This window comes from Ambystoma mexicanum, chromosome 2p (assembly GCF_040938575.1).
Source record: "Ambystoma mexicanum isolate Mex_15411 chromosome 2p, UKY_AmexF1_1, whole genome shotgun sequence".
Classification (NCBI taxonomy): domain Eukaryota; kingdom Metazoa; phylum Chordata; class Amphibia; order Caudata; family Ambystomatidae; genus Ambystoma; species Ambystoma mexicanum.
The window spans coordinates 1,396,141,703-1,396,718,418 of record NC_090923.1 but is presented as its reverse complement, the minus strand read 5'-3'; the positions used below and the strand labels follow the sequence as shown (position 1 = coordinate 1,396,718,418).

Below are 576,716 nucleotides of genomic sequence, written 5' to 3'. Positions count from 1 at the left end.
TTTCGCACAACACGAAAGACAATGGACTAACACCAGAGCCATTTACCTGACATGTCCCAACACAAGAGTCAGGCAAAGTCAGGCAATTGACCAGAATCACACACACCTGATGACCATTTCCCTTCCCCACAGGGATAAAAGGTGGAGCACGAGAGCACACTACGAGCAAGGCAGACCATATGAGGAGACAGCTATCCAAGCACCACAGTTCAAGAGGAGGAGAAAGGTGGCGAGAACCAAAAGGGTGTCTAGGAGAGAACCAACCTTGCCCTTTCTGACCCAGATCCACGAAGCCTCCGTGAAAGGAATTGTAAGACCGCGAACAATAGCCCGGGTGTTTTGCAGCAGATGTTAACGGTACACAGAGCATGCCTACACTGATAATCAGAACACGGAGAGACTTTTGCTACCGTGGTACCAACCTTGACTCCAGAGACAAGAAAAGCCAAGCAGTTCATCAAAGCCGGTGAGTTGAGGGAAGAGCGGATAAGAAACCGAACTGTGTTGAACGAAAGTCGCAAGTGGCAAATTAAGGAAAGTTCAAAGAACTGTTAACATTAAGGGAAAACCAGCTGCAGAGGGGTCCGGCACCAAGTGGGTGCTCATTCGAGAGACTCTGGTTGATCCCACGTTTGTTGATACTACCAATACCAGTAGGCCCTAGGAGAACATTAGCTTGCGAGCCCCAGGAATGACCTGAGGTCTGACACATCCGTTGGGAGGGGGATCTCTTGTAGTGCCTTGACAATCTCTGGGTCCGGCTGCATGCCTTGGTCTGAAAATATGCGGCCAAAGAATTTGAGGATACGCTTGCCAAATTCATACTTGACCATGTTAAGTGTGACATTGGCTGCTTCTAGGGCCCTGCCTACCTTATATAGGTTGTCATTGTGTTCCTGGGTTGATTTGCCAAATACCAGGATGTCGTCACTGTAGTTCACAAACCCTAGGATGTGTTTGATTACCTGGTGGATTTCCTCCTAGAAAATCTCCACAGCCGAAGATATGCCAAAGTTCAGGCGCTTGTAGCGAAACCGCCCCATATGAGTCACAAACGTGGTGTTGTATCTGGAATGCTGAGCTAGCTCCAGCTGATGGTAGCCCTGTTGAGGTCAAGCTTCGAGAATACGGTTGACCCATTGAGGAGGTGGATCATGTCTGTTATTCTCGGGGCTTGATGTCGCTCTCCATGGAAAGCCAGTTTCGGGCGGTGCAAATCTACGCACAGGCAGCTGGAACCCTCTGCCAATCTCTTGGGTACCAGCACGATTGGGGAGACCTATGGGGTGGGCCCCACTGCTGGCTTGATGATGTCGAGATCCAGTAAGCGTCCCAGTTCTTCCTCCACCTGTTTTTTAATGTTTATCGGGATAGCCCTGTAGTGCTGGGCAACTGGCTTGACTTCCGGATCGATGTGAAGTCTCACTTTGCAATTATGCAGTTTGCCTAGGCCTTTGAAGAGGTTCGGGTATGTCTTAATGATGTCTCCCTCTGGGGACAGATATTTGTGGGCCATCATGTTGTATCAGATATGGACGAGTCCCATGTCAACAGCCGTTTTGTGTGCGTAGACCGTGGTAAAAGTACTCTTGCATGGCAGGGGTGTGTTTGAGCCGTAAGGGAAAATGTCGACCTGAAAGGGCCACAGTTTTGGCAGGTGAGGGAGGCGATTGTATGCGTCTTCGCTCAGAACATTCATAGTTGCACCTGTGTAGATGAGAAATTCTGTCTGTATGTTGTGCACTTGGAATGTTAGAATGGGGCTGAGTTCCTTTGCTGTCTCATTTGCATGCGCCCATTCATATTCTTTCCTCCTTTGGCTGTCGTGCGAGGATGAGGAACCGCACCCTGATGGTGAGCATATCTCCACATAGTGGACGCTCCGTCGGGGTCTGTGAACAGTTCTCCTATCAGGAGACCGGAGTGATCTTCTGGGCGGTTGACGGCTGTTCTCACTTTCTGTGGGGCGGTACCTTCTGTGTTAATGACTCGATCTCCTGTCGTCTGATCGGTGAGTGGGATGGTGTCTGCTGCTCCTGAGGGAGGCTGCCTCAGCGGAGGTTGACGGGGCGTTCCTGCAGACTGCTATGAAGTGAGTGGCCGTCACCCCTGCATGATGAGCACTTCTGGGTGAGTGCCGGGCACGTGCCTTCATGGTGGAACCTGTCGCTCTACCTGTAGCTTGATTTTGTTGGCTGGTTGGGTTTGCCAGGTATGATCAGTGTTAGTTTCTTGATGACCTCCTGGTCTCTGATGTCCGATGAGATCTTCACTCGTCCCATGCCGACCACTTGCTGCATGACTGCTGAGTCAGTGCGGGCCATCGCAAACATTTGGTCGAGGGTCTTCTGTTTCTGGAGCAGCTTCCTTTTGAATTCTGCAGATCCACACCCCACAATGACTTGGGAGCATAGTGCTTTGTCATTTGAGTATCGACGGAAGGCACAGTGCTTCATGCGGATGCAGAGTCACATGACATAGTTGTGCATGGTCTCCCCTCTCTCCTACATGGTTGTATGCAAGATATGCCTCTTTTAGTGTGTGGAGCAAAGAAGATATTAAGTACCTCAAAATTTCTTGGTACGTTTCCTTTTCAACATCAACCAATTCATATAGGATGCCTCTCACAGCAGCCCACACTGCTAGGGTAAGTATATCTTTCTTCCTTTCTTCATCCATGAGTCCCATCGCCCTCATGAACACTCTAAAGTCCTTCATCCACCAGACCCACTGGGGTCCCAGATTACCTGTGTCACTGAGGTCGAACGCTTGGGGTAATTGCCACGGGGTAACGTCACCTTAGCCGTGGGGAAAATCTTCCGACAGTCTTGCAGGCATGGTGGCCGGGATGTCTTCCTCCGACATAGTTATCCTCAGTGTGCTTTTCCCTGCCGTCTCGAGCGCTGCTCTGTGTTACTCCAGAAGGGAGGGATTTCCTTTGGGCCTTCTAGTCCCTTCCTGATGCGTGAGGTTGCATGGGGGCACACAGGCTGAGGTGCTGCTCCTCACTCGTTCTGTGGGCCTCCCTTCCCTTATCAGATGCGAGTGGCCACCGGGGTGGGAGAAATCAGGCCGCAATGTTTAAGATCAACGAAGTGGCCCAGGCTGAGATGTGTGTTGCGTGCACCGTTAATTTTTGTGGCCACCACAGGAGGAGTATTCACCGCCGCTTCCTCGCGTAGGGTTTGAGTGAGCAGCGGAGACTCGCCTAGCCTCCTGCTCTGAGGGTAGAAATGCGGCCAGGAAAAGACCACGCCGGGTCCGTCTTTCCTCGTCGCCAATGTTGCAGGGAGCGGTGCTCACCTTCATTCGCCCATGTGCCGTGTCAGCATTCATACGCTAATATGACAATGGAGGCCCACACGGTTGCACCAGTTTCAACTCCATCTTTATTCATAACTGCCCTCCTTCAGCCCAGTTCCCCGTCATTTCCCCTCCCCAGGGCCCCACCCTAACCCTGCTTTCCACATAACGATGTAGATGGAAACTATGTCTGAACATGACATAAACAAGTGCCAATTTCGAAAAGAACACTTTTACACTTGCAAGAGTGCATCCAGTTTATCATGTAAAGCATGTGATTGCTCATGCATTTCTTGGGTAGCAAAGGGTGGGAACATATCGAGGATGGAGCTGTGCAGAGCAGATCTGGAGGGTACAGTATTCATGATCACAGTCCCCTGCCTACTACAACATCTTCGGCAACAGGAATCATTCCCTGCAAGTAAGAAGAAAAACACAGTTATAGACAGTGCTGAGGTGGTAAGGGGTAGTTCAGAGACTGTATTCCTAATAGCACACAAAATGTCAATATGAGTGCATGCAGTGGCTATATGGTGAGCTATGCAGAAGGGCTTTTATGCTCACTAAACACTTCTAATACCTGTAAGCTTTTCTGAATATCTGTGATTTTCTTAACTTCTGATATCAAGCTTAAAATGCCTGGGCACTACACTGGGCCAGCCTTTCAAAAATGCTGTATGGAGACAGATTTCTTCTTTACTTCCGGCAAATATGTATTAAATTGTCTAGCTAAGGACTGTGTAATAAAATGTATGTGGTTTGCAGGAACTCCACACACTTATCCTCACTATGAAACAATAACCGACCCGTCAATGATATCCCAGTTGCTTTGCCACCCCAACAAATCCTGTTACTCACTGATAACTCCTGACCTTTTCCTAGCTTAGTAATACATTGCAGCTGAGGTGGCTGGAGGGGCCAACATTTCCAATTTGAGCAAATTCCCAGTTATATCCACACACGGGCCAGGAACGATTCTACTAGTTGGGGCAAGTTGCCTTTGAGTGGCCCCTTTGCTGTGAAGGTTCACTCTCGCAGACCACACGTCCATCCGCTACACTGCCGTTGTGTTGCACATCGTCTTGTATACTCAGGTAGTCCTGCAGCTCTTCACACGCAATTACCCATTGTAGCCTTCTTTCGGAGTCCAACGCCCCATTTAACAGCTGTATCAGGGTGTTGCATGTTAGCTTGCCGCGAGTCCTGATATTGTGCAATTCGCCAATGTTAGCATTAGTACTGGTGAGCTGTGCCCCAGAAATAAGTCCTGTTGCTTTTTCTAATCAGCCATCTGTATTTTTGCCCCTTATGTGCACCCCAAGCTGCAAGGGCTGTATTGGGCGCTTGCCAAATTTGATCTGCTACTCTTTTCTTTCTTCCTCTGCACAACTCCTCAGTCTGCTGCTGCTGCTGCTGGAGGTGGATGCCAGCCCCCTCTGAACAGTTGGGAAATTGAGTCGTAATCTGAAATGCTGACAAGGGAACAGTAAAGATTAAGGTTGCCAAAATGGTGCTCAAAATAACATACCTAAAACCCGATCTATCTATCTTCCTGGCGGTGTCCTACCAGAGAGACAGATTATACATGTGTTTCTTCATTCGAACGCGGGTGAAACCGGATACTGAATTAGAGTGCAAGTTCTGTTATCTAAATCTGCTTTATTTTGACACAAAGCATGAGTGTGTTGTTTGAGCACACCCTTACTACTTCAGTATTATTCGTAGAGTTCAAAGTAGTTTGTAAAAAGCAGTTAAGCTCCATGGAATTATTATAGTCCTTTGCAAATACTACAATCTGATCTTCAATAATACACTCTCCCGGTACAGCCATGCGATGTAATCCTTGAGGCAGGAGCACTACATCGGCAGCAGAGGGGTAGACAGGGTAAGGCCTGAGTGGTCAAGGCCCACCTACAATCTGTAAATTCCCACTCAGCAGCGCTGTGTGGGCATTTGCAGATGTTAATGTCAGTGTGGTGGGCTCAGCTTCAGGCCCCACTTGTTAGAGAATCCTGGCTGCGCCCCTGATCAGCAGCCCCTCTCTAGTTACCGCTCTACACACTTTCTCTCACCACCACCATTGTGTGTGTCTGCTATCTGTATCAAAAGAAAATCTTCAGGACTTCTTTCCTTCCAAGCGCAGAGAGCAAAACAAGAGGAAACATCCCTCCTGGTCTCGCCCCCTCATTTCATAGTGTTGCCTGATCCATTTAATCAGTATATTATGTATTTCCATGTTCTCATTTTGACTGGGAGCTAAGCACATCCACAGTCCCAAGCAGGATGATCAATAAAGAAAAGCAAACCTGGCCTGCAAGATGGCCCAGCAATGTGTGACACCAATGTGTTTGTAGCAGGGCCCAAGTTCGAATCCGAGTAGGGAGGGGAGCAAATAACGAAAGTACCCTTTCCTGCCGTCCAGCAACGGTGCTCAGTCTGACAAAAAGTAAGGGCTCCTGGGCACAGTTTCCCAAAAAGTACAGGAACGTCGTTCCCTTTAACTTCTACCAAGGACAGTTCTACGTGCTGCACATAAAAAGAAACTAATCAAAGAGCAGCTGAGAGACGCAAAGTGTGGTCGTGGGGGAACTCGAACAATCTTTATGCACGTCAGCGTCTAACGGCTGACACTGCCACAGTGGGACCTGTAATGCTGCCACTCATGCGCACGCATGATGACGCTCCTCGCGCATGCCTCCTAGCCTCTCAAGCCTGGGGTGGGATAGACTAAGGAGATTGGGGAACTATATGGCGCACACATGTGGGGCGCATGCTTAGGGCACTACAGCTCGTCATGTGGGGGGCCCTTCATAATGCTGCTTATCGAGGGGCAAGCTAGTTCAGCAATCTGGCCATTAAGGATACAGTTCAAGGAGTTGTCAGCCCCGAATGGTGTCTATTGAAGGGGTTGTCCAGGGTACTGCCTATTGAGTGTGAAATTTAGGGTCATACCCTTTGACGGGGGGGGGGGCAGTGTTCAGATTTTGCCAGTTGAGGGGACATTTCAGGCAGAGACGTCTTTATGGGAGGGCAAAAGGAGCACTTGCCCCGGGCCCCCACCCTGGAGGGGGCCCCAAGAAGCAGCCTTATTAAAAAAAAAAGTCAGTTTCCCAAAGTCAACAAAATGTAAGTATCACACATCAGGATTTTCTATGGTGTGCTGCTAAGGCTAAACATATTTTCAGTCTGTTGTTGACAAGTACATTTTGTTCTGATCTTTTCATCCTGTAATGCTATGTTCACTGTGGTTTATATAGTTTGCGTGGCACAACACCGGTAGCATTCTCGCATTTCTGTGAGGATTACATTGATCATGTGCAACAGCCAAAGTTGAAATACATATTGACACATTTGAGTGCCCCGATGGTTCAGAGGATACAGTGTGTTAAGCACTCATTGCAGAGATATGGGTTCATATGCAAGATTGCAATACCAAATTCCAGCAAGGCCCGACTCAGCGTTTCAAATGCATTAAGTTGTTAAGCCTGCATGCATATGTGCTTTGTTTTACAGGACCCCAGGTGTTATCACCAATGTACCTGTACTAGATAGCGGTTGCTATAGAAACTAACATAGCGTCAGTATGGTGAAGGTCTAGAAATTGGTTTATTTAGATGGGGAGTTGTAAAACCTAGACAGGCACCTCCAGTGATGACAATAAAGTGTTAGAGGTGTTCATGTATTCAAATTCCAGACTGTGGAACCAAAGCGTTCATGCTTGCATCCTGGCTTTGCCAGCAGACGATAGTGATCCTGACAAATCTTATATCACTGACAGTACTGTACCGCCTTCTATGAAAAGGTTTGCTTCTCACATACTGGTGGCATTGTTTGACCAATTACCTGATCTTTCCTACCATGTAGGCCATTTGAGTGGAAGGGGTTCTAGACAGAAGAAGTAGACCATATATTGCAGGCTTCTTATAAGCATATTTAAGGTCTGCTTATTTGACAACAAAACAGTTTGTTATTGTGCACAATCCAAAGGTTTTTCTGCATGTTTTTAAATACCATTGCCCAAGCCTGTATTTGGGGTGTATTTAAAGCTTTAAAATACAAAAGAGAAACCTATCTGAAATATTTTAAGATCACAACCATTAGTATTTATATTCTTTCCTTGATGATGGAGACAATGTAGCTAGAATCATTCCCATTTTGCATAATATGTTTCCATAACATTTTGTTTTTAAAATGTTTATAATGGGTTATGTGATTTTCATATTTTCCAAGTCAGTTCTGTAAAATGGGATTATTTTAGTTCAGGGTAAAAGTAGAAAAGAAATTGGTAAAGAGCTGAAATTACAGAGTGGGTACGAATCCCAGCTTCACCTCTTAATCAATATGTGAGTCTGGGTATCTCATTTAATCTTGTCTTTCCTCACCTATCAAAATTGCAAGTCCCTAAACCTTTCAAAATTGTCAGCCCTTCAGAGTGATTTCGTTCTTAGGGTATGATCTTTAAAAAAGACTCACTCATTGTTTCACTGGCTATATATATAGTGTTGTTTCCTCTATAATGATAGTGAGCATTGATATATTACACATCACAGCCACCTGTTTCTTTGCTCTTTGGAAAACCATGTCCGACTTCTAATCTGTCTGTCTGGATACAGACACCTTCCGATATCTTCAAATCGTCATCCACTCTCCATGCTATGGCATGTGGAGTTTTATCCTTGCTTCCCATTGGTCGCCCGTACTTGAGCACTTTTGCTGTCTCTGAGGCAGCTAATCTGAGTCTTTTGACTATTCTGCCGGTCTGATAGCACAGCAAGTAGAGCGCTCGCTTTGACATCTGTGCAGAGCCTGCTGATGCAGGTTCGAATCTCGGCAGGGCCAAACTCAGCCTTTCATCCTTCCGAGGTCGATAAATGAGAACCACACACACCGTGGGTAATAATAAGCAGCGCTCAGATACCTGAGGGTTCGTAGCGCTATATAAATGCTAAATTATATAAATGCTAAATTATTATTATTCTGGATTAGGTGCACCTTTGTCATGATCTCTGTGTCCTGCAGTTATACTATGGGCCTCATTACACGGACGGCGGTAAGGGTTACGGGTCACCGTTAATGGTAACGTTGACCGTTAACCCTTACTGCCGAACTACGAGGTCCCTTTGAGGGTTGGGGAATTTAACGCCTGCTTTTTGCAGGCGTTAAAACCCAACCCGCAAATGGACCTTGGTGTTAATTACGGCACTGCAAATTTGCGGTACCGTAATTACCTATGGGGCAAAAATGGGAATGGGGAAGGGCAATGGTGGAAGGGGGAATTACCGCCCCACCAACCTTGGAGTAGGGCGGTAATTCCCCTTTCTGCCAAGGCGGTGCCGGTAATTTACTGGCATGGACCAAGGTGCTAATAGCACCTTGGTCCACCGCCTACCGTGTAATGAGGCCCAATGTGTAGTATACCTTCCACGTGGCTGCTATTGATTAGATGTTTGCTGTACCTATGCTTGAACACAAGTACCCTAGTCGTAGACTGCTGTTTCCTTGAAATGCTACTTGTTTATCACTCTGTTACAACATGAATGAAGAAGGTAAGGTATCTGAAAGGGAGAGTACCAGGCTTATTTTGATCTCTGCGGGGCAGTAAATCAAGCTATGGGTTGTTATCGTCACATGGGGTGCGGCACACGAGATATTCTATATCCCTTAATTCCTTTGGTCTGTTGGAGGGGGGCCCCAGAGGTGTCTGTGCCCCGGGCCCCCAAAGTGCTTAAGATGACCCTGATTTCAGGATGGACTGTACAGGAGACTTCGCATTGAGGGGCCATCTCAGGGGTCTGTTCCAGGGAGGCCCAGGGCACTGCCCATTGAGGAGGCGATAGGTAAGGGGCGTCCCACATATAGGCCAGTTTAGGAAGTTACCCATTCAGAGTGATGCTCGCATGGCTATTGAGGGGTGCTTCGGTGGTGCTGCACCTAGAGGGAGCGGTTTGTGAGTGTGCCTATTGAAGGGGGTGGCACTTCGTAATTCTGTCCTTTAGAGGCGGTTCACACTGCGGCCTATAGAGGGAGCTGTTGATGCACATTAGAGGGCAGATTCCAAGGCTGCTTATTGACGTGGCATCCCACATTGCTGAACAGAGAAGGAACAATTCAGATGTTGCCCACTGGAGTGGAGGGAGGGGCGGGCATGCACCAGTTAGAGGCCAGTTCTTGCTGTGCCTTGGGAGGCAGCAGTTAAGAAAGCTGCCCTTAAAGGGAGTACAGCCCTTGTATGTTTCAGCGTCTTGACTGTGTGAGTTGAGGGCAGATCGCATGTCATACAGGTCTGTCATTGTATGGCACTAGTTTTACTCAGTGGCCCCCTGCTATTAGCTGCCGCAGCCATCTTGGGTAAAGGACATGATTCGGGGATTTCTAAAAAATAAATACAAAATACTGCCCATGAAAGTAGTCGGTGATATCCACCTCTTTTCATGGGCAAAAAGCCCACTATGCCCTTTCCGGTCCTAGACTTCCTGGTAGTGGGGGGATCATACAGCAGCTCCGCATGGGAATAGGGACTCTACCTGGCATGGCTATTCTTCAAGTTACTGAACTTAATCAGGAGAAAAGAGCTGTGCCAGTCCATTCCATTTTGCTACAATAGGTATCAGCATAGAATGGACACGCTCCTAAATTGTTGTCCACAGAAGCAAACCCTTTCATTACTCAACCTCCTGTATGGTAATGCTATGTAGGCAGCCATATTTGTTTGGGTTGGAAACTTCCTTTGGTGTCTCACAGCATGAGTCCAGAGAGTAATCCCAGGAGAGTGGCCTGGGGCTTCTGACTCGTGAAAATAGCTCATATTTATTTGCGTAGGTGATGAGGAACACCCTTATGAAGTCTCCAGTATCCCCGACGCTTGGGTAGGAAGGCCTTCTTCAAATTTTCTTTCAAAATGGTGTCCAAGCATAATATATTCCAGACGTTCTTGGAGGTGACGACAAAAGAAATGGAGGAGGCGCCAGAATAACGGGGCAGCATCCTCTCCTCCCTCCCCCCTGGGTAAGGGGGAGGAGTGCAGGCAAGCCCATAAATCCCGAGGGGCTGGAAGCCCACCAAACGGGCAAAAATGCCAGCGAAAGCGGACAAAGAAAAGGGGCGGGGCAGGTGGCTTATAAGCCGCCTGGTTTGGGCCACTTGCTTATTGCAGCAGAAGGATGCCGACGAACGCTCGTGGACGACCAGTTTAGTTTTGTTTTCCTCCCACCCTGCTTATAGGGCGATGGAATTGCAAGGCCTGGCCGTTACTGTCAATGGCAAGGCAGTGTTTTGGTGACCAGTGGCAAGATACAGACTTCTAACGAGGCGTGGAAAAGCGGAAAGGGTTTTTGCTCTTCTTGAGACCAGAGCCCCTTGGTGGTCTAAGCGGCAGGGGCGGTGGTGGTATCGATGAGAGCTCGGCTTCCCCCGACAAAATGCCACTCCCCCTGCCCAGGAACACCTGCAAGGGCAGGCGGGGATCAGACAAGAATGGTTGGAGGAGCTTTGGCCTACAGTGGACTTGGTTGTGAAAAGGGGAAGCTAGGTTTGGACACTTCAGAACTATTTTCACAAAGTGTGGTTTGCAGTGTTTTGGATTTTGAAGTATAAACAATGTTGTGAAAATAAATCTGCGGCCTTTTATGCCAACAAAGAAAGAATGTCTCATTCTGCCCTTTTTTTCCCTGGCCGGGTATCAAGGGTGGCAAATGGAATGAGCAAGCATGTTGGTACAAATATGGACAAATGCCCAGGTTATGCCAGAGCACGTTTGACTTACTATTGTGCTGAAATTATTTGGACTATCCTGGGAGCAAAGGCTGTGATAAGGACAACCTTATTTAAGGCCCTAGAACATTGTTCTACACCGTCACACGGGTCTGTGACAGAGACGATGCTACCACCGTCAGCTCAGCTCATTTGTCCAGGACACAGGCTGCGAGCCACCATAGCAGTATTTAATTAGGAGGCTGTCCACAGGGATGTCACAGGTATTTTAATAACAGTTTAATCAGTTCTGAAAAGTGCCCAGTTGCTGGATTATTAAATTACAATGCTTTGTTAATTCCCTTCAGGAGGACGTGGCTCTTCACCTCTGCAACTGAGAGGGGCAGGCGGGGTGGAGTAGACGACCCATTGATCAGGACTCGTGGGGGCACAATTGCAAGGTGCAGTGCCCTTCCAGAGCGTTTCAGCCCATTTATTATTGGGACAATTTTGACGATGGCTGCTACAGCGTTACAAATGTCAGTCGTGGAAGCAGGAGCTCTGCTTCAGCAATGGTGATCGAGTAATATAGGAAAATCCCTTCTGAACCCTCCAAGACCGGCATTAAAGTCGTACTCTGATTGTCCACTAGGTGGCACTGCTGCAGCAGTATAATCCATGAGGACCTCAGTCACGGACATGCCCTGACTGCTGCTCCAGTGTCTAGTTACTCCTCCAGGACATCACCCCTTGTCAGACTCCGATTGGTCTCTGGGGCCCGGAGCAGACTGGGAAGGGAGGCAAAGGGGCAATTGCTCCCCAGGCACGCTGGATTGTTGCTCCCTGAGCCAGAGCTGCAAAATGCAAAAAACAAACATCAAAAAAGACATCCTTCACATTCCAGCCTGCTGCCAAGGAGCTGAGTGCTGAACGGCCTGCTCAGGTTCTCTGTAGAAGGAGTGAGACAGTCGTCTTGATTTCAGCAGTGGTTTAGGTGTAGTGAGAGGGAAGAGAGCCTAGGCCACAGGCGGATGTTCATACCGCCCAGCGGCAAACTATACATTTAAATGACAGATTCTGTGACCCAGGATGTTAATGTTGGCTACCACTGTAGCCCATAAGCATGTGGTCTGTTGCAATCCTCAGCCACGTACCACGACTCCTACTTGCCAAGGAAGTAAGTCTCCATCTTTTATTACAGTTTGTCCTTGCTTTGATTCTGTAAGACTGTTTTCTCCTCTGTTCTGGCACATTTCTTGATCACTTGAGTTCATTACAAAAAGAGTTTACTAGCCCCTAACTAATATCCATGAATATTATTAGTGTGGTTATATAAATGGCTGTTGGATTGTTTGCAGTACTCACTTTTGGTCACAGCTGAAAAACATACGCAGGAAGATATAACAGTCTGGTATTACTTATTAGTAGAATAAACCTAAGCGGGTCACATAAAGTTGGGCCATTCTTTTGTGAAATACTGCTGGAAAAAGTTACCAACTGCGCCAGTTGTATATCTGAAATTCACCCATCTTCAGAGTTTATCGCTAGAGTGGGTGGCATTTCTAGAATACCTCTGGAGATATTTCAGAAATACCACCTCCTATGGTGGTAACATAAACATGTGTCTTTTAAAGCATTTTTCCAGCCATATTCACCTTCACTGTGAAGGTGGAAATGGTTTATCTATAGTAGTGGTTCATACCATTTGCTTAACAAGGTCTAGCACTGAGCCGTCACGGGCCGCCCGGCGCCCACTCTGCGGGCGGCGCCTGCCGGCCCCGGGACCGGCATTAGGGGGCCAATATTTTTTGGGCACTGGCACTTATTTTTTTTACAAATTAAGCACTGGACACCTCTTCCAATGTAGTCTTCTGAATGGCCCAGTTATATTTTTTAATATTTCTCCTATTTGCCTTAATCGTCATGATTTTAGTTTTTGACAAATTAATAATTAAACCATGACTCGAAGAGTATTGCTCTAAGGCTGTAAGGCTGTTTTGGAGGCCTATCGCAGTATGATCAAACATCACAATATAATCTGCATAAGACAGCAAGGGTATCAGACATGGTGTGATACGTGGAGGATAGTTATTACAATTCTGTAGCGCTCTCCCTAAATCAGCAAGGTACACATTAAATAATGTTGGAGCTAAGGTACAACCTTGCTTTAGACCATAGTTTACATAACACTGTTCACTTAAAGCACCTTCCTGATTAGTTCTAATCTGGATCCTATTGTCCATGTAAACATCTTTGACAAAATCTAAAACTTGGGTGTACAACTTTCTTTCCTTCATCTTCTTACATAATATGTCTTGATCAACCATATCAAAGGCTTTTGTAAAATCAATAAAACAAATATATAAAGCCCTAGTCTTACTCATCAAAGTAGTACGAATAGAATAGGGTCCAAAGATTTGTTAAGGTACTGAACACCTTTCTAAATGCAGATTGTTGGATACTAAAAATGTTTTCTTCATCTATCCACTCATTAATGTAACCCAATAATAATTTACAAAAAACCTTGGCACTAGAATCAATCATGGCCAGTATTCGGTAACTGGCAGGGGAGTCTCTTGCACCTTTTCTACAGATTGCTATCAGCGAGGGTTTATTTCAGGACACTGGTATGTGCCCTGTGCCAACAATCTTCTGGAAGATAATATACAGAATACGGGCCCACATTTTAGGATTCACTTTAAAAAGTGCATTTGGAAGACAATCCGGCCCGGGGGCTTTAGAGGGCTTTACATCTTAAATTATTGTCTCAATTTGGCCCTCTGTAAATGTAATGCAACGCCTATCAGTTATGTCTCAATAATTACCACTTACTTCTAGCACATTTGCTCTGTAATATAAAGATAATTTATAGCTCTCCCACACATCGTTAGAAATAGGATTGATTTCTCTTATACCTATGGGTGCAGAGTTATATTTGTTAGAAAATGTGCCAAAATGTATTCGAGTCCTTACACTTTAAATAGAATACATGGTCTTTCATTGTGCAGAGGCCACCGTACCTGTATGCATTTTATGCCAATTTTGAAATCTTAATCTGAATTGTTTTATATTTCTTTGTTGAGTCTGCATATCCTTGGCATTTTTCTTCACCCAAGAAATATCTTTCTTCATCTGCTTTTTCTTATTTGCAATTGTGATAAACATTCTTATGTGGTCTATTTGTAACGCTCATTTGTTTTTACCCTTTACAACTTTATCAATAAAAAATATGTATAATCTAATAATAGTTCTCTATGTCACAAAACGTTTGCACATTTTCTTTAATCAATGAATTCAATAACATGCGATTAATTCTATTTAAATTACCTTCTGTCAATTTTATTCTATTTCCACCATTATTAATGAAATAATTACCCTTCATTTGTTCACGTGGTTGCATTGGTTCACAATTGATGGAAAATTCAATTAATACATGATCTTTTAGCTCATTAGGTGTGAGCACAATATAAAATCAATCAAATCAATCAATTGTACTATTTGATATGACTGAAAAAAAAGGGATAACCAAGAACTAGAATCATTTATTATTTCATCATCCCCAGGTCTGATGACCCATATATGGTACTTATTTTCTATATAAAAATAGTCTTGGGAAACAATAACTTCCTTATTAGGGAATCGTGGACGTTGGTAATTTAAATGTCCTATAATATAATATGAACCATTCGGGTGGATACTCAACCCGACAACTATAAATGATTCAATATAAACAATTACCCGTTCTAATTTGCCATTTCCAGGAGGATTATATACATTTAGCAACAATATCATAGAGTTGTCACTGGTCAGATGTTCAACCATAATTGCTAAAACATAGCAAAACATGTTGTGTGGGTAGAAACTCTTTAGCCTTTCAATGAGTAGCCAATCATAGTCATACCTCCACAAGGGTGACCGTATGAATTTTTCTGTGCTTTCCTTTGATATATGTCATAGCCAGGGGCTACAGGATGTAGCATACAAACCAACAATGTTTATTTAGTTTCAAGTGATACTAATGGCTTTAGAAGATGAAAGAGTAACATCTAGCATATTACCATTTTTTTGCCCAATCATATTAGTGGTATGAATCTGTTCAGTGCTACAACCCATGAGATGTCTCTCATTACCAGTCATAACCATACCACCTGAGCATCCAGCCTCCTCATAGTCAAGCCCAGTGTGTTCAACTGAAACAAAGAAATGATCCCTAACAGATTCTTGTTCAGTTACGGTTTCTTTAGACGATTTGTTATCTTTCTCTAGCCGTAGACCAGGGATATACCCTTGGATTTGTTCCCCTTACTATATTGATTTTTTTCCTAACTGTTTCGAAAACTTTGATGGTTTCTTGGCATTTCATATTCTTATGGAAGGATGAAGCCAATGCGTGCTTTGCATCCGTAGGTTTGGGAATGTTCTTATTACCCAATGATATTTGTTTGTTTTACAAAGGTAGCGGGCGCCCCTCTCTCGCAAGAACAGACATGATAACCTGTTCAGTGGTTATTAACCACTTGAGAGTTCGCAGCCACTGCTTTTACTCACTGTGCCTTTCACAGATGGGAAATATCCATTTGCATATCAGTCTTTGTCCTGCCCAGGGGCAGTCCAGCACCGAAATACAATGGCAATTCCAATCTGAACGAGAGTACCACCAGCAACCCCATACACGTGTTTCACCCTTGTTGGGGATCATCAGTGAGGTGAAGCTGATGCCTCTCTAAGCACAGTGAGAGGGAGGCCACGTCTGGTTGCCCCCAGGAGACCTAGGGTTACCAATCCCAGGTTCCTTAAATAATAGTTTTACAAAGGTAGCGGGCGCCCCTCTCTCGCAAGAACAGACATGATAACCTGTTCAGTGGTTATTAACCACTTGAGAGTTCGCAGCCACTGCTTTTACTCACTGTGCCTTTCACAGATGGGAAATATCCATTTGCATATCAGTCTTTGTCCTGCCCAGGGGCAGTCCAGCACCGAAATACAATGGCAATTCCAATCTGAACGAGAGTACCACCAGCAACCCCATACACGTGTTTCACCCTTGTTGGGGATCATCAGTGAGGTGAAGCTGATGCCTCTCTAAGCACAGTGAGAGGGAGACCACGTCTGGTTGCCCCCAGGAGACCTAGGGTTACCAATCCCAGGTTCCTTAAATAATAGTTTTACAAAGGTAGCGGGCGCCCCTCTCTCGCAAGAACAGACATGATAACCTGTTCAGTGGTTATTAACCACTTGAGAGTTCGCAGCCACTGCTTTTACTCACTGTGCCTTTCACAGATGGGAAATATCCATTTGCATATCAGTCTTTGTCCTGCCCAGGGGCAGTCCAGCACCGAAATACAATGGCAATTCCAATCTGAACGAGAGTACCACCAGCAACCCCATACACGTGTTTCACCCTTGTTGGGGATCATCAGTGAGGTGAAGCTGATGCCTCTCTAAGCACAGTGAGAGGGAGACCACGTCTGGTTGCCCCCAGGAGACCTAGGGTTACCAATCCCAGGTTCCTTAAATAATAGTTTTACAAAGGTAGCGGGCGCCCCTCTCTCGCAAGAACAGACATGATAACCTGTTCAGTGGTTATTAACCACTTGAGAGTTCGCAGCCACTGCTTTTACTCACTGTGCCTTTCACAGATGGGAAATATCCATTTGCATATCAGTCTTTGTCCTGCCCAGGGGCAGTCCAGCACCGAAATACAATGGCAATTCCAATCTGAACGAGAGTACCACCAGCAACCCCATACACGTGTTTCACCCTTGTTGGGGATCATCAGTGAGGTGAAGCTGATGCCTCTCTAAGCACAGTGAGAGGGAGACCACGTCTGGTTGCCCCCAGGAGACCTAGGGTTACCAATCCCAGGTTCCTTAAATAATAGTTTTACAAAGGTAGCGGGCGCCCCTCTCTCGCAAGAACAGACATGATAACCTGTTCAGTGGTTATTAACCACTTGAGAGTTCGCAGCCACTGCTTTTACTCACTGTGCCTTTCACAGATGGGAAATATCCATTTGCATATCAGTCTTTGTCCTGCCCAGGGGCAGTCCAGCACCGAAATACAATGGCAATTCCAATCTGAACGAGAGTACCACCAGCAACCCCATACACGTGTTTCACCCTTGTTGGGGATCATCAGTGAGGTGAAGCTGATGCCTCTCTAAGCACAGTGAGAGGGAGACCACGTCTGGTTGCCCCCAGGAGACCTAGGGTTACCAATCCCAGGTTCCTTAAATAATAGTTTTACAAAGGTAGCGGGCGCCCCTCTCTCGCAAGAACAGACATGATAACCTGTTCAGTGGTTATTAACCACTTGAGAGTTCGCAGCCACTGCTTTTACTCACTGTGCCTTTCACAGATGGGAAATATCCATTTGCATATCAGTCTTTGTCCTGCCCAGGGGCAGTCCAGCACCGAAATACAATGGCAATTCCAATCTGAACGAGAGTACCACCAGCAACCCCATACACGTGTTTCACCCTTGTTGGGGATCATCAGTGAGGTGAAGCTGATGCCTCTCTAAGCACAGTGAGAGGGAGACCACGTCTGGTTGCCCCCAGGAGACCTAGGGTTACCAATCCCAGGTTCCTTAAATAATAGTTTTACAAAGGTAGCGGGCGCCCCTCTCTCGCAAGAACAGTGATATTTGTTTGTTAATACATGTTTCCTTTTTTGGGAACTCTTTTTGCCTACTGAGATTGTTGACAGCTGATTGGCCGGTATATAAACGGCTGGTGGAGATATATTGGTATTAATAAATAGGGCTTTAATTAGCCCCAACTGAATCTCATTAATCCCAATCTCTCTCCTATCACCAATACTAGGCATTTGAGAAACTTGGGTGTCTTGGATAACAAATATTCCCATATTAATCTTCTGTTCTGTTGAGACCTGCATCATAGATATCAAATCCGTCAGATTAGTTAAATCTTGTTTTAAATGTGTTGGTCTTTATACATATTATTACAAAGCGCGAATAAAGCTTTAAGTATAATTAGAAATTCAGGTTCTATTCACGGGTCCTCTGGAGTTGATGAATCTGACGAAGGGAAATTCACTTGCTGTCTTGGAGATGACACATAGGCATTTGTCGCAATCTCAGTTCAATCATGTGATTTAGAAAAGTCGGGACAAAGAATAGAGCATTGGTCTTTAGTCGCAGCGTTTTGCTCACTCATACCAATAGTCTGGCCGTGAGTATTTGTTTCAATCTGTAAACCCAGACATAGATTTAAAAGTGAGTTATTATCAATTGGATTGTATGAGGATAAATTAGGGTCAGTAATGATTTCTTTATTCATTGTGTCATTTTGGCAGAGGTAAAGTCTGCAGTGTTGATCCCCATAGTAGGTTTAAGAAAGGCTGTAATTTTACCTCCGTCACTCTCTTCAATCTCATTTAGATCACAGATAGAATTTGTGATACCCGCCTCGGTTGCTTTCGTTAGCTTATTCAATCAATTCTCAGTCCTTTTTTCAATTGTGGCTTGCCGTCAGAATACGAGAGCAAGCAGCACGTTCTTTAAAGTGAAGTAAATAACTGCGGCTCATAGCAGGCATTGCAGTGCACACTTCAGAATTAGCACCAATCCATAAATCAATTCTGGAATTATGCATAAAGAGGCTCACAGATCGTAATACCCAAAGTCATCTCGTAAACATAAACAATAAGATTTTTCCTTCCAAAAGATGCCCTTGTCTTGACAATTTGTGTGTATTTAGGATCAAAGGTCGTAGACCCGCAGTCTCCTATAACGCAACCTGCTTCATCAGAACCTTATCCTTTTACTATTAGAGAACTGATAAGGTAATCCAGAAACACTTTGGCTGTCACAAGCATGTATTTTATTAGCCGGTCCAATTCAGAGTAAGTTCTTTCTCTTTCACATAAAACGGTTCACATAGATATGTTCTTGACTTTATTCCTCAAAAGTTACGAGAAACCAGTGAAGAGAGGAACCAAGCCGGTAAATCAGGGCCACAAGGATACGGTATCTTTTCCACTCAACCGATCTCTTCAAAGTGTCGGGCGGGGGGTATCCTTGGATGCAGCTCTAAGAGTCGTCTGCTCCAGCACTCTAAAACCCCAAACACCAAAGCACACACTGTGCCACCCTCCGCGTCAGTGTGTTCTTATCTAGCAGCGGCTCCTCGTGTTTCATATTACGCCACCCAGCTACTAGCTAGACAGCGAGACAGCACTCACCTCAGCAGCTGCCAGATGCGCGCAGACTGCTTGCTGCCCGCCTTATTTATGTTGTTCTGGTTCCTCAAGGTGGGACTTAACAGAACTGGCCAATGGAATTAATGGATGTCGTTCTCTGGGCCAATCACTGCACATCAATGCTCAAATGCTATTAAAGAGAGTATCGTGTTCACCGAAGATACATTTCTTATTTGAGAAAGCAAAAACACAGTGGGACAGCAAGACAGCACTCGCCTCAGCACTCCACCGACTGTGTGCGACATAATCAAGAGAACCACTGCAATAATACAGGCAACTCCCACAACCTCTATAACACACCCAGCCCAGAACCTCTGTCCAATTTTGGCATATTCCCTAAACATAGCTCACCCTCCCCCGAGATGTCCATTCCGCTATCCTCAAAGGGACACTCAGTTCCCTCTGTGGCCCTGCATGCACGCTCACCAGCCCCGGTATCCTCCTCTGAAAACTGTTATTGGAGATTTTTAATAAGGTCTCCTACCTTCTGTCTAAAGTGTTCTTGGGGGTGTCCAGGAGGAGGCCCTCATGGTTCGGCTGCACACAGCATTGGCCTACAAGTAAGAGACCTGTGCCCCATCTATCAAAGTAAGGGAATGACGCAACCAATTAATTCTTATAGAAATGGACAAGTCGAGTTCCATTTATTAGCTTGCAAGCCAAAAACGGTTAGCCTCCCTTTCCAACCCGCCACCCGAGCCAACCCAACCCTGCCCTTCAACCCACCTGCCCTTATACAATTATCACAATCCGGCCCCACAGTCATGACAACACATCCGGTTGAAACCTTTCACCCTCCTTAGAACAATGAGCTTGTTTATACTGATCCTCAGTCTGTCCTCTACTTTTAGTGGCACAAGGGTAGTCACATGTTGGTCTCCTTGCGGGTCAATTGATTCCATCTGAAGACTTCCAGCCTCCTGCTTTTCAGGTGAGGGGCTTTGGTCCACCAGCTCATGACGCAGTTCCGTTAAGAGAGCCTACCCCATTGTGGGGTCCAGTTCAAACCAGTTCAATCCAAAGATGGCGGCTCTGAGGCATTCACACAGTGGCCCGAGATTCCCAGAAAGAGACAGTTCTTGCACTCTGGTGCATGACCCACTATTGGGCCCCCCGGGACAAGTATTCGCTTCAGCCAGTAGCTCAGAAAATACCCTAAGAAATGTCCACTAGAAATTAAAAGAAAATAGTTAAATCTCGGGCTCTTAGATTTACGGATATCATGCTGCTATATAACACATGGGGCATCGATCTATAATGGATATTCTCATGATCCCACCATATTCATGTCTCTTGCACTTACGTACGGTGCAGACCGTGTGACATCACATATGTACAAACAGGGGTGTTGCTAGGTCTGCAAAAGATCTGGGGCCACACTAATGTCGGGACTGTCAAGACACAGGGCTAGCTATCCTTTTGGGTGTAGCTCCTGACCTTCTATCCGGAGCTACAACCAAATGATCCAGGGCTATAACCCCCTCAGCCCCCCCCCTAGCAACGCCTCTTTGTACAATTTTGTCATTTCCCTGGGGCTGCCGCTGTTGACAGAGTCCATTTGTAAAATATTTATTTTTCTTTTGGGATATTCTTTTTGTAGATACAAGTCTTGTTTGAGAAGGTGTATTAATCCGTTTGAGTAAAGTCACACACAACACCGTGCCTCGCAATAGCCATCCCATAGCTGGAAGTTCACCTACAGTTCAGAGCCAGATGGGCAATGATTGTGGGTTTGCAAACTAGCTGAAATACCAAGCCTTTGCTCCGGGGAAAATGTCTTTGCGATAAGGCAGTGCTATTTTGCAGACAGTTCTCAAGGCTGCAGAGGACTGTAGACCAGTGTCACCCTTATTAGGGATCAACATTGCAATATAGTCTGACAGCCTTGTGGTTGGAGCATTGGGGCATGTTTAGCAAACACCAGGAAAGATGCTTTGTAGATCTGATGTTTAGCCAGTCACATTCAGCTCTTCGTCGCTGAAGCTTTTCCTTGTTCAGCATACTGCAGTACTATGGTTGTTTTGTAATAGATTTTGTTCTCGAAACACATTTAGTTGGTGATAAGGAATGTACAGCTGATAATGGCATATTAGGAAAAGTACCCACAAATGGCACAGCGTTTTGTGAATTGCGGTCAGATGTCGGCAAGTGTGACATCAAGGGTGTTATGCTAAAACAGTAACTGGTTACCATGTCCTTGTGGGGATTTTATGGCATACAGTGTTTATATCGAATCTTTTATATAGAATGAACATATATTGAATATTTTATATTGAAACACTTCATAATTAATGCATTTAGGGGGGGGTAAAGGGTTCAATATTTTTGGGAAATGGTCGAGATGGGTTTTTAGGGGTGGGAAACAGGGGTTTGGGCCCCACACGCACCCCCTGACACATTTTGTTTTTAAAGTGCATTCACTATAAAAATGTTCAATATAAAATATTCAATATATATGCATTCTCTATAAATTACTTCGGTATAGACATGTAACCGATTTTATCATAGTTATGAGGTATATGGTGTGGTCTTCTTTAAAAAAAAGAAAAGGCCTTCCAAAGTGGTCCAACCAAGAAAAGGAGGGTGGGGTACCCAGGACATAAGCAAAGGCAATGCAACACACCATCTAAGGTATGGCCCAGGGTTTAGATAGGGAGGCTCACCGACTGCATAATACCCACACCTTCCAATGAATCTAAACGTGCTTGAGATTTTTGGGGTAACTACTTACTCACTGTATTGTCTGTGAAATTAAATCTGTAAGAAAGTCGGTGAAAGCAGCGTCAGGCAGAGGTGGTACATAAAGTAATTTTAGAGCTAGATTTGTGTTACATGAAGTCTGGCATTTGGCATAAATAAGATCAACATTTGTGTGCTAGACTGATGGAGCACTTGCAAGGGGTTGTATACTAATTCACCTTTTCACAATTGACCTCGGGAGAATTGACCTAATTTAGAAGATCAATTAGGACATATACGCAGGGGGAAACCCCGCAACCTCCCACCCAATCCAAAACCCCCTGCAACGCCCCACCCAATCCCCATATATTATTTATAATCCAAAACCAACCCAATACATATATCAAATAACTAAAATAATAGAAAGGTGAATTGTGCAGAAGGTCAATTAAGACCACTATAATTAGGTCAATTATGCAAAAGGTCAATTGTAAAAGGTCAATTTGGGTAATACCCTTTCAAGGTAATTTTAACTGTATATACAATAGCAGCTCCATTGCCACTTTGATTCTGCCGATTTTGGGCCAGTGCTTTTTAGTTATTTGGCACAATATCATTAAGTATACGGGCAGTATCATCATGCCATAGTATGTCCAGGTTCATATCTAATATAAGAGTTCATTAAGGAGATTCATGTTTACATAATGATCTGACATTAATTAGAAGGCATTTTAAATGAGAATTTGTGATTATAGATTTTTAAGGCATCGTTACATCATGGGGAGCTAGCAAGGATTTATTTCATAGTAAGGTTTTAATGTGGGAAGGTCAAGCACTGAGCAGACATAATTGCCTCCAAGTTTTGCTATTGATGCCTTGCCCGGAAAACCATCTGCGATACGTATGGGTACAGACGGGCTGTTGCTCAAGCAGAACTCGGGATGATGATATGGCAGACCTGCTGCACTCACCCACTACACGTTTGGGGGACTACGTTGGGTGAATAGTAGATTTGCCATGTGGTCACCTCATGAGACCTGGGGTGGGCCAATCCCTTGCCGTCTAGTAAAAGCTAGTTGACGACAGCCTTTGTAAAAGGGGCTATGAATCCCAATAACCCTAACTGAACTCAAAGGAGATTAGGTTAAAATAACCAAAAATGGGCGAGGACAGCCTGCACTCTCCAGAGACTTTCAAAGGGGTTTATGGTCATTCCATCAAATTCTTACCATTGAATGACCATTCCATCTAAAAAAAAATGCATCGAAAAAGTTACCATCGAATGCATGTTTTTTCCTTTTTAAAAAAAAAATGGGGGGTCCCCTCTCAGCCCCCCGTTTTTTTACCCTTTAAAACCCATTATAAATAACATTAAACCCTTTCCCTTGAAAAAACATGCATTCCATGCATATTTTTTTCGAACAATTTTGTCGATGGAATGGCATTCGATGGTAATGTTTTCGATGAAATGACCAGATACCCTTCAAACGTCATGGAAGGAACAGAAAGGTCAAAAGCTGGATCCAAGCAACCCTGTATCTAAAGTACACTCCAAGGAATTAAAACCAAAATCTTCCTTCTTCCATTTTGGGTTTGGTTTTCTTCCTTAAGGAATGTTCCTTTTTTGCATTTGATTATGTAATAGACCTGTTGCTGTCATACCCTGGAAGTGTTTGGAATGAATTGTCTGTTATGTATAAATTGTTGATGGTCTTCTTTCTGAAAATTCAATAAACCATTTAAAAAAAAATTCAAATAGATACATGGCCACATGAAAAGTAAAACCCACAAGCTGGCGTAGCAGCGTTCCAAGCATGCCATTCTTAGGGGGGACAAGCCCTCAGAGGGTGCAGCACGGGAGGTGGAGATAATAGTTCTCTCTGGTAGTGTGGTAACCCATGTGACCTTGAGTGGACCAATCCAATGCTGGCTGGCAAAACCTAGCTGGCGGCAGTCACCATAGATTGCCACATCAATTCAAATATCCCCCCAAAGAGATCAAGTTAATATAAGAAAAGAGTCAGCGGGAGACCAGGCATTGGCCAGTGGCCTAGAGAAGTCATACACTGAACAGAAGAGTCAGAAGCTGGGACCAGGCCATCCCGTACCCAAGGTACACTCCAAGCAAATCAAACCAAAGCTGCCATACATGTAGAGACGTATGTCGTAAAATGAATAGCCTAGCTACGGGTGAGGAGCATTGTGTTAGGCTGGCTCAGAACAATTCAAATTCTCACTCCATGCGGATAATTAACAAAAAAAATCATGAAGCAATTTTTCAATTATTAAATTTACCGAGAAAGAGCCTTGGCCGCAGGGGCAACGATGCGCTGTATATTTTCAGCTGGTTGAGGAATTAATCGGGGTAAAGTACCAACTGTTTGAAAATATCTGTGGTTCTTGGATGGTAAAAATGCATCACACATTTACCAATATATGTGTATTCCGTGAGCATTTACAGTAATGTCATACACTGGGAACAGCATCAAAACACATTCCTAGCAAAAGCACTTCAAAATACATATTTCACAAGAAGCAGAGGTGAATGCCCTGCCCGCACGTGACCTTGATTGCGTGTGTGCGTGCGCGTGCGTGCGAGCGAGGCTGCATGGTGAACTAGCAGAGTAATACTGTATAAAATGTGTTATTGTTCAAGCCCCTCTTTTACGACTAACAATTCCGATGTGTGCTAGGAACAAAAGTAACTTTGAAAAAACAAATATGTGCAAAACGTAGATTTCGGTTTGAGGCTATCGAGATGAGGGCAAAAACGGGCAGTTTCTGGGGCAAAGTAAGCAGGGCATTGCTAGGGCATCAAGAACACTTCTAGAGACCCTTGCAAAGCGCCAAATGCTTTCTTGAAGAGGTTCACATTCCAGATCCTGTGCCACGTAGCGTCCAAACATATTATTATCAAGCATTGGCAATGCCAACCGTTTGGGCTTTTGTGTAGGCATGGGAAAGGCACTTGCCAGGCACAGCCTTAGTGATATTAATAATGCATTGTTGGTAGCAGGTGCAAAATGATGCAAGTACCTGGGCATCTAATAGCAGTGCCTGGCAAAAGCTTAAAACGCAGGCACAAGTAAAAAATGTTGACTTTGCCAATGCTTGTATTAAAAAGGACTTTGGTGGCTTTGCCAATCCTTATTTTTAACAGAAATTCAGTGAAGAACGCGCAGAGTGCTTATAAATCGAGTGGCTGACAGCAGGCCTGGTAAGACATTTTTAGTACACCAGAAGCGTGTTTACAACTCCAATTAAGGCCCTGATTCATGGAATCATTTGCGTAGAAAAGAGGGGCCATTGTGCGCCATTCTGCGTGCAAATCTCTGTTCGATTCATGGAATCGAATGCGCTGTACTTTTCTTGGACTTGCGTGGAGTTCGTGCAGACTCTGCACGTCTCTGCGAGCCTTCAAGGGCCTTGTGCAAGATGCTTGCGCAGAGGGTTCTGATCACCAAAAATGGTGGGGAACTTGCTCAAAAATAAGTGTTCCGATGGACGGCCTGCGGCTAGTCCCTCACATGCCCACAATTGCGCGGCACAACAAGTATTCAAATTTTCGATCGCACAACCTCTTGGCCGGGAAATGTCCACGCAAGTCCTTCATATTATCCGCCACCCGAAGGTAGGCTCAAGTACACTTGCGCGTAAGATTCACAGTGCGAAGGTTGGGTTTCATGTCAATTTGGCGGTGCGTGTACTCAACCGGGTTCCGATCTAACTTAGGGGTGTCTGTGCGCAGTTTAGCAGGGTGCAGGAACGGTTTACCAGGGTTCGCACGCAGATTTCCCGAGTAATTAGAGTTACGATTTTTTATACGCATGTTGTCGGGGTGCCAGATACAGTTACGGTGGACCCTGCGCAGGGTCCCCGAGATACAGGCCTACTTCCGGGGAACCCCACGCACTGTTTAAAGGGTGCGTGTATATGCACCCGGGGGAGCGTGCATAGGTAGCTGTTCTGGCTGTTTATGCTTTGCGTGTGTGTATGTCAAGGGTGTTCCGGCAGAGACTCGCGATTACGGTTAATTTGCACAGTAAATTCCATGAATATGTGGGGTGCGCATTTTTCAGACTGCACGCAGGATCACGCATTGTCCTTCGCGGCACGGCCCCTGTTGGATTTCTGCGCACATTTCCATGAATCGGGCCCTAACTCTCAGAAGACTGCTTTCAACAAACACTGGCAGGAACTTTGAATGCAAAGTTTGATGGTAAGGCTTGATTAAAGCAAGCTCATTGAGTTCCCATAAGGAGATGCTTTGGGAAGTCAGAGGCAGAAATGGGTAGGAATTGCCATGGGCAGGCAAAGGGTGGGCAAATAACCAAACAACACCTACAGGCTCTGTGTCCCTCCTCATGTTTCATTCCTCCCTATCTGTACTCCAAAGCAACATAAATTAAGCAACACCTGTTTCACATAACGCACGCACTGCTCCAGGGCCCTTTTAGGTGTAACAAAACAGATCAATTTTCAATGGATCCTTATGTCTTGCTATGCAATAGAAATTGCTCAATGTCTGTTCAGAGTTAATCTGTCAAAAAGATCTCCCCAGATGGAGAATTCGTAGATGATCAGGCCCTCTGAAGCTCTCATTCTTGGAAAAAAGAATATTCTTAAAAGTGCGAATTAATGTGATTTAATGCTTCCAAATTCAAGATATATCGAACATTAACAAGGTTTTCTAAAAACAACAACACACGGACTGCACTTTTGAAGACATCTGGGGGTACTTTGATGTGTGTCACCTCAGGTCTGGTTAACAGACTTGTAAATGGCATTTTGCGGTGTCTTTTGTGTATAAATGAATTTAAGTGCGTTGTCTTTTGTAAAAGTTCAATTAATGTATAGCTTCTGAACGTATATAATACAAATATATATGTATGAAAGAAGCCGGGCCCAAACAACCATCTCAGCTACGGCGCAGAATCCGGGTGTGTCCAAGACTGGTCAGTCCATGTTAATAGAGGAGAAACACCATGAAATGGAGGTCGTAGCTGATACGTAGCTATTCAGCCACGAGGACCCATTTAGCCTGCCCTTTTCTTTGCTTAATGGCGTAGACTGCACTAATTGTTTAACTCTCTCTTCGCTTTCACGCGGAGTGATCACCTGTCTCTGTCGGCCATTTTAAGTATTGGCTCAATGGTGGCACGTTAATCATAACCAAGGGCTCAGGAGGTCAAAATATATCAAGACGCAGGGAAAATAGATATATAGATACCTGGGCCTAATTGCCGATGCCCACGGTGTGCGCCCTACTATCAAAGATATGGGTATTTCCGAAGCGGCGAACGTGGTAAGGGCACACACATTTCAAGGAACAGAGCAGTGAAGTCATCCGCCGCTGCCTTGATTGTGGAGGTACACAGGCACACATTTGGGAGGAGCCAGCCCCAATCAGAGATGGTAGAGTGTGCACGTGCTTCCCCTCTGTGGGGACCGTGCTCCCAAGGAGTCACTGGGTCCATCCTGTCACCCTTTCAACGTGCTCCCCTGTGCTGCCTATGCGCGCCACACACCGAGTGTCGCACATGGGGCCTGACTCCCGGTGCCCTTGCCTTCATAATATAAAGCGTGCGGGCACAACCAGAACGCAAATGAAAGAACGCCTCATTTCAATAGGGCCCCCAAAACTGCTAGCCACAAATCTTGTTTTTATAAACGGTCCTTTGGGGGCGCTCTTTTGTCATGCCGATGTGAGTGAGACGCCTACAGGCAAGCGGCAAAATTGTGCGTTTAGGCAGGTGGTGGTGCAGGATGAGCAATGAGACGCAGTTATTATTTCCAATCTGCGTCACTAACTTCTTAACAGTCTTCTTAATGCGTTTTCTTTTTGGAGATTGACAAACTTATCCGTATTCAGGTCAGGGAGTCATTTCACCAAAATGCCAGGGGTAGCGGAAGTGACATCACGCGACCCTTAACCCTCTGATGACATCACAGGAAGTGATGTCATTTGACCCCCCCCCCCGAAGTGATATCGGGGAAGCGATGGAACACGACCTTTCATCCGTTGACAAAACAAGAAGTGGCATCACATAGCATTGTACACTACAAAAAATATGGTTAGGATATCACTATAATGTGATGTACATTTCATACAAGAATGGATCGCCATATGTATCGTTAAAATCAGAGTGTATAGGCCCATATTACCAAATTACTGTGAATGCAAGCAGACGTCCATGACCAAATGATAATGATGTGTTATTATATAGCACTTGCGCTTAAGCGCTTTATATAGAAAAAATATACACCCAAAATCCCCCAACCTGTATTCATACTCATTTATCGACCTCAGAAGGATAAAAGGCTGAGTTGAGGCGTTTAGGAACAGACTAAATCAGTGACTCACACACTGAAGTGTGCCTGAAATAAACCTTTAATGAGTCTAGCAATTATTGTATAGAATCCCAGAAAGACACATTATTTGGTATTCCTATTCTTTCTTATTTCGGGTCAGTGCTGAAAGTGTTAGACTTGTGCCACTCCTGTTCTTATTTTTCTTTTTTTTAAGGGGTCTGATCAAGAAAGCCAGCCACTCCAGTAGTAAAGAGCCACATGGTGCTGGCCACAGCCCAGGAGTTTGCATTACAAAAAAAAACAACCTTTTTTTTTATAGAGGTCGCAAGGGAGACCTCAGAGGTCGTGGTTGCGACCTCTGGCGACCCCTAAATGACGTCCCTGATCAGGCCGCACCAGTGCAAGGGTTCAAGCCACACAGGCAACGTGTAATTTTGCTTCCCCTGCTTCCTCTCAGTGGGCCAGACTCTATGGTTCAGGGCTCAAAAGTTGCCCCTTGTGCCAGTAGTTTTTTCGCATACAGGTGGTAAGCAACACCTACATGTGCCTAGACAACTAAAATAAAACAGGACTACATAAAATAGCAAAAATAATAATGGTAAAGAATCAAAAGTGTATTAACATTACAAACGGCGTTTTATCATTCGTGCGTACAATTTAATATTAACCTTAGTCCATGAGTTAAATATATCCCATCCAAACAATTCCAAGCCCTATTTGGTGACCGTTTCCTAAAATCAAGGAAATAATTCGACCTCTTCAGTTTAGTGTAACAGAAATACTGGACGGAATTCTTAGGCCAACACCGCCATCTACCGTTCATGGAATGAAGAGGAAATAATTCCACGTCTGCCACTTGGTCTAATGTACGGCGTTCTTAGCCCAACCCCGCCATCTACTGGACAAAAAACCTAGACTGATCATTTTGTGGAAAAAAAAAACTCTTTTCATGTTTATTTACCTTCATTTTGTTCTATAGGCCAACTTTGTTTTGACAAAAAAATGATTTTGTCATTCTAAAGTAGCATAAGAGTTAAAGTTACTCAAAGTATATGGTTGACCATAAGACATTTGCATAGGCATAGCACACAACATCAAACGCATTGAGTCAGTGCATCACAGTGAAAGGGAAATGTAAAAGATAACCAGAAAATTAAAAAAAACAGACAGCCTGTAACGCAACCCCTAAGCCTATGCAAGATCTCTGTAACCAGATGACTGCATATTTCAACCAAAACATCCTAGAGGCGCTTTGAAACACAATTTTTTGATGTATAAGCGTCTTACACATGCACAATAAATAAATAATAAAATAGACATCCAGGGTCACCTTGACAACAAAGGATGCTCCCACCCGCATGCCACTGAGATCCCACCAACACTTTCCGCTACCTCCTCACTATTGTCTTTTCACCTGTCTGCAGAGGACCTACAAGCTACCATTGACTCATGAAACCCATTAGGATCTCCTCAGATTCCATGCTCCCATAATCTTTACAAATCAATCGTGTCTCCAGAGTTAGCACCCATCTTCCTATCCCTCCTCCATTAATCCAATAGCACCTGAAGAGCCCCAGCTCAGTTGAAATCTGCATACATCAGAAGTTTGCTGAAAAAGCCCACAAAAGACCCATATGACCCAACCAGATATCGCCCAATCTCAAACACGCCTTTTATCAGGAAACTTCCAGGACTTTATCGAAACAAACCAACTCCTGAATGAGGCACGGCATGGATTTAGACCATCTAGGAGTACAGAATCATCTCTGTGCTCCATTTGGGATACATTTAAAACAATTCAGATGAAAACTCAGAGTGTGCACTCATCCTGTTAGATATCTCAGTCGCTTTTGACACCACCAGTCACAAGATCCTCCTAAAAAGAATGGAAGATATTGGTATCAAAGAATCAGCTTACAGTGAATCACCTCCTTCCTCACCGGTAGAAGAGAAACCACAGTCTTGGGCCCATATAACTCCTGGCCTCGCCCACTCACCTGCAGAGTGTCCCAAGGATCCACACTCTCACCTTTATTTTCCAACATCTACATGACACCTCTACTTGACATCATCAATAAATATGGTATATCCTGCTGCAACTACGCAGACGAAACACAAATAATTTACACATTTGTGAACCACCCAGCACCAAATGCTCCAGACATTAAATTAAAAACTGCCGAGCACAGATGGATGCATGTATGAGAGCAAACAGACTAAAACTAAACCCTAGCAAAACAGAGCTGATGGTGTGCAATCCTTCAGGTTCTAATTCTACGACAATCCCGTGTCCTACCGAGATGGGACCCTTCCAAAACCCATCCACCATAATAATAAATCTTGGAACGAAAACCAACAACACCCTCACTCTTGTTCCAGAGGTGAAAGCCATCTTCAGAATCTGGTTCTCCCATCTGTGTGTGCTATGCCACATCTTACCTTACCTGACCCAGAGGTCCATGGCCATAATTTCTCTAATACTATCCAACTCGACTATGCAAACAGCAGCTATGTCAGACTCCCAGGTTACCTAATTAGGAAACTTCCAAGAGTGCAAAATGCACGGCAAGAATACTTCTCAGAATGAAGCGATTTGAACATATCATGCCAGCATTACGTACTATCTACAGGCTACCCATAAAAAAATGTTCATTTCGAAACCTTGTTCATCACCCATCTCTCCTACCATGGAGGTGGCCCTTGCTCTTTCAGAAGTAAGTTTCAATACTACAATTCTTCCAGAACACTTTGATCAAGCAATACTGCACTAATGCTAGTCCCCAACTTTAATAAGAAACGGCAAGGAGGAAACGCTTTAAGTTCTGACCACGAGACTGTGGAACACCCTCCTCAAACCCCTCTGCCAGGAGGAGAACCATCTGACCTTCAGGAAAAGCTCAAGACTTGGCTTTTCAAGCAACCACTTTGAAAGAAAAGAAAAATAATAGCACCCGACTAAACACGGTGCACCAGAAACATGGGCTATTTTGCAACAAGCATTTTTGAAAACTCTTGGCACTACCATCTGCAGGAAACCAAGGTGACTCATGAAACCTCTCCTGCTTGGCACTGGTCCACACCTTTAATCTCAGTGAAATCTACCACCAAAAGCCAGGAAGTGACAACACCCTCACCCGCACTCTCCACCCCCCTCATCTTTCAACTAACTCCTCACTACTACAATCTTACATTCTTACACACCCCACTATCCTAGAGACAACCTCCTAAGTCTAGTCTACATAGCAGATTCACAGCCTATCCATCTTTTATCAACAACCATGCGGTTAATATTTGCACTCTGCAATCTGGGGGCTGCCCATATGGCTAACCAGCCCGGTCGGTACCAACCACAAACAACTTAGAGATTTTCATATCGACACACAGGTAAATGGGTACTTCCGACCTGCATCCATCAACACCCACGTTTTCTGCATCTGCCTTCCCACTGTCCGACTAACGCACCGCGCCCTCCTTTCTTACAGAGCCATGCACAGTGAGGCCAGCACTATTGGCAAAAAGGTGCTATTAAAAAAAACACTTTACGTTAAATCACATGACATTTTACACCAATCTCGCAGAAATAAATACACAGGGAGTGAATGTTGAGTCCATTGGGACAACATGCAGCGTGTTTCCTGGCGCTCCAGATTTTGCTCTTGTCAATCCATCCCGTAGCTATAGTTTGAGCTAGTCCTTAGTGAAATATTTAATGAATAAAACATTACTATCATGATAATGTTCCAAGTGTGTAGCTACTGGATTAGTCGAACCATTCATTATGCAGCAATATCATGATCTTGATTATGCAGCGAATATTCCTGACATATTTGAGCATACACTGTTTATGCTGTGGTGTGGTATGGCATGGTATGATATGAGGATTTACAGAGCGCACCTATCACCTTGAAAAAGCATTGTGGCACGAAAGCCATCTCACCAAGACCCAGAGGGATTGAGATGAACCCTAGTGCAGTATCATTGCATCACACGTATACACTTGTCATGTTCCCTGATTGCTGATGCATTTAGTGATTGGTTGATTTCTGATGGATTTAGTGATTGGTGTTTTTTGCTCCTAGCAACCTGGTACATTTAACACTGACCACACGTATGGAAATCTTGCAGAGATGGACGCAATAGCGGATGCTTGGGTGTTCATCCAACACAGAAAATAAAGTGTGATTGGCAGCTCTAGTTCTTTTGTAAAATCTTAGTAACCTCATATACATGTTTACAAAAAACGATTGGGGTTTTTAACTAAATGTTTTTTCGATTATTTCAAAGGCTTACTCTTATGCTTTCTTCGTTCATTCCGTTGGTCTCCTAATGTTTCATCCTTCTCTCTTAAAGTCGAGGTCATTTGAGTGATTATGATTGGCACGGATCACCTCACCATAAGGGATGCTCCATTTTAATTATTGGGGAGAGGGCTCCTAGCTTGCAGTCTTTAATTTGTTCTTGTGGGTGTTTGGCAGCATGTTGTTTCAAGATGGCTTTCCTTGACCTAAATCAAGCATTGGTGTCTTAATGTCATGATGTCTAGACCAAGGTCCCTCTGGTTGTCATGGAGAAAGCATCTGTGTCTCTCAGGCGCTGTTTCTACTCCCAAGATGGCAGATCGCTCTGCCGTGTGATTGCGTCCAGCCCGCTATAGTGTTTCCATGTCAGGCCCAGGCTTCGCTTCCACTTGCTGCTCTGTAAACACAGGACACGATGAACAGCTCTTCGCGTCTCAACGCTTGGTAGGTGGTTATGCCCTGCCTGGCTGAGCACTTTGATTACTCCTTGTCCTTCCCTGTATAGTACTACTTTACTTCTTCGTTACTGTCTGTTCCTTTCCCCCAGAATTCCACTTCCTTCCATGTTACCCTCCTTCGTTTCCTATTCTGCCTTCATCTTTTCCTTGCCTTCTGCTGAACCTTGCCTCTAAAATGGACCCATTAAGGCTGTGGATTATTTGTTGCCTGACCTGGACCTCTATTTCTGGAATTGCTCTATTGGCTATCTGTCATCTGCTCGCCATCTGATCTACAACAGCATCTGAAGACCATCGCTGTACTCAGGTTTTTCCTTCCTGTTGGAAGGTTTTTTCTCCTGTTTTTGGCATTCTTCTCCAGAACCCACCTCACCTGGGAATACCACTAATCGGGCAGAGTGGCGCCCAGAGAGTCTCGCCCCTATCTTCACGACACCGGTATCCGACAGAAGACACATCAGGGATCGTCTACACTCAAGGCATCACGCAGGAAGACACAGGGGAGCCAAGCTATAAACGATACATACTGACACTTACTTTCACTAATGTTGTGTGAACGTAAACTGTGTTTCACGTATATTGGCCCTCATTACGACCCTGGCGTTGGACCAAGGTGCTAATAGCACCATGGTCCATGCGGTAACTTACCGACTCCGCCATGGCGGAATGGGGAATTACCGCCCCATTCCGAGGTTGGTGGGGCGGTAATTCCCCATGCCGCCATGGCCCATCCCCATTCCCATTTTGCGGCTCACTGGAAATGGGGAAGGCGCTAAGTACGGTGCCGCAAATTGCGGCACCGTACTTAGCACCAAGGTCCCTTTGCGGGTTGGTTTTTAACGCCTGCAAAAAGCAGGCGTTAAAGTCTCCAACCCGCAAAGGGACCTCGTAATCAGGCGCTAAGGGATTACCGATACGGGTACCCTTACCGGTACCGGTAATCCCTTAGCGCCAGGGTCGTAATGAGGCCCACTGTGTTTATTGATTAAAAACTCCACTTACCATATTGTGCCATCCCACATGAAAAGATGGCTAGCCATGTACTTTGTGCATAATTTTTGTTTCAATATGACCAGTCTTCTATCTCCTAGCATCACCCCATCAGTAGATTTGCACATGTTGAAGCTACAAGCACCCATGGAAGAACCCCAGATTTGTGTGTAGCAAATGCCATCCAAGAAAAAGACATTTCTGATAAGGCAAAAGTGGGCCATCTCCAGTAGCGTGCGTGATGAACGGCCCAGCCTAGTTGTCAGGACCACCAAGGGGTTGACTCAGGAGGCCACGTGCCACCCCGAGGCAGTGGATGCTGGGCCCGGATATGGTAAAAGGAGGAACCCTTATTCACCCTGCCTAAGCTCCTATAGCATAGCAGAGGACACCCTTAGTGCCACACCATAGGTCAGTCTTGGAGGTCTGGACTCCGCCCACTTCCCCAGTCCAGTGGGGTAGGCCTGCCCTAAAAGCCCTGCCCAAACACGAGGGGCCACTTGCAAGGTAACACTGATGCACCCCCACCCTAATGAGAGAGTCTGAGGTTCTCTCTGAGCAGACTGAGAAATCTCAGCAATAGGAAAAAGTGCTTTCCCTTTAAGGGAAAGGATTTCTCTTGAAAGAAGAGTTTTGATACAGTTTAGGATTCACAAGGTACATCAAAGTATTTTTGTAGTGTTTGTACGCCCTGATGTATGGGAAATCGTTCCAGTACAGAGATGGAAACAAGGGGGGTTTCTCCAAGCTATCAAGGATCACCTAAGATTTATCAGACGGTCAGCTCAAAAGTACCTGCATGCATCACGAGCAGTCTGCTTTCTCTGTCTACTAAGCAACTGCTCACGGATTGGCCTCTTAAGGGTCATCAGGTTTGCAGCTACTGCTCCTGTGGAACCCGGCTGACTCGCCTACTTGGCCACTGGTACCAAACTTGATACCTTGGTTAATATTTTAGTTTGTTTATTCTCATTTTTTATGATATGTTATTTTCCTTTAAAGCAACGGGACACACTCTCTCACTGAACCTGGTGTTTGACTGGATGTTTTTTTCATCTTGCACTCATCGCATTGTTTTTTTTTTTAGTTTTGTATTATCTATTTATTTTTCATTCATTTCTTTTGGTTCTTTGTATGCCGATTGACTCGGCAGGAGGGTGCCTGGCCTCATATAGCGTTCCGGGGTCTGGTGCCCGGTTAACGCTGTTTGTTTTATTTCTTTCCTGCACGCATCAGGATATGCGTGTATATGCTGGTTCCTCGATCCGGAACCACAGCGGAAGCACAACCTTCGCACCAAAGTCACGTTTAAGTCAAGCCCGTTTGTGCTTGTCCGTGCACGGGACGGGCCATGACAAGGCAATCTAACTGTTTCTCTACTCCTAATAGAGTTGCATCACTGCCCCGTGATTATTTATTACAGTTGGCTCTGCCGGATACGGTGTGGCCTTCAGCCTTCGCACTTTGCTCCTCGAGAAGTCACGGTGTAGGTTCACAGAAGGCTGACATTTATAAATGTTTTCTCCTTAACCCATGCTCTCTGGCTTCGCACTCAGGTCCGTGCTATGATCTGATATCTGACCCCTGTCCCAATGTTGTATGCATGACCGAATCCTGGCCCAGGGATTCTTCTGGCCCAGCGATTGTTCACGGTCTACCTGACGAATGTAGCATTATTCGTCTCGACTGGGCGTCTACACACCCTGGAGGCGGAATTGCCGTGATTTACAATGCACAGTTCTTAGTTACTTCATTACCTCTTTCTCATGATATTAAGATGGAGGCTCTTGTCGTACGTTTAACCGTTTTGGCTCAATTACGGTACACATTGTAACTGTTTATCACCCTCCACGCTTTGACTCACTCTTTTATGATTCTTTTTTAGAATTAGTGGCCAACTTTCAATTCCCTAATTTAGTTGTAGTGGGGGATTTTAATTAGAGATTTAACGCTCCTATTAATTTATCCTGCTCACATTTTTTTAATGCTATGACCAATTTAGGTCTTAACATGATATTAGTACATTTGCAGTCTCCAAAAACAGTTGATAGCGAATTGGTCTTTAGTTGATGTTGTTTGCTGAGTGTGACACAATTTTTTGAAACAGAAGTTTCTGGTCACCTTATAGCGCACCTGAAGTTGAAATTAGCTAAAGGTTGAAAAATGTTCCAAAAGTCATATATGTTTTATCATGAGGTGTTTTAATTCAAAGTGATCCTCCAAACGTTATTCTTAAATAATAGTGCCCTCAACACGTGTTTCACCAAATCTATTGGATCATCAGGAGGGATTTGTAACAGAAAATTAAATTCAAATTCATTGATCAAATACAAAGATGCTTCTTGATGTGTCTGTCCATGAAAGAGAGCTCCTGTCTGCCAGAAACTCCATCCTCCATCCTGCACATTGGAGGACAAATCTTAGGTCTTAACATGTAATGGAGCCCACACAACAATTGGGTAAAATTCTGAACTTCATCTTCTCTGTAGCAACTTTAACCACCATCTTTCCAGTTCTGCAAGTAACCTGTAATGACCATTTGAATGTCCCATTCTCAGTTGAACTACAGCCATCTCGATCGGCTTCGACTTCACAAGATGTCTTTTAGGGGTATGCCCTTGAACCCCTTAAGAGTGTTTTTGGTTAGCTGTGTGTTGCCCACAGAGCAGGGTATGGGCTGGTGGCAGCTGCATGCTGACTTGGCAGTGGCTCTGAGTGTTCTCCATTTTGGGTCCCCCAGGCCCTGCCATAGGAATCAATTGATTCCTGCAGGAAGGCAACATGGCCCCTGTGCCTCTTGTTTTCTATTGCCTTTTACCTTGTTTCCCAAAGTCCTGGGAAGCCCTGACTCTGTCCCTTCCTCCTGACTGGGTGTTGGGTGGAAATACCATATATGGCTTTGCGGCTGCCACCTGTCAGACTGACTGGAGCCTTCCCAGCGGCTGTGTGTTGTGGGTACACCGTAGGGGTGGGACCTGTGTGAATGGAGTATGAAGTGAACTCACATTCTGTGTTATGTGTATCTGGTTTCTGTGTATGACACAATGACTGAGACAGTCCTGACTGAAACTGACAGTGTAGTGTGCTGAAAGGCTGGGTACGTACCCCAATCCACATTCTTTCTTATGGGTGTCGGGGTAGAGTGAATGGAGTGAATGGCCTGAATGCCTGCGAGTCTGCTTGGCTGCCTGCCTGCATGAATGCCCTTCTGCATGATTGGTTGACTGAGCCTGGCCAGATTGAATGGTGTACAGATGTGTTTATCTGGGGACCTCTCACTTACCAATATTTTCGGATGCGGAAGTCAAAGCTTTCGCAAGAAGAAGCTGTTCTTTGAAGCCCATCTGGAGAAGTGTGCTGCTGCATTTTCTTTGTGTAATCCAAAAGCTGCTGTTTTCTTCCAAGTACTGATCCAGGGAGGACCTGCAAAGAAGACCTCTCCCCCAGCTACAACGGACCATTGTGCAAACTGCTACTCTTTATCAGTCCTGTGTGCCTGCCATCCGGAGAATTGTTCTTTGTGAATGCTGAAGAGGAGTGCACGGACATCTCGAATCGCAGAGGTCCATTGGTGCCACCCAGGGTTCGGCGGTGCGTTTCATGACTGCTGGAAGCCGTTGCTGTCTACCACCCAGAAGAGGGGTACCCTGGGATAGTGCTGCTGGACACCTGGAGATGTGAACGTTCCAAACTGCCTTAGAACAATTCAAGGGACATCCTTGCCATCATCACTGACCACTTTTTCCCGCCAGGGAGAGTCGATGGGCGCAGAGGGAGGCCTGTCGGTGGATTTCCCACCACCAGAAGCTAACAAAGACTTCCCAAGGGTCCAGAGTTGGTGAAGGTCCGAGGTCCACTCCAGTGGTTGAGTACTGGTCATCAGAAGCCATCCAGAGGTCTGTGCTGCGGCTGCAGCACTGAAGAACCAAATTGAGGAAAATCACGATATTCCGAAACCCGACACCAAAGGTGACCTATGCTCCCGTTGCCGCTAGAAGTCATCGAAAGGTTCCAGGGGTCTTACTCTAATCTGCCAAGCCTTTAAGGAGACCACAGCAAGTTTCATCTTCACAGGACTTCTACAGTCAGAGAAATCATCGACAGCACTGAGAAGAGTGAAAGTAAAACAGTAAAACTGCTGCACTTTGGTTTCATTTTTCTCGTGAACTCAGCATCCCAGTGGCTCCTTCTTCAAAAGCGACCGCAAACATAAATACAACGTTTTTAAAGCTGCGGTTTTATTTCTAAGTTTTCTGGGCTCCTCCAGCCCGGAAAACTTAGAAAAGAACCCACAGCTAGTGCTTATTTAAAAAAAAAAAAAAAAGCACTTACCGAGATTCAGCTGCAGCTTTCCTGCTCTGGTCTCCGGTCCCCGTCCTCCGCGTACAGCACTAATGAAGGGAAAGCCACCCAGCGGTAGCTTTTGTTTACTACAGCTGGCTGGCTTTTCCTTCATTAGTGCCGCAAAAGCAAAAGCCAGCACAGGAGGGCATCCATTTCACAAAATGGATGAGCCCATGTGCTTGCTTTTGCGAATTTTGAGCTGAATAGCTCAAAATTTTACATAGGAAGTTTTCAAAAAGAGAATGCTAGTATTTCTTTTTTTTTATGTTGCCTATCTATTTTTTAAATAACATTTTTTACTAGACCATGCCTTTAAGAACTTGCTTGCATCATCTCCTGAAAGCTTAAGCCTGGCTTCTCACCCATTGCTACCAAATTGAGAGCCCTGGCTGGGGTTCTGTGCCTTTCCCCTACCATATAGAGGGCAGAAGTACAGATACCCCCTCCAGTCTTTACATACACTAATAGAGTGGAAGGTGCCCTAATAAACCCAAGGAACTGTTTCCTCTTGTGGCATCCGTGTCATCTAATTCCATCTCTTTTCCAGGTGTTGTTCCATTTCAGGCATTATGCGACTCTCTGTTAGATTCTATTATATATAAGATTGATGAGATTCACAATAAGATTGTATCTTTCAGTTTAAGAACAGAAAAATCTATTGCAGCTACCAGGATTACAAATTCTGTGCATTCTTGGTCTTTTTTTCCTTTGTTTACTCCGGATGATATTCTGGCTGCCACCCATAGACTAAAATCGGCATCCCCTCTTGACCCCATTCTACTAAGCGTTCTCAAAGATATCATGCCTATGGTTGCCCCTCGTGTTGCTCAAGCAGTGAACTCTTCTTGTACATCTGGCTTAATCCCTGTTGAGCTCAAGCAGGCTTTAGTAAAAAATCATTGCTTGAACCTACTGTGCCAGCAAATTTTCGCAGGATCTCTTTTTCCTTACTTTATGAAGCTTCTTGAATCTCTGATCTCCCAGCTGCTGAGCTCTTTTCTGAAAACCCGCCATTTCTTTGACCCCTTTCAATCGTGTTTCTGTCCGGGCCATGGCACAGAGAGTGTCCTGGTCTCGGTAGTGGATGACCTGGGCGGATGTCCGATCAGGGCGGAATGCGTGCATGGATTTTATTAGATCTTTCAGTAGCATTCGGTTCGGTTGACCACTCCTTCTTGTTGCATCGCCTGGTCTTGGTGGGACTCTCTGGCCGGGTCTTGTTTTGGTTTATATCTTTCCTGACTGACAAAGGTCAAATCCTTTCTCTCTCTTCCTTCCGTTCTCTGCCTACTTCCCTCTCTTGTAGGGTCCCTCAGGACTCTGCCTTGTCCCCCATCTTATTCAACATTTACATCCAGAATTAAGTCGAGCTCATCCACTCCCACTGCCTTTGTTGCTACTTCTACTATGATAACACACAGATCATTGTGCAGCTTAATCTTTCTCATTCTGACACTTCTTCTCAGTTTAGGAGTTGCTTGGAGGCTGTGGGTTGTTGGGTGGGTAACAACTGGCTTAAGTGAATTCTGTGGCTGCTGTGAAGGATCTGGGTGTCAAAATATATGCCTCGATCTCTATGGAGGCACAGGTTAGCACAATCTGTCAAACCAGTCATTTTCAATTAAGTGTTCTCCGGAAGGTTCTGCCCTTTTTGCCTTCACAACCACATGCCCCTGTGGTGGCATCTCTGTTCTTGAATCACATTGATTACTGCAACTCTCTTTTCCTAGCACAACCTTTGTATCTTATTCGCTACATGCAACTCCTCCAGAACTTTGTGGTTAGGGTTGCTACTGGCTGGCCCTATAGTTTTCACATCTGTGCTTCGTTCTCTGCTTTGGCCTCCTGTTTCTATGAGGGCCACTATGAACCACCTGTCATTCAAGCACCATTAGAAGACCTGCTCTTTAAAATGGTTTAGCTCTTGTTATTGGCTGCAGATGCTTGTGTTTATAGTGCCAAGGTGCCTTCTGGTGCGCTTTACAAATGTGAAAATAAATAAATAAATATAAACCTAGACAAGAGAAGAAGAAAAGGCTATATAACTGAGGGACTCTTGTGCCCTTTCCAAAGGCTTGTACTCCTGGTTTCACAGGCTTCCGTAACCAGCGTTCACACTTAATTCAATTGGTTTATCAATGTCTCTCATAGAGCACTGCCAGTGCTCGTCAACCGTTATATTCAACAACTCTCTTGGCGTCTCCCAATACATATATTTTGGGTTTCTCAAGTTCCCATAGCCAGTATTATGACTTGCTTCATATAATTAATTCAGTCCCAGTTGCCTCCCCCCTTCCAGAACCCCCTGGGTATCTTCTCTTGGGTTGGGCTGGTTCACAGGGCTCTCATTCTCTGTTTTCTCAACTCAATCGCAGACTCACTCCCGGCGCCTTTCCGCTTCGGTAGGCTCTGCACACGTCAGCAGATGGGAGCATTCATTCCACCAGGTCTGACTGGCCTCTGTGTTGTTTAGCAGGCCCCAGGCCCAGTGCTGCTTACTCTTCATGGCCACGCCACCAAGCGGGATGGTCTCTTAGACTCCGTTCCTGCAGCAGTTGCTCCATTGCTTGCTACACCAGGCTTCACGTGTACTTCTCGGGCGTTCTCTCGCTTGCAGGCTTCCACTGGCTCCATGTCTCTGTGGCACTCCTTCCCTCGAGGGTGTACCTATGTCAGAGGTCCTCCCACGCATTAAGTTGTCACTCCTTGATTCAAGGTTTCCCTTGGGTTATTATACGTTATCCGAAAACCAAAGAGATATGTCTTTCCTCCTTGACTATGCCGTTCAGGTGAGATCCAGCATTATCTGAAACCAAAGAGATTGAGGAAATGTCACTACTTGGATTGAGAACAGAAGTATTCAAAACTGAAGTAACAACAGTTTTTCCAATTCCCATGTAGGCAGATAATGTTCTCTGGACCGGGAAGTTCCTTATCGGAATGAGGGTCCTTGTCCGCAAGAGGGCAGTCGCTGCCAGTGAGGTCCCATTTGCCCAGACCCCTAGGGAGGGTCTTGCTTAGTTGGCCCGCCTCACTAGCCTCAAAGGGGTGGCTCCCCCCTGGGTAGAAGGGATGAATTCTCTAGATTCGTCACATACCCTCCACCCCCAATTAAGTGTGTGGCTTCCCCTTAGTTTTCCAGGGGGAATAGACTTAAAAAGTCCACATTTCCTTGTCCTTTTCCTTTTCTGTGGTCCACTGTACAGCAAAAGCATTGCAAGTCCAGGAACCACCTCAACACCCGAGCATTAGAGTATTTTCTGATGCTCATCTCTGTTAGTGGAGAGTCATCCGTTACTAGTCTGAATTTTCTCCTAGTTAGTACCGTAGATGTACTACTGCCCATTTTATGATCAAGCCCTCCATTTCTACTGTGGCATACGACTGTTCTCGAGGGAAGATTTTCCTACTACTATACAGTATGGGATGTTCAATATTGTGTTCTTGAGACAGTAGCACCCCCAATCAGTCATTGGAAGCATCCATTTGTAGGATGACCTTCTTATTAAAATCTGGCATTTTAAGTATTGGTTCCTGGCATAGGATGTGTTTCAAGTCCTCCAAACTTTGTTTATCTTCTTTTGCCCAGGTTAGTTTTTGGGGTTGTGAGTTTTTCAACTGGTCAGTGAGATTAGCCGCCAGGGCAGAATAATTGGGGATAAACCTCTGGTAGTATTAATTTAATCTTGAAAAGGCTCGAAGATCTCTTTTCAATTTAGGTGTTGGAGTTTGTTGCACCGCATTCACTTTTTTGGCTTGTGGTTGTATAAGTCCATTCCCGACAAAGTAACCCAAATATTTGCATTTTGGGTTTGCTTTTAACCCTGCTTTTCCGAGGGCACAGGCTATAGAAAAAAGGTGTTGTAAGTGCTCTGGCCAGCTCTCGCTGTATGCAATGATATTGCCCAAATAGGCTCCACAAACCCTCCTTAAGGTCTCAGAATTTTGTCCATGTGTCTTTGGAACGTGGCAGGAGCTCTGTGCAGGCCAATGGGAAGTACCTTCAACTGGAATAAACCTTGGGTTGTAGAAAAGGCAGTATTTTCCCTATCTCCTGGAGTCAGAGGAGATTGATTTGGCTGTACCTATTATCTCAATTAGCTCATCAAATTTGGGCATGGGGTAGTTATCGAAAGTAGATATTTATCTGTCTTCGCTACTAGTATGATGGGGGAAGACCAGGGACTCTCAGAGTGCTTGATGATATCAGTCTTCAGCATCTCTTCTAGTTCGTTCTAAGTAATATTTCTTCTGGCCTCAGGGATTCTATAGAGTTTAACGGTTACTGTCTGTCCTGCAGGTGTTCGAATATAACAAAAGAAATGAATTACTCTACCCAGTTGTTCAGAAAAGACTTCAAGGAATTGTCTTTGCAAATCATTAGGGTCTTCCTGTTGAGAGAGGGGAAGAGGGGTAAAGATTTAGGGATTAAATTCTCTACATCTGATTTGGTAAAGAGGGAAGCCATGGTCACGGTTGCTTTTTCAGTGGAGTCTACCTTCCACTCTTTCAGTGGGTTTATGTGGTAAATTTGTGTTTCCTGACATATATCAGATCATTTAAAGGGCTTTTTTTTCTATGATTTTGTATGGTCCATGCCACTTCAAAATCATTGTGTTCTCTGAGGTGGGAAGGAGAACTAAGACTGATTAACCCATGGAAAAAGATCTTGCTATGGCCTGGTTATCTTAGACTGCCTTTTGATGCTCCTGAGCGTGGCTTAAATGTTTGTTGACTATTTCTCTTACAGCAGACATATGAGCCTTAAGCTTTTGTGCGGTTTGAGAAATTGTTAAAGTGGCCTCCACCCTTTCCTCAAAAGGGGAGTAGCCTAGGGATGCTCGAGGAATCTTTCAGACATAAAAAAGAGCCCAGAGAATTGTAACATCCACATTTCTTCCGTCTAACTCTACCAGCTTCTGTAGGAACCTCTTAAAGGTTTGCCTGAACCATTCCACCAACCCATCGGTCTGTGGATGATACACCAATGTGTGTAGTGTTTTAATGTGGAGTCGTTCTTTAACCTCCAGCGTTATATGGGACATGAAGCTGGTGCCTTGGTCAATAAGGATTTCCTTAGAGAATCCTACCTGGGAAAGGAAGAGTAACAGATGCTTTAGGATCTGCTGGCTAGTGTTGCTTCCAAGGGGAAAGGCCTCCAATATCGAGTGGCATAATCTGCAATCACCAGGATACGCTTATTGCCAAGCTTTGATGTGTTGTGCAAGCCAGAATACATTAACCTGGAATGTTGTCAGGACCGAAGCTGATGATAGCAAGGAGCTCCCTGAAACCCCCTGCCCTCTGATATGAGAAAAAACAGAGAGGCGAGTAGCCGCAGAAAAACCCTCTGGAGATGAAAACTCTGATGACACGATACTCAAAACTCCAAGGGAGCAAATATGGACAGTATCACGACCCCAATGCATCAGCGGAGCAGGATCAAACAGTGGATGTAGAGAAAGGCAGGATATCACAGAGGAAGCAGGCAGCAGCAGGAGTATAGAGTGTCCGTTCTAATAGAGTAGTAAAGTGCTGGACACCTGGTCCCTGCAGACTCTTGTAAGTTACGTCTTCGAACAGACATAACCTGACATCAGCCGCATCATGTTGCATGGAATAAACTAGACCACTGCTTCGATAAACAGACACCATGTTGGAAGCCCTTGGTACGGGAAATAAGGAACCCCAAGTGAGCACTTCCACTGATGCCATACAGACCAATGTCTGCGAAGGGTTGTTACGTGATGTTTCTAGCAGACCCACTATATCCATAGCTATTCTGTAGAAAGGTGCATTGATGATCTGTAGAGGTTTTAAAGGGGCTTGTGGGACCGGAGTAGCTGCAGTCTTCTGACAGATGTCACAAGTCTAGATATTACTCTTTACATCAGCAAACACTGTGGGCCAATAAAACCTATGGACTACTTGGCTCTGGGATTTCCCAACTCCTTGGTGAGTCGCAATGATATAGGAGTGGGCCAGCTCAAGCACTATCCTTCTATGGTTTCTGGGAACCACTAAATGGGGTTTGGGAAGAACATCTTTACCGAGGTTTCCTATGTACAGTAATCCCTTCTTTAGGAGCCAAAATGATCCAGCTTGACAACATCAATTTTCTTCCATCATGACCCTGCCAAAGGTCTCCATGTGGGCTGGATCATTCTTTTGGGCAAAGGCAAGGTTGGGAAATGGTGTAATGTTCTCATTCTCCTCTCTAGCGATCTTTTCTCTTGTGAGATCAACTTCTCCAAAACCCTGTGAACTCTTTCGGTCTCCTGAAGGGTTTCTACCTCTTGATGAAAAGGAAAAATGGTCTACTCTAAAATAACTAGGACTATCTTCTCCCCCCTCTTCACCATATAGGTGTGATTCCTGTCGCTGTGCATCAGGACTTTACCTTTGCCTCGAAAATCAGGGTCTGTCAGTGTAGCAATGACATTGAGGCCATATCACCAACCAAGTACTCATTTTGAGGCTAACCTGATGTATGTGATAGTTGGCAGGGAAAGATTAAGCCCTGTAGGTACTAACCGTCTTTCATTAGAGGGGATTAGAACTTATAGTGTACTGTGTAGATCAAAATCCAAACACTGGTGGTGGCTACAGTGTTTATTTTGCTCCAAGATGTAATTTAACTGACCAGCACGTGTCCCCAACTTCTATCAATTGGTTGACATCCCACTTCTACCACCACACATGGCTCCAGAACAAGGAGTCTGACACACTGAGGACATTTTTAAGACTTTTATTAAATGTACAAAAAAGGCCTAACTCTGCCTATTACTATGGGGATATTCCCTACCTATCAAAACTAGACTAAAGGTGCTCATCGTCAATGTCCAAAGAAAATGTCCTATGTCCAAACCCTACTTCTAACTGTCCCAAAAACTATAACTAAATTACACCAAAATGTTCAGCTTCTGGTAACCTCCCTTTAGCTGGACTTCCTGGGCTTCTTTTCAGGGTTTTTCCATGAACAATAACAAAATTCTTGCAGTTTTCTGGAAAGTGTGTAAGCGTCAATAAAGAATCTCTCTCGAGTTTCTTTGATTGTCTCTTATAAAACTCTGCAGCTCTTGATATAGATTAATGGGTTTTTTCGCCATGAGGTTATGGAACCTTCCTGTATTGTTCTTACACCCTTTTTGATGTGATCTTTTAATCTTCTCCTCGCTTTAGATCCTCTAGACTCTGTAGGTTTCACATTGTCTCTGTGCGTTATATATTTTGAGGCTTTGCCTTTTCTCATTCTCTGTTTTCTCAACTCTATCGTCGACTTGCTCTCAGCATCTATTCGCTTCAGTATGCTCTGCCACATCGGCAGATTGGAGGTTTCATTCCTCCAGGTTTGACAGGTCTCTGTGTTGTTTATCAAGCCCCAGGCGCACTAAGGCTTCAGCTTCAAGGTCACACCACCAAGCAGAACCGTCTCTGTGACTCCGTCCCTGCAGCGATTGCTCCACTGCTCACTACTCCGGGCTTCTGGCATTCTCTTAGGCGTTCTCTCACTCTCAGGCTGCGGCTCTACAGCAATCTGCCCCTCGAGGACAGTCAGAGGTCCTCCCTGCTTAAAATTCTCTCTCCTTGATTCAAAGATTCTCTTGGATTTTTGTACGTTATCCGAAACAAAAAGGATATGTCTTTCCTCTTTGATAATGGCATTTAGACGAGACCCTGCATTACCTGAAATCAAATAGATTGAGGAAATGCCAGAAGTAACAGCATTTGTTTCCAATTCCCATGTAGGCAGATCATGTTCTCTGGACCGGGAGTTCCTTATCAGAATGGGAGTCCTTGTCTCCGAGAGGTGAGCACTTCCAGTGAGATCCCACTTGCCCAGACCCCTAGGGAGGGTCTTGCTTAATGGGCTCACCTCCGTAGCCCCAAACGGTGTGACTCCCCTCTGGGGAGAAGGGGAAAAACACCATAGATTCGTCTCAATTCCCAGTAGCATGGACCCTCTAAAATTACACAGGTGCTCGGTGACCACAACTACGGGCCCGCATGTCTTGCCGTCGGGCTCGTAAGCGTCATTTCGGAATGGGACATCAAGTGGGATTACATTAGAAAACATAACGAATCCAAGCGCTCCATAAATGCATTCACAAAAAGGAGTGGCTAATGCTCCAAACTCATGTAGCTAAAGTTCACTTAAGAAATCTACTGTGGCGTTAAGTTCTTGTAGCGCAATGAAGCACCCTCTAGAAGTTCATCCTTAGTGCGGGCCTCACGCAAGTGTACAACGTGAGCACCATCTTACTAATGTTCCTAGCTAGGTCTCAGTAGATGCATCAGCCCATCCTCAATCAAGCATAGAGAAGGGTATCACTGTAGGATGGGTGTGCTCAAAACCCTTTAATCTTTCGGTTTGGCTGGCAACGTTACTTTCACCGGGCGGTAGAACCCCAAAGTTTAGAAAGTTGGATGTTGTTGTGAAGTAATTCGCACACAGCCAATAAGTCCATTAATAAGATCTTAATATACTTTGGTAATCATTAAGGTATGTTGACAAAGTTAATTGGTAGTACTGCAAAATCATTTATTCTTGAACGCAAGAATAAATCATTTTGCATTACTACCAATGAACTTTGTCAACATACCATAATGATTACCAAAGTACATTACAATATGTAACTCTCCATCCTCAATCAAGACATTAACTGCACTCATTCATATAAGGAGCTTACACAGCATTGAAAATGCTGAGTTATACTTATATTGCCTATTATGAAAACAGTCAAGGTTTATGTGTTTCAGGGAAAATACCCTTGACGTAATCAAGGATGTTTGCGTGGCACAATGCCCATGCTGGGCGCCCTTCCCCAAGGAGGGAGGCACCAAGCGAAAGGCATAGAACCACACGGCTGCCACAATAGCAAATTCAAGTTATGTACTATTGGTAACCAGCATAGTCATATGGGAGAACCTAATGTCAGGACAATATCACATAAAATGAATAACACAAGTGGTCATTTGTAATGAATTTCTAAATTGCATGCCCTAATAGACCTGTGCTCCTTCAGCCTCCTACTGGTTTAATCACGTGGTGAAAATCAGGTTCTATGTGATATTTCCGTACTTTAAAGGCTGAACACAAACAAAAGACATATTTTTTGGCCGATTTTGTGTGGCCTTTAAAATGCGGAAATATCGAATTCTGATCACCCCATCTCCCTGTAAGGGTATCCCACGCACACCCCTACCTTCGCCCCACACTCTCCCGCAGGATTTATTGAAAATCAGGGGTTTTTCCCCCCGAACCTCCTTTTCATCATCCCATCCCCTTCCCAGGGCAACATATTCCTCCTCTTCAACATATTCTTGCAACCTCTCATTTACCCTCTCGCCCCCTGCCTTCCCCGCCACAAACATGCCCCCTCCTCTCCCACATAGACACGCATGTATGAACACACACACATTCACACACACAGGTACATGTGAATACACTTATCCTGCTCCCATGTCTTCCCTCTTCTGCCCGCGTCTATCAACCCCTGTATGCACTCATGTGCAGTGGGGCATGACAGTTTGATTTAGAAAGACCACTCTGTGCGGTCACAGAGCAGTCTTTCTAAATCAGTCTTCATTCTATTTGAGGAATAGACAACGACATTTTGACTCATTACCGAAAATCGGTGTCAAAGGCACTCAACAGTGCCCATATAAAAAGCATACATCAATTCTAGTTGGAGTTACATAGGTAAGACAATTTAGCACGGGTGTATAAGTCTGGAATGTAGAATCAAATCATAAGTAAGCCACCATAAGGCCTATGTCATAACCTAGACGCTAATGGCAAATAAAGTACTTTCAAATATAACAGTTAAGGTCAAAATCCACATTTATGCCTTTCGGAGACAGAGATGATAAATCTTCAATCCAATTACTTCACATTGCTGTAGCCGTTGTAGCAGGTTACTGCCTCTCTTGGATACTGTCACCTGTTCAAGAACAATACAAGGGGGTGAGGGGAGGGATATTACTATGGCTTGACACTTACTGTCTATGATGAAGCAAGCAGGATAAGTCTTATTGCGTGGGTAGACCACCACAGGTTGGTGCAGCCAGCCTTTGTAGCTATAATTTCTTACTTTGGCATGGCATTTCTTACTGGGCATCTATGATAAAGCAACCGTGATTAGAGTTATTACATGGCTAGACGGGCATATTTTGGTACAATCAGTCTAGCTATGATTTTTTACTGTGGCATTTCATTTTTTACTGGGCATCTATAATGAAGTAAACATCAGGGCTATTACATAGCAAGACTTGGATAGTTTGTGCAGCTAGTATAGCTATAATTTCATACTGTGGTATGGCATTATTTACTGGGCATCTCTGATTAAGCAAACATAAGTGTTATTATATGCCTTATTGAAGGATTTCAATCAGGCGACACACACCTTGGTGTCAGTCTAGTATGTAGCGCACAATTGAGATGCCTTTCTCCTTATTTTATGCAGATTCAATTTGAGACGGTACACAAATCGTCTCACACCCCCTTTTTAAAATACCCCGGGTAAGAATGGACCATGAACCAGGATGGTTGGTGAAAATGCAATATTTTATTTACTTTAAGATTCAAAGGAAATCATACAATTTTAATATGGAGCAGCAATCACCAATGGGGTGATAATTACAATGAAAATGGAAGCAATGCACTTGGTGAACCTTCTCCTAGAACATATACAAAGCACAAGTGAATAGGAGCACTTTTTGAATTAGGATAGATAGCACACAAGGTAAGGTTTCCCCCTGCAATGTTCCCTCAACCCCAATTAATCAGATTCTGAGTGGATAGAAAGAAGCAGCAGGTAGTCAGGAATAAGGGGCAGAAAACAGAATCAAAATCCGACTTTCCCTAACAGAATGATTTTAAACCCTTTGCAAAGGCATGAAATGACACTCGGAAATGGACAAATAAATAATTCATGTGCGGTTAACTGTGTGAAGCAAATATGATTTCTCCCAACAACAGGAATGCAGAAACACTAGCAATCACAATGCAATGGATCAACAAGAAGCATACAATTCAAAAATGAGTGGAAAGTTAGAACATGCTGCAGCCGAATGGCACGTTGGAAAGTTTCAATTTTCTCAATTCACGTTTAAAATGACCCAAACCTTTTTTATAAGAACGGGTGAAATACTGAAAATCGCAATGCGGTTTTTGGTCTGGGGGACAGATGCATATCACAGGGACAATATCAAAGTGAAAGAATGGTGGTAGCTGAAGATTTGGAGATTTGCAGGGTGGAATGGGGTTAAGTTTTAGGAAAAATAGAGCAGTTAAAATGAAAACTTTGTTTTTGAAAGAAAGGCAAATGTTACTTAAACTAAATTATCTAGACTATATTGTTAAAGAGGAACACAGTAAGCTCCAAGGTTGATCCGCGAGGTCAACCTTATCACCCCAGTGCTCAACTTTAACTGTGAATTAGTTTGATTACTCAAAATATAACTAAGGGCTTAAGATGTACATCAGATAGAAATGAAAAGAGAGATGGCGCTAGCACTTAGAAATCAAGGACAGGGTGTACAGAGAATTCTAGCAGTTTTAACAAGTTACCAGGGTATAAATAGGATTGATTAGAGAGTGTAATACACACAAAAGGGTCAAGATGGGGAGACTATGAGCCAAATTATAACAATTGCAGAATGGGTTAACAGGCGCCGCTAATGGTGGCGGACCTGTTAAACCCATTCCGCAATATTACGAGGTCCCCTCTGGTTTTACCAGACGTCCTGAGTGGGTCCCGCGAGAGGACCAGGGAGCTAACAATGGGCCGGTCGTAATCGGCCCGTTCTTAGCTCCCGAACCCATTCCCATTGAGCCCTATGGGGGCTCAAATGGGAATGCGGAAGGTGCGGGCCCGGGTTCCCTGAAGGAGGAATTACCGGGCCCTCCGAACTCGGAATGGCCCGGTAATTCCCCATTCAGGGAACCCAAACCCAGACCCGATTTTGGAGGCAGCCATGCCGCAAATAGCAGCATGGCTACCTCCAAAGTCGTTATGAGGCCAAATGTGTTTCTGTGGGATGGGGAGATACTCACATTCCACGCTTAGGTTTGGAATTATGGAACAACCAACTGGGTCCGGTCACCACACGGCGGGCGCACCTTATAGCAAACAGCTGGTCAATGTGGTCACCGGATGGCAAGGACAGCTGGATGGCAGGGTTGCAGCGGGCATGCAGGAAGTGGGCAGCAAGCTGGTCTGATTTCAGGATGCAAAAGGTACCACAGCTTTTCCCTTTTTTAATGGGATCTTAGTGGGTTTTTTCTGGATCAATGGCCTTGCTGGGACAGGATAAGCAATGCTTTGTCCTTGCTGGAGTAGGGTCAGATTAATGGAGCAGATCAGGAACGCAGCTGCAGGAAATTCAGGAGAGAGTGTGTGTGGAGCTCTGTCAACCAATCTTATTTATAGAGCATGGTGACATCACAGTATTATTGGTGGGCAGAACTGAGCTAGGCCTCCCTTCAAGAAGCGGATAGGACAGTCAATGTTGGTTGCCTCCTCGAGGAGGAGTCCCAGTTTATGAGGTTGCATTTTATGAGGTAAAAAGCCATCCCACAGTCCTTTTTGCCAAAAATCAGTCATAATCTAATTTACACATTTATGGCACTTTAACAAATCGCATGGGCAGATTACATATTGTATGTAGAGCATAGCAGTCCAATCTTCACGGTTGTGGGACATTGTTTCGCCCTTCTACCAGTTTTTCACGCTTTTCAGTCAGAATTATATAACTTAAAATTCTATAACTTTACACATGTGTATAGATTATTATTAGGCATACCATTCTTAAATTTGAGAGTGGCATCCTATACACTTTCCATGGAATACTCAGTTCTCTGCCATTTCTATTCCCCATGTGCCAGTGAAGTCGATGACATCTTAAATTAAAGCCCATAAAATCACATTTCACTGTTAACTTTTCACATTTTTGCCAAGTCCTGTTGCAAAGATAAAAGTCTTACACGTTTTAGTTAAAAAATAGTCTTTGAAACAAATTGGCATCCTTTGTCCTTCACTGGAAGCATTTATTTCTCTTCAGCTACCCCCCAACTGTCAGTTCAGCCCATTGTGGAGGGAGGTTTCCCAGTTTGATTGAAGGTTTATGACTTCACAGGTTGGTGTCCCAGAAGTTCCATTGTAAGAGACTGGAGCACAGACCAAAGTCTATGAAGGTACCACTTATCACTTGTGTATTAGGATCTACTATGAATGGCCTTCTGTAGCTAGCATCCCCCCCAAGCAGAAAACTGTCATGGGCTGGTTTCCTCTAGGTTGCCAATGCAGTATAATTTATTTCATTTATTTTTGCTCTGAATAAGAAGAAAACCTGCTGAATTAAACCATCTTATACATGTATTTCACAGCACAATCCCCTTTTTACATTGATAGGCAAGGATAAGTTTTTGTTCAACATAGTCCTTTTAAAACAGGCATTTCCTTCTTTGGTTTGCAAAAGCCCATTTTGACACATGTGGTGCAAGCTGCTAGCATTTTCCTTTCAAATCGGTTTTTCCATCTGACTTCCCAATATTGTTTTGCAGCCATAGTTTCTTGTAGGCAGCAGTCTGTCCAACGCAAAGGTCTCCATGAAATTGACATGTGCACAGCAAGCTAAAATGTATTTTCAAGCAGTGATTTTTGACATTTTGTAGCAAAAGCTTAAGCGTTTTTCCATGCAGCTGAGTAAAGCTTTTGTTGATTTTCTCAGATTTGGCTGGCACAGAGCCTGTCGTTCAGGAATAATGCTCTTTTCTGAAGGAACACAATGTGAATATGGCTGGGCATGACAGGGTCTTTTTGATAACGGTAGTGTGATGAAGAACAGGGACAAATAGCATCAGAGCAGCATCATTTTAAAGGTGGAATAGTCCCTTTTTCAATGGGACTTTGGGCCTGCTACAAAACAGCGCTGCTTTTTCACTCCATTTCTTTAAGACGAACAAGAACACACCGTAGTAGCCTTTCTCGGGGTGCACCCTGTTCCATCTTGCCCAATGGAACTTGGCAAAACAGTGCATCCATCCTTTTGTTGCTGGTTCTGCTGAAGTGCAGCTTTGTGATGTGGGGAAGTACTGCTGAGTGGGTAAATATATCCCAAAAATTCCCCCGCCCCCGACACTACTGAGATTTCTTGTCGAGGGAGAGTAGGGGAAAGTGGGATTTCATCAATGGGGCAAAGCGGGGTTCATCAGGTGGGCAAAACAGGGTTCATCAGGTGTAGTCCTTTCATCATCAGGTAGCGGTACTCCACGATCCTCCTGTTGTCTCTCGTTGTATTATGGAGCGTCACCCACAGCTTTCTCTTGGACCTTCCTTTATGGTGTTTAGCGACACCCCCAGATCTTCTTCAATTTCTCCTTTCCAGGTCCCCGGGGAGGCCCTCCTTGGTTGTGAAGGCGCAACCAGTAAAAATCTATGAAATAAACACAAACATGTTACTACAATTTCCCACTGACTGCCCCCCCAGAAGGATGACAGCAGTGGGACACACATGCATTCAATAATGACAGTTGACAACAAAGAAAAATACTCCCTGTTACATAATTATACCTATAAATCTATCTGTTCCCTTCTGGTTCTTCTCTGTCTGGTTCTTATTCTTCAGATGTCTCCTCTATTTGATTCTCTCTTGGCTCCTCAATAAGCTGCAAAGTGTGCCTAGGGCGACAACTCTTTAACTGATTAATATGGACCCATTTCGCTTCTGTCAGTTCTCCTTTGGAGATGTGGATTCTATAGGCGACAGGTGAAATTTTATCTGCAATTTCAAAAGGACCCTGCCAGCTTGGCAAAAATGTACGCTCTTTGACCTGGTTCCTCTGGACATTGTACAAGTAGACCCTGTCTCCTACTTGGTATACCTTTTCGGTTGTTTTTAAATCATATTGAGTCTTCATACCCTCTGCAGATCTTTCCAGATTCCGCTGAGCATACGCAAAAGCATGTTTAAGGTGTTTTCTTAGATTCTCAACATACTCATGAGTTGGGGAGGCGTTTACCAGTGTCTGCTCTTGTGTTCTATAGAGCAGATGCTGAGGTAGCACCATCCTTCGTCCAGTCATCAGCTCAAATGGAGACATCTTGGTTGCAGAAGAAGGTGTAGATCTGATGGCCATCAGAACACGTGGTAATTGGATGTCCCAACTTGGCCTAGAATCTGCCACAAACTTTTTAAAAATGCTCACAATGGTTTTATTGTACCTCTTAACTCCCCCACTAGAGGACAGCGGTATGCAATGTGAAGTTTCCTTTTTACCCCAAGTATCTCCCACATCTTTGTCATCACTTCGCTGGTGAAGTGACTACCTCGGTCTGACTCAATCCTTTGAGGTAAGCCAAAATGCGAGAAGATGTGGTTGATCATCAGGGCAGCTGCTGTTTCTGCTATGCAATTTGGGGCCGGGAAACATTCCACCCATTTGGTAATCAAGCATGTTATGGTTAACATGTACTTGTTCCCCCTAGAGGAGCGAATCACGGGCCCGATTGTCAGCCCCCTGGGGCTGAACCTCCCACAACTCCGACTTTCCCTCTTCCTTCTCCTCCTCACCTGACCAACAGTCCAGAATTGAAGAAATCTGCGGTCGACGGGCTCAATAATCCTTCTTCTTCTTTTTCTCTTTTTTTTCTGAGTAGGTGTCTCTCTCCCGGAAGGAAGCCACAGTGTTATGCTGTTAATAAACACTGCCTGCGTCCCTTCTCACGAAAGGGACGAAAATGGGGAAAAAGCCCACTGGGCACAAAAAAACCCAACCGTAGATAAGCAGTAGCCGGTGTCAGTTCGTGTGGATGCAGAGTGGAATATGGGCTCCAAATGGACACCGGAGAATGGACCTTCACAACAACTCGCCGTAAGTAATGAGAGAAGGAACAGTCAGTGGAATACTGACCCAAGGTAAGGAAACATCCAAAACTGAAAGCTCCGAGAAGCAATCAGGAACGAGGAAGGGAACCAGAGCGCGAGGAGCGCGGAAGCGGAGCGAGGAAAGGATGCAGGGCAAGTAGCCCGAGGAGAGGAAAAGTAGCATAGTGGGGCCCAGAGAAGGCACCCCCATGAGAAAGCGCAAAGGAGGGAAAGTAGGAAAGAGAGGAAAACTAGCGTTGGGCAACCGGGAAAGCGCAGCCGCTAGGGAGGCTGACCGAAGTGGGTTGCAACGCACAGCGAACAGGGAGGACGTGACTGATAAGCCTCCCTGTACACTGCTGCAGCAACACTGGACTGCTGCTGCTACGCTGGGAAAAAACATGACAGACACCTCAATGGCAGCCTGCAAGCGGTGATCTGGACCACAGGGTCCACGGGAGGCGGCGGCGCATGACACCGATTAAATCTACTTGTAAATCTGACCAAGGCAGTGTTATCCCCCTCTTCTGGAGGGGAGCTTGGCGTGTGAGTGAAGTTGGCTGAAATTGTGCACACACAAGACACCCCTTCAAATATTGGTCGAGGTCCTGCCCCATGTGTGGCCAGTATGCAACCTCCCGCAAGATTTCTAAAGTAGTGTTAAACCCCCAATGACCGGCTGTGGCCACATCATGGGCATGACTTAGCATCAGGCTTCGAAATGAGGTAGGGACCACCCACTGGTCACAGCCAGATATGGATCTCCTTACCAACAAACCGTCTTGGATTCGGAAAATTTTTGGACACTTCATCAATACTCTGAGGTCCTGTTTCCCAATGTAATCGGTATCCATCAGGGGAAAGTTCTCAGGGTCCTCAATGTGTTGATAAAATTTACCAATAATCGAATCCCCTTTTTGTGCCGTGATTAAAGCAGCATCTGGGGTCTCCTTACTCCACTGGGCAGTTGAGAGTTCATTGTGAGCATTTGTCTGGGACCTAGTGATAGCAGTGACCTGGATTTCCCCCAACAGGGACTCAATCTCAAGGAGATCCCCCTGGATGGCTCTGGTTTTGGCCAGCTGATCAGCTAGGTCGTTTCCAGTTTTGTCTGGCCTCTCTATTCTGGAATGACCCTTGATCTTCTTCCAATAGATGGTCATCCCACTAGAGGTGACCAGATCATCAATATTTTGGATTAGCGTGCCATGTTTCAGCGGTTTATTATTAGCACATAGCATGTGTAACGCTCACCTGGTTCCCTCGGAGGCGCGGGTCTTGACTGGGCGGTGAAACCGTCTTCAATGTCAGGCGTAGGATTCGTTTGGCTCCCGGATTTGGCCCCTTTCTCACCGAAAGTTTGACCTGAAGGGTGAGGTGTCTGCAAGTGGAAAATCAAGGTATTAGTGGCTGGAAGGTTGGGAGAAGTTCCAAGCCCCTCTCTCCCTCTCTCCCCGTGGTACTCGGTCGATTGTTGTGCTCACCTTAAATAGGTGAATGCTGGGCTCTCCATCCTGCGTTTCATGCAGGGGCGCTGGGTCCAGTTACTTCACTGGATATGAGTTCAGCCTCTTAATTGCAGAGGGTAAGTTGAGAGGGATGCCGCCGTGTGCTGCACAAGCGTGACTTGTAAGTATTAAAGTTCCCTTTAGATTGCTCTCTTCAAATGTCTTATCTCCTTAATGTCTATGTCTTTTCCCTTTCAGATGCTGTTGGTGCCGAAGAAGATGCTCCCCCCAGGTTCGTGGCAGAGAGCGTAACAAGAAGATGGTGCATACGAAGGCACGTAAGTAGAAAGGCTGCTCTAGGGCTATAGAATGCACCTTAATGTCTCTTTTGTCTTTACAGGTGCCGGAATGCAGCGCGAGCAGAGTTGGAGCGAGCATAGCACAGGTAAGCAGTTTTGTAACTAAGCGTTACTAACCAATGTTCTTTGTCTTTGCAGGCCCGATGCCGGACGAGATATGCAGAAAAAACGCCTTGAATGCTGCCGATGGATCGGGTAAGTTGAACCGCTAACTTTGCCTTTGCCTAACCTGTGCCTTTTGTTTTGCAGGAGCTGCTGAAGACTGAGGATTGGTTCCCAGCAGGTAATTTTCATATTCACAGGATCCGGAACTGAAGATTCGCTGGAGCTGACACGGTGAGCGTCCTGCTGCAGATGCAGAATAACGCGAAGCACATTGCACCAATCGGGTGTGGTTTAAATAGTCCATAGGAGTGCTTAGGTGTCTTCTTCCACAGCCTCGCCCAGGCAAAAGAGTTCCTGCTTCCAGAAGGGGTCCAGCATCAATGATCCAGGGAGTGGTGCCTGCCCCACCCAGAAGGAAAAGTAGTCCCTGCCAGAAGAGAGTGAAACATCATCTTGCTGGTAAGTAAGCAGCATGGTCTGCTGCAGGTAGGTCCACCCAAGCACTTTCACACTTGTTATGAGCCCGGCGCTTCCTGTGCCGGGACGGGTCCATTCTATGAGCCTGGCACCACCGGTGCCAGGACAAGGTCCAAAAGGTCCCTATTGGGACTTGCTGGTGCCGATAGTATATGTTATGAGCCTGCTTCCAAGGATGTTGGGTAGGTCCTGACTCTTTGGAAGCAGTGGTCATGACAGGACCCCCCCTCAAGGCCCCTCCCAAATTCGTCTTCTCCGGGGGTTTCGGTTTATCAGGAAAAGTTCGATGAAACTTCTTAACTAGACGGGGTGCATGAACATGTTCCGACGGTTCCCAAGATCGTTCCTGGGGGCCATAACCTTTCCAGTCAATCAGATAGTATAATTTTGATTTGGAAATCTTGGAGTCTAAGATGTCTTGTATTTCGAATTCCAGTTCTCCGTCCACAAGAATAGGGTCTGGAGATTTCGTCAAACGGGTTCCAGGTTGCAAGGGTTTCAGTAAAGAAACATGGAAAAATGGATGTATTTTCATATGGGCAGGTAGGCCCAATTTAACTGCCACTGGATTAATTATGGCAGTGATTGGGTAAGGTCCCAGGTATCGCGGATTGAAAGTACGCGGTCCTTTTAGAGGTAAATGTTTGGTGGATAGCCAGACTTGATCTCCCACAAGATATTGAGGAGCTTCCTTTCGATGTATGTCCGCACACTTCTTGTATTGTTCCTTGGCCCGCTTAAGGTGAGACATGGCCTCTTTAAAGGCTTGAGTGATTGTAGAATGCAGATGATCTACAGCGGGTGTCCCAAGATTTTGAGGTGGATCAAGATTTGAAGTGCGAGGGTGGAGTCCATATAAAAGAAAAAAAGGAGTTTTTCCGGTTCCGGCATGGACTGAATTATTATAAGCGTACTCCGCAATCCAGAGAATGTCTTTCCAAGTGCCCTGCGACTGTTGTAACATGCAGCGCAGATACTGTTCCAGGGTTTGGTTGGTCCTCTCGGTCTGCCCGTCGGTCTGGGGATGATGGCTGGTTGAAAGCATTACGTCAATTTGGGCTAGGCGACAACAACTCCGCCAGAAGTGGGAAATAAATTGACTTCCTCTATCTGAGATTAAAACTGAAGGAAAGCCGTGCAACCGAACAATGTTTTCGAGGAACTCTCGGGCCAGAATTGAAGCTGTAGGTAACCCTTTCTTTTTTTTTTTTTTATAACTCTGTTTATTGAGTTTTACAACATAACAACATAACAAGCAACATGAATCATCGACAACCCTTTCAATGGGATAAAATGAGCCATCTTCGAGAATAGGTCCACAATCACTAAGATTGTATTAAATCCGGAGCATGGTGGTAAATCCGTGATGAAGTCCATGGAGAGAGTATGCCATGGATGTGGAGGAATGTCTATTGGATGTAAGAGACCTGCTGGCTTCTCCTTCTGGCTTTTGCTTTGAGCGCACACACCACAGGAATTTATGAAATCCTTAATGTCCTTTCTCCAAGACGGCCACCAGAAATGTCTTTTTATCTTTTCCGACGTTTTGGCAATGCCGGGATGTCCTTCCATTAAGGAGTCATGGTAACAAGAGATCACCTGTCTTTGTAAATCGGTACATGGTAGATATAATCTTCCTCGAAAGTATAGTAAGTTCTTATCCATTGTGAAATCTTTTCCCGTGAGTTGCCAGTCTTGCACTTCTGCTGGAGTCAGAAGTTCTTTAACTTTAGCGTCAATGTCTTCAATGGATTGTGCACTTATCAAACCCAGGATTCTCTGTTCCGGAATTATGGGTACTGGTTCAGGATTGGTCGTGAGTTCATCTACTCCAATTCGGGAGAGAGCATCTGCTTTACCATTCTTGTTGCCTGGTCGGTAAGTTATCACAAAGTCGAATTCGGCAAAAAATAATGCCCAGCGAAGTTGTCTAGAGGATTGAGCTTTGGCTGATTTAAGGTACTGTAAATTACGATGATCCGTGATGACGGTGACTGTGTGTCGGGCTCCCAGGAGATAATGCTGCCAGGCTTTAAAGGCGGACTTAATAGCCAAAAGTTCCTTATCTGTAATGGTATAGTTGATTTCGGGAGCCGAACATTTGCGGGACCAAAATGCTACTGGGTGTAACTGGTTTGTTTCTGGGTCTCTTTGCGAGAGGACTGCTCCCATTGCGAGACTGGAAGCATCAGTCTCCACGATATAAGGAAGTTCCGGGCGAGGATGTTTTAAAACTGGAGCCGAGGTGAATTTTGTTTTTAGTTCCTGAAATGCTTGTTCAGCCTCCGTAGACCACTCGAAAAGTTTATTCTTTCTGAGAAGGGCAGTAATGGGTTGGACTACTTGAGAAAAATCAGGAATAAATCTACGATAAAAGTTGGCGAAGCCCAACATGCTTTGAACTCCTTTCACAGACGTTGGTGAGGGCCACTTAATGATAGCGTCCACTTTTCTTGAGTCCATGTGGACTCCATTAGGTGACAAAATAAATCCCAAAAATTCGACCTCCGTGACATGAAAAACGCATTTCTCCAGCTTTGCAAAAAGTCTGTGTTTTCGGAGCCTCTCCAGTACTGCTGTGACGTGTTTTCGATGATCCGCCTCAGAGGACGAGTAGACCAGAATGTCATCAATATAGACAACTACACATACGTCGATGAGCTCTCTGAGGACGTCATTCATAAAATACGGAAAAGCAGCCGGTGCGTTGCATAACCCAAAGGGCATTACTTGATACTCGAACAGTCCATATTTAGTACGAAAGGCCGTCTTCCATTCGTCGCCCTCTTTTATTCGTACTAAATGGTAAGCTCCTCTGAGGTCCAGCTTTGTGTAGATACAGGCACTTTTAACTTGGTCAAGAAGTTCAGGGATCAATGGTAACGGATATCTGTTCTTAATCGTAATCTGGTTCAGGGCACGGTAATCTATACATGTTCTTAGGTCTCCTTCTTTTTTTGGAACGAAGAACAAAGCTGAAGAGGCTGGGGACTTCGAAGGACGGATAAATCCATTAGCCAGGTACTGGTCCAAATACTGCCTCAGGTGAAGATTTTCAGGTTCTGTGAGGGCATAAATTCGACTGCACGGAGGAGTGGATCCCGGAACCAAGTCTATCTGGCAGTCGTATGATCTGTGAGGAGGCAGCGAATTAGCTTGATCTTTCCGAAAGACATCCTGAAATTCCCGGTATTCAGGAGGCAGGTGATGACTCTCAGAAGTAGTTGCTACTAGCTTAGTGGTAGGCTGAGGATAACAGGTAGGAGCGCATTCTGGAAACCGGATTGTCTTTGCTCGCCAATCGATTTGGGGATTGTGTTTCTCCAACCAAGGGATTCCCAGGATAACTTGAAACTGCGGAGCCTTGATCACATCAAACACGATCTTCTCTTGATGTCCATCTTGGCTTACCAACGTCACTTCCATGGTGGTGTGAGTTACTGGTCCGGAAGCTATTTCCGTACCATCCACGGTGGTGATGACGTCTTTCACCGTCTTAGGACAAAGAGATAGATTCATCCTGGCGGCCAATTCACAGTCCACGTAATTGCCGATTGCGCCACTATCAATGTATGCTTTAATGGCATGCATACGATTGGGTTGTTCTGGACTCACGAGGACCATGGGCATGATGAAATGCGAGGTCAAAGAACTGGTTTTAACGCTCGGCAAGCGGACCTCTACACTTGTCGGGCGAGGTCATTTTCCGACTCTGAACCTTTGGCACCTTTATCGGAAGCTCCTACTATCTTCTTCCTTGGTTTCACTGGGCAATCTTGAAGGAAATGCCCTGAGTTTCCGCAATAGAGGCACAATTGCAGTTGTCTTCTCCTTTCCCTTTCCTTTTGGGTTAGAGGCCCTTTCACAACCCCAATCTGCATGGGTTCCACGGTATCATTTCCTTTAGCGGAACTCTGTGGTCTTGAAAAAGTTCGAGTCTCAATTCTGGAACGATCGGCTTTTCTATTTTGTATTCTATGATCCAATTGAACCACCAGATCGATGTATTCGGAACAGTCTTGTGGAGGATTCACCACCTGAGCCAGAACGTCTTTGAGTTCTCCACGCAGGCCTCTGTAGAAAAGGGTGATCCTCTTATCCTCAGGCCATCCGGTTTCAACCACAAGTCTGTTAAATGATGCAATGTAGGCCAGAAGATCTTGATTGCCCTGTCGTAGTGAAAGAAGTTCATTGTCCAGGGCCTGTCCCTGAGAATGTCTTGCGAACAATCTTTCCATACTAGCTTGGAAGTCCTGGCAATTGTAAAGAATTGGGTTATCCTGAGTCACTAAAGGAATAGACCAATCTGCGGCACTGCCACTAAGATATGAGAGCACGAAGGCCACCTTAGCCTGGTCCGTTGGAAAAGCGGCAGGTCTACACAAAAAGTGCAAACGACACTGATTGATGAACACAGCATATCTTTTCGGATCACCTGAAAAGCGTTCGGGCGGGGCCAAAGGTACAATCCTGGTAGATTAATTTGCACCGGATTAGAGGAAGTCGTTGGAGCATGGCTCCCCCCAGGGGTAGGCAGAGGAGTTTGTCCCGCTTGGGCTTGCAACAATTGTCTAGCCAAATCGTCTGTTCGTTCCTTAGAAACCACTAACTCCCTCCTTAGGGAATTTGTTTCCTGGCGCGCTGCGTGTACTTCTGCTCTCAACTCCCCGAGCAACTGGGCCAATTGGTCTGTGTCTGAAGTTTCCATTGCGCCTGGGCGGGAAATATGTGGTAAGGCTTCGCGTTCTGTAACGCTCACCTGGTTCCCTCGGAGGCGCGGGTCTTGACTGGGCGGTGAAACCGTCTTCAATGTCAGGCGTAGGATTCGTTTGGCTCCCGGATTTGGCCCCTTTCTCACCGAAAGTTTGACCTGAAGGGTGAGGTGTCTGCAAGTGGAAAATCAAGGTATTAGTGGCTGGAAGGTTGGGAGAAGTTCCAAGCCCCTCTCTCTCTCTCTCCCCGTGGTACTCGGTCGATTGTTGTGCTCACCTTAAATAGGTGAATGCTGGGCTCTCCATCCTGCGTTTCATGCAGGGGCGCTGGGTCCAGTTACTTCACTGGATATGAGTTCAGCCTCTTAATTGCAGAGGGTAAGTTGAGAGCGATGCCGCCGTGTGCTGCACGAGCGTGACTTGTAAGTATTAAAGTTCCCTTTAGATTGCTCTCTTCAAATGTCTTATCTCCTTAATGTCTATGTCTTTTCCCTTTCAGATGCTGTCGGTGCCGAAGAAGATGCTCCCCCCAGGTTCGTGGCAGAGAGCGTAACAAGAAGATGGTGCATACGAAGGCACGTAAGTAGAAAGGCTGCTCTAGGGCTATAGAATGCACCTTAATGTCTCTTTTGTCTTTACAGGTGCCAGAATGCAGCGCGAGCAGAGTTGGAGCGAGCGTAGCACAGGTAAGCAGTTTTGTAACTAAGCGTTACTAACCAATGTTCTTTGTCTTTGCCGGCCCGATGCCGGACGAGATATGCAGAAAAAACGCCTTGAATGCTGCCGATGGATCGGGTAAGTTGAACCGCTAACTTTGCCTTTGCCTAACCTGTGCCTTTTTTTTTGCAGGAGCTGCTGAAGACTGAGGATTGGTTCCCAGCAGGTAATTTTCGTATTCACAGGATCCGGAACTGAAGATTCGCTGGAGCTGACACGGTGAGCGTCCTGCTGCAGATGCAGAATAACGCGAAGCACATTGCACCAATCGGGTGTGGCTTAAATAGTCCATAGGAGTGCTTAGGTGTCTTCTTCCACAGCCTCGCCCAGGCAAAAGAGTTCCTGCTTCCAGAAGGGGTCCAGCATCAATGATCCAGGGAGTGGTGCCTGCCCCACCCAGAAGGAAAAGTAGTCCCTGCCAAAAGAGAGTGAAACATCATCTTGCTGGTAAGTAAGCAGCATGGTCTGCTGTAGGTAGGTCCACCCAAGCACTTTCACACTTGTTATGAGCCCGGCGCTTCCTGTGCCGGGACGGGTCCATGCTATGAGCCTGGCACCACCGGTGCCAGGACAAGGTCCAAAAGGTCCCTATTGGGACTTGCTGGTGCCGATAGTATATGTTATGAGTCTGCTTCCAAGGATGTTGGGTAGGTCCTGACTCTTTGGAAGCAGTGGTCATGACAGCATGCATCTGGTTTTCCAATTAACCAGGTGCTCCACCAACCCGTTCCGGACATAATCTGAGTCAGTGATTATGGCCAGTTTGTGGAGTTGGTGTTGGACGGCAGTGAGGATTGCCTGATGAACTGCCATCAACTCCGCCACCTGACTACTGCGGGAACCGATTTGTATCCAGCGGAGGGTTGCGGGGCATCATTCACCCAAGCATTCCCAACGCCAGCCACATGTTCCTTTTCCCCGTTGTTGTCAACATGCTAGGAGCACCCGTCCACATAGACTGTGGGCATTCCCTCACACTTGTCTTCTTCATAAACTTGTGTGGGGAATTCAGGTACGCCTCCATGTTGTCCTTGGCTTTAAGACTTTCGTCCTCGAGACAGTTTTCTCTGGTACAATCATGCAAGTCAGCCAGACCTTGCGCGAGGGGACTCTTCTTGTTTTGGCCATATCTGACCTCCACAGGAAAGCCTTGCATTGACAGAATACAAGAAGTAATTCTGGAATTTCTCACATTTCCGGGCCGCATTCTGTCACTTTGGAGGTATTCCAAAGGCTGGTGTGGAGTCTCCACTATGATGTGTTCCCCCTAGACGAACGGGCGGTAATTTTTCAATGCCCACACCGTTGCCAGGAGTGCCTTCTCACAATCGTTGAAGTATTCCTCCACAGAGGATAAAGTCTTCCTTGCATAGGAGATGACTTTATTGACCTTGTTATGTTTTTGATATAATACTGCTGTCAAGCATTTATTCGAGAACCCTGTCTCCAAGTACAACTCCTTGTTTTTGACAGGGTAAGCTAGATAAGGCACTTGTGAGAAGCTTCTTTTGAGTTGCTTTACTACCTTGGCTTGTTCTGGACCCCAATCCCACTGGACCCACCCCCTTCAACAGATGGAACAGGGGTCTTCTGATCTCTGCGTAATCCTCAATGAACGTCCTACTGTAATTAGTCAGTCCAAGGAGGCTTCTTAGCTCACGCAGAGTTGTGGGGTCTTTCAGTTTTAGGAGTGCTTCCACTTTCTTCTCCTGGGGACAGAGACCCTCAGGAGTTATCTCGTGCCCCAGGAAGTTGACATGGGTCCTGCACCACTGGGCCTTGGGAAGGATAGTTTTGCTCCGGAAACCCTCAACTGGGTCAGAACATAACAGATTTCCGCTATGTGTTCCTCGCCAGTTGAGCTTTTTATTAGGACCTCATCCACACAGGCCAGATTACCCTTTCACCCAAGTCGTGCATGTCCTTATGTAGGAAGATGTCGAATTTGTTTGCGGAGTTGATGTATCTGAAGGGAGTCCGGGTCCATGTGTACTGCTGCCCCCCGAAGGTAAAGGCCAGCTTGTATTAGCCCTCCCTAGTGACAGGCACGGCCCAGTACCCATTGGTCAGGTCAATAGCAGTGTATACCTTTGACCCCAGGATCTGGGCCATTCCTTGGTCAATGTATGGGAGAGGCCTTCGGGACATGTGGACCTGTTTATTTAGCTCCCTAAGATCAGCACAGAGTCTCCACTGGCCGTTCGGCTTTAAAATCCCCAGCACCGAATTATTAAAGGTGCTGGGGACTGGACGAATTATCCCACGGGACTCAAGGCTTTTGATGATTTCCGTCAGGGACTCCATGGATGTGAGAGGCAAGCAGTATTGCTTCACAAACACTGGAGTCATTCCAGGCTCTGTGGGAATTGTTGTAGTGCAACCACAGTCATACGAGTCCACTGCAAAGAGATCTTGAAAATCTAAGAACACCTGTTTCAACTTTTGCTTTTGCTACGGAGTCTCACAGGCATCAGCTAGGTTGACTCGCTCTTCAACCAATTGCCTGAAGCCTGGAAAGACTTTGGGTTTTTGCTATCTCCGCGGCCTCCTGCAGCTGGGTAGAGAGGTCCCTGGTTAGAGTATTGACGGGTTGAGGGTTTCAGGTAGGAGAGGCTGTCATTGTGGACCTGGAAGATCACCTCATCCTGCCTGATGTCACAGGTCACCTCTTCCTCACCGTAAGGGCAGGAAGAGTACACCAGGAAATGCCCCCCTTGCCGGGTGAAGAATCTGTCTAGTGGTAAGTCATTGTCACTATCATTGTCAAAGCAGCCATTGGGGATTGGTCCTATCAGTTAATTTCCTAGATCCATGGAAAAATGTCGGCCATCAACCGCCATTCCAATAATGGTGCCTGCGCCCAGAGTGATACTCCTAAGGTCGCTGTTATCCATCAATATTGGAATGGTGTTGTGTTCTACATTGACTAATGGTGTTGGGTTTAACCCCAACCCCTGCTTATGGAGATGGGCATTGAGGTGTACATATGCGTCAGGATTTTGCAGTTTCTATCCTCTTTTAATTTTTTATTCAAGTGGGAATAGTCGGGTCCATCCTGGGATGGTGACCTCCTCTCCATTCTGAGCTTCAACTGCAAACGGCAGCAATTGGGCTGACCCAAATTCTTTTTCTGAATCATCAAAGTCCATGGGATTTCCCCCTAGTCAGGACCATGCTTTGTAATTGATCAGGTCCAAATTAATGGCAAACCGATTGAGAATGTCACTGTCTAAATAGAATGCAGCAGCGACATCTCTCACGACCCAACAATTATGTTCTATGCTTTTGTTTCCTTTAGAAATTTTGAGCATACACCTGCTAGGCAGGAGATGTTTGGAATTGGGAGTTTCCAGGCCCATTTCCCACTTATCGATCAATTTAAATGTGGGAATGGCTGGATCTTTTTGGAGCTTTCGGTACATGGCTTCACTGATGAAGCTCTTACCGCTGTTCACACACACTCGGGCGAGAACAGACTCCTTCCCCCTCATTTAACTGAGTAGGGATGAACAACTGTTCTCTATTTTTTTTAATATCAGCTAAACTTTGAGCTGGTTTCTCATCACTTTTGGCTATAGAATTGGGATTTTCAGATTGTGAATCAGTAGAAAATTTCAAAGTAGGAAGGTTGAATTTCAGGAATGGAGAGGAGTTCCCATCACCATTTTGTTGTCTTACAGCAATTACTGTCCAATCAGGTATTTGATTGTTCTGGAAATGAAACTCAATATGATCAGGTTTTTGTTCAACCATGTGGCATGTGCCATTTAAACTAACATGGTTGACACTCTGTTTTAATTGTATTGGCCTGTTAGTCTGAGTCCAGAGGACCCTGTTCACACAGTCTATTAGGGGGGACAACCTAAGCAGGATGTAATTCCTTAGTAGACAGGGTGTGCCCTCTGGAGTCATGACTATGACCGGGTGTTTCACTTTGTGTCACCCAATTTTTATTTCGAAAACCGCAGTCCCCTCGACAGGAATTTCATTCCCATCGAAGTTCTGGAGTTGTTCAGGAAGAGGGGTGAGAGCGTTCTGGCATCTCCCCCCCCTTCCTGAATTTAGCTGCTCAAATGCCCTTTTTGACAGAAGAGTGGCTTGGGATCCAGTTTCCACCAGCACTGCAAATGTACATTGCCCTTGCACTTGGACTGGGGCATAAAACCTACCCTCCTTCTCCTCAAGTGGGCAAAGGTAATGTGCATTTTGGGAAAGCTGGGTGGTCAATTTCCTTATTTTGGACTCCGACACAGTGGTAGTTTGGGCATAATTATGTGTTGGAGTTTGGGAATCTAAAAGCAAAATTTGACATTCTGATATTTGGGGAGTTTTGTGCTCCCCTTTTCCTGATACTGGGTTGCCCCCCCCCTTCTTGGAGGCAGTCAGCAGAATTGATTTGGGAAGTTTGGGAATCCTCTTTCAATACTTGATTCTCTGGGTGCTCATTCTGGGGTTCAAGGATGGGCGATTCTGATTCAGTTCCCACACCCGCCCAGTCTTCATTTAGATCTCTTGGGACCCATTTTTCTTTGGGAGGAGTTCCCCCGTCCCTGAAGGAGACAATTCTTTTTCCTGAATCCTCTAAGGATTCTTCCCCTTCAAACTGGAGCACACTAACCTCCTCCACAAAATGGGCCTTTTTGCTGTCTTTATTTCTCTTACCCACCCTCTGTTCCCTGGGTTGCAGATTTTCAGGGGCAAGAGATTTTTGTTCCGGTTCCTGGGTGTCCAGGGGCTTCTCACAAGTGAGGAAGGAAGTTTCCCCTAGGGCTTTACAGCCCCGTTGCCCCTGTGCCTCCTCCTCTGGAACCGGTGAGTTGTCAGGGTTCTCTCCCCGTCATTGTAATGGGGTGCCAGACCCTTGGTTTGTGGGGTTCTGAGCCGCCATGTTCATCTGAGGGTTCTGTTGAGCCCTCAACATGCGACCCAGATGCTGGGTAAGGTTCTGGGCCTGGCGCTCCAGTTGGGACACCCGTTCCGGCTTGTACGGGGGTCTCTGTTCAAATCTAGGTGGATCACGGGAAGGGTAACTTTCCCTTCTCCCGTAGTACCCTGGATATTGGGAATTTTGGTAACCCTCCACCCTTGGCCTCCCCTCTCCCGGATTGGGTTGTCTGGGCTCCTGAAAGCGGGGAAAGAAAAGAGGGTTGTCCTGCACGTTGGGGTTTTGTGGGTACCGGGGAAAGAAACTCAACCCAGCATTTGGGGGATTACTGCCCTCCTGGGGGAAGTTAGGAGGGAAGTTTCCCGGGGCAGTACTTACCTGATTGGATCCCCCCCTTGGGCTGGGGGAGTCCATACATACCCGAAGATTGGTTGGTTGCCCTTGTATCTAGGACTTATATAATCAGGGGAGTTAGGTGTCCCATTGGGGGGGATTACCTCCCTGACCACCACCTGTTTGTGATTGACCTGAAGGCCTTCTGGGTCTCTGATTTTGCTGGTTTGGGATTGGTGCATTTTAGGCTCCCGCATCTCTATGTCCAAAATGGGGGCAACCTTCACCTCCGCCACCTTAGCAGCAGCAGGGGTGTTGGCTGGCTTGGTTTTTTTTGTATGATTTTTGTTTTCTGCAGGTTTTTGGACTTCATAAATGTGGGTCGCCTGCTCTATGACCCAGTCCAGAGATCTTTTATCGTGGAAATCCCTCACCAACTGGGTCATGATATACTTTGGGAGCGCATGAAAGAAGGTAGTTATAAACTCCCTGCTATCCGTGCGCACCCTCCTAGTGGTTTGTGCAAAGGCGCGCTTGAGCTCCTTAACAAATTCTCGAGGGGCCTGATCTTCCCCGCACTGCAGATTGTAGGCCGCTTTGTGAGCCTCTTGGGGGTTTCTGTGGGCGGAAAAGTGTTTCACGATAGCCGTCCTGTAGGTGGACCATCTTAAATGGTTCTGGTCCTCCAGTCCAGCAAAGAAGCTGGAGTACTCTGGAGAGAAGGTCCATTTAACATACTCTATGCAGTTATGGTTGTCTTTAAGGTGAAAAGTGTCCATCATCTGCTCATATAGTTCCAAGTGTTCCCAGATAGAATATGTTGTGTTGGTATGGGGTTATGAAACTCCTAATGGCCTTAATCTGCCTAATGGGGTCTTTTGTCATAACTCTCTTGAGTTTATTTGCCTTCTTTGGCTTAGTCACCCGAGTCCACTCGCCCTCAGACTCAGAGGTGCTGCTACTTGAGGTCCCCTCATGATCATCTAGGCGCTCCTTGATTCAGTGAGCTTGAGAGGGGCTCGCAGAATGGTGGGGCCTAGTTTCTTCACTCCTGTGGCGCACAGGAGAGTAGTCTTCTGACTCCTCCCTGCTCCCAGTGTTGGCAGAGTATCCCCCCCACTTCCCCGATTGGTTGGTGGTCTTCAGGATGCTTTTTTGGGGCCCCTTTTCCTGTTGTCCCTGAGCAAATTGAACCAACTGTCCCTTTGGAGGTAGTGCTCCTGCAGGTCTGATTCCCTGACTCTCTCCTCACAGGAGGTTTCCTGATCAGAGACATCAACCTTTATATTTTTGTAACTGTGCAGGGACGCCCTTCTATCAATTTCTGGGGGGCGCTGACCTGTCAGCTCCATTATGCTTGGCCTATTAAATACTGATGGCCTCATGGTTTCCGGCTCATGTGAACCAGTAGCCATGAAGTCAGCAGTGTGCAAAGGATTAAATGGGTGTGAGTCCCGTAGTGTAGAGGTAATCATACTATGATCAGGGGTTGCCCTGTCCCTCTCTACCTGTTCGGGGTCCCTCCAGTTTGTATTAGATCTAGGATACACCTTCTCCAACCTCGCTAGTTTTTCTTTCTCAGCCCCTATCTCTTGATAATAGGCAAAGATCTGAGCCTTTTGTTCAGTTATCAGGGTTTTACAAGCCTCTATGCCCCGCTCTTGTGCTGCCACTTGTTTGTGGAGCCCATCATTCTCTTCACAGAGGGCCTTGTTATCTCTTTGTGCTGCCTGTATAGTTTGGGCACCCTGAGCCAATTTCTGTTGCAGGAGACTCACCTCCTGAGTTTGTGCATTTTTAGTTTGGGTATTCTCTTCCAGAGCACCTTCTATCCGTCTGGCGTGCTCCAGTAGATTCCCTTATTCTGTTTTGAGTTCATTTCGTTTCTGGAGGCCTAACTCACTTCCCTGTAACTCTGTTTTTAAATTGCTTACTTCATGGAATAGGGCGTCTTTCTCCTGATTTAGGATGCCCCTCTGTTCAGCCAAGTCATCCCTTTGTTTCTTGATGGTATTTAATTTTTGGCGCTCTTGATTGAATTCTGCTTGGGAGTGGAGTTCTTTAATAATGTATTTGCTATTCTCTGCTTCCAACCTTTTGACCTGATCTTGGAGCATGGTTATTTGTCCTCAGCAGCTCCAGTTATACGTTAATTGTTGAGTCAGCTTCTGTTGACTCTCTTCCAGAGAATCATCATTTTCCTGACACTCTATTTTTACTGCTTTTAGTTGGGCCTCTATGTCTACATTATGCTGCTGTTGGAGAGCCAAGTCCTATTTTAGTTTTAGAATGTAATTTCCAGATTCTACCTCCAAATCGTGGCTTTTTTGTAATTTTTGTTCTGCTTATTCTAGTTCCGTCTGGATTTTATTTAATAATTCAGATTGATTCTGTGCCAGAGTTGTGTTTTCCTCATTCTTTTCCCGCATCGCTCCCATGTGGAGATACATGTAGACCGCAACTCTGACAATTTTAATTTGCTCCTCTTTAATTTTTGGGGTCATATATAACTCACTCAATGCTTGGTGTAATAGGCCACAATCCTGCCACATATCCAGGTTCATGGTCGTGACCTGTTGTCTTATTTCTTCTAGCCAGACGTTTTCATCTTGTTCTGGCCATTCACCTCTGACAAATAACTTGTGCAGAAGGTGCTCCCTAGCCATATTGATCTCTACTGAAACAGTCATTTTGGAAATGTTCTTTCTTTATTAATGTATTTATTTATTTAAGGGTAACCTGTATTCTGTTGCTTTCTGTCTGTTTTGGGGTTGATTTAGCTTTAATTTTATACACAGGCCTGGTACTTAGAGTATTTGCTTTGGGGAGGGGCTTCTACAGTGTAACACAGTATTCCAACTACACAAAGTATCACTACCCCACAGGTTAGTCTGCTGCATTAGACTGCCACGGGTGGCAACCAAACTCAATTTGTTAAGGATTTCAATCGGGCGACACACACCTTGGTCTCAGCCTAGTAAGTAGCGCACAACTGAGATGCCTTTCTCCTTATTTTATACTGATTCAATTTGAGATGGTACACAACTTGTCGCACAACCCCTTTTTAAAAGACCCCGGGTCACAATGGACCATGAACCAGACTGGTTGGTGAAAATGCAATATTTTATCTACTTTAAGATTCAAAGGAAATCACACAATTTTAATATGGAGCAGCAATCACCAATGGGGTGATAATTACAATGAAAATGGAAGCAATACACTTGGTTAACCTTCTCCTAGAACATATTCAAAGCACAAGTGAATAGGAGCACTTTTTGAATTAGGATAGATAGCACCGAAGGTAAGGTTTCCCCCTGCAATGTTCCCTCAACCCCCAATTAATCAGATTCTGAGTGGATAGAAAGAAGCAGCAGATAGTCAAGAATAAGGGGCAGAAAACAGAATCAAAATCCGAAAATCACAGAATGAGAGGCAAAAACGGATTTTAAACCCTTTGCAAAGGCATGAAATGACACTCGGAAATGGACAAATAAATAATTCATGTGCGGTTAACTGTGTGAGGCAAATATGATTTCTCCCAACCACAGGAATGCAGAAACAGTAGCAATCCTAATGCAATGGATCAACAAGAACCATATCATTCGAAAACGAGTGGAAAGTTAGAACATGCTGCAGCCGAATGGCACGTTGGAAAGTTGTAATTTTCACGTTTAAAATTACCCAAACTGTTTTTTTATAAGAACGGGTGAAATACTGAAAATCGCAATGCGGTTTTTGGTCTGGGGGACAGATTTATATCACAGGGACAATATCAAAGTGAAAGAATGGTGGTAGCTGAAGATTTGGATGACATTTTCAGGGTGGAATGGGGTTCAGTTTTAGGAAAAATAGAGCAGTTAAAATGAAACTTCGGTTTTGAAAGTAAGGCAAATGTTACTTAAACTAAATTATCCAGACTATATTGTTAAATAGGAACACAGTAAGCTCCAAGGTTGATTCACGAGGTCAACCTTATCACCCCAGTGCTCACCCTTAACTGGAAATCAGTTTGATTACTCAAAATATAACTAAGGGCTAAGGATTTACACCAGACAGAAATGAAAAGAGAGATGGCGCTAGCAATTAGAAATAAAAGACAGGGGGCACAGAGAAGTCTAACAGTTTTAACAAGTTACCAGGGTATAAATAGGATTTCTTAGAGAGTGTAATACAGACAAAAGGGTCAAGATGGGGAGACTATGTATTTCTCTGGGATGGGGAGATACTCACATTCCATGCTTAGGTTTGGAATTATATAACATCCAACTGGGTCTGGTCACCACACGGCGGGCGTGCCTTACAGCAAACAGCTGGGCAATTCTGGTCACCGGATGGCAAGGACAGCTGGATGGCAGTGTTGCAGTGGGCATGCAGGTAGTGGGCAGCAAGCTGGTCTGATTTCAGGATGCAAAAGGTACCACAGCTTTTCCCTTTTTTAATGGGATGTTAGTGGGTTTTTTTCTGGATCAATGGCCTTACTGGGACAGGCTCAGCAATGCTCTGGCCTTGCTGGAGTAGGTTCAGCAGTGCTTTGGCCTTGTAGTGAAATCTGGAATCAGCAAGATGAATGTAGCAGAACAGGAACGCAGCCACAGGAAATTCAGGAGAGAGTGTGTGTGGAGCTCTGTCAACCACTCTTATTTATAGAGCATGGTGACATCATCGAATTATTGGTGGGCAAGATTGAGCTAGGCCTACCTCCAAGAAGCGGATAGGACAGTCAATGTTGGTTGCCACCTTGAGGAGGAGTCCCAGTTCATGAGGTTGCATTTTATGAGGTAAAAAGCCATCCCACAGTCCTTTTTGCCAAAAATCAGTCACAACCTAATTTACACATTTATACATTTGTGGCACTTTAACAAATCACATGGGCAGATTACATATTGTATGTAGAGCATAGCAGTCCAATCATCGCGGTTGTAGGACAATGTTTCGCCCTTCTACCAGTTTTTCATGCTTTTCAGTGAGAATTATATTACTTAAAATTCTATAACTTTACACATGTGTATAGATTATTATTAGGTATATCAGTGTTACATTTGACAGTGGCATCCTATACACTTTCAGTGGAATAGCCAATTATCTGCCATTTCTATTCCCCATGTGTCAGTGAAGTCGATGACACCTTAAATTAAAGCCCATAAAATCACATTTAAACTGTTAACTTTTCACATTTTTGCAAAGTCCTGTTGCAAAGATAAACGTCTTACAAGTTTCATTTAAAAAATAGTATTTCAAACAAACCAGCATCCTTTGTCCTTCAATGGAAGCCTTTTTTCTCTTCAGCTACCACCAACTGTCAGTTCAGCCCATTGTGGAGGGGGGTTTCCCAGTTTGATTGAAGGTTTATGACTTCACAGGTTGGTGTCCCAGGAGTTCCATTGTAAGAGACTGGAGCACAGACTAAAGTCTGTAAAGGTAGCACTTATCACTTGTGTGTTAGGATCTACTGGGAATGGCCTTCTGTTGCTAGGTTGCCAATGCAGTTTTATTTACTTTTGCTCTGAATTAGAAGAAAACCTGCTGAATAAAACCATCTCATACATGTATTTCACAGCACAATCCCCTTTTTACATTGCTAGGCAAGGATAAGATTTTGTTCAACATAGTCCTTTTAAAACAGGCATTTCCTTCTTTGGTTTGCAAAAGCCCATTTTGACACATGTGGTGCAAGCTGCTAGCATTTTCCTTTCAAATTCGGTTTTTCCATCTGACTTCCCAATATTGTTTTGCAGCCATAGTTCTTGTAGGCAGCAGTCTGTCCAAGGCAAGGGTCTCCATGACATTGACATGTGCACAACAAGCTAAAAGTTCGTTAGCAGTGATTTTTGACATTTTGTAGCAAAGGTTTAAGCGTTTTTCTGTGCAGCTGAGTAAAGCTTTTGTTGATTTTCTCAGATTTGGCTGGCACAGAGCCTGTCATTCAGGAATAATACTCTTTTCTGAGGGAACACAATGTGAATATGGCTGGGCATGAGAGGGTCTTTTTGATAACGGTAGTGTGATGAAGAACAGGGACAAATAGCATCAGACCGGCATCATTTTAAAGGTGAAATATTCCCTTTTTCAAAGGCAATTTGGGCTTGCTGTAAAACAGCGCTGCCTTTTCACTCCATTTCTTTAAGACAAACAAGAAGACACCATAGGAGCCTTTCTCTGGGTGCTCCCTGTTCCATCTTGCCCAGTGGTGCTTGGCAAAACAGTGCATCTGTCCTTTTGTCGCTGCAAAATGCCGTTATGGTGTGAGGCAGTGGTGCTCACAGGAGCCAGCGCAGCCATTTTGCTGGTTCTGCTGAAGTGCAGCTAGGTGATCTGGGGAAGTACTGCTGAGTGGGTAAATATATCCCACAGCCTATACTGGCGTAGTTTGTTGCAGCCAGATTACCTATAATTTCTTACTGTGGTATGGCATCTTAGATGAAGCAAATATGATGTATTATTACATGGCTAGACTGGCATATGTTTGTGCAGTCAGTCTAGCTATAATTTATTTTCTTGGTGTGGCATTTTTTACTGGTTATCTCTGATAAAGCAACCATGATTAGTGTTATTATAAGGCTAGACCAGCATATTTTCGTACAGTCTAGCTATGATTTTTTACTGTGGCATTTCATTTTTTACTGGGCATCTATGATGAAGTAAACATCAGGGCTATTACGTAAATAAACTTTAACAATGTGTGCAGCTAATATAGCTATAATTCATACTGTGGCATGGCATTTTTTACTGGGCATCTCTGATTAAGCAAACATAATTAATACTGCACTTACCTCATCTACATTCACTTCAACAGACATTTAATTTGTCATGCACATACTTCTTCATGCCTTTACTTCATCTGCATCTTCTCATTGTGATGGTGGCAATGGATTTGGTTACGGTTAGCTTAAGCTTACAATTAGGGTGAAGGGGCTGCAGGGCGAAGAATATGAGGCAGAAAGCAAGGAGGGATACAGGTGTCACCCCCGCTAATGATAAAGTGAATGATAGGAGAAGTGAAAGACAGGAGAAGTAAAGGTATAGCGAGGTAAAAGTGTCAAAGTGAATGCAGGATGACGTGAATGCAGACAAAGTAAAGAGATACATTCATATATGGTGCAGCCAGTCTACCTATAATTTCCTTATGTGACATGGCATTTAATTACTGGGAATCTATGTTAAAGCAAACTTGATAAGAGTTATCACATGTCTAGACTGCCATATTTTGTTGCAGCTAGTCTTGCAATAATGTCTTACTGTGGCCTGTTTTTTTATCTGGCTATTTATCTTAAAGCAAACATGATAAGTATTATTATGTAGCTAGACTGGCATATTTTGGTGCAGGTAGTGTATATATCATTTGTTGCTGTCGTATGGCATTTTTTGCTGGGCATCAAGGGTAAATCAAACGCAGTAGTATTACATGTCTAGACCGGCCTACATTGATGCAGCCAGTTTGTACATGTTTTGTTATTGTGGCATGGCATTTTTAATGTCAAAGCCAACAGAAGTATGGTTTTACGTTGGAAAATGGGCATATTTTGGCAGAGCCAGCGAGGACATGTTTTATTTTTATAATATCGTAACTGGCATTGTGCCCAAAGTAAACAAGAGTATGTTCTCATATGGGAATACTAGCATATACTGGTGAAACCAGCATGGAAATGTACAGGCAGCCAGTCATTTCTTTTATACTGACATATTGCGTGGGGAAAGGCATCAAGGAAATGCAGTGGGAAATGCTCCTGTGTACTATTGGTGACTTGTGACTATTGGATGTTTCATGTTTTATACTACAAAACTGATTGCACACTGTCTGGCCTTTTACCCAATTGTTCACAGAAAGTGTGTGGCATAATGCATCATTTGAAAGCATTATTTAAAAATAAACACCCCCAAACCCTTGTTGGCTTTTTCAGGCTCCCTTGCTTTAGACTCAGTCACTCTTGCATATTTGTGGTAAATATTACACCCCTCCAATTAAAATGTTAACCAGTTGTCACTGGTTACACTGCTGCAATTATTCCCCAGTGGAAACAAGCTTAAAGGTCTCTCTGAGCAGACCCAAAACTCCAGCACAAGCGAGCTTTCTCTGCAAGACAAAGGATTTATCTTTAATTGACAATAGTAGTGAGGGTTTTGCTACAGTTAAGAACACATATTTTCTATTGGTTTTTGCGCTTAGCTTCTATATTGGGGTTGGGGAAGTGGGGATCACATCTCACTGTTCTATTGAGGTTTTGTACCCAGTCGATTGTTCTTTACAGATCTTGAAACCCAGACTAAGTCTAAAATTCATAATGAATGATTTTTTGAGAACAATAACCTGGAATATAAATGGTTTAAATAATGTGCGAAAAAGGAAGAAGGTTATGTCTCACCTAAATGGTCTGAAAGGTGATATTTATCTTCTGCAGGAGACACACCTGGTTCCGGAAGAGATTGATGTTCTTAAGAAGGGATGGGTTGGAAGAGTCTATGGTTCAATGTTCAACTCAAGATCTAGGGGGGTAGCGATCTTGATAAGAAAAAATGCCCCTATAAAGGTTTTAAAGGAATTCACAGACAAAGATGGTAGGATTGTTGCCATACTGACTAACATTCAAGGTACAGATGTTATTTTTTGTAACGTTTATGCACCTACGGTTGATGATGGTTCCTTCTTTAGGAGAGTGGCTCAAGTTCTTCAAGACCTGGGATCAAGAAACATAGTTTTGGGTGGGTATTTCAATGTGGTTCTTGATCAGAGCTTGGATAGATCAAATCCAAGATATGGCAGTCCAAATTACAGACACTCTATAGCTCTGAATGACCTTTTAAGAGAGCACGACTAAATGGATGGCTTGAGGGTCGAACATCCATTGACCAGAGAATACACTTTTTTATTCAGGTGCACATTCGGCATACTCAAGGCTGGATATGTTGCTAACTTCCGGAAAGATCACTGAAAATTACTTGAAGTCCAACAATGGGAATATTGTGCTGACAGATCATACTCATGTTGTTATGGATGTAAAACTTGACTTTGTTCTACACAAAACCTATACATGGAGGATGAACACTAGGGTTTTGGATGATGAAAAAGGTATGGAGAAAATTGCCACGGAAATAGATCACTTTGTGAAGGAAAACTGCACAGAGGAGGTCTGCCCAACGATTATCTGGGAAGCCTTCAAATGTACAGTGCGAGGTATGCTCATCAGCTTGGCAAGTGGTCTAAAAAAAGAGTACAGATAGCAGATTTCGGGAAATGGAGGCGGGCATTAAGGAAGTCACTAGAGAATTGCTGCTTAACCCTGGAAATTCAATCTTAACTCAGAAACTTAAACATTTACGATTGGAACTGAGGAACTTCATTTCAGATGTAACTGACAAATATATGTTTCAACAGAAATGTACATATTTTGAGAAAGGAGAAAAATGTGACCGATGGTCAGTGTTTAGACTAAGAAAGAGGGAGTCGGAAAGATCTATTACGGCCATTCGGAAGAAGGATAATCAGATTACTTTCAAACCTGATGAAATCAATGAGACTTTCCAAGAGTTTTATTCGGCACTGTACAAAAATGAAACGCATATCTCTACAGATGTGGATGGGTTCTTGTCAGGTTTGCCGATTCCGGCGGTCACGAGGATGGAATTGATTTCCTTGGATGAAGAGGTGACTATGTATGAGGTGAGAAAAGCAATCAGTAAGCTAAATACCGGTCTCCAGGACCAGATGGTCTACCAGTTGAATTTTCCAAGTGGCTACCACACTCTGCTTTGTCTCTCTTGTTGGATATGTTCAAATCATCTCATTCAGTTGGTCTACTACCACCTACTGCACAACATGCAATGATATCAGTATTCTTGAAAAAGGGTAAAGATGAGACTTCAGCGGCCAGTTACAGGCCGGTTAGTTTACTCAATGTGGATAACAAAATCTTGGCAAAGATTCTGGCCTTAAGACTGCAAAATGTATTACCAAAACTGATACATCCTGATCAATCGGGTTTTTTGAAAGAGAGAAATACCGCAAGCAGCATAAGGAAACTATTACATACTGTTTCAATGGCTACTGAATCAACGGAAGACGCTGCAGTTCTTTCCCTAGATGTGGAAAAAGCCTTTGACAGGGTGGACTGGCTTTTCTTGTACAAGGTCATGGAGAAGATGGGTTTTAGTCCAAAGTATATTTCCTCGATTAAACTTCTTTACAACAAACCAACTGCTGACGTGAATAGTTATAGTCTAAGATCGAGAACTTTTGAATTGGAGAGGGGTACGAGACAGCGATGCCCCCTCTCCCTACTGCTTTTTGTCATCAGTATTGAACCTTTGGCAATAGCGCTAAGGCTGGAAGAAAATCTACAGGGTGTGAACTGTTGGGGTGTACAACAAAAGGTGTGGTTTTATGCAGATGACCTCCTGTTGGTTTTGCAAAATCTTCAAGTTTCAATTCCAATCCTTATGGATATTTTGATTACCTACCATTGATTATCAGGTTATAAAATAAATTGCACCAAGTCAGACGTTTTGCCATTGGTGCCGCTATGTGATAAGAACTTTGTTACACAGTGGGGTTTTAAATGGTGTGACAGTAAAAGGCTATATCTAGGTGTTTGTATCTTACCGAAGTTAAGTGACTATGTGTCAGTAAACATGAGCATGGTCTGTAATGCATATAAGTTGGATTTGGAGAGATGTAGTGCTTTGCGTTTGTCCCTGTGGGGTAAAGTTAACGCACTAAAAATGGTTTTCACACCACAAATTAATTATGTACTTGGTATGATCCCTTTAGATATTGGAAAGACATTTTGGAAGTAATCGGATCGGCTGACCCAGAGTTTTTTGTGGGATCATAAAATGCAGAGACTGAAGCTAAATACATTACAGTTGCCCTTAGAAAAAGGTGGATTAGGTGTACCAAATTATAAGTTCTACCACTTGGTTTATATGACACATAGTTTGAGGGAAGTAATGAAGCAAAATCCAGATAAATGGTTGTGTGCCGAGAGCAGTCATTCTGGGCCATTACCTCCCAGAGCTATGCTGACTACTGTATCAAAGTTACCAGGTGAAGCTGACCCTTTCACAAAGTGCCTGTATAATTCTTGGAAGAGTCTGAATGAATGTTTGGGATATGATGCTTTGAAAGATCCTAATGCCTCTATTTGGTCGAACCCAGGTATCAGATGTGATGGGAAAACCTTGTTTTGGTCTGATTGGTTTCTGGCGGGTGTACAATGGGTGAGCGATCTCTTTGAAAATGGAATTTGGTTGACTGCTAGGGCATTGCAATTGAAATTCAATATCTCGCATTTCTGTGTGAGTGACTATCGTAAAATCAGAAGAGCAGTTGGAGATATTGATTTTGAACGAAGTCTAGATGTTAATTTGCTATGGCAGGAACCCAAAATTGGGTGGAGAAGGTCAGGTGAGTCATGTCTATGGTTTGATAGCCGAAAAGTTTGAACACAATACTTTGTTGAGGGAGGAATGGGGTAGAAGGATTGGGACCGATATTGATGAAGACCACTGGTTTCGTATTGTGCCAATACAAGATTATGTTCTTTGAGTTTAGTTGAGAGGTCAAGGCAGATTAAAATTATTAATAGAGTTTATTGGACTCCAGAAAGGCTCTTTAATAGAGGAATGTCTGACAACTCGGAATGTTGGCCGTGTGTTCATGATATGGGTACATTTGAGCATACTATGGACTTGTACCAGAGTGCAGGGCATTTGGTTGGAATTTGGTAGGATTTGTGAGGTAGTGCTGGATGAAAAAATACATTTTGATTTTAAGACTTTGATACTCAATTGTGACTTTCTTTTGGAGGATCTGTCATTATCACAAAGAAAGTGGGTCTATCGAGGTGCAATGGTGGGTAAGAGAATCATTTTGAGGTAGTAGAAAAAGTCAACTCCTGTATGGATTGCAGTCTGGATTGATGAAATGCATGATATGGCTGAGATGGAGCGGGTTATTTTTCGGAGGAACAAGAAACATTTGATATATGAAAGAATATGGGGGAAATTCCTCAAAGTGTATTGACTTCTAATGGATGTTTTGATGTGGATTCTGCTTGTGGGTGGGGGGTGGGTTTGTATTTCTATGTAAATATGTACATGATTACAAAATGTAAACTCATGTTTTGTTTTCTGCTAATGATTTTGTTGATTTTACTATGAAAATCTTAAAATAAAGTAAAAAAAAAAGAAATTCAAGACAAAGAATTTCTCTTTAATTGACAATAGTAGTGAGGGTTTTGCTAGTTAGGATTTCACACATATATCAAAGTATTAATTTTCTAGAGTTCACGGGACCCACAGTGAACTCTGTAGCTCTGCAGATTCAATGTTGCAAATCTGCAACTTTCCAAATGTAGAGAGCTAATTGGGGAAAATGAAGTAACAAAGCATTGTTCACCTGCAATGGCACATTTACTATATTGAAAGTGGACATACAAAAGTTTAGTTTCCATTTCTGCGATCTGTTGTTCGGAGAGGTTAGTCAATATGAGATCGAGAGAATGGAACTTCCAGAAATGATGTAAGCTCAACTATACATAATATTTGTGCGATTAAAAACAGAATGTGTGCTGTATGCATAATGACCAATTCAACATCGTGCAAAAGTGCCATTTGACCAAAAGAATTGACACAGTACGTTAAGTTATGTTGAATGATATTTATACTGCGCACTATAAAAAACTGCATAACACGCGGTTTATCTCTCTAGTAATTATTGTTATTTGTGTATAGCTTAAAGAAGAGTGAATAGAGGTATGACTTGAATACTGTCCTTGCACACCAATATATTTGGTGCCGAGTTATGGGTTGTTAGATGGACCATATTGTGATGATTATTCCTCGAAGACTCGCAAACACAACCTGTATGCAGGCTAATGATATCTAAACCGCTTTGTCCCATGGAATATCCTTGTGCACCATAAAGTGGGAGTTGGGAGCAGGGCCTGAACCTATTCTGTGGGCACTTGGTTCTCTTTTCGATCACGAATCTTAACAAGTTCCATTACAATGCCAACTGTCTTTGGTTCAACATAAAACATTACTATCAGTGTCCTTATTTTCTGGTAGGGCCTGCTATGTGAAGCGGGTGCATCTGCTTCTCCATCCCATTGGGAGCTATACCTACTTCATAGCGCTAAACGTTCATGCATATCAGGGTCTCAAATACTCCCCCATGTTGTCATGTGTGTGTTCATTCTGTGTGGTTTGTGTTTATGATTAGGTTTAATCCTGTTCTGAATTATACAGTAACTTGTTATGTTCGATTACAGACCAGCTACTAAAATACATTATTCTTGTCTGTTTTCTACACAGCTATATTGTACCGTTCTGCGTATGCCATAGTTGTCAGCTACCGTCGGATGGATTCTTCAACCAACATTGGCGGATAATCATCCACAGTGCTTATTTGATCACAGTAATATGGGACGACCGACAGGGACCAATCTGCCCTTTCGCAGTACCAGCAATAAGGAGCAGCCTGTCATAGTTTCTGTTGTGAATATGTGCTGATGCAATATAAAAGCACTTGTTACATTGTTACATTGCAGACTATTGATATTTTCTTAAAAACTAATCTGTTGCTCTCCTATTTGGGACAAGAAAGAAAAGTTACGTGCTTTGAAAGGAGGTGTGTGTTTATCTTCTTGGTTCTGCGATAAGTAACACTATGGCATGGGTGATGACGGGGCACGTTTGACTACGCTGGCCACGAACATCATGAAAATAGGTGGTGCATATAGTTTGGACTAGTGATGTCAGTTTGAGGGGCGGGCGATCTGTATTTTTGCCGCGAGGGCACTTGAACTTCGGGCGATGCATCAACGGATAAGATTAGCACAAGATGGCCGCGCCCAACCCATTTTTTTCACATGTGTAAGAGTGAGGAAACCTAAGGTAAAATGCGTAAGAAAACTTTTAATATCGATTACAGTATGCTTAAAAATACATGACTGAACGATCGGGACAATAACATCTTTGCGCAAACTATTCCTTTCAGAGCCGAGCACAGCACAGGTAGCACAAGGAAGGGGGCATATTAGGATCCAACATGGCAGAAACACAAGTTACAGGCTTGGCCCAGCCCCTTCAGTCCAAAGCAGCCCCAAGTGCCCAGGGACAACAAACAATCCCAGCCCTCTCACAATTACAAACCACTGGTGCAGACCCTCAATGCAAGTCCCACTAATGGTCATGAGGGGAGCATGGTAAAAATATAAGCCCACCCAGTTGCTCAGTGTGGGTTTTTGAAGAAGACGTTGGCGATCAGTACGGAAATGTTGAAGTGTGATAGAAGGAGTGGTTAGGGGGTGCTGGAGACAGTATGGGCAGAAGAAAGAGAAGGAGATGGCAGTGTCAGAGGAGGAGATGGTGGTGACAACAGAGGAGGGGGGGCTGGAATCAAAGTAGGAGCAGGTCGCAACAACAAAGGGGGAGCTGGTAGCATCAGAGGAGGTAGCAGCAGAGGAGGGGATGTAGTGTGAGAGGAAAAGGAGGAAATGGTAACAACAAAGTAGGAGGTGGAATTATCAAAGATAGAAAAGGTGACAATATAGAAGGTGGCAGTATCAAAGAAGGAGGAAGTGGTAGCAAATGAGGAGGTAGTAGCATCAGAGCAGGAGTTAACAGCTGAAGGGACTGAGGAGGTCACCTCCCTGGTAGAAAGGACAGAGGAGGTTGGGTTGGCACAAGGCAGGCTGAGGAATTGGGATAAGGAATAAAACCCCAGCAAGGAGGATAGAGGAGGAGGGGTCAGGATGGTGTCAGGGGGCCACGAGACCTGAGGGAGGTGAGGGCCACAGTTTTAAGTGAGGGTGCAGCATCAGCGTGTAGCTATGATGCACCCTTGGGCCCTATATAAGCCCACAAAGGTACTGATCTAAAAGACTGTACAAGTAATTGAGAAACTGCATCCTTTAGGAACAAGGTCAGATGAAAGACCTGGTAACCTCTAGCAAACATGCAGTGCAATGGGAGGAGTGACAAGTTTATGAAAGTGCCCCAAGGTCAATATGTGTTCAGTTTTTATTAGAAACATATACACAAAAAGATAGAATTCAGATTCAAGCTAGGTGTGGTCCCTGTACTATTTTCCTCATCCTTGAAGGGACCTCCCACCTGCCTAGACCAGGCTCCATACTCAAACAATTCTTATTACAGTGGCGATACACTATGGACAGAGGAACCCTACAGTCTGATCCGTGCCTATCCTAGGGAGGTCTAAGGGCTGTGACCTTATCTCTTGGACCCCTTCGGGGACTTCCAATGTGACCTAGCGGGTACCCTGATTGCCCAGGCACCCTTTCTCCCTGAATTACCATCTCAACCTTTTTGTCACTCTCCTCTCCTTATGCCTGTCTCCTCTCTTTGCCACCCCTTCTCTGTCTCTCTCTGTCCATTTTGCTTTCTCCCTTACTCCTTCTCCTCTTAACACTTTCTCTCTCCTCACTCCTCTTGTGGTCTTATATCCTTCTCTTCCTCTCTCTACTATCCAGTTCGCTCCCGATAGCTCTGCTCTCCACACTCCATCCCCCGATCTTACAGACTTCCCTCCATGTCTCACTCCTCCCCACACTACCCCTCCCTCTGTTCTCTTCCACCTGTCCTGCCTCTCACTTCTTTCATACTCCAGCCTTTATTCTCTTCCACCCCCTGCCTCTCACTTCTCTCCTACTCCTACCTATGCTCTCATCCATCCTCCTGACTCTCTCTCCACTTTCTCTCGCTCTCAACTCCCTCATGCACCCCCTTCCAAAACTACAGCCCTCCCCTTCCAATCTAGAAGGTTCTCTTTGCTCGAATTGGGGATGTGAGTCAGCTGTTTCATAGGGCTTACTCTCTGTCTGAGCTAATCCAAACTCTCATCTCCTCCACATTTTGGCTGGGGGTTCTCTGTAAGTCTTCATAAGCGTATTTAGCCCCACCTCCTTCCCATTCTCCATTTTCCTCCAGCCTGCCACAAGTGCCACTGCGGTCGTTTGTTCTTTGTTCCAATCCTGGATCGAGTAAGTCAGGACATACGATTCCAAACTGTACGCTACTTGCCTGGCATAAAAATCACTCGTCCCCTCAATGGTCCACATACACACAGCACACCATTTCTTACTCGTCAAGAGTAAATTATCACTCGCCATTGGTTAATGGCGAATACAAACTTTGACCCTGAAGTAAGTCACTGTCAAAGCAGGGTTTGGGATAGTTCCTGTGATTCGCTGTTCTGGTAAGCTCCCTTCTGGTTCCAGTTCCAGCACTGCTTCTCCAATGTTCCGCTGTACTGAGTCTGGGGCTTGTGGGGTAGGTTTTTGGACTCCTATTTAGCTCCTGAATGGGGAAGCCTAGTGCATTTCCATTTGGTAACCAGCCAACTCCTCCTCTTCCAGGCCCTGTCCCATCGGGTGGGCCCAAATGACACCTGTGCTTCTTCCCTGCACAGAGCTACTTCCTGGGAAACATTATCCATCGCAGGTGACTGAGGAGTCTGATGGCTTCTGGTCATTGTAGTGTTGGTGGAGCCACCAGAAAGATTAGCAAAAGGGTCCTGTCCAGGACATGGGCTCGTAGGCATCAGGACAGGGAAAGAGGTAACAATGTAGATATTTAACTCCAAACATACAGGGAATGAGGTTGCCACACAATTACCCCACACTACATCTGGGGTAGGTCTAGCACTGGGGTTGTTCGTGTAGGCCACTGCCCAGATTTGAGAGAGGTCCGGGGACCCGCTTGGTAGGGTCAGTCGTATAACCATGTCAAAGAGGTGGAATGCTATCACACTCAGTCTGAGACCTGGCTTTGGCTTATCCTGCCCATTTTTTGACATATATATTAATAAAGAGTTTGTTAAAAAATCTTTCCAGAGTCTTCTTTGCATCCTGCATAGGCTTTCCGAAACATGTTAGTGTGATCCAAGAGGTATATCAGTCTGGCATTGAAAATATCTAATGGCGTTCAACCCAGACTTGTGTTTTGTGCTTTCATAGAGAGAGGTCACATCTAATGTAGCCAAAATCAAGGTATTCTCAAGTGTAAAATCTTGTAACCTAGATTTTCCTGCAATATCGCTGGCATAAGAGTGTAGATGCTGGGCAAAATAAAGCAACAATGTATCAATGAACTAGGATGCATATTCTGCCATAGATCCTATGCAGCAGACCTCTTGTCTCCCAGGACTGTTTCCTCATAATCTTATGGAGAAAGAAGTTGGGATTGTTCCTTTACTATTAAGAACATATTCTCACCTTGGTTCCACAATACGCTTTCTGCCCACAGTATTAGGCTTTTATTAAATACTGGCATGAGAACAACATATTAATTGGTTGGCTACTTACTAATACTGGAACTGTCTTTAATTCGACATTTTGACTTGGACAGGTCCAAAGCAACACTATTGTCCCACATACCGGGTGCTTAATGACTCCTTTGACCAAATCCTTTAATGGCTTCACTTTGACTTCTGTGTAAATGATTATGCTGCCAGAGATGTCCGGCACATGTAGAGGGTGTATGTGAGTGTGCTGTTGAGTGAAGCGGGATTTGTGATCCATTTACATGTGAGGCTGTAGTGCCGACCACCTCAACAGGACCGCTTGTTAAACTGCAACTGCATAGTATCTTTTCACGATTTGTTTTAAGCTACGTTTGTTATACAGACACGTAGCAAAACCAAAATCCCATGCTGCTTACAACTGACCAATAAGTATTTACCTAATTTCATGAAACCAATCAAAAACAGATATGATTTATGTGGAATTTCGTTTGAGGGGAAAGCAAGCGTGCAAATGTCGAATGCACGAAGCCCAGCTGACATGAATAGAGGCATATTATAAAAGAAGGCCAATTTCAATTGTGAATTGTGTGGAAACACGTTAGATAGACACTTAACCTGAAGAAATATGAACTGTTTTGAAAACAAAAGGATATTTTTTTTCAGGTAAGTTAATTTGCATGCTTTGATATGAATGAAAAGCAAAACAATACTGAACTAAGATCTAAATATCTGCCTTGAAAAAAGGTATGTGGCAATGAAAGGTCAATTGTACAGGAGGTAAAAAAAGGACATTGATTAGTGGGTCAAAAGGTCAATTGAAAAAGGTCAATTTGGGTAATTCCCAAGATTTATTATAACCATTTAATTGGACCAAAGTGTAAGATGACATCTTATCCATTGCCTTAATTATGAATCTATGTGTTCTAATTGAACCTGAACTAGTCACGTTTATTTCCGTATGTTTTGTACCTAATTTTCTTTTTAAATGTCAGAATGTGTGGTAGGTTATCCCTCCTCCCCGCCCCTTATCGAAACCAATATTGCCTGACCCAATCCCACCATCTACCGTTTGGTGTTAAAAAATAAAAACATTTGAGGCGGGGGCACTGGGAGAGAAATAAATTTGACCAGTTGGGTGTCGACCAAAATACATACATCCATAATTATACTGTTAACTGGTGTTATGTTCACTAATATTCTTAATAAAAATCAACACAACTTTAAAACAGAATAACAAAGACAGTAACTTTCTAACAGTGAAATAGACAATGGAAGTGTTTTTATTATGACAAGTGCTTATACTGTAAAGCAACAAATAGTACATACAAATGTGTGGACTGGTTACATACTTTTCATAACACAGTACATTTGGCAATTGCCTTTTTAAAACCAAATTGGTGGAGCCATATCGAGTGCACCTCCTTTACCTGGAGGGGCGGGAGAAAAAAGAATACCGTGGCTAAGTGGTTGGCAAAGTGGAGAAGATGATTTCTTCCATTTATGTTGCTGGAGGAGTGGCTTTGGGACTCTGTAACTGTGCTTGTCACGTTGATGTCGCCTTGGGAACGGGAGGCAGGAGTTATAGGGGAACTGACATGGGGAAGGGAGTGATGTGGGAGGGGGCGGGGGAAGGGCAGTTCATGTTGTAATTCAAATAAAGAAGACGTGTGATTGCAGACCTCTGCGTCCATGTCATTTATGCTGCGCCACTGCCGTCCAGGAGCCGACCGTGACCACAACAGTGCTCTTACTTTAAAACCATCATTGACAAGCGGCACGCAGAGCGGCTAAGCGGTTGGCAAAGTGGTCAATCGGAATTGAGGAAGGAGAAGCTACCTAAGCCACACGGTAGAAGCCCGTCAGTAATTAGCCCTGGTCTTGCGGGTCGATCAACGTTTGCAATTCCAATCCAAAACCTATAGAAAAAGTACAGAGGTGACAGCGGGGCTTGCCCTGGAGCCTCTGATACTTGTAATGCTGACAGCTTGTTTTCGGAATAAACATTCAAAGCGTGCCAACATTACAACACACACTGCATGTCAATATATTCCTTAGCTGAAATTGTGCCTGATCGAGTGTTACTGACTTGTTTAGAAAAATAATTTCAAAGTGTGCGCTGAGCATGGCTGAATATGTTTTCAAAGTCTAAACGGTCAGCTGCGATAGGAGTACGGATGTGACCACGGGGCTTGCCTTGGAGCCTCTGATTCTTGTACCATAGCCACTCGACTGTTGGGAGTGACCATTTAAAACTTATCTACTCCATATAAATATTTGGGATTTTTAAATACCCTATACTAAAATTGAACTTAATTGAGCGCCAAATATTGGTTTGAAGGTGCAACCTGGAGAAATTGGGAAGGCGCCTTCAAGACAAGACCATCATCGCTCTGATCATGTCCAGAGTAGACTATGCCAAAAGCCTATACCTGGGCATGCCCGAACGACTTCTAAAAAAACTGCAACGCATACAAAATACAGCAGCCAGACTTCTCCTCAAGCTACCCAGAAGAGAACACATCACACCCGCGCTAAAAATACTACACTGGCTACCGCTGAAACAGCAAATAAAGTTCAAAGCCATGTGCATCACGCACCTAGCAATACACAAACAAGGCGCAGAATCCCTAAGCGCCAAACTACGCCTACATCAACCGACAAGAACACTAAGATCAAGCACAGACATACGCCTGGAACCAAAACCCTACAACAGGAAAAAACTCGGAGGATCGTCTTTCTCTCACCAGGCACCCAAAACTTGGAACGACCTACCTAAGAATATACGGAATACAACAAATCACCTAGCATTCAAGAAACTCCTCAAATCATGGCTCTTCAAAGCATAACCACTACGGAGACGCACCAGAATGCCCATACACTAAAACAATGATGGAAATAACTCCAACCTCGGCCACTCTCAAATTGGACAAAGCCAAAAAACCAACCACTCGACAGAGCATAAGACACCATGGAAAACAGCCGCAAAGGAAGGCCACAGGAGACTGACCACATAACTAGACCCAGACGAAACCTAGACCTAGACTCTCCCGCTCGTACGCACCGGACGAACACACTCAGACCGACAGATGCATCTAGATAGACGTTGGCCTGCGCCGCATGTGGATAGGATCGATCGAAGGATGACACGCGTGGTGTTCGGATGGAGTTGTGAATGTTAGCTTGCCCACACCTGGACCGATCTCTAAACACTAGCCTGCGCCGCGTCTAGATAAAAATGTGAATGTTGGCATGACCACACCTGTATGGAGCCCTAATCACTGGCCTGCGCCGCGTCTAGATGGGAATGTGAGGGCCAACAAGTACCACACCCCCCAGAACTGCGAGTGCTAGCAATGGTAAAGGTCAGGTAACCCACTAACCAATAAGCTCAAACTCTGCATACTTATCTCACTCAAAAACTCACACAACCATCTCTCGCACAACAAACCGCACGCACTTCACAACACTGCAACAACACATAAACCGGAACAACAGCACACGCGGACTGACTCCGATCCGATACCCGCACCAAAGCTCAGCACCCGGTGTATACTGAGTTGAAGCTGCCAACAGCACACCACTCCTCTCACTATCCTACTCCCTTCTTCAACCTACTAACCCATCCCACCTTTATCCTTTGCAGATCCGCCTGAGCGCCTGGGGACCAATTCCGTTGGTGACGGTGCGCGGTACAAATACCTTTAACATTTAACATTTACCATTTAAGACAAGTTTGACTAACAAAGTCGCATCTGAAGTGTACCTTCTGTTTGAAGAAAAAGTATCCTATTACTTCCACGCTATAATTAGGATCGCAGCACGTACTGGATTACGTAGCCAGACGGTGGGTCTGCATGATCTAACAACAGTATTTCAGGAGGTGACAACAGATCAAGACACTTTATGCAATAAAGAAGTAATCAATAACCCCACGAGGGGCAGACAGAAAGATTGCATACCAACAGGCACATCAAAGGATGAGTAGGTCTATGAGTGCAAAGGACAACATGAACTTCAACAGAAAGGGGTTGGCTCAAATGGGGTGTTGAATAAGGTCAAACCTGTCCCAAAAGAAGGTCCTTGTTGGGGTCATGCAAAAACATGGAAAAGGATCTCTAAAAGCGCAGGGTCTCTTTCGCAGACATAGTTCCTCGCCACATCCAATAACTGGCCTGCTTGCTGGTAATACTATCAGAGACGTTTTCAATTCTGTACCTGTGGTAAAAAAGGTAGTTAGGATCAAAACTACCTCATGGTTCGACAGGACTCACATTAATGAGGTTCCAATTTGAGCCTTCTTGAACATATGGAATCCATGTCCAGAGAAGCAACATAGGGTAGGGGAACCACAATAGTGAACCAGACCTGTGACCCGTCGATGCAACTCTCACCTTCAGATTTCATTGACTTCCTAGAAAATAAAAGAGAAGAGGCAAATTCTATGCAGAGCCAACAGGGTATCGATCAAGAAGAGAGCAGCGACATTCATCACACCCTGAAAGAAGTTGATGATTGCATTCGCTTAACATCCCCCATCTTGTCTCATTTAAACATGGTTTTGAGTTCATTTTGTAACACTGTATGATAACATATGGAATGAGGTGAGGGTACATTTGAACATGTTAGCAAATATCAGTGCATGAGTAGACGAATTAACCATGTTACACTATACGTTGCCCAGGACTACTGAAGAAATAGGGGAGGAATCTTGTGTGTGGGCATCTACTGAAAAAGCTGTGCCTCAGTCAATGTCGTGGGAGGTGAAGGTGAACACCCGACACACAACAAAGAAAGAAGTCCGAAAATGAGTGAGGAAGATCTAGGCCCTAAAAATTATTAATTGAATGATCCAGTACCCCAAGCAATTGTGATGAAAGTCCCTCCGGCCGTATGTCAAAAGACCAGGTGGACTCCTCAGAAGAGGCAGGCCCAAAAGAAGAAAAAAAAACATCCAAAAAACATCCAAAAAGTGGAAAAAAGCCAAAATGAAGAATGCAATGACACACTGTTTCTTGCAAAAACTATCATTGGTGGTCTCTATAGGGAATAGAAAGGGAAGAGGGTTCATGTATGAAAGAAGACAAATGCCGTTCTCCATTGGTAGAACATACAATGCAAGGAATTCAGTCATCTGTAAAATTGAATCAAAAGAAAAACCCTGAATCTAAGAGTAAGAAACAGGAGAACGATTATGTTGTACCCTGTAATGTACCAAAACACAGCATAACAAGAACACAACTCAAATGTCTTAGTGTAGTGGACAATAGTGGCAAGATTGAGGTCCCGCAGGCTAATATGACAGTAGCAATAGCTACCCAAACAGGTGTAGATTTGTGGGGGTTGCATGGCCCAAGCAGAGCTGTATAGAATACAAAAATGCAAGATTTACAATCTTTTGGGTAAGAACGAGCAGGAACACCAACAGACCCTAAGCAGAGGATTGTAAAGCGGGATGAAGTGTGTGAGAGATCAAAAGAAACACAGGACTATTATGAGGCCCGAATTGAGAAGCTGAAAGAAATTGATAGCATGAGGGGTTTTGGGAAGGTTAGTGAACAACTGTCCAAACATATGAGGAGGTGGGAGGAGGACAAAAGAGATTGCTGGCTAAAAGGGTCGACCACTGAAAAAACTGAAGGAGTCCCTTCCTTGAGTGGGGGGTCCCAAAATAAAGTATACATTGTGGTGATTTGCTAAATAATATGTATACGCCTGTGGTGAGTAATAGCACAAAAGTCCAGGGCCGTGGGCAGCAGGAAACCCTACATCAGACTCCAAGTAGGGAGGAGACTGAACTTGGGACTGAGAAAAATTGGAGATTTAATGACAGACGACATGACAGCTATCCCCTTGGGGAAGGTATGAAAGAGTCTGAGAAATAGCGATCTACAACTTATGTTCACTCATACATTTGGGAAGAGAAAGAATCTATGCCTAAATAGAGGTCATATTTTGCTAATTCTATCCCAGATGCCAAACTTAAAAGCAATATGCACAAAGATATTGTGAGGGTAGAATTCCCTGACAAAAAGGATGCCAACTGCTCAATAGTGCATTTCAACTCAAACATAGTATTTGAATTAGTCCTCTCTGAGAGTGGAAAGCTATGCAATCAAGGCTTTCTAGTAACCCCGGTTGACATAAGAAAGATACAAAAATGGGAGGCAGAAGTATCCCTTGAAAATAAAAGGAATGAGTTCACCAGGAAGAGAGAAAGCCAGACAAAGACTGGACAACTTAACTGAATGAAGGCGATTAAAGCCCTGGATCAGGGGCAGGGAGGCAGAGATCCGGACTCTCTGCAAAACCAGAACCGGTAGCCTGAAGGAGTCAGATGTAGAGTTATTACAGTCATACCAAACATTAGTAACATGGAATGTTAGGTGTTTCTATAAATTAAAGAATAGTACGACCGTAACTGACTCTGTAAAAGAATATACAATAGTTTGTCTACAAGAAATGTGGGTGATCGAAGCCCTTGGTTGGGACAGGTATTATTGCTTTCAACAAATGGCCTCAAGATTAAAAGGTGACTGACCATCAGGAGGATTGTTTACATTTATTAAGCTGGGTTGGAATTAAAGGAACTATGATCAGCAATGATTAGAGAGGTATTTTGGGATTTCATGTGGAATTGGGTGCGAATGTGGAATGCAAGAATATAATATCCTACTGAAAAATGTATATTGGATGTGTTCTCATTGAGATATCACAAATTATGACAGCTCTGGATGACATTATGGGAACATTTAAGTCACAATATACTACTTCAGAGGTACTAATGTTTGTAAATTTCAATTCTCATTGTTTGCCCCGCGATGTAGAGGTGGAAGGGAGGTGGACTATGTAAAATCCATGTTCAATACTACAGGTGGAACATGGCAATTTATGGCGGAACTTCTGGAAAGGTTGGGGTTTGACTATCTTAAATGGTTATACAGAGAGAGATATCCCAGCACAACCGACATGGCATAGAAATGCCCTTAAATACTGATTAGATTATGGTGTGGTTTCCAAGGGTTTATGAGCAGATGAACAATTGTATTAAACATTTCTGGGATTGTATTACACTCGAGATGAAATGTCAAGAATTGGGAGTTGAGACCTCTCTGATATTTGTTATAGAAAAAACAAATCTCTGCTTAAAACTGAGAGTGAGGGTAAGCATCCCAAGCGACCACGTCTATATACAGACGAGATACAAATAAGGAAATGAGCACCATGGTGAAGAACATAAAATTCCTCTAAAATAGATGACACCATAAAAGGATGCTTACAAAAAAAGGGAAACAAAGATTTAATAACTGGATAAAATCTAATAAATATTTGATGTTACAACGAGATAGCGAAGCAATGCTAAAAGTATTGACCAAAAATAGTAAAAACGTTTGGACTTTGATAAACAATCAAAAGAGGAAACAAGATCAACCCATGTAAAACTCCATATCGGAAGAGGTCTGGATAAGCCATTTATCTAAGTTGCACGACGGTACATATTTGAGAGAAACGAATCAGTTAAACACAGAATGGCATCTACATATTTCAGTGGAGAACCTCAAAGCCATCATACAAGCGGGATCGATTTCTCGGGCTCCCGGCCCTAATGGCTTGTGCAACATGATCTTAAAACACAAGGCAGGAGTATGGGCAAAGGTCCTTCACATTCTCTTACAAAATATTCTTCATTCTAAAATTATCCCACAACCTTGGACTGTATCAATAATAGTCACTATATACAAAAAAGTAGATTGAAGCGACCCAACCTCGGCTGATAGATATTGAGAGTAAGATCTTTGCAAGATGTGTATTGACAGAGTTAGAGGCATGGTGTAAAGATAAAGAAATACTCTCAAAATTCCAGACAGGCTTCAGGCGAGGCATAGGTACAGATGCAAGTGAGCTCCTCATTCAATCATTGATTGATCAGGTGTGCAATGCAGACAGTGATTCCTCAACCCCTGAGCAGTATAGATTTGAGCCTGGCATTTGATTCTGAAGACAGGCTAAGATTTTGGTAAAAACTCACTGATTGAATATACCTCTATATATTTTAGATATACTAATACAATTACATAGGAGGTACAATGATCAAAGTAAGACTAAATCAAAAAGGTGATGTTTCTAAACATATTGACATGCACTCTGGTTTGAAGCAGGGCTGCGTATTGGCAGCTTGCCTTTTCAATCTATACATAGCTGATTTGTGGGACTTCCTAAAAAGTGTAGCCTTTAAATCAGCGAAGTACAATGGTGAGAAATGCTTCTGCGTAACATATGCTGACGATATCTTGTTATTAGATAGAACTCCCATAGGTCTTTGGAGACTATTGTTGATATTTGAGGCATATGCGAAACAGAATGCTGCAACAATGAATCCTAAAAAATCAAATAATATGTTTTTATAAAAGACCAAGGCACAAAATAACAGGCTACAAATGGTCATTGGAGAGACAGAAAGTGCAAGAAGTGGCTAATACTAAATACTTGGGTTTGTTATTAAGGAGACCAAAAGAACTGACAACATACAAAGTAGCACTGTGGCTTAATTGATTGCTCAAATGTCTTTCATCTCAAAAACATATTGTTGGTTTTCACTTAAGCCGCTTGTTGAATTCTATAGAACAAAAGTAATCCCAGTTCAGGTTTACGGCTTAGAGCTATTCTCACTTAAAAAATAAATTAGAACTAGATGAACTAGAAGGCCTAATTTGGAGGGAAGCTTTAAGATTACCTAATTGTGTCCCTTTGATGTTTGTTCACTTTCAGTTGGGGTTGAACTCCCTCCCGAATATTGTACAGTTGATGACTATTCTACTCTTCGACAAATTGACGGTTGGTGGAGGGAATTCAATCTATGCTCTATTGTCAAAGCAGATGACAAATTGTGTGGCGATAGATATTTTGTTTACGTTGAAAGGGAAATGTGAACTGATTATGGAGCACTAGGCGATATTTTTAGAATTATCGCTACAAAATAGCTATGGGCCGTCCAAAAACCTAATATAGCTAAGTCAGTGACCAGCAGGAATTTCAGGAGGATTGATGCCAAGAACCTTGCACCATGCCGTGACCTTATGTCCCAAACATCCAACACAAATTACACTGAACAATTTATTCTTCTGTATAACAAAAATGTGACCTCCCTCCTAGACAGAGACGCACCTCTCAAAACCAGAATATTGAGAGACAATCCTGCCCACCAAAAATCATTTGACAAGGAACTTGTTGCCGTCAAAAAAGGAAACTAGAATCCACCTGGCTGAAACAGCCAACAAAAGAAAATAAAGAAGCCTGGAAACTGGCGGACAAAGTTTATAAAAACAAAGTGATTGACAGTAAAAAGCAATTCTTTAACCAGGAAATTGCCCTAGCAGAGAACAGCACCAAGAAACTCTTTGACACACTTAGGCTTTGCCCTACAGATAGCATTTATTCCCACGTGTCACAATGCTACCCTAGTGCAGGCAGCCTTTGAGGATAAAATCACAAAAGCTGGAGGAAAGATAGATGTTAAAATACAGGCCAAAAATAACAACTACGACATCCCCACATGCTGAATATGAGATGGCCAACCACCCAAGGTTTTCCTTCACAAAAATTAACACCTGTCAAATAGAAAACATTCTTTCCGCAATGAAGCCTAGAACCTGCCCAGAGAATATCATTGCACCCAAAATCATTTTAGAGCACAGGGAGCTGTTCACCCCATTTCTCACTAGGCTGGTCAACGCCTCCTCTGTGATGGTAAGGTGCCATCATCCCCAAAAAAGTCACGGTAACACCCCCCCCCACCCAAGAAACCATCAGGTGACCCTAAGGATTCCAACAACCTTAGGCCTATTACCAACTCCAACTTTTTGCTTAGGGTGCCAGAGAAAATGGCCTATAGGCAATACCCAAGTTTTGAGGCAAACTGTATTCTTCATCCTAGACACTCGGGCTTCAGAGCCAATTACAGCACAGAGACCGCACATGTGGACCTACAGGCTCCTAGGCTTAGTATTTCTGACAAGGGCAGAGCTGGCATTCTGGTCATATTGGACTTATCGGCGGCCTTTGACTTGGTTGATCATGTTATTTTGAAACAATCCCTTCACCTGCTCTGACAGTGCTGATCGTTCCTTCCCTTTGTCAGATTGCAAATCTTGCATACAGTGGAGTCATGCAGCACAGCCACCAAACCGATCAGATGTGGCGTACCACAGGTGGCCAGTCTATCGCCAAGTCTGTTTAATCTGTACACCCAGTCTCTCTGTACCCTGCTACAGAATGTAGGTTATTTCTTCACCAACCATGCGCGCGATTTCCAACTAGTCATTGAGGCGACTGGAGACTATTTGGCAGACTCCACCGCCTTGTCCATTGCCCACCATCTGATTGAGGACTGGAGGCTCTGTTTAAACAGCAACAAGACAGAATTACTGATTTTTGGTCTCAAATAGGCATGTGTCAATCTCAGCCCTGAATATACCAGCTGTCTAATTGACACAAGCATCATTTGGGTCCTCAGTAGGGTTAAAGCCCTGGGCATCCTTCTCGAGGCATCTCTTAATTCTGACGCCCACGTCGACCTACTAACTAAGAGTTGTAATTACTCTCTCCACCTGTTAAAAACATAAGACCTCATCTCCAAGATTAACACTCCTACGGTCGCCCGAGCTGCTGTCCTGGCAAGACTGGACTATTGCAACCCCCTGCTGATAGAAGCCTCTGCTAAGAACCTCAGGAGGTGCCAACTACTACAGAACAGTGCTGTGCACATTATCAACAATCTCCCTTCATGCCTGCATATTGCCCCCTATAGACTGGAGATGCATTGGCTGCCCATTCAAGAGCGTATTAATTTTAAGGTGGCCACTATCATCCATAAATGTGTGTGTACACGGAGACGCTCCAGTCTCCCGGAAAACGCTAATTCCACAGTATCGCCTGGTCAGAGCACTGCGGTCATGTAACAAAGGGCTGATTAACTGCCCCGGGTTCAAAAGGGAGAAGGGTCTCGGCAGACCTTTCCAGGTCAAAGCTGCCAAATTTTGGAATACTCTCCCTCTTCCCATGATGCAAGATCATATTATTCTATAGACTTTTTAAAAAATCCTTAAAAACCAGGTTATTCAAGTAAATCCACCCCCTGCCCCCCGCTCAGACCAGTCTCCTATGAACCTGTCCCGTTCTGTTTGTCTGTTTGTGTTGCACTCTGATGCCTGCGGGCTGTTGACATGTTATAAATAAATAAAGTAAAATTCAGTGCAAGTAAAAAAGCAGATGATGGAAAAAGATTGGAGAAAAAAGAACTGAGTACATTATGTGTAATGAAATAAGTGCTGAGTGTAAAAAAGAGAGGAACACTCCAGAAGTACCTGACATAGTGTCCCGATAGCCGATATAGAGAAACAGTCTTAAGGTTTCGATTTACTCTATTAGCAACAGGAGAGGTGAAATCTGTACGTGGCCTGCAAGGAACACCACAGTCGTTTCTGTGTTTCTCAGGTAGAGTCTCTTAAGCAATTATTCATTGCGTGTGGGGCTTTACAGAAATTAAGAAGACCTTTTCGGTGGCTTTGTTCATGCAACCGCATTTCTGAATACAGAAAATGTTTGGGAATATCTAGAACAAGGGTCGACTTCCTCACTTTTGATAAGGATAGTTAAGTTTCAGAAGATTATTGATATCTCATGAACATGTAAAAGTTTGTCAGGTAACTGAATGGATGGAATGATGAGAATTAACATTTGAGGATTAAAGTGACAATTCATTTTCTTGCTATTATCATGGTATTTTGAAATTGCATTAAAAAAGGATGATCAGTATATATACGGGATTTGTAAAAATGAATTTAAAATGTAAACGTGATTTTATTAATGTGATCATGTAATGAATAATGTGTTTTACTATGGATTGATTTGTAGAAGGTTTGTAATAAACCATTGTACAAATAAAAAAAAGAAGCCCAAGAGTGAAACATCTGCAGAAAAACTTCTCATAACTGCACATGAAAAGCTGCAAGAAGTTGATAACTGAAAAAGGTAAACTTTATTATTGCAAATGTTGACAATCTTTTCACAACATTTCCTTTAAGGGACCAACAGGTATCACGACTTCACACCTTCAGCAGGGACACGCTGATACACAGTGCCTGAAGTTTGGGATGCAATGGCTGTTCTATAAATTGGCTTTGAATAATGGTGCTGTAGTGTGAACGAGTACAGGGTGAACTAGGTAAACTATAGACAACTAAAGAGCTCAGAAAGAAAATGTCCAAGTAAAACATTTCACTCGAAAATATGGATTTATGTGACAGGAAGTTAAAATAACACGAGTACAAGGAACTCTGAAACAAAGCCTAACTCTTTGACCACTTCAGATGTTTAGGACTACAACTCCCATCATACCTAACCAGCATAGTGAATGGTGAGGCACAAGGATTTTCACCGTAGTGAGAGTTTTACTCTTAGTCCAAAGTACCCTTTCCCCCATAATCTTGTAATGTTCCACGGAATGGGATCGGAGCCTGTTGCCATGTTCATCAGTCTCATACACCACTTAATAAAGAGGGTTAGTAATTGGCGATTAGCTCATATTTTACCAAAACCTATCTTTTAGATGGAATTTTCTGCCCTGAGGAAGGCGAGGCTCTGTGCTCATCGTCGAAACTAGCTTGTCCCTTGGCTATATGATTAATAGAAAGGGAATGTAGTGAGAGTGAACACTACAGCAAGATTTAATATGGTTTTAGCTAGTTGGCACTCAACACTTCTCTGAAGGGCACCTGGCACTGTTTGAATCTACTATACTCTGCCCTTTAGTCAGACATTTCAAATATTTACGATTCGCTGTTGTGAAGTAATATGGTCCTGCATGGACTTTTTTATGACACATTTTGCACTCAGCACTTTTGTATGGATGTATAATGTATTTGTATGTACAAGTCAGTTGTAAGTATTGAACATGCATTGTGTTTTATTATGTGTTCTTGTTTTTATGATGGGCTGTATGTGTTAGGCATGCAGTTAGTGTTTTGCAATAAGTCATTGTGAGCAGGGCAAAATATGTATTTCTAGATTACCTTGCACCTACATTTATTTTGCTGCCATTTTTTGTATTGTATCACAAAAGGTACAATTGTCAAAGGACAAGTCCATACTGTCTTTGCATTCCTATTACTTCTAAATTGTTCAAAACTAAACCCTTGCAGAGAGACTCATTTGAAAAACTCATAAAAAGGTTTTTTGGTTTAATTTGTTCTAGTTTTATTCATATTTTCTTTATTCTCTTATGAACATCATCATCTTTATACATCTTTATACATATGGAAAAACAGTGTACAAAAAGTGACAGTCATTTATAAACAATCTTTAAAAAAGACCTTATTACAAAATTCAATAAAAAAACAACCGCCCCCATAGGATCTTTATGTGAGGACTCCCGTTGTTTGTTGATACCGGTCACTCGTCCACAAAATGCCACTTAAGCATACATTGCAGTACGGAAATGACCGCTCTATAACAGCTCGAACTTATTATATGTATTGTATGCATTACACTTTCATGTATTTATTTTTGTACACAATAAACAATTCACTTATGAATGCTCCACAGTGTCTTAAGTATTGAGGAGAATGGCTCTTAAAGTATATCAATGTATTGTTTTGCAACATTTATTGCTGATTAAAAAAAAGTTGGTAATCTTTATTTAGTAAATTAGTGAGAATATACTAAACCGCTGACACTGATTTTGGTAGTGCTATTTCTTCATTGATGCGGCAGGCAGTAACCACCTTTGGTCATAAATCGGGGCACTTTCTCAGAACTACCTTTTCGGTGTAGAAGGTAATAGGTTGTTCTGCTTGGAGCGATTGAAGCTCACTTATCCGGCAGGCCTGGTTGACAGCAACCAAAAAGACCATCTTCAACGACAACCATTAACAATTGGAGATTCAAACATTCACAGGAGCGCCAACAGAAGCACATTGCAGTCCCACTGGTTGTGCAGTATTCTCCTTGGAAGGTAGTCTCTGAAGACTGTTAAAATGACTCCAAATTATTTGATTAGCTAAGGACAGCGTCCGCAGTTAACTGTTCTAATATGCGCCTATTGCTGCCAAATAGGTTATACGAGATCACAGACCACCACTTGCACCTAATTGTGTGATGAGAGAGATCATCAAGGCTTGTCTGCAGTGGGTTTTTGTCACTCCCTAAACACCAGTGGCTGAAACATCTCCATTTATTCTGGTACTGTGACCTGGGGGAATTCTTCCTAGTAGCCCGAAAGCTCCCCATGTTCTTTTGAGAGGGTCCCAGGTGACCTTTACCTAGGTCCTGTAACACTCCTTCAGATGGCATCATTTCTCCACAGGGGGAGACCCTTTTCAGGAGGCAAGGGAAATGAGGCAGCGTAAAGATAGTCCTCCTAGGGGTGGTAACATGCAGGACCTCATAGGGATGAGCTCCCTGTCTGGGCATAAGGATGAGAGTTTGGGATACAGTTTACTCCCAATCACAAAAGATAATAACACACAACTCTTCCTTAAAAATGATAAAATCAGAGACGATGTGTTACTGTAATTTGTCAGACAGTCTCCCAGTGATAAGAACTGGGACGAACAAGAAACCAACAATGCTACAATCAAGCATGAAGAGTAGCTGCTCTCAATTGGACTGAGGTTAGCTAGGGAAGTCTCAGCTACTCAAGACAGAGACGAAGGACTAGGAGAACCACCTCTGGAGAGAGAGCCAACAAAAGCATGTGAGTTTGTAGCGAGACAGCCGGCTGAAGTGCTGGAGTTGAACCAAAAGACGCGAGAGAAGCGTCTCGTCCGTCGGTGGTGAGCAAGCAAACCTGAAGTGAAAAGTCAGTGCAGTGGTGGCATGACCAGTAGTGGGCGGATCACGCGATCCCAGATCAATGCCCTGACCATCAGCACGAGCCAACGGCAGAGTCACATGGGCAATTGCATGGGACGTAAGAGAAAATGTGGGGGTTGCAAGACCTGTAATGGGTGGACTGTGGTCCAAAACCTGAACCCTGATCACCAGCCATAACAACCACAAAGTCATGCGAGCGGAAGAAAATTAGAAGAATGGCGGACTGCAAAGTTGAGCAGGCCAAAGAAGAGAGTGACAGACAAGGTGAGCAGACCGAGGAATAATCGAAGAAGAGAGTGACGGGCAACACATTTTAGCCGGCTGAATGAGAGTGAAGAAGAAAGTAGATTAAACCCACAAGCCCTGGCAAAACTGGTGAAGAATTTCCAGAGAGAATGTAAAGTGAACAGTGATCAATCTGGGAGGAGTCCGGACAACCTATGAACTGGAAACAGAGACATAAGTAGTAAACCATTTTGCGAATCAATTCCGTGGTCCGTTCCATAAGACTGTGGTATTGAGGAGTTGAGAAATACTCAGGGAGCCTCTCCCTCATCCCAGTGGGGCCGAGATGAAGGACAGTGTTCAAGTAAAGTGAACACCAAACCCTTGGAGGGAATTAAACACGTTGAAGGATGTAACCCTGAAGTATAGTTAAGAGGTATCTGTGTAAACTGGACATTGGCTAGAAGGGGCCCATTCTCCTAATTGTGTTACAAGTGTGGAACTTTGTGAACTCAGAACATTACAAGACTTTTACTCTACTGGGTTGTAATAAGAACTCTTTGGTTAGCATAGTTGTTTGTTCTGTAGTGACAGGAATAGTTTAGGAGTTGACTTGGACGGAATACTTTCCTTTTGACAAAACGGATTTCCAGGCCCAAGTTTTAGTTTTGTTGAGGTAGGCGGTCAAGATAGGTTTTGCATACTTTTATCCATAAATAAAGGTTTATAACTAAAACCATGCCTGCTTTTGGCCAACCTCCTCATTCCTGGTCACCACAGTCCTCCGGGTCTAGGCCATCAAGGAATGATGTGTGCTTGGGTACAAGACCATTCCCCCTTACTCTTTAAGAAGATCTAACCTCAATGGAGAGCTCAACAGGGATTCAAACGCAGTGCATTCTGGTTGGAGTACCACAACCTCTTGGCTCAGTTCAGTGAAATCAGGATTAGATGGCAGTTTCTGGTGCACTTCAATTTGTGCAGGACACTCAAGGGACAGCTGGAAAGAGTCCGGCTATCTCAAGTGAAGAGAAAGGCATCCCCATGAGAGTTCTTGCCCCCCCCTTCCAAGATTCAAACAGAGTACACTTTTTCTGCAGAGTTGCAAAAGGATCGAGAATCAGCATACCACAAGCTCAGACGATTGGCTGTAATGTTTTCACATGCTGTTCCCATTCCTGAAGGACGTAGGACTTTCAACTCAGAACATCCGCCGGTACAGTCTCCTCTCACCACATGGGACGCTATTGGGAAAACATTGCAGGCACCAGCCTCACAACTTGAGTGAAAACATGCAGAGAGGAGCAGATCTTGTGCCTCCTTGCTTGCAGACATAAAACAGGGTGGTGTTGTTATTGTAGATCAACACACAGTAACCCTCCTGATGGTGCAAAACGCCTTCAATGTCAGTATGCTCAGAGTTCTAGTCAATTTATATGGTGTACCTTCTCCGAGCTATAAAGGTCATGGACCCCCATTAGGCTCCCCAACCTGAAAGACTGGAGTCTGTCACAAGGGTCCTGCTCAAAGATGGGTAAAAGGCATTCACATAGTCTGGTAGCTTCACTCCATTCACCCTGCAATTCCTGACAACCTATTTGCTCCGTCTGAGCCTGTGGACAAAGGCCCACAAGGTTGAATTGTATATCCCTCATGTAAGGTTATGTTACCAATACATGTAAACCGCAGTGTACACCCAAAGGCATCTTGGCGGTAGTTAGTGGAAGGAGGATGACAAAGCTCGAAAAAATACATTTTTATTAGCCACCTGAATCCGAGAAAGTGCTCAGTGGTACGTGGAACACAGGGAATAGAATTCCAGAGCTGAGCCATGGCCTCGAATGGGGGGGCGCAGAAACAAAGACAGATATCCACCAAATTGAGTGTCCGAGCAGGAATGTACAGACAGAATTTGGCCTGTAGATATTCTCCCCCCATTTCATAAAAGGCATGATGAACTAGATACAAGGCCTTGAACTGAATGCGCTTTGCCATGGGTGGCCAATGAAGATACTGCAGAACCGGAGTAATGTGACCACATCTAGGTGTGGAAGAGGCTATTCTGGAGTTCTGCACGACTTGAAGGCGCTGTAAGAGGTAGATCGGTTCTGCCAGAAATAGGGCGTTAGAGTAGTTCATGGAAGACATAACAAGTGAGGACACCACGGGGGCAAGTAACTGAGAAGGGAGAAAAGGAAGAACCTTACAAAGGGTTTTCAGTTGAAGGTAACACCTTTGACATATTGCACTTATCTGAAATTCAGCAGACAAAGGGGATGATATTTTCCCCTTAAATCCTTCACTAACGGAACAGAAGGAAAAGTGCCCAAGGAAGACGGCCCAAAAGAGGGGATCCAAAAGGTAGTAGAGGAAGGATAGCCCACCACCAACACCTCTGGTTTTTCCCCATTCAACTTGAGGCAGTTCTTACACATCTATGCACCCAAAGCCTCAAGGCAGGCCCTGAATCTGGTCACTATCTCGACAAGAGAGTTCTAAACGGACCAGAATCTGTGCATCATCTGCTAAGAGTAACATTGGAAGCTATGAGAGCAGATAAGCTTGGTAAGAGGTTGCATGTAGATGTTAAACAAAACCAGGGAGAGAGATTGAGGAAACCGGAGGGACTCCACATGTCAAGGCAGTGGGCATAGAGCAAAAAGGAGAGAGGGAAAGACTGTACGATCAGAGACAAACGTTGAAAACCAACAAAGAACGGCACTAGAAAGGTCAGCCCCGGTGAAGCGGCCGAGCAAGACAGCATGGTCGATGGTATAAAAGTTGGCGGATAAGTCAAGTAACAAAGCACAGACGCCACTCCAGATATGCAGCCAAGCCAGATTGTCAACAACAGAGACCAGCACCCAGTCAGCGCGACATCATGGACGAAAACTAGATTGTGAAGCGTGGAAGGAGAAAGATTCCTCAAGAAAGGAACTAAGAAAGGCAGACTAAGGCTTCAAGAAGCTTTATAAGAAATTGAAGAAACAAGATTGGGTGAAAATTAGCCAGGACAAGAGGGTCTAAAGAAGGCTTTTTCAAAAGTTGAACAACCAATTTGTGTTTGAGAGAAGCTGGGATTTGATCAGTGAGAAAAGTATTAGCAGCATGTAAGACCAGAGGACCAATAAGGGGAAGACAGTCCTTCAAGATATGGAACATGATTTAAAGGGGATGCTGATTTCAATGTATGCGTAGCCACTGATTACCACATAAGTAAATACAGACCAGCAATGCCTAGAAGGAGGGATAGTGGCCACCACCTGAGAGGTCATAGAACAGAGTCCCGAGGAACAGAGATTTGCTTGAATTTTGATTATTTTCTCTGTGAAATACGATGAGTCAAAGATTGGGACGAGCAAATAGGCTCAGATGGAACCATAGAGAATTAACAATTTTAAAAAAGTATTTGGGCTAGTTAATAGAGTTTTCCACATGAAAGGATAAATGGGCACGCTTAGCCTCAAAAATAGCTTGATACCTGGGGGAGATTTGTTGCAAGACTAATTTAGCAGCAGGATTATAATTCGAGCACCATTTGCGTTCGACTTGCCTGCATTGGAGGCAAAGTGCATGAAGATGAACAAGGGCTCTGGAACCCGAGCTTTAAGTTTAAGTGTTCTGAGAGGGGTAAGGTGGTCAGCAGTTGCAGTGAGTGCTAAAGCAATGGTATTCAAATTGGAAGTCACAGAGCGACAAGCTTCCAGCTGAGTAGAAATATCATCACAGGATAGAAGCCGCCAATTCCAGCAAGGAGTAATGTGAGGTTTGGATGCAGAATTAGGAGAGACCAGTTTCCAAGAGAATGGGATAATGGAGTGGTCCGACCAGGGGATAGAGATTGAAGAGTAAACATGAACATCAGATTTAGAATCAAATACAAGATTCAGTGTGTTACCCAATCCGTGAGCAGGGATGCCCACCAGCTGCGAAAGGGCCAGTTCATTCATGACAGAAATAAATCTGAGAAACTTAATATCAGCAGGATCATTAACTTTAAGATTAAAGTCACCAGCAATCAAGAGGTGGGCATGCTGAAGTTGTAAATCGGCCACTAATTCGAGAAGAGTCACAAAAAATAGAGTCTGACCCTGGAGGATGATAAATTAAAAAATGAATGGACAGGGTTGAGGAAATAGTAAAACGGGCAAGCAGTGCTTCCATTTCAATATTATGATTAAGAATAAACAAAGTCCCAGTAAAATAATGGCTACTCAGCTACCAGGGCGGGGAGAGGTACAGTGCACATGGAGAATGTCAACGTTGGTGGGCAGGAGCTGAACAACAGCAGGACCAGAAGACTCAGAGAACCATGTTTCAGTGACACATACAAATCAGCAAGATGGTCACATAGTATATCCTGGCAATGGCCAGCATGTGCAACAAGTGAGTGGGCATTGAGAAGAAAATATTTAAAAGAATCAGAGGGTGCAGGAAGAAGAAGAGAGACCTCCTCACTAGCGGAGAAACCCATAGGAAAATTAGTGGAAATGGGGCGAGGGCTAAAGCTGGTAACGCATATAAACATGAGAAAGAACATTGGCAGAGGTTTCCCAGGGCGCAAAAACGGGTGATCTGTCCGCAGCACGGATCGACACAGACGAGTTTACCTTCAGCACGCCTTTGGTTTTCTTCATAATGTCATGTGCAGCATCACTAAGGTGTGCAAGGCCATCTAGTCCACTAGGCTTTGAAATGTCATTGCACCGGCTGTAGTGTCAATATCCCTTCCGTCGGGAGGTAAACCCTTCATGCACGCAATCCTGTGATGTGGCCAGTATACAGGAACCTCTGGGTGGGCATGAGGGTAGACTTTTCCAAGTTGGTTGCCAGGCACAGAGCAAAAGGCAACTTGGCGAGACAACAAGATTGGCAGTTTTCACTACTTGAGAAGAAGTGGGTGCACAAATTAGCCAATTTTCCAAGTAAACATGTATCCCCTGGTATAGCATTTGGCATATCACAGCATCCCATCGCCTATTTAAACACCTCAGTGTGGAATTTAGCCTGAATTGCAGGATCTTGTGCTGATCATATGTGAATTGTGAATATTGGAAGCATAGACATTTTCTGTGGGCCTCCATATGGGTATGTGCCCATACGCATCCTGCAAGTCCAGTGAGCAAAACCAAACTCAGTAGACGAGTGTTAGGAGTGCTCATGTTCTGTAATTATTGCAGTTCTTATGTCTCACCACATGGAATCTGGAACTATTGGGCAGTCTGGAGTGCACGGGACGTTGCAGGTTCCATGGAGTGTCAGTTGGTGTGTATGCAGGTGTGTATGCTGCAAAACCTGGCTCTTTAACAAATACTAACTTCACGACAGGACCATAGCAAGACAACGGTTTAGCACTGCTCAGCCCAGACAACTTATGTAAAAAAAAACTTGCTACGTATAGAAGGACTGTATGGAATCTGAATGCAAGCTTGTAAACTTAGCCACTAGATAACTATTATGTTTGTACATTTCGCGCTTTGTAATACATTGTACCACTGTAATCTTCTCTACATGCAACATACGCCGCGATACCCTTGGGTTTGGGCATGCAATAAATAAAATGCAGATGGAGGTCGCTGCTCTAATGACTTTGCTTTCTTTTCTCTATTAATAAAAGCCTGTTCGAAGTTACGCAGAGTTGGATTGATCATTAGAGGTCTGTGCCACTCAACAACTGGCGACGAGGATTAAAAGACAGCAGCGATATCCAGCACTTGCAAGCAACACCACGGAAAGGCAGAGACTCGGGGCTGCATCGCAGCAAGGCGCAGTCCCGATCGCTGGACCAGACATGTTTGATAGCAGGCTCCACCTGGCAAGGAAGTACCTCAGGTGAGAGCTGTAGCACGACTAGGAGCACAAGGCTTTTCTTTGGCAATACACGGAGCGAGCGAACGAGCAATTTCAAGATTGACAGCGTTACCAGGACAATGCCAGCTCCGACACACTCTCTGACATTGAAGAAAAGGACCCAAGCGCATCGCATTGCGTGCCCCCGTCTTGCCCGAGAGGTGTTCACTCGTGTTTCCATGGGATGAAAGAACAGCTCGTAACGGAGCTACAGTAATGCTGCGTTGAATTTCACACACGGCAAAGACAGCTTTGATTCCACAGCACTCACGTTACTGAGGTAGGCACAAAGGAAATGTGCTACATAAGCAAGTAACATCAAGCATAGCCAGGGACGTCATTTTACCAAAATGGCAGGGGTAGCGGAAGTGACATCACACGACCCTTGACCCCCTGATGACATCACAGGAAGTGATGTAATTTGACACCACTCCAAAGTGATATCGCTTGTAGCGATGGAATACAACCTTTCACCCGTTGACAAAAAAGGAAGTGGTATCACAAAACATTGTACACTACGAAAAATATGGTTATGAAATCACTATAATGTTATGTACATTTCATGCACGAATACATCGCCATATCTATCGTTAAGATCAGTGTGTATGGGGGAGGCGACCAGGGAGTGCGGTGGTGATGGCCGCCTGATCGTTTGGCTCCCCATAAGCCACAAGAGGTTTGTGGAGTAAACTGCGATAAAAGGAACGTTATCCTCCTATAAAGGCTGAATCCAGGTGGGGGAACTCCTGGGAACTCCGGAGATACCTTCCCGAGTCTTGGGGGTGCCCGGGTCCCCGAGATATTTGACTTGGAGCATCCGCGCTTCCCCTCCCCCCTCCGAGCCCGTGCCACGCACGAGGTGAAGCTCCGCGGCGGGGCTCCTCCTCTCCGCGGATGAGCGTCTTGCCAGGATCAATCTGAGGAATCGACACCCTGCACCTCTGCAGGCATCACTGAAAGCCCGTGGGAGTCCCTCTGAAACCGGGGCCCTCACCCGTGGGGGCCTCCTCAGACGAGCCCACCTTCAGCTCCCGCTGCGGCGGCTCTGGACGTTAGTATGCTTTGGGCCTCCATGGCCGGACCCCGGCCTGCCGCACACACATCTGTGTATCTTGACCCGGGCCGTTGCTGGAGCGAGCCCGGGCTCCTTCCTCTCCTCACCCCCCAGGCGTTGGGGAACATCTTCATAACAATTACCATAAGGACTCCCCCCGGCTGCTGCTGTGACACAACTCTTAGAGGCCTACACCAAACAGGCCCGGGTCGACGCGGGAGCGCGCCTGGGCCCCTCTGCGACCTTTGAAAGCACCCACTGGCCCCACGTCGGAGCAACCGTGAGTAGTGGCCGTCGGGGGATTGGGGCACGACCCGCCCGTCCTAACCACCACACCACATCGGAGTTGGCGCGGATCGAGGGGACCATCTCCCCGAGCCCCAGGGGGAGATCTCGAGGAACTATGAAGACCTAGAGGGGGAGACACCACATGAGTTGGAAAGGCACCCTGGCAAGATACCAATTCATTCCCCGAAAACAAGAGATAGAGACCAACCCGCCGCCCACGCCGACCCCCGACATGAACACCATGCAGAGCAATATCCAGACAATCCTAGACGAAATCAGGGGGATGGGAACGGACATGGGTGCCAAGCTGGTCGACCTCACCGCCAAGGTCTCCACGTTGGAGGATAGAATGGAGGGGGTGGAGAACAACCAGGCATCCACCGTCTTCCTGGAGGCTCAAATGGAGGCGAGGTTCAAGAAGATGCAGCGGCGTGAGGGAGAGCTCCGCTTCAAAGTGGACGATATGGAAAATCGTGAACGGAGATGCAACCTGCGATTCTTCGGCCTGTCGGAGGTGGAGGGGGAGACCCAGACCGGCCTGGAGGGCAAAGTGCAGGAGATCATTAGGATTGTCCTGGGAACCGACTCCGGAGAAACCATCCTGATCGACAGGGTTCATCGAGCTGGCGGAGGCGGTAGGGGCTCACGCTCCGTGCTTGCAAAGTTCCACTATTACAGGGACAAAGCAAAAATACTTGAAAGAGCTAGAACCCTAAGAGAGATACAATTCGACAACTCCAGGGTGGCAATATACCAGGACCTGTCCACCCTCACGCTACAAATGAGGAAAAAATGTGGCCCGATCACCAGGAGAAGGGGGTCCGGTACCGCTGGGGACACCCATTCTACCTATCCTTTGAGTGGCAAGGGGAAAACTTTCAGCTTGTTACAGAAGAAGACATCCAAAGAGGCATCGACGAACTGATCGGGGTCCCTGAGGGGCCCTCGGGGGAGAGCGGTGGACCCGACAGAGACCCGAGTCGGGCCCCACGGGGCCCTGACCACAGCCAGGGAAAACACAAAGTGAAGGGCACCCGGAAATTCAGGAAAACCAGACACCCCTCGGAGGGACGTGGAGGACCCGCATGATTACGGGATAGAGGGCAGAAGAAATGGAACGCAGTGTTGATCGGTTGTGGTTCACTCGTTCACTCGCCCCGGCAAATTGAGGAGAAGCATTTGTTCCACTTCTGCGGATGCCAAAGCACGCGCGGTGGATCCGAGTGACTGAGAGGGAAAGGGAGAAAGTTAAAGAAATGTGATGCTGTTATGTTGTTGTGTTGTATTACATCTGACCGCAGGGTCCTCACGGGCCCCCTCATGTTTGGGGGCGATTTATGTTGTGTTGTGATGTTGCCACGGTTGGCGAGGCTTAGGCCGAAATTGAGGGCTGAAGGTTTCGGGTCCCACCTGTTTGAAACACGGAGGGGGGTTGTTCTCAGTCGTTGGAGGGTGGCCAGCTGCATCCCCCAAGGCCTTCAAAGATCCCTCCAACTCACATTGGAAGCTAGTTCATGGTTGGACCCAGCCCCTATGAGACACGTGGCGGGAGTAGAGGGGACTGGGGTAGGGGAGGTCTTGTTGAGGGACGGGACCCCGACTAAAGATGTTGAATGTTCCTAAGCGTAAAAGTTGGAGGGTACACTCCACACTATTTATCTCTCGGGGACCAGGCACCGGCCCTGGTGGTTCGTTGACTAAACCCGATGTCTGTCGGGCGATGGAGACGGACGCCTACCAAAATGGGTAAGGGAAATGGGGAACCGGGGAGGAGGAAGGGGAGGGGGGAGGGGAAAGAAATAGGGAACGCCACGCCATGGTTCTGGGGTTCAAGCCAACAGATGATAACGGGAGCACTCACTGAGGTTTCACAGGGCAAGGATAGCGACGACCATGGTTGAAGGTCGGATTGGTAGGCTCAACGTTAAGGGTCTCAACTCGCAGAACAAGCGGTCTCTCACGAGTAACTTATTCCACAAACAGAAATTACTTGCCCTCTTCCTACAAGAAACCCACTATAGAAGGGGGGCCGAGTCAACGATTAAGGGAAAGGAGATAGGCAGAAACTTCTGGGCCTCACACAAATCCTCTAAGAAGGAGGGAGTGGGTATCCTCTTGGCTAAATCGCTGCATCTCACCGATGTAGAGACGAAGAGGGGCTTTGGAGGCAGATTTCTGGTGATCAAGGGGTTAGCCTAGGGTGCACGAGTCACACTAGCCACAATATATGCACCCAACGCCGGCCAAGTCAAGTTTATTCGCAGGGTCTTTGGGGTCATGGACGGGTGGGCCGAGGGAGCCACAATCCTGGGCAATCTCAATCTCATTACAGACCCCCATCTGGACTGGTGGTCGGCCAAAGGGACGGGACCAAGAGCCCCCACAAAAGATAATCTCACCTTGAGGGACCTCCTACAAGAATACTACTGGGTTGATGTATGGTACAAATGCTGGCAGACCCCTGGGGGTTACACGTTCTTCTCCCCTCCCCACCAAACTTACACTAGAATTGACTTACTGCTGGTCTCGGAGGAGGAAGGGGGAGAGGTTGGGGACCCTACGGTTGAGTCTGTGACCTGGTCAGATCATGAGCTCCTCGTTATGGAATGGCGGTAGCAAGCCACTGTGAAATCACCTAGGTGGCGCTGTAATGATACCCTCATGAGGGACCAGGTGTTTAGGGAATTCCTTAGGAACGAAATGAAGGCCTTCTTCCTATCGAACGACACAGGGGAGGTCCCAATGGTCTCAGTCTGGGAGGCAGCGAAGGCCACCTTCAGGGGTCTCCTCATTGCAGAGGGTGCAAGCAAAAAGCGAGAGAGGGCCGTGATAGAATCCAGACTCCGGGAAGACCTGAGGGCCATGAGGGCACAGCTCACCAAGGGAAACATAGACCGCGAAAACCTCCTGAGTGAAATGAGAGAGAAGAGACAGGCTCTGAATACAATCCTGATTGGAGAGGTAGTTAAAAAAATGAGATACACGAAGCAGAGATACTACGAGAGGGGCGGCAGGGTTGGGACTCTTCTGGCACACAGGCTGAGGGGAAATAGGGCGGGCAGACACATAGAAAAGGTCAAGGACGGGGTGGGTAACACCCAGATAAAAACTGAACATATAGCAGAATCATTCGCTGCCTTTTATAGGGCCCTCTATACCAAACAAGAGGGTGAATCACTGGATGAAATTCGAAAATATCTTGATGACCACCCCCTACCCAAGCTCACAGACCTAGAGAGAGAGAGACACTGGACAAGGAGATAACGGAGGAGGAGGTGGAGGAGGCCATCAAAAAGCTTAAAATAGGCAAGACCCCGGGGGAAGACGGGTACACGGCGGATTTCTATAAAAAATTCCAGTCCGAACTAACCCAACCGCTGACCAAATTATTTAACCACATCAAGACCTTAGAAACCATTCCACCGACAGTCCTGCAGGCCATAATCACAGTTATCCCTAAGCCGGGCAGAGATCCAGCGGAGTGTGGCTCATATAGGCCCATCTCGCTCCTGAACACAGACGCCAAGATCTTCACCAGGATCCTGGCGACACGTCTAGAACGGTGTCTCCCCGGCTGATCCACCCCAATCAGGTAGGCTTCGTAGTAAATAGACAAGGAGCGGATAGTATGCGCAAAACTCTGCACATATTGAGCTCAAATGGAGTGAAATCCGATGGTGCCCTTCTCCTGTCTCTAGACGCGGAGAAGGCGTTTGACAGGGTGAGCTGGGCCTTCATGGAGGGGGTTCTATTGTCCTTGGGGATGGGACCCAGGTGGCGGGGATGGATGACGGCCCTCTACTCCCGCCCTTCCGCTAAAGTGGTGGTCAATGGAAGAGATTCAGAGTCCTTTCCTTTAGAGAGAGGCACAAGACAGGGATGCCCATTGTCCCCCCTCATATACGCACTGGTGGTGGAACATTGGGCTATAGCAATCAGGACTAACGATCAGATCCAGGGTGTTAAGATGGGGGGGGACCGATTACAAAATAACCCTGTTTGCCGACGATGTCCTCCTGTACCTCTCTAAACCATCCCAATCTGTCCAAGAGGTGTTGAATAGTCTGGAGCGATGTGGTTCCCTGGCAGGCTACAGGGTCAATGTAGATAAATCAGTGGCCATCAGGCCAGCTCAACGAGACCGAGAGACAATATATCGATAACCTTCCGTTTTGTAAACGTACAGAGGGACTCTCCCACCTGGGGATCCAAATTCCATCAGACCTAGGGGATCTCTTCAAAGTAAACTACCCGCCCCTATGGAGGTCGATCAAACACGACCTGGGACGCTGGTCGAAATCCGGCCTCTCATGGATGGCTCGCCTCAACTCCATCAAAATGGTAATCCTCCCCAAATTCTTGTACCTGTCTCAAATGCTGCCAACCCAGATACCAAACCCATTCCTCCTGGAGATCAAACAGGCCCTTCTCTGTTATCTATGGGCCGGTAAATCCCATAGAATTGCTTACGACACTCTCACAAGACCCAAAGATGAGGGTGGGGTGGGTTTTCCCGATCTTGACACCTACTATAAGGCGTCACAATTGCGCGTCCTTGTTGACCACTTGACGAATGGCCCAAAGAAACAATGGGTAACGTTAGATAACACACTCTTCTCGCCAGTCACATTGGACGAATGGCTATGGGTCCCCAAGACATCTATTCCAAGGAGGGTTCTGAAACACCCAGTGTTGGGAGTGCTGTGGTCCATTTGGAAGGAAGGGGGTTACCTGAGATGGCTCACAACGTGGCCCTCACCTTTGAGCTGCATCTGGGCCCCACCACTTTGGGAAGGGATCAATGAACCACTAGCCTTCCAGCAATGGTATGAGGTGGGTCTCTGTAGGGCCGGACAGCTCTGGGTGGATGGGGTGTTTATTTCTCTAGGTGACTTGAAGGACTCCCTGGGCCTCCCTGACCTCTCCCCCTTTCAATATCTACAGCTCAAGGGTGCCCTTACCGAGAGCAGATGGGGAGACACACTTAGGCGGGACCTAACCGATTTTGAGAAATTCCTCATAACGCACAAAGGTACCAAGGGGGTGATATCGCGGCTTTATAGCATCTTACTGTTCTCTACCCCACGGGACCCCCCATCTTCCCAAGTACAATGGGGGAAGGACCTGGGCCCCCCTATAACGGAAAAGAGATGGACCAAGATCTGTAGGCAGGCACACCGCTCCACAACTGCACCCCAATACCGCCACCAGGCCCTGAAGTTGATACACAGATGGCACTACCCTCCACAAAGGATAGCCAGAATGAGAAAAGGCTACGACCCCCACTGCTGGAAATGCCATGTTGAAAAGGGAGACTATGTCCATATGTGGTGGAAGTGCCAGGTGGCACAAACCTATTGGAGTGAGGTCCTGTCATGGTTAAGGGGAGTGGACGGACTGGTGAGAACTCTGTCCCCCTGGCTGGTGTTGTTCGGTATTGAGGTTGAGGGGGGCCCCCAAGGTGAAACACGACCACATGTTGCAGGTCATGCTAGTCGCGGCTAGATGCTGCTGGGCCCAGAAATGGAAATCACCCCGACCTCCGGGGGAGGGGGAGTGGGTAGCGAAAACACGAGCAATCTACGATATGGAGTATTTGACCCACCTGATCGATGAATCCAAATCTAACATCGAGGCCCTCTGGCTGCCATTTTTTGACAAATATGGGAAAACAGCCTGAGGCACGAGTAACCATCTCAGACGGTTCTCTTGATGGGAACAACACGATTGGGGCAACCCCTTTGGAGTTGGAGGAGATCGATTGTTACAAGACATGTGACTCTTATATGTTGAACCTTATTTTTTGAGCACCGTTTCTCTCTCGGAAGCAACCCTATGCTCGCATTGTATCCTCAGATGATGTGCTGGACCCTGTTGTTGTTATCTACCATTAAACCATGGCGTGGGATAGAGGGGGGCGGGTGTGGGAGGTGGGGGGTAGTTGTGACCTCACCTTGATATATATGGATGTTTGCATTATTTTCTGAATTATGTCATAACTGTAAAATTCCAATAAAACCAAATTTTCCAAAAAAAAAGATCAATGTGTATAGGCCCATATTACCAAATTACTGTGAATGTAAGCAGGCGTCCATAACCAAATGATAATGATGTGTTATTATATTGCACTTATGCTTAAGTGCTTTATATAGACAAAATATACACCCAATATCACCCAACCTCTGTTGGTACTCATTTATCGACCTCAGAACCTCAGAAGGATGAAAGGCTGAGTTGAGGCGTTTCAGAACAGACTAAATCAGTGACTCAGCCCCTGAAGTGTGCCTGAAATAAACCTTTAATGAGTCTAGCAATTATTGCATTGAATTCCAGAAAGATACATTATTTGGTATTCCTATTCATTCTTATTTAGGGTCAGTGCTGAAAGTGTTAGACTTGTCCTGTTCTTATTTTTCTTTTCCAGAAGTAAAGAGCCACATGGTGCTGGCCACAGCCCAGGAGTTTGCATAACAAAACAAAAAAAAAGTAAAAAAACAAATATAGATCTTTTTTTTTAGAGGTCACAAGGGAGACCCCAGAGGTCACAGTTGCGACCCCTGGCGACCCCTAAATGACGTCCCTGAGCATAACGTTACAAGGACAACGTGCATGAACATTTACACAAACCTTGCACATAAATAAAGCAACCCAGTCAACGAGTCTAGTACACGTGGAGGTGGCAACTCAGACAGTCACAGCACACACATCAACATTCAGTCAGTGTTTGGAGTGCTACATAGTGGCAATGGGTAAAGTATCTGGCCCAGTTTTCATTTTAACCACACCCAGTGAAACCACAGTGCGGTGGGCTGATTGGAGGGATGGTTTCACCAAGTATGTTTTGGCTGTATTTGGTGCCAACTACTCGAATTACAGGAAAGAGGCCTTGCTATATCACTGTCTTGGGTCCCACAGAAAGGACATCCAACTACCTGAACAAGTTGGTTTAGGGGATGTGGGTATGTATGAGAAAACCATTGCCAATCTTGAAAAACATTATGAAGTACAAGAGAACATTATATTGCCACGTTATCACTTCACCACCAGGGAGGTTGGTGAGTCCATTCAGTAATTCATTACCATCCTAAGAGGTTTGGCAGTCAAGTGTTAATTAACCAAATGCCAGGACGAACACCTCAGAGATCAACTTATGGTCAAGTGCACCAACAACAAAATACGAAAGGAAATGTGGAAGGAGCGGAATCCCACCTTTGCAAGAGCAACAGAAATTGCAAAATGCATAGAACATACCGTGCGCTGTATTAAGACACTTCACTCTGACAAAGGCACTGAAAGTCACAAATTGGCCCCGGATGAAGTTTCAGTAAACAAACATTTCAAGGTGTCTCAGAAACAGTGGTCGGCAACTGGAAGGAAGGGCGACAAGAAGGCAAGAGATACACACAAAGTGACGTAGTGCCTCACAGGAATAGAAATCCAGGACAAGCGTGGGGTCCTCCCATGGACCCCAGATTCACACAGAATAGAAGCTGCTACAAGTGTGGTAGTGGCACCCTCTTGGACAGTGACAAGGAATGTGAAGCAATTAACAATTTGCCAAGAGTGGACACAAGGGGCACGTGGCTCGCTGGTGCAGGAATTTCAGATCCTTTGGTTAAGTGAGAGGTGTGTGGTGATGATGATAAAGGATGAATACGAGACCATGGGAAATGTCCCATACAGGCTGTGTCAGGAAAGGTGACAAGAAGACAGCCCTATCACATGGTCAACATAAATGGAGTGCAGATATCCATGTTAATAGACAGTTGTGCAGACTACACTTCATGAGCATACAAGTTTGGAGAAGCAAGTAAGTTTGACTGTTGCACGCTACAAGAACCAGAAATCAAAGCCAATGCCTATGGTGACAGACCTATTGATATAGTGAGCCAATTCAGTGCCGAGTTAGAATTCAAATGGAGGAGAGCCATGGGAATGGTATGTGTGGCAAAAAGAGGGGGAGAGGTGTCGTCAAGGGATGATCAAGCACAGTTGGCCATCCGATTAAACATGCGTCAACCCCAACTGGTGCTCTTAGGTCCAAGGAACCAAAGGGTGCAACATGTCATTGGAAGTTGCGGAATGGCATCCAGAAGTGTGAGAAAAGACTAGGATGTCTCAAGGGCTTTGTGCATCACATCAGACTTAAGGGGCAGTTGAGATATCATCCAAGTTGCGGATGGTACCATTAGCATTGCGTAAGGAAGTTGAAGAAATCACTAGAATTGAGAGTGAGGGCATTGTGGAGAAGGTTGAAACTTTGGAGTGGATTAGCCCCATAGTGGTGGTGAGGAAACCTAATGAGTCTGTGATACTTTGTATAGACTTTAGAAATTTAAACAACAACATGATGGCAGAGAAGTTTCCATTGCCAAGGATAGGGGATCTTCTGGCAGGCATCGCTGGCACTCAGGTGTTTTCTATACTGGATCTCAGAGCGTCATATCACCAGGTTGAACTTCACGAGAACTCAATGGATTTGACAGCCTTCATAACACCCACTGGATTGTTCAGATGCCGAAGAATGCCTTTTGGCTGGGTGTCGGCAGCAAGTGTTTGCCAGTATGTCATGCATCGGTTGTTGGGCATTGAAAAGGGGTATTGTTCTACCAAGATAATGTACTAATTTGTGGTCTGACTGTAGAGGAAGAGTGCTAGAGATACTGAAAGAAGCAGGCTTAACGATTGCCAGAGAGAAGAGTGCCTTCAGGGCAAGCAAAGTCACATTTAGGACATGAAATCTCAGGAGAGGGTGTACCAAAACAATACAGTAGAAGCCATCAGAGGCATGTCCAAAATGTAAGAGAGCTGTAGTTCATTCTTAGGTATAGTGGAGTTTTATAGTAAGTTCATAGAGAAGTTGTCTGATGAGACGAAGAACATGAGGAAACTTGCAGAGAAAGGTCCAGCATTCCACTGGGATGAGGTGTGTTCCAAAGAATTTGAAACAATTAATTTGAGTATTGTCAGTTCTCCTGTATTATCCAGTTTTGTAGGTAGGAAAACGATCTATGCAGATGCCAATAATTCTGGTTTGGGGGGCCGTGTTGATGCAAGAGTCTGGTGAGGTTTTGTTGACCATAGAGTTTGCCTCTAGGACCCTGAAGCATGCAGAGATGAGATATTCGATGGTGGAGAAGTAGGACCTGGCATGCATGTGCACAGTAAACAAATTGAAAATGTATTTGTGGGGTTGTGAATTCATAATTCGGACAGATCACAAGCCTCTAGCTAGCATTTTTTCAAAAGGTGGTTTGGAAGGTGTATCCAGAAGGATAATGAAATGGGTGAGCAGTTTACAGGGTTTACAATAACGCAAGAAGCATATTCAAGGGAGAAATAACGCTGTGAACGCTCTCTCCAGGTCAGCGCCGAGTGGCCACGTGCTTGAGGAGTGTGCGGAGGAGGTAGCTGAGATTTTTCAAGTACAGGACTGTATCAAGAGAAAAGATTGGGATGTGGCATGCACCGTTGATAGTACTTATCAGTCAGTTCTCAATCTAGTAAAAAGGAAATCCCATGATGTTGGTGATGAGAATGTTAAAGACTACAGAAAGGTGAGAAATTAGTTGTGCATGAAGGATGCCTATCTGTGCAGGGGACAAATATGAGAAGAGCGGTCATGGAGTAGAGGCATAGTGGCCATTTGGGCTTGGCGAGAACCAAGGGTTTGATAAGTGCTGACCTTTGGTGGCCGGGTGTCGATAAGCATGTGGAGGAAATGGTCAAAGATTGTTCTGATTGTGTCGATGGTGACAAAGAATTTACGGCATGCAAACCTCCCATGAGGGTGAGGGATAGCCCGAAAGTTCCTTGGGAATATATTGACCTAATTTTTGGGGCCTTTCAATATTAGAGGCTCCAAGGACACTTACCTGTTGGTAGTTATGGATCTCTTATCGAAATGGCCGGAGGTTTGTGTATCCAAAGAGCTTTCCAGCTGCACTCTAATAAGCTTTTTAGAGCTTCTGTTCTGGCAGGAGGGTTCCCTCGTCGATGCTTATATGACAATAAAACTCAATTGGTTTCAAAGGAATTCAGGTTGTTTTTGGAGAAGTATGGTATTGAACAAGTGACGACAGATCTTTATCATACCCAGGGAAATGGTTGTGTAGAAAGGATTAACCACACTTTGATGGATGTGATTAGGACTGCAGTGGTCACTGGCAAGGATTGGGTGAGCACTGTCATGGAGAGGACGTTTCAGTACAGGTTGACTCCACATGCAGAGACAGGGGTCACGCTTTGAATTTGTTGCGTGTTAGGAAACCCAATACCCCTTCCTGCCCGGGTTGAGTGGGCAGATAAGTGTGAGAGGGTGGATGTTGAAGGTGAGAGAAATTGTTGGTTAGCGGGTACATGGCTAAGAAAAGATTTTTAAAAAACTGTTGCCGAGATATTTACGTAAATCCAGGTGATGTGATTAAAGTGAAGTTACCAGTGAAAGTGAGGAAGGATAATTCTAGATTCTCTGAGACCATGGAATTTGTCCAAGATTTGGGGGCATCAATTCTTGTCAAAGGTGGAGGATTTTGGAGTAAGGAGAGAGTGGCTGTTATGAGCAAAAGGAAAGTGGTTGTTGGGTAGTGGAAGGAAGGGAGGTGTTAGGAGTGCTCATGTTCTGTAATTAGTGCACTTGTTCTATCACCACACAGAACCTGGAACTATTGGGACTATTGGGTGGTCTGGAATGCAGGGGACGTTCCATGGAGTGTCAGTTGGTGTGTGTATGCAGCTAGAGGTTGCTGCTCTAATGAACTTCGCTTTCTTTTCTGTATTAATAAAAGCCTGTTTGAAGTCACGCAGAGTTGGATTCATCATTAGAGGTCTGTGCCCTTCTAACGTAACAATGAGGGATGTTTATTTGGTTATGCGTAACCATCTTGAACCTTTTGGCTGGAAAGAATTGGTTGAAGTTTGAGAGATCGAGGATGGTCCTCCAAACTGACATGTCCTTCTTGGGATGGGTGGGGGGGAACAAAAACAAGAAATAGCTGTTTGGTGAGATTAGACATACCATCTCTATTGCATCTAACTTCAAGAGTTTCTGAAGTCCAGTTCCAGATTTGATGAAAATTCTGGAAGGGGGTAGGGTGTCAAAGGTACTATCAGCTTGTCTGATGTTATTTCTCTCCATGCTGAAAAGTAGAGGGATACTAGCGTTGTATGCTGCTGGGGCTGGTTGGGGAGGTGGGGGGGGGGGGGGGGGTCTGTCATTCTTAGGCCTGGCTCGCCGTGATGCTTAAAGTTTTTCCTGTCCGAGGTATTCTTTTTTTTTGGTGGTTCTGAGCTCTGGCTTTGTCTCCACCTACATTGAAACCGGGCCAGGAACTCGCCAAATCCAGATTAGGTCCTAGGGCCTCAGCTGTTACAGTGCTACAGGCTTAGAGTAGGCTAAAAGGCTTCTTGCATGAGAGAGCGGGTGTTCTTTTTAGTAAATTCTTCCGTCCTATGGTGAAAAAGAGTCAGGCCACCAAAGGGCAAGGCCTTGACCCTTTCCTGCACTTCTGGTAAGAGCTTACAGCTCCTGAGCCAGACAATTCTGAAAATCCAGACCCATCAAGCAAGGCTGAGTAAGGCAGTGGATTGTGCAGATAGAAGTGTTTTGTTAGAGGTCAGTCTGTAAAGGGCATACAATGCCTTACTTATGGTACGTACATTGCGAGGCTTGTTCCAGTTTTTCTTTGCCTCAGCAAGAATGTCTGGCTGTTGAGGGATCCAAGCTCTTTCTAGCCTCTTTTCGAGGACCTCAGGCAAAAAACTTGTCCAAAGCAGGGCCTCAGGAATGGGCAGTACCAGATGTCCCCAACTTTCTTGTGGAATACACTGATTGACTGAGGCATGTTATCATGTCCCTCTACCTCAAGCTCAGCAATTTCTGGCAGTTCAGTGGGCAGTTCTTTGAGATCCAAAGGCCTTGTCGAGTCAGGCTGTGCGGAAGGGCCTGCTATGGGTGGATTTGTGGTAGTCCCCCACTTTGTGTTGCCGTATACAGCTTCCCGATGACGGCTGACTAGTGCACCCATGATTCAAAGCCGTGAGGAGCCCTTTTATGAGTCATGCTGGGTGGTGCTGAGGTGGCCAGTATGGTTGGTGGAACGGTAATAGTATCTTGCACTGAAACTTGTGGAGAATTTGACCCCTTGGCCAATGTGAGTTCTTCCACGGCTGAAGCATGCCTCCTGCCCAGTTTCCCCAACCTCTTTACATGTTTGTGCAATGCCATTTTAGCAGAGTTAGGGGATTCCTCTGGCTCCACTCCCAGCAACTCCAACAGGAGAAGGGCGTCAATCTTGCCTGCTTGGTTTGGGTCTCTGCACCTGATCCACCCAAGGCTCCCAGTGAGCCCTCTTGTGTGCACACAGGGCAGATGAATGTCTTGTTTCTTGTGCCTTTCTGTGGCATCTATGCAGGTAGCTGAATCAGCACAATGACCAACCTTGACATTGCAAAGGATGAGTCCTCCCCTCCTGGAATCCAGCTAGTGGCAGCAGGCACGGCGTCTGGAATGCCGGTGACAGCTAGCAGTGTCTTCCCTGCCGTACCTGTGCTGCTTAGTTTGTGGTCCAAACGTTTCGCCAACATGGGGAGGAGCGTGCTCCCTCCCTTGTAAGTACTCCTAAGCATGGGCCTGGTGTGGGTGTCTGCCTGCGCAGTAAGGAGTTTTCTTCCTTCCGTCTTGGAGACTCGCAGGTGCACCAAGCAAAGATATGCTGCAAGCCTATTCCAGAGCCATAGTCCGGTATAGTGTGCCAGGGGCGTAGGCTCTATACAATCCCTCCCATGCGGGTGAAACCCCAGCAGGGTGTCCCTCACATGAGGTACCCTGGAGAAGAAGTTTCCTTACCAGACATCTTTCCTTGGCTTTTGACGTGAAAGTCTTCGACATCTCACAGAGTTGGCTTGCCAACTCCTCCCAACATGAAAGCCTCTGAATGAGAGTGCGTCACAAGAGTGCACCTCACACGACACAGGAGTGCTAGGCGTGTGACCACCCTAAATGTACGGGTCAGCAGAAGAAAAGCTCCTTGGACAACCCACAGTGCTTGCACCCGTTGGGCATGTGACACAGAGAAAAATAAAAAGAATGTATGCGCAATTTGGCACCGCTGAAGTGGCCGGCACCATCCTGTCCGACATAGAGAAAGGGACTGATGGATGGGTGCAGTGCACGCAGGTGCGCAGTCAACGCGCAACGTTTTGGTGCTGAAAATTCTCAGTATTGGCTGCACAGAAACAGGCACTGGCCCCACCCCCATTCCGTGGGACGTCCTAAGAAAGTGAAGGAAAGGGGACAGGACTAAGTATGGGAGTCAGAGTCAAAAACAGAATAGCTGCAGGTTGCAAACCCCTACCCTAGGCAAATCACTTTAATCAAGACTTAATGAAATAAAAAATAAAATGAAGAATGATATGTCAATGCATGGGCCACCTCTACACCTATGGAGTGGAACAACTAATGATGCCAGCAAATGCAGAACAGAAACAGCAAAACACATATGTAATCTTAAATATCAAAACACCAAAAATACCACCGACCATGTCCCTTTAATTTATATTTATTTGAAGAACAGGGATGTCAACTTCGATCAGAAATGACTGACAATAACACAAACAGATGGGCGGAGGCATTCCCACAAAGGGTGCCTGTACAATAGAAAATGAAAACAATTGGTGAGCCAGTTTAGGAAGGTTTAACAATAGTGGGACATATAGCAGGGAGAACACAAATCAAACAGAAAAATGATTTATTCACACGAAAGGTGATTTCCAAAGGTGTATTAACCCAAGGGGGCAAGTGCTTCCAACTAAGGAATGCTAGTAAAATGCACACAATGCAGTACAGAAAAGCAAAATTGGCCCTCTTGCCAGCACTGAACCCTTCTGAAGGAAGGAACCCAGAAAGAGTCACAAATAAAAGAATAGGGTACAAGACGAATAGCTAGGAAGAAAGCCAAGTTTGAAAAGGCTCTCTGGGTTTCCCCCTTTAGATGCAGCTAATATGCATAACGACAAAGACCAGAAGTGGAAGGCCAATGCGGCGGTCTAGTCTATGGAAATTGTTCGGCATTCCAGGAAGTTTAAAACTGCCACAGCTGACAGACAATTGAGAGACAGGCAGAGTCTGAGTTGTGGTAACTTGTGCTGACGCCGGTCAGAACGCTGGAAATGAGCAAACCGTAAGAGGCAGCATTGAGGCTACCCCCAACGGAGAGCAGAGAACCCGGAATGAAGGAAGCTCTTTGCTTGAGAGACTGAAGCAGTGGGAGCCGTGCACAGCAGAGGAAGGCAAGTGAGGTCTAACTGGCCAACAGAACACACGCCGAGTCAGCAAACCAAAGAGGACCGTCGGAGAGACACCAGAAAGACCAAAGGCGCCCGGGTTAGCCCAGGGAAAGCAGATGGGTTACCGAGGCAACTGAAAGTGTACACTGTCACGGAAACAGCACAAGATAGACAAATTGAAGCCTTAGAAGAAATTGACACATTTTTGAACGATACCAAAAACAGGTCAATTACCCAATGCCTGAAAATAGAAATCAAAGTGAATGAATAGTATTGAAAAAAGGGCAGAGACTCAATGTTTGAAAGGAAGAGTGAATATTGAAACAAACTTTGCTAAGCAAAGGCCAGTGACCCAGTATTGGACAAATAGGAAAAGTGGTTAAAGAATGGAAAAACCCTGGCAGGTTAGTGAACCAGGCAAGCCTGCAGTCTGGGACTCACATCCAAGAAAAAGAGATAAAGAGATGTCACTAATTGCATACCCTGGCAGGAGAGTAAAGCAAGAGTGTGAAGAGAAAGAAACAACTTCGTGGAATAGTGGTGTGACATTCTGGCGGGAGAGAAAACCAGGAGTGTGAAATTGTGAAACAAATATTAAAAATGGAAGCATCATATCCCTTCTTTGAGGATTGTTGAGAAAGTGGCAAATATCCCAGCAGGAGAGTATACCAGGGCTATAAGGAAACATAATAATTGAAAAGGGGAGAACCATCCCCCTTTAAAGTCAATGAAAATATAGGAGGATGAGAATCTGAACATTGGAGACATCTGTAGGTTTAAAGGAGGCTTGAGGGAAGGATCATGCCCCTTGAAACAATTGTGAATTGTGATAAAGCGACCTTTTAATCATCAAAAGAAAAATAGGGGAAGGGAGACCCCTTTCCTGGTGGAACTTTATTCCTTTCTTTTGTACACCTTAAATCTTTCTATTTTTGAAACTCTAAAGAAAAGCTATAAATGATATAGCTCACAGAAATCCCATTGTGCATATTATGTTGAGATTTTAGAGTGTAAGGGTCAGTTTAGAGGGTTGGGCACAGGACAGAGGGCAATCTTTTCTTTAATATCCTGACACAGACGTTCCATAGTTTTGTTGAGGCAGGAAACCCCCTTAGAGTTTAGGGCTAGATAGGATTTCCCCAACCCTATTATTTTGTTGAATAAAGGTTTATAACCAATACCGAAGATGCCACTGTGTCCAAGTCTTACTCTTGAAAAGGAGGCTATTGTGACAGGAGGCCAGGTCATGCGTCTCTGGTGGCTAGTGATGGTTGTCCTAGAGGTGGTACACCAGGGAACCCTTGGTGCATTGAAATGCAGCTCCCCGCCAATTTCAAACAGACATGAAGGAATTGTAGTTCAAACAGGTGCCAGTCAGTGGGGAGGCCCAATCCCTTTGCCAACTCTGGTGCTACCAATTTGGCAGTCAATGTCCCATTTACATGCCAAGCAGGAGTACAAAAGTCTTCATGACAATAGGGTGTGGGAGTTAAGAGTAGGTTGGCAATAGAGCAGAGGAGCGAGAATTGAGGGAAGGCAGAGTAGAGAGAATGGAAAGGACAAAGTGGGGCGAAAGAGGGGAGAGAAGGGAGAACATGCAGAGGAGAAATGAAGGGAGGTGAAAATGAGAAGAGAAAGGGAAACTGAGGGAGGAGTGGGAGGAGAGCGAGAAGAGACAGGCGAACACCTGGCAGGAGAAAGGGCCAAAGAACATCTAAAGGGAGCAAGAAAGAGTAGAGCAGGGAGAACACTTAAATGAGAGCGGCAGTGCAAAGGAGGAAGTAGAGTATCTAAAAAATGAGTGAAAAAGACAAGAAAACACATGGGAGGGGCATAATATAGACAAAGTGAGGAGAGGCTGCAAGAAACTTCCTGGAGGGAGAAGAGGAGCAGAACAGGTGGGTGGAACAAGAGAAAGAAGAGGTGGGAAAAGAACATGGGAGGAAAAGTGAGGGAGGGAAACCGGGTGCTGAGATCAGTTCAAAGCAGTGTTAAAGGATCTGATGGCTCCCACTAAGGTTCTTCAGGGCAATGCACCCAGCGACAAGTTGAACAAAATACTACCCTTGGTAGCTCCATCTACATTTAAGAGTCTGATGCCGGAGCCTGGTCAAGGCAACCTAAGGCACCTGGGTGATAGTGCCAGGAAGCCATAAATCCCAGAGGATCAACTTGACAATTAAAGATCTAAGGCGGCCAAGAAGGATCACAGCGACATCCTGACAAAATGAGCTCAGTGGCTAAAAAATAAAAGTTATTGGAAGCACTTTGAACATCACAGAATTGTGACTGTTTAACCCACACAGGGTGACAGACCCGATACAGACTAGACTGCAGCCAATAATAACAGAGAAACCACACGAAACATCACTTTTAAAAATGTTACTCTAAAACCCTTACCACAGTTTCTTTAGTTGAGTCCACTTTCTATTTTACTATGTACAGAGAGATTCAGCAGCCTTACTCCTTCCTTGTTTCTGCAGTGATGTAAATAAACACATAAGTAAATCAGGAAACTAGTTGTGTATTCTGTTAATCCCTTGGCCATTACAATACTCGCCTTTCCCTCAAAGGGGAGAAAAGGATTTAGTGATCTGCAGAAGCATGGCATTCTTTGAGTAGAGGACACACATTATGCGGCCAATACAGTAGTCCCCATTCCCTCAAAGTAGAGAACAAAGGTTCAGTGGTATGCAACAGCACAGTATTCTGAGTGGAGGGTCCACATAATTGTTGATTTAGTTTCTAAGTATTAACTGCAAGGGCGTCTGGTCCAGGTAGGAAGTCCACTACAGAGGACAAAAAGGCAACATGCTAAGAAGAATAGAGCAATTTGAATCACCCAATAGTAGTTGAACTATTGTAAACAGACTTCTTTTTATCATTTATTTGAACGTGGAAAGCAAAGTGTGCAACAATTGATTGCTAGTATGAATTGGAACCATGAGATTTTTGCACAGCACAAAAGTGACTGACAGTCAAAATATTGCATGGTCTACTAAACACAATAACTGCTATTCTTCAAAACATTTGACTCAACAGTAATTAATCAAAATACTATTTCTCTGTGGTCTGCATTATTCCTTTTCTTCACCAATTTGTGCTCTGTTATAAGGCCCAAGTTCAAGGCTTGCCGAGTGGGGACGGACAGCACAATCCCTACCACCCCTTCACAGTGTCTGGGTGTGAGCAGACCCCCTACCTGCTCCTGCTTACACATTACCTTAACAGATGGCGGCATCCCTGCCAAAACGAGGAGCCGGATCCCAAACAACCGCCAAAGAGGAGCGCTGCCAAGCTCAAGACGACACCAGCAGCACCAGGTGGGAGCAGTGTGACAACCTCCCTGCCAGAGAAGACCTCGGTGGAGACCACGAAGGATCTCGGAACCAGAGGGAGGCATTTCCCAACACAATGTATCCGGCGGAGGGTTGCGCTTCACTGCGGCGACTGCTACCACACCGGACACCTCCGGGAAAAGGAGAGCGCAGCTCCAGCTGACCATGTCAGCTGGAGCACGAGTGGGTAAAGCAAACCACCAGGGATTCATTTTCATGGATCAATGGCGTACTAAATCCCACTAAACCAACAGGGATTTACAGATAAATAAAGGCCTTCAAAACGGCCTCATGGAAACCTCCAGTAGCCGCCAGGGAATCTACATTAATTATAAATGAATGCCTCCATACAGGCAATGATGACCCACCATGCCAGCAGATAATTTGGGGGGATAGGGGTACCCCAAGGGCCAATACATGGTCTAGGTTGAAATGCTGCCTGGAGAAAGGGTGGGCCCTTACCAAGCTCACCCCACCAACCCGACAACACACCCTCTGGAGCAAGGTAGGCGATTTGCCAAGATAAGTAACCAGTCATGGGAGAGGGTGGGGTATTAATGGTGGTGTGTGTGAATGGTTTAGTGTGGATAAATTGGGTGAGAAAAGGAGGTGGAAGAAAACGTCAGAGAGAAGGCGAGAGCAAAGTGTGGAGACTTTTGGAGAGAGTGGGTCTGTGGAGTGTTTGTGTGTGAAATGTGACGAATCCAGGGAATCCGTCTCTTCTCCCCGAGGGGGAGCCACCCTTGCAAGGCTAGGGAGGTGAGCCTGCTTTGCAACACCCTCCGTAGGGGGTTGAGCAAGTGGAACCTCACCAGGAGAAACTCCCCCATTGGGGACAAGGACGTGGTGTGGGAGTCTGTCTAGTATCACCAGGTACCCATGTTCTTGGGGCTGCCGTCCCAGCTTCCCGTGTCGCCCGCTGACTTGTGGAACAGTCCCCTAAAAACACAGCAGACTGAAGACGTGAAACAGGTATGCATTCAAAGTGAGACATGATTATTGACAAGTACTACTGTTGGATAGGAGGTTGGGGAATGCCAGGTGTTTTTATTCAAGTAAAAGGAAAGAAAACCTGACTATCCCTATATGGGGTGGGGGGAGAGGAGGCAGGGTTTCCTTACCTCAACTAAAGAGATAAGGTGATTGTTAGGGTGTCTGTCAAATCAAAAGTGTCCACTGTACTGTACCAAGAAAACCATACTCCTATCCCTTACAATATAAACTATAAAATAAAGCATCTTGTGTTCTTGTCCCAGGAAAATGACTCCCTTCTCCTGGGTTTAGGGTCCTTGGCTTGTCAAAACCAGAAATAGTGCGTCTCAGATGTTATCAGGGGGAATGACTCCCTTCCCCTGATGGTAAAGTGCTCAACACAACTTGTATTCTCCTTCTAGATGATCCAGGATAATGCCTCCCTTCTCGTGGTATTTGTTTTCACACAGCCCGGGGGAATGCCGCCCTTCTGCAGGCTTGGTAAAGTTCTCAGCACAGCCTTTTACAATCATTCTGGATGGACAAGGAGAATGTCTCTTTTCACTTGGTATTTGGTTTCACACACTGCAGGGGAATGGCTCCATTCCACAGACTTCTGGACTTTCCTTCTAGTCCAGTTAACAAGAGAAATGCTCCCATCTCCGGGTACAAATCGCCACACACTCTGAAGAGACCCCATGGTTAGATGCAGGTGGGTACCCCTGGATAATAATTCTGTATAAATAAGCCCACAAGTATATTCAATATAACAAAGTTAGTACCAAATTGTTTTTCACCAACATATAATGGAGTGCTTATTCATTAAATAAATTGCAGAAAATCAAAGACCCTGTATATAACACAAAGAGGTATATACACAAAATCTAAAAAAAAATGTATAATACATATTGAAAAAAACAAACACGTACACACAACAATCGTTCTGAAATCACTCTTGCTATACTTCACTCACGCACATGCATTCTTCTTTAAAGCGTCTAGTGCAATCATGCATTTCTTCTAACAGTGTCTAGTGCATCAATCATAAAGAAAGAACACCTTTTCTGACATAATATGCTGGACAAAAATCTCAGGATGATTATGTCACAAAAGGGTTAAACTACTACAATGTATAAAAGTAGAGGTTTACAGTTCCTCAAAGCCTGCCCGACATGTTTCGCTGCTATCTCCTGGTATCAGTTCATTACAACCAGGGGGGAATGACTCCCTTCCCCTGGTCTTTCTTCAACTTCACTCTTAATCTCTAAGCTTTTGGCAGGATCCACAACCCTTGCAACTCTCCTTTGGTCTCCCTTTCTTGGTAGACTTTCCTGCCAAGTACTGCCACGAGGAAGATGACTTGTAGTTTGGAGAGGGTGTCTAACCCTCCTTCGTCAGTGGGTTTCTCTCTACCCATGTTATGAGGGACTCTCCCCCTCAGATTATCTTTCTTTTGGTGAGGGTATCGAGCCCTCCTTTGGTTATCAGTTGGCTCCTTTCGCCCACTGTTGAAGCATTCTCCCTCCCTGGGTCTCCAATATGCTCTGTGTCTTCGCCTCTTCTCCGGAGTTCAGCAGGATTTATTCTGCCACAGTGATGAGGAAGAGGGGATTTGTATGCCTCCTGGCCCTGCCCTGCCACTCAAGCGTAGTGCTTTCCCAGAAGCTGTGGGACAACTGCTTTCACCCTCTTATTGAGCCGCCCAGCGTCCCTGCCAGATCTCCCGTGCCACCCCTTACCCTGTCCGAGGTCTCGGCACATCACTGGGGCTTCCTGGGCCGGCGGGCAGTCAATTCTGCTTCTGCATCTTGTTTCCACTGCAACTCAAACTGTGTTCCCGGTTGCTGTGCATTGCTTCCTCCTTTATGCAGCATCAAGCATAGGTCTGCTCCTGCAAACCCTCTGACCATCAGTGTCCTTAGAGTGCTCTCCCTCCGGATCGGTAACGTGGATTTGAATCTCCCACGTTCACTGCTCAGCACACCTGCAACCTTGTGCGGCTGCCCGTGACCATCCCCCTGTGTTTAGTCGATTGTCTATCTTTATACAATGTTGCCAGCCGTCCCCAGGCTCATTAGTCCTTTGTTTGTTTTGCGGGTCCTATTTTCATTACTCCATTGGACCCATTCAGACCAGAATTTAGATTACATGGGCTCCTGCGGTTCTTCTTCGTCCCAGTACTTTCAAGGATCTCAAGATATTCAGCCTTAGCACAGTACATGGGTCTACTGTCTATAAAGAAGGTAGAAAAGGAAAGAGAAGCTGGAGTATGTGGGCGTGAGATGTTTTTATAAGGGCTGTACTGTAGATGGTCATCCTTATCCCCAGGGGGGGCAGGCGGGGAAAGAGTCCCTCCCCATGAGATCCTCCCGCATCAAACCACCCCCAGGGGGACTATCTGCCTCACCTCACTGGACTCATGGGAATGGAGAAGTCACAACACCTAGTGCTTCGTCACACAGAACTCTCCTATGCCAGCAATGAGAAAGTGCTAAATGAAGTGCAGTTAGTTCCTATATTTCGGGAGCCTCATCCTTAGACATCATTGTGCCAGCAGGCACGCACGCCAAGTGATGGCAGGCCACTGCATGGGGCTTAGACCTAGCATTAAAAAAGTGCAGAGAAGGGAATAGTTTTGTTTGAGGGCCATGCATGAGTGGAGTAGAGGCGGGGAGAACTTAGTTGATTACCAACTATTTTTGGTTCCCCACACCCAGAAGCCCGATCCGTCCCTCTAGACCCACAACCCCATCCCTCCAGACAAATTTGTCCTCTGCCCTCCATCCACACGCATGCCCTCATCCTTCCCTTCAGACCCACATGCAACCAACCATCCCTCTAGGCCACATGCCCCACCCTTCCATTCACACCTAGATGCACCCATTGCTCCCCCCAGACCTACATGCCCCATGCCTCCATTCACACCCAGATGCCCAGACCAATGCACATGTGCTTCAGCCCTACCGTCCAGACCCCAAGTCCCCAGTCCTCTCTCCACACGCAGATGACCCCAGTCCTACATGCCCAATCCCTCGATTCACACCCAGATGCTGCCTCCTTTCCTCCAAACCTACATGCCACCATTAACACAGATACCCTCCTCCCTCGATTCACATGCTCCAGATTCACGTGCCCTATCCCTCCAGATATTTGTGTACCCATAGCCTCATTCACACCCAGGTGTCCCATCCCTGGATTAGCATGCAGATGTTCCAATCCCTCTCTCCAGTCCTATATGCCCCAACCCTCACACAGATCCCCCCAGCCCTACATGCCCCCCACTCCCATCTACACCCAGATGCCCCATCCCACATTCAGACATACATGCCGCATTCTTCCCCACCTTGTCCATCTATACTCAGATGTCCCATCCCTTCATTTGAACCCTTCATTCAAACCCAGATGCCCATCCCTCCTTTCCCCTTTAAATACATGCTGCACATCTACATGCCACCAATCATCCCACCAGGCCCAAGTGCCAGATCCATCCCTCCAGGGTCACGTGCCACCATCCCTCCATCCAGACTCGTATGCCCCAGCCACCCATGCCGCCCCCTCACACTCAGATGCCCCATCTCTCCTTCCAAACACACATTGCAGATTCAAATGCCACCAACTCCTCTCCAGACCCACATACCACCATCTCTCCCTCCAAACCCACCATCCCCCCGAACCCACACAAAGACGTCAACATCCGTCCCTCCATAACTACACCAAGATGCTCCATACCTCTCTCCAGACCCACGCCCGGATTACGCCATCCCTTCCTCGACACCCATATGCTCCCACCCCTGCCGTAGGCCCACATCCTTCTCTCCAGGCCTTCATACCCTATCCCTCCATTCACACCCAGATGCCCCCATACTTCCCACCAGAGTGCTACAGCGCTCACTCCAGAACCACATGCCCCATCATTCCCTGGCGTTCCCCCATTATATGCTCCATCCCTCAATTCCAGATCCAAGATGCCCCATTTCACCCTTCAGATCCACACTAAGATGCCCCCATCCCTCCCTCCAGACAGACCAATGTGCCCCTATCCCTCCCTCCAGACCCATACCAAGATGCCCCATCGCACCAATCCAGACCCCACCAAGATGCCCTCCTTCCTCTGAGCCAGACCCCCATCAAGATGCCCCATCCTGCCAGAACAAGCTATGATGCCCCCTTCCTCCACACACCTAGATGCCCAGACTCCAGACACCAAGATGCCACCATGCCCTTCATCCAGGCCCCAAAATACACCCATCCTTTTAGACCCATAACATGTCCCCATCCCTCACTCCAGACCGGCACAAAGATGCCCCCATCCCAGACCTCAAGATGCCCTACTCCCTCCATTCCAGACTCCACCAAGATGCCCCATCCCTCCCTCTAGACGAATACCACAATTCCCCATCCCTCCTTCCACACCCCATCCTGCCTTCCACTCACCCCTAGTTTCCCCAACCGTCTGCACACCCCAATAAGCCCCATGCCACCGTTCATACCCACACCAAGATGCCCCATCTCTCTCGCTCTAGACCCATACTATGATGCCCCATCCCGCCCTCCACTCACACCTAGAGGACCCATCCGTCCATTCCGGACCAATGTGTCCACATTCCTCTCTCCAGACCCACACCAAGATACCGCTATCCATCCAGACCCACATAAAGATGCCCCTATCCCTCCATTCCAGACCCCACCAAAATGCCCCATTCCTCCATTCCAGACCCTAAGATGCCACATCCCTGCCTCTAGACCCATACCATGATGTGCCATCCTCCCAGATGCCCCCATTCTAAGCACATCAAGATGCCCATCCCACCCTCTTGACCCACACCTAGATGACCCATCCCACCCCCCAGACCCACACAGATGCCCCATGGCACCATCCAGACCAACAGATGCCCCATGCCACCCTCCAGACCAACAGATGATTGCATCACTCCATTGCAGACCTCAACAAGGTGCCCTCATACCACCCTCCAGACCAATGAGCATCCATCCCTCCCTCCAAACCCAGAGCAATGTGCCCCATCCCTCCCGACCCACATCAAGATGCTCCCATACCTCCCTCCAGACCCACATAAAGATGCCCCTATCCCTCCATTCCAGACCCCACCAAAATGCCCCATTTCTCCATTCCAGACCCTAAGATGCCACATCCCTGCCTCTAGACCCATACCATGATGTGCCATCCTCCCAGATGCCCCCATTCTAAGCACATCAAGATGCCCATCCCACCCTCTTGACCCACACCTAGATGACCCATCCCACCCCCCAGACCCACACAGATGCCCCATGGCACCATCCAGACCAACAGATGCCCCATGCCACCCTCCAGACCAACAGATGATTGCATCACTCCATTGCAGACCTCAACAAGGTGCCCTCATACCACCCTCCAGACCAATGAGCATCCATCCCTCCCTCCAAACCCAGAGCAATGTGCCCCATCCCTCCCGACCCACATCAAGATGCTCCCATACCTCCCTCCAGACCCACATAAAGATGCCCATCCCTCCCTCCAGACCCACATAAAGATGCCCTGTCCCTCCATTCCAGACCCACATAAAGATGCCCCATCCCTCCATTCCAGACCCACACGATACCCCACCATCCCAGACTCCACCAAGATGCCCCATACCTCCCTCTAGACCCATACTGCAATTCCCTATCCCTGCCTCTACACACCATCCTGCCCTCCACTCACAGCTAGATGACCCACCTCTCCATTCCAGACCCGCACCAATGTGCCCTCATTCCACCCTCCAGAACCACACCAAGATGTCCTTATCCCTCCCTCCAGACCCCACCAAGAGGCTCCATCCCTCCATTCCAGACCCCACCAAGATGCCCCATCCCTCTCCACACACCACAAAGCCCCATGCCACCCTTCATACCCACAGCAAGATGCCCCATCTCTCCCTCTAGAGCCATACTATGATGCACCCTCTCTGCACACCCAGATCCCTCATCCTGCCCTCCAGACCCACACCATGATGTCACACCATCCCTTCATTCCAGATTTCACCAAGATGCATGTTACTCCCATCCAGACCCCAACTAGATGCTCCATCCCTATCCACACACCATGCCACCCTTCATACTCACACCAAGATGCCCATTCCAGGTCCCACCAAGATGACCCATGTACTCTCCAGACCCATACCAAGATACCGCTATCCATCCAGACCCACATAAAGATGCCCCTATCCCTCCATTCCAGACCCCACCAAAATGCCCCATTTCTCCATTCCAGACCCTAAGATGCCACATCCCTGCCTCTAGACCCATACCATGATGTGCCATCCTCCCAGATGCCCCCATTCTAAGCACATCAAGATGCCCATCCCACCCTCTTGACCCACACCTAGATGACCCATCCCACCCCCCAGACCCACACAGATGCCCCATGGCACCATCCAGACCAACAGATGCCCCATGCCACCCTCCAGACCAACAGATGATTGCATCACTCCATTGCAGACCTCAACAAGGTGCCCTCATACCACCCTCCAGACCAATGAGCATCCATCCCTCCCTCCAAACCCAGAGCAATGTGCCCCATCCCTCCCGGCCCACATCAAGATGCTCCCATACCTCCCTCCAGACCCACATAAAGATGCCCATCCCTCCCTCCAGACCCACATAAAGATGCCCTGTCCCTCCATTCCAGACCCACATAAAGATGCCCCATCCCTCCATTCCAGACCCACACAATACCCCACCATCCCAGACTCCACCAAGATGCCCCATACCTCCCTCTAGACCCATACTGCAATTCCCTATCCCTGCCTCTACACACCATCCTGCCCTCCACTCACAGCTAGATGACCCACCTCTCCATTCCAGACCCGCACCAATGTGCCCTCATTCCACCCTCCAGAACCACACCAAGATGTCCTTATCCCTCCCTCCAGACCACACCAAGAGGCCCCCATCCCTCCATTCCAGACCCCACCAAGATGCCCCATCCCTCTCCACACACCACAAAGCCCCATGCCACCCTTCATACCCACAGCAAGATGCCCCATCTCTCCCTCTAGAGCCATACTATGATGCACCCTCTCTGCACACCCAGATCCCTCATCCTGCCCTCCAGACCCACACCATGATGTCACACCATCCCTTCCTTCCAGATTTCACCAAGATGCCTGTTACTCCCATCCAGACCCCACCTAGATGCTCCATCCCTATCCACACACCATGCCACCCTTCTTACTCACACCAAGATGCCCATTCCAGGTCCCACCAAGATGACCCATGTCACCCTCCAGACCTATACCAAGATACCGCTATCCATCCAGACCCACATAAAGATGCCCCTATCCCTCCATTCCAGACCCCACCAAAATGCCCCATTTCTCCATTCCAGACCCTAAGATGCCACATCCCTGCCTCTAGACCCATACCATGATGTGCCATCCTCCCAGATGCCCCCATTCTAAGCACATCAAGATGCCCATCTCACCCTCTTGACCCACACCTAGATGACCCATCCCACCCCCCAGACCCACACAGATGCCCCATGGCACCATCCAGACCAACAGATGCCCCATGCCACCCTCCAGACCAACAGATGATTGCATCACTCCATTGCAGACCTCAACAAGGTGCCCTCATACCACCATCCAGACCAATGAGCATCCATCCCTCCCTCCAAACCCAGAGCAATGTGCCCCATCCCTCCCGACCCACATCAAGATGCTCCCATACCTCCCTCCAGACCCACATAAAGATGCCCATCCCTCCCTCCAGACCCACATAAAGATGCCCTGTCCCTCCATTCCAGACCCACATAAAGATGCCCCATCCCTCCATTCCAGACCCACACGATACCCCACCATCCCAGACTCCACCAAGATGCCCCATACCTCCCTCTAGACCCATACTGCAATTCCCTATCCCTGCCTCTACACACCATCCTGCCCTCCACTCACAGCTAATGACCCACCTCTCCATTCCAGACCCGCACCAATGTGCCCTCATTCCACCCTCCAGAACCACACCAAGATGTCCTTATCCCTCCCTCCAGACCCCACCAAGAGGCCCCCATCCCTCCATTCCAGACCCCACCAAGATGCCCCATCCCTCTCCACACACCACAAAGCCCCATGCCACCCTTCATACCCACAGCAAGATGCCCCATCTCTCCCTCTAGAGCCATACTATGATGAACCCTCTCTGCACACCCAGATCCCTCATCCTGCCCTCCAGACCCACACCATGATGTCACACCATCCCTTCATTCCAGATTTCACCAAGATGCCTGTTACTCCCATCCAGACCCCACCTAGATGCTCCATCCCTATCCACACACCATGCCAAGATGACCCATGTCACCCTCCAGACCCATACCATGATTCCCCATTCCTCCCTCCACACACCATCCTGCCCGCCACTCACAGCTAGATGACCCACCCCTCCATTCCAGACCCACACCAATGTGCCCTCATTCCACCCTCCAGAACCACACCAAGATGTCCTTATCCCTTCCTCCAGACCCCACCAAGATGCCCCCAACCCTCTGTTCCAGACACCACCAAGATGCCCCCATCCCTCCCTTTAGATACATACCATGAAGCCCCATCCTCCCTGTTAGGCAGAATCCTGTGCAGTTCCCTTAGGGAGCACTGCAAGAAGATTAGGACTACAGATGTTGGCAGTAAACCCACCTGGTAGCAGTCTGTACCACACAGATTTACCTGGTAGCTGTGGCTGAGCAGTCAGACTTCTCTCAAGAAGAGTTAGGCAGTATATAGAGTATACACATTAGGTACAAAAATAAAGTAGCACAAACAAAACTGACCAGAGCTTTGGTGTAAAAGTATATAATTATTTATTTAAAAGCACACTTGTAAAATACACTGGCACTAATATGTCAAGCAAGTTCAAACACAGTCACTATAAGTATATACACCTCCCTGGTTAAATTATTTGACAAGTCTAAGATCAGACACCACTTATTTTCAAGACAGAGGTGAGCGCGTAACATTAGATGGCACTCCAATAATTCAGTTTAAAAAGGGAGAGGAAAGGCAGAATATGGAAACAACACACTATCAACACTTTTAAGAACCACAGCAAGTCAAGAAAGGCAGGGTCTCCTGTTAGAGCAAAAGTTCATAGGCCAGGCCCACTCTTGGAGAGAGCAAGGCGGAATGTGCCCAAGATCACACAGTTGAAATGCACTTTAAAGTCTTTGTAGAAAAGTCAAAAAGGATTGAGATAGGTTCAGAAGGATAAAGCTAAGCAGGTCTGGGGCCAACCCACGTTAGAGGTCAAGGATTTAGGAGAGACCTTGAGCACTCTGTAGCAAGGGAGGCCAGGCAGGACAAAGTACCTTAAATGTGAAGGAAGCTCCAGCAGAGGCAGTTGTTCCTGGCAGTGGTTGCAGCTCGGTGTTCCAGTCAGAGGAAGAGAGGATCTCGTCGTAGAGAAAGTTTGTAGTCGTTGCACTGCACAGGGATGAAACCAGCCGCGGAGTTCCCGATTAAAAGGAGCAGTCTTTTTATTCACTGTGAAAAGTGGTGAGCTTGGCTATCCGGTCGCCGGGGTGCTTGGCACGGGCGATTCGACCAAGGAGCACTTCAGGAAGCGAAAAGAGGTGAGCTGGATGGTCCTACCGGCTCAAAGGGAGAAGACTCTTCAGCAGAAGATCTTCCCAGTCGTTGGAGAAGTGGTGAGTTCGTTGCAGCAGGGCTTCACCAGTGGTGTCGTCGGGTTGCAGGGGGCTCATCTTCGTCCTCGTCGGGTTCTTAGGTCCAGTGGCGACTTCTGAAGTTCCAGTCCCAAAGGCCCTGCTTTTATGCAGAAAACCCCCATTCATTCAGCCTAGCTGTCAATCATACATGCTAAGTGGTGAGCCGGGAGGCTCACCACTGGGCCAATCAGAGAAGAGTGCGACTTGGGTTGCCGAGGCAACGCAGTCCAGGGTGCCTAAACCCCCCTCCACCCCTCCTAAGGAACCCAGACAGAGTGGCACCACTTTGGAGGCTTCTGTGCAGAAGCCCGCCAAAATAGTGTAACAAAGGGCTCGACCTTTGTTGGAGCTACAGAGGCGAACACAAACGCCATTTTAAAACCGAGTTCTGGCAAAAAGACCCAACCAGGGAATCAATATTAAATAAATAACCCGGCGGTATCTTTAACATTGCACCAAAAAGTGGTGCATTTAAAATCAATGGGAAAATCCCACAGAGAATATTCCGAAGGAATATTGCGCATGGTAACCACTGCCTTCAGCCAGAAACTCGACATGGGGGGACTGGACAGTGCCCCCTTGAAAACAGACCCAGGGGCAATCGAATTGCCCCTACCCAGTGCTTCCACAATATGATGGTTTGTACTGGTTCTGTTCACAGATTTGGACTAGTAAAACCAATGGTGACTTTACATGCCCTGGGAGACAGTAGTCAGTCCCAGGGTATGGAGTCTATGTTTGGGGGTCACTATGACACCCCTGTGTTACTGCACTTAGGGTGCTGTGTAACACACATAGAAAAACAGATGATGCCCTATGGAGTAAAAAGAGGTTACCCCATAGCCCATGAACACATAAAAAAATCAAAGGTACCTCAAATCATGCCTAAGAGTGGGAGTAAAAGAGTCTCACTCTTAGCAGGAGAAAAAAATAAACCCCAAAAGTCCAGCAAAGCTGCTGGGGGACTCACTAGGTTTGGGAAATTAGCCTTAACAGAGAATTCACCCTAACACTCCCTCTGGCACACCAAGATTCCCCCATCCTGCCCTCCAGACCCAGTCCAATGTGCCCCTATCCCTCCCTCCAGACCCACACAAATGTGCCCCATCACTCCCAGACCCACACCAAGACGCCCCATACCTCCATACCAGAGCCCACCAAGATGCCACCCCCCTACATCCCATACCATGATGCCTCATCATCCCTCCACAAAGCAAGATGCCCCCATCCTGCCTTCCAGAATCAAACCAAGATATCCCACTCCACACACCAAGATGCCCTATCTCACGCTTCACACCCAAATGCACCCGCCTCCCTCCAGACGAATGTGCCCCATTCGTCCCTCTCAGACCCACACCAAGTTGCCCTATTCCTCCCCCTAGAACCACACCAAGATGCCCCATCCCTCCCTCCATACCCACACCAAGATGCCCCATCCCACCCTCCAGATCCACACGCAGATGCCCCATCCCACCCTATAGATGTGCAGATGTCCCAATCTGACCCACACCAAGCTGTCCCATCCCACCCACACCAAGATGACCGATGCCTGTTCCAGACCAACACCAATGTGCACACATCCATCCATAGTAGAGCCCACCAAGATGCCACCATCCCTTTCTCCACACAGAAAGATTCCCCCACTCTGCCCTCCAGGCCCACACCTAGATGACCCATCACTCCATCCCCCCTCCACACCGACACTAATGTACCCCCATACCTCCCTCTAGACCCACACCTATGTGCCCACATACCTCCCTCTAGACCCACACCAATGTGCCTCCATACCTCCCTCTAAAACCACACCAATGTGCTCCCATACTTCCCTCCAGACCAAGGCCAATCTGCCCCACCTCTCCCTTTAGAGGGGAGGTATTCAAACTGTGAGGTGCATCCCTCTGGGGGGCACAGCCTCATTTCAGGGGGCGAGGGGGGGTGGAGGAGGAGGAGTGGTTGTGAGACCAGAGCCTTTTTTTTAAAGTGGAAGGAAAGAAAAAGCAGGGCGTGGGGAGCCCTGGCCGGCTCGTCCATAATGGGCGAGGGGGCGTTAACCCAGTGGCCTCCTCACCCATTATGGAGGAGCCAGTCCAATTAAACACTGAACACTCCCTCTGTTGCTTTTTTCCAGCTGAGGGAGTGCTCTGGGCTGGCTGAACTGTTTCCCTTTGACTGTTCAGTTCCCCAGCCACACATGCGTAATGAGCCATGCAAGGCTGGGGTAGTTTTGCTTTGGCAGCCTTGCATAGCTCATTAGAAATGCTGCCTGGGGAACTGCTTGTCTGTATGTGCCAGGGATATCCTGCACCTCCTCGCACATACAGACATAGCAGGGTGGATCGGAGCATTTTAGCACCCTTGCTCAGAACAAAGAAGCTCTTGCTTCCCGATTCCTGGAGCTGGAGCGGAAAAGTCAGGGCAGAAGTTAAACGTATGTTCATCTATTTGTTATTTAAATGTGTGTATGTATGCGTGTATGCTTTTGTGTGTTGGGGGCAGGGGTGGGGTGTGTGTGTAAAACAATGTCATTTTTTAAATGTCTTTGTTGCACCCCTACCCACCTACCAAAATTAGCTCTCCTGAGGCGCTGTGGAGCCCAGGGGACAGGATGGTATTTTCACTGCCCTTCTATCATAGATGTCCAGTAAAACTGGAAACATACTTGGCCCTCAAAGCGCCTTGCATACATACACACACAATCACTTTGTGTGTGATAGGCGCTGTGAGGCCCAGGCGACAGGGATGGTATCTTTTTACTGGACATCATAGATGCCCAGTAAAAAATACCATGCCTGTCCCCTGGGCCCCCCAGCACCAATTGCAAACTGTTTGGCTTTTTACCCAACTGTTTTAAAAAGTAATCTCTAAAATGCAACATTTCAACCCATTATTCAAAGAACTTCCCCCAGGGGGAACCCCCACCCCCCAAACCTCTCAGGATATATATCACCCCCAGCACTGGACGGCTCGCAGCACTGAAGGCATCCAAGCCCGCGTGAGCCGGTGCTGCAGTGTGGGATCAAAATGGGGCTTCATTTCCAACTGGGTGAGTGCATTGCTGTTCAAACAGTGAAAGCTGTGTTGCGCAGAGAAGGGTGAAGAAAGATGCCGTGTACACTGTACAGTTTTGTAGAAAGCCTGTGGTGTAAGTCTGTGAACACAGCAAAAAGCCACTGCCATTTGGAAGTGGAAAACATGCAGGTACGCTTTCGCAAACAAATAAATCCAACTTGCTGAAAGACAGGAGAGCAACGAAACCTACATTTCATGGGGGTAACTGGCGATGGGAGGGGCCACTTCAGAAACTGGGTGGGGCAAAGTTAGAGGCTATGCCCCACCCACTCTGTTCACTCACCCCCCTTCACTGTACACTCCCTCATTCACAAGCACACCCAGTCCCCCATTCATCATGCATGCCTTTACACACAATACATATATACATTCCCTGCACACATACATACATGATCTAACATGAATCAATCACTGCTTCCCTCACTAACCTCTCTGCTTAACAAAAGCAGGTGCGCACATCAGCTCCCTCCCCATGGATATGAAAGGGCACATATGTTATATGTTGACTGGCATCCGTGGGGAGGGGGCTGGCATATGTGTGAATTTGATTTTTGCTATGCAGAGAGGTGAGGAAAGCCTTTAGGTTTAAAGTGTAGCTGTGTTTGTGCAAATACATTATTCTGCAATAAACACAGTAAAACGTTAATGCAGCAATTTTCAAGAAAGACTTCCCTCACCTCTCTGCTTAACAAAATGTAAGCACGCGTATCAGCTCCCTCCAGGGGTGCACATAGGATAATATGTTGGTTGGGGAAGGGGGGGTGGACTAACCCTTCAAATGTTGGGAGAGGCACTAAATTCAGAAACGGTGTGGGAGGGGCAAACTTACTTCTTTAACAGTATTCTAACGAGACCAGTCTAGTGCAGCATCAATGTTACAAAGCACTTAATTCTCTCCTTCACATCTGAAATCACACACTTAAGGACTGCTGTAAGAATGACCCCTCCCCCATTTCCAATCATTACCCTGGCATGCAACTACTAATCCCACATCACGAGTTCAATTGCCTAAAAAAGTATACATTTGAATGCAGGTGCACACATGGATATGCTTTAATTGCAGGGCCTTTGTTAACAAGCAAAGACCAGAAGCCGTTTAATGTCCGTGCCCTGTTCTGTCCGGCTACGGATCTGTAGTCAGCCAGGTCGAGTCAACATAGCTCAATTTGCAAAAAACATCTGCCCTGAAATTCCCTCGGCGTCCGCTGTACGGCAGGTACATCACTGCTGGTTGGGGGCGCGGGGAATGGAGCCGGGAATGAACCACCCAAGAAGCCACACAAAGACCCGCTGTTGCTGCAACCAAAATCAAAATAGGGGGAAAAAACAGCAGCACCTAATCATGCCTGCCTGTCTCTTCCTAAGCACGTAGACATCCTACGTGCAAACGTCACAAAGACTTAAAGGCATTTCAGAACGTGTCGGCAAACCTTTAAACAAACACTATACTATAGGGTCTCATAGAGACTTTAAATGTGTGTTTCTATGTAGAATGAAAGCAACATATGCCCTCCCTTTACCAAACGCTTCTTCTTGGAATCCAGACAACATCAGGTGAGTGCATGCCATCTAGCTCTTGTAATGAATTTTATATGCATTCTTTTTAGCATCCATTAGCTTAGACCATTCTCACCCCTTTGTTGCTATATTGGTAAGAAGACGTATTTTGCAACCTCTGGAAATGCACGTTGTACTAAGAGGTTGCAGCTGAAGCTGTCTTCCCATGTGGAAGTTAAACATTGTATGTGCGTGACTTTCTAAACATCTGGTTTTGAAATTACACTGGGCAGACTGTTGTTGATATTGTTTGTAGGCACAGTAGCTGCCCCGAAGCTCATTTACGGTACAGTTCAGGCTCTGGAATGCTCGCAGACGCAGTAACTGCTGTGCAATTACCACACAGACCGTGGTCTGGTATAAGTGACATATATATATATATATATATATATATATATATATATATATATATATATATATATATATATATATATATATAATCCGCCGGCTAATGATTGCATAAGTATACTGTCTCCAGTTCCAGCGCCTACTTTGAAAGTAATGATTCCCCGGGGCTAATGGCTGCAGCTCCGGTGCTTTCTCTGGGTCTAATGACCCTTCTGTGGATAACTGCAGGCACATTGCCTGTTCTAGCTCTAATGACTGAAGAGACACAGAAACAACACCATGATGAATAGCAGCAGATACTACATGTTGTGAATGTGCACTAAGGTCGCGCATGAATGCAGTGGAATGAAGCATGCAATGATATCGGGCAGATCAATTACAATAATATCAATGAAACGCGGAGACTGGGCTGCATGTCCAACTCTGTCTTTAATTTAGCTCAAACTGCCAACTCGGCAGTAACCCTGCTCCTTAACCACGTGGGTCGCAGCCCACAACTAATACAATAGAAAGAGAACTCGACCTCTGGCATGAAATGGAGAACAAAGAAAATAGGACATTACATCTCCCCTTTGCTTAGCATGCAGCTAGGCTATTTAGTTCATTTCTTTGATCCATCTTGCTGGCCTCCGTATGGTCCTCCTGGATGTACTGCCAGGTGGTGGAAGAGCACTCATGTGTGCGCTGTCACTGTTGTCGGTATCTCTGTCCTCCTCTCGGTATTCAGAGTCTGTGCCCGAGGAAACGCCTGCAGTGGTCCCTGTGGTGTTTGTTTGATTACTGTCGCCTCTGAAGGTCCGGAAGAAGGAGGAGTTTCTGGTAACTGTGCCTTGAGGGCTTGCGGCTGTTATCATTGAGCCGTGAATGTGCGTCACAGTCATCGGTTCTGGTTTGAAAGCTGGGGTGTCTTTGGCATTTTGGTTCTGTTGCAGCAGGACTTGGTCTCCTATCTGGATGGAGCTTGGTCATGCTTGTCTTCTGGTGTCTGCATATTCCTTCATCATTGTCTTGCTTTCTTTATCTTTGGTTCTCTCTGTGTCAACGTAGGTGGAGGTCAATATGGCATGCGGTTTGTGTGGTAGTGTGGTTCTTATGATGCATCCGAACATCAGGGCAGACGGACATTCGCCGGTAGAGCTATGGGGTGTGTTTCTATATTCGCGTAGTAGTGTACAAATGGCTTGCATGAATGAACCATTGGTGATGGAACATACCTGGAGGGTGCGTTTTAGATGTTCCATGAATCTCTCTGCCATTCCATTCGCTTGTGGCCACAGCGGTGTGATCCTGCGGTGCTGGAAGCCTAAGTGTTCTGCGAACATGGCGAAGTCATGCCCACTGAAAGGTGGTCCATTGTCCGACTTCACGGATGTGATGCCATAGACTGCAAAAGTCTTGTCCAATGCTGGTATGACTGCCTGTGCGCTGGTGGAGTGGATGAGGTGCACTTCAGAGAAACGCGACATTTCGTCAACTATGACCAGCGTGTATTTGCCGTTCTCTAGAGGTCCAAACATGTCAATGGCTACTTCGTCCCACACTTGCAAAGGCATTGAGGAGGTTGTGATGGGTTTGGGGAATGTGCGTGGTGACACTGCTTGACAGGCGAGGCACTTTCCTAGTAGTTGCTCTAATCTTTCGTCCATTGATGGGAACCACACTTTGGTTCTAAGCTGTCGCTTGGTCGACACTATGCCCCTGTGACCAGCGTGTGCGACGTCCAGTACTTGGTCCTGCAGACTGGTTGGAATGACAATCCTGTTTTCATTTAGTAATAGACCCTCTGATGACGTTGACAGTGTGTGTCGAATGAGTTTGAAGGTGCAGAAGTGTTGTTTGTCACCTGGTGATGATGTTTGACCTTCTTTCCGTCTGTTGTGCCACTGGTCCAATCTCAAACATTCCTGTATTGTCTAAAGTAGGTGGTCCTTTTGTATGGCTTCCCGCAGTTGAGCTGTAGTAATGGATTTGGGGAGCGCACTGCTTACCAGGTAGTTTAGGTATTGGTTTGCCTTGGTTGACTGTCGCTCATCATGGGCTGGAAGTGGGTGCCTGGATAGAAAATCTGCTGGGTTGTTGTCCTTTCCCGGGTGGTTTATGATTTTGAATGAGTACTCTTGTAGCCTTAATCCCCACCTGACTATGCGTGCCGGCATTCTGGCTGTTGGTTTGCCGTAAATGGTGGTGAGAGCCTGGTGGTCAATGATTATGGTGAACGGTCATCCGTAGAGAAACAAATGATAGTCGCACGGCCATACGACTGCCAGACTTTCTTTTTCAGGTTGGGAATAGGCACCTTCCGTGGCAGACAGGCTGTGGCTTGCGTAGGCCACAATTCGTCTAGGGGAATCTGGGGATGCGCCCGGCTTGGATTGCGCTAGTATTGCTCCCAGTCCCACTGGGCTCGCATCAACTGTCAATTCGGTGTTGAGGTCGGGGTCATAGTATGCCATGCATGATGCTGATGCGATTTGCCTTTTGATTTCCTGAAATGCTTCTTCACATGCACTTGACCACTGGAAGTCTTGGTGTTTTCCCGTGAGTAGCCGGAATGGCGTACTTACTGATGCGAAGTCTTGTATGTATCGCATGCAGTAGCTTGCCATGCTGAGGAATGAGCGTATTGCTGATACAGAGGTGGGTGTAGGGGTCTCTACTAGAGCTTGTACCTTTTCGGGGTCAGGTTGCAGACCCTCACTCGAGAATATATGGCCAAAGAATTTCAAGGTGGATTTGCTAATTTTGCATTTGTCCGGGTTGAGTGTGAGATGAGCGTTTTCAAGGGCCATGCAGACTCTTCTCAGGGTGTCATTGTGAATTTCTTGAGTGGTGTCGCAGATCAGGATGTCATCACTGTAATTTAAGCAATTTGGAATGTGCTTAATTACCTGGTGGATCTCATTTTGAAAGATTTCAGCTGCTGACGACACGCCGAAGCTGAGTCTTTTATACCTGAATAGACCTAAATGCGTTGGGAATGTGGTGATGTATCTTGAAGCAGGGTGCAATTTGAGCTGGTGGTAGCCCTTATTTAAGTCTAGTTTAGAGAATACTTTGGCCCCATGGAGTAGGTGCATCATATCCGTCATCCTGGGGTCGAGGTGACGTTCACGTTCTATGGCTACTTTCGGAGCCCTCATGTCAACGCAGATACGAATGCTGTCTCTGTCGTCCTTCTTGGGTACGGGCACGATCGGGGATATCCATGGTGTTGGGCCCGAGGCTGGTTTGATGATGTCCTGCCGTAGTAATGACTGAATTTCGTCCTCAACGTGTCTCTGGATGTTGAGGGGAATGCCTCTGTAGTGTTGAGCCATCGGAGGGATATACAGGTTTACGTGTAGTTTGATCTGTTTATCCTTTAGCTTACCCAGGCCTTTGAAAAGGGCTGGAAACATTTTCTGCATCATGTCCTTCGGGCTGGCTGTGTATGCTGACGTTATTTGGTACATTATTTGAATAAGCCCCATTTGAATTGCTGACTTGAAGCTTAGTATGCTGCCCCCTGGCACTTCACCTTTTAGATTTTGACTCTTTGGCTCTTGTCTTTATAGACATGTTGCCTTGAACCTTCCTTGACAGTTGAGGGGCTTGTTCGATCCGTAGGGATATATCAGCGTGTCTGCTTCTTTCAGCAATTTCTTGTTGGTGAGCGACTTGAAGGTTTTGTCATTGCGCCTGTGTCAATTAGAAACTCTTGGTTTTGACCGTTTAATTGAAGCAGTAAGGTGGGACTGTATTCAGCTGCTACACTGTTGCCGATGGGATGAACGTATCCTCTTTTGCGGTCTCCGCTGGAGGAAGATGAATGTGATTCACGTCTCCGGTGAGGCGAGTCGTCCAGGTATCAAATCTTTTGTCTTGAATGTCGTCTTTGGGAATCATGTCGGATCCTGTGATGGCTGGGGTTGTCTCTCCTTTCTTCTCGCTGCCTGTCTTTGCGAGGCGATTCACGTGATGTTCTGTGAAAGTGACGCCTGTTGGCGGCAGGTGAGTGTCGCATGCAGGGTCTTGGGCTTTCCCGCCTGAGGTGCAGCCATCTTGTCTCCAGGAGTTCCTGCTTCATTCGGTTGGCTGAAAGAAATTAATGTTCCTGCAGACGGACTGAAAATGGTTTTCGCCCCTGCACTTGTCACAGTTGTGTCCAATAGCCGGGAATGGGCCAACATGTGGAAATATGAATCCGCACCTGTGGCATTTTTTTTGTTCTGTTGAGTCCCTTGTCATTCGAATAGGGCATACTGTTGCCATTGAGGCTGACTGAGTTGCTAGGCCATAAAGACTGCATATGGAAACTAAGGCACAATAACCATACACTATAGTGACACGTCAGACACGAGGTTCGATTTCCAAACAAGTCTGGTTTATTTCAAAGTATTCTCAGTCGGCCGACTGGGTCTCACGCCTCACAATTTGTGTTCTCAGACCTCGTGAGATGAGAGAGAGCGAGCAACGCTCAAGCAGCAAAATATATACATTACATATAATCTTTACGAAGGCAATTCAATCTGCCCACAAACATGTCATTCAGGCTAGGTGGTTGACAATTATGACAATTATGACACGTTATGACAAGTCTTCATTCAGTCTAAACATAGTTATTCTAGCAATGGCAGCAGAGACAGCTTTCTGTTATGGGGAATATAGAGCTCTTAGCTCGGCAAATATATCATGTTCTTAGCAGAGAAACATTCCTTAGTATGTTATCTGTGTGTCTCGGTTCATGAGCTAAGGGTCAGACAGTTCTGAAGCAGAAAATACCACTCTCCGTGAAGGAGCACCGCTAGGAGAATATAATTCATGGTTTAACTGCCTTTTACTACAGCGTTTGCAAGACAGGCTGGCACCTGGACTACTGATTAGATGCGGCTTCTGCTCGGCTTCAAGGACTTGGTGAGAGAGAAAAACAATGTATTTCTGCATAGTTTGACATTCCTGTCTGTGTTAGTATTTCAGCATTCAGGCCGTGGTTTCGCACTGTGTGTGAGTTTGAAGCATAGAATACATTTGCAAAGCATTTTGACAGAAAAGAAAAAAGCGAATGGCCGACATTTCACAAAATGGACGCCCTCTGGTTACAATGACGATTCTAGGATTGCAATGTTTGTCACATGATGCGATTGGTTTCTGGCCAACATACTATACATACTATAGGGTCGTTTCTGGTCTAACAGAGTGATCTTGATGTTTCGTAGAGATTCGCTTTGTAATGCTAGAGCGGAGTCAGCTTGTGCTAATTGTGGTATTTCTTCAAGTGTTCTGCTCTTTTGGAGGAACTTCTTCCTGAACTCGGGAGATTCGCAGCCAGCGATGGCCTGTGATTTTAGTGCTTCTTCCGTCGAGTACCAGTCAAAGTCACAATATTTCACCCTTTTTCTGAGCCTCATTACAAAATTGTCCATGTTTTCACCACTTTCTTGAGTGGAAGTATGGAAAATGTGTCTTTCGTAGTCTACATTTCTTAAAGGTGCAAAGTAGACATTTAATGAGTCAATTATGCCTTGGAATGTGTCTGTATTAGTTTCTGGCATTTTCGAATACAAATGTGGGTACCACTGGGCCCAATGAATGTAATAAAATACCTCGTAGTCGGCGTTCTTCAAGCACACCTGAGGCATCGATGTAGATGTGTAGTTCTTTGAGCCACCTGGCCCATCTGGCCCATCTGGGTGCCAAACTGCTGGTGTCTGCGATGTCAAAGTGCTGCATGGCTTGCAGCTGAAGTGATTCAGAGCCCCCATCTTCCCTGGATGCGGGGTGGCGCAGCGTGGAACTAGATGGTGGACTTAATATTCTGCTGTCAGTGTTTGCTTCAGACATGTTTCAGCGGGTCTGTAAAAGTGTCTGTACCTGGTGAGAAGAAGATGGGCCTGGTAGCTTTCCAGGTGCTGCGGCCTGTGATGTGGTGATCTGGGCCTCAGGGTTGCTAACTATCCTGTAGACACACTGTTTGGCAGATTGTGATGCCTCTTTGCTTAGGGATTTGAGGTCGCGGGTTCAGAATGGTAGCGTTGTAGGTCTGACACGTGCTTGTGTTGATTATACCGCCATGCGCATGTAATACGCGATATGCGTAGTGCAGTCCCAGCTGAAATGTTCTCGGTAGAGAAACTTATCGGTATCAATGCTTGCAGGGCTCCTTACTTGCTGAGTGGATAAGTGCTTGCGTATGGTTCGGGCAACACCAGCATCAGACTCCGGATGCCGCGGTGACATGTGCGCTGGCAGCGTGAAGTGAAGGATGTATCTCCCGCACTGTCGGGACCTTGGTGCTGCTTCAGATATTCTGCGTCGCCATTGTTGAATGCGCACTAGGGTCGCGCATGAATGCATGAATGCAGTGGAATGAAGCAGGCAATGATATTGGGCAGATCAATTACAATAATATCAATGAAACGCGGAGACTGGGATGCATGTCCAACTCTGTCTTTAATTTAGCGCGAACTGCCAACTCGGCGGTAACCCGCCCCTTAACCACGTGGGCGGAGCCCACAACTAATACAATAGAAAGAGGACTCGGCCTCTGGCATGAAATGGATAACAAAGAAAATAGGATGTTATCCTACTCAGTTCTCTAGCGCTAATGGTAAAGGCCCAGCACTTCCTCTGGCTGGAGCAAATGAGTGCAGACACAATACCCGCTCTGGAGCTAATACAGTACGCACCTGCTCATCAGCTACATCTGACAATGCCTGCCCTGGGGTAAATAATTGCAGACACAGTACCTGCCCTGGAATAATGACGTTTGATACAGTACCTGCTAATCCGTTACATATCACAAAATATCTGCCCTGCAGTTTATAACTACAGACACAATACCTGCTCTGCGAGAATGATGGCATGCACACTACGTACTCTGGGGCTAACTATTCAAGTCCGAGTATCTGCTCTGGAGCTAATGGTATTTAACACAATACCCGCTCATGAACAAATCTGAGGTTAATGACTGCAGAAACATTAAAAACCCAATGGACCCTTTCCTTCCCGTGTGTCCTTTCCTATTCCTAATTCCCCTCTGACACCTCGAACCACACTCTCTGAAATGAACCTACATCATAAAGAAGTGATCAGTAGGGTTAAACCATCGTGCCACGATTTCAAAATATGTTTGGTGCAACTGATGGGATGCTCATTCATTTCAATTGCCCAAAAAGGTGGTGAACCGTGCACAAAGGACATTTACATGTGTGCATCATAGTTGTGCACATTGAGGTGCTCTTTTCCCACCAAATGCACAACTGCCAAGGCAGAGGGTGGAATGGGGGTTTTGGGCATTTTCAAGTAAATCCTGATTTTCAAAAGAGGTGCAATTTTTCAAAGCACAGGGGAAAAACATTTCTCTGTGCAGGGAGATATAAAATGTATGGCAAGGTCACTTGTGATCCTCTCATTCAATGAGTGAGTGAATGATGTGACCACCTTCCCCTCCCCACTCATGTCGCTGTTTAGGAACCCCCAGTTCACGCTGGGCTTGGAAAGGGGTGTCTTCAATGGGTGTGGGGTGTCAGGGTGCCGCAAACTATGTGGCATATTCTCGGGTCAGGACATTAAATCATTTGCACAGTGCAAGCAGGACTTTGGGCTAGATGAGAGGGAGAGCTATTGCTACTCTCAACTGAGGCACTGTCTTACAAACCCAATGGTCAGGTTAGCGGCCATCAGGGATCTCACGCCCTTTGAACGGTTCGTAACGACAGACACGGGAAATGCATTTGGTAGGAGCATTATATGGGATTATAGCAGAAGGGGCAAGGAGCCAGGCATGGCACTATATGGAGTAGTGGCAAACTGCAGTGGGGCAGCCGCTGGAGGGGGAACTTTGGATTCAGTTATAGGGAGATAGCCCCAAGCTCACGCGAGCCATCCAGATTCAGGAGATGTGGGTTAAGATAATGGTCCAATGGCATCTCACCCCAGAAAAACCACATAAATGCTACCCAACTGCATCAGCGCTCTGCTGGAGTGGATGTGGGGAACTGGGATTGTGGAAGCATATCTGGTGGGAATGCCCAGTCATACAGCCTTATTGAGGCATGATCCATGCAGCAATGAATAGTAATTTTGGGAGTCAGATGCCGGACAACATAGGGATGGCCATCCTGGGTATGGGCGGGTTGTGGAATATCAACCCTCGAAAGCTCAAAGAAAGACATACGTTATCCTGATAGTGGCACCAACGCTTGTGGTGACACACAAATGGAAACAAAAAAGATGCCCCTACAGAACACAAATGGGTTAGTCAAATCTGGAACTTCGTGGCACTGGAGTGGGTGTCCTATTCGATTCAAGGGGATCACCAAAGGTTTCTCTCGGACTGGGACATTGTCCTCCTGCATCACCTGCAGCAGGACTCGTGGGCCGCATGGTGCCCGAGGAATCTGAGATTGCTGGGGCTGTTGTGAGTACTCGCTCTGTTTGGGGAGGACGCCTTCACTGGAAGCTGGAAGGAGATATGGCTGACATTTCTAGGGGAGGCGAGGACTATGGGGGGGTACTCAAACGGTGCAAAGGCCCATACACCAGCTGGCGAGAGAGCTGGCCATTCACAGGAACCTGGGGCCGGGAGCCATCTACAGAGTTTATGGACTCCCATGAGTACCCCACTAGGGTCCCTATCCTGCTACAGTACATGTTGCAGGTCCATCCCACTTGGGTTATCACAACACCTCATCCATCGGCGAGCCCACCACTGCTTTGTCCATTCGACACCAGACCTTCTTGCGATTGCCCCTGAACCAATCACAGATCACCGATTTGAGCCGGAAGGAAATGGAGGCGTAAGTTTGGCGCTCCCAGCCCTCCCTGGCTTCTGGGAGACATTAGCATCTGCCTAGCTACCCTGTGTCTCTTGTGGGTTCAAATAAATGAACCCACCTGTTTTTGAAGTGTCCTGAAGAAACTTTGGGGAACCACCAATGGCAGGGCCATGAAATAGTACAGAATCTTCGGTAAAATCACAATTTTAAGGGCATTTATCCTCCCCATCCAGGATATTGATGAGGGCACCCATTCTGCCAGCAGCCGGTACAGCTTTTCCGCTAAAGGCTGGTAGTTACCACAGCAAAGAGCACCCAGAAAACCAGTAATCTGGACCCCCAAATATCTAATGCTTGTTTTCTCCCATCTATAGCGTACTATACCCCGCAATTCCTGAACCTTTTCTGAGGGGACAGTCAAGTTCAATAACTCAGACTTGTGGGCATTTATTTTTAACCCTGCCAACTCCCCAAAGAGAAGAGGTTCCCACAAGATCCCTGGGAAGGAGGTTTCTGGTCCTGTGATCAAGAGGAGCATGTCATCAGCAAACGCTTTGACTCTATGCTCCTCACCCCCAAAGGGAATCGCCCTAATATCCAGGGACGCCCTAATGCTGGCCAAGAATGGCTCCAGCTGGATGGCGTATAAGAGCGGGGAGAGCGGGCAACCCTGCTTAGTGCCTCGTAAAACCTTGATCCTCTGGGAAAGTTGCCCTTAATTGCCAGGCGCCAGGAGGGAGTTAGCTAGTTGGCTCTTACCATTGAAAGGAATTTAGAACCGAATCCCATAACCTCCATGGTATGGAAGAGGAATGGCCATTCGACCCAGTCGAATGCCTTCTCGTCATCCAACGCTGGTATAAGTTCAGGGGTTCTAGATTGATTTACTTTTTCAATCGGACGACAGACCCACTGAATGTTATCCGAGGTCTGCCTATACCTAAAAAATCCCGACTGTCGGGATCAATCAGTTTGGAGAGGAGCTTATCAAGGCGTGATAACAGAACCTTGGTGTAGGTCTTTGTGTCTAGATTAATAAGGGCAATTGGCCGGTACGAACCTCAAAGAGTGACATCCTTACCCGGCTTTGGGATCAGCACAGCCTTGGTTTCTTCCATTGTTGGGGTGATACACTCTGCCCCACCAAAAGAGTTGAAGAGTTGGTCTAAACGCAGTATTATTGCCTCTCTAAAGGTTTTGTAGAAACACGCTGGAAAGCTGTCCGGGCCCAGGGTCGTTCCTGATAGCAAGGCAGCTATAGCCGCCCTTCTTCGAAAGTAATGTCTCCCTCAAGTTCTTCTCGTTCCTGAGGAGTGATCATAGTGAGGGGGCACCGGGACAGGTAGTCCCTTTGGGCCTCCTCCTCAGAGAAATCTGATGTGTACAGGGATGAATAATATTCTATGAAGAGCAAAATTATGTCAGGTAGAGCAGTGCTTTCTTGCCCCCCACGCCGTTATTTTAAGGATTGTCCTCAAGGCTTCTTTTGTCCTAATCAACCTCGCTAACAGGGAATCTGCCTTATTGGCGTTGACATAATACCTCTGTTGGAGGTGGAGCAATGAACAGTCTGCAGCTCTAGTCTGCAAGTCATCTAATTGCCCCCTTATCAGCCGATATTCCCTTTGCAGCGTGCTTCCTGTGTTATTTGCCATTTGAATTTATGTTTGGCTTCCAGTTCCTCCTGTAAGAGACATAGTTGTTTGTCCCTCTGGCACTTCATTGCGATGAGCTCCCCCCTCAATGTAGCCTTAAACGTGTCCCACACCACCTGGTCGCGTACACCCTCTGTTGCTTTAAGTGCAAAGTAATGCAAGTTTGTGTTATTTATGTCCTTACATAGGACTACATCCTTAAGGTTGTGCCTGGGGAACTTCCACCACCATAGGCCTGGTTCGTTCTGCCCCATATTTAAGGTAATTGTTATGGGCACATGGTCTGACAGGGCGATCACTCCTAGCTCTATCCCCGCGACCCTAGCCAATAGTGACCTCAAAATCCAGGCATAATCTATCCTTGAGAAGGATCTATGAACGTGGGAATAAAATGTGTAGCCCTCTGCCCCTCAGTTCCCACCAGCCATCTACCAACACCAATTGGGCCATGTGTTCCTTCAAGCAGGCAGATGGCGCCACCTGGTTGTGGAACACCCTTGCGCTCCTGTCTTATCTTGGGTCCCACGTCAGATTAAAGTCACCTACCAGTATTATCTGCCCTTCAGCAAAAGTCTCCAATTTGGTCAGTGTTGCCCGCAAGAACCAATCTTGCCCCGTATTGGGGGAGTCGATTGCTGCCACTGTATATGTCTCCTTCTCTCATTGGGAAGAGGCTGCCAGATACCTAGCCTCTGTGTCTGTCTTCCCTGGGGCGTTGGATTGGAACAGATGGCAGTACCCCTTGATTTTCAGCTTATGCCTGTCTCGCCTCCGAATGTGCGTCTCTTGGAGGGCTACAATAGGAAATGTTCCACCTTCCTTCTCTTAAACAGGGAATTAAGCCCCTTGGCGTTTAGGGAGGTCACCCAAAGCACCTCCCTCTTTCCCATGGCCATCTTACTGTGTGGCTCTCACTAATGATGAGTGGCTGCCGTTGGGATACCCCTCCCACCCCCTCACCGCCTTCTCTGGGCGGGCTCAACCTGCCTCTAGCTCCCCCCAGCCCTCCATCTCTGGAATTGAGCCCTTATAACAACCCAGAGTAAACCTTTGCGGGTTCCCCTAGACCCATGTAGATAAACAAAGGCATCCTGTATCACCCACCTCCCCCCGGTACCTTTCCCCCTTAACTACCTCCCCCAGGCAGGCTACAACATTTCTTCCTGTAACCCCCCCCCCCTTTCCTTCAGCGTGTCGCTCCTGTGTCGATGGGCGTGTGGGCACTCTCCACTCCTGCCCCCTCGTTGTGTTTTTTTTTTAATTCTTTTTTAGCCCTTTGTCGAAAACTTCATCCACTCTGACATTTTCCTCTTGAGCGGTTCTCTCGCTGTTCTTTGTTCTTGCCTTTGTGACCCTTCATCCTCCATTTTCAGGACCATCATACCTTCCTCGCAGTTGGTGACCTGATGCTGTTTTCCTTCCAAATCGAAAAGAAGTCCAAAGGGAAAGGTCCATTTATAGCGTATGTCCACCCGCATTAGTGCGGGCACCACCGGGCCAATCATCCTACGCTTCACCAGGGTGGTGTGGGCTAGGTCCTGGAATAGCTGAAGTTGCGAGCCATTGTAGCTGATTGATCTGGCCCTCCTGGCAGCCGCTAGCACCTTTTCATTCTGCCCGTACTTGTTTAAGGCCACTGCTACATCTCTGGGTCTGGCCACTTGCTCTCCCCTTTGGCCCCACTCTTTGTAATGTGGTCCAGCTCTATCCCCGACCATTCTTCCACTTCCAGCAGGTCCGCGAACACTTGCTGCGCCATCATGCGTAGATTCTTGTCCGCCACCGCCTCAGAGAGGCCTTTTATTCTGAAGTTGGATCTTCTTGAGTGGTTTTCAAGGTCTTCGCTCTAGGTCTCGAGATTCTGCCTGACCCTTGCTAATTGCTACCAGCTCGCCAATCCTCCTTGTGTCCTTTACGACCTCTTGTATGGCACTCCCCACTGCATTGATCCGCTCCTCTAGTTTTGTTATGTCCCCCTTCACCTCTTGCAATCATAGGGACAGTTACGCTCGCATCATGCTCAACTGCGATTGAATGGTGTTCACTATCTTGTTCCCAAAATCCTAAAAGCATTGGTGAAGGACTTCCGGGGTGCCTGCCAGCGCCCCAAATCCTTTCCTGCCTCAGGCCCCATATTTCCCCCAGCCGGTACCTCGCTGTCTCTGCGCCAGAGTCTCTGCAGATTGCCCTCTTGTGGTTTCTTGACTGACTTTGGGGCCACTTGCATGTCCTTCCCCTTGTTTTTGGACATAGTGCGTAGGCAGGTCTGATGGGGGGAGCACTGCCCCCTCCTCTTCTCCCTGATCTCGTGTCACACCCTTCGGACCTCTTCTGGCCACTTTTTCAGGGCGTAGGAACTTCCGCCGCCTTGTGGGTCTGCCTTTGACTATGCGGGGGGGTTGGAGCTCACCGCTAACTGTGCGCAAGTGAGCCATTGTTTCTCCTCCTCCTCGGGTTTCAAATGACCCTCCTCCTGGCCCTGGTGCTAGGATCACTCTACCCTGAGACCGTCCAAATGGCCTCTCCCTTATTCTTCCTTGCCCACCACGGATGTAGATGGACTCTTTAGCCCTCTATTTGGTTCTCTATTCGACCTCCGGATTGACCCAGGGAGGCCATGGCCCCAGCGGTCACCGTCTCCTATGCGTGGTGCACCTCTTGCTCCCTTGGTGTGCTTCTGGATGGGTTGTGCGCTGGCTGAGGCACTATATGCAGCTCCAAATTGTACCTCAAATGGGCCTTTCACCAACAAACTAATAAAGAAGGGTTCCTCCTGTACCCCCCTTAACTTTATCCCCTGCCTGTAACCCTCTTTATCTCCTCTCTCCATGACTTTACAATTATAACATTAACAGTCTTCTGTGTTGTTATCATACTCCATCTACCTGTTATACAGTGCACCATTGCTGCACTGCTAGATTCATGCTATTAAAAAAACAACAGAACATCTGTAATATGTTTTGTTGTGCTCAACTTTGTATTATGATGTAACCAAACTTTGTTGCAAAGTGAACTAAAGATGCATATGTATTCCTAGATGACCTGGTGGAAGGTAGAGGCATGACACATTAAGAGAAACTGAAAAATCTGTGAACGAGTCAAAAGCTTCAGACAAAGGGGATGTGTAAGAGGAGATTTGGTCCAGAGAAAATGGAGAAGCTACAAGGAACCAGTGGATACAGCATTGCTAATATTATCTTTTTCAAAATAAATGTGTGTTTGGGACTGTCTCCTTATCCCCGAGATGAACGTGGCTCTCTTTATCCCTAGGGAATGTGGCTTGCTGACTACAGTGTTCAGAAAGGTACAGGTTGACTGGGTAAATGGACCACAGTAAATACAGATGATTTTGGATGGATCCAGGGTGGATTTGGTCTTGGAAACACAGGAAATGTACTGCTTACAATTTGGTTGGAATTACTTCACTCAGAGCCTGCCTGAAAATACGAGCTTCAGTTGTGGGTAAAAAAGGATCAGAGGGAGTAAGTTGCTGTATACCGTTAGGTTTTAGGTGTTCTTTGAGGGTGACTAATACTTCCTGATTGCTGGAAATCGAAATGGTGATTTGGGTTTTTATCTCCAATGAGCCTTTATATTCCGACTGCAGAGGTGAGATTATGAAATATGATAGAATGTAAAGAATCGGATAGTTATGGATCGAGCAAATGGTTTTTCTTAGAATGTAAAAGTATTGTGTGATAAATTTAAGAAAGGGGAGGTCTGGTTATACTTGCTAAGACAAACTGAAATGGCTGTTGCTCTAGGAGGCTAATTTATGAATTGCTGTTTTTCCTCAAGGTCCTAATACGACTAGGTGGAGCAAGTGGGATTATAAGGTGGCCGAGAGGTAGCAGTATTGTGAAGAAATTCCCATGTCACTTTGCCTGACCTACATACAAAGGGGCCAATATAATTGATAACTATCAGGAGAGGTGGGAAGAGAGAAGATGGAGTTGATTTTGTTTTTGTTTTCCCATTCTTTTTTTGTTGCCCATTCCACCTCACTCTGAGAGCAAAGGGGTGGTGGAGTGCAACTATCCCTATTAGTAATTGGGAGGGAGTTATGGACCGAATGATGTTAAGAACCCAACAATTGACAGAACTGGGCGTGTGCACTGAAGCTTTAACAGACACGTCAAATGTAGGGAAGCTATTTGACTGGCAGACACATGGAGAGAAAGTAATTTGATTAAAGAAAGACACTCGTGGTTACCTCGCAATGGGTTAATTTGAAACCTATGTATATAAATTGATTCCCACGATGAGTGCGGTTGGTACAGTGAGATTTCTATTTCAGTATAGACTCATAGTCTTTGTGGTGGTCAGCCGACACGTGTTTCGACCTTGAGGGGTCTTTATCAAGGCAAGGTTTGAGATTAGCATGTGGGGGTGTCGCCCCAGCTTTGACCCACACACCCAGCCCGCAGCAGTAAGCCCAACACAGCCCACGCCCCACATCAAATGCCAGCAGCCATGAGCTGTCTGGTGGTGAGTTTGCGGAAGGGAGCTGGAGTCCCATGGTGACATCACCTTATGGCGGACACATGCCACTAGCTGCGTCAGGTACCAACAAACGCAGGCACAGAGGCCATGACATGAGCATCATATGACAGCGCCAGGAAGACCTAACTGCGCTGGTTGGCCAGCATGTGGGCGAGGGAGCCCTGGCGAGGGAGGAGTGCAGGGAACATGCCAAGGGCATTAAAAAAGCCATTGAAGCCAGCACCAACCGCATATGCGAAAAATTATCAGCTGTAAGGCAGGTCCTCACACGCATCGCAGATGCTATGGAGAGGCGGAACCCCACCCAGGGACCGGACCAACCGAGCACCTCCTCCTCAGCCAGCTCAAGGCAGACCAGCCCCCTACGCAGGTCCATGCGGGCTATGCGGCGCACAAACTTGGAACCTCCCAATGGTGGCAGAGGAGGTGGAAAGTAGGGCCAGCCTGAGGTTGGTGACTCGTGTACACTAATGCTGCACTGATGTGCAAGCCATGTTTGGGGGAGTTGTGGGGGGAGGGGGGAAACGGTGTTTGGGGGAGTCCTGGGGGGAGGGGGGAAAGGGTGTTTGTGGGAGTTGTGGGGGGAGGGGGGAAAGGGTGTTTGTGGGAGGTCTGGGAGAGGGGGAAAGGGTGTTTGTGGTGGAGGGTCCATGCACTTCATATTCATATGAAACTTAATACACACTTGTGTCATGACAAATCACATGAGTGGACATTTTTCATTGTTATTGTGTGCTTTGTTGCCGGTCAGTGCACAGTGTTCATTTCCCCACAACACCCAGTGCCCTGATACCCACATCCATTGCACCCTCTTCATCCATGTGTATTAGAAATATTGGTCTATCAGATGCTGACGCACAGCACATCCCTCCTGTGCATCGCCACCTGCATGACGTGCAGCCCCATCTTCTCCCTCATCATCCTCACCAGGTGGTTGCATTTCAATGTCAGGGGGCAGAGGCACATTCCGTCTGATGCACATATTGTGCAGCATGACTTGGCCACCTTCTCATGCCCATACAGGAGTGCCCCACCCAACCTGCTGAGGCACCGAAACCGTGTCTTCAAAAGGCCAAATGTCTGCTCAATTACCACACGGGTATGGGTATGTGCACCATTGTAGTCCTCTTTTGCCTGTTCTGTGGGTTCCGGACAGGGGTAAGGAGCCACCTCTTCAAGGGATAGCCAGCATCACCTCCATGGGTGCAACAATGGACTTGTGTAAGTGATTACATCAAATGGAACCAGTACCTATCACACACAAGTCAACTTTACTTTGCGGATGACATCCACATATTCCTACATGCATGGAGGTAATCAAAGTAACTGCAATGTGGGAAGGTGATCTAGTCCTTGCAAGTGTTCATGCACTGTGCATGCCTATGGCAGTTGTTGCCATGTACTAGGTGATGTTTAGTCATCCGTATCATTTGGTCCTGTCACAGTTTGAACCAGACTACTAGTGATCTGCCATTCCAAACTAGATGTTCCCATGCTGGCATGCAGCACTTCTGTTGTGGTGTACGGGTGAGATTCAGTATAATAGCTACAGGTGATCCCTTTGTATGCAATCAAGGTCACATTTCGGTTGTGATGCTGTTCAGCGGACATTTCCATTGTCCATATTGGCAGCATGTAGCTGCATTGTGTTGTAGAGGGTACGGTCTGATGTGCAGTGTGCATGTGGATGGATATGGCATGGTTGCGGTAATGGCTTAATGTCATTGTTGTGCAGCTTACATCTTGCATGGAGTTTTCATGTGTCAGGTTCAGTCTGGCCTGCCTTGAGGGACAGTGGTGTATTTCTGTCTGGGCATTGCTTATTCTGTCAACTGATCTCAACCAGTTGGAATATGCATCTCTTACCCCCCCTCCCCCAATCACACCTAGTTGGAGTATGCATCTCTCCCCCTCCCCAATCACACCCAGTTGGAGTATCCACCCCCCCCCAAATCACACCCAGTTGGAGTATGCATCTCCCCCCCCCAATCTACTCCCCAAATCACACTGCCATGTGCTTGCCATGCTACTCACCGAGTAGCCACAAACGTTTTCCGGCATGTCGCTCCATGTGGCGTGGTATCATTGAGTTCCGCAGGACCATTGAATCATGGGTTGATCCGGGATATCTGGCACAACAATGTATAATGATCTTGTTAGAGTCACATGCCATTTGGACATTGATGGAGTGGTATTGCTTTCTGTTTCGGTACACTGCCTCCGTGGCATGTGGGATTACCAATTCCACATGGGTGCATTTGAGGGCCCCGATGTAACTTGGGATGCCTGCCAGTGAATGGAAGCCAACTTTGGTGTTGGAGATCTCCTGGGCATTCCGTGGCAGGGATATGTGTTCACTTGTGTGCTTCAGGAGGGCATCAAGCACCTGGTTCAGCGTGCGTGAGAATACTGGTTGTGATATGCCATGCATCTGCCCTACCGTGTGCTGGTAGGTGCCTGTGGCCAGGAAGTGGAGCACAGAGACCACCTTCAGTAGAGGGGGGGATGGCAGTACGGATGTCTATGAGGCTGACGATGTCGTTGTGTATCATGTCCACGATGGTGTTGATGGTATCCCGGTCCAGACGGTACAGGGTGTGTATCTGCTCAGGGGTTAGGTTGAATGGACTGGCTCTGATTCTGGGGATTGGTGGCTGCCTCTGTGGTACAACTACCTGCACTGGTGGGGCTTGCTGTGCCTGTCTCGCCCTCCTCCTCCTCCTGTGTCTCCTCTGTGCTGCCTGTTGTTGTTGCTGTTGCAATGCAATCATGTCCTCCAGCCCCAGTAATGCTACTAGTATTGGAATCATTTTGGTGTGTGAATGGGTGTGGGAAGGGGTGTGGTGTGTTCCTTTTGTGCTGGCCCAGTCTCCATTGCCTCCACCTGTGCTGATTGTGTGCACCTGTGGCAGTTGGGAACACTGCACATGGCCCTTTACGGGTGGTTCGCGATGGCGGTATTTCCGCCATGCCGGTATGCGCTTTTAGGCCCTGATTCATGCCGCTATTTGCATGTCCGCCTCACTTGTGATGCACCCTTATTTCCGCCATGCCGCTATTGCCGCGTTGAGGGGTCGCGCGCCCGTGCCCATGCCGCTATTGGAGGCACCGTTCTTAGCGGTGCCGCTAATAGCGGTTGGGCAGGCCGTAATAGACAGGAGCGGTTAGCAATGCCAGTAATCCTTTACCGGCATTGTTAATTACTTACCGCCTACCGTGTAATGAGGCCCTATGAGTCTACACTGAAATAAAAATCTCACTGTACCAACCATACTCAGCGCGGGAATCAATTTATATACATACGTTTCAAATTAACCCATTGCGAGGTAACCAGGACTGTCTTTCTATACCTACCAAGAGGTGTGGGCCTCACCTCCACCAACTTGTGACCTTGCACATATGATTTAGGACAACTATGACTAACTAGAGCCCGCTTTCTCTCTAATTTGATTAAAGAAAATGGTTGACCTTTTGCTTCTTGAAACCAGTCCATTTCATTACACCCAGGTAAGACCTGCACTGAGCATAGGAAGTGTGAACATTTTATGGAGCCTTTCTGATCACTCAAAGACCAGGATGACGATTCAGAGGGGTAGGGAATGCCGGATGGGATTGTAGCATCTTAGCCACTGACTTAAGATATTCCAGAGGGAGTGGGTCCTGTGAGTTGCAGGCACTAAGGAGTATTTTTACATTGATGCACCGACTAGGACTGGTAAGGATATACATTGGTAGGTTTTTAAAGCCGTCCTGAAGAGATCCGTCCACAAGAGGAATGCGTCCTGAGAAACAAGCCAGGCTTGTGGAACTGTGGCCGAGGGAGGAGAAACTGAGAGTGTTAGAGGATGGATGCGTGAGGCAACATGACAAATGAAGCATTGAACACTGATGAGGAAGAGATAGGCATGCTGCCTAAGAATCTTTGATAACTATGTAGATTAAGTGGTTCATGAGGAGTAGAATACATGCTATTGGAGAAAATATTGGCAACATTCTGTTTAGGTTTTTAGATGAAGAAGGGGAGGCATGTTGGGAGTATTGGGGACCAAAGGGACGATGTGCACAGGCATAAGACACAGCCATCAGTAGTGCCTACAGATCATTATGAAAAATAGTGCAAAACACAAAAGGGAAGACAAGAGGAAGCCTCTTCAGGCATGCCTGTATGTCAGCTGTTAGACAAAGGGTAACATTAGAAGAAGGCCTGAGAGAACAACACATTGAAAAGGCAATACCCAAGCATCAGCTCTGAAAGTCCCCATGCTTGAATAGCATCCACATTTAAATGTGTAAGTATCTGGCAGACAGTCTCTTGACATGCTTAACACATGCAAGGAGATTGGAACTGTGGCATCTGGTTTGATAAAGTTGACTGGTGGATATTTCAGAAACTGGCCAAACTATCAAACAGCTAATATCTTAAGGGCCTATCCCACGTATAAATGGGGAGCCAAAACATGTTGACCAATGCTTATATGCTGCCAATGATCTCTGCCTTAATGCCAGTAAGACTGAGATCCTGCTCGTTGGGTCTCTCTCTCTCGCTCACTCTCTCTTGCTGCTCCTTCCTGTCATCTTCGACTCCACCCTTTCCTTCTCTCCTCATATATCCGTCTCTAAGAAGTCAAACTATCAGCTGCACCTGTCAGAGATATACTTCCTTTTATCACTTTCCCCAGAAGCTCACGGTCTCCAGAGCTCTAGTCCTCTCTAGGCTGGACTATTGCAACAGCCTATTTCTAAATCTTCCTGCCTCTACTCTTCGACCTTTACAACTTATCCAGAACAGGACTGCAAGACTTGTCCTTGGCCTCAAACCCAGGGATCGTATCTCTCCAGCTCTGAAATCTCCTCCCTGGCTCGCCAAGGCTGCAAGGATCAAGTTTAAGACTCTCTGCATCGTCCACATGGCTTTCTGGGGCCTGGAACCTTTCAACCTCCAAATTCTCTTCCAAAACATCTTCCTTCTCAAGCTCTCCTCTCATCCACCTCCAACTCTCTGAGGGTCAGACGCTTCTCAAAGCAGAGAGTTGGGGGGAGATCTATCTCCTCGGCTGGGGCCTCCCTCTGGAACAGCCACTTGCCTCTCTCAAACTTGAGCAGAACCACCTCCGGTTCCGGAAGCGATTTAAGACCTTCCTTTTCGTTTCCGTTTTCTCTCATCCTCTCCCCTGCTGATTCACCTGACTGCTCCTCGCACTGGTCACCCTCTGAACTCTGGTCCAGGCTCCTGCATGTTCAGTGGCCCTTGCACTGCCTCCGGGCTCCCCAGCACTTAAGGGTCTGTATCTGCAACCCTACAGTCCCTTCTCTCTGAACTTATGAGTCACCCGCTGGCTACACTTGTGAGTTAACGGTATTCCACCCCCCCCCACCCTTGCACTTCTCCCCTTCCTTCTTCCCTGCACTTGCGCGATCTGAATGACGCAAGGCCTAGTAAGATTGTTATTGTGTCCTCCCTTTGTTTCCCCCTGCTTGTCTTGTCGCACCTAGAAACACTTGTGTATAGGCGCGTTATAAATGCCACATCATATATCATATCATAGCCAGGAGATTGACACAGATTTCGGAAGACTTCATCCATGCAGGTCAGGGTGTGGGATTTTACGGCACAGATTTAGTAGATAGAACATTGTAGCATTATCACTTCGGATTCAGGACCTGCCACTTGAACATCACCAGCCTTACAGAATGTTATGTTTATTACGCTTTTCGATTGCACGTTCACCAGAAAGTCTCTTGGTGCTAGACTGCAGAGAAGGAAGAGGAATAGGCTGGCTCAGTTTGAAAAGATCAAGTGCTTGCATGAAAGACCGTCGAGCAGTTTTTGCTTGCAGAACATACTGTTGCGAAGTCGCAATGCTTGACAGAAAGTAAAAGAAGGGTTTCCAGTCTCACTGCGCCGACACTGACAATAAATACACACTGCTTGAGTTGCAGATTTATTAATTATGATCGTGTACAGCCTGACACGTGTTTTGAGCAGTCCTTGCTCTTCTTCTGAGGCTGATGCATTTGAAATATAGAGTAAAATTCAACAAAAGTATTGTAAAAAAGAAAACGAAAAAGAAAAGTGGTTCATATTGTTAAATGAAAAATAATTAGATGTGGTCCACGTAATACATATGGTTAAATCCAGGTGGGGCAGGCGACATGACAAAACCAAATCAAAAGGTAATTTCCAGGTAAGTAAACACAGTAGTATTGAGGTTGTTATTTTGCAAAATTCAGTCACATTTTAAATTGGTAAATCAAACAACCAGAGTCCATCGGTACGTACAATTGGGAATTCTTAGCAAATGCAGAATTATACATACAGAAGTTATAAATACCGAAAGTTTGGTGAATTGCAGATGTGAAAGAAACCAGGTATTAATTCAGCTGTTTCGTCATGGAAGGAAGAGAAAAAATAAGAAGGGGAGGGAATGGAAATGGAGCGACAACACTTTCATTAATCTACCTATTTAAATAATAAATGGAGAATGGTGGAACTGTGAAGTTTGATTTAATAATAATGTTATAAAAATATTTATAGATGTGGGTACCTTTTATATTGAAGAAAGTTCTGATGCCAATGGTCATACATCAGTCTGATTTGGCTGCAATAGTACAATGTTTAGTTAGGGATCGAACATATGGTCAAGTTGGTAGCAAAAACTATATTCGCTGACTTAGCATTAATAATTGGGTATAGGTAGAGATGTAGTGGAAAAGGTGAAGCATACCTTATTTAAAAATTCATCGCTGTTGCGGCATTCTCTTAATTAAGAGTCGGACTGTGCACGTTGCAGGGGTTGGCAGAGAAGTTGCATCGAAGCGAGTGCACGGTGTGCGTAAGTCCCAATAGTGCGAGAGAAAGAGAAAAATAAACAGAGCCAATTATAAATCTGACAGGCGTCTGCGGTGTTGCTGCCTCGGGGACTGCGGTTCGGCAGCGGTCCTAGGGGCGTGAAAAATTGCTTACCTTGGTGGTCGGCTTCGAGAGCGGCTGGTCCCCACACACGCGCTGGTCACACTAACTTGTATATGTTAATGCGTAATCTTTGGATCAGCGTAAGCCCAAGTGGCATTGGTGTGTTGGTCCGCCATCTTGGAATGGTGTGAAAAATGACGGGTCAAATGGGCAACTCACAGAGCCGATTTATGGCCTGTCCTCTCTTTTTAACTGTTAATTTTGCAAGAGCAGAAAAAAGAAAAGAGAAAAAAAAAATGAGAAAAAAATTCTGGGTATTCTGTTAAACCAATGCCTAAAATATGTGCAAAATATGTTCATAGCGGAGGCTAGGCACATACTGGACCTTGTTAAGGAAGCCAAAAAGGCTGATAAAATGGAGTCCCAGAAACTGAAAGAAAATTGATAAATGGTTGAATGCATAAGCACAAACTAACCAGTGAGATGTATTTGGGGAGGCAAGAAACAGGGCTGGCCCTGAAAGATGAAGAATTAAAGAATCGTACTATACATGTCATCTTCAATAGTGTTGTTTAGTGCTGCGTTGCCAAAGCCTTCTCTATTGGTGAATGTCCTGATAAAAAGCAGGCAAGTTAATCGATTGCAGATGTGAGTGTGTGGGTTAGCACATAGAACCAGAGGCACAAATACAGTCTGACATGTGGATGGTCATATGAAATGAACGAAAGAGGAAAAGGAAAACATTATAAACAGTTATTTAAAGGAGAATACTAAAAGCAAGGTTGATGTATTGTAGAAAGTCAGCTAGTACATGGTCTGAGATAAGGGAGGAAAAAGGAGAAAGAAATGTGAACAGCTGTTAATAAAGGAATGCTGAAAGCATAAGTCGTTAAGTTATAGGAAGACAGCTAATTCATGGTCTGAATTAAGGCCACAGTATACAGTCCTATATTGACATAAGTCTTGCTTCGAGTCTGCGAAGTATCAAAGTCAAATTGCCCCCTCTTGGGGGTAGGGCTGCTTTAGCGAGCCCTACAAATCTAATGTTCTGTTTGAGGTCCATTTGATGGTGTTTCTGCCCGTGGCTGGCTAGCGGAAATTTTGCATCTTGGCTGGCTATGGTGGCCAAATGTTCTCTGATCCGAGTCTTGAGTGGTCTAATAGTGCGGCCGATGTACTTTTTATTGCACACACATAAAATACAATAAACAGTGAATTTAGTGTTGCAGTTCATAAAAGTATCAATCTGGTGGACCTGTCCTGGGTTGAACACAACATTTGTAGTTTTGAGAGCATAAGGGCACATCGAACAGCTGCTGCATTTGCGGAAACCTTTAAGCTGATCTTGGTTTAACCAAGTTGATTGGTGTTCTTGGTTACGCATGAAGGACAGGCTAAGCATGTTCTTGAGGGTGATTCCTTTGCTGAAGTTAAAGTTGGGAAAAGGGTCTATCCAATTGGTGATATCCAGATGTAATAGGTGCCAATGTCTTTTCATGATCATGTAGAGTGCATGGCTATCTTTGTTGTATCTAGTAATATGTCAAATCTTGTAAGCACCTTGTCTTGTAATTCCAATTTTGGGTTTAAGTAAAGCTTCCCTCTCATACTTGAGGACCTTTTCTGCTGTGGCTGCGACAAGTTTGCCATTATAGCCTCTTTGTGCAAATCTGGCTTGAATAAGTTTGCTTTCTAGATCAAAATCTTGACGAGATGTGCAAGTCCGTCGGGCTCTAATTAATTCTCCCTTGGGTATGTTCGAAATGACTTGCTTCTTGTGGCAGCTGCCTGCATGTAGGACTGAGTTCACTGAAGTGCTTTTTCTAAAGGTTTTGGTTGTGAAGCCACAGTCTGAATTTGTGATTGTAAGGTCTAGAAAATCAATAGTACTGTAGCTGTGGGAGTAGGTGAATTGGATACCCCATGTATTAGAGTTGAGTTGATTAACAAATGAAAGCAATTGTTGCGTGTTACCTGTTCAAAGCATGAAAACTTCGTCAATGTAACGTTTCCAGAGATAGATAAATGGTTTGAAAACATGATTAGAATAGACAAATTCGTGCTCAAAATAGTGCATGAAAATATTAGCCAGGGCTGGTGCAAAGCTGGTACCCAACCCATGGCGATACCAATAAGTTGCTTATAATAAGTATCATTAAAGAGAAATACATTATTTTGGAGTGTGTACAGTAGAAGTTGTTTGAGCATTTCGATATGCACATAGAATGAAGCAGATGTTTGCCAGAAGATTAAATCTACACTTAGGATGGCCATATCAGGTTTGATCGATGTGTATAATGATTTCACATCTAGGGGGACCATTAATAAATTGGGTTGAAATGCTGGTTCACCTAAGATTTGGAGCACATGCATCGTGTCTCTTATGTATGCTGGTGTGGTAAGCATAGCAGGTAACAGGCATTCATTTATATAGAGAGAAAGAGGTTCCAATACACCCCCTCTACCGCTGACAATCGGTCTACCTTCATGTATATCTGTATACTCCTTGTGTATCTTAGGAAAAAAATAAATTGTAGGCATAGTAGGGCCATCTGCAATTAAAAATTGTCTTTCTGTGTCCGATAAGACTCCTTTTTTGTGCCACTCCAAAATCAACTTGTTGATTTCGCTTTTGATCCGGATAGTTGGATTTGAAGGTAGTTTCTGATAGCAACCTACCTGGTTGAGGTGGGATAGGCCCATAGCTATGTAGTCAACCTTGTTCATCACGACGATGTTGCCGCCTTTATCAGCTTCCTTGATTATCAATTGTTGGTTTTGGGCCAAACCAGAAAGACAATTTTTAATTGCAGATGGCCCTACTATGCCTGCATCGACACAACAGGCGAGCGCGCGCTACATGAAGGCGAGACTGAAAGGACATAGCCCCCGTAAGGCTAGCGTCAATATGCCGGCGCGAGAGGGGTCATAATAATAACTGAAGTCGGAATTGAAGGATCCCACTTACGGCAGTTTGAAAAGATAAACCTTGGGGATATCCCACCCGCATGAACAAAGTTGGAGGTGATGCACAGACAACAGGGCCAGTCTCTCTGTCGGAAACTAGGAAAACATGGTATTCCGCAGCCTATGCGTGAAGTGAAGCAAGTGCCTTTTTTTGGCAGATCAGGATGTAAAGAGTCTGCATTAGAATATTGAAATTATGGCTGTTAACACGTGATGACATACGTGCGAACCAGAGAATATATGACAAAGATTAAGTGCCCTGAAGACAGCACCAGCAGGATACACAATGTGGATTGATTTATATCTGTATTCTTTTGATTGAGTTACATGTTGGTCCTAGAAACACATTTATGAAGTGTTGGCACAGTCTCTTGCCCGTATAAATCAAGAGGGGCAACAATAATAACAGTTGCGGTCAAGATAGACACACACCCTAGAGTTAGGTATAGAAAGGGTTTGAAGTGTTAGCCTTTTTTCCAGGTGGACAATGTATCTACACATAGACATGTTTTTCAGAATGTGTTCTGATTATAATGTGGAGCTTTTTTAAGAGCAATATATTGTTGTGTAATGTGTTTTTTGATAAAAAATTTAAATATGTATATTTTTGATAATTACATAGTTATTCGCCCTTTTTTGGTTAGGGGGTGAACATGACAAAGTGCATATGCATCTATAGTTACTCACTCTGAGCAGAAAGGGAAGGAAGCTGTTTTGTGGGATTCCGTAGGTTTTGTCCTACTATACCTACAATGTATTTTATTCCTAAGATACACAAGGAGTATACAGATATACATGAAGGTAGACCGATTGTCAGCGGTAGAGGGGGTGTATTGGAACCTCTTTCTCTCTATATAAATGAATGCCTGTTACCTGCTATGCTTACCACACCAGCATACATAAGAGACACGATGCATGTGCTCCAAATTTTAGGTGAACCAGCATTTCAACCCAATTTATTAATGGTCCCCCTAGATGTGAAATCATTATACACATCGATCAAACCTGATATGGCCATCCTAAGTGTAGATTTCATCTTCAGGCAAACATCTGCTTCATTCTATGTGCATATCGAAATGCTCAAACAACTTCTACTATTCACACTCCAAAATAATGTATTTCTCTTTAATGATACTTAATATAAGCAACTTATTGGTATCGCCATGGGTGTCAGCTTTGCACCAGCCCTGGCTAATATTTTCATGCACTATTTTGAGCACGAATGTGTCTATTCTAATCATGTTTTCAAACCATTTATCTATCTCTGGAAATGTTACATTGATGATGTTTTCATGCTTTGGACAGGTAACATGCAACAATTGCTTTAATTTGTTAATCAACTGAACTCTATTACATGGGGTATCCAATTCACCTGCCCCCACAGCTACAGTACTATTGATTTTCTAGACTTGACAATCACAAATTCAGACTGTGGCTTCACTACCAAAACCTTTAGAAAAAGCACTTCAGTGAACTCAGTCCTACATGCAGGCAGCTGCCACAAGAAGCAGGTCATTTCAAACATACCCAAGGGAGAATTAATTAGAGCCCGACGGAATTCCACATCCCGTCAAGATTTTGATCTAGAAAGCAAACTTATTCAAGCCAGATTTGCACAAAGAGGCTATAATGGCAAACTTGTCGCAGCCAAAGCAGAAAAGGTCATCAAGTATGAGAGGGAAGCTTTACTTAAACTCAAAATTGGAATTACAAGACAAGGTGCTTACAAGATTCGACTTATTACTAGATACAACAAAGATAGCCATGCACTCTACATGATCATGAAAAGACATTGGCACCTACTACATCTGGATGTGGATATCATCAATTGGATAGATCCTTTTCCCAACTTTACCTTCAGCAAAGGAATCACCCTCAAGAACATGCTTAGCCTGTCCTTCATGCGTAACCAAGAACGCCAATCAACTTGGTTAAACCAAGATCTGCTTAAAGATTTCCGCAAATGCAGCAGCTGTTCGATGTGCCCTTATGCTCTCGAAACTACAAATGTTGTGTTCAACCCAGGACAGGTCCACCAGATTGATACTTTTATGAACTGCAACACTAAATTCACTGTTTATTGTATTATCTGTGTGTGCAATGAAAAGTACATTGGCAGCACTTTTAGACCACTCAAAACTCGGATCAGAGAACATTTGTCCACCATAGCCAGCCAAGATGCAAAATTTCCACTAGCCAGCCACGGGCAGAAACACCATCAAATGGACCTCAAACAGAACATTAGATTTGTAGGGCTCGCTAAAGCAGCCCTACCCCCAAGAGGGGGCAATTTGACTTTGATACTTCGCAGACTTGTATACTGTGGCCTTAATTCAGCCCATGAATTAGCTGTCTTCCTACAACTTAACGACTCATGCTTTCAGCATTCCTTTATTAACAGCTGTTCACATTTCTTTCTCCTTTTTCCTCCCTTATCTCAGACCATGTACTAGCTGACTTTCTACAATACATCAACCTTGCTTTTAGTATTCTCCTTTAAATAACTGTTTATAATGTTTTCCTTTTCCTCTTCCGTTCATTTCATATGACCATCCACATGTCAGACTGTATTTGTGCCTCTGGTTCTATGTGCTAACCCACACACTCACATCTGCAATCGATTAACTTGCCTGCTTTTTATCAGGACATTCACCAATAGGGAAGGCTTTGGAAACGCAGCACTAAACAACACTATTGAAGATGACATGCAAAGTATGATTCTTTAATTCTTCATCTTTCAGGGCCAGCCCTGTTTCTCACCTTCCCAAATTCATCTCACTGGTTAGTTCGTATTTATGCATTCAATCATTTATTAATTTTCTTTCAGTTTCTGGGACTCCATTTTATCAGCCTTTTTGGCTTCCTTAACAAGATCCAGTATGTGCCTAGCCTCCGCTATGAACATATTTTAGGCATTGGTTTAACAGAATACCCAGATTTTTTTTCTCATTTTTTTTTTCTCTTTTCTTTTTTCTGCTCTTGCAAAATTAACAGTTAAACAGAGTACTATATACACCCATTCATACACAACAAGGACAGGCCATAAATCGGCTCTGTGAGTTGCCCATTTGACCCATCACTTTTCACACCATTCCAAGATGGCGGACCACACACCAATGCCACTTGGGCTTACGCTCATCCAAAGATTACGCGTTAACATATACAAGTTAGTGTGACCAGCGCGTGTGTGGGGACCAGCCGCTCTCGAAGCAGACCACCAAGGTAAGCAATTTTTCACGGCGCCTAGGACCGCTGCCGAACCGCAGCTGTCTCTCTATCTGTCAGTCCCAGAGGCAGCAACACAGCAGGCGCCTGTCAGATTTATAATCGGCTCTGTTTATTTTTCTCTCGCACTATTGGGACTTACGCACACTGTGCACTCGCTTTGATGTAACTTCCCTGCCAACCTCTGCAACGTGCACAGTCCTACTCTTAATTAAGAGAATGCTGCAACAGCGATGAATTTTTAAATAAGGTATGCTTCACCTTTTGCACTACATCTCTACCTATACCCAATTATTAATGCTAAGTCAGCGAATATAGTTTTTGCTACCAACTTGACCATATGTTCAATCCCTAACTAAACATTGTACTATTGCAGCCAAATCAGACTGATGTATGACCATTGGCATCAGAACTTTCTTCGATATAAAGGTACCCACATCTATAAATATTTTAATAACATTATTATTAAATCAAACTTCACAGTTCCGCCATTCTCCATTTATTATTTAAATGGGTGGATTAATGAAACTGTTGTCGCTCTGTTTCCATTCCCTCCCCTTCTTATTTTTTCTCTTCCTTCCATGACGAAACATCTGAATTAATCCCTGGTTTCTTTCACATCTGCAATTCACCAAACTTACGGTATTTATAACTTCTGTATGTATAATTCTGCATTTGCTACGAATTCCCAATTGTACGTACCGATGCACTCTGGTTGTTTGATTTACCAATTTAAAATGTGACTAAATTTTGCAAAATAACAACCTCAATACTACTGTGTTTACTTACCTGGAAATTACCTTTTCATTTGGTTTTGTCATGTTGCCTGCCCCACCTGGATTTAACCATATGTATTACGTGGACCACATCTGATTGACATTATTTTTCATTTAACAATATGAACCACTTTTCTTTTTCGTTTTCTTGTTTACAATACTTTTGTTGAATTTTACTTTATATTTCAAATACATCAGCCTCAGAGGAAGAGCAAGGACTGCTCGAAACACATGTCAGGCTGTACACGATCATAATTAATAAATCTGCAACTCGAGCAGTGTGTATTTATTGTCAGTGTCGGCGCAGTGAGACTGGAAACCCTTCTTTTAATTTGCTATCACTGTGGAGTACTTGGGCAACGTAGCCAGAACTTCCAGCTACCTGCTACCTGCTGCCTTCCTAGAGCCTATTGCATTGTGCAAGCGTAGTGTTCCACCTGGTTTTTCTGGGCCACACCCCCTTTTTTCTTGACAGTGCTGAGCCTCCCATTGTTTCCCTTTAAGAGGGGGAGAACACTGGGAAGAACAGCAACATAAAAGATGAATTGCAGCCAGGGGTGTTGCTAGGGGGGGGCTAAGGGGGCTATAGCCCCTGATCTTTTGGTTGTAGCCCCGGATAGAATCTCAGGAGCTACAGCCAAAAGACTAGCTAGTCCCCAGTCCTGACTGTTCCGACATCAGCTTAGCCCGGGTCTTTTCCAGACCTAGCAACTCCCCTGATTGCAGCACAGCTGTGAGATGGAAAAAAAACAGCTTCATTCTCCTTGACTGGAACTAAGACCAGAATTCTAAAGATCCCAGAGGATCACGCAGAGCCATTTGAATTGCAGCAGTCCACCCACAAAAATACTGTAAATACTAGAATATGATTATGAAAAGGGGCTGAATCGTCCACAAGATCTCCAGAAAAAAGAAGTTTGCACGTGTTTTCGCATTTATCTGATGGGCCACGGAAAGGCCCTGATTGATTTTTAAAGGGAAGATTCTGAGTCATGAAGTGGAATGAGGACATGTACCCATGATCTGGGCTCCGAAAGCAGTGTCTTGCTTCTCCTCACTCCCCTTTCTTACTACAGGGACATTCGACATTTCAGGGTTCAGTTTAAGTCTTAATAAAATGACTATTAGGCATTCCTTTGCTGGGGGCAACCTGTGTCCATCCATACCAAATGGAATTAGGGTAGTATCAGCCTGGAGCCCAAATCGGAGGTCATCTCAATGGGTGTGTTTGGCCAGCAGTCTGATATAGATTGGAAGATAATAGGGGAATATCAAGGAGCCTAGGAAACCCCAAAGACCAGGCACTTAGGATCCTAACCGAAGGTGTAATGAAAACATATTACTTGCATCCTGTCCGAAATGACTGAAACCGTATCAACATGGTCACTCCTATTCCAGCCTTACTCGTTCTATGCAATAGCAGTGGATGGATGATGTCGAAAGCAGCATAGTTGTTCAATAGGTCCATGGCCATGACTCTGCTACATCCGTACATCAAGACTGAGAGGAAAAAACGGCTCTGTACCCTAAACCGGTCGAAAACATGCTTGAGTGGTATCAAGGTAATGGGTCAGCTCAGTGGAGTATTTATGCCCTGCGTTCCGTTTCTTTTGTAAAGATTGCAGAACAGTGATACTGTTTGAAAGTTTAGAGTTAGGCAGATCCAATTATGCATTTATTTTTTTAAAGAAGAGGTCTAACTTGTTTCAGTTTAAAGGCTAATGGAACCATACTGTAATGTAGTGTAAGAAACCAAGGCCATGGTACACAGTGTCTTATTTATGGGGCAAGGATCCCCTGGTGATGCGCTTCTGATCTGGGAGATAAAGAACAGAATTGTATTCTCATCGGCTAAATGAAAAGGGGAAATTGAGGATGACTCGTTATTAAGACTCGCCAAGACGGGATTAAGCTACTGACCTCTCGGTAGAACTAATATATTAATGTTCAAGAACTTTTCCGAGAAGGATGCTGTGCTGTTGTGTAGGTTTTTAGATGATGGCTATTATTGAAGGCATACGATTCGTTCCGATTAGCTGTTTTAGGCATTGGCAGCTCGCTAGCATTAAATAGATTGTGTAATTTTACAAAGGTAGCGGGCGCCCCTCTCTCGCAAGAACAGACATGATAACCTGTTCAGTGGTTATTAACCACTTGAGAGTTCGCAGCCACTGCTTTTACTCACTGTGCCTTTCACAGATGGGAAATATCCATTTGCATATCAGTCTTTGTCCTGCCCAGGGGCAGTCCAGCACCGAAATACAATGGCAACTCCAATCTGAACGAGAGTACCACCAGCAACCCCATACACGTGTTTCACCCTTGTTGGGGATCATCAGTGAGGTGAAGCTGATGCCTCTCTAAGGACAGTGAGAGGGAGACCACGTCTGGTTGCCCCCAGGAGACCTAGGGTTACCAATCCCAGGTTCCTTAAAAAATAATTTTACAAAGGTAGCGGGCGCCCCTCTCTCGCAAGAACAGACATGATAACCTGTTCAGTGGTTATTAACCACTTGAGAGTTCGCAGCCACTGCTTTTACTCACTGTGCCTTTAACAGATGGGAAATATCCATTTGCATATCAGTCTTTGTCCTGCCCAGGGGCAGTCCAGCACCGAAATACAATGGCAACTCCAATCTGAACGAGAGTACCACCAGCAACCCCATACACGTGTTTCACCCTTGTTGGGGATCATCAGTGAGGTGAAGCTGATGCCTCTCTAAGGACAGTGAGAGGGAGACCACGTCTGGTTGCCCCCAGGAGACCTAGGGTTACCAATCCCAGGTTCCTTAAAAAATAATTTTACAAAGGTAGCGGGCGCCCCTCTCTCGCAAGAACAGACATGATAACCTGTTCAGTGGTTATTAACCACTTGAGAGTTCGCAGCCACTGCTTTTACTCACTGTCCCTTTCACAGATGGGAAATATCCATTTGCATATCAGTCTTTGTCCTGCCCAGGGGCAGTCCAGCACCGAAATACAATGGCAACTCCAATCTGAACGAGAGTACCACCAGCAACCCCATACACGTGTTTCACCCTTGTTGGGGATCATCAGTGAGGTGAAGCTGATGCCTCTCTAAGGACAGTGAGAGGGAGACCACGTCTGGTTGCCCCCAGGAGACCTAGGGTTACCAATCCCAGGTTCCTTAAAAAATAATTTTACAAAGGTAGCGGGCGCCCCTCTCTCGCAAGAACAGACATGATAACCTGTTCAGTGGTTATTAACCACTTGAGAGTTTGCAGCCACTGCTTTTACTCACTGTGCCTTTCACAGATGGGAAATATCCATTTGCATATCAGTCTTTGTCCTGCCCAGGGGCAGTCCAGCACCGAAATACAATGGCAACTCCAATCTGAACGAGAGTACCACCAGCAACCCCATACACGTGTTTCACCCTTGTTGGGGATCATCAGTGAGGTGAAGCTGATGCCTCTCTAAGGACAGTGAGAGGGAGACCACGTCTGGTTGCCCCCAGGAGACCTAGGGTTACCAATCCCAGGTTCCTTAAAAAATAATTTTACAAAGGTAGCGGGCGCCCCTCTCTCGCAAGAACAGACATGATAACCTGTTCAGTGGTTATTAACCACTTGAGAGTTCGCAGCCACTGCTTTTACTCACTGTGCCTTTCACAGATGGGAAATATCCATTTGCATATCAGTCTTTGTCCTGCCCAGGGGCAGTCCAGCACCGAAATACAATGGCAACTCCAATCTGAACGAGAGTACCACCAGCAACCCCATAGACGTGTTTCACCCTTGTTGGGGATCATCAGTGAGGTGAAGCTGATGCCTCTCTAAGGACAGTGAGAGGGAGACCACGTCTGGTTACCCCCAGGAGACCTAGGGTTACCAATCCCAGGTTCCTTAAAAAATAATTTTACAAAGGTAGCGGGCGCCCCTCTCTCGCAAGAACAGACATGATAACCTGTTCAGTGGTTATTAACCACTTGAGAGTTCGCAGCCACTGCTTTTACTCACTGTGCCTTTCACAGATGGGAAATATCCATTTGCATATCAGTCTTTGTCCTGCCCAGGGGCAGTCCAGCACCGAAATACAATGGCAACTCCAATCTGAACGAGAGTACCACCAGCAACCCCATACACGTGTTTCACCCTTGTTGGGGATCATCAGTGAGGTGAAGCTGATGCCTCTCTAAGGACAGTGAGAGGGAGACCACGTCTGGTTGCCCCCAGGAGACCTAGGGTTACCAATCCCAGGTTCCTTAAAAAATAATTTTACAAAGGTAGCGGGCGCCCCTCTCTCGCAAGAACAGACATGATAACCTGTTCAGTGGTTATTAACCACTTGAGAGTTCGCAGCCACTGCTTTTACTCACTGTGCCTTTCACAGATGGGAAATATCCATTTGCATATCAGTCTTTGTCCTGCCCAGGGGCAGTCCAGCACCGAAATACAATGGCAACTCCAATCTGAACGAGAGTACCACCAGCAACCCCATACACGTGTTTCACCCTTGTTGGGGATCATCAGTGAGGTGAAGCTGATGCCTCTCTAAGGACAGTGAGAGGGAGACCACGTCTGGTTGCCCCCAGGAGACCTAGGGTTACCAATCCCAGGTTCCTTAAAAAATAATTTTACAAAGGTAGCGGGCGCCCCTCTCTCGCAAGAACAGACATGATAACCTGTTCAGTGGTTATTAACCACTTGAGAGTTCGCAGCCACTGCTTTTACTCACTGTGCCTTTCACAGATGGGAAATATCCATTTGCATATCAGTCTTTGTCCTGCCCAGGGGCAGTCCAGCACCGAAATACAATGGCAACTCCAATCTGAACGAGAGTACCACCAGCAACCCCATACACGTGTTTCACCCTTGTTGGGGATCATCAGTGAGGTGAAGCTGATGCCTCTCTAAGGACAGTGAGAGGGAGACCACGTCTGGTTGCCCCCAGGAGACCTAGGGTTACCAATCCCAGGTTCCTTAAAAAATAATTTTACAAAGGTAGCGGGCGCCCCTCTCTCGCAAGAACAGACATGATAACCTGTTCAGTGGTTATTAACCACTTGAGAGTTCGCAGCCACTGCTTTTACTCACTGTGCCTTTCACAGATGGGAAATATCCATTTGCATATCAGTCTTTGTCCTGCCCAGGGGCAGTCCAGCACCGAAATACAATGGCAACTCCAATCTGAACGAGAGTACCACCAGCAACCCCATACACGTGTTTCACCCTTGTTGGGGATCATCAGTGAGGTGAAGCTGATGCCTCTCTAAGGACAGTGAGAGGGAGACCACGTCTGGTTGCCCCCAGGAGACCTAGGGTTACCAATCCCAGGTTCCTTAAAAAATAATTTTACAAAGGTAGCGGGCGCCCCTCTCTCGCAAGAACAGACATGATAACCTGTTCAGTGGTTATTAACCACTTGAGAGTTCGCAGCCACTGCTTTTACTCACTGTGCCTTTCACAGATGGGAAATATCCATTTGCATATCAGTCTTTGTCCTGCCCAGGGGCAGTCCAGCACCGAAATACAATGGCAACTCCAATCTGAACGAGAGTACCACCAGCAACCCCATACACGTGTTTCACCCTTGTTGGGGATCATCAGTGAGGTGAAGCTGATGCCTCTCTAAGGACAGTGAGAGGGAGACCACGTCTGGTTGCCCCCAGGAGACCTAGGGTTACCAATCCCAGGTTCCTTAAAAAATAATTTTACAAAGGTAGCGGGCGCCCCTCTCTCGCAAGAACAGACATGATAACCTGTTCAGTGGTTATTAACCACTTGAGAGTTCGCAGCCACTGCTTTTACTCACTGTGCCTTTCACAGATGGGAAATATCCATTTGCATATCAGTCTTTGTCCTGCCCAGGGGCAGTCCAGCACCGAAATACAATGGCAACTCCAATCTGAACGAGAGTACCACCAGCAACCCCATACACGTGTTTCACCCTTGTTGGGGATCATCAGTGAGGTGAAGCTGATGCCTCTCTAAGGACAGTGAGAGGGAGACCACGTCTGGTTGCCCCCAGGAGACCTAGGGTTACCAATCCCAGGTTCCTTAAAAAATAATTTTACAAAGGTAGCGGGCGCCCCTCTCTCGCAAGAACAGACATGATAACCTGTTCAGTGGTTATTAACCACTTGAGAGTTCGCAGCCACTGCTTTTACTCACTGTGCCTTTCACAGATGGGAAATATCCATTTGCATATCAGTCTTTGTCCTGCCCAGGGGCAGTCCAGCACCGAAATACAATGGCAACTCCAATCTGAACGAGAGTACCACCAGCAACCCCATACACGTGTTTCACCCTTGTTGGGGATCATCAGTGAGGTGAAGCTGATGCCTCTCTAAGGACAGTGAGAGGGAGACCACGTCTGGTTGCCCCCAGGAGACCTAGGGTTACCAATCCCAGGTTCCTTAAAAAATAATTTTACAAAGGTAGCGGGCGCCCCTCTCTCGCAAGAACAGACATGATAACCTGTTCAGTGGTTATTAACCACTTGAGAGTTCGCAGCCACTGCTTTTACTCACTGTGCCTTTCACAGATGGGAAATATCCATTTGCATATCAGTCTTTGTCCTGCCCAGGGGCAGTCCAGCACCGAAATACAATGGCAACTCCAATCTGAACGAGAGTACCACCAGCAACCCCATAGACGTGTTTCACCCTTGTTGGGGATCATCAGTGAGGTGAAGCTGATGCCTCTCTAAGGACAGTGAGAGGGAGACCACGTCTGGTTGCCCCCAGGAGACCTAGGGTTACCAATCCCAGGTTCCTTAAAAAATAATTTTACAAAGGTAGCGGGCGCCCCTCTCTCGCAAGAACAGACATGATAACCTGTTCAGTGGTTATTAACCACTTGAGAGTTCGCAGCCACTGCTTTTACTCACTGTACCTTTCACAGATGGGAAATATCCATTTGCATATCAGTCTTTGTCCTGCCCAGGGGCAGTCCAGCACCGAAATACAATGGCAACTCCAATCTGAACGAGAGTACCACCAGCAACCCCATACACGTGTTTCACCCTTGTTGGGGATCATCAGTGAGGTGAAGCTGATGCCTCTCTAAGGACAGTGAGAGGGAGACCACGTCTGGTTGCCCCCAGGAGACCTAGGGTTACCAATCCCAGGTTCCTTAAAAAATAATTTTACAAAGGTAGCGGGCGCCCCTCTCTCGCAAGAACAGACATGATAACCTGTTCAGTGGTTATTAACCACTTGAGAGTTCGCAGCCACTGCTTTTACTCACTGTGCCTTTCACAGATGGGAAATATCCATTTGCATATCAGTCTTTGTCCTGCCCAGGGGCAGTCCAGCACCGAAATACAATGGCAACTCCAATCTGAACGAGAGTACCACCAGCAACCCCATACACGTGTTTCACCCTTGTTGGGGATCATCAGTGAGGTGAAGCTGATGCCTCTCTAAGGACAGTGAGAGGGAGACCACGTCTGGTTGCCCCCAGGAGACCTAGGGTTACCAATCCCAGGTTCCTTAAAAAATAATTTTACAAAGGTAGCGGGCGCCCCTCTCTCGCAAGAACAGACATGATAACCTGTTCAGTGGTTATTAACCACTTGAGAGTTCGCAGCCACTGCTTTTACTCACTGTGCCTTTCACAGATGGGAAATATCCATTTGCATATCAGTCTTTGTCCTGCCCAGGGGCAGTCCAGCACCGAAATACAATGGCAACTCCAATCTGAACGAGAGTACCACCAGCAACCCCATACACGTGTTTCACCCTTGTTGGGGATCATCAGTGAGGTGAAGCTGATGCCTCTCTAAGGACAGTGAGAGGGAGACCACGTCTGGTTGCCCCCAGGAGACCTAGGGTTACCAATCCCAGGTTCCTTAAAAAATAATTTTACAAAGGTAGCGGGCGCCCCTCTCTCGCAAGAACAGACATGATAACCTGTTCAGTGGTTATTAACCACTTGAGAGTTCGCAGCCACTGCTTTTACTCACTGTGCCTTTCACAGATGGGAAATATCCATTTGCATATCAGTCTTTGTCCTGCCCAGGGGCAGTCCAGCACCGAAATACAATGGCAACTCCAATCTGAACGAGAGTACCACCAGCAACCCCATACACGTGTTTCACCCTTGTTGGGGATCATCAGTGAGGTGAAGCTGATGCCTCTCTAAGGACAGTGAGAGGGAGACCACGTCTGGTTGCCCCCAGGAGACCTAGGGTTACCAATCCCAGGTTCCTTAAAAAATAATTTTACAAAGGTAGCGGGCGCCCCTCTCTCGCAAGAACAGACATGATAACCTGTTCAGTGGTTATTAACCACTTGAGAGTTCGCAGCCACTGCTTTTACTCACTGTGCCTTTCACAGATGGGAAATATCCATTTGCATATCAGTCTTTGTCCTGCCCAGGGGCAGTCCAGCACCGAAATACAATGGCAACTCCAATCTGAACGAGAGTACCACCAGCAACCCCATACACGTGTTTCACCCTTGTTGGGGATCATCAGTGAGGTGAAGCTGATGCCTCTCTAAGGACAGTGAGAGGGAGACCACGTCTGGTTGCCCCCAGGAGACCTAGGGTTACCAATCCCAGGTTCCTTAAAAAATAATTTTACAAAGGTAGCGGGCGCCCCTCTCTCGCAAGAACAGACATGATAACCTGTTCAGTGGTTATTAACCACTTGAGAGTTCGCAGCCACTGCTTTTACTCACTGTGCCTTTCACAGATGGGAAATATCCATTTGCATATCAGTCTTTGTCCTGCCCAGGGGCAGTCCAGCACCGAAATACAATGGCAACTCCAATCTGAACGAGAGTACCACCAGCAACCCCATACACGTGTTTCACCCTTGTTGGGGATCATCAGTGAGGTGAAGCTGATGCCTCTCTAAGGACAGTGAGAGGGAGACCACGTCTGGTTGCCCCCAGGAGACCTAGGGTTACCAATCCCAGGTTCCTTAAAAAATAATTTTACAAAGGTAGCGGGCGCCCCTCTCTCGCAAGAACAGACATGATAACCTGTTCAGTGGTTATTAACCACTTGAGAGTTCGCAGCCACTGCTTTTACTCACTGTGCCTTTCACAGATGGGAAATATCCATTTGCATATCAGTCTTTGTCCTGCCCAGGGGCAGTCCAGCACCGAAATACAATGGCAACTCCAATCTGAACGAGAGTACCACCAGCAACCCCATACACGTGTTTCACCCTTGTTGGGGATCATCAGTGAGGTGAAGCTGATGCCTCTCTAAGGACAGTGAGAGGGAGACCACGTCTGGTTGCCCCCAGGAGACCTAGGGTTACCAATCCCAGGTTCCTTGAAAAATAATTTTACAAAGGTAGCGGGCGCCCCTCTCTCGCAAGAACAGACATGATAACCTGTTCAGTGGTTATTAACCACTTGAGAGTTCGCAGCCACTGCTTTTACTCACTGTGCCTTTCACAGATGGGAAATATCCATTTGCATATCAGTCTTTGTCCTGCCCAGGGGCAGTCCAGCACCGAAATACAATGGCAACTCCAATCTGAACGAGAGTACCACCAGCAACCCCATACACGTGTTTCACCCTTGTTGGGGATCATCAGTGAGGTGAAGCTGATGCCTCTCTAAGGACAGTGAGAGGGAGACCACGTCTGGTTGCCCCCAGGAGACCTAGGGTTACCAATCCCAGGTTCCTTAAAAAATAATTTTACAAAGGTAGCGGGTGCCCCTCTCTCGCAAGAACAGACATGATAACCTGTTCAGTGGTTATTAACCACTTGAGAGTTCGCAGCCACTGCTTTTACTCACTGTGCCTTTCACAGATGGGAAATATCCATTTGCATATCAGTCTTTGTCCTGCCCAGGGGCAGTCCAGCACCGAAATACAATGGCAACTCCAATCTGAACGAGAGTACCACCAGCAACCCCATACACGTGTTTCACCCTTGTTGGGGATCATCAGTGAGGTGAAGCTGATGCCTCTCTAAGGACAGTGAGAGGGAGACTACGTCTGGTTGCCCCCAGGAGACCTAGGGTTACCAATCCCAGGTTCCTTAAAAAATAATTTTACAAAGGTAGCTGGACTGCCCCTGGGCAGGACAAAGACTGATATGCAAATGGATATTTCCCATCTGTGAAAGGCACAGTGAGTAAAAGCAGTGGCTGCGAACTCTCAAGTGGTTAATAACCACTGAACAGGTTATCATGTCTGTTCTTGCGAGAGAGGGGCGCCCGCTACCTTTGTAAAACTATTTGTTAAGGAACCTGGGATTGGTAACCCTAGGTCTCCTGGGGGCAACCAGACGTGGTCTCCCTCTCACTGTGCTTAGAGAGGCATCAGCTTCACCTCACTGATGATCCCCAACAAGGGTGAAACACGTGTATGGGGTTGCTGGTGGTACTCTCGTTCAGATTGGAATTGCCATTGTATTTCGGTGCTGGACTGCCCCTGGGCAGGACAAAGACTGATATGCAAATGGATATTTCCCATCTGTGAAAGGCACAGTGAGTAAAAGCAGTGGCTGCGAACTCTCAAGTGGTTAATAACCACTGAACAGGTTATCATGTCTGTTCTTGCGAGAGAGGGGCGCCCGCTACCTTTGTAAAACTATTAAATAGATTGTGCTTATGAACCTAAAATGTAATCCAAAACTTTCACTGAGAGGGGGAATCCGGGCTCCCTGTGATCACGCTTGAGTATTAAGCTTATGCTGTAGATGAGTTCTCATTGGTGCTAACTCTCCCCAATACTTTCCATGGGAAATCTTTTGAACTTTTGTTCCTAAGCAGAATGTGAAGGAGCCAGTTTGTGAGGGCTCCATCAGCAGGATGGACACTCAAATAGTATTGTCTGGTGATCTGTCTAGTTTAGTGGTAGCCTTGTGGTCCCTAAACCACTATCCAGGCAATGCAGGGGTGACCAGACTCCTGGATAGGGTCATTCACCCATAGCAGCAGTCCAAGAGCGTTAAGAAGATCCAAAAGATGAGCTGTAGCTGGAAGGCTAAACTATCTGTATATGTAAGATCATAGGATGGTGGCCGATAGATCAGAGCAAACATGAGAGAAAAAGAGTGGTAGAATTTAGCTGTAGCATACTCTGCCATTCAGACAACTAGGCAGATTCACAAGAATCAGTGATTGCTTGAACATTATCTCAGTCTCACTAGTTTTTGTCAGCCAGCTTTCTGTAACAAAAATATGATGATAAATTATGAAATTGTACATTTGTTACGTTTTCCTTCTACTAAATACCTAGCATTAATCAAAGCACACACACACGTAAGTGCTGCTTGAGAATAAGAATGTAGCCCAAAAAGGGACGGCTAGGGTGGGCTGCTTGTTTAGGGAAACCTCGGAATAAAGACTGAGACATCCGGGTGTGTAAATAAAATAGTATATTTATTGTCTGCAGTGTATGTGTTACTTTACCTATCTGGACAGATTCATCCAGCCCACCATGGGTCTGGATGAAATGTTAGAAGAGAAAACAAATCAGAACTCCCCAGGCAAGAACAGGCTAGGACAGGGGAGAAGATTTCAAAGGGAAGAAAAAAATGTTCAGGGAGAAAAAGATAAAAGGAGAACTGAGAAACAGATGCAATTGAGAGCTTCCCTGGGGCACCGTGGCCTTGAGCGGCACCCCAGGGCATGTAGAAAATTGCGAGCTGGGCCGCATGGGAGGGGCGAACCAGTGTCCTTACCAAGGGCCCGGGCTGCGTGCCGTGGTGACCTTTGGTCCGCAGCCCAGGCCGGACAGGCCCCTCTTTAAAGGCCCAAGGTTGCTTGTACAGTGCTGCCCAGGTTAAAGGGCTGCCCAGTCCTTGTGTGTTGGTGTATATAAATATATCATTTTTATTATTGCATATTAATAGTATGTAGGGGTAGTTGATTATATATAGTGCATGATTATAATTCTAATAATGATTAGTGTATAGTTGCAGTTAAGTAGGAGAGAATAATTATGGGAAGGTTCATAACAGTAATTGGAAGGGCTATAGGGTGTTCATACCCTGGCGTGAGGCAGGTCAGGAAACTGGCGGCCTGCCTGAGGTTGCCTATGGGGTGGAACCACCCACACATGCCATCCTCTGGTCTTGGGCTCAAGTTGGTGGTGCAGGTGTAGGACAGGAGTCAGTTCCACCCTATGGGTCTCCCTGTGACCCCTCTAAGGATGGGTGGACTGGCAGAACAAATCTCTTTAGAAATAACTCACACCAAGGGTCCTTTGAGTGGGGTTAGGAGGTAGAAGGTTAGGAGGTAGAGGTACATAAATGTTTAAGGAGAAAAGTGTGTGTTTTGAAAAATAAAGAGAGGTCCCTGTTGGGACCCCTCAACAGAATTCACCTTGGAAAGAATTATGGGCGTACCTCATCTCCTCTCAACAGCCATTTTATTTTGAAGGTGCAGAATCCCTGCCTATACAGCTGGCCTGGGTTCTGGCTGTGGTTGGTTCCATCTGGACCATCCCTGGCCTGGGGTGAGGTAGCCATGCACCCCTTACCTACCGGTGTGGGCTAGAAAACCGGGGCAACAAGAATGTTCTAGGTAGACACGCGTCTATGAAATAGCTTCAATTGTGATTGCCCTAAGGGAAGTTGAAGGCAGACTGCAATTTCAAACTAGCAAGAGTGTAACCAGATATTGATAGATAGGTTTGTAAAAATTCTAGAACCTCATAGTTACACTTGGATAGCAGATTCTGGTGGACAGCAACGCCTGAGCCCTTTGGTCTGGCCTTACCTGTAGACAGGATTATCTTTGGCGTCCCTGCTGCGCATCATACTGTCAGGTGTACACATGTAGACTGCATCTGAAGTCAAAATGCCTTTGATTTAACTGAATGGTCAGGAAAATGTTGTTTGGATAAAATATTTTGGGATTGGTTAATTATTATATTGAGACCTGACGGCAAGGGTGCAGGTGACCTCTGTCGGATTCCTGATAAGATGAGAAATGACGCATGGTTTTCCCTTGTCCCGCGTCCTATTCAGCATAGGAATGGAACAGATGGCAGTGTTTCCCCATTTCCTTCACATTCTCTAAAACGCACCCTTTCCCATACCACCCTTGACAAGCTTGGGTGAACAGTCAATCTGTCAAAACTGGGTCCAAGAGGAGGGTGCAAAGGAGGCTCCACTGTGGTGGCAATACAAAATGTCTACATTAACACAAGTAAAGGGAGCTAAGAGCTTGGAGAGTTGGGCTGTATGCCTTGTAAAGCATGTCCTAAAGGTAGAATATATGAAATCCTTCATAGGAATGCAAAATGACTTCCACTGACTAGGCGTAACCGTTACAAGTGTATAACTGTGGTGCCAGGCCAAGTTAAATGTTTTGAATAAATGATTATGGAAAATCATGTCTATCCTGTAGATAATGATTGAGAGACATGCACAGCCCTTGTCTCTCTCTATCTTATATATCACTCACTCTCTCTTCTCCCCCTGCCCCCCTTCCAGGGATTGTCTGCATAAGATGGGACAGAGCCAGGACTGCTATTGTCTGTATTGTACTACCTGACTGGTGTTTGGTTTTTACCATGCCCTTTCAAACTGTTGCAAAATAGGAGTTTTCGGGTAAGCTGATGGCAGACCTCAAAGTTATGGACATGGCTGTGATTACTGCCTGAAGATGTTTCATTTTGGGGCTTTGGATCCGACAGATTACACAATGCATGAAATCCGGTTTGTCTTTTGTTATTCCCTAAAGACGCTTGGCAGCCTTATAGGGATTGTTCCATCCACTATTTGTAAAAGGGGAGGACAACACAATGGGCCTCATTACGGGTTTGGCAGTAGCCGTGCCTGTAACAAAGACACGGCTGACGCCAAACCCATGATTTTACCGGCACCCGCGAATGGGCAATTACTGGGTCATGCTGAGTTTGGTGGACCCGATAATTGCCCATTCAGGGGTGCCGGCAATAAGGGATCCCCCATCCCCATTCGGCCCCATAGGGCTGAATGGGAATGGGGAGCTCAGATGCACGTGCCGGTGCATCCACAAGTTGTGCTTGCGGGTGCCGCACTGCCCGCCAGGTCGGACCTGGGGGGCAGAGCAAGACCCGAAAGCACAACTCGTAGTATGGCGGAAGGGTGCAACGGTGCCGGTAGCGATACCGGCGCTGTTGTTGCCTTACTGCCATACTTGTAGAATGAATGCTATATACAAAATTTAGGTGGTCCTAAAAAAAATGTGGACGTTGACATAGGCCGATGAGAACTGATAAACTCCTGCTAACGGATAATGTGATTCAAAAAGAGGCTGAATGGCACAGACTATCGGTCCGGATCAGATAGACTTACTAAATACATGGTTGATGACTGGCACAGTGTCTGGATGAACCGTATATTGTTACACAGACATGGATTTACTCAAGGAAAGGGAGTTATCATTGTATTATTCGAGACTTCAACATGCTCATAGGGAGAAGGGAAGAGGATGCTAACATTGGATTTAAATGTCTGTGATAAAGTGTTTATTCATGAGCGTGTCCTATCGATCTTTAGTCAGGCGACCTCTAGAATGGTTATGCATAGAGAAAGTTCAATAACAATATACTTTTACAAATAGGACTTATGTACCCCAAAACCCATGTAGAGATGGATTAACACCCTTTTCCACTAGCACAAAGTGGTGGACGATGAGCCTTGAAAATATGAGACTTAAGCAATAAGCCCTGAGCAGGGGGGGCATTGCCACTTCATGTAATGCCCCGGGGCCCGTAGTTACAGGGCCGAACAAAGCAAGGGTCTTAACGAAGGCCCTGGGGCATTACCTGAAATAGTAATGCCCCCCTGCGAGGGGATTATTGCTGTTAGTAACCAGCGAGGGGGTGGCGGCCTCCCAGCCAATGGGGAGACTGAGAACGCAGATGTTATCAGACAGTAATCCTGCCTCCCTGAGCCTCCTCAGGGCTGGCGGCTGCCATCTCCCCTCGCTGGGGAATGAGTTAAGTCCCCCCTTTACCTAATATTTCCCTTCCTCTCCCACCCCACTTACCTTAGTCTGTTCCTGATCGGGAGTAGACATGCCAGGTACACTTCTGAACCCGGTGTGCCTGCTCCTGTTCTGCGGCTCACCGCTTTGGAAATGAGAAGGGACTACACCTAGTCCCTTCTCCTTTCCAAGGCGGCCATTTGTTTTGTTTACTATTTCCTCTATATTTTTTAATGGCCGCCATGGAAAGGCAGAAGGGACTACGTGTACTGGTTTTTCTCGTTCATTGGCGGGCATTATTGTAGTTTACCTTAAAAACATTTTCTTTTTACTAATTCTATGTCCAGACCGGAGGCTTGGATTATGCTTGCTCCTTAACTTTACTTCTCGAGCAGCATTATCAAAACAATGATACAAAACGGTAACAAAGATAAAGAACTGCAAGTCTCATGTTTCGAATCTTTGGTAGTCCCAAGTATTATTGGTTCCTGAAAAACCACGTGCTAAAATTGTCCAATCCAGTGTTTATGGGGATATGTGTATGGAACTCACTTGGCAACTCCTCTTTCTTTGCTGCTCAAGCAGCCAGTTAAGTGTTCCGCTATTTAGTTCAGCTTTGTGTATTACAGTGATTGATTGATTTTGAGTTGTAACGCGCGCACGTTCAGAGGGTACCACAGCGCAGTGTGGCAGTAGCGTGGTGGAACATATCCGCTTAGATGTTATTCATTTTGGTCGCATGCCGCTCCGGCGACTGCAATTGCAGAGGCCGGTTGACGGGGCACAGCGGTCAGGAAGTGTGATCGGAGCATGACAGAATCATTTAGTTCCGGCGCTCCACACCACACTTCTGTGACCGTTGGAGCGCGAGTCAACCGGAAATTGTTTAACGATTACATATCACCTCAAGGAGACTGAAAACGTTTCCTTACCTCACTCGGTCTGGAGAGGCGTGCGAACACAGCGCCCCTGCTGGCCAAAAGAACCTATCGTTGTTCAACATATGACGGGCACAGCACCCTGTAAAACCTGGTAGCTTAGATATCAGCAGCTGGACTCACCAAGTACACAATATTGGTGCACATTTGATGGGAACAGGCCCAAGAGTCCTGAAAATATATACAGAAGGCTATACCCTCCCACAGTACCCTAAAATGAGTAGCACCAATGATGATAGCAAAGCCCAGGTTAGCCAGAAGAGAAGTTACCTCGACATGGGGCAAATAATACAGAAGGCTATAGGAGCAATGGGTCATGGATCCCAACAGATTACTTTGATGGAGGACTGGCTAATGTTCTTCCAATGAATCTAGTAAATAACGGGTATAATACATGGGAGAGGTAAAAGGGGAAGAAAAGCAACCTGCAAACAGACCTCCACCCTCCCCCGGGCACGCCGCAGAAGAGGAAGAGTGGCAAAGGAAAAAAGGTGAGATCCAGGGTAAAGAACAGCAGATGGCGGGACAGGTCATTCAGTAGCTCGGGTGAAGAGAATGACGTCTGACAAGAGGAGTCCTCTGAGGAGGAAGTAGTTTTGATATCATCATCTGACGAGGAGCACAAGAAAGCTCCAAAGAAAAGAAAGGTTGTTGAGGAAGATGTGGACGGGGGGGGTGACAATTTTGACACAGAGGCACTAATCCACCCTCTATCTTCAGAGTGCGCGCCGCCTAAGAAAGTAGCGGCCTATCTTAAGAAGCACCTAAGGGTGCCATTGGTGAAGGAAGTCATGAGGAAGTTAAGGTCTGAATGCCCAAGACCATTCCTCCCTGAAGGAATAGCTGGCACTCCAGAGATCGACGAGAAAATGGTCACTTTCATGGGGAAATATGTGAGGAAAGGATTAGGCAGGTCCTGGCGTTCCTGCCAGGACAAGATGTTGGACATCATGGGTCCACTCACTAAAATACTTTAGACGGCGGAGGAGGCCCGGGAGAGAAATTAAGCAGTAGACCCAGTGGTATTAAACAGCTGGGCACAGAGTGCCATTTGCATGCTGGGAAATGGCAATTAGGCGATTACTACCGAAAGGAGGAGGTCGCTGTTGGTGAAGATAGACCCTAATCTTAAACTGGCATCCTCAAGAGTCGGCAGCAGCTGTGAGGAATACTATTCGGAGACGCCTTTATAAAGGAGCTAACTAAATTTGCCTACTTGTATGCGGCCCTCGACAAAGCACAATCCTCACTGAAGTGGTTATTCAGCAGACACATTTTTGGGAGGACTGGTAGAGGCAGGGGCCGCTCTACCAGCCAATACCAATACAACAGGTCCTTCAGTGAGAGAACACAATGGAGAGAACAAGAGGACCGAAAGCCAAACACTTTCTTTCCCTCCTGAGGTATAGGAAGGGGCAGTGGAGGGCGACAAGGGGACCACCAACAGAATACCATAGATGAGGGTGAGCGAGATCAAGCACGCATTAAGCAGAGACCCCCCGCAGTAGGAGGGAGATTGGCAAAAAATGTAGTCTTTTGGCTTACCATATCCAAAGATATTTGGGTTTTGGACACAGTACAGGGGTTTCACATAGATTTTCACACAACATCAAGTCAATCAATTCCCCCAAGTCGTATGTACACAAGCAAGTTGAGACCAATTGTCAACCTGACAGGCTTAAACAAATTTGTGGTTTACAGACACTTCAAAATGGAGGGGATCTACCTCTTAAGGGACATATTGTTACAAGGGGATTGGACGGCCCGGATAGACTTCAAGGATGCGGATTTTATGGTGCCCATTGCAGAAGCACTCTTGAGGTTCTTCTGGAGGGAGACAACATGGCAATTTTGTTGCCTCCCCTTCGGCTTGATGTTGGCACCATGGTGCTTCACCAAGCTGATGAAACTCGTAGTGACACATCTGAGAGAGCACGGTATTCGACTCATAGTTTGCATAATGTGCCAGGACAAGGAATTACTGAAAGTGCAAGTGAATATCGCACTAGAATTACTTCAGAGACTGGGGTTTCCGATCAACTGCAAGAAATACAGTGTCCAACCAGACCATTCCTTGAGTCTTGGGTTTTGTGATAGATACGATCCAGGGTTCACTCAGCTTACCGATGGCCAAGGTGAACAATATCAAGAAACAGATCAGACGAAGAGAGAGTTGTCGTTACAAGAGATTGCCAGACTGGTGGGGCGTTTAGCCTCTTCAATTCAGGCAATTATTCTGAGACCATTACATTACAGAGCTCTCCAGAGAGTAAAGATCCAACATCTCAGGAGGGGCACATCTTATGAGCAAAGGGTCCCAATTTCCCAGGAAGAGTTGGAATGGTGGCTCTAACACATGGACGCATGGAATGGGAGAGCTATATTTGGCTCACCCCGGGACCTGATTATAGAATCAAGACGCCAGCAGATGGGGCTGGGGAGCCCGTTGCAGGGACCTGTCAACAGGGGCAGGTGGTTGGATCAGGAAACATCATTACACATCAATTGCCTGGAACTATTGTCCGGGTCCTTTGCGGTGCGATGCTAGACTCGGGAGAGGGCACAATGTTGTGTGCTACTCAAAATGGACAATGTGTCAGCAGTCGGGTATATAAACAGATTGGGTGGCACAAGGTCCAGGATGTTGGCAGAGATGACCAAGAGTTCTGGCACCTCTGCCTTCAGAGACGGGTATTCAGTGACTGCAGAATACCTGCCGGGATGACAGAATGATGTAGCCAATTGTATTATGCGTCACCTTTCCCGCCGCCGCCCGGGATGGTGTTTTTGACCTCTTCAAGGTCTGCACGCTCTTGGCGGTTGGGATGCTCCGTTACCCGTTGGCTCCCAAACTGTCATGGCAGCTGCAGCGGTTCGTTTACCCATTCCAACATGCCAGCGTTTCCGGTTTGCTGGTTTGAAAGGTTATTTCAGTGTTTCGGGTGAACAGTAGTTGCGCCTTATTGCGGTCATGTTTTTCTTCCTCTTCTTGACTCTAAACTCTTGCTTTCTTCTGCATCCTGACTTTTGCGTGCTACCTTACCCAGAGCCTTCTGGACTCCTCTCCTGCTCCGGTGAATCCTGAATCCCTGAGATCCTTGTTTTTGGATCCATCTGCCCATATTGCTCTGTCTTGGACCAGAGACACTGCAGAGGTTTTTCCCTTCAGGGTTTTTTCCGCTTTTTTTGGTCTATCGTCTTGGGGGTCACCAACCCGAATTCTGAACCATACGGGAAGGTGTCTACTGCTGACGGCAGACCCACTTTCACTAAAACGGAGGTGAAGGTAAGGTCTGGCACTGAGAGAATAAGGTGCCAAAAGGACCTTGCCTCTAAGTACCTAGTATGGATCAGGTGCAACAACTGCTTGGAGCAGTGCAAAACCTAACTGCAGAGGTACAGGCGCTGCGTCAGGAAAATGCCACCTTGCACCAAATTGTGGCAGATCGGGGGCCCACTCCGATGGATCCGCCTCTGGGAACTCTGTCCAGTGGGAAGTTTGACGGCGACCCCAAGCAGTTGCATGAATTTCTTAATGCCTGTCAAATTCAGTTTAACTTTAAGCCCCTTCAGTTTTCCACTGATCGGTCCAAGGTGGGGTATTTGTGTCACACCTAACCGGGAGTGCTTTGTTCTGGGCTAATCCCTTTGTGACAACCACATGCCCGCTTCTGGGCCAGTTTGACGCCTTTATTAAGAAATGTCATAATATGTTTGGCCGTCCAGACCTCAGCTACACAGCCCAAGAAAAACGATTGGACTGTTGTCAAGGATCAGCCTCTCTTCTCGGCTACGTAACTAGGTGTAAACAACTTGCTGAAGAGACGCACTGGTCTGAGGAAGCCAAGTTTACATTGTTTAGATGTGGACTGAATGATGAACTCCAGGATGAATTGGCTAGAGTTCCTCGCCCGCCATCGTTCCAGGACCTGCTCACCTTAGTTCTCCAGTTGGAATACCGGTTGCAAGAGAGGAAATCGGAGAGAAGATGTGCTAGACTTTCTTCCTTGACTCCCCAACCACGTACCATGACTAGAGCTGAATCTGGACCTATGTTCCAGAATCTGTGCAACTAGGTGCAACCAAAGGACCTCTTGCGACCGAAGAAAGGACACGGCATAGGGAGTTGGGTCTCTGTATTTACTGTGGCTCAGCAGGTCACATAGTAGGTGAATGTCCTCTGACTCCTCGCAAGAAACAGGTAAACTCCTTCTCCCAACCATAAAGGGAACTGTGGTGTGGGAGACAACAGCAGGTTCCCCAGAAAAAAAAACCTGTCATTCAAGGGTAAAGACTAGTCCGACTACCTCCACCATTTTATTTGTGATTGGGGTTACTCTGGAGTCGGAAGTTGCCAGTTTAGCGAATGTTCCTGCCCTGATTGATTCAGGTGCTGCAGGAGTGTTCCTGGATGATAATTGGGATTCTTGTTACAAGCTGCCCCAAGAAAAGAGGCAGTGAAGTTCAAAGGGATCGATGGAGAGTCCTTGGTATCAGGTATAGAAAACACAAACCCATTGTGTATGTCAATTGGAAATCATCTGGATAACCTGCCTTTCGACTTGATCAAGACAGCCCATTTCCCAGTGATACTCTGTATTCCCTGGCTACGTCTCCACAACCCTTATATAAATTGTGCATCTGAAACTTTGTTCCTTGGTTCGGGATACTGTACTCAGCAGTGCATAAACAAAACAAAAGTGGAGATGCAGACGTCACTTCAAAGCCAGCAAGCGGGACCATCCTTGTTATCTAGTCTATGTTCCATTCCTCCACAGTATTCCAAACGCATTGATGTGTTGTGACAAGAAAGAGAAATCCCTTCCTCCTCCCCGCCCTTACGACAGTGCTATAGAAACCTGCCCTGGATCTCAAATCCCTTTTTGTTGCATGTTCATGCTTTCTGAGTCAGACAAGACAGCGTTGAAAGAATACCCGGATGTTATTACTCCATCAGCTGGTGCTTCACTGTTTGTTCCAAAAAAAAAAAGTTCTAGGAAACTACGTCCTTGCCTAGACTTCAGATGTCTAAATGATTGCACCATAAAGGACAGGTATCCTTTACCCTTAATCTCCGACATCCTGGAAGCCTTAAGAGTGGTGAAAATGTTGACTAAACTCGACCTACTGGGTGCTTACCATCTGCTGCGTAATAGGGAAGGCGATGAGTGGAAGACTTCGCACTCAGTATGGTCATTTCGAATACTGGGTTATGCCCTTTGGTTTGACTGATGCACCAGCAATATTCCAAAGGTACATGGACCATATTTCTGCTGACCTATTGTTCCATAATGTTATCATCTACTTGGACGACATGCTGATCTATTCTTCAAACCAACAGAAACACGTCCTCCTTGTTCGGGAAGTTTTACATTGATTGCGTCTTCATCAGATGCTGGCCAAGCCTGAAAAGTGTTCGTTCCATGAATTTTCTATAGCCTATCTGGGGTTCTTTTTGTCACAGAAAGAGTTGCTATGGACCCAGATAAGATCACCACAGTCGCATACTGGCCAGAGCCAACTTCATTAAAAAAATGTGCAAAGTTTTTTGGGCATCTGCGACTCTAGTGTGTCTTCATAGACGTTATTTAAACCTTTGGCGATAGGGGCTCATTGCTTCTGATTACATTTTATCTCGATGCTCTGCCCGTTGTTTCCATGTCTGTTTACTTACCTGGTTTCATGACTCCGGCTCTGCAAACAGGCATCCCTTGTTCTTCGCCCACGCAAACTTTGATTACACGGGTTCATCCGACTCCAGCATTGTTAACGGTCTTCCTTGATCTTCGCCCACGGCTTCTTCTGACAACTCTGTATACGCCGCCCACGCTTGGTCTTACAGACTTCAGCTCTGCTATACTTCGAGGATCCCCTACTTCCTTAACAATACGTTAACGTGCAATGGACGCTCTCCAGTGGAAATAAAAGTGCACCAGCCCGACTCTAGTGCGTCCCTTGTGCCACCCGGGTTTAGTTCCTAACTAACCTGCCCTCATTATTTGCTCCACTCTGGTCTTACCTACTGGATCAATTCGGGCTAACTCAACTTCCATACGGTAAGAACACATGGGGGGGGGGGATTTAAACTTTCTGACCACCGGGGGAAGAAGGGGGTGGTGGGTTCCATAGGTACAGTTCTGAGTATTGTTACCTTGCCTTCCTAGGAGAAGCCAAGGAGGTGTATTCCATTTGCACAAAAAGTCAGGTGTTGGTGCACTCAGGTTACACTCAGGTTAGTGCAACTCCTACTTTGGCAGTTGTGGCATTCTAAATTAGACTGCATACTGAATGGTACTCTTTCCTTGCAGCCTGGTGTTTCACGGTTTTGGAGGATTCCTCGCCCGTTCCAGTGATTAACTCTTCCTAGCTTTATTCATCCTATCAGCTAGTGAGGTACATCATTTGTGAGGTAATTTTGACTACTATAAGAATCAGAAGGTAGAGCGTAGGGTGTATGAGTGCCAACCAGCATTACTCCTCCTTCCTGGTGAGTTTTGTCTTCCATACCTTAAACATTGGTGTGAATTGTAACTGATTGTGACACCCGTGGGCATACTTTTTCCTACAGCATGACTTCAGGATCAGCTATATACCCGGTTCCGATAATGTGCTTGCAGATGCCTTATCTAGATGACCAGATTAAGTCTCTTTCTTCCAAACACGTCATCCCTGACCATTACATCGTCTGAACCTTGTCTCCTTTCATGTCTGCTGTACAAAGTGCCACGGTAGGATCAGAACTCCTTAAAAAATTCAAGACACAAATCCTTACTCTTTGCAACTTAATCCGTACTGTTTGTTCTTCCATGACAGACTCGTTATTCCTAAAACTACTCTTAAGAAGAAAGTACTTCAGCTGTGCCATGATAACCATCTGGCAGGTCATTGCGGAGCCTTAACCACCAAAAATAGGTGGCCTGGCTCCAAATTGGCCATGCCACAAGGTTCGTTGTCCTGTCCTTTGGCCACCTTGCCCCGTCCCCTTCCCAAGGTCAAGCCGACCCCGGTCAGTCCTTATTTGGGCATGCATTGTCCCACGAAACGCCAAGCTTTCGCAGGCTTCTGCATCCCTTGTGTGTGTGCCTCCAGGATGTGGGCTGGAACGTCTGGTTCCAATGCACAGCCTGGGTGCCAGAGAGTCTGATGTGAATGCCTGGGACCACAGTGGTCCATGTATGGTATGCCTGTATGTGAGCAGATCTCCCATTGGGTCCCCTTTGCTTTGGTGCGAAGGAGATTTTGGCTAAGAGAAGGCTCCAAACACCCATACCATGTCGATCTCTGGAGTTCTCACTGAACGAAGGATAGGATCCATGTATCCTGAAACTAAGAAGCCGAGTCGAGGAACTGCTGGTGACCCGCTGGAAGGTTTGGCACACTGAGCCCACTGTCGTCCCGTGGGACCCCTCCGCATCTGGTCGTCCTAGAAAGTCTGCGAGGACCTTCAACCCATTGGAATAGTGGAACCAACTATTCTCGCCACCTTCATCAAACCCTGCAAGTAATTCTTCGTGGAAGTGTGCCTGGGCCAACCAGTGGGCTGACCAGCTTACGCAGGATCGTTGCCCTGATACTGCCGTTGTTTCAAGGAGGCCCTTGAAGCTTGGTACATCGCTAGCTCTGTGTTCACAGCACTCTTGCACCGAATTTCGTACACTTGGCATTCCCTGGTCTGGAGTAAAGTGAGTGCGCCTGAACCGGAGCATACGCGGTTACTGTGTCACCCAACCGTGGTGACGAACTTTGTAGGTGTGCTGCTTTTGTGCCCCTCTTGCCCCTGAACCCTGCTGCAGTGAAACTGGCCTGATCCACCCACCAGGAACGGAGAAATCGCCACTGTCCCATTTGGGAATCAATGCTGTATTTTCGTCGCTGAAAGCTGCAGAGCCGGCAAATTGCCGCACTTGAACCTGCAACCGAAGTGTACTCGACTGCCAAAGTTTGGTCCAGAGTGCGCTGAGGTCGGTGAGTAATTGCAACCCTAACCGGTGGCCCGTAGTGCCTCCATCAATTTTTTACACATGAGTGGCCCCTGAGGGCTCCTCGTCTTTCCACTGCTAGTGCGAACTATCAAGCCATTCCCGAACTGTGGAACCTGCTCTGCCCTGTTGGGTAGTACCTCCATGAATAGTGGGAACTTATTCTTCATCACCTCACCCACCTTCCTGAGCTGCTACAGACCCTTCAAGAGACCCGTTTTACCCATCTGCATTACTGCGTGCGCAGCATTGCAAGTACATTTTGAGCAATAGGCTCCACTCGTCTTAGGCTTTCGACTGCCTCTCAGGATTGTTTGATGCAGAAAGGACTGAAGACTAGTTGCACTGCCTGTTTCCTTCCCCTTTTAGGTTATGGACCCATTTCGTGCATTAACCCTTTAGACCCCATTGGTCTTGTATATATGTACTTAGATAGGATTGTGTTGGCTTAAAAGTAGAAACTCAAAGGCCTTGAAATAAATGTATTTGTATTCTTAATATATCTACACCTGACTGGTAGTGATTTGTAAGTGTCCTTTACTCTGTGTGCTCATTGAGGTCTTTCAGTCACCCTCACCCCTCCTGAGACCTAGTCTTGACCGCCGCCATTGCTACCTTGATTGGTCTGGTTTGTCCAGAAGGTTACTCTGTTCCAGAAAACTAGGCTGGCCTTCTGAACCTCTGCCCACCAGCTCAGAGTTCAGAAATCCATCTTAACAGTTGCGGTCTGCTGAATTCTGATATAACAACTTCTGCCATACGCATGACTCTGTTCTTTCGTTCCTATGGATATCGCCCTCGAGCCTTTCCAATCATTATGGGAAAGGAAACTCTGATTCCCTCCTTGGAAGCACATCTCAGCAGACTGCATGACACTCATCAACTATGATTTGCAGTTTGGAGGATGTCCAAACCTGTAGCAAGATCACGGAGGACAAGAGGCAGTTAGATGTTCCCTTGTACCATCCCGGAGACAAGGTCTGGTTGTCCTCGAAGTCATTCCCCATCATCTGGTTCCCTCCAAGCTGTCTCTAAATTTCTTTGGACCATTTGTGATCTCGGACCAAATCAACCCCGTTGCCTTTCATTTACGCCTTCCGGCTCACTGGAAGAAGATGCATCCTGTATTTCATTCATCTTTGTTAAAACCTTATGTGGCACAAATGACAGGACGTTCTCCTGCATCAGACCAGTACGAAGTCGCCGGGATTTGTGACTCCAGATATCATCGGGGACGCCTGAAATATTTAATTGATTGGAAGGGTTACTTACCCTGTGATCCTACCTGGGAACCGGCTTCTCATGTTTGAGCCACTCGTCTGGTTGCCAGATTCCATAAATACACTCCCATGGAAACCGGTTCCTGCATGCCTTGGACGGGGGTATACTATTATGCCTCACCTTGCTCGCCGCTGCGCGGGATGGAGTTTTCGACCTCTTCGAGTTCTGCACGCTCTTGGCAGCTGGTACACTGCGTTGCCCGTTCGCTCCCACACTGTCACGGCAGCTGTAGCGGTTCATTTTACCATTCCAACATGGCAGTTTTTCCGGTTTGAAATGCTATTTGAGTGTTTTGGTAGGTGTGCCTTATTGCATTCATGTTTTTCTTCCTCTTCTTGACTCTAAACTCTTGCTTTCTACTGCGTCTTGAATCTTGCTTGCTACCTTACCCAAAGCCTTCTGGACTTACCTGCTCCTGTGAATACAGAATTCCTGAGCGCCTCTTTTTTGGATCCATCTGCCCATATTGCTCTGTCTTGGACCAGAGACACTGCAGAGATTTTTCCTCTTTTTTTTTGGGCTATCGTCTGGGGGTCACCAACCTGAATTCTGAACCATACGGCAAGGTGGCTTCTGCGGACGGTAGACCCACTTTCACTAAAAAGGAGGCGTAGGTAAAGCCTGGAACTGACAGATTGGAACTCCAGATTCCTCATGGATGCCAGCAACTGGAAGCTGGACGAGGAGGTGTTTCAAGGCCTGATGACACGATGGGGCATTTGCCAAGTCGACCTGTTCGCATCGAGGCTGGACATCCAACTACCTTGGTACCAGAAGCAACAGATACCTTCCTCCAGTCATGGGGACAAGACACGTGTTATGCCTTTTGCCCCTTTTTTCGATGAACATTAGCTCAGGTGAGGAGGCAGAAGACCTCGCTAATTTTGATCGCACCAGATTGGAAAGGCCACCAGGATTGGTTTCCCAGTTTACTGGAGTTATCACACAGCAACCCAGGCACAAACTTAATTGTGCAAGACCCCAGAGGGGACAGCCACCCACTGTTGCGTACAGGCAATCTCAAATTGATCGCTTGGGCGATTTCAGGGGATCTTGGGTTAGGCCCGGCTTATTGAGCGACACTGAGCTCATCAATGAAATGTGGGCACCAGGGATCCATAGAGCATATAAATCCGCTTGGGCGAACTGGTGTAGTTGGTGTATGGAAAGGGACGTTCATCCCGATGGAACAGATGAGGTGCACATAGCCGATTTTCTGGCACAGAGGGCGGCGCAAGGGAAAGCGTATAGGACATTAATACAGCCCACTATGCGAAATCGGCAGGCCATCCTTAGATTGAAGGAGTAACGATAGGCTAGCACCCGCTAATATGCAGACTATTGAAAGGGATAAGAATGACTAGACCTCCCAAGGAGAAATACGCTCAGTTGTGGGACGTGGACACAGTGTTGAGGATGTTTCTAGTGTGGACACAGAATGCAGAATTGTCGAGGAAAGCATTATCTGCTAAGCTCACGATGCTCCTGTACCTTCTATCGTGCAAGAGAGTATCAGATGTCCGAGCATTAGAGGTGAATAAGAAATCTTTATCACGAACAGGGTGACTTTCTTCATATCGAGGAGGATGAAAACAAGCCTAAGATTGAGATCCTACGAGGAATTTCAAAATCAACCAAAGTTTTGTCCGATTAGATGCTTAACGCCATATGAGGAGATTACGAGAAATGTGAGACCGGTAGCTGGTGTCGATGTACACTGTTGGGGGAGCTATGGCCACTAAAGCTTTCAATGTAGGGGCCAGATTGGAAGATATCATGAGATCAACAGATTTGTGGAATGAATCAACTTTCAAAACCTTTTATTTCAAACCAATTGAGAAGGTGGCAACATTGGTGGTAAGTGAGCTTTGAACAAGCATAATCCTAGCCTCCTGTCTTGACATAGAATTCAGATTTTCAACACATTCATACCAAAAAATCATAATTCTATTAATGACACATAGACAAAGGATTTTCCCACCCTTGCAATCGTGTTGATCTATGAATGTATGTTTCTGTATTGTGATGTAATGTTATCGTAATGATGTGATATTATGACACCATTCCCCGCCACCCCACCAGCACATGGTTTTTCAAGACCCAATAATACTTGGACTACCAAAGTCTCTAAACATGTGGCACCTTTTAGTTCTTTATCTTTGTTATAGTTTTTTATTATTGTTTTGATAATGTTGCTTGAGAAATAAAGTTAAGGAGAATGCATAATCCTTCGCCCCCGTGTCTTTAATAGAATTATGACTTTCTGGAACGAATGTATTGAAAATCTGAATTCAAATGGCCTCCATGGAAAGGGAGAACGGACTACGTTCTCCCTTCCTTGGCAGGCACGATTTAATCTTATTATTTTTTCTCTGTTGCCACGTTTCGCAACAGAGATTTTGGTACCCCAAAAACACCTTCAGTTCAGGAAATCTCTGAAAGGAATTTTTGGAAGATGAGGACAAACAACCTTAGGTGGTGTGAACAATCCCCACTTGGCAAGTCCACAGCACCAAGGTCTTATAGCACCGATAATCTCCAAATGATAAAGGGCTCTCCAATCCAAGGTCTTACCCTTTGAGCGTTTACCTCTGTAATGCCACCATGGTAACATGAAAGCAAGGTCTCGGCTTTGAATAATACTTCGCTCAGTTTCTTCACGTACACAACCCCTGCCTCACTGTGTGTGCAAATGTGTTGTGCATGCTTCGTCCCACTCCCCATACCATTCTCGGGCATTCTTAAGTGGTTCCTTCTCCATGCAGCTTTGTATGGAATGCCAAAAGCCTAGTTAGCCTGCTGTTTGCTCCAAAATATGCAAAACCTACATAGTACATTGTATGACTTCTTGAGCTTTATAAAGTTACCGATTCCATGATGTTACTCCTTCGAAGTAAAGCTTTTTCACTGATCGCACTTGATTAATGTAAAGGTGTGTGGTTTTTTTCTGCCTTTGTCCAACAGCAAAGAGTAGCTCTTTGAGGGCCTCCAGTCATTCCGACACTTTGAGGGCATTTCCAGTCAGGATTACATATAGGGTGTATAAATAGAAGAATGTTTAGTCCGTTTTTTGAAGTTGGGAGTAGAATAAAGGGAGTAAAATAAGGAATTGCCATTCCCAATTGGGTATTTATGTTAGTCAAATTTCTAATGCTTAGTATCTTCCTTTGCACCTGATAATTTGTGCACATCGACAGATGTGTTTTAACCTTTTTAAAGTGCCACTTCAGATGAGGTAGTAGTAATATGTGTTCCTTATGATGGCACTGCTCTGCTGGTAACATGGATCCGAAATTATCTGTGCAGCTATAGGAGTGGAAGTAGAGTTCCAGAGTAAAACCAATGAATCTGCAAAACTCCACGTCCATTATTTCTCTGCAATAATATCGACCACCCGACACATGTATTTGCTTTCTGCCCCCCATTGTGATCATCTTAACACTAAAGACCTCTCAGACCATTATGAAATTATAAGGGGGTGTTCAGTGGCTAGGTTCTTGTAACCTGCAATGCTGTTAAATTACTTCAGCATCATTATAAAAGCCTAATTCAAAATGAAGAGCAAATAGAGCTAGGTGAGGTCTGCATGGATTTGAATGCCTAGCCATCTCAAATACTAGCGTAAGATCTTGACCAGACATCGGGCAGTTGAGGAACGTGGGGCCTATTTAGTACATCCAGACTCTCTTCTCTACATTTTCAATGAGATTAGTTTAGATCGAAGTATCACAATTAGTAATTATATTTCCTGAGATTAGCTCAACCTATAGGGCCTGATTCACAGAGCATTTTCCTATGAGATTGGGCCATTATAAAACGCTTCTGTGAATCAGGTCCATAGTCTTCAGCAGCTGTTTAGATAGCAATGGTTTACTTTTGCTAAAACTGCTAGAACGGCCCGTTTGTGTACCCAAGTTGAGATCGCAAGCACTAGATTCTTTCCTTTTAGGATTTGCTTTACAGTTCTCTAATTATGTGCATATTACTATGTTGTTTATCAAAGAATAACATTATGTGTTGTATTTGTGATGTCTGGTGTTTTATTCAAACCAAGGTTCATCACCTCCAAGGTGCGTCAGTGCTCTTGTTGTAAAAGAACCTACGTTCGTAGCTTTCAAAGATGTAATTCCATAGTATTCACCCAGCTGATTCTTAGCTGAGCCACTTGCCATTATTTCTATGCAAGGATTATGTGCTTGCTAATTCATGGATGGGTGCTTGGACCATAGTAAAAATACATCTGGCTAAACCTTGGCTGGACAATATTCTTTCTATTAACTCATGCGTGTGATAATTAGAGTTCTAGGAGCAAACAGCCTCGATGTAAGAAATAATAAATACTTCCCTTGTTAATGACGCCTACATTCTCAACCTTTTAACCGTCCTACTATCCACCATCTATCCCCTCAACACTGTTTGGGCGCCTCATTTAGTTTCTGCTCATACGTGACTGTCATAGGTGGTGAAGAGGTCAGAAGGGTAAGACTACAGTTCATGCGAATATGAAAAAAGCACAAACATCACTCCTATATCCAGGTATTCCATGGGCTTCACACAGTCCGTCATCTTCCCAGCCCCCTGGCCCTGCAAAAGCAGTCCATGTTTTCGGTCTTCGAGGGAGCGTTCCAGACCCAAACATGTTTTGTTTCCTTCAGCTTTGACAAACTAACACTGAACCTTCTATTGTTTCATATATATCCGCAATGGAGATGTAGTTCTGTAGCGCAAACCTAGCTAGAAAGTTAGACGCTTGTGCTTGAATGTTTTCAGGCTGTATAAAACCCATTTTCCATTTTTATTATATACACATACAAAAATGCTACATTTACCGAAACATAACTGTTACAAATAAGGCATGTTACTGGAAAACACATGTATCTTAATTTCTCTCGTTAGTAGATATTTTCTTTTACTTCTATGTAATTTATTGCAACATCTGTGTTGGGTTGTTCGTCAATTGTTCCTTTTTGCATGATTGTTAGGTTTCCAAGATTTGATCTATACACGCACACAGTATTTGGTGTATATTGTTGTTTATGTAAAATTGTAATAAAATTTCAGATATCAAAGATGAGAATCATTGTAGTAATACGTCCCACAAGATGCCTTACTGCATTTATTTTGAACTTCTGCCTTGGGTCGGTGACACGGCTACCGGGTGCAACATTTCACAGCTTTCACACGGTAAACTACGGTAGATCGATGACTCCCCCCTGAACCTAACCCCCCTGCACCCTCCAGATGTGGAGTGCATGCACCACCTGCCTACTAGGGGTTGTCCTCTGCCTTGTGGATAGCATAACATCCCTCAAATCGATATGTCGTGTACGTGATTTAGTGTGAAATCTGTGATGTGGCGTGCATTTCTTTGTAGAGCAATGTTCTACTACATATATATTATAGAGTCAGGCCACAAAATGTGCACTCGCCACTTACTGTAGGCTAGTGATATTTGACTTTTGGTGAGTAAGAAATGATGTGCTATGTGTATGTATAGAATTGAGGTGGCAAGTTACTTTTTATGGCTGGCTGGTAGCTTGCAGCTTGCATTTCTGCTCCCTGATATTATGATAATGTAATTGTATCAGTGTTCCTGTGCTGTTAGAACTCTTGACTTCACCTTTAGTCTCAAGAACCATCCATTGCTTGGCCCTGAATATTCCCCATTAGAGCAGTTTCTTTTGGAGTCTTGTGGGAGATCTCAAGTCGGTTTAGTACGCTGGTTGCTACCAAGCCTGGCATTGTGGTTATCAACAATGTATGACAAGCCACCATTTTTGTTGGTGACGTTGGTGACTAGTTCAAAGATGATTCTCTTTTTGTGCTTGGGAGTTTGGACGCAAATCACTGGCTTGGCCTAGGGTTAAATAACTGTTCATTTTCTGGTCCCAAGTTAATGGTATTTGTTGGTGAAGAACAGTTCTTATACAATAATATATCAAAGGATAAAATAAATGATCTCTTTTATGGATAGTGGAAACGTGAGCCTCCTATTGAAGCATGCAAGGCGGGCGTAGGGCTGCTGTTCCCTCTGCTCTACCCGACTCTTTATCCCTTGGTTGGGGCCTATCATATATCTTCATTACTCTGGTGTCTGGAATCAGTCTTTATCCGTAATTCCTTTCATCCCAAGAAGTTCTCCGATCTCTCTTGAACACTCTCTGTACAGATCAGATACATGTGTAACCTGCAGGTCACAAATTCAAATCCAAGCAGAGCGGACTCTAGTTCATGTTTCTGAGATACACGCCATGCATACCATTGGGTTCCGTAACTCCTATTATTAGGAAATTCGATTTGTAGTGTACCAGCGGAATCCTGCATTGCAAGGTCATCGTGCTGCTTACTAGGGTTCTTTGTCCTAGACTTAATCGCCTATGTTCTCGCCTGACAGCCTTCTATATTGTTTAATACATTTATTTAGCGTTTACACTGTGCGCAATCCTATGCACTTGCAGTTCAATGTCTCATTTCTATCTATGTTCTCCTTACAGGGTTGAACTGAAAATGTTTGCAGAACTGAACCATATCCTGAACGCTTCTCCAGAGCAACTAGAACAGGTAGGCGATGTATGATCCAAATTGGGAACCCTCTTCCCTCGTCTGCACTGCACGTTCTGAATTGCTCACGAGGCACAGTAGGTTCGCCCTCCTCCCTGTCCACCCTCTGCTCTTAAATATTATTTGTATTGCTGAATGTATTTCCCTCTCTCCTTCCGTCCGTGCGGGCGCTTTGAAACAGTATGTTCTTATTGTATAAGTGCCTAACAAGTAAACAATAAATAAAGGATGAAAAACTGCACCTGTAAACTAAATCTAGCACCCAAGTAGGCAATAGGCCTGCATAAACCACTATGTCAACGTGTAATAACCTGGTCACTATCCCACAGTTTTAAATATTCTTGCTTAATTTGTTTTTGGTTGCCCTAGGTCCATTATCTTTGCTTACATTTGGGTGTTGGCCCCTGGCATCAAAGAGTTGGTCTCTGGTTCTACCAGTGCATTCTCGAAATGGGGCGGTGTAAAAATCTGGTGGCTTCATGATGCATTCGGTTTTTAGATTCCAGCGGACCTAACATGATAGTGTAGCTTCAAGGAATAAGATAAACATTATGATGGCAAACCATAGGTTTGCTAATTGCTTTAAAACTTGTGGAAAGTTTAGCCGGAATTCTCTGCTCCACTTTTTATCATAAAGTGCCAAGGACCTGGTGGGAGAGTTAGCCAGGAAAAGTTCATTTTCTTTTTCAAATAACTCCAAACCAGCAGTAATCGGAAAGATACCTTTACAGGTGGCAACAATTCAAGTTGCATGCTACTTGCCAGCCATAAAGTCACTTGCCACCTCAATTCTATACATACACACCGCATAGCATTTCTTACTCACCAGGAGTCAAATACCATTAGCCAATGGCTAGTGTTGAGTTGCGATTTTGCACCCCGACTTTATCTAACCATATTCGTTTTGCAATGGCCAGAATTTTCAAAATCAGTCCTGCAGTTCCATTCCTAAAATTGTAAGTTGTGACATTATGGAAAATTAACAGCATGGTTATTATAAAATCTTGCATTGTGTCTCTGTTTCAGCAAAATTCTGCTGAGGTTTCTTTTTCCAATTCTCAGTGTGCACTACATTGATAATGTGTTTCCACATAGTGCTCAGTTCCTCAGTGCTGTAGTAAGTGTTATTACCCCATTTGATATTCATTTTAATGACCTTGAAGGATGAAAGGCGAAGTTAGGCCCTGCAACGTGGTTTGATCCTGCAAAGTGTGCACTGGCCTTGTGTGTGAGGCAAGCACTTAACTCATGAGCTATCCACCTGAACTTGTGTTAGTTGTATAGGGGAAAAGGCATCAGGTTGACAAGCACAAGAGGACACTTAGGAAAATATCCATAGTATCCACAGCCTCATTTTTGCAAGATCTAGTTCTGTAGCCTGATGATTATGCTTGCAGCTGGGGATGAACCCACTAACTGATCACAAACTCCTTGATATTCTACCTTCTCCTTCAGCCTGCCACTTTAATGTATTCTAAACAAAATAGCAGCTGGCCGCAGACTACCCTTTTCCAGCTGTACTGCCCAATATAGGAGGGTGCCTAGGCTGTCTCCTATAACTCTGTTTAATCTATAGCTTTGTCTTTGCTACTACATAATACTTATATTATATATACATAGTTAACTTATTATTTATGCAAAATATAGATCAACATTTCCATTCCGACATTACTGCAACACTCAATCTCTCAGGTTATGTTTATATTCTATATTCAAATCTATTGATATCCTTGGCACGAAAAGGTCAACTGCCCCCTCTAAGTTTTAGCCTTCCTACTGCAATACCACCTCCCTACTTGGTCACCAGCTCTGATGTTTCTCTAACATTGTGAACTTATTTAAATGAGAAATTTCCAAACCCTACCTCCAGCATTGCGCATACAGGGACACTGCGTTGAGCAGCACACTGCATAGAGCTTTGCACTGAAAACAGTTTTTAGTCCCTTTTTTATTATCATATTTATCTGTTCTGTGGCAAACCTTACACACATTCCTCTCACTAATATCTTGTTTCGAAAGGACACAAAATGGCTGTGTTGTTGCACCCTTTTATGTCTTATATACAAATAACTTTGTGACATTGAAAAAAAGAAAAAAAGGTTTTCAAATAAGTTGGTGCATTTTAATTGGCAAATTCCGATGATCAAATTTGAAGACTTAATTTGCGCCGTAATCTTGTCTGAATGAGTGTGTTTCCTGTCCTTATTTCTGTCCTTATTTCTGATATGCCTATAAAGCCATCCTATAGAAAATGTGTACAACTGCTTAGTTTGTACTAAGTCCAGTGTGTTGTAAGTTTTTGTATTAGAATTGGACACTGTCTTCTATTGTAAGTGTGTAGGCTATATGACTGCTCTACTGTAGTTTCTTGAGGCCTTGAAGTACCAATATAGTGGATAGTCTGATTTTATTTTGTGTATGGCATGACATCCCTTCAGTGTGTCTTTGTTTTGAAAGTATGGGAAGAACACTGACGCCTTCTATTGATTAGGAATAACAACTGTGTGTTTCCAAATGTCTTCTGGGTTAGGACCGCCTTGGCAGCCCATCCATTCCTCATTCGAAGAAGTTCTGTGTTTGGTCTAGGCAGTGCTCCAGATAAGATCTGGAAGTGGGAGTATTTTAGTCCCTATTTTTTGAAGTTGGGAGTAAAATGATTTTATTGGGAGTAAAAATGGAAGTCAAAATGGAAGTCCAATTCCCAATGAGAGTATTTTATAAGCAGGTAAAAATAGGTTCCAACTGAAAAACTACCATCCACCGTAGTAATGACGTCCTTTAGAGCCTTTGGACAAAGAGTCAGATTCATCCTCAAAACCATTTCATGATCCACATAATTGCCGATGGCACCGCTGTCGACGTAAGCTTCAATCGCATGTAATCGATCCGGATGTTCAGGGCTAATGAGGACCATAGGTATCACGAAATGCGAGGTCACGGAACTGGTTTTAACGCTCGGCAAGAGGACCTCTATTCTTGTCGGGCAAGGTCGTTTCCCTGCTCAGAGTTTGGGACCCTGGTAACTGCAGCTCCTACTGCCTTCTTGGCTGGTTTCACCGGACAGTCTCGAAGAAAGTGCCCCGAGTTTCCGCAATAGAGGCATAATTGCAGCTGTTTTCTCCTTTCCCGCTCCTTTTGTGTTAGTGGTCCTTTCAGGCCCCCTATTTGCATGGGTTCCCCGGAGTCTACTCCTTTGGTAGGAGTTGGTGGTTTGGAAAATACTCGAGCATCAAACTTGGAACGATCGGCCTTCCTGTTCTGCAGTCTGTGGTCAATTTGAACGACTAAGTCAATATAGTCCGAACAGTCTTGCGGGGGATTCACTACTTGGGCTAACACATCTTTGAGCTCTCCACGTAGACCTCTATAAAACAGCGTAATCCTTTTGTCCTCAGGCCATCGAGTTTCCACTATCAGTCTGTTGAAAGACGCAATATAAGCCAAAAGGTCTTGATTACCCTGTCGCAATGAAAGGAGCTCATTGTCCAAGGCCTGCCCCTGTGAATGTCTTGCAAACAGTTTTTCCATACTGAACTGAAAAGCTTGAAAATCATGGAGAACCGGATCATCTTGATTAACTAGAGGGATCGACCAGTCTGCCGCATTGCCACTAAGGTACGAAAGCACGAAAGCTACCTTAGCTTGATCAGTTGGAAAGGCTGCTGGCCGGCATAAGAAGTGCAACCGGCACTGATTAATAAATACTGCAAACCTCTTTGGGTCACCAGAAAATCGTTCGGGCGGAGCCAGAGGTACATTCCCAGGTAGGTTCATCTGCACTGGGTTCGTAGAGGATGTTGAAGGAAGATTTGCCCCTGATGCGGGTAACGGAGTTTGTCCGGCTTGTGACTGTAGCAATTGTCTAGCGAGATCGTCTGTTCGCTCCTTGGAAATAATCAGTTCCCTTCTTAGAGCATTCGTTTCCTGATGGGCTGCATGCACTTCTGCTCTTAGTTCCCCAAGTAACTGGGCTAGCTGGTCGGTATCCGAGGTTTCCATAGCGCCTGGGTGGGAGTTTTGCGATAGGCTTTGCGTTCTGTAACGCTCACCTGATTCCCGCAGAGGCGCCGGTCTTGACTGGGTGAATGCCGTATCTTCAAAGGTGATGTGTAACACACGGTTGGCTCTTTGGGCTGGACCTCTGTGCACTGTATGTCTGACTCGAAGAGTAAGATGTCTGCAGATAGAAAATATGGGATTAATGAACTGGGGTTATTGGGTGCCTCTCTCCTCTTCCCTTTCTCTTCTCCTGTAGAACCCCAAAGGTTAACACCCTCACCTTAGGTAAGTGAACGCCGAGCTCTCCATCTGCCTCGGGGCAGGGTGCCGTAACCAGTTTCTTCACTGGATAAGGGTGCAGGCCTCTTGACCTCAGAGGACTGCTGTCCGTCGTTAACTGCACGAACGGAAAGTCCTGGGCACTTCAAATGTCTTAAAAGTCTTTTGTAATGATATCTCTTGTTTTGCAGGGTTCCAGCGATGGCGGATGGCGGGCTGATGAGAGTTGAGGATCGAACCCGCGTGAGGAATAGAAGCGCCTGGAAGCACGTAAGTAAGCGCTTGTAGCCTGCTTCACGATGCGCACTAACTGTCCCTTTTATCTTGCAGGTACAAGTTCGGAGCTTTAGAGAAGCTGAAGGGTGCTGGAATACCCACTGGATTCGGCATGGGAAGGAGTAATGGCACGTCAGTAATAAAGTTGCCCAATGTCTTTAAACGCACCTTCTTTTGTCTTTCAGATGCGGGATGCAGCGCCGAAGGCCTCCAGAGCGTGCGAAGAGCTGGTAAGCTTTTGTCTTTCAGATGCCGGAATGCAGTGCGAAGACCTCCGGAGCATGCGAAGAGTAGGTAAGCCTTTGTCTTTCAGATGCCGGAATGCAGCGCGAGGCGTTGGTGACAGCCGATGGACCAGGTAAGAGATGCGCTGCCACTGAAGACCGTAGTGCTAACCTGTTCTTTCTTTGTCTTTACAGGTGCTGCTGAAGACTGGATTCCAGGATGGTAAGCCTTTGTTCCCTTAGGCCCAGGATCAGAAGCAGAAGACACGATGAGTGTTCTGCTGCAGAGAATGCAGAATAACGCAAAGCAAGATTCATCCATCGGGTGTGGTTTAAATAGCCTCCTGTAGTGCTTAGGTATCTCCTTCCACAGCCATGCCTAGGTAAGAAAAGAGTTCCTGCTTTCCAGAAGAGTTCCAGTGTTCTGAACCTAGGGAGTGGCTCCTGCCCCACCCGACAGGAAAAGTAGTCCCAAACAGAAGAGGATCAGGGGTTCAACTGGCAGGTAAATAAGCAGCATGGTCTGCTGCAGGTAAGTCCACCCAAGCATTATGAGCCCGGCGCTTCCAGCGCTGGGAATGGGCATCTTTATGAGCCTGGTGCCACTGGCGCCAGGACAGGGTCCAAAAGGTCCCAATTGGGACTGGCTGGCACTCGGAACTGGGGTTATGGGTCTGCTTCCAAGGGAGTCTGGCAAGTCCTGATCTTTTGGAAGCAGAGATCATGACAATTCCGTCAAGGAGCAGCCTTCTAAAGTGAGCTTTTACTTCTCTCAAAGTAGAAGGGACGGGTCTGCTAGTAGAATATATGTACCTTTGGTCCATATGTATTGTATGCACCTTTTGGTCCATGTGTGGGTTGTATAGGGTGCAGTGACTCCTAAGCGGCAGTGCAGGTGCTTTGGCCTCTGATATCCATGCTGGCTGGGCTGTTGGCACCCAGTGTGGTATGTGAATGCTGTATAATTGGAACTTCTTTAATATTCTGGGCCAGTTTGGCATTGTGAGTATTCCTTTCTCTTATTGCAAGTCCGTGGTGCTGGGACAGGCAAAGTGTACCTTACAGTCAACTGCTGGTCTCCATGTTTAAGTACAACCTTTTTGGAAATGAGGAGCGACTAGCATAGTCTTTCTCCCCCAAGCATTGGACTTTCTGCTTAAAGCCTACTGCGAGTAATCTTCATTGGCATCCCTTATTAACCAGATATCCTGGGGTGTGAGTGACTGCTGCTATGAAGAGGGAGAATACTGACGACAAAGGTACTGAAGGAGGGGGTGACTCGCCTTGAAGAATTGCCTGCCTGGCTACAGTGGCATCCAATAACTAGAGGCAAGCCTCCTCTTCCCTTGGCGAGCCAGCACTACAAGATACCATTGCCATTGCTTTAGCTCTCCCCGGATGTCCTGCGGCACCGTAGCTGCGAGAACTGTTGCAGGGTTCTGCTGGAAAGGTCTGTTGCAGAGCCTTGTTTTTGGGCTCATTTGTTTCCTTGGGAGAGGTTTCCAGAAGCCCGGTCTATAGCTTAATCACCACCCGAGCTCTTGCATTTGCAAGATTTGAATGTTGTGGGTGTGTTCATTACCCCTGTGGTATTTTTCACAGTACTGCATACATGTATGTAGGTAGCCTTAATACAAACCCCAGTAGAAATGTTAATGATGGCATTTCATTAACTATACAGTAATCTTTTCAATTGGCTTTCTCGATTTTTTTCAAGCAAATTCACTGCTGTGAAGTGGATCTACCACCACAGGATGAAGGTGGGGGGCATGTCAGAGGATCTGTGCCTATCTCCCCTGTAAGAAATTAGGTGAAGATCAATGCACAGTGCTTCCAGTGGGGGGGATCTAACTCCTGGCAGCATTTGTCTGTTAACATTGGAACCCCCATGATTGGCATGAGTGTTGCTGTTTTATGTTTTGTCTTTGCAAATGGAGGCCTGCTAGTGCAATGGCATTTTCTGATTCAACATGGGTATGGGGGTTGATCACAGCCCACCCTCCACTCTGGGTCAATCACCGAATGTATAGCTATATCAGGAATGAGCCCAACACTTGGGTATGTGCGGGAGCTGCAGGTGTTGGTCAAGCCCCGACTTACCAGGGTCTTTGTGCAATGTCTCTGCTTGAAAAGAAGGTTGATCTCTGTAGAGGGCAAGCCTGCCCCCAAGAGTGTGACGGGTAGCCGTTTGGCCCTCTCAAGGATGATGGGAGAATGTGATAAACCCTCCGGGGAATAAAACCCCCAGTGGTTCCAATGGTATTCTTGAGGAGCCGAACCGAGGTTCCAGTTGTCAGTAAGTGGGAAGATCCAGAGGGTACTTTGATCCAAGGAAGCTGGTAATACAGAAGGTGAGGAGGCACGGACAGAGTGGGGTTTGGGACAAAGGAGTAACATTGACGAGGGAGGGAACACGGTATTATGTGAAAAGCAGAATGAAGGAAGGAAGGAACAAGGCAAGTAAGGCTCAAGGAGTACTCGCAGGACGGAGTGTCGGGCAATAACGCTAAGCATTGTGATGCGCAGGCTGTCTGTCTTTGTTCGAAGAAATGGTCTTCTGATGATGGGAGCTGGGCGCAGCCTTAATAAGCTAGACTGCTAACTGCACTTCTGTAGGAAGGCATAACTGGCCCACAGCACACCTCTGTAGCGCGGGATCTTACCAGCAGGTTTCTTGCACCCACAAGCAGTACCCACGCCTGCATGGAATTGCCTTCTGTGATACAGTGATTTCTGTGGTGGGTAAATCCAGTCACAGCATGTGAGGCAAGCTTTGTGCCTCTTGTCCTACACTCTGAGTGCTTTGTCGATTGGGTCCAAATTGTTATGCAACCTAGGAGGACCAGTGTTTTTGCTATTCTGGATTCTCTTTCTGCCGTGTTCAAACCAATATTTTAAGAGTGCAGGACATTTCCACTTGTGAAGGCAAAATGACACTTTTGGGCAAGGTGCAGTGCCCTGGAAAGATCTGGGTAAATCACTGTTTGTGAATTGTTGGCTAAAAACCTGCCCATTGGAGTCCTGCTTTCACTGTCTCAGCTCACTTTACATCAAGAACTTGCTAAACTGCCCTAGTTGGGGAACCACTCTTAGGGAAGTTATCACATATCAGAATCCAGCCCTGTTGCAATTGGTGCAATCATGAATGGTGACAATTACCCCTTGTCAAGTTCACTGATTACTTTGTCCTGAGTTTGCATTATTTACTTTTTATGTGTTTGAATTTGTTTAACTTTTCAAATATTCTGACAAAAAATGTTTCTGCCAAATTTCTATCATTTTATCCAATAGATGCACTTCTTTCTTAATGAACACATCTAAACGTTATCTGAGGCATAATTAAAAATGACCAGGACATACACAACATATTTCAATGTCATCATCATATAAAGTACAGCCAGTGCATTAATAAAGTGCAAGTGCGTTTATTATTACATTTGACTATTAAATCCAAAACATAAACCAGAATACATTTATGCAGTACTATAAACATTCTTGGGGCCTGATTCATGGAAGTGTTTTATAATGGCACAATCCCATAGGAAAACATTCTGCATTAGTCTGCTAACAAACGCAACTACAGATGTGCATGCTTGTAAGTTAAATGATTATTATTGTTATCCATTATTACTGCATGGACTTTAATTCAGTTACAAGTTGACATTTAACAATGTTTTGTCATAGTACAATTGTAACCGCCTTCTTCAGGACTCCTCACATTTGTTAATATAGGAGGACATGTCTTTTTTTCCCCCAATCCTCCTTCAATCATTATCATGGAAATTTGCATCTGTCGTCAAAAAGATCGTTTTAATATGTTTTGTGGTAGGTTAAAAGAAGGAGGTGGACCAAGTAGTCGAATTCTCACAATTCTCTTTATTAAAATAGGGAAAGGCCCGTCTAACCCTATCACACAGGTTCAACCCTACCTAACACAACACTAATTATGAACCTCGTCGTCAGTAGGGTAGTCCAAAACAATGATCTGTCCTCCATCCAAAAAGCTATCCTACGCTAACCCTACCACTAATCAAATATCAAAAGCAAGGAAGAGATCCAGGAGAATGACTCTTCTCCTGGACAGGCTTTTTCCAGCCTTAATAGTCGATTTTCAAATAGTTTGTGCTAACCATGCAAATTAACTCCTTTAATTCTTGTAGGGGACTTTTCCGCCTTTTCTGTCCTCTCTGTAGTGCTTTCAATACAGTTGTTTGGTTTCCCACAATAGGGTTTCGACCCTTATTCGTTTCAGATTCTTGCAGTGTCTCTATATTGTTATCTGTCCTTGGTTTACACTTCAACCACTTCCTGAACTGTACTTAACTTTATTTAAGGCATTCACAACCACTGGGACGAGTATGAGGAGTCACCTTATGCTCTTTCAACCCTGTTTCCCCTCCCGGGTCTCCCACTGCTCCCGTTATCTCTATTCAGATGGCTTGGCATCACTGATTCTTTCTGTGGGCTAGGGCTACCTCTCGTATTTTGGACACGTCCACCATTTCATCTTTCATTTGGCTCCAGTGCACGGCTCAGCTGAGACTTTACAGTTGCAGTCTCCGCGTCACTTGAGAACCAGTCGGTCCACCTCTTCAGGGTCCTGCTACTGCCTCGATGGTCCCTTCTGGGCATACACAATCAATCTCTCTCTCTCTCTCTCTCGCTCTCTTTCTCTCTTTCTCTCTTTCTCTCTTTCTCTCTCTTTCTCTCTCTTTCTCTCTCTTTCTCTCTCTTTCTCCAGGTATGGTTGGTTGCCAACCACTGGGATATCTCTATTTTTGGTATCCTCTTCTTCTCAGTATGTTGGTTTTTCTGCTGGTGAGTTGGTGTGACATTACAATAACAAACAGTGGCTTGTAGAGGATGTTCCTCCCGAAGTCTGGATGATCTTGGTGGTTCTTTGGGGAGTTCCTTGATAGAACTTGAGTCCTTGTCCTCAAGAGGGTAGTCTCTCCCTGTGAGGTCCTGCTTACTGCCACCCCTAGGGGGAATGTTGCGTAGCAGGCTCACTTCCCTAGCCTTACAGGGAAGTGCTCCCTTCTGGGGAGAAGTGACAAGATCCTGTGAATCAACACATACCCTTTCCCTTACGAGCCTGCCTTCCCCTTCTAGAAATTGGAAACCTACTGAGGAAATGAACGCTCCTTGCCTTTTTTTGTGTTCTATGGTAAAGCAGTAGGGTCGAAGGTCTAAAAATCTATGAATTAATCAAAGATTTGTATCTTTCTTAAGACTTAGTCAAGTCAGAGGGGAATGGTCGGTTACTAACCTAAATTTGCATCCAGTTACGTAGTACTTTAAATAGGGTACCACCCACTTGATGGCCAGGGCCTCTAGCTCAGTAGAGGGAGTAGTTCTGCTCTTTCTGGAAGAGTTTCCTGCTAATATAAAGGACAGGATGTTCCACTGCCTCATACTCCTGAGAGAGTACAGCCCCAATGCCTACCTTATAGGCATCTGTATGTAGGATGAATCCCCTGTTGAAATTTGTGACCCTAAGGGCAGGTTCACTGCACAGAATATGTTTAATATGTCAAAGTTGTGGGGTGTTGTGATTGTGTTATGCTGTTCAGTTTCAGCCCAGTTACCAGGGATTCTATTTTGTCAATGTTGGGGGCCATTAAACCAACCAATGACTTGCTCTTTTATCTACCTGCGTGCACAGCTAAACATTCGGCAGCAGATATTACTCCATTCATGACATGTTTTGTGAATAAATCATTAGCACTGGGTATGGTCCCTTTTGGAATTGAAGAAATCGATCATCACACCTTTACTGGAAAAAACAGTCTTGACTCTGACAACCTACGGTCCTGTGGCAGCTTTACCCGGGGTAGGAAAGATCTTGGAGAAGGTAGTCACGGTTCAATTGCAGGAATATGTTGAGATGGAGTCCTTTTTGGACCCCGTCAATCAGGGTTTCGGCCCAAACGTGGGGCTGAGACCACGTTGTTGGCAGCCTGGAACGGACTCCTACGAGTAGCAGATCACAGAGAGCTGTCATTGCCTGTGATGCTAGAACTCTCGGCGGCATTCGATACGTTGGATAATGGCAGTTTATCAAGATGCCTGCAGGAGATTGGCAATGTCTCTGAAAGGGCCATTAAATGCTTTCTTTCTTAATGGATCGCCAACAAGTGAGGTCAGGAGGCTTTCTTTCAGATTCACTCCCACCAGGCTCCTCCTTAACTCCGCTACTGTTTAATTTGTATTTGCACCCATTAATGGACACTCTGCAGAAACACGAGGTCTGCTTCCAGTCGTATGCAGACGATACACAGATGGTTATTAAGTTAAGTAATGTGGAGGAGTCATTTCTAAGAGTAGGGCAGTGTCTGCAGGAAGTCAGTAATTGGATTGCAGTGAACTGGCTCCAGCTCAACCCAAGTAAAACAGAAGTGGCCCTGTTTGGTCCTATGATTATGGTCAGTGCCGAGAGAAGGCCACTTGCTCCATGCCTTCTGGGCTCTAAATTGAATTTTTCTCCTAAAATTAAAAACCTCAGCTGCATTTGGCAGGAAGATCTAAGCAGTGAGGGTGAGATGGGGGCCCTCTTTGACAAGCCATTCCATATGTTCCTAAACAGGACCATGCAAGAGTAGTTGGAGCACTGGTTAATTCCCAGTTGGACTACTGCAACAGTCGACTAGGAAGCATTCCGCGTAAACAACTTCAGCGGCTCCAAAGGGCGCAGAACGCTGCAGTCAGTGTTTTTAAAGTGAGTAAGTCTACACCCATTTCAGCACTGCGACGTTGCCTACACTGGTTAGCAGTGGGGATAGGATTGATTTTAAGATTCTGTGCCTGAATAATCTTGCTCCTCTCTGTCTGGCAGAGAAATTGAGTCTTTATCAACCGACCTGTAACTTACGTTCTGGGGACAAATTGCTTTTGACTGTCCCCTCGTCCTCATTCCATATCAAAGCTATCTTGATCCTATTTCCCATTTTAGCTTAGTTTATCCGTCCGACATGATGCATTGGTCGAGTAATTGAGGATAAACCAGAGTAATACCCCATAAATCCTAAGGATCCTCTAAGTTCTTGTTGCTTTTGGCGGTTCTGTACGTTTTACAGCTTTTACCTTTTCTAACAGGGGTTGCATCAAACTGTTACCTACAAAAACTCTAGGTACTTTAATGGCTGACTGCACCAGGTGACATTTCTTAGGGTTTGCAGTTAGCCCAGCCTTCCTTGATGCTTTTATGTGCTCATATAAATGGAAGAGATTTTCCTCCCATGTCTCGCCACGTATTAGGATATCATCAAGGTAAGTGCTGCAAAAGTGTGAAAAGGGTTGCAATACATTGTGCATTAAGCGCTGAAAGGTGGCAGGTGCACCATGTAACCCGAAAGGGAGGACTGTAAATGGAAACCAGCCCCAGGGAGTGGAGAAAGCATTTTTTTCTAAATCTGAGAGTTTTAAGGGGACTTGGCAATGGCTCTTTTTGAGATCAGTCGTGGAGATGTAGCCCAGATTGTCTATTAAATAATCAATCCTAGGCATGGGATAGTTATGAAACTGGGAAATGGAATTTAACTTTCTGAAATGGATGCAACACCTCCACGATTTATCAGGTTTTGCGACTAGGACTATTGGCGAAAACCAAGGGCTCTCTGATGGCTCGATTATATCTGCCTCTAGTATACTGTCCATTCCCTGAGGATTGTTTCCTTTCTGGGATCCTATAAGGTTTTTAATTTACCACCTTCATTGGAGGAGTTCTGATGTTGTGTACGAAATTGTGGACCCTCTCTGGCTAGTAACTGAAAACATCAGGGAATTGATGTAGTAGGTGTTGAATATCTCCCAGTTGACTTGACTTGCGGAGAGTTCGGCAGAGATGAGACCAGTTTCCTTGTTTTTGTCCGTCAGTAAAGTGGCCATGGTTACTGAGGTATTCTCAGCGGGATCCACCCTCCATTCTTTTAAAAGGTTAATATGGTAAATTTGCTTTTTCTGCCTATGGTCTGGTTGGGCAACCACATAATTATACAGACCCTTCTTATTGATGATCTCCTAATATCCGAACCACTTTGCGAGCATTTTCCGGTCCGAGGTAGGTAATACCAATACTTTTTGTCCCACTGAAAAGGAATGGTGAATGGCCTATTTGATCAGATTGGGTCTTTTGATTGGCTTGGGCCTGTTCCAAATGTTTAGTTACTGCTTCTCAAACTATTGCCATGGGTTGTTTTAGGCGTTGGGCAGTTTGTGATATGGGCATCGCTGCTTCTTACCTTTCTTCCCAGGTCTCCTGGGGCATATCTAAGATAGCTCTTGGTTCCTTCCGGTAAAGAAGTTCAAAGGATGAGAATCCCAAAGAGGCCTGAGGTGATTTCCTTACTGTAAAAGCACCCACAGAATCATTGTGTCCCAACATCTTCCGTCTATTTCATCCAGGTTTTTCAAGAATTTCTTTAAAGTCTGATTGAAGCGTTTGACCAGTACATCAGTCTGCGGATGATAAACGGACGTATGGAATGTCTTGATCGGCAGTATTTCATTCACCTCAGCCATTATTTTGGACATAAAGGTGGTCCCGTGATCACTTTGGGGAATCCTACCCAGGACAAGAAGGGAATGAAGTGTTTTAGAATTAGTTGTGATGTGTTATTTCTAAGTGAAAATGCTTCGGGGTAGTTGGTGGAGTAGTCGACTATTACCTATATATATTCATTTGCCTGCCTGAATGGCTCAAACGGACCGACAATGTCCATTCCAATGCAGGAAAAAGGTACCTCAATAATGGAAAGAGGTTGGAGTGGTGCAGATGAAAACATTGGGGTAGTGGTTTTTTGGCATATTGAGCAAATTGTTACAAAGTTTTTAATGTCGGCATGAATTTCAGGCCAATAAAACTTTGGGAAAACTGGACTCTGGGTATTTGTTACTCCCTGATGACCGGATGTTAGGTGAGAGTGTGCCAGTTCCAACACCACCCTTTGGTAACTCAGTGGAATGACTAACTGGTTTCTTGATAGTCCATCAGTGGTGGTGTCACCCCGATATAACAGACCCATTTTCAAGAAAAAGAAGGGACCACATTGAGCCCTACTTTCTGTCTCTGGCACTACCTTGGAAAAGGCTTCAGTTAGGGTGGTGGCAGGACTTGTGTTGTATTTTGGGCCCAAAATACACCACAAGAGGTGCTACTTAAAAGCAATGAGAATACATCTAAGCTTTCTCTATGTGGGTCAGACAACAAGAGATGCCTGTTTAAGGATTGCGGAAAACCGATGTAGGATCATATACAAGATGACCAGTGCACCTATGGCCCAACATTTCACAAGATGATCTATTCTGGTGGATCATCAATGCAGTGACAGGCACTAATACTGTAGAGCAAACGTTACTACATTAAGAGTCAGTGGATCCATAGGCTAAAAATACATATTACTAGCCTAAATGAACAATTCTTGATTATCTGAATTAAATTAGGTTACACGTGTACTATTTATATTGGTGGACATATGAATAAATGTATGAAATCAAGTGTATGTATATATTTAATCTAACTCAAGATGGCAGAGGTATTCGCCATCAACTGTAATCCTAAATCCGAAAGAAATATTGGCCAATATAGAAGGTCCGTTCTCCTGTGGAGGTTTCTCTCCTAACTGTTATTTGGTTGATATATACATTAATACTATACAAGCCTTTTTAAAATGGAATCATGATAAATATGAACAGATAATACGATTTATCCAATCCAAGATGGCGCTTGTATATGTAACAAATGCTAATTTGCATCATGACGTTACGGATGTATCATCATTGCTATAGTTAACTTCTCTCCAATAGGATAATGTTGCCTGTTATATATTCGCTGTGCGGGAGTATATTGATCCACTGTAGAATTCCGATTTGGTACTTCAACAGGTACAATAATATTGAGACCTGAATCCACTCATTAATCCAATTGAAGATGGTGCATACTCGTGCAACTCAGGTCATGATGTCACGGTCCTACCACCAACGCAAGTATAACATCCCTCAAACAGGATAATGATGTTCGAGACCTGCTCACCGTGAGGGCTCACATTGACTCATTGTGAAATTACCCTGTGGAATGCTGATTTCGATATTGCATTTCAACAGACACAATAATTTAATACTTAGACCTGAATACTATATTTTGTGGTAAAACCAAAACAGGAAATAGTACATAAACCAAGTCTTGTGGACTCCTTTTGCTTTCCACTAGGGAACAACTGTAACTTTGGTAATTTGCGTCTAAGACTGGCCTGATTAAAGGAAAGATGAGAAGATCAGATGAATCTTTGAAAGGTAAATAACTTCTTTACGTAAATTAAAGAAGCAAATTTCAATAAGAAGTGTAACCAGTTCAGTAGACCTTTATTGGTACATAACTATTCGGATTATGTTTCCAATGGACAAACCCTTGATGAAATAATAGAAAAGAATACTATTGAGAAATCTAGCTTTATGTACAACTGGATACTCTTGTCTGCAATACGTTCTAGGGTGTGGGCAATACAATTGAGGTATTAAAACCGTGTATGTGAAAAATTGTTGTAAATAAATAATTACACACACATATATATCAAAACCTCATGTCAATCTTTTTAACGACAGCTAAAGATTTCCCCGATAACAATTGAAGGAGGATTGGAAAAGAGACATGTCCTCCTACTTTAACAAATCGGAGGGGGTCCTGAAGAAGGTGGTTAAAATTGTACTATGCCAAACCAATGTTAAATGTCGACCAAGTCCATGGAGTAATTATGGATTTATAATATAGTTAAAGTCCACCTAAGGATACGGGACGTTGTTGCCCCAAGCAGAAGCGGAAAAATAAAGATAAAGATAATGATAATAATAATTTAGTTTAGAAGCATGCAAATCTGTACTTGCCTTTGTTAGCAAACGGAGACTGTATATACTATTGCATAGATGTATTTTTGTTTGTATTTTGGATTTAAAAGTCAATGTAATAAGAAACGCACTTGCACTTTATTAATGCACTGTTTGTACGCTGTATGCTGATGAAATTGAAATATATTGTGTATATCCTGGTGGGTTTTTTTACACTCTATTTCTAATTTTCATTAAATCATTAAACCATGTTACAACCAAATACTGCGCTTGAACTATATACAGTTATATTAAAAAGTTATATACAAGCAATATAATAATAAAATCACAGTAGAAAATCCAACACCCAAAAACCAAACTCAGATTCTCTAAGGCACAATTTAACACAACATAACAAACAACATAACAAGACAAGACGAAAGACAACAAATAAACACCCATGTTGCTAGCCCTCCCCCCTCCTTTTATTATTATTATTATTTTTTAAATAAAGATACATAACTCACACCCCAATTTATCAATTTCCATAAAATGTATTGAAAGGTCCCGAAAGTTCTTCATATACTGCTTCTCTGTGCTGCTTACATAATGAACATTTCTTGTATTTTGAAAGAATCCTTATATCATAAAGCCATTCCTCAACGAGAGGCTTTTTCCTTGTTTACCACACCTTTAACACCTGCTTTATCGCTATCAGTATGCCTCTGTTAATCCAATTTCTTGTTACATAGTCAATATTTCATCTGCATCTTGGAGATTGTAGAATCACAGACAAAGGGCTTCGTGGAAAATTGATGGTCCAAATTGCGTCAATTCTGTCCAACACATCCTTCCAGTAGTCCATCACTCTATCATAGTTTCATAGCATGTGCAACAGAGTTCCTTTTTCTTTCCGACAACCCCAGCAATAATCATTTTCCACCAGTCCTAAACCACATATACAGACAGGGGTCCAATACATTCTACCCAACACTCTTTGGTGAATGTAACGTAAATTACAGTACATTGTTGCCTTAACCGGGACCTTCCAGATTTGTTCCCATTCCTTCAACGAGATGTCCTTGCCCAACTCTTCAGACCAGGTCATTCTTAGCTTCTCCCATGAAGTCAGTCAAGTACTCTCCAAAGGTATACAGCTCATGATACTAGACACTTTCTGCTGCATTGCAGAAAATAACCCACAAATCTCTGGTTTCTGCACAAACCATGTGTCTAACATCTGTTGCCTTTCAGAAATCAAATCCTTCAAGATTCTATACCTTCCCAGTTCCATCCCATTCAGCCCATATTTATTTCTCAGATTCTCAAAGGAAACCATTTCTTCATCATCATTCCAGACGTCGCCAATCGCCAGAATACCTCAATTACTCCAACTTCTCCAATTCAACATCCTATTATTCACCTGTAATCCCGGATTACACCAGAGCGATGCATCTTTATACATATGCAACCCCTGACCACTGTCTGTTATCAGTGAAACCAATGCATCTTTTGTAACAGCAATTGATTTTAGATTCATAGCTTGTCGGGGTAGTTTCCCAAGGGAGTACAAACTCTTTACATGGTGTGGTTCCAACATTTTCTTTTCTATTTGTGCCCACCAAGGCAACAGACCTAAATCACCATTAAAAAAAATAAACGATTTTTTTAACAGGAAACCCTTACAATAATTCCCTAGGATAGGATAACCAAATCCACCATCCTGAACCTTTTGAATCATAATATATCGTGGAATCCTAGCTCCTTTTCCAACACCCCAAGAAAATCTTGAAAGACTTTGGAATTGATTGTAAAAGATATAAAACCTTCGGAAGTAACATCATTTATAATGTATATAATAGGCTAATAGTTAGGTCCGTAGTTAGTCGGACTTTGATCAAACAATACATTTATTTATGTTGTTTTTGTTCTTGTGTTGTCTTTGTGTTTGTCTGTGTAGGAGTGATTGTATTATTTCACACCTTGTTCATTTATTATGATGGGGGGTCTACAGTGTGAATGGAAAAGAATGTCAAAATGTTGGAAAAGCACACATGACATCAATGAATATGTCCTGGTGGTCTTTAATTCTGCCTCGGATAATGTTTAGATGTGTTCATTAAGAAATAAGTGTATGAACTGAATAAATGATTGAATTTTGGCATGAACATGTTTTGTTAGAATATGTATGTCTCTCAGTTTGTAGCCCATCGAGGAGACACAACAAAGTATTATAACATTTAAAATAGGCATAACAATTAGGACCACCCAGCATTCGCTTCAGTTGTAACATTGTTTTGATTCTGGCGACGTTCTGCTTAGTGACCAAAAAGCAGTTTATTATGGAGCCTGGAAACACTGAAACTTTATTGATGCTCTTATTCTATGTTAGCGGAAGTAGCCATGCTCGTAAAGTGCATCATTTCCATGCCATCGGGCAGAGTATGGTAGCCTAATCTGTTCACAGCAAGAATGGCATGAAGGCCAGTTTTGAAAGTGTAGACTAGGAGTTAGGAATGTGAGCCACAGTTACTGGTGAAATTCTTTTGAATACTTTGGTGTCCCTCTGTTGAATCCAAGATGTTGCACTTGGCTGTGCCGTAGGAATTGGTTGAGGGGTGGCTTCCATTGATTGATTTTCTTTAAAGACAGGGGGTTTGGTAAACATACATCTGCTGCTAGTCTGGGCCATTCCTGGTTACTCCCATCAACCATTTAGGACTTAAGTGCATCTGGCTCCTCTAAAGTTAATTATGCTATATTGGATGATAGTGAGAGTCACCTTTTCTGGACTTGACAAGAATCTAATACAATAAACGTGTGTTGCTGAGTAGATCAGTTCCCGCAATTCTAAGGGAAGAGATGAATTATTTGATCATGGTGTCAACTATTCCTGCCCGTCATTTTTTGGGAAAACGTGCTTTTCTTTGAATTCTGTGCGCATTGCACTTTAAAAAAATAAATAAAGAGAGATCTGTGTTGAATGAGAAACGCAGCCAGTTCATCAGGGTACCTAAAGTGTTGCATTGGAGTGAGTGACATTAGTTTTACCAATCATTTTTCCAACATCATCTGTCTCATTTGCTACACCCATAGTTTTATGTTATTGTGATGAAATGACTACTAATATGAAAGAGTGCAGGGGATGAGTAATGACGAAAGTGCCTACTCGGCCCTAAACTACTACTAAACTAGGCGGGATCCCAATCATAAAGGTGAAACGGGCACAGCCCAACAGGTATACGTCCTTCACCACTTTAGACAATATGGCGAGGGCAGGCTATACTCTACAGGGGGCGTGTGAGATCAATGCAAACGGCAATAGCATGAGAGCACCAAAGTAAAAGTTGTCCAGCCAAGCTTCTATAAAATAGTATCTTTAGGTAAACTAACAACAATTCATCCAACTAATTCAAAACACAACTTCACTGCCCCTTTAAGGTAAAGCACATAGAAAGCAGACTTTAAAATAGTTATTTATTATTTATTAATATTTGCATTCAGTTCTAAAAGAACTTTAACAAACACCAAATTACTACTATTGATATACATTTTATAAAATCCCCATATTATAATACATTATTGAATTTCAATTAATATGTTAACAAAGAACCACTACAGCCTAAAAAACAATCACATGTCATCCAATTTCAAAGCCAAAACACATTAAAAATGTCATATTTTATCTCTTGGATTTCATCAAAAGTCCCACTGCTTTCCAATAAATACCTTTTTTTTTTTTTTTTTTTTTATTTTTTAAAAAGCTAAAATTCCTATACACAATGAAAGTAAAATCCTCATAAAAAAACCCATGTTTTTGTTGGGTAACAGACACGCAAGTCCATGTTTACAACACTTCCCAGGACCTCTTCAGCCTTTAGCCCACCCCAACTAACTCACGTATCCCTTTACTGTTTAAAAGTTTTTCCACCCGTTTCCATACCCAATAAAGTGCAATGTGCAGTGACTCCAATTCAGAATTCAAACAAGAAATCTGATCTAAACGGAGACTCCGTGTGGGTGGAGGTAAGTCTTTATTCCAACAGACAGACCCCGTGGCCACACCGCCACACACCCTTCACCAACCGTCCTTTCCTCTCGCACCTGGAATGCCAAATATGCATTAACACGAGCCAGCATTCCAGTGTACATTATGACACATCCCCCCCCACCCCCTTAGCACAACACAAAGAAAGAACACAACAGCATATGTGTCACTAAGCAATAAAACATTGCATGAATTCAATAACGAGGAATAATTCCTGAAGAGGTTGAAACTGTAGGAAGGAAAAACAATAACTATGAAAACAATTGTTAAAGCACAATAATCTCTACACAAAACAAAAAGGAATACTCACTCACCGCAAAAAAAAATACTCTCACTCACCGTAACCAAACACCCAGAACACAGTTCACCCACTACCATACATAATCACTCATCCTGACTGGAGGCCCACACACCCTTGATGGACGCCCCCCACTCACATATGAAGCACAGGCAACACTTTCCCCTGACACCACATTCACTCTGACTTCCTGACCGTTTCCCATAGGCACCTCGTTATCACCACCTCCAGTCCCACGCACACGCTGCTCCACAGAGAAATCACATAATGCACCCTCCAACTCGGAATCCCGCTGAAGCAACGGTGCTGCACCACTGCTTAGCACGACAATCCTTCTCTTGCTCCATCTCATCCCATCATCAAGAACTACATAACCTGTCCCCACCCTTACTACCATGCGAAGGGACATAAACGCACTACTCCCCTTGGGAACAAACCTGGGATTCGTCACACAGACCCGATCACCAACTTCAACCCTAATGGGCCTTCTCCCACGCTGTTGCACCCTCACACGATCGTGATGAGACCGCACCCTCTGCAACACCTCAGACATATTCACCTCTGTCACCACACCACCACCCAGGGCAGCTGTCCTCAACCTAGACCCAGCCTTCCTGCCCCTCATCAGTTCAAACGGAGTTCTACCAGTTATCACCAATGGTGTCCTCCTATACGCCGACAACACTTTCAACAACACCTCCTGCCACGGCAACCCGTTGGCTATGGCCAGCTGAACGGCACCCTTGACAAAACAACAACATTTTTTCCACCAATCCATTCACGCGTGGATTGTACAAAGCAGTCCTATGATGTCTAATGCCATAGTTCCTTAAGAAATCTTGTATTTGCTGGGACACAAATTGCACCCCGTTGTCCGTAACCATGCTCGCAGGCAACCCTTCCCTATAAAATATCCTCTTGAGGAACCCAATAACGTCAGTAGTCACGTTCTAAAAAATGTCAGCCTCCACCCACTGCGAAGTATAATCCACCAGCACCACCATAAACCTCAAACCACCCTGCAAACACTCCATGGGGCCCATAACGTCCAAAGCCACCTTGGACCACACCTCGTTGGGCACGTCGACAGTATACACAGGTTGCGGATGCACCAACCTACTCTTATCACTCACGGCACAAGCCACACACTCCTTCAAGACCACTTCCACCTCCTCATCCATGACTGGCCACCAATATGCTTCTTGCAACCTCCTTTTGGTCAAAGACCTACCTAAATGCCCTTCATGGGCCAGCTCTACCAACCTAGTTCTCATATTCACGGGAGGCACCAACCTCGCTCCCCTTGTGACACCCCACGGTCCCTCCGCCAACTCCCTCAAAACCTGAATGTACCCCTTACCTTCCACCCTATCCTTAACTGCTTCCGAACCTTCCCGCAGACCTTCTCTAATCCAAGCAAGTTCAGCATCCTTGGCTGATTCTACCACCCATTCATTCTTATCCACCGCGGAAAGTACACATGCCACCTGTGCGCCCACATCTCTCTCCTCCACCTCCTCCGGTACTTCCACAGGCAACCACGACAAACAGTCTGCCACCACATTCCTTTTTCCCGGAAGAGACTCCACCCTAAAATTGAACTCTTGCAGATCCACCATCCACCTCGCTATTCTCGGAGACACCAATGCCACCCCTTTGGTCGTGAGCACATACACCAATGGGTTGTGGTCCGTCCTGATAAGATATGGGATTCCCCATAGAAAAGTCCTAAAATGCTTCGAGGCCCACACCGCGGCAAATGCCTCTCTCTCTATAACCGCATACCTCCTCTCTGCATCCCTAACTGCTCTAGATGCAAAGGCAATTGGCTTACATACACCATCCTGCCACTGCTCTAGAACCGCCCCCACGCCTACATCGCTGGCATCCACTGTGCGTACCGTTGTATTTTTCGGGTCAAATTACAACAAAGATGGAGCGCCATCTACATCCTGCTTCAATGTCACATATTCGGCCTGGCATTCCCGAGACCATTCGAATCTGACATTCTTCTTTTTTTTTTGAAAATTAATATTGTGCATTTTAGTTTAAAAAAACTTTTTACACAGTTATAACTATTTCATTCCAAAACCTGCTAGAAGTGAACAATCTAACGTCCATTCCCAACAAAAAGCATTTCATTAGTATCAACAGTTTACATGTTAATTTCCTTATCACATCACATTGCAATCAGATGATCTAACTCCAGCTAAACAAAAACTACATAAGTGTCTGTATCCTTATCAGGACTCATTTAAATAATCATACTCTTCAGCATCCCCGTCAACCTTAACAGTATCTGGGGCCAATAGCCTCCGCAACTGTAGTTCAATTATTAAAATAAAGCCACAAAGTTTAAACATAAATGAGTTATTTGGGTTCATCGTACACTTTAGCCATAATGATTCTCTGGCCAAAGACGTAGATCCAACAATAGTAGCACCCAAATGGGCTATCCTTAAGTCTTCAAAGAATGGGCAATATATTACCAAATGTTTTAGTGTTTCCGTCTGCTGTTCATTTACGCAGAATCTACAAGAGGCTGAAGCACTTTTAATCCAGTGCCGAGTACATTCAAGTGTGTGAAGCTGGTTCATTCTGAACCACATATATAAATCACAAATTTTATCACACGGAAGGCAAAGAATATACCATGTAATAATGGTGCCACAAAAATCTCGCCATGCAAAAATATCGCCGAAAAATTGCTGTTTTTTGTGGCGATTTTTTTTTTTTTTCTTCCCCTGTCCCCATATATATGGTCACCCAAATAATATCGCCACGACCTTTTCCCGGCGATATTATTTACGGCGACCATATATATGGGGATAATATTACCTGATACCGAATATATCTTAGTCTAGGAAGTAGTTTATGAGTATGACTCGCAAATTCCCTATATAACCATTGAGTACCAATATCATCCATTGATAAACACCAATCATATTCATACAATTTTTTTCTTTTGAGTTTGCTGGACGTAGCCAAAGATCTTCTTTGGTAATACCTATGTTGGACAAGATCTCTTCTTTTTTTTTTTTTTTGGAATATGGCCACCGAGTGAGGGTTTGACTTGGTGATCATATGAGCAAATTCCTGATATAGGGAATTTTGAGGAGGGTTTATCATTTTTGCATAAGAGTTAAGTTGTCTCCACTGGAATCACACTAGACTGGATAATCCCAATTCAATCCGAATACAGGAATTGGGAGTTGCTTTCGCCAACCCCAGTACCTGCTTCCAGATCGATCCTTGGACAGAATTCAAACAAGCAGTAATATCGCAGAGACAAAGATCAATCCCATACAGTATAATTGCTTCCACCTTCAGCGAGTAGAACTGGAGCACTGGTTTGTGAGAAAATGTACAGAATTTCTTTCGAATGATCTTTAATTGAGAAATTAAGGGGCGAGCCTTGAGCCTCATAGAGGTTTGCCAATTGCCAATGGACAGATGATCAGAGACATTGTATCCCAGATATTTAATTATAGGTACACGTTCAATCGTGGCCCCATTTAGGATCCACGTATAATGGGCAATTTTCTTTCTTCCTGTAAAGACCAAAATCTTAGACTTTGCAACATTCGCACAAAGATTATTCGCCAGAGCATAAGAAGCAAAAGCTTGTAGTTTATTCTGAAGGCCAAACGGCGTTCTATCAAAAAGCAGAATATCGTCTTCATAAGCAAGCCAATTAACCTTCATATGTCCAATTATTATTGGCAAGGTAATTATATGCTGCCAGATGTCATCTATATCAGTGAGGTATAAATTAAAAAGGGTGGCGGCGAGGTTACACCCCTGTTTTACTCCTGTATACGTGGGAATCCCTGCAGTAAGCATTCCTTGTTGATTTAACCTCACTCAGTAACATGTGTTTTAATGTAATAAGGCAATTAGTTGGATCAGAAATTCCGGGAACCCTAATTTGGCCATTTTGGCCCATAGCACATTCCGAATGATACAGTCAAAGGCAGAGCTGAGATCCAGCGCGGCCATAAAAACTGGACCATCAGAAGATTTTTTTGCTTTTGCCAACACATGTGCAAGCACAGTTGCATTCAAGGCTGTGCCCATGTGCTTCCTGAAGCCAGTTTGGTATATAGATAACAAATTATGTTCCAGTATAACATTTTCAATCACCTTAAGTATAAGAATTGTGAAAACTTTATAAGAGGGATCCATCAGAGCTATAGGGCGATAGTTTGCTGGCTCAGATGGATTGCCTTTTTTGAAAATTGGAACAATCAGGGAGGTTTGCCAAGACCTCTGGATATGGCTGGAACATAAGATGTTTTCAAATTTTAGTTTGAGTATACCAGCCCAAAATAGTGGATCAAACTTTAATACGCAGACAGGTATCCCATCAGGACCGGACGCCCTTGAGTATTTCAGGTTCTTAATTGCACAAACAATGTCATCTATAGTCCAAGTAATATGTGAAAAGAATTTCAACGTAATCATCTTAAAACTATAGTGACTACATTTCTGGGGGAGATGCTATGCTGAAGAGATAAATTCACACCACGTCTCTGAGTAAATAGAGGAGGACATTCTATCTGCTGGTGACGACGATATCTCATTAAACATACGCCATATGCTTTTTGTATCGCGCTTGAATATATGCATAATCATTGCCTGATTACCGGCTAAATGTACTTTGTGTTGAAAAATCTAAGTAGCATTCCTGTACTGCATTAGATATATATATATATATATATATATATATATATATATATATATATATATATTTTTTTTTTAAGTGAGAGGAATTCCTGTACAGACATAACTCTTTTTCAGGGAATTTATCTCACAGTTCTTTGCGCACTTTAAGCAGGCAACTTGCTCCAAATGTGTGGGTGGCCTATGTTATTACTAAACTTCTAGGAAGGAAGTTTTGCAAGTTCCTCTCGAATAATATATTTATTGTAAGCTATTGAGTAGCCTTTATTTGTATCAAAGCGTATGGTAGCCTGTAGGGCATTGATCAAACAATCACACAAGTTCTTGTTCCAACAAACGGAGTGAAGACGTCGCTTTACTTCCACCAGAGCAAGTTCAGGGATAATTTCACAGAGTCTAATAGTGTTTGAAATAGGAAGTACAATGGAGATAATGCAATGGTCACTAAAGCCTACATCAGTGATTTCACATTTTAAACCACTCAAAACATTTAAGGAAGTAAAAAAGAAATCAATTATAGACAAAGCATTCATCCTATGCCAAGTGTAATCAATTACTGTCTTTGAAGTCTACCAACCCCAAATTCCAAGTGGCAAGATAGTAAACCCACTGCTGACCGCTCAGATCCTGGCGTTGTGTTCCACGGAATTTACTTTCAATCAAGCAGCGAGCATTAAAATCCCCTCCTACTATGGTAATACATTTGGGATTGCATATTCAGGCATTTTCAAATATACCATCAAGAATGTCCATTTCCTCATCAAAATTGTTGGACTGATAATTAACGTATATACAGACCACCAACAACATTTCCTTAATGGAGTGTGTCAATTCAATTTCCAAAGCTAATACGGATGAGGACTGATGGATCAGGGTGGCGGAAAAATTAAAGTTATTGTTTATCAAAATAGCCAAGCCACCACTCGGGCGCCCTGTACCCGGTGTAGCTAAGGCGTAGAACACTGTATAACCATCTACAATTAACGCCTTTGCAAGCATTGTTTCCTGTAGTATAATAATAGATGGTACATCGAAAATTGCCAGCGACTTCATTGTTACCTCAAGATTCTTGTAGCCACATACATTCCAACTGTGAATGCTAATACTGCTCAAGCTACTGCTCTGCTTTTGGGGCTTGCACCTCCAGTATAGATTGAAATAGATTGCCAATCCGTGACAAGTCCTTGATGTTAGCTGCAATAGCTGACAACTGCGCAATCATCTCTGGGGGACTGGACTTGCATGATACATTGTCAGGTGCTTTTGCGCCAATACTTGTGGGTGGCGGAATTCGATAATCTAGAAATGCATATGCCTGATCTTCATTTTCAAATAAGATCATTTGAATACCTAAGATCTCAAGCTCAACTCTAAAATCCCAAATTTGCCTCAACACAATTAGAGAGTTTGATTGGGCTATCATTCTTAGATTATTGTCTACAGCTAGTCTCACCCACTCTATATCATAAGTGTTCAAACTTCTCAGCATCGGAATCCGGTTAAATGTTTTGAATATAAAGGATCGATTGAGACGTCCCTTACCATTTATGTCTGGATTACTAATCCAACCAAAGATGGGCAGAGTATGCTCCCCCAGCACCAGTCCTTCATGAAGCCTCCCCATCTGTTCATCTGGTACCGCAATAGAGAATCCCATTGACGCGACTCAGGGCATGCAAGATTGCACTGCCCCCTCACCTCTTCAACAATATTGCCAACCTGAGGCAAAATAGGATGTGCCAATTTCTGTCCACACTCCTTTGTCAAAGATTGTTTATTCTCCACTAACTCAGGCCTGGAAACAATCTTAACCGCTCCCGTTTTATTATTAATTAATGGATAAAACAAGGACAGTTGCGACTGCTTGCAGACCCTAGTATCATCAGAAGTACCCACCAATGCAGGAGAAAACACTAACGAGTCCTGGCTGACCTTAGAGTTCACATGCTGTGGCACAGCGTTCTTCCCCACTGGTATACCATTTTTGCGTTCTTGGACTTTGATTTTGTTTTTAGGCAATATCACAGTAGGAGGGTGATCATTAGAAACTTTGACATGGTTATCTGATAGTTGAAGTGCTTGTTTACTCTCAGCATTTAGTTCCGCTAGAGTGGGTTCTTCGCCTACGATTTCACTGATATAATCAGTTGAGGCTCCCAAACCAGGTACTTCTGAATCAAGGCCGGGAACTTTCTTTCGTCCTGTCTGTTTGGCAGAGGACTTCTTTTTGGCCCTTTTTTTCAATGCTCTAATGTGCAAGCGTCGTTGCTTGCGTGAAAGAAAGCCAACAGCCATCGACCCTTCCGGGCACTTTTCCAGATTCAAGCTAGAGTTTTGGGACAAGGGACCAATGTCTGCAAGCATGTCCCCCTCTTGTTGCTCAATAATATTTGTAAGGGCAGTCGGAGTATGTGGCATCTCAATCGAGGAGACGTTTTCATCTCCCTCTAATTTTAATCCAATATGAGAGGCCAACCGTGCAAGGTCAGAAAATACATTAAACATCATTGCCTCCAGTTTACCCAAGCCGTTGACCATCTCACAAGTGAGTAATTGAGGGGCCACTGGCACTTCCTCATGAGCTAACAACTCAGTCGAGCCTGGGGGTAGTAACGATTGGGCATAAGAGCACCGCCCTATTACCGAAATATTAAGTGTGTTTGTGCACATTTAACTATGCCTGTTGGTTCCGAAGTTTGAGAGTGTACATTAGACATTCTAGGTATGATGTTAACCTCACCAAGACATTTGTCTTTAACATTTGTATCCACTAGGCTCCCCAAAAGAAGGCCCTCCATTTTACTAAGCTTTGATAGAATTTCAGTGTTTATCTGTTGCTTAGTTCAGCATGTGTCAGTTCGAGCCCTTTGTCCAAGAGATTCAATATTCTGGTAATTGCAGGGAATTGTTGATCAGGATATTCTAACTCTTGCACAACAGAAAAGGCACCCATGGAGATTACGTGAGAGGCCTCTTGGGAACCAAGTGGAGGAGGAGATTGGTCCATTGGACTAGAGCAAGTATTTGCTATACAGGATCATCATTGTAAGGACCAGACCTAACATCCACAGGTTGGTGAGAGGCCATCACCCGGAATGCAGAGCAGCTGCCAAAACATCCTCTCCCAAGAGCCTCTTATTAGGTTCCCTCTTAACATGAGATGTACGCTGTCAATTCCCCCAGCCACCCTGGAAGCTGGGTCAAATGCCATCATATTTGATAGAAGCTATTGTCCTGAAACACAATACCAGGACTTTAAGATCAGATAACACCAATCTTCTTAGAGTTCCACGCAGTAATTCTAATAAGGCACGGCAGGGGTCTTTTGAAGCAGCAGCCCCAATTGCTTGGAATGCCCTTCCGCCCATGCTAAGAACTATAGCCTTGACAGAACTTTTTAAGAAGCAGCTGCAGACCCTGCTTTTTGCCTAGAGAGTTTTACTATTCATACGTGCTTAGCTTCTAAATACTCTGATATTTTCCATGTCGTTCCTTCGCTCCGTTTCCTGTGTGTGAGTCCGCGCCCATCAGCCTTCGGGTACAAGGTGTGCTTTATAAATGCCCAAACATAAACATGTAATATCACCCCATCGCTCATCCCACTGCCGTCAAGAGTTCCAGAATACCCTGGACCCCATTCCGGTTCTAACATCCTAACAATCCGTCTTCCTTATGCATTGCCCTCATCCATGTTCGCTCTGCACATCCTGGCATAATATTCTCTGGACTTACACCGCCTGCAGTCCACAGCCCATGCAGGACATTCCTTGGCCCAATTGGGGTGACTGGACCAATGACACTATGCCTCCCTCACCCCACCACCATAGTTCACCCTACTCGGTCTGCTGGATTACCCCTCTGGTTTTTCCAACTTCTTCATGGGATCACTGGTGTATTTCTTAAATGATGACAATATCGCTTGAACCAACTCCCCTTGGCCGTACTTGTCAGTTTTCTCAGTAACCACTTAGACGTTGGCACGTGACTCCTCTATTCCTCTAGCAATCTCTATCACCTTGTCTAGTGGTGGATCACTTTCTATCCACAGTCTCTCCCGGACTTTAGAATTGCTGGTCTTCATCATGGTTTGATCCCTAATGTACTCGTCCAGCATATCAGTGAATTTACACGAAGCCATAAGCGTTGATGCATTCCCCAACTCCTTTTGCCCTGGAGAAGAAATGGTACTGCTCAAGTACCATGTTGGGTCTCTTTCCAAACCGCCCTTCCAACTTTTTAAGAGCTGTTTCGTACGCACTCAATACGCTCTCCCCCTCTCTGCCACCCGGCACATACACCTCCTCTCCAGGAAGATGTCTGAAGATTCTGAGCCCTTCGGTCCCAATGCAATTCAACAGCGCCGCCTCCTTCTCGTTGTCGCTGTACTTCATCCCACCTGCCGCTCTCATGTATACCTTGAAAGCATCCACCCATAAATCCCATGGGACGGGCGGTTTGCCTGGGGACATCAAAAAGGCCGGTAGAGGCCTGGCGTTGCTATGCTGCATGCGGACCGTGTGCTCTGCCAGTTCAATTTGCCAGTAACTCGTAGAATATGCCTGTGCCACCCATTCTGCCAGTCGCTGATGCTTGGTGCACACCTCAATGTTAGTAAACTATGTAGCCTTCACTTCCACTATGGATACATCTTGCCAGTATCTCCATCCACCAGAAGCAACCACACTGGGCCTGCAGAAATGTTTCTAAGTAATGCTGCACAACTTGGAGTATACAATGTCTCTTTAGCCCAAAAACTTCTGCAAATACCTGTGATTTGCCTCTGAACGCTTCGCCTTATATGCTTGATCTCCTTCTTCTTGTATCCCCAATGCCGCTCCCGTTATTGTGAGTATAGCGGATGCCCAGCAACCCGGAGTGGCTGCCGGCGTACAGACACAGCTAGATTCTTTCCTCTAGCTTTTTAGCGTCGCCATACCGCTCCCTATGCTAGGCTGTTCAGGTGTGGTTTTTCTACCTTTTCTGTGCGCAGACGCACACTGCAGGCTCCCCGTCCTCTTCCCCCAGCCGCTGTGTGTCCTTGCAGCGAGGGATGTGTTCGGATCAACCTGTACCTGCTCGATCCGCCGGTGCGCTGAGTCCTGCACCCGAGGGCCGCCGCACAGTGTCTGTCCCTGCTTACCCTCGTCGCCAGTGATATGAACGGAGACTCCGTGTGGGTGAAGGTAAGTCTTTATTCCAACAGACAGACCCTATGGCCACACCGCCACACAGCCTTCACCAACTGTCCTTTCCTCTAGCACCTGGAATGCCGACTACACATTAACGCAAGCCGGCTTTCCAGTGTACATTATGACAAAATCCAAAACTCCTTTGACTCTATCATGTCAACATTATAAATTAATGTATTGAGCATGCTCATATATACCGATTCCAGCGTCCTACATTCAGTGAGCATGTGCTTCACTGATTCCAAATGATTAGAGAGTTGACACAACCAGCAAAATCGCTTCTCCCGCGGTATACCCAGTTGCGTTCCTTGAAGTGTAAGTAGAGGGAGTTGATTTTTACGCAGCCTCAGCATAAAATTAGTTACTGCAGGACTAGGGCTCTCTAGCAAATACTGTTGTGTTTTCAGGCAACGATGGGTTACTCAAGCCACTGCCCTGAAATTGTGTAGGTTGGATAAATGTCATTTGTTTTTTGTTCCAATACCACAAATTGGCCTTATTATGCAATGAGGCTTTAATTGCCTCAAAATCTCTCCAAAATTCAGGCTGTAGCACCCAACGTATGGTTCTGAAGAAGTCAAGGTTTAGTTCTTCAGAGTGTTTCCTTCCCTCTGCCACTTCATACTCATAACAGTTTCCCAGTTCCTTCAGCACCAGGCACTTAAAATAAAGGGGCACTGTGGGTTTGTAGACCTTGGTGCTCGGCAACAAATTATCAATAGTGTTATGAAAGTGGGATCTGATTTGTAGATCTCCATTTCCAAAACAGAACTACCCACATCATTTTATAATTAAAAATAAACAAATGCTCCCGCTATTTTACCCTCACAGATGGCATTCCATCAGTTATGTTGATCAGCAAAGCAAGAGATGCATCCTTGTAGTTGAAGGTTTGTTTGTTTTATTAAGACGTTTATAATAAGACTACTCCTACAACCCCCTTTGAAGCTTTGAATATGCACTTGACCGCCATAATGAGCATGTATGAGAATTAAAAGAAACCTATTATAGATCATGGGGCTAAGCTGCAAAACTGTTTGTGTATACGATTTACAATGTCACTAGTCAAGATCTCTACAGCTGGACACTTGTTGGTGAATGGCTCGTCATACATGCTTTGGTCCTATGTTGGACATTGCAATAATTGTCCTAGTGTGTATGGGTATGGGGATGCTTCTCCCGCCCCCGATGGTGAGATTGGTCTGTAATGAAGATTGATTTTGGTAGTTCTGCTACCAAGGGTTGTATGATGAATGGAGTGGAGGAAGATAACGTTGGTAAAGCAGGAGCTGTTGTGATATTACATTTAACACAAGTCTAAGGGCAGGAATGATGTGTCTGCAGGAGAGTAATACAACTTCAAACCCTTAGTTTTACTACAATGAATTATGCTTCTGGTTCCTCTGTGATTTGGGGGTCAGAAATGGAAGAGAAGGTGTTGACATTTTTTAACTTAAAGCCACAAAACAAAGCGATTTCAGAAAACACTGAGTGAGATGTGGGATTAATGGATGATCTCGTTCTTATACATTGTTTGAGACCTCCCTGATGACCGAGAATATGAGAAATGAACTTAGCCCAAGGAGGGGCAGGGGGGAAGTATATAATGATTAGCAATAGTATCTGTTATTTTTCCAAATGCAAACAAATCTTTACTGGAAGGACATTTGGGTAAGGAGTCTAGTAAGAACGAGGATGTCCAAAAATGCAATCGCACTGGTTTCTGCCTGAAGTGATTCCATTTGACTTATTGAATATAGTTTAACCAGTGATTACAGAACAACTATTCGGTGAACAAGTGAAACCGACATGTGGGTGGTTATCAAAGTAGGATGATGAGTGTTTATGTAGCCTTGCCTTTTAATAGTCTGAAGACCAATCTTGTCAGATGTTTGGTTGCCCATAAATTGGCATGTATACTAGAAGCTTTAACCACTTTGCCATAATTATGTTATTTTATGTTAAAGGTTCTTATACCGCCACCTGCATGGTCTCTTGGTGCTCTGGCGGATCTGTAATGCAAGGAGAGCAGGGGGTGGTTAAGATTGAGTGGGGAAAAAGTGCAAGAGAGCTGTGATGTGCTGTTGGCAGCTTCAGTTCGGATACACTGTTCACTGAGCGTAGGTGTGATTTTTCGGTTGGTTGGCGTCATGTGTTGTTGGACGAGGTATGGTTGTGTTTAGATCAGAGTTTGAGAGGTGTATGCAGAAGGTTGAGTTTTTAGTATGGTTTGTTAGTGGCAGTACATTTCCTACCCCCACTGTTCTGACTAAATGCGATACATATTCCATCCCATGTCTATCATTCTAGAGTGTAGCATTTACCGTCCCCAAGAGTTCCTTCAGGGGTAGTGTGTTCCCTTTTTCCCTGTGGTCAGCCCGTTATGTATGATTTAAGTCTTCAGATTTCTTCCTAGTTTCCTTCCTCACCCATGGACCGTAGAAATGGACTGCAATTCGGTATTTGTCAAGTAGGAGGCTGGAGTCGGGTAGCGGGTTGACAATCAACTTTTATTACAGAATTCGTATCAGTAGAAAAACAAACCAGCTGCAATAAACAACATAGGCAGTAACTAGCGTCTGCATACTCTGGAAAGTGCTTGGGTTCCCAGGATGAGTAAAGAAAAGAAAATCAGTTTGGCGTTGTTGCTGTAATAATGCTTGCTGCGGACGCTAGCTAGTAGCTTTTTAGCCAGTCGTCCGGTATTCCAAAAGAAAAATGCACTCCTTCCAGCCAGCGGAGTCCAGCTTCCTTCCTCAGCTGGTCCTTCATTCTGTGGTCGAAAAGGGTACTAAGCCCCTCGATCCCAGTCCTTTCGTCTCCTAGTATGCCCAATCACCCAGGGATTTGCTCCACTCCTCTGTGCTTTTGTGCCAGGTCTGCTGCTGCAATGAGAGACAGCCTTTGAGTTCACGTTTACAGACTTTAACCCGTTCTCCACCCCGCCCATCCAATCAGCCTTCACCCGTCCCTCCCTCCGTTTTCCCGCACCTGAAGTGAGTTTTCCTCCTCCATTCCGCCCAGATCCTCGTTCTGCTTCTAATCTTGGCCCGTCCCACCCCTTTCTTCTCTGTGTGGACGGTAGGGCTGTTTAATGTCTATAGTGTGTTCTCCTGTTCATTTTGTATTTACTGCCTCCCTGGTTCTGTCCCTCGTGGTGGTTTCTGGGACATGTAGTACATAAAGGTGTTGAATCAGCCCTAGGGTTTGGGCATTCCTCTACTGGACGGGCTTTTGATGTCAAATCATCAGTCCTCCCCTCTAGGACTGTTGCCTCGTGATTTGTACATTGGTCCGCTGTGTTAAGCCCCTCCTGCCCGGTCCGGATCGTTAGAACTGTAGCGTCCACTGGTTTCAGTGCCTCAGTGACCTTCTCACAGTTTTACACAAAAATACTTAATATAATTAACCGAATGGCATTATAGTGAACAAGGATAGCTGGGGCTGCGGGGCTCTCCCCCGCACCTTTGTTCGCTATAATGTCAGTGGGGGTGTCCCCTGCACCCGTTCGTGTAAGGTTTAAATAAAGAAAAGGACCCTGCAGGGCTTGTCCCGATCACGGATGTGAATGGGAACAGGCGTTGCAGGGACACAGCGAGTCAGGGACACACAGCAAAGTGTGCCGCCGACAGGCAATTAAGGGGGTGAGTGGGATCGGGTTATCCGAAATGGCCAGGAGGAAAAAACGAATGTTATTTTCGAACAAATAACATTTGGTTCTTTCTTTGTCAATTCGAATACGAACAAATCACGGTAATCCCTACAATTCACCTTTTTTTATATTTTTGTTTCCCTGGTGTGTGCAGTTTATGAAGGATCATGTCTGTGTTCTGGTAAATCGTCTTGATAGGATTGTGGTTAATAAGAAGCTGTTATCCATTGAGTTGGGATTAGCTATGGAGGAAGTTAGCCTTTCGAAAAAGGATGTGATTTGTTTGTATCTGAAATGTCTGAGGTAGAAAGAACCAAATTTTATTTTTTCCGAAAATAACATTTGGTTTTTCCTTCTGTGGCCATTTCGGATAACCCAGTCCCACCCACCCCCTTACTTGCCCGGCAGCGGCACACTTCGCTGTCTGCCACCAACTCGCTGTGTCCCTGCGACGCTTGTGACGCCTGTTCCCATTCACTTCAGTGATCGGGGCACTGTTGTGTCCTTTTTTTAAACATTTCTTTTTTTTTTACCTTATGCAAACAGGTGCGGAGCCCCTTCTCCCCTTGTTCACTATATTTGTCTCGGGAGGATAGCTCAGGGGCAGCGTGCTCGTCTTGGAAGCAAGACATGGAGTAACACAGGTTCGCCCTCCCCCTCCGCCCCCCTTCATCTCCCCCCGGTTCCGTGCTTAGCAACCTTTGGGTATTAAGCGTGTTATAAATGACTGACTAAAATAATTATAATTATATAATATTATAATAATGCCACCGAATGGGGCATTTGGTTGAACATTTCGGCCATTCAAAATGTTCGTACGGTGGAAATTCGACCAAATCTCCCATTCAGTATTTTTGGATAATGCCTGGGAAAAGTGGATTTAATAAGTTTAATGGAGGGATTGCCCCCAGAAATGTAAGAAGTTATTAAATGGATGACCACCCAACTACCATGGGCACCAATTTTAAACCATGTGTTTCATGCCTTGAAGCACTTGTGTACAGGTGCGTTATAAATGACTTATCATATCATATGTCACACATATAAAAAAAAAGTGCAAAAGGCAGCCGTCATTTGGGCCTGTTGGTTTACCTTATGGCACAGAGGCTCACTCTGGAGCCAGGGGTCTGCAACCTCTGGCTCTCCAGACTTTTTGGACTACGATACTCATGATTCCTTTTATTGACTTTGTGGAGTAGAGCTGATGGGCGTTGTACTCCAAAACATGTGGAGAGGCAAAGGCTGCAGACCCCTGCTCTAGAGTATTGTGGTTATATCTGTCTGTTAAGTAGTACAAGACTGGAGCAATTTGATGCTTAAAAGAAACATGTTGAGGATTTGAGCTCACTCTCCACCTCTCTACAGCAGAGGTTGCTGAGGCTATCTTGATAACTCGGAAAGTCGTCGTTTATGTCTTGTGTTAAAACTAGGGCTACTGCTAGAGGCCACTCTATTGGGGGACGGTTCATATGATTTTCTGCACTGATGGATGCTGATGTTTCCTTTATTTTGATCCCCTCTGCAAATCTTTTTGGAGCACGACTTTGTGTGAAAAGGGAATCAAGAGAAAGGCAGTTATCTCCATCAAATGACATTGGCCTTAATGCGTTTCTGCAGGTTACGGATAATTTAATTGAATGGTGTTTTATCAAACTATCCGGTCTTCCTTTTGTTGCAAAAGATATTCATGTTTTATGCCCAACTATTGTTATTCTTACAGCCTTGTTTCATTTGGAGTGTTCCACCATTCGTATGTCCTAAGGTTTGTCAAATTAGAGGTAGATTGCTTTATCGTTTACACCATTTCATATTCGATCCTTAGTTATACTGCCTCCTAGCAAGGATTCTGCAACTGGTTTTACCCATGTATCAGGTCCAAATCGGATAACTGTTTATACATATGTATTAACGTAGTCTTTTTAGATTTGACTTGTTGAATTGGCAGTAGCTACCTTAAGGACAACATTGTGTTTCCAGGTGCCACAAGGCAAAACGGGGAAGGAACAAGGAGTAATTAATAATGGCAAAAGACAGTAAATAAACAATCATAGTCCTACTTGGCCTTGTGGCATTCAGAGGTGCAGTGAAGAGAGGTGCAAGAGATGGCGGGGGGAGCATGGTATGGGAAAGTGCTGGTGAGAGCACAGGAGGGAAGTGCAGAGGGATGCCAGGGAAGGAGGCCACTGGCTAAGTGCTGGGGTGCAGAAATCCCATGGGTGGGATGCACAGCCGCCAGGTAGGTGGCCCACTAGGGCAGTCCTGGGAGGGGGGAAGAGTGCTTGTGTCGACTGGGCAGGGGCCTGGTACCCTGTGAGGTTCATGAAGGTCTCAGCAGCAGAGGAGTGATTAGCAAGGAAGGGAAAGGGGTAGAGAGTTTCCAGTCAGGGAAGCTATTCCAAAGAGAGGCACCAGCCGAAGAGACAGACCTGCCCCCCGCTTTCTGCTTGGAGAAGAGTTTGACGCACAGAGATTTGGATTTAGAGGAGCGGAGGGCTCTGGCAGGGAAGTATTTAGTGAGAGAGAGTTGTAGATGGCATGGTCCCAGGCCCCAAAAAGCCTTGTGGATGATGCAGAGGGTCTTAAATTTAATCCTTGCGGCCACCGGCAGCCAGTAGACGGATCTTTTGTCTGGAGAGATTCAGTCCCTGGGCTTGAGGCCAAGGATATGTCTTGCAGCCCTATACTGGATTAGTAGGGAGGAAAGGTGGAGATTGAGGAAGAGGCTGTTGCAATAGCCTAGAGAGGGCCAGAGCTCTGGAAACATTGAGATTCTGGGGAATGGTGAGGGAATGGAGAATGCCTCCAAGGAGGTGAAGCTGGAAGTGCGCCTTCTCATCAAGGTCCAAGATGTGAGGGGAGGAGTCAAAGATGACCCTGAGGTTTTTAGCCTCACAGGATGGTGAAGATCGAGAGCCCAGAGTCCTGATAAGAAGGATCTCTGTCTTACTGGCATTAAGACAGAGGTCGTTAGCCGCACACCATGCCTGGATAACGGACAGACAATCAATAATGACAGAGGAGGAGGAGGAAGAGTACGTGGTAGAGGGAAGTTTGAAGGAAAGCTGTGCGTCATCAGCATAAAACTGGAAATGAGGTGAGAAGGAGATCACATGAGCAAGAGGGGCAAAATAGATATTGAAGAGCCATGGTGATAGGATAGAGCCCTGGTGGACGCCTTAGGTAGGAGTCCAGATTTGGAGGCATGGCTTCACCCGTGTTCAGGAGAGCAGTTTCCGTGCCTTGTGATGCCCGGAATCCAAATTGATGGTCATGGAGGCAACCAACGAGTTCGGTATGAAGGATTAGTTGCGAGAGGACCAACTTCTCCAGGAGTTTACCCAGGAAGTGGGTGGTGGAGATGGGGCAATAGTTAGCCGGGCAGGAAGGGTCAGCAGACTGTTTCTTTAGGAGAGGTTGCACAAGGAAGTGCTTGAGGGAAAGAGCCAGTGGTGAAAGAGTGGTTATGGAAATCAGCAAGAGGGGTTTGAGGGGGTGACAGAGGAGATGTTGTCCGTCATAGTTCTAGAAGAGCAGGGGAGTACCTGTTTGGATGAGACCTTCATAGAGCAGACAACTTTAGAGACCTCATCAGGTGTTCTGTGCAAGAGGGAGGAGAGTACGTGGAGTGGAGTGGAGTGGAGTGGAGCGGAGAGGGGGGCAAGGGAGGCAGGACGGTGGGAGCAGGAATGGAGGTGGGGGTGGTTGAGAGTGAAGACAGGATGTCCTGAGTTTTAGAGGCAAAGTGGGAGGCCAAGGTGGTGCAGAGAACCTGGGATCGTATCAGCCGTTGCATTTGGAGGCAGGTTTCAGGCGGTTCCTCATGACGGGGGCAAGGATCACGAGGGTGTTGGAAATGGAGAGGTGCAGGTTAGCAAGGACGGAGTCAGAGGGAGAGTCTGAAGCATGGGTGGCAGGGGGAAGAAAGTGGAAGCAAAAGCAGCGACTGACACTCCCTTCATTGGTCGAATGACTCAGGAGGAGGATGGCAGTGAAGGGGCGGCTCGGACAGAGGGCTGAGGGGTCCCAAGTGAGAGGAGAGAGTGGTCAGACCAGGAGACAGGAGTGGTAACCGGGTTGGAGATAGGGATGTCCCCATAGATCAGGGCATTACGAGAGTGTGTCCTGCTGAGTGTGTTGGACCAGAAGGAAGAATAGTGAGGGAGAGGGAGTCGCAGAGTGAGGCGGCTGTTTTCAGGAGAGTCAAAGTGGATATTGAAGTCTCCAAGGAGCAGGAGTTTGGAGCAAGAGGTCAAGAGGGAGGGGGTGAGGTTGGCCCATTCAAAGAGGAAGAGAGAGATGTGGCCAGGGGGCCTGTAGAAGGTAGCAAAGGTGAGTGAGAGCGAGTAGGAGAGACCCGAGCCTACACGGATGGCATTCAAACGAGGGGTAGGTTTTAGTAGGTATGATGGTAGCAGGGACCCACTCGGGGAAAATCAGGGCCACTCTACCTCTTTGCCGGTTGGGCCTGGGTTTGGAGTGGATTTTGTTGCCCTTGGGAAGGAGAGTGTCAAGAGCATTGATAGAGCTGGCCTTGGACAAGGCATAAAATAAGCAGCGTTGGATAGCAATTTGTTATGCAATTCTATCGGTTTGCTAATTAAATTGGCACTTGTGTAGAAAAACCTAGCTATTTAACTTATCCTGTTCAATGAAAGCACAGATCGTCCAGCATTCCTCTTGCCTTCAGGGCTCCCTCCACCCTCTTTTCTCTGTTCACTGTTAGTTCAAAAGGACTAATGAAGAGCGTGTAGCATTCTCCTCCATCCTTATGTGCCAAAGGCCTATGCGAGTATGCAAACAAGATTTTTTTCTTTTTCAAATAATTGCAAACCAGAAGTAATCAGGATAATACCTTTTTACTACGCCAACTCTATACTGTCTGCAAAAGCATGACACGTATGTGTGAACTTTATTTACATTTTTAAATGCAGTCATTCAATTCCATTTCTAAAAATGTAATTTGTAACATAATGCATAATTACAGTATGGCTACTGTAAAACACTGCATTGCCTCCTGTGGGATGTTTTAACCCACTAGGCTCTGCCCTGCGACATCCCTGTGTGCTGATGGTGCAAGAATCATCAAAGTGGTCGCAAAAGCCCTCTGCGTGACAAAACCTATGACCATTGCGCGTTGAAACCGGAAAAGATGGCTGCCATACCTACTTTGCCTGTCCTCAGTGGTGGAACGGAGACCACACTGCTGAAACATGTCACTGGGCTGCCCACCAAGTAAAAATGGAAACTGCATGAAAGGCTGTGCTTTATTGAAAGAAACCCAGAAATTGTTCTGAAATCCCTTTTTCTTGGGTGCTGAAAATACAAAATGCTGGTCCAAAACACCACAAAACATCCAATATCTAAAAAATAGATTTTATGTGCAAAAGACAAAGGGGAGGATGTTTTGCCTCATAAACCACGTCATCATGATGACACCATGTTTTCTTCTCCAATCAAGGGGGAGAGCAGACTTTAGCCAATAACTACCTGGGCGGTGCGCCTAGGATAATTCAGCATACCCACCCCTTTATCAAATGCATAAATAGAGACAGCTGAGGACTCAGAAAACACACTGATCCACCCACCATCCCGATATTGGTGAAGCACTCTGAAGGACATCCATCCATATTCCTTGTTATAGACTCCTGAAACTTTGCAAGCAGAAAGGCTCAGAGCATAGCTGAACCACTTTCAGCTGGGCCTAAACTTCCATAACCCATCCCTCAACTTAAAGTGGAAACCAAAGAAGCAGCCAGGCTGTGCTGTAACTGCTTGCCTGCCAAAGAATTATCTTCATAACCAGAAGGGCAGATTAAAACCCAATCTCGTGCCGTGCCGTGCTGTGCCGACCAGAGAGCCATTACAGATCCATTCCAGTCATGCTGTGCAGTGTAGACCAGAGCGCCTTGCTGTCCAGTCCTGCTGATCCCTGAACCAGTCCAGTCCGGTGTGCCCAGCAGTCTGTCCCAGGAAGAATCCCTGACCAGAACCAGAATCCCTGATGGTTCCATTCAAAACATTGGTAGTGAGTATCCATAGTATAGGATTGTCACTAGCCTATGTACTGTCCATAGTCATCCCTATCCAAATCTATCTTATATTTAGAAACCTGCATTGTTAGAAATCTGTTTGTCTTGCCTGAACTCTCTATCTCATCCTATAGTCCTTCTGTAATAATATTGTTAAAATCATCTTTGCGCTGATTCATCTGAATAAGGCAAGCGTCTCGGCGGGCAAAAACCCGATCGGAGACGTCCTGGTCAGGTGGCTGTGCTGTCGTGTAGCATTGCTTCTTCATAGTCCATCACTAGTGTAAAGAAATCATGTTTGTTTTTTAAAAGCGCATCCTTGTTTTACATTTTGCATCTATCTGAATAAAACGACCTCCACGAAAACGTCCATAACGTCTCCAAATTATTATTCATGCTAGAAACGAAATTTAAGTGTCTGCTTCTAGCTAACACCCTAAGCTTTCTAAAGAACCCAAAACCGCATCTCAACTCCTTATATTTTGTTCGCAATCGCGATTACCGCGTGCGGAAAAGTTTGCAGCAAATTTTTCGTTTGGCCAAAATCTATAACGTGTAAAACAGCTTTTCATTGCACCCGACCTCAAAATTAAGTTTTCAACTTGTTTATTACTTTCAAATCATTGCTAGTGTTTGTCTGAAACCATACAAAGCGGCTCCCATGAGAATTTAAACAATTTCATTGATTTAAGCCAAATTTAGTGTTTTACCTATCCCGTTCGAAGCCTACTTTAAACCATTTTGACAGTTTGCAATAATTCCTGTTTCTCTCTTGTGTTCGCTGGCGTGGGGGGGGAATTGGGACTGATATATTTGCTTGAATTCTGCATTCCTGAAACCTGTTTTCTCTCCTTCTATTTCTTCATATTGCATATTGGGGGGGGTTGAGGTGTGTGCAGGGGGAAATAGTAACCATACTGCTATTTGATTTGAATATACACCCAAAAGTATTATTTCTGTGCATCGCTTTTTCCCATCATTACTCCTTGTGATTAAAGAGATTGTTTAGTATGACATCACCCCATTGGTGATTATTGTATACCCATTAAAAGTAGTGTAATATCTATATTGTGAAATACATAAATAAATATTTTAACTTTGCACACCAGCCTGCTTCCTGGTTCAGAGTGACCGGGGGGGGTTCCAAGAGAGTGGCGTGATATAAGTGGTACATCGTTCAGAATAAAATAACCTTTACACACAAATAATTAATTAAGGGTTTCAGTTGTACATTACACGCTAGGCATTGACTTAGGTGAAGTGCCGGATTGAAATCACTTACACTAGTGTATCGAAATATCAGTGTCGACTATATTTCGTTGTGTTAGAGAAGATGCATCATGTTGATGAGTGGACCCTTCTGAAAATGTACATGATGACACAGCCAAATGCTTTTGTTGGCAAACCTAGCTCTGCACCATTTTGGTCACGTGCAACTTGCGACTGATGCTCAACTCACAAGCTGATCCCAGATGCCTTGACATTCTGTCTCATGACTCTGTTGCTTTATATCAGCTGCCCTGAAAGTGAGATGGCTGCCAACTACAATATTCCACTTAGTTTGCCCAGTTCTCTGTCTGCTATACCATCCACTCTGCTTAGTCTCTTACTTTTTTTCCTCTTCCATAAAGAATAGACAAAGCTAACTAGATGTTTACGCATAGCAGTGATCAATAGTTCTATCCAGTGTGTACATCTTTAGATCCACTGCACTAGCATCACGTTAGTTAGCCTTAAGAATTTGCTTTGCTCTAGGATTATGATTACATTATATATTTGCACCTGCAGTAGAGAGAGCTGGCCGAAATGTTTTCAGAGCCTTTCTATCATATCTATTTGTGTCCATTCATGCAGCTAACCTTTTACAGACACTCCTCTAGGGCTTGCAGAGTATTTTTACCAACTCACATAGACGAGTAGATTTTAAGAAGTGCCAATACCATTTGCAGGGGATGTTTGAAACTTTTATTTAAACTTTACTTTCATTGCAGTACATTTCAAATACAAGTTTCACTGTGCAGGGCTGGACTCCGTGTGGCAGCAGTGTGCCAAACTAAAGTGGGATTGTGGTGACATGCACCATTTTACAGAAATCACATTTAATTGTGCTGTCATCCATTGTGATGCGTCGAGTGGGTAAACTAAGTTACTCGACCTGCAGGTCTAGTGGAATTTTAAACAACTTGCAAGGTCTGACTTATCTCACTAATGTCTGTCTTCAGTGGTACACACAACTGCTGCATTGTTCATTTGTATGGTACAATTAACTTCTGGTGGCGTTAAAAATACGAGTAAACATTGCTAATCAAATGGGTTTGTTTGCTAATCTAGAGCATTTTAATTGGCAAACTCTGCTAATCAATTTTGGAAAGCAAATTTATGCCTTGATGAACCACATCTCTGTAAGGGTGAGGACGTTGAGGTCAAAGTCTTCAAGAAGGTGACAGATGTCGGAGGAGTGTTTGACAGCAGAACGAGCATTCACAGTAGCTAAGTGACACGGATTACCACCTTTGAAAGTTTTCGAGGAGGGGTACAGGGTTGTGGCCCTCCTGTCGGTGGTGTGGTGAGGAGAAGAGGAAGGAGGAGAAGAGAAGAAGTTAATGAGAGAGGGCAGATGCTGGTCAAGGAGGGGAAAAGAAGGAGGAGAACCTTGTTCCATGATAGTGCTATTGTGATAGACATGAATGATGCATTTAGAGGATGGGATGTATGCCAAGAGTACTTCCCATCTAGTGCCACCATTAATGGGTGAAGAGGAGAGAGGGGAGATCAGGTGGAGGATGTCAGTAATAGTCTGCCTGGAAGTAGCATTGGCGTAGGTGTCTGCAATAGGTGGCCCTGAATTAGAGGCCAGGGCCAGGATACCTTTTTTTTTTCTTTTTCTTCCGGATTTCATGAGAGAGATCGGTTATGTGATAGAGTAGCAGTTAGAATAGATAGGGGAGATAAGAATGCCATGTGGTGAGGGGGAGAGAGATACAGACAGGGGAGCCGCACAGTGCACAAATAAGCTCACCAGGCGGCCTAGCAGCCGGGCCAGGCACAAATAGAGGAGTTATTTTAACCAAGAAATGCACAGGGAAGCAGAAATGTAGGTACCCAGACTGGGTATGTGCTAAAAATGTAGCTGAAACAGTCAAAACGCAGGTTTAAAAGCACATTGAGACTCAACTCTCTAGCAAAGCACTAAAATGCAGCAGTAGACAATGTGCAGGTTAAATCACAGCAATATTCCAGATTCAGGCGGTGCAGAAACAGCAAGCAAAAAGGCCTCATAAATCAGAGCAGTCAGTTGGAGCATACATAATGCAGTGTCAAGACAGAAAAGGGGACATCTGCATGGGAATACTAGCAACACAGTGCAAATCAGTGTTTGACCAGAAACGGGAATAGAAATTAAAGACAGGGATTCTGTGGTTAGGGGATCAGCAATTAGGTAGTCCAAAGCGTTACGCAAAGGAAATCCGCTGGAAGGACCAGGATCAGTTAATACAGAATAGACTCGAAAAATGGAGTGCGGTCCAGATAAGGGGCGGAGAAAGGTAACCCGTCCATCTTCCCTGGGCTTATTGGGTAATTTAAGTGTCCCTCACGTCTCTCCGCTTTGGTTCCTCTCAATCTGCTGGCTTGCCTTGCTTCCCATTAGACACTGTCCCTTCGCTGGATCCTTCTCTACCAGGCACAATTCCCGCTGCCTCGCACTCACAGGCGGTGGGCTTCCTGCGCTCATGTTCACCTCTTCTCCATCTGCATTTGCTTTTCGCCCATGGCGTGGTTTCCTTTGGCATTCTGATCGGTGTCAGCACAGGCTGCGATAAATCTCAGCCTCTGAAGCTTTATCTCGCGTCTGTCAGCTGTGGCAGATTTCAACTTCCCAGAATGATTGACCAGCTTCCAAAGACCGCTGTGATGGTTTACCGGTCTTAGTCATCTTCATTGCTCTGTCCCTCTTTATCGTCTCAGTTATTGTCACGTTGTTTCTTGTCTGATGTTGAGGAAGCTGATGTTGGAACCCATTGGGAGTAATCATTAATGCTCCCTGCCTCTTCCTCGTCTCAGTTGCTAGCATACCATTCCTTGTGTCGTGTTGGGGAATACTGCAAGTAGGCTTGACAAGTGGTTGAGGGCGAGGGTTGCAATATGCCATCGGGGCATGAGGAATGGTGGGAATATTCCAAAAAGGGAATGGGGGGGTATGTGACTTTCTCCAATGATATCATGTCATCCCCCTGAGGGTCGCCTCCCCCCATGTGGTCCTCCCTCATATAGCCGCCCCCAGGGTCAGTATCAGGTTGTGGCTGCCGTGCCCTGGCCACATGGGGTGAAGCTACCCCCGGGAAAGGAGTGATGACATCATCAGATTCATCAGACACTGCTATTTTTGAAAACGAAAATGCACCTTTCACTTTCCTGCTTAACAACATATGAAATGTTATTGCAGATTTCTTCTCATATTACACCAACATACATCCCCGTTCTAAATTCTGCATCCCTTTTTACCTACTCCAAGTGGCGGAGAGCCCGATAACTGTGTAGATATTACTGATGAAGTTGTACAACCAAGAACATATCTACTTGATGTGCCCTTAGACAACCCTGTTTTAATTTATTTTGTAGATGGGTCCTTTTTCTTGATGGTAAAGAAAAGTTAGTTGCAGCATAGGCGCACTCTTCTCCCCAAACTACACTAAAAAGTTCCCAATTACCAAATGCGTTTTCTGCCGAAATAGTAGCTTTCACCTGAGCATGCACTTCATCTGATCCAACAGAGTGTTACCATCTATAAAGGCGCAAGATCGAGCTTTGGTGTTGCGCATGATTTTGGGCGATTGTGGAAACGGAGAAGTTTTCCTTCAGTTTCATGTTCGCCCATAACAAATCACGCATGTGTGTCTGCCATCATGTTGCCAAAACAATTCACCATAGTTGTACAGTCCATACTTTACGTGACAAAGTAAATGGATCTGCTTTTGCACACTCTGCTGCAAAAGAGGTGTCAGTTTCCGTGTATAAGGCCGACATTTGTGTTGAGACTGGCAAATCGGGAACAAACCCTACCATTTTCCTCGCTGCAAGAGTTTTCTATTCTCCACGATGCAGCTCCAGAATTCAAGGAAAGGTCTTGCTCTGTGGTGGGATGATGTCCTCACCGTGATTAGGCTTCCGCAGAAGGAAAATAGTCCACTATTCGCAACACTAGGGTTGACCTACTTGGCTTATATTTATTCTGGACTCGCCCCTGTTTGAAGGGGGGGGGGGGCTGATCGCCTGCCTCAGACAAGATAGGTGCGCCCCAGACGTCGCCTCAATTGCTCACATATACTGTATGCAGTGCTTTATTTACCAGCAACATAATGCCGGCAACACTGTGAACGCAATCCCAGGCAGGCACCATCACCCCATGGGACTGTTTGTCAACGTCCAAGTCAAATTCATTTAACTACAGCAATGTTGTGGCTACCAGTATGTGCTGGACATTGTAGATACCATTTCAGGCTGGGTCAAGATATACCCCTGTCCGAAAGCAGAAAATACAACAGTTGTCTATTTGTCAGAGACTTTGTGCCCCAATTTGGAGTTCCTGTGAGCATTTAAATGTAGTGGGCGAATTCATTTCTCGGGACAAATCATGAACGATCTTTGCACAACACTCTTAATACAACAGAAACTGCATTTCTCCAGCATGGGGTCTGGCATGGATTCACATGCTCATGAATATTCCCCGTCGTCAGGCTGGGAATCCTCGGTAAAGAAAAAATCGGTATCAGTTTTGTTTCTGATCTGTCTTTCTTAGTAGTAACCAATCACTGATCTCTGGGTCATACTGCCCCCAGCCAATGACTGCCCTCTCCCTAAGCCCTTCCCTGGCAGCCATCCTCAGATTTGTACCGCACGTTCAAGTGTTGGGAGTCCTCGTGCTTTAGCTCTCGAGCTTTTACTGCGTTTTCACGCTTTTTCAGGAGATTATACTCATTTTTTCGGTTTAATTGAGCCTCAAGCCCCACCGTTTCTTCTTCCGTTAATGGGGACCCGTTTCGGAATTCTTCTACTCCCCTCAAGGGTGAAGTTTTCATCGAGTTACGCTTCTTGGAGGATTCCAGAAGATCTGAGGCCTACCTCTTCGGACATGGCCTAGGACAAGGGAAGCTCGACGCTCAGATCCAAGCTGTTCAGGAACTGCCCTGGATGCAGATTGCAAAATGTTTTCAAGGAGGATGAGCATTTGCGATGTCTCTACTGCCTTCATGAGGACAAGACGCACGTGGAGAAGGACTGTGCGTTCTGCAAGAACCTGTCGGAATGGAACAAGCAGGAGCGTCCTTCCCGCCTGGCTGGAGAAGCGCACAGCAGGTGAGAAGGCGAAGAAAAAGTCTGAGCGGTCTTCTAAGTCCTGTGAGGGCGCCCCGGCGACGGGGGCCCAACAGAAGGCCATGCACTGCGAGTCCGCGGGCACCGGGAGCGCCGAAAGGTCGGGCTCTTCGGCTGCCAAGCAGGGCGCGACTTCCCCGGCACGTTCAACCACGAGCCAGCGCTCTGGTTCGGGGAAGAGGAAGTCCGAGAACCCGGTAAGCTTCTGGAGATGCCTCGGTCGATCTCGAAGGGAACTGAGGGGGAGCAAGACGTTGACCCCCCCCCCAAGGCAAAGGCCCATGACGGACCTAAGGTGGTGAGGGCTTTGATCCAGCCGGCAAAGTCCTCTATCGAGGTGGTCGCAGCGGCCCTGGCGAAGCCGGCAGAGACTACGCCAGTGGAGGCGGCCTCGGGGCCCAGAGTTTCCCAGCCACTGCGGAGGGAATCTTCTTTCCAGCCCATCGTTAAGACCCCTGTGAAGACCCCGGGGGAAAAAGAGGGGGGGCCGGTGGCCATTACGGACTCTGATTCAGCCTCTGAGGAGGATCTGGTGGAAACCGTGAAGGGCCTCAACGAGAGGTTCGAGAAGGATCGATCCCAGGGGAAGGATCCTGTTGATGAGATCGAAGATGGCGACGACGAAGGCCCAGTGGAGCAGCCATTCTGCCCGTCGCAGCCTTTGCCCGAGCCTCAGGATAGCTCGGCGGCCATTTTGTTGGCGATCCAATCCTTATGTACTGAGATAAGGACGAGGTTACCACGGACCCCGACGGAGGATCCAGAACCAGGACTGTCGGAAGCCCTCCGAACAAGCAGAGGAGAGTCCATCCCGCACCGCCCTTCGTGCCCACAAGACATGTGGACCTCTCACCCCCCTCGCCGGACCCTCGGGATGATACGGCAACGGATACAGCGACGGGGACGGACGACGACGGTGGCAATGATACGACGAACATCCCTTCATCACCCCCCCCCCCCTCGGGCCTCTCAGCCCGACTAAATTGGCTCTTTCCACGCCATGATAGCCAGGGCATCCGAGCTCTTCCAGCTCTGCCCGGAGGAACAGAAGAAGGAAGGCTTTCTTTACCAACAGCGGGAGGCCAAGAGAAAGACGGTACTCGCGGTACTGTTGCTCGACGACATCTGGGACGACTATCCTCAAGAACCCATCGACGATGCCCGCCAAGAGGGACAGGTATGAGGAGAAGTACCGGGTCCACGACGTCGCCCTCTTGTGCCTCAGGGCCTAGCCTACGCTGGATTCGGTCGTCTCGGCAGCGGCCAAGAAGAAAGCAGCGGGTGCGGCGGCGTCAACCTCCACTTCCCCACCGGACAGCGAGGGCAAGAAGTTGGACTCCATGGGACGACGAGTCATCTCTTTGGCGGCGGCGACGATTAAGGCGCCCAATGCCTTAACGATTGTGGCCCGTTACGACAGGGAGCTTTGGTACAAGTTGGGTCCCCTTCTGGACTTCCTACCGGACGACAAGAGGGCGGAGGCCCTACAGATTCTGCAGGAAGGTGAGGTGGCGTCGGATCACGCTATAACGGTGGCAACGGACATTGCCGATACCGGATTTCGCCAGCTGGGCAAAGGGGTTTGCCTACGACGACGAGGGTGGCTCAAGGCGACAGACTTCCGCCAGAACGTTCAGACCAGAGTGTTGGATATGCCGTTCAATGGCAACAACCTTTTTGGGAAGACGGTGGATGAGTCGCTCCAGGCCATCAAGACCGACACGGAGACGGCCCAAGCCCTAGGAGTACTTCAGCAACGACGGCCCTTTCGGAGCTCCGGAGGCAGACAGGGTGCCTCAAAGGGATACAGCGGTGGCTCTTCTACATACCGCCAAGCGGCCCGCTCCTCGTCCCAGGAGGCCTACAGAGGTCGCGGCAAGCATGGAGGATCACGTTGTCGTCAAGGAGGTCAAGGCGGCAAGGCCTCTTCCAAGCAGGACTGAACCAGCCTTAGCGTCGGTCCCCCACCGAAGCACCCTGGTGGGAGGCCGTCTGACGAAGTTCGTCAGCGTGTGGGAGTCCATCTCCACCGACCGTCGTGTGCTGGACAGCCTGGCCCGCGGGCACTCGCTAGAATTCCAAAAGAAGTGTCCTCGCATTCCTCCCGTAGTCAGGAAGGAGAATCGCGTCCCTCAACTACTGTTGGAGGTAAGGGCGATGCTCAAGAAAGGTGCCATCGAGCTCGTCCCCAAGAGGCTCCGGGCCTCTGGAGTGTACTCAAGGTACTTCCTTGTCAGAAAGAAGACAGGCGGTTGGCGCCCCATCCTGGACCTGCGTCGGTTAAACAAGTACATCAAGGCACAGAAATTCAGGATGGTCACTCTCCAGCACGTGCTGGGACAACTGGAGGAGGGCGACTTCCTATCGTCGTTGGACCTGGAGGATGCTTACTACCACTACCAATTCAGAGCCCTGCCGTTCGGATTAAAGTCGGCGCCCAGGGTGTTCACCAAGTGCCTGGCACCGGTGGCGGCGCGGCTGCGCCTGCAGGGGATCCACGTCTACCCCTACCTGGACGACTGGCTAATCCGTGCAAGGACAAGAGAACTCACTGTCGAACACACAGCGAGGACCGTCCGCCTACTCACGGAACTGGGATTCGCCATCAACTATTCCAAATCCCACCTGGTTCCGTCGCAGGTGGCACTGTTTCTGGGAGCGAAGCTCAATACAGTGGAGCAATTGGCATCTCTGTCGGAAGAGAGGACGAAGGCCATTTTGGGCAAGGTGCAGTGCCTGCTAGCCACGGAGGTGGCCAGGGTGAGGTCCATCAAGTCCCTCCTAGGGATGATGTCCTCATACATCTACCTTGTGCCCCTTTGCAGACTTTGGATACGTCCGCTACAAGAGTGATTCAAGCGGCGGCAACTTCGAAGACAGGATCCCGCTCGGCGAGGATTTCCGTCGGGCGATTCAATGGTGGGGTACCCGTGCGCACCTCACGACAGGCACAGACTTTCAGACCCCGACGTATCAGGAGACAGTGACGACGGACATCTCCCTGGAGGGATGGGGGGGCCCACACCGGAGATCTCCACGCAAGAGGCCTTTGGCTCCCGGAGGAGAGGTCTCTCCACATCAACATCATGGAGCTTCGAGCCGTGTTCTGGGCTCTCAAATCATTCCTTCCGTCCCTCAAGGACAAAGTGGTGAGGATCTTCACCGACAACACCACAACTATGTTCTACATCCAGAAGCAGGGAGGCACCAGATCCCCAGCCCTATCCAAGGAGGTCCAGGATCTGTGGCACTGGGCCGTTGCCCAGGGGATGTTTCTGGTTCCTTTCCACCTGGCAGGAATAAAAAACACCATCGCCGACTCACTCAGCAGGGAGCTGCGCTCGTGCCACGAGTGGGAACTATGCCAGGACCAGGTGGATCGGCTCTTCAAACAATGGGGCAAACCCCAGATCGACCTTTTCGCGACGGCGAAAAACTCCAAGTGCCAGAGGTTTGCCAGCAGGTTCCCACAGCCGAGGAGCTTGGGCGATGCTTTCTCGTTCCCTTGGGACGGCCTGTTCCTGTACGCGTTCCCTCCGTTGCCATTGCTGCTCCGTCTCATCAACCAGCTCAAGAGGTCCATGATCCTCATCGCACCGGCGTGGCCGAGACAGATCTGGTTCCCGGACCTTCTGGACTTGTCAACGTCCCCACCAGTCAAGCTGGCAGCGGACGCGGATCTTCTCTCCAGAGAAGGAGGCGCCATTCTTCATCACGACCCGGAGTCGCTGAACTTGCAGGCCTGGCTCCTGCAACGCTAGAGTTTGGAGGATATGATATCCCGGCTGACTGCAGAGAGGTTCTTGCAAAGGCCAGGGCGTCCTCAACTCTCAAGTGCTATGGACACAAGTGGAAGAGGTTCTCTGTCTGGTGCCGTGCACAGAAGATTAACCCTCTGCGGATTACGGCCCCTCAAGTACTGCCGTATCTACTGTCGTTGGCCAAAGCTGGATTGGCTCACTCCTCCTTCAAGATACATCTGGCTGCCATCTCCCGATACACCAGAACTACAGGACGGACGTCCTTGTGGTCTCATCGCCTGGTGAAGGAATTTATGAATGGACTATTCCGATCGTTCCCGCCGGTGAAGGCCTCTGCCCCGGCGTGGGAGCTCAACGTGGTGCTGACCAGGCTCATGGGGGCCCCATTGGAGCCTATGCATTCGGCACCGTTGAAGTTCCTGTCGTGGAAGACAGCATTTCTCGTGGCCATCACCTCCGCACGACGAGTGGGAGAGATCCAGGCCCTATCTTGCAAGCCTCCATACTTGACTTTTCATGACACGAGGGTGGTGCTGAGGAAGCACCCCTCCTTTATGCCCAAGGTTCCGTCAGACTTCCACCTCAACGAGCCCTTGGTGTTACCTGTTTTCTTCCCGTCGCCTTTGTCGCCAGCTGAGAGGACGTTGCACTCGCTTGATGTGGCTAGAGCGCTGAAGTTCTACGTGGACCGCACAAAGAGTTTCTGGAAGAGGTCACAACTTTTTTGTGAACTTTGGACCTGTGAACCAGGGGAAGGCTCTCTCGAAGACTTCCATTTCTAGATGGCACTCCGGCTGGATCATGCACTGTCATCGGTTGGCAAACCGACCGTTACCTGGCCGTCCGAGAGCCCATCCGACCAGAGGGATCGCTGCTACCATGGCGTTCCTGTCTGGTGTGCCCCTGCTGAACATCTGCAGGGCTGCTACGTGGAGGTCGACGCACACCTTCACAAGATTCCACTGCGTCTATCGGGAGTCCAGGGAGGAGTCCAGGGTCGGCCAAGCAGTGCTGCGCAACCTGTTTGCTTAAGGTGAGCCTGGTGAGGAGGTAAGAGATGCTTAATGTTCAGTTGTTGTATTGCTTAATGTTGAGCCTGTTGCCACCTCCCGTGTTTGTGCATATGTATACTGCTATGTATTCTTATATTCATGAGCATGTGAATCCATGCCAGACCCCATGCTGGAGAAGGAACAAGTTACTTACCTGTAACTGTTGTTCTCCAGCATGGGTCTGGCATGGATTCACATGCGAACCCTCCCTCCTTCCGGTCTGCGGCTCTTTGTAAAGACCGTTAGGGGGTGTCTGTACTTCTGCTCTCTATATGGTAGAGGAGAGGCACAGAGGACCCCAGCCAAGATTCTCTATTATTGGTAACGTAGTCGAGCAATCAAGGCCTAGCTTCTCAGGAGGTGATGCGGGCTGGTTCTTAAGTACAGTGTAGTCCCCGAATCCCCACAAAGGAATGTCCACACACTGTATTACTGAAAACACAGTCTTTATATAATTAATATTCATTCGTATGTACGCGATCACAATAACGCACTTTGTACTTGGAAGTCAATAATGATAAATATATACACGTCTAGAGTGGTACCACTAATGTTATCAAATCTCATTAAAGTGCATCAACTGTACGATTAAAATGTCACACAGATCAATAACGAGTAAACCAGCAATAGAGATAGGAAGGAACGCAAGATGGTTGAAACAATAGGCAGAACACTGACCCCTACCACTAGGCACAGTTCTGTGTGGAGATCCCCCCACCTGGGCAACCTGTAAATAAAGATATATAGCACAAGCCCAGTCCATATACTGTTTGATAGTCTTACTTCTTCCTATTAAGGTTTTACCCCCCCAATGTACCTGGTGGAGTAGAGTTCTCCGACCATGCACCGACCAATCCTTCTTGAGTGCCTCCCTTTCAGGCGGGAGCCACGGATCGTCGAGAGGTGTCGGGGAACTTGGCGTTCGGTGTCGGGGAATCGACGGCCCTTCTTGAGTGCCCTCCCTTTAAGGCAGGTGTCACGGGTCGTCGAACGTCCGACGGTGAACAGGGTGAACTATGGCCGGGCAGTGGCAGCTTCGTTCCTAGCGGTGCTCGTCGACGACAGAGCGTTGGTGTCCTGCAAGGAAGAGGCGTGCGGGGCACCTCGGTGACAATAGTTCTGGACCACAAAGAGACGATGAAGAACTGTGGCCCAGCAAGGGCGTCGAGTCGTCGGCGTCTCTGCGGTCTGTAGGTGGCGGGAAACCCACCGGTGGATGCTCCTCGGCGCGTCGACGGTCGGGCCTTCTCCAGCGGGAGACAAGCGGGTGGCGATGCAGACGAGAGCGTCCGATGATAAATGAAAGTTCTTAGGCAAACGGGAGCACGGCGGCTCCGGTCGGCGACGGCGGTCGTCGACAGTGGCGGACAACAGTCCGAGTGCTTCTCCTTGGAGTTCCGCAGCAGTCCCCATATCGGGTTGGCAGCCTGTCGAAGGTCTGTCTACCAGGGAGCGTTGGCAAAGATCAGCTGTGCACGATGGTCCCTCGTAGCGCGGGAAGAGGGCGCCTTACCAGGTCCTCTCTGGGTCAGTCCTTGGAGGCACAGCAGCTTTCAGATTGTGAAGGAAAGCAACAGCAATTCTTCTCGTCCAGCAGGGCTTCAAGGTCAAGCATCAGTTAATCCAGTTACTCGTCGTAGTGGACTTCAGCTTCTGAACACGATTCCTAGCAGTGAGAGGTCCCCAGATATACTGTTGATCTCCCATTCATTCCGCTGGGTCACACTCAAGCATCCAATCACAACCACAGGCATTCATGCAGGCAAGCAGCCAATCAGGCACACGAGGTATTCAGGCCATTCACTTCTCTCCAGACACTCACAACAAGTTATATGTATTGGGACAAGTACCGAGCCATTCAACACTCCAAGCTGCATTCATACCGGTTTCGGGCAGGGTTGTCTCAGTCATTGTGTCAGCCACCAGATACTAGACACCCACAACATAGAATGCATATTCGTCACACACTCTATTCACCCAGGTCCCACCCACAGGAGGTACCCACAACACACATCACCGGGAAGGCTCCAGCTAGTCTGACTGGGCCTTCACAACAACACCATATATGGCACTTCCATCCAACAGCCAGTCAGGGGGAAGGGACAGAGTCAGGGCTTCCCAGGACTTTGGGAAAACATGGTAATGGGTAATAGAAAGCAAGAGGCCACCGGGGCCATCTTGTTTTCCATCAAGGATCAACTGATCCCAATGGTAGGGCCGGGGTATCCCAAAATGGAGGCTACTCCGTGCACCTGTCAAATTCAGCATGGAGCTGCCACCAGCCCATACCCTGCTTTGTGGGCCACCCACAGGTGCCCAAAAACATACACTAGGGGCACAGGGTTGTACCCCCACCCATGGGTGCCATAAGGGTATCCCAGGGGTCCGTTCACCAAACCAAAAGAAAGAGAGCTGCACCGCCAGGAGTCCCACATGAACTCCTGCGTGGAAAACACGACAGAACACACGATAAAAAGCAGTAAAGGACAAGGATACGGAGGCCCTGTCCCTCCGATGCATTTCCAGCATCACACTCTTCACTTGGTCATACTGCCGCTTTACGTGCTACCAAAACTGAGGATGGCTGCCAGGGGAGGGGCTTAGGGAGGGGGCAGTCATTGGCTGGGGGCAGTATGACCCAGAGATAAGTGATTGGTTACTACTAAGAAAGAGAGATCAGAAACAAAACTGATACTTATTTTTTCTTTACCGAGGATTCCCAGCATGACGACGGGGAATATTCATGAGCATGTGAATCCATGCCAGACCCATGCTGGAGAACAACAGTTACAGGTAAGTAACTTGTTGCTACCACATCACCCTCGATGAGCAGAGGTAGTTGAGTGGTACAATGCTACCATCAAAAATAAGTTTGCTTAACTGTGTGATGAAATGGGCCCTAAGTGGACAGATGCAAAGTACTATAGATAGAATGGTTTAAGTCCTCATGAAATCCTAATGGGTTGCCCCATGAGCCTTCCCTTTAAGGCACTAATTAAATTTACCAAGTCTGTCCACTCGCAAGTAAAAGCCTTACTGAAGGATCCAGAGGCGGCATGCCATTCGCTGGAGCCAGAGGGCTTAGTTTACGTGAAGGTCTGCTAGCTCAAAGTGTCCAGGATTGCTTACCACAAATACTGCAGTGAATGTAAAAGAGTTATCTACCTGGGTCCATGCAACCCACTGCAAAAAGGGTGGAGACTGCCCTACAGGTAAGGGGTGTGTGAGAAACTCATGGTGACAACAAGTAAAACGGACACAAGTTATCCCATTTCAAGGGTGTTTATTGAACAATGAATGCTGTATGCAGGTTGGAAAAAATGCCTAATCTAAACCTATTTCTAAAATGGGAACCAGCGTCGGCCATCAAATGAAAAATAAGGCAGTCCTAGTGGCGTTGTCCAAATAAACAGGGCCTATACTAAGAAACCTATGTCCAAACCTCACAACTAACACAAACAGGGTGTGGGATGATTCTTGAGAAAAGAAAGAAGTGTTCTCAAATAATAAGTCAGGATGCAGTAGCCTGGGTCTCCCTTCCCCACGTTTGGGACATGAGGTAAAATGGGAGCGTGGAACACAGTAAAGTCTCAGGCTTCTCTACCACGAGACGATAGTTCCAATGGCAGTTATCTGGGCCGTCGATGGCCAAGTCTCGTTTCCTTAGAAAGTCTCTTCCCTTAAAGTTCCTTAACAAATGAAAGTTTGTTTTCAATGTACACTGGGTGATGGTTTCACCCCTGGATCCCCCCTCTTCTGGGTGCTGTAATGTATTCCTAAATATATCACAGCTCCTTTATCAATCAACTTTGGGTGACCGCTTCACCCCTGGATCGCCCTCAGTCAGGCTCAGACCCTTCTTCTCTTTATATTATTTGGTGATGGCTTCACCTCTGGATCTCCCTCCCTCAGTCTGTCTCGGACCCCTCTTGCCTTTTGCAGGATTTCTCCGCCCTCAATTTCTCATTGTCTTTGGCTTGGGTGATGGCTTCACCCCAGGATCTCCCTTGGTCGGGCTCGGACCCCTCTTTAATTCACATTCACAATTGTCCAATATTGTTGGGATTCACTTGCCTTTCTTTCACAGTGCTTGTAGATCAAAGTCTTTCGATTGTACAGGGATTTAACTTGACCCTCTGTATGACCACTTTGACCTATTTTCGCCGGCCATCCTATGGTGCCTGTTTCCCTCTGCAGCTGGTCTCCCCTTCACACTTTCACAGATCCTTGAACTGGCTTCAAACTTGCCACTTTGCGATTCTCTCTCTCTCAACACAGCCCGGTTCGTTTCGATTCTCCCCTCGACTCACCGGCTGTGATGAACCGCTTGGCTTTTGGCTTTCCTGGAGTGAAGGCCGGTATCGCAGGCGCGGGAGCTTCCCTCGATCCTGCTTATCGGCATAAGCTTGCCCTGTGTACCGTTGACACCTGCTGCAAGCGACTTGTGCTATTGATTGCGGTCTTAGGCTTTCTTCCTTGAAGATTCCGCGGGCATGGGAAGAAAAGGGCAAGGTTACTTCTCTCCTTGCCACCCTCTCGATTCCCGCCGCCCTTCTCCTTCTCTTGAACTTCCGCGTGGTAGCCGTCTCGTTGTGCTGTCTGCCGTGCTCGCCTTGCTCGTATTGTGCTCTCCTGCTCCTCATTTTATCCCTGTGGGGAAAAGGAAGGGCCGTCAGGTGTGTGTGATTTAAGTCAATTACCAGACTGTGCCTGACCCTTGTGTCGGGACATGTCGAGTAAACTGTTTTATTACAAGACTGTTGTGCAAAGGTGTTTGAATCGGAAAGGGGGGGAAGTTAGAGTATTCGAGTATCCTAGGGGGTAAAATGGAGAAACGGTATTGTCGAATTGTCCTACTGGATATGATGGGGAAGGTTTGCGAAATGAATGAGAGACTGGGATGAAGAACAGAACATAGGCGATTGTGGGAACGGTCCTATTCTGTCATGTTGTGACATGAACAAAGGGCATTGTGGAAATCGTAGTGTTTTGTCTGATCAGGTTGTGAATGCAGAAAATGTTAATCGGAGGGACAGGAAGAAGGATGGGGAGTATTCGAATGGAGACCGGTGAAACGAGGATTCTAGGAGTTATTCTTTTTGGGTGTAACTGGGTTTGGTACCTTAGAGGATTGATTACGTACGGAGGGGTTGTTGGATCTGGGCCGTAGAGATCTAATGGGAGCAGGGGGCAGATGCAATACAGCCTATCAAAGGCTCAGATATCTCACCCTCCTCTCCTTCTCTGGCATAATACCGTGTCTCACCTGGGGTACTCCCCCTGGATTCCCCTACCCAGGTGATCCTCCCCCACAGGTCCACCGCCAGGAACTGGATCCAACAGTGATGGTCGTGTCCTGGCCACCTGAATAAGGGATTCTCAAGGTCTTACTGAGAGAATGCCCTCAGGTTTCTCACAGGTGTTTCGAACACTTTTACTCCCTAAGAATAGGCAAATACTCCAAAAAAGAAAAATAGGCAGTAAAAATACTTCCAACCAAAAATATGGAACGGACACATAAGTTGTCTGTCACCCTACTATCACCCACACAACTATGTGCCTATATTTGGCATAGTAGTACACATAGTGCTCATGCAAGAAACTACTATTATTACTGCCTGGTCTGAAGAGATGAACATGTTTCTTTTGATGTGAATGAATAACTAGGTGCAAAGAAACCAAAACATTTCTGTTTTACAGTTAAATCATTTTTACTTGCTGAGAAAAACTCTGATTAGGAATGGGATTTACTGTATTACTCCCTAAAAAATCCTTTTACTACCAACTTTAATAAATAGGGAGTAAAATACCTCCACTTCAAAACCTTATCTCGAGCATTAGGTGGAAATCCAACTTCCAAAGCATAGGCTAGTGACTGCTAGTGTGCTATTGCTTTCTCTGTCTCTTTTGTCACTAACATGTAAAGAAATGAAACTCTGGCACAAGACTTACAAATGCATCAAGGAAAAAACTTGAAGCGTATATCTCGAGGTATACATTTGAGTAACTCTCTGACAACGGCCAAAGTGATGAGTTGGCTCTGGTGGCAAAAACAATATGTTGTGGTCTGTCAGGGAGTGAATTGTTCATTTCTTGAGATTATGGATTGGACCTTTTAATTGGGTTTCATTCAGTCTGCTGCTAAATGTAAAGGAAATGTTGTTCCCCCATGTGGACTTCAGATGATGATTACCAGAAAGCACTTTCTGCTACCACTATTGGGTCACAAACGCCCCTATAAGTTTCGTCCACCATCCCCGTAGTCAGTACTCCAATGAGTTGAACTAAATCTGAAAGGTTTGTTGCCCAGACCATTGCATATGACTGATCTTCTCTGGTATTGTGCTAATAATTGTATTTTTGCAGAGAATAAGACATTTTACAAGAGATAAATGAGGTGGCACACAAATGGCCAAGTTCAGTTTACTGTTATAGAAATAACACATGTAGTGCATAAAGGAGATATGAGACTCAAAATTCTCCTTCCTGAAGCCAGTGGGCGTGGTGGCATCCCCCAGTTTTTGCAACATCCATCATGATGAAGCTATTAAGAATGGTCCCTACTGTTTTCTATTTCTGTTTTGTATGGTATGGTACTGGTTTGTGGTTTATGTAATGTATTTAATCACACGTTTCTGGCAAAATATGGGGTCCTGTCAATGGCAGGTTTTATGGACTAAACCTAGTGCCTGGGAGGCAGTGCAAGGTCTGAAGAGCCAGCAAAACGTGATCCATTTGTATAAACAGCGCAGCAATCTGGCTGTGGATTTTTGTATATTTTGAACTCTATGTAGAGCTATCGTGTGAAGTCCCAAATAGATTGCCTTACAAAAGTCAAGATGAGTGGTGATCAAGGCATTTTATTATTTTTTATTTAATGCTTAAAATAGTTTGATCCAAAAACCTTTAGCAAATCTCATCAAACCCATTCCCATACCTGCCCCTCGCATTAGGATCAGACATTTTGTACTTTGCCTAAGTCTATAAAGGCACTTCTCTGTCTTTAGACCAAGACAGTTTTCCAAGAAGTTAACCATGGCAATCCTCATTTTGACTTTTCCCCCCTCAGGAGTAGGCCCCACCATTCTTCAGCCGAGAGGGAAGGGTCAGATTCCACAATTTTTGCAAAGTGTAGAGACCTCAGTTTGGTTAAACCAGGACATCGAGTACAGAGGTGCAAGAGAGTTTCAAGAGCACCTGGCTCCGTCCTGCTCTTGCCATAATCATTTCCATTGTAGGGTACAAGTAGAATCTGATCCTCATCAGCTGAGCTCTAAAGTGTTAGTCGGGGAAAGCTTTTATATATTCTGGAGTATCCCCATACACTCTTGTCTCATGTGCTAACTGCCGGAATAATTTCAGTTTATTGGCTTCCTCACAAGTCTTGATCCAATCTCTTTCCCATAGTTTTTTCTTTAATTTTGCTGGATTAGCTTGCAATTCTTCAACAGAGGACCCCAGGTCTTCTAGTAGAGATCTACGAGACTGGTCCCAGAGAGTCCTCACCTCAGTGTTCACTGACAGTATTTCAGTTTTTATAATTCTAAAGATCTGCAGGGCGTCTGGTTCTGAGTACTCCCAAACAGATTTAGCATTTTCCAATCCACAGCTCCCTTGAGGGAGATCAGCCCCATCTCTCTTCTGATTATCTGGATTGGAGTTGACTTGGTAAATCCCAACACTTTTTTTTTTTCCAAAAGCGCCCCTCTAGCAACGGCCATGGTTCACTGGTATAGTTAGCAGTGCATCCGCACCATAGATCACCATAGGCACCACTTTTTATCTATCAAATTCAATCAAGGGGATTAAAGAGAAGCCACAGAATCTCTGCTTCAGAACTTTGGCTTGGTTTGCCAGGGTGCACATTTTTTGCTTCAGCATTTGAGCCGTTTTAGTTTGAGTCCAGTTTTTACCAGTTGGAACTCCCAGGTATTTAAAGGAGTCAATTTTCTCACTCTCTAGTGTGAGGCATCTAAGGGTATTCTCCTAAGTATATACCTGGAATCCCTTATTCAGGTGGCCAGAGACGATCTTGGCCTCTCAGATCCCAACCCTAGGGGTATACGAACAAGGGAGGATCACCTGGGTAGGGGACACCAGGCTTATGCTCAGGGGAATACCCAAAGGGAGATACTGTATTATAATATTTTTGGTTATTCCACTTCTATCTCCCTTCCACCCATAGAAGCTCCCTTAATAAAATCCAATCATCCCTACACCTCTGGTAAATCCACTAGGTGCCCAAACCCTGTTACACTCGGAAACTAACTCCCTAAATCCCTGTTTTTGTATGTCCTACCCAAATACGGGAGTATTTCCCAAATACGGGAGTATTTCATTCTCCTTCTGGTCCCTCTGATTACTATCTCCTGCACTCCCAACCTGCTCAGATAAAACACTACTGTTCCCAAAACCCCCCTTGTTTAGTTGCCAGATTTAAAAATGTCTCAAAGCCGTACAGGGCTGGTTTGATTGTTAGCCAAACTTCTTCTTACACAGATTAAGTCTGCCTCTGTCCATGGTGTCTCCCCTCATCAAATGAGAACCCCTGTGTATTCCAGGAGATGAGCGAGAAAAGATGCATGTCCGGCGATAGCTTTTTTGGTTATACAGACGGGTCTGGCATGAGAGCTGCCGACAGCCATGCCCATGAGCTCTCCGGAAGATCCGATGGTTTTGTGGCTTCTAGTTTGTCCGTTTTTGACAGGTATTAAATTCAAAGGTCTAGTTATGGTCAGAGTGATGTTCGATTTACTTGCCAACAGCTGAGGACCTTTTTGTTCGGGTCTGACCGGTTGCTTCTGTAAGGAACTCATGATGACAACAGTAAAGACAGACACAAGTGATCACAGTTCAAGGGTGTCTATTGCACTTTCAAATGGGTGAGAGAAACGCCTAATCTAAACCTAACTCTAACCCCAAGCTACGACCATCAAATAATAATAAGGCAGTCCTAGTAGCGTCTTGTCAAATAAAAAGGGCCTATACTAAAAAAAAGAAAAACAGTGCCAATCCTTACTACTAAATTACAAAAGGTGTCGGATAATGGTCACCAGAAAAAGAAAGGTGTTCACAAAAATGAAAAGTCAGGATGGTATGGCTGGGTCTCCCTCCCCCACGTTTGATGCACAATACAAGGTGTGACTCTCAAGCACAGCACACTCCTTGGCCTCGTCAGCACAAGGTTCACAGTTAACTTCAACTATATCAAAAACCTTCAGAGGCTAAGTCTCCTTCTTGCAAATGTCTCTTGCCTTAGAAGGCTGGCTGATTCACAATGACAAAAAAAAAAGTTCTCTCGTGACCTTCCACCTTGGGCGATTGCTCTTTGCCCCAGGATCTCCCTCTGCTGGGCTCGGATCCTCCTTACAGTTTGGGCCTCTCTCCGTCGGGTTCACTACAGCCTTTCTTTAACACAGGTTATGTACTTCTTGCACAGTTCATGTAGTGCTCGTTTTCAGCAGAAAGCAGGTTTGTCCTTCTCCTAGCTTTACCTTGGCATCCCTCCGTCGGGTTCACACTTGCCTTATTCCACAGTTCCCAATCTTATCGAAAAGCAGGGTTTCCCTCCCCTAGCGTTCCTCTGGCCACGGGTCAGAGACTTTTGATTGTATAAGGGATTTGACGTAACCCTTATAGGACCACTCTTGACGCCTCAAGGCACCGCTTCCCAGGGTTTCTGGTTCTTGTAGTTTCAAAGAATAGGTCCCAGTCAGAGTCTTTTGAATGAGCACCCACGTGGTGCCGGACCACTCTGCACCTGGACCTCAACTGGGCTTTTCTGTAAAGTTCAACCACACACATCAGTTCTTTGTCTTTCAAATTCCTTGCGTTCCAAAAATGTTGCCACTTGCAAACTTTGGCTCAACACAGTTCGGTTTACTATCTGCTTCCTGCGACTCACTGGCTGTGCTGAACCCGTTGACTTCTTTGTTCTCTGGAGTCAAGTATAGTACCACAGTAGCCAGCTTGCCTCTCCGCCTGAGTGATGAAAGCGGGAGGCCCCCCGTGTACCATTGACGTCTGCTGCTCTGCATGCCAGCTGTAGCTCCCGTTCTTAGGCTTTCCCTTTTCGAAGCTTTGCAGGTCTGAGGTGAAAAGGGCAAGGGCTATTCCCCCTCTGTCGGCCTTCCAGGTCTCATCGCCTTTCTGCTCCTTTTGAACTGCCTGTTTGGTGTAACTGTCTCCTCGTGCATTCGGCCTTGCTCGAAGTGTGCTTTCGTGCTCTGCCTTTTATCCCTGTGGGGAAGGTAAAGGGTCGTAAAGTGTGCGTGATTAGTGTCAATTGCCTGACTCTGCCTGACCCATGTATTGGGACATGTCGGGTAAACGGCTCTGGTGTTAGTCCTTTGTCTGTTATCGTGTAAGAGAGTGTTTGTGTGGGAAAAGGGGGAGGGGTAAAGCTTCTAAATAACCTAGAGGATAGGATGGGGAAAAGGTGTTACGGGGAAGGGGATACCGCGTCTCAAACCTCAGTGTCTCACTTACACTCCACAAAGACCCCCCCCCCCTGCTCCCCACCCTACCCAGGTGATCCTCCCCCACTGGTCCACCCCCAGGAACTGGATCCAATAGCGATGACCGTGTCCTTGCCACCTGGACGACAGATCTCTGGGGACTAGCGGGTGAGACACCTTCAGGTTTCTCACACTTCTCCGTCTGTGAAGATTCCATGTCGCTAGATTTGCCTTCTTCATGATCTCTACCTATAAAGGCATTTATTATCTGCACCATTTGGAGGAACGCAAAATAATCCAAGAATATCCAAGTCTGGATTTGGAAAAAACAAGATTCGGATACCAGACTGTTAGGACTGATTTTCTGTACTCTGGCCTGGTGGACAGATGTATAGAAAGCCAACCTATATTGTGACAGAAACAACTCTGGGAAGCTGTAGCCAAACCAGTTTAGGTAGCAGTGACGGCCGGCCTAGGCTAAATTCTTCAGAGGGGGTGAGCTTGTAAATGGTCCATAATCGGGTCACATAATGGGAATCACAGATTACACTGAGACAGGATGTATAAAAATACGGTTATTTAATTATGGTCAAACTACACTATAGAAAAATGACTACAAGCAGGTAGACGTATCACATAACGCTATCAAACTAAATACATATATATATATATATATATATATATATATATATATATATATATATATATATATATATATATATATATATATATATATATATATTTATTTATTTATTTATTTATTTTTATTGTGTTACAACCGAAATTCGTTTTTTCACAAATACAAAACAAAAACATCCTTACATTATTTGTGCTCCTTAAAAACATATATTTCATGTACGTTCTACAGTGAAAAAGACAAGAGAAAAAACAGTAAGAAAAAAAGAAAAGCCATAAAATTTACAATTTCTTGACCTTTCAGCAATGCTCTGGTGAGATAAGCCTGGCTAGCTGTAGGACACAAACCACATTTATGGTCGGCAAAATCACATGGCCAGCAATTAGCCTTTGCCAGAACATCGTTGAGGATAATCGGTCAGCTGAATCAGTAAAATGACAAAGATATTTCTGTCTTACCTCCCATGTCCCTTCACATTCTCTCAGTATATGTTCAATAGCCTGTCTACTAGGATCTTCACCTTCCCTTCAGGGCACAGGTTTTTTGCTTTCCCCATACTCCCCCAACGTGATAACACTGCCCCGGTCTGGACCAAATTGAGTCGAACTCTCTGAGAATTGTCTCGCTTTTCCATCCTGGAATTTTATCAAATATTTCAGAAGGAAGCCCAACTTATCACAAAGGGAAAAGGAGGCTGCTATTGTTGACCCATGCTATTTGATCTATCGCGTTGATCCAATCCATGGTCATTAATGCCTTCTTCATCTTCATTGGATTGGAGATTAAGGTTCTCACATCACTTTCGCAAATGGCCAGTACTTTTAACGCCCGGTTCTGAAGATCACTCGGAAGGGTTGACCGGGAACGTTTTAAATGTACCGAGAGATATTCGTACAGTATAAACCTGGTGGTTTATTATCAGTTGATGGAGAGACCATAACCTCCAGTCTGCCTGCGATTTAAGGGATCTGAGACCTAGCTCATACTTCAAACTGGCCACAGGAAGACTGTGCGGCAAACCCAAAACTTTCTTCCAGATGGTACCCTCCAACTTCTGCCAGTTGAGGTCCCGTGCCATGTTACATCTTCCACGTCCACGTCCTCTACCTTACGAAATCCTATGTTTCCCACAGATTCACGTTTCCACACACCCACATTACGTAGCCCCCGAGGCTTACCTTTGGGCGCCAGACAAGGCGACACCAGTGCACTCGTAATGTCAGGGGGGTCCATGGCAGACTTGGTGTCTATCGCCCTTCTCTCCGTTGGCAATGTAATTGGAGGTTCCCATTTGGCCACAATCACCGTTGCCCATGTGGACCTGATCGTCACGTGAGGAGACCAAGCGCAATCGGTATCACGTGACGACCCCCACGCCTCAACGTTCCTTGTTGAACATCACGTGACTTTCCCCAATGGTTTAAATGCATTCAGAAACACCGACACGGTGCTTCACAGCTGGTCTTTCTCTTGGACATTGCTACGCTTCGAATCTACCAGGAAACCTTTGGTTACTCGAAAACGGTTTTGCTTAACGGATTGCTTTCTCTACGCCCTGAACTTGCCTTGAACTCTATCGGAACTCTTGGTTACTCGACAATGGTCTGCTTAACGGATTGCTTTCTCTATGCCCTGAACTTGCTTTGAACACTATTGGAACTTTTGGTTACTCGACAGCGGTCTGCCTAAACGGAGTGTTTTCTTAACCCTGGACAAGCCTTGATTAGCTCTGGAACTCTTGGTTTACTCGACCACGGCCTGATTAACGGATTTTCTCCACGAACCACGATTCTTTGGAACCTGGGCCTATGGCCCTTCACTAGGCGTTCGCCTGATCAAGCACTTCAAATCCCAGTGCTTACCGTCATCAACCAGAGGTTGTGGAAACCTATCCTAACCTGAGTTCAGGTCCAATCACTCTCCTTCCTTTCCGGGTGGACCCACAGTACACATACAGTGCACATAGGTAAGAACGTTTAGTTTCTATTTCTAGATACCCTGTGAATTGTATTTCGCCCTGTACTAATCCCTCCTTGCCTTACAGCGCTCAAAGGGTCCTTCCGGCAGTTCCTGACTCCAGCCTCGACGAACTACCACACCTGCGGCTCCAAGGATTGCACAGGCAGTATTCATAATTGCCTGTGTGGTACTTGGGGACGGAGGTATTCATATCTGCACGACCGGCAACTTTGTAACATTCCATTGGTTTAGCTTCCAACCCGTACATAAGTACAGGAATTATTTTAGACATGTAAAACCTTATCACTGGCAGTAAAGAAAACTTGCAGTATTGCCTACATATCTTCTGTATCTGAGATGTTAATTGGGACGCTTTAGTAGTAAAGTCTAAGATGTTTTTTCCTACTTTCGGGACTGCATACAAAGTATATCCCAAGTAGACAGTTTCCTCAACTTCTGGAATTGCTTGACCTCCCACCGACCAGATGAATTTACGACCCTGATACCCTTTCCTCCTGAAGATTATGATTTTTGGTTTCTCCGGATTAATAGACAGATCGTTCCACTTTATATATGAATCCAGGGAGTTGTGCAACCTCTGAAGGCCCACCGCTGTATTGTCCAACAGGACAATATCATCGGCATACACTAACCATTTGATAGAATTAGTTTAAACTTTTGGACTTGCTAGTGCTGCATAATCTATTTCCCTTCCAAAGTCTGCCAAATAAGGTTGAATAAGAACAGGGCGACCATGCACCCTTGTCTAACTCCTCTTCCTACTTTTACATGGTCAGAGAGTAAGCCCTCAGTATTCAATCTTATTTGGACTGTATTACCTTCATGAAGAGAAGCCAGCATATTGAGGAGCGATTTTGGAGCTCCCCAGCTTTCGAGTTTTGACAATAAGCGTTCTCGATTGACCATATTGAAAGCGCTAGAAATATTGATAAATGCGCTGTATAACTCTGGTTCTCCCCTATTACCTGATTTTTCACTAAGGGTGGGCAGAGTTATACCATTAACGGATGTGGAGAGACCCCTACGAAAATCAGTCTGTTGTTTGGACAAGATGTTATTTCGTTTTGCCCATCCTTCTAGATCTCTCAACAAGAGGCTGGCAAATAGCTTGCTCTCCACATCCAATAACGTGATTGGTCGATAATTTAGTAGATTCGTTCGATTTCCTCCTTCTTAAAAATAGGAATAATGATGGAAGTCTTCCAAGATGGGGAAATGATCTATTCTTCACTATTTCCTGAAAAAGCTCGGTCAAAACTCTTGACCACAGGTTTATGTTGCCTTTCAATTCTTGTTAAGTTAACTCTTTAGGACCCGCAGCTCTGGAGGATGACTTATTTATCAACTAAGAAACATCACTTTCTGAAAATTCTAAAGACCAAGGTATATCAGCGATTTAAAAAGCTGGTGCCCCCTTTGGCTTATGATATTGTAGGGACAAATACTTGATCCATTCAGTTTCAGAAACTGTGCTTGCTTGGTTAATCATTTGCCTGTTATTTACTGTGTTGATAATTGCCCAAAAGCTGCGTTTAACTATTATCGCATAAAGCTTTGAGCATCGACTCTCAATTTTTCTGCAGCCGATCCATTTGTTGTGGTTTTGACCAGCTTTTGTAGTTTTTAATGACTTTTACTCTTTCGATTAACTGACCCTTGTCTAAAGCTTCCCCCCTCATAGACCTTATGATGTTACACATTTCTTGTTTTTTAATCCAGGTAACTTCATGAAAAGTGTGAATGTGTGGTGAGGGCTTACATGTGGTCACGCTATAGGGGCGTTCAATAGACCACATAAAGTCTTGAAAACCATAGGGGCTGCATCTTTGCTTCAATTCTATAGTTGGCAAATCCCTACAGACTAAATGGAGTCCATCATTTAGATAAGCTCCATCTCTTATATTTGACCAGACGTTTTATTTCTCCATTATTGACCAATACAGACTGTGACAGATATTCTGATTATAGTTACAAAGAACTTTTCACAAATATATCAAAACAATTAAAAGGAAAAAGATAATACATATAATCATCAATTCATGCAATTTCACACTAGAACGTTTTAGAGGCGATTACAAAAATATAAATGAGGATATAAAATATAAAATGTTCTTAGCAGCTCGATTACACAGCAGCAAATGGATTCTCCGATATATTAGAACTGCACAGTGGCATATCAAATAGGTACATAGAATAAACTTGGAACATAAAACCTAGAACAAACAAAACACAGCAGACCTATAAATCAAGACATACTTATAAATCAGATAATAGCTTCACATTGTCTTCATATTCCCTCAAGCGAATATTGGCAACCTTCCATATTTGGGTGATAGCAATAATTAGGCTCCTATTCCACCCTGCTAGATACCTAAACCAGAAATGTTCACTTGCAATATAATCCAAATCATATTAATATTTTGCAAAGTATTTCTCACAGATGGAGCTCATACTTTTGCAGCAGGTAAGTGTGTGTTTAACTGTCTCAACCTCTGTTTCCTCACAGCACAATCTACAGACCCTTCTTTCCACAGGAATTCCTGTCCAGGCTGTTAACCTTGGACGGCATCAACTTTAAATAGTACTGGGACGTTTTATACAGGAAGGGCAATCTAGGAAATCTCCACAGGGAGCTTAATTCAGCAACCTTGTCATTGCTAGTGTTCCAGTCCACTTTTCTAAGGTGTTCTTCAAGGATTTTAATACCAACCCCTCCCTGTGTTCCCATTTGGGGGCGTACCCTATTCTTTCAAAGAGACACAGGATTTTCTTCTGGAAGATGTTCAAGGCATCCATATTTCCTCCCTCCAATCTTTCACGAAGAATATGTAGAAACGTACCTTGACTAGCATATTTTATTTTAACATATAGCCTGGCCCTGTTATATTCATTTTGAGCAGATAAAGAAATGGGCCCCATTTCTAACCGAATAGCCTTTATCGGCGTATAATTAGAGAGACCAAGCAGTCTTCTCATATCAGACCCTCAGTCACATCAGCCCAATCAGACCAGTCCGAGAAAGAGGCTTCCAATGCGTACAAAATAATTGCAGCCAGCTTTTGCTTGTAGATATTGATAATACCCAACAAACTGAACCCAGCTATTTTCTTGGAGAAAGACATAATAGCTATTAACGTTGCCATTACTTTAGTTCATTTGCTTAATTGGACTAAGGGATTCATTTTCCTTCTTTCCCCACATATCTCATGACCCAAATATTTATAGCTGTTAACTTTCCTTATCATTCCCAAGGAGCATGGTATGGTAATTTTTTTACAGCAATGATGTCCGACAGCCATAAATTGAGTTTTTTTCAGATTGATAGAGAGACCATTAGCTTTTGCATACTCGCACAGGGCCTTGGCACTATTACAAATACCCACATAAGTGTTGTCTAGGATAATGACATAATCTGCATAGCAGATCCAGCCAACCTTATGTGGGCCAATTTTAGGAAGGGCATTCATTTTATCTTTAAAGATGCCACCGAAAACAGACATGAACAGATTGTACAACATGGGGACTAGAGCACAGCCCTGTCTTACCCCTTTTAAAATATTAATAGGATCAGATTGTGTGCCCCGATTATCTAGACGAATCCTGACCCTGTTATCGTCATAGATCTTCATACAAAAATAAAGGCGGTGGGAGGGCGTACCTAAAGATTTAAGTTTCATCTAAAGCCTCACCCGCTCAACCGAATCAAATGCTGAGGTGAAGTCAACAAAAAGTATATACAGTGGTAACTTTTTATCACAATTAGCCTGCTCAATTAATGCATTCAAAATAAAAATATAGTCCACCGTGGAACAGCCTTTCCTGAAACCAGTTTGGGCCTTGTCCAGGATCTTTTCCTTCTCATTCCACTTATTTATTTCCTGTAGGATGATAGTACAAAAGATCTTGCTTGGTACGTGAGTGAGGGCTAAGAGCCTATATCTCTCCTGGAGGTTGCAAGGGCCACTTTTATGAACCGGAATAATATTGGAGGTCTTCCAGGAATCGGGCATCCTCCCCATGTCTATAACCTTTTGAAATGGCACTACCAGAATGTCGGGCCATGTTTCAGGATTTTTTTTCAGAATGATGTTACAAAGACTGTCCGGTCCTGGGGCTCTGGAGCACTTTAGGTTCTTGATTACTAACAAAATATCATCCCTACATATGGACATATTAAATATCGGTTGTATATCAAGCTTTGTGGTCTCACCTTTGAATTTATTAGTTAGGAAATTAGCCCATGTGCAACTATCAATAGGAATCGGGAGCTCAAGGGTTACCAACATTGTTAATGGCTCTAAAACGTGTCCAGAACTTCCTTGTATCACCATCAATGAGCAGCCATACCATACGTTGCCAGCTAGCATTCATATCGGAGGCCAAGTAGCCTTTAATCTCATTATGATACTTATTCTGTATCAATCTTCTGGCCTTCAGCAGCTTTTCTGGGCTCAGATCAGAAAGGGCACACTATCGCAGTTTTCTACGCGTCTCCCTTTTAATATCCCTTATATTCTTATCAAACACTCTACTGTTAGTTACCTCATTCTTTAAGGGACATACCTTTCCAGCGATAGGCATAAGATCATAGAGATGTTTGGATATCCAACCAACTATATTGTCCGCCGAGATATGCAGGAGTTTCTCAGCTGCAATATTACTACACCATTATTTTGCCTTTGCCAAGTTGGTATCGGACCATCCAATCCTAATAACCCTTACAACAAGTATAGATTGCACCTACAAGCATCCTGAACGGGAGATGTAATATCCAAAGAGACCATACATTGTAAAAGATGGTGATCGCTAAAGATATTGTTCACAATCTCAAAACCTGTCAGCTGCCCAAATAGCTTATCACTCAGACAGATAAAATCAAGAGTAGAAGTAAAGGCATTATTAGACCAAGTTATATTGTTTGGAGATTTATCATATTTGCTTCCATTCAATACAAATAATTTGATATCAGAGATAAAGCTCTTCCAACTGACTGCTTTTGTCAGTACTCCTAAATTTCCAGAAAGCAAATTAGTATTAAGATCCCCACCTAGTATAACATTCATTTCTTTCTCTACCATGTAGTTCGCTGCCAGATATTCATATATGGCCTGTTGTATAATAGGGGTATGATAATTGCCTGGGGGATCATAAACATTAATCAGCATCATTTTACAGTTGTTATTCAGACAAACCTCCACCATCAAAACATTTGGATTAATAGAAGACAATATGCATTCCTGAGATTTTAGTATATTGGACACCAAAATGGCAAGGCCCCCAAAGGGTCTTCCCTTATCTCCTTTTTTTGCCAAATTATGATATGCCGTAAATCCATCAAAAACAGCACTCTTCATCAGCCAAGTCTCTTGCAGGAAAACAAATAGGGCATCATTTGGTAATTGAAACTAGCCATTTTCAGAAAAGAGAATCTTGCTACAGTCTCAAATTTACTCAGTTCCCTATCTAACGCCCTTATCAATCCTTCCAGTTCTTTAAGTATTAATAACAGGTCATCCGCAAATGCTACTACCTCACGTATGCGTCCTCCAAGTGGAACTCCTATTATGTCAGCTGAATCCCTTATTGTTGGCATTAGTGGCTCTAAGTGGATTGCATAGAGTAGAGGAGACAGAGGGCACCCCTCTGTGGTACCTCTTGAGACCCTTGGAGCACCCGAAAGATGTCCATTAATCAGTAATCGCAGGGTTGGGTTAAAGTAATTAGCTTTTATTTTTGACACAAATTTGGACCAAAATTCAATTTTTGCCATAGTGTGCAACAGGAAATGCCACTCCGCTCTATCGAATGCTTTTTCAGCGTCGAGGGCAATCATGAAGGCCAGAATCCTCTTTATAATGACTTTCATTTTTCGATTAGGTGAATTATTCTCCTGGTGTTGTCCCCAGGTTATCTGCCCTTATAAACCCTGATTGGTCAGTGTTAATGAGACTCGGGATGAGCTGATCTAGCTGGGAAGCTAATATTTTTGTGTAGATTTTAGCATCTAAGTTGATTAATGCAATGGGTCTATAGGACGTACAACTTGCTGGGTCCTATCCTGGTTTCGGAAGCAGCACCACCTTAGCCTCCTCCATCATTGAGGTGATCCTTGCCACCGCCCCAACGGTATTGGAGATTGGAACCAGATATTAGAGCAGTTGTCCCTAAACATTTTAGAAAAGTCGGCCGAAAGGCCGTCTGGCCCTTGTGATTTATTGGTGGGGAGTGATATTATATCCCTACGCACTTCCTCTATCATTATGTCTTATTTCTTGGTCCGTTATGACTGGTAGGTCACAACCCTCAAGGTAATTCAGATGTGTCTACTCTACAGGGTTACCTGATTTGCATAATTTTGTGTAGTATGCCGTGTATTCCTGGATAATGTCATTTGACTCCGAACTCTCACCTCCCTCTGTTTAATTTTCAAAATGGTTCTTGCCTTTTCCTCCTTCCTGAGTAGCCTTGCTAATAGCCTAAAGTTGGGGCTTGCATTCTTGTGGACTGGTTTTCTCCCTGCATAACTCCTTGCCTTCCCTTTCAGGTGTTTAGGTGAATTGTATGCGTTTCTAACCAAAGGTGACTGTGTATATGTTTTATTTCTGGAGTATTGTGTGATATTACCTGCTTGATTCATTTTCTTAGTGTGTTTTGGGGGCCTATAATAAATATAGTATTTTTGTACTTACCAGTCTAAGTAGATTAATTGTGTATTTCACTGTGTGGACTCATTGTGGACTCCTGGCCCCACTCACCTTTCCTGAGACTTTGTCTTGACCACTCTCCACGCTTAACTTGATTGGGTTTGGCTTAACTCCTGTGTTCACTATAACTAGGGTGGCCGCCTGAAATCTGTCCACTAGGACAGATTTGAAAAATTCATCTGAACAATGATGGAGTGTTAGGGAGAATTCTCTGTTTAGGCTGAATTTCCTAACCTAGTGAGTCCCCCCAGCAGCTTTTCTGGATTTCTGGAGTTTGTTTTTTTTCTCCTGCCAAGAGTGAGACTCTTTTCCTCACACTCTTGAACATGATTTGAGGGGTTCCTTTGACTGTTAATGTGTTTTATGGGATATGGGGTCTTTTACTCCATAGGGTCTCATGTGTTTTTACTATGTGTGTTAAACAGCACCCTCAGTGCAGTGACACAGGGGTGTCATAGTGACACCCCACCATAGACTCCATATCCTGGGACTGACTACTGTCTCCCAGGGCATGTAAAGTCACCATTGGCTTTACTAGTCCCAAATTACGAACAGAAACCAGTACAAACCATCATATTGTGGACGTACTGGTTGTGGCAATTCGATTGCCCCGGGGTCTGTTATTAGAGGGGGCACGTCTCTGTCCCCCCTGATTGAGTTATGGCTGGTGGCAGTGGATACTACGTTTAATATTCGACCGCGAATATATCTCTATGGGATTTTCCCATTGTTCGAGGCTAACAACTTTAATTATTTAATTCCTATAGCCTCGAACATACCGCCGAGTTATTTATTTAATATTAATTCACTGGTTGGTATTTTTTGCCAGAACAAGATTCTAAAATGGTGTTTGTGTTCTCTTCTGTGACTCCAACCCAAGTCAAGCCCTTTGTTCCACTTTTTGGCGGGCTTCTCCACAGAAGCCTCCAAAAGTGGTGCCACTCTCTGGGTACCACAGGGGGTGTGGGAGGGGGTTTAGGCACCCTGGACTGAGTTGCCTTGGCAACTCAAGTTGTACTCTTGTGTGATTGGTCCAAGTGGTGAGCCGGCCAGCTCACCACTTAGCATGTTTGATTGACAGCTAGGCTGAATGAATGGGGGTTTCTTGCATAAAAGCAGGGCTTTTGGGACTGGAACTTCAGAAGTCGCCACAGGACATGAGAATCCGAAGAGGGAGAAGCTGAGCCGACCTGCAACGACGACACCACTGGTGGAGCCCTGCTGAACCGTCTCACCACTTCCCGACGACAGAGGAGATCTTCTTGCCAGAGAGTCTCTTCCCCTTGAGCTGGTGGGGACAACCAGTTCGCTTTCCTTTTCGCCTACCAGGACGTCTAGTGGTCGAATTGCCCGTGCCAAGCACCCCGCAACCGGGTAGCCACTTACCACTGAACCGCGAAAGAAAGGACTGCTCCTTTGAATCGAGAAACTCCGCAGCTGGTTTCTTCCCTGGCAGCACAACGACCTCCTGCTTTTCTCCCCGACAAGATCTTCTCTTCTGCCGGACGAAGCACTGACTCGCAACCCCTGCCAGGAACAACTGCCCCCCGCTGGAGTGTTCTCACCATTTCAAAGTACTGTGTCCTCCTGGCCTCCCTTTCTATAGATTGCTACAAGGTAACGGTAAATCCTGAACCTTCTAGACTGGGCTGGCCTTTTGACCATCTAACTGGTCCCTTTCTTTTGGTCCAACTTCTTTCTGAACCTTTTCAAGACTTTTGTGCACTTTTCAACCATGTGACCTTGGACACATTTTGTTCTGATCCCCTTAAAGTGGATCCGGCTTTCTGAACTCTAACTTCACGGTTTGATTCTGCCTTCCTCTCTTGCTGTGTTCTTTTGAAAGTGTTGGGATCTGTTTCAATTTACGCTCTGCCGTTCTCTCCCTTTTAAACCGAATCATTAGAGTGCCATCTGTGTTAAGCGCTCACCGCTGTCTGAAAATAAGTGGTGCTTTACTTAAGACTTGTCTAAGATTCTTTTAAGGGAGCATATATACTTTAGTGACTGTGTTTTTGAACTTGCTTGATATTAGTGCCAGTGTGTTTCCATAGATGTGTTTTTAAATAAATAACGATATATCTTTTACACCAAAGCTCTGGTCAGTGTTTGCTTGTTCTACTGTGTTTACCTGCCCTATTGTGGATGCTCTGTATACTGCCTAACTCTTCTTGAGAGAAGTCTGACTGCTCAGCCACAGCTACCAGGTAAATCTGGGTGGTGCAGACTGCTACCAATTGGGTTTACTGCTAACTCCTGTAGTCCAAAACTTTTTGCAGTGGTCCCTAAGGGAACTGCACAGGTTTCTGCCTAACATGGAGGAGGTGGAGTCCCTGCGAGTATGTTGAGACACTGAGCATGCACCGGGGCCAGAGTGTTGTGGGTCCTATAGTTTGTGCTGGTCTATTGACCCAGCCACCAGGAAGGGAAGGCTTGGCGTTGGATCTGTTATTTTAGCAGGAATATCAGTTCTGGATCAAGCAGAAGTGGCTCAACCTCCTCTTCTCATCTTTATACGTACACCCTTGATTTATTACTTTCTCTTTTTCTACCACTTTATTTCTAGGCTCTTGTTTATTTTCCTGCATGTATTTTAAATGACTGGAAGTTTTATGAATCTTCCTTTTTTCTTTCTCATCCCTTCATTTTCTCTCTCATTCTCACTCACTTAAACCCTGATATTTGTGCATATTGAGCAGCAAGGATGAAGGAATTTCTTGTCAACCAATCCAATTGTAATGTTTGTATGCCACGGTTAGAGCTGTCATAGAAACAAAACAAAAACACTAGTAATATTTTCTTTACATTTTTTTAAAATTTGATTTAATTGACTTTTCAATTTTTATAAAATTTACAAAATGTGTTGTTTGTCCTCCTTTCATTTTTCCTGCTTCTTACTTCTGATCCTGTTCCATTAAAAGATCCGATTAGTCCTTAATTAACAAAACAGAACAAGAACTTTCACTTTGAAGTGAGTTGTTTTTGAGTTTGCGTGTGGCATGTGTGTTTGTCAGTTCATCTTCAATCGATTGCACTTCCGTTGCAAATTCCTGTTCCTATTTTCCACCAAGGTCTCTAACAATTGTCTCAATCAAGATGGGTAGTGGATAAACACATTGAACTCTTCTTGGTCTGCCCTTCCGGCTCAGGGCTTCTCCTGTTGCCCATCAAGGCCCAATAATCAGCAAAAATGGATGGTCGCCACCACCCACCTGACTTTCTCCCCGCTCATTAGCCTGGCCCACCATTCCTCTTGATCAAAACAACATACGTCTTGGAATAAGGGGCCCAGGTGTGCTGAACGTGCCTGGTTCGTGCCTAAGCATTCGAGAAGAAGATATTTGATGGTCTCCACCACTTCCCTCTTGTTTCAAAATCTGCAATGGTTTACGCTTGATTGGCCTCTGGCTGACAGAATTTCATTAGTCAATATCCAATTCATCCGGATCCTCAAGAAACTCTGCCGAATTGAACGGTCGGGAAAAATTGCAAGGTAAGTCCTTACTTCATTGAGCTTGATCATAAAGTGTGGTAAGAATGCTGCCAGTTTCAGTTTTGCCGTTTCTTCCAAGTTGTAATCCAATCTGCCTGAAGTAGACGCCTGCAAACCTTGGTGGGGTTGCTTGTCAGCTCTTCCTCTGAGCTGCCTATATCCCTCAGAAGAGCACAGTTGGTTTCTTCCCAGATTGATAGTATTTTGCATGTTCCTTTTGTTAGTTTGTTACGTAGCTCCTTCAGGATCTTCAGTGGATTGGGTAGAAGTAGTTTCCTGTAGAGCATCAACTTATTTCTGGCTACTGTAGATTTTAACGACGTAAGGCTCCATTCCTTACGAATGGCTGCCACAGGGGTTGAGTTTGGAAGATGCAAAACACAGCACCAAAAGTGTCGTTCCAGTTTGGGCCAAAGGTTGTCCGGTAGCGATGGCATGGCTTCCACCCCGTAGGTCAGACTAGGAACCACCTTTGCCTTATAGAATTTAATGGTATGGATCAATGTGAAACGACCGTATTTCTTATTGATAGCTTTTGCTTGAGGTAGAAGGGCTTTTGTCTTCCCGTAAAGGTGCTCCTGCATGGGGGTTGCCTTTTTGTTGTTACTTATTGTTACTCCCAGGTACCGAAAATGATCCACCTTTTCCAACAGGTCCCCGTCGAGCCTTATGTTAATTTTTTCCTTTGTTCTTGTTTGTTTATCAAAGGACATTATTTTTGTTTTGTCCTTGTTAAGTTCTAAGTTGTTATGATTCAAATATTTTTGCAGATTTGTCAACTGTCGCTGTAGGCTGATCATGGTCATGTCCATCAGTATGATATCATCTGCATATATGATTCTCGAGATTTTGTCATCACCCAAGAGAGGAGGAAACATTCTGACTTCGCTTTCGTGATCTTTATAATCGCTGGTGTAAGAGTTGTATAGTGCTGGGGCCAAAGGGCACCCCTGCTTCATGCCTCTTGCTGTCCTTATTTCAGTTGATAAGAGGCCTGCGTTGTTTAGTCTGACTTGGATAGATGTATCTGTGTACAAGGCTCAAATTGGTTCCAAGATCCTTTCTGGACAGTTATTTGCCTTCAATTTACCTCATTAAGCTTCCCTGCTGACATGGTCGAAAGCCTGGACCAGGTCAACAAATGCCAAGAAAATTGGCAGTTTATTTTCCTTGCATCTCACTTTGAGGATATGCAATGCAAGGATGTTTGCCGAGGTCCCCAGAACTTTTACAAAACCTGCTTGCATTGGGTCTGCTGTGTTACTTTATTGAGTCCACTCTTGAAACTTGTCCAAAGGCAATGATCCAAAATCTTGCCTATGGTGTCGAGAAGAGCAATTGGCCTGTAGTGCCTGGGGTCGTCTGTAGCACCTTTATTAAAAATCAGGACAATATGAGCTTTTTTCCAAGAGGAAGGGATTTGTCTTGCCCACTTGCAATTATCAAAAACCCTACTTATAAACTCAGCCCACGCCTCTGGGTGTTGTTTTAGGTCCAGGTTGGAGATCCCATCAGGTCCCCCTGCTCTTGAGTTATTTCACTTTATTTTCTCCATGATGGTTTCCGGGTCATGTGATATGTCCCAGTGGACCCGCGAGGGTACCGATGCTGGTGTGGAAATAGGTTTGTTCGATGGCTTTCTGTATAGAATGGCAAAATGATCAGTCCACTTTTTTTCCTCCACGTTATTCTGGAGTTGATTTTATTGAGGTGGTCATTGGGTTCTTAATTAGTGACCAAAAGGCTGAAGATGACTTGCCACTCAATGTTCTCAGCATTAATTCTGAGTCGTGTTGATATAAACTTGCATGGTGTTGTCTCAGCCATGCTTTGTACCTTTTGACCTCCTCCAATGCTTCTGCATATGATTCTACAGTCTTATGTTTGGAGGCCAGTCTTTTTGCTTTCCTTACCAGCCTGCGTTGCTCCACTAGCTGTATGTTGAATTTGTGGAGGTGAGGTTGAGCTTTCGGTTTCCCTGAGTTTGTGGCTTTCTTATAAACCCTTAACAGTGGTTGATAGTCGACTGGGGGACTTGTCTCTCCTTCCTTCTGTGAGGAGAGTCTAATGTATCTTGACTTAAGGGATGAAATTGCTTCCTTCGTTAATTTAAGTCGTTCTCCCTTTCCACTGAGTTCGATTTTGGCGGATATCACTTGTTTTGCGAAGGAGGCCGATTTCCATGTGGTCACAAGTAAATTGTGATCAATATGAGTAGTACGCTGGATTTGGAAGGCTGTTATCAGGGCTAAGAGCTCTCTAGATACATATGTATGATCAATGTTGACGCCTCTCCCCAGGTTTTCCCATGTACAGATGTTCGATGATTGCACTGATTTCAGCCAATGTAAGTTATGGAGATCCATCGCATTCATTAGGGAATCCCATTGCCGGCCCCACGCTTCTCCGTCCATTGATACAGGTTTTCTTTTTGTCTTTTGGGTTGGTTCCTGACATCGGACATTTAGATCCCCAGTAATTGTCACGTGATTTATATCAAAGTTATCCCGTGCATCTTCTATTAGCGTTGCCATACTCTCTAGAAAGGATTTGGTGGTTATTGCAATAGGATTCCAATACGTGTTTATCAGGAGAATAAGTTCAATTTTGGCTGCCCCCTCAGTGGTCCGCGGTTGCTGCCAATCTAAGACGGTTGCTAATGTAAATTCTGTGGCTTGAAGACAGGTCTTAACTGATAGGCCAAATCCTCTGCGTACTGCAGTGAGCAGTCCCAATCTGGGGCGCCCCTTTAGTCCTTTTTTTCCGCAGGAGACAGTGATGTCATATCCCTCGAGGGTTGGTTGTACACAAAGCCAGGTCTCCTGGAATCACAAAAGGTCAAAGCTTCCCAGATTGACACCGTTATTGGAAGTTAGGTGTCTAAAGCCTCTTGTGTTCCAAGTGCCTAGTTTGAGTGTTGTATCCGATGGTTTTTGGGGGTGGGTCGAGAGGAAACCAATCCTGGCTGCCTTTTCCTTCCTCCCTGGCGGCTAACATCTTAGATTTCTATTTTCCTCAGTTGCTTTCCATAACCAATTAGTCGGTAATGAACGGCGTGAGCCCCCAATCATACTGGAGACATCCCATTTCCTCATCCTTTCTTCCTGCTGCGGTGATGGAGAGCAGCGTTTTCTTGGGTGAGGGCCCCTGGGCACTCTTCCCCTCAGGTTATTTTTTTCCCTGATGCACAGTCTTCCTGGTTACTGGTCTGCGGGATGTTAGGCCTTTTTTCTTTGTTTTTTCGATCTGCATCCTGTGAGTATTTCGAGAGGTTTCCTATGGTTTGATGGGGTTTTGATTGTCCGGATTGAACCCTGTAAGGCTTCTCTGTCGTGTGCCCTAGGTGGTCCTCTGGGGCCCTCTTGCCTGTGTGGTCTTTTGGCATTCTCTCGTTTCTTAAACCGTTCCTGCTGTCGCGTGGGGGAGTTGAATCTTCTTTTAACGTGCCATCTGGATTGGTTTCAGTCAGGTTACAGCCCAAGTCGAAGAGACAGTGCTTTGCTTCCAATTGTATTTTTTTTTTTATTATGGGTGAATCCGCATGAAGGAACGAGCTGCCATTGCCCCTAATCACGTTTGGTGCCACCACTTTAAGGTCATTTGATACCAAGGATCTGAGGCATGGAATTTTCTTCAAGAGGTCTGCGATTGTGCGGCGGTTTAAAATCAAGTTATCCTTTAAAGGTCTTGTTCTCTCCAAGAGGAAAGTTCTCCTACGTTGGGGGATCAACGAAGATGAGCCTTGATTGATTTTCTTGGTGAGTTCTGTTGTCACAGGTTGGTTACTGAGCTTATGTGACCTTTCTTCTTTTGCAGGTGTCCCCTCTCTAGAGTCTTGTTCCCTTCTGCTTGCCTCAAGGGATTACATGAGGGATCTTGAATTCCGCCTTTGCTTTATAGGTACTGGCTCCCAGATTGAGGGGATCTTCTTCTGATTTGTTTAGCGGGTTCTGTTCTCGTTCTCTGATTGGTGTCATCACCAATTTCCCTGTGGGTAGTTTTGCTCTTTTCATTCGTCCTTTTGGGTTGCTTGGGGCACTTTGTAATCCGCTCCTGTGATTGTCCATTCCCTTCTGTAGAGTTCCTCTCATTTGCTGGCTTCTTAGCAGTTGGTATTCTACCTTCAGTGAATGGTAGTTTCGCTGGGGGTTCTTGAGTGACAGTCTCTGCTTCCGTTTGGTTTATTTTTCAATTTTTCTCTTTAATGGCTGATCAGCTGGCAATTCAGAGTCCGAGTCTTCTACTGAATAAGTGATCATGTTCATAAGATCAATTGATAGAGACTCGTTGTCAGTTTCCGATGCCGGATCTTCGTTTACTCTGTCGCTCTCTTGGTTTGTGTCCTGATTCTTCGCACATTGAGACTCTAAGTGGTCTTTTTGTTGTGCAGTTCCTGTTCTTTTAGATGATTATTCAACAATCCCTTTGAAGTTCCTACTTGGCTTTTTTAGACTAAATATGTTTGTTGATCCAGAGGCGGATGATTCAGTTGTCAGTGCTTTTTGGGGAAAAATCCCAAATGACACTTGTGGTGTTTCTTTCTGAGTGTCTTGTAATTTGCTTGTAGCTTTACTCTTAATTGAGTTTTTGTGGGCGATTCCTTTCGTTCCTGAATCACTGCTTCCGTTTTGGGTCGCTATACTAAATGCAAGCTGGTGGTCTGAGTTGCCGGAATCGACATAGGTGGAGACTTCCATACTTCAGGAGGGGTTGACAGTTACACTCTTGTCCCCCCGTCTCCTTTCTTGTTTTTAAGGGCTCCATTGAGACCAGAGTGGAGTCCGCATGCATTTGTCCAGGATCTGCGTTGAACGGGCCCGATCTTGTAGATTGAACGGGCCCGCCTGTGAATTGCTTGGGTCTCTCGAAGTCTCCCATGTAGGCGGTAGTCGATGTTGTGGATTCTGAGGTTATAGGGCAGGTTAGTTTTTTTCTCTTAAATTTGCTGTTATGTACCCTTCCAAAAAGGCTAATTTTGTGCTCATAATAGCTAGCAACGTAGTATGATACTTCTGTGCCTCGTTCAATGCCTCGTACAATTTGCAAAAGGGATTTAAGGCAATGGTGATTGTTGACATGATTGACATCAGGTCTATTTTCTTTACTGGAGACTCTAGCTGGTGTGCGAGGAATTTTTCCCAAGCGCCTATGTTGGTGCCCTGGGTCACAGTAAGCTGGTTGATTGCAGGTTCTGTCACAGTGTCTCTGCTCATTTATGGATTGACACATAGGCTCAGACTCTAAGGTTGTTATACTATGATTTACAGCCCCCTTGCGTACGTGATCCTCTAGGCAGAGGTTGGTGGGGATCACATGATTGGTTTCTTCTGTTGACTGATGGATTAGATCCTTGTCAGGGACCCTGATCTCAGCTCCCGTATCCGTCTGGCTTCCCCTGTTGTCTCCTGTACTAATGGGAATGAACACCATTTGTAGGGTCTTACTTTTTTTGTATCCCTCCACAAGAAAGCCAGAGAGTTCCATTTGTTTTTCGGAGTATGAGTTACATTTCTTTTTAAAGAAAGCTTCGAACTCTTTTGTCCGCAGCTGTTGTTTCATGATGTTGGTTGTTGTTGTGAATCTGCCTACAGTCGCAAGTCTCGTTGTCTTATTACTCTGTTGCTTTTTTGCAGGTATGTTGCCCTTTACTGCACTTCCCCTCAGGTCTTGTGATTTGGGCTGGACCTGTGGGTCCGCGTGGGGTTTCTCGCTTCCGGCGTCTCCATCAAAATTAGAAACGTCACCGTCACTTGTCGGTGTAAGTGATTGGATTTTTTCCTGCAATGGGCTCTCCATGTCGGAGCATCTGGGGGGGCTCGTATTTTGGTCCGGGGGGTCTCCAGCAACCTCCTCACTCTGATCATCCGGGAGGTTTTCCAGGTTTATTGTTTCGGGCAAAGACGTTGCCAGCTCATCATTATCCTTTTTTATTGGCCTGCGGTACCAGTGACAGGGAGCAGGAGGGCAGGCCTATTAAATCTTCCAGTGCAGGAGAGTCCTGAGCAGCATGAACATCAATTTGCAGGGGGTAGACTTTGAACTGTGCTACCCCTTGCGTCTGATCTACCTGCACCATCTCCCCTGCACCCATGTCTTTTTTACCGGGAGTTGCTGGGATATATGTGTTTTCCTTGTTGGATCTGGGTTGGCTAAGACAGGCATCCTGACCCTATTGCAGAGATGCAATGTCCAGGTCAATGTGACATGCTTTTGGCCGTGATAGGGGGTTCATTAGCCCGTTGGCTGCTGTGATCGTTAATTGAGATGGCAGTTTGTCGCTGTGCATGGGGCACTCATTAGCGTGAACCGTCCAATTAACCAACTGTAAAGCTTTCTCCTCCGTCGTTACTGCAGAGTTTGCCATTGGTGGCTTATAAGGGGGATTGGGGAGACCACGAGAGCCCCCGTAGAGACCGCTAAGTAGGTCATTATATCGGCAGGTTCCTCCAGGTCAAACGTGCAAGGATTGTGTGACCTTTTGGGCTCTAAGTCATGTGTGTTAGTTCTTATAATTGCAATACCACTCGTGGATTTCCTTCTGATAGTTGGAATTTTTTGAAGTTGTGTTACGGTCGGGTCGGATCCTCCTGGACTTTGTAACGCAGGGAACTGGAGGGTTCGCTTACCTGGTTCTAGCGAATCAGTTAGATGGTGAGGCAGGCCTCTTCAACGTCGGGTCTTTCACCCGTGGCCTGTTACTCCGGAGCAGACGCCCTTCCACCTCCATACTCGTGCATTTTGCCACAGGGTTCAGACGGTGGACCGGCCCTTTTCTTGTCCTTAATTGCAGTACGGGCTTCCGTTCCCCGTCCAGCCAAACAGCACCACCAGCCCTTATCGCACCAGGGCTTCTCTACTAACATTTATTTCACCTTTCTGAAATCTTTTTCTCACCTGCATGATAAAAAATTAAATGTAATAAAAGCAAGTACACTGATATTTATACCAAACAATAAATGAACAATATTAAAGGCCTATCTGCTAAAGCCTGCTTCTCCTGAAACGCACTCTGAAAACACTGAGTGCTTGAAGAAAAGACTGATTCTTGAGTTTGACCACAACTTTCCAAAGACAAATCAAATTGGACAGTGTAAATTGGACAGAGGTATAATAACACTATTGAACCAAATGGGTGATTTAACATGGTGGTAATTAATTCTTGAGAACAACTGTTAATGTTGTTTTTGTAATTGGATCATTTGTATTTTTGTGGTGTAGTATTGAAATAAGCTATAATGAATCTATTCCGTTGTTGACGGTATTTATGGCATGATAACAGAGCAATAAGCAGGATGTGGTAATTAGTTTCTTCAAGATACTTCCTTTTTTAAAATTATTTGTGGTGCTGAGTTGATTTATTTGAACTTTTGTTAATTTAAGGATCAGGATCACAGTAGTTGGGTGTGGTTGGTGGTGGTGCTAGCCCATTGTTTAGAATCCAAATTATTTTTTGGGTGATTTGCATGCTAGGTGGAGTGGTGGAGGTAATACCACTTTGAGGAATGAGTTACTATTTAATTTGATTTCCATTGTTTTTCAACAAAGGTGAATTTACTTAATTGAATAAGGTTTCTTTCTCTTCTACCACCCCCCGCCCCCTGTGTTTTTGTTATCTCTTCCTTTGTGTACCATGTCAATCTTTCCTCTTTTTTTGTTCTTGGTTTCAATCTTATTTTGGTGTAAATACTTATTTCATGGCATTTGTAACAGATCGATTTGTTTTGATCTCACTTGTGCGGCACTACAGGCCTGAGGAACACAGTTGCAGGGTTGAGACACGTATTGGCTGTTTGAGGATTATAATATTTTGCACTGTCCAATTTGATTTGTCTATGGAAAGTTGATGGGCATAGTGCAAGTGGACTAACTCCAGAATCAGTTAAGTTTTTCATGACGTTGGGCAACAGTTATGCTTTAAGCTTAACCTATGCAGCTAACCAGCCTGTTAGGAATAAGTTCTCAACAATAACATACTTTACTTAAGGTATTAAGGTAGGGTAGCTCCAACCTCAAAGTAGCCCTTCCTCGTATGTCGGAGATCTCTTTTCAGACAGTCCTGCCTTGAAAGGTAAGGCTTAAAATTGGATAAGAATGGAAAGTACATAATATATTAACCAATGACAATGTAGTTCTGTAATTAACTAGTGGAATACCATGTTCAATTCTCATTAGTCAATTGTCTATCACACATCTAGTTTAAGAAAGTACAGTATTACAAATATCAATATACCTCTTGGTAACATGGGCCTCTTTGCTCAATGGATCTTTTAGAAACAAACGGTTTTATCATTGTGCTTATATTTACTTGTATTTGTAATAAGAAAATGATATGGGTCTTCAGTTCCGAGTGTGCTTGAATTCTTGTTCATTTAAAACCTAGCATTTTTAAATTTAGTAGGCTACTTTGGCCTAATTTCTCTACATTGACCTTCTTTTTGTTTTGTTTTATAGGGGAAGTTTACATTAGTTCTCGACACAAAGACTGATGGGAGCTTTCTGGTGCATCATTTTTTGTCTTTTTATCTCAAAGGTATTTGCTTTTGTATTTCTTTTAATTTCAGCCATGCATTCTGCAGTACAGTATGTACAGTATACAGATCTCTTTATATTGAGCAATAGTAAGGCAGGATACTAAAGATGAAATGTGCCTAAATCAAAGGGGAAAATTGAGAACATGGGGAAAGTAGATATCTCAAAAACTCTCAACAATATCAGGAAGAAGAAAGCCTATCAAAAACTCACTTGGATGCCGGATAGCTTTCTCAGAGTCAATCCATGCAAAACCAAGTTCCTAGTTTTCAGTATAGAATACCCCAACAAATTACAACATCCCTGGAAGGCCAAACATTACATCAAGGAAATCCTCCTCCTATAATCCTTCATGTTTAATCTGTCCCCGTTATTCTTATTACCCCCAAACTCCAAATGTCCAGAGGATTTTCATAATAGCTAACTTGAAGTTATACCTGATTGGGCAAAGAAATCTCCAGCACTTTCTACATTCTGCTAAACAATACATGTTCTAGTCATCGTACACAGGCCGCCTGCTTCAATTCTGGGTTAGCTCCATTTATGAATAGGCCTCACAGTTGGATCATTCATTTTAACAAAAATTGTATCCGGCCAATGCAAATATAGAAGTAAAATACATATAATTACTGCACTCACGACCACGTACCCAAGCCCTGACCTAGCAGCATGTCTCACAGATATTGATGCTGGATGACGACCAGTCCTCTTCTGAACCCAGGTAAAACGGAGATCATGGTATGCAGACAAACTGCTCTATTCCCCCAACAGACTCCCTGGCCACCTTCACTCGGCCTCCCCCCCTAACCCCTGACCACCACCACTGTCAAAATCCTCAGTTGCCCAATGGGCTCTGATCTAACTCTGTCACACCTCATCAACAATGCATCCAAATCCTGCCATTTTCACCTTAGGCTCCTGAAGCGCATCTTCCCATACCTCACCTACCCCAAAAGACTGGCTGCAATTATGTCCATTGTCATGTCCAGACATGACTATGTGAACTCCCTCTACCTGGATGCACTGGCCTACCAGTTAAACAAACTCCAAAGAGTACAAAACTCGGCTGCCAGACTGCATCTCACATTGGGACGTAGGTACCACATCTCACCTGCTCTCAGCACCCTACACTGGCTCCCAATTGGATGCAGGGCCACTTTCAAATACCTATGTATTACCCACCGAGTGAAGCACTAAACAGGCCCCAAATTCCTACAAGAAAAGATTACGTCTTACCACCCAACTCGCACCCTAAGGTCAAGCACTGCCATGCTCCTTGTGATCCCCACCTCCAATTCAGCCAGCATTGGAGGGTCCGCCTACTCGACACTGGCGCCAACTTTAATACACATCCTGTGGGAATGTCCTCGGATTCAGACCTTCTGGTGGAAATGCTGTAAACAATTGTCTGATGTTCTGGGAAAAACTGTACACTTGGACCCCAAGCTTCTGTTATTGGGTATCCCGGGCAAAGACTTTACTACCTGCTCGCCTGAGAGCCCTGCCTTGGCACAATGGGTTGCAGACTTGGACATGTGTGCGGCAGTGGAACACCAGATTTATACTGCACAGGGTTGCCCAGCCAAGGCCATGAAAATCTGGGGTAAATGGGAGGAGGGAATCTGATCTAATGTGGACAACCTGGGAAAGCTGCCATATGGGATGTGCAGAATATTGTATTTCTAACATTGAATGCATAAACAACTGTTTTATTGTGGTCCCAGATGGGACAAACGGTGGTAAGGAAGTGAATGCTGAGGAATTGTTCTTATTTGTAGTTGTCTTTGAGTTTGGAAAACAATAAAAAGATTTATAAAAAAAAAAACACTGGCCCCAACTTTGTGGCACTCACTGCCTCCCTGCATTATTTATTTATTGTTCACTTGTTAGGCGCTTATACAGGAAACAAATACTGTTTCAAAGCGGAAACGGAGGGGATAGGGGAAGATAGACATTGTAATTACAACAATGTTAAATAATTAAATACAACAAAGTAAGAGACATGGGGAGAGGAAGACAAACCTACTATGCCTTGTGAGTGTTCAGAAAATGCAAGCGCAGAGGGGAGAGGAGTGGGGATAGGTACTGTGTTGATCATGGACAGCAGCATGTGAAGTACTATGAAGAAAGGTAAGTGCAACCTCCAGTGGTGGAGGGTGAGCCGAGGCAAGTGCAGAGGATAGACAGCAGCTGGGATGATAAGATTTGGCAGGTCAGGGCCCCGAGGATGCATAGGGGCCTTGCACGCCAGTTAGAGGGAGGGAGGGGGGAGGAGTGGGGGCTGGAGAGGGAGAGAGGGAGAGAGGGGGAGACACTCTCTGTTTAGCAAACCGCTTCACACGCGAGGTACTCAAGTGTCTAGAGGGGGAGTATTTGGTCAGAAGGAGTTGCAGATAGAGTGGTCCCCGCCCCCAGACAGCTTTGTGGATAATGCAGAGGGATTTTAATTTAATCTGTGCTGCCATCGGGAGCCAGTGAAGGCTTTGTAGGGCAGGAGAGGTGCCGCCCCTGGGCTTGAGGCCAAGGATAAGTCTTGCTACCCTATTCTGGATTAGCTGGAGGGGTTGCAGGGTGGACGAAGGTAGATTAAGGAGCAGTCGATTGCAATAGTCAAGTCTAGAGGGAACCAGAGCCGGGTAACATTGAGTCTCTGGGGGAAGGTAGAATTTCCTTCAGAAGGAAAAGCTGAAAGTGGGACTTCTTGGCAATGTCCTGATTATGATGGAGTAAGGAGAGAGAAGAGTCTAAGATGACTCTGAGGTTTATGGCTTCCAAAGAGGGAGCAGGGGGAGAACCCGTGGAAGAAGACCAGAGTGAAGGGAAGAAGTCGGGTGCTGGGGTCCCAATAGGGAGGATCTCTGTTTTGCTGGCGTTGAGGCAAAGATCATTAGTGGTACACCAGGCCTGGGTGGCTGAGAGGCAGTCGGGGGATGAAGTAGGCTGCAACAGCGTCTGTAGGAAGTTTGAAGAAGAGTTGTGCGTCGTTAGCTTAGCAATGGAAGTCGGGGGAGAAGGAGGAAATGAGGCATGCCAGCAGAGTAAGGTGAGCCAAGGCGAAAGAATGGAGCCATTGGGGAAGCCACAGGTGGAGGAGGAAGTAGGGGAGGAGAAGGTGCACAGTATGACTTTGGAAGAGTGGTCAGTGAGGAAGGAGGTAAGCCAGTCCAGTGCCCGCTCCGAGATACCAAGGGTGTCATGGAGCCTTTTTATGAGGATGGAGCAGTTCACTGTGTCAAATGCAGAACAGAGATCAAGGAGGATGAGGACAGCAAGGGAGTAATGGTCATGAAGACTGCTAACAAGTTCAGCGTGGGAGTTAAGTTGGGGGAGGACCAACTTCTTAAGCAGTTTCCCCAGGAAAGGGGTGAGATGGGGTGATAATTGGCCAGACAGGAAGGGTCTGCTAACATTTTTTTAAGAAAGGGGTGCACATGGGAGTGCTTGAGGGAGGATGGAAAAGAACCAGTAGCAACGGAGTGATTACAAAGATCACAGAGAGCAGGGGCAAGAGAGGAAGAGACCTTCATGGAGTTCACAACTCTGGTGACTTCTTCTGGAGAGACAGAGGCAAAGGAAGAAGGAGGTGGGTGGGTGGTCAGAGGAGGCAAGGGGGTGGAGGGATGAGTTAGAAGAGTGTGTGTAAACCATCCCTTTAGAGTAGAGTTTGGCCCAATTGGGTATTACACCAACCTAGGAACCTTAGTCTGCGTCTCTCTGTCTCTCTTGATACCATGCCTGTCTCTCAGCAGGTTCAAACATGCTTACTACAACAATCTTGTTAGAATAAAGACTGTAGAAATTGTGCCTTGTAGTGACATACTCGGATAAAAACAGTCTTGATGAAGCAATCTCTCAGCCGTGTAAAGGAGTGTAATATTGCTCTCTTGGGTGTGTCACCACACCGCAGGTGCCAAACAGACAGGCTACATGCAGATAGACTACCACAAATGTTCAAAGAAAATAATGCACACACTATTCCCCCTCTGTTCGCACACACAACACTCCTATGCTGTTCTCAGAATGTCAATAGAGGATTGAAAACTGTTATCTACGGGACAATGAGGAAAAAAGGAAGATTACGTATACTAAAGTATATAACTTTTAATGAAACCTATTTATATTCTCTAATTATTTTGTAAAGAAATATTTGAATAAAAGTCCTTTATTTTAAATGCATGTTTCTTCCCTAGGTTTGTCAGTTTACTGTGCTGGAAATGGAAACTTACAAAAATGTGTCGTCTCTTTTAAATTTACAAATCAAATGTTTTTTTTTCAGCTGGCTGTAAAGTGTGCTTCCTGGCACTTGCTCAGTCTTTTAGCCACTACAACATCGTTGCCCAAAAGCTGGTAAGAATGTGTATTCTCTGCCAGTTTCGCAATTTTTCCTTCTGTTTGTTAATTGTTTATGATCAATCGTTTTCATTGGACTAACTCACCAGAGTCTCTGCCTGCTAACAAGTGTAGGTATTGCCAAAGACATCAGTATATCTTTTTTCAACCTCAAAAAGATGTCATTCTGTTTTGTTGGGATTTATACCTTTGATCTACAGATTATACACTGATGTCCGCAGTGGGAACTCAGCCGACTTATCTAACTTGGCTGTTCTTTGGTACAGAAAATAACACTTTATTTGAGAAGGGTTCTTGTTTCCTCCAAGGTATTCCACATCTTTGACATGTAATGTCCACAGCTGTGCTACTTCGGAAATTTTTCAGCAGAGGGCGTCCTGCATCGATGGCGTCGGGTCGATGTCCCTCGAAGGCCTCCGTCAAGGACGACGTCACCAGGTGTTATAAATAGGATGGACGGCGCCCGTAGCCTCAGTTCCGTTTTTTCTGCAAATGTGTTTGCTTCGAGAAATCGGCGCGCCTCGTGTATTCTTCGTGAATATGTCTTCTTCGTCTACCCATCCGACTCCGCCGTCTGGCTTTAAGACTTGCTGGGACTGTAAGTCTAAGATGTCGATTGTGGACCCACACCGCATTTGTTTGTGGTGTCTGGGCGAGAGTTATGACACCGACGACTGTTCGAAATGCCAGTCGCTGACTGCTAAGGCCTTGCGGGAGCGTAAGGGGAAGTTACAGATAGGTCGAGGTACTAAACCCAGTAAGTCCTGAAAAGCTGCAAAAGGGATGTCCACCGACGATTCGAGGGGTGACTCTCCTCGTCGGAAGGAGTCCCGGGGATCTCGATCCCGGAGTGGTTCCCGCCCCTCATCCACCTCGTCTAGGCACTCCCGGAAGCAGCATCACCGGTCGCCTTCCCCGTCCTCGTCGGATGATGGCACCGCGAGGAAAGTGGCCTGTCCCACTAAATCCTCGAGTCCTGATGGATTGGGAGGCCTTCAGGGGGCAAATGCTGGTGATTTTTCGATCCCAGGGCACAGTTCCGCCCGTGCCTTCGGAAGAAGCCGGCAGGGAATGGTCTTGGTCCGATGCTTGCGTGCCTTCGGGCCACGGTCTTTGGCACGATACACATCGGGAACTGTCGAGGTCCCGTTCGGACAAGGTTCAGGTTGATCGCCAGAGACGTGCTAGGTCCAGGTCTCGGTCTTTGCCCCCCGGCGAAACCACTGAAATCTGGTAAGGGCTCGAGGTCGGCGTCGACTCCGGACTTGTGTCTACGGAGGTTGGTGCTTTGCCTTCACTTCACCCCTCGGCGTCGACGATGAAGCCGTCCGTGCCCTCAGCGCCTTCAGGGCCATTTGGCTGGAATTTGCAGATGGAGGTCCTTGGTACTGTGGATCCTCCAAGGAAGGCTAAATCCAAGTCTGTGAAGCCTGTTGGGGAATCCAGACCCACGTCTGTCCCTTTGCAGGAGTTCTTTCTTCCTCTGGATGATATCTATGAGGATGAGGAGAGGTCAGATTTGGAGTTTGACCCTGTTGAGCCTGATGTGGCTCCTGTCTTTTCCAGGGACAGTCAGTTGGAAGAGTTACGTCAATCATTTCATGATGCCAGTGGCTTAGACACATCTCCCGAGGTGGAGCTTGGCAGGCCTGAGCCTGGGGCTCATGCTGAATCCTCTTAAAGGAGACTGATGTCTAGGGTTACTGAGTATCTTGGTTGGTCTAGTCCTCCGGATGCATTTGTTCAGGATGACTTGACTGATATTTTGGATCAAGGTCTGTCCACTGACCCAGTGTTGCCTTTTCATTTGACTTTGCAAAAAAGGGTGGTGGCTGCTTGGCAGACCCCGGAGTCTCTTCCGGCGGTTAACAAGTCGATAACAAAAAAATACCGCCCTTCCAGCAGCGACCCCAGCTACCTATCCACTCACCTCACTCCCGAGAATTTGGTGGTTGTGGCGGCTACGGCCACCTTGAGGCAGGCGGCGTACCCTTCCATCCCTCCTGATAGGGATGACAATCGCTTCGATGGTTGGGCACGCAATGTGTTTTCTGCAGGGAGTGTGGCGCTGAAGTCAGCCAACTCCACTTGTGCCTTGGCAAGATTTTCACACACTCTGTGGAATTGCGTCTCTCTAGCGGCTATGCATATTCCAGAGGGGGAAGAAAGGGATGGGTTCCTTGCTCTCGTGCAGGATGGCAAAGATGCCATGTGTGAATCCCTTCAGTCTGGGTTGGACACAGCCGAAAGTGTTAGCTGGTCCATAGCTGCAAGTACCGTTATATACAGGTTTGCGTGGTTGCAGATGTCTGGTTTTGCTCCTGATGTACAGGCCCATCTTCTGAACATGCCCTTTGATGGATTTTATTTGTTTGGCAGCAAGGCTGACGAGAGCCTTGAGAGGTTGCAGACCCCCAAAGCTGCTGCTAAATGTTTGAGTGCAGCAGTGCATCAATCTCCACCTTTTCGTCCTAGGGGACAACAGTGGAGGGGAGGTTCCTTTCGTTATTACTCCTCTTTTAGTAGGACGAGACGAGCCGCCAATCAAAGGGGTCAACGAAAAAGTACCCGTGGTGGTCGGGGAAATAGAGGTGCCAAAGCCGTTCAAGCAGCAGCCTCTTTGCCTTCAGGCACTGCAACAGCCGCTCCAAAACAGCTATGAGGCCATGTTCCATTGTTCGCCGGTTGGGGGCAGACTGTCTCAGCATCTCGAAAAATGGCGACAATAGCCCACGGCTACTGCCTTCCCTTCCCTCATGACAATCCACCTCGGAGTCACTCTTTGAAGCTTTCGGATCCGCTCCTTGTGCAGGAAAACTTGACCCTGCTGGAGAAAGGCGCTATAGAACTAGTGCCTGTAGCGGAGAGGAACAAGGGATGGTATTCCCCATATTTTTTTATACCAAAGAAAGACAAGGGACTGAGACCCATCTTGGACTTGCATTGGTTGAACAAGTCCCTCAGGAAGGACAAGTTCAAGATGGTCACTCTTTCTCAGGTCCTTCAGGCTCTTCAACTTCAAGATTGGTTGGTGTCTCTGGACCTACAGGATGCTTACTTTCATGTGCCGATTCATCCAAAGCACAGAAAGTACCTGAGTTTTGCGGCTGGCAGCTTTCACTCTTAGTTTCGGGTCCTGCCATTCAGATTGTCCTCCGCCCCAAGGGTCTTCACCAAGCTAATGGTTGTGGTGGCAGCGTATCACAAGCGAGGGGGGGATTCACGTCTACCCCTGCCTGGACGACTGGCTGATACAAGCACATTCTCCCGAGCAAGCTCTGGATCATCTGCCTCACCTGCCGCCCCCTCCACAAGCTGAGCTACTCCCTCAATTTCAAGAAGTCGCATCTGACACCTTCTCAACAGCTCCAGTACATCAGGGCTGTGTTGGACACGTCCTTGGGGAAAGTGTTTGCCTCCCAAGGTGAGGGCTCATCACATTGTACTGATGATGGACACATTTCAACATGCCCAGAGTCTTCCGGCTTTCGTATTCTTAAGGTTGCTCTGCCTCATGGCATTCTGCATTTTTCTGGTGCTAGAGGCCAGACTGCGGATGAGATCATTGCAATGGGTCCTCAAGATGCAGTGGTCCCAATTCTCAGGCAAGATGTCGGATCCCGTTCAGGTTCCACTCTCGGTCTCGCAGGATCTTCTGTGGTGGGCCAGCAAAGGGAATCTGATGAAGGGGGAGCCATTTTGGCAACCTTGGCCGGAGGCGACGGTGGTGATGGACGCCACCCTCACTGGATGGGGGGGCTCATGCCGACGATCTGACTGCCAGCGATCGTTGGTCTCCGTCGGAGTCCAGACTCCACATCAACCTGTTGGAGCTGAGAGCCATCAGGCTGGCCTATTCTGCCGGCTGTGCGGGGGAAGAGTGTCCTGATAATGACGGACAACACAGTGGCCATGCATTACCTCAACAAAAAAGGGGGGTAGGGTTACTCCCGTTGTGCAGAGAGGCAATGCAGCTTAGGGCAGTTCATCTGGCCAGAGAGGAGAATGCAGCGGCGGATGCTCTGAGCAGGCAGAGCACATTCTCTCATGAGTTGGAGTTGGCTCAGGAAGTCCTTCTGGGGATCTTCGCCCGTTGGGGAACCCCACAAGTGGATCTGTTCGCGACCAGTGACAAGTGCGAGGATTTCTGCTCAAGGGAATTTCCTCCGAGAGGAGCCTTAAGGGACGCATTTGTCGTGGATTGGCCATTCCCACTTCTGTATGCGTTTCCTCTGTTCCCAGTCATTCCTTAAGTGCTAGGGAGGTTCGTATCCCACATGATCCTCATTGCTCCGGATTGGGCCATGAGAGCGTGGTACCCAGACCTAGAGATGTCCATCTGTCCTCCACGCCGCCTTCTCTACCGAGAGGTTCTGCTCTCGTGAGAGCCAGGTGGCCGGCAACCAAATGCCTGTATCGTTGCTGTTGGCATAACTTTTGCGACTGATGTAGAGGACAAGATGTCGATCCTTTTCAGTGTTCCATTCCCATGGTTCTGTCTTTCTTGCTTTCTTAGGCCCACAGGGGTCTTCAAGTAGGTACCATTAAAGGTTACCTGGCAGCGATGTCTATCTTCAAGCGCTCGTCTGAAGAATGTTCTTATTTTAAGATTCCTTTTGATTTCCCAATTTCTTAAAGGGCTCACTAATGTGTTCCCACCGTCCCCGTTTTAGGTGCCGGTATGGGATCTAATTTTGGTCTTGAAATTCCTGATGGGTGCTCCGTTTGAACCTTTGCACTTTTGTCCTTTGAGACTGTTGTCTTTCAAGACAGTTTTCTTGGTTGCGGTTACATCCGCTCGCAGAGTGAGTTAATTACAGGCACTTTCATCTAAGCCACCCTTTACTGTGTTCCACAAGGATAAGGTTGCACTGAGGGTACGTCCATCCTTTCTACCTAAGGTAGTGTTGGAGTTTCATTTACCCCAGAAAGTGGTACTTCCTGCTTTGTATCCTCCTCCTCCTCCTCCTCATCCTGGTAAGGAAGAGGAGCGACTCCATAGGTTGGACCCTAGGAGAGCTCTGAGCTTTTATATTTCTAGGATGTCCAGGGGTCAGAGTGGACGATCAACTCTTTGTGGGGTATGCTGGACACTGATTGGGCCAGGCTGTTACCAAACAGATCTTGTCCAGGTGGATTATCCTCACCATTTCTGAATGTTAGATTTGCAGGCAAGCAAAGCTCACTCCACTAGGGGCGTGGCTACTTTCTTTCGACTGGATGTTCCTCCAACGTATTCCACATCGCCCTCCCGGCCTGCCCCTCTAGAGAATTTCCTATGCTATTGCAGCTTGCGTTCCCTCAAGGCTATGTGCAGTCAAGCAGGCATTTTGTACGAGCAGGTCACATGTTATGGAGGAAAAAGCATAAACTGATGCTACGGGCGCTGTGCGTCCTATTTATATCTTCCGGTGACGTCACCCTCGACGGATGCCTTTGAGGGACATCGACCCAACGCCATCGACGCAGGACGCCCTCTGCCGAAAAATGTCCAAAGTAGCACAGCTGTGGACATTACATGTCAAAGATGTGGAATACGTTGGAGGAACATCCAGTCGAAAGAACGTTACCAGTTGGTAAGTAACTTGTTCTTCTACCTCGAGGGTGTGTGACTGTTCAGTAGCATATATCTTTTTCATTTTTTTTTTAGTATCAAGATGCAAAAAATAGCATAGTCATAGAAAAATATAAATTCAGGAATTGTGTATATAAATAGAGCACAGGGTTCGAAACTGAGGTAGGGGATCCAGCCAGTGCACATGACAGAGGCAGGGATGGAAGCACAGTTCCTGAACATGGCTGGCATTCGTTTACTATTGGTACCACTGTCAGTTGCACCATGCCTTCCAGTCTCTTGTCTATCGAGAGTCCTTTTCCTTGCAAGGAAATCGATGTATCAAATGCAAGTCTCACTCTCCAGACTGCCGGCAGGACCACTAACTTCCCAGGCTGCAGGAAGGAGGTGCGCACAGCAGCCGCTAGCAAGGCCGAGCTGCAAAAACACTGTGGATGCCTGCGAGGATAGAGAGGCAGGGCTAAGTGGGGTCTTTCCAACCTTGCGCCAGTATAATCCAGCCTTTGGGGGAAGACAGAGGAATAGATTGGCCTGAGTGATCGGTTGCTGGGAGGGACCAATGGAAAAGGGAAGGCGGCAGTGAAGAGGAGGATCATTGGTATGAAATACTTCGGCTCACATATCTAACTGGTGTTCAGGTGCGGTTTGGAGAGTGGTACCAGGTGTGAGAGAGTTGAGTGGTTGTTGGGAGAATGAGTGATAGTAGAGAGAGGGTGTGGGAGATAGGAGCGAGTCAGAGTAGAGGGTGATGAGAGAAAGAGAGAAAGAGAATTTGTCACTTATCTCCAAGGGTAAGCCACCCCCTTTGGGACTTTGGAGTTGAGCCTGCTAAGCCATGCCCTCTCTAGGGAACAGGGGAAGCTGGATCTCACGGGGGCTGGGGAAAAAGAATGCCCAAGAGAGATCATATTTTGCTGTCATTCTGCTCGTTGCCTTTTACATTATTTTTAGTTGTTCTTACTCTGCTTTTATATAAGGGTTGTGTTACTCTTACTAATATCATGCGCCCTTGTCGTAACGTTGTAAGAAAGGATCAATCAATGCTTCTTATACTCCAAGTCAAGTTATTGATCTTTTATTTCTCCTTTAGTTCTTAGAAAAATGCCCTATATGATTACACGTGTTTCGACATTTTATGTCTTTTTCAAATCAGGGCTAGTCACACAATACATAACAAAAATAACATTTTTTAAAAATTCAAAAATGCACCCAATCAAAAATTAAACATCATTGATGAATGGCCATTTTGAGGGAGGGGGTAGGGTGGGATTGTTAGGAATGAGAAAAAAGTTTTTCAAAATAAAGAAACAGAAAAATATGACAAAACACAATGAGAGAGAACATTTTTGTTAGAAATTGATTAGTAAAAGATAGCTTCGTGATTGTTTTATATGTTCATCATTGAATGTATCGCTCACTGTTATTTCTTACCTAATCTGTTTCTTTCAAAATTCATAAGTTGAATGCTTAACTTCAATGGTCATGGGTTAAATCCCTAAAATATAAACATTATAAGGCTCATTAGTAAGTTTATCTACCCCGCGATATGTCAAATCACTACAAATACTATATGGAGCTATCCCTTCCGTTAGTTTCTAGGTGGAGAACGTGAATATCCGTGCCATTATCCGTGTTAAGCTTTGTTAATCATCGCAATGCCTCTTAGCATATCTCACGATTATAACTAAATCCAAAAAATATTACCACGTGTTCCCCACGTGTAGTTGGACCGTATAAACAAGACCCCCATGTCAGAGCTCCCTCAGCACGCTTACCTGCTCCCTGCGAGCGTGTTCCGTTTCAAAGAGTCCCCGTGCTTTCTGCATCTAGGTACTATTATTGTTGTGGGCTAAGTTACTGTACCGCTTAGTCCTACTACTGTGTTTATTGCTTTCGTCCTAATTCTTGCACAATACGATCAAAAAGTCATTTGTTGTTTTGGCGCAAGCTAAAATATTTCTTTTATGTATGTCAATTATAATTTACTAATGCAAGACGGAGTTTTAACCGAAAAAATTGTTGCTCGATAATTTACCAATAAATTACATTTTCTGATAGTCCCTGGTCAAGCACTGATTTAGATTTATCATTGAGGTCAATTTGTCTCTTAGGTAAAAAATACACAACTAAGCTTCAGTCGAAGAACTGTTCCGATCGAATCCCTGACAGTCCCTTTTCTATTTTTAAACTCGCGGCCATATTTTGGGAAAATTTCAATTTTAACTTATGAAGATCACGTTCTCCTTAATTGTTACGCTTATTATTACGTTAATTTTTGTCACTAAACATCGATGGCTTATTTAAAGTTGGTTGTATATAGTAAGAAATTACATAAATGTACCATTGTAAATGGCAAACTGATTCCGGAAAGCTAGGTTTTTAGACAGAGCTGTCCCAATTTCTTAACATGCCATTCCAGCATTGCCCTCTGGTTGTTAATTGAAGTTTCTGAACCTGGTGTATAAAATATTCTTTATGCTTATTCGACCCTTTCCAAATGGTGTTACCCCGAAGGAAAAAATATAAAGTATTATATATACATAAACAAGTACTGGATACAACTGTTTTTAATCACATTATGTTGAACTTGGTTAACCATTGTTTTCCTTGTTTAGAGAAATGAGGACATCTCATGTTCTGAATTCAAGCATCTTTCCACTGAACGAAATTTACAAATTAATTTTGCTTCCTCTTGCCTCAATTTAATTTCAAGATTTCCTCCTCTTGGTCCCATAGTCACTTTTTTGAGTCCAATGAATTTTAAATGTTTCTTATCAATTAGTTGATGTTTTTGTTGCCAATGTTGAGCTAAGGGTAAGTTGGTATCCTGGCTACCAATACTTGAGATGTGTTCCCTTATTCTTATCCTAAGTTCCCTGATAGTGCTCCCTATGTATATGTCTTCACATTGACAAATAATAGCGTAAACCACAAACTTACTTCTGCAATTAATTTGATCAACAATTTTATGTGATATACCATATTTGTCCTTGAAAATCACTGTTGTTTTGAGTATGTTTGCACATTGCCGAAATCCTGTTGTTGGTGGCGGAAGCCACGTCAATGAGGTTTCTTTCTCTTCTGGAAGGAGTGAAGGGCTTAAAATGTTTTTGATAGTTTTGGCCCGTCTGTACGTCAACGTGGGTGTGTCATTGATGTATTTCCGAACATTTTCATCAAGTTGCAGAAGATGCCAATTCTTCCTTAAGATCTTTCTCAATATTTTATTATTTGCACAGTAGTTCGTGATAAAGCTTATCTCTTGTCTATCATCTTGAGTAGTTTTGTTGTCTTTAAGGTACTTGCTCTATCAATTTTGAAAGCCTTTTCTTTAGCTTGAGCTATGGTGTTGTTCCTGTATCCTCTTAATTGGAATCTCCTTGTGAGTAATTTACACTCTTCTTCAAAATTCTTCTGTTCAGAACAATTCCTCCTCGCCCTAATAAATTATCCCTTAGGTATATTTTTTATCACAGAGTTAGCATGACAACTGGTGGAGAATAAGGTGGAGTTTGCTTCAGTATTTTTCCTGAAAGTTTTGGTTTTAAGACGGTCGTCTTCTACATAAATGTTCAGGTCTAAAAAGTTGATTTCCTTAGTACTGTCAGTTCCTGTAAATTCTATACCCATAGTGTTCTCATTCGCTCTTTTTCTGAAATCTTCCAGGGATCCCTCCTGCCCTTTCCAGATAATAAGTACATCATCTATGTACCGTGTCCAAAGTATCAACATAATGTGATTAAAAACAGTTGTATCCAGTACTTGTTTATGTATATATAATAATTTATATTTTTTCCTTCGGGGTAACACCATTTGGAAAGGGTCGAATAAGCATAAAGAATATTTTATACACCAGGTTCAGAAACTTCAATTAACAACCAGAGGGCAATGCTGGAATGGCATGTTAAGAAATTGGGACAGCTCTGTCTAAAAACCTAGCTTTCCGGAATCAGTTTGCCATTTACAATGGTACATTTATGTAATTTCTTACTATATACAACCAACTTTAAATAAGCCATCGATGTTTAGTGACAAAAATTAACGTAATAATAAGCGTAACAATTAAGGAGAACGTGATCTTCATAAGTTAAAATTGAAATTTTCCCAAAATATGGCCGCGAGTTTAAAAATAGAAAAGGGACTGTCAGGGATTCGATCGGAACAGTTCTTCGACTGAAGCTTAGTTGTGTATTTTTTACCTAAGAGACAAATTGACCTCAATGATAAATCTGAATCAGTGCTTGACCAGGGACTATCAGAAAATGTAATTTATTGGTAAATTATCGAGCAACAATTTTTTCGGTTAAAACTCCGTCTTGCATTAGTAAATTATAATTGACATACATAAAAGAAATATTTTAGCTTGCGCCAAAACAACAAATGACTTTTTGATCGTATTGTGCAAGAATTAGGACGAAAGCAATAAACACAGTAGTAGGACTAAGCGGTACAGTAACTTAGCCCACAACAATAATAGTACCTAGATGCAGAAAGCACGGGGACTCTTTGAAACGGAACACGCTCGCAGGGAGCAGGTAAGCGTTTTGAGGGAGCTCTGACATGGGGGTCTTGTTTATACGGTCCAACTACACGTGGGGAACACGTGGTAATATTTTTTGGATTTAGTTATAATCGTGAGATATGCTAAGAGGCATTGCGATGATTAACAAAGCTTAACACGGATAATGGCACGGATATTCACGTTCTCCACCTAGAAACTAACGGAAGGGATAGCTCCATATAGTATTTGTAGTGATTTGACATATCGCGGGGTAGATAAACTTACTAATGAGCCTTATAATGTTTATATTTTAGGGATTTAACCCATGACCATTGAAGTTAAGCATTCAACTTATGAATTTTGAAAGAAACAGATTAGGTAAGAAATAACAGTGAGCGATACATTCAATGATGAACATATAAAACAATCACGAAGCTATCTTTTACTAATCAATTTCTAACAAAAATTTTCTCTCTCATTGTGTTTTGTCATATTTTTCTGTTTCTTTATTTTGAAAAAACTTTTTTCTCATTCCTAACAATCCCACCCTACCCCCTCCCTCAAAATGGCCATTCATCAATGATGTTTAATTTTTGATTGGGTGCATTTTTGAATTTTTAAAAAATGTTATTTTTGTTATGTATTGTGTGACTAGCCCTGATTTGAAAAAGACTTAAAATGTCGAAACACGTGTAATCATATAGGGCATTTTTCTAAGAACTAAAGGAGAAATAAAAGATCAATAACTTGACTTGGAGTATAAGAAGCATTGATTGATCCTTTCTTACAACGTTACGACAAGGGCGCATGATATTAGTAAGAGTAACACAACCCTTATATATATTTTCGAACGGAGCAAGGGGGCCAGGAAGACTCCGTTGTTACCCAGGCATGCGACCGGAATTGGTGAATCATAAACTATTATCAAAAGGGCGCTGAGGTCCACTTGAGGAGGTACCCAATAAAAAAGGCTCCCCACATTTTCAAGAATCTTACTCTGTTTTTAGCCTGCCAATCATTTTCATATTGATTTTAGCCCATAAAATATTGTGTAGAAAATGGTGCATCATTGTTTGTATTAAGTGTCTGTGTAGAGAGAAGTATTCCTGTTTGATTCTGTGCGATTTAAAGTAGAGCTCTAGACTCTGCACGTACATTTTGCACAGTAGCTGCTCTGAACTACAACTCCCATGGTCGTTTGTAGTTCAGAGTGTGTACTTTACTAGAAACCCAGTGCGAAGGAGCCCGCTGGTCTGTGCCGGTTCGTCCTGGGACGTGCAGGTGTGGCCTTCCACTCTATTGCTTTCTCCTGACCTTATTATGGGGATTACTGAAGTCCAGGAAGCAATCGCTATGGCCCGAAGTAAGTCGTATGCATACACCTTGGACACTGATGGAACACCACTGGCAGGGATGAGGATTGCGCAAGTTGCTCGTCCTAACAATACACCTACAGCTGCTGCTGCAGCATGTATCATGCCTATCTTAAGCGCCCTAAACGCTGCGAGGAACAACTGTGTGCAGACAAAGGATATTGAGAGATGTAAGGTGGAGCCCCAGTTGACTGGGACAACAGGCTTACTCACCTTAGGGGAGAGAGGATCTAAAGTAGATAATACGCTGCCTGACAGCATACCACATGTGCAACAAAGTGTGCTTTCCCCCAGTCTCCCACGATGCATGCTAAATACATTGAGTGTACTAAGTCAAACTAGTTCCATTATAAACCAGAATGTCTTAGAAACTAATATATCAGTAATAAAGCCGCTCCCAGTAGCCAATTTAAATCTGGCCCTGCTAAACATTAGATCCCTTTCTAAACATACTATGGACGTACATGATTTCATCTTGGAACATAAGGTGGATGTCATGTGCATCACAGAAACTTGGCTTTCTGACGCCTATGGCCCTACTATAGAGCAAGTGACCCCGCCTGGATATGTTTTCTTTGGAAAGCATCGAAACGAAGGACTAGGAGGGGGAGTCGCCATCATATGCAAAAAAGAGCTCAGTATATACGAAGTCAACATAGAATGTGATGGTTGTGATATACTGCATGTTAATCTTATTCCAAACTTGAATTATAGTATTAATCTTCTATTGCTCTACAGACCTCCTGGCGAATCAGTAAGGTTCAATGAGGATCTTGTAAATGTCTTATTCCCTATGCAATCCACAAATTCTGCTGTGGTATTGTTAGGAGACCTGAACCTCTGGAAGGGACACCCTAAAGATAAAAAAGCCTTAGAGTTAGAGATATATCTGAAATAAAATAATATAATTATCCATAATTCTGGTCCAACACATATTAAGGAGAATACCCTTGATTGGGTGGGGAGTGGTAATATCCACCTTACAGAATTTAAAACCACACCTTGAGTATGGTCCAATCATTTCTCTATCTTATGTCAACTTCAGCTCCTGTCACCTTTAAAAAAAACAGCATGAACCTGTGCGTAAAGTTCAAAATAGAGACTATCAGGCCATCACGGCGGCTGATTTACTAGACTCCATGAATGCTCTGATGAAGAAAACCGAGGATTCAGATGGTCCTGACACCCTTATAACTAGTTATAACAAGGACTTAACTATTATGTTAGCTAGACATGCCCCCTTGAAAGCAAGAAACATTAGAGATACCCCTAACCACCAGAAATGGTCTTCTCCTGCTCTAGCGCAATTAAAAGCCAGCAAGAGGCAGATGGAACATGCTTGGCTGAAAGATAAAACTTGTAGCAACAAGGCAGCCTGGAAAGTCAAGGAAAAAGAATAAAAGGCCAAGATCATTGAAGTGAAATCTAGCTTTTACAATGACCAGATATATCAGGCAGGAAATCAAACAAAAGAGCTCTTCAGACTTTTTAGATCTTGGGAAAAACCTATAGCTCTAGATCCAATTATTAAACCTACTAAGGATGACTGCATTCAAGTACAAGAAGCTTTTTCAGACAAACTGCAGCATGCTCAAAAAAAATAAGGGAAGATTTGGCTAGGCAGGAGCCACCCTCAATAATTGGTAAACCAGATAGCGACCAAGAATCTAGGGAGCAGGGCAGTACTATGGCTAATGTGGAAGTTCAGAGCCAGGGGGTATCCCCCGTGGGGTTTGGTTTCTCTAACAATATACTCAATGCCATGCATCCCACTAGCTTCCCAGGAGACCTCCTTCCATCAAAGATTATCTTGGAAAACAAGGAAATCTTTGCGCCATTCTTGTGTAGGTTTGTTAATGCCTCGTTTAGATTGTGTGTTATACCGCAATCAATAAAAGATGTGGCAGTAACTCCACTCTTAAAGAAGGTTGGCTTGGACCCTAATGACGCTGCTAACCTTCGACCCATCACCAACACATTGTTCTTTCTGAAACTGATTGATACATTTGCTACTATACAGCTACAATCTTGCATCTCATCGGCTGGCATTTTGCACAATAGGCAGTCTGGTTTTAGATGCTTTCATGGCACTGAAAGCGCCTTGTAGGAGCTTCAGACTCCTATGCTGTCAATGCTGGAGAAGAGTAGATCAGGGCTCCTGGTTCTATTATATGTATCGGTAGCCTTCGATCTGCTTGATCACAAAATCTTGCTGGATAGGATGGCCTCTGTGGGAGGCCTCTCAGAGGAGGCGGTCCGATGGTTAAAATAATTTTTGGAGGACCGGAAATCAAGGGTTTACTGGAGTGAAAATTCATCCGAAGTGGAAATTACCTTATGTGGAGTCCCGCAGGGGGCATATGCCTATCTCCTCTACTTTTTAATATATATATTATTCCTTTGTGTATGGAACTGGAAAAACTGGGGCTCTTTTTTTCTAACTACGTAGATGACTTCAAGCTCTCTCTTGAGATCAGCACGAACTATGAAGAGGATCAGGGAAAGTTGAATCTTGTCTATCAGATTATAAAGAGTTGGATGTTGAACAACTGGCTATGTTTAAATGCAGCCAAGACAGAGCTCATGATATACGGATCACAACATGCTAGAGTCAGGACTTTGATAGTTTTGGGATCGATGGCAGTCGGATAGTAGTCACTTCTAAAGTGAAAACCCTTGGCACTCACATGGAGGCTAGCCTAAATGGTGGTGCTCATGTAGAGGTGATAGTAAAAAACACCAACTATCACCCCAAAGTGCTAAAACGGGTCGCACCGATAGTCTCAAAAGACATCATGCCAAACTAGCTAGGGCAGTGATACTGCCAAGTTTGGACTACTGCAATGCTCTACTGGACAGGGCAAACAAAGACGATATTCAGAAACTACAAAATGCTGCAGTACGCATTGTGCATCAGATGAGCCGAAATGAATCTACTTCTACAGCCCGGAGGGAGCTCCATTGGTTACTGTTGCCGAGGTCGCGGCACAAAGAAAGGACGCACACACGGAGGCACGAAGGAACTTCTTTATTCTTCCCTCACCAACGTACTAACTGGCGCCCTACGCGCCTTTTCCCACAAACCCCCACTTCCCCGCTCCCACGTCACACTGACACTCCGCCTCCCCAACGGAGGGGGCCAAGTGCCCTTAACTCGTGGAGTGCCGGGTAACACTACCCCCGAACATTATATCCTGACATCAGCTCAACATTCCTCAACAAGTCTCATTGGTTTCTTGATCACTCGTCGGGGCCTCTCATCTTGAGCTGTCGCCTCTAGGACGAATGGATTGTCCACTCCCTGGCTCGTCCCTCCCGGATCCCCGACCGGAGGGGTCCACAGGTCATCTCTCTGCATGCGAGGTTCTGGGGAAACAGACCTCCTCGGCTCTTCCGAGCCCTCTCTCTTGATATAGTGTCTAAATTGTTGACAGTTCCTGGTGACGGCTCTATTCTGATCTTCAGCCGTCACCATAGTACCTTTTACAGCGACTACCCTCATGGGACTTGGGGCAAATCGCGGATCTGTCTTCCTGGTTATTTGTTGTTGCACAAGGACGTCGTCTCCTACCTGGAAATCTTTTGTTTCAGCGTGGCGCCTCGCATCAGTGTCACATCTTGCCTTCTCCTTTGCTTCAGCATCACGTTGGAGCGTCTCAGTGTCAAGCGGTTCTTCACTTGACGGGTTGCGTGGGATGCGGGTTCGCACCTCATAGCGAAACATTAGTTCAGCAGGAGTCTTGTTCGTTACTTCATGTGGGGTATTCCTGTAAGCTCTCAGGAGGCGGCACAGTGCTTGATGCGGGTTAACTGCCTCCACCTTGGCTCTCTGTATCGCTTTCTTGATGGAGGCCATGAAGCGTTCCGCCATCCCATCCGCTTGCGGGTGTCGAGGAGTTATCTTCATGTGCTTGAAACCCAAATGCATCGCTAGTTCTCCGAACTCGTGCCCGCAGAATGGTGGTCCATTGTCAGACTTGATGGTTTTGGGAACCCCCCACTCGCTGAATACTTCCTCTAGCACCTCTGCCACCTGGGGAAACGCTGTGGTGGAGACCCACTTTACTATGGGGAACCTTGAATGTTCATCTATTAGCAGCAGGAGGTAGTCGCCAGTTTCGGTCGGTCCGTAGAAATCCACAGCTACTCGTTCCCAGGGGCGATCTGGTATCTGTGTGTGTTGCAGCGGGGGTGGACGTTCCATTGAGGCGGTGCACTGGCACGCGTGACAGTTTTTTACCCATTCATCGACCGCCACATCTAGGAAGGGAAACCAGACGTAGCATCTCAACTGTTTCTTGGTGTTCTCCGCCCCTCTGTGACCTTCGTGGGCCGTGCGGACCACCTCGTTTCGTAGTGTGGCGGGAATAACAATCCTGCAGCCACGTAGAAGAATGTCGTTGTCCTTCACAGCCAGTTCACCCTGCACTCTGGCCAATCTCGCGATTTCCTGTTTATTGACGCCCGGATGGGCTAGCATTGCCCTATGGTGGTCTTTCCATTTGTTGGTTAAAGTCAAACCGATTGCAAGGGCTGTCGTCGGGTCAGCGGCAGATGCGGCGGCCACCCTTTCAAGGGACAACGCCGGTGGTAGCGATCGATCTGCTATATACTGCACATAGGCCACATCTCCTTTCCGCGTCAGCGGGGGCCCCACAGGGTGTCGTGATAGATAATCGGCTGGGTTTAGCTCACCTCCGGGGCGATGGATGATGTCGTAGTTGTACTCTTGAAGCCGGATGCCCCACCGCTCAATCCTTGGTGGCATCTTGGTGTGCGGGTTCCCGAACAGGGATAGGAGTGCCTGGTGGTCGGTAATCAGTGTGAACTTCTTCCCGATGAGGAAATTGTGGAAGTGTTCACATGCCCATACTGCGGCCAAACTCTCCTTCTCGGCTTGCGAATAAGCCAGCTCCGGCGTGGACAGCGCTCTGCTCGCATAAGCGACCACATGTCTCGGGTTGATGTCCGCCCCACTGGTTTGAGCTAATATGGCCCCGAGGCCGACTGGGCTTGCGTCCACCACCACCTCGGTGTGCCACGCGGGGTTGAAGTAGGCCAAGCGGTGAGCCTCCGTGAGGGCCTGCTTGATGGCAGTGAATGCCTGCTGGCATGCGGGAGTCCACTCGAACACTGTCTCCTTCTGCAGGAGCCTCCTCAGCGGGTCGGTGAGGGAGGCAAAGTGGGGAATGTATCTCGCGCAGTACCCTGCCATGCCAAGGAAGGAGCGGACGTCTGCAACCTGCAGCGGTTCGCCAAGGCCAGTGATTGTGGCAACTTTGTCGGGATCCGGCATCATCCCTTCCCCGGAGAAGATGTGACCGAAAAATTTAAGTTTCGTCTTGCTGAATCTGCACTTGGAGATGTTGAGCGTGAGACCAGCAGCTTGAAGAGCTTCACACGTGGCGTGCAGCGCTGTGTCGTGGGACTCCTTGGAAGCGCCGAACACAAGTATGTCGTCACTGTAATTCAGAGCACCCTTAACGGGTCTGATAATTTGACGTATGGCTTCCTGAAAGATCTCCGCAGCGGACGAAATTCCGAAATTCAGTCTGCGGTACCGGAATAGGCCATCATGTGTCGCAAATGTTGTGATGACTCGAGAGTCAGGGTGTAGCTCCAGTTGATGATAGCCCTGAACTAGGTCGAGCTTGGAAAACATCTGGGCGTTGTTCAACTGCACGATCATGTCTTCTATGCACGGACCCGGGTGCCTCTCCCGCTGGATAGCCATGTTGGCCAGCCTCATGTCCACACATAGACGGATTTTACCACCTTCTTTGGGTACGACCACCAGGGGGGAGACCCATGGGGTTGGGCCCGTTGCTGGCTCAATAATGCCGTCGGAGAGCAGTTGCTGGAGAGCCTCGGACACTGCCTCTTGGAGGTGAAACCCAACCCGTCTGGGGTGTTGCGGCACTGGGCGTACCAGCGGGTCGATGTGTAGCTTGATGGGAGGGGCTATGAGTTTACCCAATCCGGTACACAGCTTTGGGAATTTTTCCATTATGTCGTCTTGTGTTATTAGGTTCTGGTTTTGAACGCATGCCATTGTGCTAATTGAGTCCTTCGGGTTGTCTGAAGTTGCGGTAATGGTATCACCAGCTTTCACGTGGATCTCGATCAGACCCAGGCGGGATGCTGTGTGGTAGCTGATTAGGCATCTACTCCTGGTGAGCGAGCGAATGACATGGATGGTGGTGTCCACCTGTCGTCCATTCAGGAGAAACCGTCGAGCGAATTGACCCACCGTCTGCAACGGAGTAGTAGCGCCCCACTGGAAGATTCTTGAATGTGACGGGGCCAGCTGTGGTGGATCTGACATCCTGCCATAGTCCTGCTCGCCCATGATGTTTACAGTGGCGCCAGAGTCGATCATGAACTGAAATTGGTAATTTCCCATCTTGATCGGTATTTTTGGGGCTTCCCGCGCCTCTTCGTTATCAAGAATGAGATTGACAAACTCGTCCTGATCATATGGATCATGCGGCGCATTGTATGCCGCCTCTTGATCTTCATGATAGAATGCCTCAGGCCTTTGTTCCATGGGGGGGTTTTCGTATTCATCCACGAAATGCCTGGGCTGGTCCACCTGGTCTGGTTGCACGTAGTATCCCTGCACTTGGTACTCATCAATTGCTCTGACATATCGTCTCTGATTTTGCCCTTGTTGGTACTGCCTCGGTTGATTATATTGTTGGGGTGGCGGCCGAAACGGCGTTCTGGCGGGTGCTTGTGGACGCATCAGGGGAAATGGTATGCCCTCCCTACATACAGAGTGGAAGTGCCCCTCTCTTCCGCAGTTCGTGCACCGTTGAGATAATGCTGGGCACGACCCGGAGTGTGGGAAGGACATCCCGCACCGATAGCACTGTCTTTGCTGGCGCGGGGTTGGTATCCCTGGTGCTCTATATTGTTGTGGTCCTCTGTCGCCTTGTCGAGGCGGCTGTATGGCGCCTATGAGTTCATTGGTGTCTTGTTTGGGGATATTTGTATTGCTCATGGATGAGGCTTGTGCATCAACTCTCTCGTGTATGCGAGCGAGTTCGCTCACTTCGGGGATGGTGAGAGGCTTTTTCAAAAGTTGTTTCTTGAGCGCAGGAGAGAGACAACCTTCTATCACTCTCAGCCGTATTGCTTCTTCTAGGGAGAAAGCGTCGAACTGGCAGTTAGCACCTTTCACTCTTAGGCGAGTTATGAACTCATCAACAGTCTCGTGTGGCAGCTGGGTGCATTTGTTGAATAGGTATCTCTCATAGTCTCGGTTGACTTCGATGATGAGTAGCTTGTCCAGGGCCTTAATCAGGTTGGGGAAAGAGTCTTGTTCTGCCGTCGGGATTGTTTTTACTACCATCTTTACTTCACCCCCCACGAGGTTGAGAAAAATGTCCCTGATGTTGGGGGAATCACCATCGCCGGACCCCCGCACAAAATGGTGGAAGTCGTCCATCCAGTCAGTCCACCTGGGTCCTTTCGTCGCTTGTGGCGTCATGGTGAATGGCGGGGGCAGCCTCAGCTGTATTGATTTGGAAGCGCGCACAGGCTGGGGGGACCCAGGATTGGATCCCTGAACACTCATGTCGTCAGGAGATGATACCTCTGCGATCGCGTGGATAGCAGGGACCGCCTGGAGTAGAGGATGCGGTTCACGCGCGTTGCTTTACATAAACGAGAAGGAGGAAAAAAAAAAAATTTTTTTTTTTTTTTTCACTTTCCTTTCTTTTTTTCTTTCAGCTGCAGCCTTGCATGCGGAGGAGGAGGAGGCGCGGCGGGTCGGCAGCCGCCCGCGCGAGCACTGGCGGGTTTCTGGGCCCAGCGCCACGGAAGGAGGAGCAGGAGGAGGAGGCTCCGCGTGATGCCTTGCACGCGAGCCAGGACGCGGCGGACTGCCGCTGGAGGACTCCGGTGTGCGAGGAACAGCCTCGTCGCCAATGTTGCCGAGGTCGCGGCACAAAGAAAGGACGCACACACGGAGGCACGAAGGAACTTCTTTATTCTTCCCTCACCAACGTACTAACTGGCGCCCTACGCGCCTTTTCCCACAAACCCCCACTTCCCCGCTCCCACGTCACACTGACACTCCGCCTCCCCAACGGAGGGGGCCAAGTGCCCTTAACTCGTGGAGTGCCGGGTAACAGTTACCTATCACTGCAAGGATTCTTTTCAAGCTGCTGACAGTATGCCATAAATGTGTCTTTGGACATGCACCTCAGTACCTTAAAGAAAGGGTGACCATCTATCGCCCTGAAAGGGACTGCCGATCTGCGAAGGCTGTTGTCTACAAGTCGATAGTATAAAAAGAGCACAAGGAAATGGTCATGCTTTCCCAATCTTGGCAGCACCGGCCTGGAATGAACTGCCAGAAACTCTCTGTAAGGAGGAGAACCACTTAGCCTTTAGGAAATTGTCGAAGAACAGGCTGTTCAAGTAACACACTTTAGGATAAAGCTGGCCTGCTGCCCACCTTTGTATGTGATAGTGGCTGGATGCCCTCTGGCTTTAGCGCTCTAGAAATGTATTAACATAACATAACATAACAAGTAAAGATTCCATCCTACCTTCCTTTGCCTCTAAAGCTTCAACGTTTGTTGGTTACATGGGAGTTGAACAGAATTATAATATACAGTGCCCCTTTGAGGTGGATGGCTTGGTCTCTGACCTGTATTTTTACCACCTTCTTGTAAGCACCAGGACTAGGCTGTGCCCCTTTCCTCCCAAGATGGAACCCAAATACACCTGGGCACCAACAGCACAGGAGAGAGACCAGCAGACAGCGAGAAACGCCTGCCTGCCCATCTGCGCAGAGGAGGTGTGCCTCACAGGAAGCAGCAGAGTGGACCACTTTAACATGGTGTACAGAGAGTCCGGAAAGCGTGCACAACGCTGCCACTTGGTCTAACACAGCGATCCCGGGACTGTGGAAGTGGAAGTCCACAAAGTAAATCCAGGAACCACAGGGAGACCTTTAGCCGAAAAATTGTCTGGAGCTTGCCCTTCCCGAAACAGAGAAGCCAACAAGAGGAACAAAATCATGCAGACTGGTGCTAGGTCCGAGGCATGGAGCCGTATCGGCAAGAGAAACTGAAGGCCCGACAGACCCTGCCACTGGAAGAGAGGTACACAACCTCATGTCAAAAGAGGGCGTGGAGGCCAGCGCGAAGCCCACAGAGAGCTACAAGACCAAACATCCCACAAAGGGGTGAAGAAACGGAGAAAACGTAGGCTGAGCAAGCCCTGAGCTTGACTGAATATGTTTTAGGTGACTTGCATCTCAGCTAGGTCCCCATACATTTTAATCTGTAAATTCCTTTTTGGAATTCTTCCCTTGGGATTTTCTACTTGTTTTTTCTCCTTTTTTTTTCTTCTTTCAATTAGAAGCGATAAGATGTGTGTCGTGTTAGGTTCAATATTCGAGTTCAGCTGGGCACAAACTGTGGTTTCAGTGCCTCGATCCTGTTAAGATGTCCCCTGCCTGTGCTTTAGCGTAAGGAGTGGATCCCATCACTAGCAGAATAATGCTTCCCTGAGGGGTGTATGTAGTATACCCTGGATCAACCCACCATGTACTACACCATCAGTGTACTGCCACAAGGGACAACCACCTCCCTTATTCCCAAGAGACTCCCAATGACTGTAAATGACATAAAGTAGTCACACCCTTGCACACTTTCTCAAAGTTCACTTGGTAAAGTTTTGACAGGACTTGCAAATCCCTTAAGGCTGGGGATGACAAGTAACTGCACAAAAAGCTTGTGAGGAATGATTTGAGGTGGATTGAAGGAACAAGCATGTGGTAAAGCATCACAGCTGCAGAAAAAGGTGCATAAGCAGGTGGAGGTGGAGAAGGGTGGTAAGTTAAGAGTGCTAGGCAGGTGTAAGAGAACTATCCCCTTGGGCACAAGCGCATTGCAAATCTTGGAAACAGCTAGAGCTAGGACACTGTGGTGGAGACAGAATCCCAGTTAAGCATTTGTTAGGAGTCTGTGTCCGAACAGCTCGCCTGCAGCCGCGAGTCTCTCTGGTGATGCTGGCGAAGGAAGGTACCCATTCTATCATGGCCGCGTTGCTCCACCTTGACCACCCCAAGATGGCTGCCACTGCGGAGCGTATGGGTGAATGAGACCGGGCCCGCCGAAGACATTCCAGCCTTGCAATGCCTACAAGGATCACTGGTATGCAGTGGAATGGAAAATAACGAACCACTAGTTGATCTAAACATTTATAACAAAAAAAATTAAAATTCAATATGTTTTTCATTCTAAATGTTTAGACCAAAGTGTTCGTCATTTATTGGTTAGTTATAATCACATGTAACCAAATCACCGGCATTGTAAGCTCTTGTGTTGCGAATGTTTCCTTGTTGCTGTAACGCTCATTTCTGATGCTTGCGAATCGGCTTAGAATCACATGCTGTGCATATAGTCCGCATATAGTGGTAATCGCAGAGTATTGCACCTTTCTTTCGAAGATCGAAAGGGTACGTCGACATGGGTGTGATTGTAACACTATCCCTAACGTGACGTGCAGTGTACCCACAATCCCTCACGCGTCGAGGTCACTCAGATTGTTTGTTTCCACCCAACTAGTTGGTTACCTTATGCGGAGCTCACAACGGTTGTCTAGTCTACCGACTACTACGTCTTCAACGACTGCATCGTGGGCTTCCTGCCGCGAAAACATCCACAACAGCTCAGCGACTGTGGAGCTGCTCGACGTCTGTCGACTGCATGGCCTCAGCCTTCCGGTCAGGCCCTTACAGTAAGGAGAGTGGGGCCCTGGGTTTATTCTTCTTCTTCTTCAAGAATGCTTTTCCTTTTCCCTTCTATTTCTCCATTTGGTCTGGCTGCCGTCACCCTCGGCTATGGAGAGGACACCCTTTAAATGTTGTCTGTCGTGTAACGGCAAGTTCCCTTGGCAGGACACCCATCGCCGTTGAAATCTGTGTCTACCTCGAGACCACGATGAACATTCATGCACGTCCTGCAAGCTCTTTCGACCCAAGACATTCAAGGACAGGCAGACTAAATGGTGGGTGGCCTACGCTATGCAGGCTGAAAGCCATTCCCCGGTTGGCACTGTTGCTTCAGATGATGAGGAATCGATCAGCAGCCATGGCTTCGAATTGGAAGCTATTGACCTTTTGGCAGAGCCTTCAGGCTGCCAACGGCCCGTCCCCTGTCCCGACAGATGGGCCACAGGTTCTGTTATGGGGAGATCACACCCCAGAAACAAGGGCATACAAGCACCACAAATAGATAAAAACGCAACCCCCAAGGCCTCCTTGACGGAAGCGTTGAAGAAGCGTGCAACGGCAACAGGGCCACCAAAAACTTTGGCGCCTCCCAGACCTTGTGGTTCTGTGCCCTTGACGCAACAGTCTTTGCGGCATGCAACTGGGCATTCCCCTGGGAAGGGCGTTCCCCCCCACCCCAAAAAAGCATACATCGCGGAAACGCCATCCAAGGGCACACAAGCACCTAAGGCTTCGGTGGAATCGCCGACCGCAATGGCACCATCAGGCACGTCGAAACCTGCCATTCAGCCACCGAAAATCTGTGAGATCCTCACGATTATTTCTGCTGCTGCAGAAAAAAAATGGAACCCCCTCTCATCGAGAGGAGTATTCCGAAGCCTCCGGCCTCGCCTTATTAGGAAAAGCTCTCCCTTCTGGGCAAACAATTCCACCTCCAGACACTTCTGCACCTTCCCTATGGACTAAGGACAGATTTGAAAACTATATGGACAAAATGTCCCAATTCATTGACTTCTCAGACAAATACATCACTCCCAAAAGACCCAGGGAAGAAGACTCCTGCCCCACCCCACAGAAATTGCAGAAACTTCCCATCTCTGTACAAAGCTACCAGGAGCATATCCTGGATGTCTCAGAACAGGAGGAGACCTATGAGGACAGGGATCCATTTGCTCAGGACACAGCTGACCAAGACCTATATTGGGATCAAGATCAGTCTGTGGATCTGGGCCCCTGGCTATCACCTACACACACCTCTGACCCGGAAATCATTTGTCTAGATCCACCTTCTTCGGCTCCACAAAGGGAGTCGTCACCTGTGGATGACCAAATGTTATTCAACGCAATTTTAAAGAGAGCTGCTGATCATTTTGAGATCGCTGCACATGAGGCAGTCCCTGACTCTGACTTTGTTGAAAATATCCTCAAGGAGAAGCCTCCCCCCTAGTCAGGCAATCCCCTTGCTCAATTCTATAAAGAAGCACCTAGCTCCTTTGTTATCAGCGTCCCTCACACAGGCAGTCAACCCTCGGGGTGAAATATTGTTCCGCCTGTCTCCTTCCGACCCCTTGTTCATAAGGGGTCATGCCACACCGTATTCCCTGGTGGTTACAACCACGAGGAAGAGGGCGGGGGTTCCACTGTCCACTGCGGAAGGCCCTCCGGATAAAGATGACAAGAAACATTATGCCCCCGGGAAACAAATCACTGCCTCTGCGGCCTATTCATCTAGGATTGCAAACAATACAACTCTCCTGGCTAGCTACAGCGATGTCCAATGGGGCCTACCCCAGGAGGTCCTTCAAGAGGTCCCAGAGCCCACAGGATCATGCCTGCTGGCCGTCGTGACTGAGGGCAGACCGGTTACCCACAATATTGAAAAAAATATTTGGACTCTTCCAGAGACTGCTGGATGCACTCTAGCCCAGGGGACTTTACCTAAGCGACACGCCTGGTTGAAGAACTCTGGTTTTAAACCAGAAACTCAGGCCTCTCTTATTAATAAACCAGTTCAGGACTCCAACCGTTTTGGTAAAGCTGTTGATGGCGCCCTGGAGATTGCCAAGAAGGAGCACGAAACGCTGAAATCACTCATCCAGATTACGGCCAAGCCATTTCACCAATGTGGAGGCTCTAACTCCTGTTCCTTTCGTGGACCATCTTTTTCACGGTCTCCCCATGGACAATATGGCTCAGGAAGTACCCCCTGGTCTTCTGGCCAAGGCTCTTTCGGTAACCGCCAGTATCAACAGAGAGGTCCTCGTAGAGGCAGTACCTCTACTCCAAGTGACTTGATGATTCGGGTCGTCTCCCACACCTCCCCAGTCGGGGGTCGCTTGTCGTCATTCATTCATGCTTGGGAGGGGATCACATCAGACCAGTGGATGTTAAAGACTGTCACCCAAGGCTACTGCATCGAGTTTCCCCGACCACCTCGATACCATCTACCGAAGAGCAAACGCCTGTCGCCAGCACACCGGCACATCCTGCTGGAAGAGGTGCAGATCCTTTTGGAAAAGGGCGCTGTAGAAGTCGTTCCCATTCACCAGGTAAACAAGGGTATTTATTCAGTGTACTTCTTTGTACCCAAACTAGGATCTTACCATGCACCCTGTATTTGACTCTAGTATGTCAAACCTCACAAATTTAGAATGACAACACTACAGGAGGTAATCCCACTGTTGCTGCAGGGGATTAAATGGCCACACTGGATATGAAAGATGCATACTTTCATATTTCAATGTTGCCTCCTCTCCCATCCACTCCCTCTCCCCTCCCAACCTAACCCCCTCAGTTAATTGCTCTTTTCATTGTTTAGTCGACTGATTCATAATGTATTTGCTTCTACTGTTATTGGTTGTTTATGTAATTTGTTGTTCAATTGTACAGCGCTTTGGCGTAAAGCGCTTAATAAATCAATCAATCAATAAGACACCCACTATCAGTTCAAGGTTCTTCCCTTCGGCATTGCCTCAGCTCCACGGGTATTCACGAAGGTACTGGCGGTAGTAGCTGCTCACCTGTGCAGGCAGCACATCCCAGTCTATCCTTACCTCGACGACAGGCTCATAACAGGGGATTCGTATGGAACATGCCTAACAAATACCCAGAAGATGGTAGATCTTCTCTTCAGCCTAGGGTTCTCGATCAATGAAAAAAAGTCCAGTCTAAAACCCAGCCAAGTCAAACAGTTTCTGGGGACTCTAATTCGCACAAAAGACGGCTCTGTATTTCCCTCTGAAATGCTTTTCCAGATCCCTCACTATGTGGCCAGTCACGAGGTGACCGTACCCAAAGCCATGCAAATGTTAGGGATGATATGATATTTTATTGATATCGCACCCATACACAAGTGATGGCCTACTGCATCTCCCTAGTTCCACACGCTCGCTTTCGCATGTGCCCCATGGAAGAGTGGCTCTCGTGCCAATGTTGTTAGGCCAGTAGAAAATGGGACGATCTAGTGTTTGTCTCGGCAGCCCTCGTTCAGTCTCAGTTCAGCGGTAGCATCCAATCACATAAACTTGTTGGAACTGCTAGCAGTGTTCAAGGCCCTGACACCTCCAGGGGAAGACAGTTCTAGTCCTCCCGGACAGTACTACGGCCATGTATTACTTAAACAAACAAGGGGGCACTCACTCTCTAGGACTGTCCAAACTGTCCCAGAACATATGAAAGTGAGCTCTCAAACACAAGATGTTCCTCCTGTCACAACATGTTCCAGGGGAACTCAATCTTCTGGCAGACGTACTCAGCAGAGACTTCCCTCTACCCATAGAGCACGAGTGGGGACTGCAGGAGAACATTGTACTCAACGTCTTCGCAGACTGGGGCTTCCCAGAGGTCGACTTGTTCACCACTCAGGAGTATGCCTCCAGGTACCGTCAGAACTGCTCCAAGGGGAAGGGTTTCTCGATAACATGGTTAGGGAAATTTGTCTACTCTCCCCCCGCACCCCCCCAATTACCCTGCTCAAAAGAATAGTGCACAAGATGCACCAGGAGCCAATCAGGAGGATTCAGGTGGCCCCAGCGTGGGCCCACCAACCTTGGTCTCCCATCTCATGGCAATGGCAGTCTCCCCTCCCAAGAAGCTGCTGTGCCCTTACAAGATGCTGTCTCAAAACCAGCGGGGAAACGCTACATCCATGCCCTCAAACTCTGAACTTAGCAGCCTGGCTCCTGAGGTCATAGAGTTCGGGCACCTCCAACTCCCTCAAAGATGTATGGACATACTCAGAGAAGCATGGAAAAACCTAACACCAGGCATTGCTACTCCAACAAATGGAAGCACTTTGTCATCTGGTGTAATGTCAAGGGCATCAGTCCTATTGAATGCACACCTAAATATATTGTCCTGTACCTAACCCATCTGTTAGATTCATGTCTGGTTTTCAGTTCTCTAAAGGTCCACTTAGCTGCCCTTTTGGCATACACCACGTCCCATAGCAAGGTTTCGTGGTGGAAGATTCCAGTAATTAAAGTGTTTATGGAAGGAATAAAAAGGCTTCATCCCCCTATTTCCAACCCAGCTCCCGGGTGGGACCTGAATGTTTTTCTTACCAGAATAATAGGGCCTCCCTTTGAACCAATGCACAATGCTAGCCTTAAAGCACTCACCTACAAGACCGCCTTCCTGGTGGCGATCACCTGTATAAGGAGAGTTAGTGAACTGCAGGCCCTTTCAGTTCAGGACCCATTCATCATGATTCACAAAGGTAAGGTGGTTTTGCGCACACACCCACTCTTTGCGCCTACATTTATCTCAAAAGTTAAATGTAAACCAATCCATAGAACTAACAACCTTTTTTCAGGACCCCACTAACGTGGCGGAAAGAAGCCTCCACACACTAGATATGAGGAGAGCGGTTATCTATTATCTGGAAAAGACAGTGGCAACTGGTAGAGAGGGGGACCCGGTCTCTTAATCAGCTATCTCAAAGTGGATCATAAACTGCATCACACTGTGTTACACTTTTGCTAAGAGAGATCTGCCCTTCACGCCTAGCGCACACTCTACTCGTGGCACAGGGGCTACCATAGCATTCATTGCAAACGTTACTCTTGAGTCCATTTGCAAAGCTCTGTACACACCTTTGCACAACACTACTGCCTAGATACACACTGTAGGTCTGATTCTCAGGTGGGACAAGCGGTGCTAAAACCTCTCTTTGCTACTGTTGCTTCACACATCCCACCACCATCTCTGGGTACTGCTCGCTAGTCTATGGACAGCATGTGATTCTAAGCAGATTCACAAGCATCAGAAGACATGCATTACTCACTGTAATAGCATTTCTGATGTTTGTATCTGCTTAGATTCACATGCGCCCACCCTTCCTCCCTTCATGGAGTAGGAGGAACATAGACCTCTTACACCTTCTCTCTTCTGTACTCGCTCACGCTGACTATAAGGCTCCTTCACGACAGAAAAGATACAACCAGAGGGACCTCGATGCATGAGGGATTTTGGGTACACTGCACATCACGTTAGGGATAGTGTTACAGTCACGCCCATGTCGACGTCCCCTTTCGATCTTCGAAAGAAAGATGCACTACTCTGCAATTACCACTAGATGTCAGACTATATGCACAGCATGTGAATGTAAGCAGATACAATCATCAGAAATGCTATTACGGTGTGTAATGCATGTCTTCTCCTCTGCCTCCCCTTGTTTTTTCTGCATCCTGCTTCCACTGAAACTCCTGTTATTCCCTTGGTCCTCGTTTTTGTGTCCATATATTTTGCTGCTTCTCTCCATTTTGGTTTCTGCTTCTGCTAAGGCCCAATCCTGACTTGTTAACCTTCTCAGTTGCGTTAGTCTACTCTGCTACATCATCCTGCCCTTGCTGACCTGGATTTTGTGACTGGCTTCTACTCTGTGTTTGTTTCTCCATCATTGGGTTTTTCCCCAGACCAGGATCTGCCTTTTGGTCCAGCCTCTCTCTCTCTCTCTCTCTCTTTCTCCCCCCCCTTTCCAGTCAGGAGTTGTGGTGGCTGCCTGAAAGCACAGATCGTTTCTCTTCCCTGACTGGACCCAGAACAGAGCCACAGGCAAGGCCAGCCTTGTGACGCTAACCCTAGAGACAACCCTTGACCAGAAACCCAGCATGCAAGTGCGTGTAAGTATGGAGACCCACTAGAAGAGCCTTCCTGGAGACCAGAACGAGAAGCTGAGGCTGGGAAAAGACTACACAAGGGCCCAAGAAAGAAGTGCATAGTGCATCTTAAAACCCCTAGACTTTGAGTACCAAGATATCCAGGAATTGGACCCTGTGTACAACCCGGTAAGACTGAAGGGATCGAGAACCAGGTTGTTGCCTTACCCTCCATTGAAGGTTGCCAGAGCCACCAGTGGGGCTACACATCTGTTGCAGTTTTTCATTTATATAGTTTAGATAATGTGGTTATTCCGGTGGGCCCTAGTTTCCATTTGCCGAAGGCTATGCGTGCCGAACAGCACTTTCAGGCAAATGGAAGCTAAGCCAGGCATAGCTCTGAAGTCTGGTAAAGTCATTGTGCCTGAAATAGTTGATGAGGATTTTCAAAGCATTAGTCAAGGTGCTACTCTTTAACTGTCTAAAATGTACATCTGGTACAGAAAGTGAATCCAAAAGCTCTGCTAGTATGTGAAATATTCTACAACCTACCGTTGGTTGGTTGGGTGGCAGGGGCAGGGGCGAGGTGAGGTGAGGGGGACCTGAGAGTGAGCAGGGAGAGCAAGGATTTGGGTAATCTTAAGCCTAGCCAGACTGAAATCTGAACCAGCTGACCTCCTTTCCCTTAGCTCCAACATTACTCTAGCCTAACGTAATAACCTGTCCCTCAGATATGCCTTTGATCAAACGATCTCGGAAGAGGAGGGTGAGAGTAAGACTGGTCCCTACTGTGTCGAGTAAAGACGGTCAAGTGGAGAATTTCAAGGATGACTGCCAGACCTTCTACCAACTCTTGGTCCCACCACTCTTTAGAAAACTGGTCCTAGACCTAGCTCAATCCCATATAACAGCAGGACATTGCAGCATTGCTGGAACACAAGACTGTTCTTAGTAGGTTCTTTCAGCCCTGAGTATATCATCGCATGAAGAAGTTATTTGACTGGGCAATCTACCAAAAGACCTCGCGAATAAATATGGAGTTGAGTCCCTTTACAGTCCTTACCTATGTGAACGTGCAGACCCCCACCTTAGGAGATGTAACAAAGTAAAGGGACATCCTTGCGAGATAATGTTCCTTAAATTAAACTTTACTTAACTTTTTGATGCCTTCGTCACACCCATATATTACTGGCCCTAGAGTATTTATTATTTTTACTTTAAATCCTAGTAGACCCTGTTAAGAGATTCACCAGGGCTGTTGGTTGAAGGTAATCGTACAATTAACTCTTGCATGCCGGAAGGCCTTCATATGATGTCTCGAAGATATGGGGGTCCAGCATCTCGAGGGGCATAAGAGGAGCAGAGCTGGGGGTGAATTGGGTTTCAGGGTTTCAATGGGATGGGATGGGATGCTGTTATTTTTTTAGTTTGGGCTATGCCACCTATAAGTGGAAACTATTGCATTACAGTACAGATAGGAAGAAATGGTATATGAGGAGGGACACAAAGCTTGTATGCGTTGTTTGGTTATTTGTCCACCCATTGACTGCCCATGGCCATGCTAATCCCTATGGCCATTCCCATCCAGTTCCTGCCCCTCCCCGCCCAAAACGCAGCCTCATGGGAACTCTTGAGCTTGCTTTATTCAAGCCTTACCACCAAATGTTGCACTCAAAGTGCCTGCCAGCGTTTTTTCAAAACCGTCTTCCGAGAGTTCATTACTTTATTGGAGCCGTAAACACGCTACTGGTGTAATAAAAATGTCTTAACCAGGTAGCTCTGTTTTCAGCCACTCAATTTATAAGCACTAAACATGTCTTTCATTGAAGTCCTGTTCAAAACAAGCATTGGCAAAGCCAACTGTTTTGGCATGTGTATAAGTATTAGGCATTTGCCAGGCACTGCTATTAGATGCCCAGGTTCTCGCACCATTTTCTCACCGTCTACCATCAATGGCCAGTTAACACCACTAAGGCAGTGCTTGGCAAGTGCCTTTCCCATACCCTCACAAAAGACGAAACTGACAATGCCAATACTTGTCTTGCAAGAGTCTGCTACTATAAAATGTTGCCTATCTACACTGAATAAAAAATGATATCTTTTCATCATGTTTATACCTATTATCAACATACCCATTCTCCAGGCATGGCAGATATATTGTGGCACCCATGAGCCCTTCCAAAGGTGGGGAACAAGTACATTTTAGTAATTGTAGACTATGTCACACTATCCTGAGGCATTTCACACTATTCTGAGGTGTTTCTACTTCATACACCATATATTATCAAGCATTTAGTCCTATTTAGTCCCAGATTTCTCTCTGGTAGGGTTTCTTAAGGAGATTGTTACTGATCAGGGGTCTACATTAAAGTCTAAACTGACTGAACTGAAACTTTTCCACTTTTACACTGTCTGCAACTTCACCTGCAGGCTTCAGATGGATGGTTTAGTTCAGAATAACCATATAATGACGAACCTTTTGCAGACAGATGTTAGTTGACGAAGACAACAACCACAAGGATGAACTGCTCTGCTCAGCTGCCTTTGCTGTAAAGAAAACACACCAACCACTGCACTGTTCTCCACCCCCCACCCCCTCCTTCCTTTTGAACTTTAGGAAGAGAATCTTGAGATGCCCATGACTTGCTTTCAGGCGGGATGGGAACCCCAGGAATAAACATGACAAAACACCACCCAGTTTATACAGGGCAGTAGGGAGCGTAATGGCTTGGTGAGAGAACAAGTACATTCACACCTGCATGAAAGCCAAAAAAACCAGGAATTGCGTGACTGGCAGAACAAGGCCTGTTGTTCCTCCACACCTTACAGATAAAGCAGCTGGCGAAATGGCATGGGCCTATCCAGTCACTGAAGTCCTAAGTAACCCGAAATATTGTGTGCAATGTGGTGACCGCCGGAAGACTTCACAAATTGACTATATCAACCAGCTCAAGAACTAGAAAGATCCAGCAGATTTAGCAGTGCACGCCAAAAGAGTTGCATACAGAGTCCAGTCTGAAGATGATGATCCCAGAAAGCCCTAAGTCACATCAAGCAAACATATACAACTACCTAACCCACTTTAAAGATGTGCTCATAGATAAACCTGAAGAGTCAGTGGCTTAGTGCACCACATTGTGACACCTACCAGGAAGTTTGTGTGCATCGGCCCGATAGGTTGCCAGTAGCCCAACAGATAGTTTAAACAGACATCAAAATGATCTTGGAGCTATGAGTAATAGTTCCCTCTCCGTGCCACTGGTCTTGGCTAATAGAGCTGGTGGCGAAGCCAGACAGATCATGGTGATTCTGCATAGAATTCTGTACGGTCAGTGACATTTCCATGTTCAATTTCTATCCGATGCCAGTTCAGTTGAATCACTTTATTTTGGGAAGCAGATCCCATTAAAGTACATACAATAAATACAGTGTAATGTACAGTCTATTTTTAAAAAAATCTGATTTCACCATTGACACAATATTTAAAAGCAGATACAATTAATCCTCACAAATGTACACATATTATTGCACTAGTTCAGTGTCATTTCGATATAAAAATAAAATTATTAAACATGTAATATACCATAATAAAACATTTTTAAACCACATTAATAAAGTAAAAAGTGATATTTCATATAAACAGGAAATGCAGGCCTTGATTTGATCCATTAAAAAGTTCCTCTCTAGGTTTCCTTTTACCTTGAAGAAATGTAATAAGAGACAACATGGTACTATATATAATTTTGTAAGAGAAAAGTATTTGCGACAGAATAGAACATGAAAAAGGGTTTCAAGCGAGGTAGGAAAAATGGACAGAACCTATCTTCAAGGCTTGTGATATACCAAACCCCATGTTCTGCATTTAAATGTAAAATGTTAAGACATGCTATAGTTATTAAGATAGAATGGTATTAATACAGGGGAAAATTTAGATAAGGAGCGATAGGTTCCGTAACTGAAAACCTCTGTGTAAGTTAGCACATTTCAATATCTCTACTTGAAATCTGTCAGATGTATATTGAGGAAGTAGTATCATTTTCCAAACTGTTGTGCTTGATCCACAGGAAAGCTTGACCTTATCAGAGATGAAAGTTGAAACATTTGTTGGTTGCTTCGTCACCTTTTCCAACCTAGAAATCTCAAAAGCCCACTCAATAGTTAAAACGTGTCAAAATGTGTTTGCATAACTGTGCTTTTCAATTATTACAGATCAAGAGGTAAAGCAGACTTGGTGCACTTCGTAGAGCGTCTCCAATAAAAGCCAAATTGAACTCTCTGTTCGCCCCATTATTGGCGACTGAGTGGGGAAGCCCTAATAGTCTTTTACAATAAGTATTTTCAAAGCCTTGAAGTGCTTTCAGATTTGCATATCCAAAAATGCTACTACTTTCAATTGCTTTGGCTTTTGCTCTATACATTCTGAGCATTAATTCAATAGGTTGTACCTTGTAATTGCTGTCAGATTAAAAAAAAAACTGCACCATGTGCTTGCACATCCTTGAGGCCTGTTTAATTATTAATGTAGGACTTGACCACTGGTATCATTTGGTTTGAATAAATTGTCTTACTTTCTTGCACATATTCATAGAAAAACACATTGTTGTATATTTCCCACATTGACTTTCAGATCTAAATTAGGCATGGTATCAGTATCTACACTAATCAGTCACTGCAAGGATCGGGAGCTACTAGCTAAAAATGCAGTCCCCTGTGTAGATGAAACCGGAATTCCCGTACGCATAATTGTCGGAAAACAACCTCAATTAAATACTGCCGTGTCAATGATAGGCTGTTAATATTTCAGTTAAAATGTATGGGTGCCAGAATGTAGCCCTGACATACTCCACAAGTAATTGAAAACGATCAAGTAGTATTACTGTGGTCTTTTATTCTTACTACTGTGTTATTGCCATCATGAATATAAATTAATAGAGAGAGCAAGTCTGCTGGCATTCCCATCTGAGTTCAAATAGACCACAGTTTTTGACGATTAACCGAGTCCAAAGCCATTCTCAAATCAAGTGGCGTAAAATGGCTGTTTATAAGATCAATTGAGACACACTAGCATCTATAGTTTCAATAAATCATTTTCCTGCTCACATTGTGATGGTCGCAATAATTACATATATCCTTCCCCGCTTCTCCCAGTTAAGCATGTTCGGGGATCCCACTTACGAGTGAGGAGGTTTTTGTGCAATGTATGGACAGGCTGGGCCTGGCAAGTTGGCGGGACCTCTTCCTGAACAGGCAGTTGTTTACATTGGAAGAATTGAAGGCCAAAAGGACGGTGTCGGCACTTGACATCTTTGTATACTTCAGACTGTGTTTTGCACTGAAGGATAGTTTTGCTGACTTCCCCCGGGACCCCCCTGTTGCGCTTGTCTTGCACGGGTTCATTAGCACGGGGACTAAGGCCAGTCTGGTATCCAAGCTGTACGCTGTTATAATTGATGGGGCTGTGGGGTGGGGAGATTGTCGTGCAAAGTGGGAGGAAGCTCCGGGTGCCCACTATCGGACGATGTATGATAATACTGTTTCACACAGACGGGCAAGGTGGCTATCAATAGCAACTTGAAGTTCTTACATTTCAAGTTTTTGCACCAGTTTTACTTAACCCCAATAGATATAGACAGGTTATTACCGGAAGTGCCAGATTTGTGACGAAGATGTGGAGCCTCCCTGGCATCCTTCTTACATCTTCCTTGGGATTGCCCCTGTATCCATTCTTTCTGGCCATAAGTATATGAAATGGTCGAGAGACTTGCATGGATGAGGGTGGCACCATCCCCGATCGTAGCATTGTTGGGTTATACACTTGATTTGCCTAAGCATGTTAGAAATTTGCTGGGTTTGTTACTCGTGTTGGCTAAGAGGAAAGTGGCTATGGTTTGGAAAAGGGGCTGACCGACCTCCCACACATGACCAGTGGAGGTCTGATATTTTGCGTTATTATGAGATGGAGATGAACTGTGGTACACCTGGCCCCGAAACCGTAAGACATTTGGGGCCTGTATATTGCATACTGTCGATTACAGTGATGTCTGAGGGGCCTGAACAGTGATTTGCCTTTCAGACTGGTGTCAACTTGTTTCTGCTTCCTTGGATGTCATTTTTTGTTTTCTTTCGTTTTTCTATTTGTGCTGTGGGAGGGACGGGGTGGTGTTGCCGTCTGTGTTTTTTTTGTTTTATGTATGCTTTAAAAACAGTTTAAAAAATAATTGTATAGAGAGCATGCTACACACCCTCCAAATTGCACACTATGGGACTATAGCACTGACCTAAATGTTGGCGACTAGGTGGGGCGATGGGCTCAGTTGGCCACCTTTTCTGGTCCTGCCCAATCATGCAGCCTTTTTGGGATCATGTACACTGCCGTCTGGCGAGCATTCGGGGCTGTGACATCCCCTTGACACCAATGGCATTGGTTTTTGTCCTCAATAGTGAGGGGTGGCATGAGGACATCCTAGCACTCAAATTCCTGTTAGGGTGGAAATCGGTGGCTGCTCCGGATACACAAGAGGTGGTTACGTTTATTATCCAAGATCTGTGATGCGGAACGAGCCAGTATCAGAAAGATTTTCTCTGCGGGTCGTGACGATAAATTTAGTGAAATAAGTGAGGCTGTCCTTTGAACAACATGGCCCTCTGATACAGTGTACATGTTACTGTTAGGGTTAAGGATCACACGCTCTGCTCTTTAATATACTATTATGGTAATTGGGCACGTTTTTGTGTAAAAGATTGGAAGGGAATGATGCAAGATAGTTCATACATCAATTTCTGTGTCGCTAGTATGGCATCCTTGCTATTGGCAACTACACAACTGGGAAGTGGGGCATGGGGGGCTTGTTTTTATGTTTAATGGTTTAGGTTTTATGTTCCAATCCTAACGCTTTCATGTCCATCTGCATATTCTGTATGACACAATCTCTGTAATCATGCTGGAGTTTGTTTTGATTCACTCACGCTGCATCAATGTGTTTGTTTGAACATATCAATAAAAAGATTACATTTAAAAAGTAAATACAAAAATTCAAAGTTAGAAAGTTGTGGTAGCGGGGTTAGAGTGGTAAAAACCCACTGTGGCAATGTCCAAGGTGACAGGCTCTTACAATGGTAGAATCCCAAGTTAAAAACTAAGAACTTTAAAGTTTCTAGTGAGGGATCTCACAGTAGCAAAAACCAAGGTTGGCACTCGGTGCATCAGCGTTCAAGGTGGCAGAATCTCGCAGCATCAAGAATAAGAGTTAAAAATTCACCTTGACAAAATTCAGAGTTATAACTCACAACTGCATGGTTCAATTGGTAGAATCCCACAGTGGCTAATTTCAGAGTTAATGTTTTAGAGGTACGGCTTCAGAGCATTGGAATTTCTGACTTTAAAGCGACTGAATCTCACAGTGGAGCAATTCAAAGTGGCAAAGGTTTCAATTCGCAGATTTCAATTTTTCTTTTTTTTTTATTTGTGTTTAATCAAAAATATTTTTTACAAAAAGAATCACATGAAAGCAAATTCTCAAAAAGAAAAAATGCTAATCATGTCAAGAAGCGGTGCAAAGTTCAACGTCTGTAGATAGTTTTGTTAGCGTGCTAACTAACTAGGCGGGTCCTGTGAAAGTAGAGCCGTATTTATATAATTCAAGATGTTAGAAGTTGCCAATTGCCAGCTTGTTCTGTCCCCGCCTATTAGTTTAGCCCAACAGTTGTCTTGGTCACTTAATACGAAGTCACTCATAATATCTGGTAAGTACTGCGCTCTTGGGCCTCGAGTGCCCGAGCATTCCAGGATCAAATACCGAAATGTCTCTATTGCAGCTTGATCAGTACAGAAACGGCATTTTTTTGTTGGTGAATTACCTCTAATAGCCAGGATTTCGTTTGTTAATAAGAGGTTCAGTCTTGCTCTCATGAGCAAATCACGAGCCCGTCTTGACGGAAACTTTTTAATATAAAGTTGTACTTCATTGAATCTCCTTGTGTTGGGAGGCAAGTGTTGAGTCAATTTGTTATTTGATGCTATTTCTCTTGTTCTGATCCAGTCTAGTTCTTTCAATTTTTTCTGGATTTTAGTTGGATTTGCGAACAAGGTTTCCTCATCACTTTCAACTGATGCTAAAGTATCTTGATTCGAAGAGAACCAGGCAGTTAATGTTTTGTTGGTTCCTTTCTCTGCTTCTTTCAATTTCAGGTTGTATATTGAGTGGTCTTCTGACATTTTGCATTTCCTGAATAGCATCAGAGAATTGATTTTTACTATGCCTCCCAAAGACAGCAAGCTTAGTTCTTGTCTAATCACTGCCACCGATGTAGAGTTTGGAAGTCCTAATATTGATCTCCAGAATAAAGCTTCTATTTTTGGCCACAGGGCGGCTGGTAGAGTTGGCATTGCATCAGCGCCATATGTCAAAGATGGGACAACCTTTTTCTTGTAAAACTCAAGGACTGGTAGCAACGAAAATTTGCCAAATTTCCTATTAATGGCCTTCCCTTGACCAATCAGTTTTTTTGTTTTCAATTGTAAATGAGTCTGCATCACTTTTTCAGAACTCAAACTGTCCAGGATTATGCCTAGATATCTGAATTCAGTCACCTTTTCAATTGGTTCTTTTGTTAGGTGGAGTATAACCTTTTCAGATCTTCTGGTTTTTGCCGAAAAAAATCATAAATTTGGTCTTTTTTTCGTTTATGTCCAGATTTATCCTCATGTACTCCTCAAAGCCGCTCAGCTGACGTTGCAGCCCAATAGGCGTATGATCCATCAATATTAGATCGTCAGCATATAACAGTCTATGTATGTGGACACTCCCCAATTTGGGGGGAAAACATCAAACTGCTGAATTTACTGCCTGTAAATCGCCCAAAAAAGCCAAAAACAGCGCAGGGGCCAGAGGGCACCCTTGTTTAACTCCTCTGGCTGTTGAAATGGATTTGGAGAATAGCCCTTGCTGGTCTAACTTCACTTTCATGCTGGTATCAGTGTACAGGGCCTTTATAGGATCCAAAATCTCTTGTGGACAGGCCCAGTCTTCAAGTTTAGCCCACAAAAGTGCTCGATCTACGCGGTCAAAGGCCTGAGTAAGATCAATGAAGATTACAAAAATGCGTGGGCCTCCGTCAAGTACTCTGCTCTTTAGAGCACTTAGTAGCAGAATGTTGGCCGTGGTGCCCAAGTTTCTTTTAAATCCTGTTTGGAGGTGGTCTCTGCATGGCGCAGTTTTTGCCCATAAGTTAAATTCCTCCAGTAGCAACGAGCCAAAGACCTTCCCTATACAATCCAATAGGGCTATGGGCCTGTAACTTCTCGGGTTTGCTTTATCCCCCTTCTTATAGACTGGTACTACATTAGAAGATTTCCAAGATGGCGGGATTGATTTTAATTTTGCACATCTTCTGAAAATTTCACTCAAGAGTCTGGCCCATTCTGATGGAAAAGCCTTAAGGTCTATATTTGTTATGCCGTCTGGGCCAGGAGCTCTCGAGTTTTTCAATTTCATTATCATTCTTGTTATTTCTTTTTCATTGTCTAAGCAGATCCATTCTGTTGTATCAACTTCGTTCGATGGCCTTAACGTAGTTTGTGTCTTCTCAAATAAACTAAAAAAAAAATTCACCCAAGTACTTTCTCCGATGTTAGAGATAAATGCTGGTTCAGATTGAGAGGAAGCCGAGTTTAAGAGAGACCAAAACTCTCGGCTGTTATTAGATGTTAATGCTTTTATGATGTTTTCAGCGTCTTGTTGATACAGATTTGCTCTGTGATGGTGGACCCAAGTTTTGTATTGGCGTTGGCTCTCTTTCGCTACTTTTAGTGCCACTGGGGTTCCTATTTTGATTGCTTGCCGTTTTAATCTTTGCATTTCCTTTTTTTTCCACCAGTTTTGGATCGTATCTGTGGATATGTGCTTTTTTAGGGGCGCCTTTTCCCATTTGGCGGCTGTAAGTAGTTAACAAAGGGAGGTAGTCAATCTGTTTTTCGGGTGTCCCATGTGACTGCAGATGGTATTTTGACTTAAGGTCACAGATCGCTGCTGCCGATAATTTCAGTCTTGTACGCTGCGTGTTAACTCCTAGTGAGAGCTGTTCCATTTTTGCTTCAGCCCTTTTCCTGGGCCAAGTAGCACAAAGAAGGTTGTGATCACTAGCTGGTGTTTCAATCACTTCAAATGTCGTCAAGACCGATAATAGGGAAGCCGATGCGAATATGTGGTCTATGGTGGCCATCGAAGCATCTCGTTTCCAGGTCGGAGGCTGAAGAGGGTCAGGAAACACACTGTCTAAGTTGTACATCTCTCTTGACTTCATCAGTTTGAGCCAAGCCAATCCTCGTCTAGACCTTTCCGACTCATGGGAAATTGATGGATTAGAGGCCTGCGTACAGGTGGCATTTAGATCCCCACAGATCAAAAAGTAGGGTGCCAGATGGTCTCCTATTGCTTCATCAATTGCACTTTCCACATAGACAGAGTCAGTCAATGATGCTGGATTCCAGTAGGTATTTGCTATAATGATGACTGGTGCCTTTCCCTTGTTTTCATTCGAGATGCCATCTGACCATGTAGCCTTAACCAGTAATAAAGAAATGTTGCAAAACAGGATTTCTTCCAAGGCGCATCCACAGCCCTGCCTGCAGGCTATTAGGAGACCAGAAGATGGTCGACCCATCGGTCCTTTCTTGGCCGGAGAAAAAGCTATTGCATAGCCATCTAATTTTGGTTCTTGTGTGAGCCATGTTTCTTGGAGACATAATATGTCATAGTGAGCCAGTTTTATGGCTCCCTGTGCAGTCAGGTGGGAGTGCCCTCTGGTGTTCCATGAGCCTATTCGTAAGAGTGGTCGATGTTTCGCCTCTTCATTGTAGTTGTCGCTCGCATCGTTTTTAGCAGTGCATTGCTATCTCTTAGCCTCCCTCTGGAGGGCTTTTGGTAGCCATGCCCATATGCTATGAGATGTTTTTGTCTCTGAAACTGATCCATGGTTTACCTTTGCTGCTGGTTTCTCTATGGTTCTTGTTATCGTGATGGCCGTTTTTTTTATCACTCCTGCTTCTAGCACTTTTATAATCATCAATCTCTTGGTTATTTGCCGTCAGGGTTTTTCCTTTCCCTTCTTTAGGTTGAGCCAAGTAATGATCCGTGGCCTTCCCCTGGTATGTGGCATTTTTTCTATCTTTTTCGTACTGTTTCTCTTCTTCTTGTTCATCTCCTTCTAGAGATGGCTTTCTTTCAGATCGGCTTGAACGGAGTCCCATGTTAAACTCCCTTTCTTCAGGTTTGAATGCCTTGTCACACCTGGTCTTTGACCTCGGGGCTATCGATCTTGACGATTTAGTGATGTCGTAGCCCATTCGTAATAGGGACTTGGTCTCTTCTATTAGAAGGTCGTGTACTTTTTAGACGATAGGTATAGATGAGAAATGACTTTTCGGTTTATCTGACTTGGATCAACAATCAGCAGCTCCTCCGATTTGATGCCTCCAAGCTTTGGAATGAAGGAAAATAGTCTTAATACAGAGCCTCGATTCAATGTCACGTTGTCTTCATTTCCTGGAATTTGTTCTAATTTGAGCACCCATCTCTTCTTTGCAGGGTCCGTCTCCTTATTATGATGGTAGTCATTTTTTATTGATGTAGAAGCGCTGCTCAAGTACTTCTTATAGCTCTTTTTTTCAGGTATTGTTTTGTACAATGACGTGTCATTATTAGATGAGCCAATTTTTTGCCTTTTCGGTGTGTGTTCCTTATGGTAAGTCTCCCCGGACTTCCTCTTAGTTTCACTCAAAGGTGTGTTTTTTTGACTCTTTTCTTGAGTACCGGTTGAATTTATTGTAGGCTCATGAGTCCATCCTGTCGGTTTGGACTTCGACTTACGTTGCTCCTCCAAGGTTAAGGGAATACCCATTTTTGCCTTTTTTGCTAGATCTTTTGTCTTATGTGAGTGTTTTCCAGTGGATGAAGGAGAATTCTCTTCTCTTTTTTCATCTATCATGTGCTGGCTTAAGTTCATCATTTGTTTATCAGCCAGAAAGTATTCTATCGACTTTGGGGAGCCCACTGTTCCATAAGTGACCCCAGTACTTGAGTTAGGGGGTACAATCTCTTCCTTCTCAGCCAGGACCAGTACGAGGTCTTTTGTGTTGGAACTGGGCACGATGACCTTCGACATGAGGGCTTTTTTAAACACTGGAGCCAGTAAAGTTTCTTTATTTGTCGGTTGAGAGGCGCTTATGTTGTTTTTCTTTGTTGCTGTTGTTTGTTTTTCAGTAGTGTTTTGATCACCATTTCCAGAAGCTCCTCTTTCCAATATGATGTCGCCTGTTTTAGTGTTTGCTGGCTCTGGTGTGATGTGATCTATTACATTGCTAATACACGGCCCATGGTTAGTAGAACTTTTTGGCCCAACGTTGTAGTTTTCTTCTGTCAGGTCAATTCTTAGTTCAGTTTGCGTACTGGTCGATTTTTTCATTTCCGTGTTCAAGCAAGTAGGTGGAACAGAAACCAAAGAGGAGTTTGTAATTACCTTTCCCAGAAGCACTTCGGCCTCTAGTTTCTCTCGGGCCATGATGTAAGAATCCAGGTATGTCAATTTATTAATCATTGTTGCTTGAATATTTGTGTGATCTTTCAAGTTTTCGCTTATTGTTTCGTATAGCTTCATGAATGGGTTTAAAGCTATTATCATCGCCGACATTGTAGAGAACATGTCCCCTTTCTTCGTTGGTGTTTCTAAGGGTGAAAGATTTGATAAGTTGATGGGTCTTGCTTTGTCTTGTAAGTCTTGAATCCTAGACTTTCTCATAGGTTGATTGTTCATTGTACACCCCACGGACCCTATCCAATGTCTGCGGGATTCTTGCAGGTGTGGATTTTCGTTAATGTTTGGTAATCCAATCGATGGTAAGTTTATGGACTCTGTGCCATGCTTTTGAAGTTTTTGCTGAAAAATGTCTAAAGGTGAGGGCTCTCTTCATCTCCCTGGGGTTGAAGGTACTTTATCAGACTCGGGCCTTTTCAAAAGGGAAGTGGATCTTCCCGTCGATCCGTTTTCCTTGTCAATCGAAGTATCCAACTGCGCTGCTGAAGGAGTTACTGTGGTTAGACGACCACTTTGTCTCTCTAAAATTAGCAGCTCCTTATCTAATTCTAGCCTTGTCAAAGGCGGAGTAGTTAGGCCAATAGATCAATTTTTCTCACCAAGTCGGTCTTCAATATGGCCCACTAAAGAGAGTTTATCTGCTGCGGCTCTGGGCTCATTAGAAACCTTCCCCCAAAAACACTGGCTCTGACAAAGATAAAGGACGTGGGCCACTTGTCCATTTTCCTCCCCATTCGATCCTTAGTGAGGACAGCGGGAGAGGGTTTTTTCCGAGATTCCTCAGGCTCGTTGGATATTTTCCCTAAGACCACTGGCTCTGTCTCGGTTTGGTCAGGGGTAACCTTTTTTGCAGAAGTTTGATCTTCGATGGATATGCATAGGGGAGTGCTTGGTGTGGGGCTTTGGATTTCTCTTAATGGTAAGTTTGTGTCGTTTGAACCTATGAGGCCCTAATTTTCCCCTTCTTCTATTACCTCTAAGGACTCTTCCGGGAAAGAACGGTGAGACTGGTATGCCAGCTCAGCCAATCTTCGCTGTTTGGCTAGCGGCCAAAAGTCCTTGACTGCCTGCAAAATTTCGGCGTCCAAGAGTTCATCTGATTGCGGTCTGTGAGGTTTTTTCTGGAAATACTTTTTTAGGTTGTTCCCTTCTTTCAAGCTTGCATTTTGGGCTTTGAGTAAGTTCTCACTTTGGCACTCTCCTCTGATTTTCACTAATTTCGAGGCTTTTTTCGTGACGGGCTTCAGCGTTGTTTTAGGCTTCGCCCGAGTGTTGCTGGAGTCTCGCTTTCTCTGCACCTTCCCGGTAGCTTCTGTGTTGGTGTTACTTCTTTTTCTTTTTAAGCCTTTGTTTATAACCGGGCTTTGAACGTCCCGGGAGCCTGTCTCCGGCTCCTGATCTAGCAAACCACTCAGGCGAGATGTTGGTTCGCGGGAACCGTATGGAAGGTGAACCATAGCTTGAACCGAGACTGTTTGACCAGCACATTGCTGGTTAATGTGGGGGGGCGGTGCCTCCGAAGCCGGCGAGCCTCCGACTTCCTGATCCGTCACCAACGTTGCTCCCCCTCCGCTCGACACCTCGGTCAGCGGCATCCCCCGCCTTGTGGCGATAGACGCCTGCTCTCCCCGTGCCCCACACGGCGTCCGGGCCACGCTCTCCATGCAGGTCGGGACCGAGGGGGGCCGCGCCACGCCATCCCGCCCCTCCCTCTCAACAACGTCCCGGTCAGCACCACTCAGTCCCTCTCTCTCCCGTTCACCCACCCGCGCCAGTCTCAAGGCAGGCGGCCCGGGAACGACAGCCAAACCTGGGAGGGGAGGAGAGGGGCCACAAGGGACCGGCAGAGGTAAGAGTTCTGAGGGAATTTGGGGCTGCAGTGATGCAAGTTGGTGTTGATCCTCATTAAGTTGCATGTGGACAGATTTATGCAAGTGTTGTGATCGCTCACCTTTTTTAACGGTGCCTGTTACTGTTTTAACAGTCAAAGTCTCTGAACCCACACGTGGGCGGAAGCTGCGCAATTTTCTTGTGTCATCCTCGTCTTCCGCCCAAGTTATGGAGCCCATTCCTTCATGCCTGACACGCATGACTGCAGGACTGCTGCTACTCGACTCCTGCTCCGCTCTGCTTCAGAATGGAGTTTTTGTCTATTTGCTCCGCCCAGAGTGAAAGCAATAGACACTGTAGACACACTACTCCAGTAGCACAGGGTGGTTTGCAGGACTGCTCCTACTCGACTCCTACTCCTATTTCAAAGATAGTGACCGAGCGCATTGTGTTTAAATCGGCAAAGTCCCACATTGGCACCGGTGTTATGTAGTTACTGACATTGTCAGTGGAATGTAAACATGTAGAATGTACTTGCGTACTGTGATTCCAATGATGTATGAGTTGGAATATTGAGTCAGTATCCCCCGGTGGTGCTGTGCTCCGGGGGCCCTTGAATAAAGCTCTTCTATAAAGCTTTATAGAGTGCAGCAATTTACTACAGTTGGCGATGAGGGCAGCTTAAGATTAGCAGAGGCCCCCGGAGCTCCCTTGACAGTTGCAGAGTGAAGGAGGCCACACGCTGCAAACATCATAGCGGTCCCGTGATTGCAGAGAGAATTGGGCTGCCTGTTTGCGCTCCCAAGTTCAGCGCCACAAAGAGGAACTTTGTTGTGGGCATTTCGACTTAAAATGAGGTAGGAGGGAGAAACAGTTTCAGCGAAAACACTTACCATGGTGAGTGCATCTTATGACCCGCAGGCCAACGAAGGATGATGCAGAAGGTTGTTCTGGTGATGGTAACCGCAAGTTTGAGAGTGCGCTAGGGAAACTTGCCAAACATTTTGGCAACAAGACCAATGTTGAACTGGAAAGTTGCATCATGCTCTTCTTCTGGGACGGCGGAAATTAGGATGTCGTCTTGGAAGCAGTGTACGCCCTCTAGGCCCCCAAACAGATGTGACATCAACCTTTGAAACACCGCAGCAGCTGATGCAAGTCCAAACAGCATTCTTTTGAACATAAATGCACCCAAGGGAGTGATAAAGGATGTAAGACTTTTCGAACTCTCTTCCAAGGCAATTTGATGGTAAGCCGAGGACAGATCTAGGGTACTGAAAAACCTTGCCGGCTTCATAGTTGTCAATAACTCACTTATGTTCGGAAGTGGATGCTTGTCAACCCAAATGTTCTTATTGAGGTCCCTTAAATCTTCACACATCCTTATAGAGTTATCAGGTTTTTTCACCAGCACTATTGGTGCAAGCCACTCTGAGCTTTCTATGGGCTCTATGATGTCTTGTTCGCAAAGGCGCGTCAGTTTTTTTCTCAATGCTTCTTTTCGTACCAATTGGAACTCCTTGAACTCTGTGTGCTATGGGTATGCCACCTTTTTTTAGAACAATCCTATGCTGAAAACTCTATAAAAGTCCAATCTTTTCGCTAAACTCTCTGGGAAATTGTTTTGCTAGCGCAGCTTTAATATATCACTGTTGTCCTTGAATACACTCAGCATAGGAATTTCTTCTCCTGGGTGAATTCTGACCCGTAGAACGGCTTGTTCCTCCAACCTACTACTGATGAGCCATTTCTTGCTATGTAAAGTTTACAGTATGTCTCTCTATCACGGAACTTAAGCTTGACCCATGTGCATCCAATGATATCTATGGGGGTCTTCCCGTAACCTGTTGCCCTCACTCCAATACAATGTATGTCTTGCATTTTGCCAGACAATTCTCCAATGAAAGTCTTGACATCTACCATGGTGTACGGGGACCCAGTGTCCACCATGATGGGCAAGGATATGCCATTTATTTGCATGTCAACCCATGGTCCCTTAGTTTGCTGCAATGATGAGACTGTAAGTATTTGCACCTGTACATTCCTTTGGTTGACAGTCAGCATATCATCTCGTCCTTGATTTTCTTCGATGGTTCTTACGGTGCCTCTAGGCATCGTGTTGAGAGTTTGTCTGCTAAATCTGCCCATTCTGCCACGCACATTCCTACAGACCTTTGCAAAATGTCCTACATGACCACCGGTCAAAGTTAAAACACAGAGCATCAAACATCAGGGTGATAAGCTCTCACCACAGCAAAATTCAAAGTTAAAACGTAGTTAAAAGTCACAGCCATATGGTTAAAGTGGCCAAACCCACTGTGGTCAAATTCAATTTTAAAACTCGGAGCATCACTGGCCACCAGGGGGCGCACAGACGATGAACACCTCCGGGTGAGCTCCAGACCCATGGGCCCCAAAAGTGACCTGAGCCCCCACGTCTGACCCCCCCCCCCGTGCCCAACAACAGCTGGCCAAGCTGTCCAAACTGGCCCCCACCTTTTGAGCGAAATTTTGATGAAAATTGGACTCCCCAACCAGGAGAAAAGTCAGTCCCTCTGCGCCTCCCCATCCCAGCCACGCGCGCAGCAGCCGGAAAGCAGGCCGCGATTACACGCGACCCGCGGTACCCGGCTCCTCCTTACCTTCCCCTGCGCAAGGTGCGGACACCGGTACGACTCCTCCAACAGCCGCTGCCTCTCCGCCTGTCCCGCTTCTTCCGAGGGACGGGCGAACACCCCCCACAGGCTTTTATGTGCGCACACACTGTGCGGCTGCCCGCGCAGCCCCGGACGCCGGTGCCCCGCCGAACAGAGGGAAGCCGCGGAGCGGGAAAGTGACCATCCCCTGGAACACGCGGAAGCGCCAGGCCTGGCCAGAGGCCCCTTCTCCCCCCGGAACGCTCCCCACCCAGGGCCGGGCGGTGGTGCTCAGGGTCCAGAGGAGGAGCGCCCTCCACACCCCCCCACCACTACCGAAGATCGAGCAGGAGGCACATTAACAGGTGGCGCGCGGCCCCACGAAGGCCCCTCGCTGGGCGCGCCGCCTTCCACAACAAGACCTGACACACGGGCCCCTGAGGCGGGCCACCCATACGCTGGACCCTGTCCACGCCCTCGCCCCAGCAGCTCAGAGGACCCCAATAAACACAACACGCAACACCCACAGAGGAAGTCTCCAACTTCCAGCTGGAGCCGTTAGCCCCGCCGCGGTCCTTGTACTGCGCACAACATTGACTCCAGCCCAAGACCACAACCTAAGAAACTCTATGGACCACTAAACTGCTCACAGCACACCTTGTGCCACGCTCCCCTCTCCATTACAGCGCACCACTCGGCGAGATTGCTCCGTGGACATCCACCATAGAGGCACTGCCTCCCCCATGTACAGTCACAAGGGCTGATCCACCAGATACCCCCTGCAGAGGCACAACTTCCTCCAGGCATCGTTACAGGAGAACCCACGCTCGTCTGACTCCCCCCGGAGGGCAGCAATACACCTATAGCCAAGAAACTCTTCCCACCTGCCATGTGAAGTGTGCTGCCCTGGGAGAGTCCCACACTAAGTCCAGACCTGGTCTCCCCCAACCAAAGCACCATAACTGGCGGTCTTGGACCCGCTGCGAGAGGCTGAGGAACTACTTACATAATCCCTACGGAACCCATCATCAAAGGCCACAGCACACAAGGCAAGGAGCTCGTACCTGCACCAAAGGCAACGCAGAGGGTTGGGCCCCCATCTTTGGGGCGTGTGCCCTCCTCTGTGCAAACATCAGCCCTTCGTCCTATCAAGACAAGGATAGGCGGGCCGGCAACGAAGTGTAACGGAACACCCGGTTGTATCCCCACCCGCACTCTAACCGAAGCCAAAGCCCCCTGCTAGGGTCCTGTCTCACGCAACCTCCCCGGAGCCTACACACGGGTCCGCACCGACACTGGAGCTCCCTTGACATCGCACTGGGCCCACCGACAGAAGTTAACTTGAACGGAGGGTAGAGCCCCTGGACCCAGGGCGTGTGCCTCCTCCCAACTACGGGCCCCCGATCTACGGGACGCCCTGCACCGCGTCCCGCAGCAGACCTCAAGAATCATACAACACAGCAGTGCAGAGGGTAGGGCCCCCACTCCCGGGGCATGTGCCTCCTCGCACGCAAGTACCATATGAACATTAAAAGCAACCTAACCAGATACGCGTATACCCCGCTACCTCCGGATCCAGAGCCAAGAACTATAATGTCACTGGAAGCCTCGGAGACGGGAGCAGCAGCTACCAAGGGGGACATTGCTGCCCTCCTGAGTGAAATTCGAAACATGGGGGCAAACCTCGGCAGGAAAATTGATAAGATGACCCAGAGAGTGGACAACATCGAGGAGAGACTGGAGGGAGTCGAGAACAATCAAGCCTCGATAGACCCCGTGGAAGCCCAAATGGAACTCAGAATACGCAACATAGAGAAGAGGGAGGATGAAATTTGCCTTAAGATAGACGATTTAGAAAACAGAGAGAGAAGGAATAACCTACGTTTTTTTGGGATTCCGGAACGCGAAGGGGAAACGGAAGAAGACCTCAAACAAACAATACACAACATCATTAAAATTCTAACAGCAGATGAGGAGATTGATGAACTCAAAACCAAGAGAATACATAGAGCTGGCGGCCCAACAGGCGGCCCGAAGTCAGTCCTCGTCAGATTCCACAGATATCAGGACAGAACAAGGATACTCGTGAAAGTCAGGACCGGGGGCTCCCTCACTCTCAGGGGGGCTCAAATTACCATCTTTCAGGATCTATCCTCGCTCACCCTGGCCCTGCGACGCCTCTGTAGCCCCCTAACAAGATGGTTTAAAGACCAAGGCACGAGATACAGGTGGGGATATCCCTTCTCCCTTACGTTTGATAATGGAAGCAGGAAGATACTACTCCGCTCTGAGGAAGAAATTCGAGATTGTATCGCAGACCTCCTTGGGACAGGCCCAAAAGAAGGAGCACAAGAGGATGCTGTGCAGGACAGACCGAGATGGGAACTCCAGGGCCCGAGAAGGAAAAGAGTCAAGGGATCCAGAAAGTATAGACAACCCAACGACACGCAAGGCAGTAACAAATTATACTGATCATTCAAGTCCTGTATTTTCGTGATGTTTATCTCGAAATTATTACTTGAGGACTTATCTACATTCCGGAACACGTCACACCCTTGCTGTTGGACCCGCTTCATGTCGTACCTGCTGCTCGGAGTGCAAGGACGAGTAGCCGTGGATGACGACTCCGGAAACCGCGTGTATCACTATATACGCTATTCTACAGTAAAAGTTGTTGTTGTTTAGCATAATGTTGTTTATTACAATGTTCAAAAGAAAAGGGGGGGAAGGGGCTCAAAACGTTAGAACGATAATAGTTGTAGTCGGGGTCATGCGGTTACGACCCTTACTGGTGGTCCGATAGTAGACCGGCTGTACACATCCAGTCCAACTCGGACCCCACCGAACCAGGATGCAGACCCTCATCGAAAGGGCGAAGAGACAAGACTGAGGGCAACGGGTATTATGTTTAATACCTTGAAGGGGGGAGGGGGAAGAAGGCAGAAAATGTTACAGCCTCAGTTTGTTGGAGGCATTTACCAGATGACTTCCACTGCGGCGACGTCCCGCGACGAGCGACACAACATGCTGAGCGAATCCAAAGGGCACACCACTGATCAACGGACATGACAATCCAAGTGACGGGCATGGTACACTCAAAATTGGCACACTGAACGTCAAAGGATTAAATTCTCCCACCAAAAGATCGCTAGTGTACAGAGAGTTCAAGAGGGCGAAGCTTGACATCCTTTTTTTTACAAGAAACCCGATACACCAAAGGAGATGAGAGGAAAGTTCTATACACCAAAGCTGGCTCTGAAAATTGGGGCTCAGGCCCTCTTATGAAAGCTGGAGTTGGCATCTTGGTCAACAAAGCGATCCGGTTCAAACACTTAAAAACCTGGGCTGATGTAAGTGGTAGAGCGCTTGTACTGGTCGGCAAAATACAAGGCACCATCATCACACTCGCATCCATATATGCACCTAACACTGGACAGTCCAGGTTCCTCCAACAGTACGTAAAGTCATGACTGAAGCGGAAGGCGAGGTGATCCTGGGAGGTGACCTGAACTCGTGGATGGACCCAGATCTGGATAGACAAGCAGGCAACCCAGTTGCAGCCCACCATCCGGCCCTGGTCGCTCACAGGTTACGGACATGATGGACGTCTACAACCTCAAGGACGCATGGAGACACATGAACCCGAATCAAACAGGCTTCACTTTCTACTCTGCACCGCACGCAACGTTCACCAGAATTGACTACATATACCTCATCCCTGAACTCACCGAGGCTATGGCCGAATCCAGCATATCTCCCGTAACATGGTCGGACCACGACATGGTCACAGTTGCCGTCGACCAGATGGCTCTCCCCCAGAGGAGCTCTAAATGGCTTTGCAACAAGACTCTCTTTATAGATCCGACCTTTCGGGATCAACTAGAGCAGGACATCACCCAATACTTTGAACAAAACTATACAGGTGAGACTTCCGTAAATACAGTATGGGAGGCAGGTAAAGCCACTTGGAGAGGACTACTCATTAAAGAGGGGGCCACTAAGAAAAGAGAACGGCAACTCATAGAAAACAGGCTCTGAAAAGAAATTTCTCAACTCGACCTCATCGCCCAATCCTCAGGCCCCGACAGACTACAAAAAATAGAGCAAGCCAACGACAAGAGGGAAGAACTGCAGCAACTAGAAACTGGTAGCATTGTGCACAAACTCCAATGTCTTAAGCAGAAACAATATGAACATGGAGACAAGGCGGGTGCCTTACTCGCCGCAAGACTCCGAGGGCAATGCAAAGAGCGATGGGTCCCAAAGATACACAATGGAGAAACAGCCCACGGACATAGTCCTCCCAATATCCCGGAAGTCTTTGCTGACTTTTACGAGAAGCTATATACCTCTGATGCCGCCCCACACCCAGGGGCGATCACCGAATATATGAACAAAGTGTCCCTCCCGACCCTCCCCCTGGACATAGCACAAACCATAGATGCCCCTATCACAGGTGAGGAGATTGAAGAGGCGATCAAAAGACTTCCTGCTGGGAAAGCCCCCGGAAATGATGGCTACACAGCAGGATTTTATAAGACTTTTTAGGACGCCGCCCTCCCATTCATGGTCGAGCTTTTCAATAACATTCTCCAATCAGGCGTGGCGCCTGAATCCTTCTCAGAAGCACTAATAACGTCATACCCAAGGAAGAAAGGATCCCAAGCTGTGCGCTTCCTACCGCCCAATTTTCCTCTTGAACATTGACGCCAAGATTTATACAAGAGTCCTCACCGCGTGGCTTGAGTCACACATGCCAGCGATAATCCATAACGACCAAGTGGGTTTCATCCTTGGTAGGCAAGGTGCGGATTCTACCCGGAAGACCCTCCACCTCATACACGAGGCCAAAAAGATGGCAAACACGCCTGCACTATTTTCGATCGACGCCGAGAAGGCATTCGACAGAGCTGAATGGCACTTCCTGGAAGCCACACTGAAGAAAATAGGCCTGGGTTCCGCTCTCCGACGAGGGATCAAAGCCGGTTACACGGCTCCACGTGCATCTGTAGTAGTAAATTCCCAATACTCCCGCTGGTTTCCCCTTAGTAGAGGAATGAGATAAGGTTGTCCCCTCTCGGCAATTCTCTTCGCACTATCGCTGGAACCCCTTGCCCAAATGCTTCGAGCAGATGCCGGTGTAGAGGGGATGCAAGTAAACCGCAGAGAGTATAAGCTGGCCTTGTACGCAGACGACATCCTGCTCCATGTACTAAACCCGATGTCATCAATCCCCCGAGCGATCCGTCTGATAGAAGAATATGGCACACTCTCAGGCTTCAAAATAAACAAAACCAAATCTATCCTCTTCCCGCTCCACGAACCCTCCCCAGACCAGCAAATAGACCTCGAGCGCCTAGAATTAATCATCGGAGGCCCAACACTGAGATACTTGGGGATCAATCTAACAAGAGAACTCGAACACCTGTACAAAGCAAACTTTCCCCAACTCCTCGACACCCTTAAAGCGGATCTCGCAAAATGGAAACCACTTATGATCTCCTGGATGGGACGTCTAAATGCTATTAAGATGGTGAGCCTCCCACGCTTCCTATACCCCTTCCAGGTCCTGCCCATCACAATCCCGGACCAATTTTTCAAACAAGTCAAGAAGGCCATACTACAATTCCTATGGAATGGAAGGAAACCCAGGATACCCTATGAAACCCTGATACTACCAAAGGAGCAGGGGGGAGTGGGCCTCCCGGACATAGAACGATACTACCAGGCGACACAACCCAGGATCCTGATCCCCCCCCCCCCCCACCTGCGTGACAGAAGGGACCTGCAATGGGTTCAATTGGACAATGATAATTTGACCCCCGCTACTCTCGCAGAGTGGCTATGGGTCCCCAGACCGAAACTTATAAGAAGACTGCGCAACCACCCAATACTGGGGACACTGTGGAACATATTGAAGGAACGGAAAGGAATGTCCGGAGTTACCACGTGGCCCTCTCCTCTGAGCCATCTCTGGTCCCCTGGGATCAGAGCGGAAATCCCTGAACAAGCCAGATATCAAGCCTGGTTCGAGAGAGAGTCGGCCAGCTGTGGAGAAAAGGAAAATTCATTTCAGTTACAGAACTAGAGGACGCTCTTCAACTACACCCGATTCTGATTTTCTTGTACCTGCGATTGAAAGGTGTTATCCAAGAGGGAGTGGAAGGCCAAAACACAAAGAGGGCTTTTCGAGATAATTCTGGATACGACCAACACAAATAAAAGCCTAATAGCATGCATGTACAGCGCTCTGATCTGTAAGGAACAAACTTCAAGTTCCCGCCTGAAAGAGAGATGGGGGGGAAAAAGATTTCAGCAGAGAATTTGATCAGCAGGCTTGGGACAGAATTTGTGAAACACCATCCAGGATATCAATTGCAGCCCAGTATAAGCTGCATGCAATAAAACTACTCCACAGATGGCGGTATGACCCACGCAGGCTTTCCAAAATGTTTCAGACCTCCAGCCCAGGGTGCTGGCGACAATGCGATTATTGGCACATGTGGTGGGACTGCCCCAACGTTCGCATCTATTGGCAAGTAGTCCTGGGATGGATCAAACAGTTGGATGGCATAGAAAGGGAACCGTCCCCCCTTCTGATCCTCTTTGGTCTTGAAGAAGAGGACGAAGAACTGATTAGAGTTAAAGGACTGGCATCCCCCCTGCTATTGGCTGCGAGAGCGGGCTTGGTGATCAAATGGAAATCTCCACACCTTCCAGTTAAAAAAGACTGGATACAGATTGCAACAAACATCTACACAATGGAAAAAATCACGGCAGCCCTCCATGATAAGGCTGCATGACACGAAGAGGCCTGGTGCGACTTTGCCAGTCACTACATTGCAGGTTCAGTAGTGAGCGACCCATCGCACCAAAGAAGTTGGGAAACACTCAGCCCTTGTACGAACAGAGCATCACAGGATATACCGCCAGTTCAACATGCCTGTCACAAACTTACACTTCAAATCTAATAAACCTCAACTCAAACGACGATCAGCGGCAAACGTCACATCGCCCGCTACCAATCGCCACGACAAACGCCAAAGACTTGGACGTTTTTTGAGCACTGTTATGGAGTGGGAGGGAGGGGGGTAAGGGTTCAAAACGTCCTACCAAAGAGGGGGGGTGAGTATTTGATGTTAAAATGTTCTTCAGGTGGAACGAAATTGTTTCTTGGTGTAACAATGTGAATATAACATGCACCCACCTGTATGTTCAGTACTGATATTCAAAAATCAATAAAAATTTAAATTAAGAAAAAAAACTCAGAGCATCAAAGTTCACAGTGAGAGACTCTCACAGTTTCAAGGTTCAAAGTTAAGGATTCACAGTGTCAGAGTTTAGGTTGACAGAATCAGCAGTTTAAGCTTGCGTTAAATTCAGTGTCGAGGTTCAACGTGGCATACTCTCACAGCAACATAATTCAAAGTGACAGGGCCCCACCCTGGCCAAAATTAAGGTTAGGAAAGTTTCACTGCGATGGAGCCAAAGTTAATACCCACAGTGGCAATATTCACTGTGACAGGTATACCGGTGGTAGGAACAGACCGGGAGAAAGTCTGAGGTTGGACAGACAGTGACAAGAAACAACTTGTGTATGTCATCATCCCTTCCCTTCTTCTCCCTGGTCCCTTTCGTCCATCGGTGTGGGGCTGCAGTGCAGGGCTAGACACCCAACGAACAAGCAAACAGGAAATTGCCCTTATCCACTGCCCTGTGAAGGTCCAGGAAGAGTGCTGTGTGGGTCACGTGATCCCCAGCAGCACAAAGCAGTGACTGAGGGGCTGGCAGGGGGTTTGGGGGGTGGAGTGGCTTTGGGCTCCTCTTTTTAATATATGTTTTTATTGTGCATACAGTTTATTTAAACTTTTAGACTAAGTACAAGATAGCAAACTATACCATACAAACAGGATGAACTCACATTTGTGTAAACATTTACTCTTAAAGTGGAGTTCTAAGTCAACATTGGCCCATAAGTGCATTGACCCTGATTAGATAGTGGACCAGTGCAATGATAAGTGAATTGAGGATCCCACTCAACAGTCGCTCCCAAAAACGGAGTCAATGTATCCTCATATCTGTTCGCAAACTTCGAGAACAGTTGCACTCTGAGCGACGAGATAATGGGGCACTCAATTAATAAATGCTTTCGTGTTTCACAGGGAAGCTTATTTTTACAAAGGCGACAATTCATAGCATTCATAGGGAGGCTTCTAGCATTAAGTTAGGAGATGGGGTCGGGGAGTTGGCTTTGGGCTCCTTTCTTTAATGTTGAATTAGGGGGTGGTGTCCAGTCTGGGGGAGTTGGTTTTGGGCTCCTTTCTTTAATATTGAATTAGAGGATGGTGTCCAGTCTGGGGGAGTTGGCTTTGGGCTCCTTTCTTTAATATTGAATTAGAGGATGGTGTCCAGTCTGGGGGAGTTGGCTTTGGGCTCCTTTCTTTAATATTGAATTAGGGGATGGTGTCCGGTCTGGAGGAGTTGGCTTTGTGCTCCTTTTATTTAAATATTAAGTTGGTGATGGGGCGGGGGAGTGAGTTAAAAGTATAGGCCAGAGGCCTAGCTCACTGTGGACCAGCTGTGGGGTATTTTTCCTCGGCAAAGAAAGCAAGTGGTCTTTCCTCGCTTCATTTCCTGGTTTCTTTGGTGCTGCTGTTTGGGTCATGTTACCCCCAGCCGTACTAATTTGGGCCGGGTGGGGTTGGGCTCGGGGAGGGTCGGGAGATGGGTGGTGGAGTGTACTTTGGGCTTGTTTTTGTAATGTTAAGTTAGGGATTCGGGTCTGGGGGTGGATTAGCTTACCTGGGCCGGGCGATAGGGTCTCTTTCCTCAGCGAGGTAATCAAGTCTATACTTGTACATTTTGACTATACAAATGTCATTGTTTACCTGAGCTCTGCTTCATCTGCCTGTTAGTTACCACAACTGTATCACCTGCGAATAGCACAGCTGCACCATGTCCTATATTCAAGGGTTTGTCCTTCCTCTGGTTCCGGACCTTCCACAGCGGTTCAATCGTAGTCTGCTTGCAGAATCCTCCTGTCACCTCCAGAACAGTTGCTGAAGTACTGGAGACCACCAGTGAACATTATTTTCCTCAAGTTTGCAAAGTTTGGTAGCCAACAATAGCCGACTGTGTACACATTGGACTTGTCTCAAACACTTATTAGTATTGGAATATCAAGTCTGTATCCTGCTCAGCCAGTAGCAGCTGATATGCCACTGGCATGATTCCTATAGAAGGGTGAACCTTGGATAAGTGGATACGAAATCCTAGGCGCCCCTGGGGTCCTGACTAGCGAATTTGGTTCCTGAACAATCTTCCAAAATTGACAGCGCATGAACTCTTAACACTAAGACTCTTCCTGCTAAGGTTTACTTGCCTGTCACCTACAATAATGCTACCTCACAGAAGATTGTCCATACAAAGAAGTGTTATAGATGACTAGTAAACCCAGCAGCAGCAGGTTTTACTGCCCGGTATCGGCCTGCCACCAGCTTGCTGGCGAGGGGTATTATATTGATTAGTGCCCTGAGAGTATCTTTGCAGAGAGTTCTGTTGTACTAATCTGCAGAACTGCAGAAAAGCAGTGCTGGTGGACTGCAGAAGCTGCTTCACGGGAGCAGGGCATAATGATGCGACAGGTAACAGAAGCACGAGGAGGGGAAGATGATGACAGCGGTAGTGGCAGCATTAATCTGGGTCTGCCCTGCAGTTAAGTGGTATTATGAGAGTCACAGGATGTGTGGCAGGAGGCGGCCTGGAGGAGGCAGGTTTGTGGCATGGAGCATGTGAAGGGAACTCTGGTGAAAGCTCAATCAGGAAGCTTGATGTCGCAGACCAGGGTACTAATGTATCTTAACCACCCCATTGCCGACCTACAAGCTGCCCTTGACAGTTCAGCTACTTCTACCACTAGCTAAGCCAGGGAAAGGTTGTGGAAACCCCTATTGCATGGCTGTGGTTCAGTCTCCCTCCTACATAACGACAGGGACGAGAGAAAGCTTTGTAACACTTATGAATAAGGACGGGATAAAGTATGCTTATGGTTGCAAAATTGTAGATGAGATGAGACAGGCATGATCTGGCTCATGCCCGTCCATTGTATTCACATTATTGCATTCACATTATTGCATTCCCTATGCTGAACTGAAAAAAATCTCTGGATGCAGGACCAAGGATGCTGGCATCCCATACAGAACAGAATAAGTGGACCTGCAGACAATTAACACTAATCACTACATTAAGAGATACTTAATTACTTGCTTTTAAATCCATGAAGAATGGATCCATAAATGTTCTTGCCTACTTGTGTCTTCCCTGAGCCTCATTTATGCCATGTCCTCACTGTATACAACTACAAATTCAACCATGAACCTCGAAATATAAACACTTACTCCATACCAATTACAAATCAAATGTTAACACTCGTTTCAATGATAGTAGTGAGGAAAGCTGCCTTATTCTTGAAGTGAGTGTTTCAAAAGAAAGAAAATCACCATTTTTATAGCACTGAGCTAAAAGTAATTTGCCTCTCTCCATCCACTGTTTCCATGCCAGATTATCACCACCTATCTTAAACTGTTTATTAAACCGAATAGGGGTCAGACCCAAATACTTATAGATGCTACACCAGATCTTTCTGGAATTTTGCTGCACTGGGTGTTTGGCGGGCACTGCGGAAACTCCCACTGCAATGTGTAATCTGGTGTAACAACTCTGCTTCATATTTTTGCCAAAATTGACTCTCAGGATCAGCAATCTAAACTCTTGCCAACTGGGCGAATCTAGAAGTCAACATATATCATTTTAAATTTGGGACCTGCAAAGCTTCCTCCAAATTATCATTCTAGAGTATTTCAAGCTTGAGGCACAGTTTTCCACCAGCCCGGAAAGATCTTATGCTATGATGTGACTTAGAGGGAGCTGGAACGTGGAATATGGGGGATAGAGTGTTTACTTAAGATTATGCCTGAAGGTTTTGATCTGATCAGTTGATGAGCCGAGCCTGTTATGGAGAGAGGAGGCTGTGCTGGGAGTTGTTACTAGAAATCTTGAATAAACCTTTATAAAGCACATTGGATGTCAAGCTTGAAGTGTCAAGTATCTGGGACATGAAATATCTGATTCCGGGTTGAGGCCCAAGGGAGAAATGGTGAATGCCATGAAAAAAGAAGTTGCAAGACCGTAAACTAAAGGGGAACTCGGATCGTTTTTAGGTATGATTGAGTTCTACCAGGGATTTGCAAGACATTTTGCAGATAAATTGACAGAAATTAGGAAACGTTTATAAAAAAAAGTTTATATGGAATAATGCATATAATAATGAAAGAATTGTTTAGGATCAAGGAGGAAATAGACTTGGCAAAGGCTTTAAAGTGTTTTAATACAAGGAGAAAGAGTGTTGTTGCTATTGATAGCGGTGTCAGAGGGGTTTTGGCACACATACGGGAGGATGCAAAGGATGAGATTATTGGTCATGCCTCTCTTGTACTAAAAGGGCCAGAAAGGAATTATTCAGTCCTAGAAAAATAAACATTAGCTTGCCATTGGGCAGCAGAAAAATTCCCAAACATCTGTTGGGTGTGCAGTTTGTGATTCAGACTGACCATAAGCCTCTTAAGAGCATATTTGAGTAAAAAGGCCTCCGTAAAGTGTTCAGAAGGGTAGTGAGCTCGGTAACGATACTGCAGTGGCATAAGTTTAAAATGGAAGTGATATCTGGATGCGATAATGTGCTAGCAGATCATTTATCATGTTTGAGAGGTCAAGAGGAAGAAGAATCTGGCCAAGAAGAAGTGTTAGAAATGTGTGAATTATGATGGCATTGTGACTAAAGGGGAGTGGCTAGAAGCTATGGACACGGATGAAGCTGTAAAGAATGTTAAACATGATGTTGCAGTGGGGCGGCCACATAAGGGTCTGTTAAAGCAGAGAGAGGGATAATTTTGTGAGGTGTGTGATGAGTTGTGTGGTGGAAGGTTTACTGAACCGATGGGAGCGTGTTGTTGTGCCTTTGGATAATCTTGAGAAGATTATTGGTCTGGCGCAACAAGGACATTTTGGCATCAGTCGCATTAAGGCCACACTCAGAGGACAATATTGGTGGCCTGGCTTTGACGGTGAAGTGGAAAGGAGACTAATCGGTTGTGTGGAATGTGCAAAATCATGGAAGGGTGAAGTTGTGAAATGCCAACCTGTTCTAGAGACAGATGTGCCTGGCAAGGGGTGGGATTGCTTGGCTATGAATATATTAGGCCCAGTTGAGATGGAAAGTGGTCAGGGAAAGAATATAGTTCTTCTCATTGATCTTCTGTCTGGGTGGGTCCAATACAAAATAGTGAGAGAGACTCATGGTGAAAGGATAGTTGAATTTTTGCAGGAAGTATTTGCAAGGGAGGGATTGACAAGTATCATTCTCACCGACAATGGTACGCAATTTGTTGGAGGTTATCTCAAGGAAATCTAAAAAGATGTAGAGCAAAGCATAAAAAGCCTGCATGGTACCATCCAGAAGGAAATGGAATGGTGGAGAGAACTAATAGATGTATAATGGAGGCAATTAGAATGGGCAGCGATTGTGGCAAGGATAGGTGATGTGGAGTACAAGAAAGGTGATATGCCTTACGTATGTCTCCACATGTGGAGACGGAATTCAGACACTACCTTCAGTAGGGGTGGGATGGCGGTTGGTGTTTCTATCATGCTGACGATGTTGTTGTGTGTCATGTCTACGATGGCGGTGATGGTTTCCCAGTCCAAGGGTGTGGATCTGCTCAGCGGTGAGGTTGAATGGGCTGGCTGTGATGCGTGGGATTGTGGGCTGCCTTTGTGGTGCCACTGGCTGTGCTGGTGGGGCTTGCTGACCCTGCCTTGCCCTCCTTCCCCTCCTGCGTCTCCTCTGTGCAGCCTGTTGTTGTTGTAGCACTTGCATTGCTATCAGGTCCTCCAGCCCCAACATTGCTAGTCCTATTGGTATCATTGTGGAGTGTGACTGGGTGTGGGAAGGGGTGGGGTGTGCTCTTTTTGTACTTCCTGAGTCTGTATTGCCTCCACCTGTGCTGATTCTGTGCACCTGGATTCACTGCACATGGCCATTTACGGTTGGTTCGCGATGGCGTAATTAGCACCATGGCGGTAAGGTACTTAACGGGCTTAGTGATGGCGTTCGGTGCATGTCCGCTTGGGTCGTGATCCGCGCAGCTTTGCACCATGCCGGTATTTACGGCGTGGCGGGTCGCGTGCGCGCGACCTTGTTGCAGTTAGCGGCAGCGTTAACTACGATGCCGCTAATGGCATCGTAGTTAACGGTCACGGGTCATGATCGGACCTAGCGGAAAACGATGCCGGTAATCATTTACCGCCATCGTTTTTCGCTTACCGCCAGGGTCGTAATGAGGGCCATTCTGTTTTTTACTGAGATGTTTTCTGCCTTTCTGTAAACACCCTGATTTCTGTAAGCATTTCTGCTTCACAGACTTGTTCTATTTCTGCCTAGCTGTTGTTTCTCTCTATTTCCTTGCCTTTTGAGGTTTTCCTGTTTGTTCCTTCCCTGCAATATTTCCCGACTTCAGTACTTAGTTCTAATTCCTGTTCTTAAGTACTCTGAGTTTCCTGAATCCCTTGTATTCGCTGTGTTGGCAGAGACTTATCTTGTTTTAGTCTGTCATCCGCCGTCACGGCCGCAGCCGAAATTGGCGGATACTTCCGCGTTGGAGGTGGAGACGCAGGGGTAGGGAGTCTTAGTCCTATCTCTGTGTTCATGCCTCCAGCTCCAGTTACGTAGTGCAGCGCTGACGGGAGTACTTAAGCCTCCGCCTCCCGGTATGACGCTGTGTTGCAACCCCCATCATATGTTTTCCTGTTCCGGGTTTCCGCGCTTCGTTTCTCCTCTGTCCCTCGGTTCTGCCAGAGGGTTTCCTTCCTGCTTCGCTCAGGTGTTCCTGTCTCCTTGGGGCTCGCCCTTCATACTTACCGCTGCTCTGAGTGGTGCTCAGCTTGCTCTTCCTCTCCGTAGGCAGGTTCAGTTCCCTCGAAACCCGCCGCCTATCCTCTCTCTCTCTCTCTCTCTCTCTCTCTCTCTCTCTCTCTCTCTCTCTCTCTCTCTCTCTCTCTCTCTCTCTCTCTCTCTCTCTCTCTCTCTCTCTCTCTCTCTCTCTCTTGTTTCTTTTTCTTCCCCCTTAACTGATTCTTTCTGTGTTGCTCAGAGCCGTACTTCCTTTCATACTCTCTACCTCTCCTTGCTGGTGCCTTCCTGGATTAAGTGCCATATCTCCGATCTGCCTCAAGGTGCTCGCATCATCTCCGAACTCTACGACTTCTGCACTTCTGCAAACTTGGATTTGTCGCTCAGCTACGAACTTGGTGTCCTGCCTCTTACCACCACTCCTACAGGCGGTCTATCTTGCCAACTGGATTGAAGAGTACCAACGTTCCGCTGCAGGGTTTTTTCCCTTCAGGGTTTTTCCCTGATTTCTGGCTTGATCCCGGAAGGGGAGCCACGGGGCAGCTGTTCAATCAGCAGTCACTGTGGCTTCCCTCAGTCACAAGCAAATTCATCCTAAAAAAGGGAGAGACTACCTCGCGCGACGGCATCTACAAGAGCTCAAAAACTCCAGCAGCTCAGGTGAGGAGAGTGTGTTTACGGGGGAGGAAGGGATCAGAGTGCATACCGAATCACATAGTTCTTTGCCTTGTGTATTCTGATATTCCAGTCCCTGCTTTGTACTTTGTTTCTCTATCCTTTCCTGTACCTGGTTATTTCATCAACGCTGCTTTCGATATGTATTACATCTTGGTCCACAGTTGTGCCTCTGCTTTGAATCCATTTAGTGTGACCCCTGGGTTGGTCTCCGTTCAGATCAGATAAGGGAAAGACTTCCGTTGCCTTCACCTAGACAATTGAAGTCTTACCTGCCTCAGTATATGGTCTCCAGTTTTACCCTTGCACAGAGTACAACAGTCTTTTTGGCACGCCTAACTTCTGACGTTGCTGTAATGACCTTTGTTAAGATTAATCTGCTAATACCAATCCCAAGGGCTTTCCCTAATCCCTAGAGACCCCATATCATATTCCAGTACACCCTTTATTCTGATCCATCTGTGTTGCCCAGTATATTTGCTTGTCTTTGCTTTCTCTCTGTCTCTTTGCTTACAGCCAGCTTCTGCCCTTGCAGTTCTTGTGAATACCTGTTTCAACTCAGATGAGCTTGGTATGTACCCTGTTTCCGTTATATGCTAGTATTGCTTCAGGAATCTCCCCAATCTACAGTGCATACTGTGAGATATAGCCTTTTCCCCGTGCTCCCTAGCTAGACTCCTGACACTGTGGTTAGGAAGAGCAAGAGAATTGGACTGTGTGGTGGATGAGTTAAGAGAAAGGATTAAGGAAAGGAAAGCGAAGTGGGTTGTTAAGTAAAATTGTGAAGAGAGGAAAAAAGGAACTGGATTTTCAGTGTGGAGATTGGGTGAGGATAAAGAAAGGTGTTGTGAAACAGAGACTCCCTGTATTCTGAACCGGTTTTAATGGAAGGAGTGATGAAAGGTGCAGTGAGAGTGTGAGAAGGATGCAGTGAGAGTGAGAGAAGGACAAGTTTGGAACAAGAATAGTATTGCGATTGTAAAGAAAAGGAGTGTTGATGGAAAGAGAGGAGATGTGTTATGATGTGTGTTATAGAGGGAGCTGGAACATGGAATGTGGGGGATAGTGTTTACTGATGATTATGCCTCAAGGTTGTGATCCAATCAGTTGAAGAGCCTGTTCTGGCTAGAGGAGGCTGTACTGGGGGTTGTTACTAGAAATCTTGAATAAAACCTTTATAAAGCGCATTGGATGTCCGGCTCGTGCTTTATATCCGGTTACCATTCTTTCTTCTAAACTTCAAAAGTCTCTGTTCTGTGCTGTTAATGGGATGCTACTGAACAGAAAATGTATCTGGGGAGAAGTAAACATTTTAAACACCTGTATTCTGCCTATCATAGAGATCTGGAACGGCACCCATTACTGAAAGTCTTTTTTTATCAGTGCAAATCAATATTGTAGTACTCACAATGGGTAATTAATTATACTTACAGTGGTAGTGGGCACTTAGTAAACCTCAGAGGAACTGAGGGTGCGTTGCTGAACCACAACTGATTAGCCCAGTAAGGGCCTCCTCCAAGAAAGTGACCTTCCCTATGAAATACCACCCTGTCCAGATAAAGTCAAAACAGACGGGGTAGAAGTTCGGCTGGAAGTGAAAAATACCACCAGGTTTTCACCAGTCTGAAAAGAAAGGAAGGACAATTTTAGTACTGAAAAAGCGAGGAATGTATAAGTAACAATTTTAAGTGAAATAGAACTAACCTGCATGGGCTGGGAGTTTGCTTAGAATGGAAGGTTTAGAAGGTGGTGGCAAAAACTCTTAATTTTGGTGTTTTCAACAATGTTTTCTGATGGGACTCTGGGATATGTGTGGCAGCACCTGAATATGGAGGTTTACCCTGAGGCAGCGTAAGAGGGGAGGGTATTTAATACAGCAAGGCGTTCAAAGCACTCTGATTTAGCAGAAGCAGTTCAATTGAAGGGCAATCCAAAGAGAAAATCCGTTAAAGAGTAGAGATGTCAAAAACCATGTAAGCAAGAAACACCAATTCGTAATCCAAGATGCAAAATCCAATTACCAGGGCCGAGGTTGAAGTAGGGGGGAAGGAGGTTTGTGGGATTGCAGGAGTAGGTAACCAGGAAGCGTAACAAAGAACAGGAGCGAGCAATCGAAGAGGTCGTAACAACTTCAATCAGAAGCACTCGCGTATGGAACTGCAAGTCTTCTTATAGTTCCGGTTTAGGCGTGTTGACGTGTTGCATGGGCGCACAGGTGGGTCTTTACGTGGGTGTGCACACAGTCGGTGTGCGCTGCGCTGACACAGCAGCAGAAGTGTAGAGACAGGGCGGCGGGGGAGCCTAAGGCCACACTGCTCCAAAAGGCGCCATGTCAACCACCAAGAACGTCAGAGCGGGGTGCGCAGGTCTTCTGTGCCTCGGGCACCAATGGCGATGAGGGCTAGAAGGCGCAGCCATGACATATTAACCCACACCAATATATTTAAGTTACCATGAAGAATTGTACCCAGGTTTTGTACGGTGGGATCAATGATGTTTTCCCAAAGGCCAGTTTTGCCGAAGCCTAGTTTTCCAGGCCCAGGGGAAACCTCCGTTATTTCACCCTCTCCTTCTTCACACCAGTCTGTAATATGGGGGCACACTTTCAACCCCTACTTTCTGCCCCTAGCCCCCATGCAACCTATCTGCCTTGTCTTGTGCAAGGGAACTCCCCGCAAGCCTCAGTCCCCCACATGGCCCCACACTTTTCCCTCCCATGATTTCCTCCTGACTGCCAACCCCCCATCAGTATGTAAACCCAACCTTTCCCGCACCCTCTTCCCACCCCCGCCTTACTTTTTGCTTCCCGCCGTCACCACTTCTTCCCACTTTGCTTGGATGTGCGATAAGCACATGCTCTGTTTTCGAACAGGCTGCCATAAAGGAAATGTTGCCTGTCAGGAAGAACATTGCAGCAAAAGGAGGTGGAACTTTAAGGTGGATATATATATTAGTTTCAATGTGCTTGTGAGAGGCAAGAGTTGTGTTGTGGCATTTAATTTTGTAACCTGAGTATCCCCCATACTCTTGTTCCAATTCTAATGTTTTAGGAATGCTAAGAGCAAAACATCACCTGCATGGAGGAGCAATTTACGGTGTGCCCTAAAGATATGCCTTCAATTTCCAGGTAGTATCTTATTCTGGTAGCAAAGGCTTTGTGGGTGATAGCAAACAGTAAGGGGGCACAGAGCAGACCTGCTGAGTTCCGTTAACAAATGTAAAAAATTGAGATCTTATATTTCCTGCATTCACTTGCACCATAAGGGAGTTGTAAAGTGTTTTGACTGAGGAAATAAAGGTGGGGTAACAACCAAATTTAATGACTTATTTTAAAATGGCATTCAGTTTGATTGAAGACTTGTTGCAGCATTTATAGAAACTAAGGCCTGGAAGCACCTTTTTTCCAGTATAAAGTCTAAAGTACGATATTTGTCTGTGATGGTCACAGAACAATAGACTGTTGATAGATACTACTTTATCTGTGTGGATAATCGGGCGACTACAACTTTGTACACTCTCAAAATCTTAATAGAAATGCCCCTACCCCCTCCCACCACCATCTTCTGTGTGGCCCTGTACCCCAGGTTCATGTTCAATCCCTTTTCTGGATCCCCTGACCACTACTGTCTTGTTTAGTATGCCTTTGCCTCTGCTCAGCAGCCACCCCACCGCAGGCCTCTGGCTGTCAAACATAGGTCACCCTGTCTTCTGTTGTGGCCCCAAGACAGCCCAGCACGATGGCTGCCACTGCTCTCCTTCTTGTGACCTGCACGTAAGAATTGAATATCTCATTACATTATAACCCCATAGGGTCTAAACATAGGGTCTAAACATGTAATTTTACATACAACCTACACCACTAAACAGACCACTTTCTTTAGATTTAACATGCTGTCTACGTGATGTAAGGTGCAGCTTGTGAGAATTTGAGGCCCACCACTTTTTAACTGCAACTCCTTAATGGAGCCCTAGGCTTCCCTTAAGCTCAAATTCCATGCGTTTGGGAGATAAGACCTCCTTCCCTACCCCATCACTGTTCTGCTTACTTTGCAGCCACTTACTTTTGTGCAGGCTCCTGTCTGAGCAAGTGCTGTTATTCCTGCCTGTGTTCTATATTAACTACTCCCTTATAAACATTTTATGATTTGCCTTCAGACCAAAACCCATTTTTTTCTGCAATAGGGTTGAAGTCTTGCCATGATGTTGCAGCGCACAGATCTTAAGTCTGTGCCAATTGAAGCTTTAAGATATCTTGTCTAAATGCCCAGCTCATGCGTTAAAGATTTGTTTACACTATAACTGCAAGGGAACTATTGGGCTTTCCCCATTTAATCCTATCGACAAACTGTCATGAATGTTTTATATTTCCTAAAATTATCAGAGACCTTTAATTACCGGTGAAACTTTAGTATCTTAGAAGTCCCATGCTTGATGGGAAACAATCATGCATCATCTTGTACGTGTTTTCAACTTTGAATCTAGAAGCATTCAAGAACAAGTCCTACATTGTTTCGACAACTATAGCCTCGCTCTCCAAAGCATTCAGTAGCCAATAGCTTAAAATAAAGGCAATCTCGGAGCCTGCAGTGCCTGGAACAAAGGGATTGAAAGTGCCTTGTGGCACCACTAACTCTCAGGGACTTAAGGTCTCTGTGCCGTAGGGTCTCTCCGGAGCCAATTTGTATTTGCGTCCATAATGAGGCCTCAGAGGAAGGTTTGTGGAGGGTGCTGGAGATGGGGGTAAGCGGGAGAAGAACGATAAACCAGATGGGGAAAGGGACAAAATAACTGGACCTCTCACCAGAGAAGTAAGTTTTCACCAAGAGGAGTCCTCAAAGCCAACTTTACAAGGATACGCACATTGTGCACTCTGACCCTGGGACCTATGTTTTTTAAGGGAGACATACAGAATTAGCATCTGAATCTTTGTTTTCAGTCTAATTGTTTTTTTAAAAAAAAATATTATAGTGTTGTAGCCATATGCATAAAAGAAACAAATAAAAGAATGAATGACTTTTAACTCTTATTACATACAGATATGGTACAATTCATGCTAAAACAATCGAGATAGTAATACAGAAGTAAACCGAAAGAAGAAGAAAAAATCCCAATGCTCTCTTGAATGAGCTGACACAAAAGCACTAAAAACAAAAAAACAACTATTCTAGGGAAGGCGAAAAGAAAGAAAGGATCATCAAAGTAAAATGTGTGTCATAGCAAAGAACATACCCATTAATCACCAGGTCTACAGTACATAGTTCATCCATTTAAAAATGCTGTATTGTTATCTAATTTTAAATCTCTCCCCCCCCCCCTAAATCTAACTCTTTTAGAACAGCAACTATTTCGAAAGTCAAAAGAATGTCATTACCAGATGATGATCTGTCCCAGAATATATCGGAGTTCAGCAACGTCGCATCATGGACAAATCTCTGAAGTCTAGATACTCTTAAGGCCCACGTGCCTGGACATTTGGAAAGTAAATGATGGAGGGACTGATTGACCTTATCATCACACTTATTACAGGTAGCAGTAGGATACTCCTCACTGTTTCTTATTGACAGAATTTCCTGTGTGGGAAGTAGATTTAATCTGAATATCCATAAAATGTATCTAATGGCCGAGTCAGATGACCTATTAAGATATTGCGGCAAAAAGGATCTCAATTGTTGAAAAGGTTAGTAAGCCAACCTAGGAAAAACTGGAAAATACATGGTTGACGCGCCAGAGTGTAGGCCTTTCTGGTTTAGAAGGTGCATCAATAAGTATTAGTACCACCATATGCATGATGATCTCAGATGTGCTTGTGACAGTAGCATGGCCCTTTCCTTTTGTACTTCCAAACGTCACTAGCATTGTCCATGACTTGCCTCGAAGTTGGATACTTTAGGCACACTGCATGGTGTACTTTCAGTGTCTGTCCCTCTGGCTCCCACTCTAAATTGTCTTTATCCTACAGAAGGGGTCCCAGATCGAAGCAGTTCAAATCTCCCAAATCTCATTTTCTCTCAGGTACAAATGTTGTTTCCCATGGATTTCTTTCTTCCACAGATTCATCATATTGGTTATAAATCTTCTACTGCCAGTTGCTCTTGGAAACTCTTTCAGCCGCCATGGAGCACAATGGCACCGCATCAGCTCTGCTCAACTCCATTGCACACCTGTGATGCCAGATGTTGCACCAGGGGCATTATATATGGAACTATTAGCACTCCTACCATCAGTTTATATTTTCCATGCACAATGTGCAGGAACACCACTTTTCTTTTCTGTTTATTTTGAATTTGAATGTGGGCTTCAAGCCCTGCATGGATTGTGCATGGCCGATGTGCACTTCAGATCCCATCAAATTGTCTTCACTGCTTAGTGAGGAACGCATACAGGTGATTGCAGTTCGTGCCAAACCATGTATTGAAGGCCTTCTGGGAGCATGCACCAATACTCTTACTCGTTCTCCGTAAAGGCAGGATTCACACTCCATCGAAGCCGCTGGGTCTGGTTCCTCGTTCTTCTTCCAACAGGAGTCAGGCAGTGGAAATTGATGAGGAGGCCCCCTGCTCTTGAGTAGACCATAATAAGAAATTGAAAAGAAACACTCCAATTGGTCTGTCTCTTCCAGCGAGTCAATACCGCGTTCTTCATCCTCCTGCCCCAAGAAGCAAAGTCATCACTCCTGCTCCAGTCATAAGTCAGATATGTTTGTAGATTCTCCACCACATAAGGTACCATTTACAACCAGTTTCTCCTCCCTGGAGAAGTGGGAGGACTTCAGTGGCAGATGAACATCTTCGTTAAGGTCCCAGCCCTAGCATCTTGCATTCCAACCCTGGTGACAGAGCAAGAGCCCACCACACTTGGACAAGCTGGCAGAGAGTTGTCTCTGAACCACAACCACATGCGTGTGGGTGCGGTTCCAGCACAATATTGTCGACTGCTCCCCTCAAGTACAATTCAGCCCAGCTCTTAGGCCTTGCGTTCCCGGCACTAGCCTCTTTGGCTTTGGCATCATTGCTGTCTGGTGCCGGGAGCTTGCTAGTGGTGACCAAAGCTCTGAGAGCCACATTTTTCACAAAAATGGGACAGATTTTTTATGCGGAATGCAATTGAATATTTTGAGATGGAGCTGTTAAATTCCAGAGGTGGAGAACATCCCCCCCCAAGGGTTTGATTCATGGATGTAAATATTACTGAGCTGGCTTCTTCCCTTCTGGATGATAATGGTTTGGACGGTTCTACGTTACTTAATCGCGGGACTGTTCATCTGGACTTTTTTTTTTATTCCCTTACACCATTTTTTTACATTTTTTAACCCCTCTCCCCCCCCCTCCAAAAAAAAGATGAGTTTTTTTTTCGAAAAGAAATTCACGGTGAAAAACCCTGCGATGAAAAGTCCCGCGATCAAAGGACGGTATACCAGTTTGGACACTTCCCCAGAGTGGCATTTCTTACACGTATCTGCTGATGGGAATCTGCATGCAAGCTTTAAGCAGACTATTGCAAAGGTCATTCACACTTAATGCACTGATGGACATCCTAGATCAGGGTCCCCAAAAGAGACCCTTCTGCCACTGTTTTAGGGAGATTTATCATTTTGCTTCATCCCCCCTCCTAGTGAGACCGCCAGCACATTTTGCTGGCTTTCTGGACCTTTTTATTTAACTCCTGAATGAGTGGAGCCTTATTACACTCATTCATTCTTGTGGGCTCTGTCTTTTGGAACGATATTCTATGTATTCTACCTGTACTATGGAGTCTGTCTGCTCCGTAGCTCTTCAAGGCATCTATGGGCCTCATTATGAATTTGGAGGTAGCCATACCCTGAAGGGCGAAATACCGGGCCATTCCAACCTTGGAGGGCCCAGTATTTCCCCATTCAAGGAACCCGGACCCGGTCCATCCCCATTCCCATTTGAGCCCCCACAGGGCTCAATGGGAATGGGGAGCATGCTAACAACGGGCCTGTTAAGGACGGGCCCGTTGTTAGCATCCTGGGCCGCTCGCGGGACCCGCTAAGGACGTGTGGTAAAAACCAGGTCGTCCTGAGCGGGTCCCATGAGCGGACCTCGTAATGGGCGGTAAGGGCTTAACGGCTCCGGCACCTTTACCGATGCCGTTAACCCCTTACCGCCCTCCTCATAATGAGGCCCGCGGTAAGGGCTTAACGGCTCCGGCACCTTTACCGATGCCGTTAACCCCTTACCGCCCTCCTCATAATAAGGCCCTATATGTTGTGATTGCAGCACATAGCTCCTTCTGGACAGTGTTGCTGGGGACCCTCAGGGTCCTCCTTTAAGATTATTTTTCTATATCCTCCAGTAACTACAGTTCTTAAGGATAGAGAGATAATTAGTATCTCTCCCAAAACTATAGCCTGAGAGATTGGCACACCTTCAGTGGAGTGCCAACGGTATAGCTAGTCTCCCCCTTCTCTCTGCTCCTGTGACTTTTTAGTCACATTGACAATCCCCTAGTTATGGCTGGTGGCAGTGGACGTGTTCTACCAACTATTGTGTCATTTTTGCACTGCAGGCTATGTCCATAGCCCCGGTAGTGCACAATAGGGGTACCGAAGTAAGAGTTGGGGCCGCCCTACGTTTTATATAATTACTAGTGTGGGTGTTCTTTGTTGGTCCTTCTTCTACCTTTCTTGGAGGGGGAGACCTGTGTTTGTTTTGCCTTTGTCAGGAACCCTTGAGTGTCCCTGCCTAGGCCCCAGAGTGTCTGGGCAGGCAGGAAGTGGGGGAGGAGTTTTCCACCCCCCCTGTCCTGATCTGCCAGAGTGCTTGAATAGGGCCAGATCCCACAGGGGGGGTCTGGCTGTCCTCATTTGACAGCCTAGCGCTCCCTTCTGTAAAATACTGAGCGAGATCGCAGAGGAGTGTGTGCTGGAACTGTATAAAAGGTGAGGCTTCTGGAGTGAAAAGCAAGTCGACCACTGGAAGCTGAAGTAACCGACGAAGACGACGACCAGAGATGCCTGCAGACCATTTGCATCACCGTGAAGAGACCACTGCTGTCCTGACCCCGTTTTCTGTGTGAAAGAGGAACTCCGTAGAGGACTCCTTGCCTTTGGCTGGTGGGAGCAACCAGTACCAAGAAAAACTTTGAATTAAGCCATTTTCCGAGGTCCTAAGAGTTTCCAGAGCTGCGGAACCCAATACCGGAAGACCTGCTGCTCATTTAGAGTGCATTGTTGTGGAAATGCCAAATCCGTATAAGTCTTTGCTGAGCCTTCAAGGGCACTCCAGAGATCCGATCCAACTCGCCCAGAGCCCCTCATCAAAGCGTGGGACTGCAGAAAAGCGAAGAAGATTGACCGAGCGCTCTGCATCCTTTGTTTGTATTACAGAAAAGGTACCAAAACCGCAGAGGAACCAAGAAGTTGTTGAAAGTTGTGCCTCAAGTCCTCCCTCGAGACTGCTGCTCAGGGATCCTGTCCATTGTCCTGCCTTCAGTCATCAGACCAAGGAATTCAAATGTCTGGTCTAGAGCTACCACATCACAGAGCATCCAGCACAAACATTTTCTTCTAAGCTAAGGTACTGTGGGGGAAAAAGGTATTGCTTACCTGATTCCAGAAAGTTGATACAGAGCGTTGGAGTGCCCGTAGAGGTGTCCAGGAAAACCCCCTCTTACCTTTGACTCAAGTGGCTGCTTGTGTCTCTTCAAGCCCTTAATAGGGTCTCCATTGTCGGTTGTTAATTTGCTGCTTCTATAGCACTAGAGACTTGAAAAGATCCAAATGAACTCTTTGTATTCTGCTGCTTGTCAAGACTTTGACCCCTCTCCGAAATGTCTTTAGCTAGCGTTGCGTTTTTGGACTTAAAAGTCTTGCTGTGCGACGAAACCCTCTCTAGAACCTTGAACCAAAATTGTTACTCCAACTAACCATTTTCCTTCCTTTAAGTTACTTTCTTGTATGTGTTTGCAGAGTAAATGTCTTACCGTAAAACTGCTAAGAACCGCATGTGTACGTAATTACTGATAATACGATAGCATTGTCGTCTCCCTTTCTAAAGTTGCAACCAATGTAACCGCGAACAAACACAAAAGTGCCATTTAAAGTATATTCTAAAGTATTCCGAAGTGTTCTAATGTAAACGTATAAGGTATTTAAAGTGACTCTGGTGTAAATATATAAATTATAAGTAATTATTTCTTTGATGTGCATGTCTAACTAGGTTCAGTGTACTTACCTACAGCTCACATCTTCCTCTTAAGATAAGCCTGAATGCTCTGCCGCTCTACCAAGGTCCTGAGTTAGTACAGATGGTTACGTGCAATTATAACTAATTAAAATAATAACTGATGAAAAAATAACGAATAAAAAATAACAGATTCCAAAATAACAAATTCATTTGTTGTTGTTTTTGGGAGGGCCCCCCTCCAACACCCACCCCTTTTTTTTAATAATACTTCCTCCCCCTTACTCATCCGCCACCAAAACCACTATTCCCTCTCACAACCACATTATTTATTTATTTTAAAGTTATTTTGCAATTGTTGTTTTTCATTAGTTATTTTTTCACTAGTTTTGTATTCGATATAATCACTTCATACTGTACAGACTGATACTAAGAATTGGAGATATACAAATCACTGCGATAGCTTACTAAAGTCTTACTGTCGTTAGGAATTTAGGAAAACTCCCAGAACACATTGACCCCAGCGGTTGCTGGCCCTGTGATGGCTGTGTCGATGGGGCTGCCCTTGACCTCTGCTGTAGAGGGAGACCTGGTAGGAAGCATCGTCTGACCCTCACAAATCCCGGGCTTCTTGTCTGGATTCCACTGTGCACTCCAGCTCTACTACTTTCCCAACTTTGCCTTTGGACAGAAAGAACAAAAAGTTGAATGCTTTTGGTCACAAGATGTTTGCTTCAGGCAACCTACCTTTCAGGGCTGTGATTGCCACCTGCGCCCTTACCAAATACATGCTCTTCTTGTGTCATGTAATAAGAGAGTGTGAAAAGTCTCCTATGCCTAATATGAAAAAGGGATTTACCCGCTGGTCAATGATGGGGGAGGGTATAGCTGGTCAAATCCTTCAGTACGACATGGAAATGGTGGACACTGCAGTGATCACCAGGGTCTGCCATTTACAGACACCTTCCTGCATGCAGATGTCTGGGTTACCCCCAAGATGTCCAGGCCAAGCTTCTTGATATGCATTTTGACATGGCCATCTGTTTTGGGGCAAAGGCCGAGTAGTCCCTGGAGAAGACATTTTAAAGTCTCCAAGGCCACAGACAAGATCCCTTTGTTTAGCAGTTTCCACACAAGCCTGCCTCGACTTGCTCCAGGGGTGCTTCCTTTCGGACTGTTTGCTTACTGTGCTGGAGCAAGAAGACCTGCAGCAAGCAGATCCACTGGTGCTTTCATGGCATACATGACATGTGGGACACAGCAACAGATTTGTGCTTGGAGAGTTCACATACTACACAATCAGTGGTTGGTGCTGTACTGTTTGCCTTAAATATACTGTCATTGAAAGCACTGCATTTTGTATGGAAGGCCTTGTATAAAGGTAAGACAGACACAAGTGACCACAGTTCAAGGGTGTTTATTGAACTTTAACAAAGTTGTGATAAACTCCTATCTAATCCAGAGCTATAGACAGGAGCAAGCTACGACTATCAAATAATAATAATGCAGTCCTAGTGTCGTCTTGTCAAAATAAAAATAAAAAATGAATAAACAAACAAACAAAAGGGCATATACTAAAAAAACTATTGTCAATCATTACTGCTAAATACAAATAGTGTGGGGAAATGTTCATGAAAAAGAAAGAAGTGTTCACAAAATGATAAGTCAGGATGTTCAGGCCGTTGGCCTCCCTTCCCACGTTTTCGGCACGGGACAAGGTGGTTCACTCGAGGATAGCAGACTCTCGGGCTTCTTCGGCACAAGGACACAGTTCCATTACCAACATCGGGGCCTTCTGTGCCTAAGTCTCTTAAGTTATCAGTCTCTTGATTCAGAGAGCCTGATGTACCAAATCAAACGAAAAGTTCCTTTACAAGTACTTGAGTTGGGCGATTCACTCTTCACCCTGGATCCCCCTCAGCCAGGATCAGATCCCCTTCTCCAATGTTCAGAGAATATCTTTTCTCGGGTGATTCACGGTTCATCTCTGATCTACCTCAGCCAGGCTCAGATCCTTCCTCTTACACAACCAGTCTCCCTCAGCCGGGCTCGGACCAATTGCAGTTTGTATTAGCTATTGAAGACTTTCAAATGTGCACAGGGTTTAGCTTGACCAGGACCACTTTGTTTTCACAATTTTACACTATCAATTTGATACCTAACAGAGACCTTCGAATGAGCACCCATGTGGTGTCGGACCACCCTGTTTGTTATCTATTGTGGCTTCAAAATTTCAGTCACTTCTTGGATGTTAAATTATATCCGCATCGCTCATCACATACGCTTCATACTCTGTTCTTTGCAGATTTTTTTCATACAATGTTGCCGCTTGCAACCTTGGTTCTAACACAGACCGGTCTGCTATCAGTCTCCCCGACTCACCGGCTGTGCTGACTTTACTGGTGCTGCTTTGTTGTAGGAGCCAAGGACAGTACCACGGCGGCAATCGCTCCTCCCCGCCTTTGCTATCGATGCGGCAGGGCCCCGGGTACCTTCGACACACAATGTACCTTCATCCAGCTTTAATTCCGGGTATTATGTTTCTTATCCTCGAGGGCTCGGGAACGTAGCGGTTTTCCACCGAAAAGGCCAAGGGCAATTCCCTCCTTGCAACCCTTTCTGGTCTTACCGTCTTTCTCCTCGTATTAAACTTCCATCTTGGAACTGCTGCTTCCTCGTGTGTTTTGCCTTGCTCAGAGTGTGCTTTCATGCTCCGCCTTTTATCCATGTGGGGAAGTGTGATGGAAGTCAGGTGTGTGTAATTATCAGTAATTGCATGACTCTGCCTGACCCTTGTGTTGGGACATGTCAGGTATACGACTCGGGTGTTAGTCCGTTTTCTCTCACAGTGAACTGTCTGTGAGAAAGTGTTTGTGTCGGGGAAAGGTGCGGAGGGTTGAGTTCCTAGGTATCCTATCTTGTATGATGGGGACAAGGTGTTACAGGGAAGGGGATACCACATCTCACCATCCGGCGTCCCACTTCCCGAAGACCCCTCATCCAGGTGATCCTCCCGCACTGGTCCCCCCCAAGAACTGGATCCAAAAGCGATGGCATTGTCATGGCCACCTGGATGACAGATCCCCGTGGGCTAGCGGGTGAGACACCTTCTGGTTTCTCACAATTTATTAGTGCTTAAGATGACAATATATATAGGCAAACCGTAAAATCCCAGCGTGGTTCAGGCTGTGCGGCCTGCTGGCTGCAGCCAACAGGGCAGGCCTGAAAGGGACCTGCGCTCAAGGCACCATGCCAAAATGGCCAGTGCCAAAAGCGCTCCGCCATAAGGTCCGGCTTCACGTGGCGGTTCGATTTTTATTATCCACATAGGTACAAAATGCATTTTTCAACTGATGCGTACTGAGCTTTTGGAAATCTGTTGTCTTAACATTGAAACATTAACATTAACATTGAAAGATGATTGTGACAGAAGATAAATTACTGTAAAAAGAATGCCTATTTTAATTTAATGGTGGAATGGCTTTGTTTTTTAACTTCACAGGGAGTTAATTTAACAACTGCTAAGGACCGAGGGCAATTGGTGTTCCTGGAAGGCCTCAAGTCATGCTGTGATGTCCTGTTTGGAGAAGAACATGCCTCCAGAGAGTCTCTGCTTCAGTTTTTGAGGTAAGTGTAAGGTTGACCAATAACTATCATTGGATATCATCAGTGCTTTCTCTGGGCTGTTTAAACACTGAGACGAGTTTCTAGCTAGACGGCTTAACAAACATGCACTCTTGATTTATGGGGCCTGTAACAAGGTAACTTGACGACACAAGGATTGAAACCTTTGACCTGCAGATTGTGCACACAGCTTGCCCACTCAGTTACCTTACTGTTGTAAGTGGGATATACAATGTTTGCAGGGGGGGTTGCACTTCCCAACATTTACACATGATTCTTGTTGTACACCAGCTGCCACAGATAAGCAACCCACAAGCCTGCTTCACTTCCTTTGCATAACTTTTATCTGGCCAGTTAGTCATATTCCCATTATCTGAAGTCCCCAGTCCCAGTAAAGTACCAGTGCATTTTACTCATTTGTGTATCTTAGCCACACTATCCTTTGGTCGGTCTGTAAGGTAGCTCAGCAGGGCACTACACCTGCAGCACATATCTGTGTACAACCAACTTGTCACAGGTTCAGGTTGGCAGGTTGGTATTTATCCTCCTTCCATGATGGATTGCTCAGAGTGCCTCAGGTTTGTTTGTTTGGTTGGGATTGGCAATGATTCCAGTTTGGATTCAAAGAGCTCCCTTAACTAGCTGAGAAATCCCCCAGCAGACGCTGGCACAAAGTAGTTGGTAGTAGTGGTGGAAGCTTAAGTAGGCCAGCATAGAGCCAGGGCATACAAACGGGAGTGTGCCAACAGAATAGTAAGTTAATTAATACACCTAGAGGAAACACAGGAGCCAGAACCACATTAGGGAGTAAAAAGACAAGCAAATGGAATTTGCTCACAATATGTACTAAAGTCACAAATTGCCTCAACTCCCCTGCAAACTGGACAATGTTGAAACATGCCTGCACTAAGGAAAATGGCATTCAAACTTTTGTTTTGTGGACCTCTATATTCTCTAGATTCAGCACGTTATGCCTAAAGACACATGACACTGTGTTTTCTGCTGTGGTCCTAGCAAAGGAAATTGTGGTAATGAGGTCCGAGGTCATGATTATTCCATGTGTTATATGCTGGATCAGCAAATTAATAATTTGCAATAAAATGTACGTTTTCAGTGTGATCGCTTACCCACTGCAAACGCCTAGTGGGATCGGTCTCACATACTTTCTGTAGGGGAGGCATTGTATCACAAGTAAGACACTGACACAAAAGGCACAATTTTAAAACCTGTATTATATAGGAAAAAGTCCTATTCTGCCCTATAACTAGGATGGGAGCAGTCTCAACCATCAAATAATAAACAAAACAGTCCTAGTGGAGTCTGTCAAATCAAAATGGCCTATGCTAACAAAACCTAATGCCTGCCCTATCTCTTGTACCAAAAAGTGTATTAAGGAAATATGTATGTAAAGGAAACATCAGTGTTCAAAGATGAAGAATAAATGTCGCTGAATCGGCTCTCCTCCCCACATTGGATAAAACGGAGTAAGGCAGTCCCTGTAGGCAGGATGACACACTGTGGCTCTGGTTTTCAACACAAAATGGTTCCAAAATGTGGATCGCGGCCCGCCTGGCCTTCCACGTTAAAGTCTCTTTCCACACTTCCAAATAACGTTTCAACAATAGGTTCACGTAGGTCCCCCTCTGTCGAGCTCAGACCTTTCACAACCAAGTTCACGTAGGTCCCCCTCTGTCGGGTTCAGACCTTTCACAACAAAGTTCAACAATACTGTTCCCCAAGCTTATTACACTTCGGGTCTCCCTCAGTTGGGCTCAGACCATTTTCAGATGTCAACGACATTCAAATGTGTGTGGCTTTCTTTATAGACCTCTGCAGGACCACTTCAGTTCAAAAGTCTGTTCATGTTTTTACTCTCCCCTTCTCTCGGGGTAACTTTTCCTCACTTTGCTTTTACAGTTCATTCACTTTATTGCTACAAACAATGCGCTTTTCACAGAGACTTTCGAATGGGCTACTTCCTTTCACTGGACCAATCCATTACTCGGTATCGCTAATCTCACAGCTGTCCTTACTTCAAAGTTCATTCACAGATCTTCCTTTCTTCGCGTCTCATATACACGTGTGCAGCTTTCACTTGCGATATAATGTTGCCACTTCAAACTTTCTTTAACACACACCGTTCTCTCAGGTCGCTTGGCAACTCACCGGCTGTAATGCGTTTCTTTCTTGTTTTTACAATTTTCAATTCACGAATAAAGATTAGTACCAGACGCTTGGCCTCGCCTCCCCAACTCTGCCGTTCACCCGGGAGCCTTCTGATTTGGGATGTGGCCTTCTCCATGTGTGTTTTGCGACCTGTTGATGGCAACAACCTCTGGGGTTTCCGACCCGCTGCTCTCGTCCCTTGGTCCATTGCTTTGATCCAGTAGGTTCACCTTCGCCCCAGAAGTTCTGCTCGTACTACTTTTCTAACTTGCTCAGAGTGTGTATCTATGTTCTACCTTTTATCTGTGTGAGGAGAGCTAATTGGTATCAGGTGTGTGCACTTATAGTCAAGTGCCTGACTTTGCACTCTAAGTCCCCCTCTTCCTTGCCCCAGTGTTTGTGTTTAAAGAAATGGTGGACCTCGGCGAATCCTATAAAAATGGGATGAGTTAGGTGAACAAAAAAGGGGGGGGAATACCGCATCTCACAAATGGCTGCCTCACCCCCACTCCCCGAAGCCCCCTCACCCAGGTGATCCTCCCGCACTGGTCCCCCCCCCAAGAACTGGATCCAAAAGCGATAGCTGTGTCCTGGCCACCTGGATGACCAGTCCCAAAAGACTAGTGGGTGAGACACCCTTTGGTTTCTCAAATTCCTCACATTGACTGCCAAAGTGTTCTCATACATTTTTAAAATGTAAAGTCTTGAAACTAGGAATCAAAATGCTCACAATTTGTGCCCTTGATTATGTGAACTCAATTGAATTTGTACTCTAGTTGGATTTTCTGTTGCTCTGCAAAGACATAAACTCTGCAATCCACAGTGCCGACTTCAATGCTGTGTAAACTAGTGTACTTGACCTGTTTTAATTTAACACCTACCTGCTTGGTGTGGTGGGTATTTTGTTCAATTGTTTTAGAAAAAACAACTCTCCTCTTTTAAGGAAACTGATCTGAGCGTGGATGCAAAAAGATGAATACAATTAGCACCCCCTTCATTAAGGAAAGTTAAAACCACAATTCACCTAGAATAGAAAACACTTCTTCAAAATTCATCTATAAAGAAAAGAAATGTCATTAGTGGCTTCAAATACAATATAATGTATCAGTCATTACTGTGACGAATCTCAGGGCATTGTCACTGCTTCCATAGGGCGAGCCCTTTCCCATGAGGCCAGGGCAGTGAGTCCGCTACCCGATAGTCCCCCGTGGGTGGTACTCAGCGGGTGGATCTCATGGGGAAGAAACCCCCTGTGGGACCAGTGACAACCATATCGGGAGAATGCGGTATCCCCACCAATCACCTGACTGTACACCTCCGTCTACAACCTTAATAACAACCCCTACCCTAATATGGTCATGAGTTATTGTCACCCTACCATTTCCCTAGAAAGTACTGGAACTATGAAGAGTACAACCGACCCACGGGAGATCATGGGTAGAAGTACTGAGACGGAAGAAGAACTCCATTGAATCTCAGGAGAACACGTAGATTAAAGGTAGTGAGATGAGGAGGAGGTACAGAGCCATGAAGATTACTCTTAAGAACCATAATGAGCAGCCTAGTGGTTGCCGGCTACTCATTGGTTCAAGCAGAGTAGAAAAGGAGGAAAGACTCGGGAAGCAGTTTTCTAGTCCTTCCTGGAGGAGCTGCAGGAGCCAGCACGGTGCGGGAAGATGGAAGGAGGCAGACCAGCACACCAAGAGGGGAGCTGGGAGGACCAGGGCCAGTCCAGAGTGGACGCATCGGAAGGCGAGCTGGCAGAGAGAAGCTCCTGGCGTTCATGAAGTTTAGAATGCACGTGAAGGGAAGACCGCGCTACCCAGAGAAAGATTGAGATTGCAGTGTTCCCGGGCGGACCAGAGGCCACTGCAAGGTTCCTTAGAGGTAGCGGGAGCACTCAGGCTGGCTGATGGGGAAACTAAGAAGGTGCAGTTAGCATCTTCATAGTCGCAGTACCTGGCAGGGTAGTGAACCAGGTCTGTCCCCCAACTAGAGAAACGTAAGGGTCTGGAACTCGCTACACAAGAGTAACACAAGTCCTCTTCCTTGTGGCGGCACTTGGGAGGAGAGGGCCCGAAGTACCCAAACACAAAGAAAAGGGTCTGGGACCCATCATATTACAGTAACACGAGTGATCTTGCTTGTGGTGGTGGTACTTTAGAGAAAAGGGCTCCAAGTACCTGCATGCAAAGAAGAGGGGTCTGGGACCCACTACACATGAATTGTCTTCCTCATGGTGGTACTTGGGAGAAGAAGGCTCCAAGTACCCGCAGACAAAGAGGGGTCTGGGACCCACTACAGGAGAACCACGTAAGCCATCTTCGTCGTGGTGGTACTTGGGAGAAGAGGGCTCCAAGTACCCGAACATAAAGAAGAGGGATCTGGGACCCACTCCCATGAGAAGAAGGGAAACCACAGAACAATTTACTAAGGACCATACTTGGCAGGGAAGTGAACCAAGTTGGCGCAAGCTGAAAGAGGAGGAATCGGGGCAAGGGAGGCATTGTCCCTGGTAGTTCTGTCGCTAGAGACAGAAAATTACCAAGAGAAGGAACATGGGCAAGGGAGTCAAATGGGCCTCATTACGAGTCTGGCGTTAACCCTGCCAGTGCTTCCGGTGGGTTGCCGCTGGACTCGTGACATTTTACCGGCACCTAGCTTGCCTGTGCCACCAGGACATTAAAAGTCCCAGTCGGACCGGCAAGCTAGATGCCGGTAAATGTTGTTCCCCATTGCTGTGGAGTCCCATAGCACTATGTGGAGTCCCATAGGACTCCATGGGAATGGGTTCACGGAAGCCCTGGCACTGTTTCTAACTGTGCCAGCACTTCCGTGAAGTCTGCCTACTGTGGCCCCTGCTCCCGGCAGCTTCATACCTGTTGGGTGCAGCAGCCCCGGAAGGCAAACTTGTAATTTGCTGGTATGGAAACAAGGGCGCCGGTGAGCTTACCGGCACCCTTGTTTCTGGACCTACAAAGTCGTAATGAGGCCCATTGTGTCTGGTTGTTATGTTGCAGGAAACAGAGAATTGTCAAGAGAAGGAACCAGGGCAAGGGAATCTTCGCCCCTGGTTGTTGCGAAGCTTGTGTTACAGACAAATATCTTAGATTTTTATGGAACTTTGTTTTACATTTACGAACCTTGAGTTTGAAACTCTTGTTGATAGGAGCCGTCTTGAAAAAGGGCAACATGACTTGAAGAAGGACATTCTTCCAGAACAAGTCTTCCCTTACTTTGATAATATCAACAGTCTATTCTTTTGTTCTATATAGTTTAGTCAATGGTGTGAGGAATAGAAATAGGCTTTTGACTTGTGACAGTGGAATATTTAATTTAGACAGACATCCTGACAGTTTCCTTAGTTTTGGTCGTGGCAAGGAAAACCCCTCATAGATATAGGGAAAGGTAGGGTTTTTCCTGATTTCCTTTTAAATTAAAGTTTATGACAACCAACATGGGCCCACTTTGTCTGAGTCCTACTTCTACACCCTTAGATTACCTACAACAAGGGCCAAAACATTAGAACTTGCCCGCAATAAGGGCAATAAGAAGACTATGCTGTAGAGAGCTCTGAGTGTTATGTTCTAGATTCAGGCATCTGCATTCACACTGCCGAACACTATTTTGAATCCAAAGCTTGCCGACACAGCCCTCATCCTTTTTATGTCTACAAATAAATAGGGTAAGATGAACACTTATTAGAAGCCGAGCGATCTGGCATTAGAGGAATATTTTTATTGTCTATGTAAATTATGGTGGCACTCATCTGCAATAAATACATTACATATATATTATATCAAAATTCACTTGGAATTGCTAAAATGTTGTTAAAACTACTTGCTGGAAAGTAGGGGAAAATACCATCAAATCACCCCCAGCAATCATTATGAAGTCAACTGTATCAAGGAATATTTGTAGAAGTTGTCTGTAATAAGGAAATGTTGTTGGAGATTGCTTGTAATGTGAGAACAAAAGTTCTAGTCTGACTCCTACTAAGGCACACAAATACCAATTGTGCCATTGAAAAACAAGGTGATGACTGGAAGGTTTCGAATTAATCTTAACCTCTGGCATTGCCCTGGGAAACCCTCCGGATCATCGTTCTTCGCCTGCCAAGCCATTACAAAAGGGAAAGACCATATGCAAATCAGACTTGGTCCCACCCCAAAAGGGGCAGTCCAGCCCAAACTGTTTGGTCTCATCCCTTCTGCAGGAGACAACAAGCATCCCCAAACATATTTCGGCCTTGTTGGGCCTCATAAGTGAGGATTAGCTTGGGTCTCTAGGCCCAGCAGGCACGGGACCCACATCTCGAGATACCCGTCCCACTCTGGGTGAATACAGCAAAACGAAAGAGGTGATGGCTGGAAGGTTTGTGCCATCCTCATTCCCAGAGGGTCAGCATCAACGTTTCCAGTAAGGTGCGCACCTGTACGGCAGCGCACCTTTGATTGGGAAGCCATGCACATTGTTTATTTTACCGCGTACATGTTGCCCGCCAATCATCATTTTATTTATTTTTTTGTTGAACAAACATTTTTTGTTTTGATTCCAGTTGACGGACTGCATGGCTCAGCCACTCACAACAAGCTGCTGCAGTCACCATCACATGCCTTTAATTTGATTGGCTGTAGCAGCGCTTGGATGCACATGCTGCACTGCTACAGCCAATCAAACACAGTTGCTTACACGGTTGCTCCTGCCCGCTCACTTCGACATTCAAGCCCTTGTGCGTGAGGCGTGGCAGCAGGCAGCCAGGCACCGTGGTTGGAGGTGCTCGGTGCAGTGACTCCAGCATTTCAGGCCTATACGCTGGGCAGTGCGCCCTGGTGTGACTGGTGAGTAAAATATACACTGGCGAGTGGCGGCTGTTTATTTAGGGCGGGGTCCCTCCGGGGGCAATTCAATAAATAATTTTAGCTGCATGCAGCATTGGTGTGAAATGGCACGTGCCCCGCTGCCTGTGACACTTCACACCGTTTTCTCTTTTAAGGACCTGCGCTCATTTGGCTTCTGCGTAATGTTGCCATGTGTGCAAGTGGACAAGGGCCTGAGCGCCAAGGTGCTGCAGTAGTAGGGCCCGGCTGAACCATGGTTGGCTTGGCTTGGCTTCCTTCTGTGCATCAGTGCACGCTGCAGACAATACGAATGATGACTGTGTTCATAGAGAGTAAACGTTCCAGCACTACCAGTGGGACTCGTGCCCACGGATTCACCTCTCCACTCTTACCTGATGGCAGCAGATTGCATTCTGGGGCTTGTAAGCCACGTGCAGAACTACAAATCCAGCATGCAAAGCCCGGGCCCAAATGACAGTGGCTCCCTGTGTTTAGGCCAGAGGGTAGCTCTTTAAACAGCTCAGTGTTGACTCGAGCACCTGCTGCAGTGATCTGTGTGAGACCTGGCGTGGCTATACAAAATGGCAATAGTGAGTTTTACGGTGGGCATTGGGGAGCGCATCCTGGTCCCTAGTGGTCTGTGCAACCAGAGGGCCATATGTGGTCACGGGCCATACAGCCCAGGAAAGGATAGGCACTGGCAGGCCTACTATGGTGCACTGTTCACTAGCCCACACAGCTAGTCGTGTATGCGCACATGGGTGCTGTGGTGCCAAGGGCTGATCCGAACAAGAACTTGAGGGGGCAAGGTATTTTCAGCTTTCAGGGCACACACTTTCCACTTTATGTACTTTTTCTTTCCGAAGATTATAACGGCTACGATATGCCATTGGAAAGGATGGGTGCTGCTCACCCTGATATGTTGACCCTCTCGTAAGTCGGTGCTCATGAGTTGGGCAGCATGGATGTCGTGGGCTGCCCAGTTGGCACTGTGTGGGCAACGTGCCCATGTGAGGGAAATCCAGGGGCATGGGCAGGAGAGTTGTATTGCACATGTACACTGTACCCATTGGCTGTCAACACACTGCATGTTGTTGTTACCGCTATTTACACAATTTGTTGTACGGTGTTGTTTTGTAACTCCTTCAGCTGTTGAACTGGTACATCAAACGCGGGGGCACTTGCTCATCTCACGCTGTGGAGTGAGGAATACAAATGTTATTTATCCTGTTCCACTTGCAACTCTGCGCTCATCTCCCAGAGAGACGGAAAACCTGAGAAATCAGTGTAGGCTTTATAGAGGCAAACCTAGGAGGTGGGCCTGCTTTACCCATGATTTCATTATATTTCAGCAACTTCCTAGGTGCGGCTGTCTCGCGGCATAGCTGCAGATTTGCTCTGTGTCCTGTGCCACACCTTGCCCCATTCCTGTCATCATTTTGCATGTTGGCCCATGTGGTCCAATAGTTATATGAGAACCTGTACTACAGCACTCGTGCTGTTTTGCTAAGCGCTTTACATGTCGCCTTTTTTTTCTTTTTCTACGCCCATCCCCAAGCCACTGGTAGCTCTCCATGTGAACACTAAACACCCTTTCTATGATGTCTGAATGGAACACGTAGATCAGCAGAAGCCAACCCCGTCAGCCGCCAGGTGTTTGGGCCTACACAGCTCCCATCAGCCCATGTCGTCCTAGCTATGTCGTCCTAGCCAGTGCTGCAGGACCTGGAGTTGTATGCCAAGTCAAATGGAGGGTGACCGTTTGGCTACCACTGGTTTTGTTGCTCCTAAAACGCTGGGTGGGCTTGGTCTCTTATAAGAGGGCTGCAGCGGTGTGCAACGAACTGTTACGTCAAGCTGACATGGTGATACTGACCACTGTAACACAGGCTCTGCTGCAGGGTGTCCTGGCATGGGTTAATAGAATAGTGGCGCTAGTGATGTTGAGGGAATTCTTCTGACCCGAATAACATACATAATGCCAACATACCTCGAATTTGCTTCACCCAAATACATATTTAAATCCCTGGTGAAATCTGAGAAGTCAAACTTAATTTTGTAACCTAGAAACATCAGTTTGTAAACCAACGATGTCTTCAGTTAAGTGGCAATGGATTTCTGACAAAGAGCAGAGCTGGGTTCAGGAAGAAGCTTGCCAAGTCTGGGGTTTGATTTACAGAGGGCTGTAGCTTTCTTTTGAAGCCCTGCCCTACACATGTAGGGTGACGGACGGTCCTCCTCGTCTCTTAATTTGCTCCATTTCAGTTGGGTTTGCGATTCCATATCTCCTCCGATAAGAACATGCATGAATGGCCTGGCACACTGGCTGGTTCAGAATAGCAGGATGCCTGATCAGACTTTACTGCATTAATGAAGGCTTCTAGTACTAGTCTGTTAGCTCCACTGGAAAACGCAGAAAACGTGGTGCCAGACAGAGCAGTCCGCGTGGGTAGCCCTACCTCCCCGGTACACACGCAGACCTTCCACAGTCTCCAGCTTTGTTCTTTCTGTTTATCCGGTACATACTACCGGTATACATTTAGCTGTCTTAGTTCAATTTATTTTCTTAATTGATTGTAAAACAATTTACTTTGTAATGTGCTACCTGGCTGCTAGCTACTATACCAGCCCCAGAGTCCCGCCCCACCCCCACCCGCCCCACGTTCCTTCATCTTTATATTTATTGTTCATGTTGAATAAAATAGTAAAAATTCTATACTAAACCCGTCCTTGTTAGAGTGTTGCCTCTTGCTGGACCTCTGATTTGGTTGCACAACACTAAGAGTCCTCTTATGATGCTGTACTAGTAGTGTAGTCACTCTTTACTTGGCAACTTTCTGAGACTGTCGGGTTAACTTGCGGACCAGCGCAATCTGACATTACGTGATTCAGTGCTTTTTATACAGTGTCCATCCATACACCCACTTCTATTAAGTTGTCTTTGTCATTAATCATGTTCATGTATTGCTTATTTCATTAAACCAATAGAAAGCATTTCCTTTATATTCCATACATTTAGTGAACTGAGAATGCAGGAGGTGCTAATGCTGTGATACTAATATTAATTTGTGAGGCAGAATATGTGTTCCACTAGAAGAACCCCTCTGTTCTTGTACCAATCCATCATAAAAAGAAAGATCTTGCTAATGTTTAGAGATGTAAAAGGACACAATTTGAGATGAACCAAAGTCCCTTAAAGTGGAGCTTGTTGGCCGCAAATTCGAATTCCTCGCTTGCACACTGTGGAATCGGATCACTAAGCACTTACTCACTGGTGGGGTGCCGGGCCGGCGCCGCCAACCACCACCAGTCTGGCGGTGTATCACTCAGTTGCGCACATGACTGAAAAACAGCCCACAAACAACTATTCTTTGGCACACACAGCCCAAAATAGTTAGAGGGAACATTGGTCAGCATGCTCTAAAAATAGCCAGTTTCCCTGAACACCACTCTTCGTACATCTCAGCCTTGTGGGCTACTCCCTTTGGGAACCCTTCTGTCGATCTAGTTGAATGGCCAGACTTTTTTCCTATGAGTGAGTCGGATACGATTGTGGTCATATATAATCATGGCTACAAGGTGCCTTAGTGAGCAAGGTCTAGGCATGAATCCTTATGATAACTGGTGACACGGATCTGGACAATTTTGCCCCTTCTCCCCAGAGGGTAGCCCTCCCCCTTTGTGGCTAGGGAAGTGATCCCACTACACAAGACCCTCCCTAGGGGTCTGGGCAAGTGAGACCTCACTGGGAGTGACCTCCCTCTTGAGGACAATGATTCCCATTCCAATAAGGAACTCCCAGTCCAAAAGACCCTTGCTACCTACTGTTACTCACCACTCCGAAATAGGCCGAAGATGCAGAGAAGTGACCTTGGAGATGATGGTGGTACAAGAATCGATATTCAGCCTTCCATCCCAGCTCCCCTGAGTACAAGACTCCGGCTTCCTCAAAGAGGGGCTCTTTTCCACAATGTACCTCTCTGCTGTTTCAGTTGGGACAGACAGGTGTCAATTGAATAAAAGAGCGGGGAGAACACACACCGCCAATAACAATGCTCTAAAGGAATACAAAGATATTAGACATTGTTGAGGTAAATGCAAGTGATTAGAACAGTTGAATTAAATGGGCAACTACTTAGATAGGTATTGGAGTGGAGCTTCCCCGGGGTGGATCTACAAGGAATAATACAAAATGAGTGGAAATGGTCTAATTCAATATTGGTCCCAACTATATATAGAATTGATAACAACTAACCTGAATAAGGATATATTGCGGAAAGGAATCCAGGAAACAGAAGACAACGACAGGAGAAAATAACAAACAGGGATGTTAGTATAGGGAAGTGGCCCCGGACGGCACGAGGGTCGCACTAGTGCCGGGTTGGTGCAGTTTTCAGGAAAGCGTTTATATGCACTTAAGGACAATCTCACAGGAAAGTCACTCAATGTCCCAGAATCCAACAAAAGACAAATATCCAAACAAGTCGTGGAGATAGCCAATTAAGTATGTATCTGAGCACACATGTATCCAGAGTAGTAGTAGAAAAGTTCCAAATAGTCGACAGCAATTTGGTTCCGAGTGCAGAAGCAGCAACCTGGAATGAAGTACCCCAAGAGACAGAAGGGAGCCGGATTCAGTAACCTTCCGAGTCAAACAACCAGACGAGCACAACAGGAATAAAGGAGGAGACGAGGCAATCCAGTAGTCAGGCAAAGGTCAAAACCAGGAGTTCAGATGAGGAATCGTGTAGGAAGACACGAAGAAGTAATAGACGAAACCGCGTGTAGCTTGTAACGCTAATTAGCAGCAACGAGCCCCTTGGAAGACGGTGGTTTTATAGTCGTAAGAGGGGCGTGTCTTGCCGTACATCTTCCACGTATAAGACGTGTCAGCTGACCCAGAGTCCATCGAAGTTTGTACAGACGCCATGGTAGCCTGTATCTGGTCCATAGAGGAGCTTGTAAAGAAGTCGTACTCTGCAAGGAGGCCCGCGGGGAAGCCTGAAGTGTAACAGGGTGTTAAAAAGACTTTGATATCTCCTGCTATGGCTATAACCAACAAAGAACCTTTTTCCACTCTATTGGCTTCATGTACGTAGTCTGAATGTCATAATCAAAGAAGACACCGTTCTTTTTGTTCTGCTGACGTGCTTAAGAAGAGACTCCTATGGAGGGATAAGAGTCACCACTACGTAGAGACAAGCGTCTACGGAGATGATGTCCTGGAGGGGCGTAGCTATGCCAAGCCCCGGAGCCAGCGGTGGCATGGGAGAAGCGAGACCTGCTAGCTGGAGGCTACGAGGTGGGTACTCTGACCGAGCAAGAGGCTCCGGTCAGGAGAAGAACAGAGACGGGAAGAAAACTGTCTGCCCTGGTGGCGCAACCACTGAAGAACAGTGGTGGGCCTGGTGTACCTGGCAACAGACGCAGAGACCAGGGGACGGAAGAGAGCCTGGGTTCCTGTGCTCTACACAGCAAGTGCCTTGGCGACGAGACTAGTAATAACAGGGAAGTGAACGCTCCAAACTTGAGGACACCAGTGAGGGCTATGAACACTGCATATCAAGGCGGGAGAAACCGCCAACAGCACGGAGTCCGGGAGAGAATGGAATGGGCACACGACCCAAGTCAGAGTGTAAGAGATACTAAGAGTGTATATCAAGGTTGGGGAATCTGCCAACAACACGAGAACCTATGAGAAGCAAATGCGCACACGCCCTATATGAAAGGGATAAACCGGGCCGGGCATATGTCCTACGAGGACAAGCAAGGCTAGCTAAGCCAAGTAGGTAACGGGAACCTGTAATACCTGACCGGACAGAAGCCCTACATTTATTGATTTGACTGATAATCAATAACCCATTAATGGGCCACCAGACTTTGGGGAGTCCCAGTGCCGCAAAAGTGGGATACAGAGAAGTGTATTAAAGTGTTCCTGGAGCGATTTGATCACTGGAAAAAAAGCTGAGCAAAATAATAGAAGAATTCATCTTTTCCAAAAAGGGAGAGGAGAAGATCAACACAGAGGATATTTTGTATTTTTAACCAACTCTATCAAAGGACTTTGAACTGTGTCAATACATTTCAAAAGAAACTCTGGATCTGAGAATAAGTCACCTACGAGTTGGGCCAGGCAGAAGACTATTCCGAAGCTATTGTCCAAACCTCCCTATTCCTTTGTTATGTTTTCTAAAGTGGTAGTTACTTAGGATTTGGGCTATCGACTCTTTGTTTTTGGACTCCAACGAGCACCCTTAGTTTTTCATTTTAGAAGGTAGGCAACTTTCAACATAGCTATAGGGCTAGCTAAGCATGTGTCCTTTATTTTAAATAAACAACTGTGAAATGTGAAAAACCAGAGGTTGTTTCATTTCCTAGTCCTTGGGGATCCCATACTCAGGTGGCCAGGAAAGGCCATTGCTTTTGGATCCCGACCCTGGGGGTGGACAAGCGAGGGAGGATCACCTGGCTAGGGGGTCCTTGGGGAGTTGGCTTGAAGCAACTGATGGTTTCCCTTACCCATCAAACCCCTATCCCTGCTTATTTTATGGGAGACAACTCCTATAATTCCTCCCCACGTCATATTGACGGCACTAATGAGATGAGGAATGAGGCCAGGAAGATAACCTCCACTGATGTGCAATGGCTCTGTCCCTCTAATGAGATCAGGCAGAGCCAGGCACGTAACCCTAACTACACACACCTGCCACTTGTTAACACTCCCTGTCGGGATAAAAGGTGGCACTGAGAGAAACCAATGGGTGTCCCCCCGCTAGTCCTCAGGGACTTGTCATCCAGGTGGCCTGGACACGGCCATCGCTTTTGGATCCAGTTCCTGGGGGCGGCCCAGTGCGGGAGGATCACCTGGGTGAGTGGTCCTCTGGGAGTGGGGGTGAGACAGACTATGGTGAGACGCGGTATTCCCCCCATTTTTGTTCATCTACCCCATCCTATTTTGTAGGATTTGCTGAGGTCCCAACTCCCCACTCCCCCATGCTTTTTTTCACAAACACTGGGCCGAGGAAGAGTGTGACTGAGAGTAACCAGACTAACTCTCACTTTGCACTGGACATGTCCCGCTAATTGGGTCAGGCAAAGTCAGGCACTTTACAGTAAGTGCATACACCTAATACCAATGCTCTCCTCGCACGAATAAAAGGCAACACCTAAAGACACACTCTTGAACAAGGCGGAACACTAGTACGAGCAGAACTTCTGGGAGGAGGACGTACCTACTTGAGCAGAGCAACGGACCGAGAGACGAGAGCAGTGGGCCAAAAACCCCAACAGGCCGCAAAAGACATGTGGAAAAGGCCAGATCCCACAAGTGAAGACTGCATTGTGTTTCGAGGACACCAGCGACCCTCCCGGGTAAACAGCAGAGTTGGGGAGGCGAGGCCAAGCCTGTGGCACTAACCTTGACTCGTGAATTGGAGATAGCAAACACAAGAAACTCACACAGCTGGTGAGTTGGCAAGCGACCTGAGAGACCGGTGAGTGTGTGTTAAAGCGAATGAAGTAGCAAAAATATATTGCAAGTCAAGGCTGCATGTGTGTGGATGAGACGTGAAGAAAGGCAGACCTGTGAATTAACTTTGAAGTAAAGACAGCTGTGAGATCAGTGATACTGAGTAACGGAGTGGTCCGCCGAAAGGAAGTAGCCCACTCGAAAGTGTCTGTCAAAGGTTCATTGTTTGAAGCAATAAAGCAAATGAACAGCAAAAGTGATGTAAGCAAGAGTAAACGTGAACCAAGAGTCGAAGTGGTTCTGCGGTGGTCTGTAAAAAGAGACACGCACATTTGAAAGTCTTCGACATCCGAAAGTGGTCCGAGCTCAATTGAGGGAGACCCGAAGTATAATAAGCTCGGGGAAGGGAGCCCCCTTGCAAGTTTGTGTTGAACTTTTATGTCCGGTCTGAGCCTGACAGAGGGGACCTACTTAAACTGTGTGGTGAAAGGTTTGAGCCCGACAGAGGAGGACCTTTTTGAACTTTGTGTTGAAGTATTATTTTTGGAAATCAAGTAAAGAGACTTTAAATTGGAAGGCCAAGCAGGCCTCAATCCACGGTTTGGAACTGTTTATAGTGTTGGAAACCGAGCCAGCGTGTGTCATCCTGCCTACAGGGACAGCCTTACTCTGTGAGGTCTAACGTGGGGGGGAGATCTGGTTCAACCACCTTTATTCTTTTCACACTTTTTGTACAAGTGATAGGGCAGGCATTAGTTTTATTAGCATAGGCCATTTTGATTTGACGGACTCCACTAGGACTGTTTTGTTTATCGTTTGATGGTCGAGACTACTCCAATCTTAGTTACAGGGCAAAGTAGGAGTTTCTCCAGCCCCAACATTTTCAATAAAGGTTTTACAAATTGTATCCATTGTGTCAGTGTCATACTTGTCATACCATGCCTCCCGTACAGCGCGCACAGCCACACTCTGAGCGAGGCTGGGTACGAGAAGGAACAGCTCTTTCGGGGCTGATGCGAACTAGGCTATGGAAGTTGGAAGGCCAAGGGGCTGATCCGCAGGAGCCAGGCGAGAATTCCATACTTTTGGGAAGTTGTAAGCAGTCCGTGACCGAAACCGAGTGAGCGGAAAGAAGAAACCTTGAAAGTGCTTCAAGGCGCCCCGCTATCCTCCCGGGTGAACGATGGAGTTGGAGAGGAGCAGCAGAGGTGTTGGAAACGACCTTGACTGCTAAATGAAAGATGTTGAAGAAAGAAGCCCAATTAACACGACCAGTGAGTTATCAAAGGCAACAAAAGCATGGTGTGTGTTAAGAAAGTGATTGTAACAAGAATTGAAGGTTGCGCCTGTGCCGATAAAACACGTAATGAACAGGACAATGATTGAATCTTGAGAAAAGTATACAAAGTAAGAGAGTGGTTCTACGCGGCAGAATCACGCATTCCAAAGTCTCTGTGAAATGTTCTGAGTTATGGATGGCGAGAAACGAAGGCAAGAAAGTAACAGTGATCCTGAAAGAGAGTTGATTCCCATGTGGGCAAAAGTAAAAAGAAATAAGAAATTACAAGTACCAAGAAGTATTGGTGTTGCATATGAACTTTAAAAGATGCCAAGAGGGCACAAGTAGAGAGAATGAGAAACTACAAGTACCAAAGAGCATTAGTGGTGCGGAGATTGTTGAATGTGTAAAGCGAGGTTGAAGTGGTCATGCAGAATTCTACATAAAATACTTACAGTTTCAAAAGTCTTCGACAGTAAAAAGACATGAGGACAGAACGTGGGGAAGGGAACCCCCACAAAGAGAAAGATGGGCTTGAGCCCGGCGTAGGGCAGCCTCGGTTGAACTGTGGCAAAGTAAAAGTCAAGAGCAGAACTGTGTATTTGTGCTAAGGCGAACGACGACTAAAGAATTGATTGAACTGTTGGAAGCTTGGAGCCTAAGCCTGTACTGTTGAATTGTATCAGCAAGCCAGAGTGTGCAAGACTGATCGAACTGTGCCATCCGCCTATACTTTTTAAGAAACTCTCGAGGCCCTGTGCTACTGAACGTGGGGAAGGGAGTTGTTACCCAACCCAATTTGACATTTTATTGTTTTTTTTTGTTGTAAATTTGCTTTTATTAATTTAACAAGTGAGAGTCATATTACAAAAATTATTTCAGAGCTTATAGGTTCAAAACAGACCCAAAGAAATACACAAGAAAGAAAACATTATTCTCAACACCTGTTCTCACAGATGCATTGATCTTAGTTGGGTCGTGTAAGAGTACATGGTTACCTCGCCCCTCTTGACCCTCCCCTCCCCCACCCCTATGAGTCATGCAGTTCATAGTTTAGTCATTGCAGGGTGTTGCAGCTGTGGATCACAATTTGCGTGTTTTGTAGGGAACACTTCCAGAAAGGGGGCTCATGAGAGTAGTACCTAGGCGCTTTTTTAGGTTGTTTCTTGTCCATTGCTTTTGCGAGTGTCAATTCTATTACGAAAAAATCCACTGGTGAGGTATTTGTTCTTGAAGTCCATCCATAGGGCCTCAGTCTGAGGTGATTTGCCATGTGATGATGCTGTTATGTGTTCCGTTATACATATGTTGGTGGAAACATTGATCCATTCACTTTTGGTGGGGACTGACGCAGATTTCCATTTCATGACAAGTGTCGCTCGAGCTGCTAGTAGTAATTGTGGAATGAGGTCTCTTACCCTGATCCATTCATCTTCGTCCTTCTCGATGCTAAATAGTATGAGACGAGGGTCAGCTGCTCTGGCAATACCGTTGATCTCTTTGATCCAGCCCAGGACTTCATTCCAGAAGACTTTTATTTGTGTGCACCCCCACCACATGTGCCAATAATCGGCATCTTCACCACATCTCTGCCAGCATTTTGGATTTAGTGTTTGGAACATTTTGGAGAGTCTAACAGGGTTGTATTGCCACCTATGTAGCAAGTTGATCGCATGCAGCTTATATTGATTCGAGATGGATATTTGTGTAGCAGCTTGGCATATTGTGTCCCATAGGTCCGGGGTGATCTGTTCACCGAAGTCTTTTCCCCATCTATCTTTCAAGGAATCCGTAGACCCGCTTCCTCCCCTAATTAATTCCTTATACATCGCTGATATTAGGCCTTTAATTTCTGTTCTTGAGTCTAGTATCTTCTCAAAGGGCGTGAGATCTCATCAGTTTGGGTTTCCACATCGGTCTTGTCAGAATGCCCTTTATTTGTATGTATTAGAACGTTGATAGTGGGCCTATTCCAAGGGCTTCAGACAATTCTGGGAGTGATATGAAGGAGTCCTTGTTTTGTAGTTGTCCAACTCTCTCTAAGCCGGCTTCGTACCATGTTTGGAACCTTCCTACGTTTGGAATATGATCATTAATCCCGGGGGACCACAGATGGCTGAGAGGGGCAGGCCATGTGTTGATGTGTTGCATGTTTTTACCCTGTGTCCAAATGTCCCATATAGTGCTCAATATTGGGTGTTCTTTAATTTTCTGCGTATCCTCTTCTTGGTGGACCAGAGCCATTCATATACTGTGGCTGGCGAAAAGTAGTGGTTGTACATATTGACCCATTGGGTGTTTGTGTGGTTGCGCAGATGGGGAATCAGTACTACAAGTTGAGAAGCTTCTTAGTATTTCTGTAGGTTAGGGAGCCCAACCCCACCCTTATCTTTTGGGAGTATTAAGGTCTTGTACGGAATTCTCGCTTTCTTCCCTTGCCAAAGAAATTTAAGAATGTTTCCTTTGGTTTCATCGAAGAAATTGTTCGAGATCCTGATGGGTAACATTTGGAAGGGTTATAGGAACCGGGGGAGGGATACCATTTTGATCGCATTAAGTCGCCCCAACCATGAGATTGTGAGCTTATCCCATCTTGTCAGGTCAGCCCGGAGCTGCTTTAGCAAAGGGGGAATTTGCCTCATATAGGTCGGCAGATCTCTAGTGATTTGTATCCCCAAGTATTGTATTTTTGAGTGCTCGATTTTAAGCCCTAATGTGGAGAACTTGGTGGCATTCGTTTCTTCTTGCCCTTGTAGGGGGAGAAGTGTGGACTTGGCTTTGTTTACCTTAAACCCTGAGAGTTTCCCATATTTTACCAACAGGAAGAGAGCTCTGGGGACAGAGGTTACGGGTTAGTAATATGGAGGAGGAGGTCATCTGCATAAAGAGCTACTTTGTATTCTATTGGTCCCAATTGAATACCCTCTAATATGGGGTCTGCTCTCATTGTGATTGCTAGGGGTTCTAGAGAGAGTGCAAAGAGAATAGCAGAGAGGGGGCATCCTTGGCGGGTTCCACGTTTTAAATTGAACCATTTAGAGTATTCGCCGTTTACGAATATCAACGCCTTGGGGTCTGTGTATACCGCGTGTATTGCCTTTCTAAACCTTGGGCCCATCCCTACTTTGCGTAATACTGCTTTAAAAAATCTCCATTCCACTGTGTCAAAAGCCTTTTCTGCGTCAATGGAAAGCAGGACCGGGTCATTGGACATGGTTTGGGAAGCATGGATAAGGTGCAGTGTCTTGCGCATTGTATCCGCTCCCTGTCTGCCTAATATGAACCCGACTTGGTCAGGGTGTATGAGTTGTGGGATCAATGTTTCCAACCTTGCGGCAGGACTCTCGTATACATTTTCGCATCAAGGTTGAGTAGGGAGATAGGGCGGTACGATCCGCATTTTGTGGGGTCTCTTCCTTCTTTGGGGATAACTGTGATCAATGCTTTAGTGAACGAGTCTGGTGGGTTCCCGGACTCCATTATGTCGTTGAAGAGTTCCGTTAGGAAAGGCGTTAATGATGTGGCAAAGGTTTTATAAGGTTTTATAGAATCCGGCTGTATAGCTGTCTTCCCCAGGGGATTCGCCTATTGTTAATCTTTTTATAGCGGCCTGGACTTCCTGTTCAGATATGGGGAATTCCAGTAGTTCAATGTCTAAAGGTGGTATTCGGGGTATGTTTATTGAGGATAAGTAGGTGTCTATCTCTGGGTGTTCAGGGTCTGTTTCCGAGGAGTAAAGGGCTTCATAGAAGTTGGCGAAGCTTTCTGGGATAGTGGGGTGGGTGTGTGAGGTAGAGGGAGTATCCTCTGCAATTTTGAAACTCTTCGCTCAGCCCTTTGCTCTCGAAGTCTGGCTGCTAATAGTGCATCCGCCTTGTCTCCCTTTTCATAGAATTTTTGTTTTAGGAATCTTAGTTTGCGGACTATCTGCTCATGCTCTAGTAATTTCAGTTAGTTTCTCTTCTCTTTAGCTTTATTCATTTTCATGTCATCGATCCCTGTGTCCCTCCTGATATCGTCCTCTAGTTGACGCATTTCAGTTCGTAGTCTCTGTTCAATAATATTTCGCTCCCTTTTCTTTGTCGATCCTTCCCTTATTAGAATCTCCCTCCAGGTGGCTTTTCCCGTTTCCCACACCGTTTGTTTCGATACTTCACCAATGTTATTTATTTCAAGGAATTGGATGATTTCAGTTTCCAGTTCATCCTTGAAGACTGTGTCTTTCCAGAGGCTCTCATTGCAGCGCCATTTCCCACCCTTAGTTGGTAGATTCACCCATTACATGTCTGTGAGAACCATGTCATGGTCGGACCATGTGATTGGGGTAATCTCTGAATGTGAGGTTACTTCAGCAAGCTCTCTGGATAAGTATATATAGTCAATTTGGGTAAAAGTGCTGTGGGGTGTTGAGTAAAAGGTATAGCCTTGTTCATCTGGGTGGAGGTCTCTCCACGCATCCCTCATGTTACACATTTCCATCATTCTTGCCAATTCAGTTTGATCTGCCCTGTTCTGATGTTTCACATTAGGATTGCCAGGTTTTCGATCTCTGGGGGGGATCTGCCCCCTGATTAAAGTCACCTCCTAAGATGATGTGGCCTGATGCTTCAAATAGTATCTTAGGAATCACTCTGGCGAGGAATCTAGCTTGTCCTGTGTTTGGGGAGTAGAGGGTTGCAATTGTTACATTCACCTTACCTATTTGTCCAGTTATTAGTAAAGCTCGGCCCTCCACATCCGACCATGTCTTGGTGAGTACAAATTCTATTCCTTTCCTAATGAGAATACCCACGCCTCCCTTTCTCAGTGGACCAGAGCTCCAGAATTCTGTTTCTATACGTTTCCCTAGGATCCTTCGTTCTTCCCCTTTCATATATTTCGTTTCCTGCAAGAGGAGGAGATCAATTTCGACCCTTCGAAATTCTCTGACTACGAGTGATCGTTTCGTTGGCGAGTTGAGCCGCTTTACGTTGAGTGCCCCTACTCTTAGAGGGGCAGTTTTCCCTGTGTCAGTGTTTGAAGCCATTACTCATTGTCACAGGAAGATGCCTTCTGTTGCGTGATCGAAGTTGCTTATACATTTTGAATTGTGCGCTGCAATGGTTGTTTTGAGGTATTGTCGGTGCTGCTCTGACCTCTTCTTCTCTTTGAGACCCCTTCTCCCCTCCCCCCTTCAGTTCCCTGTTGATGGCGTCCGAATGAACTCGGTTGACTGCACCGAGTTGGCATCGAACCACCGGTGGAGGCCGTTACATCACGCCCCTTGTTCGATTGCGACATCTCTATTTTAATTGAGCCCCGCTTTGGTTCCCCCCTAAATTTCTTCATTACAGTCTTGGAAATATGTACATGTTAACGTCTCTTCAAAGCATTGCAAATTTAGTTATGTAGATTTGTCTTACCGGAATCGTCTAGTTTCAGTTATCCCCCTCTGGGGAAAGGTTACCTCTCCGGAACTTTTGCGACCCCTTCACTTTCTTCCTCTTGGGGCCTTGGACTCGCCATTCTCGATCCTCTCTTTGCGTTCCTCCTTGATTGTCACCTTCTTCCTGAGGGCCAAGGAGTTCAGAGATGCATTTCTTTATTTCTTTGTCAGATCTCAGTCGAAATATGGCTCCTTCATATTCGAATGTTAGCGAGAAGGGGTATCCCCACCTGTATCAGATGTTCTTCTCCTTGAGTTTCTTTGTGAGGGGACCACACATCTTCCTGAGGGCCAGCGTTAAAGAGGATAGATCCTGATATATCGAAATTTGGGCTCCTCCTAGTGTGAACGTGTCGCTTCTTCTGGCTTTTTCAAGAATTCGACCTTTGTCTCGGAATCGATGGAATCGGGCAAGAACTGATCGAGGTCCTCCCGGAGGGCCACCGGCTCTGTGGATTCTTTCTGTCATTGGTTCATCTACAGCATCATCGACTACAAGAAGTTTGATAATGTTGTGAAGTGTTTCCTTCAGGTCAGTTTCTGTTTCGCCTTCTCTTTCTGGGATCCCAAAAATGCGTAAGTTGTTCCGTCTTTCACTGCTTTCCATTGAGTTTGAACTCGTCTTCTCTATGTTCCAATTCAGTCATTCTCTGGTAGAGTTGCACCTCTAGCGTGTCAATGGAGGCCTGGTTGTTCTCTACCCCTTCAAGACTTTCCTCCATGCTGTCTAGTCTTTAGGTGATTTTATCTATCTTGCCTCCTATGTTGGTGCCCAGGTTTTTAATTTCCCCCAACAAGGCTGCGATATCTCCCTTTGTTGCTGCGGCAAGTTCGTTTCCTGCAGTGATGCTGTTCGCCGTCGCAGACTCAATGGTTGTGAACGGGATGGGAGTGTAAGCAAAGGGCGCCAATTTTTGTCTGATGTCCATATATTTCACTGGCGATGGGATCAGTTGGACAGTATGCGGTTTGTGAATCCAGGCACAGTCTTCGTTTGGGAGCTCGTTGGTGATGATACCAGAACCTGGATTTGGCAGTGGGGTTCTGTTATAGCCGTTCCTGGAAAATTCTTCTCTCGCAATGGGAGACCAGGAGCGGTCCCACCGAGCTACTACAAGATGTAGGCACTGGAGGTGACAGAACTATGTAACAACTTCAATGTGCTTATAGCCGCATCTTAATCAACAAATGTAACAACATGGGGAGAAAATGGTTCAAAAAATATATAATCTTATTTTATTTACTAATAACTCATACGTTAAAACAAGACCGACCGGTAACATTTGCAAATTTAGACAACATAAAACAAAATTAATAGGAAGACAATTCATTTAACACTTTTTTTGTCCTAATGTTCACTCCTTGAATACATTCAATTTCAAAGTGATGTTAGTAACACATGGGTGACTTTGCAAGATGCAATTCGTATCCGACTATTTGCAGGGTCCCCATATACATTGTATCGACATGAGTGAATCTGTTTCCAGCCTTCTTCGTAGACGCACAAATAGACTGTTAGTTATTCTTGAATATTTTAGCCGATTGTGCAAGGCTTTCTTCAGGACACATCAACCCCGCATCTTACGGAGTGTACCAGTGTTATTGCAAAATTATCTCCACATATCTATAAAAAACCAGAGACAAACATATAAATATTTAACCGCACCATTTTCTCTCACATTTATCTTAAGCCATGGGTGAAACAGTGCTGTCAACCTCTCATTTTCTTTTCGTGCACATCGTGTAGATTCGTTACTCAGACTGTACTGTGCTTCTTAACAGTCAGATCGATACATAATTAGTTATCTTTCAAAGCTCTTGTTAGTTTAGCCCCATTTGTGGACTTCTATTCATGCTGCGTTAGTGCCAGAGGAAACAAACCAGGACCCGGGGAGGTGAAGGAGGGGAAAAGGGATGGAAGGAGGGGGGAGGGTGCAGGGGGGGGAGGGGTTGGGGAAGGGACAGACAACAAGGGAGACATAGAAGTAGCTTTTGTTTAACTCCATCAAACCATGTTGTAGAATGTGGAGCGAAAAGAGCCTACCTATGTGGCTCTTTATCATTTACAGAGGAATGACACGATCAATCGTAAAGTGAAGTGCTTGTCGAAGACGGCTGCTTATCGTGTTTGTACACAACTGTAAAGAAAGACCAGGAACAAGAGACTCAGTAACTTGTTTGTCAATAGTTACTGATTGGCAACTCAAAAGAACGCGTATGACTGTGCCTATCTTTCGCGGCTCCGCACAGTAATTTAGATGGGTTAGTCTCTAACATTCAGTCGCTGAATATGTAGCGGTGGATCATTATGTGCGAACGCCTGCTGAGGGAAACACATATGTCAGGCCAGATCAAACTCAAAACGCTGGTTGACAAAAACAGAGAAGCATGTGTCTACTTACACATAGCTTATTTTCTCTAGTGAGCTTGGCAACACTCAACGTCTCACAGCGAGGACAGAATTCGGCACAGGCTGCGGTGGTTTCTTTACTTTTTACACTCGCCAAGTCGTAGGTCGAGTTACGATGACTGGCTGGAATGTATCATGCACCTATATAGACGACATCGCAAAGTGTTGGACACCATTAGTGTTATTCTCAAGTGAAAGACGAAAAACAGTGAAACGTGCCGGCAAGACACTTACTTTTTGGGGCAAGATGCCCAGATGAATACAGTGGAGCTGACGAGCACAGGAGCCGGTAGAGTTCCGACCAAAAGAATCCACCCTGATTTTTTCACGTGATCGCGCTGCGTGCTATATAGTTAGGTCACGTGATGCATCTAGACACAGGGCTAGTCCGTGACAGAAGGATGACCATCCTTTCTTGTCGTCCATGTCGGAGGTTAATTCCATACGCATTAGAGGCCCTGATGTAGCCGGACAGCAGCCGGCATGACTCTATTTACTTGACAAAGTGCGTAGCCTCAACAGGTCGCAGTATCAGATCAGTGGTTAAATTAGATATAGTATTATAGGCAGGATAATCAAGTCATATATTATTTGCGTATAAACAGACCCCACTCTATGTATAGATTTAGACCATGTTTTACTGAATCTAGATTATAGATCAATTTTTGTTCTAATCTACGCAGTTTTTTGTCTATGTCGCCACCATGTGGCTGGTGCTCGTTTTTTTTTTTTTTTTTGTATATAACACACCAGAAAATTTCATCATGAGAATGTTTCGCCTTCTTGTAATGTTCAACTAATGGTTTATCGGGGGTGCCATTTTTTATACAGCGGCGATGTTCGCCAATTCTAGTGCGGACCAATCTTTTTGTTTTGCCAATGTAAATAAGTCCACAGGGACATTTAATAAAGTAGACCACCCACTTGGTGGCACAATTGCTGAACGAGTTCAGATTCCAGTTTCTCCCTTTTAACTCAATGGATTTTAAATTTTGTGTGAATTTGCACATGGTGCAATTACCACATTTAAAATGCCCTGTGACCGGTGGTAGATGCCAAAGTGTCGATTGGGTCTAGTCATTGATCTTGGTGGTAGGATAGGTATGGACCAGTTTGTCTCTGAGAGTGGTCAACCGTTTGAAAGAAAAACGAGGTGGAAGAATATGGAAATCCTCAGTGTTAATTATTTTCCAATTTTTTAGGATTGCCTTTTCTAAGTCATTACTTATCGGGGTAAAAGACGAGACGCATGTTATTTTGTCTACCGTAGTTTTTGTTTTTTTCGAGAGGCACTCTGGTCTTGTGATATTCGCTGCCCTTTTATATGCTCTTCACACAATGTGGGCGGGATATCCTCTTGCCTTCAGATTTTCTTTTAATGCCATGCTATGATTTTTTAAATCTCCTTTGTCAGTGCAGTTACGCCTAATCCGGAGAAACTGACCGAAGGGTAGATTCTCCCTTAATTATTGTGGATGAAATTGGAGTAGCGTATTTTTTCGAGTTGGCTTTTTGAACAAGCTTGTTCCAATTTTGTTCTCAAGCATACGGTAGATCAAAAGATCTAGAAAGGCAATTTTTTCCATGTTAGATTCCCACGTAAAGCTTATTGAGGCTTCTCTTGCATTTAACCACGTGGTGAAGGAGGTCAAGTCTTGTTTACTTCCTCGCCAGATTACAAACACGTCATCTATATAGCGGTACCAAGCTCGGATGTTTTTAGAGTATGGATTGGTGTGTGTATAGACATTGGTGGTTTCAAAGTGATCCATGTATAGATTTGCTAAGTCGGGGGCATATTTCTCTCACAATGGGTACTTACACTTCGGTATATCTTACAGCTTGTTGTGCAAGTTTGGTCATCTAAGGTTTTGGGGAGCGATCCACCCTAGTGGAGAGTCACTGCGTGTTGTGGTACGCATATGTACGTGCTGCCAAGTGGGCCCAAGACAATGAACCGGAGTGCAGCCCAGACCGCGTGGGGCTCCCACTAGTCTTCCGTTATGGGTGGGGTCGGCAGTGGTCACGGGGTCGCATATGGCACCGTTGCATGGGGCGAGGGGCACGCAGGAGCACAGATCAGTATGGTGCGAGGTAGCCGTAATGGTCTTGCTTAGGCGCTCCTGAAGGATCCCTACCTCCTTGTGGTGCTGGAGTGTGAGCGATCCATATGGTGTTCTTAAACGTCACGTGGGGCCCAATTCCACCGTCGCTGGGCCTTATGTTTATTCCGTGACTCGTGGTGCGTTTCCTGCACCTCGCTGAGCCACAGTATCACCTTGTGGTGGGGCTGCGTGTGAGAGTTGTGAAGGTTTGCAGCCTCCCTTTGTTGCACGCTGTGAGGCAGTATGGGGGCGTCGCGGACCTTTGTAATCAAGGCCTGTTGGGAGGGAAGCCGACTGGAGCCAGGAGTCGTCCTTGCGTCCCCCGGCGTTGTGGCGTCTAGAACATTGGGGCCCGATCAGCTGTCCAGTGTCGGGAGAACGCTCGAGGCACTGTCGCCGGGTCCGCGGGAGATGGGAGGTGCAGCGATGGGCAGGCGGCCCGCCGAGTATAGTGCGTAGGCTCTCTGCTAAGCGGGCATCTCGAGGGTACCCGTCATCTTGTCCCGCTGCGTAACGTGTTCTCCCAAGAAGTCGAATCAAGCAGCAGCCCTGCCGCGTACGCCACTCATGGGGGAGATCTCCGCTCAGGGCAAGTCCTGCACCACTCCGTTAGGAGTCCCCACCTCCAAGACCAGCAGTCCAGGTCCTCGTCTTGACTTCTGTGTGGTTCTGTGCCGGGGTGATGCTCTGTTTTCAGGCGAACGGACGCCGTGCAGTAGAGTCTGCTCGTGGGGCCAGAGTTTCTTCGAATGGGATCTCACTTTCGGTTTTGCCGGGTCCTGAGGGTCTCTGCTTCTTTCCTCTGTTTTGGGGGCTTCAGAGCTCCGATTTTCTTTGGGTTTTTCCCCCCGCAGAGGGGGGGTGTTCCCAAGACAAGATCTTGCTTTATTTTCACGGGGGGGGGTTCCAAAAAACGGGGGCTCAATCCGTCTTTCGGGGCATTGGAAACGGAGCTCACGCAAAGGACATGGTTGCCTCTGCACCCTCTGGTGGCCGTCCATCGACATTTTTTTTAATACACTATTTTTCCTTTTTGTATTTCCTTTGCACATTTATCATTTGAGAAGGAGGGCAAGGTTAGTTTTATTTTATTTTGAGTATAGGCATTTTTATTTTGACTAGACTGACTTGGACCAGTTTGTTGTTTGTTTAATGGTCGAGACTACTCTCATTTTAGAGTTGGGGCCAGTTAGGAATTCCTCCAACCCAGTAAACTACAAAATAAATGTTTTCAAAGCTTGCATCTATTGTGTCTGTTGATACCATGCCTTCCTTACAGAACCATGACCCATTGTAGTCAGAGTCCTTCTTCTGGTTCGACGCACTGGTCATATCTGCTTTTGGCAATTAAACTGATACCTCTGGGGAGTCACTAAATGGGTTTATCGTATGTTTTCCTTTTTTTTAGGGGCCCCAGAGCAAGGGGAAACCACCTCCCCCAACTCCAGATCCTAGGAGCCAAGGAGCAGCCTTGTCCTGAAATGTCTCTGATTCTAGTGATGCATTAACATTAAAAGCTGTAGTAATTTTCCCATTTCCATGTGTCCCAGGAAAGCGTGCAGTGAGGCAGGAGGGGAATAGAGGGGTTCTTGAGAAAATTGATCAACGTTGGGATGGTAGGGGTTTAAGCTCTATGGGCCTCATTACAAGTACTCCGGTCCGGAATTAACACTGCCGGTAAAACCATACCGGCACCGTTTCCATGTCCGCGCAATCATGACCCGCGGCCCCGGTAATAGCACCACCCTAAACCGCCACCGCGGAAATAGGGTTCCCCTTAAGTCCGTCTGCACGGAAACCCCTCCGTTACCGGCAACACGAAACACCGTGAGCATCACAACTAGCGCGGACACGGAAATACCGGGAAAAAAATGGCGGAAATACCGTGATCACGGTGGCGGAACCGCCGCCACCGCGAACATGGCGTCATACACTGCCTGCTGAACTGAATCAGGGCACAGGTGCACCAAATCAGCCCATCTGGACCTAGCAGGCCACTGGGAGCCTACAAAAGGGCCACACCCAGCCCAACACAACACAGAACCATGCAGGCAGCAGGTCTAGTAGCACTGGGACTGGGCCTACTCAACCAACAGGCAGTACTGCACATGGTGGCAGTAATGGCGCAGAGGAGGAGGCGTAGGCGGAGGAGGCGCAGGCGGCCACCAGCCAACCCTGCAGCTATGGCAAACCCCACTGCCCAGCCAGCCCGACCCCGCCGCCAGCCACTAATACCACGCATCAGGGCCTCACCCTGGAACCTCACCCCAGGACAGATCCACACCCTATACCGGCTGGACCGTGCAACAATCCTGCACATCACCGCCATGATTGAGGACAACATCAGCAGCCTAATTGACACCCCCACCGCCATCCCCCCCCTCTTGAAGGTTGTCTCAGTTCTGCATTTCCTTGGCACTGGCACCTATCAACACACGGTTGGTGAGCTGCACGGCATATCACAACCGTGTTTCTCAAAAATCCTGGTACAGGTACTGGATGCCCTGTTGCGCCATGTGTCGGAACACATAGCCCTACCCCGCACCCTCCCCGAGGTCATTGCCACCAAGTTGGCCTTCCATGCCATAGCAGGCATGCCAAATTGCATAGGCGCAGTTGACTGCACCCACGTCGAGCTGACAGTACCACATGCAATTGAGGCGGTGTTCCGCAATAGGAAACAGTATCACTCTTTGAATGTCCAGATGGTTTGTGATGCCATGCAACTGATTACACACTGCTGTGCACGTTTCCCAGGCTCATCACATGACTCAATGGTACTGCGGAATTCCACGTTGCCACGGTACATGGAACGCTATGCCGGACAAAGCACATGGCTATTGGGTGAGTACAGCTGACGATGCTACAACCCTGTCGGAGTGGTGTGTGTGTGTCCAGGCCAATGAGCATTGTGAGTGTGCCGCTGTGACCGCACATGCATCACCCCCCTTCCATCTACCAAATACACAGCGGATGCCAAACATCATGAAGGAAGACATGACAGGGCACCACAATGTGCCCGTGCACACGCTGCCACAGCCAATCCCGTCACTGTCCCATGAACCCTGTGCCACTGCAGACACCCACCCTCAATTGAAACACTGCCCCAAAAAGCACGAGAGGCGTGTAAATGAGACGACGTGTATTTACTACTTCCGTACAGTGGAGTCACTCTGCCATGTGTGGACAGCACTGCACCATGACATGCACACAATCAAATGTCACCCGCAGGGCACAGTAAACATGCAAGTTAATGTGTAGGCCCATATGCAGTCAGCGACATACCTCGTGATGGCCAAAACATACCTCCAGACACTGCATGGTACATATGCATGAATGAATGATGATACAAGAATGCACAGCAGCAGATGAGGACATGATGCCACAAACACTGACATGTTCCCCCATCTACATCCCATGTAGGTGATGCGGGATATGCACTCACGCCATGGATGATGACACCTGTACGGAGACCAAGGAACAGGCATGAAGAGGCATACAATAGGGCACATATCCGCACACGTGGAATGATTGAGAGGACATTTGGACTGCTGAAGGCCCGTTTCCGCTGTCTGAGCAGATCTGGCAGATCACTGCTGTACAGCCCAGTGAAGACGGGCAAAATCACGCTCGTATGTGCCATGCTGCACAATACATGCCTGCGCAGGAACATCCCAATGCCACCAGACGCAGATGAGGAAGATGGGGATGGGGATGGGGATGGGGATGGAGATGGGGATGGGGATGGAGATGGGGATGGGATGGCACCGCCTCCCCCTGGGGGTCCACATGATGGCCAGAGAGCACGGGATGCCCTGATTCGCATTTACTTTTGAGTCACAGCACATTCACAGAAATGCACAAACATGGTGACGACAATGAATTAATAGTTGCACTGCAAAATAAATGATCAATGTCCACACATGTATGTCTTGATTTGAAATGGTGATGTATTGATGTAATAACAACAGGGAAGAAGGTGCATTGGTTAGGGAAGCTGTACACCCGGGGCCACCCACCACCCAAACGTGCCCACCCCCACCCAGAGCCCATTGTCCAAACCCCCAAAACTACCTACCCCACCACCCAAACGTGCCCACCCCCACCCAGAGCCCATTGTCCAAACCCCCAAAACTACCTACCCCACCACCCAAACGTGCCCACCCCCACCCAGAGCCCATTGTCCAAACCCCCAAAACTACCTACCCCACCACCCAAACGTGCCCACCCCTCTCACACCCTTGTAGTCCACATGTGTCCTGCACTGCCCCACACACATGCCATCACTTCCGTGTGCGCTTCTGTGCAACCTTGCCCGAGGGACCCGTTAGCCTACTCGAGCGCCTCCTCGGACTGGCAGTAGTGGAGCTGGATGGGGTGGTTGTGTTTGATTGGCCAGAATCAGGGATTGAGGGCATCCGTGCCAGATTTGCCTGTCGGCCAACCAACATGGCCTCTACAAGCCTGGAGGTGTGGTCGTTGCCCTCCCGCACATGGCGTGCAAGGGTTACTATGGTGCTCGCAAAGCGTCCAATGGACCTCGACAGGCGACGCACTGAGGCGCTGTAGCTCTCCCTCTGCAGCCTGGATTCCTCTAGCTGCCTCTCCACCAGCTGGGTGAGGGTAGCCTGCTGGTCCTCCATCCGCTGCATGCGGGCATTCAGTTCGGCCATGGATGGGGTGGGCGACCTCATGGGACTCCCCAGTGAAGTGGGGCTGAACCCCAGCTCATGGAAGGAGCCCAGGTCTTCCAATGTGGGCATCTCCCCCTGTGGCCCCGTTTCCGAGTGCTCTTGCGGGGCACTGTTATCACTGCAGGCCGCCCCCTCTGCAGTGCTGCTGCCTTCGGTGTTGTGTTGGGTGGCCATGATAGGTTCCCGTGGCACCTGTCTAGACTCAGCCAGTGTGGAGACGGTGGGGATGTTGGTGGTGGTGGTGTGCCGCACATCTGTAGTGGCTGGTAATGTGGCCAGAGGTGCAGAACTGCCGGCAGCATCCTCCTGTGTGGTGGCGGTGGCTAGTGTACTTGCCGATGCAGATTGGCTGGCCTGTTGTGCAGTATCACTGTCACTTGAAACGGCTGTGAGGACACAAAGGGAATGCAATTAGTGTTGTTGTGGTGGCAGATGGGTGCATCACATGCGTCATTAAGATTGTACATTGAATAGTGTTAGTCACATGCATCTGATTGCTGGTGTCTGCATTCAGTGATATTGGTTGCCATACGGATCATGATGGGTCCTTTGGCCCACACATGCACTGCCTGGGGGGGGGTTGTTAATGGGTCCTTTGGCCCACACATGCACTGCCTGGGGGGGGTTGTTCATGGGTCCTTTGGCCCACACATGCACTGCCTGGGGGGGGGGGGGTTGTTAATGGGTCCTTTGGCCCACACATGCACTGCCTGGGGGGGGGGGGGGTTGTTAATGGGTCCTTTGGCCCAGTACTCACAACTGCATATTTACATGTGGCATTCATGTTTGGGCACTTACCGGCATCTGCAGGTGGGCTCACTCCTGCCTCAGCCTGCCCAATCCCATGGATTCCCTCTAGGTGGAGGACGCTGCTGCAACGCTCCTCCCATGCTTGCAGCCTCAGTGGGGAAGGGGGTCCTCCGCCTGTCCCACTGCTGCGTTGGCGGTGCGTGGAAATGAGGTTGCGTACCCTCAGGTCGTCCCAACGCTTGTGGCAGTCCTTCACGCTCCTCACTGCCACGCCCACGGCGGTGCACTTGCGTGCAGCTTCGGCCCACACCTCCTTCCTCCGCTGCTGTGTGGCACGCCGTTGGTCGGCGCTGAACAGCATCTCAGCATTGTCCACAATGTGCTCCACCAAGACGGTTAGCTCCGCCTCGCTGAAGCGCTGTTTGCGCTGCCTCTGAGCAGGTATCCTGGCAGACATGCTGGTGGTCCCTTTTGGCTTCTCAGAGTTTGGATTGTGCTTGTGCTGGCTCTGGATGGCAATGGATTGTGCTTTTATATGATGGCCGCCTCTCTGTTTCCTGTTTTGGCGATCATGGTATTTCCGGTTCCGTGGCGGCGGAGGCGGAAACGGGTTTTGCGCCACTTGTGGCTTCGTTATTTCCATTTCCGTGGGGTTTTCCGTGACGGCGGTAACAACGTTTCCGAGTCCGTGTGGTGCGCGCGACCGACAGCGTGTAATCGGACGGTTTTTCCGCACCCTTGCGGACACGGAAACGTTTTTACCGCCGTCACGGATTTTGCACGGTCCCGGACTGGCAGGTTGTAATGAGGCCCTATGTCTGCAGGATCCCTGTTTAGTCTTTAAGATGGAAGCCACAAACACACTATTCAGTTTAGGGTGCCAATGCCTTCAAGGCCCTGGCTTCGATTCATGCCTTGGTAGACGGTCTACTTCAACACACAGCCTGATGCATGGATCTGGGTGGTCTGCCCGCAAATATTTTGTTTGCGGGCGGACTGCCCGCAGTGAAACTGCTCGGGCCCCCTGTTTTGACCGTTCATTGAAAACAAGGGCCCAAGCAGTTTCTGTCCACCGCAGCTAATCTTAAGGATGCAGGGGACACCTCTGCAACCTCCGAGGCCGAAGATACCAAACATGGGGGCCGGGGAACAACCCTGCAACGCTCGGTCTTCATGTTCGGTATTTTTGGCTTCAAATTGATCGAAAAAATTCAAACTAATAGTAGTGACCGAATTCGGTCAAATCTACCATTTGATCTAATTTTTTTCGATCAATTTGGGTAATACCTGATGCACACCACCCCAATCGTGATGTCAGGAGTTCCACCTTCTTCACATGTTTGTTACAGTCCCTTTTCTGGCTACCCTCATCTACAAAGCGTACTTGTAGAACCCTTTCTGCCTTTTCCAAGAGGGCAGGTGTTAGCCAGATGTTTCCACAGCCCTATGGTGAGGGACATGGAATCCTATAACCTTTAGGCAAAACAGGATTATCCCTCCAAAAATAGACCAAACTATTATAGTGGTAGCTATGGAAAAGCAGTCCGGCTTAACTCAAGAGAGGTGGTAAGCTGCTACTGAACTACAGTTATTCCTAACAGTTCATACTAAAGAATGCACCATACTGATCCACGGAAGAATATACACTTGATCATAAAAGCACAACAAGAATATCTAGGTCTAATACGTACTATAGGTTAAACGATGCACAAAGTCACAGTATATGCGTAAAAACAGTAATGGGCCATAGACCTAGCCTGCCCACTCCCAAGCTAAATGTATGCCTATGCTCTGGTGATAGGCAAGATAGATACCGGACTAAAAGGTGGTAAGAAAACTGAAACCTGGACAGTAATAAACATGCATTCACAAAGTCAGAAACCAAAATGAGATAGTCAAAATAATTCCCCTCATAGCAGCATTAATGGCGCAAAAACATACACTGCACATTATAGCTAGCACCTAGGGAGAGGACCGTGGTTTAACACTTGAACAATCGAGCCCAGAGGGCCACCAAAGGTTTGGACAGTACAGTACCAGACCTATAAAGTACATAAATAACCAACCATTGGATGCAGTAACAACACATTTCCAAATGCAGGCGTGTAATGCATAGAGCACAAGCTAAAATTCCATTGTTTCATGTGTTCCCTAAACAAAGGAAAGGCCCAAAACAAAATGACCAAAAGTAAGACAACATCGCCTCTCTCGTCCCAGCCTTGGCTGACCTCTGCAACCACTCATTTACCACTGGCTCCTTCCCACAACCCCTTAAGCACTCTCTTGTGCACCCTCAGCTAAAATGAAATGGCTGACCCTTCTTGCCCAGTTAACTATTGCTCCGTCTCCATCACGCCTTTCTTGAGCAAACTCGTAGAGAAGCTAGTCATCCCCCCAACTGACCCTCGATACCGAAGTGGCTGGCAGCCTCGATGACCACCAGTCTGGTTTCAGGGCATCCAGAGGCACGGAAACTGCTCTCCTGAACACCCGTGAGGACCTACTCTCTAATCTGGACTCTGGACACTTTGTGTTGTTCTGCCTTCGACACAGTCAACCACTCCATTCTCATGAACCATCTTCATGACACCCTTGGCATCATGGACAGGGCACTGGCGTTGCTCACCTCCTTCCTATCAAACAGACCATCACAAGTTCAAATTGGTCCTTTCCTCTCCTCCACCTCACTCTCTACCTGTGGCGTTCCTCAGGGCTCTATCCTATCGCCATGGCTCTTCCACATCTACTTGGCCCCTCTGGCCCACCTGACCTCTATCTTCTCCCCTCATTTCCAGTGTCATGCAGACAACAGACAGCTCTTTCAAACTGCCATCCTCTACCCCCTCTGCCTCTTCCCTCATACCTGACTGCTGTTCAGGCATCATGCTCTGCCAATGATCTCTGTCTTAATGCCAGTAAAACGGAGATCCTTCTCATGGGGACTCCTGCTCCTGGTCCCCACATCCCCCCACTCTCTGGCCTGACTCCTTGGGTCCCCTCCCCTCCCCGACCTGTGAGACAAAACACCTTGGGGTCCTCTATGACTCTTCTCTCTCTTTCTCTCCACACATCGCAGACCTTGCCAAGAAGTCCAACCTTCAGCTGCACTTCCTCGGGGGCATTCTACCTTTTCTCACTTTCCCTCAGAAGCTCAACATGCCCAGAGCCCGGTTTCTCTCTAGGCTGGACTACAGCAACAGCCACCTCCTCAATCTTCCTCTTTCTTCCCATCGCCCCCTTCAACTAATCCAGAATAGGACTGCAAGACTTATCCTTGGCCTCAAGCCCAGGGACCGCATCGCTCCAGCCCTATAATCTCTCCACTGGCTCCCAGTGACCTCAAGGATCAAGTTCAAGACCCTTTGCATCATCCACAGGGCTGTCTGGGGCCTCTCTTTCTGCTATTGTGACTGGGGCTTGGCCCCTTCGGAGTCATACAGGGGCTAGACCCACCCCCTACCAATTCCCCAGCACCTGCCTTTTCGTGCTCCCTTACCCGTACTAGCCCAACTTGGTCCTCCTGTCCACTGCACTCATCCTCCCTCCCCCCTCTTCCCCTTGCACTTGCCGCCATGGCCCGCCTAGCACTTTCCTGCCCCACATTGGGGCACCCATCCCTGGACTTCTACCTCTCCCCCCCCCCCGCCCCTTGCACTTACAACCATTGTGTGCACTTGCACGGTAGGATTGTCACAAAGACAATATAACCGTTTTTTGTTGTTACTTTTGTGGTTCCCTTGTCCCCCGCACCCCCCAACCCTCTTGTTTTATGGGCCTGGAAACACCTGTGTGTAGGTAACATACAAATGTCAAATAAATAAGACTTTAGAAAATACAGTAGTTCCACAGTGGTTAACATTAGACTTCTAGTGGTGTAGTCAATTGGCTTACACCCCTGGTAAAGCCAAAACGAATTTACAGCTGCCATCTGCCTACTCCACAAAACCAATAAGGGTGTATATCACACTGTCCAAAATGAGGTTCTAATAAGCACGCCTGTCTTTGGAGCGGTATCAGCCACCACTGGACAATATAGCAACAAAACAAGCGGTATGGTGTCAACGGGACTTTAGTAGGTGTTCCTCCGACCACAAAAGTAAGTCGCCGATCTTAGGGGAAATGCAAAAGGTTTAGGGATCCCATAAAATAGGACAGATAAAACCCCCAAAAATTGAATTCTGCCCAAACGGACATGTAGTTTTCTTTAAAGTCATTCTTTCACAGGCTTGCATAGGTTCGCTTTGTCACCACAGGTTCAAAGTGCTCTTCTATGACAGCAGAACTTCCTATTGCTGGTATTGGTTGTTTAACTGATTCCATCTTCTTGATCAGGTGATCTCGTATTGCATTGGGAGGAGAGCACATTGACCTTGTGCGTCCACCAACCTGCAATAGGTCTTTGGGTAATTTAATTAAGCGGCTGGCTGCATTGGACATCAAACCATCCCTGCTGCAGTTACTCCCCTGTTGTGGTGTTGGTGCTGGACTCTTGATGGGGCAATTTGCTTTTCTACCCTTGGAAACAAGTAATCTATCCAGAATCTTGCTTAGGGATCACGTGATGGCTCCCCAGACTCTCCCTTTCGTCCTCTTTATAGAGGTAACTTCCATCTCTCTTTGGGTTTGTACTAGTGAGCATATCCATCAGGGGCTAATTAATGAGCCTGCAGACTGGCCAAAGGGGGTACAGAGTTCGGGCTGCATGCAGTTAAACCTCTCCAAACCGGAAATCCACATCGCGGGCAGATGGATTCTTGCAATCTGTGTGTTTTTCAAACATTATGCTAAATACTTTAACCGTACTTTAAATTTCATTGATGCATATATGCGCGTCTGCTAATACGCCCAGCACCTCAACAAATGCGACATTCTAATTAGCCAATGTGGATTACTGCCGCCCTATCTTTTCTCTAGGACCTCTGCTGATTCCACTTGTAGAATAGTGATAGGCCCCTATAACAGTTGCACCAGTGCCTTTTCACACCCTCTTAAAACTCAACTTTTGTCATATTGTCAGTATGCAATAGATGTCAGTGTTGCACCAGTTTCTGTATTCTCCCTCTATGGCAACACTCAGTAGTGTACTCTGAATACTTTGTCTACTCTAGACCCAAGGTGTGGGCTCACTCCTGCACCATTGTGTGATGTGACTGCCTCTGTTCAGCATCGCTAGTTGCGCGACTGGAATCCATTCGCCACCCTCTTAGTTGTAACACACAGCACTTTTCTTTCTTCCAAGAGCAGTGGGCCTCCAGAGCCAGACTTCAAGTGCCAAATCTATTCCTTGTTTAATGTTAAATGTTAATGTTTGTTTGTTTTATTATTTATAATGCGCGTCAGACCCAAGGGTAACCGGGCGCAGCAGTACAAGAATATGCGAAGCTTAGTTACAGAAGTTAGTCAAGGTAAAAGGTACCTTTGTACATAATGTTTACAGACATGGTAATATACATATAATTACAGATAAAGCAGGAGGGCACATGTATTTACAAATATTACATACAAAGTGTGGGAGAAAAGAATGTTACCATCATAGAGGTGACCGCCAGGTCGGGAGACATTGATAGTTGCAATACAGAATTTAGAGGTACAATTAGTGGTCATTAGATTTCAGCCATGCAGTGATATTAGTTCTAAAGTTTTGATATGGTTGGTCAATTCTCAGTGTGGCGGACAAGGAATTCCATAATTTGGCTGCCTTCACAGGGAAGCTATTGCCTCCAATGGTGGATAGTTTGAATCTAGGGATGAGCAGTCGATCCCCATTTACAGATCTAGTTGGTCTGGAAGATGTCATTTTATGGAATCTGTCAGCAAGATAGATGGGGGCCGCATTATTGAGGGATTTGTGAGTAAGCAACAGGGTTTTTAGGAGGATTTTATCATTAGTCTGGAGCCCATTGTTATGGCGCCTGCTCTCAGGGATGTGGACTCTTCTGGAGATGCCTAAAGCCGCTTTAAGGGCATTATTTTGTAGGGTTTGGATTCTTCTGATGGTTGACTTGGGGGAGCCTAAGTAGAGGGCATTGCAGTAGTCCAGGCGTGACAGGATTAGGGCTCTAGCCAGGATAATGCAGCTACTGTTGAAGAGGAATGGCTTACCCGTTCTGATAGGTTTGCACGTGTAGGCCATGGTAGATGCGCGAGTTAACCTGTTTGGTAAAGGAGAAAGTTGAGTCGAGATAGACACCTAGCGTTTTTACCTCTTTTCCTACCTTGATGCAGTTCCCGTCAATTATGAATGAGGAGTATTCGGCTCCTAGTTTTTTTAGATTAGTGGGGGTGCCCAGAATGATGAGTTCTGTTTTATCATCATTCAGGCATAGACCGTGCAGGGCCATCCATGCCTGGATGATGATGTATACTCTATTCACCAAAGCCAAATCCTTGCCATAATCCCCTGAAAGTGGGAGGAGGATCTGGGTGTCATCTGCATAGTTGGTTTAGGTGACGCCGAGATGATCCAGATCATCGAAAAGGGGCTTGGTAAAAATGTTGTAGAGAGTGGGCGAGACACACGAGCCCTGGGGCACTCTGCAGGTAATGGGTATAGGGTCTGCTGCTGCTGTGGGCGAGAAAACCTTCATTGTTCTGCCACTTAGGAATGATTTGATCCAAGTTATGGCATCCTTGGAGAAGTGAGCTGCTGTGTCAAGGTGATTGCAAAGAATAGTGTGATTAACCAGGTCAAACGCAGCTGAGAGGTCTAACAAGAGGAGCAGGGCTGATTTGCCTTTGTCTCTAAGCTTGTCGATTTGAGTCTTAAGATCTGTGAGGGCCGTCTCCGTTCCATGTTGAGGGCGGAATCCTGACTGTCTAGCTTCTAGTAGGTGGTGCAATTCCAAATATGTTTGTATTTGCATGTAAGCCACCTTGTTTAGAATTTTTGAGAGGAATGGCACTGTTGTAATCGGCCTATAGCTGGTGGATGTTGCTGGATCTAGTGTGGGTTTTTTTAAGAGTGGAAGTACCCAGGATTGTTTGAGGTTGGCAGGAATAGTATCTGTGGCAAAGGATGCATTAATACGTTTGGTAATGAAGGGTGAGAGGTCACGGGCTGCATCCTTAATAAGCTGTGCAAGGCAGAGGTCTCCCTGACAGTTCGATGGTTTGAGAGATAGAATGATTCTTTCCACTTCAAGAATGGAAACTTTGGAGAAGTTGAATCGGGTGGGTTGGATTTCAGAGGTGTTCTTATCTATTACCTGAGGTGGTAAGTCTTTTTGAGAGGCTTTTTTGTTAGCTATTTTATTTTGAAGAGTGGAGATTTTATTGGCTAATGCAGATTGAATATCGGAGCACCATTTTTTATCTTTGGAGCAGGTATCTGGAATTTCTATTGGGGTCTCTATTTCTTTAAGGATGGTGAATAGTTCCTTCATGTTAGACTTGGCTTGGGATATGCGAGTATCATAAGATATTTGGCTAAGCATATTTCTTTCTTATATAAGTATGATAGTTTGGACAACTTGAGTTTGTTGGCTTCGGATGGTGATAGTCTCCACGCAGCCTCACGGTTTCTTTTTTGTTGTTTTAGGTTTTTTAGGAATGGTGTGAACCATTTGTTTAGGTGTGTTTTAGGCTTACTCGGTCTGAGTTTGAGGGGGGCGATTTGGTCTAGAGAGGAGGCCATCATTTTATTATATTCATTGACCAGGTTCTCAGGGTCAGTGCTGTCAGGCAATGAGTTGAGGGTGGGGAGTATGGCAGGGATAAGCCTGTCAGCTGTGATACACTTTCTGTTTCTTGTTGGTGTGGGTGGAGCCCTGGGGGTGGGTGGAGGAGAGGGCCGGTTGGTAGAGAGCAGGAAGGAGAGTAGGTAGTGATCAGTCCACGCTAGCGGTAAGGTGGAGAGCATGTTGGCATGACAGTTGTAGTCAGCCACCCAGTCTAGTATTCTGCCCTTATTATGGGTAGCTGATTGGAGTCTCTGGGTGAAGCCAAATTCTAAAAGGGTATTCACAGTTTCTAGAGCAGGCTGGTCCGCATGGTCATTAAAGCCCAAATTGAAGTCTCCAAGTAGGAGTACACTTGCGTGGAGCTTTTGAGATTACTAGATAGAATAGAGTTAATGTCATCCTCGAATGTCCCTATTGGACCTGGGGGGCGATATATTAGATGGATGTTGAGAGTTTGTGCATTAGTCAAGGGTACTTTAACCGATAATACTTCGCATGAGTGAGTGACAATCGGGGTGGCTAATCTCATGGCAAGGCTGCATTTACAGATAATGGCGATCCCACCACCTCTGGACCCCTGTCTGTCTTGTCTCAGGATGGTATAGCTGTCAGGGACTGCTAGCATGAGCATAGGACCTGCTGCAGTGTGTAGCCAGGTTTCAGTGATAGCAAAGAAGTCTAGGTTATCCTTTTGGATCAGGTCAGCAATTTCTGTGGCATGAGCTACTAAGGATCTGGCATTTAGTAGGGCTCCTTTAAGAAGGGGACTGCTGGTATTAATCGTGTTTGGGTGAGGAGCTTGGTTGGCTTTTAATTTATGGTTCGGGACTGCAGCAATTTTTTTTTTGTTTTTTGTTTTTTTTTTGTCCTAGAGGGGCAGCTGTGAGCTGGTTTAATACTTGCAGGTGCGAGGCTAGGCAAGGTTTTAGGAATCTTGTTTATTTTCAAGGTAGGGAATGTGCTGATAGGTGGCTCAAATATTTTAGCTAATCTAGCTCTAAAACGGGTATTAGGGTTGCTCAAAATTAGATATTGACCGTCATTAGTATCTGTGGTAAATTTGGAAGTGTTATTGCTGGTCAGGTTGGAAGTCGTCATGGTTGGTATATTCCCAGAGGGAGGTATATGAGGTGTCATGAGGAGGAGTATGATCAACTGTAAGCGGAAACCGACAGTCAAGCTAGAGGCTAAAGTGGGCATACTGGTCATAGGTGAGAATATCTTTCTAGTAGGGCTGAGACCCTATTGTTAAATGTTGGTAATGTTAAAGGTATTTGTACCGTGCACCGTCACCAACGGAATTGGTCCCCAGGCGCTCATTCGGATCGGCAAACAAGAAAGGCGGGCTGGGTTGCGGGGCATAGTCGGGTGGAGAGGGAGTAGGAAAGTGAGAGAGTGGTGTCCTGTTGGCAGCTTCAGTTCGTTTTTCACTGTGTGCCGAGCTTGGGTGCCGAAATCGGATTGATGTGAGACCTTGTATGCTGTTGGTGTGACTTCTGTGTTGCTTGTTTGTTGTTGCGATGTGGTGAAATGCATGTGGTTTGCTGTGCAAGACAGTGGTTGGGTGGTTGTGTGTGTTTGAGGATGGGATACGTATGCAGACGTTTGAGCAATTGGGTTAGTGGGTTATTTACAGTCTCCGGTTCCCTTCCTGTCTATTCCCTGTCAGTGATCCATTGCTGCCTGTGTTTACTTGGCATGCCACAATATTATTGACATATCATCCTTCCCCTTCCATCCTGATCTGTCCCTGATCGTTATTTGATAAGATTCTCGCTTTCTATCTATCCGTTGCTAGATTATGCCGTACATTGGTCTTCCCTTACTTCAGTAGATGGGCGGTAGCTTAGGAAAATGGGGGGTTCGGCATCCTGTCTCAGCATTGTTTTAGCTGTGTACGTGCCCCCTATGCATTAGGTTTCACAGAGTGGCAGGCAGCAACCACAACACTAAGATTTGATGGACCTAGAGAATGGGAGAAAGGCCTAGGTTTCACAGAATGACAGGCAATAGTTGAAACACCTGGGCCTAGGTTTTACAGAATGGCAGGCAGTAATTGAAGCACCTAGATTCTAGGCACCTAAAAATGGGAGAAAGGCCTAGGCTTCACAATGCAGTTTGGGTACAAGAGAAAACCCACCTATATTTGAGAGTTCTGTATAGTGGGAGAGAGGCCTAGGTTTCACAATGGAGTTTGGGTACAAGATAAAACATGCCAATGTGACTCAATGCAATATTAGTAATTCTCGGACGTGCGACACAGGCTAATATTCACAGTGCTATCTTACAGTGGCACTCTCTAGGTATGACTAAAGGCAGCAATAACAATCCTCAAAGAGTGCAACGCAGGTCAAAATTCATAGCACTGTTCCAATGTGGCACACGCTAGTATTTACAGTACTGTCTTATTGTGGTACTCTCTAGATGTGATGTAAGTTAATATTAACAATTCTCAAGGTGTGCGATGCAAGCTAATATTTATAGTACTATCCTAGTGTGGCACAGGCTAATATTCACATTACTATCCCAGTTTGGCCCACGCTAATAGTCACATTACTATCCCAGTGTGGCACAGGCTAATATTTGCATTACTATCCCAGTGTGGCACAGGCTAATAATATTCACATTACTATCCCAGTGTGGCACAGGCTAAATTCACAGTGCTATCTTATTGTGACTCAGGAAATAATCATAATCCTCACTAGTTATGCAGCTGGTTAGTATTAATAGCCTGGTTTGCTATGTGGCAGGGCTTCCGGGGTAGAGTGATTGCTCTACTCCCCAACCTGGCCATGCCTACCTTGGTAGTAGTTTCTGGTTGACGGCTGGCCATTGGCTTACCCTGCTGACACAGTTTGGAGCCCCCAATGTAGAAGCCGCCCTTTGCCTTGGGACCCTTAGCCGCCGGGGCTGCACGGGCAGATGGCTGCCCTGGGAGAAACTGTTAAAATAGGGGGGATTAGTCAATCGGGGATGGGAGGCGAGAGGAGGGTCAGGAGACTAGGGAATGGGTCTGGAGAGGGTCAGGACACAGGGAGCGAAATCGTGTGGGCGAGGTCACAAAAAAATATGGTATGGTAATGTTTATTTATAGACAGGCAAGTGTTTCAAAGCGCTCAAGGAGGGTGGGGAAAAAAAACAGTCGCTCAGAGCCCTTGAATTTTTCAAGCGATAACTGTCTGCGCAGGCAGATTCAGTGAATATGGTACCTTTACAGTTTAGCTACAGTAAATGGGCCTGACAGCAATTCTGAGGTTTATTTCAAGTGCACATTAAGGGGAGAGACAAGGAAGAACAGACAGAACAATCATCAGCCAGAGCTGTGTATAGATTGTGCAAGTGTAGACAGGACAGGGAGGGGCAAGGGGACCTAGTGCGCCCAGTCGGTAGAGACTGGGGAAGTGCAGAGAGAGAAGCTCGCAAGGATTTATTGTGAGTGGGTGGGGTGCAGGGCCCTGAGGCAAGTGCAGAAAGGACTGGCCGTGTGCCTGGGATCTGTTAAACTCTGAGAGGCCAGTCAGTAAGCTGTGTGGAAAGGAGGGAGAGAAGGAGGAGCATAGAGCTAGGTTAGCAGGGTAGGGTGAGAGAGAAGGAAGAGGAAGGTCTGGAGTAGTTTCCGGAACTTAAGAATATCAGGCTAAGACGGAAGGTGGCAGGGAGGATGCTCCAGAGGGAGGCGCCTGCTGAGGAAAGGGATCTCCCTCCAAATCTCTGCTTAGAGAACCTGCTCACTCGCAGAAGGTTGATGAGCGGAGGGCTCGGGAGGGACAGTATTTAGGAAGGCAACGTTGAAGTTAAGTGGGTCCCAGGCCCTAGAAAGCCTTGTGGACAATGCAGAGGGTCTTGAATTTGATCCTTGCAGCCACGGGGAGCCAGTGGAGTGATTTCAGCACCAGAGAGATGCGGTCCCTGGGCTTGAGGCCAAGGATATGTCTTGCGGTTCTGTTCTGGATGAGTTGCAGAGGGCACAGGGAAGAAGCAGGGAGGTTGAGGAAGAGGCTGTTGAAGTAATCCAGCCTAGAGAGAACCGGGGCTCTGGAGACCGTGAGCCACTGTGGGAAAGTGAGAAAAGGTAGAGTGCCTCTGAGGAGGTATAGTTGATAGACTTTTTTGAGATGTCAGAAATTTGAGAGGAGAAGGAGAGAGTGGAATCGAAGATGACCCCAAAGTTTTTGGCCTCACAGGTTGGGGTGGGCTTGTGGCCAAGGGAAGCCGGCCATAGTGAGAGGGGGAAAGCAGGGGCAGGGGTCCCAATGCGGACAATCTCAGTTTTGCTGGCATTGAGACAAAGGTAATTTGCAGTGCACCATGACTGGATAGCAGACCGACAGTCAGGTATGAGTGAGGAGGAGGCGGCTGAGGGTAGCCTGAAGGGTAGTTGCATGTCATCCACATAACACTGGAAATTAGAGGTGAAAGTGGCAATCACACGTGCCAGGGTATCCATGTAAGCGTTGAAAAACCAAGGGGATAGGTTGGAACCCTGAGGTACACCGCAGGTAGAGAGAGTGATAGTCGAGAGAAAGGTTCGATCTGGGATGGGCGGTTGGAGAGAAAAGAGGTTAACCAGGCCAGAGCCTGACCTACAATTCCCAGAGTGTCGCAAAGCCGTAAGATGTTGTGGTTAACCGTGTCAAAGACGGAGGAGAGATCAAGAAGAATGTGGTCAGAGGGAGGGTTGGTGTCAAGAAAAATGCAAACAGGCCAGATGGGTCCCTGGGCCGTTCCACTCACCTGCAGAGGCCGGAAAAAAGTGGCTTGCAGGCAGGGAAGCTGGAGCACAAGGCAAAAGGCAGGCAACAAGGATACCCAATCAGGGAAGGGGAGCGGGATGGAAGGAGGGTAAGGAGACTAGGAAAGGCGCCCGGAGTGGGTCTGGGCACAGTGAGCGCAATCGGGTGGGGGATCACACAAAAAAATGCAAACGTGCCACATGGGTCACGGGGGCCTTTCCACTTGCATGCAGAGACCGGAAAAAAGTGGCTTGCAGGCGGGGAAGCTGGAGCACAAGGCCAAAGTCAGGCAACTATGATACCCAATCAGGGAATGGGGTGGGTTTACACAATATCAACAGGAAAATAAATTGAATGCAATGAATCGAAATGGAAGTTGTTTTCTAGTACTTATCCTGAAAATTGAGTTTTTTAGGACACCTGACTCCTGGCTTAGAAATCCAAATATTTAGTCATATGACATCTATTCTAGGAGACAAAAGGATTACGAAAAACTTCAGGACTATGTCTTAGTCTTGTTTATTCTTTTTCTTCCATGCAGCAAAAACGGTTCAGATCTAAAACATCTGTACAAATGTGTTCGAACATCGCTGACGCCGTCGAAGTGCCCAGTGCTGCTAATTGACGATCTTGGTCTCTTGCTTAGTCTTGGAGTGAAGGCCCTTCATGTGGTTGATTTTGTGCACTACTGCAAAGCTACCGTCTGTTCCCAATTGAAGGTATTGTTTGAGGACTGGATCTGAAGCAGTATCTTAGCGCTTGCTTTGCAGTTTCTGTATTGTGCGAATTAGTGGAAAAAAATGCCCTTTGCCATAATGGAGGATCTTGCTTGATGAAATGGGAGTTAGTGGTTCCACTGTAGTGATGTACTTTGGAGTAGTGACTCGACCTGCTTGTTCCTGCTAGCAACAGAATGAAGAAACCAGGTGAACTGTGACTTAGTCCTATGATCTTTCCCGGCAGCCTGTTTCCGCCGGAAATAGTTTCTCCGAGTTCTGTTACGGCGCTGCAGGGAAACAGTTTACCCTCTCACTGTCCCCTCCCCTTTTGCCTCCTTATGCAGGGGACACCCCCGCAACTTCCTTTCTCCCCTCCCACCCTCCTCCCCGCTCCCCACCATGACATGTGTGCCGCGTTGGACACCTCCGCCACCGACCCACCCACCCATTCCCTACATGCTACACATGCATGCATAGACACACATGCGCCCCACACACATACCCACAAACGCCTACCCCTCCCCAAACCACCTCTTTACCTCATCTTTCATGCTGCGACAGCCAGACCCACTTCCTGAATGTGCTGTTGGCGCATACGTTCTTCCCAGACAGGCCGCTGTTCAGCGAAAGCAGCCTCTTTGACAACTGCATACGCTGAAAAGTCGCTAGAGGTTAACTTGTCCTTCTGGGAAATGTATTTTATTAGCTCACTTATTTAACTTTTCGATTTTACTAAAGGATGTTAAAAGAAAAAGTGAAGCATGGGATAAGGAAGAGTGTATTTAGGATAATTTAGCAGGAAAATCTGTGTTTTATATCAAATATTAAGAATGGGCAAAAAAATGTTAGTAAGAGTTGCAACATTCAAGGGCATTAAAGGGACAGAAACTCCTTTGGCACTGGGAGACAAAGAATATATAGGTTTGCAGATGGTTAACTATCAACAACTGGGATATATTCTACCGAGGGGTGACACTTTACACAATGAGAGTGACTTATGAGTTTAACTATCCGATGTCACTCCAAACGCCAATGTGGAACACCCTCCATAGAGTTGTAGGCTGGCAATCTCTAATTTGATGTTGCATTCCTTTTACACCACCTGTGCAGTCCCTTATGGTCCAGCATTTTAGGGGTTGAAGAGGGGAAGGCATGTGGGGACTATAAACTTAAAACAATACCAAGAGACTCACTACAGGTTTGGCAGTATTTTCCACAAAAAGAACTCGCAGTAAAATCCACCAGATTGCAAGTGGTGAAATGGCAGTGTTAATACCCGTTTATGGAATTTATAGTACTCCATTGAGGATTTGGAGAATATACCAGAAGTCATTCCACTCACCGTAAATGATCAATCTTTGGTGATGATATGGAAAACCTGCAATTTATGGGCTGTTGATTAGCGCCCTATGCAAAATGTTTACACCATTGACACTTTGATCATTGTAATTTCTCCAGCATGTGGTCTGGCATGGATTCACATGCTCATGAATATTCCCCTCCGTCAGGCTGGGAATCCTTGGTAAAAAAAAAACAGTTTCACTTTAAAACTGTATTTATCCTCTAAACCACTGTCCTCTGGGTCATACTGCCCCATCCAATGACAGTCCTTTCCCTAAGCCCCTCCCCTGGCAGCCATCTTCAGATTTTTACTGCACGCTTCAGTGTTGAGAGTCCTCGAATTGCTCTCCGAGCTATTTGTACGTTTTTTTCGTTTTTTTCAACGAGAAACGTGCCATTTTTGTTTTGAAAGAGCCTGGGCGCTCTTTCCTTCATCTGACGACTGCAGGGACCCGTTGTCGGTGACGTTCTGCGCCCCTCAAGGGCCAGGATCCATCGAAGATTCTCGAAGGCCATCTTGGGCCTACTTCACGCCCTCCGACCATGACGGCGGAGAAGGAGGAAAGGTCCCTCTTCAGGCCCCGCACCAAATGCAGACTACGGAATATTTTGTGGAGGTCCGTAAAGATACTTAATTAAGCCGTAATGCTCAAGTCTTCACCGTAATCGTGATGATAGGTCTGGACTGTAATAGGATAGCCCAGTAGGGGCCTCCTTAAAGAGGGTGACCTTCCCTATGAAATACCACCCTGTCCGAGCCAGTGGGCTATGGACAGGATGGTGGTTCACCTGGAAGAGCGAAAAAATACCACCAGGTATTCACCATACTGAAAATAAATGAAGGTGAGATTTAATACAGAAATCTGGTAAGATAAATATAATAGAGGAATGAATGAATGAATGAATGAATGAATGACTAACCTGAACGCGCTGTGAATAGACCTTTAAAGGATGATCAGGTTTAGGTGGTAAAAAGAAAACTCTATAGAAAATATTCTTTGATAGAATGTCTGGATTAGAGTAGTAGCAAAACTTCCAGGGGGTTTTGGCGAGGTAGGGTCAAAGGGAAGGTAGTTAATTTGGTTAGTAAGGACCCTATTTCCCGGGCGTGCAAGGGCACACTAATGGAAAGAGGCAATGACAACAGCAAGGCGCCCACAGTTCAAAGCACTCTGAGGCAAAAATGGTTAATCCAGCAAGAGGTCTATAGAAACAAATAATGGGTCAAAAACCAGGTTATCAGCAAGGAAGTAAGTACAACATCCAGTTAGAAATCCTTATTACAAAAATGGGTTAAGGTGTAAGTACAATAAAGGGTTAATCCAAAAAGCAGAGTCGTATGACCAGAGCCAGGGTCGAGTATCACATAGAGATTAAATTCAGGAAGTGAATCAGCAGAGCAGGAGATCGATAACCAGGAAACCAGAGCAGAACGTTGAATAACAGGGGAGCAAGGAACTTAGTGTAATTTCAATTAGACGCATTAGCTGATTGCAATGCGCACATTCTTAAGCTTGTCGACTTAACGCCTTCTTTGATGTGCATCATGCGCGAGGTCGAGGAGGGTAGCGTGACCAAGGCAACCAATTGGGTGCGTGATCACTTTGGAAGTTCGGACCGCTTGAGACCGCAACGGTCTCGAAGGCGCCATGACAACGGACAGAAACATCTAGCGGTCACGTGTCTGCATACGGCAGCGGCAAGGGTTGGTGGTAACAGACAGAAGCGTCTAGCGGTGCCACGTGTCTGCTCTGTGTCTGCACACATCGGTGGCAGAGGTCGGTGGGAATGGGAACTGTGACAAGGACACGCACCTACAATGCCTCTACTGCCTACACCCGGACAATAAGGAGGTAGAGTGCGCAATATGCCTAGGTTTCTCTAAGCAACGAAGAGGGACAGGCATAGTAGGCTGGTGGCATGGCTTAACACCAAGGCCTCTGAACTGTGATCCGAGCACGGTCATGCCTTGACCAGGACTGGCTGGTCTGAGGAGTGGGCTTCTAAGTCCTTTGAGGGCGCCTCATCCATGGGGGTCCAAGATAAGGCCAAGGTCTGCAAGTCAGAGTACACCGGGTTCACTGCAGAAGCGGGTCCCAAAGTGGATAGGGCGCCATCAGCATCACTTTCCGCCTCCATTGCCAGCCTACCATCAAGCTCCTCTTCAAAGAGAAAGTAATCTACCCCGGCTAAATTACAGGAGAAATCCGAGAAACCGTGGACAGAGAAGGCTGGGAACGGACACAGCCAAAACGACGGATGATGATGAGTCGCCACATTTGGATGCCCCGCACAGGGTTTCCCCACCGGATGAGGTGGGTCGTTCCACTTCATGATCGCTACGGCCTCCTATTCCAGCTGGTGCCCGAGGAAACCAAGAAGGAGGGCTTCTTGTATCCAAGGTCTAGAGGCCAAGAGGAAGACGATCATGGCGGTGCCTTTTCTGGACGATATTTGGGAAGAGGGCATAGACCTCATGAAGAACCCTTGCACAGCTCCAGCCAAGCAGGATAGGCTGGAAAAGAAGTATAGGGTGCCGGACTCCGCACCCAAATGACTGAGGCTGCAACCATTGCTGGACTTTGGTGGTGTCAGCGGCTGCGAGGAAACGGTTGTCTAACCCGTCCTCGTTGTCTTCGGTCCCTCTGGACAGTGAGGGGAACAGGATGGATGCATGGGGAAGAAGGCGATTAACACAGGGGCGTCCACAATCAAGGCAGCCAATGCACTGCCGATCCTAGCCAGGAACGACAGGGAGTTGTGGTATAAATTAGGACCGATCTTGGGGGCCCTGGCCCCCTTCCAGGAAGGAGAAGTGGCATTGGACCACGCCATCACGGTGGCGGTGGACGTCGCAGACACAGGGTTCCGGCATATGGGGAATGGTGTCTGCCTTCGTCGGCAGGGATGGATAGATGAAGGCCACTATCTTCTGTCAGGATGTCCAAGTGAAGGTGCTGGACATGCCCTTCAAAGGGGAAAATCTGTTTGAGAACGCCGTCAATGAGTCCTTCCAGTCCATCAAAGCGGATACGGAGACTGCCCGCTCCATCGACACTCAAACAGCAATGCTTGTCTTTTTGCTTCTCCACGGGAAAAGTGAGCAGGTCATCGAAAGGATTCTCCACGTTGTACAGACAGCCTTTCCGATCCTCAGCGCAAGAAGCCTACAGAGGCCGCTCCCAGGCCTACGGTAGCTGAGGACAGCGTCACCATCACCCACAGGGCAGGACACCAGCGCCCAATCAAGCCTGAACCGGCCAAGACATCGGGCCCCCACTCATGCACCCCGGTGGGAGGCTTGCTGACTAGGTTTGTCAGCGAGTGGAGAAAGATCACCGACAGATGGGTGCTGGATGCTCTCGCCCAGGGGCACACCTTGGGGTTCCAACGCAGGTGTCCTCGCATTCTGCTGGTTCCCTGGCAAGAGCAGCACATCCCTCAGCTTCTGGAAGAGGTACAAGCCATGCAACGAAAAGGGGCGCTAGAGCTAGTTCCCTAATGGCTCTGGGGCTCTGGAGTTTATTCCAGATGCTTTCTAGTCAGAAAGAAGACAGGGGGCTGGAGGCCCATCCTGGACCTGTGACGTCTGAACAAATACTTGGTCCCAGAAATTCAGGATGGTCACGTGGCAGAATGTGCTCGGCCAACTGGAAAAAGGAACTTCTTGACCTGGAGGACGCATATTTCCACGTCCTCATTCACTAGAAACATCAGAAAATTCGATGTTTTGTGGTGCAGGGCCTGCACTACCAGTTCAAGGCCCCTACCATTTGGCTTGAAGGCTGCCCCAAAAGTATTCAAAAAGTGCCTGGCACTAGTGGCGGCAAACCTAGGGTTTCCTGTTTTAGGGGTTTATTATTTTTTTTTACTTCCGGGGGTGTTTTTCCAGTGTTTTCAAAACATTTCAGAATCTGTGTTTTCTCGCGTGCCCACTTCGAAAAATCGCAGATAACAGTTTTTTTCAGTGTAAACACACAAATATTCTTTCATTGTGTGCATAATGGTTAGCTCCAAGTGTAAACTGCCAGGAAGATAACACCTTGCCACTAGGGTTGCCACCCATCCCAGTGTACTGCCAGGAAGATAACACCTTGCCACCCATCCCAGTGTACTGCCAGGAAGATAACACCTTGCCACTAGGGTTGTTGCCACCCATCCCAGTGAACTGCCAGGAAGATAACACCTTGCCACTAGGGTTGCCACCCATCCCAGTGTACTGCCAGGAAGATAACACCTTGCCACTAGGGTTGTTGCCACCCATCCCAGTGTACTGCCAGGAAGATAACACCTTGCCACTAGGGTTGCCACCCATCCCAGTGTACTGCCAGGAAGATAACACCTTGCCACTAGGGTTGCCACCCATCCCAGTGTACTGCCAGGAAGATAACACCTTGCCACTAGGGTTGCCACCCATCCCAGTGTACTGCCAGGAAGATAACAGCTTGCCACTAGGGTTGTTGACACCCATCCCAGTGTACTGCCAGGAAGATAACACCTTGCCACTAGGGTTGCCACCCATCCCAGTGTACTGCCAGGAAGATAACACCTTGCCACTAGGGTTGTTGCCACCCATCCCAGTGTACTGCCAGGAAGATAACACCTTGCCACTAGGGTTGTTGCCACCCATCCCAGTGTACTGCCAGGAAGATAACACCTTGCCACTAGGGTTGCCACCCATCCCAGTGTACTGCCAGGAAGATAACACCTTGCCACTAGGGTTGTTGCCACCCATCCCAGTGTTCTGCCAGGAAGATAACACCTTGCCACTAGGGTTGCCACCCATCCCAGTGTACTGCCAGGAAGATAACACCTTGCCACTAGGGTTGCCACCCATCCCAGTGTACTGCCAGGAAGATAACACCTTGCCACTAGGGTTGCCACCCATCCCAGTGTACTGCCAGGAAGATAACACCTTGCCACTAGGGTTGCCACCCATCCCAGTGTACTGCCAGGAAGATAACACCTTGCCACTAGGGTTGCCACCCATCCCAGTGTACTGCCAGGAAGATAACAGCTTGCCACTAGGGTTGTTGCCACCCATCCCAGTGTACTGCCAGGAAGATAACACCTTGCCACTAGGGTTGCCACCCATCCCAGTGTACTGCCAGGAAGATAACACCTTGCCACTAGGGTTGCCACCCATCCCAGTGTACTGCCAGGAAGATAACACCTTGCCACTAGGGTTGTTGCCACCCATCCCAGTGTACTGCCAGGAAGATAACACCTTGCCACTAGGGTTGTTGCCACCCATCCCAGTGTACTGCCAGGAAGATAACACCTTGCCACTAGGGTTGTTGCCACCCATCCCAGTGTACTGCCAGGAAGATAACACCTTGCCACTAGGGTTGCCACCCATCCCAGTGTACTGCCAGGAAGATAACACCTTGCCACTAGGGTTGTTGCCACCCATCCCAGTGTACTGCCAGGAAGATAACACCTTGCCACTAGGGTTGCCACCCATCCCAGTGTACTGCCAGGAAGATAACACCTTGCCACTAGGGTTGCCACCCATCCCAGTGTACTGCCAGGAAGATAACACCTTGCCACTAGGGTTGCCACCCATCCCAGTGTACTGCCAGGAAGATAACACCTTGCCACTAGGGTTGCCACCCATCCCAGTGTACTGCCAGGAAGATAACACCTTGCCACTAGGGTTGTTGCCACCCATCCCAGTGTACTGCCAGGAAGATAACACCTTGCCACTAGGGTTGTTGCCACCCATCCCAGTGTACTGCCAGGAAGATAACACCTTGCCACTAGGGTTGCCACCCATCCCAGTGTACTGCCAGGAAGATAACACCTTGCCACTAGGGTTGTTGCCACCCATCCCAGTGTACTGCCAGGAAGATAACACCTTGCCACTAGGGTTGCCACCCATCCCAGTGTACTGCCAGGAAGATAACACCTTGCCACTAGGGTTGCCACCCATCCCAGTGTACTGCCAGGAAGATAACACCTTGCCACTAGGGTTGCCACCCATCCCAGTGTACTGCCAGGAAGATAACACCTTGCCACTAGGGTTGCCACCCATCCCAGTGTGATTTGGACAGGTCAGGATTATGCACTTCTGTCTGGGCTAGAGGGATTTGGATACTGCAATAGATGAGGTCCTTAGAGACACCTATCATCCGCTCTACCACCGAGAATTGGCGTGAAATACACCACTGGGAAGGAGATCATCAATGGCTCAGGTAGGGTAGCTCAGGGTCAACATTTTCTTTTTGGAAGCAAGACAACTCGGAGCAACACAGGTTCAAATCCCAGTCCCGGCTTAGAGACTGGTCTCCGGTATTAATTGCATTTTAAAAGATTAATAATTTAATTAACTGGTGCTGTACCAAATTCAGAAGCTGAACCAGTCACTGCACACTGCCAGTTGCCAGAGACAACAGTCTGAACTAGGATGCATCCGCATCTCATGGCAAGTACCTTCCTGAATGACAACACTATTGAGATTCATTACTGTTTTATGCTGCGTACCTAATGACAAATATGTTGAATAACATTATTTGATGACTATCGTGATCGACAAAGATGGCCCTGGCTATGTGCTTCAGGGCTGACCTCACCAAAGAAGGTGTTGAAGGTGTAATTGCCACTCACAGCTGTTCACTGAAAATGTTAATCTTGGCTAAAACACATACACCAGCTTTCTGCATGAAATGCAAATTGAATGCAAAGGACCAACAGCGTTACGATTTGTGTGCTCTGCGATACCCTGCATGCAATTTTACACATTCACAAGCTGGAGTGGAGAAGGAAGGATAAAAATGAGGGAATCTCACTTTTGCTCTTTCATTTTCCCAGGCTGTCTCGGGAAAAAGTAAATGCTGCGGCCACAAATATCCTGTGCAGGGGTCATTTGCTAATGTATTACTATGGCATGCACCTGGTTTTGACCAGCTGCAAAACCGAGGTGGGTTCCGTATGCCTGCATTAAAACCTCATATAGGTGTACAACAAAGCGCTTCCCCATTTAAAATGTGTCTAGTGAGGTTTTTGGTCCATGGCAAGTATTACTGTGCATAGTAAAGCAGCTGAGCCTCCTCCCACGGTTCAAGTGATCTTTCTTTTGTTAGAGTATATCAGAGCGAGCTATAAAGGTAATGGGCCTCATTACGAGTCCGGCGGTAATCGCGGCGGTAAAACCGCCTGGTTACCGCCGGACTCGTATTACCATTCCGCCTCCGTGCCTCCTGGAAATACCAGGGCATTACGACCCCGGTGTCCCGGGAGTCACGGAGGCGGAACGGTGTTAATCCCCATTCCCATTGAGTCCGATCATGGAAATGCTGCTCGTGATGCTGCCGGTGTTTCCTCGTCCGCCTGCAGGCGGGCGGTGTTAAACCAGCTAAGTCAGACCTGGCGGGAAGATCACCTCCCGCCTGCAGGACTCGGGATTGGGCAGTCCGGAATTAACAGTGGCGGCGGGTTTACCGCCACCGTTAATTCTGGACCGCCCGACCCGTAATGAAGCCCAATGTATTGATCACAGTGTTTGGTGTCCGCATGTCAGCGAGGTTATATTTCCACTGTGTGCTTCATTTCCACTCTGCACTGGAGGACCCTTATCTCATCCACGAAAAAAGCACACATTTCATCACTCCCTGGATGGAAGGGTCCCAGCACCATACAAGAGCATGGCCCCCACTATTCCACCTCAGCACTAACAATCTGGAAACCCCGTTTTTATATGCAACCTTGAAGTAATTAGTTTCTGCCGCATTCCCGCGTAGACAGCTTCATTTGCAAAGCAATAAAACAAGGAGGGCTATATTTTACTACTGCCAGTAGCATCTGCTTCATGTAAAAATGCTGTGATTTTCTTTACTGAGACAAGCTTACTATCCGTCTGATTCCGGGGAAAAAGACAATATTTTCCACAGCGATTTTCTAGGAAGCAAGTTAACATGTTCCAGTAATTTAGAACTGTTACACTTTAGGGATTTAGGTCAAATGCTTCTGATGATTCTGGATAATAATAATCACACAATGTAAAATAGCAATTGTTTTCATTTTTACATGAAAACAGTGGTAAAGAGACACTACAAAAGACAACATGCAATGTACAGTATATAGCTTTGGAAATGAGATATGTTATACAATTACACAAAGGGACAGGTTGCTGCTTAATGAGGTCAATTACACTTGTGGCCTTCCTTGGCGGTGATGTATATTTAGGGATTCCGACATTGTCGACTCCCAGCGAAGTTTAAACTGCTCAGCACGGTATATTCTGGACTTCACGCATGTTTATATAGATTTAGCTTTCATTTAACCTGCCAGCAAAGAAAGCTAAATATTGCCATCTAGTGGCTGATAAAAAATATCACTGGTTCCTGAATTCACATAGGCAGCAACAGAGCCCATTAACAAGGGCTTGGAGGATAGCTCACCTGCAATGCATTGGTCTTTTAAGCAAACCAATACAGAGAAGCACAGTATCGAACAGGGATGAAGTTAATTATTAAATTAATTACGGGGTTTATCGGAGTCCCCCGAGATTTTTAAAAACAAAAATCGGAATCCCCATGTAGAGCTGGCCGACAAGCACACGAAGGCAACCATCCGGCTTTTGACAGATCTGGGATTCTCTGTCAACTATCCAAAGTCCTGCTTAACACCATTGCAGAATGCGCTGTTCCTAGGTGCCAGACTGTGCACAGTGTCTTGCCTGGCATCCCCCTTGGAAGAGAGGCTAGCAGTCAAGTTGTTACAGCGCACGTTGTCGTCCTGCATCAACCTCGTCCACCTCTGCAGATTGCAGATGCAACCCCTACAAGAATTCCTGGATACCTATTGGATATAGGTGTCCAGAAGTTTCACGGACAAGATCCCTCTCAACAAGGAGTTCCGACGAGCGATAGGTGGGGGGGGTCCTCTCCCACATCGCCCATGGCACAGAATTTCAAAAAACCCCTATAGCAGAAGACCGTCACCACGGATGCCTCCCTGAAGAGTTGGAGTGCGCACACCAGACGTCTGCACGCCAGAGGCCTGTGGCTGCCGGAGAAGAAGGATCTCCATATCAACATCCTGGAGCTACAGGCGGTGTTCTGTGTTAGGCAGAAACCTGTGCAGTTCCCTTGGGGAACACTGCAAAAGATTTAAGACTACAGGTAGAGCAGTAAACCCCTTTTGGTAGCAGTCTGTACCACCCAGATTTACCTGGTAGCTGTGGCTGAGCAGTCAGACTTCTCTCAAGAAGAGTTAGGCAGTATGCAAAGTATACACAATATGTACCAAAACACAATAGCACAAGCAAACACTGACCAGAGCTTGGTTTCAAAAGTATATAGTTATTTATTTAAGAACACATAAATTAAAAACACTCTAGCAAAATATGGTAAAAACACTTCAACACAGTTATAATGAAAGTAACTTCAATCCTTTCTCCTATCTAGACAACTCTAGGTTAACACCACTTAATTAAAACAGAGGTGAGTGCTTAACGTTAGATGACACTCTAGTAGTTTCCAAGAAAGGGAGAGAAAAAGCAGAAATGGGTTAAACACACCACTCTAAGGTCCAGAACACTTGCAATAGGCTCAAAGAAGCACAAAGTCACAGGTGAGCAAAAGTCACTAGGCCGGGCCCACTCTTAGAGTAGCCGGAGCGAAAATGTGCCCAAGATCACACTGTTAGTTAGAGATTCAAAGTCTTGCAAGGAGTCAAAAAGAGTTTAGAGTGGCTCAGAAAGTTTAGCCAAAGTGTCCCAGGCACTCCCAGGTTCGAAAGCCGGGGACTAAATCTACCCCGTACAGTCGGTAGCAAGGGAAGCCAGGCGGAACACAGTACCTTAAGCGGAAAGGATCCTCCAGCGGGGGCAGTTGTTCCAGGCAGCGACAGCAAGGCTCGACGTCGGTCAGGGGAGAAGAATATCTCGCTGAAGAGCAGAAGAGAAAGGTCGTAGCACTGCCCGGGAAGAAACCAGCCGCGGAGTCCTCCGGTTAAAGGGTTGGTACCGACTTTCGCGGTATGGGGGTAAAGTGTGGTATTCCGGATGCCGGGGTGCTTGGCACAGGCAAGGCGGCCACGAGATACCTCAAAGAACGGAAAGAAGGCGAAAACTGGTTGTCCCCACCAGTCAAGGGAAGGAGCCACTCCGTTAAGAGTTCTCCTCGGTCGTCGGGAAAAAGTGGTGAGACGGTTCAGCAGGGCTCCACCGGGTGGTGTCGTCGAAGCAGGTCGGCTCAGCTCTTCCCTCGTCGGATTCTTGGTCCTGTGGCGACTTCTGAAGTCCCAGTCCCCAAAGCCCTGCTTTTATGCAGCAAACCCCCATTCACCCAGCCTAGCTGTCACTCAAACATGCTAAGTGGTGAGCCGGGCGGCTCACCACTTGGGCCAATCAGGACGGAGTGCGACTTGAGTTACCAAGGTAACTCAGTCCAGGGTGCCTAAATCCCCCTCCACCCCTCCTAAGTATCCCAGACAGAGTGGCACCACTTTGGAGGGCTTCTGTGGAGAAGCCCGCCAAAAGTGGAACAAAGGGCTCCACTTTGGGTCAGAGTTACAGAGGCGAACACCAACGCCATTTTAGAATCAAGTTTTGGCAAAAAGTCCCAACCGGAGTTATAAAAATAAATATATAAACCGGCGGTATGTTTAAGGCTACCGTAAATAAATAATTAAATGTGTTAGCCTAAAACAATGGGAAATCCCATAGGGAAATATTCGCGGTCGAATATAAAAAGTAGTTTCCACTGCCACCAGCCAAAACTCGATCAGGGGGGACTGAGACGTGCCCCCTCGACTAACAGACCCTGGGGCAATCGAATTGCCCCAGCCAGTACGTCCACAATATGATGGTTTGTACTGGTTCTGTTCAGGATTCAAGACTAGCAAAGTCTTTGGTGACTTTACATGCCCTGGGAGACAGTAGTCAGTCCCAGGGTATGGAGTCTATGTTGGGGAGTCCCTAGGACACCCCTGGGTCACGGCACAGAGGGTGCTGTGTGACCCACATCACAAAAATACATGAGGCCCTATGGAGTAAAAGACCCCATAGCCCATTCAACACAAGGTTTAACCAAGAAAACACACTTCAACATGTCCAAGAGTGAGGGTAAAAGAGTCTCACTCTTGGCAGGAGAAAAAAATTAAACCCCAGAAATCCAGCAAAGCTGCTGGGGGACTCACTAGGTAGGGGAATTCAGCCTAAACAGAGAATTCTCCCTAACACTCGCCCCCCCCAGACTAAGGGACAGGAGGATTTAATCCACTCCTGGATGAACCTCATACCTCTAGTCGATGATATACATCCTAGAGAGTCCATCAGCATTTTGGTGGTGACACCCTGACCTGTGCTCAATGGTGAAATCAAACCCTTGCAGGCAGATTGACCATCTCAATAGTTTTGGATTTTCCCCTTTCATTTGCATTAACCATCTCAAGGGTTGGTGGTCAGTCTGAATAACAAAAGTAGAACCATACAAGTATGGCCTAAACTTCTTCAGTGCCCACACAATAGCAAAGCATTCTCTTTCGATAGTTGCCCACCTTGTCTCAGGATCCTTCAGTTTCCTACTGATGAAGCAAATGGGGTGCTCCCTACCCTTCTCATCCAGTTGGCTTAGAACTGCACCTATACCTACATTGGAAGCATCAGTTTGTACAATGAAAGGTTGGTGGTAGTCAGGAGCTCTCAATACTGGAGCCTGGCAAAGAGCTCTCTTCAGTTTTTCAAAGGCCTGATTGCACTCCTCATTCCATTTTACCTTTTTAGGGAATTTGGGAGAGGAGATTACATTCAGTGGAGAAGCTATGGTCCCATAGTTCTCAATGAAATTCCTGTAATACCCAGTGAGGCCTAGAAAAGCTCTCACTTGGGTTTGAGTAGTTGGTGTTGTCCAATTTTGCACAGCTTCAATCTTGCTGGGCAAAGGCCTTATTTCTCCACCTCCTACCTCATGTCCAAGGTAGACCACTTTACTTTGACCAATCTGGCACTTACTGGCTTTGATTGTCAAATGGGCCTGTTTCAGAGCCTGCAACACATGTCCTAGGTGGTTCACATGTTCTTCCCAGGAGTGGCTGAAGACTGCAATGTCATCCAAGTATGCCATGCAGAAATCTTCCATCCCAGCCAGAACCTGGTTCACCATCCTTTGGAATGTGGCAGGTGCATTTTTCAGTCCAAAAGGCATGACCTTAAACTGGTACAAGCCAACTGGGGTTGAAAATGCAGTTTTCTCCTTGGCATGGTCTGTCAGGGCTATTTGCCAATAGCCTGACGTCAGGTCAAATGTGCTGAGGTACTTGGCTGCACCAAGTTTATCCACCAACTCATCTGTCCTGGGCAAAGGGTGGGCATCAGTCTTGGTGACTGCATTTAGAGCTCTATAGTCCACACAGAATCTCAAGTCTTTGGATCCTGCCTTTGGTACTAACACAACTGGGCTAGACCATGGACTAGTAGAGGGCTCTATTACCCCGAGATCAAGCATCTTCTTGACCTCTCCTTTGATGTGGGCTCTGATATGTTCTGACATTCTGTATCCTCTGCTTTTGACTGGCAGACAGTCACCAGTGAGTATCTCATGCTGGCCCCAAGGGGTCAAGCCTGGTGACAGTGAGAACAGGGAGGCAAACTGATTTAACATAGATTTGCACTCCTCTTGTTGCTCAGGTGTCAGGTCTGAAGAGAGATTGACTCCTTCAACTTTTTCATCTAAAGGTACACCTCTGAGGAGATCAGGGAGAGATTCACTCTCTTCCTCCTCTGCAGCTGAAGCTAGGAGCAAGGCTCCTACATCAGGTCTGGAGATGTAGGCTTTTAGTCGGTTGGTGTGGAAGACTCTAGGAGCTTCCCTGGGTCTGCCCAGATCCACCAGATAGTTGACCTCTCCAAGTTTTCCCACAACCTTGAAGGGTCCCATCCATTTGTCTTGCAAGGCCCTCTGCCTTGTTGGGAGCATAACTAGAACTAGCTGGTCTTGAGTAAACTCAACCATGTTAGCCTTCTGGTCGTGCCAATGTTTGACCAGGGCTTGACCAGCTTTCAAGTTGTCACTTGCTTCTGCCATCATGTGTGACATTCTCCTCCGGAGACCTATCACATAGTCAGTCACTCTGACTGGCTTGAGGGGAGGAGCACCTTCCAACCCCTCCTTAATCAGGGCCAATGGACCTCTGACTGGATGGCCATAGAGAAGCTCAAAGGGAGAATAACCTACTCCCTCCTGAGGGACTTCTCTATAAGCAAAGAGAAGGCATGGCAGTAGAAGGTCCCACTTTTTCTTAAGGGGTTCTTCTAAAGCACCTATCATGCTCTTCATGGTTCTGTTAAACCTTTCAACCAACCCGTTTGTCTGAGGGTGGTAGGCGGTTGAGAACTTGTAGGTAACTCCACAGGTTTTCCACATGGCCTTCATGTAGTGGGACATAAAGTTTGACCCCCTGTCAGAGATTACCTCCTTAGGAAACCCAACCCTGGTAAAAATACCAAGGAGGGCCTTAGCCACAGCCGGAGCTGTAACAGTCCTCATAGGAATGGCCTCAGGGTATCTAGTAGCATGGTCTACTACAACAAGGATAAACCTGTTGCCTGAGGAGGTTGGAGGATCAAGGGGACCAACAATGTCAATCCCTACCCTCTCAAATGGGACTCCCACAACTGGGAGAGGCACTAAAGGTGCCACATTCTTGGAACCAACCTTACCAGAAGTCTGGCAGGTATGGCAGCTCTTACAATATCTATCTACTTCAGCCCCCATCTTTGGCCAATAAAAGTAGAGTGAGAGCCTTTCCTTGGTCTTCTTGAAACTCAAGTGGCCAGCCAAAGGTATCTCATGGGCTAGTTGTAAGAACTGTTGTCTGTTTTCTTGTGGGACTACAAGGCGTTTGTAGTCTCCAGGTTCAGACTCAGTGGGTTCACTGTAGAAGAGGCCATCTTCCCAGTGCAACCTATACTTCCCAGGCTCTTGCCCATCAGCTTGAGAAGCTGCCTGATGGCGGAGACCTTCCAGAGTTGGACATTCTCTTTGCCCCTTACGAAAAGCTGCCCTGCTAGGCCCACCTTCTGCCAGTAAAGACTGCAGCTCAGGATGGTCCTCAGGGTCCAAATCTCCAATAAGGTTGGGGCCTCCTTCTAGCTCTTCCTCAGAGTCTAGCTCAACCACACAGGGTTGTACCTCTCTCTCAGCCTCAGCTGGAGGGGGAGTTACAGGTGTAACTTTGGACAACCTAGGGGAAGTCCTTGTTGGAAGCACTGGAGTGCTTGCTGCTGGCTTTTTCCTAGGAGTCTGGGGTTGCCCCTTTGCTCCTGATCTGGTAGTTACTGCAGTAAGTTGCTCCAGTGGTAGAGGAGTGATTTCTGTCATCATCTCCTGAGATAACCCTCTCAGGGTTTTCTCCCTTGCAGGTTTTGTGAGTTCCTGAAACCTTTTGCTAGGAGGTCTGGGGGTATGAGATACAACTCCAAGAGCTTTGAGGTCATTACCCAACAGAACCCTACCTGGCACTTCACATTGTACACTGACAGGTATTTTTACAGCCATATCATTACATTGGATGAGAACTGGTAACTGGGGACACATCTGCACAGGCCCACCAGCTAACTTGGTGAGGCATTTGGGTGCCTTAGCAACATCCTCTGCCTTGAAAAATGATTCATCCACCACAGTTATGCTGGCTCCAGTGTCCCTAATGGCAGGAGTCTCCTGACCATTCACCTGGACACTGTCCTTATAATACTCTTTAGTATTATCTGGGATAGAGTTATAGACATCTAAATTCTGTTGCTCCCACAACCCCAGAGAGACTAAAGAAACACTAGCTGAGACTCCAGTGGGTTCATCAGCTAGTAATAGAAAGTTTCCACTTGCCATATGTACTTCCTCTTCTGGAGCGAAGGCTAAGGAGGCAAGCTGGACCCCTGAAGGTTTACCCTTACATCTGGGATCTCCTTTCACATGGTCAGTAGCCTTACAAACAAAGCATGAGCCAAAGGCTCGCTGGAATGGAGGCTTGTTCTGACCGCCTTCTGGTCTGGGACCAGAAGGTACACTAGCCTGATTTGGTTTCCCTTGTGGCTTACCCTTATAGTTTTGTTTGGGGCCCTCTTTGGAATTTGTAGTATTAGAATTCTCTTTGGAGTCCTTCTTAGACTGTTTTTCCCCATCCTTCTTCTGAGTTACCCCAGAATCCTTGTGAGTGGCCCTGTTGGCAACCCACAAGTCAGCAGCCTTAGCTAGTTTCCGGGAATCCAATTCCCTGGAATCAGCCAAGTGTTGTCTGAGCTCAGGAGAGCAGGCATCATAAATAGTCTCCAACATAAACAAATTCTTCATACCTTCATAAGTGTTCACCTTGTAACCCTTAATCCATCCCTCTAAGTTTTTCAAACATTCATTCACCCAGGTAGCCCAAGGGGTACCATCATGCTTTTTGAGGCTCCTAAACCTCTTAAGATACTGGGAAGGGGTCTTCCCAAACCTAGCTATCAAAGCTAGTTTCACACATTCATAGTCCTTCCTATCCTCCTCCCCCATCTCCATTACCACATCAGTTGCAACAGGGGGAAGCCTAGAGAACAACCAGGTGAGTAAGTCATTTCCTGTGATGTTCTGGAGCCCATGATTATATTCAAACAGAGACAACCAATCCAACACATCCAACTTAGGCTCATACATACCAACCAATTCTTTAGGCATCCGGGGTCTTTTAGGACTGGAACTTCTAGAGGAGCCAGAGAGAGAAACATTCTCAACAGATAATTTCTTCATTTCTAAGTCATACTTGAGCTCCATTTCCCTTAGCCTTAGTTCTTTGTCAGTTTGAGCATTAAGTTTCTTATACTCCAATTCTAGCTTCATTTTCTCCAGTTCAAAGTACTGAGGACTAAATGTGGGACCTGGTAAAGGTCCAGTAGGCACAGCAGGTAGAGCAGGCAGAGGCCTAGGGGGGACAGTTACAACAGCCTCACCCTCCTCTTCTGACTCTTCCTCAGAAACATCAACATTTTGCTCCATGTTAACTTCAACACTGTCATCTACAGTTGCTGGAGTGGTAGGTTCCTCTGAACCATCACCCAGACTTTGGTTAGCTAACAATCTTTCAATCAGCTCCATTTTCTTGCCCTTAGTCAGGAGATCCTTATGTTTACAGAGCACTCTTAAACAATCAGCAGTTTTGGCTGCAAGGGACTCTTGACTATAGCTTTCTATAACTGACATGTTAGAGGTTTTACTTTTTCAGTGCTAAGCTTTGTGGTTAGTTGCACTAAGGTATCTAAAGCACAATAAAATGTATACTCAATACAAATCCCACCGCTGTACACCAGTGTTAGGCAGAAACCTGTGCAGTTCCCTTGGGGAACACTGCAAAAGATTTAAGACTACAGGTAGAGCAGTAAACCCCTTTTGGTAGCAGTCTGTACCACCCAGATTTACCTGGTAGCTGTGGCTGAGCAGTCAGACTTCTCTCAAGAAGAGTTAGGCAGTATGCAAAGTATACACAATATGTACCAAAACACAATAGCACAAGCAAACACTGACCAGAGCTTGGTTTCAAAAGTATATAGTTATTTATTTAAGAACACATAAATTAAAAACACTCTAGCAAAATATGGTAAAAACACTTCAACACAGTTATAATGAAAGTAACTTCAATCCTTTCTCCTATCTAGACAACTCTAGGTTAACACCACTTAATTAAAACAGAGGTGAGTGCTTAACGTTAGATGACACTCTAGTAGTTTCCAAGAAAGGGAGAGAAAAAGCAGAAATGGGTTACACACACCACTCTAAGGTCCAGAACACTCGCAATAGGCTCAAAGAAGCACAAAGTCACAGGTGAGCAAAAGTCACTAGGCAGGGCCCACTCTTGGAGTAGCCGGAGCAAAAATGTGCCCAAGATCACACTGTTAGTTAGAGATTCAAAGTCTTGCAAGGAGTCAAAAAGAGTTTAGAGTGGCTCAGAAAGTTTAGCCAAAGTGTCCCAGGCACTCCCAGGTTCGAAAGCCGGGGACTAAATCTACCCCGTACAGTCGGTAGCAAGGGAAGCCAGGCGGAACACAGTACCTTAAGCGGAAAGGATCCTCCAGCGGGGGCAGTTGTTCCAGGCAGCGACAGCAAGGCTCGACGTCGGTCAGGGGAGAAGAATATCTCGCTGAAGAGCAGAAGAGAAAGGTCGTAGCACTGCCCGGGAAGAAACCAGCCGCGGAGTCCTCCGGTTAAAGGGTTGGTACCGACTTTCGCGGTATGGGGGTAAAGTGTGGTATTCCGGATGCCGGGGTGCTTGGCACAGGCAAGGCGGCCACGAGATACCTCAAAGAACGGAAAGAAGGCGAAAACTGGTTGTCCCCACCAGTCAAGAGAAGTCGCCACAGGACCAAGAATCCGACGAGGGAAGAGCTGAGCCGACCTGCTTCGACGACACCACCCGGTGGAGCCCTGCTGAACCGTCTCACCACTTTTTCCCGACGACCGAGGAGAACTCTTAACGGAGTGGCTCCTTCCCTTGACTGGTGGGGACAACCAGTTTTCGCCTTCTTTCCGTTCTTTGAGGTATCTCGTGGCCGCCTTGCCTGTGCCAAGCACCCCGGCATCCGGAATACCACACTTTACCCCCATACCGCGAAAGTCGGTACCAACCCTTTAACCGGAGGACTCCGCGGCTGGTTTCTTCCCGGGCAGTGCTACGACCTTTCTCTTCTGCTCTTCAGCGAGATATTCTTCTCCCCTGACCGACGTCGAGCCTTGCTGTCGCTGCCTGGAACAACTGCCCCCGCTGGAGGATCCTTTCCGCTTAAGGTACTGTGTTCCGCCTGGCTTCCCTTGCTACCGACTGTACGGGGTAGATTTAGTCCCCGGCTTTCGAACCTGGGAGTGCCTGGGACACTTTGGCTAAACTTTCTGAGCCACTCTAAACTCTTTTTGACTCCTTGCAAGACTTTGAATCTCTAACTAACAGTGTGATCTTGGGCACATTTTTGCTCCGGCTACTCTAAGAGTGGGCCCTGCCTAGTGACTTTTGCTCACCTGTGACTTTGTGCTTCTTTGAGCCTATTGCGAGTGTTCTGGACCTTAGAGTGGTGTGTGTAACCCATTTCTGCTTTTTCTCTCCCTTTCTTGGAAACTACTAGAGTGTCATCTAACGTTAAGCACTCACCTCTGTTTTAATTAAGTGGTGTTAACCTAGAGTTGTCTAGATAGGAGAAAGGATTGAAGTTACTTTCATTATAACTGTGTTGAAGTGTTTTTACCATATTTTGCTAGAGTGTTTTTAATTTATGTGTTCTTAAATAAATAACTATATACTTTTGAAACCAAGCTCTGGTCAGTGTTTGCTTGTGCTATTGTGTTTTGGTACATATTGTGTATACTTTGCATACTGCCTAACTCTTCTTGAGAGAAGTCTGACTGCTCAGCCACAGCTACCAGGTAAATCTGGGTGGTACAGACTGCTACCAAAAGGGGTTTACTGCTCTACCTGTAGTCTTAAATCTTTTGCAGTGTTCCCCAAGGGAACTGCACAGGTTTCTGCCTAACATTCTGGGCCCTCAAGTCGTTCCTACCGTCTCTGAAAGGCAAGGTGGTGAGGATCTTCACGGACAACACCACCACCATGTTCAACATCAGGAAGCATGGGGGCACTCAGCAGGGAACTCTGCTCCTGCCACGAGTGGGAGCTTCTTCAGGATCAGGTGGACCCCCTGTTCCCCCGAATGAGGCAGACCCCAGATCAATATGTTTGTGATGGCAGTGAACTCCAAATGACAGAAGTTCGCCAGCAGGTTCCACCACCCGAGGAGCTTCGGGGACGCGTTCTCCTTCCTGTGGGAAGGGCTGTTTCTATACGCATTCCCCCATTCCCTCTCGTGCTACAAGTCATCAACACACTCATACAGTGCCAATGCAAGATGATACTCATCACCCCGGCGTGGCCGAGGCAGATTTGGTACCCGGACCTTATCAGCTTGTCAGCAGCGCCTTCAGTCTAGTTGCCGGTGGTTCTGGATCTTCTCACCAGAGAGAGAGAGAGGCGCAATCCTTCATTACGAACCAGGATCGCTGAACCTGCAGGCTTAGCTCCTGCAGCCTTAGAGTTTGGAAGTTATGAGTTACCAGCGGACTGCAGAGAGGTCCTCACCAGGGCGTCCTTGATCTTAAAGTGCTACGGCCATAAGTGGAAGCGTTTTGCTACGTGGTGCCAGTCGTCGAAGATCACCCATCTGAGGGTCACGGCTCCACAGGTCCTTCCATACTTGCTATCCTTGGCAAAGGCTGGTCAAGTGCACGGCTCCATCAAGGTGCAGCTGGCGGCTATCTCCCGCTACACCAGATCCCCAGGAAGATCCTCGCTCAGGTCCCACATACTTGTCAAGGAGGTTCTCAAAGGACTTTAACGATATTTCCTGCTGGTGAAGGCTCCTGCCCAGGCGTAGGAACTCACTGTGGTTCTGACGAGGCTCATGGGGGCTCCCTGCGAGCCTATGCATCAGGCCCCGCTCAAGTGTCTCTCATGGAAGATGGCTTTCTTTGTGACTATCACCTCTGCCAGACGTGTAGGCGAGATCCAGGCCCTATCCTGCAAGCAACTGTATCTGACTTTCCCTGAATCAAGGGTGGTACTGCATACTGACCTCTTTCACGCTGAAGGCTCAGTCGGATTTCCACCTCAACAAGCCTTTGGTGTTACCTGTTTTCTTCCCTAAACCTTTGTCACTCGTGCCCTGAAGTTCTACGTGACACTTACAAAGAGTTTTCGGAATACTTCACAACTGTTTGTGAACTTTGGTGCTTTGAACCATGGGAAGGCCTTGTCCAAGGCTTCCATCTCAAGGTGGCTCTCCGGCTACATCACGCTCTGTCATCGGTTGGTGAACCGTCCACTGCCGTGCTGTCCGAGAGCCCACTCCACCAGCGCAATCGCTGCAACAAAGGCGTTCCTGTCTGGTGTGCCCCTGCTGGACATCTGCAGGGCTGCTACATGGAGGTCCACGCATACCTTCACAAAGTTCTACTTCGTCGATAGGTATTCCAGGGAGGAGTCCAGAGTCGACTAAGCAGTGCTCCGCAACCTGTTTGCTTGAGGTGAGCCTATTCCAGAGGTGAGAGTTAATTGCTTCTGTTGAGCCTTGCCACCTCCCGTGGTTGTGTAATGTTGTACTGCTATGTATTTGTTATTCATGAGCATGTGAATACATGCCAGATCTCATGCTGGAGAGGGTTTAAGTTACTTACCTGTAAATATTGGTCTCCAGCATGGGTCTGGCATGGATTCACATGCAACCCCTCCCTCCGGCCCCTCTGCGGCTCTTCTTGGTCATACTGCAACTTTACGTGCTTACCAAATCTGAAGATGGCTGCCAGGGGAGGGGCTTAGGGAGAGGACTGTCATTGGATGGAGGCAGTATAACCCAGAGGACAGTGATTGGCTTAGAAGAGAAATACAGTTTTAAAGTGAAACTCTTTTTTTTTCTTTTACCGAGGATTCCCAGCCTGACAGTGGAGAATATTCATGAGCATGTGAATCCATGCCAGACCCATGCTGGAGAATAGTTACAGGTAAGTAATTTAAACCTTATTTCGTGATTAACACACTGGCAATTAGCAGGTTTCTGAAGGCTTGTAATTTTGGCAGATAAGGGCACTCTGCAGTGAAGTGATTTTTCCTAGAATTCTAGAATGTGGGTGAGGGTTGATTATCATTGAACTGCATCCTTTCCTAACTGGAAGCTTGCCGATTTCTAGAGAAACATTTGCCCAAAAGTTGTTACCTATAAAAGGTCCTCGTGGCTGAGCCAGATCCTGACTGTTGTGTGCCTGGAGATGTGCTAGCCCTAACAGCATGTCGATATGGACCAACCAGTTTCCACCTTAAAACCCCCACCAGAGATTGAAAACATTGATCTAGTGTAAAAACCAAAGCGAGTACTTCAATCCAGTCATCCCTTTGACACTGAAAACAACCTTCACAGAAACTGTCATAAAAAACAGCCTCAACTGTAAAGATTGTACACATACTCATGTATTGTACATATAAATCAAACGACTTCCTCCCTCCCCCCTGTTGCGCCCCAGGACCTGCCATTCATTTAAACCAAAGGTTGCTCTCCATAAAACTATTAATAAATCAAGGGAACCACTTTGCCATCAGTCTGAAGGAGATCAAGGTTTCCTCCTAGGAAATCAATACACGTGTACCATTAGGTGTCACCCCCTCCCCCATATAGATACCACGTTACCACTGTGGGGGGTGGAGGGGTGAGTTAGTGCAACCCTCTCCATATCTTGGGCCCAAAAAGGCTACTACTCTGTATCCGTGTCACTTGGAAGCTCATTGAGCCTGCTGGTCGATTTCTCCATTTGATATATGGCCTTCACATTTTCTAAGCCTTCTTGTTTAGTTGCCAAGGATGAACTTCTTCAAAAGCTTGCCAAGCATGTCTGTGCTTCTAGGAGTCTATGGCCATATCTGGTAAGGTTTTCAATTTCTCTTCCTTAGGGGGAAATCTGAACAAAATCAGTGGGTTAGGGGTATGTATCTTGTGGCGCCAATGGTTGATGCCAGTTGCAGTCCACATCTAGATAGCCAAACGTTGAAGATCGCTACAATAGTAGGTTCCAACCTCCTGTCCAACACTTCTAACTCTTATCCACAATGGAATCTGCGTCCAGTAGACTTGTATAAATGTACGACTTCACCACACATGGAGGAAGGCCCCCCTTTCGTTTCAACCTGTCCAACAAATAGCACAGACTCCCAGATGCATTTTAGCTGGTCCGGCTGGTGATTATTGACATCTATGTAAAGTTTTATCACATGAAGTTTAAATTTATTAACTAATGATTTGTATGTGATTTCAAACATTATTTTAATTTTACATCAAAATACCCCAAACATTTTAAATTAAAACAGTGCTTGGAGGGACATCTAAAAAGCAATGGAAAACAGACCCTACAAGGTGTAAGTGAAAACCAGACCCAAATTAAGAGCTTATACAAAGAATCATGTGATCCATTGTTATTGCAAACAGTCAAAGAGGCTCACCACGCCATCTCTAGATCATACAAAATGACCCATATAATTGTCACGCAGTGGAGAAATTTTTCAATAAAGGAGGTTTGAACATGCTATGTACGCAGAATCGCAAAGACAATAAAAGGGAACCCTCCTCTATGGAACATTGGTAACAAGTTATTCAGTAGGGCAAAATGCCCATCCTTCCCCCGCCCTGTTCCACCAAATCATTATCAATTGTGCTTCAGGAGATTTACAGCTTTGTGCTAGAGTTAACCGTCTTGCATTGGGAATGTGCATGAGTAGTTGTCCCAAATAACCTGATGGAGCATCGCCTCTCCTTCCCCTCGATCCACTGAAGATCCAAACCAGCTGATCAAAGGGCAACTGCAGGCAACAGGTTTCCTGTATGTGTGAGAGGATGCCTTTCCAATAAATTGTTGGTTTGGGGCATGACCACCAGAGGTGTTCAGGTGTTCCCACCTTCCTGCATTCCCTCCAACACAGTGGAGAACAAGACTGAACATTAATTTGTGGAGTTTTTTGGGGGGGTAAATGCCATTGCAAGCAAATCTTATAAGCTCATTTCTTTGTGGTTGTGTAGCTCGATTTGTCAGCTCGAAACCAGATTCTGGCTCAGGAATCTGATCCAATCTTGGCGCCCAGATCCTCCTCAACAGTTCGGGCAATTTCTCTGTGGGTACCCACCCACTAAGAAGGAAATCATTTGGAGACCCACGCTTTACCAACACCCAAGGTCCGTTCAGTCAGGGGAGGGAGTATACTTCCCCCAAAATGGACCAATGGCAAATTTTGATCGAAAGGAAACCTCTCGTATTTCCCAATTTTATTTTTAGTGTAGTCTTGGTAAACAGTTGCAATTACCTTTTTTAAGGCACCTGTGACGAATACAGGGTATTTGTCCCTCCTAGCCAACGCGTAGCCAAGCCCTTTGAGGCTAGGGAGGCAATCCCGCTCAGCAAGACCCTCCCTAGGGATATTGACTGGCATGAGCTCACTGAGAGTGTCTTCCCCCCTTTTGGGGATAAGGACTCCTGAGGTAGGATAAGAACCCCTATAAAATGTGTACTCTTAGCCTATATGGGAACAACCACAAAAGTTGTAAAGGTGATGAAGCCTTTTTATTTGACTGACACCATTACTGAACCCTCCTTAGACTCTACCTCTTTTAATCCGCTCTACCTCTTTTATTTATTTTATTTTTGCATTTTTATTTTTGCATTTTTAATTCGAACCTTTGTTGCTTCGTGTTGTCTTGTTTCCAAGGCAAGCATGTTGCCGCTGAGCTATCTGAGCATAATTTGTAAACGTTAAAGCCACAGAAACAGAGACATTAAGGAGATAGTTTGCAAATCAAGAAGACCTATTGCAAATACGAACCACAGCCATATATGAAGTGTATGAAATGCACATATGGGGGAAAAATAGGGTGAATGTTGAAACAACCAGAAATACAAAACCAAAGAAGATCTATGCAATTCGGGAAGTAAAAGAGAAACTGTTACCTATGAAGATAAGAAGTCTTGGCAGGTGAGTAAACCAGGCAGCTACAAGTGCATACGAATTCCTGGCAGGTTGGTATACCAGGCAGTTGCAAATCTACAGGAAGTCCCAAGAAAGCACTGTGTTTTGTTGAACAAAAGAAGTAACCTTTGAAGTAGCTTTGTAACTAACAGGATTGTTGTGGGTCGAGAAAGACACAAAGAACTGTTGGACCAAGAATTTTTGGCTTAGTGTTGAAGAATCCAAATAGTAGTATTGTGAACTAAGAAAGACACCAAGAACTGTTAGACCAAGTAACATTGGCGTTAAGGAACAATCCAGTGGAAGGGAATTCCCCTGGAACTAAGATTTCTTTTTTTTTTACCTTGAATTACTTTTGTATTTGAATTGGGAAAGAACCCAAAAGAAGGAAATCCCCCTCTTGAACCAAGGTTCTTCTACCTTGGAGAACATTTATGTTGGAGCTGTTCTAGTTTTCCTTCATTAACTCTTTTTGCAATCGCCAGGTTAAAGACATTTCCCTTTTCACCTTATTATTTGGGTTGCAGTGTGAAGATCAGGATAGAACTTTTGGACACAAGGGCAGTTTTGATTCTGACATCATGACACAGACAGATCCTTCATTTTTTGGTTTTAGTTATGGAAATTCCTCTTAGAGCCGGGTCAGAGAGCCATTTCCCCAACACGTTTTATGGTAAAAGTTAACCAAAAAGATGGCAACTTTGTGTCCGACCTTGAGGAGGAGACTTCCTGATGAAGAGCTGAGTGGCAGAGGAGGCAACGCGCAGAGCAGACGCTGCTGCTGGAGGATTTTGTGGACCCGGCAATTTCAAAACGCATCGGAATCCAGGGACACCAGGGGTGGAAGCCTTCAGCCTCCATACAGAGAACTACGAAGGGAAAGAACGCAGTCCATTGGAGGCAGCCAGAAGCAACCAAACAGCGGTGGAGACGAATGCTCCCGACGCAGGCATTACTGACCCTCCCTGGCGGAAGCACCACGAGAAAGCAAGTACTGTCCAGGAAGAAGGGAAGCGGCTGGTTGATCGCTGTAAGAGGGGAATTCAAACCCTGAACCCAGCTAAGGAGTCTGGAAACTTCCTAAATCAGGACTGGAGAGTCCTGAGTGATACACAACAAATAGAGTGTCGAAAGTACAGAGCAGCAGATTGCCAAGTCCCAAGAGGAGAAAGGGATGCAATCTTTGGCAGAAAGCAACAAGCGGGGTCCAGGGGCTAGAGATGCTGCACATAACTTTCAGCAGAATCGAGGGGGTCGTAAGGACTGATGATACTGAGAATCAAGAGAACAAGGATATTGAATAGCAAAGTGTAACGTCCACGCTACCCCAAAGTGGGAAAATCTCGAGTGGGCTTCCACATAATATGTTGTTGCTGAGGGATTAGTGGAATAACCCAAGCTTTGGTGAATGGAATTATACAAGACTGAGTGACTTTGTGTTTGTTTTTTGATATGAGGAACTGAGAAAGATCTGGATTTTCTTGTAAGAACTGTTGCAGCGACTCATACGATGAACCGTTGCCTGGGGATCATTTATTTTTGAAGGTTGTCTAGAGTAGAGTGGTCAGCTTGGAGGTGTTGACAAAACCCCATGGTGAAAGCCTGTTTCTTTTTTTCCTTTTTTTTCTTCTAGTGGTAGGGTCAGATAGTTGGACCGGTTAGGACGAAGGACTGGGTTTTGGTGATTTGGACATTCTGACGACCACCTTAGTTTTCTTAGGAAAGGAATCCCCTTTTAGCAGTATGGCTAGAAGGCGTTTTCTTTTCATTTACATAAGTTGAATCATGTCTTGTAGTCCAGGTTTTACTTCTGGTTCACCACACACCCCTCTTCCAGGTCCTGAAAGAGTTTTGATTTTGGCCATGTGAAAAGGCGGGGGTTGCATAGAATTGTAAAGTTGTCCAAGCACTGGCTAGATCTTCCAAAATCTCATAGCTAATACAACAGGGTCTGGGAGGAGGTTCATTCCCACCTTTAGATCTGCTTAGCTTGTCCAGGAATGGGAGGTTTTAACAAGGGAATTATGGATGGAAATGTTTCCAGCTTGTCCCAATGCACAAGCTCTCTTGGTGGTAGCCATTCAAGGACATCGGACACCTAGGTGGCAAGTGCATAGTGTCTCATACTGGCCTTAGCCGATCTAAGAAGGTCTTTCCTGTAACAGTTTTTCCATGAAGATTTTTTTGTTTAGGGTACTTTGGGATTTTGATTGGGAGGCCCAGGAATACATAGAGGAGTCTGGGTAACACAAATTCATTTTTACTATGTGTTCTCTACGTATGCAGGATCCTTCTTGAGCCCCCATCTTTCCAACTATTGGGAGAGCATTCATCATAAAGGTGTAATGTGCTGTTGAGGAAGATATGTCCTATTCACAAGTGAGATTAATACCCAAATATTTCAAACAAAGTGTTCCTCCCACTTGAAAGGGGGAATCCCTCAGAGAGCTTTCAATATAGAGGGTTGTTCAATGATATTAAGACCCTTGGACTTATCAGCATTTACTGCAAACCCTGAGGCTTGTTCAAAATTCTGCAATTGATACATTGTGGACAGCAGAGTTGTCATCTAGTCTTTGATGTAACGAAGTATGTCGTCTGCGTAAAATGCTAATTTATGGGGCTTCGATTCCTCACCCAAGCCTTCGATCATCACATTTTCCCTGATTTCTTTTTTTAATTTTTTTTTTATTTGTATCTGGTTAATACAAAATAAACCTTTACAAAATCAAACTAAAACATTTAGCAAAGCTAAAACAATGTACAATTTCATTACAGATAATTAGCAAAACTTAAAACAGTATACAATTTCATTACAAATATTTAACATTTTTAAAATCGAAAAACATACAAGATCAAAAAACAAAAAGAAAACAGAAAAAGACCACATTTTACATTCATGTAAATTCAGAGATCAGGTGGAAATTCTGCAGGATTACTTTTTCTTCCTATAGTTGCCAAACCACACACTTCTATTAGATAATTTACCACAGCCAACTTGAATGCATTTAGCTTCCCATGGAGCATGTACCAACATAATGTTTCAGTCAGTACCCTAGAGGGGTCATGGACAAATCTCCCAAAGGCCGTAAGTCGCTGTGGGGTTACCAGTCAATTGGTCGAAAACATTTGCAATTGTTTTACAGTGCAGAAGTAGGTGTTCAAGTGATTCACTCGTTGTTTTACAATGGCAAAAGCGACGGGATTTTTTGACAAGCTCCTGATCTAATTTCAAGTATTTCCCCCATGGGGAGAACATTGAAGCGAAAACGTAAATAAACTGCTCTCCTTATTGGATCCGGAAATGTAATCAGATAAGATTCCAACGTGCCTAATTCTTTCCCCTCAGCAATTATTTGTTTATATATCTTAGAAGCGGCCACCATTTCAGTGGTGTTCGCCCAGTCAAACCATTGCAGCCGTTTTTTCAAACCCACCGGGTTAAAGATCAGCATTTCATGCGATAATTTAATGGTCTCAAGGAGGTTTACACAGTCTTTCTGTAATTTTAACATCCACCTCGAATCGCTGGTGCCACTTCTCAATCTACTTCCCAATAGGGTATATAAGGAGTTATTCTTAGAAATAACCAGATTCCGATATGCCTTTTTTTCCACTTAACTCTCATATTTAGGGACATGAGACCTAACTCATAACGTATTGCAGATATGGGAACACTCTGGGGTAAGTAAAAAAAGATTTTCCGCCATATTTTAGATTTCATCTTCTGTACCATACGGAAGGTTTCAAATGGTAAGATTTCGAGACCATATAATAATTTTGGTACGACTTTCAGATTATAGAACCTGATCAGGAGGATGACAGAGAATTTACAGTATTTATTGGATACCTTTCTCATTTGGAGAATGAGCTTATTAGCCTTCTCCAAATAGAAATTCCAGTAGGACTGTACAGAAGCACTCCCAAAAACATAAAGATCTTACTTTTGCTAGAGGGCATGCATTGATTTGCCACTTAAAATGTACGTTCTTCTTCCTGATGGTAAAGGATATTACAACCAATTTTTTTTCATTTATGACCAATGCATTTTCCTGTACGTATGCTGTCAGAGCCGTAAGTTTTTGTTGGAGACCAACGGGGGTGTTATCAACCAGGAGGAGGTCGTCGGCATATGCATTCCAGCATATTTGTATACCCTCTATTTTAGGAGAAACAAGGGAAAAGGTCGTAAGAGGGACATTTACATCTGCGGGATAGAGATTAAAAAGGGTTGGGGCAAACAAGCACCCTTGTCTAAGGCCATTATTAGTTTGGATAGTTTTAGAGAGATCCCCGGACATATTCAGTCTTACTTGGATTGCAGAATCCTCATGAAGATTAATGAGAATTGCCAGGAGTCCTGAAGGGAGCCCCATATAGGCCAGTTTAGTCCAGAGTCCCACCCTATGCACCTTATCAAAGGCGAGCGAAAGATCGATCGAGGCCAGGTAGATTGGGGTTGTAGTTTTTCTACAAGCCTTCTCTAAGAGTAGACCGATAATCAACCCTCCTATCTCTGTGCCCATCTCCTTTCGAAAACCAAACTGCGGAGGCGGAAAGATCTTATTAGAGTCAGCCCATTCCTCGATTCCCTGTAGTACCAACCCCGCAAAAATCTTCGAGTCGGCGTCCATAACCGAAATCGGGCGATAGTTAGTCGGCAGGTTCTATCTCCCTTTTTATATATGGGAACGACATAAGATATTCTCCAGGATTGAGGAACAACCCTGGACTGTATGATATCATAGAAGAAATAGATAACGATTTTGCCCAGTGTTTGGGGTTCCCCTTCAGTGTATTGTTTGTCAACCCATTGGGTCCGTCCGCCCTTGAGTTGTTTGCCCTCTTAATCTGAGATTCAATGTCTGCAATTGAGAAATCAAAATCCCAGAACCCCTTTTTTATGACCAGTAATTCATTTGTCATTTTCATTTTGCCTTTATACAGAGTTGAAAAATATTTTTCCCAAGTATCTTCATGTACATTTACCGTTTCAATTATAACCTGACGTTTTTCCAGCGCATTTATCAGGGACCAGAATTCACGTCCCGACGAACCCCTTAGTGCCTCGAGCATATTAGTATTATCATTGTCCTGCAGGACCATCTTGTGGTTTTTCATCCAGTTTTTTTTAGCTTGTTTAATTTGGAGAATTTGTCTCCTTTTTTCTATCTGGGGCAGATTGGATTTCAGGATTGCTCTAGTTTGGCGGTTGGCAAGATTTATTTTTGCCTTACCAAAGGATCGTAAGCGTGTGTATGAAAAGGTTTGATAATGCCATGTTTACTTTGTTTTATAGATCTGCCTATCATGTCTTTGATATGTTTCGTAAAATTGGATACAGAAAAGCAAATGAGTCTAGTAGACAATGGCATGGTATGATATTCGTGAACAAAAACGGTGTTACATTTTTTAACATTTCCCTTGTGCCAGATTATACGATTTTCACCACAAGACACAATAGATTTCATCTGAATTATGCTTTGTTTAGATGTTACAGTATTAAATGCCATTTTAATCTCCAGAAATCTATGGTCACTCATATTAGTGTCCTTTATGTGGAATTCTAGACATAGAGCAGATAGAGAATTTGACAAGAAAATATGATCAATGTGCGATTTGTGAACACCATTCGACCATGTATGCTCATGCAGAGAGGAATTAAAAAGACCATTAATATGGTTAAGACCCCAATAATCGAATAAATTCCACCAGATCTCACCATTAATTATCCTTTGTTTAAGTGCAAAGGGACCACCCTTAACATTTTTCGAGTTCGACATGGGTTTTTATTACTGACACGCCCATCTTTTTCCCAATACCTTGTCCATATTTAATTTCTGAATTGAGAACCCACGCTTTTATAAGATCTATTCATTTGTATTTGAGCAACATGGAAGATATACAATTGTTCAAATGTGGAATTACATTGCCCAGCGGTACCTGGGGATTCCAGTAAATATTCAGCACAAGAATTAACAGGGGATATAGATTGCTTCCATATTCCAATACAACAACAAGGGCAAAAGTACAGTAATTCCATAGATTCTAGGACTCGTGTGCCAGATGCAATTTTGACCGCAGTAATAAACCTCCTGCCAGTCTGCCACGAAGCCCCATTTAAGCATAAAGATGTTTACATACAAAACCGTCAAGTTGTACAGGGAAAGTAAGCCAAGTCTCCTGTATACAAAACGGGTCGAATGATTTAAGTTTTTCACCTAGTACCCCCCGAGTTCATCAGATTAGAGTGACCCCTCGAGTTCCATGAGAGCAGTTTCCAATGATCTTTTTCTTTTGTGAGACTAAAGTTTTTGTTTCATATTTTGGATTTGGGAAATTGACTCTCTTAGGGACTGGGCAAGCCAGGTCCAATCCTGAACCCCCTCCCCCTCTCAGCCATATTATTTTCCTTCAGTCGGTCTACTTCCTCCCTTGGTATGTTAGAATTTACTTTTTGGTGCATCAAGGCATTTCCGTTCTCCCATCGTTACTAAAGATCAGGATATCATATCCCATTCTGTTAAATTGTTCTGTCTCCTGAATTATCATGTTAAATATCTTTTGAGCGTTAGGAACAATGCAAACATGATGAAGACGTGTAGGGTGGATAAAGTCCACTAAAAAAATATCAGCAGATGAGATCAGCCTCAGGCAGGGGACCTCATTAAAGAGTGACAAAACGCGAGGTCTGTTCAAAGTAGAAGGACCTCCAATGTCACACAGCTTGTAGAGAAGAATACTTGGATATTCCGCAAATGAAACATTCCGCCACACTGTATTCCTCAAATCACTATCCATAATGTGGAGGGGCCTAGCCGATTCATATTGTAGTGGTTTCTCAGTTCCTGTGGACCTTTGGGTTGGGTCGTTACATGAAAATCAGTGGATTGTGTGGGAACCCTCTCGTGTTCCTCCCTCTGTTCCCACTGATCCCCATGCAACTGCTGTTTTTCTGTTCCCCCTCCCCTAGGCGCAGAATTAATGGACAATTCACTAGAAGCCCAGACCGGATTTTCCTTTTTCTCGTGGTCTCTACCGACCATGACCCTGTTTCCAAGCAGTGCCAGGTCGGGTAAGAAATCCATCATAATCCTTTTAATGGTATCTGGGAGACTCAGATTTTCCCCTTCATTCTCTTGGCAAAGGGTTCCACTGAAAGTACAACTATGAGTGATGAAATGGAGAAATCATGGGGACAACCTCTAGAGATTTTTATAGCGTCTGAAACGGTCATATTGATTTTTATTCTATTGTATGGGTTTTTGAACATTGCCTAAACTTGTTCCAGAAATTGGGTACCAAATCCCAGATAAATTACATTTTGTATAAATCTCCAATCAACTTGATTGAAAGTCTTGCTGGCGTCTAAGGGCAAAATCGAGAAACATTTACCTGAGCGTCATATCTAATTCGATGATATCAGTTGTTCAGCAATTGTTGTTGTGTGTATTACGAGCAATCACAAGACCCATCTAGTCGGATTCCAGGAAAGGATCACAAACCACATTAGCCAAGTGGCGATGTCCTTGAAGTACATTTTTTCTTCTACATTTAGTGGAGCTAGTGGGCGCTAAGCAACGCACTGTGCAGCCTCTTGACCTTGTTCTGAAAGCTTGGTTATTACCAGGGTATTGTTTACAATAAAATAATCTTGGTTACTGTCAGCTGCACATCACTTAAACATTTTGATGGAATGGACCAGCCTCTAACATAGTCATAACTTCAGGCAGTTCCACTGGTACATTTTAGGGGTTGTGAGCTGCCACAACCCCACAGGTTACTCTAACTCTTGGATCATGCAACCGCCAAGATCCTCCACTAGGCCACACCACCATTTATGTGCTCTTTCACTGTTAAGGCACCATAAACCAATAGAGGTAATAAAACCCAAATGATTCCCCCACCACCTTATGTCACAAAACCTGGATATTTAACTACTAGCACAGATATATATGACACATCATAATCAATAAAATCGACTCCCTCATCCAGAACTGGATGCCAACTAACAGTCTGTACCTGCACAGCGAAAAGACTGAGATCCTCATTGTCGGTTCCCCAGCTCAATTAAAAAAAACTGCCCGAAGATTACACCTCTTTCGATATCGATGACACCCCCATCCCCATCTCCAACAAAGTTAAAACATTAGGGGTCTGTCTTGACACTTATCTCGCTGTGTGTAAACACATTAACTCGTTTGCCTCTTCCACAGCTTATGCAGCCAAGCTTATCTCCCTCAGCCGCCAATTTCTCTCAACTCAGAATTGTATCACGCTCGCCAGAGCACTTATCATGTCTAAGCTAGATTACTGCAAAATACTCTTGTTAGGCACTACCAAGAAAAACTTGACCAAACTGCAACTAATTCAAAACAAAGTCCTGAGAGCAACTCTAGGCATAAAAAAAGAGATCATCTCTCACAACTGAGAAGAGACGTGCACTGGCTACCCATACAAGCCAGAATATTGTTTAAAACTCTCACCACCACACATAAATGTATATACCAAAATGCCCGATCTATCTAAATGACTGCCTCATGAGAAAAACCCCCACCAGATTCCTGAGATCCAACTCCAAAACTCAATTGCTTATCCCTTGATTCAATAACATGAGATCTGGAGCCTCAAACTTTGTTGTCGCAGCCCCCAGGATCTGAAATTCTCTCCCATCAAACATCAGCAATGAAACTTCACATTCCCAATTTAAGAAACTACTAAAAACCTGGTTATTCAACAAGTTGTAAGATCACTGTGAGAATCCTTAACACATTCCCAGGACTGTTAGGTTCTTCTGTTGTATATTTAGGCTTCCTTCACCGTTGGACCTGTTCCATCCCCACTCTTGCGTTGTATATAGGTTGTGTGCCTTTCCTATTCCCCTCTCAGATTGTAATCACCATTTTATCAAGTATATATCTATCCTTACTTTTGCGTTGTATATAGGTCCTGCATCTTTTATATTGTGTTAACCATGTCCCCAATTACGATGCCCCCATTCCCCTCTCCAGCTGTACTCGCCACTGTATTAAGTATGTATTTCTCGTCATTGTAAACAGCAAATAACAGAACCTTTCTGTAACTTGCACCGTGATATCTCTGGGTTTGGACGCAGAAACAAATGGAATATATATATATTTCTGATGTTTGTTAATCTGCTTAGAATCCCATGCTGTGCATAGGTCCGACATCCAGTGGTCACTGCAGAATATTGCATTTTGTTTTTCGTAGTCGAAAATGGGACGTCGACAAGGCGTGTCTGTAACACTATCCCTATAGTGACATGCGTTGTACCCACAATCCCTCACGCGTCGAGGTCCCTCAGATTGTTTTTTTCCGCCCAGCTACTGGTCGCCTTTATGCGGAGCTCCTCGAGAGACATTGCCAAATAGTTTCTTCGACCTTTGGTCGTTTGTTATTAATATCAATAACGTAGATCCCTCCCTCGACGCAGAGTCGTTTCTCCAACGAGCAAGATCTTCGACGGAAGGACGAGCGGAGGAGATCCTTCGGCGCTGCCGAACACGTGGCCTGGCCTCGCCGGCCATACACAGTAGGGAGAGTGGGGCTTTGTGGTCTTTCTTTCTTTTCTTTAAGAATGCCTTTCTCTTTCCCCTCCCTCTCTTTCGATGTCATAGTCACACTTATTACCCTCAGCTATGGAGAGGACGCCATTTAGGTTTTGCCTGCTTTGCAAGGTTAAATATACCTGGAAGGATAAGCACAAACGGTGCAACCGTTGCTTACCCCTCGATCACCAGGAAGACGGCTGTGCGGCCTGTAAATTACTAAAGCCCAAAACTCTAAAGGACCGCAGGGTCAAAAGGTTTGCGGCCTATGCCATGTCTAGGCCTGACTCCTCGCCCGCTGCCGCCGCCGCCGAGTGTGACGAGGACAGTGACTACACGGCCCCCGTAACGGAGGCTGTAGACCTCTCAAAGGAGCGTTCACGCTCCTCGTCGTCCGTCCCCGGCCCCGACAAGCCCGGCTCACGCCCAGTTTATGGGGATGAACACCCCGGCGACAAGGATGCACACAGAAAAACACCAAAGCACATACCCCCAGGCACACATTCGTTGAAGACGAAGACAGCCATAGCGCCAACGGGGACGCCGGGCCAACCGACGTCTTCCGCCGACCGTAAGGGTCGTCAGCCCTCCCCGCCACCGCTTCCGCGACAGGCGACTGGGCACTCTAAAAATAAGGGCGCTAACACCAAAATTTCCGGCGACGTGCATCGCAAGAGCGCTCACGTTGCCAACAAGGACTCGACGACCAAGGACTTGACGAGCAAGGACTCGACGAGCAAAGGCTCGACGTTTCATAGCGCGACGGCGACCGATCCCTTTGAAGAGAGTATGATCGCCGAAAGCCTCATGCGCATAGCATCTAAGGACGGCCAAAGACGTACGGCGAGTGCAACGCTGAAAACCGCGCACAAGGCCAAAGAAACGCCGAAGGCGCCGGAAAACAGATCAGGCCTGTTCCCGACGCTGACCGAAGGCCCTAGCCAGCAAGAAGGATACTCAGAAGGCGAAGGCTCTCTTTCTTCGACGTTATGGGACAGAACCAGACAACTACAGGAGGAAGAAACCCCCTTTTCTTTCCAAGACCTTCCCGGCCGACCTCAGTGGACCTTTGAAAGGTTCCAGACCTGTATGGACAAACTAGATAGGTTCATGTCCATCCCAGAAGACAGGGCACCCAAGAGACCAAGGGAAGCACCCCTGGAGAGTCCAAGGGCTAAATACCAGAAGTTTTATAACCCCATACAGGAGGACATAAACTCTTACAATCCCACTGAGGAAGACACCTTCTTCAAAGAGGAAGATGAGTTCACCTATGTTGAGGACCAACAAGAAGAGGAAGGTTTTCACGAGGAAACTAACCTATGTGAGGAAGGATTCCAGGAAGACACAGGTGAGGGCGACCCAAATCCCTGGCAGTCACCGGCTAGGTCGACTGACACAGGCAGTAGCAGTATAGTCATCAGGTCTACTGAAACTACACCAGTCAGGAACCCTTCGCCTGTCGATGATCAACCCACCTTCAATGCACTGCTGAAGAAGGCAGCAGCACATTTCGAGATCGAAACTGGGGAGGTCACCCCAGACACCGATTTTGTGGAGAGGATTATCAAAGAAAAACCCCCCACTAGCCAGGTGATACCCATCCTCGCCTCAGTTAAGAGACGTATTACACCTTCTATTTCCACTCCGGCATTGGTGAGAGGGGTCAATCCAAGGATTGAGAAACTGTTCTCTCCCTCTCAATCAGACCCATTATATATTAAGGGTCACTCAATCCCGGACTCCCTGGTTGTGACCAACACCAGGAAAAGGGCAGGAGTCCCACTATCTACTAGCGAGGCACCCCCAGACAAAGAGGGGAAGAAGCTGTATGCCCTAGCCAAGAGAATCACCACCTCTGCATCATTCTCTAACAGAATCGCCAATAATAATACCCTATTGGCAAGCTACGCCGATGCTCAATGGGCTAAGCTCAGACAGGACATCGAAGAAGCTCCCGAACCCCTAAGGACTCGTTTACTGGCTACAGTTAACGAGGGCTCTCTGGTCAATCAAAGCATCGTCAAGAATACCCTCGATGCAGCAGAGACGGCTGGCCGCACTTTGGTACAAGGAATTTTACTGAAGCGTCACGCCTGGCTTCGCAATTCCGGATTTAAGGCGGAAACACAAGCGTCCCTTATTAATAAACCCATAGAGGAGTCCAACCTCTTTGGGAGAGCAGTGGATGACGTGCTGGAGAACGCGAAGAAAGAATTTGATACAATAAAGACCTTAGACCAAATTTCAAAACCCCCTAACAGGCGGGGATTTGGTAATAAGCGCTTTTTTCGTGGACAACGCCAGCAACAAAACCAACAACAACAGTACTCTGCCAGCAACTACCAGAGTAATAGTGGCCAGTACAATCAGAGGGGTCAACGTCGTGGCAAGGGAAGAGGCCGGGGTTCCACCTCCAGAGGCTCCCAAGCCAACAACACCACCAAGTGATGCGAAGATTTGCATCCCCTCCCATGCAACGCCTCCCCTCCCGGTCGGGGGCCGGGTAACATCCTTTCTTCCAGCATGGGAGGGTATAACATCAGACCGCTGGGTACTTTCCACCGTAGCCCGCGGCTACTGTATAGAGTTCAACAGTTCCCCAACATACAGACCCCCGAGGGGACGCCGCATGACACCAGAACACCTCGCCATCCTTCTCCAAGAAGTGGACCAACTGCTGGAAAAAGGAGCCATAGAGGTCGTGCCTCTATCTCAGGTAATGGAAGGTATTTATTCAGTGAACTTCCTTGTACCCAAAAAGGATCTAACCAAGCGCCCTGTATTAGATCTGCGCCCAGCGAACAAGTTTGTCAAACCCCAGAAGTTTCGTATGGTGACCTTACAGGAAGTGATCCCACTGCTATCACAGGGAGATTACATGACAACACTGGACATGAAAGATGCATACTTTCATATTTTAATGTTGCCAGCGCACAGAAAATACCTCAGGTTCATGATAGAGGGCAAACACTACCAGTTCAGAGTGCTACCCTCCGGCATAGCATCTGCACCAAGAGTATTCACGAAAGTACTGGCAGTGGCAGCGGCCCACCTGCGCAGGTTATCCATCCCAGTATAGCCTTACCTTGACGACTGGCTCATAACAGGGGATTCTTACGAGACATGCTACTCAAACACCCAAAAGACTGTAGACCTTTTGTTCCAACTGGGCTTCTCCATCAACGAGAAGAAGTCCAGCTTAGACCCCAGCCAAGTCAAACAATTCCTAGGGGCTCTAATTCGAACAAAGGACGGCCTCGTCTTCCCCTCCAACGAGAGGGTCCAAAACATGCTGTTTCAGATCCCCAATATGTGGCAGGTCGAGAGGTGACGGTGCGCAAAGCGATGCGATTGCTAGGAATGATGGCGTTGTGTATTTATTTGGTACCTCACGCGCGCCTGCGCATGCGCCCAATGCAAGAGTGGCTCAACAGCCAGTGGTGTCAGGCCAGCGGACAATGGGACGATCTAGTGGTGGTCTCGCAAGCCTTGGTTCTCTCGCTACGGTGGTGGACAAAGGAAAACCTGATAATAGGGAAACCCTTTGCCACACCCACGGTGGAGGCCACTCTAACCACGGACGCATCCCTCACAGGATGGGGGGCTCACCTATCCCATCAGACTGCTGACGGAGTGTGGATTCCGAACGTAGCATCCAAGCACATAAACCTACTGGAGCTACTGGCGGTGTTCAAAGCACTAAAAGCCTTCCAGGAACACCTACAAGGGAAGACAGTGATGGTCCTTACAGACAGCACCACAGCCATGTACTACATCAACAAGCAGGGGGCACCCACTCTCCAGGACTGTCCAAGCTGTCCCAGAATATATGGAAGTGGGCTCTCAAACACAACATGTTCCTACTGTCACAACACGTACCAGGGGAACTCAATCTGCTAGCAGACGAACTCAGCAGAGACTTCCCCCTGCCCGAAGAGTACGAATGGCAATTGCACGAAGACATCGTCTTAGACGTCTTCACGCAATGGGGATTCCCGGAAATAGACCTGTTCGCAACTCTGTAGAACTCACAATGCCAAAGTTACGCCTCCAGGTACCCCCAGAACCAGTCCAAGGGGAACGGTCTGTCGATTCAATGGTCAGGGAAATTTGTTTACGCCTTTCCCCCCCGACTCCCCTTCTCAACAAAGTGGTGCACAAGATGCACCAAGAGCAGGTTACCATGATACTAGTGGCCCCAATGTGGGCCCGGCAGCCATGGTTCGCTCACTTGATGGAGATGTCCCTATCTCCCCCAGTGAAACTTCCCTGCCCGTACAACATGCTGTCACAGGACAAGGACAGGACAAGGGCAGGACACTGCATCCATGCCCCCAGACCATGGCTCCTTAGATCATAGAATTTGGACATCTACAACTCCCGCAGAGATGTATGGACATCCTCAGGGAAGCCAGAAAACCTAATACTCACCACTGCTATTCTAGCAAGTGGAAAAGATTTGTCATCTGGTGTAGAGGTAAGAGCATCAACCCGGTTGACTGCTCTCCCACAAACATTGTTCTGTACTTGACCCATTTACTGGATTCAGGTCTAGTGTTCAATTCCATTAAAGTCCACCTGGCGGCACTTTCTGCATACACCACTTCCCAACTTAAAGTGTCGTGGTGGAAGATACCAGTTATCAAGGCCTTCATGGAGGGGGTAAAGAGGATACACCCTCCGATAGCTAACCCAGCTCCCGGATGGGACTTAAATGTGGTACTTTCTAGACTCATGGGCCCTCCTTTTGAACCCATGCACAAGGCAACTCTTAAAGACCTCACTCTTAAGACTGCTTTCCTAATAGCTATCACCTCCATTAGGAGAGTAAGTGAACTACAGGCTCTTTCTGTTCTAGACCCCTTCGTAACAGTTCACAAGGATAAGGTGGTTCTACGCACACACCCAAGGTTTGCACCAAAATTCATCTCGAAATTCCATGTAAACCAGTCAATAGAACTACCAACGTTCTTTCAAAACCCTTCCAGCTTGGGAGAAAAAAGTCTGCATACACTAGATGTACGCAGAGCTGTCATGTTCTACATGGAAAGAACCAGACCACTGAGAAAGACTAATCAGTTCTTTGTCTCGGTGGCAGCAGGAATAGAAGGAGATGCAGTCTCAAAGTCCACTATATCTAGATGGATTGTTCAATGCATCACTCTCTGTTACACTCTTGCTAAGAGAGAACTACCCTTCAAGCCAAGAGCACATTCCACTCGAGGCACTGGGGCTTCCATAGCGTTTATTGCAAATGTTCCCCTTGAGTCCATCTGCAAAGCGGCTACCTGGAGTTCTGTGCACACCTTTACAAAACACTACTGTCTAGATGCACACTCTAGATCTGACTCCCAGGTGGGACAGGCAGTATTAAGACATCTTTTCTCTACTGTTCCTTCTCATAACCCACCGCCAACTCCGGGTACTGCTCGTTAGTCTATGCACAGCATGTGATTCTAAGCAGATTAACAGACATCAGAAGACAATGCATTACTTACCGTAAAAGCATTTCTGATGGTTGTATCTGCTTAGATTCACATGCGCCCACCCTTCCTCCCCGCTCGGATGGAAGGAACATAGACACCTTTCTACATCTCTCTCTCTCTCTTTTCTATACTCACTCACGTATAGAAGGCTCCCTCAGGGCAGAAAAAATACAAACAGAGGGACCTCGACGCGTGAGGGATTGTGGGTACAACGCACGTCACTATAGGGATAGTGTTACAGACACGCCTTGTCGACGTCCCCTTTTCGACTACGAAAAACAAAATGCAATACTCCGCAGTGACCACTGGATGTCGGACCTATGCACAGCATGTGAATCTAAGCAGATACAACCATCAGAAATGCTTTTACGGTAAGTCATGCATTGTCATATATATATATATATATATATATATATATATATATATATATATATATATATATATATATATATATATATATATATATATATATATATATATCCCCAATATCAGGCCTTTATTACCCACGTGGGGATTTAGTACTCACTCAGAATGGTGGTCTCAAAATAATGTGTTAGGTCCCTTTCAAGAGGTAAGAGGTCAATTAACCTTCCCCTTCACCATAACTGACACACTTTCTCAAGCCAACCTTCAAACCAACTTTGGAGTCTGAGAGCTTTTCCAAATTCAGACACTAAGAGGGGAGTCCAAAGACTGGGAGGAGGCTTTAGCAAAAGTTTGCCATTATACCCTTGTTTTCCACATATCCTAAAGCATACTAAGAATCGGGCGTCTTTCAGTTGCGCTGTGAAATGCAGATCTAGGCACCCAGAACCATTCCCTGACCTTTACTGGCCGCAATATAGTTTTCATGGGAAAAATTGTTTGACACTATAAGGTCTCAAATTGACATACAAAACTGTTGTGCTGCTATAAACTAACCTTGTATATGAGGGTCACCTACTCCTTCTCATTATGGCAATTATATTAACGGATCATATGGGATCCTAGGGCTTTTATTGACCAAGTGAACTCTCAAAAGGGCAAGCTTATTTTCACTGAAGAATTTTCACAGCAAGGACACGAAGCATCCTGAACAAACACATTACTCTATGCAAGACGTTCATCTTCAGTGTTAAGCGTCTCATTCAGACTCGGTGCGACGTACGCCTTCACTGCAAGTATATCTGTGAGACTTGTCATAACGGAGGACATGTGAATTGAAAGTCCATATCGCTACTGAGTCAAACCCCTAAATATTTTGCGTAATCCGTACAAATCTGGAAAGGGAAATTGGTCATCTTTTTAAGTAGTATCCTATGTTCCTACGCCTAGTGGGGGCCTTGGAGGATGTATCTATCCCTATTTTATACCCTGATAATTACTGAGAACTTTGTAATTGGCCCATAATGAATATCTAGAATCTAAGTAATATACAGAGGGTCATCATCTGCAAATAACCATAATTCATATTTCACCCCCTCAATACCCTCGATTCCTGCACCTTAATGCTTCTGAAACCGAAGTCCTCTTTTTCCTTCGATCCTCTTCCCCCAACCTCTAATTCTTTCTTTCCCTCACCCCTCCCTCTCATTCTCCTTCTCATTGAGGGTTCACAATCTTGGAGTCCCATTTCTCTCAGTTTTCCCATTCTCTCATATCACCATTACTGCTCAGATCTACTGGCACCATCTCCAACTTCTTTCGTATCTGCCCTTTTCTATCCTTTGATGCAACTAAACTCATCATCACCGTATTGATCTTTTCTTGACTTGACAATTGTTCTGCCATCTTAATTGGCCTTTCCTCCTCTCATTTCACTCCGCTCTGTGTTTAGTTCTGCCATCCACTGTCTTGTTTGCTACCCTTGGATCCCCCTATCTCCATTCCTTTTATCTTTTTCTTTTGACTCTTATTTCCCTTTCTTTGCGTTGTATCGAATTGCTATCGTGGCTTTGCCCCAGCCTGCCTCTCCTCACTGATTTCTCCTTCTCTGGTGCTTTGTTCCCAATATCATTATCTTCTTGCTACTCCCAACCCCTCCCCCTGCGCTCCCTCCCGTTTCCATTCTTTCTCCATTCTTTCCCTCAAAATCTGGAATTATCTTCCAGTAGAAATGTGAACTTCTCCTCACCTAATAGCTCATGTAAGAGACAAGAGTACCCTTGCTTGGCTGCCTTGTGATCATTTACCTTATTTAGTCCTCATTTCTTATATAGTTACTGTACAGCACTTTGGCGAAAGTGAGATGTAAATCCCCATAAAATACAAATATCATGTATCTCCTTGCTTTGCTTCATACTTTCTGTTAGGAAATACTTCTCTTTTAGGCAGCGTTCTCTGCATATTCTATGGACCCCCAAACTTTTTGCTTTTGTTTTGGAACCTGTCCTGACTTTTTACAGAGAAGTGAAACCTTGAGCTTTACACCCCTGGCCTATTGTTCATTTGTCATGGATCAGTCCATCAGACTTTCACTACTGGGAAACTGTTTCCCTTTTGTCTTTTTTACTTTTTACATATTTTGGTAACTTTTCTAACAGTGCACACAGCATTTTACAATGCAGCTCATGGCAATGCTTATTTTTTTTATCACCCTAGACTTTTACATTGGGATTTTTTGGTTACTTTTATATGTGCCTAAAGACAGTGTGGTGGCAGCAGTTACCTTTTTGTCATTTTTGCAGTACCTTTAGTGTGCACATTCGTATTTACTACGCCTGGCTACTAAACGGGACTAGTGCCCTAAAAGGACCGTGCCACAAGGTTTTTCGCTTGTTCTTAGGCCATATTGTTTCTTGGCCTTCTTCCTTCCTTCTCAGGTCATGAAATCTCTAAAATGGTCATGCATTTGCCCGGGAAAGCTGCCGATTTTGCGGGCTTGTGCATGCCATTTGTGTGGTGTCCCAGGAAGTGGGTAGGACTATCTGGTCCCATTCCACAACCATGGTGCCTGAAGGTCTGGTGTGCATGCATTCATAAAACCCACAGTGGTCCCTGATTGGACCACTGCTCGCTGAGTGATTGGCGCAGAGCCTTACCATTGGTTGGCTGGTTTTTCCCATGAGTCTGGATTTGGTATCAGAAGAGGACTCCTGCAGCCATTCCAGTATATCAGCGTTGGAGCCTAGTATCCTGTGTATTGTTCTGGAACTCACAGGGATCTATGTCACAGACACCAAAATTCTATCAAACATCTACGATCACATCGATAGGTGGATGTCGGAAAATTGGCTTTGCCATGTTAGGCAGAAACCTGTGCAGTTCCCTCTGGGACCACTGCAAAAGATTTAAAACTACAGATGTTTGGCAGTAAACCCACTTGGTAGCAGTCTGTACCACACAGATTCACTTGGTAGCTGTGGCTGAGCAGTCAGACTTCCCTCAAGAAGAGTTGGGCAATATACAGAGTATTCACAATAGGTCAAAAGAACATAGTAGAACAAGTAAACACTGACCAGGGCTTGGTGTAAAAGAGATATCATTATTTATTTAAAACCACATCTAGTAAAACACACAGGCACTAATATTAAGCAGTTCAAAAACACGGTCACTAAAAGATATACACTCCCTTAAAAGAATATTGGACAATTCTTAAGTAAAGCCCCACTTATTTTCAGACAGTGGTGAGCGCTTAACGCAGATGGCACTCTAATAATTCGTTTTAAAAAGGGAGAGAAAAGCAGAGTATAATTTGAAACAGATCCCAACACTTTCACAAGAACACCACAAGAGAGGAAGGCAAAGTAAAACCGTGAAGTTAGAGTTCAGAAGGCCGGATCCACTTTAAGAGGATCAGAACGAAATGTGTCCAAGGTCACACGGTTGCAGTGCACAAAAGTCTTGAAAAGGTTCAGAGAGGGTTGGACCAAAGAAAGGGACCCGTTAGATGGTCAAGGCGGCCAGCCCAGTCCAGAAGGTTAAGGGATTATTATTACCTTGTAGCAATCTTTAGAAAGGGAGGCCTGGCGGACACGGTACCTTAAAGTGGTGAGAATACTCCAGCGGGGGCAGTTGTTCCTGGCAGCGGATGCAAGTCGGTGCTTCGTCCGGGGGAAGAGAGGATCACGTCGGGGAGGAAGACAGGAGTCCGTTGCACTGTCAGGGAAGAAACCAGCCGCGGAGTTCTCAGGTAAAACGAGCGGTCCTTTTATTCGCGGTCCAGTGGTAAGTGGCTATCCGGTTGCCGGGGTGCTTGGCACGGGCAATTCGGCCACAAGCCGTCCTGGGATGCGAGGAAAAGAAGGTAAACTGGTTGTGCCCACCAGTCAGGGGACGAAGCCTCTCCAGACGGGAGATCTTCTCTGTCGTCGGGAAGTGGTGAGTCGGTTCCGCAGGGCTCCACCGATGGTGTCATCGTGGTAGGTCGGCTCAGCTTCTCCCTCGTCGGATTCTCAGGTCCTGTGGCGACTTCTGAAGTTCCAGTCCCCAAAGCCCTGCTTTTATGCAGCACACCCCCATTCACTCAGCCGAGCTGTCAATCAAACATGCTAAGTGGTGAGCCGGCCGGCTCACTACTTGGGCCAATCACACCAAGGTAACACCAAGGTAACTCAGTCCAGGGTGCCTAAACCCCCTCCCACACCCCCTGTGGTACCCAGACAGAGTGGCACCACTTTTGGAGGCTTCTGTGGAGAAGCCCGCCAAAAAGTGGAACAAAGGGCTTGACTTGGGTTGGAGTCACAGAAGAGAACAAACGCCATTTTTAGAGTCCTGGCAAAAATTACCAACCGGCAAATTAATATTAATTAAATAAACCGGCGGTATGTTCGAGGCTATGAGAATTAAATAATTAAAGTTGGTAGCCTCGAACAATGGGAAAATCCCATAGGGATATATTCGCGGTCGAATATAAAAAGTAGTATCCACTGCCACCAGCCAAAACTCGATCAGGGGGGACGTAGACGTGCCCCCTCGACTAACAGACCCCGGGGCAATCGAATTGCCCCGACCAGTATGTTCACAATATGATGGTTTGTACCGGTTTCTGTTAATAATTTGGGACTAGTAAAGCCAATGGTGACTTTACATGCCCTGGGAGACAGTAGTCAGTCCCAGGGTATGGAGTCTATGGTGGGGTGTCACTATGACACCCCTGTGTCACTGCACGGAGGGTGCAGTGTAACACACATAGTAAACACACATGAGGCCCTATGGAGTAAAGGACCCCATAGCCCATAAAACACATTAACAGTCAAAGGAACACCATAAATCATGTCCAAGAGTGGGAGAAAAAGAGTGTCACTCTTGGCAGGAGAAAAAAACAAACTCCAGAAATCCAGCTAAGCTGCTGGGGGACTCACTAGGTTAGGAAATTCAGCCTAAAGAGAGAATTCTCCCTAACATGCCAAAATAGAACAAAGACAGAAATCATGATCTTTGGTTCCAATCAGGCGAGGTACAAACTGTTCTCAGACTATAGCAGCTTCTTGGTACAAGATAACATCAAGAACCAGCAAAAAGTCAAAACCATAGGGGTCCAATTGGAAGCGTCCCTTAATGCAGATGCTCACACATCTTATGTGAAACCTACATGCAATTATCACCTTCACCTCCTTAAGGAAATCCGCCCCTACATATCTGTGCACAACTGCGCCACAGTCGCTAGAGCTACTATAGTGACAAGACTCGACTATTGTAATTCTCTTCTTATCAGCGCCTCCTCTTCTAACATAGGAAGATGCCAGGTAATACAGAGCGACGCGGTCAGAATTTTGACAAACTCTCTCAGAAGATCTTACATCTCAGACCTTAGGCGGCGCCTACACTGGTAATCAATCAAGGAACGGATCACTTTCACAGTTGGTTCCATGGTACACCGATGCCTTTTTGGCTCCTCCCCGGACTATCTCAAATCCATGGCTCAGCCATACTGGCCTGCCAGATCCATTCACTCTTCACCGTTAGGACTGATTCAAGTCCTGTCAGTGAAATGCACCAGGGGTCTTAGGCTGTAAGCCTCCGGAATGAACTGCCTCTTGCTCTTAGACTCAACCCTGACCTGCTATCCTTTAGGAAGGCTTTAAAAACCCTCCTCTTCAACTGACTGACTACTACCTGATGAATTTTTAGGGTCTTCGTGTCACGTTTTTAGTGTTTTTTTTTCTCTTGTGTCTATGTTTGCGCCCGATGCCTGCGGGCTGCCGGTGCGGTACAAATATATAAATAAAGTAGCTGTGCAGCCGACTGAAGACCTGTGGATGACTCCTGAAGATACCTGGTGAACTTTCCTGCAACTGTCCCAGGAAGCCCTGCTGTACTACCTGATCTGAGAAGGGTCTCTGCAGTGCTTCGACCTTTGGACTGGTGGGACCAACTAGTCTCAACATCTTCCTGAGTTCCTGCAGCTTTGAGCCTTTGGAATTGTCTCTGGACCACCCGGTGGACTTACCACCATGATTTTGTATGGAACTTCAGTTGTCGCCAGTTCATTCTACAAGTCACCTTCCTGCCAAGTGCCAGCTTCCCAGCATCAAGGGATCCTGTCCTTGAAGGTCTTTTAAGATTGTGACTGGAGAGACGCCTGCTGTCACCGGTGTTCAGTGACTCAAATACACTGCAGTATAAAAACAGAGGAAGGACTGGGAAGGGTGTTGATCCCTCCCTGGAGGAGCCGCGAGAGCAAGCAGATCCCTGAGAGATGGAAGAACGCTGACCGAGACGCCAAGGTGGGGGCAAGCAGAAACAGAGTGGGTCCCGAGCAGAAGGACAGTTTCCCAAACCTGGGAGAAGAAACTCCTGGCATCCTTTCAGACTGGAGAACGTGGGATGGAAACATTGCATTCCCCAGAAGATAATTTGGACTGCAGAGCCACAGCAGACCGTACAACAGCCACGAAGGTCGGGGAAGCCCCCATAGGCGCCCTGAAAGACCTGGGACGATTGTAAACCGGGAAAAAATGTACACTGGTTGTCGGGGAGGTGCAGGGGCCCCAAGAATTTGGTGGAGAACCTTGGAGGGTGAGCAAAATCGAGAAGACAGGGTCCAGGACCCTGACAGAAGTGAGAGAACTTTAACTTATCCTAAATTGCCCTATGATACTTGGCAGGGGGGTATACCAAGTATTGCAGAAAACAAGTCATAAAGGCGAATCTGGGACTCGCACCCATATGAGAATAAAATCATTGGCATCTTCATAGTCACAGTGCCTGGCAGGTTAGTGAACCAGGTTGACTGTGAGAGAAGCTGGAATCCAGGGGAAGGGAAGCATTCCCCCTAGTATTTCTGAACAGTATACTATGCCGAGAGAAGGGAGACACTCTCTTGGCACTTTGAAGAAGCTGAAGAGAAATCGGGGGTAGGGCATCATTCACCCTGGTGTTTGGGAACATTTTGGAAAGCCAGGAGAAGGGAAACCTTCTCTTGGCCATGTGAGGACCCTGTGCCCTTTTTGTGCACAAGGTTGCACATTCTTTGGACGTTTGTTTTTGCCCAATTTGATCTCTGTTTTACAAGCCGGAAAGGAAATTCTAAAACCCACGTCCAGAAGAAGAAAGACCTTCTTTTGGGCGAAAGAATTCACCTTGCACCTTATGAGTTCCTTGTGCAAGTGCTGGAAATAGGTTTGACGCAACAGTGGACTTTGTTTTCTTTGGACATCCTGACAGACTCCTTAGATTATTCTTTGAGGCAGGGAAACACTTTTTAAATATTAGGGATAGCTAAGTTTTCCACAGCCCTCATTTCATCAATAAAAGTTTATAGCAATAAACATTACCACCATTGTGTCGATCCCTTCTACACCCCGTGAGGGGACACAAAGTTGCAATATTTTCTATGAAAGACCTCTTTACTAAAGAAAAGGGGTTGGATAAAGGCTTTTCTATCCCTATCCTAAAGAGTTTCCCTTCCTAGAAAACCAAAACTAAAGATCAGTTTTGTCTCGTCGTCAAAATTATGCAAACTGTTCTTGTTTCCAAAATGTATCTGACCCTCTCACTAAAACAATCAAAGGTGTAGGATAAGTGTCTCAGTTTTGATTTAGCAAAAAGCGTGTAAAAATCAAATAAGAAAATTCAACAGTGTAAGTATCCTTTTCAACCAATGATTCTTTAACAGTGGTGGAAATGCCTTTCACACAACACTTTCTTCAGGGTGGCAAACATGTCTTTTGAAGAATAAATGTCTCTCGCACAATACTTTCTTAGAACTGGCAAAAAGTGTCTTTTGAAGAATAGCGATCGTGTCTCTTGTACACAACCTTTAAAGGATTGCATGAATGCCGAACGTGTCTTTTCAAACAATGACTCCTTAAGATTAGCAGAAATGTCTCTTTCAGCCATCACTTTCTTAAGGATGGTTTCCTGCTAATCTCCCCTGCCAAGTATCTTTCTGCCAAAGGCTCACTGCCTGATGTGCTGCTTTCACCAGGAATTCTTCCAAAGTTATCTTTCTCGTATTCAAAATGGATTACCTGGTATACTCCCCTGCTAGGAATCCCCCTCTGGGTGTTTTAGATCTCCTGGTATACTCCCCTGCCAGGTATCTTTCTCCCAAAGGCTCACTGCCTTATGTGTATCTTAAACCAGGACTTTCTACAATGTCCTCTTTCAGTATAATAAAGTTGTACTCCTTCACTGTTTATACTGCTTTGGCTTTATACTTGTTTCAACTTATTAATTAATGCTCATTTGCTGGGGATAATATTTACTCCAACGTTCCCCATATTGACTTCTCTTATACGAGGACTTGTGTAAATCACTGCCTTTTAGTTCTGCTTCCCATTCTGCCCGCTGTGCATCTCTCGTGTCTGCCCATCAACGGAAGGTATTCCCCTGGTTTAAATGTCCCACGGAGCTGATTTCCATTATGACAACTAGTCTGCACGTTTGGCTTGGTGTTTCCCTCAATCCACAGTAACTCCTTCCTCTTCCTCGTCTCGGTACTTGACGTTTGTGGGAGTGGAGTTCACATGAACTTTAGATCTTTTAAAGTTGTATTGTTTTGGATCTTGGTTTGAAACAAAAACATCGTAGACTGGAGATGTTCAGTGAGTATTATGTGTACATGAAGTATAGATGGTGTTCTGTTCAGATTGTTTAGCAAGAAAGTGTTTTTGAGTCTTACAATGAGAGGGATTTTTTGAAGTAACAGCAAGCCTTTAGGAATTATAGGATCTTCTTCATTTGGAAGGGAAAACTGCGTCCCTCTTGATGTGGTCACCACATCTCCCCAACAGCCATCTCCTCCCATGTGATCCTCCCTCATAATACTACCCCCAGGGTCAGGATCAGGTAGCGAATGCCGTCCCCTGACCACATGGGAGGTGATCCTAGGCTGGGGATGGGTGGTGACTCCCAAGGATTCACCACACCCCTTATAGGTTGCACTTGGGTCCTAGACCAGACCGCAGTCTTCCTTGTACCCGCAGCTCCTGGGCATCTTCTACTGGATCCAATGGCAGAGAAAACCTTCCTCCAGCGACTCTTAGTGGACCTACCAAGTCACTATCTGGGTAAGAGTGGCGAGTAATTGCAATACTTAAAGCCATCCCTATCCCCTATAATAACCTTTGTGAATAACTGACTTATTCCATTCCTTCGCTTTTTTGACATTTGGTTTAAAAGCTGTTCTAAGAGCTAGAAAAAAAATCTTACTTGTAAAAATTTTGAGACGTCTTCTGGAAAATGTTTCACCACCACGAAAACTCTTCTTGGTTTTGTCCCCTCTCCTAGATGGAACTTTGTGACTTTTGGGCACAAGGCCCTAGTCAACATAGGGATTGAACCTATAAAGTTAGGGTCTTAATTCTTGTGAACTAGGTTTCCTTACTGCATAGTTACTTACCTTCCTTCCAGGTGTTTAGGTCAATTGTATGCCTTTCAACAAATAAAAGGTGACTGTATATATATTTTTATAACTGAGTGTTGTGTAATAGTATTACCTGCTTGTTTCATTTTTCTAGTGTGCTTTGGAACCTATAATATAGTATTTTTGCACTTGCCTGTCTAAGCAGATTTATTGTGTGCTTCACTATGTGGACTCATTATGGACCCCCTGACCACACTGGCTCCTGAGACTAAGCCTTGACCACTTTCCATACTTAAATTGATTGACTTTTGTCTAACCTCTCAGAGGTCCCCTGTTCACTATAACTAGGATGGCCTCCTGAAATCTGTCCACCAGACCAGATTTTAGAAATCCATCTTAACACTTTACTCAACATTTTTGATAATGAACAAATCGAAGTGGGAAGAGGGGACAATCCTGTTGGGATCCTCTTTGCAAAGTCAGTGATTGGGAACTGGGGCTATTGACTTGTGCTCCCGCTGAAGCGATCAAGTTGAGTTCCCCAACCATCATCTGTATAGACTAAACCCATATACTTTCAAGACCCCTGACCAAAATCCCCAACTGACCCGATCAAAATTATTTTTAGCTTCCAATGAGAACAAGATTGGGTCAGTTGTTAAATCCTCTGCTGTGTGTATGAAGTCAATTGTTTTCCTAATCTTGTCCCTTCTTCACCAGGCAGATACAAAAATAGGCTGTCCCCTATGTATTAAGGTAGGTAATTTTGTACCTAATCTTGTGGTCAATATTCTGGTAAGGACCTTCATATGTATGTTCAGTAGTGATATATAGGTTTGAATGAAGAGCATTTCAAAGTGTCTCACCCCTCTTTTTGAATTTCAGAGGTTATGGTTTACAGAAATTAGGCTGCAACCATTTGTCCAGTCAAGGATACCGTTTAAAAAAACTTGCCGATTTAGGGGCCCACAGGTCCAAAAATCTTTTCTAGAAATGCACTGCCGATCACTCCCTACCAGGTGCCTTGCCTGATTTCTTACCCTTAATTGCCACCTGAACTTCCCCAATACGTAACAGGTTGCTCAATCTGCATGCATCTATCATTTCTCTGCCAGTTTTGGGAGCTTTAATACAGACTAAAGTGTCATCCCTTCCGCTCTTTAATGACTTCACCTAAATCATCTTGAAGCTCGGATATCATCCTGGCAACTCTTTGCTTCCTCAGCATCCTTGGTAACATAATGTTGGCTTTGAAACTTTTTCAGAAAGTTTTGTTATAAAACCTGACTGCTTGCAGATTTCAGACAATTGCAGTGCATGCAAATCCTCTCTAAGAGCCTTCATATGTTCTGCTACATCAAAATCAGAGCTCCCTGAGAACGTAATTTTGATTCCAACTCTTGTACCTCAGTTATAATCGAAGGCTTCTGGGTCACGCTGTCCTGCTTTCTTCTGGCCCCCACTCTGATAACTAACCTTTAAAAGGTCAACTTTGCTGCTTCCCAGGCTGTGCCCAGAACCACTCCCCAACATAAGTTTCCTAAAAAGAAATGCTCTGTTTCGTCTCTCATAAACTCCATGTAAAGGGATTGCTGAATAACATTTTACATTGCCACTGTGGAGAACCAGAACAAGGACTCGGACTGCATGTGATGATACACTGAAGGGTCGACCCCCTACTCTGTCCAGGACCGGCTAAATATGATGGCAAGAAGCAAAAAGTTGTCCTGGCAGGAAAATAAATTCTTTATAAGAAGTGAATTCCTCTAAGTTAATAGTGCCAGAGGCTGCAAGTTGCATTGCTTCTCTGGCAACCGAATGGTTGTTAGCGCCCCTTATGGCCTCGTACCTGGTGGTTGCCATGGCGCTTGTCACAATGTTACATGCGCGTATGCAGGCTGCCTAGCGTCTCGTCGCCTAGGCAACAACGTAGGACGTCGGCATCACGTGACCACAACTAACGTATTTCTTTTGAGTGCTTCTGATTGAAGTTGTTCTGCATTACTGTGTCCTGTTGCAACTCCTCTGAATCTCTTGTTACTGACCTTTGGATCGTTCATGGACTGCCTTGCCTCTCCCCTGGTCTGTCACTTTGATACTTCCTGTTCTTCGACCTCGGAACGTTTTCTGAATTGCCTTGTCTTTCTCCTGATTCACCCCTCAAACCACGCTCAAAGAAAAATTACAAGAATGTCTCGGGAGGATAGCTCAATGGCAACGTGCTCGCCTTGGAAGCAAGACGTCACAAAGCACCACAGGTTCGATTCCCCGGGGTCCACGCTTAGAAACGTCTGGGTATTAAGTGTTTTATAAATAACCTATCATATCAATGGGTCAGATTGAACCCTGACACATTGAATGACTTGGATATCACCGTAGCTCACGATATTCCCTACATTCACCAGCGAATATACATATTGAACGAAGAGACACAGCTGTCTTCCCTCCAGTGGTGTCATGATTCGCTTCTTGCAATACACCCTGGTTGGCAAAAAACCCTAGAACTCTTGCGAAGATGGTGTTGGTGGCCCAACATGTCGCGGGATGCTACAGATCACGTAAAGACCTGCTCGGTGTGTGCTCAGTGTAAAGGTCAAACTGGTGAACCCGCAGGCCTCCTCCCTCCGCTTCCTATACCACACAAACCGTGGTATATGATAACAATAGATTTCATCGTGGAACTTCCACCTGTCTCGTCCTTCGACACTGTTGCGGTCATTGTAGATTACTGTACCAAGTTGGCAGTATTTTTCCCATGCGTTGGTCTTCCTTCTGCTCCTATTTTGGCTGATTTGTATCTAAAGAACGTCTTTAGTTTCTTTGGTCTACCCTCTGTTGTTGTTTTGGACAGGGGTTCCCAATTTACTTCGCACTTATGGAAAGCATTAACTGTATCCATACTGATGACAGGTACTTAAGTACTTACCACCCCCAAACCATTGGGCAGACAAAAAGGCTGAATGCAACTCTTGAACAGTACCTACGCTGCCTCCGTTTACAGTACCAAACTGATTGGCTCTCGGTATTGGCCACGGCCGAGTTTGCATACAATAACTCAATTCATGCCTCCACTGGTTCATCCCCCTTCTTTGCTCTCTATGGTCAACATCCCAGATCGATTCCTTTAGATCTATCTCTACCGTGTCAAAATCCGGCTGTCAGCGCTTGCATACAAGACTTGGCTGCCGTTCACGTAAATGTCTGGGACCCTCTAGTTCAGGCTCAGAACAAAACCAAAAAAACAGCTGACATTCGTCTCCCGGCACCCCCTTATCAGGTCGGCTCTAGGGTATGGTTGGCCACCAAGAATTTGCAGATTCCAGGGAAGCAGAAGCTCCTACCACGCTACCTTGGTCCCTACTCCATTCTTCAAATCCTTAATCCTGATGCAATCCATTTGGACTTACCGGCACAGTGGCGGATCCACCCAGTGTTTCATGTGTCTCTCCCGAAACCATGCCCCCCTGCTACCTGATTACCAGTGCATCCAACCGTGATTCATGTACAAGGGTCCGAAGAGTACGAACTGCGTGCGATTCTAGCAACCAAACTGCAGAGGGGCAGACATTATTATATGGTGGATTGGAAAGGCTACGGGCCAGAGTGGAGAACCTGGGAACTCGTGGGGAACATCCATGCTCCTCGGCTGGTGGCTCATTTCCATGCCTCTCCGAGAGAGAGCCAGCACTTGCTGGAGGATACTGTCACAGGCTGCAAGTTGCTTCACTTCTCTGCCAACCCGAATGGTTGTTAAGCGCCCCTTACGGCCGCATACATGGCAGTTGCCATGGGGCTTGTCACAATGTTAGATGTGCCTATGCAGGCTGCCTAGCGTCTTGTCGCCTAGGCAACAACGAAGGACGCCGGCATCATGTGACCGCAACTAACGTATTTCTGTTGCGCACTCTCCTTCCGCAGTGCTTCTGATTGAAGTTGTTCCACCTTACTCTGTCCTGTTGCAACTCCTCTGAATCGCTTGGTACTGACCTTTGGATCGTTTCATGAACTGCCTTGCCTCTCCCCATGTTTGCTGCTTTGATACCTCCTGTTCTACGACCTCAGAACACTCACGGTTTGCCATTGTCTGCTCCCACACTGCTCTACAGCGAAGATCTGCGTTCCTATAGCAGAACTTCTATACCATTTCTCTGGTACTTTCTTGCTGTTACTGCCTGACTACTAATTCTGGGCTATGTTTCTTTCAACCTGCTTTTCTCAGCCTTACCTGAACTGTGCATTAAGCCTAGAACTACATTTTTACCTACCACATTGGATTGTTGGAACCAGCAAGGAGTGTGTTACATTTGGACACTATGCAGTTTTTCCCCTGGAATGGACATTTCTCCATTGGACTTCAGTGCGGCCTCGTTCCGTTCGGCATTAGGTCTTACTAACCCACTATCCTTCCTCCCATCAACATATTCAGTGCTGGTATCCACGTTACTTTCTGGCTTCTGAGTAAAAGCACGTTCTGTACACGCCTGGGTTCTTCTCGTGATTACACAAGGTTAGCATGTTCCATTACCCTTGAGTATCTATTTTCTTTGTCACTTCCTTATCTGTTACCCTCTCTTTTCTTCCTTAGCCTGGCGTGTACTGCTGTATCTTGCTCTTTCATTCGAGCCACTGTGACACTTGTTTATATTATGTGTGGCACGGACTATCAAAAGAAAGGTCGCCCTCTCTTGAACAGATCCTCCTTGGGTTCTGAACGTCTCTTGGCAGATTTGGCTGGAAGTCACTCTACAGCATTCCTGGTACCTGGTCCCTAGTACTTGAGTACGACAAATAGTTAATGTTCACTAGTTAGTGATCCAAAAACATATAGCTAGTCCTGGTAGTCTCACTTCTAGTCCAGGATCCTGTCTTCTAAGACTGGGAAAATATAGAGAAAACACAGTGCATCAGTATAATTTTCTTCCTTGTGTCTAGCAAGTTATTTATTCTGCATATAATTTACATAAGGTTTTTGAAGTATATCAAAGAATATAAACAATAAAGACTATTTGCAATAATATATACATCACATATAATGTAGAAAGAAAATAGTCCTTTGGCTGTGCTTTTTCTTAAAAAAATGAAGTACAATTCTTGAAGTTTACAATGTTTTATTAATTGATTTCCAAAAAAAACTTAAATGTATCTTGAACAATAATCTGAAATATATTTTCTTTGACAATATAGTTTAGATTCACTAATTGTCAGTGGTGGTGGTCTTTCACTGGTGTGCCTCAACGTTTTGTTTTTTAAAGTTCTGTTGGTTATGGGGCCACTTTCCTTTGCTACGGGTATCTTCATAGTGGGGGATACATACCCCCTTGGTCTCTAATTGGATTCTTTTATGCTTTTACCCATTTTGCTCCTTAGGGGTTGCATCAAACTACTTGGTTCTTTTGGTCCAGAGGAAGGCAGATCTAGAACTGCATACCGCCGAAACATACAACCCCCCGTGTCAGAGTTGGAGACGCAGGAAAGTGGCAGCACAGCCAGATTTGACGAAACTGTGCCAAACATAGACCCCTGAACCCATACATTATTTTATGAGGCTGGTTTTTCAGATGTTAATTGCGACACTTAGCTAGATAGAGAGGTATTCGTCATCAATATACTATCCCAGATAACATGACTCACATAGGGCTTTGCCCCTTAGGTAGCCTTCCCTCCACTTGCTGCTTGTACATTGTATGTGTTGTATACATTATATGTGTTGTATACATTATATGTGTTTGTGTTGTATATATTATTGTAAATAGTCTTTGTTATTTATATTCTTTGATATACTTAAGAATCCTTGTGTACATTTTATGCAGAATTTCTTTTCCTGCCAGGACACCACCTTGCTTCTTATTATCGGATTGCATATGGTCATGATTCAAGAGTTTTATTTAAATAAAAAACAAAACGCCTAACTAACCCTATCGCTATGAGGGAACCTCCCTGTCTCACCAATGTAAAACTGAGGGTGCTCATTAAGTCCAGATAAAGTCTTCTGTCCGAATCCTAAGTGACTAACTGGCCATACCACTTTAGAAAAATACCGAACTCAAAAGAAAAGGGAGGCTTCTTTATTAGCCTCGGTATGGACTTCTGCCTGGCCCAATTGTAGTTGACTTGTTCTCAGTCTTAAAAGTTCTCGTTGACGGTTTCAGTACCAAATCCTTATCGTAAATCAACAACTACCTTCTGTAGGGGCTTCCCACTCCCTCTAAGAAGAAAATAGTTAGTTATCTTTAACTGTTCCAATTCCCCAGGATGCCTTGAAAATGTACTTCTTTCTTTCCCACCTTGGTAGCGTTAGGACTTCCCAAACGTCCAGTAGCTATGTGGCAAAAGTCTTGCCTCTCGGTATAAAAATTAGCTTAGGGTTTTTAACCATTCAATGCTATCCGTGTTAGATTATTCAGCGTCCCTTTACTCCGTCGTAACATAGGACCTCTGCCTATGCTTCCTTGACACTCTTGGTGGTTATTTCAGCTTTGTATTACATTGTTCGTATCCCTTTTCTCTATGGACTAGAGGGCCTAGTTGCTCAATATGTTCTCTTCAGTTAGTTCTGGTGGCTAATCCAGCCTTGCACCGCAATGTACATACTGCTTGCTCTCTGATTCAATGGGGCCGTGTGGCCGTTACATTTGCTTTAGGTTTCGTACCTGCATCGGTTTCTGTTTTTAAGGAAACCCGCAGCCTGGTATCTCTCTCGCCTCCACAGGTCTGTGGCATGTCTTTCCCCATCAGTGCCACTTGTGGCGGGAAAGATGGTTGCCGGCAGGATCTCAGGGTCCTCTTTCCTCACGGGTCTGTGACAACAAGGAATTAAGCGACTTACCAAGTGGTGCCATAGTGGTTGCTTTAGACTTTTATTAAATGATAAACAAAACCTGTCTTTCCCTAACTCTTTCCCTAACTCTAAGGGGATTTCCCTACCTAAACTAAAGAAACTCAGGTGCTCGTCGGGAAGTCTGTGTGAATCAAAACAAAAAGGCACCATCCCGGCATCAAAGGCTCCTATTCTGTACCTACACTACAGCAAAACCCCATAGCGACTGTTCGTAATCCAGGAGAATGAATCCCTTCTCCTCGAACTCCATTCCGGGTTGTTTAAAGCAATAGTTGCACAAATGTTCTGGGTTCTGGGGGCGCTAGAGAGACCGCAGCGAAGATGGCCGCCTTATCCTGAGCTCTGTGTGGACCGTTGTGGGGGGAGCTCTGTGATGTGCCCACCGGTGAGCAGCCTGTTACACCAGTGGGGGCTCGCACCTGACATTAATGCTGCAAAATTTGGAAGTGTAAGGCACCGCCAAAGGCTGCCAACGGCAGGGAGGACCCCGGAGGCCACACCCGCTGAGCGGCAGGCGCAGGACTAACCAGCACGACCTGGGACCCACAACGGCTGGCGGCAGAGCCTGGGCCGCCGGGGTGACACTGTAGCAAGATGGGTGGTGCTGGAGGAGCGGGCCCCCTGGGAGGTTGCGACCTGGGACTACTGTGGCTGTGGAGGGGTGCAAAGCCTGGGAGGCCGGCTGCCGCCACCGGAGGAGGTGAGACCCGTCTTGACCGCCCGGCGTCTGTGGGACCTGAGGGAGCTGCACTATGAAAGCCACAGGCGGCAAAAGGAACAATAGTGAAGACCTGCGACCGGCTGGGGCTTGCGGCATGGCAGGGAGTGCACTCTGCATCGGCCATAAGCACAGCCATACTCACCAGTGCTGCCGTGCCAGGACGGTGATGTCGAGAGGCACCCCGCCGTGGTTCACGGCCGAGGGCGCTAGCGGCCCCTTTCAGACCCAACAACAGACTAACGGAGGCTTGAGAGGAGATTGGGGGCCTGCCTGCTGCGGTAGCGGGAGTAGCTGCAGAGGGACGCATCCCTCGCCGGATGTGACCATGAAGAGCTGCATAGGGAAGCATCGGGCCCGTGAAACCAGTGTGCGGACCGTGGTGAGGGCGTTGAACACGTTGGGGCTCCGCGTGGGATGCTGCGGCTCAACCGGGAGGAACGGCCCGCTGAGAGAAGTGACGAGAGTGGGACTAAGTGCCTGGCAGGCGGGGCAGCAACACTGGTAATACGAAAAAGGAGGCCCGGTGTCGAATTTGGCTGTGGATGCAGTAGTTAAAACTACGCTGGGAGACTGTGGCTCGAGGTGTGAGGTGGTAAAGACAGATTTTTTTTGTCCGGCAAGGGCTTCGGCAGAATGGTGGGAGAGTCCTCTCCCCTGCTGCCTCCAGTTCTCCTGGACTTGCTCGCTCTGGGCGTGGGGCGACCCCAATGCTTGGATAGAACTTGTGTAGCCCCGGAGCTGCTATCGGCTGGCCTCTGCAAAGGGGCAGGCCTAGACCTGACTGCAGGATTTTGATTTTCACAGAGGTGCACCCACCCGTACCATGGAGCTGAGAGACAACCTATGATAGCACTACCCTGCACCAGAGGGGAAAGTAGAGGCGGCACAACTGCCCTGCTCCACCGGTGCCTCACGGAGGTGAGGGCGCACACCGCTGTATATGTGTGCTTCTGGCACTGGACAGGACTCCTGTTTTGACAACGCCTGAAGTCAACTGAGCCAGGCGGGGGCCTGAGGCAGGGCTCCTGGTCTACTTGCACCCTGTGGAACTGTATAACCCATCTGCCGGCCCTGAATACAAATCGATCCTGGTGGGTCACTGAGGTGGCCCCGGGGCTTGCTTGTGCGAGCTGCCCCTCACAATCATCTTAGCCGGTGGGTGATAAAAATGCGAGCCCATGTAACGGATCAGTCCAATAGCAGAGGTCAGTGGGCAAAGTAAACGCCCCCCCCCCCCCTGGGTCCAGTGATGGCCGTGTCTCTTGGTTGTGGTGTCTGGTGCCCCCGGGTGGTTGCCCGAGATGTTTCGTGAGTTGAGGAGTGTGGGTATGGGGGGTCAATCCACTTCTAGTTGGGCGTGGGCAGTGTGGCAGGGGTGGGTGGGATAGTTACTTGGGAAGTGTTGGAATGTTTGGGTGGTGGGGCGAGGGGATGTTGGGGGAATGTTACTTTAAAATGGCGCACATCACAGGTACAAGGTCTGCTGCGGTGGGGCTGAGCAAAAGTTTGCGGGGGGGCCTTGTATGGATTAGGACGGAAGAAATGGCTACTTGTAAGATCATAAGATGGAATGTAAGGGGGGCTCAATAATCCCTGTAAAACTCATAAGGTGTTACAATACTGTGAAAGGCGTGGGGCAAAAGTGGCCCTCCTGCAGGAAACTCACCTGGTTGGGAGAAGTAATGAGGGGGTGGCTAAATCCTGGGGTGGGTTCAAGTACTACACATCTTATTCCACGTACTCGGTGTTAGGCAGAATCCTGTGCAGTTCCCTTAGGGAGCACTACAGAAGATTTAGACTACAGGTATATGCAATAAATCCCCTTTGGTATCAGTCTGTACCACAAAGATTTAGTTGGTAGCTGTGGCTAAGCAGTCAGACTTATCTCAAGAGGGAGATGAGCAGTATTCAGGGTTTACACATTAGGACTACAGCAGTATGGAACAAGGAAACACTGACCAAAGCTTGGTATCAAAAAGAATATATAGATTTATTTTACGCACTCTGATGTTCACACACAAATCACTATTATTAAAGCAAGTTAAATCAGTCAAGAAAAGTATACACAACTCCCTATTTAAATTGTAGACAAGTTTGAGCAAGAGTGAAAACTGAGCAAAACGGCACAGTGAAAACCAAGCAGAAATGGCACTCTAACAATTTCTCAAAAGGGAGGGAAAGGACAAGTTATACAGGAATATACTCTTAAACACACCAGCAACACTTCCCCAGAAGATTGTGAACAAGTTAAGCAAGGCAGTTCTTTAGCATGTATAATACTGAGGCAAAAACCAAGCAAAATGGCACTTCACAAGTTTAAAAAGAGGGAAGAAAAATGTGGTTCTAAGAGTTAGGTGCACCAACACATTTCTAGGTGAGCAGCAATCTAGAGAAGGCAGTTGTAACAGATTTAGCCAGAGTCAATAGGCCTGTGCCAGAGTCAGTGGTACAGGGCAAAGTGCCCAGGAGCAAAATGTTCTTGTCGCTGCAGTCAAGTCTTTGTTAAACGATTCGAAAAGGCGGTTGCAGAAGGTGAAAGACAATGTTAGATGATAGGGACGGTCAACCCAGTAGGTAAGTAAAGGATTTAAAACACCTTTAGCAGTACCCAATGAAAAGGGAGGCCTGGCGGAACAATGTACCTTAAAAGTGGAAGAGGCTCCTGCGGTGGCGGTAGTTCCTGGCAGTTCCTGCAGTTCGGGAGATCCAGCAGAGGAAGAGAGGCTCTCGTCGTGGAGGAAGATTCGAGTTACTGCACTGCCCAGGGATGAAACCAGCCGCGGTGCTGCCAAACAAATAAAAGGTACGCTCCTTTTAAATCGCGGTCCGGGTGGACAGGTGCCTGGCTATCCGGTTTCCTAGTATTTGGCACTGCCGATTCGACCAAGGCAGGTCCTGGAAGGTGATTGGCGAACTGGTTGGCCCCACCAGCTCAAGGGAAGAAGACTCTTGCAGGCGAAAATCTTCTCGAGTCGTTGGAGAAAAGGGGTGAGGATCTGCATCAGGGCTTCACTGGTGGTTGTCGTTGCAGATGTCTTCAGCTTCTCTCCTCTTCGGCTTCTTAGTTCCAGTGGCGACGTCTTGTCCTCAGGACCCTGCTTTTATGCAGCAAGACCCCCATTCATACAGCCTAGCTGTCACTCACACAGTGGGGTGGCTCTCCTGGCGGGAGAACCCCCCAGCCTATCAGGGCAGAGTGTGAATTGGGTTGCGTAGGCAACCCTGTCCAGGATGCCTATTCCCCCTCCCACACATCCTGTCTACCCCAGACTCAGTGGCGCCGAGAGGGGGGCTTCTGTGCAGAAGCCCACCAAAAGGACGAACAAAGGATCCCCGACCTGGGGTAGGATTATAGAGAAAGACACGAGAAAAAAATATTATCAAAGTTCTGTCAATAAAAACCTACCGGAGTAAAGTTAGTATTAAAATAAACTGGCGGTATGTTAGAGGCTGTCAGTAAAAGTGGTAGCCTCGAACAATGGGAAATTCCCATAGGGAAATATTTGCGGTCGAATATTTACGGTAGTAACCACTGCCACCAGCCAGAAACTTTTGAGAGAGGCACTGTACGGTACCCCCTCGAAAATGAACACTAGGGGAAAAACTATTAACCCTTTCCAGTACTTCCATAGTAAGATGGGTTGTACTGGTTTAGTTCATAATTATTGACTAGTAAAGTCAATGGGGACTTTACATGCCCTGGGAGACGGTAGTCAGTCCCAGGGTATGGAGTCTATTTTTGGGGGTCACTACGACACCCCTGTGGTACGGCATGGAGGGTGCTGTGTACCACACCTGTAAAAAGATGATTCCTATGAGGGTGAGAAAAACCCCATATACCATAAGCACACAAGATAGCCTAAAACACACACTAGCAATCTGTCTAAGAGTGGGGAAAAAAGGGGTCTCACTCTTAGTAGGAGAAAAAAATAAACCCCTCAAATCCTGCAAAGCTGCTGGGGGACTCTATAGGCAAGGGAAATTAGCCATAGAAGAGAATTCTCCCTAACACTCGGCTGGGGTAATGATAGTAATACACAAATCGCTCCACTTCCGCACCAAGGAAACTGTGGTGGACCCGGCTGGTCGTTATGTGATTTTCTAAGGATGTTGGGGCGCCATGCTGTTAACGTTTGTCTATATCTATTGCCCCACTTGGGATGATCCATATTTTTTTGAGTCCTTGCCATCCATTAGTCAAAAATATGCACACACTAACCGTGTCTGGGCGGGGGACCTCAACTTCGCTCTAGACCCACAATGGGACAGGTCGGCAGAGTGCAGTCGGCCACGATCTAAAGCTGCTGTGATGGTAAGAAATTGCATGATTTAGTTGGAGCTGGGTGACTTGTGGTGACTGCTCTGGCCGAAGAGGAGGGAATACACCTTCCATTCTACAGTTCATAATACATCCTCACATATAGATTATGTGCTGGCGAGCCCCTCCATTGTCCGTATGACGATTGACTGCTCTCTCCTCCCCAGAATGCTTTCCGACCACTAGCCTGTTCTCTGTTCCCTAAATCCGGGTGGTGAGTCCATCCCGAGTCCTTTCTGGAGATTTTAAAGCGGATGCCCTTCTTGATATAGTGTAAAAGAGTGAAATATTGAGCATGGTCAAACAATATTTTCAGGAGAACCTGGGATCGGTCTAGTCGATGTGCTCCACGTGGGAGGGGTTTAAGCCAGTGCTGCAGGACTGGTGCCTGCCGTTAGAGCTAGGGATCCTGAAGACGATACGAAGGCAGCTCTCTGAAACTGAAGAGGAACTTAAGGGCCTTGATGGTAAAGTGGAGGCTGGTGGAAACGCTGACTATGGGAGTAACATCAGGGAAGCGCTAGACCGATTTTAACGACTTGGCAGATCGGGAGATTAAGTACCTGGCATGACCAGAGATGGCACGCCGATATGGGGAAGAGGGACGGGCGGGACGGCAACTCGCGACAATGATTCGGCGGGAGAAGGGGGCTGCTAGCATAGCCACTGTGAGAACCGAGGGTGGTCAGGTTGTGGTCAAGCCAGAGGCGATATTAGACACCTTCCGCAAATACTACGAGCGGTTATACAAGTCCAGAGGATCAACCCCGGCCCCCAAGCTAGAACAATATGTACAGGGGGCCTCCCTGCCCACGTTGCAGGGCGAGGCAGTGGCAGCCCTTGAAGTACCAATCACGCAGGAAGATATCCTGCGCGCTATCCGCTCCCTGCTGTCGGCAAAGGCCCCCGGCACGGATGGGTTACCGGCTGGATTTTACAAAGAGTATGGTCCCAAGATAGCCCAGCACTTGCTGAACATCTGGAAGGAGGCGATGAAAGTGGACCAGCTTCCCCCGACACTGAGGGAAGCAGTGATAACCCTAATACAAAAACCCGAGAAGGATACTTTGGAGTGCTCGTCATACCGCCCCATCTCCCTGCTTAACGTTGACACAAAAATCTTTGGCAAGGTGTTGGAGGATCGATTGCTCCCACATGTCTCCAGTGTAGTCCACGCAAACCAGTCGGGATTAATTCCCGGGAGTTCGACTTCACTAAATCTGCGTAGGCTCTTTGCTATTCTCGGCCAAATCGACCCAACGGAACAGGCAGTCGCGGCACTCCTCGATATGGAGACTCCGTTGAGTGGGACTATCTATTCAAGGTCCTGCAACAGGTGGGCGCCCCTGGGTACTTCATAGCAGCCATGCGGCTGTTGTATGTGGGTGCGAATGCACAAATTGGGCTCGATGTCAGACAATCTGGGCCCTTCCTGCTGGGACGTGGGACCACGCATGGTTGCCCGCTGTCGCTGCTGCTTTTCACTCTGCCGATTGAGCCTATGGCGGCTCGCCTGCAGAAAATACACCTGGTGAGGAGTTTAGCGTTGAGCGGCATAAGGGAACTGGGTTGCTGTATGCGGACGACACTATCTCGCATGAGGTTGCAACGTTCGGACGAATGTCTGGACTCAAAATAAATTGGACTAAGTCTGTCCTCTTTCCGTTAAATGAAGGCACGGCTAGACGGGGGATATTGGGGAGTATAGATGGGAGCAGGAATCGGTTAAATACCTAGGTGTGCGGGTGAGCCGTGACGCTTCGACACTGCTGGCGGGCAACTACATTGTGTATTTGAATGCTATGTGGTGCAAGGTGGATAGATGGTGCAGGCTCCCTCGGTCCCTATTGGGCTGGATCACACTCGCCAAAATGGTGATTGTCCCCAAACTCGTATACCTTTTCCAGAATATTCTGGTGTGGCCAGGGGTGAGATTCTTCGCATAGGTAAAGGCCCAACTATGCAAGCTGGCCTGGCACAGGCGCCCCCCCAAACCCCCCCTCTGCCCCCCTCCCCGTATAGAGAGAGGCTTGGTGCACCCCTTTTCGCTGCAGGGGACTCTCGTCTCGCGGAAAGTCGCTGACAAATGTAAGTTCCACCCGGTAGCGTGCACAATCCATGCTTGGAACTGGCCTTTGAAATGTCTTCGCATTGACATCCCGTTTTACCCGGGACTTTGTCTATGGAAGATAGGGTGTATCCCCCAGCATGCAACAAATCGATAGTTAGAGTCTGGAAAGGGGCGTGGATCGAAAGTATGGTCGATTTGTACCCCGGGGGAACATTCGTATCACTTGACCTATTCACAGGGAAAATGGGGTGGGGGCTCCACCGTGTGCTACAGTACCATCGAATGCGGGCAGTGTTTAAAACATGGTCCCCGTCATTCCCAGCTGTCCCGGGGACGACCCCAATAATGCAGGCCCTTGTCGGATCATTGATATCGAGGCGAATGGTTTCTATATTGTATGGATTCCTTCAGAGAGACGCCCCTTGTAAACCCCTCAGATGCAGGCGGCAATGGGAAAGGGATGCAGAGACCCGCTTTACGGACAAACAGTGGGCACTCATCTGTGAGCGCACACATAGTGGGGCATTCAGCACGCGCTTGCAACTGATTCATTTCAAAACCCTTCATAGGATTTACCTTGCACCTGATCGCATTCCACAAGTTTGACCGTCACAGGGCGAGCAGCTGCCCGAGGTACAACACTGAGTCCGCTGACTTTATCCATATGATGTGGCTGTGCCCCATGATAAGGGAGTTCTGGGGGAAAGTGGTGGAAACTGTGTCTGATGTGGTGGGGCGTGAACTCGTGTATGATTTGCTGTGCTGCATGTTTGGCTGGCTGCCTGATTTGCCTAAAAGTACATGGAAACTGATTAGAACATGCATGATAAGGGCTAGGCGGTGTATTCTAATGAAATGGAATCGTGCAGCTCCTCCTGATAAACAGACTTGGCTCAGGGACATGCTAAAGCTTAGGGATGCAGACACTGAGTATGGGTTGCTATATGGCCGGGAGTCCAAGCCTAAGAATATATGGGGCCACTTTGTTGCCTACCTAGTGTCCCGGGATGGGGAAACCGCTGGGAGTGAGCTAGCAACCGACCCGCAGACAATGGATGGGCACCTGTGTGCAGAGGAGAGTGACACAGCGGCCCAGAATGTTTTGATGGGAGGAAATGTCTATTTAGTATTGTTTATTGTGATCTTAAGATGCCTTGTTCCACGTAGATATGCTATAATCGCCTTTCAGAGGTCCTCTCGCTATATGTTATCTGAAGAATGAAAAGTGAAATGTACTGTGGTGTGTACCGATTAATAAAGAAAGTGTTAAAAAAAAATCTGGGTTCTCGTACCCTAACAGAAAATAAACCATTGCATAAAGTTCTCTTGGGGCTAGGAGAATGACTCCCTTCTCACTGGTTCGCAATGCCTCTCACAGTTCTCAATAAGGTTTATATCTCCCTTAAGGAGGTTTCCACAGTCCTTAGGTTTTTTACAATTCTTGACTTGCCCCCACTGCGATGATGAAGCTGTTCCTAGAGTCTCTCTTGAGACTCCAGCACCACCCTTTTGTGGAACTGGCCTGGGAACTGTATAACAAAATGGTTTACGGTTTTCTCGATTTCTTTATGGTTTACAGTCTTGTAGCTTCCCGCCCCCCCCCCAGACTTTCAGCTTCTTCCATTAGTAGTGCTCTGTGTCTCGCCTCTCTCCACCTCAAGTTAAGGTGGACCACCTCGTAGTACCTGTGGGACCCCTTTTTCCTGGCGTGACAGGTTACGCCTCTGCCATGGTCTCTTGCTCTCTCCTGATAGTCACCTATGCTGTTTTATGGTAGATTATGGTAGGCGGTCTCTGCACCGTTCTTGGACCTAATGGTCCACTCACTACAGGTCGTGCCACCACCTCTCAGTCTCTCAAAGTCTATCACGCTGGTTCCCAATCCGACTCGCAAGACACTTCTCGGGCGTCCCGCTTTTCTCTTTTCAGCCTTGCAGACGAGCTTCGCTGCTGTTTCCCGAAGACCTGCAACAGCTCTCCAGGCTTTGTCACGTGGTTGTCCCTCTGGTTGTATCACAGCTTACAGCTTGCCAGAACCATATGGGCCATTGCTGAATGGGTCAGAGGATGAAGAACAACACACGCTGTCTTTGCTGTTTAGTTTAAATAGCAGGGACAGTTCCAGCCTATTGTCCTTCCAATTGACATCAGCTGTTCTACCATTCATCCGGCTCAAATGTAGTGTTTTGGAGCGCTTCTTCGTCTTAGTACTTTTGTAATTCAATGGATTTACTATTTAACAATAACACATAGTTTTGTAGGTGATCGTATGTTGATAAGATGTAAACCATTGGCGCTGGGTGGCTATTGACAAGGACGGTAGGGACATGGAAAATGTATTGCATGCCGCATATTTTAAGATCCTTAACACTGAACCTACTCATTCAGGGGGACATATTCTTGATTGGTTTATTGTTAGAAACATCAGTCTGTATATCGCTCTCACCGATGCATGCCCTTGGTCAGATCACTTTGTTATAACAACAGATATTTCTTTGCCTCATATTTCGGCTAGGCAACATTCTAAACCACATAGAATAGCTAGTAGGAATTTTAAAAGGGTCAACCTTGAGGTCCTAAACAAATGCCTAAAGCACATAATGGAACTTACCAAGGATTCTGATTCACCTGAAGCACTAGTGAAAGTTTACAATTCACAATTGACTTATCTTTTAGACAAGGTCGCCCCCTCAAATTGAAAACAGTGAGGGATAACCCAGGCAAACAACCTTGGTTCACCCCTATGTTGTCTCAAACTAAACAAGAAAAGAGAGGTTTGGAACGGGTTTGGGTTAAAAACCATTTCCAGTGAGAACAAAGCTGCTTGTAAACATATTAGCCTCATTTACAACCGTGAAATTTGTAATGCTAAAAAAGACTTCTTTAACAATGAAATTGAGACTGCAAATAACTAAGAAATTATTCAAAATCTACCTCTGTCTAGAGAAACCAATGGTGCAATCTCAGATTTTTGCCCCTTCTAACGAAGATTGTAGCAAAGGTCAACAAGCTTTTGCAAATAATATCTTGTTGGCACGTGCAGCCTCATTGAAGTTACACCCTCCACATCCCTTACCCGACATGAGCTGTGAGCCTCTATCTGCTCACAAATTCTCTTTCTCCCCTACCTCCACAGTGGACATCCTTAAGACCTTGAAACAAATGCGGCCGGCCCCAAGTGTGGGAGAAATGTTACCTTCTAAGCTCATTGTGAAAAATCCTGACACTGTTGCACCTTTCCTGGCACGTTTCATCAACTCCTCATTTAGGCAGGGTATCATACCGGACTGCCTCAAACATGTGGTTGTCTCGCCTCTATCGGAGAAACACAGCCTAGATCTTAGTGTAAACCCAGCAACCTACAATTTATAACTAACTCTCTCTTTCTGCTAAAAGTGATTAATAAAGTTGCTAACAGCCAGTTGCAATAACATCTGGAAACAGAACTTTTTACATCCATGTCATTCCGGATTTCAGACTGCTCATGGGACAGAGACCGCTCTGGTGGACCTCCAGATTAAGATGCTGAGTGTTGTAGAGAGGGGCAAGGCAGGCCAACTGATACTCTTGGATCTGTCAGTCACTTTTGATTTACTAGACCACTCATGTCTCTTGAATCAGGGCCCATGCTCTGAGTGCGCTACCATTGGATATTGTCCTTCGTTGGAAATAGGACCTCACGTGTGTGCTGGGTAGGACTTCCTCGGGTGTCGAACCCATTAAGGAGGGTGTTCCTCGGGGGGCATGTTTGTCCCCAGCGTTTTATAACCTATTCATCAGGCCTCTGTGATTTGTTGACTACGCTGAACGTGTATTTTTCTAACTATGCTAATGACACTCCGCTCATTTTCGAGCCGAGCAGCAATTATGAACAAGATCTAGCATGGCTGGAATACACGTACGGCATTATCAACGACTGGATGAACCTGAATTCCATGCATCTAAACCCCTCCAAAACCAAACTGCTGATATTTGGTTACACGCAAGCCAGAAGTAATCTTTCGGTAGAGTACTCGAGTATTACTATTGACCATAGTGACATTCCCATTCGAGACAAAGTGAAGACTCTTGGTGTGTATATGAATGCACATGTTGACTCCACGGCACATGTCGATGGTATCATTCATGGTACACACTATCACTGAGACACACCAAACATTTTCTGACTCAAAGAAACCGGGCCATTTTGGCTAGGGCAGTTGTACTGCCATGTCTAGACTACTGCAACGCTTTACTACTAGGAGCCTCATCAACTCATTGCAGATCGTACAAAATGACGCAGATAATTGTATCTACGATCTAACCAATTGGGACCACATATCCAGTTCTCAAGGGAGCTGCGCTGGCTCCCTGTCTCAACCAGGATATGTTTCAAGGCGATCACCTTCACTCATAGATTTGTCTTTGGAAATGCACCCAAATATCTGAAGGAACACCTCACTCCATATACTCTGTTGAGGAGGCTTCACTCCAGCTCGAAGGAGCTGTTAACGGTTCCTAGAGCTAAAAAGTGCAGGGGTCTGGGAAGATCTTTCCATGTCCTATCTGTACAACTTTGGAATGCAGGAAACTAATCTGCTGCTTTTCAGAAACACTTGAAAACCTGCCTTTTCACTTAAGTCTCCTGTGTTTCTTGTGCAGCTTATCATGTTGTCCTGTTTTCGGAAGTGTGCCCTGTGTTTGTGTGGTGCCTTGATGTCCTCAGGCTTTTGGCGCTTGATAAATACAATCAAATAATGATTTGGGTGTTAAAATCAGCCTAAGTGGCGGAATTTCACAGGGGTTGTGCTTCCCAATTGCATCCTTATCCCCAGGAGAGGAGTTCCTCCCCATGAGATTCTCCTGCATGTTACCACCCATAGGGGGATAATTGGTTAGCGGCCTCGCCTCCCTAGACTCATGGGAAGGGATTCTCCCCAGGAGAGATGTGAAGCTTCTTCAGATGGAGTCGCTTGTCTCAGCGTCAGTTTCCTTGCGCCAGGCCCACCACTGCTCTTCAGTGGTCATGCCACTGGGGAAGACGGTTGTCTTTCCATCCTCTCCCTCACCTTGGCCTGAGCCTCTTGCTCGGTCAAGGTACTCTTCTTCCTGCCTCCGGCTAATGGGTTTCTTGCTCAGCACATCACAGCTGGCCCTGCGGCTCAATATAGCTCAAAATAGCTCTGCTCCTCCAGGACGTAGCTGCTCCAGGGGCTCGCATCTGCATAGCACTTGCTCGCCTGCCACCGTTGGAGATCCCTCTCCATTCACAAAACTTTGTACTCTTATACACATCATTAGAATGTGCATCGTCCATGATAATGGCCCTCAGGTGAGGCTCACCATTACCTGAAGCCAATAGGGTAAAAGAGGGATTTGTAATTTATAGTTGTAACAGGGAATGCATCAGTCTTTCCGGCATCCATATATGCAGAAACTATGGTTTTGTATTTTGTAATTGTTTATTATTTGTATCGCGCACCGAACCCCGAGGTAACTGGGCACTGGAAAACTTAAGTGTGACTGGGAGTTCCATGCTGGACTGGCAGTCCTTGTCCCCAATAGGCGAGTCACTCCACAACTCCAGTGAACTTGTACAATAACAAGTATTAGTACGTGATCTTGCAGTCTTGTGGTTATCCCCAGCATTTTCCACTTCTGTATGGCTCTGGGACTGTTAGCATCTGCCATCTTAAGACTTAGCCCACGGCATTCCCAGGCACCACTCTGCATTTTGTTGGGGAAGCACAGATTCACAGTCTGCTCCCGGTGGAGTCTGCACTCAAGACACTCCTCAACGTTCCCTTTCTAGGAGAGTGATCTTCTACTGGGGACTCAACAGTCTTGAGCATCACATTAGACTGCTGCAGTTCCCGTCCGTGTTGGCAGTCGGTACGACACAGGCAACACAGGAGAGCTCAGATCTCACATTGTGCACCTTCCAGCGAACAACTGTCACACATAGCCGCCAAGCTTCAGTAACGGTAGAGCTTTAATAAGAGGTTTGGAACAGAGCCAAGCTATCTGACGGTCTTCTCTGCTTGACCCCATGGTGGGCTTCCTCTGTTGTCCTTTATTAATGTGTGATAGTTCACTGCAGGCATTTAGTCAATTTCTAAAAATTCCTAATTTGGCTGATGAGGGTACTGAAGTGCTCTGTGCAAATGGGATTTGCTAAGGCTATCAAAAAATGGTCAATTGGGGAAGCCAAGACTAAAGAGAAATCCCCTGAGACAAGTCACCAAATTCATTCCCTAAACCACATTGCTAGCGCAGAGTTTTTTGGCATATGCAAAACAAGATCACTTATAGTATGCTTGTACATCTGGAAGACTGAGCTGGGGCAGAGGGAGCCAGCTCCTTGCCTCACAAGTGACAGAATGTGCCCCACCCTAATCAGTCAATGGCTAAACAGTGAGCATTCATGAGTGACAAAACGTCAACCCTTCTGAGCGCATATGCAGCTTTGGTTTTCTAAAACGAACTGGGTTTTACATAGTGCTAATATCGTTGCACCATGGAGAGTATGTGCTGCAGTCGCCCCAAATGTACACCTCTGAAGCATCTTTTCTATCATCTTTGGGTCATTTATGTGTCCTTTGTTTATTTATTATATTCATATAGTGCTATTACAAAATAAAGGAATAGTTGCAATACTTTGGCCAAAAGGTCTGCATTGTTTTAAATTACTGTGGCTAGTCAAATTAAAACCTTAGAAGTAATGCATGTTCGAATGGATTGTGTACTCCAACATATTCCACATCTTTGACTTGTAATGTCCACAGCTGTGCACTTTGTAAACTTTTTCAGCAGAGGGCGTCCTGCGTCGATGACGTCAGGTCGATGTCCCTCGAAGGACTCCGTCGAGAGCGACGTCACCGGATGTTATAAATAGGACGCACGACGGCCGTAGCCTCAGTTCCATTTTTTCCGCAAACGTGTTGCTTCATGAAACTCTGCTCGCCTCGTGTGTTATCATTGTTGAGATGTCTTTTTCTTCAACCCCTCCGACTCTGCGGTCTGGCTTCAAGACCTGCCGGGACTGCAAGTCGAAAATGTCGATCACCGACCTGCATCGCATTAGTTTGTGGGACCTGGGAAGTCGAACGACACCGACGACTGTTCGAAAGGCCAGTTTCTGACTACAAGGAATTGCGGGAGCGGAAGGGGACGCTCCAGGTAGGGGCTCTAAGCCTAGTAAGTCCCGAAAATCTAAATCGTCCAAGAGGGTTTCCAACGACGACTCGAGGGGCGACTCTCCGCGTAGGGAGGTGGCCCGGGGATCTCGGTCCCGGAGTGGTTCCCGCCATTCTTCTTCCTCGTCCCGGCGCTCTAGGAAGTGCTGTCACTGGTCGACTTCCCCGTCCTCCTCGGGGATGGTGCCTCAAGGAAAGTGGCATGCCCTACGAAGTCCTCGACTCCGGAGGAATGGGCTGCCTTTAAGGAGCAGATGTTGGCGGTATTTCAGGGCACAGTTCCGGTCGTGCCTTCTTAGAAGCCGGCAAGGAACAGTCTCATACCGCAGCTCGCACGCCTTCGTGCTCGGGTCCTCGACGCGACTCGCACCGGGAACCTTCGAGGTCCCGTCTGGACAAGGCTCAGGACAGTTGCAAGAGACGTGCCTCCAGGTCTCGGTCCTCGTCTCCAGCGAGACCGCTGCAACCTGTTTTGGGCTCAAAGCCGGTGTTCACTAGGTCGGCACTGTGTCCGTCCGACTCGGACGTCGACGCTTTGCCCCCGTATCGACGCTCACAACGCTGAGGTTGTCGACGCTCTCGACGTCGAAGCCTTCGGCGCCCTCGACGCCTTTGGGTGTTTTTGCTCGTAATTTGCCATTGGAGTACCCGGATATTGTGGATCCTCCTAGGAAGGCTACTATGAAGTCTGTGAGGCCAGTGTTGCACTCCAAGCCCTCTTCTGTCCCCAGGCCAGGGTTTCAACTCCCTCTGGATGACATTTATGAAGAGGAAGAAAGGTCTGATTTTGAGGACCCTGGTGAACTTGATGTGGCTCCAGTCTTTTCTGGAGACAGTCAATTGGATGAGTTGAGGCAAACCCTTCATGATGCCAGTGGGTTGGACACTTCTCCGGAAGTGGAATTTGGTAGGCCTGATGCTGAGTCTTCATACAGGAGACGCATTCGTAGTGGATTGGTCATTCGCACCGCTGTAGGCGTTTCCTCCAGTCCTCGTCATTCCTCAAGTGTTGCAGAGGTTACGGAGGTTCGGTTCTCACATGATCCTCATTGCTCCGGATTGGGCCAGGAGAGCGTGGTACCCAGACCTTCTAGAAATGTCCATCTGCCCTCCACGCCGTCTTCCCTACCGAGAGGATCTGCTCTCGCGAGGGGAGGAGAGGAGAGAGGAGTGGAGTGGAGTGGAGTGGAGTGGACAGGGTCTCCATCCAGAGGTCAAGACTCTCAACCTTCACGCTTGGTATCTGAAAGGTTGAGGTATAAGGATTCGGACCTCCCAGATGACGTGATGGAGGTGTTGCTTTCGGCCAGGCCGCCTGCAACAAAATCCCTGTACCGTTGCTGTTGTCGTAGGTTCTGCGACTGGTGCAGAGGTCACAATGTGGATCCTTTTCAGTGCTCCATTCCTATGGTTTTGTCATTTTTGCTTTGTTTGGCCCACAGGGGGCCTTCAAGTTGGTACCATTAAAGGTTACCTGGCGGCGCTCTCTATATTTAAGCGCTCATCTGAGGAATGTTCTTACTTTAAGATTCCTTTGATTTCTCAATTTCTTAAAGGACTGACTAATGTGTTTCCGCCGTCTCCTTTCCAGGTGCCGGATTGGGATTTAAATTTGGTTTTGAAATTTCTCATGGGTGCTCCGTTTGAGCCTTTGCACTTTTGGCCTTTGAGATTATTGTCCATCAAAACAGTATTCTTGGTTGCGGTTACTTCCGCTCGCAGAGTGAGTGAATTGCAGGCACTTTCCTCTAAGCCACCCTTTACTGTGTTCCACAAGGACAGGGTTGTACCTGGGGTACGTCTGTCCTTTCTACCTAAGGTAGTTTTGAAATTTCATTTGAGTTAGAAAGTGGTTCTCCCATCTTTGTATCCTCCTCCTCATCCCGATAAGGAAGAGGAGCGACTCCATCAGTTGGATCCTAGGAGAACTCTGAGCTTTTACATTTCCAGGATGTCCAGGGTCAGAGTGGACGATCAACGCTTTGTAGGATATTCTGGACACCGATTGGGCCAGGCTGTTACCTAACAGACCTTGTCCAGGTGGATTATCCATTACAGAGTGTTACCGATTGGTGGGTAAGGACAATCCTGAAGGGTTGCGAGCTAACTCCACTAGGGGCGTGGCTACTTCCAGCGCCCTCCAGCGGGGGTGTTCCAGTTAGGAATATGTGTGATGCCGCTACATGGGCTTCGCTTCACACCTTTGTTAAGCATTATTCCCTGGATACCATCCATGGTCAGGATATGGCCTTTGGTAAGGCAGTTCTTTATTCCGCAATCTTATTGGGTACTCTAAATTCTTTTCCCTCCTCCATTTACTGGTACTGCTTTGGGAGTCTATCAAAGATGTGGAATACGTTGGGAGGACGCAATCCATTCGAAGAACAAGTTACTTACCAACTGGTAACGTTCTTTCGACTGGATGTTCCTCCAACGTATTCCACGTCGCCCTCCTAGCCTGCCCCTCTGGAGAATTTCCCATGCGATTGCAGCTTACGTTTCCGCAAGGCTATGTGCAGTCAAGCAGGCATGAGACTGGTGCCACATGTTCTGAGGGAAAAAACTTAAACTGAGGCTGTGGACGCCGTGCGTCCTATTTATAACATCCGGTGACGTCGCCCTCGACGGAGGCCTTCGAGGGACATCGAGCCGACGTCATCGATGCAGGACGCTTCTGATAAAAAAAGTTTCCGAAGTGCACTGCTGTGGACATTACATGTCAAAGATGTGGAATACGTTGGAGGAACATCCAGTCGAAAGAACGTTACCAGTTGGTAAGTAACTTGTTCATCTGTCAAGAGAAGCAAATCATTTATTTCTGATAGATAAGGTGAACAGTAACCATTTGTATTAATTAGAGATAGGCCAAAGAGAGCCAATTGTAGGTCTCAGATTGGGTAAAGAAAAGTGACTGATTTTATGTCTGAGAGATGTAGTGAAAATGAGTGACTTATTTGTTTCCTGGGAGATGTTATATATGTAGTGCAGTGACTGGTTTTATGTGTACTACATATATATCCTGCCTTGAAATGCCCAAGTCGTTTAGATTATGAATGGTTATGTTTCAAAGAATGGCAGTGAAAGGATGAAGTTGCACAGTTGTGTTGCCAGCATGAGTATGAAACCTTGAGAACTTACAGTGATAAACTGGTAAGACTTGATGACAAATCCAAAGGTTAATACTATCTGACCAGGAATTCATCAGAAAGTAGGCCATTAGGTATGTGATGGTAGTAATCAGTTATCATGTAGAGGGACCTATACTGCTACTGATTTCTACCAGTCGTACTGCTGTTTTGCACGTGTAGTCTCTGTTCCTTTGTGTTGTACCTCTTTTAACTCGATGTGCAAAGTCCCCTAATTAAACATTGTTATTTTGATTAGGGAAACCTTGTTGCACTGGCACACTGCAATGATGACTTTGAGGATGAAGGGAATGAGCTGGTGGGCAATTTTCTCCGTCTCCAGAGCAGCCTAGTCCTTCATGCTAGCGGACTTGCAACAGGCTTCTGCAAGGACGTGCATGGACAGGTGAGAACCAGGAGGCTACCTCTGCATGTTTTGCGGCTTGCATTTTTGGCTTTGGGAGTGGCTGTACTTAAAGGAGCAATGTGAGAGCTTCCAACAGATAGGGATTTTATGTATGAAACATATAATTATGCATGTGAAGTGTCCCATCTATAACTCGGGACTAATATCTAATAGAAATATCTGTTAAAACAAGGTTGCACACTCCATGTGAACCATATGATCTACAAGGCTCCATTCATAAGCAGTAGTGAACACCCAAACTTTAATGTTGATTACATATTAATTTAAATTTCTACAATGTGTTTCAATTTAACTGTTAAGATCATTATACTTTTACAATCAGAAAATGCACATAAGTAACAAACAGAACAGTCAAAAACACATTTAGAATCTCTTTGGAAAAGTGTACAGACTCCCATGCGGGCAGCGCTGTGATGAACCTTCCGGAGCATCTGGCCCCCGTCTTGCTGGGGCTTTGCATTTATTACTTCCACTGTTGCGCCTGGGTACTGAGCGTCACTAGTTGCCTGCATCAGGTTGTAAACTGCATTCTGGGGGTGCCGGACGCATTAAGACCCACGTTGCCCAGTGTCTACTACAGTGAACAGCGATCTTGATCTCTGCCCTAGGGAGATATTTTAGACTGCTGTCTCTCACGCCAGGGGTTAGGAGGGGGGTGCCCTTTCAAACCTGAACTGAGCCTTGCTCCTCCCCACTGGGCACTTGAACTTAATCTGCCGGTCTACTATCCTGAAGCCTGTCATCCCCTAGGGTTGGTGGTGTTGGCGGTGTGCCCCTCAACTTTGCTAGGTTGCTCGAAACAGTCTGGTGGCCACCCCGAAAGCTCTGACTGCTACACCTAGTGCCGTGGAAACCTGCCGAACGTACTGAGACAGTGTATTTGTATTTTATTGTTTATATAGCGCTTTAATCCAAAGCGCTTTACATTTTAACAACACAGGAACATTAAACATATAGCATAGAAGCAATAACAGTATATATGAGACGAAGCAGAAAAACAGCATGTGGAACAATTTGCATGTGAGGAGGAATAAGAATGGAGGGGAGGGGACGGAAAAAAGGGAGAAAGCGTAGGGAGTGATGGGAGTTAGGAGGGAGGATGGAGATCCTGCGGAGACAGGGAAGATAGAAGGACGAGGAAGAGGGTATTGGAAGGAGAGAGAAAAGGCGTCCGATGTTGATGATGGTGGATGATGGCATGCATGCAGGAGGGCTTTTCTGCTATCCATAGCATGCTAGATAATATTAATGACACGATCGGTTCCATCAAGTCACGGATGGAGAAGGCAGATCTGGGCCTTATGGAGACGGAAACCAGGGAGGGGGCCGTAGAGGACAACATCTGCTTGCTGAAGGCTTACGTGGCCGCCCTAACTAAGCAAGTCCAGACAGTTACCAGGAAGAACAAGGAGCTGAAGTCCATATCACGTCGCAATAATTTTCGGATAATAGGTGTCCCACAGAACAACCTGAAGGGCTTGATGGAGGATTTCGTGGAGCATACTATCCTTCCTCTACTCGGCACACCCAATCTGTTGCCACAGTTTGCGATTGAGCGTGCTCACCGATCCCTGGTGCTGAAGCCGAAACCTGGGGTGCCACCTCACCCGATAATATGTAAATACTGTGACAAGGACGCTATGCTTTCGGGCAGCTTGGGAGAAGGAATTATTTTTGGGCTCCGGCAGGGTGCAGATTTATCCTAACTTTTCCGTAGTGATGCAGCAGGAGAGGAGGACATTCCTGGCAGTTAAGCAAAGGCTTAGGAAACTAGGCATGAAGTATGGAATGTTGTACCCTGCTAAGCTAGGCATTAAATGCGAGGGCCTAACATATTTCTTCACGATTCCTGAAGAAGCCATGAAATTCCTGGACGAGTGCTCCGTCGCTACACAAGCCTCCCTCTGTTAGATTGTCTTTGTCAGGATGCTGGAATTGCCTGGCTTTGGGAGCCTCTTCCAGTGGCTGTATCACGTGTACTGTGGGGGTATTGTAATCCACCTCTTTTCTTTTTGCTCTAACAGGAGAGATAATAACGTTGGCTACTATATTCTTCAGTTGCTGTTGTTGGGCCTGGGCCGGAGACCGTGCGCTGGCCTCCCCATACTAAGTTGCAATGTTCTGTTGGGGTGTTATGTTGGGGGAGCATTCTTCCTTTTTGGGGGAGTAGGGTGTGGGAGGGGGAGTTATACTGGGGTTTCAAATTGCACGTGATAAAGATTAAGCAATTCGGCTATGCAGGTTGTGTGGGGGAGACGACGGGTTAAGTGCTCTTTCGAGAGCAGAATATACACTGATGAAAATGTTTGTGTTAACATGTGGTGATTGGTGAGCTCACATGTATGAGCTGAAATGTGCGGGGGCTTGGGAACCCAGTCAAATGACGGAAGCCTATGCTGTATGTAGAAGGTCACAAAGTTAAACTCTTGTTTTTGCAGGAGACTTGCACTCTGGCTGCTGGGTGCGAGGGGCTGGCTAAGAATTGGGATAAAAATAGCTTTTACACCACTTACTCTAAGCAATCCAGGGGAGTGATGATTATGCTTCATAGGTCTGTACCTTTTTAAACGTAAAACGATTCATTAAGATCCTCGGGGGGCGGTATGCGTTGCTATATGGGTGGCTGGCGGGGAGGGAAGTGGTTTTGTTGAATATGCACGGTCCCAATGTAGACGACCCTGAGTTCTATGATATATGATATGATAGGTTATTTATAACACGCTTAATACCGCTTAATAATACCCAGAGGTTTCTAAGCAAGGACCTGGGGTTCGAACCTACTGCACTTGCCCACATGTTAGCTCTCTACCCTTCAGTGCCTGTATCGTGGGGAGGCGACTTCAACACCATTTTGGATGTGAATCCGGAAACATCTCACCCACTAGTCCCCAGGGATCTGTCATCCAGGTGGCCAGGACACAGCCATCGCTTTTGGATCCAGTTCCTGGGGGTGGAACAGTGCGGGAGGATCGCCTGGGTGAGGGGTCTTTGGGGAGTCTGGGTGGGACAACGGATGGTGGGATGTGGCATTTTTTTCCTTGTAACAACTTCACCCCATCCTACCAGGTAGGATATTTCGTAACTCTAGCCCCCTGCCCCCTTTTTACAACATGAACACTTTCTCACGGACAGCCCGCTATGAGAGAAAACGGACTAACACCCTAGCAGTATACCTGACGTGTCCCAATACAATGGTCAGGTGAGGTCAGGCAATTACTGACCATCACACACACCTTACTTCCATTACACTTCCCCACACGGATAAAAGGCAGAGCATGAGAGCACACTCTGAGCGAGGCAAAGCACATGAGGAAACAGCCATTTCGAGACGGTAGCTGTCCAAGCGGGGAAAGACTGCAAAACCGAAGGAAATCGCAAGGAGGGAAATTCCCTTGACCTTTTAAAAAAGGACTGTTATTTTCCAGAGACCTTGAGAATAGAAAGCGTAAAACCAGGAAACCAGGCTGAAGAATCCTGCATTGTGCGTCAGAGATACCCGGGGCCCTCCCGTGTCAATAATAAGGTGGGGAGAATCACCAGCCACTGTGGTTCCGACTTTGGCTCCAAGAACAAAGCATCAGTGAAATCAACACAGCAGTGTGTTGGGGAGACCTATACAAGACCGGCCTGTGTTGAAGCCAAGGTTGCAAGCAGCAACATTGTATGGCGAGCGCTGGAACAAACATTGTTAAAACGGGTGTGATAAGAGGCGCAAGTGAAGTTGAACTGCTGATGAGTGATTGAACTTTAAAGTAAGCTACAATACCTTTGACAGAGTGGCCAGCACTGCATAGATGTTAAATCAAAGGTGTCTGTAAGGTACCCAGCAAAGAAGTGACAAAAATAGATAAAATTGGTCTGAGATCATTTGAAGAGAACGAATACATGTGAATCGAAGTGGGCATGCGACGGGTCAAGCACAATCCTGCGCACAGTCGAAAGTCCTCGATTTTGGTGAAGTAAAGAAAGTTTGGAAAAGTACATGAATTTGGTCCGAGCTCAGCAGAGGGAGACCAATTGAAGGTTTTGTGTTAAAGTGGGTCTGAGCCCGGCAGAGGGGGACCCCGGGTGAAACAGCAAATCACCAGGGAAGTTGTATAAGTGAAAATCCTGAGAAGAAAGTAACTTTAATGTTTTGTCGTGTTGCATCAGGCCCTCTAAAATAAGAGACTTATGAATGGCAAAGAGGCTTTGACCCAGAAGGCGTTGATGTGGAAGTTTGGTACTACATCCTCGTGCTAAAGAAGCGAGAGAGAGTGCTAAGCTCAAATGTGCCGCCTTGTCCCGTGCTGAAAACGTGGGGAAGGGAAGCCAACGGCTTGAATATCCTGACATCATTTCTTGAACACTTTTCTTTTGCATAATATTGTTTCCCACACTATTTGTATTTAGAAGTAAGGATTGGCAATAGGTTTATTAGTATAAACCCTTTTATTTGGGCAGACTCAACTAGGACTGTGTTATTATCGGATCTACGTGATCCGACTGCGGCTGAATGTCCCGCGCCGGAAAGTTCGCATGAGAAAGGTGCGAACTACCAAAAGTTTGCACCTTTCTCATGCGAACACATGTACATACCCACACCCACACCACACCCACAACACACCCATGACACACCCCCAACATAAACAAACCCCACTTACCCTCTTCACGCTGGGTCCCTGCGGCGCCAGTTCCCTTTCACTTCCGTGATCGGGAACCAGCGCTGCAGGGTCCTTTTCTTTTTCTTTTTCTTTTTTTTACGGACGGCTGCAGGGGTGTCCCCCGCAACCCCCGCTCACTATACTCTAAAGTATAGTGAGCGGGGCGATGCGCACCAAAGGATCGAATTTTTGGTGTTCGAACCTTTGGTGGTAGCATTTTTTAGAACTTTTGGTTCATGCGAACCATTATATTTGGTAAAAAGGTACACTCCCTTATTATCTATATAATTATATATAAAACAGTCATGCTTGTTCCAAGATGGCCGCCGGTGAAGTGGGACACGTTTGAATTGCGCTCTGCGGTGGATCTGGCGGGGGATAAGGACACGAACAGAGGCACAGAGGTGAGGTGCAAACTGCGGGAGCCCCCCCTCCACCCCCCCCTCGAAGAGATGGAGATGGAGGTGGGGGTACAACAATTACAGAGAAAGCGCCGGCGACAGGAGACAGGCGGTCTCTCCCTGGGGGCTCCAACACCGCACCAGAGCCCGAGCAGAATTCCATCGGAGAGTCGGGCACCCAGAACAGGCCTTCTGGAAAAGGAGACCGGAGCGGAGCAGGGAAAAGGGAAACGCTTGCCGGCACCCCCCCCTGCCCCACCTCCCCCCTCACGCAACATAGCGGTGGTGGAACGGTATCAACAATAAGGGAGAGTACAGAGTGAAATTGGCCTCCGGCGGGCGCATAGACATTCAGCTCAGCACCCTCTAAACAAAGAGGGAGTCAATTGGAGGAGGGAGGGGGGGCTCCAAAAGGCACGAAAAAGCCCTGGGGAGGTACCCCAAATAAGGAGGAAGGAGGACCCAGAAAGGGACATCGGGGAACGACCCAAGTAAGGATACAAGAAGGGGGAACCTCCGGAATTAGTGGAGAACATTACCCAAGGGGAACCCAGCCGCAGAACCGACTAAAAAGGGTCAGCTAGCGCACATCCCTGGAAGTCATAGAGATCATGTCAAGGGCCAAAGGGAAGGGTAACGCTTACCAGCAGACCCCACAGACACTAAAGCAAGACGCAAACATCCTACAGATGTGGTCAACTGTCCCCAGCTCGCAAGCTAAAGGGAAACCCCCGGATGACCAGCAGGGAGAGGGAATGTCATCGACTCACCATCAGCAAGCCCCCTCTAGAGACGATATGCACGCATTGTTCTTAGACCTACAGGAGAAATGTATGTCTACAGTACAGGAGCAGTTTGCGACGATGAAAGATGACTTGAAACAGGTGGTGCAAGATCTTAAAACTAATTGGCAAAAATGGAAGAGAGAATAGATATCTTGGAGAGAGCGGTATAGGGCATCGAAGAAGAAACGCAGCAAGCCAGTGAAATGCAGGAACGCCTGGTGAGACTCACCCATAACCTGGAAATACAATGTGAAGACCTGGAGAACCGCTCCAGATGCTCCAACATACGCATCAAAAACATGGCGGAGACAGTCCTGGACAAAGAGCTTAAGACAGCAGTGAAGGAAGTGTCAGGGACATTCTAGATGCCACTGAGACGGACATGATTGGGGTGGACCGGGTCCACAGGGTTGGCCCGAAAAGATCAGGAGCACCGGGAGAGAGACCACGGGACGTCTTGGTTGCTCTCTCCTCATATCCACAGAAAGAGCAGATCTTGAGAAGAGCCAGGGAAATGGAGCAAATTAGAATGAATGGACAAGAAATACAGCTATATCTAGACCTGGCCCTAGTAACATTGCAAAAAAGAGCGATGGCCCTGTTGGTCAAGGCACTAGTGGGGAAACAAATTCGATACAAATGGACCTTCCCGTTTGGGCTGACCTTCACATGGGAAGGGAAACAGAGAAGAGCGACCACATGGGAAGAAGGCCTCAATCTAATGGGACTCCAGGAGGATGAAGAGGAATCGGACCAAGCAAAATCTAGGGGAGAACAGTCGAAACCAAGGGGCTGGGAAACCATTAAGCAGAAAAGGCCAACAACTGGAAGGGAAGGCCAGAGGAAGCTGCCATGAAGCATAAAGAGAAGATGATCTCATACACAAGGGGGAAGCGATGCTGACAAGGCCCCCATTGGGAGAAGGAGAATGAGAAGGAATTTCTACGGAAACGACAGAGCAGGCGTCCCGGGCGGGACACGCCGGCTTGGATTCTGATCAGAACTGTCGGCAATGTGGGGTTTAGGATTCCCTACGAATTTATCCCCCCGAGAGTAAGGAGGGCAGGGAGCTCTGGGCGCAACGCCCGAGCATCAGTAGGAACCCTCGCCCTACTCGGGGGCACGATGTTTGGTTTATGGGTGTTGGTTGGGGGGGGAGTTCAAGGGATGGGGTAAGAGGGAAGCGGGCAGGCAAATAGTTCCAGCGGTTAATAGTAGGAATTCAAGGTTTAATGGCATGAACTTTACAAAATGAGGACGTTACGCATTGTATCCTTTAACATCAGAGGTATGAATCACCCCACAAAGAGTGTCATGATCTCTGCTTCCAAAAGGTCAGGGTTTTCCCAACTCCCTTGGAAGCAGATCCATAACCCAGGTTCCGAGTGCCAACCAGTCCCAATTGGGACCTTTTGGACCCAGTCCTGGCGCCAGTGGCACCAGGCTCATAAATATGCCCAGTCCCAGCGCTGGAAGCGCCGGGCTCATAATGCTTGGGTGGACTTACCTTCAGCAGACCATGCTGCTTACTTGCCTGCCAGTTGAGCCTCTGATCCTCTTCTGTTTGGAACTACTTTTCCTGTTGGGTGGGGCTGGAGCCACTCCCTAGATTCAGAACACTGGAACTCTTCTGGAAGGCAGGAACTCTTTTCTTACCAGGAACTCTTTTCTTACTTAGGCGTGGCTGTGGAAGGAGACACCTAAGCACTACAGGAGGCTATTTAAACCACACCCGGTGGATGAATCTTGCTTTGCGTTATTCTGCAACCTCTGCAGCAGAACGCTCATCGTGTCTTCTGCATCCGGTCCTGGGCCTAAGGAAAAAGGCTTACCATCCTGAATCCAGTCTTCAGCAACACCTATAAAGACAAGAAAGAACAGGTTAGCATTCCGGCATCTGAAAGGCAAAGGCTTACCATCCTGAATCCAGTCTTCAGCAACACCTATAAAGACAAGAAAGAACAGGTTAGCATTCCGGCATCTGAAAGGCAAAGGCTTACCTACTCTTCGTGTGCTCCGGAGGTCTTCACACTGCATTCCGGCATCTGAAAGACAAAAGTTTACCAACTCTTCGCACGCTCCGGAGGCCTTCGGCGCTGCATTCCGCATCTGAAAGACAAAACAAGGTGCGTTTAAAGACATTGGGGAACTTTAATACTCGCGTGCCATTACTCCTTTCCACATCTAATCCAGTGGGTATTCCGGCGCCCTGCAGCCGCTCCGAACTCGTACCTGCAAAATAAAAAGACAGTTAGAGCGCATAGTGAAGCAGGCAACAAGCGCTTACTTACGTGCTTCCAGGCGCTTCTATTCATCACACGGGCTCCATCTTCAACTCACTTCTGCCCGTCATCCGCCATCGCCGGAACCCTGCAAAACAAGAGACATCATTACTAAAGACTTTAAAGACATTTGAATGACTCGAAACTTACCGTTCGTGCAGTAAACGACGGACAGCAGTCCTCTGAAGTCAAGAGGCCTGCGCTACCTATCCAGTGAAGAAACTGGTTACAGCACCCTGCCCCGAGGCAGATGGAGAGCTCGGCATTCACTTACCTAAGACATCTTACTCTACACGTCAGGCATACAGTGCACAGAAGTCCAGCCCAAAGAGCCAACCGGGTGCTACACATCACCTTTGAAGATACGGTAGTCGCTCAGTCAAGACCGGCGCCTCTGCGAGAATCAGGTGAGCGTTACAGAACGCAAAGCCTACCGCAAAACTCTCGCCCAGGCGCTATGGAAACCTCGGATACTGACCCCCTAGCCCGGTTACTTGGGGAACTAAGGGCAGAAGTGCATGCAGCTCGTCAGGAAACGAATGCTCTAAGAAGGGAACTAATTATTTCCAAGGAGAGAACAGACAATCTTGCTAGACAAGTGCTACAGTCACAAGCCGGACAGACCCCGTTACCCGCATCAGGGGCAAATCTTCCTTCAACATCCTCTATGAATCCAGTGCAGATCAACCTACCTGGGAATGTACCTCTGGCTCCGCCCGAACGATTTTCTGGTGACCCAAAGAGGTTTGCAGTATTTATCAATCAGTGCCGGTTGCACTTCTTATGCCGGCCAGCAGCCTTTCCAACTGATCAAGCAAAAGTAGCTTTTGTACTTTCGTACCTTAGTGGCAATGCGGCAGACTGGTCGATCCCTCTAGTTAATCAAGATGATCCGGTTCTCCATGATTTTCAAGCCTTTCAGCTTAGTATGGAAAAACTGTTCGCAAGACATTCACAGGGGCAGGCCTTGGACAATGAGCTTCTTTCGTTGCGACAGGGTAATCAAGACCTTTTGGCTTATATTGCATCTTTCAATAGACTAATAGTGGAAACTCAATGGCCTGAGGACAAAAGGATTACGCTGTTTTATAGAGGTCTACGTGGAGAGCTCAAAGACGTTTTAGCCCAAGTAGTGAATCCCCCACAAGACTGTTCGGATTATATAGACTTGGTCGTTCAAATAGATCACAGGCTGCAGAACAGGAAGGCCGATCATTCCAAGTTTGATGCTCGAGTATTTTCCAAACCGCCAACTCCTTCCAAAGGAGTAGACTCCGGGGAACCCATGCAAATAGGGGGTCTGAAAGGTCCTCTAACACAAAGGGAGCGGGAAAGGAGGAAACAGTTGCAATTATGCCTATATTGCGGAAACTCAGGGCACTTTCTTCGAGACTGTCCGGTGAAACCTGCCAAGAAGGCAGTAGGAGCTGCAGTTACCAAAGTTACAAACTCTGAGCAGGGAAACGACCTCGCCCGACAAGAATAGAGGTCCTCTTGCCGAGCGTGAAAACCAGTTCCGTGACCTCGCATTTCGTGATACCTATGGTCCTCATTAGCCCTGATAATCCGGATCGATTACATGCAATTGAAGCTTACGTCGACAGCGGTGCCATCGGCAATTATGTGGATCATGAAATGGTTTTGAGGATGAATCTAACTCTTTGTCCCAAGGCTGTAAAGGACGTCATTACTACGGTGGATGGTACAGAGATAGCCTCCGGGCCAGTAACGCATACCACTCAAGAGGTGACGCTAGTAAGTCAAGATGGACACCATGAGAAGATCGTGTTCGATGTGATCAAGGCCCCTCAGTTTCAGATTATTCTAGGAATACCTTGGTTAGAGAAACACAATCCTCTGATCGATTGGCGAGCAAGAACGGTCCAGTTTCCAGAATGTGTCTCTACTTGTCACCCTCCACCTGGTGTTGCACTGGCCGCAATTTCTTCAGAGACTCCCCAGTTACCTCCCGAATACCTAGAATACCAAGATGTTTTCCGGAAGGATCAGGCTAACTCTCTACCTCCTCATAGGTCTTATGACTGCCAGATAGACCTTATACCTGGATCTACTCCTCCTTGTAGTAGAATTTATGCCCTCACCGAGCCTGAGAACCTTCACCTTCGACAATACCTGGATCAATACCTGGCAAATGGGTTTATTCGTCCTTCCAAGTCCCCTGCTTCTTCAGCTTTGTTCTTCGTTCCAAAAAAGGAAGGAGACCTTAGAACTTGTATCGATTATCGCTCCCTGAACCAGATCACCGTTAAGAATAGATATCCGTTACCTTTGATCCCTGAACTCCTGGACCAAGTCAGAAAAGCATGCATATATACAAAGCTGGATCTTAGAGGAGCTTACCACTTGGTACGAGTAAAAGAGGGCGATGAATGGAAGACGGCCTTCCGCACCAAGTATGGGCTATTTGAATATCAGGTCATGCCCTTCGGACTTTGCAATGCCCCGGCCGCCTTTCAATATTTTATGAACGATGTCCTCAGAGAGCTCATAGATGTATGTGTTGTTGTTTACATTGACGACATCCTCGTTTATTCTTCATCGGAATCTGAACATCGGAAACACGTGAAAATGGTCCTCGAAAGATTGCGTCAACACAAACTTTTCGCTAAGTTGGAAAAATGTGTTTTCAACGTGACTGAAGTTGAATTCTTGGGATTCATATTATCACCTGGCGGAGTGCGTATGGATTCAAAGAAGGTTGATGCAGTTCTCAAATGGCCATCACCATCCTCCGTAAAAGGTGTGCAAAGCATGTTAGGCTTCGCTAACTTTTACCGCAGGTTTATCCCCGAATTCTCTCGAATAGTCCAGCCCATCACTGCCTTGTTAAAGAAAAACAAACGTTTTGAATGGTCTACCGAGGCGGAACAAGCTTTCCAGGATTTGAAGACTAAATTTATCTCTGCACCAATCTTAAAACACCCTCGCCCCGAACTCCCCTACATCGTGGAAACTGATGCTTCAAGCCTTGCCATGGGGGCAGTTCTATCACAAAAGGACCCGGTAACCAATCAGTTGCATCCCGTGGCATTTTGGTCCCGCAAATTCTCGCCTCCTGAAATCAATTACACGATTACTGACAAGGAACTTCTGGCTATCAAGTCTGCCTTTAAGGCTTGGCGGCATTATCTGCTGGGGGCCCGACACACCGTTACTGTGATTACGGATCACCGAAACCTGCAATATTTGAAGACCGCAAAAGCCCAATCCTCTAGACAACTCCGTTGGGCATTATTCTTTGCCGAGTTTGACTTCATAATTACCTATCGACCTGGTACAAAGAACGGTAAAGCCGATGCCCTTTCTCGGATGGGAGTGGAAGAACACTTGGTCAACCCTAAACCTGTACCAATCATTCCCGAACAAAGAATTCTGGGTGTAATCGCCACAGAATCCATAGAGGAAGTTAAGGATAAAGCCAGGCAACTTGTAACTCCAGCAGACATACAGAATTGGCATCTGCAGGGAAAGGACTTTGCAGTAAAGGACAACTTATTGTATTTCCAAGAACGATTATACCTACCCAGCACAGATTTACAGAAAAAAGTAATCTCTTGTTATCACGACTCTTTAATGGAAGGTCATCCCGGTATAGCCAAGACCTCAGAAAAGATCAAGCGCTACTTCTGGTGGCCGTCTTGGAAAAAAGATATCAGAGACTTTATAATGTCCTGTGGAGTATACGCCCAAAACAAGAGTCAAAAGGAAAGACCTGCAGGCCTCTTACGCCCTATTGACATCCCACCTCGCCCTTGGCATACGCTTTCTATGGACTTCATCACCGATCTACCTCCATGCTCCGGATACAATACGATTCTAGTAATCGTGGACTTATTCTCCAAGATGGCGCATTTCATTCCGCTCAAAGGCTTGCCAACAGCAGCAACTCTGGCCCGAGAATTTCTCGAAAACATCGTCCGACTGCACGGTTTTCCTTCGGTTCTAATTTCGGATCGAGGTAGTCAATTTATTTCTCATTTTTGGCGAAGTTGCTGTCGGTCGGCTCAAATTGATGTGAGACTATCGACCAGTCACCACCCTCAGACCGACGGACAAACCGAGAGGACGAATCAAACTCTGGAACAGTATTTACGCTGCATGCTGCAACAAACTGAAAAAACTTGGAAAGATATCCTTTGGATAGCCGAGTATGCCTACAATAACTCTGTCCATTCGGGAACTGGGAAAACCCCGTTTTTTCTTTTGTACGGCAGTCACCCTCGAACCTCGGAGTTGGATCCCCTCCAAGATCTTGAAACACCAGCAATAGACTACCTGCATTCTACAATCACCCAAGCCTTTAAGGAAGCTGTTTCTCACCTTCAAAGGGCTAAAGAACAATACAAGAAAGGAGCAGATCAACATCGGAAGGAAGCCCCTCACTATCAAGTAGGGGATCAAGTCTGGTTATCCACCAAATATCTATCTCTAAAAGGGCCACGCACATTCAACCCAAGATACCTTGGTCCCTATTCCATCACTACCATAGTAAACCCAGTAGCGGTCAAGTTGGACTTGCCCCCGCACATGAAGATACATCCGGTCTTCCACGTCTCTCTATTAAAACCTGTGCAACCTCAAACCCGACTAACCAAATCTCCAAAACCTATCCTAGTGGATGGAGAACTCGAGTTTGAAGTCAAAAGCATTCTGGACTCCAAGATCTCCAAATCTAAACTATTCGACCTAATTGACTGGAAAGGCTACGGCCCCCAAGAGAGATCCTGGGAACCTGCTGAATATGTCCACGCTCCTCGCCTAATCAAAAGATTTCACCGAACATTTCCTGACAAGCCAAAACCCCCGGAGAAGCCCGGTTTGGGAGGGGCCTTGAGGGGGGGTACTGTCATGATCTCTGCTTCCAAAAGGTCAGGGTTTTCCCAACTCCCTTGGAAGCAGATCCATAACCCAGGTTCCGAGTGCCAACCAGTCCCAATTGGGACCTTTTGGACCCAGTCCTGGCGCCAGTGGCACCAGGCTCATAAATATGCCCAGTCCCAGCGCTGGAAGCGCCGGGCTCATAATGCTTGGGTGGACTTACCTTCAGCAGACCATGCTGCTTACTTGCCTGCCAGTTGAGCCTCTGATCCTCTTCTGTTTGGAACTACTTTTCCTGTTGGGTGGGGCTGGAGCCACTCCCTAGATTCAGAACACTGGAACTCTTCTGGAAGGCAGGAACTCTTTTCTTACCAGGAACTCTTTTCTTACTTAGGCGTGGCTGTGGAAGGAGACACCTAAGCACTACAGGAGGCTATTTAAACCACACCCGGTGGATGAATCTTGCTTTGCGTTATTCTGCAACCTCTGCAGCAGAACGCTCATCGTGTCTTCTGCATCCGGTCCTGGGCCTAAGGAAAAAGGCTTACCATCCTGAATCCAGTCTTCAGCAACACCTATAAAGACAAGAAAGAACAGGTTAGCATTCCGGCATCTGAAAGGCAAAGGCTTACCATCCTGAATCCAGTCTTCAGCAACACCTATAAAGACAAGAAAGAACAGGTTAGCATTCCGGCATCTGAAAGGCAAAGGCTTACCTACTCTTCGTGCGCTCCGGAGGTCTTCACACTGCATTCCGGCATCTGAAAGACAAAAGTTTACCAACTCTTCGCACGCTCCGGAGGCCTTCGGCGCTGCATTCCGCATCTGAAAGACAAAACAAGGTGCGTTTAAAGACATTGGGGAACTTTAATACTCGCGTGCCATTACTCCTTTCCACATCTAATCCAGTGGGTATTCCGGCACCCTGCAGCCGCTCCGAACTCGTACCTGCAAAATAAAAAGACAGTTAGAGCGCTTAGTGAAGCAGGCAACAAGCGCTTACTTACGTGCTTCCAGGCGCTTCTATTCATCACACGGGCTCCATCTTCAACTCACTTCTGCCCGTCATCCGCCATCGCCGGAACCCTGCAAAACAAGAGACATCATTACTAAAGACTTTAAAGACATTTGAATGACTCGAAACTTACCGTTCGTGCAGTAAACGACGGACAGCAGTCCTCTGAAGTCAAGAGGCCTGCGCTACCTATCCAGTGAAGAAACTGGTTACAGCACCCTGCCCCGAGGCAGATGGAGAGCTTGGCATTCACTTACCTAAGACATCTTACTCTACACGTCAGGCATACAGTGCACAGAGGTCCAGCCCAAAGAGCCAACCGGGTGCTACACATCACCTTTGAAGATACGGTAGTCGCCCAGTCAAGACCGGCGCCTCTGCGAGAATCAGGTGAGCGTTACAAAGAGGATAAAATTGGAGAAATACCTCAAAAGGGAAGGAGCGGATCTCCTACTGCTCCAGGAAACCCATATCAGATTAAGGGACAGACACAAAACACGCATAAGGGGATATAAAATATGGGCACAAGCAAACGCAACAGAAAAAAGAGTGGGGGTACGGATAGCGATAAGTGAAGGATGGGATGCCAAACTGGAGGAAGTAACCACAGATAAAGATGGCAGGTTTGCGTTTGCAAATGTAGTGATAGAAGGCCAACGCATAACACTGGCGACAGTATATGCGCCTAATCTGGGACAAGATGGCTTCCTCAGAGATGCCCTGGGAAAACTTGAAGCCTTTGCAAAGGGGGAGGTGCTCATGGGGGGTGATCTTAATATGGCATGGAACCCACAATTGGATAGAAGCATAGGGAGTATACATGGCCAAGGGACACCCTCAAAACGCCTTAAACAACAGATGGACCAACTAACACTAAATGATGTATGGAGGGAACGGAAAGGGGAACAAAGAGGGTATACCTATCTCTCACATGTCCATAACTCCATGTCAAGAATAGACTACTTTTGGGCATCGGTGGGGTTACTGGGCAAGATACAAGGGCTGGGATTGGGAGCCATCGCCTTGTCCGACCACGCACCACTGTGGCTCGAGATGAATCTGCGGGGGGGGGGATGGGCTCTGGAAGTGGAGGCTACCAGGGGACATAATACAGGAGCCGGCTACGGGGGAATTCATAAGGGAAATGATATTAGAATACTTTGCACATAATGAAATGGGGGAAGTCTCCGTGAGTACAGTGTGGGAGGCTTTTAAGGCGGTAATACGGGGGAAGATCATGGCGCTGAAGATCACGAAGGATAAACCGAGATATATGAGGGAAAAGGAACTGGAAAGGACAATAACAGATCTCCAAGAGAAAATATCGTCCCACCCCACTAGAGCATTAAAGAAAACGCTACACAGGGCAATTAGAGATGCTTCGCACAAAAGGAGCAGAAAGAAATTTACTATATCTAAGACAAAGATACTACTTAAAAGCAAACAAAGGAGATAGGCTATTAGCAAGACAACTCCGGGCGAAACAGAAGGAAACGGCGATTAAGAATATCAGAGATACGACAGGGGAGCAGCTGACCAGCACACAAGACATAGGGGAGGCCTTTAGGAAATACTACCAAAAACTGTACTCCACAGACCACCCCGATGAAGAGGCACAGGACAGATACCTTAAAACCCTTCACATCCCACAAATATCTGAAGAAGACAGACAGGCCCTGGAAGACCCAATAGGAGAGAAGGAGGTTAGAAAGGCAATAAAAGCTCTCTCGACAAATAAAGCTCCAGGCCCCAATGGTTTCACGGCCCATTTCTATAAAAAATATGAGGACATACTGACCCCGGTCCTAACAAAGCTCCTAAACTCATTTAAAGACAGTGGCAACGTCACACCCACGATGAATGAGGCGAAGGTCCTAGTTTTTCATAAACCTGGGAAAGGCCCGGCTCTTCCTGCATCATATAGACCAATCTCCCTAATAAATATAGACGCAAAAATGTACACCAAGATCTTGGCAGCAAGACTTTCCCCGCTTTTTCCAAAATGTATCAACTTAGATCAGTCAGGCTTCATCCCGGGTAGGCAAACCCATGACAATATTAGAAGGATTATCCACTTAGTGGAGAAAATAGGCATAACGCACACCCCGGCGATTCTACTTGCAGTAGATGCTGAGAAAGCTTTCGACCGGGTAGAATGGTCCATGCTATTTAGAACCTTGGAATACATGGGGTTTGGGGAACAATTCATTGCAAGAATAAAAGCGAACTACAACTCCCCGAGTAGTAGAGTGGCTATCAATGGGGAAGTAACAGAAAAGGTACTAATAACAAGAGGAACAAAACAAGGTTGTCCGCTGTCCCCACTTCTGTACGCAATCTTTTTAGAACCCTTACTAATGAGCATTAGAGAATCCACGCACATTAAAGGGATAGACATGGCAGATCGCAACATAAGGCGATAGCATACGCAGATGATATGTTAATTGCACTAGAAGATCCGGGTAAAACACTGGCAGAGGTGGTGGGTGCGCTGGAAGACTTTGGGGCCATTTCCAGCCTAAAAATTAATAGGAGCAAATCAGAAATTTTAATGCTGGCGGGAGACCGGGATGAAATAGAGAGGGAAGCTAAAACAATGGACATTAAAATAGCAGAGGATGGGATCAAATACCTGGGAATTACATTAACGAGTAGGGTGGGGCAGCTTTATGGAAAGAACTACCCGCTCCTGCTCGCCAGCATCCGCAGAGACCTGGAAAGATGGAACCCCTTGATGATATCTTGGTGGGGCAGAATCCAATCGGTCAAGATGACCATCCTCCCAAAGCTTCTTTACTACTTTCAGGCTCTTCCGGTGGGGGTCCCCAGAACCTGTTTCAAGTCATTAGCGAAGGTGATCTCATCCTTTGTATGGAAGGGGAAAACCCTGAGGCTAGCCAGGGCGACCCTTACAGCACCAATTAAGGAGGGTGGACTGGCGCTTCCCCCTTCCAGAGATACTTCCATGCAGCGCAGCTAAAGGTACTCCGGGAATGGCTGGGCGATGACCCGCAACCGATATGGGCAAAGCAAGACAGGGCGGTTGCAAGAACCCCGCTGGTGGAGCTTCTCTGGAAGCCGAAACAAGACAGGCCCCCCAACATGGGGATTAGTGAAATAATGAGGACAACAATTGAAGCGTGGGACAGCCAAACACGGAAAGGTTTAATGACCACCACCCTGGGCTCGTTCACCCACCTATGGCGGAATCTGCAGTTCCCACCGGGTATGGAGCAGGGGGCCTATGAAAGATGGGAGGAGGCAGGAATAACAAAAATTGGAGAAATGTTCATAGAAAATGAAATTGGACCTTACGAATCTTGTTACCCTCGCTCAGCACACACCAAGCGTGATAAATACAGATATGAGCAACTTAAACATTGGCTAAAATCCCCAGAAATAACTAATGCAGCAACGAGGACCCTTACTCAGTTTGAGAAATACGTGATAACCAACTCGGGGACAAAGGGATGGATCTCGACCTTATACTCCTTTATAAACTCACAAGAAGAAGAAGTTAAGTGGATATACATGATCAAATGGAGTAGAACATTGGGGGAGGAACGAACAAGAGAGCAATGGGTGGACTTATGGACACTGATTCCCAAGATGACTAGATCAGCCCAGACAAGAGAAATGTGGATCAAAAGTGTTACACAATGGCACTACACCCCTGAAAGAATACATTCAATGTTCCCCAAAACGTCCAACAGATGCTGGAGGGAGTGTGGAGAGGTGGGAACGTGGAAGCACATCTGGTGGAACTGTAAAGAGATTGTCCCGTTCTGGGAGGAAGTGAAGGGAGAAATGGGGGAAATGTTTCGAGATGTGGGACAACTGGGAGATGGAGTGTGGATGTGTGGGATTAGGGATGAAAGTGCGAGGAAATACAAAAAAGCCCAATGGAAAAGCTTCATGGGACTACTCATAGCGGCTTGGTCAACAATAGCCCAAAGCTGGAAAAAGAAAGACCTCCCACTGACATTTAAGTGGCTACAAAAGTAGGGGCGCAAATGGCGATGGAAAAAGTCACCCACGCAATCCAAGGAATGAGGGACAGGTTTGCAAAGGAATGGGGAGGGGTCCTGGAGTATCTCCAATCAGACTTTATGGAACAATGGTGCCCACACAACATTAAAGTAACGGACATCTTCAATGCTTAATGTAACCCTGGAAGACGATCTTGCGTGCCCCTGAAGGGAAGGAGGGGGGAGTTGAGGGGGAGGGTATTATATGTTTGTTGTGAGTTGATATGTAAATTCAATAAAAACATGTTTAAAAAAAAGTCATGTTTGTGGTGTTTATCTTGGGGACGTAATACCCCATGAACTGTGAGGTCTGGCGTCATGAATTTTGCATGGCATATTCTTTATTTCATTGCCGAATTAATGCAACTATTTCTAGCTCGATAGGTCATCCCATTCCTGAGATAATTAACTTTTTTTTGGTTTTTCAGCATTGTGTTTTGTGGTATTCCACGCGCCACAGATCATTTGTGGAAAGTGCTCATCATCGCACTGTAAGTGCTGAACTGGTCTTGCGTATTATTTTGTTTCAATTTTTTTTTAGAAGAGTGTCTTTCTTTTCATTGATTTCTTTTGCAATAAACTCGATACATGTTAATTTCACTAATTGAACACCACATTTTTATTTATCTCCGAATTAAATTCTCACATGAATATCATATTTGAATGCTTACTCTGATTATTTGCAGTGTGTGTTTAGCAGCCACAATCGTCACCACTGCTAACAACACTGCAAATGATCAGAGTAAGCATACAAATATATTCATGTGAGAATTTAAATCAGCGATAAATGACAATTTGGTTTTTAGTTAATTTGTGAAATTTACATCGCGTTTTACCTTTGTGGCAAACAACAATATTTGTTTATCTTTTTCAGTGGAATATGAAAATAAATCTGAGAATGGACATCGCGGGTGAAGCCGGGTACTTGGGCTAGTTATTTGATGGTCGTAGCTTGCTCCCATCTTTAGATTTAGGATTAGATAGGTGTTTTTCAAACCCAATTGAAATCAATAAACACCCTTGAACTGTGATCACTTGTGTCTGTCTTACTGTTTGATACCATGTCTGTGTTACATATGGTGGCAGGAGTGGGACATGACTCAATTGAGACAAATTGGGGAACCCTAAAATTCTAGAAGCTTAGTCATAGAGCCTCAGAATCCTCTATCGCCATGAAAGAAATCATAGGCTTTGATATCTGTAGCAGCAGAGAAGCTACTCTACTTCCAGGGAAAAGAGGAATGATTCCCTGGTTGTTATATAAGATTGGCTCCAAAATCTGTCCTGGCCTGGCAATTCTGTCTGGATGTCCTAGCGGGCATCATAGATCCCGACTTCCGGGGAGACATAAAGGGTCTCCTGCAGAGCCATGGCGAAATTCCATTTTAAGTATATCGTGGGGACAAAATTGCACAGGGAATTCTTGAAAGGGCTCTATTTCCCCATTTTATGGAGAGTGAACCAGAAGAAACTGAGTGAGGTAACCTAGGCTTTGAGGAAGCTGATGAACCATCTACCACTGAGGCAAAAAGGGAAGAAGAACTTACCATCCTTCCTGGCCTAGCCTTTGCCCAGCAAAATGATCCAGCACTCGCAGAGACTTTCTTGCAGGTAATTCCCGAAGGGGAAGGATTAGAGAAAGGAAGTCCTTTTTTCTTCCTAAGGCAAGGATTACTGTACAGAAAGGAGACCTCCACAGAAGACCTAAATAAAACTCTGTTAGTAATCCCCAAAACCTATCGGCAGATCGTGCTAAAGATTGCACATTCTCCTTTGACAGGGGACACATTGGACAATCTAAGAGCCAGGCGCACATCAGTGGGAAGTTTTACTGGCCAGGTATCCATGCTGATATAAAGAACTTCATTCAGACATGTGAAATATGTCAGAAAACCGGTACGCATATTCCCTTGCCTGTCCCTCTGAATCCTTTAACATTAATAGAAGTACCTTTCTGCCGGATTGGGATGGATATTATTGGACCATTGGAAACCATCTATTGCAATATTTATCCTGGGTTGGTTTTCACAAGGACATTCTAATAGGTCAGGGATCCAATTTTATGAGCAAACTCATGGGGGAAGTCAAGGAATTGGTCCATATTGCCACTTTAAGGACCCCAGTTTACCACCCAAATGGACGGATTAGTAGAAAGGTTTAACAAGACACTTAAAATTATCCTAAGAAAATTGGTAGACAATGACGGGAAGGACTGGGATCGTATGATTCCCTGGGCCCTATTTGCTGAAAGAAAGACCCCTCGGGCGTCCACCGGATTCTCTCCTTTCGAACTACTTTATGGTAGAGAGGCAAGAGATGTCATAGACATGCTTCGGGAGACCTGGGAAGAAAGAGAGCAGGCCCCTATTCTCCTCCCACAAACAGCTACCCGATTTCGAGAGCATATGAAACCTGGTCGCAATCTATTCTATACTCAAATGGAAAAAGCCCAAGGGCAACAAAAATCCACCTATGACAAAAAGGTAAACTTAAGATCTTTTTCAATAGGACAAAAGGTATTAGTCCTCTTACCTACCTCTGAAAATAAACTTGTCTCAAAGTGGCATGGGTCATATGAAGTGTTAGAGCAAACAGGAACCTGTACCTCAAAAATAGCTCAACCTGACAGGAAACAAAAGACCCATCTCTACCACTTAAATCTCTTAAAAGAGTGGAAGGAAAATCTTTCCGGAGCCACTGCCACAATACTGTCTTGTTTGGTACCAGAGGAAATAGATCATTTTGAATTAATTCCCCAAGAGCTATCTAGTCAAAAACAAAAAGAATTAAAAAATGTAGTCACAACATTCCCGATGTATTCTGTGAGAAACCAGGGAGAGTGCAAGGCACTTATCATTATATCAGAACTCCTATGGGAAAAGTGGTCCATTTGAAACCATATAGACTCCTGTAAGCCTGTAGACAGATAGTGGTTGAAGAAGTGAACAAAATGCTAAGGGAAAATATTATTGAACCCTCTTCAAGCCCATGGTCCTCCCCTATTGTATTGGTCACAAAGCCTGATCACTCCTGGAGGTTTTGCATCGACTTCCGACAGGTCAACACCCTCTCCGACTTCGATGCATATCCCATGCCAGGCATTGACGAATTGATTGATAAACTCAGAAATGCCACCTTCCTACAACACTAGACTTAACAAAGGGGTAATGGCAGGTCCCAGTACATGGAACTGAAAAGGAAAAAGACAGCTTTCTTGACTCCTCTGTGACTATTCTAGTTCAAGTCCTCCCTTTTGGCTTACACAGGCCCCTGCCACTTTCCAACAGCTTATGGACCGGATATTACAGCCCTATTCCGATTTCAGTGGGGCTCATATTGATGACATAGCAATTTATAGTAAAACTTGTGAAGACCATATTTTCCATCTGTTTACTATCATGAGAGCCCTCAGAGAGGCCAGTTTAGCTGCCAATACATCCAAATGTAAGCTGGTTCAATCAGCCGTGAAATGCCTCGGCTTCTTTGTAGGGAATGGCAGTGTCCAGCCCCAACGAGAAAAAGTGAAATCCGTCCTAGATACCCCCACGCCTAAAACCAAGAGAGACCTCAGAGCATTCCTAGTGTTAATCGGTTATTACCGTAGGTTTATCCCTAATTTCTCGGACAGAACAGCTAGGTTGACAGACAAATTAAAGAACTCCGAACCCCAGAAGATTCATTAGACTGATGAGCGCGATGTATGTTACAACAGCTTAAAACAAACCCTATGCCAGAACCTGATCCTAAAATGTGTAGATTTTTGTTACAAACTGACACCTCTATTACAGGGTTAGGAGCAGTTTTGTCCCAAGTTTGTGATGGATTAGAACACCCTATACTATTCACTAGTCGAAAAACTCTTCCTCCATGTTGGATTTGGAGGCCCTTGTAATCAAATGGGCCATCACCCATCTAAGATACTATCTCCTAGGCAGGAAGTTCACACTCGTCACAGATCATTCTCTGCTCGTGTGGATAAGCCAGCGAAAGGACGCTAACCCTCGACTCATGCAATGGTACCTAGACCTGCAACCCTACTGTTTCACTGTGGAGCACCGAAAAGTAAAGACCAGGGGAACGTCTATTTCCTTTCTCTGTGAAACACTTGCGCTACATCGCATAGGGGAAGGGCATGTGAGAAACCAGAAGGTGTCTCACCCACTAGTCCCCCGGGATCTGTCATTCAGGTGGCCACTGTTATATAAACTGGTTAAGTGCTTCTTTTTTGTTACTAGGGGGGGGCCTGTCTCATGAGGAAACAAACTGTGTAAATAATATAAAGTGAAAACAGGCCACCCCGCCTTAGCACACATCAATAGGTAGATATCAGAATCGTACTGTACTGAGGTAATCTACAAAACGACACACATGGACAGACAGAATAAAAAATGCAAACAATGTATTCAAACATAGCAAAAAATCACATTATCAAAAAACATTCTAAACTAAAACAAATCACATATTTGGTACATCGAAAAAACAACATCCACTACTTGTGTATCTACAGCCTCTGGAGGCGGCTGTACTGAAAACACATTAATCAACTATTGCCAAAACAGCTAATAGCTGCACATATCCTCTGAATATGGGTGAGGTTAGTAACCGTGTGACAGACGTTCCACTATAAATGTCGACCCATTGTGTTTCTGGTTATGGAGGGCAGACTGGGTCTTGCATCAATTCACGGGTGTAGTTCAACCCACCAAGCTTTCCTCAGGACTTTCAATTCAAAATGATAGATGGAATTCCCCACATATGAGAGACATCTCCAGTTAGACACTGAAACGAAAGACATACGTTGATATAAAAACCTTAATTAAAATACTAACCATGCAGAGTTCCATATTATTTGAAACCACTTATACCGAAACTATCCACTAACCCTCTATTGCTTCTATGTGGCTTGGGCTGGTCATATTCAGCACATCATAAATGTTGTGTATTCAATGATTTCTTACTACAAATAGAATGAAAAATAATGAATATAAGGAGGAGAGCAGCGATAACAATTATGACCTAAACATTACTCCTTGCCCTATAGTGTAGGGCATTGCTCGGCAAACCCTTAAATATTATTACCTTACTAAATGTGGTATCCAGTCCCATATGCCCCTTGTATCTGGATAACATTCCACCAACGTACCATCTCATAGTCCCCAGAGCTCCAATTTTCTGTAAGGGCTTGCTGTATAGAGAGTTGTATGCATAAGTCTGTCAAAAAATAAGACAGAATCTAGCTCATTATTCTACTATTGGGATGTAGTTTACAGTAGAGGGGAGGCTCTAACATCCTATGCAGAAACTGTCCTCGCCAGGACTTTATTTCAGCCTGTTTGTATAATGATTGATCAATGAACTAATGGTGCTAACTCAAGTGTGTCTTCCTATGTCACCAGGTATGTAGATGCGCTGAGTACTAACCTAGGGCACTTACACTGCCCCATTTCATGCTCCATTTAGTCTCGTAGACCTAGACAATGCAGCCAAATAGGTGCCTGCCATTACATAATGAGTTGTGTACCTGCATAGACACTCACTGTTCTCTCACTTTAACTCAATTTGTTTCGGGTCATCCCCCTTCTTCAGGAGCAATGAGGTTCTCAACTTCTTATGTAAATTGTAAGAAGTACTATGATCAATAACTTGTATTTTACCTCACATATTATCAACTCATGCTATACTATAACCAGAATCACAAACCTCTACTTAGTGTGTCTCAAGCTGCTGTTCAGAGAAGAATTGTCTTTGGTATACAGAAATAAATTGCCACCTATAGCAAGTTTTCCTTCTAAAGAGTGACCATTTACATTTGGCAGTTACTGCAGTATTTTAATTTTAATTTGCAGTCTACAATAACAAAATCAGAAGGTTAATATGTACTGTACCTAATCACATTGTTCAAACTTTAGCAACCAGCTGTTTGACTAGTTTTTTGTTAAAAGGTAGCAGTCCCACCTTTAGTATTTTAATTTAGTTCTGAAAAATCAAGTATAGTCTTCAATAACAAAATTAAAACATGTTCTACTTTTGTTGTTTTCACTGCACCTTAGTACTGTTCCTCTAAAGAAATATTGTGTAAACGTTCAGAATTCAAACATTCAAATTCCTTTAATTAGTTTGAAATATTTGAAAACTTATCAATATCATAAATGGTCCAAAGCAATCATTTTCTGAACCGGAAAACAGGCTGCAAATATCACATTGTGCTGGAATGTACATGCTTTGTTGAGTGCTAAAATGTAAAAGTTGTCACATCCTAAAGGCCTTCCTGCACAGTGGAGTCGTGCATAAGTGGCCTCTGTCCCATTTCAAAGAAATGTTCCTTTTGAAACCATTTGCAAGGCAGCAACATGGTACGCAAATCAAGCTTTTTGCCCGCACTATTCAATGGACTTCAGTTCCAAAGAAAATGCCCCATTCAGGCAAGCTTTGATGGAATTTCCGATATATTCCTCCTCTCAGAATAGGAGTAATTGGGTAGTCTCATGTAAGCATATAGGAAAGTGGGCAGAATGTAAGAGTAAGTACATGCTCTCTGTCATGGGATCTTCATTCGCATTCATGAACGTTGAACAGCACCGCCAGCGTGCAGGTTCTCTGAACACTTTAGAGAACAAAACACTTCACTGCAGCCAGATATACATTTTGTGGAAGCCTACCTAGATTATTTCTAACTTTTGTTCAACCATAATTTAAAATTAACCATCAGAAAACACAGTAAATTTAATTTAAAATAACCAGTTTCCATCCATTCCACCATGAAAAAAGGGAAAATCAAATAATCAGGTATGTTTTGGGCAGATATACAAGTTCCATGATTGATTAGGAAGGCAGGTAAGGAAAATTTGAAAAGGCCAATTGGAAGATGTGCCGGGTAACTTATGGATATCCCAGCACATTACATGTGTGCACGGTACAACAGAAGGTGTAGATATTTATGGGAATGGAATGCATCAACATGGCAACATTTGCATAAGTAAGGTCCTTTGATAAAGAGAACATTTTGCATTTAAAGCTCTTGAATCTAAAAAGAGTAACGTTTGTCAGTGAGGTGTTTATTCTGAATGGTACGAGGAGGCCTCCAGTAGACACAACACATCTCAATTTAGGGAATGGAAATATTCGAATGGAAAATAAAAATAAAATAGAAATTTGATATTGAGGGGTAAATTAATCGAAAATGTAGATTTTAGGGCCGGCTCCTACTTTGCTTTATCCTCTAGTAATTAGATATGCAGGAGGAAACGACAGAGTACTTAATTTCTGTAGTAATGTTCTATCTGCCCCACAGCAGTTGACCCCAAAGCATTCTGTCTCCCATCCCCCTACCCAAACCCAATCTACATCTACTCCACAGCCACCTGTAACCCATTAGGCCGTCACCCAGTACCAGTCTCGGACACAACCGGTGGTCGGTCAAAATCTCGAAACAAAAATCTCGAATAACAAAAAGGTCGAAAATAAATCTCGAAAAAAATAAGTCGAATTACTCTTTTTTTAATTATATATTTATTTTGGGGTCCGGGATTTAAAAAAAATGGTAACAAAAAAAAAAAAAAGGTGGGTTTGGGGGGGGGAACCCCCCCATTTCGAATAAAAACGGCATAAAAAAAATTCGACTTTTTTTTCGACCTTTTTTTTCTACCTTTTTGTTTTCGAGATTTTTCATTTCGGTTTTATCACTATAAACCGACACAACCATACAGTTTATGAAGAGCATGAACGTTCTGAGGCGGATACTCCACCCTTTGGCCTGGAGTTGAGTACCCCTAATGTGCTAGAGGTGTCAGAAGAGTACAGGTTGAATGACTTACATGAGACCCTCCAGACAGCCCGTGGTGTGGATACATCACCTGAATTGAAATTTGCAAAACCAGCCCCTTCAGACCATGCAGATGCCTCGTATAGGCAACTCATGACCAGGGTGGCTGAGTTTCTAGGTTGGAGCAAGCCTGCTCCCCCATTTGAGCAGGACGATTTAACAGATATCATGGACCTGGGTCCACAAAAGGAACCAATCCTTCCATTTTACATTGCCCTTCAGAAAAGTGTTGGAGAGGCGCCCGAGAGAATTGCTACGGTGAACAAGAACCTCACCAAAGAGTATAGGACATTTAGCTGTGACCCTGAATAATTGTCAAAGTACCCCACGCCAGAAAGCCTGGTGGTTCAGGCAGCGACGTCCTCTTCCAAACAGACCGCATATCCCACTATCCCTCGTGACAAAGATGATAAGGGAGTGGATGCTTGGGTAAGAAATGTTTTTCTGCGGGAAGCATGGAATTGAAATCTGACAACGCCACTTGCGCCTTAGCAAAATTCACGTTCACCCTGTGCGATTATATAGCAATTGTTTCTGACCATATTGCTGAGGGGGAAGAAAGAGATGGCTTCCTGGCTATCATAAGTGATGGAAAAGAGGCTTTGTGCGAGTCTCTACAGCCAGGATTGGATGCTAGTGACAGCATCAGTAGATCCATGGCGACAAGTACCGCACTACACAGATTTGCGTGGTCGAGAAAGTAGGGATTTGCACCGGACGTGCAGTTCAGACTTCCCAATATACCTTTTGACAGCTCTCATCTGTTTGGCAGCAAGGCTGACGAAAGCCTGGAGAAGCTGCAGACCTCTAAGGCACCAAAATCATTTGGTGTCGCAATCAGACAGTCACAACAATTGTACCCCAGTGGATCTTCTTGGAGGGGTAAGTCCTTTCGCTTCTATTCCTGAGTTGGTAGAGCGAGAGGAAAGGCTAGTCATAGAGGCCAAAGGAAATTCCCTTGTGGTGGACGAGGGAGAGGTACTAAGTCTGCCCAAATAGCAGTTGCTTTACCATCAGCCACCTCATAGCCTCTCTTAATCCAAAAGACCCCAGTGGGAGGCAAACTGTCTCTGCATCTGCAAGAATGGCAAGGCATTATTTCAGATGCTTGGGCATTAGAAGCTGTAGCCCAGGGTTACCGTCTTCCATTGATAACAAGACCTCAGAATCATCCACCGGGGAAACACTCACTCAAAACTCCAGATCCGTTCCATGTGCAGGAAATGTTGAGCCTGCTAGAGAAAGGTGCTATAGAACCAGTACCTGTAGCGGAATGGAACACCGGTTGGTATTCCCCATACTTTCTGATCCAAGGCATAAAATAAGCGGTATCGCATCGCAGTTTGCGATACAATACCGCTTATTTGCTTTATAGTTCAATAATCATGTCGCACTAACTGCGACATGATTTACAGAGCAAAGATCTTAAGTACAGTTTGCCTGGCCTGTGCTTGGAGTGCACAGCGCACAGGCGAGGCAGCCGGCCAGGCTCCCGGGCTGCGCTGATACATTGCATCAATATGTGTGCCCAGGCAATGTCCCTCTATCTACATTTCACAGCAGAACCCCAGCACCCCCCCTGACCCTGTCGTCCATGTCTAGGGTGGTGGGGGTATGCAAGGGAGCATGTATTTGTGGGGCCTCTTCTGGCTCCCGGCGCAGATTTAGAGACCAGCTATTTCCCGAGACAGACAGTGAACACAGGAGGGGCCTGAGCAGGAGGTTGAGGGGGAGCAGGCGGGGTTACGTCCTTCAAGGGGTTTGTGCCCTACATTAGACAAGTGCTGACGTGAGAAGCAGCTAACGAGATTGGTAAAGTAGCTCAGTGGGTTAGCACGCCTGCTACTGAGCTATACATGCGCCTCGTCAGGTTAATAGTAAAGCTTCTTGCCCAGGGAGGAGGCTGAGGTCACAGCTCGTTGCTAGGATCCGTGGTGTGCCTTCTTAAGGCCTTTGAAGCACGGGACTGCAATGATTTACTGCCGTCCTGCGCTTCAAAAAACGTTTCGAAAGCCTTGGGCCTGCATGGTGTGTTATTAGTAGGGGACTCGCACAGCCCAGCACTGATAACCCAGCCTGCATCCATATTGCCTTCTAATGTTCTTTGAAGAGCAGGACTGCAGTGATCTGCTGCCAGACAGCACTTCAAATAACATTTAGAAGGTCTTATGCGCGCATGCAATCCTGCCTACATTTGAAAATCAAAAACCCTGAGATTTGTGCGGCTCACAGCATCTATAACTACTATAAACTCTGTCCTCGACTCAATGCTTCAAAACAATAACCTTTAAGGTTTGCCAGTAGTACACACAATACTTAAAGCCACATGAGATAGCTCAGCGGGTTGAGCGCGCACTGCTGCAATCTGAGCGTGATCTGCAGGCCGCAGGTTTGAATTCCGGCAAGGCCAACTCAGCCTTTCATCCTTCTGAGGTCTGTAAATTAATACCAATTTCAGTTGGGTGATCTTGCATGTAAATATGTGCTCTTTAAAGTGCTTTGGATTAAACGCTATATAAATAAACACATAATTATCATGACAAAGAATACTGTGATCTGCTTATTGACCAACCCATGCAGTGTGCTTATTTATATGCAGTGTGGAGAAAATGGTAATTTCGACATGAATGTATCCCCTCTGTGTGTACCAAATAAGAGCACATCATAAAAAAGACAGTTTGAATTTTTTTCTCTTGTAATAAGACAGACTTGGGTACTCAACTGGTGCTTTATTTGAGCTTTGATACAAAATAGCCAGTGCTTACTTAGTTCGGATCACCGACTATTAACAAAGAGGTGTTCATTCTTACAGTGGGGGCACTCTGGCATTTGCTGCTTGAGCATCATTGTGTACCCTTTCTCTCTTGGGCATCCTCTGATCACTGCTGAGGGAAGGCGTGCACTGCTTTTATTGCAGGCCTTGACAATCACAGAGGCTTCATGCTCTTTCCCGGAGACCCAGAGAAAAGCATGAAAACACAGAGGCTCTGAGACCATCCTGGAAGTTAGGCAGGTCTTTCTGCAGGCTGTGGTATCAGTGTGGGGTTTTGTGCTATCCAAGTGTCTGTGACTAATCTTTCTCCTGCCCGATGATTGGCAGAAGATATGTTATTCCCAGCCGTTTTCTAGCAGTCAGTCCTGCACTGATAACACAACCTGCAGGCTTGAGTCCTTCTAAATGTCTTTAAAGCGATGGACTGCAGAAGGGCGTTGTTTGTTGGCCTCTCTGGCTGGAGCTGGGACAAAGTCTGAGGCACCCAGTGGTGCATACAATCTAATGATAAAGAAATACAGCCAGGGGGTTAATAGCCACAGATTCTCACGCGACTGCCATGCAACAGGTAACTGAATCATTAAACTTCCACCGAAAAACTATTAATTCTTCTTTATCAGCAATGGTCTATTTTAGAGACAACGAGGTGATCACACTTCTAGGTACTGCAGAGGCCCAGGGAAGGTAATGGTCTCCAGCATTTAAAGTACGGAATAAATGAGTATGTTGCTCTGTCATAAGATTCCTGACTGCCAACATGGGGGCAGTTGCTGGAGGGGGGGGGGGGTCTTTGTGGTTCAGGCCGCTTTCAACTGAAAAGGTTGAAAGGCGTGGACGCCGCCCCTGGACTGCAGGAATTTGCTGCTGCCCTGCGCTTCAAAGAGCATTTAGGAAGCATTTGCCTGCATGCTGTATGTGTGCTATCAAGTGTCTGGGAATGTTATTTCTCCTGCCTGATGGTTGGCAGGAGATATATTATTCCTTGCCATTTGCAGTTGGCCCGCACTAATAACAACCTATGGGCATGAGGCCTTCTACATGTTGTTTGAATGCCCACATGATAAATGCATGGTGCCTGCGCTAGATGGTTAAAAAGGCCCTGCAATTACTGCTGCTAAACATGTAGTTGTTAGCCGCAACTGCATCTTATTCAGGCAATTGCAGCATTGCAATTAATTGCTCATCCCTTGGAATATATATATATATATATATATATATATATATATATATATATATATATATATATATATATATATATATATATATATTGCTAATCATTTAGGTTGGATTGCTAATCAAAAATAAAATGTGTAGCAATTTCTGCTAATCAATTTTGCAAAACTAATTTATGCCTTGTAATCCCCAAGAGAGATGGGGGATTGAGACCCATCTTGGCCTTGAGATACTTCAGGCCTTCCAGCTTCAGGATTGGATGCTCTCATTGGCCCTTCAGGATGCTTAATTTCATGTGCCTATCCATCGCAAGCACAGAAAGTACCTGAGGTTGGTGGGTCTCACTATCAGTTACGAGTTCTGCCATTCGGGCTGACATCCGTCCTGAGAGTTTTCACCAAGTTAATGGTGGTTGTGTAAGCGAGTCTCGGGAGAGTAGGGATTCACGTCTACCCCTACCTGGACGATTGGCTGATCAGAGTCCATTCTCCCGAACAACCCCTGGAACATCTAAGCATCACCTGCCACTCTCTTGACAGACTGGGCTTCTCCCTCAATTTCATGAAGTCCCATATGATGCCATCACAGAGACTCAAGTTCATTTGAGCAGTCCTGGATGCATCCTTGGGGAAGGCCTCACCACCGGAGGTAAGGGCTCAACACGTTCTGCAGATGGTCACCAAATTCCAGAGTGCCTAATGTCTTCCAGCCTTCAACTTTCTAAGGTTGCTCAGCCTCATGGCCTCCTGCATTTTTCTGGTGCCAGAGGCTCGCCTGAGTATGAGATGCCTCCAGTGGGCTCTCAGGACTCAGAGGTCTCAATTCTCAGGCAAGATGTCAGACCTTCTTCAGGTTTGCACAGGATCTCCTGTGGTGGGCCTGCGAGGACAACATTCTGAAGGGAGAACCTTTTTGGCAACTATGGCCAGAGATAATGGTAGTGATGGACACCTCGCTCACGGGGCGGGGAGTCCATGCCAATGATCTGACAGTCAGTGGTGTTGGTCTCCATCGGAGTTCAAACTACACATCAACCTTTTGGAGCTGAGGGCAATCAGACTAGTGATGATGGCCTTTCTGCCCTCTGTACGGGGAAAGAATATCCTGATAATGACGGGCAACACAGTGGCCATCTACTACCTCAACAAGAGAGGAAGCGAAAGGTCACTACCACTGCAGAGAGGCAATGCAGCTCTGGTTCTGGCTAATTCAAGAAGGAGTCTCCCTATCAGCAGTTCACCTGGAGAGGCGAACACAGCGGCGGACGCTCTGAGCAGGCAGAGCACAGTCTCTCACGAGTGAAAACTAGCTCGGTAAGTCCTTTAAGAGATCTTCACCCTTTGGGGAACCCCTCAGGTAGACCTGTTTGACCAGTGTCAACCGGAAGAGCAAACTGTTCTGCTCCAGGGAATTTCCTCCAAGAGTCCAGTCCCTGTCATTCCTCATGTCATCAGGTAGTTGAGAATGTTCGGGAAAGCAATGACCCTAAATGCTCCGGATTGGGCCAGGAGGACGTGGTACCCAGACCTTCTGGACATGTCCATCTGTCTTCCAGTGCATCTTCCACAAAGAGGGAACCTTCTCTCACGAGAAGAGGGTTGGGTTTTCCATGCAGAGATCAAGACACTCAACCTTCATGCATGGTTATGAGAGGTTGAGATATAAGGATTGGGACCTCCCGGATGACATAATGGAGATTTTGCTTTCGGCCAGAAGGCCAGCAACCAAATCTTTGTACCGTTGCCATTGGAACAGGTTGTGAAACAGGTGCAGAGATAATAATGTGGATCCATTTCAATGTAATACACCTACGGTGGGGTCTTTGTTGCTACATTTGGGAAATCTGGGGCTCCAGATTGGAACCATTAAAGGTTATTTGGCAGCGCTATCAATTTTCAAGTGCTCTTCTGAGGAAGTGTGTCATTCTTAAAAATTCCTTTAATCATACAATTTCTCAAGGGTCTCACCAATGTGTTTCCCCCAACTCCTTTTCAAGTCCATGTTTGCGATTTGAATCTTGTTCTAAAATTTCTCATGTGTGCTCCTTTTGAGCCTCGTCCTTCGTGTCCATTAAAACTTGTGACATTTAAGAGTATTTTACTAGTAGCTCTTACATCAGCCCGCAGGGTGAGCAAGTTGCAGGCATTATCTTGCAAACTCTCTTGTACTACTTTTTATAGAGACCAGGTTGTTCTTACGGTAAAACCTTTTTTTCTACCTCAAACAGTCGTCCGAATTACATGTATCTCAAAAGATTGTTTTACCAATTTTTTACCTGCCCCCTCATCCTGGAAAGGAAGAAGTCTGGCTACACAGACTTGACCCAAGAAGCTCAGAGTTTCTATATTTCACGAATGGCGAGGATTCGCCAAGATTATCAACACTTAATTGAATACAAAGGTCATAAATGAGGTCTAGCAGTAACGAAACAAACCGTGTCCAGATGGATTATTCTGAGCATTGGAGAATGCTATAGATTAGCTGAGAAAGACATTCCAGAAGGCCTAAGGGCCCATTCTACGAGGCGCATGGCAACCTCTTCTGCCGTACAAAGAGGGGTGCCAATAAGGGACATTTCTGCGGCATCCACATGGTCTACCATCCATACCTTTTGTAAAACATTACTGTCTAGACTCATCTTTATCTCAGGAAGGAGGAGTTGGGAAGGCAGTCCTTCATTCCGTCCATGACTAATATTAACTGTGAACATTCTTACTCCCACCTCCAAAACCAACGCTGCCTTAGGAGTCTATCAAAAGATGAGGAAAAAGTGGGAGTATGCAATCCATTCAAAAAACAAGTTACTTACCCCTGGTAAAGTTCTTTCGACTGGATGTTCCTCCCACGTATTCCTCATCGCCCCTCCCAACCTACCCCACTGTAGAATTTCCCGGCATTATACTTTAAGCTCTTTTAGAGTCTGATACAGTATGATGCTAAGCGGGTAATTCCACAAAGGAAAACACAGGAAAAACAGTACTGAAGCCAACAGGCGCTGCACGGGATATACATATTGACGACTTTGACCTTGAGGGATATCGAGTTTACGGAATCGACGCGCAGTGCCCTCTACCGAAATATTTTTTTCCAAAACAGCTGAAGCTGGAAAAGATATTAAAAAATTAGGAATTACGTGGGAGGAACAGCCTGTCGAAAGAACTTACCAGGGGTAAGTAACTTGTTCTTCTAGATGACAGCAACCACCTAACTCTAGATGACAGGCACACTTCAGGAGCAGAAACTACTCATGCAAGTAACAAAAGAAAATGAAAACAAACCTGAGACAGACTAACTCAAATGGGATAGGAATGGTGGCCAGGTATCTCTCGGGGACAAAGAATGGTCAAATAATCAAATGAACACAATAAAACAAAAACAGTAAACCCAGGTACTGACATGATGTCGCACCCAGTAATGGTTCAGAGCGCCATGGTTCGCCTCATGTACTGAATCTAGCTTGACGCCTTCTCCTTGATCTCTTCAACCACCACCTCCTTCTTTTCATGTGTCTCTCCTGATATTACCACTGCCTCATTGATCTCTCCTACTACTACTACTATCACTTTTGTTCATAATTCACAGAATTTAGATGATCTCTGTTCAATCTTGTTTTGACCTGGGACACACCACACCTCTCTTTTAGCGGTCTCAAATTCCTTTGTACATGCTCAACTTCATAAATCATCTTCTGTCTTGGTCCAACTTGACAGAAGCACTGTTGATTATCCTGCTCTTCTACACATTCTTTCTTCTCTTGGTATCTCTGGTTCTCTTCTTCGATGGATATCTTCTTATCGTTCGCTTGTGGTGTCCTTGAAGGGGGTAGTATTCTTCAAATCTACTCTTATTTCATGTTCCTCAGGGCTCGGTTTAGGCCCTCTTTTGCTTTTTTGTTTACCCTTTGTTCCATACCTCTTGCTCCTACAGTTGTTCTGCACGTTTGTATGCAGATGATTCCCAAATGCTATATTGTTTTTCCTACTTTTACTCTTGAGCTTCATCCACGCCGGTCTGATTTTCTTTCTGTCATTCCTTTTTGCACGTCTATGCATTTTCTTTATTTCTATATCTCTTTTCCTCTTGGTTTTTCTATTTCAACAAAAGCACCTAATCTGGATATTATCTTTGACGTCTCATTGTCCAGACAGTATTAGATCGTAGCAGTAACAGGTGCATGCCGTTATCAGCTTTATATTATCTAGAGAATTCAACATCTGCTTATTTTTTCTGGAACTAAGCTACTGCTACAAACTCCTGTTCTTGTTCTTTCTCGCATCATTACTGTTCTTTGTATGTTGTGCTACCTTATTTGTACCATCTTTGAATATCCCAACTTGTGTTTCTCCTCATTTTGTCAATTTGAATGGCGTTTTATGTATGGTATTTCAGTGCATTCATGCATTAGCCCATGGCTATCTTTGTGAACTGATTCCTCTCTCATCCTTCTCATTCTCTTTGCTCTGTCCGTTTCTTCTTTTGACTCAACATCCCCCCGGTGCTGCCTCTCGAATTCTGTCTTTTCAATTACTAGCTTCTAAAATGTGGATTGCTTTTCGTTTTGATGTTAGCTCTTCTCCTACTCTAACTTTGTTTAAACAGCATCTGTTTCAACAGTTTCATTGTTGTGTTTAGTCAGAGGTTTCTGAGTTTAAATTCCATTACAACCGATTATGTAGCATTTTGTTATGACATTCAAAAGCGTTTTCGATGAAGGCTTATTATAAGAAACCACAAGTGCTACCAACTCCTTCTGTGTAACCTCCACTCCTGATATCAACTCCTCCTCTCCACTGCCACCCACCTCTTCAGGCTCTTCCTTCTCAACCCTTCTCCAAAGAAACAAGTTGTTATCCACACTCCCCAATTGTGGCTGGCTTCATTTGTGCCCCCCTCCCCCGATAGCCCTCACCACCTTGGTGGACCTTACTATGGGGGTTGACTGAGTGATGGTTGGGATCGGCTCTCTTCCCTTAGGGCACCTGGGCATGATATGGGCTTAGGGTGTGGGCCAAGCCTGTGACTGCTCTGTCGGCCTTCTTGGTTGGTCTTGCCCCTCTGACCCTCCCTGCACTGAGCTGAGGGCTTTCTGGGCTGCTAACATACAGGGTAATCTTTCCATACTCTCAGCCTTATTGTTAGCATTGTGCGTGCAGGTGTCCAGTTAATATGTCGAATACATAATGTCGAATGACAAAAATGTCGAAAAAAATGGACCGTTTTTTTTTTATTATTATTTATTTATTTTTCTTCTCGAAAATGTCATTTTTTAAATTTACATGGTTTTTTTGGTGCTTCCATTCGTTAAAAAAAAGGGATACATTTTTAAAAGGGGGTTTGGGGAAGGAACCCCTTTCGAACAGAAAATAAAAAGAAAAAGACATTCGAAAAAAAATGTCGCCCATTTTTTTCGACATTTTTGCATTCGACATTGTCATTCGAAAATGTCACTATAAACCCATTGTGCAAGCAGGCGTTATGCCACTGTGCTTCCTCAGCACAAGGACCAGTTGCTGTGCAATACTGCATTGAAACCCTGCTGGCCGAGTCCGTTACCACACGTTCGCTGAGCCGCAAACTTGAAACCTTATATCTGGGCAGCCACTTTGCTCGTTGCAGATTCTGTAAACTGCAAACCATAATATAATGGAAGAGCTGTGAAAACTCCTAACAGTAGCGTTGTATGCGATACCTTCGCCGGTCCTACAGAAAGGGGGCAGCATTCTCTTTCAGTACTGGATATTCGGGTCTGGCTCGGGTGAGGTTTATCTTCGCTCCACTCCTCAGCGAGCCGGTCCATTATTTGTGTGCTCTGGAACAGGGATTAGGTCTCTAGGACTGCTCTGAACTGATGGAGCAGTGTGGTGGGGTCAGACAAGAACTCTTGGACTGGCCCGTGCTGGGCAATGTGACTATCCCATGCCATGTGCCGGGGACCAGGGCAAAGTGATCAGGGGGTCCACCCTATACCTCCCTGGGGCCCAACATCTACTGGCTAGGGGGAAGGGGGGGCAGCCCCTTAAGCCACTGCAGTGATGGTTCCCAGAACCAAGCAGGGGGATTTGGGGCACGTGGGGGAGTGATTGCGTTTCTAAGGCCTTTGCGACTTCTGAAAAGTGCAGTTGGACTTCTGTAAACTGTGTGAATTTTTCATTGTCCTTTGAGTCCACTTCGGGGAATTGCCCCAGACTGTAAAATGAAGGTGCAAAAGACAGGCGTAAAGTTTTCCCTCTGTCTTTACGACTTGACGATCTGGGGCATTATCATTGTTTTCGAGGGCAGAGGTGAAACTGGAGTCCCGTTTCTGCACCCCTTTTATTCCCAGCCTTCAACAACAATTTGGTTTTACCCCAGCATGACACATTCATGGTGGCGTAAAACCAATGAATTCCTATGGAATCCGCCTGATTTTTACCCCAGCAAAAAGCTGGCAGATCACATAGGAATTCTTTGTAAGCGCTGCCTGCCACGCATAAACGGCAGGCAGCCTTTACTCATTTTGCATTGCGTAGTGCAAACGAGAGGGCAAGGATGCTTCGGCCGTCACTTTACACTTCTCTTTTGCACTCCGCAGTCCAAATGATGATGGGACCTATTTGCACCCAAGTGCAGATGTAGGTGGTCCCCTGCGGGCAATGCATGCATTGATTCAAAATGAGCCCCTCTGTGTTTTTAGCTATGGTCTAAAGTCGTTTTATATTGTCCTCTGATGTATATTTTGGCGTTAATTCCCATGTAAAATGTTATTGTATAGAATATATTTTTACAGATAAAATGTGCGGACATTCCCTTATTGGTTGATAAGGTTTTACCTTAAACAAGTTTGCTTCTCCTGGAAAGTTAGCTTGCCTGAGCTGGCCATTCTGTCACCCATTCGGTCACAAAGTGTCAGGAATTGGACCCTGTGACCCAAGACGAGAGATATATCCGGTACCCAGAACTAGGCCCTCAGGAAAAACTCTCAAACATTTCGTATAGACTTTCACCTAGTGGTTGGCCCAGAGTATTACACTTGCTTTACACAACTTTAATCTAGGCGTCCAGACGAGATCTGTAACGTATGAGATGTGCTGTTTGCTACCCATTATGCTGCTTCCGGACAACGCCTACCGCAGGTTGTTTATTTCTGGCATCCAATTACATGTACGTTTTTATTCCAAGGACCGACCGGACATCGCCGTGTATTGTGAATTTAAGACAACTAAGCAGATGGGTAAAGACTCCAAGATGACAAAAGTATACTAATGTCAACGATTCAGAACCGCACATTTGTATCGGTGCAGTCACGATATCACCTGGGATTTCTAGTGGGGTTTATATTGGTAATAGTTCAAGGAGCTCACCTTTGGAATAAAGTCAGCACCACAATGATTTGCGGATATACATCTAAGCAGTACAAGTCTACCCATACTCCATCTTACTAATTGCGTGTATGATGAGGTCCCCCGTCGGTCTCTGGGAACATCCAGTCAGGTGGGTGCTGGGCTTGGGTGCTGATTAACGCTGCACTAGTTTACCGGCAGCGCATCGCTGAAAAGCGCAAGCAGGGAGTTGGCACCAATTTCAAAAAAATGTTTTCAATTTGCTCACTTTCGGTGGAACACCATTACAGTGGTGCAAGCACCTTCTCGCTAGCTTTTTTGCACCAGAGGGGAGCGTGGGGGTCTGTGGAGACCGGCCTGGCCCATGTAATTAAAAGAAAGACTGAAAGCTCACCCAAGTAACCAGAAGTGTTAGATTTGTACCCAAGAGCAGAGGCCTAGACAGGGTAGCACCTGAGTGGGCCAGGCCCACCCAACACGTATACATGTCCACTCAGCAGCGCTGTGTGGGTATTCACAGATGCTATTGTCACTGCGATGGGCCCAACTACATTGGCTACAGACCCCACTTGTTAGACAATCCTGGCTACGCCTCTGCCCAAGAGTGACGTCACAAAAAGCTTCCTCATAGACCAGGGAGTGAGATAGATATGATCCCCTTTAGTGTTTTCATTATGTATACACTCCTTAGCATTTGAGCTAAATAACCTGGAAGCTGACGCAACATGTCTTGAAGGGAAAAAATTAGGCATAATCTTGTGAGTTCGCCAAAACGGGGCCTGGTATGCCCAGGTAGAGAGGAGTGTCTAAGTGAGAGGGCGAGGCAACGCTGACATTTTCAGAAAGTCTTATTGCTGCCACCTTATTGAGGCTAGGTTGGAACTGATGTTGTGTTGGTCTACCCTATGGAGTTCTCCATGCTTAGATCATGCATAAAACAGCCACGGAAGATGCACTCGTGTCCCAAAGATCAGCAACATTCACATGGTTTGGAGACTTCCACGAGATGAGTGTAGCTTTGGATAGGATTATCTGTGGAAAGATGGTACAAGTATTAATAAAGCAGCAAGTGAAGCGCCCATCAAGCAGTGGTATCTCAAAAGTTTCATTCTGAATATTACGAAGGAATCTATGGGCAGTGAATTAGCAAAACTCTACTTGGAAACGAAACTTATATAGGACTGGAGACCTATGTGGATGAGGTGGAAAATGGCTCTGCCTCTAATTTATATCTGAAAATGAGGCTGGGGATTCTTCCTCTAGCAGGACAGACTGCTAATTGGATAAAACAGATATTGGAGAAAATTGCTGTAAATTCTGCCGGAAACCATCATCCATTTAAAAAAAAAAATATTTACCCCAAGATACAACTCGCTGAGGAGAACTTACCTTGTCCTGCTGTTTCGTAGCTGTAATACAACCACCGTCAGTGATGTAATCTGTGTGGGCCACTCGGTTACGGTGGTTACGAATGCTATTACTTGCTTATGGGAGCGAAGACCGAGTATGGATTACTATACCGTGCTGCGACCTTGATGTATGCACTAATCGCTTTCAGCCAAGTAGCTTGTTTATTTTTAGTAGAGACAGTTTATGTACATTTTTTATTTTCTGTTTCGTTTTACGAAGGACGAAGAGGGTTGTGTTTTTGAAAACTTTGTCATCTGAAAAGCAAGGGGACAGTGGTAAAGCAAAACAAAGTCCTGTGAGGGACAAGAGCGCAGACTGGTGTCAGCTGAAGCAGTTGACTCCTCAGTGAAGGGAGAAACATTGAGGCAGTGAGCGTGAGTGTGTGTGTAGAACAGGCCAGATCACCCGGGTGCCAAGGCTGGCCTTGCTGCGGGCGAGCGAGGCAGATCAGCTGGGTGCCTGGGGCGGCCACACAGGCGAAGGAACCTGCCGATGGTGCTTCTGTCTCGGTAACGCTGGGTAGCGATAACTGGTGCGGCCTGCATTTGAAGTGGCCCCAGATGTTACCAAAGCCATCCTCTGGCCTGAAGCGCTCAATCCAATGTTTGTGACCAGGCGGGTACCCCACAGGCCCTGCTGGGTAGAAGACCAACGAGGCAACCAAGACCCTGACCAGGGCGAGACCCCCTGCCGCCGGCATGCATGTGAACCTGATGCCTGCAGATGAGGAACCATTGCCGGGAGCGTGGTACGGAGCCAGGCTTCCTCCATTAGCGTATTGACCCGGTAAGAGACATTGGGCCTCATTACAAGGTTGCCGGTCCGGAAACAAGGGTGCCAGTAAGCTCACCGGTACCCTTGTTTCCTGACCGGCAAACTCTGTGTTTGCCTGCCGTGGCCGCTGTGCCCGACCGGTCTGACCCTGCTGGGCACATCGGCCACGATAGGCAAACACTTCAAGGAAGTGCCGGCACCGTTAGCAATGGTGCCGGCGCTTCCGTGTGCCCACTCCCGTAGAGTCCTATGGGACTCCATGGTAATGGGGACTTATATTTTGCCAGTGCCTGACTTCCCGGGCCTCCGGAGTTGTAATCTCCCGGTGGCACTGGGAAGTCAGGCGCCAGTAAAATGTACAAGTCCGGCGGCAACCTGCCAGTAGTATCGGCAGTAACCCGACTTGTAATGAAGCCCATTGTCTGCAGTTTTGCAACCCCTGCTTGACACACCCTTACAACAGATTGGTCGGATAGCTGACAAACTGGGTCTTGCAATGCGCTATCTTTCATCCTGTGGTAGGATTCACTGGGGGCACGTTCTTACCCATAGCCCCTTGGTAATACACGCTCCTGAATGCTGGATGGGTCTCTGTAAGGACCCTGACAGACTGTGGGCAAGAACTGATGTCGCTGTGGAAGGTCTCCAATAAGGCTAAAACGCTGTCCTCCATCTTGGCTTTGGCACCAACCAGGAGGGGCGCAGAACAGAGAGAACACCTAAGACTTGATCCATCTACAACCATGCAGCCCCAAAGTTACTACTAGCAGGGAGTGACGAAATAAGACCTGCTCGAATGTATGAGAGACATAAAGGAGGAGATTGCCCGATCAGTGAAAAAGTGAAAGTAAATCCAGCGTGCTACCGAGGCTATTTGTTAATTGCACAGACTATTCACTGAGTGGAGGAAACACCCACTTCCATTGGCTCAGGAGATTGTCATGTAGGAGATCAATCTATCCAAACTTATATTCTACAATGTTGAGGGACTAACTTCCCCTAAAAAGAGTGCAGTACTCTTACAGAGATGAGCAGGTTGATGTGTCATTCCTCCAAGAGACACAATCAGGCTCCGCTCAAAATTTGACCCCTTCCAATACTTCTACTTGGCGAAACACAAAAGAGGAGTTTAGGGGTTTTAATGAACAAAAAGACCTAGTTCCTGCTAGAACATAGCAAAACTGGCAAGTAGGGAGGTATATTTTTCTTGCTCGGATACTAAATGTTATTCAGATGACCACTGCATCTGTTTACGGGCGAAACTCTGGCCAGAATGAGTTTCTATGTTGGACCATTAGGTTGCTACTAGACTTTGCTGCTGGGCATGTGATGCTAGCAGGAGATTTTAACCTGGCCCTGGACGCTAATTAGGATGTATCTAAAGGCACTGAATGGGGGCTACACAGCCCTCTCTTGAGCGCAAAAGGAAGATTGTCGATTCTAAGCTGATCGAGGCATGTGCATCCAGAAGAAAGTGACTATACATTCTATTCGAATTCACACCACATATGTTCCAGAATTGATTATGTACTGATGGATAAGGAGATGCCCCATATGGTAGAAGATGTAAAGATGGGGGATATTTGTTCCTCGGACACACACCCATTACAGTTGACATCACAACCACAAGAGGCAAGAATGGAAACTAAATCCAACTTTGCTTAATGATCCGCTCGTTCGCAAACAGATTGAGCACGAGATTAATAAATACTTTATAAATAACCCAATGGAAGAAACCAGGGAGACCATAAAATGGGATACCTTTAGAGCTTACATAAGAGGCATTTTAATCTCCAAAGCGATTTCATGAATAAAGTAAGAAGGAAACCGACATGTGCCCTTTGTAAGGTGTTGGGGGAGAGAGCGAAGAAATACAAATAAACAGGCTCACGTAGAGCTTTCCGTGACTTCCAAAAAACTAGATCACAAATTAATTTATTGGAGGGGTCCAAACCGGAGCACATGATACTGAAGACTAAACAGTGTTATTTCGAGAGTGGTAATAAAGCTGGGAAAATCCTGGCTTGGAAACTAAGAAAACAATATAGATCTGAATGTTTAATGGGTCTCTACAAGGAAAGGGGAGGTATGGTATATTCAGAACGGGAGAAATTGGCAACTTTTGACCAATTTTGTAAATACCTTTATACTTCCGACTCCCTCTGCACAGAAGAGATTGAAACATTCCTTGGTGATTGCTCACTTCCCAGAATAACAATGTTAAACAAGCCATCCTAAAAAGAAGAGAGCCTACAAGCCATTAACTCCCTAAAAATGCGAAAATCCCCTGGGTTAGACGGATTACTCTAAAAATTCTAAAAGCTGTTCAAAGAGAAGCTTTTAGAGCCCCTCTGCAATCTCTTCAACCATATTTGCCATCAAGGTGCTGCCTCCACTTATATGGGGGGAAGCCAAGGCATCCGTAATCCATAAAGGACAAGATCCTGTTTCATGTACATCATACAGGCCAATAGCAGTGCTTAATACTGATATAAAGCTTTATGCAAAGATCCCAAAGATTTCCCCCCAGGCCCACCCCCCCCCCCCCATTCCCCCTGGACAAATGCCTGCCCTGTATAATAAGGACTAAGCAATTGGGGGTTTGTAGCGGGGAGTCCGGGGACTGATAAAGTGAGAAAGATTGTCAGTCTGATAGACATCGCGAATAGGACCAAAACACCAGCCATAGTCGTGTCCCTAAAGTCAGAGAAGACCTTTGACCGGGTGGAGTGATTCTTCCTGCGATCTGTATTTTTATTTATTTTATCGTTTGCTTGTTAGGCACTTATACAATAAACAAATACTGTTTCAAAGCACCCACAGGGCAAAGGAGGGAGCAGGAGTGTGAAATACATTAAAGTACATTATAAACACAATATATAAGAGCAGTGGGGGGAAGAGGACTGCCTAAATGCCTGCACTGAGCTTGTAAAAGGGATTCATAAAGCACGTCTTTGCTTTCTGTGCCTCTCCCAATGCAAGGTTCCCTTCTGGTGGGTTCATTTTTCAGGGATTCAGTCTCTGAAGAAGAACAAGGCAGGGGTGCCCTCTGTTGACCTTGTTTGCTCTGTCAGTAGAGCCCCTGGACATTAAAATTAGGGCAGACCCCACTATCAAGGGTATTCCGTACGCAAGCAATGAACAGAAGATTGCCTTGTTTGCGGATAATATTTTCCTGGAGCTACAGGAGCAGATAGCTACTTCTGGGGGCTGTTTCACCTTTTGCTTGAGTTCTGGGATTTATCTGGTTTTAAAATGAACCTATATAAGTGTGAGGCCCTAAATATTAACACCCAGGAAGGGGTAATCGACACCCTGAAAGAGATAGCCACCTTCTGCTGGTCTGTTGAAATATCTAGGTGTCTATCTCACCCCTATTACTCCTCTTTTTACCAGGCCAATGTTTCCAGACTGTTTCAGACAATTAGAGTTGACCTCAGAACTTGGAAAAACCAGGCAATCCCCTGGTTCAGCCGGATTACCTCGATAAAAATAAATGTCCTCCCCAGGCTGTTGTAAGCCTTCCAAGCCCTCCTGGTGACTGTCTTGTCATGGTTCCTTAAAAGACTGCAGTAGGTTTTGTTATTGTTTATATGACAGAACAAACTCCATAGAATTACCAGCGCACCACTGTTTAACACCAGAGATAGCAGGGGACTTGCACTGCTAAATATTAAAAAGCGGCTCACTTGAGGATATTCCAGGAATTGGTTAATCCACTATTGAATAGGGGCTGTTGAATCCTGAAGGAAAGAGGTAACTGATAGACCTCTTGGGTACATGCCTTGGCTTACTAGGATGGATAGGCTGTTAAGTTTGGATGAGCTTCCCACATCAGATCTACATTACAGGTCTGGGACAATAGCGTTATAACTCAGAGTTTCAACCAGCCGTTGACAGACCCGCCTTCACAAATTGGAGGCCATGAGGTTATGAATAACTAGCTCACATGCTCAACTGTGTCCGTTTGTTCGGTCGTTCATTCATTCATTCATTCATTTTTGTCATTTCTATAGCGCCTTTCACCATAATTATGGTCCCAACGGGCTGTTGGTTGAATGCCCTTGGAGAGACCAAAGTACAGAGTATGGGAAGAATTTGGAAATGCTATTATGCATGTGTGCATTTCGGCCATCAAAGTTATGAGTTGGGTGGTCAAGACCCTGCTAGTCACCCATGTCTCAATGGCATGTGCATGGGCGGAAGAAGGTATACTATGTCCTAAGCCAGAGGGGTTGTGTTTAAGTGAATAGAGAATTATATGCGTAGCTACAGTTCAAATTTTTGTCGTGACAGGTAGCTTTCTTCTTATGGCAGAGGTGTTGTGCAGTGGTGTTTGAGATGTAGGCGAGTGTGGTTGTATGTGAGAGTGGGGCTGTGCCTTCGGCTAAGTTACAAAGGTGCAGAGTGCGAGAGGAAAAAATGGGTTGGCTGTACAAACAACAATGTCTATCCTCTGGATTGAATTTAAGTGCAAATTGCAGTGCTTAGTCTCACATACTAAGTGCGATAGTTAAATAAATGAAGATACTCACCCTGTGAGTGAAACTTGGAGTAATACATTGCCAACCCCAGGGCAGATTATAGCCTTTGAAATATGTAAGAATACATTTGGAATAAGAGAAAGAGGGCGTTTTCACTACTGACAATTAAGACATTCGGTTCAGCAGTGACATAAAAGAGGAGCAGGAATTAGCCCCCTGACCACATCCGAAAAGATATTGATTCCCAACGGGTCCTCTGGCTTAGTCTCCCGACTATAGAACTGCCTGAATGGTAGTCCTAACGAAGCCCTGCCATCCTACGTTCTAGCCTGGCATAGGGACTTAGAAAAGAGACTTCCTGAGAGTAGATGGGTCATAATCTGGAGATCGAGGCGTAAGGCCACCCCTAGCATGCTATATGCAGAGAGGGGATTTAGATTTGTAGTATGAGAAAACGAGAAGGTGTGTCACCCACTAGAGCACGGGGATCTGTCATCCAAGTGGTCACGTCTCAAGTGGTCGACAAGATTTGTTTTTCAAAACCCAACTATTAGATACCCTTACTCTCTCCTTTTTATAACATCCAACAATGGGATCGAATAGTCTTAAAAATAAGTCCAGCACACAGCTTCATTAGACTTAGCACTCTGAATCCACATTTTGCCGAACCTTTTCTTTTTGGTACCAGGTCAGCTTCGGTCCCTGGTCCATCCGGTTTAGAAATCAACGATGCCCCCCTCCATCGGAATCAGACTCAGAGGAATTAGATGACTTTGAAACCTGATCATAAGGAGTTGAGACTCTAATACTACGGAGGGAACCATTACCCCCTATCCCCCGGAAGACATGGCCAACCTGGCAGCCATCATGGCCCAGCTGGCCACCCATTAGATTAGATTAAGGTCAAAGAACGTTTTCAAGAGAATTTAACGAAATTGGTTGAGTTACAAGCAAGACCCCTACTACCTCAAGGGATACTACAACCATACCAAGGGAAGACCTAGGGAATTTCTTTTTGAACTTCGAGAGATTAGCTGAGCAATTTGGATGGGGAAGAAAATCTAAAAAAATGTTATTTAGGACCCCTGTTGAAAGGCAAACTACAGACCGCCTACCTGCTACTTAACCTTGCACAGGGGGGGCCACCTTTATATCTATGAAAGAGGGGCTTCTAAAAAGGGTAGAACAAACCTGTAATTTTTATCAGCAAGAATTAAGGGCCATCAGACTAGACACCGGGGAGACCCTCCTTGAATTGGGAAAACGAATTAAAAACACGATTGCCCTGTGGATTAAAAACTAAACAATGGAAGAATTGTAGAAATGATCACTGTGGAGCAATTCACCAATTCTTTACCCCCTTTTTTCAAAGGCAATACTTTAGCTGAACCGACCCACTCTATTCATGGGTATTGATGCCATTCGGATGTAGCCAAACACTTAACTCCATGCACAGAAGTGAGGAGTGGAAGGATCACAAACTTACCGCTTCCAGCCCCAGGCACTAAATGCAGGGGGAGGATCCTCCAAATCTAAGGAATGGATGCTGAAATAAGGAAAAGAAGTTAAAAGACCTGGCCCAAGGGGTAGAGAGGAAAACAAAAGAGAAGACCCTAAAGGAATCAAACCATCACCTCCCATTTGCTTTTCATGCAGAGAAACTAGCCATCTGGCTCAAAACTGGCCTAAAAATCTAAAGGAAGAACCAATGGAAAGAGGGTGTCTAAAAGGGGAGGAATGGGAAGAACCCGAAGAAGATCTGGAAACCTTTACCATATGTTTCAGTCTTCCGCTGACTTTATGTATGAAAGGCCATAATAAATGGAAAATATGTGAAGGCATTAATTGATTCCAGTAGTAAACAGACTGCCATCAGGGCCGATTCAGTTACAGCAACACACCTTGAGAATGCAACCTTAGTTAGTTACATGTGTACATGGAGATAACCAGATCTACCCCAAGATACCGAAATACATTGATATCCGGGGAGAGACATGTCTGGTATCCTCTGCCATCGTTCCGGGGCTCCCTGAAGAAGTCATTGTGGGAAGGATTTCCCTGCTTTTTCCATTCTCTTGCAGGAACTGCCAACTCCCCGTAGGGTATTTATACCCCAAGACTATTGGCACTCTAGCTGTTACTCCCAAACCTCTCCAGAATATGGGAGTGGTTGGAGACAGAACCTCCTAAGTCTACCATGTCTACCATTTACCAATAGCCTTCCACAAGACCTAAGGAAAACCTAATTCAAACATCACCCCTTCGATGCTAGTTTATGGGATACATTCGGGAGACAAATAGGAACACCCCACCTTTACCAGAACAGGAGAAAAGAAACCTGTGGAATATGCGAGAGTTCTTGGATACATTTCCCTATTGTTCTATCCAAGGTCTTCAAATTGAAGAACCTGGGAAAGGAAGACGTATATCCACCCCGCACAGGGGAAGGGCATGTGAGAAACCAGAAGGTGTCTCACCAACTAGTCCCCAGGGATCTGTCATCCAGGAGGCTAGGCCACAGCCATCCCTTTTGGATCAAGTTCCTGGGGGTGGACCAATGCGGGAGGATCACCTGAGTGAGGGGCGTTCAGGGAGTGGGACACAAGATGGCGAGATGCAGTATCCCCTTCCCTGTAACACCTTTACCCCATGCTACCAGGTAGGATACATAGGAACTCCAACCCCCGCCCACCTTTTCCTACATGAACACATTCACACGGACAGCCCGCTCTGGGAGAAAACAAACTAAAACCTGAGCAATATACCCAACGTGTCCCAATACAGTGGTCAGGTGAGGTCAGGCAATTACTTACCAACACTCACACCTGACTTCCATTAAGCTTCCTCACACAGATAAAAGGCAGAGCACGAAAGTTTCAAGACAGCAGCTGAATGAAGAATGAAAGATGGCAAACTACGAGGGGTTTGCAAGGAGGGAATTTCCCTTGACCTTTCTGGAACAAAACCCATTTTGTTCAAGAGACCCCGAGATTGGACAGCTTAAGGCCCAGAGACAAGTCTGAAGAATCAGCCTTGTGTGTCGGATGTGCTCACGCTCCTCCTACATGACTAATCGAGTCACAGAGAAGCAGCAGCTGCCATGGTACCATCCTTGGTTCCAAGAACAAAGTAGCATCAGAGAAATCAACACAGCCAGTAAATTCGGGAGACCGATCGAGGGAGATCAATTACGTACATTGTGTTAAAGTGGTTCTGAGCCTGGCAGAGGGGGACCCGGGGTGAACAGTAAATCACCTGAGAAATTGTGCATGTGAAATCCTGAGAAGAAAGGAACTTTGGTGTTTGTTTGTCGCAACAGGCCCTCTGAAATAAGAGACTTTGAATGGCAAAGAGACTATAGCACAGAAGGCCCTGATACAGAGGTTTTAACTGCATTCTCGTGCCAGAGAAGCCAGGGTGTGTGCTAAGTTTGAGTGTGCCGCCTTGTCCTGTGCTGAAAACATGGGTAAAGGGAACCAACAGCTCAAATATCCTGACATATCATTTCTTGAACACTTCATTTGTATAACAGTTTCCCACACTATTTGTATTTAGAAGTAAGGATTGGCAATAGGTTTATTAGTATAGGCCCTTCTATTTTGACAAGACTACTAGGACTGCATTATTATTGTTTGATGGTCGTAGCTTGCTCCCATCTTTAGATTTAGGATTAGATAGGCATTTTACCAACCCATTTGAAAATTCATTAAACACCCTTGAACTGTGATCACCTGTGTCTGTTTTACCGTTTGATACCATGCCTTCCTTACAGTAGCGAGGGGTTATCTTACACCTGAGAGAACGAGACACATATCCTGTGCTGGAGAGGTTGTGGGGGGTGCAGGCATATACCTACACATCTGGTGAAAATGCCCTGAACTGACTCGCTATTGGAAGGAGCTAGTGACCCAGATCGTATCTCTAACACTACGTTCCCTGTGGAAATTCCGACTGCCTACAGCGGTTCCTGGAAAATAAATGTATGTCTAGCTCCCATGGTACAAGCCATATGGTACATGATATGTTGTTAATAGCAAGGGTTGCAATATCTGCAAAGTGTAATTCTTGCAGAACACCCACTATCGATAATTGGTGGACGAGCCTGTGGAACCTATTTCTGAAAGAGAAAATTACCTACAGTGTTCAGGGAATGCAAGTGCGTTTTTTAAAGAAATGGACCCCGTCTTTCTGAACTATTTAAAAATCTTTAACAAGGACTACACGTGCCAAACACGTCTAAGAGCCTCGAGCCTAATGGATTGTACATAAGGCTGAAAAACCACTGTAAAGTCTGTCATATATGCAGTGCATTGTCTTCTAGGAATGTTGTGAGATTGTGATTCACCCTCAGGCTTCAAGCTTTAAGTAATTGATAAGATGTTCATCAATATATTGAACTGTCTACAGTTTCAGCCCTATGCAACTACCCCACCCAATCCCTCATACATGTCCCCCAACAATTGTTAAGAGGAAGTACAGCTTTTTTGTTTTTTTATTTTCTTGAACTTTCTACAAGTTTGAGTGATCATTTTGATTGAGTATTCTTGATGGTCTGAGTGAGCAAATTATTCGTCTGCATAATTCAGATTGTCAACACATTTGTTCCAGAAAGTCATAATTCTATTAAAGACACAGAGGCGAAGGATTATGCTTCTCTTCCATATTTACTGTTCAGCAGCAAAGTACAACCAATAAAACATGAAAACACAAAACTCAATAAAAACTACAATAACCATGGTTTTTGAGTCTTTTTAGTTCTGTTCTTATTGGTCCTCAAACTGACCATGTGATAACTTTAACCAATGATAGTGTTCCTTGTCCATAAATCCCTTGTCCTTCTACTATTCCTCCTCTTTCTTTGTCCAGTCGAGGATGCGTCCAGTGAACTTTGTAATCCCGTCCGTTCTATGCCGATAAGAGTTAAATTTCCGGTTGTCTGTTGTCCGCCACCGTACCTATAGAAACATAAAGTAAATGGTGACTATAAACCAAAAGAGGGTGGGGCAATCGTAAAGTCAACCACAATTTGTCCATCTCATCCTTTGTGCATTTAACAAAACTGTACCATTTCAATGTATTCATCATGTACCATTTCAGTAATTACAGAAACATGTAAAACATTTCAGTACTTTTACATTCCATTACAATATTACGATTGATAGGGTGGAATAATCCTTCGCCTCCGTGTCTTTAATAGAATTATGAATTTCTGGTACGAATGTGTTGAAAATCTGAATTCTATGTCAAGACCGGAGGCTCGGATTATGTTTGTTCAAAGCTTACTCACCACTAACGATGTCACACTTTCCGTTGGTTTGAAATAGAAAGTTTTAAAAGTCGATTCATTCGACCAATCTGCCGACCTCATAATGTCCTCTACTCTGGCCCCTATGTTGAATGCCTTGGTAGCCATCGCTCCTCTAGCTGAGTACGTCAATGCATGCCTGTTCCATTACCCAATTAAGCCATCTGGCTATGGTAGCCGGTGTTATGGCCTTAAAGGGTTTACAAATTGCTATCAGTAATTGGGATACTCCTGGAGGTCTTACTTCCCTTGTCATATCCTCATATGCTGCTAAGCATCTGACCGGGCATAATTTTGGTTGTCCCAGAAAAGATTCGTAAGATATGGATCTCAAACCTGTCTTGGTCCTTCTCGTTATGAGAAAAGTCACTCCGTTAGGTTTTACACTCTACCTGTTGATTTCTAGTGCTCTAATGTCTGATGATCTATTTCAAGCTAATAGGCATAGTTGCATGGCTTGCTTGCCTGAAATAGCCTTCCTGGATAGATCCTGATTATCTGACCATGATAGAAATAATCTCAAGACTGTGTCTACATCCCACAATTGAGTATATTTTTCACTAGGTGGTCTAGTCATTTTTACTCTCTTTACTAATCTACAGATCAAGGGGTGTTCACCTATCGCTATGCCTTCTATCCTAGGGTGTCCTGCCGATATCACGGACTTGGCCGTGTTGATAGTTCTGTATGCCTTCCCTTGGACTGCCAACTGTGCTAAGAAATTAGCTACGTGTACTACATCCGTTCGATGGGGATGAATATTCCTCTCCAAACACCAGCTACTCCATCTAGCCCATGCAGATTTATAAGCCCTGTGTGTTCCTGGAGCCCAGGATTCGCTAATTATGTTTTCAGCCTCATTCGATAGTCCTGGCCTAACCCAAGATCTCCTGAAATCGCCCATGTCATTAGGTTGAGTCTTCCTGACCTCACTAGTGGATGGCGGAAGTCCCTGGGGTCTCTAACAATGAATTTGTCGTTGGGTAGCGCCACTGGGTTGTGGTGTGATAACTCCAGTAGACTGGGAAACCACACTTGCCCCCGCCAGTCCGGCGTAACTAGTACTAGGGATGCTTTCTGTCATCTCACCTGGGCTAGCCTCCTCGCTGTTAGGGAGAATTCTCATTCTATGGCTAATTTCCCTTACCTATAGAGTCCCCCAGCAGCTTTGATGGATTTGAAGGGTTTGTTTCTTTTTACCTGCTAAGAGTGAGACTCTTTTTCCCACTTTTAGGCATTTTTGCTATGTGTTCTGGGCTATTTTTGTGTTTAATGCCTATGGGATCTTTCTCAACCCCATAGGAACCATCTTTATTCACGTGTGTTACACAGCACCCTCAGTGCAGTGACACTGGGGTGTCGTGGCGACCCCCAAACATAGACTCCATAGCGTGGGACTGACTATTGTCTCCCAGGGCATGTAAAGTCTCCATTGACTTTACTAGTCGAATCCTATGAACTAAACCAGTACAACCCATCTTACTATGGAGGTACTGGAAGGGGTTAATAGTTTTTCCCCTATGTTCATTTTCGAGAGGGTACCGTACAGTCCCTCTCTCAAAAGTTTCTGGCTGGTGGCAGTGGTTACTACCGTAAATATTCGACCGCAAATATTTCCCTATGGGATTTTCCCATTGTTCGAGGCTACCACTTTTTCTGACAGCCTATGACATACCGCCGGTGTATTCTAATATTAACTTTACTCCGGTAGGTTTTTATTGCCAGAACTTTAATATAACTTCTTTCTCGTGTCTTCCTCTAAACTCCTAACCCAGGTCGGGGATCCTTTGTTTGTCCTTTTGGCGGGCTTCTGCCGAGAAGCCCTCCTTTCAGCGCCACTGAGTCTGGGGTGGGTCCATTGTGTGGGAGGGGGAGTAGGACCCCTGGACAGGGTTGCCTCAGCAACCCATGTCGCACTCTATCCTGATAGGCTGGAGGGTCTCCCGCCAAGATGACCACTCCACTGTGTGAGTGACAGCTAGGCTGTATGAATGGGTATCTTTTTGCATAAAAGCAGGGTCCTGAGGACTGGAAAAGCAAGACATCGCCACTGGAACTAAGAAGCCGAAGAGGAGAGAAGCCAAGACATCTGCAACGACTGAACCACCGTTGAAGCCCTGCTGCAGCGTCTCACCACTTTTCTCCACACGACGAGAGAAGATCTTCACCTGCAAGAGCCTTCTTCCCTTGAGCTGGTGGGGCCAACGAGTTTGCCAGTCGCCTTCCCGGACCTGCCTTGGTCGAATCTCCCGTACCCTGTACTCGGAGGCCGGATAGCCAGGCACCAGTCCACCCGGACCGTGATTTAAAGGAGCGTACCTTTTATTCGTCGGGCAGCACCGCGACTGGTTTCATCCCTGGGTAGTGCAGTAACTCGTACCTTCCTCCACGACGAGAGCCTCTGTTCCTCTGCTGGATTACCCGAACTGCAGGAACTACCAGGAACAACCGCCAACACAGGAGCCACTTCTCCATTTTAAGGTACATTGTTCCGCCAGGCTGCCTTTTCTTCGCGGTAGCACTAAAGGTGTTTTAAATCCTTTACCTACCTGTTGGGTTGGCCCCTCCTCTCTGTTAACATTGTCTTTTCAATGTCTGCATCCACCTTTTCCACTTCGTTAACCAAAGACTTGACTGCAGCTACAAGAACATTTTGCTCCTGGGCCCTTGCCCTGTACCAACTGACTTTGGCACAGACTTACTGACTCTGGTCACATTTGTTAGATCTGCCTTCCTTAGATTGATTCTCAGCTAGAACTGTGTGGTGCACCTCTTTAACCTTTCCTTCCCATTTTTAAACCTTGTGAAATGCCATTTCGCTCAGTTTTCATTTAAGTATTGATTATACTGATGCACTGCCTTGCTTAAACTGGTTCACAAACTGATGGGAAGTGTTGCTAGGGTGTGTAAAAACCTATTTCTATATAACTTGTGCTTTCCCTCCCTTGTGAGTAATTGTTAGAGGATCCCTTGTGTGTAGTTGTCACTGTGCCGTTTTGCTCAGTTTTCACTCTGGTTCACTTGGTCTACAATTTAACTTGGGAGTGTGTATAATTTTCCTTTGACTTAATTTAACTTGCTTGATGACTGTGATACATGTGTTTTATTAGAAGTGTATAAAATAAATATATATCTTTTTAAATACCAAACTTTGATCAGGGTTTCCTTGTGCCATAGTCTAGTGGGCCTATTGTGTAAACCCTGAATACTGCTCATCTCCCTCTTGAGATAGTCTGACTGCTCAGCCACAGCTACCAACTAAATCTTTGTGGTACAGACTGATACCAAAGGGGATTGATTGCTCTCACCTGTGTTCCTAATCTTGTGTAGTTCTCCCTCAGGGAACTGCACTGGATTCTGCCTAACACTCGCTATCGTAGAGAAAGGAGGGAACGCATAGTTTGTCTGGTGGCCCCATGACCGTAGGAAGACATCTGTCGCCTCTGCCTCTGGGTCCGGTCTCCAGCTGAAGAAGTGGTCTCCAGGTAAGTGTTTGTTTAGTCTCGATGCAAATAGGTCGACTTGGCATGGTCCCCATCGAGTCATTATATTTCTAAACACTTCCTCGTCTAGCTTCCAATCGCTGGCATCCCCGAGGTATCTGGAGTTACAATCGGCCACCTTGTTCTGATGGCCCAGTAGGTAATCCGCTGTCACTAACACTTCTCTCTGAAGACAGAGTTCCCACAAATCTTTTGCCAGTTCTGCCAGTAGTCTGGATCTTGTCCCGCCCAGTCTGTTTATGTACCTGACTGCTGAGACATTGTCCATCTTTAGCAGGACACAAGATTGTGCCCTCTCTTGAGTCCAGCATTTCACTGCGAAGGACCCTGCTAGCAACTCCAGGCAGTTGATATGGAGAGTCGTCGGATTCGTCGGATTCGATTGCCAGGTCCGGGGATGAACCAAATATGGCCCTCCTGTTCCATGCATCCATGTGGTGTAGCCACCATTCCAACTCATCCCTCACTTCCTGGGGGATGGTAACCTTTGTTTCGTAAGATGTGATCTTCCTGAGGTATCTGATCTTCAACCTCTGGAGTGCCCTGTAATGTAGTGGTCCTGGAAATATTGCATGAATTGATGACGCTAGGCGGCCCACTAACCTTGCAATGTCCCTCAGTGACAGTTCTCCCTTTGCTAGAGTGTGTCTTAGCTGCTTTTTGATATTGTTTACCTTAGAAATGGGTAGACTGAGAGATCCCTGAATAGAGTCCACTATGAACCCCAGAAATTCTATTGACTGATCGGTACTATTTTGGATTTCTCCAATTTATTAAGAACCCCCAGGTCCTCTAACAATTTGATCGTTGTCTGCACCTGTACTAGTAGTGTTTCTTTCTCCTGACAAATCAGACCTATGTCGTCTAAATATATTATGAGTCTTATTCCCTGACTCCTGAGGTGTGTCACTACTGGTTTCATCATCTTCGTGAAACACCATGGTGCGGATGCCAGACCGAAGGGCAGACATCGAAACTCCCATGTTGCTTCTCCCCAAATGAACCTTAGGAATCTGCAGTGTTCCTCTGCTATGGGTATGGTTAGATATGCATCCTTTAAATCTATTGAATTACGGTATCTCTTAATAGGTGTATCCCTTCCATCTTGAAGTGTATGTATGTACACCACGTATTCGTTTAAACCTTTCAATGTTATTAATTGGTCTTACCTTGTGTTTCCCTTTCACAAGAAACATGTTGCTTATATATCCCTTTGAATAATCTGTTACTAGTCTTATGGCCTTCTTGCTTTCTAGCACTCTCAGCTCTTCTTCCAGTAATAATTTGTCTTCCCTCTTTAGTTCTAAACCCCTTGGCGGGTTCTTTTGATGAGGCGTCTCTAGAAAGACTACGTGAAAACCTTGTGCGGTTTCCCTTAGCCAAGTATCCCCGATATTGTGAGCCAGTTTTGTATAAACTGTGCTATTCTTCCCCCTACTGCTGGGGTAATTAAGCGTGGGTTGTTCGCTCTAACCTGAGTTATTTTGTTGATGCCCTCCATGTCGCCAGCTTCTGCCCCTTGATGGGAAGAAGGGAGTCTGTCTTCGATCCTCCTGATCTCGCCACTGCGTTCTGTACTGGTAGGATCTGTTAAAGTAGAATCGGCCAGCTGAGCGACCACTGCCTCTGCTGGCCCGTCCAAAAATGTGTCTCCCAAACACTCTCTCTTGAGAGAGGCCTGTGCCTTGTCCAGCGCCGCATATGAGTTAGCGAACTTAGTTAACTCTTTAATGAAAGAATCTCTGAAGAGTTTTCCCTTTGCGGTCGACGAGGAAGATGTGGAGTATACCTCTTCTTCCTCAGAGTATTCTTCATCCCAGTCCTCCTCGCCCTCATCAGAGGTGTCTGAGGATTTATCCTGCCCCCTAATAGGCCCCGCCTTTACTCTTACTCTCCTTCTCTTACCACCCTTCTTCTTTGGTGGTGTGCCCGGGAGGGTGTGGGCTTCTTCTGCCCTGCTGGCTACTTTTCTGCCCCCTTTTGTTTTCCCCTGTGCTTTTAGTCCTTTGATCTCCTCCAGGCCCTGTGAGAACTTGAGCCAGTCCTCCATCAGAGCTATCTGCTGTGGCCCTTGTCCCAACGAGGCCCCCAGGGCTTTTCTGGAGGACCTGAATCATCTTGGCATGGCTCCTCTTCTGGCTAATATTAGCCTTCCCCCTCATCACTACAGGAGCTCATGTCTGCACAGAAACACTGGGATTTCAATAATATATATATAAACCAGGATGTTTTTAAATACATAATCTCTTAGAGATTTAGATATGTATATATATGGATTACTCACCTGGTGTCACACTCACCTGTGTCTCTGCAAGAGCGATGGATGCGCCTCCCTTGACCCCGAGTTCTCACTTCCCCTGTTTCACCCGGAGAGATACCTGTCAAATACAAGGTGTACACTTAGACCTGAATTCACCTGATTCCCCTGGGCCCTTCCCTTCTCTTAACTGTGTGCTGTGATGTCCCCTAAGGGCTTACCTTGATCTTTAGTAGGGTGTGCACTCCATCCTGCATTCGCAGGGGCGCGATTCACTCATGTGATTGATGAGTTCACGTGCCCCACGCTGTTTTATGCCTTCAAAGCGAGGCCGAGTGTTCAAGGCGCCAGTTTCTTCACTGGCCAGAAAGTCCTTGCAAGTGAACGTTGCACGGAGATTGTTGAGTGGCCAAAATTGTCCATAATTTCTTTGTTTGCCGGTGTTTTTGTGGGTGAGTAGCACTGCGTGTAGAAGCTAGCCATCTGGTAGGTATGCGCAGCGCCTTCAATTCAAGCGCGCCTGGTAATGTCTCTCCCTTTCCCTTGCAGAAGAATTATGTGGTAGTAGCGCCTCGAGTCCCGGTTCAGCGCTACTGGAGACTTGGTGGTTTGGTAAGTATGCACGGAGGCTTTGGTAAGTATGCACCGCGTTGAGAGACAGAGCAGCAAAATAAGTGTTCGCGTTATAGGGGCGAGCACAATGAATAATGTCTCTTCTTTCTTTTGCAGGGGTTTGTGCGCTCGTACAACTGACCTGAATTCCAGCATCGCGGGAAGATTCGGTGAGTATGCGCAGCGTTACTGATGTGCGCGTGTTAATCCAGTTCTTCTTTGTTCTTACAGGTGCTGGTGTAGAAGTCCCCTCTTGACTGGAGATTGCTGCGGCGTGGAGTAAGAACGGAGGTTCCTCCGGACCAGGTAAGCAGAATGATCCGGAGCGGGTAAGCAGAAGCAGGATGATCCAGAGCAGGTAAGCAGAAGCAGGATGATACGGAGCCGGTAAGCAGAAGCAGGATGATACGGAGCCGGTAAGCAGAAGCAGGATGATCCGGAGCAGGTAAGCTGAAGTAGGATGATCCAGAGCAGGTAAGCAGAGCTGGCTGATCCAGAGCATGGCAAGTGTGTTGCTGATACAGCTCACAGTAAGCAACACGAAGCACTGGAAGAATCCTGGGTGTGGCTTATATAGCCAGCCACACCCAAACACTAGAGAGCTCCTGAATTGTCATGCACTTCCTGTTTGGCAACAGGAAGTGGTAACCAGGAAGGTACTACAAACAATAGGAAGGAATTAAAGGAGGGATCTGCTATGGGTTCTTTGTGTGCCTATGCCAGGCCTCCACCCTGCTTGCCCCAACTACCTGCCTGATACCCATGACACCTGGCCTGTTTTGTTTTTTTTATATATATATATATATATTAGTAACAATACATATATAGTAACAGGTTTTACATGGGACTGTGGCCGTGTGAAAGATGCAGTACCTTTCTATGGCCTGCAGGGGTGCTGTACTTTTTGATCGCATAGCGCGATGCAAATGGAACGTTTCGTTATATAGTTGAAACGCGTAGAATATGTCAGAAGAATTATGGTAATATATCTCTGAGTGTTCGCTCGCTTTCACCTCACTAATGGTTTTTGGAATGAAAGGGAGCGCCGGAACTACGTGGTCCCATCGCGCTCCCCCTTCCGTGATCGTAGTGCCCTCTGTTGTTTTCCCGCTGAGGTTGCGGTCACCGCAGCACTAGCCCCGTCACAACCGCAACTTCAAACACACAGTAATCAACGCGGATATGCTCCGCCAGATACTAGGTAGTGCGCACGCGTGCATCCGGTCTGCCTAAAGTAAACATAAAGTCACTCAACACACATTCATGAATAATAAATGAAAAGGGCACTTAACTCGCTGCCGAGCAGCAAAGAAAGAGGATGAATAGTAGAAGGACTGGGGATTTATGGACAAGGAACACTATCATTGGTTAAAGTTATCACATGGTCAGTTTGAGGACCAATAAGAGCAGAACTACAAAGACTCAAAAACCATGGTTATTGCAGTTTTTATTGAGTTTTGTGTTTTTATGTTTTATTGGTTGTACTTTGCTGCTGAACAGTAAATATGAAAGAGAAGCATAATCAGAGCCTCCGGTCTTGACATAGAATCCATGTCATAACTGCAAATATCTGATCAAAAGATTTGAATACAAAAGACATTTGGAGGAGGTTGCTTTGAGAGCAGAAGGAAGTTGGTTTGGGGCAGGAGGGTAGAACCCCCAATCTTAAGGGGTCAAACCCACAGTGAGAGGAGAAGTGAACACATGGCATGGCATTGAGCAGGAGCAAGACCAGAGCAGTTGTTGAGAGGTAGCAAGGAGGTGAGTCGGGACCCTAGTAGAAGGAGTTTACTGAGCCAACTTAAGCTAGCCTGTGAATCTCGGCAGAGCCTACACAGGTGCGTCCGTCTCATCCATGGAGAAACTCTGCTATTTTTGTCTTTGTTTATGAAGTGCCAAAAGCCTATAGGCATCAGGGCACTACACAGAACAGGGGAACAAAACAGACAAGGGAAAAAGAAACAAAGGACTAAAGTCCTAGTACCTACACTTGTATCAGAGACACAGCAAGGTCTACAGGAACTACACAAGATGTCTTGGATGTGCCCGTATCCCGCCTAATGCCTGATCTAAGCATATATATATTTACAGGCCGATTCATGGAATTAATGTGCGCCGAAAATCTCGGCGCAAGCGTGCGAATCGCAGCGCAAGTGCGAAAATCGCAGTGCAGGCGTGCGAAAGCTGCGCACATCGATTCATGGAAGTCCATGCGCGTGTAAATTCTGGGATGTGCGCTAAAATTCTGCGTGGCGCTTGTGGGTGCACACGTCAGCACACATAGCGCGGCGCACACAACAAAAGTAGGCGTAACACGGGGCGTAACATGCGGAATGGGGAACAACGCGTGAAAATGTGGGCGTTACAGGTCAAGTACAGGAGGCAAATGCACGGAACGCCAACACGCGCGCCTACAACACGTATTCATGGAATCGAACAGGGCAAACGCGTGCGCCAAAAAAGACACGCTAATCCGGAAACACGTACGCCAGCAGGAAGCAGGCGTACATGGACCCACGCAGCATAAAAGTGCGCGCAAACAACAAACAAGCTCAGACGCTACGATGAATATACCGTTCCTCGCAGCAGTGGTCGTGGGACACCGCAGGAGGAGAAGGATAGTCGGGGCCAGAATTTTTACACCCAGGACCAGCCTTTTTGGGATGCCTGATGACCAGATGTATGGGAGGTACAGGTTTCCACCTCACATAATACTCGACCTGGTGAGTGGGAGGATGACCTCACATCACCTACCATGTGCTCCCAAGCACTGAGCCCCTTAGAAAAGGTGCTCAATGTACTGCACTTCTTGGCCACTGGTTCATTTCAGCGGACAAGTGCCATAGTGGGGGGGGGTGGTCACAGGCCACGCAGTCACGCTGCCTGCACCGGGTGTTGGCCATCATGACTGCACGCCCATCAGTCCGCAGGCACATATACCTGCCCAGAACTCCAGCAGAAATGCAGGCTGCCGTCCAGGATTTTTACGGGGTGGCACATTTCCCCAAAGTGCTAGGTGCCATTGATTGCACCCATTTGGCTCTACATCCTCCCAGGGCTATTAAGCACATCTATAGAAACCGCAAGCACTGGCATTCCATCAACGTGCAGGTAGTATGTGATGCCAAGGGAATCATCACCTCAGTATATGCCAACTATCCAGGGTCCACCCATGAGTTTTATTTACAGAATGTCAGCCCTAAACCGGGACACAGAAGCTGGGAGGCATGGCGATACATGGCTGCTTGGTGAGTATAAATGCCCCTGCACATGCATGCATGTCAGATACTGAGTAATGTCACAACCCCACTAATGATACCCATCATCACCTCCCCATGGGACAGTGCCTACCCTCTGAGCACCAACATGATGACGCCAATTCGGAACCCCACCACACCACCCGAGGTAAGATACAACACAGCCCATATTGCAACCTGGGGCATAGTGGAGCGCACATTCGAAGTGCTCAAGTCACGCTTTCGCTCCCTTGACCGCTCTGGTGGGCAGCTGCTATACGCGCCCCGAGTAGTGTGCAGGATCATAGTGGCAGCAGGTGTCCTGCACAAAGTTACAACACGCCGGGGCCTGCCGGTGGACATGGTGGTGCCCCCACATCCTCAACCACATGCACGGCCGCTGCGCATGGAAGGGGAAAGGGCACGTGTTGAGGCAGCCCGTACGCAGCTGGTGGCTAATTACTTCACCTAAAATCATACCCCTGTGGAGTGCACACAGCCCTGGCACATACCAGATGACAATCGATGATGATGACATAAGGAACAGTCAACTGTCACAACCATACCAGCCTGAGATTGGTCACCTAGAAGTGTTACATTGTGTGCATCCCTACCTACCGAAAGACAACCAATGCTGTGTTACAAAAAGACACACATTTATGCTGCGTGAATGACTACCACCTTGCAAAATACAACATGAAAATACGCCATGTCACCCAACCCCTCCCCATCTCCGCCACCCAACACACCATGGCATGTCATGCAATGTGAAAGCAAACAAAGGAATGCACAAGACATGACACAAGTCCATTTGGGAAAGTGCACTGTCCCAAATGGAAAGAGGCCACAGACAATATGCTCCCAGTAATCAATAACAAACAGCACACATGACCAAATACTTACCAGAAACACAATACAGCAACACAGCATGAAACATTGCCAAAATATGACAGTACAAACTCAAAGTAATGTAAGTCATACAACCTCAATAAGCCAGCACATCGACCCCTTCCAACTCCAGAGTGTTGCTGTCAGGCAAATGTGTCAGTGTACTGCATACAACATGAACTGCATCTGCAAAGGAGACGGCCTTGTGAAGACATGAAGAAGGTACCTGCGAATAAGGAGGAAGACATGGATGCAAAAGCACATATCAATACACCATGCAGTGTTCAATACAAAAACAAACCCCACTAGGGATGTCCACACAGTTATGACTACAGACTGCCCACACAGCTCATGGGAGCCCAATGTCACTGTGTAAGTCACTGTCACTTGGTCACACCCTTTGCGAGCCCATGGAAACGGGAAGCAGGAGGGGTGTGTGTCAGGAACCCAAGCATCTAACCCAAACACAGGACAAGCCTGCATGTTCCCAGCCGGAATACACAGTGGATGCCCACGGGAGCCACACAAGGCAACACACTGTAAAATAAAAAAAATAAAAAATGGCCATGTGGGGGCTGGGGGGGGAGGCCACCCAGGAGTTCTGAGGACAGGGTGTACACCAACACCCACCTGTGTGGATGTTGCAAGGAAAAAAAAACACCTCCATGGGCTCATGGCACTGCACGGCTACGCTAGTGTGGGAGAAGTGCTGCTGTCGCTCTCATCACCCTCTGCTGCTGCATCAGGAGGTGGTGGTGCTATGGGAGGCAGCCCACGCAAAGCCCTGGTATGGTCCTCCATGGCAGCAAGCATGCAGGTGTGGAAGGTCTCGTTCTGGAGGATGATAGTACAGAGATCCCCATGCAGCACCTGACAGGTTGCCTGCATTTCTGCACGCATGGCCTCCCGTGATGCCCGGATCTCCTCCCGAGTTGCCTGCAGCTCAGCTGAGAGTGAACGTGTGAGCTGCTCCAACTGCGGTTCTGTCCTCAAATTTGTGGAAGCCTCAAGTTCAACAAGAGTCTCCCTGAGGTTATGGAGTTCTACTTCTACCCTCAGGGCTTCCCTGTGGCCCTGTGACTCCATAGAAATGGCTTCACCCAGAGTCTCCAGTGCCGCCTGTCGGTCCCTGTTGGATGCCAACATGTCTTCCCTGTGTGATTGGCAAATGGAGTCTGTTGCCTGCTGTTGTTGCTCCATCTGCCTTTCAGGGGGGATAATGGAAGTGGCCATCCTCTCCATTGCCTGATCCATCATTTCAACTGATGCTGCCTGTTGGGTTGCAATACCGTACATGGAGTTCTCCCATACAGTATTGCCTGGTGGCGTACGGCCACCGCGTCGGCAGGCACCACACCTGTTTGGGGCATTGCGATCTGCACCTTGCTGTGCTGGCACTGCCTGAGGCTACAGGACTGCATTCCCCCTCTGATCTGCTGGCCCAGGAACAGGATCAGATGTTGTGGAGTGTGACCCTGCATCCGTAACCGCAAAAGGCGGAGTAACCAACACTGACATCCCCATAGAGGGTTCTACCCCTGGTGCAGGTGGGTTGGACAGAACAGAATCCCTGCCAGAAACACTCACCTGCGACAGCACATAAGTCTCATCATCCGATTCAGCACCTGAATAGAGGTCTGGGGAGGTACACCCAGAGACACCCCTGGAGAGTATGGTCTGCAGTAACAAAGGGTATTCACCCACCACCACACCACGTCCCCCACTGGTGCCCGGTCGTGCCTGAGATTCCTCCAGGGTCTGCACCATCTCCTCCACCTCAACAGCATTAAGTGCGTCATCACCTGCAAAAACATGAAAGACAACAAATGGAAACAGGCATGAGCACCATAGCACACACATAGGCCTGAAAAGCCAGAGATCCAGTACATGAATTAGACATGTTCCACATGACTATAACCCTGGCATGCATGCACTGTCAATCAGTTGGAAGGGGAGGCAAAAAGCACACACTGAGGCCACCAAGATGGAAAAGCAAGACATTTGCTGCATGCTGGGTAGCACTGGCATCACACATTAGCCTGTGAGTGGCATGTCCAATACACATACATGACACATGCCATCACACAGATGTGTCAGTGAATGAGTACTGTCAGCCATCCATGTGAGATGGACATGATGAGATTAAAAATGCTACATAGTGTGACAAAATACGCATGTGCCACACACTGCAACACACCCAGTGTACAATAATACAGTGATTGCAGGCAGATGTACACATCAATGGTTGGTCACTTCAACATGACAGGAAACAACTATCCTGTTCCACATTCAAACAGGCCCCAAAAATTAATGTGAGCAGGCCAATACTCAATCAGCCTGAATGGTCTAATCATTCACATAACAAGGTAACTAATGTGGGCCAATGTGGGGTGTAATCAATGACAGAAGCATGTCACATATGTGACATTTGGGCTGAAAAATGCGTGCAAAAGTGGGAGAATTGAAACAATCAGCCTGAATGAACACTGAAAAATTCAGCACAATGTTGTTGCAAGATGACAGTTCAAGGGCAACTGCAGTAATGTGGCGCTAAATGGCTACTGTGGGCAGAAGGGATACTGTCCTACCCAAATCCAAGGCCGGTGAATGTTTTGGAGGAAGCACATGGGTGACCCATACCACTCAGGTGCACACACCCTCACCTGGCACTCAATCAGAACCCGTCACCCACACAACATACACATGGATTACACACACACATGCATGGGCACTCACCGGACAATGCGTCGTAATCTGGTAGGTCTCCCACGCCTTGGATCTGTTCCTCTGTGACGAAGGTTCCAGCAACAGACTCATGTTTAGTGAGTTGGTTGTCCTCTTGTGGAGACCCACCGCCAGTCACCGGAGTAGAAGCATGATTTGAGGCCAGCTTGTTCTTTGCTCTGCGTTTCAGGTCATTCCAGCGCTTGTAGCAATCATCAGCTGTGCGCCTCACAAATCCAAGGGCACTAATGATGTCCACGATGGTCTGCCAGTGTGCCTTACGTTGGCCAGGTGTGGTCTTGCACCCTGCAGTCACCATCATTTCGCGACTGTGTGCCGACACATATGCCACAAGTGCATCAAGTTCAGTGTCATTAAAGCTAGGCTTCCTTGACGTGCCGGAGTGTGTAGCCGTGTCTGGGGTCTCAGCCTGTAGTGCCAGAGCACCCTTCTTCCTCTTTTTCAAAGGTGGTGCGGATCCTGAGTGGCTTACGCCGCTCTGGTCAGTAGGGGCAGAAGCGCTGGTGGACTGGGTACTAGGAGTGTGCGAATGCACAATGACCATAGGTCTTGGTGCAGACATTGGCTGCAGGGTGATGTTGGCAGGGCCAACGTCGGTTTGATGGACCTGGACCGACACTGTCCCGGCTGGGAGACTCAGAGCTGGGGTGGATAGACCTGCAGCTGCCCCTGTAGCCTCCCCATCCTGCATACTTGGGGCAGCAGATGACATTGCTGCCCCAGATCCACGTGGCCTGGTGACAGCAACTTGCACCGCCACACGTGGCTTAGACTTGCTGACCTGGAAGTCAGCCTGGGAGTCATCCTGTGCCGGTTCATGTGCCAAAATGGGCCAGTCCAACAAGGGCTGAGCTGGGATGGTGTCAGCTACGTTTCCCACAACCAGGGGGGGGGGCATGGGTGTCCCTGATTGGTCCTCCACACACAGGGGTCTAGGGGCACCCTGCAAATCCTGGCCACGTCCCCTACCGTGCCCACCACGCCCACCTCTTGAAGGTCGGCCACCTTTGCCTCCCTTACCGCTTGGTCGCCTCCCACCATGGCACTGATGTTGTTGTGCGTATGGGAGTAGCAGTAAACTATTGTCCTGGGCAATTGGGGGTGAAAGGGATAGGGTACTAGATGGAATTCATACCCTAGTGCTCTAGCAAGGCTGTCTGTGACCCCTGGGGGAAGATGACGGGTCACGCAACGCACAAGCACCCCGAAAACAAAAATGAATGTGCACGCAACCCCTCGTAGACCACGTGCATGGAAAAATGAACCCGCACTACGCTGTGGCACCCAGAAACACAAAAAATAAGCGTACGCGTAATACACGCAGCCTACAATGACCTCTGAAGGGGTACGCGACACACGGGGCAAGCACAGTTGGTAAATATGTGCACGACTCACCGTATGCCTGGAAAAAGACGTGCGTGTGCGTGTTGGCAACACCCCCGCCAAAAGAAGAATTGTACGCTGTCTGAGGAAACAGGACAAAAGAAGAAGTGAACGCTGTTTGAGGAAACAGGCCCAAAAATAAAAATTGAACGCTGTCAGAGGTAATAGGGAGTACGAACTTGAAACGCTGTGAAGTAATCGCGTGTGAACTGACAAGAAGTGCAAAATTCACCCACTCCCTCTCCACGAAAACCACGTACAAGAAAATGGCGTCCTGCACGTACCTTTTAAACCAGCCCACACGTACAACGTCACTTACGCGTGTATGCGCTAAGGCCCTTTCCTCCAATTACACGAGCTGACACTCGGACGTGCAGTTTTTGCACGTGTACAATGAACATGCACCCGTGTTGAGGGAAACGCCTTGCGCGTCACGTCACAGACGCGCTTACGCGCTAAGGGCCTTTGGTCCAATGGATTTGCGTACATGCTGTGTCTTCACGTGCTGTTTGACTATGCACCGTCACGAGGGAAATACCCGCGCGTGTAATGTCAGATGCGCTTACGGGCTAAGGGCCTTTCCTCGAATTACACGCTGACGTGCAATTTTTTCACGTGCCAAATCACTCCGTATCAAGCTGGCCACGCAACAACACACGGAAGACCACGCTCCTGCCCAGAAGGCCGAATTACTGCCCCCCAGAGCCCCGAGCATGCTCCCACCTCCCACCTGCCATCTGCTGCTGCCTGACTGCCTGCTGCCCACGTGCCCTGCTATTTGCTGCCTGCACATCAGCCAGGGGTGCAGTTGCTGTGACCACCCCTGTTGGAACCGAAGACTCCTGACTGGGATACCTTCGCTCCACAGCCCAGCCCCAGGACCCAGTTTCCCATCCACACCTGCCTCTGGGGTTGCCATTTCGGGCACAACCCCATCTGACACCACTGGCAGCCCCCAGCCAGAAAGGCAGAGGGCCACCAGCTTCAGTGCCAGGGAAGTTGGTGTCCTGGTGGAGCAAGTCCTGGGGCAGTGTGATGCCCTCTTTGGAAGTTTGCGCGCCGACAATGAAGGACGGACCAGGATGGACATCGTGACTGCCATCAACGAGGAGGGGGTGGCTGTCCGCGACATCAAACATGTCCGGAAGCGCTGGGAGGACTTCAGGTCCAGGACCCTCGACAAGGCCCAGCGCCTCTTGAAGGCAGCGGATGCCAAGAGGCGCCGGGGCCAGCTGTCAGACCACCAGATGAGGGTCCTGGAACGCATACGCCCAGCGCTCCACGTCCAGGTCCTTGAGAGGCAGAACCGTCTGGAGTCGAGCGGTAAGTGTACATGCATGCTGATTGGATGCTGTGCGTGTTGTGGTGTACCAGTAGTGTGCAGGTTGCACATGTGTTTTTGTAGGGCCATGTATGGATGTGTATGTACAGGGGGTGAGGCTGACACATGTGAGTCCTCTCATGTGTGAGACACATGGATGGTGTATGTGTTGGTAAGCGTGCAGGCCAAATGCAGGTGTGGGAGCACACACGTTTGTATTACTGTGTATGTATGTTGGCATGGTTGTGGTGTCACACATGGATGGTGGTTACTGCTGCATGTATCTGCACTGTGTACATGTGCATGTGTGTGTATTTGACAAGTGTGCAACAGTGATGCAACATGGATGCATGTGACACTGACATGTAGAAGGCAGAATGCCAGATGTGACATAGATGGGGATGTCATCACTGCGACAGTTTGTGGAGATGGACACATGTATGTAGGTCTGGTGGCATGCGTGCATGCGTTGTGCACTCCCCGTGTTTCATGTGACGTCAGGCTCGCCTTCGGCTGCTCGTGCTGTTGTTTGTGTATGGATGGTGCTGCCTCGTGCAATATTGCTGTTGAATTGCTCATGTGTGTGAGTTGAAATGACATGTGCGTTGGGGAGTGTGATGCCATGTCTGAAGTCTGACACTGCCACTCATGTACAACTGTCATGTGTGTATCAGTCCGTTGTACAGTGCCCTGATGCCTGTGTTCTATCTCTCCCTGTCTGCAGCGTCAACTGATAAAGAGGGCGGAGAGGGTGCTGTGGAGCAAAGCGGCAGGGATCGCACCACCAGCCGGAGACGCAAGGCCCGGCTCCCCTCCCAGATTGTCATCTCATCGGGGAGTGAGGAGTCTGGTGCCGCGTCCCAGGCCGCAGCTGCTGAGGGTAGGTCCAAGAGGCAGAGGTCGGAGATGGACTCCTCGGCAGCAGAAGGGGCAGCTGAGACCCCACAGGGTCCAACGGAGGAAGATGGGGCGGAGTCATCCAGGTTGGTGGGGGGTTTGGTGGAGGAGGAGGAGGCCGTGGAAGGGACACACATGGGGTCTGGAGGTGGGGATTCCACTGGTGCTAGTGGTGCAGTGCAGGGGCAGGGACAGGAGGCAGCACAGGCCGCCGCGGAGGTGCCTGTGTGTAATCCTGTCCCTGATCCTGTGACTGCATCAGCCCGCTCCAGCAGGGATGCTTACGTCCAGACCCATTTTCAGGGAGGGGATGAGCGCACAACAACTGGCCTTCCTCTCCTTGCAGACGTGGCTATCCGGGACCGGGTTGAGCCTGTCCTGGCTGGGATAGCGTTGCATCAACGGGGCATGCGAGGTGACCTGCAGTGTTTTCGTGAAGACACTGCACGTCATCTCGGATGCCTCTTTGACCACGTTGACCTACTGGGACGGGTCACCAGTGCTGGATTCCTCTGGATTCCTCTGTGTGCTGGACCTTCTTGCGACCCCCTCCTCACCTGAACCCCCTAAGCGTCACTCGTCCTCCATGCCATCTTCCCACCCATGTAACACCTGGGTACCCTGTGGAGCTGCCTCTGACCCATCGGCCAGGCTGGTGGGGGACACATCCCTGCCACAGTCGGAAGTCAGACGTCCAGCAGGGGTGGCCACCACGACAACTGCACCCCACCCGTAGGAGGACGTGCAGGCAACAAGAGCCAGGGCGCAGGCACAGGCACAGCAGCAGCAGCAACATGGTGGGAGCAATGATGGCTCGGGGCATTCAACATCGGAGGGGCAGGCATCGGCCAGAGGGCAGGAGGACCCAGGATTTCTAGTGTCTTATGTATGGCAGCGGTTGGGCCACGCCATAGATGCGGAGCGGCAGCGGGCGGAAGAGGCACGGCTCACAATGGTCAGGGCGGAGAACTCCATGCGGAGGGCACTGAGGCGGGCCGAGTGCCTCGAGGCAATTCGCAGGGAGTTGGAGGTCAACATGTCATTGTCCCTGCGAACCCTCTGGGCCATGGAAGAGGACCACCTCCAGGACATTGAGCGTGAGTTCGATGATGCCCTGGCCCGGGACATCGAAAAGTGAGCCGTTGGACTAGCCCGCTGCCATTGTAAATAGTTAGTTAGTGTTAGGTTTCATTTTTGTTTTCATTTTTTTGGGGGCATCTGGACAATACCCGACATTTTTGTATATAGTTCTTCATTAGTTAGTGTATTTTTGTAGGTCTGGCAGGTGCCCCTCACTGGTGGGGGGTGGGGGTGCAGAGGGACATTAGTGGGACATGAGTGGGGGCTTGCTGGCAGGTGCCCCTCACTGCTGGGGGTGGGGGTGCAGGGGGACATTAGTGGGACATGAGTGGGGGCCTGCTGGCAGGTGCCCCTCACTGCTGGGGGTGGGGGTGCTGGGGGACATGAGTGGGGGCCTGCTGGCAGGTGCCCCTCACTGGTGGGCGTGCTGGGGGACATGAGTGTGGGCCTGCTGGCAGGTGCCCCTCACTGGTGGGGGGTGGGGGTGCAGGGGGACATGAGTGTGGGCCTGCTGGCAGGTGCCCCTCACTGGTGGGGGGTGGGGGTGCAGAGGGACATGAGTGGGGGCCTGCTGGCAGGTGCCCCTCACTGGTGGGGGGTGCAGGGGGACATGAGTGGGACATGAGTGGGGGCCTACTGGTGGGGGGTGGGGGTGCAGGGGGACATGAGTGGGGGCCTGCTGGCAGGTGCCCCTCACTGCTGGGGTGTGGGGGTGCTGGGGGACATGAGTGGGGGCCTGCTGGCAGGTGCCCCTCACTGCTGGGGGGTGGGGGTGCTGGGGGACATGAGTGGGGGCCTGCTGACAAGTGCCCCTCACTGGTGGGGTACATGAGTGGGGGCTTGCTGGCAGGTGCCCCTCACTGCTGGGGGGTGGGAGTGCTGGGGGGACATGAGTTGGTGAGCACTAGTGCAAGGTGACATGTGGCCTGGCTGGGGGCATGCCCATGGTGGATGGACTGCCTGCGGGACATGACCAGGGGTGCAGGGTAGTCCCCTGTGGTGTGGGCTGCCTGCAGGGTCCGTGGAGGGGGTAGAGGGCACACCTGGGAGGATCCACACTGCCAATTTACGTGTGGGAATCCCTGCGCACACCACTGGATACACGTACCCCGCTCCGACAGCGAAATCGCGTGTGAAACTTCCCGCGCACCCCAGTTATTCACGTACCCCGCTCAAACAGGGCCAATCACTTGTGAAACTTCCCCCCGCACTCCAGAAATACACATACCCTGCTCGCACAGGGCCCATCGCGTGTGAAAATTCCCGCGCACCCCCGTAATCCACGTACCCTACTCGCACAGGGCCAATCGCGTGTGAAACTCCCTGCAAACCCCAGTTATTCACGTACCCTGCTCGCACAGGGCCAATCGCGTGTGAAACTCCCTGCGAACCCCAGTTATTCACGTACCCTGCTCGCTGTAAAGGACCGGTAGGGGGTGTCTGTACCTCTGCTCTCTATATGGTAGAAGAGAGGCACAGAAGACCCCAGCCAAGATTCTCTATTACGGTAGCAATGGACGAGCAATCAAGGCCTAGCTTCTCAGGAGGTGATGCAGGCTGGTTCTTAAGTACAGTGTAGTTCCCAAGCCCCCACAAAGGAATGGCCACACACTGTATTGGTTAGAACACAGTCTTTATATAATCAATATTCAAGGTTATGTACACTTATCATAATAACTCACTTTGTACTTAGGAAAATCAACAATGGCAAATATATACAATTCTAAAGTGGTACCACCCTTTGTATTAGATCTTATTAAAGTTCATCAACAATACGTAACACAGATCAATAGAGTGAAACCAGCAATAGAGAGAGGGGAAAAAATAAGATGGTTGAGCAATAGGCAGAATACTGGCCCCTACCACTAGACACAGTTCTGTGTGGAGATCCCCCCACCTGGGCAACCTGTAAAATAAAGATATAGCACAAGCCCAGTCCATATATTGTTCTGTAAGTCTTATTCCCTCCTATAATGTTTTTACCCCCCCCCCAATGTACCTGGTGGAGTCGAGTTCTTCGAAGAGGCGTCGACCGATCCTTCTTGAGCGACCCCCTTCAAGCGGGAGTCACGGATCGTCGAGAGGCGTCGAGGAACTCGGCGTTCGGCGGCGGGGAATCGACGGCCCTTCTTGAATGCCTTCCCTTTCAAGCGGGAGACACGGGGCGTCGAACGTCCGTTGACAAACAGGGTAGAACGGCGTCGATGAGGCGGCAGCTTCGTCCGAGCGGTGCTCGTCGGCGTCGGAGCGTCGGCGTCCTGCAAGGCAGAGGCGTGCGGGGCACCTCGGTGACAATAGTTCTGGACCGCAAAGATTGTGGAGACGGAGGCCCAGCAAGGGCGTCGAGTCGTTCGAGTCTTTGAGGTCTTCGGGTGGCGGGAAACCCACCGGCAGGTTTCTCCTCGGCGCGTTGGTCGTCCTCGACTTTCTCCGGCAGGATAAAGCGGTCGACGGTGCGGACGAGGGAGTCCTTCGATTCAAATGTTCTTAGGCAAGGAGCGGACGGCTCTGGTCGTCGGAGGCACGGCGTCAAGTGGTTCCCACGGCTGGGCAACACAACTTCGACGGGCCTCCAGTGGTTACACAAACCTGCGAACCCTGGTCGACGGCAATGGACTTCGACGGCGGCGATGTCCGGGTGCTTCACTTCGATCTCCTCGGCGGTCCCGTCTCGGGTCGGCAGCCTTTCGAGGGTCTGTCTTCCAGGGCGCTTCGGCGAAGATGGAGCGGTGCTCGATGGTCCCTCGGAGCACGGGAAGAGAGCGCCTTACCAGGTCCTCTCTCGGGTCAGTCTTCGACGATTTCGGCAGCCTTCGGATCGGTCGAAGCAAATGCAACAGCAAGTCTTCTTCTTCCAGCTGGACGTCGAGGATCAGCAGTTCCAGTTACTCTTAGAGTGGAGACTCAGCTTCTGAACGCTTCTGAACGCTTCGGAACAACTACCAGTGGTGAGAGGTCCCCAGATATACTATTCTGTCTCTCATCCACACTGCTGGCACACACTCAGCAGCCAATCATACAGAAGGGCATTCATGCAGTCAGTAAGCCAATCAGGCACACAGTGCATTCAGGCCACACTCCTCCCTTTCAGACACTCACAACAAGGAATGTGGATTGGGACAAGTACCCAGCCATTTAACACTACACACTGCATTCAGGCCAGTTTCGGGCAGGGCTGTCTCAGTCTTTGTCTCTCATGCCAGAAACCAGACAACCACAACAAGGAGTGTATATTGGTCACACACTCCATTCACCCAGGTCCCACCCACAGGAGGTACCCACAACATACAGTCACTGGGAAGGCTCCAGTCAGTCTAGCTGGGCCTTCACAACAACACCATATATGGAACTTCCACCCAACAGCCAGTCAGGGGGAAGGGACAGAGTCAGGGCTTCCCAGGACTTTGGGAAACAAGGTAACAGGCAATAGAAAGCAAGAGGCCACAGGGGCCATCTTGTTTCCTATCAGGAATCAACTGATCCCAATGGCAGGGCCTGGGTATCCCAAAATGGGGGACACCCAGAGCACCTGTCAAATTCAGCATGGAGCTGCCACCAGCCCATACCCTGCTCTGTGGGCCACCCACAGGTGCCCAAAAACATACACTAGGGGCACAGGGTTGTACCCCTACCCATGGGTGCCATAAGGGTATCCCATTGGTCTGTTCACCAAACCAAAAGAGAGAGCTGCACTGCCAGGAGTCCCACATGGACTCCTGGGCAGAAAACATGACAGAACACACGATAAAAAGCAGTAAAGGACAAGGATTTAGAGGCCCTGTCCCTCTGATGCATTTCCAGCATCACACTTCACAGGGCCAATCGCGTGTGAAACTCCATGCGAACCCCAGTAATACACATACCACGCTCGCACAGGGCCAATCGCGTGTGAAACTCCACGCGAACCCCAGTAATACACGTACCACGCTCGCACAGGGCATACCGCGTGTGATAATTCCAGCGCACCCCAAGAATACACGTTCCCCGCTCGGCGTTTGCTGTGTAGCGGCCCCGTAAACTGGTCCAGGGTTAGCGCAGCCCTTTGCGCTGGATTGGGGATTTTGATGGCATTTCCTTGCGCGATGTGCGTTCTTGGGGGCGTAACTGGCGCTGCGGGATGTTCTCTGCGCCAGGGCTCTTTTTGCCTTGGAAATTCCATGAATACGCGGTGCGCCAGAATGCTGTCTCTGCGCTGCTCGCGTGCGCTGCCTCTGCGCTGAAATCTATGAATTACCCCGTTTGTCTCCAATGCTAATTTACACACTAGACCCATAAAGAATATCCCTCACATCAGCAGTTAAAGGTAGAATTGGATTGAGATGATCTAGTGATTGTGGAGAAGGGGGCCATCTGGTTGCTACATTGATGAGACGTAAAGAACCTAGAGGTAGGACAAACTTTCAAAACCCCTTCTGACAGTCATAACAGATATATCACAACAATCTGGAGAACACTTACTAAATGTAACTGCACAAAAGACCTGGTAATTGGCCCAGATACATTTGTTTATGTATGTACTAGAATTGTTGATGGTGAAATTAGTATTGAAATAATTTCAGACCTAGTTTGCAGACAAGATATTCTCATCAGAACAGGCAACCCTATAGTGATGTTTTACATCAGCAAGCAGATTGGATATGGTCTGCACAAATGTGAAAGATATTGCAAAGCATGTGGAACATGTTGTCCCCACAGAGGCATTTCTCTGTTGGCCGAACAATTCCAGGGATTGGCAATCATGTTGCAGGACTACTGGAAGCACACAAATGGATGTTAGAAATGTAAATAATAAAAGAAGAATTTCAAAGGTGAGGCACACCAGACTTAGATCTCTTACAGAGATAACAGAGAGTGCACAATGACGCAATGCTTTCTTTATTTATTTATTGTTCGCTTGTTAGGTGCTTATACAGGAAGTAAATACTGTTTCAAAGCACCCACAGGGCAACAGCAAGGGACAAGGGATGAGAAACAATTAAAATACATAAACAATATTAAATAAAGTGTGGGCTGGGGGGCAAACCTACTATGCCTTGTAAGTGTTCAGAACGTGCAAGTGCAGAAGGGAGAGGGAATGGGATAGTTGCTGGGGTACTCATGGGTGAGCAACAGGTGAAGTGCAATGTAAGGTAAGTGCGAGCCTACAAGGGTGGAGGGTGAGCTGAGCCAAGTGCTGAGGATAGACGAAAGCTGGGGCAGTTCGATGTGAGATGTCAGGGCCCGAGGATGCATAAGGCCCTGAACACCAAACGAGCAACTGTGAGATTAGCAGAGGAGAGAGGGAGGGAAGGAGCAGGTAAAGAGGAAGGTCTTGCGGTTCTTCCGGAAATTTATGAAAGTCCTGCTCAAGTGGAATAGGGAGGGGGAGGCTGTTCTAAAGAAGCGAGCCAGCTGAGAAAAGCAATCGACCTCATGCCCTCTGTTTAGCGAAACGCTTTAAGGAGTTGGTGCCAGAGGACACAGAGGTCTAGAGGGGGAATATTTAGTAAGAGGGAGTTGCAGATAGTGTGGTCCCTGGCCCCAGACAGCCTTGTGGATGATACAGAGGTATGTGAAGTTAATCTGTGAAGCAACTGTGAGCCAGTGAAGATTTGTTTAGGGCAGGAGAGATGAGGTCCCTGGGCTTGAGGCCAAGGATAACTCTTGCTGCCCTATTCTGGATAAGCTGGAGCATTCGCGGAGTGGAAGAAAGTAGATTCAGGGTGCCTAGACTTACCTCTAGGCACCCACACAGGTGTTAATTGGCAATGTACTGTGGATCAGTTGTATGGGTTTCTACACCTCTCCTGCAACTCCACTGGTTCACAAGGTCATATATAAAATGATAGTAGCACGTGACCACTATTCATGTTGAACCAGCATACAGAAAGATAAAGCTATTATTTTTTCCTAATAATTGTCAACAAATTATGACAACATCCTTAATATCATTAATATCAATATAAAATGTAATATAAAATAATCTATACATAGTCAAGCACTACGAACTATTGGAAGGTTTGATTGATTGCGTTAAAATAGCGAGAGGATGTGCCCACAAGTTGGGATGTATTACAAATAGCTAAAAAGGATCTAAGGAAAGATCTCTGAATGATTCTGAAGAGCGATAACAAGATGAATGATAAGCCTAGGCCGCTTAACCAGAGAAAGGCACTTTACCAAAAAAAAAAATGGTTTAAGATTAATTGGTTTCTTCATAGAACTGAAAGATGGCAACAGCATACTGAAGCCTTAGCAGTTAATCAGTTTAGGTGGTTTTGGTCTCAGATAAGATGGATAAAAAAGCAGGGGTGCGACGGAACAGCAGCAGGCTCGGTGTGCCAAACCTTCCAGTGCATCTCTGACGGTTCCAGAGGTCTGCTTCAGTGTTTCAGGATATTTGGCTCCTTCTGTAGTTTGGTGTGAACTTCAGTAGATCGACCTGGAATGGATGCAGAGCCCCTTCCCTTATCCAAGATTTATTTTGCGCTCAAATCTGGGATAACCAATGGAAGATCTGCTCTCTTGCATGCACTCCAGGCATGGGCCAATCATGGCCCATGGTAGTCTCAGTCATTCAGACATACCAGACATCCTGGCACCAGGAGTGTGGATTGGGACCACACAGTCCCAATCCTCTTCCTGGGCACTAGCACACGTGGCATGCAGGAGCCTTGAAAGATGTGGTTTTCACAGGAGGCTACATGTCCAAATAAGGAAGTCCCGGGTCAGCTCGACCTGGGTTAAGGCTATGGACAAGATGGCCAAAGGACAGAACAAAAGATTAAGTGGCACGGCCATTTTCAACACTGGCCATCGTCAGGGACCAAATGCGATAAATGTGGTATGGTACAATAAAAAGAAGTAAAAATACCAGTAAAGTAAACTGCTGCCACCACTTTGTCTTAGGCAAACTTGTATAACCACCAAAAAATCCTTAGTGTGTGTCTAGGGCCATAAAATGAGAAGACCCCTGTGCACGATATAATAAGGTACTTGCCGCACAGATAAAAAGTTACCAAGAAATGGCAACAAAGTCAAAGACTAAGGGAAACCTAGTTTCCTAGTACTGACAGTCTGACGGACGTGTCAGTTTCCCGGTAACAAATGAGTAAAAGCCTAGGGAGCACAGCTGAAGGCTGTGCTCCACTGGAAAACGTCAGAATAGGTCAGTCAAACAAAAGCGAAGTTTGGGGGGTTCATAATATGGAGGGAAAATTGTGCTGCACTTGGATGGATTGTTGGAGATATGGAAAGTGTTGCACTTAACTGTATCTTGAGGGTAGGAAATGTGGTGCACCTAACTAACCATATTAAAAACTAAATGTTCTGCATACTCACCCTCAAACTCTGAACTAAACACAACCCCACCTCTAGCGCACCACAAACCGCACACACTTCACAACATCCAACATGAAACCAAACACAGGAACAGAAAACCCCCCATGCACATTCATACCTCAACACCACACGGCAGCTAGCAACCAAAAACACACCAACGCTCAGTGACTGTTTTTTCCGGACTGAAGCTGCCAACAGCACATGAAAGCGCTCTTGCTCTTCTCTCTCTTAATCCAATCCCACTAACAAACCCGCCAACCCTCCTTCCTTTGTAGATCCTTCAGAGCACCAAGAGACCACGCAACTGGCAGCAGTGCGCAGTACAAGACCACATAACCTAACGTAACTGATGTATGCATCATTCATATTACTTATTGTTCATTAAATGTGGTGTGGCTTTTTTCTTTTTATTCATAGTTTTATAGAAGCTAAAAAGTGGGGTACTATAGAGAAAATAAACCTAAAGTATGTGTTGAAATGTAATCTGAAGGTGGTGTGAACTGGAGGGACCAAGCTAAAAGGCGCTCCCTTCCATGCCTTGCAGAACAGTTTTTGCCATTAACTTCTATTGCAAGTTACTGGAGATATTCTATTAACTTTCTCTTTTTTCTACCTTTGTGTTTACAGCTAAACATCACCTGGAAGGGACCGTGCCACTTAAAGGGCGAGAAGAATCAGTCCAAAATCTATCAGTACAAAATACAAGATAAAAATGTCAGTTTCTTTGCACGAGGCCTGTCCTCGGCCGTGCTGTGACCTGTGTCCCACACAGCACACTGTGGCTGCTATTATTCTGTTTGCACTCCGCCTGCTTAAAATGTGCTCTGTGCCAGATTATTCCAAAGACTCTGTTTTCGGTCTGTAAGGGATTGAATTAATGGTAATTTATGAAGAGGGCTGTGTACTTCTATGTTTATTTAGTTGCATAAGGTTTCTGTTGATGGAATGATGGATATTAATGGCAAGATGAACAGTTCCCTATTCACACACATGCCTAGAAAACTTAAGACAATTCTGTAGGTAGTGGTATAAACATTTACAAATGTGAGTTGAAGGAGAATAAAGTGTTCTTCAGCTTTCAGCAGCCGATACCCTGTAAAACCCCTTAGCTTGGTCGGGCAGGGTGTGCTTTTTCTCAGCAAAAGACCTCAGAGTGCCTATTTTATGGAACTGGATTTTATTGGCTTAGGTGGGCCATTGAATTGGAGTTCCAGGTAGGCTGCACTTGTTTACTAGTACATACGTCAGTGTACCAAACTGATGACAAGTTCTGTAATACCTGTGATTTTAAAATAAATGTAAGTGTATTTAGACGGATAGTAAAGTAAAGGATGGACAATGCGGGGTTGGAAAGCCCCTGTAGTGAGCTCAGGGGTCATAAAGGCATGTAGACTTCCACTAAAAGGGTTGGGTTACATGCCAAAGCTAAAATGTACTGCCATTTGGAGGTCAGAACCTAGTTGGCACATGACCATACTACTAAAGAAAAATGTACCTAGAAGGAATTGGATACCATCATAGGATTGTTGGCTGTTTGTAAAACCAGGGCAGTCTGCCCACTGGGCTGAAGAGGTAAATAGCCTCAATATTAAACAAGTATGTCCTATGTGTGGGATCTCTAATAAAGCACATTCACAGGAACTGTAGAACTCAAACACAAAGTTGAACTAAGCAGCTTCACAGTTGTTTCATGGCATTCATCACTTGGGACCAAATGCCCTTAATAGAATGGTGCTGGGGCACAGCCTTTAACCTTCATTAATACTGTAGAAAACAAGATATCTAGTGAACATGTTGCTAACTAAAATGTAGTCGTTGGTGAAAATACCTCTGCAGTGAAAATTTTGCTAAGAAAAATGTAATCAAAATGCAGATGAAAATAGACAAAAATACAGCGCTGTTAGGCTAAGTGTTTGGGGTAAGGAGAGTTTGGGAGGGCTTGTGATTTCCTGGTTTAGGGTTAGGATAGGGCTTTAGGGTAAGGCTAGAGGGTAGGGTCAGAGTAAAGATTTTGATAGAATTAAGGTTAGGGTCAGGGTGGTTCTGGAAGGCTGGTGATGTTGGGGTGGGTTCGGGTAGAGGAAGGGTCAGGGTAAGTGTTAAGGTAGGGTTATGATGAGGCTATTATAAGGTAAGGGTTTGGTTTAGAGTTAAGGGTATGGGGAGGGCTGATCATGTTGGGGTAGGTTAAGGGTTGAGGATAAATCTAGGAGCTTGGGTACAGTAAGGGTTCAAGTAAGTGTTAGTGTTTAGGTTAGGGTAAGGCTAAGGTTCGCTTTAGAACAAGGGGCTTGTTTAAGGTAAGGCCAGGCCTATGGAATGTGTGGGGGGTGTTAGTGATGGGGTTGAATTTAGGGCCACTGTTCTACCTAACTATTTTGTTGTTTATTGCGTTGCATGCGAATAAGGTATTTTGGCGCACTGAAGTGTTAGGGTTAAGGAATGCCCTAGGGCTAGGAACAGAATGAACGGCTGAGTTAGAGTTAGGGATAGGGTGATTGTGAAGGGTTGATGATTTGGGATTTGGGTCGTCATTTTTGCACTTGTGAATGTTTGAAATTAGCTTTTTTGGCAACCTTATCACTGGCAACATTTTCACACTTTCCATTGCTTGCATTGACTGACTATATTTTGAAAATTACTTTTTTGCTCACTACTTTTTCCCATGAGTACATGTTCCAGTGACATTTTCACATAGAACTAAAAAGAACTACGCACAAATTGCACATCTCCCCAGGCCCGTCCCCAGCTGTTTCATAAGGCCAGATTCTAGCACCAGCAGAATCACTGCATAGCCTTATCTTCCTTTGTGATAGTGCATTATAGGAGTGATCTTCTGGTTACACTGAGCACTGTGCAAGTGGGTGTTTATTTGTTTTGTCAACCTGTTTATTTGGTTTTCAAGTAAACAAACAGTAGTACATATAATCAAAGATTAAGAACATCTTGTAAGGTGCGGCTTATCAAAATGCAAGTGTGTATTTCTTATTCAAAATCAACACCCCAGTGTCTGTTTGTCTTGGATCTTGGGTGAAATACTCAGATAACATATTCTATGGAGCATAGGGCCATGGGGCATGTTTATTTTCGACAGTGGATTTCATCCTGCATCTTTTTTTTTAATAGTCATATATTGAAATGGTGTATATTTCACTTAGTTAAGTTACTGCATTGTCCCCTTTTTGGGGGCAAGTTAACTTTGAGCATACCTGTATCTGTGTTACTCCCTCCCTGTAAAGGTATATTTTATAAGCCAAAGCCACCTGTGTCTCAGCCGGGAGTAACCGTTGACATACAAGTTGTCACATGTTCCTGTTTGTTGCCACGCAGGAAAGAATTAGGATTGAAATAGGCCTTTATGATATGATTGCAGTTGGTCAGCTCTACATAACTAAGAGAGAGAGAGAGAGAGAGAGAGAACATGTATTTAAAATATAAATATTTTATTAGTTATGATGTGCACTGTAATGAATTCCCCTGCCTGGTACTGGTGAATTCTAGTGGTATAACCAAGGGGCAGAGTGCCCCCACAAGCTTCTGGATGACGAACCGTGAGGGATCCCACTGGTCACTCCCATTTAGCCCCCTTTCATAGGACAGGGTTACAGTCAGAGGATGCTAACACAACACTGGCTGTTTAAGAAACAAAGAGACTGCCTGGCTCAAGAAAGGTCAGCAACCCTCTCCACCAGCAATGGAACCTTACTGCCCAGTGCCTTCATGGTGCCACCAGACTAGTGGCACCTTCCCTTTTTAGGAGACCAGTATCCCAAGCATTCACAGAAAAGCATACAAAATGTTTACTAGCGTTTTCAAATACAGCAAATATCACAGCTCCACCAGCTCCCTGAAGATCCCAGAAAAGTCCTACTTAAAGTCCAAGATGGCTGACCAGCCATTTAAAGTCTTGGTCCACATCCCCAGCCCAATAGTGAGCCCAGTGACACCAAACAATCCTAGCCCCTAATCCATTTTCCATCACTGGTTGAGAGCCTCACAGGGAGTTTGGCTCTGGGGGAGAGGTTACAGATATATGTAAACTCAGACAGTTGGTATGAGTGTTTGAGACAGTTGTGGTCGGTGCAAGTTGGCGATATTGGAAGGGGTCGGTGGAAGGAGGTTGGAGACTAGTTTGGACATGAGAGATGGAGAAGGACGCGGCAGGAGAAGTTGAACCCAAGGTTGGTGAACATTAGGAGCAGCAGGAGAGGATAAGGAGGAGGTTGATCTATAACTGGAGGAGGGAGGAGAAGATGGGGAGGTGGTTGATGAACATCAGGAGGAGGAGGAGGCAGCAGAAGATAATGAAGATATCGGGAGGAGGTTACAGGAGAAGATGAGGATGTTAGTGAACAGAAGGAGGTGGTAGTGAGACAAGCAGGAGGAGCAAGCAGAGACACCGGAAGGTACGAGGAGGCCAGTGGAGCCCAAGTCAGGGCCAGGGGAAAGAAAAAGGGTGAGGGAAACACAAGCCTGATGTTGAGGGGAACAACCTGAAAGAGACATGGAAACAGAGTGAGGGAAGCCCTCAACCCGGAGACTGACTCAACCTTGTAATTTCAGGTCAGACTGTTTTGGGCAGGTTCAAGCGTCTTGTAAATAAACCTATTTGTTATCACATTCTGGCGTCCTGTTCTTTTGTGCAGTTTGCTTGGCTATATGACAGCACCTCGTTCATTGAGGATTGTAGGCTTTTCTTAATTTTATTTTTTGGGGGTTTTCATTTTCATTTTGGTTTTGTGCTTGTTTGCTAATGTCACATGTGCTTCATAAAGGCCATATTCACCCGGTGGATCATGGCAATGGGTGTTAAACTGAGCAGGGAGGAGGTCCTGGAACTAGCAGAAAGCAGGAATGAGAAGACGACTTTCCTTTTTCTTTCATTTTCTTTTTTTTTTGCGATTACAAAAAATAAATCTAAGTTAGCATAAACAAGAGCGGGAACAGATATAACATAAAAGGAGTATTCCCAGGTACCTAAACACATCAAAATATAAGGGAAAGTAAGATAAACACAAAACAGGTGGCACTGCAACAACTCTGTAACAACCAGAACAATCTTAAAAATGAATCCTGCGCAATGCTCTCAAAGTTTAACCCTGCTGTTGCCCCTTAATCTTGAGTACCCAAAGGGCCTGTGGGGTTATCCTGCCTACACTTGAATCCTAAGTGGCATAGTCTACTGTGGCATGGAGTTTCATCTGTTCATAGATCCTTCTGGTTTTGACCATTGTTGAAACAAGTGTGCCATGACGGGCATAAGACTCCTGATTATCCACGCCTTGGTGGCTGGGAGATCTCCTGCAGATCCTGGGCTAGGATTCACTTTGGACTGGGCCCAATTGCAATCAGGTTGAAGCTGCAATGGCTGGCGAGGAACCGAAGTGGCTGAAACGGAGGGCCTGCTATTGGAATTCGGTGAGTGGAGAAAAAAGGCACAGATTGCAGGTGCACGGCAGAGCACAGCAGCAGTTATGTGTGATCTCTCCCCCCCACCCCATGTCCCTTCCTACAGGGTACTGTCTGGAGGCTGAGGCCTTGCTCAGGGAGGTCACCGGCTGAAGTGATCAGGTGTCCACATCTGCCGACCCTTGTGGAGAAATCTGTGAAGACCCGGACTGTGTTCCCTCAGACCACTGCTGAGAGTTGAGGGCTTGGTGAAGGCAGCAACTCTTCACCTCCAAATAAGAGTCCCACTGGCAGAGGCTTCTGTTGGTGTCTGCTGAAGAATCAAGAGGTTGCGCAAGGAGCCTGAATCAGCTGAGCTGCCCCCAGACGCGCTCGCTAAACACTGGGAGGGCTTGAGCTGGCCCTGTGAGTTGGCACAGGAGCTGCGAGATAGAAAATCATTTGCAGCAAAGATCAGGAGAGCTCAGGAAATGATCTGGATGTGGAGCACTTTGCTTGTATTCCTAACCCCCATCCATGTATGCGCTCCGAAAGCACTCCGATGCCTGCCTGCATTCCTTACTGATCATTGCTAGTGGTGCACTGCAGAGACAACAGATGAGGGCTACAGGCGGAGCCAAGGACAAAAAAAAAACCATTTCACGAAACTTTGCTCCTTCATCACGTAGAAATGGAGAAAGGACAAACCTTTTTTGGTGTCGCTGAGGATTGCTCTGGTCTTGTTCCAGGGGATCGAGTGTCCCGTGGGTATTGCAGAAAGGGGACTCTGGACTAGGAGTACGTTAGTCACCAAAGTAAGTCACTTTTCTTTAATCAGCTAGTCAAACTGAATTCATGTTGCACGGTAAATGGGGATAAAGAACTACTATCCTGAATTGTTTGACTATTGTTTAATCCATTAGTTTTCTGACCGGTTTCTACCAATTAAACTGGTAGTTGATTCTTCGTTGTGGGACCTTGCAGATAATTCATTGTAGGCAATGTTTGCATTCCCCCCAGCAGCAGCTCGGCCTTCGGTAATCGCAAGGTGGTATAAGAAGCTACTAGCCCCCTAAAAGCCAAAGGAGGTAACCTGACCCATTGAGCCCCTGCTGTAAGGGGGATGGACGATATGGCCAACATTCATCTGTATATGGTTTTAACAAGCTTACTCTCTGACATGTGATGGTTGGTAGAGGGAGCAGTTTCTGCAGTTTAAATTTTCATCTTATTCAAATTGTAGGTTACATTTTTGTGAACATGCCTCTTTTAGATCTATGCATTGACTTCCCAGTACATCCCCACCTTGATAGCCAACATGCTTATCGTTAAGGAAGTCCAATGGCCTATTTGTCTTAAAATGGATGATTATTCTCAAGTATGGTCCGAATCTATACATTTTGACTTAAAGGTTTGTATTGTTTTCAAGTGCAGCTCAAAGAATGCAAAAACAGATGTCCCAACAACCTATACCCAACTCCCCCCACACCCGGCCAATGGTGACCTGTAGATCTACACCATACTCCCTCATACGTATGTTGAATTCCATATATCTTTCAACTACCAGTTGCCTTATATACCTGTTAGACTCGAGACCCACCATCAAACACTCAGTAAAATAGAACAATAAAGTATAGCTTGTACAAAATGTCAATACAGTTCCAAGGGTCGAAATGGGGGCATGATGTAAAATATATATAAGGTCTATTCATGGAGGCTTGTCATCCGGGGAGAGTCAAAGTTCAGTCAGTAGTAGACCCCAATCCAATGCCACATCTCCCATGTCCTCTCATTTAAGTTCCTGTGTCACAGCCTTAGAAAGTGTTTGACATGTTGTGTTAGTCTGTCCAAATATGCCTGGATGTACCCTTGATTAAACTGTTAATAATCAGAAATGTTGAGGGTTTCTACTAAGTTTGAGACATTTTGCTGGTTTGTGAAACAAAGGAAAACCTTGTTGTATGTGGGGTTGGAGTAATTGACAGTTTGTCAATAGATGTGTATTAATATCCCAGTGAGATTACTTTAGTCATTCATTTTTGCTTCTTCCTCAGCAAAGATGAGGTCAGTCACTTTAGCCCATACATGCTGCAGCGTATTACGCCAAATGGAAAGAATCTGCCATTTCAGATCCAAATCTAGTGCAGTTCGGGGAATGTTCTGGTCTGAATTTATGTATTCTGTATGGTGGGAGATATGTCCTATGTGAGGAACCTGAGGGTGTCCTTGCTTCCTTCTCCCCAACGTCCTCTGCTCAGGTGGCCATGGAAGGGCCATCGCTTTTGGATCCCGACCCCAGGGGTGGAGATGCGAGGGAGGATCACCTGGGTAGGGGAGACTTGGGGCATGGTATGGGGATCCCCTTAGGTGAGATGCGGTATCCCCCATTTCCATTTCCTGATGAACCCTTAATCCCAGACGCATTAATGGGATATTGTTACCCCTTTCCCTCTGGCCATGATAACACCAGAAGATATTGTCATTCTAAAAACACCAGAAAGCGGATGAAGAGAAGGAGGTTCAAAGGCGAGACATGGTTTCCCCCTTTTCCAAATGAGAACCAACATCTATTCTTTTCTAGTATATTTTTATAAGGTGCCAACTAACCCGCAGGCCTCAGAGCGCTCAGAACAGACAGTACATACACAAAACAGAAAAAGAAGAGTTAGAGGGAAACAATCCAGCTGTGAACAGATAGGGGTCAGTGAGGAAGTAACCTACATGCCACCTCCATCAAACAGGAGGGTTTTAAGAGTTTTCCAAAATTGAGCAGACAATGGCAATTGTCTGATGAGTAAGGGGAGGCTATTCCAGACTCTTGGCCCCCAGGCACCAAAGCTCAGATCCCTTTATGTCCTCAGCTTGAAACAAGGTTGCAATAAAAGGTCCCTATCATTAGAATGCAAAGTGCATCTAAATGGCTGCTTCTTGATCAGTAGCTGAAGATAACTTGGTGCTGTGCCTGCAAGGCACTTGTAAACCAAGCAGGATGCATTAAACTGGACCCTTTCGCACACGGGAAGCCAATGCAGCTTCCTCCGAGCATGAGATACATGTTCTTTGCGCCCTAGGCCTCACACTGCTCTGACAGCTCCATTTTGGATTGTCTGCAGCTTTTTTAGGTTGGCCGCAGTAGTGCCGACCAATAGGCTATTGCAGTAGTCAATCTTTGAATTGATGGTGGCTGTCGCTATCAGGGCTCTATTTCCTTCTGAGAGGTAAGGTCGAATTTGCCACAACAGATGCGTGGTGTAGGTGCAATGGGCGCTTATGTTGGCCACTTGTTTTTCAAAATTTAAATTGCTGTCAAAAATCACGCCCAATGTCTTGACGGAACTGGAGACCTGAATGATGGCTCCACCCACTAGAAATGATTCATATTGAGGTTCAAGAGTCTTGAGTTTGACTGTGCTGCCAATAATCGGGATCTCTGTCTTTTTATCATCAAGTACCAAGAAGTTGTCATGCATCCAGCTCTTTATGGCATCATAAACTCTGGTGACCAGCAATACATCTGCCTTATAAGAGCCTGTTAGTTCCAGGACGATCTGGGTGTCATCTGCATGACACCCAGGCCATCCAGTACATCAAAGCAGATCTTGGAATAGATATTGTAGAGCAGAGGGGACACACTTTAGCCCTAAGGAATGCCACAACTAAGGACCAATTCCTCTGACTTAAAATCCCCATAAACAACCCTTGCTCTCCTGGGGCCCAAGAATGATCTAAACCACTTTACCACTGATTTTAAGCATCCTCCCATCTCACTTAGCCTGTCCACCATCCTATCATGATTGACAAGATCAAATGTGGCAGACTGGTCTAACAACATCAGCATAGCCACTTTCCCCTGGTTGTATCTGGTTAACAGGGATTCGACATCTACAAGTGACATTTCTGTGCCATGATTTTTTTTAAATCCAGATGGTCTACCAGACAGTAAACCCTCCTCCTAAACAAAAGCGTCATATTGTACGCAGGCAACTTTGTCGATAATCTTGAGGAGAAAGGGGACTTTGGTGATGGGGCGATAGTTCAGTGGTTCCTCTGGGTCAATCCCTTCCTTTTTCAGCAAGGGGGAAATCTAGACTTCCTTGATGCACTCTGGAACTATCCCTTGTTGAAACGAGCGATTTATGAATGTCGTGACTGGGACGGCTATGCTTGAAAAATATTCTTTGAACACGGTCGCCTCTGCAGGTGGTGGGTTTAAGATTTTCCACAGTTGTAGATATTTCATTCACTGTGACCTGCCTAAACAAGAATGTGTCTTTGTCACACCACCCTCCCCCTGCTTTATATGCTATTGTAATCCCTCTCCCCTCAATTCCTGTCATTTATTTCACTATAGTACTCAGACGAAGAAGAGGCGACTAGGAGTGATGTACACTAACAGATCCTTCCACCATTCTAGTACTTAGATGAGGAAGAGGCCTACAGACTGGTGTAAGGGTCGGACATGTCCAGAATGCTTCACTAATTGTGGTAAGGTAAATGGGCCTGAAGACTTAAACCTGCAACCTGTTAAACAGTTACATGTGTATAAAAAGTGGAGGTGAAGAGAACACAGGGAAGCCGGCAGAAGGAGAAATCCTGTGGAGTATGAGGCAGCCAAGGGTGGTCCTGTTGGGATACCAGGACGATGGCGAGAACTGGAAGAAACTGTGGCGCCAGGGCAAGGAAGGGCCGTGTGAAGAACACATCATTAGGAGCCTCACTGGTCGTTGACTGCATCGGGAACTGCGGGCGAGAGAAGAAATCCAATCATTGTAAGTCACTTGCAGCCTCCGCGGAACGAGAGAGAGAGAAAGCGAGAGAGAGAGAGAGAGAGAGAGAGAGAGAGAAAAAAAAAAAACTGGGTGCGGGGCTCGCCGTCCACCGAGGAAGTGTACGTGGAGCAGAGCAGGAGGTGACAGCCATCGGGGGCAGACGCCGAAGACCGCTGAGTGAGGAAAAGGGATGACTTGAACCGGGGCGCTCCTGGGACTGTTACGTGGCAAAAGGGAATACCAAATGAACAGGAATTAAGGTGCAAGATACGGTGAACCAAAGTAAATGTTTTTTGATGATTACTGCAAAGTGTGAGCAAATAAGAACTGGAAACTATTGAATACCAAACTGAATTAGAGCTTTTGGTGAGCATATGAAAGCTTTTATAAAACTAATGTGCAAACGACAAGTTGGTGTGAAAAGACGAATACCATATGCTTCAAGTTAAGAGCAAGTATGACAAAATGCAATATAAAGCAAGACTGGACATTGCTGAAGAGTGTGACTGCAACGTGGTGAAGCGAAAAAGAGCACCACAAAGTGATCTGTATAACTAAACTCATGGTGGCAAAGTCCAGAGACTGGCAAAGAGTGACCCACATTGTGGTAAAGCCAAAAGGCTGACAAAGAGAGAGCCAAGTGAGTGTGAAAAAGAACACGGGTGCAGTTACAGAAGAACCTGTGTGGGCAAGCAAGCCTAGGGTGACCGGTTGCGTGACCTGTAATGGGTGGACCGTGTGATCCGACAACTGCGCCCAGACTGGGTATACCCCAACTGTGAAAGCCAAAGAAATATACAGAAAGTAATTACAAGTGCCTGAAAGAGATTGCTAAAGTTAAGGAGAAGAAAGCAAGCTGTATGAACTATCAGTAGCTAGAAGGAGTATAACACTGACCTGGAACTGGTTTTGTATATTGAGAGACTGACCTTAAGTACAAGTTTGCAAACTGGTGTCATGGGGAAGGAGAATCCTGAGACTCATTTTGAACTGTGTTGTTTTCTTGGGGTAGGGAACCCTGAGATTCCTTTTGAGACTTTGTGGAACTGTCTTGAACTTGGGAAAGGGAAGCTGGAAGAAGCTCAGAACTTGACATCCCTACACATTGTGTAGCTTTAGTTGTGAGGGCTAGTATAGGTTTTGGACACAGACAGCGTTTTAAGTTGAACTTACTGGCTCAGACTATCCTTAGTTTCTTTAGGTAGGGAAATCCCACCTTAGCATAGGGCAAGTTAGCCCTTCAACCATCCTGACATTTAAGTTAATACACCATTTTTATTTGAACTTTGAATCTGTTGTCTGTGTGCTGCTTCATGATGCCTTCACAAATGGTGTCAGAATGGGATACACTCAATTGATACAAACTGAGGGACTCCTATCTGGTTTTAATAATATAACAAACTGCAGGGAAGGATACAATTGTGAAGGTTCAGGATCAAGATTGAGTTTCAACCCTAAAGAAATTAATTTTCCTCCAACTACATATCCCAGTGAAGTGTCAGGATTTATTCTATCGATCTGAGATCTTTGTTGATACCCTTTCCTGTCATTTGAAGCACAGGGACAAAATGTTTTTATCAATTAGAAAAGCCCAAACATTTATATACCTGGAGCTTTGGGTCCCAGAAGCCTGGAACAGCAGAATTCCTCTACCACTTTCCTACCCTCTTTCTTAGAGCTAGTAAAAAAGGAAACCAGACAAGGGGTTCAAACAGATACCAGTCTAGAGAGGGTTGACATTAAATCTGATACCACTGAAGACCTGGAATTTTCTTCCATGTCAGATTCTGAAGGGCGTTCCAGTGACACCATGTCTTCTCCCAGCACAGCAGCATCTTTAGAGGAGGTGTTATCCCAAGTGGCCACACACCAGATCCAAGCTGAACAACGATTTCAAACAGGGATAGAAAGGCTAATTGCCGCTCAAGAGTAACAAATTATTCGCCAAGGAGTACTTCAGCCATACAAAGAGGTAGACGATCTGGGGAGTTTTTTCTTAAACTTCAAGTGGAGGATCTCAAATTGTGTTACCTAGGTTTCCTACTCAAAGGAGAATTACAGACCTCCTATCAATTATTACATCCTCGTGGGACAGGCGCTTTATTTATTTTTTTCATTTGGTTTTTATTGAGTTTATAGAATCACATCATACACATGCAACAAATGGTACAACGTATGGATCAACAAAAACATATTGAAAAAGTGAACGAACCAGTTATGCAGGTGCATTTCTACTTATTTCCCTTTTCCTTCCCACCCTCAGCCAGGCTCAAAGATTTGTTGCTATAGTTGTTGGTACCACGAGAGGGACCTTCGCCGTGCATATGGACAATCACTCATACTTCGACATATATATTATTGTAGGTGAGTATTATCAGCTCGCTGAGGTTACTGCTTAGTTGGCTGTTTCTGCGGGTGTAGTTTCAGTTGCCATATTGTGCAAAGAAATCAGCCCAGTCTGTTTTATTGGAGTTTTATCTATGTGGATGGCCGCAGTGAGACGGTTTATGCAGTATAAGTACAAAGCTACATTGATCCATTCAGCTTTTCTCTGGAGGAGTACTCTTTTCCAGAACATGGTCAGACATGCCCTGGTAGCAAAGGAGTAGGCCATGTGCCATCTTCGATAGTTTAATGAGTTTGTCATCCTGCTCCTCTAGGCCAAACAATATTAGCATTGGTACTTTCTACCTCATCACCCCATCTAGGTCTTTGATCCAACTAAGGACCTCATCCCAATATGACTGGACCGCTGTGTAGCCCCACCACATGTGCCAGGAAGCGGCTTTTGAACCACATTCATGCCAACAAAAGGGACTTGCTCCTTGGTACATCTTGGCGAGACGGACTGGGTCGTATTGCCATTTATGGAGGAGCTTTATACCGTGAAGTTTTTATTGACAGGCAATCTACGTTTGTGAAGTTCTTCTATACATCTTGAGCCAAGTGCTCGGGGAGAGCTCTCTCCCTAAGTCTCCTTCCCATTTTTTCTTTAATTTGTAGGCTGGGGATCCCTTTGTTTCTATTAGGGTTCTGTATAGTGCTCCTATTAAACCTCTGGTGCCGGTACCAGTGTACAGTACTCTCTCGAAGGGTGTAAGCTCTCTTTGCAATTTGTCTTTCCAGACATCTTTGATCATGACCCCCTTCAGTTGTAAGTATAAGAATACTGGAAGTGGCCCCAGCCCCAATGCTTCCACGAGTTCCTGTATGGTAAGAAAGGTTCCCCCCTTCCAGAGATTTCCTGCTCTCTCAAGTCTGGCCTTGTACCAAGCCTGGTACCTTGCGGGGTTCCGTATGGCGTCACAGATCCCTAGTACCCATAGGTGGCCCAGTGGAGAAGGCCAACTTGCGAACCCTTCATCCCTACTCCCTGCCGCCAGATATTCCACAGGGTTCCTAGTATGGGGTGATCTTGTATCCTCGTGAGTAACTTAGCTCTGGGTACCCATAGTCATTCTCCTACTGTTGCAGGGCGGAGGTGGTGGTTGTCAAGACCCACCCATTGTAAGCCTTCCCATAGTCTAAGATGTGGGATCAGGATTCTCAGTTGTGTGGCTGTATAATATGAATGTATGTCTGGTAGCCCCACCCCTCCATTGTCTTTATGCAGGTGCAGTAGTACATTTGCAGACACTAGGTTTCTTGCCCTGCCACAGGAAGCGTGTTAGGGAGCCCTTGGTTTTCCTGAAGTAGTCATCGGGTAACTGTATGGGGAGCATTTGGAAGAGGTATATGATCTTAGGTAATATCACCATTTTGATGGCACTGAGTCGTCCCATCCATGAAAGTGTGAGCTGGTTCCATCGTTCAATGTATTTTTCTATGACCATCATTAGGGGGGGAAGTTAGCCTCATATACCTGCATTGGGCATCACATATACTTATTATGCTGATGACACACAGGTCATCATACCCCTGACCGGTGACTAGGAGGTTGACATGGCAACCCTCAAGTCCATATACTCCACCATCCAAACCTGGATGGCAGAAAACTGGTTATGCCTGAACGGGGAAAAAAACAAACTTCTGCTTATGGGTTCATCTGCCACCCTTAGGAAACTTGACAAACAATATAACTCATTCACAATTGACCACACTCCAATCCCTGTATTGCAAGTTGTTAAGAGCTTGGGAGTCTATCTCGACTCAGATTTTTTCATGAATCGGCAAGTCAATGCCATTGCATCGACCTCAGCCTACCACTCCAAATTGATCAATGCAGCCAGACCCTTCCTGTCGGAACAGAACTATCTCACAATTACACGAGCAATAATTGGGTCTCGGCTGGACTACTGTAATGCCCTCTTTATTGGGACATCAGTAAAAAACATCTCTAAACTCCAGACTGTCAAGAATAATGCCCTAACGGCTGCCACCAATATCTCTAGGAGGGAATCACATCTCTGAAACTAGGAAGCAGGTCCATTAGCTCCCCATTAAAGAAAGGATAGTCTTCAAAACTCTTGGATTAACGCACAAATGCGTTCATAACCTGGCACCCCTATACCTGTCCCAAAGAGTTGTCAAGCTCACGCCAGATAGACCCACAAGATCTGCCTACACCAACAGGATCTCTATTCCTAAAACACAGAGGTTGTGGGCAGGCGGGTCCAGTTTTCCAGTCCTGGCAGCAACTCACTGGAACGCTCTGCCACCTCACTTGAGGAGCATTAAATCACATTTATGATGATATGATTGGTTATTTATAACGCGCTTAATACCCAGAGGTTTCTAAGCGTGGACCTGGGGATCGAACCTGTGTTGCTCCGTGTCGCCTTGCTTTCAAGGCGAGCACGTTGCCGCTGTGCTATCCTCTCGAGACATTTAGCCTTCAAGAAAGCACTGAAAACCAATCTGTTTATCTAAATAGCCTCAGGTACCATAACCTTAGGTCTATCCATCTTGACTGGGTGTGTGACAATCTTAATGTAACCTTGACCAAAGTAACCTGCATCAAAGTAACGTAATGTGTGGACTGTATCAAAGTAAAATGAATGTAACTGCCTTGACTTCTGGCACGCTCACTGTAACCATGAGCAAAGTAACCTGCTTGCAACTAAGACGATTTCATGCAACAGCGCCTCGATGCCCTTGGGCTGTTAGTGCGCTTTACAAATCCAAATAAATAAATAAATAAATAAATAAATAAAACTCTCTGAGGTCTCTAGTGACATTAATGCCCATGTATCATAACATGCCCAGGTTGGTTTTAATACCCAGGGGGGCGAACCGCCTGATATCTTCATATCTATTTTTATCTATTGGGAAGAGGACCGATTTTTCGGTGTTTATCTTGAGTCCTGCTTACGGACCATATGTCTCTATCACTTCAATTGCCGCTGGGATTGAGGTTAGAGGGTTTATTATGTGAAGTAACATGTCGTCTGCATAGAGCCCCAGTTTATATGTCTTTTCTCCGACTGTAATTCGCTCCACTCTCCGATCTCGTTTTAGCCTTTGGGCGAGTGGTTCAAGTGAGAGAACAAAGAGTAGCGAGGATAGAGGGCAGCCCTGCCTAGTCCCTCTCCCCAAGTTAAACCATCTTGACTGGCCCCCATTGATTGCTATTGAGGTCTTTGGGGAGGAGTAAATCACTCTATTGCCACGCAGGATTCTCGGCCCCAGTCCTATCTTTGACAGTACACCATCTAGGAACTCCCATGCCACCCAGTCAAACGCTTTTTCTGCATCTATAGAGAGAAGTGTGGGTTCCCCCTGCATCCCCTGGGTGTCATTTATTAGGTGGAGTGTTTTCCTCATGGTATCTGCCCCCTGATGTCCCATTACAAAGCCTACCTGGTCAGAGTGTACCAGTTTGGGAAAATGGCCCTCCAGTCTAGCTGCGATGACCCTTGCATATATTTTTGCGTCGATGTTAAGGAGTGATATTGGTCGGTAAGTACTGCAGCGCTTAGCTTCCCTGCCTTCTTTGGGTATCACTGTGAGGAGGGCCTGGGGGGAGGAGTCGGTGCCCTTCCTGTCTCCAAGATTGTATTAAAAAGTGTTGTTAAAAAGGGGGTCAGAATTGCTGAGAATGTTTTATAGAAACCTGGCATAACCAGGGCGGCACAGACCCTTCCTGACTCCAACAGGCAAACCAGATGGGCAATACATGGAGATACATTAGACTGGACCACTGCATTTCCGCATTGATCTGTTAGTCCATGCCAGCACTAACATCTATATGGTATTCCCGTGCACTTAGCTGGTTTCCATCCAGTGTGTTAGAATCATTTGCCCAAATCGCCCATCACAGTTACACACTGTGCAATATTATGAAACTATGCTTTCTATGAATATCCACATGCACATTGTGAATGTGTACACCTTTCCAAGATGGCTGCTCTTTTCCTTCACCGCACACAAGGGCTTATTTATTCAGACACGCCCCTCGTGACGTACGTGGACGCATCCGTTGTTTAATCCGCGGTTGCCACGGCTACAGTTGTTCGATCTATGCCGCCGAGCACACAGCGTTCCTTACAACAGTCAACTCAATCGCTCCCATCAGTAAGCTATTACCTCGCTTGCAACCCAAAGTTGGTAACCACTGGACACACGCGACCGTGTGCGAGCATGTTGGCCGCTTTGCAGTAGTTACAATTTTTTTACCAATTTTTTGTACCACTGTGTTTCAGCAACACGGACCGATCACGAAACATCTTGATCCATTTCCACGCTGCTCCCGCTCCTACACTGAATACCACAGTGTTACAGGTGGGAGTCTTGTTGTACCAACCAATACTCACTGGTTGATCCCACCCTCAACTAACATCACTGAGATCACCATCCAATACGGCATGTCCACATCGCAAAGACACTATAGATTTGGAATGATGCTCTTAGACTGTGCTCACGTCTCTCTAACCGCCATAATCTCCACCACCCGCCTTCACTCCTTGCTCCCCTAGGGGTATCAGTGTATGTGCACTGCCACGTAGCCAGGTGGCCAGGCATATTTATGCCAGCCTAGATAGAGATTAAGTCTAGAATCTGATCCACAATGTGATTTCACTAGCTGGCAAAATCAGAATTAGATGCAGCCATGGGTTTACTAATACCCGGCCTTTCACATGTTTTTGTCTCCCTACAGGGGACGGAAGTGCTCGCCCACAGTGCCTCACATTGAGACATGCTGGATTCAGAATCACCACCGATTACAATTATGGTCCTGAAGAAGATGGCCTAATCCACACGCCATTGAAACCGTTCGACCCTTTAGGTTGCGAGGGCTCTTGTGACCTCGATATCCCCAGTACTAAAAAGGAATACAAGAAACACAAACTACTGCTAATACTCACATTCTGTGAGCCTTTTATAGTATCCCATCTATGGGGGTTTTCTCAACTTATCGACTTGTAGCGCACACCAATCGCACTTGGCAAACCAGAAACGTGAAGGTGAATAAAACATGATAGAAATCCCCAGGTTACAAGTTGTTGTTCCAGCACGCTGAGCTGCCTCAACAGAATCGAATAACCAGTTCTGCCATTGATTAACAGCTGATTGGATGTGTTGTCTTTGCTAGCCCTTCATTGTTTTATTTGCATTTGTATTCTCTAACAATTGGTAGCATTGAGGGACAGTTCTCTTTGGCTATCCCTGTTAGATAGGTGGTGCACCATCCTCTTCCTAGGGCCAGGCACTCCTGTCAGGGACAGGGTGTTCTTCCTCTAGGGACAGCGAGTACATTGTTGTCTGTAACTACTGCTTACCAACTTATGTGACTAATATACGCACATTGATCTTGTTCTCCCAAAGAACCATTGCTATTGTGATACCGTAATAGAAATGTATCAGCCAAATGTGCCTTCAACCACTTTATTTTCATCTGTTCCTTGCACACAAGCATTGACAAAGCCAACAGTTTTGACTTGTGTGGACATGTGATATAGGCATTTGCCACGTATTACTATCACATACTGTCATGACTTGAGCCCCCAATGCACCCATTCATACCCCTGCACATAGACTCTAGGATTCATCAAAGTATTCCAAAGCCACATGATGGAAACAGATGGACCACCCTATTGTGTGGATAGAGGTGGATGCAACTTTCAAGATGGCCACTAGCAAAGGCACAAAGCTACCAAGAGACATGAAATCTCGTGTGAGCTACCACATCATGTGCCCCATCTTGGACGGACAGAGCTATATAAGCCCCGCCCAACCTCAAGCACGTGTTCAGCATTTTGGTTATCTACGCTGCACCTGTTCTTGTGAGCCTCCCAGCTCCACCTTGTTACTTACCTAAAACAGCAACAGCATATTGGACTACGTGCCCCCCCACCCATCAGCACCTGCAAAGAAAGGAAACCGTTATTTAAAACGATTCAAATGTAGAACAGCGCTTGAAGATCATGGTAAACATAGTCATGGTCCTGGGTTTTGCTGCCTTCAGGAACCTGCAATATAAAGCACACGTTAGGAAACACAGAAGAGATCGCTGCATATAACAAAGTACTTGGACTCTACTGGAAAGAGAGACAATTGAGATATTTGGACATTATTCTGGGACATTGCTTGGACACTGTTTTACATAAAAAAAGGCAGACCAGAAGCTGGCCACAGCAGGACTGGACTGTTACTCCAGTGACGTAACTGGATCAAGGAGCTTCTACGAGCACCATCACCACGCACTATGGTGAGTTGGCAATACCTGGGGGAAGAATCCACAGAGGGTGGAGTGGGGACAAACACATCACTGACGGTCTTTGTTCTCTCATAGGGCCAAACCACACATACCATGAACAGCGCCGATGGAGTGCAGCCTTCACACAAGCCACCTTCAAGCAATCTGCCAATCCCTTCCACCCCAATCACACCAGTACACCTGTGAGTGCCAACCGTGGTCAGAGTGTGAAATAGTGAGGGTGTTTCCTCGAGGTGCTCTGCGATGCCCTCGCAAGATCCAAACAGTTCAGTATTACATATACCCAGGTAATCACATCATTTTCCAGCTGTTGCCATCTTATGGGAAGGTAGTACCATTATGGCAGTTCCTGGCAAATGCCTATCCCATGCCTACACAAAAGCAAAAACTGCTGGCTTTGCCAATGCTTGTTCTTTTTCTGCAAAGAAGGGTGTGTGTTTGATCTTCAAAGCAAGGGTCGCTTGAGAACTATGTGAAAAGGGAAGGATTACGTTTTCTTCTTCAAGGATTGTATGGGAAATGTAATTATTACATTGTTTATGTCAAGAATGTTACAGCACATCTGTAGACTTAGGGGGCAACCGAAGAAAGATTCCAGTAATTAACTTATTCAAAAATATGCATCTGGTTCAAAAAAATGTTTCAAGTGTAACAATCGGGATTAGTACTAAAGGCACTAGTTACATTACCTGCCAAGCCTCTTACCCACCCATATAATTCAGTGGGCTCTCGGACGCCAAAAACAAAATTGTCTGCTTGCACCCACCCAGGGGGCATAAAAGGTTGATACTGACCCTTCTGATTTTTCAGTGAAAAATATTGCTATTTTTTACTTTCTGCCTCCAAAAATAATTTTAACCCAAATGCAATCCAATAGGAGAATTCGATTTTCCCGCTTTCTGTGACAAATTCTCCCTCCCAGATGCTCCAGATCTTTTGCGTGTTTGGTCTGTGTACATATATGCCAACATTCCCCATTTAGGTGGGAGAGGCCTGATTTTTCAATTAAAAATAGTGCTATATTTTACTATCTTCCGTCTAAAATAATTCTAACCACAATGCAATCCCATGGGAAAATTAAATTCTCCCAATTTCTGTGGTCCAATCTCCCTCTCAGGTACTCCAGAGTATTGGCATGTCTGTGTGTGAGATATAAGCCATTCAACATAGCTCTCCACTAGCTATCACTCGCCAACCCTACCAAAAAAATCTGGATTGAAAGTGCATTGCTACTGGATTTTTTTCCCAAACATTTAAATCCTCTTTAACTGCAGAAACTCCCATTGTACTCCGTGGATTGCTTTTGGCTTCCTTTTGGCTTAATGCACCCGAAATATGTAAAATTTGAAATCCTCAATGGAATGCAATCCTTAAACAATCCAAGCAATCCAATCCCCAAACAATCCAGTAAAAATCCAAAAACAATGCAATCCCCAAACAATCCTATAAAAATCCAAAAGCAATCCAATCCTCAAACAATCCAGTAAAAATCCCAAAACAATGCAATCCCCAAACAATCCAGTACAAATCCAAAAGCAATCCCCAAACAATCCTATAAAAATCCAAATGCAATGCCATCCCTAAATAAATCCAAAAGCAATGGATTACATCTGGCTTCCTTTTGGCTTAATGCACCCGAAATATGTTATTTAGAAATCCTTCCTCGTAGAAATCCAAAAGCAATGCAATCCAATCCCCAAATAATCCTTTTCAAATCCAAAAGCAATTAATGTAGCCACCAAATAATACTTGATTCAGTATTGGGGCCCTAGATATAGAACCTTCCTTGCTAAGCTCTGTTACTTGCTGTGATGTCCTTTTCCCTGGTGCAAGGTCACAGGATGTGATTTTTGAGGTGAAGCCCGCACCTCCTTTGTAGTATGATCGGGGAATATCCTGGATACCTCGCTGTTGGTTTATTTTTCACAAATGTATTTTCCGCATCGTTAGATATTTGGTGGTAAGTGAAAAAAAGATTTTATTCATCAATTTATTTGAAGCGTGGGGTCACGGTCACAGTAGTGGCTGACCACTACTGGGACCATGAGCCCACGTTTCAAACAAATTGATTAATAAAATCTTTTTTGCACTTGCCACCAAATATCTAACCGTCTGGAAAATCCATTTGTGAAAAATAAACCAACAGCGAAGTATCCAGGATATTCCCTGATCATACCAAATAATAATTCACAAATCAAAAAAAACAATGCAATCCCAAACAAATCCTTTAACAATATAGGCATTGGGTCTCATTACGACCCTGCCGGTCCGGAAAGAACAGTGGTGGTAAGTCCACCACCACCGTTCTTTCCGGAACCGGCTGATTAAGAGTCCTGCAGGCGGGAGGTGTCACTCCCGCCAGGTCTGACCTGTCAGGTTTAACACCAACCGCCTGCAGGCGGACATGGAAACATCAACTCTGTCATAGACAGAGCCGGTGTTTCCATGGTCCCCATCCCCATGGAGTCCTATGGGTCTCCATGGGAATGAGGATTTACCGATTTCCGCCTCCGGAATTACCGGGTCACCAGGGTTGTAATGCCCCGGCGATTCTGGCAATCACGGAGGCGGAATGCTAATACGAGTCCGGCGGTTACCGCCGGACTTGTAATGAAGCCCATTGTTTTGGTTTATTAATTTAGGAGTTTGAATCCAAAAATAATGTTAACTGTAATCCTGAACAGAAATGCTTAAAAACACATTTGGTGCACCTTGTTGAATTGGGCTTTAAAAGCATCACTGTGGCTTAATTGCTGCCCATTTCAGAAAGTTGCATTTTGAATTGCTTTTAGAACAATAGTGATGACTTGTTAGGTCTTTACAGTCATTTAGGTAAAATGGCAATGAAAGTCAAGACCATGTAATGGCATATTACCTATATTTAAAAAGAATCGACACATTTTCTTCCCCCTACTATATTTATTAAGAGGCACTCAGAGGTTCAATCGGACACTGTGTACATAGCACAAAAACACGACTGTAGCAATCCTAGACACGGGTGCTTTACAATTAAAAATAGGGGTGATGGGGAACCCAGAACCAGCCCGGTGGGGTCCAGCCCAGGGAGCAAGGGTAAGAGAGGACCCAGAACCAGTCCAGGGAGCCACACACGTATCCAGGCCCAGCCCAGGGAGCAAGCAGGTCCGGTGTGGTACAGCCCAGGGTGCAAGGTTGAGAAGGGACATGGAACCAGTCCAGGGAGTCACACGAGTATCCAGGCCCAGCCCAGGTAGCAAGCAAGTCTGCTGGGGTCCAGCCCAGGGAGCAAGGGTGAGAGGGGTCCCAGAACCAGCCCAGGGAGTCACAAAAGTATCCAGGCCCAGCTCAGGGAGCAAGTGAGTCCAGTGGTGTCCAGCCCAGGGAGCAAGGGGGAGAGGGGTCCCAGAACCAGTCCAGGGAGTCACACGAGTATCCAATCCCAGCCCAGGGAGCAAGCGAGTCTGGTGGGGTCCAGCCCAGGGAGCAAGGGCGAGAGGGGACCCAGAACCAGTCCAGGGAGTCACACAAGTATGCAGGCCCAGCCCAGGGAGCAAGGGTGAGAGAGGAACCAGTCCAGGGAGCCACACAAGTATCCAGGCCCAGCCCAGGGAGCAAGCAGGTCCGGTGTGGTACAGCCCAGGGTGCAAGGTTGAGAAGGGACATGGAACCAGTCCAGGGAGTCACACGAGTATCCAGGCCCAGCCCAGGTAGCAAGCGAGTCTGCTGGGGTCCAGCCCAGGGAGCAAGGGTGAGAGGGGTCCCAGAACCAGCCCAGGGAGTCACAAAAGTATCCAGGCCCAGCTCAGGGAGCAAATGAGTCCAGTGGTGTCCAGCCCAGGGAGCAAGGGGGAGAGGGGTCCCAGAACCAGTCCAGGGAGTCACACGAGTATCCAATCTCAGCCCAGGGAGCAAGCGAGTCCGGTGGGGTCCAGCCCAGGGAGCAAGGGTGAGAGGGGACCCAGAACCAGTCCAGGGAGTCACACAAGTATGCAGGCCCAGCCCAGGGAGCAAGGGTGAGAGAGGAACC

The 576,716-nt window shown here is 46.1% G+C and overlaps 1 protein-coding gene across 1 annotated transcript; it reads left to right on the top strand.

Moving 5' to 3' along the window:
- The first annotated feature begins 139,565 nt into the window (after positions 1–139,565).
- Positions 139,566–558,517, top strand: ELP6 (elongator acetyltransferase complex subunit 6). Its single transcript, XM_069645832.1, has 8 exons — positions 139,566–139,656; positions 200,352–200,418; positions 282,821–282,899; positions 287,175–287,245; positions 360,894–361,018; positions 405,107–405,284; positions 479,435–479,581; positions 554,525–558,517. Exons 1-8 carry the CDS (start codon positions 139,595–139,597, stop codon positions 554,651–554,653), a joined length of 858 nt encoding a protein of 285 aa, XP_069501933.1. The 5' UTR covers positions 139,566–139,594; the 3' UTR covers positions 554,654–558,517.
- Positions 558,518–576,716: the final 18,199 nt, after the last annotated feature.

What these genes read in the sequence shown, in the direction of transcription:
- ELP6 (XM_069645832.1), top strand. Translation starts at nt 139,595, where the DNA reads ATGAAAGCAACATATGCCCTCCCTTTACCAAACGCTTCTTCTTGGAAT. An exon ending in TTTGTCTTTTTATCTCAAAG is followed by an intron (nt 282,900 to 287,174) that starts GTATTTGCTTTT and finishes TTTTTTTTTCAG; the next exon opens with CTGGCTGTAAAGTGTGCTTC. An exon ending in GCAAGGACGTGCATGGACAG is followed by an intron (nt 479,582 to 554,524) that starts GTGAGAACCAGG and finishes TTGTGTTTACAG; the next exon opens with CTAAACATCACCTGGAAGGG.